At 45.1% G+C, this 576716-nt stretch overlaps 1 protein-coding gene and 2 pseudogenes across 1 annotated transcript; 2 read left to right on the top strand and 1 right to left on the bottom strand.

Moving 5' to 3' along the window:
• Positions 1-108054: 108054 nt before the first annotated feature.
• On the bottom strand, positions 108055-504159 carry GRIN2B (glutamate ionotropic receptor NMDA type subunit 2B). The gene is made up of 14 exons (XM_069231240.1): positions 503658-504159; positions 502074-502914; positions 442376-442792; positions 374985-375583; positions 196079-196193; positions 150222-150430; positions 149707-149878; positions 149168-149321; positions 148508-148633; positions 134998-135227; positions 126125-126285; positions 121153-121340; positions 119748-119986; positions 108055-116645 (listed from the first exon to the last, which is right to left on the bottom strand). Exons 3-14 carry the CDS (start codon positions 442772-442774, stop codon positions 114891-114893), a joined length of 4347 nt encoding a protein of 1448 aa, XP_069087341.1. The 5' UTR covers positions 442775-442792; positions 502074-502914; positions 503658-504159; the 3' UTR covers positions 108055-114890.
• On the top strand, positions 475442-476004 carry LOC138293854 (eukaryotic translation initiation factor 4 gamma 2 pseudogene; annotated as a pseudogene).
• Positions 476948-478290, top strand: LOC138293852 (eukaryotic translation initiation factor 4 gamma 2 pseudogene; annotated as a pseudogene).
• Positions 504160-576716: the final 72557 nt, after the last annotated feature.

Here is a 576716-nt window from a genome sequence, read left to right as displayed (position 1 = left end):
CTCCGACTACAGTTCTCTCAAAGCTGGTGCCTGTGTCATCTGAGTCCTCAGCTGTATTGGAGCTGGCAGGTCTTACAATTGGGGTGGTGGGTGGGTCCTCTGTGATGGCTGCTTGTTCTATGCTCCTCCTTGTGACAGAAGGTGGGGTCTGGAGGGTTCCAAGGACATCTTGGAGGGTCTGGTGGCTGATGTTTGTCAGCTCGTCATCCATGTCATCAGGGTAGTCCTGGACAGGCATATCCACAGGAGATCCATCGTCCTCTGCAATGAAATAGGGTACAATTAGTGTGTCTGTGTTGTGGCATTGGTGATGTGACATGCCTGCCTTGTGATGATTTCACATTGTGATATTGTTTCCTGTTCATTGCTCCAGTCTTTCAGATGGGCATTCTCCCAGGCCTATGCCCCACCTGTATGTCACATGTATTGTGGTAAGTTATTAGAGTTGTAGGCATCATCTCCTCTAGTGTTGTTTTAGGCCAAATAGTAATTTGCCACCTTCTTGTCCTACTCAACCCTTAGTCTACATCCATTTTCATGGTGAGGCCTTTCACTGGCTGTGGGTGCTCTGATGGTACTAGCAGCACACTTAACAATCTGGACCAGCCCCAGTCTCTGATCTTTCACATCCACTTATATGTAGTTGAAATGTAGCGTATCCTATGCATTGCATTGTTATGGCACGACATGGATGTTAGCATTGGTAATGTGTACAGCTGATGTTGGGTAATGTGTGGAGATTGGATTGCCCTGATAGTCGTAGCAGTGTCCCATTTCCTCCTCTGACTGTGCAGGTGTATTTCAGTGACCAGTTACATGTGTCCTCCCCTTAAGGCTGTTGCCTGAGCAGTATGACATTTGGGATGTTGCATTGTGACCCAGGCACAGGATGGACCCTGGCATATGCAGCATGGGTGTGACCTTAGTGCTGTGTAGCTCCTAATGTTGATGACATTGGCTGATGTTTGCGGCAACTATGGGCATTCACATTTGACAGGACTGGAACATTTGTCTTGTTTCAGGGGATTGTTATAGTTGTCATCCTCAACCCACTAATTTAGGTGTGTATGATCCATGGGGACGTTATTGCCATTGGCTACTTGAGCTGCACACAGAGCTGAGGTGGTAGTAGCAACTGTTGTCACTGTTACATTCCAGTTGTCGGTATGGCTAGAGGTTGTTAACTGGGCCCTAGTTAATGTAGGGGTATAGTGGCTGAAGTGTGACGGGATGTCAGTTTGACGTTGTGCCCTTCCCTCCTGGGGTGGATTTACCTTTGCTACATCGTTGGCATGGCAGCATACCCCCATGGAACTGTTGTTGGTGTTGTGTCATGGTGTGACCCAGCTTCTCTCTGTACAGGCCATGCCCCCATGCCATACCCCTTTACCCATGCCACTCCATGTATATCATGGCTTCCATGCATTTTGTGGTCGGTATCCCCCCCTGCATACAGTTAACATTTGTGCATTTTAATTCCCCATGCAACTTACCCTGCATGTGTGTTGTCTCCTGGTAGTCTGCGCTGTCCTGACCTTGAATCCCTGTGACAATCTCCTCAGGGATGACGGCTGCGACCATCTCCTCCATGTGGTCCAGGGCCTCATGGTGTGCTGGACCCCCACCTCCAGTCTGCAGTGCTGCCTTCCTGTTCCTGGCCATCTTTTCCTTGGTCCTGCACTTGCAGTCATGCCAGCGTTTCTTGCACTCGATGACGGTTCTGCGTACTTCTGCCACACTGTTAATCTTGTCAACAATTTGTTGCCATATAGCCTCTCTCCTACTGATTGGTAACTCTGAGGTGACAAAAAGTTGGTGCTGGTGTTCCGTCACCTCTTTCACCAGAATTTCCTGTTCCTCTGCACTGAAGCAACACTTTCTTTTCTTCTTCAAACTGTCCTGGTTCTTGTGTGGGTCCTCCTGGTTGGTTCCTGGTCTGTTGTCATCTTCCTGGTCTGTACAGGCATCTGGGATCCATTTTGGCTCTCCTCTTCTGAAATGGCTGTGTTTGAGGGGAATTTTTACGCTATTGCGTCAAAAAATGCTGCATATCCGGTTTGCAGTGCCGTAAATCGACCCACAGTCATTTCCGCTGCGTTAACGTCGTTTTGCTTTACGACTTGACGCTGCGGTGTGCGTAAAAAAAAATTACTTACACCTGTGGTTTGCGCCGCTGGGCGTCAAAGTATAAATTTGACGCCCGCATGGCGCACCGAAATGGCGTTAGCCGGCGGTAATATTTTTGACGCAAAACTGCCCTGGCGCAGTTTTGCGTCAAAAAGTATAAGGGGCATATTTATACTCTGTTTGCGCCGGAATTGCGTCGTTTTTTTTTACGCAATTCTGACGCAAAACTAACTCCATATTTATTTATACTTTGGCGTTAGACGCGTCTAGCGCCAAAGTCCATGGAGTTTGCTTCATTTTTTTGCGTGGACACCTACTTTGCGTTAATGATATGCAAGGTAGGCGTTCCCGTCTAAAAAAGTGACTCCGAGGCATGTGTGCCGTATTTACACGCCCGGGAGTGGGCGGGTCAAAAAAAATGACGTCCAGCCGCTTTTGCGCCATTTTTTAGTGCCTGGACAAGGCAGGCGTTAAGGGACCTGTGGGCTCGGAAGGAGCCCAGAGGTGCCCTGCCATGCTCCCAGGGACCCCCCCCTGTCACCCTTGCCCACCCCAGGAGGACACCCAAGGATGGAGGGACCCATCCCAGGGACATTAAGGTAAGTTCAGGTAAGTATTTTTTTAAAAAACATTTTGTGGCATAGGGGAGCCTGATTTGTGCCCCCCTACATGCCACTATGCCCAATGACCATGCCCAGGGGACATAAGTCCCCTGGGCATGGCCATTGGGCAAGGGGGCATGACTCCTGTCTTTGCTAAGACAGGAGTCATTTCAATGGGGGTTGGGAGTCGAAATAAATGGCGCAAATGGGGTTGAGGCGATAATTTTGCCTCAGCCTGACTTGCCCCATTTTTTGGCGCCCAAGCTCCATATTCCCCTACGCCGGCGCTGCCTGGTGTACGTCATTTTTTTTCACGCACACCAGGCAGCGGCTAACGTCATTGAATAAATACGGCACCCGCATGGCGCTTCAGAATGGCGTTAGCCGGCGCTAATTTTTTTGACGCAAAACTGCGTTAGCGCAGTTTTGCGGCAAAAAGTATAAATATGGCCCTAAATATGGCCTAAAGTCTTTAAAATATACTGGCTTCATTCAGTAACTGTTAAGTAACTACAGGAATACCTTTGCATTACCTCCATCATTATAATTTTCTGCAGTATTAGAGAATAAATTCGCCTCACTCTCATGACTAAGATTTTCTGTAGTAACTTGCTCCTAAGATTCACTCACCTCTGTCACCTTATCATGTCCCTCAACACTTGGTGGAAGTGTCACCCCACATGAAATCGCTATGTGCATGTACGTTTTTTTTTCCAAAACTAAATGCTGAAACTCATTCAAGAGTATCACATTTTTTAGACAACCACTTAATTTAACTGCAGTGCGTGAATTTTGAGAAACTCTGAAGGGACCAAAATTAAAATCAGTTTTGAATGTTTTGCTCTCATGTTTTTTAACATCACCCAACAACATTTTGCTACTACCTTGTTGCTTATTTTGTAAGGTTTGTCATGCTAACGAACCAATTTCTCTGGAATACTAGTCACTTTATTTCTCAGTTTTTCATCACCAAACACACAATCAACACCCCCTCCCCCACTTTAACACTTTTTATTTTTTTCATCCATTCCGGCCCAAAATTAGAAGGAGCATTTCTGCCTCTCAGGAAAAATGTGACATTCCTGTAACAGAATGAGGGGCATTATGATAAACCCACATTTTTTCTCTCAAAAACTCAACCGCACCCAGACTATGTGTAAGAGCAATTTGAACACCCTCTTTGAGTATTCTATTGACCCTCTCAACAGCACCATTAGCTTGTGCATGATACGGAGCCACCCTATAATGCTTCACTCCCTTACTTTTAAAAATCTTTCCATTTTATCAGATATCAATTGTACACCATTATCAGTAAATAATTCTGTTAGTGAACCTTCAATATAGAATATTTTAGACAAGAACTCAATAGCCATTAGTGCTCTTATTTCTTCCACAAACTCATAATAAATCCATTAACAATACCAATCTACAATCATATAACGCAACTCCTGGCTCAATGAGTTTATTGGCCCAACAAAATCTAAGGCTAGCTTTTCTCTGGCTCTTTGTTGAAATGGCATGAGTATTGAGGGGGTTGTTCTTCAACTTTCAATGTTTATTGGTCAAATGCACTACTTACATGCCTTCATCATAACATCTACATTCCTATCCATCAGGTCACCAAAACAAATGTTGCAGTATTTTTCTTTGTCAATAATAATCCCAAATGACCCAAGAGTGCCAGCAACACAATGCTGGGTCTCAAACTCACCGGGGGAACAAACTTGTCTGACCTCAAAAACGTCCCATTTTCCATAGATAACTCATCTGCGACATGTGCATAATTCAAAAGTTCTCTTTTAAATTTTGTAATACGTGACCAGCCATTCTGTACGTAATGCAACTCCTTTGTCATAATCATATCTTGATCACAAGCTAAGTACCTCTTATTATCATTAAGGACACCCTGACAATGCTTAACCACATCAACAGGAGCCACAACACATTCATCCTTGAACACACCAGCATCCTCTGTTTCTCTCTTCCTAGGTAACCTATACAGTCTGCCCTATATTAGGACTACAAAAGCAAACAAACACAAATTATGGGGAACAGGGTCAATACTGATTTGTAAATGGCTGGGTTTGAACTGGGGTGGGGTGGTGAGCAAAATAATTGATGGATTAAACCCAGATCTGTGACAAGGGGTGAATGTTTGATTGGTTCCGCATTCCATCTATCATTTGTGTTTGTTTGCTTTTGTTGCCCTACGTGCACCGGGTATGCCCAGACGTGAGTCCCAGGCTCACTATGCCACTGGATTCAAGCTAGCCTGGCTGGTGAAAGGTGATACCCTGAAACTGGTCCCAGGATTGGGACAGAAGGAAGAACTGTCCCTCTTTATCACCCCATTCAGTTTAAAAAACAATTCTTAACATTTTCTTGAGTGGTTCCATGATGGTGGATAACCCCTGACAAATCTAGAATAATAATAACTAAGACTAATCAAAAAAGATGCAAGAAACGTAACTCGCCCTTATCCTTGGGCCTGGGAGCAACTTTAAGAACTTCAAGAAGATCTGTCTTAGGTACAATATCCCCAGAGGAAATTCTATGGCCCATATAATCTACAGCCTCAGTCAGAAACTACAGTTGTCCAACAAGACAGTCATGCTTTGTTCCTTGAGAATATAAAATACCTTATCCAGAATCATGTTCTGCTCTTTTACAGTTTTTGCAAAGATGAGCAAGTCTCCCTGAAAGGCCACAACTCCAGTTACATTCTTAAATAAATAATACAAGAGCTTCTGAAATACACTAGCTACTGAGGCTAGGCCAAATGGTAAACTCAAATAATTGAATGCTCCGAATGGAATTATGAAGGTAGCGAGTAGCCATGAACATTTTTTTACTAATGATATTTGATAGTATGGAGCTCTGAAGTCAATCTTGCTGAAAAACTTGGCATCTCCAATGGTGGTTAACAGTTCCTGGATCTTGCCCAAAAGGTGACAATCAATTAATGTGTTTTTATTTAATTGACTGAAATCTGCACCCACTCTGAGGCAGTCACTGATTCTATGATAATACAATCACACAATTCTTCAATATGTTTTTCTACATCACATCTGACACTTAACTGCACGTCTATGACCTTAAGAGTGACTGGAACAGCACTATTCTTCAGAATACTTTCATGCTGAAATCCTTTTACTGTGCCTATTTTGCTGCACAAAACCGACATCAAATTCATATGGCTCCCAATCAACCAACAATACAGGTGTCTCAGTCCATACTTTCAAAATAATCCCCAATTTTCCCTGGTCTACCCAACCTATAATGTCACAAATGTTAATGGCCACATATTCCTTTGTGAATATCACTCTTCCTGAAAAATGTAATAAATCTTCAAAATAACCAAGATTTTTAATTTCTGAATCCCCATAGGACACAGCTCTGACAACCAGTTTCTGCAACTTGGCATCTGACCATAACTTCTCAAACGTTACCTCTGAAATCATGGTAACTGGTGATCCCAAATGATTCTCAAACTCACATCAGCAATCCACACTGCACAAAAAGGACCCTTCTTGCTGGCTGTCATACCCCTCTCACTCACAACATCCACCGTTAACACTACATTTGTAAGTTTTTCTCCTATTACCTGTTCCTCACATTCATGTACACTGCTGACCTTTACTAGTAAAGAATTATTTGACTTGAACACACACATACAATGCCCAATCTTCTTGCACTTATTGCATTTATTTCTTTAAGCAGGACAGTTGACAACATTGTTCATATGTGTAGTGGATCCACACTTGTAGCACACAATGGTGCAAGCTGACTTGGATTTTTTGCCCCTTTCAGCACTAACAATTTTCTTTAAGGTCCACACACTCACACCATCCTTTTCCCCTGCTAGTACTTTAATTCAGCAGACCATTTAATCCCTTTTGCAGTCTTAATAGTCTCTTCTAATGACAGATTAGTTCAACACAACAAATGTTCTTGTACTTGTTTTGATGCACAATTTAATACTATCTAATCACTTATAAATTGATCTATGTATTGTCAAAACAACATGAACTAGCCAAAATTCTTAAGGCAGCTACATACTGATCAGATAACGCTGCTAAAAGTTTGTTTTCTTCAAATAAAATTGAAACGTTCCAAAACAATATCAGGTTCATCAGTGAAGAGAAGTGACTAATGCTCCTGTGCCTTTATGTAGACATTCCAGTCCTCTGCATCACTAGCCTTACTACCTGTTGGAGGTTGCAAAACAGGTAAATGGTCAAAGAAGTTCCTACCCTGAGCCCCAAAGCAATTAAATAATTATGCTGCTTGTCTAACAGGTGTAAAGTAGATAGTGTCAATGGCCACCAGCTAAATTTCAAACATCCGAAACAAGTGTCTCCATTTCTGTACTGGTTTGCTGGGATTGGCTAGAAAATGAGGGGGTTATTGGATTGCCCCACAGGAAGCCATATTAATAAGTGGCCAACTACTACCCACAATAAAACTAACAATTGGAAAGGTATGTGCCAACCTATGACTAGAAAGTGGACAAACTCCCCTCTCAAAAGTCCTCACACAGAAAATGAAAGTTACAACCAAGAAAAATACCAATGGCTGTTCAGCTTAGGAAGCTTAGGAGTTACTGGATGCCCAGGATACCAGAGGTTCTTGTTAGGCCAAAAAGTTAGACTCCTCCAAAATCCTTTAGGGAGAGACTCAGCCTCTTAAACACTTTGCTGTACCCGGTGATCACCAGAAACCTGACTGGAAAGACCACTGACATTTTTTCTGTGAACCACTGCTGAGACACATGACATTTGCTACTGCTACACAACTATACCGTGCCTTGTGGGTGTTGGAGAATAATTTGGAAACAGAACAAAAATGGCCACCAAGAAACTTCGAACGTGAGGACGTGTTCTTTGCTGGACAACTAGATTGTGCTGAATAAATGCTGGAAAGTAACTTCGAATGTGAATTAAAGATGGCAGGAAACATGGTACACAATGATATCACTGCAGAAGTGGACTGCACCCCTGAGAATATCCAATGCGAAGATGGTAGACTGCCCCCTTTTATGTTACTAGGTAACCATTGGCAAGCACTGACTTCGCAACCACTGCACACAATGGCTGCTTATCTCCTGGCACACATAGGCCCTCATTTGGAACATGGCGGTTCGGCCCGCCATGCCGGCAGTGGAGGCTGAAGCCGCCAGCCGGCATGGCGGGCTGAACCACCATATATTGAACAGGGTGATGGCTGCCAGTGGCAGCTGTCACCGACCGCCAGGCTCCCGCCGTCAGGCAGCCTGGCGGCAGGATGAAACACCATCCGCCAGTGTAGCTGCACTACCCTGCGGATAATGTTTCATTTCCCGCAAGCCTTTTCCGTCTGGCGGAGGGGGTACCCGAGGGCACCCCTGGGGGCCCCTGCACTTTGCATGGGCAGTGCAGGGGCCCCGGTATAGAGCCCCGTCGCGCAGATCACTGCTCGATTTTCAGGCAGTAATCTGCGCGACGGGTGCAGCTGCACCTGCCGCACAGTGGCATTGACGATGGCCCCATGTGGAGCCGCTGTCAATGTCCCGGCTGAGCCTTTCTGAGAGCCGGCGGGCGGAAACACGGTTGTTTCCGCTGTGTTCATAATGACCCCCAAAATCTTTATTGCAGTTGCACACAACGGATAATTACTGGCATGCGTGCACAGTTGCTAGGCTGCTCAATAGCGTACAATGGCCCATTTCAGAGGTGTCGGAACAGTCTAACATTGTTATGACAAGTCGGGGATCACACTTCGTTACATATGATGTTGGAAGTTTTCCTCTTTGCCAATTTGTAATAACAGATTTTTAAAAATAGGCACTTTTGGATGAAAAGGTAATCCAAAATCTTCTTTATTCTTATCCTCAATAGAGACCACCATCTCACGTCCTCCAACACCAGAATCAGATCTTCAGCTGCTGAGTTGAAGGCCTGATTCTAGAGTTAGAATCATCACTACCTTCATGCGATAATTAAGTCACATGAATAACCCTTGTTCATATTCCCTACAACAGCTCTCCCTAGCATTACTCTGCCCTGCTGAGTCTTTTCCCCTCCATGCGGAACAACTCACCCAGCACCTGACCTTTAGTACTCCCCTTTGCTGCTGATCATCATCTGCTTTGAGCAAGTACTAAATGGCTTTAGAAAAGGGCCAAAACACGGTATGAAAGAAGGAATGACATGTAAAAAAGGATACAGTATTCCAGAATTTGTTTGTTAATTCAAAATCCAAGTGGAATTATGTACAATGTTCTTTATTTGGTGTGGGGATACCACCCAGAATCAGAGATTCCAGTGACACTACATCAAATAACGGGCAACTTGAGATGAAGCCTTAGAATCTAAATCTCAAAAAGGTTTTACTTATATCTGTTACCTCCTGTGTTTAGATGATAATTCTGCCATTTTAGAATTCAAAAAAGGTTTCTGTTTCTGCACTGGAGAAGCTGCAACAGTGTTTGGAGCACTGTTGTGATAGCCATTTCTGCATACAGAACTATTCATAGTGTGTATTTTTCACTGATGTATAATTATATGATCTTCACTCATGAATAATTATATGATCTTGAACAATTGCACAGTGATACCTGTTTCCATGTGGAATCCCATTTGACTCTTTTTTCCCCACTAATGTTGGTGATGGAGAGTCTTGTCCCTTTCCCATTCTACACTGGATACCGATTTACCATAGCCCTTGATCAGAGTATTTCTTCAACTATCTTTAGGGTGAGAATGGGTCATTGTGAAGTTTGTGAATACACGCAAGCAGATCTTCTTGTGTATGCACCCAAACATTCCCAGTTATTCCTGCCCTGCAACAACCATCTCCCATCACCTGAAGATGATATACACAAAAAATATTGAATACATTTTTTATAACTCCAGATCTTCATTTTGCAATGCATAAACAGAGCTTTCCACTCAAAATATTAATTTGTTCTTGTTGCATGATCAAACCAGATGAAGTGCCAGATCGTGGCCTGTCCAGAGAATTGTGCCTCGATTACAAATCCAAGATGAACATGAGTCCTTTCCTTTGATGCCAGTTTCTTTTTGAATCAATCATATATAAAGTCATATTAGCAAGGTATAAATGTATTACAGCAAATGTGTTCCTTTATTTTTCAGAGTATTCATCACACTCATGCCAATTACCCCTCCTGGGGTATACGCAGCCACCCAGGACTCTCCAGTCATTTCTGTCTTTGGCTTTTCTTTCAATCTGACTCCAGCTGTAGCTCTTCTCCTTGCGGTCAGGCTTGAGGCCTCGACACCAGGTTTTTATTGGCCTTCCTCTTTTCCTTTTCACTTGAGGGTACCTGGACAGGAGTTGCCTGGTGGTGTTTGATGTGGGCTTGCAGTGGTTGTGAGCTATCCAGCTATGGCGTCTTCTCAAGATTTTTTCATGGGCAGGGAGTTGGAAAGTCTGCTGCCATAGGTTGTCGCTGATGGTGTTTGGCCACCTCAGACAGGTATTGATCAAGGTCTGGACTTTGTTGGTGGTGGTTACTGTTTTCCTTCAAGTTTCTGCTCCATACAGAAGGACCGATTTTACATTGATGTTAAATAGCCTCATCTTGGTTTGTCACATTAGGTCCTTAGAGCTCCAGATATTCTTTAGCTGAAAGAAGGCAGCCCTTGCTTTGTTGATTCTTGCCTTGACGTTAGCGTCTGTGCTACCCTTCTTGTCCATGACACTGACCATGCAAGTGAATGCCTCAACCTCTTTCAGTGCATCATCTGCAAGAGTGACTGCAGCTGTGCTGGCCATCTTAGCCTCTGGAGAATCTTGTTTTTTTCCCATGTGGATGTTGACACCAAGTTGTGCTGATGTGGCTGCCACTTTGCTGGTCTTCTCTTGCATCTGATGATGGGTATGGGTGAATAGGGCCAGGTCGTCTGCAAAGTCCAGATCGTTGAGCTGAGTCCAAAGTGTCCACTAGGTTCCATTTCTCCTCCCTGCTGTCAATGTCTTTATGATCCAGTCTATGGTTAGCAGGGATAAAAAAGGCAAGAGCAATCAACCCTGGCGGACTCTGGCCCTCACTTGGAAGGCTTCCATGAGTTGTCCTCCATGGACTATCTTGCAGGTCATTTTCCCATCAGAGTTCCGGATGATTCTTACAAGTTTATCTGGCACAGCTTACTGGCCCAAAGGGTCTCTTTGTCCATGCTGTTGAATGCCTTCTCATAGTTGATTAAATTGACATAGAAGGGGAAGTTCCATTCCATCAGCTGCTCAATCATGATGTGCAGTGTTACAATCTGTGCAGGATCCATTTTGTGGAAGCCAGCTTGCTGACCTCCCAATTGAGCATCACCTTGTTCTTTTATTTTGTTAAGGGTGACTCTGTTGAACACTTTGCCTGGGGTTGATAGAGTTATCTCCCTGTAGTTTGCACAGTTACTCTGGTCACTTTTCTCCGGGATCTTGATCAGATATCCCTCCTCCCACTCTGATGACACCTTTCCTCTTTCTAGTTCCTTCCAAACATGGGTAGAGCATGTCTACTAATGTTTCAGTGTCTGTCTTCAGTGCCTCCACAGGAATGTATTTAGGTCCTGCAGCTGTTCTATTTCTCAGATATTTGATGGCTGCTGTATTTCTTCCTTGGTTGGTCTGCTGCAGTTGATTGGCAAGTCCTTGTCGGCTGGATATATGGCCGGTGAAGACTGAGGCACGGGCTGGTTCAGCAATTATTTAAAATGCTCCACCTATCTTCATTGTTAGCCCTCATTACCCATGATTATCTTCCCAATGTTGTCTTTAACAAGTGTTTCTGGTTTGCTGCATCTGCCAGAGTTTCCTCATTATGTCATAAAGGTCTTAGTTTACATGGCTTTCTGCTTCCTGGGTGTCTCTGGCAAGGACATCAATGAATCTTTGCTTGTCTGCTCTTAAACTTCTCTTTACTTACTTCTCGGTTTCAGTGTACGCAGCCTGAGTTTTTCCTTTTTCGGCTCTTGTTCAGCTGGTGTTGACTGCAACTTTTTGTTCCTTTCTCTCTTGTATTTTGTGGAGAGTCTCAAAAGAGATCGCTTCTTTATGCTGGTGTTTCTTGGGACCCAGTACCTTGCTTGCAGGTTTATGTCACTTTTTCTTTGATCTTCTCCCACTGACTTTCTACTGGCTTTCACTCATTCTCTGGTTCTTGCAGGGCTTGCACTTGTTGCCAAGGATGAGTATTCATTTCTATGCATCTTTAAGGAGGGTGGTGGTATTTCCCTGGTCCCGGGTTGTCGATTCCACCCATGCTTTTTTCAGCTTTCACTTCAACCTGGCCACGACAAGGTGATGGTCTGATGCCACGTCCACTCCTCTCATCACGCTCACATCCTGCAAGGACCACCAGAACTTATCGGAAATGCAGACATGGTCAGTCTGATTCTCTGATTAATGTTCTGGTGACACCCATTTCAGCTTGTGTATTCTTTTTTATGTGGGACTACACTACTGCCTAACACCAGACTGTTCAGGGCACAAAGACCTGCAAGCCTTTTACCATTCTAGTTCATGTCACCAAGGCCATGGTTGCCCATGATGACTTTATACCCGGTGTTGTCACCTCCATTCTTAGCATTAAGGTCCCTGATGCGTATAGTGCTGTCTCTTTCAAGACATTTCTCCAGGATGTACTGGACTATGTTGTAAAACTGTTCTTTTTCCTCTTCGCAGGTGTCATTTGTAAGTGCATAGCACTGGATAACATTCATGCTGATCCTTTTATTCTTTATGCGGATGGTCGCTGTGGTGATTCTGGGACCATAGGCTTCCCATCCAGTCAGAGTTCTGTTGGCTGCTGGCGATACCATCACTGCTACTTCTTAAGTGTGTGGAGCATCCTCTTTCTCCTGTCCAGAATACATCAGCATTCCTCTTGGAGCCAGTCTTTTTTTTCCAGACTCTGTCCATTTAGTCTCGAGGAAGCGAAGAGGGTGTGGTTGTAGTTTTTCATCTCCGCTGCCACTTGGGCTGTATTGCCTCTCTCATGCGTGGTCCTCATGTTCCATGTCCCAGTAGTGACGGTCTTGGTTAAAAGCAGGTGGATCAGCTTTGTGGCTTCCCAGAATCTTTGGTTTCACCTCATGGTGTCCTAGATCTCTGTAAAGAAGATTCCTCGCCCCCTAAGTCCGGGATTCCTTTTGGTTAACACTTCTGTAGCTAGGACTTTTTTGGATGGCGGGGGACTAGTCCCACACATAACCCTCCTCCTTTTGCAGACAGGCTTGTGATCGGCCATGATGGAGTTATTCATTACCCACTTGCATCTTCTACTGGATGTCCTTGTTTGACTTTCCCTTTTCCTGATGTCATAAAGAGTATGGTGTCTTGCTTCTCTACTTGAGTATTAATCTGAATGATTAGTTAAGAGCTACAAGATTGCCAAGTGCCAAGGAGTTTCTTTTGCCCTGTGTTTTTTCCCTCCAAACTGGGACCCTCTTAAGGAGGCTGTCATGCTTTAGCTTTAGTGGGATAGGTAGTATATAGTAGAATCCAAAGAGACACTTTTGACTTTTAGTGAGACTTTATTCCACAATGTATTCTTGGACTTATAGAGTTAATTATATTCTTGTTTTTCTCTGTTGCAGGTCTGGGATTCAGCTTCCTGCTGGTATCCTTAGGAGAAAGGAAAGGTGGCAGATAAGTGGAAGGTCTAGTTCCTTCATTTTCTTTTGAGTGATTTTCCTAATTTTCTATGATAAATCATCACAGGAGTGAGAGGGGTTTGGGGAATTAGAATTTCTCTTCTAGTGCTTAAGCTCAAGTGTCAGCAGGATGCAAGTATACAAAGTGCCCACCGTGATATCATAGAAATGAACAGGCAAACAAAAAGAAAATCGCTCCATACTCAGAGAGTGTCACCACCCTTCACAAGTGTATCAATAAACGTGTGTATGTCATGAGAGGAGTCTTTTAGCCCCTATTTTTGCCCCTTGAGTATTTTTCTGCCCTCTCCAACCACACCTGCAATAGTCTAGCTCCTCCTGGAGCGTGGCTAGGTCGAGTAGGAGACCAGCGAGTGGCTCCCTCTTCTATCAGGACTACTTCTCCCGCTCCCTGTCTGGACTGGGTGGTTTCTTTTCATGCAGTCTGGATGAAGGGCTCTCCAGTGGTAACTCAGCATCCTCTGTGTTTCTCCTGGGTTGTGTATCTTCCCAATGTTCTCTCTCTTTCGGTGTGGCGGCATCCGGCTTTTCTCCCCACCACATGTTGTCCGTCCTACAGGGTGATGACTTGGGTCCTACCTCCTTCAGCTCCAAATAGTGGGATTTAAATGTATACAGAACCAGATTGGCCTGTGAGGAAGAGATGAGGCTGGATTTTGAATCCTCTTGGGACGAAGAGGACCAGAGCAACATCCTCCCCATTACAGAGGCACTTGATACCTTTAAAATTGTTTAAAAAAATGTTTTTATTGTATTTTTCATAACCAAATAATGAACAATATTGACAACCAGGGTGTTCTCCTATCCCTATTTATCCTGAAGTGGTGTTATCATGATCCAACAGGGTTCCCCACACTCCTCTCTTTAGACACTAGTGTTTCAACACTCCTATCATTCCTTTTGTAACATTAATGCTCAGTATTGAAATACTGTAGATACCGCTGGTAGACTCCACCTCCAATCTTCACAGTTCCTACCTGGCCTTTGTCTGGACTTCAGTTCAATCTCAATGCTCGTAAGGTGAGTGGACAAGACAAAGCTAGAGAGTCTAACTAGAAATGATCCATCATGGGCTTCCATCTATTTTCAGATCTCTTCCTTATGTCTCATAGGTCATGTGTGATCATTTCCATAGCTGCAAGAGACTAAAGCCTGCTTGACCAATTTGAAATATCTGATGCATCTGGTTTCTCCCAGTGTGCAACCAACTTGTTTAACTGCCAGGAGCCTGAGTGAGATAATAGTCCACATGTGTAATGTGAAACTCTCCCTGCATGAGGGACGAAGGCCCAGGATTGTGATAATCCGTTCCTCAGGAATCGTGAAACCTCTTCACCTTCTTTATGTGGTGGAGCACTTCCTTCCAATATATTTTAATCTTGGGACACAACCACCACACATGTATTTCTGTTCTTTCCATATCACATCCTATCTAAAACATCCCACCAGTGTTGGGGAATATTTGTTTGAGTTTACTCTGAGTGCAGTACCAGTTGCACATGATTTTATGCAAAGTTTTCCAGCCCTGGACACTACAGTTCGTCTTCTGGATATCATCCCACAAGCTCTTCCTTTCTTTCCGTGGTATGCCTTTCTACCCTGCTCTCTCCCACTGGTGCATGTAGGGACATCGGTAATCAGCAGGTGACGATTTGAGTGTGGAGTATGTGGATGATACCAGGCACTTAAAGGGTTTATACAGCATACAGAGTCTTTCAAAGTTTGTGAGATCTCTGGTACCTGCTAATTGATTCTGGGGGAGCAATATTTTCTGGTTGTGGGAAAGTCTCCCAACTAGGGGCAACTCTCTCTGCTCCACTTAGCAAATTGTTTTTCATCCACAGCCGAAGAATAATCCAGGCTGCCGTGTAATAAGCTAAATGGGTGGGGAAAAGTGGTGTGGCCCTCACTTTTCATTAGGGTGTCCCAGAACTCTATAGTAGGATTAATCACATGCAGTACATATGATCTCCTGACAAAGGAGCTGCCGGACCTCCCATGAGTGTCTCCCCAGACTTCCCCATTCCATATAAGGTCAATGCCTCACCATCTCCCTCAAGGACCATTCAAAGGCTACCTGCACTGTGTGGCTACTCTGAATGACCTTTCAAGAGATGTTTGGTTTGCTATTTTACCATGTGAATCTGTGTTATAACATGCTTAGGGATGACAGCCAGAAGTGCCTGAAAGAAATACTTTCCCAGAGAGTTGGAAACACGTCGAGGTCAAACCTCTTCTGAAGAAACCCACCGCCCACCTGACAGACCTCAAGAACTACTGGCCCATCTTCCTGCTCCCCTTCCCGGCCAAAGTCATCGAGAAAGCAGTCAACAAACAACTCACTGCCTTCCTGGAAGCCAACAACATCCTGGACCCCTCCCAGTCAGGATTCAAAAGCAATCATAGCACTGAGACCGCCCTCCTCACCGCCACAGACGACATCCGCACCCTCCTCGACCGAGGCAAGATCGTCACCCACATCTTCCTGGACCTTTCTGCCACCTTCGACAAAGTCTCACACAACACGCACCTGTCTTCACGACGCCGGCATCCGAAACTCAGCTTTGCAATGGCTCTCCTCGTTCCTCACTGGCTGAAGGTCCGACTCCTCCACTTTCGCTCGGAAGCCACCAAGATCAGCTGCAGGGTCCCCCAAGGATCCTCGCTGAGTCCCACCCTCTTCAACCTCTACATGACCCCACTGGCCGCCATCGTCAGAAGCAATGCCCTCAACCACATCTCCTACGCTGACGACACCCAACTCTCCCTCACCAACAACCCGACCACCGTTAAGAACAATCTCCATGAAGGAATGAAAGCAGTCGCCGCCTGGATGAAAGACAGTTGCCTCAAACTGAACTCGGACAAAACAGAAGTCCTCATCTTCGGCTCCACACCCTCCACCTGGAACGATTCCTGGTGGCCCACCGCCCTTGGAAATGCCCCCACTCCTACAGACCAAGCCCGCAACCTCGGTGTCATCTTAGACTCATCTCCCTCAATGGACCGACAGGTGAGCGCCATCTCATTGAATGGCTTCCACACCCTGCGCATGCTTTGTAAAATCTACAAGTGGATCCCTACCGAAGAAGGAGAACAGTCACCCAGGCCCTCGTCAGCAGCTGCCTCGACTATGGCAATGCACTCTACGCTGGAACCACCGCCAAGACCTGAAAAAGACTACAACGCATCCAGAGCACCTCCGCCCGTCTTATCAAGAACACCCCTCGACACAGGCACACCTCCGCCCTTCTGAGAGACCTACACTGGCTGCCTATCGACAAGCGAATCACCTTCAAGCTCCTGACCCACGCCTACAAGGTCCTGCACGATGTTGGACCAGCCTACCTCAACCACAGAATCTCCTTCTACATTTCCGCCAGATAACTCCGCTCCGCCGACAAGGCCCTCTCCAACATCCCCCGCATCTGGAGGAAGATCCTTCTCCCACGTCGCCCCCAAGACATGTAACACCCTCCCTATCCACCTCAGGCAATCCCCCACCCTGTCACATTTCAGGAAGGACCTCAAGACCTGGTTCTTCGACTGATCCTCAGCACCCCCCCCCCCCCAGTGTCTTGAGACACGGGTGAGTAGCTGTAGGAAAGTACCATCTTGCCTGGCATGTTACCCCCATTTTTACTTGTGTGTCAGTTTGTTTTTGCCTATGTCACTGGGATCTTGCTAGCCAGGACCCCAGTGCTCATAGTTTGTGGCCGATCTGTGTTCCCTGTGTGGTGCCTAACTGTATTACTGAGACTCTGCTAACCAGAATCTCAGTGTTTATGCTCTCTCTGCTTTTAAAATTGTCACTGCAGGCCAGTGACCATTTTTACCAATTCTAATTGGCACACTGGAACACCCTTATAATTCCCTGGTATATGGTACCTAGGTACCCAGGGTATTGGGGTTCCAGGAGATCCCTACGGGCTGCAGCATTTTTTTTGCCACCCATAGGGAGCTCAGACAATTCTTACACAGGACTGCCACTGCAGCCTGAGTGAAATAACGTCCACGTTATTTCACAGCCATTTTACAATGCACTTTTACTCACCTATATGTCTAACCCTCACTTGGTGAAGGTTAGGTGCAAAGTTACTAAGTGTGAGGGCACAATGGCACTAGCCAAGGTGCCCCAACAATGTTCAGGGCAATTTCCCCGGACTTTGTGAGTGCGGGGTCACCATTACACGCGTGCACTACATATAGGTCAATACCTATGTGTAGCTTCCCAATGGTAACTCTGCACATGGCCATGTAACATGTCTAAGATCATGGAATTGTCCCAAGCCAAATCTGGTATTGGGGTGCCAATCCCATGTATCCCTGGGGCTCAAGCATGGACCCCGGGTACTGCCAAACTAGCTCTCTGGGGTTTTCTCTGCAGCTACTGCTGCTGCCAACCCACAGACAGGTTTCTGCCTTCCTGTGCTCCCTTTCTTTGTAATTTTGTCTTTGGACGGCTCCCTTGAGCCACGGCTGATGAGCCTTGGGAGGCACCTGTGCGCCATGAGAGGTACATAAACCTGAGAAAACATTTGGCGGCATTTCAAGCAAGCCCCTATACCATGCTGCTCCCTGCTGATGATGGGCTAAACCCAGAAACACGTGTACAGGGATAAACAGCACTTGCTGCGCCTACAGAGGTGAAAGACTTTATTACTTTCGGAATGCACTACGAATTCGACTGCATTTACCATGATGCATTGGGGTTGGACTTTGTTGCTGGAGTGTAGGCAGTGTGCTCCCTTTCTTTGTAATTTACGCTCAATATTATGTTTACTCAAGCACCAATTTTATGTCATCTTGATACATTTAAGAAGCTTACTATGGAAACTAATGCATCTAAAAGACATGTCAAAGCAGTTTTGTTGCAGACAAGAAGATAATGAACAAGGATATCCTGGCATTTCTTCTTTGTAGAGTATGATCACGTATGTTCCTATTTCAAATAATGCTTTGGCAAATGATCTATCTCATAGGTATCTTGAGTCTTCACCCATGTATGACCAGCCTGTGCTGTCAGAACAGGAAATGGAAATACCTAATTTCTTTAGAAAGCATAAAGATGGATCGGCAACCAATGGATCTGAAGGAATAGAAATTAATCACCTGAAGGCCCCTTTTGTTAGATGAAAACATTGTATTTCAGTCAATAAGCCATTTTCACACCTAATAAAGAATTAGACCATAATGTGAATGCTTCATGGCTTTACCATTTTTGATCATAGAGGAGTTACAAATGCTTTGGATTTAGCTTTGCTAATGTTTTGGTGGCCAAGTGTTCATCCTAATGTTCAAGAACGTGTTCGTGCTTGTTCTCTTTGAGCCCAACATAAATCATTACAGTAAGTCATTTGGATATTTACAGCCTTTTTCAGTGGCTCTTCAAACTTGGCATATGATCTCTACATATTTTATAATCAGTCTTTTACCTTCCGAAGGACATTGGGTAATAGTGGTTACAAAAGACACCTTTTTGAAGATGGCCCATTTTGCTCCCATATCCAAGTTTCTTATAGAAGAAGAAATGGCTCTATGTTTCTCGACAAACATTTTTTGTATTCATGGAATAACCTGTACCCTTGTTTCTGACAGTGGTAGTCAATAGCTTCCTTGTTCTTGGAAGGATATGTGGAAGACGTTTGGAACTGAACAGGCTCTTTCCTCTTGTTACCATCACTAGTCTAATGGGCAACCTGAGCAAACTAATTGAAGGTTTAACACTATCCGCAAAACTATTGTAAAGCAATTCAAGATAATTTGGGATTCCTATCTATCACTTTTCTAATAGCAATACAAATCTTAGGGTTACTAAGGTTTCACTTTTATTGCAAAAAAGGATTGAATCCATGTTTCCCTTTTTCCCCTTTTATTAACCCTAGGCTCCAGTGGCTTCTGATTATTTGAGTCAGTTACAGAAACATATGACATTGGTTTCTCAATGTCTAAATCTTGGATGTTTTGAGTTGGTGTGACTGTGCTCCTTCTGTCTGTGCTCTCTTGTTGATTCGTCTATGTCTCCCATTGGTATCCTGATAAATACAAAGTTTCAGGGTGGGGTGTTTCTGTTACATCCATGCCTTGAGCTTAAGAGAAGTGATGAATGCTCATAAGAGAAAGTAAGCTTCTCATGCAGTCAGGCAGTATGTTGCAGCATGCTGAGCTCAGAATGCAGCTGGGTGTGATTGCTTCCTAAACTGCACTGGGGTTAAGAAGAACTGAGCACCTTTCACATGTCCTATTAAGTGCAGGGTGGTACTATGGCTGACTAGGAGGAATTGTCCTTTCCAATTAAGGAGACTTGACAGACCTTCGCAGTGTCAAGCCCTTGATAGTGAGTTGAACAGCTCGGTCAACTGAGCCCTAACAATGTTTACTACATTGTCAGTTTTTACCTGAACTGCTAATCAGATTATATACTTTGAAACAACTGGAGAGCAACTTGTCAACCATTCTAAAGACAGAAACATACAGTTTACCATTTGCTGGAGATAAGGAAATGCTATGCACTACATCTGCAAAAATAAGCTCAATAAAAAGATTTAAGACGAATGGTATACAGTTTTAGTCAACCGGGGCCGGACCTATATTAGAATTTCATGAAACCACTGACATCCAAATTTAGCCCCTTTGTGATCTCTAGTCTGTAAATGTATGTGGATATCTTGAAAATCTGTTTGAATATGGGAGCAAAAGACTTAGCTTCGGGCCACTCAGACCATCTTTAAAATTACTTCTTCCACCATTAGATATAGGACCCACCTTCTTTTTCTCAACTCTCAGCCTCCCAATTCATGATACAACACAATTAGCCCAGAACGCTCACCATCAAACTCCTTTCATACTCACTGTCAATTCCCTGTCTCACTCATTCTTTCAAGGACAGTCTACTCACACAAGCAAGAACTCTCTTCAACATCTTTCTAAAATCTGGCACCTACAACTCACCCATCACACAACTCATCAAGAAGAACCTCGACCCAGCCAATCCTGTCAGATGTTGATCAATCTTCTACTAGCCAGTTGTCACGAAAACTGATTGAAAGAGCTACTGATTCTCAGATCTTTGACTTGTTCGAATAAAATAACCTCTTTTCAGACCAAGAAACAGAGTTCAACTCCTAGAGAGGAACTAAGGCACATATTTATACTTTTTCAGTGCCGCATTTTCGCCGATTTTTGACGCAAAAGCGGCGTAAACTTACAAAATACAATTGTCAAAAAGCGACGCAAATGTGGCGCTGAAAAAGTATAAATATGGGCCTAACTGTGCTCTGATTTCCATCGAGATGACCTTAAGACTACAAGGGACTAAAATTGAGTTGTTGTGCTCCTACTGTTGGACAACCACCTTTGACACAATCCATAACCACTCCTGCCATCAAAGAGGTGGAAGGATCATTCCATCACTGCCATTTACTTCACCTTCTGTCTACACCAATGCTAAATACCTCAAGGTTTACTGTGCTCACCACTCCCCCTCAACCTCTCTATTAGCCTTCTACTGGGCGACTTTAAATGTTTCAACCTAACCTTCTGCACTGCATACATTCCAATCAATCCAAAGCTTAAAAACCTCAGGAACATAAACACCTCGGCACTAACTTAAACTCTTAAAAAAACAGAGATTCCCACCTGTAGAGAATGAAAGAACTACCAGCCTACAACTATCTGACCTAAGACATGTATCCCTGGAAGCTCATTCTCTGTCCTGGTTCCACTGCTACAGAACTGCCGCTCACAAAGGCAAAAACAAATCAGAGACCACCCAGAAATCAGGAAAGCAGCAAAAGGCTGCTTCTTCGCATGAAGTGTCCCAGCAAGCAGAACTGTGATAATCACAGAGAGAATATTGTCCATAACCACCCTAGAACTAAGCCCAGGTGAAAATTGCACAATGTCTTTGGCGTAAATTATGCAGAATGGCCAAAAAGTACACAAAATTACCAATAATTATTACTGCCACAAACCACAACCGCTAGTGTTCAGTTAGTTTGAATTGTTTCCATGCTCCTGTGATAGGATTGTTTACCTTGTTAAATGTCAGTCCAGCGCCTTATGTCCAAAATGGACTCGAGGATGTATTTCAAGCTACAAAACAGTGCACAATTATGTTATGTGAACATCAGCCATTCACGTTCGGTTTGTCCTTGTTGTTACCATGCTCCTGTGATAGGATTTTTACCTGAATTAAATTTTGTTTAGCGATGTTTCTGTATTTACAGGTATGATTAATCTGTCTGTTCTTGACGCTTACAAGAAATGTAATTAAAACTTCAGTTTTAAAAATGTGAAACTTCATATCTAACATTGCCATTCTCATCAAAATACATTCTTGAAGCCACACCAATATGATTCTATGTCAGGACCGGAGGCTCCGATTATGCTTTCTCTTTCTTTACTGACTTAAAACAGCAGCCAATCACAAACAAGTTTAACAAACAACTACACATCCCATGATGCTCTAGTCAATGTCACATGGTCCAATCACCTATCACGACCTCTGCTCATATAACACCTGACCCTCGATGTCACTTCCTCTTTCTTTGCTGCTTCGCAGCAGATAAGTGCATTTTATCTTTATTCTTCATGTAAATGTGATTTTTTGATGATAATTGCTTAAATATTAGAATGCATGGCGTCGCGATTTAGCGCGCCTCTAAATTGTGTATTTGCGCACCTTTGCGCTTTCGATTTCGGCATTTTTGCCATGTTGATGCCCGATTGTGGAGTGGGAGCGGGAGCGCACTGCGTGTTCCACGCAGTATTTCTTTTATTTTAATTGCCGGCGCGCGCGCTAAACTCATTCCAGAGCCGATCCTTCGTGTTTGAGAACGATCGGCTCGGAGTGTTCAGACGCGTGCTGTCGACCTTCCGGGCCCTTTCTATTTATAGAATTTATTGCTCCCTGATGCCCCGTTCTCTAAACAGGAACGAGGGTTGTAAAATTGAGAGAAGGCTTCTGCCTAGAGAGCTGGCAGGCAGCTCCCTCCACGTTTTATTGAGGGCACAATCGAATCCTTGCCTGCTGTGGGGTTTTGGCACTCCCCCCCTGATATTAGAGTACTTATTTGACTCCCACACGTAAGTAAGTGTAGACACAGTCTTTACATCAACTTTAATATCTTGAGTTCAAATGGCTCAGTGGAATGATCAAGACGGTGAATATTACACCGAAGAATTGGGAAACCAATTAGAAGTGGACTTAGTGGAAGCCCTTGATACTAGGGTACAGCAATCAGTTAACGATGCGCTGGTAAAAGCTCTAGGCCCATTTTCAGGCCAATTATTTGACTACGCACGCTCTCAAGGCTGGGTGCAAGGCCAAGCGCCACACCAAGAGAGAAAAAAGGCAAAAGGGAAAGCAAAAAATTTGGAAGAATCTTCCCCTGCTCTTAGTGACCTTCATGCTGATGCCTTTGAGAAGCTGCACAAAAAGCACAGCGGAGAGCATAATTACAGCTCAAAAAAGGATACTACCTTCTCTCCTTCCTCATCAGATAAGAATTCCTCATCCGAGGACTCAGACGACTCAGAGTCTCCAGTGCCTAGTAAGAAGGCTAAAAAAGTCATCCCCCCTTCCTTAGTACTCGATTTCGATCCATCGGAAATCATTCATCCCAGAGCTTCGAATTGGATCCCTCCTCCTGAGGTAGCCCAGTATGTACAAACCAATATCAGAAAAGGTTTTGATAAAGAAGTTCGCTCTTGCCTAAAGGCAGAATGCCCCAGACCGGATTTATAAGGCAGAGTCTCAGAGACGCCGGAAATAGACCCAACCATGGTCACATTTATGAAAAAGTTCTCCAAAGATCCTAAGAAAGGATTAGATAGATCATGGCGGAACTGCCAAGATAAACTCTTAGACCTTTCGGGCCCCTTGACGAAGGTTCTCGAAATGGCGTACGTGGCCAAAGAGTCAGGCACCCCGGTGGACACTGACATCCTGATTGGTTGGGCTCAAAGAGCTGTTTGCCAGTTAGGGAACACTAATTGCGCTATCTCCTCTGAACGTAGGAAGTCTATTTTGATGCGCATTGACCCAAAACTATCCGATCTAGCATCTTTGGAAGCGGGCCCTTCAGCTGATGGCCTTTTGTTTGGTTCGTCTTTTATTAAAGAACTAGCCAAGTTCTGCTCCACCTTTTCATCTCTCGATAAAGCCCAAATGTCTCTTAAAAAAGTCTTTAAACGAGGCCTTTTTACCAGGGTCGGTCGTAACGGCGGACGCATGGCCGGCCGAGGATCATATATCAGTCCACAGAATTACTACCCCAGAGGCAGAGGTGGTTGGTATGGAGAACAAGACACCACTTTCTACCCCACTCGCCACAGAGGAGGACGCCAACGTTTCCGCAGAGGTCCTCGCAGAGGGCAACAAGGTGACATTCAAGACTCTAATTTCTCAGGTGAGCATTATTCCTTTTTCTCAGGTCACTCTTGGGGGCAGGGTGGCATTGTTTATAAGAAATTGGAGGAAGATTACCGGGGATCCCGGGGTTCTCCAATCGGTATTGGGCTTTCACCTAGAGTTTGTCAGTACTCCCACCCAGATCAACCCTCCGCTCCAGATGTGTTTTTCCCTAGAAAATCAGGCTTTTATAGACAAAGAAGTCCAGGCCTTACTAGAAAAAGGCGCAGTACAGTATTCCTCCCCTCATCCTTACGGTTTTACCAGTCCTATTTTTGTGGTGGACAAAAAAAGGGGAGGTCACCGCCTGGTCTTGAATTTAAAGGATTTCAACCAATGGATACTGTATCGGCATTTCAAAATGGAGGGTATTCATATGCTAAGGGACCTTCTATTAGAAGGAGACTGGATGGTTCGTCTGGACCTAAAAGATGCTTATCTGTCAATCCCAATCTTCCCTCCACACAGGAGATTCCTCCAATTTCAATGGAAGGATCAGTGCCTGGAATTTCTGGCACTCCCCTTCGGCCTGTCATCAGCACCTTGGTGCTTCACGAAGCTGATGAGGCCGGTAATGGAATGGCTAAGAGCCAAGGGCGTCTGGTTGATCATTTATCTGGACGATATTCTCCTGATGGCTCAAGACCCTCAGATCCTGCTATCGCAGTTGATTTGGACCATCAATATTCTGCAAGATTTAGGTTTCCTGATCAATGCGCAGAAATCATTGTTGAGTCCGACGCAAATAATAGATTTCCTGGGGTTTCAGATAAACTCAATCTCATGTCAACTTCTTCTTCCCTCTCAAAAGATTCGCAACATCAAGAGGGAATTGAAGTCCCTTTTGACCAGGTCGACGGTTTCCTTACGGAACATAGCCAGAGTAGTGGGGTTGTTAGCTTTTTCCATTCAAGCAATATTTCCAGCTCCCTTACATTACAGAGCCCTTCAGAGACTCAAGATCAGACACCTACAACAGGGTCTGAGCTATTCAGAACAAATCCCATTGACTATGGAAGTAAAATCAGAGATACAGTGGTGGCTACAACATATGGAAGCCTGGAACGGCAGAGCGATATTCGGGTCTCATCCGAATGTGGTGATCGAATCCGATGCCAGTCGTTGGGGTTGGGGAGCTCGCTGCAACTTCTTAGTGACAGGTGGCAGATGGTCAGAATGGGAACAGACCCTACACATCAATTGCCTAGAACTGTTGGCAGGTTCCTTTGCAATAAAGAGCCTCTCCCCTCAGAAGACAGATTGTTGCATACTTCTACGAATGGACAATGTTTCAGCAGTGAGGTATGTCAACAAATTGGGGGGAACGAAATCCAAAATCCTGGCGGAGATTGCCAAGGAGTTTTGGCATTTCTGCCTGACACAACACATAGTAGTCATTGCAGAATACCTTCCGGGGGACCAGAACATAGTAGCGGACTGGAACTCCAGATATCTGACAGACTCCAGCGACTGGAAGCTGGACCCAATGATTTTGTCACAGATAATCAAAGAATGGGGCAGTTGCGAGGTAGATCTGTTTGCTTCCCGCCTCAATTGCCAGATTTCAAAATTCTTCAGTTGGCGACCAGATCCCTGTGCAATGAGGACAGATGCATTTCTTCAGGACTGGTCTCAGTTTCGAGGTTATGCATTTCCACTGTTTCTTATGATTGCCAGGGTTTTGTCTCAAGTCCAGAGTCATAAAGCTCAGATCGTGTTAGTGACTCCCTTCTGGAGAGCACAACCGTGGTTCCCAGTAGCGTTGAATTTAGCTTGTGCCTTTCCTCTTCTCATTCCTCCTCGTCGGAATCTTCTTCTGAATCCGGAAGGCCATCAACATCCAATGATCTTGTCAGGAAAGCTGGTTCTGCTAGCATGGTTGATTTCAGGTCAAGATGGAGTTCCTCAGGCCTTTCGCAACAAGCTGAGGACCTCATTAAACACGCCTGGGCGGGTAGTACCCATAAGAGATACGATTCAGCCTGGCGCAGATGGAGTAATTGGTGTGATGGAAGAGGTTCCAATCCGATGGAAGCACATATCGAGTTAATCATTAACTTTCTAGCAGAATTAGCCAATTCCGGTTTAGCTTACCGGACGATTAATAATATTAGATCAGCCATTTCAGCAGGACATATCCTGGTTGAAGGTAAACCTGTAGGTGAGCATCCTTTAATATGTAAATTATTAAGAGGCATTCGTTTGTCTAAACCGCCTCAGGCAAAATACTCGGTATAATGGGACGTTAATGTGGTCCTAAAATTCCTGGATTCCTGGCCTGCTAATAAGGATTTATCTCGCAAACAACTATCGGCCAAATTGACCATGTTGTTATGTCTTGTCTGCTCTAAAAGAGTGTCAGATGTCAGAGCGTTAGATTTATCTGGTAGAGTATATTCACCAAATGGGGTGACTTTCACAGTATCTAGAAGGACTAAAACGAATTACAGGTCAGTAACATACCCAATGTATCCTGATAATTCTAAGTTATGTGTTGTCCATTGTTTAAAAGATTATGAAAATGTCACAGAAAGTTTTAGACAAGATGTTAATGGTCAATTATTGATATCATTGCAAAAACCATTTAAACCAGTTACATCAGCTACTCTAGCTAGATGGATGAGATGGTTAATGAATGAAGCTGGCATAGATACCAAGGTATTTGGAGCTCATTCGGCTAGAGGAGCTATGGCATCCAAGTCTTATGCCTTAGGTTCTTGTTTAGAGGACATTATGAGAGCTGCAGATTGGTCTTCAGAGAATACGTTTAGTAAATTTTATCACAAGCCTGTGATGGATGTAGCATCTGTAGTAATGGGACAGCTTTAAACTAGCATAATCGGAGCCTCCGGTCCTGACATAGAATAAAAAAAATTCTAGCTTACGTGTCAAGAATTTTCAATTCTATTAAGGACACGGAGGCGAGGATTATCCCACCCATAAAAAACTTTATTATTGTACAGATTTATTATCTGATGATATTATTGTTTATTATTCCCTCCCATTGGGTACCAGTTATATGTATAGTATTTATGGGAATTTGTTTTCCTTTAAGAGTATTACCTACCTGTTTTATTTTATAGGTTCTGATCAGAAGAACTCCTGAGTCCAGGATCTTGGTGAAGACGTGTACCGTCATTGCGATGGAATGGTTTCCTTTTCAAGTTGGAGTATCCAAACTCATTTTCCTGTTAAAAAGAGGACTTTCCGAACTCCGAGTTACAGTTGATGTAAGAAGTTTAGATTTCAATGTGAACTATATCTGCTTTGACCAAAGAAAGAGGAAGTGACATCGAGGGTCAGGTGTTATATGAGCAGAGGTCGTGATAGGTGATTGGACCATGTGACATTGACTAGAGCATCATGGGATGTGTAGTTTTTTGTTAAACGTGTTTGTGATTGGCTGCTGTTTTAAGTCAGTAAAGAAAGAGAAAGCATAATCCTCGCCTCCGTGTCCTTAATAGAATTGAAAATTCTTGACGCGTAAGCTAGAATTTTTTTTATTCACCATAAAGGCTCTTTTGGAGAAAAATAGTGCTTCTGGATCTAAACCAGAAATCGCACAAGTTCTATCAACTCTGGGCCTCAAACCTCGAGCAACCTTTTCTCTGTTTCCCACACAGCCCATTTTTTACTAAGGATTGTGCAGACATAGGTGTAACGCAACGCAATTTAGCACAGTGCCTGTGTGCCTTGAAAATGGTAAATATGTTGATGCAGTGCTTTTTGTCGCATAGTGTCGCATGGCAGGCAACCACACAAAGCTTTAGTAAACAATGGATGCATGTTTTCCCTTGCTTTTGTCCGGCTTGATACCCTTTCGATCTAGCTGTGATTGTTCTCCGAAGCAGTCTATAAGTTAAAAAAATAAACTTTGGGCCTGATTTGGAGTTTGGAGGACAGGTTACTGCATCACAAACGTGCCGGACATCCCGTCTGCCATTTTACGGTGTCCAGAACACATAATGGAATTGTAATGCGGCGGATGGGATATCTGTCACATTTGAGACGGAGTAACCCCATCCGCCAAACTCTAAATCAGGCCCTTAATTGTGAATATTTTGCCTGCCAGTTACTTAGCTTAGGCACAAGCACTTTGTGGGGTTGTGCCTTCTAATGGTATCCTGAGCTTGAATATCCCTTGGAGGAGATTTGGGGGGTCATTCCGACCCTGGCGGTCCAAGACGGCCAGGGCGGAGGGCAGCGGAAGCACCGCCAACAGGCTGGCGGTGCTTCCTGGGCTATTCTGACCGTGGCTTCAGAAAAGGGGAACCAGCGGTTTCCCGCCGGTTTTCCCCTGGCCCAGGGAATCCTCCATGGCGGCGCTGCTTGCAGTGCCGCCATGGGGATTCCGACCCCCTTCCTGCCAGCCTGTTTCTGGCGGTTTTCACCGCCAGAACCAGGATGGTGGGAACAGGTGTGTCGTGGGGCCCCTGGGGGACCCTGCACTGCCCATGCCACTGGCATGGGCAGTGCAGGGGCCCCCTTACAGGGCCCCATACAGATTTTCACTGTCTGCTTTGACAGACAGTGAAAATCGCGACGGGTGCCACTGCACCCGTCGCACCCCTGCAACTCCGCCGGCTCCATTCGGAGCCGGCTTCCTCGTTGCAGGGGCTTTCCCGCTGGGCCGGCGGGCGGCCTTTTGGCGGTCGCCTGCCGGCCCAGCTGGAAAGTTGGAATGGCCGCTGCGGTCTTTTGACCGCGGGGCGGTCATTCGGCGGTAACCGCATGGCGGGCGGCGACCGCCGCCCGCCGCGGTCAGAATGACCGCCTTGGTCTAGAGTCTCAGACCACATTTTTAAACATGGCTTTGGCACATAAAAATGTATGCTTTTGGGCAACTTACCTTATTTCCCTATGCTTCAAATTGCAAATGTGCATAATGAAAAGTAAAGCATGGGCAATGATGTAGAAACTAACAGTACTCTCCCAATTGATTGTCCCCACTCTGCTCCCCACGGTGTTATTGCTTTGTAAGAACTCTCTATGCCACATACACATATACTCTTCTATGCACAGCACCTCAGGCTTGACATGTTTCCTCTGCAGTAAAAAGGTTATTTTTAAAGCCCTTGGAAATATAACACCACATCACATTCCTTAAAATAAGACAGTGCAATAATTAGTTGTCATTTTGGGGGTGGGGATTGTAGTGTTGCATCATGCTGAACACCCGAGTGAGGAGGATTTCAGGTGTTCCCCAAGGGTGTGCTGCTAAGTGGTTCACCCTGACGCTTTGCGTCAGAATTTTCTTAAATTGGACCTCGGGTACAGGCTTCCGGCGTGGTCAGTCGTAAGCTCACTAGTAGACCACAAACTGTGTCTATGTGTTTCTTTGCCAGGCCCGCCAAAAAATCGTTGTAAAGGCATGCGTGGTAAAGGAATGCGTGGAAACAACGCAGTTGTTGTTCCGACCGTGTTGTTCAGGCATGCGTGGTTGCCGCATGAGTGGTTCCGTCATACAACTGCCAGTAGGGCCAGTGCCATGGCCAAACTCCGGCCTGAAGGCTGCTCTCTTGCCCTGCCCCTGCTTGCCTCTACTCCGTGAACTCCGAGTAGAGGACCCTTCCAGGGGCTTCTGAAAAATCCCACAAGGACCAGTGGCAAGGAGGGCTTTTTTGTTCCTTGTGGTTGCCTGCCAGAGGATTGGGTATGGCTGGTGGCGGCTGCTGCATTGCTTGTGGTGAAGATTGTGCTGGCATTGGCAGCTAGGATTTCCCAGGGCGGGCAGGGGAGGAGGGGCAGGGGAGCTGCCTGCTAAGATTCCTGCAACACGTGACTGCCTCGGAATCCACAAGGGGTGTTCGTGCCACGGAATGTGCCATCTGGTTTAAGACTCTCCTCTGTCTCTCTGGCCTGGGTGTTGTCCCTCGATGCACGGCCTCTACTGAGAGCTTTGGGAGAGGCTGAAACAGTGGGGAATAGTAGTATATGGTCCTAAGATGTGTGATGACTCTATTTACAAAAAGCAGGTTTCCGGGAAGAGAACCCCAGGTGTGGCTTGAGTCTTCCACAATAGATTACATTTTAAGGAGCTGATACTTACTCGACTGCACAAACACCTAAGCATAGGCCACCACTGAGCAATTATCCTCTGGGGATTCATAATGACAGAAAGGGAGCTACGGCCCAGAAAATGAATAACAACAAAATATGTAAAAAGGCAAAATCTAATCTCAGCTGAAACAAATCACTCCATCTAAATGCTTTGAAGGGACTTGTCTCAATTCCAGCATACCTTCTAAAAAGTGAGGAAAATACTGGTAACGCCTTGCTATAAATACATAATCTGCAGGCTTCTGAGATAAAAAAAAATCTTTGAAGTGCAGGTACTCTAACACTTAGGGTCTGATTTAGATATTGGTGTAGAGGCTACACCATCACAGCGGTGACGGATATCCAATCTGCCAAAATCTGAATCCCATTATATCCACCATTATCTAAATTAGGCCCTAAAACCTCCTATACGGAGTACCAGCCTGATGACTGTTCTATTTCAGAGAGTGAATCAAATAGAGTATCCCATGCAGATTTTACACTGCCAGATCTTGACATTGAAACCAATAGAAAGTTTGTGTCTGATCAAAATACTTGTTGCCCTGGTAAGACATCATTAAACTCTAAAACAAACAATGTTAACATTGTTTAGTAGCACTCTAAGCATTAAATCCTCCTAGTCAGCTGAGTTACCAGTAAACCCCAACTTGGACTTGCAAGCCACTTATAATCTACTTGCTAGTTCAGTGCAATATTTGGAATCACTGCAATATTTAAAAAGAACTGTATCTTCTATTTTAACTGTAATGGAAAACCAGTAAATAATTCTGATCATCTTTTAGATGTTGTTTCTGTGATCCTACAAAGAGTATGGCTCCCACAGTTAGGGAGCTGTATTTTACCTGAGAGTCAACAAAAGCTTGATATAAGTAGCTTTGGTACTCTACCTCAGCCGAAACAATCTATAATGCTTCAAACTTCCTTAGGAGACTGTGGGTTACAAGTTGGCTGTTAGAAATGGGGTCTCTAGTTGGCGGAGGTATTCACCTTTGTCCAAATAGGGACCACAATCTTAGTCAGGGTAAGTCACACACAATGCCGATTATCCTGTGCCCAACCTCTGGTAGCTTGGCACTGAACAGTCAGGCTTAACTTAGAAGGCAATGTGTAAAGTATTTGTGCAATAGATCATACATTAACACAATGAAAATACTATAAAAATACACCACAGAGGTTTAGAAAAATATGGTATTTATCTAGTTAAACTAAGGTCAAAACAATAAAGATTCAATAAGCACAAATTGAGATATCACTTTTGTAAAATTAAAAAGAGTCTTAAATCTTAGAAATCAACAGTTGTCTCTTGTTTGCACAAAGTACCTGGTTTGCGTAAAAAATAACATGCACGGAGACCGCAGAGGAGGAGATGCGTGAAAAAATAGGGGATGCGTTAGAATTTCCAGCGCGGCACAGACGATGCATCTTTTCTTTCCACGCTGCAAGGGGCTTTGCGGCGATTTTTGGCGTGCAGACTTGGTTCCTCACTGTGATGCGGGGATCTTTTTGACACCCAGGGAGGATGCACGGAAACACTGGGCGTGCGGGATGAAGTCACAGGTGTTACATCGATCCAGTAGGCGATGCGTAGAATTTTCTGTTGCACGGCAGGCACTGCGTTGGTTCTTCACTTAGGAATTCGGGCTATTTCGTCCAGTTCGGCTGTGCGTCGATTCTGGAAGGCTGTGCGTCGATTTTCAGTGCACAAGGAGCTCCTTGAAGAGATGAAGTCTTTTTGGCCCTGAGACTTCAGAAAACAGGGGTTTAGCTCAATCCAAGCCCTTGGAGAGCACTTCTCAGCAAAGTCAGAGAGACGCAGGGCAGCAGGGCAACAGCAGGGCAGCAGTCCTTCTCAGCAAAACAGTACAGTTGAGTTATTTGGGCATCCAGGCAGTTCCTCTTGACAGGTTGCAGGTTCAGGTCCAGAAGTGTCTGATTTGGTGGGGTCAGAGACCCAGCTTATACAGTATACCCAAAAATGCCTTTGAAATGGAGGAGACTTCAAAGAGTGATTTTGAAGTGCACAAGGTCCCCTTTCAGTATAGGTCTGTCTGCCAGGGTCCCAGTAGGGGGTTTGGCAGTCCAGTGTGTGAGGGCAGACAAATGTCCTTTGAAATGTAAGTGTCAGGCCCTCCACCCTCCCAGCCCAGGAAGACCCATTCAGTATGCAGATGAGTGCAGGTGTGATCGAATATCCCGTGTTTGTGGTTGTCTGGGTGAAATGAACAAGGGAGCTGTCGCTCAGCCCAGGCGTGGAATGGACACAGGCTGTAAGGCACAGATAGATTTAAGAGCAGAGAAATGCTCACTTTCTAAAAGTGGCATTCCTAAAATAGTAATATAAAACCCAACCTCACCAATAAGCAGGATTTTGTATTACCATTTTGGCCATACTAAATATGATCTGATTACCCCTTTCTGATCAGAATCTACCACTCAAACAGTATATGAGGGTAGCCCTAATGCTATCCTATGAAAGGAGCAGGCCTCACAGTAATGGAAAACCAATTTAGGAATTTGTCCACTATCAGGACATATAAACTACACATGGACATGTCCTGCCTTTTAACTACATAGCACCCTGCCCCATGTGTTACCTAGGGCCAACCTATGAGGTGGCTTAAAAAGGGGGGAGTTTAGGGCTTGGCAAGGACTTTTAAATGCCAAGTCAAAATGGCAGTGAAACTACACACACAGGCCTTGCAATGACAGGTCTGAGACATGGTTAAGGGGATACTTATGTGGATGGCACAACCAGTGCTGCAGGCCCACTAGTAACATTTCATTTACAGGCCCTAGGCATATGTAGTGCACTTTGCCAGGGATTTATAAGTAAATTAAATATGCCAATTGGGTATAAGCCAATGTTACCATGTTTAAGGGAGAGAGCATATGCACGTTAGCACTGGTTAGCAGAGGTAAAGTGTGCAGAGTCCTAAAACCAGCAAAAACTGTGTCAGAGATGTGGAGGGAGGCAGGTAAAAAGTTGGGTGATGACCACCCTAAGGCTGTCAGGTCTAACATTGGCCAATTGATTTGTGCAAAAAGGAAGCAAAAAAGTAATAGATCGATGAACAATGAGGTGACTCAGATTTATTCTTTAAAGAAATTATTTGAAGACTCGTCAGTGGAGCTAACCAACACTGTCCCTGCTACGGCAGTTCCAGAACGCATAGATGCAGTGTATCCTATTTTTAAGAAAAAGAAGACTTTTAAGATTTTTTCATGTAGTAATACAGAAGGCACAAATAAAATGTTGGGGAAAAGAATAGAAAATGAAAAACAATGAAGGATACAAAACAGGTGGAGTAAAAAATGACCCTTTGCCCCAAATCAGCATAGATGTGTCTTTTCAGAGGAATGTGGAAGAAAAGGATTTACCTCAGAAATCTTTAGCACCATGTAATGTAGCTCATAACTGTCTGGTTGTCTCTGTCTATGATCTTCTAATTGACGTCTGTATGAACACAGCTTCTTTTCCTCCAGCTGACAGAGCAAATTCTGCATCCACCAGTTAATTTCTCAATCCTTATACTAATTTCTTTTCTTTCTCCAACAAATGTTTATCAGCAGAAATGTTAAAAATGTACGTGCCCAAAATGTCTTGAATGTTTCAAATATTCTTAATTGTATTGTTCTCTTTTGTGAGCAGGTAACACCACTAAATAGATAGTTTCTTCAGAATTGTTTCTCTGACATTAATGCACTAAAAATGGTTCAAAGAAGTGATGTTAACAGTTCAAACACGTCATCTTTCATTGGTCCATAAATTGAGTTATATTTATATTTAAGGTAGTAGCACCCCTCATGATTATTTCTTTAGTTGTCGTATTGAAGTTATACCCTATTTTCCAGAGAAAGTAAGAATAAACTGCTGGACACAATTTCTTAATGCGGATTAATATCTAGGCAATAATTTGGCCCTAGTTATTCCCAAAGATGATATAGTGGAAAAGGTTAAATATATGGTAATTACAGTAGGAGGGGAGGTGGGTGTCTATCTTATATTGAGACAAGGAATATAGGTTATTGTCTTAAGATGCTGAGGATAACATTAGAAATTGTAGCTAGTTAGCAGGTGCACTTTACTACAATTGCCCGATGGGGAGTACGTTTTTCCAATCTAGTTAGCAATGATTTAAGAGTCACCTCCTGGAATATGGCTCAATGTTCTATAATTTTAGAGAATTTGATTAATTTACCCTTTCAGTGCGGAGCACGGCTTCACTGGTGCAAGCACCAGAGGGATTTCCTTTTACTATTTTCAGCCTTGGTTGCTGGGGAAGAGCTCTCCCAGCAATCAAGGCTGTTTTTCCCTTCCATGCAATGACAGGCACACGTATCGTGCTGATGTCATTACATGGAAAGTGAAAGTAAATGAGTTGCATATTTCAACCCCCCACTCCCCAGCACTGATTTCAAGGGGAGAGGTATTGTTGGAAAGGGGAGAATTTCCCCTTTCCAATGAAATCCCTCCCTAGTGGATCCCTGCTTGTGGATCGCCACAGGAGGGGGATCTCCCACTAGACAACAGAGATATCTTTAGAGGGGGCAGCCCCCTTGGCAATGGGCTTGTACCCCCCCCCCCCCCCCACCCACCAGGCTCAACAGACTTTCTGCCCCCGCCCCCCGGAGGGCAGAAAGAAGGTCTCAAACTCCAATCTGCCGCTTGGGGGTAGGGGGGGACAGAATGCCAATGAGACCCCCATGGATGCCATTCATTGGCAAATTGTGAGGGGTGGAGGCAGCCTTCTGATACATATGGGCAAGTCCCCAACCAATAAAATGGTAAAATAATCCTTCTGCCTCCCCGTGGACAAATATGGACAGTTTTGTCACCAAATCTGCCCAGAGTTGGGCAGAAACTCCGCTAGCCGCCAGGGGTTGTTTTTTGCAATATTGAGGGGTGGGGGCTGCCTTCCAAACATACCAGGCTGAGCTCACACCATTCAAAAACGGCAATACAGCCTTACTGCCCCCTTGAGGGCAGATCTGGGGATTTTACTCTCCAATCTTCTCTCGGGAGGAGGGGGTTAGAAAGCCCACTAGACCGCAGAGAAGGTATTATGTGGCAGAAAATGAGGATTGGGGGTAGCCCACTGACACATCTGGCCAAGCATCCCACCCCAAAAAATGCCACAACAGTATTTCTGCCCCCCCTGGGGTAGTTTTGGGCAGTTTTGCCACCCAATCTGCCCCATGGAGGCAGAAAGCCCACCAGAACACCAGAAGCCAGGGAGATTTTTGTCCAGTATCAATGGTTGGGGACAGCCCTCATACACATCAGACTGAGCCCGCCCCTCCCATCCCCTACAAAATGGCAATACAGTCTTTCTGCCCTGCTGGGGACAAATCTGGGGTATTTTACTCAACGGTGTACCCCCAAGGGGGCAGAAAGCCCATTAAATCACATGGAATATTTTTATGGCAAATATTGAGGTGTTTAGTGCCCTTTCTGTCCACTGGGGGAGTGGGGCAGATTTTTGGTAAACACCCTCAACTTACCCCCAGTGGGCAGAAAATCTGATGCACCTTTACTGGGGTTGGAGCACAGTGTGATGCCTTGGTGAACCTGCCCCACTCACTTTATTTTTTTTTTTGGAACGATTTTTCCCTTGGTGTCTAGTGGTGTTTCTGTCCCTCATGGTAAGATTTTGTGTAAACACCTACAATCCACCCCCTCGAGACAGAAAGATTAGTGCACCTGTTCCAGGGTGGGAGCACTGAGTGCGATGTGTGAAAAATAGGCCCAAAAATAAAAAAGGGGTATTTGCAGCTCACCCAGGCATTGCACACTATTCCCCTCCTCCGCCAGAACAGGAGTATCAGTCTTCCTGCCGTGCTAGTGGTGGATTGAGAGCGTTCACCCAAAATGTGCCCCAGGGGACAGGAAGACCACTAGACACTAGCAATTTCAATATGACCCAAAAACAAACAGAAGTCTGGGGTGACCTACTCTGGCACCGAGCCAATACTCCTGCCCCAGAATGGGCTATAGAGTCGTCCTTCCCCTCAGGCCTAAAGCATCCCATCCCTATGGCAAGAGTGGAAATTTGGATTCTTTTAGATTTTTTTTTTTACACATATGGGTAGCAGAGTGTGGTTAAGTCCCAATATAGCCCTACTTCTATTCACAATGGCTGCACTTTTCAGGCTCGGGTCAGCTGTCACCTGGGAAAACATACCAAACCCAGGCATTTTTTTAAATTAGACACCAGGGACAGTTCAAGATGGTGCACCTCGGGTGGAGCCCATGACATTTTCTTACCCACAATGGCCTGAAAATCTCAAACGTAGACTAAAATTTCTCATTTTCCTTGCATGTTTTGTGATGTCAACTGCTGGAAACCACTGTGGCCCACAAAATTCCTACCACCTAGCATTCCCCTATTTGTCTTGATAAAAACATTACCCCACTTAGGTGGCTTGGCCTAGTGCCTGTGATACAAAAGACCCCCAAAACACAGTATGGAGAAGTCAGCAATAGGGGTATTTCTGTTTTTTAGCCCATCGCTGGGCGGCCACCCAGGGAAACCTACCAACCCCACACATTTCTGAAAACTAGACATCTGGGCAAGTCCAGGGTGGTGCACCTCAAGTGGATCCTACAAAGTTTTCTTACCCACAATGCTGTGCAAGTCTCAAATGTTGTCTAAAATCACACATTTTCTTTGCATTTCTGTGACATAAACTTCCAGAAACCTCTGAGATCCACAAAATTCCAACCATCAAGCCTGTCCTTAATTTGTAAAACAAAGACTCTGCTCAGAAGAAGGTGCTGGTTCAATTAAAGGTTGGCGCACCACATACAAAGTCTGGTAGCCTTTAATCCACTACCAGACACTCCCAACTCCTTTTTCTCTCTCTTTCACTCTTGCAGGTTCCTGTTTTCTCCCTTTGTAACTGTTTTCCCGTCTTTTTCTTTCTCCATCTTTCTGATGTATGTGTTTGTAGCTCTCTTGCACTGGGACATATCAGATAACAAAAAAAATGTTGGTTCCCAAAAATAAGTGCCAATGCCACCCAGCATCAACCACTAGCTCAAATTCAGCACTTCCCCCAGCGTTCCCCACTTGCCTCGATATAAAAGCTACTCCACTTGTGTGACTGGGCCTAGTGCTCTCGCAGAAACAAATCAAACCAGGGTCAATGAGAGTCGCTCCATTGGCAATGCTTTGATGCTTGCCTGCCTCATGCACTAGGCCAAGACACAAGTAAGGTAGCATTTATATCAGGACAAATGGGAGAGCTCTGAGTGGTAGGAATTTTGTAGATTTCTGCTGATTCCGAAAGTCTGCATAACAGAAATTCAGGGAAAATTTGCAATTTTAGGCAAAGTAAGAGATTTGCAGGTCATTGTGGGTAAGAAATCTTAGTAGGATCCACACGAGACATACCACCCTGAACCCCCCTGGGTGTCTAGTTTCCAGAAATGTCTGGATTTGGCAGGTCTTTCTGGGTGGCTGACGATCCCCGGGCAAAAAAACGCGGCTTCCCCCATTGCCAAATCCGATAATTTTTGTGACAAGGAAATGTTGATCTCTACACAGTGTAATTTGGGGCCTTTCTTGCTGCGGGCACTAGGCCTACCCACACAAGTGAGGTACCATTTTTATCAGAAGACTCAGGTGAATGCTGAGTAGCGGAAGAAAGTTTGTGTCGTCCCACAGAGTGCAGAGCTTTCCATCACGGAAATGTGAATAAAATGTGCTTTTTGTCAAAGATTGAGGTTTGCAAGGGATTCTGGGTAAAACAACGTGGTGCAGGCCACACAAGTCACCTGATCCTGAAGTCCCCTAGGTGGCTAGTTTTGAAAAATGTACAGGTTTGCTGTTTTCCTAGGTGCTGGCTGAGCGAGGGCCCGAAATCCACAGCTACCACATTGCAAAAAAAACAAGTCAGTTTTGAGCGGAAAAACATGAAATGTCCATGTTTTGTTTTAGGTTGTTTCCTGTCACGGCCACTAGGCCTACCCACACGTCATTTTTAGCCGAAGACTTATGGGAATACTGGGTGGAAGGATGTTTGTGGCTCCTGACAGATTCCAGATCTTCCCATTACAGAAATGTGAGGAAAATGTGTTTCATTAGCCACAGTTTGAGGTTTGCAGGGGATTCTGGGTTAAACAACCTGATGAGAGCCATGAAGTAACCCCATCTTGGATTTCCATGTGTGTCTAGTTTTCAAAAATGTACAGGCTTGCTATATTTCCCTAGGTATTGGCTGAGCTAGGGTCCAAAATCCACAACAACCCACTTTGCAAAAAACAGGTCAAAATGTGGTGTATCCATGTTGTGTTTTGTGTTGTTTCCTGTCACGGACCCTAGGCCTACCCACACAAGTGAGGTACCATTTTTATCAGAAGGCTTAGGGGAATGCTGTGTGAAAGGAGGTTTGTGGCTCCCCACAGATTCCAGAACTTTCCATCACTGATATGTGAGGAAAATGTGTTTTTTAGTCAACGTTTGAGGTTTCTAAGGGATTCTGGTTAAAATAACCCAATGAGAGACCTGCAAGTCACCCCGTTCAGGATTTCCCTAGATGTCTAGTTTTCAAAAATGTACAGGTTTGCTAGGTTTACCTAGGTGCTGGCTGAGCTACGGTCCAAAATCCACAGCTACCTACATTGCCTAACCACAAAATTGAGCTACCATTTTTATCTCAAAATATTTGGGTGCATATAATAGTAGGATATTTATTATTATCAATTGGATTTTGCTGCATTTGTCCCTTCTAAATGCAAGCCATTGTGTAAGAAAGAAGACATTTTGAAAAATCCCCTCTAAATCATATGCCTGTACAAATAACCACTGTTTCTAAACTACATATCCTGTGCTCATTTCAGAAACATAGGCTACCTTGATATCTATTTTTCACTCTACATATTTCACCATATGAATTGGGCTATACTCAGAACACAATGAAAAACCATTGTACATCACAGCTCAGTTGTCGGCTATGGGTACCTTGGATTCTTGGAAAACCTACAAACCCTAAAAATCCCCACAACCAAAAGCATCTAGTGAACGTAATGTTATATTGCTTTTATTGATCCCCCATTGTGAAACAAATTAGAGATAAAAGCATTGTCACAAATTGCTTTTTTCAGCATTTATTTATTTCAACAATTAGTTTCTTTGAAAAAACCGTTAGGGATCTACACATATGACCCCTTGCTGAATTCAGAATTCTGTCTTCTTTTGAGAAATATATAGCTTTCCTAGATCACCCATGGTTTTGCACTGGTCTGCACCACAAAGTGAAAGTAGGTTGAAAGCACACAAAATAAAAAAAATGGGCTACCTCTTTAAAAAATGCCAAAACTCTGGTAAAGAATTAAATGTTCGAGTCAACTGCACATGTTCTTGAAAGCTGGAAAGATGGTGACTTTAGCACATCAAAACGTTCATTGATGCCATTTTTATGAAAAAAATAGATACTTTTATCCACAGCATTTAAAAAAAAAAAACTAAAAATGTAGCTATATTTTGGTTGTTTTCTCTGTTCCCACCAGGGGAATCCATAAACCCTGGGTACGTGTAGAATTCCCAGGATAATAGGAAAAAGGGACATATAATTGGGGTGGATAGCTATGTGGACAAAACGCCATGGAGGCCTAAGCACAAACTACTTCAAATAACCAAAAAAAGACTTTGCGCAGGTAGGTGAAGGGGGATTTAAGGGCTAGTAGCAAAAGGATTAAATAGCTTAAAAGCCAACATTATGGCCTTCATTTTTACCTCAGCAGTCTTTTAGCAAGACCGCCGAGTTACCGCTGTGCTGAAGACCGCCAGTGCAGGCGGTTTTCCGCGCAGCGTATTATGACTGCTGGCAGCCCTCTGTCTTTTTTGGACGGAGAGCCGCCAGCAGCCATACTGGCGGTCGGCGAGGAAGTGGAGGCTGCTCCACCTCCACCACCCCGTCATCAGAACACCGCCCACCGAATCACGTCCCATGATTCGGTGTGGCGGTGTTCTGGTGACGGGGAGCTGGCGGCGGAGCAGGCCCCATGGATCCCTTCCCGTCCCGCGGGATCAACGGACAAGGTAAGTTGATCGTCCGTTAGGGGAGGGGGTGGGGGGGTGTTGTGTGTTGTGTGCGTGCATGGGGGTGTGTGTGTGGGTATGTAGAGGAGGTGTGTGAGTGTGTTTATGCATGCAGGGGGGTTGTGTGTATGGGAAATGTGTGCGGGTCAGTCTGTGTGCATGTCTGTACGTGTGCGGGTATGTGTTGTTGTAGTGTGTATGTGCATGTTTGGGGTGGGGAGGGGGTGTGTGTATGTGCATGTTGGGGGTGGGCCTGGGGAGGGGGGTCCTGCCACCTTTGGAGGGTGGCAGGGAGGGTGGGGGGTGTGGGGGGAGGACTTGGGGTGGGGGAGGGGGTTGGGGGAGACCCCTATCAGTGCCAGGGAAGGAATTCCCTGGCACTGATAGTGCCTACCGCTGTGGATTTCATGGCGGTTCCAAACCACCCGAAATGCATGGCGGTATGCAGGGTCCTGGCGTTCGGAGTGGAGAAGTGGCGGATGACCATGGCGGTAACCGCCATGGTCATAATTAAAAAAAAATTGCCGCCGGCCTGTTGGCGGTTTTACAGCCACTTCTCCCCTGTCCGCCAGTGTCATAATGAGGGCCTATATGTATTCAGGAATCATGGCTAACTTTTTTAGACTTCCAGTTTCATAATTACTATGTCCTGAGTTTACCAGCAAGGCCCTCTATGATGAGGCGTGCACATGGGGGAGTAGTGAATTTATTGAACACAAATCACATTTGGTCCTAGAGATATTTTGTTCATATAGGGGGTCATTACAACATTGGCGGTAAAAGCCGCTTACCGCCGTGCAGAAGACCGCCAACATACCTCCGCGGCCGCGGAATTCCGCCACAGCTATTATGACCCACATCTCGGAATCCGCCGAAATTCAGACACCCACACAAGTCCGCCACACCAAAGGTCAGTGATAAACTGGTAAAAAAAATCCTCCACCGTCACGCCAACAGAAAAAAGCCCATGCTATTATGACCCACGAATCCACGCGGCGGTCTTTCAACCGCGGTATTCCATTGGCGGTACACACCACCGCGCTCAAAATACACACACATCTCCAAAACACCACCACATTGGACAATTCCAAATACACACACCTGATACACATACACACACCACTCCCACACACCCATTACAATATAAAACACACACCCACATCACCCACAAACTCCTACGACCAAAAATTAGAGACGAAGGCCAGAGAGAGCGAGCACAGCAATAGACAACCCCACCACACAGAGGTACACAACACCATCACCCACACAACATCCACGCACAAAACACCACACACCACTACACATCACCACACTCATCACCACATACACCACCCCACACATCACCTACACCACCCAATGGCACGCCAAAGACACCCCAGGTTCTCGGAGGAGGAGCTCAGGGTCATGGTGGAGGAAATCGTACGGGTAGAGCCACAGCTATTTGGATCACAGGTGCAGCACACCTCTATAGCTAGGAAGATGGAGCTATGGCGAAGAATAGTCGACAGGATCAACGCAGTGGGACAGCACCCAAGAAATCGGGAGGACATCAGGAAGAGGTGGAACGACCTACGGGGGAAGGTGCGTTCCGTGGTCTCCAGGCACAACATCGCGGTTCAGCGGACTGGCGGCGGACCCCCACCTCCTCCCCCACAACTAACAACATGGGAGGAGCAAGTCTTGACCATCATGCATCCTGAGGGCCTCGGAGGAGTCGGTGGAGGAATGGACACTGGTAAGTCAAATCTTAACTATCATATCCGCCACCCTACCTGCATGCTATCACACACCCCCACCCTCGCCCCATCCCCTATCACTCCAACTCCTCACTAATGTACTAATAACACAAACCACCCATCCCAACACCAAGCCCTGCATGACACAACAAAGCATGGACACCCATCACTAAAGCATGCCCACTGCACATACCCATAACAACCCCTAACCATCATCACACAAGCCCCCACACAGGAATGCTAGCACTGGGGTACACGCTCACCCACCCATTGCACACCATGACACACACAGATGCAATAATCATGCTTTTACACCCCTGCAGGACCACTACCTAACGTCACCAGACAGGAGGGTCCAGACATCTCCACCCCACCCACAGAAGAGGCCCACAGTGATGACAGCAGCTCTGGCCAACTGGATCCAGATGACCAGCCCGGACCATCGTGGGCCTCGGGACAGTCGGTTCCCCTCGCACAGGCACAGCCCAACACTGACCTTCCACCCTCTGGAAACACCAGTACAGCACCCACCCAGCAGGCCCATACCTCCGTACCCAGGACATGTCAATCAGCTGTGTGTCCACCACTACAGGGAACCCAGGATAACCCACCACCCCAACAACAACAGGGACCTGGGGGCAGTGGTAGTGGGCACACGGTCCAGGGAACGGAGACACAGGAACACAGGGGAACTGGGAGGGCTGCTGTGCGACAGGGGGCGGACAGGCCAAGGGAACCCACTCTCCACGAGGCCCTCTCCTCCATCATGGGAGCATACCACCACTCCCAGGAGACGATGGCTACGGTCCTGGCTAAGTTTCAGGAGACCCAGCGCCTGCAGGAGGAACAGTATTTGGGCTTCAGGGAGGAACTCAGAACCATCAGCTCCGCCCTGGGCACCATCGTAGGGGTGCTGAAGGACATACAGAACACCATGAGGGACACCGTGGCACTCCAAGGGGCCCCTGACACTAGCCTGGACGATGAACTGCCCACCACCTCCGCCGGCGCTAGTGGACAGGACGCCCCGCCACAGGACCACCACACCAGCACCCCACCCCCTGCAGACGGAGAACCACCCCGCAAGCGGTCCCTGAGATCCAGGAACAGGACAGAGCACGATGGCAAGACCCCCGCCAAGAAATGAGACCACCCTGATTGTCATCCCACTGTCCCACTTTGTAACCCTTTCCATATCGGAACTGTCCCAGCTCCACTTCCTATGTCCATATGGGCAGTGCACCTGTGAGACTAATAGACTGGACTCTGCCATGGCCATTCCTCCACCATCACCCATCACCATTTTACCACCCCCTCCAATAATCAGCACTTCAATAAACACCCTTGAACCACAAAACAATCTGGAGTCAGTCTGTGATTTTGAAAATGTATATTAGCTATAACAATGACAAAATCAGTTCACAATAGTAATGTCAACATACCTATGTCACACATCACAAGTCCATGAAGGATGCAAGCAGATGACACACGTTGGTAACCACACCTGTGAAACCGTAATGGAAATGTACAACTCAGTTACCAAATACTGCTTGAAATTGACAGACAGGATAGAGGTAGAAGTGTGAAAGTAAAAGTATTAGTAAAGAAAGTATCTCACCTGTGTGTCACTGAAAATATTGCTGTATGACTGAGTCCCTGTTGTCAATGTCTTCTTCCTCTGCTTCCTCCTCATCACTGTCCACAGGCTCCACATCTGCCACAACACCGTCATCTGGACCATCCGCCTGCAGAAAAGGCACCTGGCGTCACAAAGCAAGATTGTGAAGCATAGAGCAGGCGATGATGATCTGGCACACCTTCCTTGGTGAGTAGAATAGGGAACCACCTGTCATATGGAGGCACCTGAACCTGGCCTTCAGGAGCGTTCGATCACCCTCCTAGTCCGCCCATGGGCCTCATTGTAGCGTTCCTCTTCCCTGGTCCCGGGATTCCTCACTGGGGTCAGTAGCCATGACAGGTTGGGGTAACCAGAGTCCCCTAATAGCCACACCCGGTGCCTCTGAGTTGACCCATCACATAAGGGATGCTGCTATTCCGCAGGATGTAGGCGTCATGCACAGAGCCAGGGAACATAGCATTTACCTGCAAGATGTAGTGGTCTGCCAAACATACCATCTGTACATTCATCGAATGATAACTCTTCCGGTTCCTGTACACCTGTTCACTCCTGTGGGGGGGGACCAGTTCTACATGGGTCTCATCAATGGCACCTATGATGTTAGGGATATGTCCCAGGGCATAGAAGTCACCTTTAACTGTAGCCAAATCCTCCACCTGAGGGAAAACGATGTAGCTCCTCATGTGTTTCAGCAGGGCAGACAACACTCTGGACAACACGTTGGAAAACATAGGCTTGGACATCCCTGATGCCATGGCCACTGTTGTTTGAAATGACCCACTTGCTAGGAAATGGAGCACTGATAGCACCTGCAATTGAAGGGGGATTCCTGTGGGATGGCGGATTGGTGACATAAGGTCTGGCTCCAACTGGGTACACAGTTCCTGGATTGTGGCACGGTCAAACCTGTAGGTGATGATTAAATGTCGCTCCTCCATTGTCAACAGGTCCACCAGCGGTCGGTACACCGGAGGATTCCGCCATCTCCTCACATGTCCCAGCTGACGGTGCCTAGGAAGGACAAAAGCGACCACAGAGTCAAGCAATTCAGAGGTATGTACCCACAGCTACCCAGAACACGAAACAAATTCCAAAAAGTTGTATGTATGTGTGTTGAGTCCAGGCCTCGGTATGTGTGACGCAGTTGAAAATGAAGCCATGTGGGCCCCTGAAATGGCGGCTGCCTGACCTCTAAAGTGGGACAATGGGATGTGAGGTAACTGCGCTGGTGTTGTATACCGTTGCGGTAGGCGGTCGGAGACCGCAGCGCAATGCTGCATTGGTTAACATTGGACCCTATGGGTCCCAGGAGCCAATGAGGAAGTGCGCCGGCGGTGATGATACGCACCGCCGCGGCGTCACCGCCGCAGATGTCACCGCCATTTTCTATCTGTGCAATCACTCAATACGTGATCTTCGACAGGAGAGGACCTACACTGCAAGTGCTGCTGTGACCTCGGTCTGGAAGAGACAATGGCACGTGCATCTGGGGAAAGGGCCCCTGCCTTCACTGCACAGGAGTTGGAGAAGCTCGTGGACGGGGTCCTCCCCCAGTACACGCTACTCTACGGTCCTCCAGACCAACAGGTGAGTACATAGGGTGCAAGTTGTATGGGCTATGCCTGGGTGGAGAGGGCTGGATGTAAGAAGGAAGGGGGCAGAGTTCTGCGACCATGAATGAGTGTGAATGCATGTGCCACATGGCAAGGGCAGGGATGTGGGCCACTCACTTTGACGGTGCAGTTGGTAATGACTTCTCTTCTTCCCCTGTACATGTCATGTAGGTCAGCGCCCACCAGAAGAAGGATATTTGGCGTGCCATCACCAAGGACCTCCTGACCCTGGGTGTCCACCAGAGACGTAGCACCCACTGCCGTAAAAGATGGGAGGACATTCGCCGCTGGAGCAAGAAGACGGCGGAGGCTCAGCTGGGGATGGCCTCCCAACGTGGGAGGGGTGCCCGTCGCACCATGACCCCCCTGATGTTCCGGATCCTGGCGGTGGCCTACCCTGAGTTGGATGGGCGCATGAGGGCATCACAGCAGACACAAGGGGCTGAGTACACTCTCATTCTGCTGACTTTGCGTGCAGTGGAGGGGTTTGGGTGGGGGAGGAGGGCTGTGGGTTTCCCTAGGCCAGGGCGAGTTCCGTAGGCTAGGCCCCTCCGTAATGCAGGCCATGTGGCACTCCACCCCACCTCTGTAGAGTGCCAAGTACAAGTATAAATGCCCCTGTGTCATCTATGTGTGCAGATGTCCACCATAGCCATGTAGGCCATATCCCAGGAACTGCATCTGTAGAGGCCAAGAGAGCGGCGTAGTGCAGGGGGCTGCTGTGTCTGTATTGTCCGCCAACGGTAGCGGTAAGCCATGCACTCAACCTGTCTTTCTTCTATTTCCCACCCCCTTTTTGTGCTCTCTCTGCTCTTTTGTGCATCAGCATCATCAGGCGGAAGTACAGTGGCACCGGAGCACGAGGGGGCTGCATCCCACATGGCCATGGAGGGCCACACCATGGACTCTGAGTACACCAGTGGGACGGAGGGTGAGGGGAGCTTCACGGCGGTCACCGGATCAGCAAACAGCGACACGGACTCGTCCTCCGATGGGAGCTCCCTTGTGGTGGCGGCAACATCTGTGCCCCCCACTTCAACAGGTACAGCCGCCACCCCCCCTACCAGCACTGCCCTCCCAGCAGCCCCTCAGCCTTCGCCCCGTGCCCACTCACCCAGGAGGGTGGGCATCACCTTTGCCCCAGGCACCTCAGCCCCTGCCCCTGTCACCTCTGCTGCCCTCAGTGAGGAGGCATTTGACCTCCTCAGGTCACTCACTGTTGGGCAGTCTACCATTGTGAATGCCATCCAGGGTGTAGAGAGGGAGTTGCAACACACTAATGCATTCCTGGAGGGCATTCATTCTGGTCAGGCTGCCCATCATCGAACCCTGCAATCTCTGGCCTCAGCACTGATGGCAGCCATTGTCCCTGTGTCTAGCCTCCTCCCTCCAACTTCCTCCACCCAGACCCAATCCCCTGTACCTCAACCTATCCCAAGCACACCATCAGACCAGCCTGCACACACCTCAACACACAAGGGAAGCTCAGGCAAACATAGGCACCACACATCCCACAGGCACTCACACAAGCATCACCCACATACAGACACAGCAACATCCACTTCCTCCACCGTGTCCCCCATCTCCTCGTCTCCCTCCTCCCTCCCAGTCTCGTCTACACTCTCACCTGCATGCACTACCACCACAGCCACTAGGACTCGCACCAGAACACCCAGCACCACACCCCGCTCACCTGCACTCACCACCCCCACTACCATTTACATGTCCCCTGTGTCCTCTCCAAGTGTGTCTGTGACGCCCCCTCCCAAAGTACACAAACGCGGCCACACACACACCAAACATCCATCCACCTCACGACAGCCTCCAGAACATGCACCTGCACTCAAATCATCAAAAGTTACACCTCCTACAACCACCTCCTCTTCCTCCACTCCCAGACCCCCCGTCCCAGTGTTCGTCAGAAACTTTTCCTGAGCAACGTTGACCTCTTTCACACCCCCCCCCCTCCAATTCATAGGTCCCGTAGTAGCACCTCAGCCAAAAAAAGTCCGGTACCAGTGGTGCCTGTTAGAGGTATGTGGAGTGCACCGGGCACCAGGGCAGCCAGTGTGACACGGAGCCAAAGCACAGCCAGTCCCCCCCCTGTGAAGCACCAGAAGTTGGACAGTGCCTGACAAGAGAGGGTGAAGACTCCTGCCGGCAAAGCCGCTCACAAGGGTCCCGGGGGGAGTGTCGAGTCAGCTGTGACTCCTCCCAAGGTGGGGAAGGGGCAGAAGAAAGCGACCAAGTCTGGGAAGAGCAGCACGGCGGAGAAGGCTGCCATCATCCCCGCTGCCCAGGACGCCAACGCCAGCCCCATCATCACTGGTCAGGAGACCACCGCCAGAGTCAGTGCCCAGGAGGGCAGCAAATTCGTCACTGGTCAGGAGACCACCGCCAGAGTCAGTGCCCAGGAGGGCAGCACAATCGTCACTGGTCAGGAGACCACTGCCGGAGTCAGTGCCCAGGAGGGACCCGGCAGACACAGCCCCGCTGGGCAATGAGGGACCGCCATGGCACACACCGCTGCACAGGTCAGAGACAGCAAAGTCAAGCACCGCTGAACAGGTCAAGCACCGCTGAACAGGGCAAGCACCGCTGAACAGGGCAAAGACCGCCATGGCAAGCACCGCTGAACAGGGCAGAAACTGCAAAGTCAAGCACCGCTGAACAGGGCAAGCACCGCTGAACAGGGCAAAGACCGCCATGGCAAGCACCACTGAACAGGGCAGAAACTGCAAAGTCAAGCACCGCTGAACAGGGCAAGCACCACTGAACAGGGCAAAGACCGCTGAACAGGGCAAAGACCGCCATGGCAAGCACCGCTGAACAGGGCAGAAACTGCAAAGTCAAGCACCGCTGAACAGGGCAAGCACCACTGAACAGGGCAAGCACCGCTGAACAGGGCAAAGACCGCCATGGCAAGCACCGCTGAACAGGTCAAGCACCGCTGAACAGGGCAAGCACCGCTGAACAGGGCAAAGACCGCCATGGCAAGCACCGCTGAACAGGGCAGAAACTGCAAAGTCAAGCACCGCTGAACAGGGCAAGCACAGCTGAACAGGGCAAAGACCGCCATGGCAAGCACCGCTGAACAGGTCAAGCACCGCTGAACAGGGCAAGCACCGCTGAACAGGACAAGCACCGCTGAACAGGGCAAAGACCGCCGAACAGGGCAAAGACCACCATGGCAAGCACCGCTGAACAGGGCAGAAACTGCAAAGTCAAGCACCGCTGAACAGGGCAAGCACCACTAAAAAGGGCAAGCACCACTGAACAGGGCAAAGACCGCCATGGCAAGCACCGCTGAACAGGTCAAGCACTGCTGAACAGGGCAAGCACCGCTGAACAGGGCAAAGACCGCCATGGCAAGCACCGCTGAACAGGGCAGAAACTGCAAAGTCAAGCACCGCTGAACAGGGCAAGCACCGCTGAACAGGGCAAAGACCGCCATGGCAAGCACCGCTGAACAGGTCAAGCACCGCTGAACAGGGCAAGCACCGCTGAACGGGCAAAGACCGTCATGGCAAGCACCGCTGAACAGGGCAGAAACTGCAAAGTCAAGCACCGCTGAACAGGGCAAGCACCGCTGAACAGGGCAAGCACCGCCAACTCAGGCATCGCTAGCCCATGTGCTGCAGGGGCAGTGACGGAACTGGGACCGTCACGGGGAGAGTGATGCACTCTGGGCACCAGTCCCCCTCCAGAACCAGTGGAGAAAGGCATCCACTACCTCAGTCCTTAACAGGATGAAGCACTCTGGGCACCAGTCCCCCTCCAGAACCTGTGGAGAAAGGCATCCACTACCTCAGTCCTTAACAGGATGAAGCACTCTGGGCACCAGTCCCCCTCCAGAACCAGTGGAGAAAGGCATCCACTACCTCAGTCCTTAACAGGATGAAGCACTCTGGGCACCAGTCCCCCTCCAGAACCAGTGGAGAAAGGCATCCACTACCTCAGTCCTTAACAGGATGAAGCACTCTGGGCACCAGTCCCCCTCCAGAACCAGTGGAGAAAGGCATCCACTACCTCAGTCCTTAACAGGATGAAGCACTCTGGGCACAAGTCCCCCTCCAGAACCAGTGGAGAAAGGCATCCACTACCTCAGTCCTTAACAGGATGAAGCACTCTGGGCACCAGTCCCCCTCCAGAACCAGTGGAGAAAGGCATCCACTACCTCAGTCCTTAACAGGATGAAGCACTCTGGGCATCAGTCCCCCTCAAGAACCAGTGGAGAAAGGCATCCACTACCTCAGTCCTTAACAGGATGAAGCACTCTGGGCACCAGTCCCCCTCCAGAACCAGTGGAGAAAGGCATCCACTACCTCAGTCCTTAACAGGATGAAGCACTCTGGGCACCAGTCCCCCTCCAGAACCAGTAGAGGACAGCATCCACTACCTCAGTCCTTAACAGGATGAAGCACTCTGGGCACCAGTCCCCCTCCAGAACCAGTGGAGAAAGGCATCCACTACCTCAGTCCTTAACAGGATGAAGCACTCTGGGCACAAGTCCCCCTCCAGAACCAGTGGAGAAAGGCATCCACTACCTCAGTCCTTAACAGGATGAAGCACTCTGGGCACCAGTCCCCCTCCAGAACCAGTGGAGGACAGCATCCACTACCTCAGTCCTTAACAGGATGAAGCACTCTGGGCACCAGTCCCCCTCCAGAACCAGTGGAGAAAGGCATCCACTACCTCAGTCCTTAACAGGATGAAGCACTCTGGGCACCAGTCCCCCTCCAGAACCAGTAGAGGACAGCATCCACTACCTCAGTCCTTAACAGGATGAAGCACTCTGGGCACCAGTCCCCCTCCAGAACCAGTGGAGAAAGGCATCCACTACCTCAGTCCTTAACAGGATGAAGCACTCTGGGCACCAGTCCCCCTCCAGAACCAGTGGAGAACGGCATCCACTACCTCAGTCCTTAACAGGATGAAGCACTCTGGGCACCAGTCCCCCTCCAGAACCAGTGGAGAAAGGCATCCACTACCTCAGTCCTACACAGGATGAAGCACTCTGGGCACCAGTCCCCCTCCAGACCCAGTGGAGAAAGGCATCCACTACCTCAGTCCTTAACAGGATGAAGCACTCTGGGCACCAGTCCCCCTCCAGAACCAGTGGAGAAAGGCATCCACTTGAGAGACTGTGACTTTGCAGTCCCCGGGATGGTACAGTGGGCAAACCACCCACTGTAGAGACTTGTGAGACTGTGGCTTTGCACTCCCCAGGATGGTACAGTGGGCAAACCACCCACTGTAGAGACTTGAGAGACTGTGGCTTTGTACTCCCCAGGATGGTACAGTGGGCAAACCACCCACTGTAGAGACTTGAGAGACTGTGGCTTTGCACTCCCCAGGATGGTACAGTGGGCAAACCACCCACTGTAGAGACTTGTGAGACTGTGGCTTTGCACTCCCCAGGATGGTACAGTGGGCAACCCACCCACTGTAGAGACTTGAGAGACTGTGGCTTTGCACTCCCCAGGATGGTACAGTGGGCAACCCACCCACTGTAGAGACTTGTGACACTGTGGCTTTGCACTCACCAGGATGGTACAGTGGGCAACCCACCCACTGTAGAGACTTGAGAGACTGTGGCTTTGCACTCCCCAGGATACATCAATGGGCATGGAGCCCCGTCGTGGATCTGGCGTGGTGCTGTCATCCGGCTGAGGTGCCCCCCTTCCCTTCCCCCTGAGGTGCCTGTTGTATTTCTATGTGATGCCCCTGCAGTGTTCTCTCCGTTTCAGGACAGGTATCGTGTGTGGGCCTCGCCCATGCATTTTGGGCCCAGTGGACCACGGACATTGGATGGTGCATACCTGCACTACTGATTGTGATGTATATTTTTGGCATTTGTATATATTTCTGTATATATTGGCTTACTGTATTGTGCTACATTACAATGGTTGTACTCATTTCCTTTTGTCTTTGCATTCTTCCGGAGGGGTTGGGGGTTGTTACTGTGATGTTTTGAAATGCATTGATGTGTGTGTTGAGTGCGTGTGTGTGTCCCTGACTTTTGCCTCCCCCTTCCCCTATGTCGTAGGTGCAGTACTCACCGTTCTCTTCGGCGCCGCCGTTGCTGATGTTCGTAGAGGAGTAGGTACACAATCACAGGGAGTATTTGGAGTTCCGGCTCCATTGTGCCCTCCTTCCTCGTGGAGTGTGTTAAGGTGAGCGTTTTCCCATTGTAATGGCTGTTTCCACCGTGTTTTTATCCACGGTGAATCCGCCCCGGAAAAGGTGGCGGATTGGCCTGTTGTAATACTGTGGGCAGTACTTTGTCTTCCGTCTGTCTGTTGGCGGTGACCGACGCGCTGTTTGTCTGTACCGCCGTGGCGGTCGGAGTGTTAAAGTGGCTGTCTATGTTGGTGGTTTCCGCCACGGTCATAATTCCCTTTTTTTTTTCGCCGGCCTGTTTGCGGTATTACCGCCGCTTTAACACCGTCCGCCAGGGTTGTAATGACCCCCATAGTGTGTAAAGACAACCAGAAGGCAGAGTCAGAAGGAAGATGTATTGTGGCTGTTGGTGAATGCACATGTACCTCCAGATGCATCATATTCTCCTCTTAAATTATTGTTGATTTTATATCTAAAATTGTTGAGTCTGAGGAGAGCCAATATGTAGCCTTGGTCAGGGATCTAAACATCTAATCTAATTATGTGGTAAGACTTTTCTCAGATATAGATAGGGAAGAGGCCTTAAATATCTCTCTAGTGATTAGTCAACCTAATTCATAAACTGATAAAAGGGAATTTATCCTTCCAGACTTGTTGAGGAAATATTGATGTTTGACTGTGAACATGAGAATCAACACTGATATTCATAAGGTGCACACCCACATCTCAGATAGGGGCCCATCCCTTGCAAATTATTTGATTGTGTCATATTCCACTTTCAGTTTGCTTTCTGACATGAATGTAACAAATAATTCTTTCAGTGATCATAAAATTCTTTATTTCTGTATTTTCCATTACTACCCGTAAGATCATGAAATTCGAAAGGAGATATAATGAATATTCATAGGGTTAACTAGAAGTCAAATAAAATTGTTATACTGAAAGATATGTTGATAAGAGTTACCTCGGATAAGCAAGTATTGTATCATGGTACTCTTCTTAAAATACGATTCACATACGATGCTATTTGAGGATAAATGAAGTCTGACACGTAAAATCGTTTCCCGGAGGAAATGTGCCCAAATTTTGATACACTGAATAGGAAAATAAAAACGTTAATTAGAAGACAATTTCTGTTTTTTACCTAAGAAAGCAAGAAAGTAAATCGGCTTCTAAAAAGGAGAAGAAAAAGACTTAAGTGCACCCACAGGTAGATTGATTTAAGCAAGGCTGCTACCTCAAACAATACCAGACAATATTTGATGATTATTGAGGACTGTTGTGCAATAAAGTTAATTCAGTGCCAATTCCTATTAATGATGAGGATTGGGTTAAATATATTACTAAGATTTATGCTTCAAATTCCACTGTCACAGATTATTTTTGGCCATCTGATTATTCCTCACTTGCTTGATATTTTATAAATAACCCCCAACGAAAAAACAAATGGAAAGCTTTATAATAGAGGTAAGATCTTAAGGTGCAATGAGCCCAGGTGGAATCCCATTATCAGTAATAAAAAGGGAAGTGGCACTCTGGTCAATTTTCTTAACTCCTGTGTTCTCACGCTGCTACAAGGACTGTGTCATTCCTAAATCTTGGACCAGGAGTATCATTGGTCCTCTGCATAAAATAAATCCCTGTAATTTGCCTAATAACCATAGGCAGATTGCCTTATTAGACTCTTTTAGTAAGTTATTTGCTAAAAGTATTCAGGAGCATCGTAAGTGTTGCATGGCATAGGAAATGATAATCCTAATGGAACAGGCAGGCTTTAGGGCAAATTGTTGTATACTCCATAATACTGTAATGCTACAATTGATTCTGGAAAACTATGGCACTATCCATGACATGGTCAATATGTATATGTCACCTTTGTAGACTTTTCCATGAAGTTTGACAGTTTTGAAAGACAATTGCTCTGGAGGAAACGGCCCCGGCTAGGCATCCCTGTGACCCTTTTGCATTTAATTAGTGCCCTACACTCTACAACTTATGAGTGGGGACCCTGGCTTGTCCCTTAGGATTTGTGTCAATAATGGTCTTAAGCATGGCTGTTTGTTAACCCACCTATTGTTTTCTTTATATATTTAGGATTTGCCTCAGGACTTGGATGGGCCTAAGAGGGAATCCACTAAGAATAAGGGGAAGAGCCTTACCTTACTTATTATACGCAGGTGATATTGTCCTTTTAGACCTAACCCCCAATGGCCTACAATCAATCATTCAATCAAGGAATTTGTAAAGCTTACTACTTACCCGTGAGGGTCTCAAGGCGCTGAGGGGGGGAGGAGGGGTGCTGCTACTGTTCGAACAGCCAAGTCTTGATGAGTCTCCTGAAGGTAAGGAGGTCCTTGGTCTGATGCAGGTGGGTGGGAACAGTGTTCCACATTTTGGCAGCGAGGTGCGAGAATGATCTGCCTCCGGCTGTAGTTCTGCGGGTGCGTGGGTCGGTTGCAAGGGCGAGGTTGGCAGAGCGAAGCTGTCTGGTCGGGGGGGGTAGAAGGAGAGCTGTCTGTTGAGGTATTCTGGTCCGGCGTTGAGCAGTGCTTTGTGAGCGTGGGTGAGGATTCTCTTGTTGACGGGGAGCCAGTGCAGGTCTCTCGGGTAGCCTGTGATGTGGCAGGGGATGTGCAGGATGAGGCCTGCAGAGGCGTTCTGGATGCGTTGCAGCCTTTTCTGGAGTTTGGCCGTGGTTCCTGCGTAGAGGGCATTGCTGTAGTCCAGTTTGCTGCTTACGAGGGCTTGGGTGACTGTTCTTCTGGTTTGCATGGGGATCCATTTGTAGATCTTTTGGAGCATGCTGAGGGTGTTGAAGCAGGAGGAGGAGATGGCATTGACTTGCTGGGTCATGGATAGTGAGGAGTCCAGGATGAATCGTAGGTTGCATGCATGGTCGGAAAGAGTCAGAGCGAATCCAAGTGTGGCAGGTCACCAGGAGTCAGCCCATGTGGAGGGGGTGGAGCTGAAGATGAGGACCTTAGTTTTGTCAGAATTGAGTTTGAGGCAGCTGTTCTTCATCCATTTGGTGATGCCTTTTGCTGGGAAGGGGAGCAGGGAGATAAGCTGGAAGTTCGTGAGGTCCTTTGGGTCCGCCTTGGGTTTTTTGAGAAGGGCGTTGATCTCGGCATGTTTCCAGCTCCCTGGGAAGATGGCGGACTCGAAGGAGCTGTTGATGACGGAGCTTGCTTTATTGAGGATGTGGTGAGGGCAGGGGTCAGATGGTGAGCCTGAGTGGATGGTGTTCATGATCTTGATGGTGTCATTGTCGTTGACGGGGGTCCAGGAGAGCAGGAGGCTGGTCGGTGGTGAGTTTGTGGTGTTGGTGGTTGCCGGTGGGGCCTTAGTGCTGAAGCTGTCGTGGATGTCTGTGATCTTGCGTTGAAGTAGGAGGCTAGGGAGTCGTAGAGGTCTTGTGATGGGGGATGTCGTTGGTGTTGGAGCTTGGGTTGGAGAGTTCCTTCACGATGTTGAAGAGCTCCTTGTGGCTGTGTGCGTTGTTGTTGATGCTTTCTTTGAAGGTGGTTATCTTGACGGTTCGGATAAGTTGGTGGTGTCTGCGGATGGCGTTTTTGAAGGCTGTGTGGTTGTCCAGTGTCTGATTATGGCGGCACTTTTTTTTTGTCTTCGGGATGTCTGCTTAGATTCTTGGAGGTCGGCGGTAAACCAGAAGGCTTTTCTCTCTGTGCGTCTGTTGGAGGGATTTTTGATCGGGACGAGAGTGTTGGCACAGGTGTCGATCCATTGCCTGAAGTTGCAGGCAGCTGTGTCAGTGTCGGTGGTGTAGATGGGTGGGTTCCGGGAGAGGGTAGTGATTAGTTGGTCTTCGTTGATCTTGTTCCATCTGCGGTATGGAATCTCTTGCGGGTGATGGTGTGTTGTGGGTTTCTCGAAGGAGAAGTGGATGCAGCAGTGATCTGTCCAGTGGAGTTTGGTGGTGTGGCTGAAGGAGATGTGTTTGCTGGGGGATAAAATAGGGTCGAGTGTGTGTCCTGTGGAGTGGGTCGGTGTCGTGACGAGCTGTTTGAGGCCGAGGTTGTAGAGATTGTCGAGCAGGGTGGTGGTGTTGTAGTCTTTGGTGTTCTCGAGGTGGAAGTTTATTTCCCCCAGGAGTATGTAGTCAGTGGATGTGAGAGCGCGCGTGCTGATGATGTCGGTGATGGAGTCGCTGAACTGCTATGGGGGGGCGGTGGCTTTCGAGACGAGGGTCCCTCGGAGGGTTGTGTTTGGGTCGGTGTGTATCTGGAAGTGCAGGTGTTCGGCGGTGCTGAGGGTGTCCTTGGTGCTGGTCGTGATCCTGAGGGTGTTCTTGTGGACAATGTCGATGCCTTCTCCTGGTTTGATGGAGCGGTCCCTGCGGGTGATCTTGTAGCCATCCGGGATGGCTATGGGCTTGTCAGGTGCTGAGGAGAGGTTCATCCAGGTCTCGATCAGGAAGGCGACGTCTGGGAAAGCAGAGTCGAGTAGGTATTGAGAAGGATACATTTGAGATGGTCGCGTCCTGTCTTGGTGGGGGGTCGTTGGCGTGGAGGCTGGTGAAGGTGCAGTTGCAGCAGGAGAAGGGTCCGCGGCTGTTCTGCGGGGAGGCTTGAAAGCAGACGGGAGAGCGGCCAGTGTTGAGAGTGCGGAGGGTGGTGTTGTCGTAGTGACAACGTGCATGGTGGCGGTGGGGGGGACGTAAGCCAGGGGTTCCGACGCTGGGTGTGATCCAGGCACAGACGGGCGCAGACGGGCTTGCCTTTGGTGCACCAGTGGCACGGCCTCGCAGCGGCTGCCACTAGGTAGGGAGGAGAGGACAGCCTACAAAACTGTCAGTTGTATCTGCAACAGTTTGTTAATATTATTTTCTTAAACATTAATACATCAGAAAGTAAGGTCCTGATTTTTAAGGGCAATAGATTTGGGAAGAAAATTCATTTTAAACAGAGCTTGACCAATGAAGATTTAGAAGTTATGACAATTTATCCTCATTTGAGGAAAATCTTTTCAGGTAACTTAAATGAGAAGGAACATATCAAGCACATTTCTAGCAAGGCAATCACTCTCACTAATGAACTAAAGGCATTTAATAATGCTTTAGGTCATTTTGTCTATTTGTGATTGGTTTACAGTTTAAAAATTCCCCTGAATATATTTTACACTTCAGAAATAATTGATGTTGCTAAATGGGGTTTAATGAATAAGACTGAAGGTCAAATATTGAGGAACCTTTGTAATCTGAGTACACTTGCTGAAACTCAGGTTTTAAGACAAGAGTTAGGTCTAATCAGTGCCTTGGTGATCGCCCTAGCCACAGTGCTACAGTGGTTAAGCGCCAAGAATTCAATAATGTACTCAGAAATCTTTAATTTGAAGAAGAAAAAGTATGTGTTTTACAGACATTTAAATTGTGCACTGAAGCAGTTTGAGATACGGCAGGATGTTTTCACTGGTTCACTGGTTTCACTGGTTTCACTGGTTTGTCTTTTTTTGCAGTTAGAATATCTGTTAAAATAGCTCTCAGGCAATCTTGGTCGATGATGGATCTTGATTTTTGCTTAATAAAGAAGGGAACATTTGCTCCACTTATAGCCTCATATTCCTTGAAAAGTACCCAAATGTATTTAACCTGGAACCTTGATCATGGTATTTGTGGTCTCTATTCTTATTACAAAGAATGAACATATGTCCTGTAAAGTGCTTAACAGGCACATGTTGGAACCAACCAGCTAAAGAAAGAATTTTTGATTTATGTAATATTGAGATACAAGATTTTAATCATATACCCCTTACCTGTCTTATACTGCACTTTATTCGACATCAATTCCTAAGATCTTTGTTTTCAAAATATAGGTACTCATTATGAATTTGGCGGTCCTGCCCCGCCATGCCGGCGGTCAGACAGCTGACAGTTTGGCGGGGCAGGACCGCCAAATTATGATTGTGGCGGTGAACTGGCTGCATCACAGCCAGTTCACTGCCTGTACCGCCAGGGCGGTGGGACCGCCTGGCAGAAGGTTGCCCAGCTTCGACCCAACGGTCCACCTAACACCGCGTGCGGTATTACGAGTATCCTTTCTGCAAGGGATTCTGTGGCGGCAGCCCGCCACGAAATCCCTGTCGGAAAGGATACTGGGGACAGGAATTCAAATTCCTGTCACCCCAACAGGACTCCCCAACCCCCCCATGTTGGAGGCCCCCTACCCGATCAACACACGCACACACCACACTTACATACATGCACACATCCATGCTCACTCATTCATACACACATACACACACGGCCACGACACCCCCCACTCCCTGCATACACGCAATTATACTCCCCCCACTCCTGAATACACGCATTCATACTCCCCCACCCCACACATACACACATTCACACAAGCACACAGACACTTGCACACACCACACATAAACATACACAACATCCCCCCTCTTGGAAAATCACCTTACCTGGTGGTCGTCGAGGAGGGAACGGGGTCCATGGCGTTTTCTCTGCTGCCAGCGTCCCGCCAACACATCACCCCCATGCCGTTTACAATGTTGTAATATGGCGGGCGGTGTTGTGGTGACGTGGCGGTGGAGCAACCTCCACTAGACCGCCGACCGTCAGTGTGGCTGCAGGTGACTTTCCGCCCAAATTGTGTCAGCGAGCAGCCAGCAGTCATAATATGGCAGTCTTCAGACCACCAACACTGGCGGTCATCTGGTGGACATTACTTTGGCGGTCCACGGAATAGACCACTGAAATCATAATGAGGGCCACAATGTTTGCTCCGTTAATACAGCTTGCACTGCTATTTTTCCCATAAATTAAATGACTTGTTTAAAAATGTTTACGATTTTAAAAAGTTTTTAAAACTTGTAATGCAGTGTATTTGACTTGTTAAATGATGTGGGTACCTCTTTGGAGATCCAAATCTTTTACCTAAACTTGAACTTCAACCTTGGGTTGAAATGAAACCAGAGGGATAACAGATGTTTTGAGAGGAATTTTGTCCTTAGGACTGCTACTTTATCACAAGGGCCTGCAGTTACCATGGTCTGGTTTAGAGGGAACTAAAGCCCTTTTATCTCTAGAGACAGAGAATAGCACAGGGCACAAGCATTTTCCTTGAGAAGGCTTATGGATTAAGGGATACACAGTAAATGCCCTTACGAACACATTTGCCAACACCTATATTTATTTAAACACACCATTCAAGGAAGGGACACCTGCCTGCCAAGACGTAATACAATGAGAAACCAACAAGACAGGCAGTTTGCAAAAGCCAGTTTAGACCACACAAGGTTAATGCCTACACACAACAGTGTTTGTTCAGATGGTATCTATTTCCTCTAAAGACTGTAACAGTCAATGGCACCTCTGTATGCTCAACTGTTAGAGATGACCTGAAGGACAAGAACTTACAGTCCAAAACCCAGAAACTGTTTATCATATAGTGACACATAGACAACACACTCTTGAACAGAACAGGTGGGAAGCAGGCACTTGAATATTTCTGCCAGACAATTTACAGCTTTTATGACTCACTAGCTTATGTAATGCCACTATGACTGTGAAAAGTAAAGCATTAGCACATTGAAACAGTTGCACCAAGAAACTGACAGACAGGAATGTGACAAACCTGGCCATGGCACGTCACCATCTAAATAACACTAATACACCTGTGAGGCAGAGCGAGGCAATCATTTGTGCTCCGATGTGAGTACCAGGCTATTTTGTACTTCATCTTTGCAGGAATCACCATTAAACTGAGAATGTGAATGTGCATTGAGAAAACGCAAGGACATCAAACTAGAACATATAGTAAAATCACAAAATGGGTGTCAATGGTGGTCAAATATCACCGAAAACTAAGGCAACTCATCAAACAACAACCAAAATGGTTGTACACCAATATAAACATGAAGCAAACCTTCAGTGCACATAATAATGGGGCATACCACTTCCACGGAAGTGGGTGCTACATGCCAGCAAAGATTCCACCATCATATTCCAAAGGGAAATAGCAATAATAATTTAAGTGTAATACAGCTGGAAACCAACCATCCAGTACAATGCAATAAATGCATGAAGGGACAATCCATTGTGGAGTGCATTGAAGAATCATACATGCAGCAGTGGGTCATCAAACTAGACGGACACACTACCTGAAACCAAACAGTGACTTTGCACGCATATATGTCCCAAACCATAGGGATATACTTTTCTTATCCCGACTGAAGAAACCTTTGAATCCTGCTCATCATGTTGATTTGTCATCAGCGAGAAATCACTTAAACAGGAAAGTGTGTTTCCAATTTAGTATGAACTCAACATCGTATGTACGATGCCAATGTTGCCACCATTACGGGTTGCCAGGAGACAGCTATCGATTTTCATTACATAATTTTCATTGCTGTGTGACAACAAACATATGACTCCCTGACTGTGTGACACACAGCAATGATCTCGGCCAATGCTTGAAGTACACATTTTTGTTGCTCCGCGAAGTATTGTACCGTAAAACTGTTTGGGGACTTGGAGGGGGTATTACTTTCAGAGTTTAGTGTTTTTTTAGACACCGCATTGCCACATGGAAGGACCCCAAATTGTCTCACGTGATTCACAACAGGAGGACACACACAACGCCTCATGCGACTGCAAAGAGAGACACATTTCCTTTCATTACTGTATACTTGTTAATTTATCATATTTAAGTACGGGTCATGTTTTAGGGAACCTTATGTCACATCAAATGGGGGGACAATGTGGCTTCATTTCTGTAAAAAAAGGTACATTTTATTTTTTTCAATGCATTTGGATGTTGCAGCTTAAGGACCAGGTTTTATCTTTTGTTCTTTGCACCAGTGGACCATGGAAGATTTGTGGCTGGAGCATATCATTGTTCTCCTGAAATGTGCCATCTATGCAGGGCACCAGATATATCTAAATGCATAGGACCATGGACCCATCAGTGAAGGTACAACATAGAGCCTTATTATGACCCTGGCAGTCCAATGACCTCCAGGGTTGCCGTGGTGGTCGGAACGTCGCCAATGCGGCAGTCCGACCTCCACATTACGACTCTGGTGGTAATGCTGCGGTCAGACCGACAGCACCGCCAGCACCAGATTACGACTGAACGTCGGTATGTGTAGTGATATTTGTGTGTTGACCACTGACTTCGTGTCGCACCACTTTGCACTTGGGTTAGCTGCCCACCGTCACTCTAGTGGTCACTAGTTATAGACTCCATTTTGTATTCAGCTTAGCCTCACTGCCACTTTAGAGGTGCGAGTAGTTTTCCGTACAAACATGTTATGCAACGTGTTTTCTATTTCTGCGTGTTATCTTTCTCACCGAAGAGCTAGGACATATTATCACTGAAGAGCTAATACATAATATGGAGGAGTTAGTCAGTCAGCACAATAAGGATGTACTAGCTTGATGTTTATGGTACAGCAGGGAACAGTTTGAATTTGGGAGGGACGCCTTGGGATTTTGGCCAATTCCCAACGTGTTTCTATCAAAGTTTACCTAAACTAGCCAGCAGTTTTGAATATTTCTTGATGGGAGGGGTTTTCCAGAAAGCTCCTTCTCCAGTTCTTTAAGATATAAAAGATGACCCTGATCGGCAGTCGCAGATTCAGAGACTTCAGTCAGGATTTTAGATGTTGAATGCCTGATACATTTCCCGTGAGGGTAGAGATATCTTTCTCGCAGTCGAACGGGGTCATCGGCTTGCTGGCATGAGAAAGATGAAGCGCCTGACAGGCCCTACAGTGATGCATTTTTATTACTTATTTGCTTTGCATAGTGTGTATGAATATATATACATAAATCAATATAAGTGTTTGTATCCTTGCATGTATATATTTGCTGTTTATAGATTGAAGGTTCTTTGTACATGGTCTTACTTCATTGTTGCACATTTTGAAAGCACTCTTTTTACTATTCAAGCCTTCCTTCACAAACTTTACAAAAAGCTAAAATAAATGTCTACTTCAGATTAAAAAGGGCATTCCAGAGAATCTTTTCGACTCCTTTCAGTGTGTATATTTTGGCTCAGTCAAAAGTAAAGCAAAACAGTATGGAGTGCTGGTGGTCCTAATCCCTGGGGGATTACGACTCCCTTCTCCGCCAGCAGTTTCATGGTGGTGCTACTGCCATGAAATGACTGGCAGAGATGAGGTGCAGGGGGGCCAGGGGGACCCCCGCACTGCCCATGCACTTGGCATGAGCAGTGCAGGGGCACTCTGGCCAGCCCTGTCGCAACGTTCACTGGCTGCTTAGCACCCTGGACCAGCAGGAAACCCATAATGGGGCTGGCTGGGAGGCGGCCGCATGGCGGCAACCTACCTATCAGAAAAGCTTGTCCGCCGAAGTCATAATGACCCCCATAGTGTGCCTCCTTTGCCTATATGTGTTGGTCTAAGTGAGTCCTCGTACATCTGTTATACCCAAAGCCTCGTCTCGCTGAGATTAAACATTTGTCATTTCAAGGAGTCTACCTCTTGAGCTTCTTAACTCTATATCCCAGGCCACTCTTACTCATTGTTTTTTTGGTAAGCCTTCTATGGTAGTATTGAGGGAGTTTTAAGGAAAATTACACTTTCTAACCTAGTGACCAGAGTTTCTTTAAAGAGACACTTGCTTTACTAATTTTGAGGCTCAAGGTCAACCTTGCCAACAAGAGGCCCTACACCTCTCAGACCTCTACTGAGAAGGGTGAAAACTGGCCTGTGCATGCGTACAGCTGGCCAGACGTTTAGTTATGCCCAACTGCTCCGATCAGCTCTGCACCCCAAATGACAGAAGGTCCCAGAGAGACAGCTTATTGTATTATCGAAATAAGATAAGATCGCTAAAAGTATCAGAAGGGGTGGCAGTGAAGGCACTGTTACTCAAAGCATTATCTGCCCCAAATTCTGCTCAAGGCACTGGTTAGACCACCAAGCTCTATCATCCTTCAGAATACCTATGAAACTACACAAAGAGGACACACAAAATTCAAGGAAATTTAGAGAAGAACCCTAAAACAAATTTGGGCTACATAACTCTCTGCAAATGACAAATCAATCATATCTAAAAATAACATCCATCATCTCATGAACATTTTAAATTGACCACACTAAATATCACACTCAAACTGGAAACACTTACAAAATAAATCAATAAAACAACAATTCTGCAACCCTTGGCACCCCTAAAGAACTTAATGCAAGCTAAAGGGCAATCAGTAAAATAGAGAAATCTTCAAACTGAGGAATCTGCATGAACATTGAATCAGATGAAAAACACAAAGGCATAACATTTTCACCTGACTAATGAAACCTCAAACTACCACAAAGCACTTTTCCAAACCATTAAACATTGCATCAAACCAACTAAAACACAAGATCCAGTACTGAGATGCTATTGCCATTAACACTGGTAGCATTTTCTTCATGGACACTTTAAAAATGCACAACAAATTTAAAAACACCCAGAAACAACCACCTATCCATTCACTATGCCAAGATCACCTATCTTGTGTAGGTACTATATAAAAAGCTTAGCATACAATATCTCTTACAATAGCTACTCAAAATAATATCTGCCTAGTCAAATGATCTCAGTCGAGTAAACATAATCAAATCTTATGTACAAGACATTGCCCACTAATTCTCGAAATCCACAGTTTCTCCTTTGAAAAATGAGCATTCCCATAAACAATAAAATCCAAACAGATCACACCATCAAAACAAATCCAACCTTGAGCCTCTAGATATCCACAAGTTTAGACCAGTATGAAAAGAACCGTTCCTTGGTAAAATAATAAAAAGGATATGTCTTGTTGCAACTCATCTCAAGTATATCCAAAATGAATGGCTAAATTCCTATCAATCTGGATTATGACCAAATCAGGCAACTCTGCATATTCTGTTTGATATCCTTAATGCCACAGATGTCTGCCATGCTTGCCTCCTAGTCTAAGTTCACTTGTCAGCCAGATTTGACACCATACACCATGAAACTCTTCTCACCACCCTGTCCTCCAGAGCGGGAAAAAGAGGTTCAAGTACTAAGATCTTTCTGACACTTCCTGTCATGAAAAACCCTGCTTGTAATGTTGACAAATTCAGATCCCCCTACCCTAAACTAAAATGTGGAATCACTCAAGCATCAGCCTTCTCTCCATATCTACTGAATATCTACATGGAGGCCCATGACCAGTGATCCAGAAAATATCTTCAGTGCACTGATAATACATAACTTTACCTGTGACTATCCAATACATCAGATTTAACACTGAATATTCTTCTGACAAACTAATTAAATGAAATTATTATCCATAAACCTAAGCCCAGGAAAAACTGATTTAATTCTTCTTCATTCAAAAGAACCTCATTCACCTGTACAACTATGGCTCAAACATGTTTCTTCTCAGTATATTCAACACAAAGGTCCCTCCTGCAAAGTCGCTGGCCTTTGTCACTGACCAAAGAATGACTATATTACCCACTGTAATAAACTAGGTTATTGGTTGAGGGGGTGAATGTCCCACTCAGGCACAACCACAATCCTTGTCTTGTTGAACCACAAAAGTCACTAAGTTAGTCTGTGCTTAACCCTCTGATAGCTTGGCACAAAAACAGTCAGGGTTAATTTATAGGCAATGTGTAAAGTATTTATGCAACACACAAACAGTAATAAAGTAAAAACACAACACAAGAAAAAATCCCAAACCAATTAAGAAAACAACGGCTGAACTTTAACAAGTAAAATGACACAAGAATGAGAACAATGCAATCAGTAAAAACAGAAGTATGCAATTTCAATGTTTTTGATAAATATAGCACCTAACAGCACATATTGCAACTTGCGGTCATCTGGTCATGCTAGACTGGGGGAAAGTCATAGTACAGGATGACAGTGATGGAGTGTGGGTCGCATACAGGGAACAGGTTAGTCCCGCTGAAAGGTTGCCTTCTGAGTCCAGCCTGAAGAGTTCCATTTGCATTGGGGGGCTGCGAGGAGGAGGACGGTTGTTGCTGTAGAGCAAAGAGCAGGTCAGGCATCGTGGGCTGTTGCTGTCGTAGCAAAAAGAACCAGTCAAGTATTGTAGACAGTATTTGCTGTAGCTTCATGTTGGTCATCATCATAGGCTGTTGTTGCTGTAATGCGAAGTGCAGGGCAGTCCTTCTTCTATAACTTGCAAAAGTCCATGATTGTTCTGAAGTGTGGCTATGGCTGCCCAATATCTGTACCTGGTACCAGCCTTTATGTGGGGCGGCCTCCCTGCCCTACCCCCACTTCTCATTCTGGAGGGTTCTTCCCCTTACCATGTCAAGGCTCCAAACTGTCTGAGTGTAACAAAAGGCAGGGCAGCCTGGTGTCCGGTTCCTCTGTGTGTACAGGAGGCAAAGCCCTTTGAATTGTAAGGATGGTGGGTACTGCCTGCCCCCCATCATCCTGGCAGGATGTTCACCCTGTCCACACCTAAGTACCCTTTGTGTTACTGTCTGGAAGCACTACACAAATCCGAACAGCAGAGCCATTCACAGTCATGTGACCCACGAAACTGGTAGAAGGCATACATGGTTGGAACAAGAAAATGGCAGCTTATAAAAGTGGCATTTTCGAACTGAGACTTAAAATCTGACTTTACTATTAAAGTGGATTTGAAATTTCAATTCATTTGAGTGCCAACAGCATATCTCTATCTACTCCCAATCCAAAGTTCGCACCTATTAAATATAAGAAGGTAACCCCATGTTAGTCCATGGGAAAGATAGGCTTTACAGCAGTGAAAAAAGGCTTAAGGAATTTTTGCACTACCAGGACCTGTACAAATTAAGCACATATGTTTTCTTTTTTAAATACACATTGCCTTATAAGTTTTTAGGGACTACCCTAGAGGTTACCTATAAGTAATAAAAATGAAGGTCTATGTCTGGCAAAAAGTGTATTTTGCCAAGATGAAATGGCAGCTTAAAAGTGCACTTCTGCTCTACAGGCTGCAGTGGCAGACCGGAGGTATGGTTTGCCTACATTAGTTGGTGCCACAATAAGTGCTGCTGCCTACTAGTAGCATTTAATTTTCAGCTCCTGGGTACATGTAGTACCATTTACTAGAGACTTAGATGTAAATTAAACGTAGAAATCAGGTAGATGCCGATTGCACCATGTTGTAGGGTGATAACACAAGCACTTTCCCACTGGTTAGCAGGAAATAAACCAAATTAGAACATTGGAACGTTGGCAGCTCCATTGAAAACAATGGAATGCTCTGGGCTTTTACTGGCCGGTAAAAGCCCGCAGCGGCAACATTCCAATGTTCTCTTTGTTCACAGCAACAGCTGTGAACAAAGCCTCAAGGAGCCCGAGGGGAGTTTAATCCCCTCGGGCTTCGTGAGGAATTTGTTTTATTTAATAGGACATTCTGCCCTGAGTGGCAGAATGTTCTAATAGCCTTAGAACCTGCTGTAGCGGGCTCTACCGGCTATTAAAGGCCCTCTCCCTTGTTAAAGACCCTCGCCTTCGGCTCGGGCCTTTAACGGGGGAGCCGGTAGAGCCCGCTACGGCAGGTTCTAAGGCTATAATAAATTGGAGGCTTGTCAGTTGGTGTTCAATTGCATTGTTCTTTAGAAAGGATAATTCATGTTTTTCTATCCTTGCTCCAACCTTGGCATCCTCCCTTGTCTTTCCGGGGGCACTTGATTCCCTCTCATGCCAGCCTCCTTCCTTTTTCATTGTCTTCTTCGTAAAAGGTTTTTAAGTTCATTTATGGGCATTTCATTAATTAAACAATTTGAAATATCATTAAAATAAGAACAACTTAGTAGGGCCATGGTTAGGGTAATGGTGACATTGTTTTTGAATAACGAGGGTTGGCGTCATTATTCTAGTTAGAGTGCGGTCTCCTTGCGTTAAAAAAATTAATATAATGTAAATTAATTTTAACAAGCAAATGAAATGATAAACAGTGTTCAATTTTAAGGTCAGTATTAGGGCACTGAGTGTTGATAACATACTTAACATTAATTTATATCACATTTAAAATGTAAGTATTTGACATTGATGAGTTAGCATTATGATTAGGGTTTGGGCAATAGCTAAATAATTTAAATTCAATTTATTAATAGTAAAATGCTGTAAGATGTTGCATTAATAATCAGGTTGTGCGAAATTATAATCGGTACTCATTTACCACACCTACATGAGTGGTCCAAAAGGTGCCATTCCACCATCACTGGTGACGTTTTGTATGTAAAATAAACAAAACATGTCATGTGCTACATATAACTCCATGTTCAGAATTCTGAGCTGTCCTTGAAGCCCCATAGAGGGCTAATTTTAAGCTCCAAGCCTATTTAGGGCTCCAGGAGCCCAGGTTCATTGTCTTGAATGCCTCCCTCTGCCAGTCATTAGCCATGAATTACAAGAATGCCAGGGATGGGGTCCCACAGGCCTAACGAGGATTCCCCTGCTTGGCTGAGTGAAGAAGCTTTGACTAGGCCCCAGTTCAGACCTCTGGCTTGCCCCCTTCATCCTTGGGCTCCCTTTCCCGGAGTTTCAGAAAGTGCCCAGGACGAGGTCCTGCCGGCTGGGGAAGGTGTCCTCTGTCTGCCAGGGTTAAGAAGCTCTGTCTGCCCTGGGTCCAAACTCCAGCAGGCTGGGTGAGTGGAAGACCCTGGCCATGGGCTCCCTTCCCTGGCCCGCAATATTGCAGAGTGCCCGCGATGGGGTCCAGCAGGGCTCAGAAACTGTCCCCTGCTTGCCTGGGTTAGGAAGCTGTGACTGGGCCACAGGTCAGAACTCTGGCAGTCCCAGGGATGGAAGACTTCAGCCCTCGGCTTCTTCCCTGCTCTGCCATGTCCCGTGGAGCCCAGACGTGGTCTTGCAGGCCCGGGCAGGGTTCCCTTCCTTGACTGGGATAAGAAGCTCTGACAGGGATTCAGGTCAGAGCTCCATGAGGCCACGGACAATCTGAGGACCAGTCCAGGCCTCGAGAAGCCAGCCTGTGGAGGCCAGGGTCCATGCAGGATTGAGGAGAAACAAATTCATAAGACATTAATGAGCTAGAGGGCAGTCCTTGAAGCCCAGCCATCTGGTTGCTGTTAGCTCAGTTATCTGGTCATGCATTCCATAGGAATGAATGGCATGCCTCGGTGGCCGGGCTATCCTGGAATCCCCACTGAGGGCTCATTTCACTGTTTGAACCAAGGCTTGCTAGGCATTTCATTTTTAGATGTAATCATGAGACATGAAGATGGGCATTTGGCTACTTGCCTATATAGGAAAACCACAGACAGAAACACTTTGCTAGCATACCAAAGCTTTCACCCACGGGCACTGAGAGATGTCCTTCCACATGGCCAATTCCTAAGAATATGTCGTAATTGCACACACAAATTTGACTACTTCAGGGAAGGCCGTATACTTCAAAAGAGATTACTAGACAGGGGCTACCCAAGAAAAATTGTTAGCATGTTCCTAAGAGAGCTTATTATAGTCACCAAGAGAAGTGATTACAGAAGAAACCTAGTAAAAGCGTTCAACAGTTGGTATGTGTTACCACTTTTTGTTCCCATACCAATACGATTGTGGCCTTGATGAAGAAACGTTGGCATATCATATAAAGCATAGACCAGTGGTTCCCAACCTGTGGTCCGGGGACCCCTGGGGGTCCGCGAAGCCTCCTCAGGGGGTCCGCGACTTCTTAGAAAATTAAATAATGTTAACAGATTAGGTCCCAAGTTTACAGTAATGTCTCAGTGGGGGGGTCCCCGAATTCTAATAATGATTCAGTGGGGGTCCCCGGGTTCCAATAATGATAAAGTGGGGGTCCACAGAAGTCAAAAGGTTGGGAACCACTGGCATAGACCATAAAATGCTGTGACTCAACTGACAATGATTTGAATACAAATGAAGAATGGCACAGACCTGTTTCCTTACTTCTGGATTGAACATAAACGCCTTTATTACTTTCAACAATCAATGGACTTTGTTTGTTATTACACTCATTATTATTTCTGTAATTAATGTTGAATGTATTTGATTTGTTTCTCTTTAGGTACTGAGCCTCCTCTCTTAATTGGCTCTCCTTAGCAGTTAGAATTACACTATTTTTAGTGTCTTCTCTATGCTGTGGGAGTTCCCTCCTATTAGGGGCCTCTGCAATGGCACAGTGCACTCCAAGCCTGGCTTTCATCCGAGATTTGCGTGAGCATGCACATGATGGCCTTCACACCACGCTACTTTATTTTCTGTTAAAGCTGCCGCCAGACACATCCATCTGGAGCAGCACCGCAATACGTGGTACTCGCCATACTTTCATTTCTGAAAGATGTTTTCTAAAGGTAATTGTTTCCTTATATGCTCTTATATGTATTTTTAGTATGACTCGTAAAGTTTCTTGATCTTATTTTTATGATATCCTTCACAGGTGTAATTCCTGCCCCCTGAGTAAGTAACTGTTAATCTCAATAACTAAATCCCGTTGATTCTCTTTTCACTGTTCCCTAAATGGCAGGCTGGTATCATGCTTACTTGCATTTCCTTTTCCGCTGAAGACGGCCTATGACATTCCGCGTGCAAGGTAGTACTGCTTACTCCTTAACACAATTGGCATTCCAGACCACCCCAATTCACGCTAATCTATATATTTATATTTGTTTTGTTCTGCATGCTCCCCTCATTGCTCTTGACTTGATGAGACCTGGCTACCTTTCTGGGTCGAAAGGCCATTGATGCATTTAACAAACAAACGTAAACAACAATAGCCTTGAGAGGGCTAATGGACTATCTTTTAAGAATCATTGTTGTTTGTTAAACGAAACATACGTATATTTGTTATATGTATATTTCTGTGGTTCTTAAGTTCACTAGGTACAATGAACACTTGTTTTTATTAATAATGATATGATTAAAATGATTCTTGTCATAACCTGTTTTTGAAAGAACTTGATAAAGACTATTATAATCATGATGGTGGTTTTTGACTTGAATACATGGTTTAAGCATTAAATGCAGTGGGTTATTCAACCATGTATGTCCTTCATTTTCTTTCAATGATACCTACGAGTGTCATTGTTCAGTTTTGCATTTATTTCCAGGCCTCATGGGTTTATGGGTAGCTCTTGTGGCTGAGTATGTGACGTGTGTACTGGAAGCAAGTGAGTCTGAAGGTGTGTGAGAACCTGGCTCTTCTCCCCTCGGTGCCTGCCACCAGGGCAAGGGGAGGCCCAGTTGGGCTCGGACTGCTGCCTAAGCGGGAATTTCTCAAAGTTCATGGGTGGCGGATGGGTGATGTGTTGGTGGGACAATCTTCTCTCGCTTCCAGGTATCAAGTGGCCTGGTCCCATGTGGCTTGAAGACTTGTGCGGTTCTGCCTGGGAGTGCCTGTGATGGAACTGCCTACCTCCACTGTTTCTGCTGTTGCAGTATATTGGGGCTTCAGGCAGACCGTCTAGAAACACTCTTCAAATCATGGAGGCTGATTTCCAGAGGGGAAGCCTGATGAGGTCCTGGGGTGTCTCACCCTGTGGGAGGTGGATGGCCGACACTGCCTTTCTCCCACCTCTTTTATGCCTGCAGTTGGGTGGACATTGTGAGTATTGTCAATAGCCCTGGGGCTCTCCCAGGGTGCTGCTTGGTCTGTTGCAAGGGGCTTTGTTCCCTTTGACCCTTGCTCACCCGTCACAGTGTTCCTCTGATCCCACCGTGGAGGTACTCTGCCAGGGCTCTTGTCCTTCCTCCACCTTGGTGGAGCGTTTGGGTGCCCAGTCTGCCCTGGCCCTAAAAAACATGAGGTGCCTGGCTCCATGTTGCATAGCTCTCTGTTATGTCCCATGGCTGCCTGTGTGAGAAAGCTTGAGTGGCCACTTCCAGGGCTAGGAAGGACCCTGCTTGCCGTGGGTACTGGTTTCCATACTGTCCCCCACAGGCTTCGGTCTCTGATCTGGGTAAGGGTGTGCTGCCATTACACCTCTGTGCTAAAGAGGGTCCCCTCTTCTGCAGCTAAAGGAATCGGTCTGGCTCTCCCATGCTTTGGCATCTGACTACGACCTCTGATCAGATGTGGTGTTCCGCTGAATTTAAGCATATTATTAAGTAGAGGAAAGGAAGCTAACCAGGATTTCCTTAGTAATGGCGAGTGAAGAAGGAAGAGCATAGCGCTGCATCCCTACCTGGGGGCGGATGCCAGAAATTTGGGATACCGAAGACCGACTCCCAGGCATCGCTTAGGGTACCCAAGTCTTTCTGACTGAGGCTCACTCCATGGACTGTGTTAGGCCGGTAGCGACCACCGAAGCACCAAGATCAGGTCGTCCTGGAGTCAAATTGCTTGGGAATGCACCCCAAGGTGGGTGGTAAAGTCCAATTAAGGCTAAATACAGAGGCAAGACCTATAGCCAGCAAGTACCATAGGAAAAGTTGAAAATAAATTTGAAGAGAGAATGCAAGAGGGCGTCCATCCTTCGAGAGGTAAACGGGTGTAATCCATTCAGTTCAACAAGAAGATTTAATTTGGTCCAAGCGTTGCCCACCCAGAAGAGTGTGTACCCTCTGCAGGACTGCCACCTGCCCCTGCAGTGCTCCTTCTCTCTGTGGCGGTGTGCCGGGACTTGCTCCGGTCATCTGGAAAGGCTTTGGGGCGGCAAATGGTTCTCTGCTCAAGTGGAGAGTGTTACTGCCCCCTAGCAGCAGCTTCACATATCTGTGGGGCAGAGGGAGACTGACTGCCTCTGCACCCTCTGCCAGCAACAGACCGTACAGAACAGAAGTTGAACATGGGTCCTAAGAGAGGGGCAAGCTCCATTTGGAAAGGAGGGGCAATGGCCTCCGTTGCCCTCGACCATTCAAAAAGAAGTCATGTTCAGAACCCTGAACCTGGAGTGGCAGAGGTGTCCGCCCTCATGGCGTCCGGTGCCGTAACACAAACAATCCCAGAGAAGCTGATGTGAACCGTGGGGAGAGTACGCTAACCCATGCTGAAGGGCAGGGTGTCCTGGAATGGGTTTGACCTGAGAGAGGGGCCTGAACCATGGGAAGCGTTAGGGTTCCGGCAGTATCCAGTGAGATCTCATTGGTCCTTGAAAATCTGAGGTAAATAGTAAATCTCATGCTGCGCCGTACCCATTTCTGCAGCAGGTCTGCAAAGTGAACAGCCTCTGAGTTGTGGGAACAATATAGGTAAGGGAAGTCAGTTAATCAGACCTGAAACTTTGGGATAAGGATTGGCCCTAAGGGATGAGCCATTCGGGTGGGGCACAATGCAGAGCTAGGTGCACTCTGCAGCTGTGCAAGGTGTTACACTTTGGCGCAGCAGCCACTCCGGTCATGCGCTGGGCGAAGGCCCGAGGCGGGTGTTGACGCAATGTGCTTTCTGCCCAGTGCTCGGTGGGAGTAATTATGACTCTCTCTCTTCTCAGCCATAGTGCCCTTTCCCAAGTGGTACCGCTGGTAACTATCTCTATACTACTAATGTATTTGAGGAGAAGTCTATAGTAATAGGCCAAACCAGGTATCTATCATGGTTGTGACCATGATAGTGAGAAATGGTGACTCCAACAATCCCAATTCCAGATGGGTTAGATCCTGTATAAGAAAAACAGATTAAGATGGTGAAAGGAAGTGCTGTCTTTTCCACAAATCATTAACCTCCTTACAGATTTTTTGAACTTACACCCAGCTCCAATAACACAATGAATAACATTGAAATGAATCACACTTTGTTGCCATAAACACCATCTGTACTAAGTGACAATGGGGAAATTATCGACCTCAGTAAAAGCATTGAATTTGTAGCTAGATCAATGAGCAGCGCAACAGACTCAAAAAGACTTGAAAAACTGCCAGCTATTTATGAGGTCAATGATAAATCCAACGACAAGAAAAGTGACTTCACAAAGAAAGTCAGGTATTGGAAATATCCCATTCAAAAATACAATTGCAAGCTCTGCTGAGACATAATGGGAACTGTCAAAGAAAACATGTTTCCAGCAAGCACAAGGGATTCTACCTAAAAATGTATTGCTCAAAATGTGACAGCGGTTGAGTTTTATAATAGTGCATGTCACTATGCCAAATGCAAAGGTAGAATAACTAAAGTAGAACTACAATTCCTATGTAGCTTTTGTGATTTGAGATTTGCAACAAAAAGTGGAATGTCACACCATGCAAGAAATGTACAGCTAAAAGCACAAAATAATGTAGGTTCTCAGCTCTAGTAAGCAGCAAAGCTATGAATACTATCAAAGGCGAGTACCAAAATTTTTCAGTCCCAAATAACATCCCAAGAAGGACAAGAAAAATGAAACTCTTGATAGAAATCATAAGAAAAGATCTGCAAAATCAAAGGATATCAGACAAAAAGACAAAAGACAAGACAAAAAGAAAATTAGCACAATAATTACTGATGGGCCAGACGAAGCCCCTTGCTGGATCTGTGCTGAAGAAATTTACAAATATTAAAAATTCTTTATTAAAAGAGAAACAAGAAAAACCTGAAATTCTTCCCTTTTGATGGAATCCCAAAAGGATGGAACTACAAAAATCTGTGTAAGGAAATCACAATTCTTGCATATCTGGTGCAATTGAAGAAGCCAACTTAAAGAAAGTAGGGGTCCTGACAATGTTGGAGTAAATGATCTGAACAATGTTCAAAAGAAAGAACTAAGGACCAGATGTATGAAGCAATTTTGCATTCGCAAACGGTGCGAATCGCAAAATTCGGCCGTTTGCGAATGCAAAAATGCCTTTCAAGATGTATGAAAGGCATTTGCTGTGTAATTTTAAGGAATCACTAAAATAGTGATTCCTTAAAATTGCGACCCCAGTTAGAGAATCGCAAATTGCGATTCTCTAAATAGGAAATCGCAAATAGGGAATTCCTATTTGCGATTTACAAAGTACATGTATCAAGCATTTCCTAAATGAGAATTGGGCATTTAGAAAATGCAATTACCACCAAACCCAATTTGGTGGTAAGCATGTGCAATTTTTAAAAATGCATTGTAAATGCATTTTTTACAATGACATGTAGCGCACACATGCCCCTAGGGCATGTGTGTGCTTCACATGTCTGCAAATATGTTTTGGGGGTGCATCAGAGGGGGCCTTAGGCTCCCAACACCCTGGGTTTTGGATTACCTAATTTGTGAATTCCTAACTGGAATTTGCAAATTGGGAAATGCAAAACCATTCGCACCTATGGGCCTGCAGGCCCATAGGGATGAATGGAGTCGCAATCTCTAATTGCGATTCGGTAATAGCGATTGCTAATTTTAAGAAATCGCTATTACCAAATCGCAAATTTCATACATCCCATTTTGCATTTCCTAAATAGCGAATTATTAAAATTCTCTATTTAAGAAATGCAAAACAGATCTTTGATACATCTGGCCCTACGTCTGCTTCCAGAATACTATCAACCTGGTTAGAAATGTAAAAAAAAGTCCCAGAATGTATCAAATATATAAAGAACTGATCATAATTAATTCCCAAGAACATACCCATCCACAAATGGACTAAAATAAGCAATTGGAGACTGATTACAATTGGTACAGCATTCATGAAGTTACTAAAAAAATACTGACCATAAGACTCACTTGTTTAATAAACTTGAATAAAAAACAGGAAGGCTTCATGAAAGTGAGATGTCTTGAAAACCTGACACTCCTACAAAATATCATAAAAAGGGGAATGTAAGGATAAGTACTCTCTTGCACTGATGTTTGTTGACTTTTCAAAAATATTTGAATCTGGCAGTCACTATCACATCATACAGAGTCTCAAAAGACAAAGAGTTCCATCATACATCTAAGATCTCATAGGAGACTTACACACAGATTAATCTATATACTTCAAGGGACAAATAATGAATCTACACTAGAAATAATAATGAATAATGAAGTCTAGGGTTTAATGAGGTGGCTCACTATCCCCACTGTTGTTTAGTATTGCCGTGGTTACTCTAATATGTGTTATTCAGAAAGAAGTAAAGGGCTTAAGATTTGGCGCAGATAGACTTATTGAACAAATCACTGTTTTAGACTTTGCAGATGACATAGCAGTACTCAGTAACACATGGAAAGGCATGAATACTAACATCAAGATAATTGAAGAAATCAGCAAAACAATAGGTCTAAAACTAAATGTCATAAAGACACACAGATTTTTCATAAGTCATCACAAAGACAAAATGTGCATGAATGATTGAAAATCATGCCAATTTGAAAAACAAAACATCAATAACATACAGCTAGATGACAGTGAGATGTCACACAGGTCATGCAAAAACAACATAATAAATGATGTTTTCATAAGGCTTGACAGTCTACCATTCAAGACAATAAAGAAATATGTCAGGAACTACCTCCACCTACCTGCTTACACATGTGATGGTCTTTTGTACTCAAAAAGATCAAATGGTGGCTTAGGTATACCAAAGTTGTGTACAACTATAAGAATTAACAAAGTGAACATACTATTGTATCTCAGAGAAACTCCAGACTTGTACATTGCTCACTCTTACATGTACGCAGGAGATATAATAAACATTAGAATTGATAACGTGATCAAAACTCACATCCTAAACATATCAGACAACAGATTCTGACTACTCTTTGCAATTACTAGCATCTTATGACAGGAGAAAAGAAAAACTTGAAAAATAGAAACATCATTCAGTATGAGGAGATGGTATAAAAATAACCCAGTCTCAAATGTTTGGATTATGAAGCACATGAAACAAAAGGAAAATCAGTACAAAGCTACACTTATGCTGAGAGTAAATGCCATAAACACTAGAGAAACAATAGCCAGAGGAAGAGTTTGACTATTTACTACTTGTTGATATTACGAAGTTGTATGCAAAACACAGGTATCAAGTGCATGTCCTAAAATAAAGGACATAAGAATAAAAGACACAACACATTTCTGGGGCTACTCATTGATATAGCAAACAGATGTGTTTGGCCAAGATAGAGAGAATGTCATTTAAAGAATGATCAAGGTGAATTAAGAAAACCTGATATAGTGCATAGCAAAAATGACACCACTGTGGTGATTAATATTTCAATTCCTTACAAAACTTACAGAATTCCCTAGAACAAGCATGTAAAAATAAAGTCAATTATTATCGTGAACTATCTCAAGAAATCAAAACTGTCACAAACTGTAGCACTGTGAGAAAGTATGGCTTCTTCATAGGTTGTCAGGGAATGTTGTCTCAGTGTAATGATTCTGCGGTAACTGATCTAGGAGTGCAAATGTGATTAGCCTTCAGGAAATATGTACATCTTACTACTCTGATGGATATTTAAAAATTGTGCCAAGTACTTATAGACAATTAATAGATTAGCAAAGCTCAATAAATGTATACTGAATGTGTGTGCTATGTTTTAACTGAAATATTAACATTAGAAATGTTGAAACTTCTTAGTTTCGAACTTTAGTGTGAGATTAGATTCAGAAGTGTGGGAAGAAATAGACAATTTAAAATTGCTATAGAGGTACTGAAGGTTGTACTCATTCTATCTTATATGCAATTTCTGTTTCTGTGAGGACAACTTGAAGTGTAGTTGCACTCCAGAACAATATTTGTGTTGTTGGAAGCATGACTGCAGGAGGCTGGCCTGGTTTGTAGTGGGTACCTTGGGTACTTACACCTTATACCAGGTCCAGTTATCCCTTATTAGTGAAATGTAGTAGTGTTCTAGCAGCTTAGGCTGATAGTGGTAGCTGTGGCAGAGCAGCTTAGGCTGAACTAAGAGAGATGCAAAGCTCCTGCAATACCACTATAGTTACACAGTACTTATACACAATAAAAGACAATACTCAGTGTTACCAAAAATAAAGATACTTTATTTTAGTGACACAAAGCCAAAAATATCTTGGAGGCAATACTCCTTCTGGAGGTAAGTATTATACACAATATAAACACTAGACACCAAAACCAGGAAAGGAAATAGTCATAGGATAGTGCAAACAAAAGGAAATACCATAGAATGCAATAGGAAGAAATAGGTCTAGGGGCAACACAAACCATATACTAAGAAAGTGGAATACTGAATCACAAATTCCCCCCCTAGACAAGTGTAGGGTGTAGAGAATTGCTGGGAAAGCAGGAAAACCACAAAGGTGAGTAAAATACCCCACCCCTAGCTCAGGAAAGTAGGAGTAAAGTACTGTAAGTTTCATTAGGACACACTACAAGTCATGATTAGAGTTATTGCAAGAACCAAGCAAGACTGCAAGCAACAAATGATGGATTCCTGGACCTGAAGACCTGTGAAGAGAGGAGACCAAGTCCAGAAGTCGCAGAAGATTCCAGGAAGGACAGTAGCCCCTGCCAATCTAGAAGATGGTGCAAAAGAGGATTCTCTGGTTCAAAGAAGTCTGCAGAAGAGCACTAAAGAAGATGGCTGCGGGTTCCTGCATGATACAAAGGAGGTCCCACATGGAGATGTTGGATGCAGGGGAGTTGCAGTGCTGGATTCGTCCAACAAGCCTTGGTTCAGGCAATGTCGCGGATTGCATCAAAATGGCGTTGCCTGGACCCAGGAGGGAACTGGGGGCCTCAACTCAGACTGGGGAGGAGGAGGGGACTCCCAACACCAGAGGAAATCCACAGATGACCAGGCAGCACCCACGGAGGTCCCAGGTCACCAGGACAAATAAGGTGCAAATTGCAGTTGCTGCAGCACTACAAAAGAAGGTCCCACACCGCCGGAGAGCAACTCAGTGAGTTGAGCGTCACAGGATAGAGTGCTTGGGACCGGGGCCTGGTTGTGCACAAAGGATTGAGGAGGTGAAGATGATGCAGTGCACAGGGGTACTGTCTCAAACCTTTCCAAATTTGGACAGCAGAACATTAGGACAGTCCGTGTAGAAGGGGTCCACCACCTGTGTTCCAAGGAGCACGCTCGTCACCAGGAGAGGAGTCCAAGAGAACCGGTCGTCGTCTTAGGAGGTGCCTGCTGGAGCAGGGAAGTGACTTCGTCACTCCACAGGAGATTTCTTTGGTCCTTCTGGTGGAGGGTGAAGACAGGGAGTCCCCAGAGCATGCACACCGTGGAAACTGTTGCAGTTGGTGTCTGGAGCCGAAGTTGCAGAGTCGAAGTAGCCCTTCTGAATACTTTGTTGCAGTTACAGTGGTTCCTGGAGCAGTCTGCGGTTGATCCGATCTCAGAGGATGAAGCAGTAGTTGCAGAGGATTCCAGATGAAAACTTGCAAGCAGAAACTGAAGAGGAACCCACAGGAGAGACCCTAAATAGCCCTGAGAGGGGGATTGGCTACCTAACCAGTTATGCACCTATCAGGAGGGGTCTCTGACGTCACCTGCTGGCACTGGCCACTCAGAGGCCTCCAGAGTGTTCCCATACCTTGGAAAACAAGATGGCTGAAGTCTGGGACACACAGGAGGAGCTCTGGGCACCACCCCTGGGGGGGTTATGGACAGGGGAGTGGTCACTCCCCTTTTCCTTTTCCCGTTTCACGTCAGAGCAGGGACTGGGGGTCTCTGAACCGGTGTAGACTGGCTTATGCAAGGAGGGCACCATCTGTGCCCTTCAAAGCATTTCCAGGGGCTCTGGGAGGCTACCTCTCCCAAGCCTGTAACACTTATTTCCAAAGGGAGAGGGTATAACACCCTCCTCCCAAAGGAAATGCTTTGTTCTGCCTTCCTGGGACTGAGCTCAGACCCCAGGAGGGCAGAATCCTGTCTGTGAGGTGCCAGCAGCTTTAGCTGCAGTTCAAGCCTCATAGAGCTGGTTTGGCAGTACTGGGGGTCCATGGTGGAGCCCCCAGGATGCATGCAATTGGCTCCCCAATACCGGATTTGGAATAGGGGACCATTCCATGATGTTAGACACCTTACATGGCCATATTAGGAGTTACCATTGTGAAGATACATATCGGTATTGACCTATATGTAGTGCACGCGTGTAATGGTATCCCGCACTCACGAAGTCTGGGGTTTGGCCCTGGGCAGCGTGGGGGCACCTTTGCTAGTGCAAGGTACCCTCACACTTAGGAACTTTGCACCTAGCCTTCAGTAAATGAAGGTTAGACATATAGGTGACTTATAAGTTACTTAAGTGCAGTGAAAATAGCTGTGAAATAGTGTGTGCACTATTTCACGCAGGCTGTAGTGGCAGTCCTGTGAAAGGGTTTGTCTGAGCTCCTTATGGGTGGCAAAAGAAATGCTGCAGCCCAGAAGACTCTTCTGGAACCCCAGTGCCCTGGGTACCTAGGTACCATAAACTAGGACTTATAAGGGGGGTCCAGTGTGCCAATTGGAATTGGTAAATGAAGTCACTAGCCTATAGTGACTAATTTAGAAGCAGAGAGAGCATAAGCACTGAGGTTCTGGTTAGCAGAGCCTCAGTGACACAGTTAAGCACTACTGACAACACACACATTAGGCCACAAACTATGAGCACTGGGGTCCTGGCTAGCAGGATCCCAGTGAGACAGGCAAAACACACTGACATATAGGGTTTTTACTATGAGCACTGGGGTCCTGGCTAGCAGGATCTTAGTGACACAGTAAAACACAGTGACACACACTCACAAACAGGCCAAAAGTGGGGGGAACCATACTAGAAAGAGGATACTTTCTCACAATGACCTATTAGACGATGATGGACAGCAATAATAACCCAGAATGAGCCATCGCATGGTGGTACAAGAATAGCTAAAGTCCTGGTCATCTAATTAGTGACTTGCATGAATGGATGAATGAGATTCACTCTGTCCCTACCGTTAAAAATTGGGTCTCTAGTTGGCATAGGTGTACACCCTTGTTCAAGTAGGGGCCACAGTCCTGGTCAGGGTAAGTCACAACACAGTCCAAATTATCCTGTGCCCACCCTCTCGTAGCTTGGCATGGAGCAGTCAGGCTTTCACTTAGAGGGCAATTTGTAAAGTATTTTTGCAATATCTCATACAGTAACACAGTGAAAACACCACAAAAATACATCATACATGTTCAGAAATATAGATCATATTTACCTGAATAAAATAAGGTTGAAATGACAAAAATCCAATGTACTCACGCAGAGTTATGAAGTTTTAAAGATTAAATCCCACTAAAGCACATTGAAACACAATAGCTCCAACTGGGGCTATCACAGCGTTGTTGACGGAGTCATTCCCAATAAGCCGACACCACAGGCGCCGGGCACGGAGTTGCACAGACCCCCAGGTACAGTACCTTCTGATAACAAAGGAACAAAGACATTGCACGGAGTCGTAGCGATGAGGTGTCGCTGGGGTCGATGCGGCGTCATTCCCTTACGGCATCTGGGGAGATAAGGTGTTGTTCCGCACTGCGTGGCAGGTGGAGGTGAGGCGCCAGTTCCGTCTGGTCCCGGGGGGAGCTGGTGCAGTGTCAGTTGTGATGCGTCGGTCCCTTGTGACCCGGCGTAGTTGATGGATCCAGTATGCAGATGAATGCAGATGTGGCCTAGTGCCCTGTGTTTATAGTGTCTGGGTGGAATGCACAAGGGGAGCTGTCAACCAGCACCAACCAGATGTGGATTGGAGACAGGCTGTAAGGCACAAATGGTAGTAAGTGCAGAGAAATGCCCACTTTCTAAAAGTGACATTTCTAAAATAGTAATATTAAACCCAGCTTCACCAGTAAGCAAGATTTTCTATTACTAGTCTGGCAATACCAAACAAGACATGGCTACTCCTTCCAGATCAGAATCTACCACTTAAGAGTATAGGAGGGCAGTTCTAATGCTAGTCTATGAGAGGAGCTGGCCTCATAGTAGTGGATAATGAATTTATGCGTTTTTCACTACCAGGACATGTAAAACAGATAAGTACATGTCCTGCATTTTACATACATACCAACCTGCCCTATGGGTTACCCAGGGCCTACCTTAGGGGTGACTTACAAATAGAAAAGGTGGAGTTTAACACTTGGCAAGTGGTTTTAAATGCCAAGTCGAAGTGACAGTGAAACTGCACACACAGGCCTTGCAATGGCAGGCGTGAGACATGGTTACGGGGCTACTTATGTGGGTGGCACAATCAGTGCTGCATACCCACTAGTAGCATTTATTATACAGGCCCTGGGCACATGTAGTGCACTTTACTAGGGACTTACGGGTATATTAAGGCCCAGATTTATACTCTGTTTGCACTGAATTAGCGTCATTTTTTAATGCTAATTCAGCTCAAACTTAATTCCATATTTATATTTTGGCGTTAGACAAGTCTAGCACCAAAATATTGGAGTTAAAATCATTTTTTGGATGCGTGAACCTACTTTGCTTCAGTGAGATGCAAGGTAGGCGTTCCCGTCCAAAAAATAACTCTAAGGCCCTAGCACCTTATTTATCCTCCCATGCAAAAATGGTGCACAGGAGGGAGGCAAGCCCAATAAATGGCACTAAGCCTGCATAGCGCCATTATTTAATGCCTGGGTCAAGGCAGGAGTTAGGTGACCTGTGGACCGATTTCCATGGTGAAACACCATGGAAAGAGCCCACAGGTGCCCTTCCCAAGCCCAGGAACACCCACACCCACACCCACATCAGAGGAACACCAGGCGATGGAGGACCCCATCCTAGGTAAGCATAGGTAAATATTGTACTTTTTTTTTAAAGTACCATTCGGGGCCCTGAAATGGGCATCCATACATGGCACTGGGTGCAATGGCCATGCCCAGGGGACCCATGTCCTCTGTGCTGGCAATTGGGGTGGTGGGCATAATTCCTGTCTTTAATAATCAATCAATCAATCAATCAATCAAAGAGACTTATAGAGAACCCTACTCACCCGTGAGGGTCTCAAGGCGCGGGGGAGATCACTTTTCGAAAAGCCAGGTTTTAAGGCTCTTCCTGAAGAGTAGGAGGTCCTGGGTCTTGCGGAGGTGGGTGGGGAGGGAGTTCCAGGCTTTGGGGGCCAGATAGGAGAAAGATCTTCCTCCAGTGGTGGTGTGTTTGATGCGAGGAACTGTGGCGAGAGAGAGGTCGGCGGAGCGGAGGTGGCGTGTGGGAGTGTGGAAGGTCACTCTTTCGTTAAGGTAGGTTGGGCGGGTGTTGTGGAGGGATTTGTGAGCGTGGATGAGGATCTTGAAGGTGATCCTTTTGTCTATGGGGAGCCAATGGAAGGATTTGAGGTGTGGTGAGATGTGTTCATGGTGGGGGAGTTCGAGGATGAGGCTTGCTGCTGAGTTCTGGATTCGCTGAAGTTTGCGCTTGAGTTTGAGTGTGGTGCCGGCGTAGAGGGCGTTGCCGTAGTCTAGCCTACTGCTGATGAGTGCGTGGGTGACTGTCTTTCTGGTCTCTGTGGGGATCCATTTGAATGTTTTTTTTCAGTGTGCGGAGTGTGTTAAAACATGAGGAGGTGAGGGTGTTGATTTGTTGGGCCATTGAGAGGGAGGGGTCCAGGATGATGCCGAGGTAGCGTGCGTGTTTAGCGGGGGTGGGTGCGGGGCCTAACATGGTGGGCCACCATGAGGGGTCCCAAGTGTTTTTGCGTGGGCCAAAAATGATTATCTCGGTTTTGTTGGAGTTGAGTTTAAGGTGGTTGGCTGTCATCCAGGCAGCGGTGTCAAGGAGTGCAGCGTGTAGGTTGGTTTTGGCGGTGGTGGGGTTGTGGGTGAGGGAGAAGATGAGTTGTGTGTCATCAGCATATGAGAGGATGGTGATGCCGTGAGGTTTGAGAATGTTGGCCAGTGGGGCCATGTAGATGTTGAAGAGTGTGGGGCGGAGGGAGGAGCCTTGTGGGACTTTGGTGGCGGAGGATTGGAAGGGTGGGAGACAGACTTTTTGGGTTCTGTCGGTGAGGAAGGAGGTGAGCCAGTCCAGGGCTTTGTGGCGGATCCCGGCGTCGTGAAGTCGTGTGCGGAGTGTGTGGTGGCAGACAGTGTCAAAGGCTGCGGAGAGGTCTAGGAGAATGAGTGCAACGGTCTCGCCCATGTCGACTCTGGATCTGATTTCGTCGGTGCATGCGATGAGAGCGGGGTCCGTGCTGTGGTTTTTGCGGAACCCGGATTGGGAGGGGTTGAGTGTGTGGTTTGCCTCGAGGAAGTGGGATAGGCGGGAGTTGACTAGTTTTTCCGTGACCTTGACTGGGTAAGGGAAGAGGGAGATGGGGCGGTAGTTGGAGAGGTCGTCTGGGTCGGCTTTGGGCTTTTTTAGGAGAGCGGTGACTTCCGCGTGTTTCCAGGGTTCTGGGAAGGTGGCGGTTTCGAATGAGCTGTTGATAATGGCTCTGAGTTTGGGGGCGATGGTGGGGCTGGCCTTGTTATATATTCGGTGGGGGCATGGGTCGGAGGGGGAGCCAGAGTGAATGGAGTTCATTGTCTTTTCGGTTTCTTCGTCGGTGGTGGGTCCCAGGTGGTGAGTAGGTTGGGGGGTGTGTGTGGTGAGTTTGTGTTGGGTGCGTGGGGGTTGCCTGTGGAGGGTGTGTGTGGTATGAAGCTGTTGTGTATGTCCAGGATTTTGCGGTGAAAATGATGTGAGAGGGAGTTGCAGAGGGTTTGTGTGTGCGTGGGGTCTAGGTTGCTGGCTTTGGGTTTGGAGAGCTCTTTGATGATGGTAAAGAGTTATTTGCTGCTTTGGGAGTTGTTGTTAATGCGTTCCTTGTAGTGTGCTCTTTTGGTGGTGCGTATGAGTTGGTGGTGGATGCGTGTGGTGGTTTTGAGGGCGGAGAGGTTAGTGGTGGAGGGTTCTTGTTTCCAAGTTTTCTCTGCTTTGCAGCATTTGCATTTGGACTCGTGTAGTTCAGTGGTGAACCATGGGGCGTTCTTGATATTGCGGGTGGTGATGTTTTTTCTGAGGGGCGCAAGAGCATCTGCACAGGTGGTGATTCATTTGTTGAGGTTGTGTGCGGCGGTGTTGGGGTCGGTGGTGTTGGGGGGGGGTTTGTGTCAGTTGGGAGTTCAGACGGTCTGTGGGGATCTTGTCCCACATGCAGTAGGGGGTGGTGTGTTGGTGGTGGTGTGTGGGTGGTTTGTTGTAGGAGAAGTGGACGCAATGGTGGTCCGCCCATTGGAGTTTGGTGGTGTGGGTGTAGGTGACGTGTTGGCTTGAGGTGAAAATTGCGTCGAGTGTGTGTCCAGCCGAGTGGGTGGGTGCTGTGACCAGTTGTTTGAGTCCCAGGTTGGTGAGATTGTCCTGGAGGGAGGAGGAGTTGCGGTCGTGAGGGTTTTCCAGGTGGAAGTTGAAGTCGCCGAGGAGTATGTAGTCTGTGGAGGTGAGAGCGTGCGTGCTGATGGTGTCAGCGATGGTGTCACAGAAGGGGGGTCGTGGTCCTGGGGGTCTGTATATGAGTGTGCCTCTGAGGGTGGTGGTGTTGTTGATGTAGATGAGGAAGTGCATGTGTTCTGCGTTGCTGAGGGTGTCGAGGGTGTTGGTGGTGACCTTGATGGTGTCTCTGTGAAGGATGGCGATGCCGCCTCCTGGTTTGTTAAGGCGGTCTTTGCGTTGGAGTTTGTAGCCTTCCGGGGTGGCTGTGGCTATATCTGGCTCGGATGAGAGGTTTGTCCAGGTTTCTGTGTGGAAGACGATGTCGGGAGAGTGTAATGTGATGAGATCCCAGAGTTCTATGGCATGTTTGTGTAGAGACCGGGTGTTTAGTAGCAGGCAACTGAGATGGTTGCGAGTGGTATGGTTGTTGTGATGTGAGATTGTGTTGGCGGGGGTGTTTGTGGTGTTGCTGTAGGTTGAGGTGGTATTGGCGTGGGGCTTGTGCAGGTTGTGGGTTTTTTTGGTGGGTGCGGGTGTTGTTGTGTGGAGGCTGTTGCGTTTGGTGTTGGTGTGGGGTGCGTGGAAGGTGGAGCAGGAGAATAGGCAGGTGCGGCAGGAGAAGGGGCCTTGTGTGTGTGGGGGGCTGGTTTGAATGCAGGTGGTGCGAGCTCCGGGGTTGAGGGAGAGGAGGGAGTGGGGGTGGTAGTGTAGTCTGGGGGGAATTTAGCTGGTTGGGCCAGGGGGGACTGGCACTGGGTGCGGTCCGGGCGCGGACGGGCGCAGATGGGCTTGCCTCTGGGGCGACTCCGGCGTGCCAGCGGCGCGTCCGCGCAGCAACCGCCATTAAGAGGGGGAGGTGGGAGGGAGGAGCAGCTTGGAGGCGGGAGGCGGGCGGGAACAGGAGAGCGAATGGGGGCAGGTGGGGGGCGGGGCCGCAGGGACGCAGCGGCGGGGAATAGCAGAAGCCGGGGGAGCGCACAAGGGTCGAGATGGCTCAAAAAAGGCAAACAGAAAGGAAATAGGTAAGGTGAGAGAAGCAGTGGAAAGGCACAAAAAACAGAAAGCAATACAACAGGCAGCAAAACAGAAAGCAATACAATGCACAGACTAGTAGCGCAAAAGCGTCGGACAGAAGGAAATAGTTGAGGTGAGAGAGATAGTGGAAAGGCACAAAAGCAGAAAACAATACTATGCACAGACAAGTAACGCAAGAGCGGCGGGCAGAAGGGAAATAGATAAGGTGAGAGAAATAGTGGAAAGGCACAAAAGCGGAAAACAATAATGCACAGACTAGTAACGCAAGAGCGGCGGGCAGAAGGGAAATAGATGAGGTGAAAGAAATGGTGGAAAGGCACAAGAGCGGAAAACAATAATGCACAGACTGGTAACAATTACCAGCGTCCACTAGGCACCAGGGAGGGCCTTGAACATGCGTTCGGTCGCGTGGGTGGGGGTCGTGGGAAACGGCACAGCAAGTTGGTGCTGTCGGCGCAGGGGAGCGAGCTATGGCCAAGAAGGTCAGGGGTCTCTCCCAGGAGTCATGTGGTATGGATGGTTTTGTGTCAAGAAATTTACACGAGGCTAGTTAGAATCATCTTTTTTTACCCTAACCAGCCTAACGTCCTTTTTTGGTGCAAAACTCCCTTCACCCATACCGCCACCCCCACCCCGCTAACGTCATTTTCCATGATGGTAGACCACCCTTTGCGCCAGATTGTGCCATTCCATAAATTTGGTGCCGGGCTGGCGTCCTGGAATGGTGCAAGCTGGCGCTATACTTTTTGATGCAAAACTGCATTTACGCAGTTTTGCGTCAAAAAGTGTAAATCTGGGCCTAAATATGCCAAGTGGGTAGGACCCAATGTTACCATGTTTAGGGAAGAGAGCATATTCACTTTAGACTGGACTGCAGGGGTAGAGTACACAGAGGACTAAAACCAGCAAAAACAGTGTCAGTAAAATAGAGGAAGGCAGGCAAAAAGTTGGGGGATTACCACCCTGAGGCTGTCAGGTCTAACACCTACCTACTATGTTACGAAACACAGCCAAGGGAATGGGTTTGGCCGAATCAATAGGGAAAGAAGGTTCTCTTGACCTTGACTCAAGTTTGCACTGTAATGAAACATGAGAGGTATAGGATAAATGTAAGGCCCTCTGGCCGCTGGTGAAATCCTAGTAATCTTATAATTTTTTTTACTTACCTGGTGAGGCGAGCCCCATGGGGCTCTTGATTCGGTGTCTAAGGCCCCGGCACCAGCTAGGTATGACCCACTCTGGACACATTGGCAGATGGAGAGTTTGACTAGGTGCAGTACACCTGCCAAATGATAATGCAGGTATCCTAATGCAAGCTTAGGGAGTATAGAAACCTCCTGTGGAGTAAAAGGGCAAAATCTCACTTGATCTCAATTTTCAGTACAAATAGAGACATGAAAGTGGGGCATCATGATCCTTTTGAATTTCAAGCAGGAGGTGTCAGGATAGTTACCAAAGGGATAACTTGCTTGTAGCAGCCAAGCCTTTACGGCGATGTCACGTTTCAATCCTTCAATGTCGGCTGTTCCTATCATCGTGAAGCAGAATTCCCCAACCGTTGCATTGTTCACTCACTAATAGGGAACGTGAGCTGGGTTTAGACTGTCATGAGACAGGTTAGTTTTACCCTACTGATGATGTGTTGTTGCAGTAGTCCTGCTCAGTACGAGAGGAACTGCAGGTTCAGACATTTGGTGAGGAGCCAATGGGATGAAGCTACCATCTGTGGGATTATGAATAAAGGTCTCTAAATTAGAATATCCCCAAACCATATTGATACTGCAGTGCTGTGGCACCTCTGTTAGCCTGGAGTAGCGCTGTCCCTGGGCCGGTGCATAGAGCCCCTCACTTTGGGACCGGAGTACAGATGAAAGGGGTTGCCTCTATCGCCTGTAGTGCACCACATGTTCGTGGGGCACCTGGTGCTGAATCATTCATTGAAAACCTGATTCTGGGTCACGGTTCACAAGTAGCAGAGCACCTACATTGCTATGATTCATTGAAAGTCATCCTATGAGCCAAGCTTTTGTCTCCGTCCATGGGTGCCAGTCCCCCATATTGTTCCTTTGTTGCCAAGCCAGTGGGTGGGATGGATGAATCCTCACAGGTCAGCAGGATTGCCAGAGTGGGCACCAGCGGAGGCTCTTGGAGGCAAGAAGCCAGTGGGTGGTTCTGGGAAGGAACCTCCTGAGCGTTGACCTCGTCGTGGCTGTCACCTGGGCGCTCTGGTTGCCAGGTTGGCCTGAGCCATCTGGTCGCTGATGTGAAAAAGTTTTTCGGGTTTATATTTTTGGGCATTCATAATATGCACTTTCACACATGATTCTACATACACACTGAATTAACATAATCACAATTCAAAATAATTTCTTATGATGTATAGCAATAAGGTTATTATTGTATATTAGTTAGGCCATATATGTATGTAAAACTCCATTTTGAACAAGATGATTCTATCTCTGTCATTCACTTATGCTCCTTTCCCCACGCACAGCCTACCATCACAGGCTCTGTTGAGCACAGACAAACTGATGTCATAATAGTTTTTTTCCACTGCTGTTGTCCAGTTCACTTTAAATCTGTCATGGTACGGGTGTAGTATTGATGCATATTGCTTTGTTTTCCGTTCTTTCACTAATCCTAGTCATTCAGAGAAAGTCTTATTGTTAAATGTTTCATACTTCTTCAAACATCTCCAAAGGCCTGTTAGGGTTGTATCTGGTCCTCATGAAATGTCTAGAAAATAAACGGGTACCCCACAGAAACTGATACGGAGTGGACAGGGACAATCTCACAGTAGAAACGCAAAACCCATCTTCTATAAAGGTTCCAAGAGGAATCCAACCAATAATTAAGTTGACATTGAGCCTGAAAAGTAACAATCAATATATATATTTTATACAATACAGATATCTATTTATTACAATAATTAAAAAAAAAAATATCACAAATATAATTATATAAACAAACATTTTAAGACAAACTGGACAGCTCTCTTACGATCAACACTCATACTCATTTATACCCCATTCAACCATAAAGAAAATAAAACAATAAATAGCATTGGCAAATTATTGAATACAGTACATGTGTCAACCCTGATTATTATTTCCAGAAAAATAATGTTCTGCGTATTGAAATTCCATAGAATCCATTGTCATTGGAACGATTTCCTATACTAGCTAAAGTGTGTCACTGGTCCAAACCCTTCTTTAGAGAGCTATTATAAGGATTCCTCCTTGTATAGTCCTCAATTTTATCAGTTGTAGACGTCTAGTACTTCAAATTCACCAATCAAGCAATTGGACTTTTCATCTTCTCCAAACGTGCCAACGTACGCTTCGGTGTAATGTGGCCAGACGGTCACACACCTTCTTCAGGGCACGAATACATTGTCCATAGTCAATAAAATACGTAGAAAGAGAGATTCCATCCAGCAAGTCAAACTCTAAACAAATTAGAAACAGTAAATGAAATGCTCAATCAAAAGATTTAAAATGTGTCTCTGCATTACACACCCAGTGATAAATTCCAACACAACAACATAGTGCTGAGTCCCAATCACCTACCACGTGATGAAAAGAAGATAAAATGTGTGTTCTGATTATGAATACACACCCTAGAGTGCTTCTCACACTCAGAAGTGCCAAAAGGAAATAGCAGACAACTACGATGAAGCGTCTACTTATAAACTTATGTTAGAAACTACCACCGTACCAACAAACCAACAATAAACATGCTAAAATAAACATAAGAAAATCAGTGAGAAAGGCTATGGAAATTCACCCAGCGATGTAGAATAATCTACGTATAATCCTGAATCACAACATGTGGCCTCTGATCTGTATCCATAGCCAGATTACATAGTTTTTATGCAGCAATAACTATACAGGGCCAAAGATAAAGAAAAAGAAGCACAAGAAAATTCACAAGAAAAAACAGAAAAGGCTAGAAAGAAAGTCCTTTTAACCTTCTATATTGCATATACCGAAGAGTGGTAACAAGAGATTCAGTATATAAAAAATAATTTCTAGATGACTCAATTACCCTAAGGAGCAGCTAAAAAAATAGATAATAAACCTCTGATAGCCCTCAAACTATATACCTACAAATCTGTCTTGTAAAAAATATATAATGTCAGTAAGCAACGCGCCCGTAATTCATAGCGGCGTTGCGACTAATAGTTAGACCTTCACTTTCCCAAGATATTCAAAAATGGGTACACGCTAAAATGTTACAGTCCGCAATGAAATCCTTACCCAGGTACTTTGCACGAGGCACCTCCAGAAGAATCTATCACGCCAGGGCGCCTGTCTTTATTTATATTAGTGCGAGTGGCGTCCACAGACACCTGCACGATCCGTCGTGTCTCATGGACCTCGAGCCGCTAAGCAAATCAAATATATGTCAAGTCCGGAAACGCAACATGCATATCTTCCGGCCAACGAAATAGAAAACGGGCTAGGCTGAACGTCCCAAAGAGTAGTAATCAAACAGGCCGCCATGATGGAACGGAACCAAGTATTGTATAGAGCATGTATGAAGAACATGTATATAGAAGGTCGGACCACCTGGCAAATAATTACAAAAAATAAAAATACAATACATGAAGTAAAATAACAAGTTAATAAAGGAGAATAAGCCGGGCTCCGGAACAGTAGCGTGCTGATAGAATAAACTAGAAAAGGCAAATGGACCAGCCAGGTGCTGAATTTTGACTCCATTCTTCTCATGTAATGGAGGAACAAGCTTTGTGTAGGCCTAATTGTTTTTTATAAAGAGCCTGGATTTTTTAATAATGCAACTGAGTAGCATTGATTTATAATCTAAGGGAATGAATATATATATGGTCTTCTCGACAGACATCAAATTTATATTGTTAGATGTACCATATTTTGAAACGTTTCAAAATAATTCACTCACTTTGTTATGTTTCAGCTGTAAGTAAGACACCTGTGTTTAACTTAGAAAAAGCTTTATGGTGAAATATGAGCATTGCAGCAGTCATGCTAGATTTACTGTATCTGATGGTGTCTGTAATGGAATCATGAAAAAGAGAGAACAGATTATACTATCAAATTATTAACATAAAGACTGGGACACTGCCCAGTGCAGTACAAGGGCTTTAACTGGCTATAACCCCCTACTAGAAGGGAGAGGTAAGATGTTGTATGTGGCCCATTAAACAACAAAATAACAATAAATCAACCCCCAAGTGAACTAATACCTAAGTGTGTGATCCTGAAACCAAAAAAAAAAAAAGCTAAAAGCACCTATAGGTCCCTATAGACAAGGTCCCCATAAAGGTAAAGATTTGAAATGCCACCTTGGTATTGACTAATAACCAGAGTAAATACTCTCTTGAGAATCAATGAATATATACTTATAAAGATCACCTTAGAATTAAATAATAGACAAAATGTGTATGGACCATATCAATAAAGAAGAGGAACAAGAGAGAGTAGATCCCCAAAGGATGTTTCAAATGCAACGTCCATCCTCTAAATCAGAGGAGAAAATGAAAGATGTAACCAAACAATTTCTAGATCTCAATAAAGCTATCTCTTAATGTGTCAAAGCAGGGAAAATTCAGAGAATAGGGAGCATAGCCTCAAAATCCAGATCTAAATTGCATTCTCCCATGGATTTCTATCATTCAAACCCTTTTCCACTGTGTCAAGATAGAAAATCCAAAACACTTCCAGTTTTTTTCTATATTTATCTGGATCTACATGTTTTGCCGGTTAGTTTTTTCCAAAATAGTCCAGTGGAGATCCCTTTCAGTATGTTGCTGTTCAATGCAATGAAAGGCTAATGGTGCTTGGAGTCTAGTATTCCTAATAGCTGATTTATGTTCGCTAAATCTAATTCTAAACTCCCTGCCTCTCTCCCACATATGCTAAATTGCAGGGGTAGAAAATGCAGTAAATAACATTACTACTTCTGCAGTTAGTCATGCTTCTCAAACTGATGTCCTTATTATTATATGTCAAATTGTCAGATACTATAGCCTGTGGGAATGCATGACATTGCCCACATCTATGGTTTCCTAAAATAGGATTAGTACCTGTTATACTTTTCTGTATATATGTATGTTTTAGAGGTAACCTTGCTTTAACCAATTTATCTTTTAGATTAGAATTTCTCTTGTATGCAAATAACAGAGAGGGAAGAGGTTCTTTATTGTCATTGATGTTCAAAACATTCCACTGTGCATTGATAATTCCTCTGATTTTGTTATTAATATTGGAATGCTTGATCACACATAACCAATCTTTGTTGTTCCTTTTTCTGTTTCCCTTGGAACATACTGTCACGATTATAATATTTGGCTCTCTTATATGCATCCCTGATAAGCCTTCTGGGGTAACCCCTCTGTAGGGATTTATCTTTAAATTCATTGGAATGTTTATCAAATTCCAAAATATCACTACAGTTCCTCCTAATCCTCAGAAACTGACTAAATGGAATACTTTGGCGTTGGCACCTCGAATAATAGCTCTCAAAATGTAATAATGTATTTCGAGCTGTTGCTTTAGTATACAAGGACACCAATATATGTCCTTGATCGCCAGATATACTGTAGAGATATCCAAAAATTCCACTTGTTGATCACTTATATTGGGAGAAAATTTCAGATTATCATCACAGAGATTAAGCCATTCAATGAACTCATATAGAGCATCCCTTTCTCCTCCCCAAATTAAGAAAATGTCATCTATATATTGTGACTAATATTTGACACTTTCTAAAAAAGGTGCAACTTCAATGTATATGAATCTCTTTTAAAATATTCCCATGAAAATATTAGCTACACAGGGAGCACAAGCTGCTCCCATGCTGACTCCTTTAATTTGTTTATATATAGTGCCATTGAAGTCAAAATAATTTTCCCATAGCACGATCTTTAGACAGCTAAGGATAAAGTCAGTAGGTATTTGGGACTTTGTTGTCCTAAGTATTACCTCTACAGCCTTATAGGCACCATCCTGTGGAATGTTGGTATACAAAGCTTCAAAGTCTAGAGTAACTAATAGATGTTTTTCAGGATTAAAAGGTAGACCTTCTATTATAGATATCATATGAGACGTATCTTTAATGTATGATGAAAACTCTTGGACCAGAGGTTTAAAAAAACATCAATGTACTTTGAAAGTGGCTCAGTAACTGAGCCTATAGTTGACACAATAGGTCTTAGAGGGGGGTCTTTGATATGTTTATGAGTCTTGGGTACTCCATATATGGTGGGAAGAATATAATTACCACCTGTAAGGAAATCAAACTTGCTTCTATAGATTTGGCCATTCTGTACTCCTTCTTCACAGAGGATTTTGATTGTAGGGGAAATCTGCGTAGAGGGATTACTTCGAACCTTACAATAATGATCCTCAATGCCTAGCATAGTTTGCATCTTAGATATGTATCTTTCAGTATTCATAACTACTATACCCCCACCTTTATCGCAAGGTTTTATAGTAAGAAGCTTATCACATTGAAGTTCTCTTAAAGCAGTCTGTTGTACTGGAGTGAGATTGTAAAAAAGGAAGGGGGAACATATTGCATAACTTTGTTGATTTTACTCATAACCACTTTTTCAGAAATGGCAACTTCTGGTACCACAGAATCCAGGCCAGAGAGAAAAATAGATTTGGATCTGAGACCAGAGACTTTGTTGTCTAATTGTACTTCTCTATCGAAGGAGAATCTATTGAGTCTGATCTTACGAAAAAATGCTTGAAGATCCTTCACTAGTTCTGATTTATTAATCCTTTGGCTAGGTATAAAAGAAAGACCTTTCTTTAAAAGTTCCACAGTGGGTTGTGTCAGATTGATTTCAGACAAATTAAAAATAGGTAAAGTCTTAGAAACATCTAAGCTTTCCAATATCGGTGTTTGCGTGTCCGCAGATACTGATGGGACTGATCTGACTGATAGAAGGGTCTCCCTCTGACTCTGTTCTGTTGTCTTCTCCGAGAGCTGCTCCTGCCTCTTCGATATTCTAAAAAAGTTAAAGCCTTTGTACTGCATTGGGAAGTGTTGCAGTCTTTATGTTAATAATTTGATAGTGTAATCTGTTCTCTCTTTTTCATGATTCCACTACAGACACCATCAAATACAGTACACCTAGCATGACTGTGGGCGATGCCCATATTTCACCATAAAGCTTTTACTAAGTTAAACACAGGTGTCTTACTTACAGCTGAAACATAACAAAGTGAGTGGATTATTTTGAAATGTTTCAAAATATGGTACATCTAACAATATACATTTGATGTCTGTCGAGAAGACCATATACATATTCATTCCTTTAGATTATAAATCAATACTACTCAGTTGCATCATTAAAAAATTCAGGCTCTTTATAAAAAACAAATACGTCCACACATAGCTTGTTCCTCCATTATTAACTTGTTATTTTACTTTATGTATTGTATTTTAATTTTTTGTAATTGTTTGCCAGGTGGTCAGACCTTCTATATACATGTTCTTCATAAATGCTCTATACAATACTAGGTTCCGTTCCATCATGGCGGCCTGTTTGATTACTATTCTTTGGGACGTTCAGCCTAGCCCATTTTCTATTTCGTTGGCCGGAAGATACGCATGTTACGTTTCCAGACTTGACATCTATTTGATTTGCTTAGCGGCTCGAGGTCCATGCGACACGACGGATCATTTGTGGATGCCGCTCGCACTAATATAAATAAAGACGGGGCGCCCTGGCGTGACGGATATCTTCTGGAGGTGCCTGGTGTGAAGTACCTTAGTAAGCATTTCATTGCGGACTGTAACATTTTAGCATGTACCCATTTCTGAATGTCTTGGGAAAGTGAAGGTCTAACTATTAGTCGCAAAGCCGCTATGAATTACGGGCACGTTGCTTACAGAATTTTTTTTTTTTTACAAGACGGATTTGTAGGTATATAGTTTGAGGGCTATCAGAGGTTTAATATCAATTTTTTTAGCTGCTCCTTAGCGTAATTGAGTCATCTAGAAATTATTTTTTATATACTGAATCTATTGTCACCACTCTTCGGTAAATGCAATATAGAAGGTTTAAAGGACTTTCTTTCTAGCCTTTTCTGGCTTTTTTCTAGTGATTTTTCTTATGCTTTTTTCTTTATCTTTGGCCCTGTATAGTTATTGCAGCATAAAAAATATGTAATCTGGGTATGGATACAGATCAGAGGCCGCATGTTGTGATTCAGGATTATATGTAGATTATACTACATAGCCTTTCTCACTGATTTTCTTATGTTTATTTTAGCATGTTTATTGTTGGTTTGTTGGTACGGTGGTAGTTTCTAACATAAGTTTATAAGTAGACGCTTCATCGTAGTTGTCTGCTATTTCCTTTTGGCACTTCTGAGTGTGAGATGCACTCTAGGGTGTGCATTCATAATCAGAACACACATTCTATCTTCTTTTCATCACGTGGTAGGTGATTGGGACTCAGCACTATGTCGTTGTGTTGGAATTTATCACTGGGTGTGTAATGCAGAGACACTTTTTGAATCTTTTGATTGAGCATTTCATTTACTGTTTCTAATTTGTTTAGAGTTTGACTTGCTGGATGGAATCTCTCTTTCTACGTATTTTATTGAATATGGACAATATATTTGTGCCCTGAAGAAGGTGTGTGACCGTCTGGCCATATTACACCGAAACGTACGTTTGCACGTTTGGAGAAGATGAAAAGTCCAATTGCTTGATTGGCGAATTTGAAGTACTAGATGTCTACAACTGATAAAATTGAGGACTATACAGGGAGGAATCATTATATTAGCTCCCTGGAGAAGGGTTTGAACCAGTGACATACTTTAGCTAGTATAGGAAATCGTTCCAATGACAACGGATTCTATGGAATTGCAATTGGATGAACATTATTTTTCTGGAAATAATAATCAAGGTTGACACATGTAATGCATTAAATATTTTGCCACTGCAATTTATTGTTTTATTTTCTTTATGGTTGAATGGGGTATAAATGAGTATGAGTGTTGATCGTAAGAAAGCTGTCCAGTTTGTCTTAAAATGTTTGTTTATATAATTATATTTGTGATATTGTTTTTTTTTATTATTGTAATAAATAGATGTCTGTATTGTATAAAATATATATATTGATAGTTGCTTTTCAGGCTCAACGTTAACTTAATTATTGGTTGGATTCCTCTTAGAACCTTTATAGGAGGTGGGTTTTGCATTTCTACCCTCATGAAATGTCTTCCACCCCTTGGGGCAACTAGTGATTGAAACATGCTATCTAACTGTGAAACCAAGGGCTTTTCATCATGATAACTTTTCTTATTAATCTTGGCACTGACACTCCCCAGGAATAAACAGTGTTAACGGAGTGCCCGTAGCCAGTATTAACTTCACCCGTACACAGTCTACCTTCTTTTCTTGACCTACTCTAAAAGAACAGTGACCTGAGCTTTGGCAAATACCAGGCTACGAGGAGAAAAGATCTCAGGGAAAGAGCCCCACTTTTGGGAGCCCGCTGGGTATTGCAGCGCCCACCCAACGAGAATCTAGCCCGATGATGATGAATGCCATGTAGCTAGGTGAGAGATATTCCATCCTATGTACAGGACTCTCCTTGAAGAGTGGCAGGACACTGTTTCCACCAGTCTGACTGTTGGTGGTCAAGCAGAGCAGCACACCAAAATTACTTTGAAATTGATGAGACATCACCACAAAGCTGCAGTGCTGGCATTGGTTGGCTGCTGACAGAGATGCACTGTGATAGGTTGACCTTTGACAAAGCCATGCTGGGATTGGTTATTGTTCACTGGATTGTTTTGTGTGATTGATTTATTTAGGTTGTGATGGGTGCTGTGTTGAAAAAGCATAAGGTTTCAGTTGTGTCTTCTACTGAGGTTCAGAAATTACCTGCTGAAGAAGCTCCTTCTTATGAAATGACGATGGACATTGGGTTTCATATGTGAACCTGAAATTCTGAATGGCATGAATTAACTGCTTCTGATTAAAAACCTGCAGAGGGCACCTTCAACATTAGAAAGCTAGATTTCTTAAGAAAAAACATGAATGGTAGAAAGCCGTTACCTAGACCTACACAGTTTGAAGAGCTGATCAAATGGGCCTCGATGGCCGCAGAAGAGGAAAGAAAGAAAATGAGAAAGCAAGTGAAGGGCTAGATTAGATAATGGTTAGAAGACAAATGGGATCAACAGGAGGAATGCTGGTGGGAGGATATGATGGACAGTTTGAGAGTTCTTCTTGCAGTATTAAAAAAACTGAAGACAAAAAGAAATCTAATGAGGGAGAAACACATAATCACAATACAAATGAGGAGGATCCTTTTCTAAATGATCTTTTGAATTTCTGACCTCCTCCATATACTGATAGAGCACAGGGACAGGAAACTGGTCCTGGCCCTAATGGAGTACCTGATATGGGAGCAACAGGAGACATACAGTTGTGCAAATATAGAGTCCATCTACAAATGTGGTTGTGATTACAGCAGCAAGTGTCCCACCTGAGACTGCAGTGACAGTTTTGCAGAATACTAAATGGGATAACCAAGGGATTTCTCGAATTCAAATTGAATTACCTATTAATAGAGTGATGGTTGAGGAACCGTCGAAGGAGAGAGCTATTAATATGGGACTTTAAAAAAAATTACTTTGGAGAAATTTTAAGGGGGTCAATTGATTTGAACAGATTATTGACCTACAGTGTTGATGAGATGAGGTACCTGATTAAAGAAGCACCCAAATGTGCAAATGGAATGAAGCACACAATAAATTAGAAGAATTGGCTGGTGAACATGAGGATGAAATCAGCAAAATGAAAAATGTGAGAAAGAATTAGAAGATGGATTTGACTCATAATGAAATAAACAAATAAGGTTGATGACTTTACGAGCTCATATCAACAATTTGATTGATAAAGCAAGGGGATGGAGTGATTTGAAGAAATAGAAAGAAAAATGGAAGAGGGACAGCAAGCAAAAAGAAAACTAAAAAGCCAGAAACAGGGTAAAGGGTTCAGCTAGTGATCCGGGGACAGGAATAATTCTGGAGTTTCCATTAAGACTACATGGAGGGAACTTACCGCATGTGCCTTGGATGAGAGATGATCTTTAAGCTTTTTTTACGAATTTTCCACAAGAGGTCCATAGGTTAACCACAATTTCACAAAAGCTGTGGGCTGATTTGATTTCATTGTTTGAAATTGCAGTTCATAGACTCTTGTGGTCTGTGTGTAAGGTTGCTGTCACTTGGCCAACTGAAGAACTAGCTAGGATTGCTCCTACCAGTGCTCCTTCTGAGAAGGTAGCTAACAAATATATACAGGTGAGTGAACTTTTGAAAAAGAAGGTGCCTGAAAAGGGTATTAATTAGGCAAACATTTGGAGAACACCACAAGACCCAAAAGAGTCAGTGCATGCTTACTAAGAGAGGCTTGTGCAGATTTTTCAGAAATGTATAGGAGTCGAGGATCCAGAGAAAGATGCTGTCAGTGGTTTCCTTTCTGCTTTTGTTATGGATTTGCATCCAGAGCTTAGTAATCACATACAGAAAAGTGAAATGTGCTAGCAGACAAAGAGTATAGATTATATTTTGAAGCTGGCTAAATACTAAGGGGCAGATTTATTGAAATTGGCGCAACGCGGTGCTGCGCCAAAATTGACAACACCATGCTGCATCACTTTAGAAATGCAGGGATGCGTTGTATTTAACTGAAAATGGCGCACCCCTGGGTTTCCCCCTGCGCTGGTGCTAAATGTAGCTGTCAGCGCCAACGCAGGCATCTTGCACCATTGTGCAAGGATGTCTGTGTTGATGGGTGTGATTGTTTATGTGCGGGAAGGTGTCCCTTCCTGCACATAAACAATCACTAATGGCGCTTTGGCAATTCAGTGCGTGCTGCGCAATGCAGCACACACAGAAGTGCCAAAGCGTCATTTTCAAATGATTGTTTATGTGCAGGAAGGGACATCTTCCTGCACATAAACAATAATTTCTGGCATTTTGCTTTTTCTATGCATGTTGCAGAATGCAGTACGCATAGAAAAAGCAAAAAACAAGGAGGAAAAAAAGTATTCCTCCTTGTTGCGCCCTGCTAACGCCACCCCTGGGGATGGTGTAAGATTTTGGCATTGCCTCAGGTTTACGTAATGTCATAACGCAACATAGGCAGCGTCAAAACACAATGGGTGTTGCTGTGGCATGCCCACAGCAACACCCATTGCATGTCCCTTCCACGCACAGTGCTGCGTGGGAATGGGCCTTATTTACAAGGTGGCGTTAAGCCACAAAATGTGGCTTAACGCCACCTTGTAAATATGGCGCTGTGCTTAGCGCCACAGGAGCGTCACTTTTTGTGACGCTCCTGTGGCACTAGGGCTGTATTTATACGGCCATAAATACAGTAGTGATTAGTTTCATGCAAAGCACAATAGATTTAAGGAGAATCTCATAGTTGCCCAGGCAAATCAATTTGAGAGGAGTTCCTGGAATCATTTAATGAGTTCAGATTTGGGTTAGATGCAATCTGGAAATGTTGGAATGAATGGATTGACTCAGATGCAAGGTGGGAGAATAGGAAATGAGGAATGCAAATGCAAAGAAGTGAAAGAGGAGGATTGACAATTATGAAATTAATGTTAATGTTGAAATGTTGAAGAAGAACACAGCTTGTAACTTCTGTGGTATAACTAGGTACTGGAAATGGGAATGTAGTCGACATTCTGATTAGATTCAGAATGAATTTGTTACTCAGATCCAGAAAAATACATTCTCAATAGTCCCAACCGACTTCTATGCAGAGTGTGTAGGATCAGAAACAGTTTTGCATGACATTGCCTTCAGCTCCAGTGTTGCAGCAAAACACTATAAACAAAATGCCATGCAGTCCAAGGTACCAACAGAATCCATTGATTCTTAATCATGAATTTCTCCGTATGCTTCAGGAAAAGTTTCACAATGCGAGTGCCTGGGGAGGGGGGGAGGATTGCCTAGTTGTAGTCGTTCTGGATGTAGCCCAAAGTGGCCAATACATTGACAGTGAAGTCAATGGCTTACACTGTTTCATTTTCAATTGATACAGGAGCTAATCATTCTACAGTTGATTCTGTGGAAGTCCCAAACCTACTCCTCTTGAGAAGAGAAGTCCATGTTGCAGGGATCAGTATTAAAAAATGGTTAATCACATTACATCAGAATTCTTAGTTCAAATAGGGCAAATGGGAAACAAACATCAGTTTATTTTGTGTGATTCAAATCCTGTAAATTTGATGGACAGAGACTTGCTTTGCAAAATAAATGATGTGATTTACTGTACACCAAATGGTGTTGCGATTGAATCTGAAGATGAAGATTTAGGGGGTCATTCCGACCCTGGCGGTCCATGACCGCCAGGGCCGGGGACCGCGGAATCACCGCCAACAGGCTGGCGGTGCTTCCAGGGCCATTCTGACCGCGGTCAGAAAAGGGCAACCGGCCGGTTTACCCCTGGCCCAAGGAATCCGCCATGGCGGCGCTGCTTGCAGCACCGCCATGGGGATTCCGACCCCCTTCTCGCCATCCTGGTCCTGGCGGTAAATACCGCCAGGAACAGGATGGCGGGAACGGGTGTCGTGGGGCCCCTTGGGGCCCCTGCACTTCCCATGCCACTGGCATGGGCAGTGCAGGGGCCCCCTCACAGGCCCCATAATGATTTTCAGTGTCTGCAAAGCAGACACTGAGAATCGCGACGGGTGCCACTGCACCCGTCGCACACCAGCAACTCCGCCGGCTCCATTCGGAGCCGGCTTCATCGTTGCTGGGGCTTTCCCGCTGGGCCGGCGGGCGGCCTTTTGGCGGTTGGAATGACCGCCTTAGTGTTTAAAATTAAATAACAAGACTAGACCTGGGTGAAGTTCGTGGAGATCTGCTACAGGGACCTCCACAAAGTGCCGAAAATACTTTGCTGGGCTACGCGGAGTTCCACCAATGGCAGAGTTTGAGTAAATTGCGCTGTTCGCACTGATTTGTAGTGCTGGAGTTTCTCCCATGCTGTAAAATCAACACGAATGGCATCACGTGGAGCGCCAGAGGGCACTAACTTCTTCCTGCTGCTCAAAAAGATTTTTTACTCAAGCGGCAACTTTCTCAAACCGAGCAGCAGCTTTCTCATTGCAGGCAGTCACGGCCTACTGTGACCGCTCGTGTTCAGAAATCTTGCTCGTGCTCGCCAACCTTAGGATTTTTCTTGCTCGCCAACTTAACATTGGCAAGAGAAAAAAACTCCGCTCAGCATTACTTTGCGTAGTTTTTCAGAACTCCGCACTCTGTGCAGATCGCAAAGTGGGGAAAACTCTGCTGGCAGAGCGGAATTCTTCACCTACCCCTACACAAGGCTCAAGGGCCCAGTTGTTTGCAGCATTGACAAAGGATGACGTTCGTCTTGATTTAAGACATGCTGTCAAGGAAGAGGTATATGATTTTTCTGGAAAAAAGATGTTGATAAAAAGTGAAGAACCAGTTAAGATTAGAGCAATGGCTTGCACAGTTTTCCACAGAATGAAACAGTATAAACTTTCAAAAGAGGCAGAAGAGAGAATGAAACCTCTCATTAAAAAAAATGATTGAACAGGGAATTCTTCTGGAAGTACTTGGTAGTCTTTTCATCTCTCCTGTGATGAGCATAAGGAAACCAAGTGGGCACTTTGTTGAATTTTTTTTTTAATCTACCAAAATTGCCATCCCACGAGGTCCAGTGGTACCAAATCCAGCAGTAATTTTGTTCCAAATGTCATCAGATGCAGAATGGTATACAGTCATTGACTTATGACAAGCGTTCTTCTCTATTTCTCTCCACAAGGAGATTCAATTTTTATTTGCATTTCAATTCCAAAATAGAGTTCTCGTTTGGTTTATAATTCCACAAAGGTATATTGAAAATCCTTCAATCTTTAGACAAACCTTGAAGAAAGAACTAGAAAATTTGAGGTTGCCCTTCACCTCATTCTTGGTGCAGTATATTGATGACCTGTTGGTTGCATCAAAGATGAAGGAGGTCTGTAGACTTGACACACTTGCCTTAGTGAACTGAATCATCTAGCTGACAGTGTTCACAAGGTTTCCCAAATAAAGACGTTGTACTGTAAAACAAAGTCATTTAACTTGGTTACCCCAATGAAAAAGGTGCAAGTAAAGTCTCAAAAGAATGTGTTTCTGCAGTTCTGAAAATGAATGCCCCTACCATCAAAAGGGAGATGAGGATGATCCTAGTAATTGTTGACTACTGTTATCAGTAGATTCCAAACTTTTCATTGATTGCAAAACCTTTGTTAAGGTCGACTCCCAATGACAGGACCAGGTGCCATTTGACAAAGAATGTGGGAGGACGTTTATGTAAAGCACCAGCCCCTTGGAATGCCTGGCAATAATTTGAATTTCTTTATGTACTGCCAAGAAAAAAGGTGGGTGTGCGTTACCCATTAATACCCAGAGATATGATGGGATTATGAAACAGGTTGCTTACCTTTGAGCAGTAATGGATACAATAGCTATAAATCACCCCAGTTGTTTGAATTTGGTTGCAGCTGTTTGTGTTGACATTGAACAAATGAAGGAATAGTAATGGGCGATACTTTAATTGTATATGCCCCACACTCAGTTGAGATCCTATTGACATGTACACAAACTCAGCATTTGACAGACAGCAGACTGACCAGATATGAGCAAAGTCATACTGGCAGCAGAGAACATCCTAATTAGGAGTAGGAAGTCACTCAATCCAGCAATGTTATTTCTGATTCCAGACAAAGATTGTTAAGAAAGTGATAATGGTGATGATGATAACTATGAACAGGTGCATGACTCCATAGCAGTTACTGAATTGTGTACCAAACTAGGACCAGATATTTAAGAAACTCCTCTAGAGTTGACTGATCTGACTTTATTTGTTGATTGTACCTGTTTGAGAGACTAATATGGAGCATCGAAGGCTGCTAATGCAGTATGTTCCAGTCCTGAAATTCTTGAAGAATCCTATCTGCTGAATGTAACTTAACACAAGTGGTGGAACTGGTTGCATTGACAAGAGCTTGTTGCTTGTCAGAAAATTTGAATGTGATGATTTATACAGACAGCCAGGATAGTTTTGGCGTGGTACATGATTTCGTTCAACTGTAGTCACAAAGGGGTTTTATGACATCTTCTGAAGCTCCCATTAAGAACGCTCTCTATATACTTGATTTGTTGAAAGCAATATACCAGGCAAAAGAGATTGCTGCTGTCAAGTTTACTGCTCATAAGGACGGAAAGGATTTGGCTACTCTTGGTAACAACTATGCGGCTCAAGTAGCCAAATGTTGTGTACTCGAAAATGAAACAGTAGTTCAAAAAACTGAGCAGTCAGATGAATCAAGTATAAGGGCCATGCAAATTTAGAATATGATAATTGTTTCTTATAAGTTCAAATCAAACTTCTCTAAGAGAGTTGAGAGATCTTCAGGAGGAAATGACAGAAAATGAGAAAAAGAGACAAGAAAAATGAATAAGTTCTAAAAAGAGAATTATGAAGATTTGTGTGTTACTCCTGAACATAAGTATGTACTACCCAATGCGATGTTGTATCCCATGCCTAGATACATCTAGGGACAACCACATTGAGAGAGTGATGCTATGGTCAGGACCTTTAGAAAATATTGGGGAATTCAAATTTCTGTTCTAGATGTCTAGTGTGTCAGACAAATTATCAGGACAAACGAACAATAACTGTTATGAACCATGCTAACAAATCTGAAAGCCCATTAACAAAACTCCATGCAGATGTTGGGGTAATGCTAGATTGCAATAAACTGACATATATCCTTGTAACTGTTTGTTTTCTAAATGGGTTGAGGCTTATTCCACCCAGAGATCAGACATCTGCCAAACTTTTGCTGCAGGAATTGGTTCCGCGTTTCGGATTCCAACTTCTCTTGAGACGGATATTCTGAAAATTACATTTTGCAATTAAATGTAAAGCTCTTTAGGTTCATCAGAGGTTCAGCTGTAGAGTTCCTCAATCTTCCGGAGTGGTTAAGAGGATAAATGAAACTCTCAGGAACAAACTGGCCAAAGCCAATGCTGGGAATATTGTTGTGAACCTCACTGGCAGATTAAAGATGTGTGGTGTTATTAGTCCACGGTTTGATGTGCAACTGAAGAATGTGGAAAAGTGGCAGAACAATCTGTTGCCATCCCGTCAGTTTAGAAACATTGTTCTCACAACGACAGCTGGCATTATGGACCACGAAGAAGCTAGGCAAAAACATACAAAAGGCAGTATCCTGGGATTATTTTTCTAGAATGTAAAAAGGCAGACAAATAAATTGTAAAACAGAAAAAAACAAGAGGAGTCAAAGATCTTCAGTGTATATGAATTGTTGCCAATATACGTTTGAAAGTGAACTGGATAGTGAATCAGAAGTGGAAGAACCACCTTGAAAGTTTTGAAGGGATGTAAATATTAAGATAAAAGTGAGAGTTCTTGGTTAAACACATGAAGAAAAGGTGTGTTGAGAGCACAAAACATTTATTTTAAATATTGTTTGAATTATTGCTTTTAAAGAACTAAGAAGAAAAGAAGAAACCTATTATTGCATTAAAGAAATGTTGTTGATTTAAACATTTTTGAGCCTAACAATAATTTTGTTTTAGTCTCAATAGAAAATGGAGTACAGCTGATGCTGTGAAATTCTTAGTTTAATTGTCATAGTAATAATACTAATAGCTTTAGTTGGTCTGTTATGGTGCCTAGTATCCCCAGTGGGATATGTCTCCACAAGAGTTGAATGAGCTAGAGTACAATATTAAGTGACACATAACACACTGTCATGAAGGAAAAGTTTAGATACTGGATTATAAAGTAACATATACGCTAAAATGATAAAAGAATATTCTGAAATAATGAAAGTTAAAATTTGTTTTATATGTACTTTTCTTCCTTCCTCTGTAGGTGAGGGTTCCACTTATTCACAACTTCCCATTTTGTACAATTTGTTGTGCACGGTGTTTGTTAGTATACTTAATAATAACACATTTTTGTCTCCTTACTTGTCGGATGTCAATGTGTTGTTGGAGAATTTGATTATATTAGAGAATATAGAATCTAACAATGATGTTCAATATGCTAAATTTCTGAAAATGATTGCTCAAATTAAGCATGAAAATCTGTCTACTAAACATAGGTGTGTGGTTTGAGTGAAGGGGAGCAGGAGTTCATTAAGGAATATGAAGAAGGGTAAAGACAGTGAGAGACTGGAGAGATGAATAGGCAATAGGAGAACAAATTAAAGAAAGAGAATTTAATTGTCAAACCTATATCCTAGACTTAGAATAAAAAAAGAAAGAAGATACGAAATGTTTATGGTTCGTCATGGATATTCAGAAGGTAGCAAGGCTGAATATGTAAGCAAGAGTGAGTGTGAAAGAAGTTAGGTTGTAGCTGTGATTATTTGATTGGTGGAGAGCCAATTTTAAGAGGAATTTAATATGTGTGTAATAAGACTGTTCATTTCGGTTTGCCACATAATTAGATTTGATCATGTTATCTTGTTTTAGTGTTCCGTAGAGTCTATCATATGAGATAAACAGATAATACAGTTGGTTTGAAAAGAGTGAAATGTGGATTTGGACAATTAGTTTTAGATATATTAGGTGCTGTTATCCCTCAAACAGGAATGGTGGTGAATGATGTGAAAATTAGAGATTTATCAGAATTAACGGACAGACTAGCTGTAAGTAAAGCTGGAGCTCTAATTCAAATTAATACAGAACTCATTGCTAGTAGAGCCGTGGTAAGGCAGAACTGCTTAGCGAAAGATATCATTCTTGCAAAGGAAGGTGATGTCTACAAGGTACTAAAAGTTAAGAGAATGCTGAACTTTCATTCTTGATAATAATACTAATATTATCTTTTATATAACAAATGTGTCTAACAACACTTTTGAACTTCAATATTTAAAAGAGGATGGCTTGAGGGAAACTATAGGTCACTGGATTAGGTAAAGAGGGAAGGTTTTTAGTAAGGTTACTGGAGTGATTGATAACTTGGCTGGAAGAACTATACGTGTTACACTTACCCCTGTAACAATAATCATATGTGCAATTGTTGTGTTTCTCTTACTAAAATTCCCTGGGTGTTTAATTAAAAATTGTGGGCATAAAAGTGAGAGAAAATCATCAAAGAGGAAACATGATCATGTCTACAGCCAGTTTAAGAAAATGGGGAATTACAGAAAGAAACAGAAAGTGATGAAGAGTGAATAGATTCCAGATTAATAAAGATGTATAGTGATTATAAAATATTCTGAGGGAGGATTTGTGGAAAAGTTGTTTCTGGTTTATATTTTTGGGCATTAATAATAATGTGTACCATACGTTTTCGCACACGATTTTACATATACAGACTGAATTAACAAAATTGCAATTGAAACAAATTTCTTAAGATGTACAGAGATGAAGTTAATAATGTGTTTAGTTAGGCCTTATATCTCTGTAAAATTAAATTTTTGAACGAGATAAAAGCTATCTCTGTCACTCACCATGCTCCTCCCCTGACCCCCATCCCTGTGCACTCCTCCCAAAGGCTTCATAGAACACAGACAAAATGATGTCATGATTGTTTATTTCCACTACTGTTGTTGTCCTGCTCACTCTGAATATTTCATGGTGCAAATGTAATATTGATACATGTTCCAATGTCTTCCATTCTTTCACTAGTCCTATACATTCAGAAAAAGTATATTTGTTAAAAGTTTCATATTTGCTCAAACATCTCTGGACGACATTAGCACAGAAGATGTTAAATGACTATTAGAAAAAAATGGGAGAGTGCTATATGTGTTGAGGTAATGACGTTTATTTTTCTTTTGATCTGATTTGTTAAGGAAATTATACTTTTGCTCACACCATAATGAATCTGCAATAATGCTAATTTTCTATGCAAGAATTGGAGGATGAGCCAGAATTTTTGACAAGATTCATTTGTTCTGCTAGTGTTGTTGTCTGCTTTCTTAATGATTTTGCTGCCCACTGGAAATTATAATATTTGCTGAGTTTTTACATACTTTGTATAACTTTGCTTCTGAGAGATTTAATGGCATGCATTTATTTTGTGGCACTCAAGTCAATTTTTTTGTAATAAAATCCTTTAACTTTTTGTTGATGTAAAACTCAGTGCTTGAGGAGGTCCATTTACTTAATGTGCTGTATTACTCCGCTAATTGGATGTTCAGTGATGTGCCTTTACGCGGGGACACATTGCCTCATGAAATTGAGGTATAACACAATTTCAGAAACATTAAACTGTGGGACAACCAAATGAGGTAAATGTTAGGGTGTGTAAATTTTGGAGTATGGATCTGCTCCCACACCAGCCTGGCCAACCAGGTGACAAGTTGGTGGCTGGCTGAACCAGGTGAACGGTCGCTGGCTGGCCAACCAGAAGATCGGCAGGCTGGCCGGAGCAACTAACTCTGACTTGAGTCCCCCTCCCCAATTTCTGGAAGCCCTCACTTCTGGGGACATAAAATTCAAAGAAAAATGGCATCTCCAACAGGCTCCAGAGGACAGAGGGTTGTCTGGGAGTTTAACCCTTTTCAGCTTTCCCAGGCTCAGGCACCAGAAAGGTGGTAGTCACCAGCCTGGGGCACCCTTAGCTGAAGGACTGTGGTAACAGTCCCTCCACAGGGCACAGTAGCTACAGACTGGGGACATGATAGGCCAGGGCACCATATTTAAAGTGCCCCCCATTAGCAAATAAGATAGTGAAATAACAGTGGCCCACATTTGCACATCAGGGCAGCTTTTAACTTATAAAGACAAGCTGTATAGATGTTGTGCAAGGCATAGGAGAGACAGCATGCAATTGGCCTTGCTGCAGACAATGTCTGTTGTAATATCAGGGAAATCAACAGTAAAAAATAGCTCACAAGACCATACAACAGGCCTGCAAACAGACATAAAACAGTCCATACACTCACCTGTGAGTTCAGCCCTTCGGGCACTTTCATATTGCCCTACAGACCAGTCTGACCATATGCTTATGATTTGTTTACTCACTACTGCCCTTAACTACCTATCCACAACCTCAATCCATTCGTCCCTCCTTTTCCTATTCCTAGGTACTGTTTCCCACTGTGCTTTTGGCCTGGCCCCTTATGACCTTTTTCCTGTTTTTATTCTCATTGCACTGGTTGCATAGTCATGGTAGATAGATTACCACAGCCAGTTTTTACTCACATCTATCCTGTGTTGTTAAATGAATTATTTTAATTTACTGTAGTTTCTTTGTGATATATTAAAAATAATATTAATCAGGTATTATCATTAATGGGTTAAGTGTTTCAATAGAAGGCAATACACATGGTATTAACAAAGACTTTCACACAGTTTTTTGTGGTCTCTGCTGACTCTTATGGGGTGTACCCCTTTTGGCTCAAATGGCTGCTTGAATCTAGGTTACACCAATGTTATCTTGAAAGCTATCTTCTTCCTGGTCCTCATAAGATTCTGGAACCTACAGGTTTGACAAAGATGCTCATCTAATTAAAATGCCTATGACCTAATTGATATTATTTTTAATGCACCACAAATAAACTCGAGTAAATGCATGAGTTTTTCCCCTTGAGAGCACATGCTTAATCCCAAAAAACAGCAATATCAGTGGATTAACCAGTGGGTAACTGGAGCAGCCTGCTACTCACCGTAAAGTGCTCAACACCTTGCCAGGGGGCTATGAATACAGGTTCACACATCCTATGTATAAGTATAATATACTAGAGAAAACAATGTCCATATGTTGCAGATAGTGCTGCCGATGGTGGCAAACTGGAAGGCACCCAACCACCTCGGTGCAGTTGTGTCGGATGAAGGATCAATCAACACGTAGAGGTCAAATATTGTTGTACCAAGGCACTCAACAATAGTCATAAAGGTCCATTCCTTGTTGTGTTGTGGCAATCACAGTTCAAACCATAGGTAAGTGTATGTAAATATTTTATTCATCCAATGCATCATGAATCCAGAGATACAACAGCCAACATGTTTTGTCAACAAGACTTTCTCAAGGCTGTAAAACTGAACACACAAGAGAGGAATACAATCAAGTCACTGAACGATAAACAGGGAATCTACTAATCGTGAATTACCAAGTCCAAAACCGTGCCAGGCAAATTCATAATAGTGTCTGTGCTAAAATGCAATAAATACTGAATGCTTACATCCACATGTGTAATAAAGCAGAAGTAGAAGATGCCCCGACTCGATAGACCCAACACCCAAATCACACTAAGCAACCACCACAGGGTGAAGTGAGACATGAGTAAAGGAATGCAATCTATAAACAACCTCAAGTGAGGACCTCCTAGGAAGATGGTGAAGAGGTGAGACAAAATAAAACCTAGGTAAAAGAATATAAAAACAAACATACCCCGCAAGTAAATATAGTCAAATGTTACAAAAATGTTGGAGGTTCAAAAGTTCGAGAACCAACATAGTTCTTTGATTGTAGATGCCAAATCCTGAGATATTATATGAAACAACTGATTGCCACAACAGAACAAGGAATGGACCTTTATGACTGTTGTTGAGTGCCTTGGTACAACAATATGTGACCTCACGAGGGGTAGTAAGAGCTATATAAAACATGCCTACAGCTAGCAGGATATGGAAGTTATCTCAGCACTTGTGGAAATGGCTTGAATTTGTGCATAAGAAGGCTTTTCACAACAGTCTGGAGGCCACTTCGCATAGCGTTAGTTTCATATAGTCGGACAATACAAAATATAAATAAAATGCAACAAGAAATGTATAAAAGTTATTTCACTTTATTTATTTTTTTAATGAAAGAACACTTCTCAATAAAAACAATTAGGTGGCACCAAAAAAAAAGAAAACAAGAGAACTTCTCTCTTTTTTTAGAAAAAAAAACATCGTCCTTTTTTTCTTTTTTTGCCCAGACCCTTGTTCCGTCTGAGATTTTCACCCATAGATCACAGCACCACGACATGAACACGGGTGCCACGTAGACCCGGGGGAGGGCTTTGCCTCAAGGGCATCCGATCGGCTAGTCAGAGGTCGCACTACCTCTGTATTCCTTTCCCTTCCCCCACCCACCTGTTTTCCTGTTAACCTGCACCCCTTTCCCCCATTTTTCAGAGAAGACGTTTAAAACGGTTGGCATCTAAGGGTTTAGGGGTAGAGGGGACAATGCTGGTGTCATGTGTGGTAGAAACTGGCTTAGAAATCGAGTTTTTCGTAAACAGTTAAGATGGCCACCGCCACCCCAGGAGCAGAGGTATAAGTAAGTGCTTCTGCCGTTTACCAGGGAGGATCTACTCCGTGTTTGAAAGGGGTAGGTGGGGAGTTATGTTAGGAGCCCATGTGAATTATTTGTTGTAAAGTAATGTGCTATGTTGGGGTTGCCTCTTCACCCCCCATCAGATACATTAAAGACTACTCTCCGCTGCACGGTGTCAGCAAGCATCCAAATGTGAACAGTTTATAAATATCTAAATATATATATATACAGATATGTATATACAGTATATATATTTGACTTAAAATGTTTTTGGGGGCGAGGAGTCATGGACCCTGGTTCCTTAGACACTGGCCCTCCTTGTCTTCTGCACTCAGACCGAACGGGCCCCCCTACGATCGCGCACCCGGCGTGACAGTCAGACAAATAGCAAAAACGGGCAAAGGAATGAATAAAGGAGGAAGTAAGAAAAAACAAGTCTTACATCGATTTGTACAAAGGAAATGCGAAAAAAAGATATTTACAAAATAATTCTTTTTCCCCCTCTTGATTCTGCCGAACAGCTTTAACCTGTGACCTTTAACTTTTCCACTAGGTGGGCTGCAGTTCCTAAATTTTGAAAGTATTTTCTAGTTTGTTTTTTTGTTTGCATCAGTGCCTGGGTAAGATTTTGCCATGTACCTCCCAAACTATAGCTCCACCTGCTCAACCCCATTTGTTATAAGATGTCATCTTTTTTTGGCAGCTTGGAGTGGTTCGACCTCCTTTGTATCACCATAGTGTCAATCATTTACGACTTTCTTTGTTCTTTTGCTCATGGGACATCGCCAGTGCATGTGTCATTGAGCAAACATTGACCAGGCTCCCAGATTGTACCTAGCTGTCCTGAAAGTGCTAGGTTTGACTAGAAGATGCGGGAGTGGAGACTGGAGATCATTCTAGAAGGTGAACACACAGCTCTTACACATTCAAAATCCACTTTGTGTTGGTGTTCGAACGTTTTTGAGACACCACTCAGTAAAGAGTAAACAGTGTGTCAGAAGTGCCACATCACGTTTAACCTGGGTCTGTATTTTCAGGAAGTACCTGGGTAAGACATGGTGAAGATATTTCAAACACCAGGGGTGTAAATACCAGAGAGGAGGTAGTGTATTCCAACTGAGCACTGTCTCCAACCAAAATAAGAACTCATGAAGTAAAGTGTGGAACGTGCTCAGGATTGACATCAGGGCGCGGGTTTATTAAATCATCTTGTTAAAGGTGTTCTGCATATTTCCACGCTGGTCCCCACCCCTATACTTCTTCCCTTCACCAGCAAACAGTGCTTTAAATGGGCAGGTGCTATCAGGTAGTAAGGACCTGCATTTCTTTAATATGGAAGGGACAGTACCATGTTTTAATGGGAGAGTACCCACACTTCTAAGCAGCAAACAGGTACTCTGGGACAATGAGTACCTGCCAGGGTGCCAGGGGCGGCTCCGTTAGGGCGCAAGAACGTGACCTCCCCAAGCAGCTGCAAAACCTTTTCAAGAAACGATAATAAACTCTGTTTATTATCGATTTCTTGAAAAGGGGTGAGACATTGGTGGTGACGAGCACTTGAGGAGAGTGCACAGAGCACTCCCCTCAGAACACGTGTGTTTGGCCGGCCGTCTCGGGCCAGTCAAACACACATGCGCAGTAGGCTCTCTCCAGTCCAGCAATATAGTTGCCGGGCTTGAGAGAGAGCCTGCATAGGCTCCCAGTCTGCCTGGGAGCGCCCTGGCTGGGCACTCCCAGCCAATCCTGACACTACTTTGAGCAGCGTCAGGATTGGCCACAGGGCAGGAAGGAGCCTACGCCTACAGCTATGAGGGACAGAGGAGCAGCACACCCCTTCTGGTTGTTGTGAGCCGCTACTGGTACCTGCACTTCTATATTTCAATTTAAAGCACTGGCACCAAACCTAAAATGTTTTCCCATCCAAGCCACAAACATTTGATAAATTCCTACTTCCACATTTTTTCTGACTCCTTGCACATCTTAGACCTTTGTGGCCTGATATTTTGTGCCACGCCTCTTATATGACAGCAGCCAGCGAGGCTGTATCAGGAGCTTCCATAAGAAACACTCCCAACTTGAGATAACATTTCCAAAAGAACATAATAGAAGTTTCACTGAATTCTGGCTTGAAAGCCTTGCATGAGGAAGGGTGTTCACAGTGTATGTGGTGTTTTGGGAAGGTTACACTGCTGTTTTAGGCTGCGTGCCCCCCGTCTCCATGGAGACTCTATCTAACCTTGTTACAAATAGCTAAAAAACTTTGAGATTTACTTGAAACTGCAGTCAGTCTGAGCGTTCCTGAATATTAGGGCATCTCATTGGTAGGTTTAGAATCTCCCTGAATCTGATTTGTTACCCAAAAGCTCCCTGAAGTAGATACATACTTACATAAAGTCCATATTCACTCGAGTTGGATGACAATGTTACCAAATCTAGTTAAACAGGGATGGTAGACTGAGAAAATGGATTAAAGGAATTTTGCATTATAGCTACTAATCACTCTGCTCCACTTTCCTAGGTTTAGACAACTGACCCTCCAAATTGCATGACACTCATCTGAAATGTGCACTTAAAACTAAATACTGCCATCTGCCCATCCTTCACTGTTCCGAGTCAAAATTTCTGTGAAAGTTGGAAAAATCCCAGAAAAATAGCTCCCAAAACTACTTGCTTAACACACAACCAAAAGCCGAATTTGAAATTATTATTGCACAGTCGCAACTAATGTATTCCTCGTCTAACTACCTCTATTGTGAATGATGAACAGTTAAGTGTCCTATGTTTAACGCCTCTGTACAACAACCCATGGCATTGTGTGGCTCTCATGCTTTGTATTTATTGGCCCTTACTCTCAAACGATTGACTTCTGAGACGATTTATCTGTTGTCAGCACATGAAATGGCAAGAATTAACAAAAGGAATCAGTGACTCCCACTGTAAGAGTGACATTTCACATCAAGGGTCCAGGAATCTCGAAATGGGCAGCAAAACCATTACAGTACTCCAACTTTTGTGGAAGACGTATAGGCCAATGAGAAATCATGACGGGGCCTGCCGTGGCCTGAATTACCTTGTTTGGCCAATAAAAATCCGGGCAGTTGTATAAATGACTCAATGGCTTCAACTGATCGTACAACCTTAGTTTAGAGTTATTATAACTTTGTATCCATATGAAAGCTGGTTTATATTGCTTTTTGTTTGTGGGTTTTGAGAGTCTGAAGTGATGCCCACGGTGCTGGCAGACATTTTTTCATCACAGCAGCAGATTTGTGGTTCGCACTATCAACAGAAGATGATATCATTGACCCAACTGAGGTTTGGACTATTCAGAGCAGTTCACTGTTTTATTTGGGGATTGAGACTGAAATGATCAAATCAGATTAAATGCATTTAGCAGATGTGCATAGTGTGGTGGGAGAGGATGGAAAACTATATACACGAGATGAGAACTTTAATGAAAACCACAGCTGGTACATCCCAAACCATTCATTTATTAAGTCTAGGCCAAGGAGAGAACTTGCCGAGATGAGAAGTGAAGTCTTATGAATAGGGTACCTTCATGGGACCCTCTTTTTGCAAACATGCATGCAACCAGCTTTGGTCTGTAGGAACAGCAACCAGAACACAATAATTAAATTTGACAACAGCCAAACTGGATTGGCAAGCTTTTGGCCTGAAGAGGCGCACTGGGTGGGAATTTGTTATCTTTGGATCAATTTACCTGAAGTTACAGTCTCGGCTGGACTCTGGAGAGCTTTATGAGGCAGGAATTTGAGAGCTCTTATTAGCCACAAATATCATAAGACTTCAGAACTATGTACACACCATTTAATGGCATTACTGTGCTTGGAGTGTCTCAAGAACTCTCATGACATCACTTACTATGGCAGAGTCCCAGCTGAAGTATCCCCTGCCTTGGAAATCACTGGGATGCAGAGTCAGGCCAATTGATACCTATTTTGAATATCACCAGTCTTGGTCTAATAGAAAGTGAGCAAGCTAGTTCACAATGCCCTACTATAAAGCAACAGTGGTTTAATCCCTAACTCCCCCTGATAAAATAGATTTCAGTAAGAAGGTGGGGAGTTAGCAAAGAGGAGACACCTCATCATTCAAGCTGGGAAATATGCCATGCAAAATTCTACTTGGTAGTGCATTCCGCGCACGTCTGCCCTACTGGTAAAAGTATCCAGCAGACTGCTCTTAGAGTGCCGCTGAGTGCATGTGGGTTTGGACGAGATGCGGCCAAAATTGAAAAGTACAAAGCCCCAGCTTCATTGAGTTTATCTGGTTTGAGCTCCGATGTGTCCACAGTAACCAAAAGATTGTCTCTTGAAAGCATCAAAGCTCAGCATGCAAAGGGGACTGCAGAAACATCGGCATCGAAACAGATTGAGGGGGAGAGACGGCAGCCCTTCTGAGGTCCTTGCTAAGCAAGGTGGCTTTAGTATAGGTGGCAGCCCTTAAGTGATTGGTCGAGGGCAACTATTTTGTGGAATCTGTTTCAGACAGAAAGTGATATCATCACAGGTGAAAGGTCCCTTGAGGTTCCATGGTGGGACTTTCTCTTCCCCCACCTCCCCCACAATGACATCAGTGTGGCTATGTGGGGACTGCCTGACACTATGATGAGGGCAGGGGGATGTACATTTTGAGGTGCCCTCAGACAGGAAGTGATGGTGCTCCAAGGTGATGGATCCCATAAGGTTAAGTGATGGGACACCACATCATCACAGTGGCTACGCTGGCACTGCCTGCCACTTGCATGACACCCAAGAGCCCTCTCCCTTCTCCTTGGGCCGCACCCTCATCTGTTGTTCCATTGTAAAAAAAAAAAAAAACAGCTAGTCCTCCTCAGCTTACTGCTGCGTGACCGCTCTAAGACACTTGAACAGAACCCTACCAAGTCCCCAGTATGGTAAGCACGTAATTGTCAGTTTCGTTTAAATACACCTCAAAGTTAATGTACTGTACACAGAAAAATAACCCTAAAAAATGTACATTGTTAAGAAAATTCCAAATGCAATACCTTTATGTATACCAACAAAACGTATGGTAAGCCACCCAGGTTTTTTGGGATGGGTGGGTTACTAGATTTTCCACTCCCTCTGATCCCGATACCACCCCCACCCCCTGTACTCCCTCCCATTACAATCACAATGGCTTATGAAAATACAAAATAACAGGTACCCGCTCAAAGTTTAGGAGCTGGAATACCTTTAACCAAACAACCTGAAATTCTAGGCCTTTCCGCACACCAATTCTGTACCCTTTTTTTCACCATTTTGTTCTTATTTAAGCTTAAAAAGTAAAGAATTAAGGTGGGCAGCCTGCGGAAAAAAGCAAAAAAAGCAATCAACAAGTGCCTTAAAAAACAAGGCCTTCACGGCTGTTGGGCCTACATATCTCCTAATGGAGACCTTCTCTCCCCCTTTCCCCAGTGTCTCTCAATTTCCATTCCCACTCAGAAATACAGCAAGCAGTTGAAACCAGTGGTTGCTCATGAAGCCCATCACCCTCCCTCCTCCTATCGCCTGCAATCTACCAGAGATGCCGCCACTCTTCAAAAAGCGGTTCGCAGATTGAAGGAGAAGTCAATGTCTTTTCTTATTTCGCTGCTGCAGAGGGAAAGGCTCTCCTCCATTTTGTATGATGCCCGCTCAAACGCCTGAAGTTGTGTGTGCCGAAGTCGGGGGCACTTCCTCCCACTGAGGGTTCCTCCACGCACTTCTTCCCTGCCACTGCCTTGAATTTGAAGTCTGTGTTCCCTGTATTTCCTGTTATTGGCACTGCCTTAAAATCCACACTTCAACCACTGTGCGCTTCTCTGGGGCGCTGACGTCTGTAAGTCAAACCACCTGTGATTAACAAGAGGGGTTGCTTCCCCTTGTCCCTTCACTCAATTTTTTCCCAGCATTGTATTAAATAACTATTTTTTTAAAAAATGTTTTTTTTGGGAAGAATTCCTTGAAAAATATGTACTCTTTGTTCTCCCATTTTTTCCCCCACTGCCCTCCCACTTCCCCGCTTACACACATCTATCAGCTATTTTCCCTCATTTTTCCTGTCAAAACAGAAACAAAACAAAACAACAGAAAAATGTAATTTGGGTGTTCTCCTCTTCCCCTCCCAAGTTGTTTTTACTTGCCCAGCTGGATCATCAACTAGGTCAACCTTTAAGCAACAGTAGCAGAGAGGTCATAGGTCGTAGCACAAGGGAGAGGAAGGAAGAGAGGGCGATGCTCATGGCTGACTTCGCTGTAACCCCCACAAACTCTGATAATTCAAAATCAGTGTGACAGAGCATCAGGAGGGAGTGGTGAGGGTGGGACCCCCACAATCCCTTCTCTCAGACATCAGACTCTATGCTGGAGAGTTTCTCATACACATGACCATTGCTGGAGCCGTTCATAGGGCGTGGGATCTTATTGTTAGGCACACAGGCGTTGGACTGGTTCCCTATACAGATATCCTTCTGGAAGCGGGCCGGCACAGACCCGTGCAGACCTGTAACATTCTTGCCCGTGGCCCGGAAGTCCGGCTTCCCTTTCAAGCCCCCAGGGAGCTGCCTGTAGTAGAAGGATTTGTTCCCATGCAGCAAGCACTGATCATCCCCAAAGGTGGGGATGAATGGGTTCTGGGTCACCCTGTCAGGATAAAGTGATCGGCTCAGCATGTAGCCACTAGGGTTGTGGTTGGGCATCGAGGGCTTGCTGGCGAAGTTGGCTTCTGGGGGCATGTTGAACATGTGGGAATAAGGGCTGCCATCTAGAAAGCGGTCCTTGTCCTTGAGGCTCACACTGCGGGGGGCCAGCTCCACATCCTCCTTTTGCAGGTCCACAAAGGTGTCATAGGAATGCTGGCGTCTTAGCTTGCTGCGATTCTTCTTCTGGCCCTTGGCAGAGTTGGCAGGGCTCTGAGGATATTTGGACGAGCTCTGTGGTGCCACTGGTTGATCCAGATCCTGCAATGAGTTGTCTTCACTTATGTCATAGAGATTGCCAGCTTTCTTGCAGGCCTCGCAGCGGATGCAGGGTACACGGTTGGTGTTCTGAGTAACATAATTGTGAAGCTTGGATGGGCAACTGCGGCACACATTGGCTGCTTGGCGTTCCTCCCAGTCCAAATTACCCAGGTTCTTCTCCCATGGTGTTCCAGCTGGGATGTGCTTGCGGTCATTTGGGGTAAAGTCCCCGCCATGCTTGTGATTGTGCCGGCTGGGGCAGGGCCCATCATGCTTAAAGTCATTGCCACGTTCCTTGTAAATATCTGTTAAGTCCACATGCTCCCAATGGGGGTTGTTCTCCTTGGGTCGGAACTGGTCCAGGTAGAAGTCTCGCAGACCCTCCTTGTCCCTGAAGTAGCGCTTGTGGTCAGGGGAGCGTGGACGCCGCCGGTAGGCCAATTCAATCTCATCAAACTCCCGTCGAGACTTGGCTGAGGCAGGTCGCTTCTTAAGACTGTCCTTGTACTGTTTGCGGCGCTTGGCATTGCCCTCAATGTTGCCATAGGTGACTGTGTGGGTGGAGATGTCAGAGACATCTGAGCGAATGCCATCATCATGGCAATAGCGGTCACTCTTGAAAGAGAACTTTCCATAGAGGTCTCCCAAGTTGCCCGAAGTATGCTTGGAAGGCAGGCCAATGTCCAGAGGCTTCTTGGGCAGTGCCCGTGGTTGGCTTGTGAAAGGGGGATTGTCGCAGTCATATCCATCAATGGAGCTGGAACTCCCAATGCTATGTGGCCGGTGGTGGTGGAAGTGGTCTTGGTAAATATTGCTGTCCTTGAGCTGCAAGTTGCCAAAAGTCCTCTCCACTTCTGAGATATAGTCGCTGAAAAGGTTTTCCTCAGGCTGGTAGGACTTGCAGTCAGAGTGGGTGAAGCTGCGCCTGTGCTCTGAAATATCATAAACTGAAGACTCACGTCGGATGAAGTCCAGGGCACTCTGGGGTGAGCCGTTCACCCCAGACAAGTTGGCCATGTTTTTGGCAGTCCGCAACAGCCGCAGAATGTTTGAATGTGTGTTGTTCATTGTTGCAGAGGGAGAGTTCATCACTGATTGCCTGTCGTCCAGGGGAACCCCATGGATGCAGCTGTAGATACCCTATAAAGGAAAGACATTGAGCATGAGGGAAGCAAGGTTAAACCAAGGCATATCTGACATAACAATTCACATTTCTGATGACTGCTGTCATGGCCATGTTTAACAGTGATAACAGTAAAATAGATCAACAAAGCATACTTGATTGTTTCATGTCAGAGAAACACTTTTTTCTTATTTAACATACTTGATATTATCTTGAGGAAAGCAAGGGCAGCAAGTCCCATCACCAGAGCCAAAACATATGTAGACAACACAACTGTTATGTGTTTATGTTCTTTATCTAAAGACTAAACTTTGCACCCTGCACCTAAAATCCATGATGTGTCAGGAAAGTGCTATATTTAGATTAGATCCCATCCTATCCCGAATAGACTACTGGAGTCTTCACAACATGCTGGCTCAGTCCAGACCTTAGCGTTTTCAAACCAGTCCACTTTGAATAAGTCTCCCATTAAAAAAATCCCTGAATAGGAAGCCCCTAAATCTCTGCAGGAGTTGTAAAGACTGAACCCATGCCATATCTATGGGGCTCACAGCCTAACTCAATCTAGGAAGCCTGGAGAGTGAAAGAGACATGTAGTAATACATAAATCATTATCCCAATGATAAACGTTTTAAACTTCCTCTACCCTCAATCAGACTGAAGAAGTTTCTGCTCTAATAAATATTAGTCCAACCTATTTTATGCAAGATGAGAAGAGAGTGCACTGAAGGTATCCCAAGTTCATTGAACATTAGACCTATTCTAAACTGGTATAGGTTGAAGGAATTCCACTATGTCTACATTAAGTCTAGATCTCCGTTGCCCTTCAGCTTACCTCAGTTGTGTCAAGCCTTTGAGGGAAGAGGGAGAATCTTGTTTTGCCCTTACAAAAGGGATTATAACTTGAGCCACTACTCTGGATTTTCTCAGAAGTAGATTTAGCCCTAACATAGGTAAGTGGAAGATTCTTCTCCCGGTATCAGCCTACTCAGTATTCAGTCTCAGACTTGTAGGAACAAAGAGATCGGGATATCACCTTTATAAGGCAGACCTAGCTCCCATGTCAGTATGCATGTTCCTGATCCTCATATACCAAGCTAAGATTGCCTCTGGGGTACCTTGCTTTCAGTATACATCTGTCCAGTAGAAGAAAGTTTGTTACTCTGCCTCTGACTAGCCCACAGTGAAAAATTATGCTACCACATTTAACCTAAAATAGAATGGGGAGAACTATTGCCTTACTTCAGCCTACTCTAGACTTAAGGCGGTCACAAACTGCCAGATGTATGAGGGCTTGCATTACCCCTGTGTCACACAAGGCAACGCAATGCAACACAAGCCCTTAAATCAGATTTACTATGCCACCCAGAGCCACCTTGAGTGACTCTGTGTGGCATAGTAAATCTGGAGTAACACAAGGCAGGGCAAGTTGCTGATTTGTGTTACCCTGCGATGGGAAGGCTTTCCATGGGTGGAGCGTGTGTGTTCCCTCTCACCCACCCATGGATTTTGGCACATTTCTAGATTTACTTACACTGGTAAACCTGAAAATTCGCCAAAATGGTAATGCCTTCGCAGGCGAGGTGTAACGAGGAGAAATATCTATTTCTCCTTTTTATTTCCTCTTTCTACGTGTACTGCATTCTGCAGCACACATAGAAAGAGGAAATCGCCTCAAAGGATTGTGTTGTGCAGGAAGGTGCCCTTTCCTGCATAAAAACAATCCTATGTGTATCGTAGGAACCCTTGCACCATAACGCAAGGGTACCTGCATTGGTGCTAGGTTGCACTCAGTGAGTTAGCGCAGAGGGAGAGAAGGAATGTGCCGTATCTTAACAGATATGGTAGATTTCTGCCCTCTCCATTTGACGCAGCGTGGCACAGCTCAGGAAGTTATCTTGCTATGTTGTATTGCGTTGCGTCAAATCTTTGTAAATCTGCCCCTATGTGTAGGCAGGAGTAAATTAGGATTTTCCACACATGCCCTTACATGGAACAGACTAACGTTATCCTTTAAAATATTGTAGCCAAGCCTCTACAATAGGAGCCATGTACGTTTTTTAGCCTGTTGTCGTTTCTCAACAGACCAAGGAGGCACATGCATGCTTTACACAATAGCACAGATTAAGGGATTATTGTTTTTGTCTAAAACTAGTCCACAACTGGGTGCCCCCTCTTCTTACACCATGGCACACTAGGGTCCCCTACTCTCTTTCCATAAAGCACATGAGGGCCCTCCCTCTTCTGTCATTAAAACACAAACCGAGACAATGCTCCTCTTACCTTAGTATTTATTACCAGGGATCATAGTGACATCACCTCTCCTTTGCAAAAGCTAAGCAGTTTAGGGGAATCCCTCCCCTCCTTGACACATGTTAGAAACAGAACATGTACTGTTCTGTGTGTATTTGTTAGGCACCCTACTGTCAGCTTCATGATGCATGTACCTCAATATCCCTAACTACGGTATGTTCAGCCCTCAGGGTCTTAACGTGTACATCTATACCTGAGCCGACCAGCAAATCAGAAAACCCTTTTCACCACAGCCGTGCTAGAAATTCTACTACTGGCACCACTTGATACATTAAGTATCCAGTGTCCCGGTAATGTTTCAAGATCTCCAACTGGAGGGATGGATTGGGAGTGGGTTCACACCCCAGAATCCTGACTTGTATGTTTATGACTGTGATGAACAGCTTGTCAAAACTTTACCTTGTTGGGTGAAATATCCAACCACTGCCACCATTTGTATAGATTAATGCTCTACATCCAGCTTAATTTTGCAAGGATCTCTGTTCCCACGTCCAGGGGCTAGGCAGAATGTTCAACCCTCAGGCTGTTAATGTTTATGTGCATAATTGAACTGAACAGCTTATCTGAATCTCCTGTACACAGGGCACGTAAATTATTCTATCTCTGCCACTAGGTGTGGGCATTAAGTATCCAGTGGTCTATAAGTGATTATAGCAATTATTTCAAATAGAATCCTCTATGTATTTAGTTAAAGTATCCTTTTGCTTCAACAATTTTATATGTTTACACAGTCTTGTGAGACTTAGGGCTTCTTAGACCCTTAGAATGGTCATCTCGGAAAGTGGAACACTCCTTGAGTTACTTACCCTACTGATGGAGAATACCATGCCAGGCTTGCCGGAACAGACACCCATGAAGCAGTGGCGGAACTGCCAGAAGAAGAGATGCTCACAGATGAAGGTAATGAGGCTCAGGGCCATTGCCGCACCCAACATATAGAAGACACCTGCCATATTGTCGATGTCCAGCTGGCTGCTCATTACCTCGTTCTTCTCGTTATGGCAGATGCCCGTCAGCCAAAGGGCTTCAAGCTCCTCCATCTCACCTGGGCAGGGAGAAAGCACAGGATCAACATCATGATACCATACCATGTGGACCCCAATAGTCAAACCTTTATCAATCCCCTAAATCATTCAGCTGTATATAGGTGACTGGCTCTTTGTCTCTGTGCCAGTCCTCTGAGTCCATCCAGTGGAGAGGTGACAAGCTTTATATTGGTGCATCGTTTCTCTAGACCATGCACTGCAAGATATGAATGGCTTGCATCCTGTAACAGGGGCATCACACAGGCTCCTGCAGCTCTTGTGGCCCATGAGGGCCTCAGACCTACAGCCCTCCACCCCCTAAATACTTCAGGGGGGACTTTTCCAAGGCTAGTGAGTATCTTTGCGATAAGGGAGACTCAGGGGCCCCTCATTACATTCAGAAGAAGGGCCCCATCATTTTAAGTTACGACACCGCCCTGTAAAAGAGAAGCCTCATATCCCTCTGGCAATCTCTTGACTCCATCCACCCCTAGAGATGACATGATGTGTTTCCCTGAGCCTCTCCCAAGAAATTGAATGTTACTGGTGAGAGTCTCTTTGCCATATGCAAATTTCCTTGAGAAAAATGACTCTGCATTATCGTGGCAAATCGTAAGTCTACCCAGCCTTATTGCTGTCAGGGTCTGTATCTGTGTTCCAATCCCTGCAGCTTTCCAGGCCTTGGGCAATGAGCTATCATCTCCTTGTAATTATGTTTGAAAAACTAATCTATAGAACAGACCTTCCTTGTGCCTTTGCATCACGTCTCTGAGCCATCAAGACCCTTAACATAGAGTCAATGAATCTCTGTGTGAATTCCTGGACCTTCCAGTCCAAGAGACAAGTGGTGGTGTATCTCTGTGTCGATGCCATATATCAATCTAATCGTAAATGTAACAGCCTACATACTGCTATCCCAGTCAACTGACCCTTTCAGCTGTACAGCTAATTGTGTGTCTTTGTATCAAATCCCAGTGCCAACTATCATTTCAGTTGGATCTGTATGTCTGTGCCAACCACTTGGGTCCCCTAGGCCTAGTACTGGCATGCTTTGTATCTCTCTACCAATCTCTTGACTTAACTCATTTAAAATCTTCTGCATCCTTGTGCTAATTCCTAGTTCCACTCAGCACTGAGGTAGAAATATGCCCATTGCCTGGTTCCTCTTGTTTCCCTGTCCCCTTACCATCACCAAAAAGCTGTAAGATAGCCAGATCCACTTGTCTCTTCCATCCCGAATCCTTCTGGATGGCGATGCCGTACCCAGTGGAGGCAAAGACTTTCCCACTGCCAATTGTCACCAGCTTACAGCCTTCATCTCTGCCAGCCATGTAATTCAGGACTGCGGCATCATAGATGAAGGCATCGAGCTTCCTGCAAAGGGAGATCACAGCATGAGTGAGAGGTCTGGAGACCAAGGCTGATCAGGACATATTTGACAGAATCAGTTGCAACTGTGGCAGCATTTAGGCAGGAAATATCAGACAGAAACAATAACAATCCTGACAATTGCTTACTAGGCCATATCTGATGGAAAGAACAGTACTGGATTTGTATTGCTGGGCACACTAGGTTAGTATAAGTTGGACACATGTTTTGATTTAACATAATCATATTGTCCAGAAGAAGGCTAAGGTGGAAAAGCACTACCATACAGCCGAAGCTTGTGTATGCAACATAATTGTTATGAAGCTTTGGACCAGCTTTTGCCCAGTACCAAATGACCTTGTAGCACAGTGCAACCTGTACCAACAAACCATAGCCACGTTCTGAACGTTACCTCACAAACACTTCACTAACATCTGCTCCATTCTAACTGCAGCAAGCTGGGCTCCAAACATATGTGCATGTTTATTGCTTGCAGCAATAATCAATTAAATACATTTTTATTCCCCATGACGGTTGCCAAGATGAGAGCAAAATGTATAATTTTCATATCCTTACAGATGCTCAACCAATGAGAGGAGGATGCAGAGGTGGTGGTGGCTGCAAACTGGCACAGCGTGTGTGTGTGTGGTAGCTGTTGAATGTGCCTATTCATGCCTTTACCTTTGACCTCTTTCGCTATGCGGATCGTCCCTGTCTCAGCCCTCCTGTCTCTGGGCTAGGGCCAAAGCCTCCCCAGATTTTAGGAAGATAGATGTTGATAGTAGGTCCCAGTCCTTTAAGTTATGAGGAGCCTAGTGCCTCACTAGGTGGTGTAAATGGGCACCTTCGATGGGACTTGATAACATGCAGCTGTGCTTCTATGTCAGAAGTGGGGTGGAACTGAATAAAGATGCCATACATATTTTTTAAACCACTGGGGGCAAAGTCAAATTGCATGCCCATAAGCTTTGAACTCCTATGGAAACATTTAAGCTTCAAGCACTTTTTTAATTAAATTGAGCTAAATAGTTAACACGTTTGGCTGTGTTTTAAAAGTGGTGAACTCCCAAGCTCTGATGTGGAGGGCTGGGCTTCCTTAGCACACCAGGAAAATATTAAAATGATTCATGAGTGCCCTTTCAGAATACCTGCAAAAACGGTGGCCTTTAGCCTATGTATGTGAAAATCATGTTGCAAAACGAATCATTTCGTCCATTTTTAAATTGTTTGGGCTGTAGACCCCCACCACCCCAGTCCAGTCTCATGAGTGCAGGCTGCTTGTTTGAATCACCTGCTGTGTGAAATTTGGAACAGCTATGCCTACCCCACAACTTCCAGCCAGGCCCATCACATGTAAGCATTATAAAAGGGTGGATACCTTCAAATGGCAGCAAGACGATACCTTCACAGAAAAGGCTCCAGAGGTGCTTCCGATTCATGGAGAATTATAGTAGCTACAGGGTGGGCACCTTTACATTGACCCTACTCATGTTAATTTTCACTTTCCATATCTCAACACTGTTACATTCTATATTTGAAATAAAATGTAGTTCTTTGGAACACTGTGATACTTGTTGTAGCCTCTAAGTGTTTTATTTATTTGACCGTGCCTGCCTATTATCTTCAGGGAGGATGTTTTCCTTTACTGGCAGCAAGAGGGAGCAAGCGTGCTTGAACAGCGCCCTTGAGTTCTTTTAGACAACCCGACCCAGCCTGATTTAGTGCATAGGCCTAGACTTGACCATCCACCTGACACTAGTTCCGCTTCTGTTCTCTTTGTCAACCCTAGATCTGTCTTTCATCTGCAGTCTCTGCCCTCAGAGCCCCTTCCTTATGGCCCAGGTGCACACACCACCAGCTTTATAGGAAGAGCTGAGTCAGAACCGAGCCGTCAAGGGCCAGGGCACGAGACCTGGCTTGCCTTTGGCTTATCCTTCAGCTGGACCCCAGAGATGAGCCACAGGCCAGCCAGAGCCACACCCTTGGCCCGACCCTGCCTCGAGTCTTTGTTGACTCGCCCACTCATACCTGATGGCTCCACAAACATACATGCTATCTGCTAGAGCAGATTGTCACAAGAAACCAACGCAACAATCAACCGTGACTTTTGTGTACCCTGTGACCCCGACGTGCCTGCCAATTTCAAGGTAAGGCTGAGAAACATCTGGGTCTTCCACGTAATAAGCTGCCCGAGTGGCACCTGCCGTGCCCTCGTGCAACAAAAGCATGTGAAAATGTACACTAGAAAAATATAAATTAACAAAGGCCCAAAGATCAGCGTACATACAAGTATCAACCTACTGGAATTATTTTACGCACCTAAACCCACAATGTCACGCTCTTCAAAGTCACAAACATGCAAGTTATGAAGTTAGAATACTCGGGGTGATTTTTAACGCACGCATGTAGAACGTTTCTTACAGTCTTTCCCTCTGCAAGTTTTCATTTCGCAATCATTTTTTTTGCATTGTTTATTTTTAGTCTACACTAATTTATTTTTTTCCATTATTTTTCCGGGCTTTCTTTTTTCCTGTCTTTAGTTTTGCTTTTTTTTTGGTTTGCAATTTTCATATTATCCCGATTTGCAGTGCTCTTCGCCCCAGTCCTTAATTGTGAAGCGGAGTAGCATCGCAACTGAGGACTGGGACCCGGGGTGGCAGATGAGGGAGGGGGTAATTACAAGGATTAAGGAGTACCTTTAAGAACTATTGAAACGCATGTAGTAAATCACACTCATACACGTAAAAAGGAAAGGCAAAAGTATGAAACTTGGTTAGGTGGCATTGTATGTATTAATTCAGACTGCCATTTGCATTCAGATCGTCAGCTGTAGAGCCCAGGGGAGCGATTATGGAGGAACAAAGCGGCACGTGGCGCGGCCCAACAAGCGCATCGATTTAGTTTTTGGTCGTGCGTCTTGGGGAACATGGCCCCCAACATGCTCCGCGTCGGGTGAGGCTCGAAACCGATTACCGGAAAGCCCGCCGGGACCAGGCCCGACGCAGCTCGTACATTACGGGCGTCGCCGCCTCGCCGGTCCTCGCGCGGCGTGGCTCCTGAGGGCGCCTGTGCGGAGTATTCACCTTGTCGCGGAAGATGATGGATGGTCTGGGCCAGCGCAATGTTTATATTCATGGGCAGACATATTTAAAGAGCCCCAGGGTGATGCATGAGCCTGCAGTGAACAGCTTTATCGGGAGGAGACATTATTTACACTGAAAGGGATTACAGGCTGCACAATGTGAAGACATACGTTCAGACGAGACACTCCCGATTTTTTTAAGCCCAAAAAGGTGCTATTTTAGGTGTCTCCGGTCTAAAATTGCCTTTACTTCAATATGTGTCAATAGAGAAAATAGCTGCCCCCTTGAATTTTGCAAAATCCCCAATGTGTGCACGTATGGTCAAGGCTCCTTACACTGGGAGGCTACAGAGGGGGGGATATGCACTTCACAGGCTGAAAAGTGCTCTGCTCTTTAAGCGTGGATACAGACCGTGCAATATGCACCTTACAGGCAGGGAAGGACTCATACAGAGCGGGTACAGGCTGCGTGTGATGACCTTCACACCCAGGAACGGGCACTTAACAGAGGGAGGTTACAGACTGTAAGATTTGCACCTTACAGATAGGATTTCTTTCTTGACATGGGGTTTACATATTCTGCAACATCCAAATTATAGAAAAGTTGGAATCTGTGGGAAATGTAGGTTAGAGAGGGGAAATGTTCTTCCCGCAGAGGAGTTAACGATTGCACGATATTTACTTTCTAGAGGAGAAAAAGGCTCTTCACAGAGCGATCACAGACTGCACACTTATGGCGTTGAAAGAGCTTTTTATTCAGCAAGATATGACTGCCTGTGGGATATGCACCTCTCAGAGAAGGGGTAACAGACTGTAGTCCATACATTGTACACAAGAAAGAGGATCTCCTTACAGAGGGGTAACACACTGGGGGTATTCATTTTAATAGAAAAGGGTTCCATGCCATGCTGTTACAGACTGCAGAATGAGCATCTTACAGACAGAAAAGAGCTCTGAAACGAGTGGTTACAGGTCGCTGGATATGTACACTTAAACAGTAAAGGGCACCTTATTCAGAGAGGTTAGAGACTGTGACATTTGCGCCAAGGAGCACCTTTCACTGAAAGACTATAGTTGGTTGAACACGCAATTTTTCACTGAGGAATAATCTCTCCTTTCTCTGGTGAGCACCAAACAAAAGAGACCATTATTGCACAGTCACTTCAACAGTTGAAGATATTCAGTGATGACACACGTTTTATATGGATATTTGCGGACTGAGAAAGGCATGAAGACGGACTTCAAATAAACAATTTCAACACTATTGTATCCAACGAAGGTGAGAAATAAACATTCTTGTAGTGCTGTGTGCATTTGGAAATATTTGTTGATCACTGGCATACTTATGCTGTCAATTGGCAGGAGTTTTCTCCCGAAAATCAAGTTGCAAGCAGAGACTGCTTGTTTCCAGATTCACAACGAGAAGAGCCTACTATTTTGCATATGGAGCTTTGAGAATGGTCGAGCCGCCCACAGCTCTGTACCACTCCTGTTACTTTGGGCGGTATTTGTGCCACTGTAATTCACCTAGAACAGCCTTACATAGACTGGGTGTGGGATAATTCTCACCAGCATTCTGTCTAGACTGGAATGTAGGGAACAGAGTCGCTGTCCTAGTGAACCAATCTGTCTCCGATGACCACTGGCGCTAGCCCAAGGCATACATCAAGCAGGAAAATGGCAAGCAAGGTACTGAACAATGACTTACCCAGTTTTGAGAGAGTGGAGGGCATCCTGCACCCCTTTCTGGTTAAACTTCACCATGTAGCCATGCATCTCTGGGTAGTTGTTCCTAATGTTTCGCTCTGTACTCCCATTTGGGACGGTACCAAATCGGAAGGCTGGCGAAAAATCATTCGGTCTTTGGAACTAGGAGAGTTGGAGAAAGGCACCAAATTAGAATGCGTATGTGCAGGTCAGTTTTCTGCCGCCCAGAAATGCATTTCGGTTGCATATATATTCAATGAGCATCAACAGTATAGTTAAAAAAACATAACAAAGACAGATGGAAACCAAGGTCAACTCTAGGGCCTTTGACGATGGTAGAGAAATGGCCTGAAACAGGCAATTTGACCCAAACATTGTGTGCTGCAGTTGCTAGCACATATTTCTGTTATTTTCACACCTTTGAGTATTAGAGATGCCATGCAGAGGGGGCATATGGCACGAATAATTAAGGTGCTCTTTACCCAGCTGAGCAAATGCAGGAACCTCTGACCTAGTTCGTATGCATCTCCTGTTGTGCACCCATAAGCACCTTTGTGAATTACGGATCTCGGTGAAGGCTGGATCTATGGTAGATTATCAGGGTGAACAGATGGGATAAATGTGTATACAATAAAGATATATGGGAATAATAGACATGCATAAACTGTGGTTATCCTGAAAAGCGATCAAACAAATTCCCTTTAGCTTAATATTAAACTACAAAATGTAGTGTACCAACGAAATCTTTAAATCATCCTTTTTTCATCAAAAGTCTTGGTAATACAAATAAACAAACATGTACAACTTTACTAGACAAATTATACCATTTATTCCTAATATATTATAAATTACAGGCACTTCTTATATTTTTTGATGAGAAATGTTTCTCAAGTTGTTATTATTATTATATTACTATACATAATTTGTAGAGAGCATGGCTATGAACAAGGTTTCCCAGTGCTTGCATGAAATTACGGATTCCAGCACTCCAAGCTGTTTAAAATTAATCAATGAGGACCCGATGACTGGAACATCCAGGTTTTTAAGAGTTTTCGGAATGCCAAGAGAGACTCACATCCTCTCAAAGTAACAGGCAGGTAATTCCAAAGTTTTGGCCCCAAGTAGGAAAAGGCCCAACCACCTAGACACATTTTCCAGATTCTAGGAGTTGCAGCCAGCTTCTGCTGGCTCGACCTCAGCAGCTAGGGGAATAAAGGGAGATCAATGAGCTCAAATAAGTAGGCCCGGTGTTATGTTGACGTTTACGCATATAGCATAATGCCTTAAATTACACCCTCTGCTCAATGGGCAGTCAATGTAGAGATCTTAACATGCTGGCAGTGCTGGTGAACTTAGAGGGACGAAGCAAGAGACACACAACAGCGTCTTGTACAATTTGTAGGCATTTAAGTGATGATTTAGCCTCACCTAAGTATAAGACATTCCCATAATCCAGCCTGGACATAACCAGTGCTTGGACCACTGTCCTTTGAGCCGCAAATGGGAGACAGTGAAGGATCTTCTTGAGATATTTCAGTATTCAAAAGCAAGTAGCAGCTACCTTGGTAGCCTGTTGCTTCATCATGAGTTCCTGGTCCAGCTAAACTCCCAGGGTTCTTACAGCCAACACAGGATTGTGGGGGTTGCCCATAGAATCAGGCCACAGAAGTGCGTCCCAAGGTATGGCAGGGTTCTCCACCAACAGAAACTCTGTCTTGTCTCCATTTAACTTTATGGAATTTGCTCCCTTCCAAGCTGAAACCTGAGCAACACAAGAGGGCAGGGCCGCAACATTCTGCGTGTCCTTAGGTGACAAAGATACCACAATTTGTGTATCATCTGCATATGAAAAAAGAGCAGGGCCCCAGTTGTCTACAATGTCTGCCAAACGTCTCACATATACATTGAAAAACAATGGACTCAGGATTGGAGCCTTGTGGCACATCTGGAGTTAAGATGTGTGGTTTAGATATGCAGATTGCTATGCACCCGAAAGGAACAATGGTCTAGAATGGATTTAATCCATTCTAAAGTGGTGTCCTGAATTCCCATTCCTTCCTGTATTTGAAGAAGCATATTATGACTAACGGTGTTAAATGCTGCACTGAGTTCTAACAAAAGCATTGCAGCAGCTCCTCCTTCATCCAGCTGATGTCTTAGATCCTCCATAACACTGAGAATCGCAAATTCCGTACTGTGACCCGCTCGAAATCCAGACTGAGATTGCTGGAGTAGGTCATTCTGCTCAAAGTGTCTTGTTAGTAGTGCATTCACATGTTTTTCCAACACTTTAGAAAAGGTGGGTAGCAGAGATATTGGTCTAAAATTGGTCCTTATAAGGGGGTCAACATTTGACTTTTTTGACAGCTATGCAACAGCTTTTGAAGGCTGTGTTCCAAATTTTTGGGGCTATTCCCTCTGCCAACGAATGATTCAGTAGCCGGCCAATCTGCTCCAAACCTTGCTCAGAAGGATTACTCATAATACCTGGAGGATACAGGTCCACTGAGGAACTCGATTTGATAGAGGAAGGGGTTGAAACCTCATCAGAATAGTGTGACCTTTGGGAATACTTATCTGGAAATTAGCCACAGTTGTGTTGGAAAAGGTAGCCATGATATCCTCGATCTTTTTGATGACGAATTCAGCAATTTCTTCACAATATAAGGAAAACTGGATGATTGGAACCACCTTAGTTTGATCTGATAGAGATGACACAACTTTAAATAACGTTTTAGGACAGCTTTGGGTTGCAGTGATTTTGTTTGTAAAGTAAGTAGCTTTAGCTTCCCAATAGGCTTTACGATGGGATTTTAAGGCACTTGTTATGCAGTAATAAAAACAACCGGATGGTGAAATATGTATTGTGTTAAAAAGAAGTGGCACTGATTTGGATGTTTATACTTCCAAGATTATTGGGCAACAAGAATGTATTTATTATTGAACGATTTTATGTGTTTCAATGTCTATAATTAATAATATATTGACATTAAGTACTATATTTTGTCTAGTAAAAGTTGTATATGTTTGTTTATTTGTAATACACCAATTGGTTAAATAATAGAGAGATCTTTGATTGAAATAGGTTTGGTTTAAAAATTTAGTTGGTATATTTCATTTTGTGGTCTAATGTTAGGCTGAAATAAAGTCTGTTGATTAGTGTTAGACACCTCAACTTCTTTGGCACTGAGGAGTGACCCTCTTATTTGGAGTTTGCCTTCCTGAAAATCTGACATGGATTTGGCCCGCTTTGACTTACGTTGGCGACCACTGTTTCACACAATATTGAATTAATTGGAGAAAAATATAAATGCAGTTCCATCATAGCCAAGGTAGACCTTCAACAATGTTTGTGCTGGAAACTGTCTTCTGTGGTGCTGATAATAAGGTTTTGCGGTCATGTCACTGTTTGATATGAGGGTAAATATAGTGATGTTGCAGTGTTATCTCAGTTTCCTTGAGATATGTCACAGCGTGTTACATTCTGAATGGATGTTCCTGCTACGATGCAATGCTCTGATATTAGGCTTTGGGGCAATTACACAATTTGAAACCCAGCCTTTGGTGTGGTGTTACCGCCTGATGCAGGTTCCTGGAGTGATGTCAAAGCCTGATCTGAGGCTCCTGGAGTGATGTCCCAGTCTGTTGTTGGGTTTCTCTAAGATGTAACAATTTCACTTTAGGTGCCAGGATTTATTTTTCAAACAGGTCCCTGGATGCACCATCAAGCCTTATCCTGGCAAAATGTTTATACATTCTTTGATTATGAGATTTATTCACAAATACGTTGCTCACACATGCCCAGTGTTAGAATTCTGTGGAGGTCATTGGTATGGCCTGATTTCAATACTAAACTGCTGCTGATATTGGCCTAGCTTAATCGAGGCCCGGATGTCTGACATACTAGTTCCCAACACCCAGTGTGGTCTGTAGACATCTGGGATAGGGTCTCCTGATGCAACCAAATGAAGACATTTTTTGTGACAGCCATGTAGGAATGACAACTGATGTATTTGAAATTAACCTGCGTCAAAACTGAATTTCTATTTTTCACTACTAATCCCAATATTTACACAAAGAAACTCCAAGTAAAAGCTTTGAGAACCACTGGCATTAAGCTGAAAATAGGTTAATTGGCAAATTCCCTTAAAATCATATACAATGAAAATCTGCATTTTAGGGAGCTCAATCAAAGCAAGTGTTGATGATCGAGTACTGCATAGGAACAACTTGGGAAACATGGGAAGAGTCACCTAAAAAGGTGAGCTTACTTCAAGGACATGGATTCAGGTCAATGGACAATGTAATAATTACTGAGGGAGAACTTCTAATCTCGTATATAGACTAGACATGACTTGCATCTTAACCTCTTTTGACTATAGGATTATTGCAACATTAGTAGATTTATATAGCCTCTTCTTCGGAAATATTACTACAAATAATGGTACATATTTGCTTCCTCTACATGTTTGAAACAACTAAAGTGATTTCTCTGTGAAAACTGAGGCCCTCATACCCTTCTACAATGGTTGATAAAGCCATGATTGTGGTATCACAACACATTAAAAGACTGGGCATCATCCCCGTTGTAGCCTTAACTCTGACAGAGTGCATTATTCTTAGTACTGAAGTTCCCTGTTTGCATTAGCATGTAAAAAACTTACAACAACTTACATTTTACAATTTGTGATATACTAAATTGCATTAGTTATGTTACAAAACCAGACCCATCTACATCAGACACTTCACTAAGATGTGTCCTTGAATACCACATCACTCCAGTCGTTGATAAAAGATTAAATATTGCAGTTCTTTATCGTGTGAATCACAAAGGAACCGAAAAAAGGGGACACTTCTTGAGAACACTTTGAGCACTGAATCCACAGTTCAGCAGAGTAACTCCTGTCGATGAAGAGTACGTGAGATTTTAAAAATGTAAAGGATATTGCATATCTCAATTAAAATTCACATAGCAGATCAAGGATTGTACAGAAAATTTCTCATTTAACTCAGACTTTAAGTTCTGTATAAGAAACAACGGATGTGCACAATGCATGCCGTAAATTTATGTTTACTTACCCTATTCAATTACTTTCCTTCTGAGCATAGGTATATGGTCTGGTTTGGATTTGATACATACGTCTGTTAGTAAGAGATGGTTACAATGCAGGTAAAGTATTTGATGTACTATCAGGAACCATGTTAATAGCCCTGTGTCTTAGAATCTTTTGCATTTTTTAAATATTTATGTGATAATGATTCATAAACTATGATATTGAAGTTTTATCATTTTAGATCTTTCTTGATAGCACAGGTGTTTGCAAGGCTGATTGTTCGCAAATCTTTAGCATATAAATAAAGTGGAATTTGTCTGTGCCCCACGGGAGTATCTCACTTCATGCTATTGGCTGTTTCATGTATCATTCTGCCTCTGATGGAGATTTCCATCGGAATGCACGAGGGACTATTTTACATCAGACAAGTCCACTAAATCATCACACATTACATTTGTGATCTCATAGATGGACTGTATATAGAAGGCAAGCGTTCTTTTGCACTGCAGCACACTTTCTGTTAAATTAGGCTTTAAAATGCAAGTCAGACCTAATGGCATTACCTATGCTTGTTTTAAATAATTTTCTTTAATCTCCTTTCCTCCATTATTAGGAAATTAAATCCAAGACACAAAAAGAACAACACTCTGATCGCATATGAAACACCAAAACGTTTGTCACATAGACCTCAGTGCAAATAAAACATGCTTTGCACAGAGCAGCGCACTACCAGTCAGATGTGTGTCTGCTTCATAACGTTTGGAACAAGTGGTAATGTAGCCGAGACAAAATAGGGAAATGGCATCATTTAAATATGAATGAGGTTTGGCCCGCCCTTGAGAGGAAACGTGATTGTGAACCCCTCTTACCCAAAAGGCACCAAGAGAACATGCTGGCAGAACTGCCTGGGAAATGATTGTGGGAGCTGGCAGCAGACATGCAGTGCTATATCTCATGCGCTCAGCTATAACAGACGGCCATGGTAATTGAATCTTAATTTTTTTTTAAACAGGAGGATGTAAGATGGAATGCCATAATAATACGATTATAATGGTGAATCCGTCTGTGGTAATTAGGATTGAGTGACTGACCGATTTGCCGTGATGTGCTTGAGTTCAAGGGCTGTATTTTATCTTGTGGAGCAAGCAATTCCGGGGTCACTGTCCCTGGCTAAAACGGCTGCTGAGTTACCTCAAATTCTTCTACCAAGCTGTCCCACATTAAAATGGCTACTGCTCAACTTACTGTTTGGTCCATTACAGTAGCCATCAGAGAAAGACACTCCGTTTACATGGGTTTATTCAAATAATCCTTAAAAAAGAACTGCGGACTAATGTAAGCGCTCCACAAACTCTGCTAACCTCCTTCACAACTCTAACCTTAGACTACCACCTGACTGAAACCTATCACCCTACACTGCCTACCAACAGACGCCCTCCAAAAGAACAGAGTAAAGCCCAGGATCACCGACCACGTGGAATGAAACACAGAGCCAGCTGACAGAGTCCTGGCCACCAGGTCACCTTTCCCAAAATGGTGCCAGTGGCCACAAAATGTCCGGCTAAATACGTAGCCCACCCACCCTAATTGGCACCCCGGACGCCCAACCGCGTCGCGGGTCGTGCCACCTCTCCCAAAAACCCCGGGGGGGAACTCCTCGTTCCTCCTCTTCCCCCCCGAGGCCCCATTCAAATAATCCTTAAAAAAGGAGAACTGCAGACTAATGTAAACTTTGGAAAGCTGCAGTGTCTACCGTAAAAGGTTTCTTACCCTTTGTGTGACTCAATCCCACAAAGTTATTAGTGCCCCCGCTCCCCCCCCCCCCACGCCAATATTCAGTTTAAAAAAAAACTTAATAACCTAACATAATATGAATGGTCGTGGGCCATTACTTACCGGTAATCTTCTTTATCCCGAATTAGGTCATCCTCGCCCCAGTCATGTCCCCTCCCTCCCTCCCCACCCTCTATTGTTGTGTTTATTCTTGTTACTAGCAGGCATGGAGGCGGGTGGAGGGGGCTTTTATTCACAAAAAAAAAAATACTAGCCTGTTAGGGTGCCTTTTGGGAGGCGGGACAGCCTCATACTGTACTGACAGGAAAATGCGGACCTATGAGGGGGTAATGCTGCTCCTGAGGGCTCTTCTAATATGAGGGTAATCTGAAAAAAAAAAACAATATGGGGGAGCGGTAAATGTATGATTCTACCAGGACATTATGGAGAGATATGCCACGGTGGTGGGAGAAAGGATATCACCAGCAAAGGTAATCAGACTACCACAAGAGTTCTGTACTTCCTTACGGCACAACATTTTGTGGCATGAAGGGAACACACCGAGTCTAGGGAGTGAGGAGTAGTTTTTCTTGATCAACCAAGGCTCTGCTCTTGCACTGTGACCTTAGACACCTCTAGAGATTCCCCTTTTTCATGGGTATTTTATCTCTCAGCATTTACACCATCTGTTGAGCCATTAACGCACAAGTGCAGTAGATGCTGAACAAGTGCAAGAACAGAGGGAGTAATCTGCGAGAATAATATGAGAGGCTACAAGAGTCGAGCCCACTCAACACTGGACAGAATGTTACATTGCGCGCAAGAGTGAAAACTACACAGCAAGGGGGACGGTTTCCGGCACAGAGAGATGATTATTGTTGGATGCAGTAATAACGTTGCATACAAGTGTAAACTGGATGGAACAGGAGAGAAGTTGAACAATAGATATAGTAGTGTGTTTGGATACAAGACCACAACCGGTGCAACCAGCGATGAACATTAAACAGAGTCATATGTTGATGTCGAGAGCATGAGGAGGTTTACACTCGAGACAATTGTGTTGTTGGGAAGAGAACAGAATCTATGCAAAAAAGACAATGAACCCTGGATACTGTAGTACGACTGATCAAAGGTTAGAATCTATTCATTAAGTGATTATTAATACTGGATAAAGTAATACGGATGGGTACAGGAGAAAAGTCTATGAAACAAAGACAAGTAACATTGGATAGAGTAGTACAGATGGGTGCAACTATGCAACAAGAGAGTTGATTAACATTGGGCAAAGTATTACTGTTGGGCACAAGGGTCGAATCTATGAGAAAGAGAGAAGATAAACATTGAGTGCAGAAATGTACTTTTGTACCAGAGTTAGATCTATGCAACAAGAGAAAATAAAAAATGGATATAGTAATATAGTTGGGTTAAAAGTAGAGGATAATAAACCATAGAAATAAATATTTAATGCAGTAATATGTGGGATACAAGTGTCAAATCTGTGGAACACAAGGCTGTTAACATTGATTAGAGGAGTGTGATTGCATATAAATATCTAATCCGCAAAATAAAAGAGACGAGGATGGTAACTGGTCTGACTCATTCACTTTAACCAGCTTCCAGGAGTTCACATTTTAGGTAAGTATGATACGTTCTTTGGGTAGGGAGGAGGCGAACACTGGCCTAAAAGAAGTGTAGATGTAGCAAGTAAGATTGGGCCTATTGAAGACTTTTTGTGGATTATGGTTTGGTCCCTATTTTTTATAATTCCGTTATGACAGAGCCAGCCAGACCTAGCTGTAATTGTGCATGCAACCGTGCTCTTGCCGACAATACTTCACCTTCAGATGGTTATTCTGCTAGTAATCTAATTTACCCAGAAAACATACTCCACACTTTATTTGAGTAGTAAAGTCACATGCAGTTATTCTGCCCATTTCTGATGTGGAGCTTTCATCAGTATTTGGGATCAGCATTAAGTGACCCTAGCAGGATCTCCTGCTATCCTGAGGTGCACACCGGGTCAGCACTGCTGGTCAGTACACTATACCTTTTTGTCGCTGAGGCCCGACACCTGGTCCACGTACTCCTCTTGGATCATGAAGGCTGCCAGGTTGGCAGTGTAGCTGGCCAGGAAGATGACAGCAAAGAAGGCCCAGACCGACACCATGATTTTGCTGGTGGTGCCCTTTGGATTCTGCACAGGCACAGAGTTGTTGAAGACCAGACCCCACAGCAACCAGATGGCTTTACCGATGGTGAAAGAGGGGCCGCCCGGCTCTACAGGAAACAAAGGACAAAATTCAGTAGTGGGAGGTGAATGTTCACATACAAGACCCTCCACTGTTAGTCAATTCTTGCAGACGTACATCCTTTAACCTCCAAATTGTAAACGATATTACCTCTTGCACAGGTCCATGCATATGTCCACAAACACAAGCCTGAAACAAAGTTTGTAGTGCCGGTCAAAAGTGAAATGTTAACACATGGCTGTTTAGTTGAATAAATGTTTAAATTTTTACATACTGTCCTTTCAATGTAAGCAGTCATCATCAAACAGAAATGGGAGGAAGCCAGCTCAGCAGCCACATGATAACAACAGTGAACACAGTACCTAGGGCCATATGTACGAACATTTGGAATTGCGATTTCCTAATTGGAATTTTATGCGAATTGCAATTAGGAAATCACAATTCCAAACGTAAGAAACTCTACTGAGTTTCTTTTGCGATTTACGGTGGGTCGCAAATAGATCTACCTCATTGATATTAATGTGGTAGGTCGCAATTTGCGACCCACTAGGAATCGCAAAAATCACAGGATGGTGGCCTGCTGGGGTCAGCAGACCACCATGTCTGTAACTGCTTTCAAATAAAGCCACATTTGTTTTAAAAACACAGTCCGTTTTCCTTAAAGGAAAACATGAAACGTTTCAGTTTCATTTTTTAAGAGTAGGCAGAGAATGGTCTGTGGGACCACTGCCTGCTCTTAAAAAACGTTTTCACATGCATTCACAAAAGGGAATGGGTTAACACCAATTTAAAATTGGTGCTAACTGTGATTGTTTTACAACCGCATTCACGGTCACAAAACAATCATACTTACCATTCAGATTTGGTATTAGGAAAGGACGCCCTGATCACGCCCTCTTCTAATACCAAATCTCAAAACCCAAACTGCGATTTGGTAATAAGTCACCAATTTGGGCTTTGTACATCCAAAAAAGCAGTTTTCTAGTCGCAAACGGGCCAATTCTGTGAATCGGCCTGTTTGCGATTGGAAAAATGCTTTGTACTTGTGGCCATAATGTGTTAAAAATGAGTAATGGTAGGGTCCAACATTTTTCCTAGGACCCACCGCAGGTACAGCTGAATGTTTCAGCTGCACCAAATACCAAAGCTGCATAGTCTTGCTTGATTCCACCTTATGCTTCTTTCTTCCAGTACCTTACGCTGCTAGTCTCTTTATCTCACTCTTGCAGATTGTTTTTATCCATATTTCTTCCCTTTGTTGCTGCCTCTTATTCCATATTTTCTCCCTTTCTAGCCCTTCTCGCTTTGGCTGGGTCAAAGCTTGATGATGAAAATCAAGCCCCAGTCCCCAATGGCGGCCAAATTTTAACGGGGTGGCCTGGTGGGGAGTATTAAAACATTTTTTTTTTTTAAATACCTTTATGTTGGGAGAGACGGTTTAGTCTCTCCTTCCTCCTCGGACTCGTGGAAGCACAAGGCTTCTAGACTTCCCTCCAATCATGATGCTGCTGTCAAAAGCATGACAGCAGCGTCGTGATTGGTCTGAGTCCCCTTCTTCGGCATTCATACAGGGATTAGGGCCCTGTGCACTTTCTCCTTCCGGTTGTTCAATACAGCTGAGTGTAGAAATGCAAAGTGTGCATGACTGTTTGGCCAGCCCAACCCGGCCGGCCAAAGGGTCATGTGCACTTATGTGCACATAACACTCCTCTAGCCCAGCTCTGTACCCCCTCGCCCTAACCCTGCTCCAGAGGAAACATAAAATGATGATAATGCTACATTATTATTATCAATTTATTTTTCCCTTCGCACACTGCATAAATCAGTGTGGCGACGCTCCTCCGCCTTGGCGGAGGAGCCGCCACTGCCAGTCCCTAAAAATGCAGGCTGGCACCCACCATCCTGCACAAATCTATAACTCTATCATTCAAGGAGCAATTAACATTTCCACCACTGCGGTCTCAAAGTCCATGTTTTTTCATGGAATATGAGGCAATGCTATCGACTCCAAAATAATGAATTTACGTTATCTCTTCATCAGTTTCTTCCACCAGTCCTAAGAACAAGAGGTGTGTGTGTAACATCCGAACAGGCAACCTGCTGCCCATTAAAAATAAAAAAAATGTCCTGGGCCTTAATGGGATTCCACTACCTCCCCCTCCCCCAGCACTATAGCCCATTGGTTCCTAATCTTTTGACTTCTGGGGACCCACACTTTATCATTCCTGGATCCCAGGGACTGCCACTGAATTATTATTGGAATCCAGGGACACCCCACATGACTGAAAGCTGGGGACCCAATCTGTTAATATTATTTAATTTCATAAGTAGTTGGGAACCTCCAGGCGTCCCCGAACCACAGGTTGGGAGCCACTGCTATAGCCCACAGCAACACTAACAAAAACATCTTTTTGATGTATTTCTGAAAATGGATCTCTGCTGTACCCCTGTCTGGGGGTTCACCATTTTTTTTTTACTTCTCTCTGGGCATTATGCCTGCACAGATCTACAAGGGCTGCATAATGGTTTTTCAGACCCTGCATGGGAAAGAGGCTCCAGTCTGCTGCAGCTACTTCAGGTGAATTCTGTCTTTGGCATTGCTTGGCCCTTCACCTCACTGCTTCATTGGTTGGCCACTCAGCTCACTGCTTTCTGAGTGCTCTGTTTTTAGGATGTAACGTAGCAGGTTGTGCCATTGCCTGCTGGCTAAGATTGGTTTATTTTCTTATCCTTTCCCCAGCTGTGATGGACAGGTGCTGCTCGCGGTTGCATGCTGATGTGAACAGACAGCTTTGCATTAGTGCAGTCCAATCCTGGCCACTGTTTTGCGGCTCTTAGCTCGTTATTGGTGGCAGGGGTGATATTTAAGCACCACCTCTCTCATCCCTTTGCACCTACAGGATAGATGGTTGCTAATCCAAAGGTCTGAACTCTGGTTTCTGTGGAAAATCACAGCTTGCGCAAAGGATGGTCTTTCACTCTTGCTACTGGGTGGAGAGGGTTCCCTTTCTAAAGCAGACCTGAAAAGCCCTGATGAAGAAGACTCTAGCTGAACTCCTAGAATAGAGGGGCTCTGAAAAAAAGGGATGAAAAGAGTGAGCATGTTGTTCCCTCTTTCCTCTTCTGGCTGTTCAGCATCTTCTTTTCTTTGCATCTTCCTTCCTCCTGCTGGCCTTTGCCAGAATGCAACAAAGAATGGGATGAGGCATTTTGATTCTGATCCTAATTGCAAATATGTTCTACCTGCTGTCTTGTCTCAGAGGTCATCTTCGCCTTCCAACTGCTGAACCTTTATCAAGTACTAGCCGGGAGAGGTTCTGCTAGTTGGAGTAGCCCCTTGCTGCAAAACATCACATACATCTGGTAGTCAACAACTTGATCTATATTGGGTGGCGTGATCTTGGCATGGCTGCCATCACCTAGTTTATGTCATCTGTCTGGCCTATTGAAAGTCAGAAACTGATTTCCTACAAGCTTTGTGAATGGACCCAATGTTTGCGAAGCTGATGAGCTGGTCCACTGTAAACCCTGGGACGCTAAATCCTTTGGCTCAAGTGTATCACTGAGTGAAAGATGGATTTCATCATACCTAACCTTAGCCTTAGCCTCATTCTATCAACAGCTATCCAGGAACCAGGAACACATATTCATTGTAATCACTGGTGAAAGACTTCTGTTTACTTTCTGCAGTCATTTTAGATGGAATGGACTGTTCTGAGCTCTTGGCTACAATGGAGGCCGAAGCTAATTGTTTTAGGTACTGCATTTGATGTTCAACACTCGTCCACTTTGGCTGGCTTCAATGTTGGTGCATCAGCAGATGTGAGTCTGTGACTTGAAGAAATCCAGAAGGCTGCTATCATCAAAGTCCCCATGTGGGGTTCAAGGTCTTTTATTCTGCTCGGAATGACATGCTACATCAAGCGTTTTAGGTTAGCAAACATACAGTCTCTTTAAAGAAGGATGATGGAAAGTGCCATGTGGCCCATCTTCCAGGCCTCTTTAGGGGTGTGGACTTGTCTGATGTCCCACTTTTAGTGGGTGCTCACCTCCAATCATTCCAGGGAACATGGTAAGGCTCCGTATTGGATTGATGGGTCCGTGAAGGGATCTGCAGGGAATATAGATTAAATATATATGCCATCGCTCGTCCAGGTTCAAGTCAATATTTCTTTGGCCTCAGAACAGGACCAAGAGGGTGGTACTGCAAGACAGCCTGAGGAAGTTTACATCCAAGGTAAGGATCTGCCTGGTTCTCTTCCTGCAAAGCATCCGGCTATCTACTACAAAATATTCCTTGTTGTAATAAAAACTTGATCCTTCTGGATGATCATTAGTCTTCAGCGGGCCACCTTTTATATATCTAAAATACATTTCTAAATGGACACTTCATTGCATCATTCTATTGGTGCTTCTAGGGAATTCATGAAATTGTTTGACCTGGAAGGAGCTTACCTGCACATGGCCATCCATCCCAGTCACCATCAGTAACTCTGGTCCATTGTGTGGGGTCTTTTTTTTCATTTCTGAGAACTACTCTTTGGTCTCAAGCCTTCTCCCTGCACCTTCACAAACATGTTGGCCTTTTTTGGGTGTTATCCACTATGAAGGAATCTCTGCCCCAACTGTATCTGAATCGTTGGATGATTCATTCAAGTTCTGCCTACCTAACCCAAGTGACCTCATCCAGGGGTGTGCAACGTTCTCCATCTTCCTGGGATTCTCATCAGCCTGCACAAGTACTACCTACTTCCGATGCTGCTTCTTCAGTTAATTGGAGCCCAGTTCCATATGAATTTGGGTGCTGTATTGCTGACTATAGTTCATATTCTAATACCACGCTCTCACATGAGGATCCTGCTGAAGGTTGGTTAGTGCCCTGATCAATGCCTGGTGAGGCTTCAGTGTGGCATAAGTAGCTTTGCCTTTCACACTTCCTGTGTAACCTGGAGGTGGCTGTCTTTTCCAGATATTTGGTCAAGTTGTTCGTCTCTTGCAGGTTTGGTCTGGTGTCCCACCATATTCTGCATCATCAGGAACCTGAAATCTCCTTGTCTGGATGCTCTCATTTCATTTGCGCTAGAATTCCCCTGGGACTGGTAGTGATGGATGGTTCCTCAGTGCTTCTCTCAGGGTAAATTGCTGGTCATTCCAGAATCTGATATCCCCACCAGATGCTTCAGAACTTGTTTGGGGGGGGGCTATTATGGGCAGACCTTCCCACTTAGGACTAATGCTCTCGAAGGGACTTTGGGCCTGATTTAGAGATTTGCGGACAGGTTACTCTGTCACAAACGTAATGGATATTCCACCTGCCATATTACAATCTCCATCAGCTATTATGGGAAAACAATACAGCGGACAGGATATCTGTCTTGTTTGTGATGGAGTAATCCCCTTTGCCAAACTCTAAATCAGGTTCTTGGTCTGATCGTGAAACCGAAAGGAACTCATCATGTTTTTCCTTGCTCTCAAGACCTTTGACTTTCGGTTCTTTCACCTAGTGGTGGTGATCTTGACTAAAAGCAGTCTCCTACGTCTAGGGTGGAATCTTTAAAGTCCATGTCAGTAGTGGCAGTCATGATTTGCTCAGGGGCTCATTTGCTCACTTGTAGCTGTTTAAATCTGTCAGTATCTGAAAAGTGAACAAGTGGATGGCAGATTCTCTAAGTCAGGCCTTCTCTTCTTGTCAGTGCAGTTTCTCTCAAGAACTTCTTGCTGTCTCAGGCAGGCATTTCAGAATTCATTTTGTGAACCTCTTTGCTTTGAGAGCAAATTGACTGTTACCTCTTTTTTTATACCAGGTTCAAGAAAACGGGTAGGAGTACAGGATGCTCTCTTATGTCCCTGGCTGTCCAATTTCCTCTATGCCTTTTCTCCTTTTAGTATCCATCCTTGGCGCCTGGCCAGACTTTGGCGGGAACAAGCACATGCTATTCTTATAGTGCTCATGTGGAAAGTAATGTGCTTATTTCTCCTGTATTTCTTGACTTCTAGGGAATTAATTCTTTTTCTGTCCTCTCAAATTCCATATCTTCTCCTGGAGACCTCCTGGAGACTTCAGCTGTCAGCCTGGTATGTAGGAGGTTTGGGTTCCAGTGATTAGATTTGATATAGGTATGGCTGTGGTAGTTCAGATCTACTGTACTCCATCCACTTTAAAGGTATTTGACCATCAATGATCTTCCTTCAGTGACTGGTGTGATCATAGAGGGACGTCCATCCTTTGGATAACGATCCTACCCTTATTCTTCAGCTTCTTTTTGGACCTTTCTGCTGCCAATCTGTGTTAAATGGTCTGCCATCAACACTTTTCGTGACCTGTGAATATTGTGCAATTAGTTACCCATCTTTTGAAGGGATTGTCTAGATCCTCTTCTTGTATCAACTCTGTTTTTCCTGTGTGGTAACTTGGCTGGTATCACCTTTCAATCCCTTGGACGATTATTCTCTGCACTTGCTGTCATTTAAGGCCCTATTCAGAGTGGCCATCATCACATCTCAACCACTGGGTGAATGGTGTTGTCTAGTCAGCTGTGCCCCTTACCTGAGGGTCTTTACAAACTGCTTTGTTCTTTGGAAGGTTCCAGGGTTTGTTTCCATGACCCATTCATTCTTCAGCTGCTCACAGGAGACTGTACTACCTGTTTTCTTTCCTGATCCCGTGCCACAGCCTAAGGTCTGGCTGCAGTCTTCATGTTGTGCATCGTATGGTAGTCATCTATAGCCTTCCAGCACTGCCCTTCATCTGTGTGATTCACTGTTAACAGTAGGCATGCTCAACCAGGCCCCAATCCTTTTGTACCCGTGCACTGTCACTTGATGAGAGCTGTTATTTTCATGGCCTAAGACCTCTCCAATCTCTCCTCTCCAGTAGACGTGGTAGGTCATTCCACATGAGGCATTTGCACTTGCTGGACAGAGTCCTTGCGTGCAGAAGTGCAAGACATCTTGGCTGCTGCTACCTAGTCCTGTCATTCCACATTTGTTTTACATTACCAGGTAGTAGTAGATTTGTATGGGGCTAGTACACTAGTGTTGTCTTCCATTCTCATGGAAGTATCTCAGTAATGAAATTATTTTTGTTGATTAAAGTTGGTATGCATGCTGACATTGATTTGTTCTTGTGATATAATGTGTCTGGTCAGAGCATAAATCTTCTTAGATATACTCTCAATTTGTAAGGACTAGGATGATGATGTGTTTAAGGAGATAACAGTTTAATTTTCCTCATCTCAGTCCTTAGGTCACACCCTCTTTCCTAGGTGGAATTATGGCTTCTTTCTTGGAAGCTTGAACAAACTGTTTAAGAGTTGAGATTCGAGGTGCTTTGGGTTATAGTGTCCGGAATGGGTGAGGACCTTGGGCATTTTCATCTGTATGGGCCAAGGGTGCGTTCAGGTGGGCCAGTGAGAGCCCCATTTACTTCAATTCTGGAGGTAGCCTACAAGCTACTTGGATGTCAATTCACCAAAATGCCTGGGGTAGTGGAAATTACATCACACATCCTTCACCCTAATGGCTTCAAAGGAAGTGACATCTTATCACCTTTGTCCTTCAGTCTTCCTACAAAGTAATGCCACATGACCTTAACCCTGATGGCATCACAATAATTGACAATGCTGAAGTTATAATTAAAGCCATAATAAAAGCACGACTAATATAATCACAGTAGCTCACAAGAACCAACCAGTAGGCCCACTGGACCGGGGTGAATAAAATCAACATACAACAATGGGACTTATTTTAATTGGGGCTTCTAATCCAAATGGTCTGTGAGCAGTAAACTCCCATTTCCTCCCTTAAAATAGAATCCCCATTTTAATTGAGCACCAGTTTCTGTAGTAGTATAGTTATTGCTACAGAAAGCATACTTCCGATAAAGATGCTGGGCACAATATCTGAACTCATCATGTAAGAATATGTGTTAAATCCAATTAATGATCAAATATCACAAAATGAACAGTGCGTGAAGAAATTAATCGATAGTGCAGATGACGCAGTGCTCACATAAACATACAAAGCACATATTTACACCATATTACAATTGCACATTATAAATTTCCCAATGGTGTTGCCAGACTGGTAACTCCGTCAGGTAGCCTGTATGTCAAGACTACTCCCTTCACTCATAAGTCATCTTTAACCATATGGCAGAATATGTTTGATATTTCACCCCGACTAGCTCAAGTGGTGTCCCCGGGATGCCACCATCCACCTCACACACATACTAAGGAGTAGATGAATGACCCCCACAGGTCAAATTTAGGTGCCCCAAAGGAAAATGAATGTCTCAAGCAAGACGAAACTTCCAAATAGTAGCATTCGCAGCAGTACCAAATTTGCTGTAAGTCAACTGCTGTAGGCCTAGAGGTCCGTAAACAAAACAAAGTTACAAGGATTGGAAATCTATGTCCCAGGGGAACTCATCCACGTCCTGCCAAGTTCTCCTCATGGGCTCACAGACAATTTGGATTAGAAGTCCTGATGAAAATAAGTCCCATGATGAAAATAAGTCCCATGTGACAACTGTTGCACATTGATAATATAATAATACAGCATAGAAAAACATCTCTTTTAGATACTACTAGTATTAGGGTGCTGAAGTGATATGCAAGGAGATCATTAGTGGTTTCTCTTAGTATTACATGAAAGATTATGTGTCCATCTGCAGAGAATGGAGTACCACAAAACACACATAGGGCCAACATGTTTTATACTACCAACTGTTGTTATTTAATAGTTTCCCTTCTGCATACTGCAATGAGACTTTTTTTGATAAATCATAGTAAGAGAAAAAAAGGGGTTCAAATAAAACAATAGTAGTTATGTCCACATGTGTTAATTAATGTAGAGTTGACCATATATTGATTATAAGATATATTATTGTCCTAAATTATTCTTCATTGTTAATACATTTTGAAATAAGATCTCCTGCAAGGTTCTGTCACTCATGTGAAGCACAGAGGTGAAGGTTTTATTCAGATGCCTAATTTTTCATGTATTCACAATAATAAAAAATCACAACAAATCATTTAAGTTTGTCCTTTAGTTTTTTTTAATTTAATTTGAAGAGTGCACATTGCACTGCTGAATTTATTAATTTAACAAAATCTAACGTGTAATGTCCCAATGCCAGTGGAAGCTGCTAAAAAGTAAACAATGCTCATGAAGACACTGTTTGCCTGCTGTTTTTGAAGTCGCAGGTGGTGATTTTTTAAAGTGGTGAGTTGTAATTATTGCCCTGAATTGTACAGAGTGAAGCGAGTGAGCCTGACATCTTTAAAGGGAGGGTTCCAGCAGTCTACCCTGATAAACATTTTGAAAAAATGGGACTGACAGTGCATTTTTAAACAGGTTTTTCACATACATTTTCTAAAAAGCCAAAGGCTCTGCTCTCATTTAATAATCGCCTTTTATGATGTGCCAGGCCAGTTTAGTTTGATACTCCCAAGAGGTCATGCCAATTTTCCAAAATGTGCTTAAGATGCTCCCATATGACAAAACGTACCTCCATTTTGTCATTTACAGCATATTGTCATGGGTACTCCACATATGTGACCCAGAAGTCCAAAATTTAAATACAATATGTCACTACCAGAATCTTGCTATTTGTGCCCCCAATGTCAAAAACATCCCAATGTCAACAACATCTAGAATGTCAGGCCCAGCTCTTAGTCATAATTGCCCCCTCCTATATACCAAGGTTGTCCTCCTTTATGCCAAAAATTACCTTCAATGTGCCAGCATTCTGACATGGGTGGCCCCAATGCCAAGAATTGTCTTCAGTATGACAGCAATTTTCCCCTGTGCCACAAATTGCATACAGTATTCTGATGCCAGCATTTTGTCATAGTTGTCCCCATATCCTAAATATAACGTCTAGTGTGCCCTCGTTTGCTAGCATTATCTCGCAGGTGCTTGTTATACAAAGAACTGCCTGCAGGATGCCAGTGCCAGAATTGTGCAGTGGGTGTCTCTTTGAGTCAACAATTACCTTCAGTATTCTAGGGTAAAGGGCAAACTCGCAAGCATAACACTACATTCTCACTCATACTCACTTATATTCACTCATTCACAATTACATTCTCATTAATTTTCACTAACTTGCACACATTTATTCTCACTCACATTTGTGCTCGCTAACTGCCACTCACTCTCACTCCTTCCTGTTCACACTTAAACTTATTCATTCTTACCCACATACTCTCACATTTTTGCAGTCACTCCATTTCTCACTCACATTCTTACTCACTGACTCACGCAAGCTTGCTGACAGGGACACATTTACTAGACAAAAAGAGCAACATGCAGCACAGCAACCAATGTTGCTATGCTGCACAGCACAAGGGGAAGAGAGCACTGTAGAGCCATATCGACTGAAATATTGACTGATGCTCTTCCCCAGCACTGGTGCCTAGCACCACGCACACATACTTTTGCACCATGGTGCAAAAGCATGCGCATGATGTCTAGCATAAGTTTTGTACTTGACAGTTAACCTTCCAGTACAAATCTCAAAATACTGCACCTAGACAAACTTTAAAATGTTTAACACATTGGGTGTGCACGGTATAGTGCAGCACACATGCAGCGTGCAAAAAAAGTAGAACAAATTAAAACATTTCTCCAACTTAACACCTGCCTCAAGAAGATGTTGTTTTTGGTGCAAAGTCCTGTATAATATTTTTAGTAGAAACGACTTTGTGTCAAAAACACCAGGTTGTAGAGTGGGAACTCCCATATAGCACCCAGGACATACTCACATGATGCAAAGTAGCAAAAAGGTAGCATAAATTATTATCTGTGCTACCCTGAGGCTATTTTCCAATGTAAAAATAGTTTTGCACTGAAAAGGAAATAGTGTATCAAGACTTTGCACCCGGCGTGTGTCCCTTTGTGTGACTGTGCAGTGGCACGAAGTCTTGATAAACACTCTCAGAATCCTCACAAAGAAACAGATAACTGAGGTTACAAGGACGCTTGCAGTCCTGGTCCCTGGTGGCACTGCATCTGCTGCATCATTGGAAGGTAACACTGTCCCCACTCCCCAGTACACACCGCCCAACTGCAGCTTGCCTCAGACACAACCTACTGTTGTCACAGGGCCATTTTCTTCCCACATGAACATTTTAATGTTTCAGTCAGTACAAAAATTGAGAAAATAATGTAAAGCCCGCATTTTTTCCCCTTTTCAGTACATACTTTAAAAGTATTTATAAAAATAATGTACTAGAGATTCCTTAGTGAGCCTTGATTAGGGTTGCCATCTGGCATCTTTTCTTCTGGCACTTTAATGTCCAGTTTGGTGAAAAAATGACCAATATCACTAAACGCAGGTATTTTTAGCCCTTATCTGTACATACTTCAAACAGCAAATACAAACAGAAAACTCTTTTAAATGTGTTCTAGAGCTGCAGAGAGTCCTGACTAATAAATAATGTAAATAAAGACAAAAAAATATGTTACAAACAAATGCATTTCATTTTATTTATAGTCATACTTAGAATCATGTCCAGGCCTTTGCAAACCCTTAAACTAAAGAACATTTATGGTATTTTTATTTTGTAAGTGTGGCAATCCTACAGCTTACTGATAATTAATGTAAAGAAAGTGAAAAAACATCACAGGGTTTGCCATAACCATTGGGGAAGCATTTCACAAGTGCGTTATCCATGGGCACTTCCGTCAACTGGGAGGGCCAAAGGTCATGTTTGGGTGGGCCTGGCCCACCAGCTAAAACCGGACCTGCTCATAAGCCTCATGTTTTCCAAAAAAATCCTAATACAAGTGCATACATACATAAAGGGGCTTTCTGTCAGCCCTCTTCATCTGTTCATCTGTTCAAGTGTCATTCATGTTTTGCTTCTGCCCACCACAGCATACATCAGGTAGCAATGGGTCAGTGTACTTCATTCATTGCGCTGAGCGATGGCATTTTGCTGAGCACGTGTACACACAGTATATCAGTATATGCCACAGCATTTGAAGCAAAATACTACCTGACAGAATTTTCTTGTCCTTAATATTGCCCCACCAAGTTAATAACCAAAATTGTATATCCAATCAAACAATCATTTTCTAAATGCTGTTTAAGGCACAAAGGGCCAGATTTCACAGAAAATGACGGTGTGCAGCGCTGCGCCAAATTTGGCAGCATGACGCACCGCCATTTTTCAAAACGTAGGGATGCACCGTATTTGCTAGAATTCGGCACACCCCTGTGTTTCCCCCTGCGCCGGCGCTAAAATCGCAGCCCTTGCACCAAAGTGCAGAGATGGCTGCGTTGAGGGGGTGACTGTTTTTGTACAGGAAAGAACGCCCTCCTGCACAAAAACAATCTTAAATGGCGATTTGCTCATTCTATGTGTGCTACAGAATGCAGCACACATAGAAAGAGCAAAACACGAGGACAAATGAAAGCATTTTTCCTCGTTGCGCCATGCTAACGCCATCCCGGGGGTGATGTTAGATTTGGGCGCTGCCTTCATTTTACAAAAACCCATAAATCTGAGGCAGCGTCAAAATGCAATGCAACACCCATTGCACGCCCCTTCCTCGCAAAGTGATGCATGTGAAAAAAGTGAAAAAGTGGCTTAACGCCACCTTGTAAATACGTGCAGGGCATTGTGCCACCGGAATGTCACGAAAAGTGACGCTCCGGTGGCTCTAGCGGCTATTAAACATGCCCCAATATTTTTGTCAGACGATAGATGAAAGCTTTTCTGACATAAACCTTGGCACATCCTCCTGAAAAGGGAGAGCACTTCAGTATCAGAGCTGGTGTGCCTGGGCTGCTCGTCCTCCCATATATTTTTTATAAGTTTCAGTTTTTTGCATGTTATATATGTTTAGGAAAAAATATAAATTAATACAGTCTTGCCAAGGCCAGACTTATTTGCTTTTCCACTGCAGGTTTTATTTTAGGTGGACAACGGTGTGCCTGTCTGCCAGGTGAAGACAAATCACTTTGTAAGGTCTGGGTCCGAGGAAAATAAAAAGGGAATAAGGAGTGTGTCAGTAATCGACATGCACCGCATTGTGGACAAATGTAAAACGTGTATAGCTCCTGAACATGTATGAAAGGACTGATCTTTAGAGTTCACTTAAAAATGATAACGGACAACCGCTAGATGGCAGCATTCGATGCTAACGAAAGAACTGGCCTGGTGGAGGCTAAGGCAAAAACAATACCTCACGGTGCCTTGGGGGTTGTGGTTGGGATTCACTGCAAAGTTGCAAACAGAAATACTGACTACATTTTGACACAGACCCAAAAATGCGAATTTTGTGGAAGGAGGATCTTACCTCTGCCGTCTGCAAGGCACCGGTTGTACCCCACAGGGCTGAAGTACTCAAAGACAAATACAGCGACAGCCGACACAATCAGGAGCATGACGAACATCATCACCCAGACATCAGCACTGAAGGGTTCTGGGAGGAAGAGAGAAGGAAGGCGAGCTTAGGACATTTTCAAAGAAGAGCCGTCCGCAGGAGACACTGCCTGAGAAAGTGAACGGAGATGCTTCATTTCATGGCTCTGGTGCTGCTGCTATCCACCGAAATGAGGCTACATCTGATCCGGCGGCAGTATCCACCTCTCCTTCACTCACAGGCCTGATACTCACTGGGGCTCCCTGTCAATCACTGACTGGCTGGGGGGTGCTTGGTTCCACCTGCTTCATCACTGATGGATTCTGTGGCAGCCATCAGTCGTGGATTCTGGGAGCTGCTATCGCTGGTAGGTGCGTGGCCACACTCCCTCTAGTAACTAGTGGCGCTGCCTCCATTTCCTACAAGTTACGTAACTTATCTTCCATTGCATAAAGAAGACACTTCCTCTCCAATGTTTATAAGTACCAACACCTCCCCTCCATTACATGAAAGAAGACACTGCCCCTCTATTGAATATGGGTGCTGGCACTTCCACTCAATTGCATATGAGGTAAGGCACCTATATATTATTACCTAGGAAGGCAGAAGGAGAGACAGTTCCGTTGCTGCGCGAGACCATGACGCTGATACCCGTCTCAATGAAGGGGACAGAGAAATCAACAACTTCAGACCGCTCCTCGTTGATGGTCAGAGATCCCACTGCCATGTATGCTCGCTTTGTGACCACCTGGAGGAAGAGAGACGTAACCACAAAGCCACTCAGAGACAGAAGTGTGGGGTCAACCGAAGGTTGAACAAGCACAGAGCCAATCAGAGAGAGAGATGTGTAGTAACCTGAGGAACGTGTTAAGGGCAAATCAAAGATGGAGGTGTGGGGGCTGCTAAGGGAGACACAAACACAAAGCCAATTAACGCTTGTGGGGCTAACCAAGACGGGAGCAAGGGGAACACTCAGCTGGGGTCATTAACCTTGTAAGAATGGTCGGCACTGAGGGGCAAAGGGTCTTTATTACTCTATGAGGGAACAACACTGAGAGGCATTGCAAACACATACATTCCCTCAGAGTGCAGGGGACACATACTCCCTCCGCCTAAAGAAAACAGATACATACCTCGCCTACCAAACCATTCCAGGTTCCATTGATCTTCTTTCCGTGCTTGCCGTTAGTCACCAGGTAGAGGTCATAGGTAAACTTGACATTTTTGGCAATCTTCTTCAGAATGTCAATGCAAAAGCCCTTACAGCAGCGTTTTATGTAATTACCACCTTCTTCTGTCCGGTTCCTGTAAAGAACAAATGGGGTGAGTTAGGACACAATTTTCACGTGACACGAGTTTGCAGCTCTGCCTAAATGAGGTTGTTGATATTCCAGCATCTTTCAGAAATTAAGGCCTTTTGCTTGTAGTCTTTAGAATAAATAACTGCCTATTAGAATCGGCTATGTCTGCCATATTGGGTACCCTATAGCTCTGACAGACAGTGGGAGGAAATTATATTCCCCAGATGAGCACCTGCCCAAATTAGGTTATTTGTAGAATTACATAATCGTTTGGAAACAAATGACAACTGCTTGTAAACATTCCTAAAAATTGATAAAATTAAAAGGGGTCCCAATCTGACACATACTCGAGACGTATCTGCTTGCGGCACGGCACAGTGTTACGCATGCACGTGCCACTTAGAGGGTCCACATCCTCCACAATGACAAAAGGTGCCTCCTCCAGAGTGACAATACTCAGGTGGTCATCCTCACGCTCTTCAGAGTCAGGGTACAGGTCGAAGCGGGGCCATACATAGTACTTCATCTGCAGGCCCCGGTCCTTGTACTTCCCCACCTGGACAGAAGGGGACAAAAAGTGAGCGTTGAGAATTAAAACTGCTAAAGGTCTGAAAGAATGAACATCACATCACAAGGCAGGAAACTTCAGGTTCATTGACTAACAAAAAGCAAATTACTGAATTGTAATGTCCCACCCACTGCACTGAGGCAGCATCATGGGGTCTTCCATTATCACACTCTTATTGTAAACAAAACATGTTCGGCACATCAATAAATATACGTATGAATTAATTTCAGCATTGTGAAATTACCTTCCACCTTTCCCTGAACTAAGACATAAGACCTATTTTCATCCATATTTAAGCCCCCTGTCCCACTGAACCTTTTTTAGTCCCTAAACAGGGCACAAGTCGGGGGTACACATGGGTGGGCTGCGTACACTCACTATTTTCACATGGTGGACACAAGGAGAAGATGGGCCCTACTGTAAAATGCTGAACATGTCTCGGTGTAATTTTCAGACAAGGGGACACATTCAGCGGGGCCTGCACAGTGCCTGCTTTCGATCGAGCAACAACATGCAGGCGGGAGGAGGCTTTCATAATTCAAGCTCCTGCTGGGCCCATAACAAAGGCCAAATTTAAGGGGCCTTCAGGCCTCCTTTTGTTGGAGTGTCATTATCTGGAGCCTAATCTCCAGATGTAAATACAGTGGAGGGTAAACAAAGGCTCATAGCTTGTTAGCACTTCACAAGTACTTATGAGAGGTACATTTTGAGTTTGTGCAGTCCTTGTGTATGAGCGATATGCATGCACTGCTGCAAGAAAGTCAGATGTGTTGGTCTGTCAAGGTATTTACAGAAAATAACAATTTAAATACTGCTATTTTTTTTATTTCTGTTATAGCGCTACTCAACAAAAAGCAGGGTGTCAGAGTGCTTTAAATCAAACACACTCATTACATTGACATTCAGTTGCACAAGTTTGTACATCAATGTTCAGGATATGGTACATAAGACAGTCAGGGTTACAAGGTGTAGGAGTCATATTGTCCTTCATAGCTCACTGCACTATATTAGAAGGAATACAATATATGAAGTGCAAGTAACAAAAGTATCTCTTTATTAAAAGCAGTAACCCACTTACCTATCTACTTAAAATAAAAATCTGTCATCTGTGTGTTACATGATGTGCTTTGCAGGAGACACATTAACCATCTATGCTACTTTCAGTTGAAAGGGGCACTAGACAAAACACAGATTTTTTCAGTAAATGCATTAACCACCAAAGCTATCTTACCATTATTATTCTCTCAGATTTACTAGGAACCCAAAGATCTCTGCAGCAGGTGTCTTAACCCCATAATTTATTTTGAAATTTAAATTTTGCAACCGATTAAACAGAACAGATTTACTGTCCCATTTCTCCTTGTCACCAATTTCTTTGTGGCAGAGTTTTAATAACAAATGTATACATTGAGATACAGATTTTGCATTAGGGTTGTGTCACTTTTCTGGTGTGACCCTGATGCATAAACTATTTTGGGATTTATAGTGCCACACAAACCCTGGTTGAGTTTTGTTTAAAAAAAAAACATGAACGCAAGACAGCACATTATCCTGCATTACGTTACCTTGTGTCAGGTAGGCATTATATGCGAGGAGTGTCTGTATGTATACTCATAATGCACTGAAATCTACTCATGATAGCATATGTGTAAGGTCTTTAGATCTAATGTCACTTCTTTTGATGTCACTTCCTTTAAAGTCAAGGATTGTGGTGCCTCTTCCTGTGATGTAACTTCCTGTAATGCCACGTGCGACATCACACGCTGTGATATCACTTGCATACTGCCTAACTTGGCAATCCCCCACTTCTTTTTTTAGGACTTGTGCCCTGCCCCTAACAACTGCACCCATTCTTACAATAAAGACTTGTTTGCAATCAGTCATTTTATTACTACAGCATAAAACAATAAACAGAAATACTTTTAAGAGTGGCAAATAAAAACTAAGAACAACAATCACTACCATGCGGAGAATACCACATGATAGAAGATTTTATAGCTTCAAAAAAGTAAACAAAATCTATGGTGTAGGGTTCTTTCTGGTTCTTTCAGTAAATCAGCAGTCAAAAGTTCAATGATGGGAAGTAGATGCCCACCAATAAAAACCTCTTTATATCAACACTTCTGTTTTATGGAAGGTGTACACGCCCTTAGGAAATGCTGTGTCTCGCATGAGGACTGGGGGACAACAGGGTCAAAAGAGGGTCCAAAGTCCCAGTTACGTGCATCAAGATTGGTGTCCCTGTTGTCAGTACCTTCTCTAAAGAAAATATACATCCGAAAATCAAAACTGGAACTTTTTTGCAGTCCTGTTTTGCTCTGTTCTTAAAATCATTTGTTACCAACTACTTCACATCAAAAACACATTTTCAACATCTAAATTATTTGTCTTTTATTTTCACAGAGATCAATTTGTTGTATCAAATTTTCGATCTGCCATCCTCCATGGTCTTTCCACGCATAACTTCATTAAAGAGATAATCCTTTTCTGTCTCTGGTGTGCAAATAAGGCTCTAACTGAGATCCTTGAGTTACTATATCAGGATTCAAACACAATCACCTTAACAATCTATATATCAGCCACCATTTGTGGAGCCACCCTATTCTTCTGACCCTACGATAGCTGACTGAATGGCTCACCCTCTGCATTGTTTAATCTCATCCTCATGTCTTAAGACTCTTCTCTATTACTGCTCTCCCAGCCCTCCTGCAGCCTTCCTGGACCCTTTCTCCAAACTCTTTGCTCTGAGCCACCTTGGCCAGGCATATATTCATCCTGGGAAACATCTGATTAACTTCCCAACTTCACGAAATGTGCATACCACACAGCCTGTCTCTCCCAACACCCACTCAGTATCAAAGATAACTAGCTCAACCTTACCCTATACACAGTGTTAACCAACAACTACTGGTCACCTCTCCCATGCCCCAGACTAATACATTCATAAGACTTTTCCAAGACCAGTTAACTTTTCTAGGAAGCTTTGATGGCTGCAATCCTCATAAAGATTTTCAAACAAACCATATTGTAAGCAGCTCTTTACTGCCTATGGCCGCAACACCCTTAACCTCTTCACTGCCTATGACCTCAGTGCTCCAAACTCCCTTCTGTCTTTTGCCTTCATGGCAATCCATAACAACATCAAACAACTGAGGCTAGAAGATCTCTGCATTGAAGGGGCCATCTTAGATTGGATATCCTCCTACCTTTCTGACAGATCACGCATCATGTTATCCCTGCCTTACTCTTCAAATATTTCCTCACTGACTCTTTCATCCCTCAAGGATCTATCATCTCTTCAGGATATATATTAGCTTGCTGTGGGACTCATCAAGCTCTTCATTTAAGACTGTGACAGTTATGCAGACAACATGCAGTTCATCCTCTAGCTTGGAATCTTGTTTGCCTGAACCATAGCCTCTGAGATATTGTTCAACCACCTCAAACTCGACTCTTCAAAAACTGAGATACTTAGCACCGGACACTGGAAGTATTACCAGCCTCTGACCATCTGGCTCCAGGAATTTGAACCACCTTTGATGACATCGACTGAAATAAGAAAGCTGGCAGTGATCACGGATTCCAACTTGTCAACAGCACAGAAAGTTTTTCAAATTTAATTGAACTGAATCAAGATACAATCTGAGAACACTGCAAAATATTTTTACTCATCCAGGTTTCATTTAGAAATGTAAACCCTGCAATTCATCTGTATGCCATTAGGCCATGACTGCCCTGACAGAGTACATGCAATATTCCAACTCCGCCATCACTCCACTGGTTAGACCTTTTCTTAAAGAAAATATACATCAGAAAATCAAACTCTAGAACTAACTGCCAGCAAAGATAAGAAGCGTCCATAACCATCTGAAATTTAAGAAGGTAACAAAGACCTGGTTGTTCCCTAACAGATAACGACCATACTGTAAACATTGAAGTAACTGGAAGTCCACTGAAGAGGTTTCAAATTTGCCCAAATTGGTTGTTTTATAAAACTGTTTTCCCCTCGTCTTTCAAAAGACACCTTAATAGCCAAACAAGACAGTCTTCCCATTATAATTCAGAAACCTCCAGCACTCCTCATGATTGTACAAGAATTTCGCCATGCTTGTCAACTGCGAGGAGCTAGGTTCCAACACTCATGCATCCTCCAGTTTTACAGCTTGATTTAATGGTTAGGCCCCCAATCTAACTTGAGCTGACCCAGAAAGGCCCCTGCTTGCTCTCGCTAGGTCAGCTCAATTCAATCACCAGGGTGATGTGTGATTCGTTTTCCAAGTACTTCACCCTTCCCAAGTGCTGGAGGTTGGCATCATTGCCTTGATGGTTATAGACGCCACCCAAATTCTCTCGAGATCTGTTGCCCACATATTCAACCCTTAGCTCGCATCCAGACTTCTTCTCATGACTCCTAAAAGGAGTGCCCTACCCTTCACATGTCTTGCTTGATCCCACACTTCTAGTCAGTTATCAACATATTGCAATACCCCTTTGGCTTTATAAAGATTGGAAAAAACTGTAATCTATGAACTCTGAGCTTTATCACTAGATCAAGACTCTTGCCAATCTAGTCTCCGAACTTGGCATGCATTGAGACATCCTTCCTATCCATCTGGGGTGCCATCCTTCTCCTCATTGTGGCTTACTGTTGCTGTTCATACTTCTGGATCTATATGTAACCTTTGTCATGCAGTACATAGCAACTCCCTGGATCACAAGCTCCTTTCACCCCTTTCCATGCCGCTTCCTTTACTGTTATTTTTTTTCTCACCACCAGAGGGCACTGCGTAAGACCCCAAGGATCTGTTGTGATGTGCTCCCTGTACCTTTCAACATAGCCGCACATGGATATGCAGAGACATTAGTCGGGCCTGCTGTTTTTGTTTTAAACTGACCAAAAGATGGTTTGTGGCTTGAGATTCACACTCCCCTGTGAGTATGGCACTGCAGTGTCCAAGGACTCAAATATCTTCAAGAGGATGCAAAGAGCGAGGTGCAGTTAAAAGACTCCACAACTGACATCAAGCACCGGGCATTTTGCATGGAGCTCTACTTGACTCTCAACTAGGGTTGCCAACTTTTTTTTGCAGTTCTTCATAGAAAAACACTGGCCGGGCTGGTAAAAACTAATTGAGGAGTCAACTCTACTAGCAAAAGAGCAAAGAGTTACATCCAAAATGCAATACACCATTCATAAAATACTTTAGGGAAAAGGCCGGGAATATCTAAAGCAAACTTTTGCCTGCTACACCCCAGGAATTACCTAAAGTCAGGTAATGCAAAACTAACATGCAAAGAATATCTGTAGGGTAGAACTAGGAGTGTTGATCCTATCACTCTGAAACACAATGAGCCCAAAGTTGAGGGGCAAACCACACCTGCTCTGTTCAATAGAGCCACAAAGACTAATTGTTTCCAGGGGGGGGGGTTCAGGTACACACCACGCCAGAGCGGGGGCCTCCTCCTGGCTTTAAAAACTATTGGACTTTCAAGCAAGCAGTGACCAGACCCTACATTATACATATCTGAAAAACCAACGAGACAGATCCTATGTGACACACTGCATTTCCACTTCCTTGGTCAGAAGGCCATTTAGTAAGTTCCACATTAAATGTAATTGAAATGCAGTGAAGCGTCCTTGGGGTGACATGCTGGTGCTACAAAAGACTTAATAAACACATAAATACCAAACAAATTATGGCATTTCAATTCTATATTTGCCTCCATTTTTAGTAGCTGCATCATGGGACCCTGTTGTATTTAATTAGCTTTCATATTTCTCCTCACGTGCTTTCCCGTGCACTTGTTCATCTTCCTGGATCCTTTCCTCACTCTCTCATATTGTAAAGTAATGATCTCAAGAATCCTGCCACATAAAGTCACTATTAATGGTGTTGAGTTGTAGGATGCAGGTTGCTGAAAGGGGTACAGGCATGGACTTACAGTTGAGGTGGTTGGTGTACCTTACATGACATACACGAAATGCAGAGGTTTAGGACTTACATCCTCCCATGTGTAGCGTGCCACAGAAAGTTTTTTTTTTTGTTGCAAAATGGGGTCTGTAGGAGTAAACGTCTTCACTAGAAGGTAAGAAAACAGATATCTTTGTTGGGCTCCGCAGCCAGCCGTGTTTTCTGCTCAAGAGCATTAACTATTGATAAGAGGAAAGACACAGAATGCCGATATTTTACAAAGGTGAACAACCTCACACGTATCTGATGGCACCAGGGCAGGCTCAATGGAGCATGAACAGTGATTTAAATGAGCTGGTACTCACAGGTACTAAGTACCCACACCTAATTTAAAAGTACAATACTGATATTGGTAGAGTATCGACTCTTCTAAGTAGTACCCGGGTACTATAGGACAGTACTTTTTTTCCATTTAAAGCGCTGGGCAGGCTTTATGAGACTGAAAGCACACTTTAACCCATACAGGAAAGTCTTCTGGCTCTCAAGCGTCTTGGGTCTATTATTCTTATGGATCTCCTAAAAAGGACTTGACTTCTTTCTCTTCTTGTAGGAAGACATTGACGCTCAAAAAGTCTGCGTAAAAGGCTGGGAGTTCCAAGTGGAAATTATCACAATTACCAGCCCCCCGATCAACCCAGAGGTGGTGGGTGGAAGGATCCAAAACTTTCTCCAGACTTGGGAAAGAAACACCTCAGATCTGTGGAGTTTGAGCATTATCAGGAGAGACTATCACATAGACTTCTTAGACTATCCTCTAGATTCGGGATTCATCCTTACTCCTGTGCCCAGAGGCCCAATCAAGTGCAAAGCTCTGTTTGAAGGGATTGGCGGCTCATGGGACAAGAAAGCCATTGTTAAGGTACCCCAGGTCGTTGAGGGCAAAGGAAATTATCTCAGTCTTACATGCCAATACTGTACTTGAAGAAGGTAAGATACTGGATTTAAACTGTCCGCTTCAACATGGTGACACTGCAAAGCGTCCTCCTGCGGATAACCAGCCAGGATTCTCTGACCTCTTTGCAGACCTTCAGGATGCTTACTTGCACAATAAGATCCAGGAGGAGCCACGTGGCTTGTAGTGAAAGACCTTCTGTCTTTTGGGCTGAAATCAGCCGCAAGTGTATTGACTTAGGTGCTAGCACATATAGGCGAATTGCTACATCAAAGAGGATTCTTTCTTCATCCTTACCTCGATGACTGACTTATTCATTCTTTATCAAGGGTTCTATAAGAATAAAAAACAGCAGTATTACTTGCAAATCTAAAGGAGCATGGATGTTTGATAAACTGGGAAAAGCTGCAGCTGGTTCCATATCAGGACTGGAACTTCTTTGGAGTAAGATTTTGGAAATATTTGGGTCTGATAATCCTCCTAGAGGGAAGAGCAGTCAAGGGTCAGTCTCACATTTTGAAATTCCTACCCCATTCAACTCCAACTGCAGGCCTTTAGTTGCTAGTTTATAGGGGCCTAGTGGAAACAATATATTTGGTCCTGTGGGCCAGATTTTATCTGCATAGGGTGATTAAATATATCCTAAGCTAGAGTTAGAGTCCGATATGTCAGGATCATTCTCTGCATATCCCGATGTCCCAGGTGGCGAGACAAAAGTTGGTCTGGTGGTGGGACTCTCAGAATCCTGTCAAGGTGTTCCTCCCTCTCTGTTGGTCGTTAGGACAGATGGAAGTCTAACCAGGTGGGGGGGAACACCATCAGATTCATGGGCTTTGGTCTCTGTTTCAGAGTCATAAATTTTCCAATTGGAGGTAGCTGGTTTCCGTCTTTGTGGCTGTGATGGCTTTTTCTCATATTTTGAAAGGGAAAGGAGTTACAGTCAGGACAGACAATGTGACAAAAAATGTTTACATTGGAAAATAAGCAGGGGATAAGATCTGCAGCCCTTTCCAAGATCTTGGATCAGATATTTGTATTAGCGGGAGAGAATGTAAGATTGATTTCAATAGTCCACATTCAGGTGATCTGCGCCACTTTAAAGTAGTAGATGTTCTGTCCTGTCTGTCACTTCAAGGTGTTCTTTATGCCTTTTTTTCAATTTCCCCAATCCTCAAAATGGAAGAGGGGGTAGGGATAAGGTGTTAATGATTTTGATAGCTCCAGCATAGCCCATCTCAAGTTGGTTTTCTCTTCTGATATCTATAAAAATATCTTAGGAGATCCTTTTGCCCACAGTTCCTCATCCCTTTGCATTTTCAAGTTTGTATCAGGAAACCTTGTTGAAGCTCAGATTATTGGCCTGGAGGTTGAGCGGTTAGGAATGAAGAGTAGAGGTCTATCAGACTCTTTATTTTACTCTTCAGGCTTTGATAAGGGCATCAGTTTTGAAATAGTATGGCATGCATTGGGGATCTTTTAGTGAAAGATGTGTTTCAAACCAGCTGGATCTTAAGTTTGTTGATTTAGTTCATGTTCTCACTTACCTGCAGGATGGGTTCTGATTAGGGATTAAAGTTTCCATGTTGAAATCTCAATGGGCAGAAATTTGAGCCTTCAGGAGAGGATGGATAAACTTCTCAGACAATGAAGGCTTGGTTCAACATCTGTTCAGGGGGTTCAACAATATCCAACCTTTGGCTACTCTTGTTGTTCCTGCTTGGGATCTTTTGCTGGTTTCAGACACTTTCAAAGACCCACCTTTTAAACTGTTAAAGTCAGTGAGTGTTAAGATCCTGGCCTTGAGGATCTTCTTTTTAGTAGCAATAACTTCTGCTAGGTGACGAGATGAACAGGGGTCCCTTTCTAGTAAGCATCAGTTCTGTAAGATATTTGAAGATAGGGTCATACTTCGTCCTGGGCCTTCCTTTGTGCTCAAGGTCAGTTCCTCCATTCATGGGAAGCTAGAAGTTATGTTCCCTGAATATCTTCCATCTCCAGAGTTAGAGCAAGAGGCTAAGCTCAATTTTTGTGAATTGTGGTCCTGCCAAGAAATGTGAGAAGCTTTTGCTTTCTTCCTTATACAGATGGAACAAGTTTTTAATCTCCTTAGCCTGCAGCAGTGGGATAGCCATTGCCTCTTGTTGTTCCAGGCAGATCTACAAGGGGCTGTCAGCTACTCTTGCAAAAGTTCAAGGGACTTCGGTTCCAGAGACTTGCAGAGTGGCCACCTGGGTGACACCTTGTACCTTTGTTAATCATTATTGAAATATGCCAGAGATGGCTTTAAAGATGTTTTTGATTATACAGTCCTGTCCTTTATAAAGTGATTAAACCAAGGTTGTGTATTTTGAATACGTTGATTAAAGGTTTCGTTTCAGCATGCAACCTTAGTTATAATGGAATTGTTTTTGTGCATATAATGAGGTCAAGGATTGAAGTGAGGGAAGAACAAGGAGGTAATGCATCTATGTCTAGTCTCTCACTTTAATTCATTTCTATCCTCTCTCCCACCCTGTTTTTTCCAGGCCATCTAATTTTGGTTTACCTTTTTCTTAATACAAACAGGATGGGTGTGTGTGTGCGTGGGGGGAGCTTTACTTTGGGATTGCTTGGTTATTGGTGCATTGGTCATTACATCATGAGGCTGGTCTGCCTCATGATGTAATGAATTCATACGAGGAAGTAGGACTCAGAGCAATTCAGTTTCCTTGATTTGGGCATTCACATACACAACACTCGTAGCTGCCACAGAATCACTCGGATCAAGCAGTAGCAAAACCAAAACATCTGGTGTTGACTGACAGACTTTTAGTGCTGCCAATGCCTCTTTTGTTTTGCCATATTTTTCAAAAATGTAATTACTGAGGCGTTTGCAGGGCCCCCACCTAATTAAAAAATGAACACTTGCTATAAACGAAAATACTTTTTTTGGTCTCATAAAGCAATCATTCTACAAATAGCATAAGTATTTGTACAGGGCACGTTCGCCCATAGGCCTCTTGGCACTGAATAACAGATGTTTATTGTTACCCATCGCAAAGGTACTCATTTTATCGACCTCAGAATTTTGAATGAAAAACTGAGTGGACCCGCCGCGATCTGGACCTGTGACATTGAGGTCAAACGCAGGCCCCTACAGTGGACGCATTAGTCCACTTAGCCACCAGACCTGCTAGTACATGTGGTTCATTTAACTGAAAGGAACTTCATTGAGTGGATGTGCACTGTATGAGAGAGTCGAATGTCATCTCTGATAGTAAACTTATCCAAAGGCTGACATGGGCTGATCCACTGCCCCGTGCTATATGCTTTAGTAGACAGAATGCGTCTGTGAATGACACAACGGTAGAGCAGTGGATGAAGAAGGCTGGCTAAAAGCCCCTACATGTAAGTATATTGCATATATAAATGTTACCAATATCAAAGGGTCTTGGCTAACTCCAGGCCTAAAAATGCTGGTAAACAGAAACAGTTAAACATACATATGCGCCAAACACATAAACAGAGACATTCTTAAAGCAGACATAGTTATAGAAAAATACATTACAAAATGCATACGCACAAAACATAGAGAGAAATAGAAAGTGAGATACACACAGATTAAGAGAAATTCATAAATCCAAAGATATACAATTAAATAAAGAAACAATAATAAATGTATACCTTTCGAAGCACAAAGAACAACACGCACACACGGAAATTCAAAGACTCACAGTGAAAAAACAGACACACACATAAATCCATTCCTAACTGACAGAAAGTCATACACAGAAATATACAAAACCTCAAACAAAAACAGACATACATAGATATACACACTGAAAAACGTAATACATAATGAATACACAAACTCAGAAACAGAGGCTTATATGGAAACGTACAAACAGGCACGCACACAAACAATGAAATAAATATGAAATAAATACAGAGACGCAGGCCAACAGACAGGAACATTCATAAGCTGAAAACACATATATTTCGAAATCTCAAACCACACAGAAATAATAGCATGCACAAAAGCACGTAAACAGGCCAATAAGGCCCCAGAGATGCACACAGAAACACAGACAAGCAGGCACCGGAACAAATGCATAAATAGAAGCAAAGACACGGACACCACATACATACTCACTTGCAGACATATCCGCCCCCCGCACACTGGCCCTAGATAGATCAAAGCCGGGCCAGAGCCATGATTCTCATTTCTAATTCAGCCTGGGGTGATTTACCAGAGCTCAGTAAATAGAGATGTTTGCATCCTGGACGTTTTGAGAATCTAAAACGTTCTTCGGCAGAGGAAAAAGTTCAAAGGTTTTCAGAAAAAAAGCATAAAGTGTAAAAATTAAGAGGATACAGTCACACCACACCGCTCGCATTCTTCATCACGCTCCTTTCTCACGTTGCTGATCAGTACATTATAATATTTCATCCCCAGTACCAACGCGCCCCAAACTGATGCTTACTAGAAAGGGACCCCTGTTCATCTCGTCACCTAGCAGAAGTTATTGCTACTAAAAAGAAGATCCTCAAGGCCAGGATCTTAACACTCACTGACTTTAACAGTTTAAAAGGTGGGTCTTTGAAAGTGTCTGAAACCAGCAAAAGAGTAGCCAAAGGTTGGATATTGTTGAACCCCCTGAACAGAAGGTTAAACCTTTCCCACCACTAAAGAATTAGTCTGCCTATGAATATAATAATAAAAAAACGAATGTTGTTTTCCACAGATCTCACTACTGAGGCACCTTTCTCCAAACTATTTCGCACTTGTGAAACCACAATGACTGACAACCGATTCGGCAATTCGGGTGCGTTTTTCACGGTCTATTTGCCCAACGACGTTTTTTTTGCACAAAATCGGCCATGTTTGTGAAATCATGGTTTATCTTTCGCCTGCGCTGGTTCACAGGTTGGACATCGACTTTCTATGACCTCTGATTCAAAGCGACCTATGTATTGGAAGGTTGTATCACAAAATCACCAGTCGCAGGAATAGCAGTACGACCTGCCTAACGAATATTAACTAAACAGGTTATTTATGCCCCAGTGTGATTCGCTACAAACACAGGAATGACGTTACATGCCCTTTGACCTCCACTCACTCACACACACACACACACGCACATACACATAGTTACACGTACATACACATTTACATACAAGCGTACACCTACATACACTCACTCTCACATAAACACACTCACCTGCAAGCATGCAAACAACACACATTAAAAATCATTTTTACTTACGCCAGCAGCCATTAAAAGGGCATATGCTAGCTAATTGCACTCCATTTTTATTGCAGTAATAGCGAATAATTTATTTTGAAGGCACCAGTGGTGTTTTTTTTTTTAATTTCAAAGGATTTTATTGAAATGTAGTAGGTATATAAGAGGTACAAATGTACATGATGCAACGTAGATATAGTCATCCTACTATTTTGCGCAAGATGGCAACATTTATCATGCCTGAAACTCAGCGTGGTAGTATAATAAGAATGATGAAAGTGTTTTTATTGTATCTAAATGGATATAATAAAATATATGAAAATTTCAACAGTTTCCATGCTGTCTCTTCTAAACAATAATATTGTAACATGAACTAAGAACATCAGTGTACCATCAGTCTGACAAAATAGAAGAAAATGACTAATGAAACAAAGAAGTAGATGGACAGAAAAGCTCAGGAGAGAAGAAGGGATTGGAGAAAGCCTGGACGAGAAGATGGTTGATGATGCTGGGTTACTGGCCAAAGAGTTATCAAAATGTGGTCTCAAGGGTCTGGGCTCTTATTCCAAAAACAGAACTGAAAGAGTCTTGGGCTGACTATCGAGGATGGCTTTCTTGGAGGTATGTGTCAAGAGCACTCCACAGTTCCCAGAAAGAAAATAGCGATTGTGATTTCTGGAAATAAGTGCTGTCAGCGCTTCTAATGAAGCAGAGCCAGGCCCACAACACACAACACATGGTATGAAATATTCAGAGAAATTTTGCATTCTGAAAGGACCATTTTAGATTCTATGGGCAGCATAAGATCAATTAATTGGAGCTCTGTAGAATTCAGAATTGGGACAGGTAAGGGTATATAGATGCCTAGGAGAGCTGTAATGGTGTCAACAGTAATTGAAGTCTTAAATATATGTTGTAACAATGTTTGAATTTGATGTGATAGTGGGTGAATAAGTTTACAGTTAAATAGCATGGGTACTATGTCCCTTGGCTCTAATTTACAGTTCCAACCAGGGTTTGAGTCAGTTAAACCAAATTTATGAAGTTGAATAGGAGTTTAATAGGCAATGTGGAAGATCCATAGTCTCATTTGCACTCAGACTGGTGTAATATACTGTACGTCTTAAAGAAATAACTCAAAATGTTTGGCCCAGCTGTATGTGGAATATCAATCCCAGAGTGGGCTCTTTTGGAAGTGTTTGATATGTTAATAGCTTTCCGAGTGAGTTGTGGTTTGGGTGTAAAAAGGAAGGTATACATGTTTGTTTGTTTAATTATTTACTTTCCAGCGCAAAACTTGTTTTGCGCAGGAAAGTGACTAAAAGTAAAGCAAAGTAGTGCAAGGCTCTGCTTTGCATTACTTAGCATTAACTGGGTGTTACAAGGGCATTCTCACGCAACCACCCACTCTTTTTGTCGCAAAACGGTGTCTACTAAAAATGTGAGACAGGGTTATGCTTAAAAAAATAACGACTTTTTGAAATCAAGCGTTAAAAGGAGAAAAAATTGTAATTCCTCCTTTTTCTTCTCACTTTGTATGTGTGCTCTACTGTGCAGTACAAAAATCTATGCAAGACTCATGCACACACCCTTGCACAATGGCGCAACGGCTAAAATCTGCGCCAGCGCTAGGGAGAGGGGAGCAGAGTGTCATAGCTCTGTAGATATGGCGCTTCTCTGCTCCCTCCCTGTCATGCAAAGTAGCACAGCATTAATGGCTGCTGCGCTGCATTGGGTGACGGTTTAGTAAATATGCTCCCACATCGCCCTGCCTTTGTGAATTTCCCTAATAGAGATGGGAGGTCTGGAGTGTGAATATTACACACTAACCTTAATGATGCTATTATCTTGAGAAATTCATGAGTCTAAGTTAGTGAGTTCGTGTTTGAGTTGTAATCCAGCAAAGGAAATAGGATTGGTTTGTGTACCCAGATGCTTAACTAAGTTGATTCACTTTGTTGCCTAGCTTTCCCAAAAGATTGCAGTACCATCAATCTTGACATGTTTGTTCAGCCACAAGGAGGAAGAATCTGAATTAGGTATTTTTAACAGTAGTTTTGTGTCTAAAGTACATAGGGCATCAATTGTGCAAATAATAATGACATATGAGTGCCGAAGATTAAGGTGATTAGTGTTGTGTGCTGTGAGCACTTTTTGAACGTCTGGAAGTCTGACCCCACCATCTTTTTTGCTCAATTTAAAAAAAATTGTGATATCCTTGCTTTAATTTTTCCCAAACGAAATCTAATGTTAAGTTGTCTAGGGTTTTAAAGAAACCCTGAAAGAATGTAATTAGTGGAAGTTAATTAGTGTTCTTACCATCGTTTTTGTGGCCTCCAACCCGCCCTATCATGTAATAAATTTTGGTGACCATTGTAAGAGAATCTCTTTCACCTTAAATATAGTTTTGCTTTCATTTAGTGTCAAAGTATCTTTGGTGTCTCTTCCGAACCACATACCCAATTATTGTAATGCTTTATTTTGGCATTTTAACCCTGTGCTTGAATAACTGAAGGGAAGCAATGAAAGTTAAGTGGAAATTTCTGGTTTTTCTTTGTTAGGGAGTAGCCGGATACATTACAATAGCCAGCTATCGCCTCCTAAATGTAAGCTATTGCATTATTAGCCTCTCCTGCAAAGATCTGCATGCCATCAGAGTAGGCTGTCACTTTCTGTGATACAAGCTCGAAAGGAATTCTTTTAATGGCTATAATACAGCTTAATGATTCAAGGATGGGCTCAAAAATAATAAAAATAAGAGAGGTGAAAGGTGCCAACCCTGCTTTGTGCCTTGTTGTAAATTAAAGGGTTTTGAGAGCGAACCATTTATTCTCAGGGGTGCTTGAAAATTGGAATTAAGAGTGAATGCCATTCTAATGAAGTTGTTCCCCAGGTCAAATTTATGAAGAGTGTCTCTAAGAACAGTCTGTGAAACTCTTATCAGTGGCATTTTCTGCATCTAAGGCTATAGCTGCAGTGGCAGAGTTAAGTGTTTTAGCTCTATCAAGGACGAGCCAGAAGGATCTTATCAGCGGCGGTTCCCTCGTTGGAGCGGAGGAGCGTTGCCCCCCCCGCACTGCTGTGCAGAAAGCGTAATGAATAAAATGATTTTATTACCATTTTATTTTTGACTCTTTCTGCCAGCAGAGTGCGAGGGCAGGGCTGGGCCATTGCGTCACTGATGCCAATGACTGGAGTAGGAGTGGCCACTTCAGTTTGAAGTGACATTGTAGGTTCGGCCGGCTAACTTTCTACAGCCAAACCGACATGTGCAATTCAAACCTCTCCAACCTGGTTGTCTTGGACAGCTATGTTGGAGAGCAGGCCCAGGCATACCGTGCCTTTTGAAGCATGGAGCCGGCCCCCTCCAGCCAATCAAGATGCTTTTTTCATGCTGCATAACAGCATGAAACAGTCCCTTGACTGGATGAGGGAGCTGGATGTGGGCTTTGCGTTTGGAGGACGTACTGCCGAAGAATGAGGACGTGCTGCAGAACAATGAGCAAGGTAAGTGTTTTTTTTAAATATTTATATTAGTGTGTATGTTATGTGTGTATATTATGTTTGTAGTTTTTTGTGTGTGTGTTTTGTGCCCCTCCAATTAATTTGCTACCAACCGCCACTGGATCTTATGTTGTTGCATGCTAATCTTCCTTTTAGAAAATCAGGTTGAGCAGGTTAGGTTAATAAATTGAGAAATTTTTTCAATCATGTTGTAAGCACTTTGGCATATATTTTGCAATCGATGTTATAAATGAGATTGGATGATCATTCTTAATATCTAAAGAAGTTTTACCTCCTTTTGGTATTACAACTATTGTTTATCCCTAAATAGTTAAATTTTTGGCCAAATGCAAGAAGAGATTGTGCAATAGTGTTAGAAAAGATGAGGTGTACGTCTTCCAACATGTACTTCTAAAACCATCTGGACCAGGCAATTTCCCTAGTTTTAAGGTTTGGATAGATTTTAGTATTTCTGCTTGAAGAGTTGTTAAGTATTCACAGCTTTTAAAGTCAATGACTTTATGAGGTTGTTACAGATTTTCTTATAGAAGTCTTTGATTGCTTCTAGTATTTCTTCAGAGAAGGTAAGGTATAGGGTGGTGTGGTTTCTTTTAAAGAGATGGTCAAAATGTTTTTCCCGAATTTTAAAAAGTTAGCTAGATATCTTCCAGCTTTTTTTCAATCATTTTTTCTGCTTTCCTCATCGAGACTCATTTATGTGCTGCACGACTTAGGGTTTTGTTGACTTCATATTTCAGTTTTTGCAATTCAGAGATGCATGCAGTGCCTTTGGTGCAACTGAGTGTGAATTTCGGATCTTTATTCTTGAGATCTAATTTGTTTAAGCACTTTCTTGTTTTTGGCAGCCATCAAATTAATAATGAACCCTCTAATGGTGGTTTAAGAGCATCCCAGAAAAGCCTCAGCAGTGTATCCTCTAACTTGTTCTCATTTATGAAATTATATCCTCCTGCATCACCTGTCCCAATTCCTTATTATAAGCAATGATATCATTAATTTTCCATTGTTTCAAAGGGGGTGAAGGAGTATTAAATTTCAGCTCAAGCTAGATACAGGCATGAACAGATATTATTAGTGGTTCAATGTTATGGGAAAAAGTGTGTTGAATGAGTCAATCTACTAAACATAATCGATCCTTGAGTAGGCATCGGTGGGATGTGAATAAAATGTATAGTCACTACCTGTTGGGTGATGGGTCCTTCATACATCTACCAATTTGCACAGGTTCAGAAATTGGGCAAGAGGTTTAGTGGGTTTGAATTTCACATTTGATAACCTGTCTAAATTCCCATCCATTGGAAGATTAAAGTCCCCTCCCCCCAGTAATATGCCACTATTATGTAGTAAATGTGACAATACTTAATTTAGAGAAGAACAAAATGCCAGATCATTGATATTTGGTACATACATGTTAACAATATAAAATTCACTGTCATTATTCTTTGCAGAAAAAAACAACATCTACCAAAATTGTCTCGCTAGTGTAGCATAGCAGTTATATTAGACTTTTTAGGGCTCAAAATATTTACCCCATTTTTCTTTTGGTGAGTGGAGGAGCTAAAACAATTGCTGAGCCATGTATATTTAAAGTTTGCTGCAGCTCTAGGACCAATTCTAGTCTCCTAAAGAAGAATGACATCCCCTTGAAGTCTACGTCAATTATCAACTATTTTTTTACTTTTGACCGGGTGGTTTAAGCCCTTTCTATTCAATGCAAACACTTTCAATGTTTGGGTAGCGTTAGTTGTCATAAACCCTTAGTGTAACTACAAATGTAGAAATGTCTGCAAACATCTGGTTAAAGTGAGCATAGAGATATGTGGTATGAGGGCTATATACTAAAATGGTATAGGTAAGGGGTTGTGATCTAGAGTCAGTCCAGGCGAGAATAGATAAGGAAATAGATAGGAAAGTAAGGAGAAGCAGGAGTAAGGAGACAAGAGAGCAGAATAAAAACAGATACAAAGCCAGATAAATCAAAATCGACCCAGCTAATCCATTAAGAGCCCTGAGGCTCTTCAACTGACCCTTTGCTATCAATATGGACTGAGGGAGTGCCACAAGGAGCCCCCTCAACAGCAAACATCATTATAAACCGCAATCAGATGTCAATGAGTGAAAACATTGAAACATATAGTAACATCAAAATGAGTAGGCCTCCCCCACAGAACCTGAGAGACAACCATAATTGGTGGAAGGAAAGCATTCAGAAGCAGATCAAAAGATATATTTGAACTTGGTAATTATTACCAGAGCAACCTACTCAGGTCATCTAAAGAATATGAAGGATATCTCAGACGACAGTAGATCAGGATGAACTGGGGAAACATTGCATAGTTTCATAAACAAAATAAACTGTTCCTATATCACAGAGTATAAAACAGCAAGAGGAAACCCACTCCATAAACCTGAGATTATGCTGCAGGAACAAAGCACAGAGAGACACAAAACAAGTTGTTAAATACTTGCAAGAGGATATGTAAGGACTGGCATTGCACAGATATCCAAAGCCAATGGATGAAGGAGCAGCTACAAGAACCTTTGTTTACTGATCCACTGCGTTATTCCTGATAAACATTTATGAAGGTCATTCGGATTGTTGAAGCGCCTGGCTTATCATTGAAGATGATTTTGAAGTGGGAAAGGCCCACAAAATAATGTAGGAATGAGAGTTCTCTAAATTGCTTTCTTAGGTTGTGAAAGCCTTTGCTACATTGTATCGTGTCCCTGGCAAAGTCTTGAGCGATACCAATTCTTGCTCCTTCCCGGTTATGTATTTGTGGTTTTCATATTTTGAAAAATGTATTCCGCATGTTTGTTTCTCAGTGGTATGAAGATCATATCTCAGGCGAGTTTTGTTGTTTGGACTGAATCCATGTGAGCTTTACCAGAAGGAACTTCATCCACGCTCTTGATTTCAAAGTCTTTAGTGAAGAGTATGTTTAGTGTACGATGGATCCAAGATTCAAAGAACTCTGCACAAGAATTAGCTGTATTCTCAACTCCTTCCAGAAGACTGAATATTCTTAGATTGCCTCTACGATTCTGATTTTCCATGTCTTTGATGTCTGAGGAGAGAGCAGCATTTATTAAACTTAGAGATTCAAAGAGTTTTTGCGATTTTGATCATTCATCCTCAAGATAGCTGATAAGGGATTCAGTTTAAGTGATTCTTCCAGCTAGGTCTTTAGTCTTTCCTTAACCCATGGATGTCAGCTTGCATGAGATCTGTATTTGCCTTTGTTCTTTAGGCCAGACTGTGCAAAGATGAAAGTCTCTGTAGTATAAAGCTCCATGTTAGTGGTTTGATCCAATTTAAATTTTAGTGGTGAATCTGGAAATGGGGAGTAAACTTGGATCACTTTTGACCTGCTTTCACATCCTTGGTCTCCTTCATCTCCTTATTTCTGTCCTCCGCTATGCCTCGAGGCAGGGTTCTGCTGAGGCGCAACTTGCTAGAGAAGATACTCCATAACAAGGTCAAGGGTGTGTATTATTGCTAAATCATACAAGTAGAACCTCATCTGAATTCCATAAGTATATCAAAATGGGGGAATTCACATTTTTCTAAAAGCCCCGTGAGACAATGAGACGGGTTAGATCCGGCTGTTCAGATGTACAAAGAACTGTCTCTATGCATTCAACACAATTACAAATCCATCTCTGGATCACAACGGAGGCCTCAAAACACCGTATATATAATGCCTAAACACTGTGTGACAAATATAAATAACAAGGGAAAAAGGTGCTTTAGTCAGCAGGTCATATGGGAGAAATAAGTGGGAGAACAAAATCAGAAGCAGTATGAATCAATAAGGGCATAGCAGGCTGTGTGCCAAATGAGAAACTATACGGGCTGAGAGTGCTCATTCAGATATTTTTCTTATGAACCTCATGACGGTGGCCATTTTGTCCCCAAGTCTTATGCCTGACCCTCCAATATCCTCCATATGCTTTTACTGTGAAAAAATCCCCCAACCGTTTCTGTAGCTTTTCAAAGAGATTCGTGTGGGTATGTGTGCAAGGTTGTCAAAATGACAGAGGACCTTTTGGTTGCCTGATCTTGTTTTACTGTGTTCGATCCAGTTATGACAAGATATTTCTGGGGATAGGGACTGTTAACTAAGAGAGGCTGGAGCTCACGGAGTTCTATTCCGCGGAATTCTGTGGAGTTGCCTAAAAATTATGTGGAATTCCGCTGAGTTCCGCATTTGTGATGGACTGCCGTCTGCCCTACCATCCTGGCGTGAATGCTTCTGATCTCAGAAGCGCTAAGCAGGGTAGGGCCTGGTTAGTACTACTAACCAGGCACAACCCTGCTTGTGCTTCCAAGATTGGGTGCATTCAGGCCAGGGTGGTATGCGGTAGGCAGCGAAAGCTGTCATTTCAGTCTTCTTGTGCTGACACAGCCCACCAGCATGGAGCCTGATGCTCTCCACACCTGCACACTTCTCTTCACCAACTGCCCTCCTTCACAAACTTGCTAAGGAGGGCCAAGCACACACCCTGTCTTGCACCAACCTGCCAATCCCTTCCTCTGCACTTACACACAGCCTCAGGCCACCCTTTCTTTTTCTTTAGGGACCAGCACTAGCAGCAGCAAACCAGCTCACCACCAGCAGCCTGGGATTTTCACAAAGTTCCTAGCCTTGCTTGCCAGTGGGCTCTAAGGCACTCTCTCAGGATACACACATCTCTATCTGGTGGGGGCTGCCAGAATACCACTCTGTAGCTGATGCTTCCCCACTCTCCAGCTTTCCCTGCTGGCCTCAGTACCGTCCCTCATAACACCACTTCCTTTCCCAGGGACTCTAGGGAGACAGAGGTTCTTTTGAAGTGGAGCTCTGAATGCAAGTTTCCCCTTTTCCAAGCATAGACCCCCCTCATATGCAAATCCTGTCCATGTCCAGTGCCGGACCCCGTGTGCACATAGAAGAAAAAGTGAAACGAGGGTCTGACCTGGGACCAGGAAGGTCCCCATTACCAGCGGCCTGGCTCTCTGTCTCCTTCTGCCCCCTGCTCCCGGGCTGCCGAGGACAGTGAAAGGAGGAAGGCCTGGACCCGGAGCTGGCATTGGTGCAGCTCCTCAGCAGCAGCTGGCAGGAAAAAGCAAAGCCTGACGTAGCGGGCAAATGATTTCTTCATTTTGGGCCCAGGGTAAACAGCAGCCCAGGTATGGGCCACACAGCGCAAGTGCACACTGTCTGCGCTTGCCCTATGTGGCCCATAACTGGGCTGCAGTGCACACGCCGGTGAGCTTCGCTCCGCTGCCAGGCTAGCAGTGTTTTTGGCTGAACTCTGCGCTCCAAGCAGAGCGCAGAGTGCTAGAAACTCTGTTTACTCCACCAGCAGAGTGGAGCTCATCACCCACCGCTAGTGTTAACCATCACAACAGGTGTTGCGGGCTGTCAAATCGGGAATCTATGTCAGGTAGTGTTAAAACATACATCTTACGAGATCACTGGAGTGGAGGATTCAGGTGGCCATCTCTTGTGAGTGCAAGCCAGGGCCCCCAGTGATGCTTTCTTAAAAAAAAACATCTGGGAAAACCACTGCCTACTCCTCCCACTATCCAACCAAGGTTACCCAACACCATTTGCAAAGGGGAAGATGTCCCAAGGAAACACCAAACCCTTTGCAAATCACTTGCTGCGTCCTTTAAGATATCAATAACTGATAAGTGGTTTGCAAACGCAGTTCTGGTCATAGACCATTGATACATGGCACACCGGATCACAATTTGAAGGGATGTCCCTTTCATTCTCCTTCCTAATTGTGATTCATTATGGATTGCTAAACCCCTTTTGTGAGTTGCCAAAGCTTTTCTAACTTGCAAAATGGGTCTAATACATACCTAGAAGCCATTTTGGGGTCACAAAACCTTGTGATTTTGCAAATTGCAGGGTTTGACATTTTGACTGTGTTTCTCCTCCGCTACCTCTACAATCCACTCCATGGTGTGAACACCTTAACTGACAGAAATATATTCAGAATACGCCTGTGTGAAAAGTTTAATCCAGCTATGTTATGGCCAAAACAACATTATAGAATTCTTATTGTTGGAGAATTTTAGAGATGCCAGACAGTCCCTTTAAGATGCTATCCCTTAGAATAAATGTATGCTGTAGGTATACGCCACCAGAAAGCTTAGCAGTCCCTCAGGCTACACATGTTACAGGCACAATGCCTTACGCAGCCGGGCTAGACCTCAAGGTGAACATGTGTTACAAGGTGTGAAGCTGAGTAATCTCTCAGGGTGCATATGTATTACACATGCAGAATCTTTTTACACAAATTGTCAAAAATATGACAAAATATCAGAAATAATAGGGAAACTCACAAGCTGGACTGCTCCTTCTTGATCACCGTCTTCCAATAGAGAACACACAGATTGCCCATTAAGTACCCTGCTCATTTGACACTGGTAACAACGGACAACATCAAATCCACCCTTGAAAATCATACCTATCTCATGAGACAGTCACCTGTATCAATAGTTACACACTGCTAGGTTAGCCTGATTACCTTCTCTACTTTCATCATTACCTGGGTCAACTGAGGTGCTAGAAGTTCCAAGAGCTACAAGCTCATAATCCTCATTCCTCCCATCCATTCTCAGACCCACGCCAGCAGCTGACTCACCCACCTCGACTAGACACTGGTACCGTTTTGGCCCAGAGGTATTTAAGCCCTCCCCTTTTCGGATACGCCGCACTCTTGATCTTCCCCTTTAGTTTTGCTCATATTCTTTTTATAGGGTAAGGACTTTGCTCTCAGAGCTGAGCTCTTCTCGGGGTACACTGAAGTTAAGTCAGATGGTAGAAGGCTTGCACTGGATTCTGGTGGTTTTTCACAAACCTTAAACAAGGACCTTTAGGAGGGGGTAATCTTTAGTTGCTTCCTATGGGATATCTGGACTGCCTTGGGAGCCCTCCGTGTTGAGTCCTGATCAGGTGGACCTTTATATATTAGGGGTACCTTCACCCATCTTGTACTGAAGTTCTTTCCTTCCCTCAGGGTCTTCACTTGTACTTTTACAGGGTCTGCCAGTAATTTATCTTTGCCTGAGGGAGTTTGGTCCTAGAGTTTAACAAATTTCCCACTTACCTGTGCCGTACTCCTCAACGAGAATCTATTTGCCTCTCATATTTCCCCCTCATCTGCTGGTCTCCAACCACTTTCCTACCTTTAGGGCCACAGGTTTGTCTTCCAACCTCAATCGCTGACTCTGTCTGCTTCATTTGCCTCTTCCCTCTTGCAACACAAAGGATCGTCCATCAGCTGTCTCATCTTGGGGGCCGCAGCCACCACTGACTTGCCAAAGAGCTCCAGGGCAGACTTGCCGATGCTGCCTCTACCACCGCCGCTCCTCTTTCTCAGCGTGACCTGGAAGTGAGTCTGCAAACTTTCCTCTCTTCCTGGGCCATCCTTTTCCAGTGCTCTCCCTCTACGGCCCCCAGAGGCTCCCCTGCTCTCCTCACTGTACTTGTCTCACTGCCACCGAGGACAGCCCACGCAGTCCATCAGCATTCCTGATGAGCTGCCTGGCCTCACCACTACCCAAAAATTATCGGACAAACTCCCAGGTATGTTTCCTAATGTGTTTCATCGTCCTCCTCAGTATCAACCATTTCTTTAGTGCCTCACTCTGTAGGGCTCACCTGTTGCACAGCCATCTCAACCTGGTGCGTTCCACACTCAGACGCTAGCTGGTTCTCATGTGTGACCGCAGACCAGTTTGCTAAGACAGTTATTGAAGTTTCCTGCAAAAGAGGTTAGAAGTGTTTTTTTGTTTCTCAAACAAATCAAAAGGAGATACATGCGAGTGGCTCACAGAAAAGTTGGATGTTCATTCTCAAAGAACCCGAGCTCTGGATGATTCAGTAGAGGAGCTAAAGGAATCTACTTCCCATGACAGGCAAGAATTGGATAGATTGAAGGTAAAAATTAAGGTGAGCCAGGACAGACTAGAATCGGTGGACAATAACTCAAGGAGAAATAACATCAGACTGTTAAATGTGCCAGAAGGAAGGAAGGTGGATGATATATAGGAACTAGTAGTGGAGCTACTGGTATGTAGTGGCATTTGAGAGGGTCTCGAGAAGATCATGGCAAAGGTTATTCAAAGGGTACATCTGTACCCTTTTCGGAGGACTGCGAATAAGAGCAAGCCCTGTAGGATTTTGGTGAACTTCCTCACTTACTCCATCAAACAGAAGATTTTGAATAAGGCTTTAAAGACAGGCTCTCTAAATGGAAAAAACTTCTCTTTTGAAATTAGATCAGATACCTCCCATGCTATCTCAAATAGGAAGTGGGAACTAGGAAAAAGGATGGATCAGTTTAAGAAGATTGGGGGGTGGGGTCAGCCCAACTGAAATTCCCGGCAACTTTGAAGGTGATGTTTAACAATAAAATTACAATTTGAGAGACCACGAAGAAGAGGATGAACTGCTTGAGAAGATGAGATCCAGTCAAGTTTGATAGCAGGATGGGTAGATGTCTTCTCCTCTTTTTTTTCTTTTTCTATAATACGTTAGGTACATATGCTGCCTCTGCTTTTTCTTTTCTTTTTTAGATATAGCACCTGAGTATCCCTGGTTGCGTACCAAATGGCTACCATAGCCAAACAGAGCTTGGGGAGGGTTGTCTGTGGGGTGGAGAAGCATGGGCTTGGGGAGGAGAGCACAGGGGGGAGCATTGAGTGAAAAAAACAATATAAAAAGATGTCCTCTAAAGCCACTGGATCTCCAGGATGGTGTAGAACCAGAAATAGTGATGGACGTTAAAGAAATACAAATCTTATCTTGGAACGTTAATGGGCTGTGAGTGAGGACTAGGAGGGAGAATATTTTTCAGTATTTGAGAGGTGCTCTAGCCCAAATAATTGTTCTGCAAGAATCACATCTTTCTAAATCTGAATGTCTAGATATTTTCAGGACAGAGAGGTGGGTGCAGCATATCGCACGTATGGTCCAAACTGGTTATTTGAAAGGAGTGATTATCCTCATTAAGAAACAGTAAAGAGCTTCTTTATTGGATTATAAGGCCAATAGAAAGAGAAGTGTTATACCGAGGGTTAAAATAAATGAATGAACTTACATGCTGGTGGGATACTATGGCCCAAATGTAGATGATATTGAACCTTTGTAAAATTTGTGCCTTGAGTTGGTAGATACCCCGATCCAATAATTATGTCATGTGACTTCAATGTTGTGATGTATAACTTTTTAGATAGGTCAAGCAACAATAGATCAGTAGCTTGCCCTAAGTCTCAGGTATTTATCAGTTCCCTAATGAAACAACTGGCCCTGTCTGACATTTGGAGAGAGTGGAGAGGTGTAGAAAGGGGATATACATTCCACATCAAGAAATATAAACATCGATCAAGGATAGATTACTTCCTGGTAGATCAACCTCTTAAGGCAGCTATACAAAATGTCCAGCACCTAGTTGCCCATCTGTCTGATCATGCAGCTGTGGTTTTGGAGCCGAGAATAGAAGCTGCTAGAAGTCTAAGAAGGTGGACATTAGATCGCTTGTTATGAAAAGATCAGGAAGTGATAACAAATTTAAGAGCTAGGGCCACTGAATTTTTTTAGATCAATATTAAGTCCACCACATTACATGTAATATGGGACTCTTTCACAGCCTTTATAAGGGGTATCTCAATCAGCCTCCAAGCTCAGAAAAACAGGGATTGTAGGAAAGTAGTTGTGGAATTACAGCAGGAGATTACTTTCTTGGAAAAAAATACTTGGGGATCAACAGGACCCGGAGGTGATAAATGAGGCCCTGTTGAAGGAGATTCAGGAACAGAAGGTCAGTTTGGCTGCTGCTGTGGAAGCTACGGTTAGGGCCTGTTGGGAGGCTAGCAAGATAGCACATTTTGAGTATAGCGAAAGTGCTGGAAAACCTCTGGCCTGGAAGAGCAAGGCAGATGCAGTAAGGAATGAAGTGAAAGAGTTAAAATGCAGGACCACTGGGAAAAGATTAGGGGAGACGAAGGAGGTGCAAGAGGCCTTCCTAGACTTTTTTGGGACTATGTATACAGAGGATTCGAAGACAACAAAGGACAAGGTTAATGAATGGCTGGAGGGACTGGCAGTGTTAAAACTCTTGGAAGAGAAGAAGGAGGTAATAATTTTGGAGGAGGTGTGGCAGACGATTAGTTAGCGCAATAAAGGGAAGGCGGCAGGGCCTGATGGGTTGCCAAATGCTTTACCAGATGCAAAAGCATGTAATAAGTCCGGTTTTGACTTAGCTTTTTATTGGAAATTTTCAAGAAGGAGTCCCTCTCCCGAAATCTTGGGAAGAGAATGTGATTACGCTGATTCTAAAACAAGAAAAAGGCCCCTTAATTTAGAGTCATATAGGCTGATTTCTTTGTTAGATAACGATTATAAGTTATTTACACACATTTTGGCCAATAGGCTGAGTAAAGTTGTTGCAGGATTGATACTAGAAGACCGAAACGATTTTTTAAAAGGGAGATATATGCACGATTTAACTCGTGAGTTAATAGGGGTCATCGACTTGGCAGGTGCAAAAAAGGCCCCCCTTGCTATAATAACATTGGATGACACTAAGGCTATTGACAAGGTGAATTGACAATATCTGAATACCCTTGTTCGCCTTTATAATCTGGGAGACAATTTTTGTAGGGTAATACGGCAAATCTATAAGGCCCCTTCAGCTAGAATTCTGCCGAATGGAAACTTAACAGCAAGTTTTAAGATAACAAGAAGAACCAGACAGGGTTGCTCCCTCTCTCCTTTATTATTCAATCTATAGATTGAGCCGTTGGCGGAGAAGATTAGGAGAGAGCAGTCAATTAAACCTTTCACTTATGGGGGTTGGGAAAAGAAAATATCATTGTATGCAGATGATGTGATGATTTAAGCAATTGATTTAACTCCTACCTTACCTAGCCTAGATCATGTAATAGCAGCTTTTGGGCAAGTGTCGGGCTATGAGGTAAATTTGTCAAAAGCAGAGATTATGGTGTGTAATATGGAGAGAGGACATAGTTTTTTAAAAAGGGAATTACAATGTCTAGCTATTAAGATTTGTTGTTCTATGGAGAAAATTGCTGAAATAAAATTTAACAGGGCTATAAAAAGAGACAAACAGATTGCTACTAAACTAGTCTCACCTACCTTTAACACTGTTTGGAAGAGCTAATTTTATAAAAATGTCCATCCTTCTAAAATTTACCTTTTTATTTAGCATGATCTTGCTGCACTCTAGGAGCACCTGGTTGCAAAAACTACATGGAAAACCAGACTCATATGTTTTGGCATCTAAGAGTGCTAGAATTGCAAGAAGGATGCTGAGGAGGAACTATTGATAAAGGAAGCATCGCCTCCTGGATTTTCAGTTCTGTGCCTGGGCTTTCCAACTAAAAAACATAAGGGCTTTATTGCCCGATAGTAATAGGTCTGGGGGAGATCAATTAAGGGAAACTCTGCTTAATTCACGTATACCTTTGTTGATCTGAACTTTTTTAAAAAGGTGAGGCTGAAAGTCCTACAGGCTGCTGCCAGGTTGTGGGTTCAGATCAGGAGAGAAAAAAAACTTCCACACTAAAGTAATTATGCCCCTGTTTGGGATTCCCCCAGTAATCCGAATACCTTAAAGACAGACTAGCTGTACCCTTACGAGAGACAAGTATTACAGAGTGGGGCCAGATCCTCCAAAATGGGAAACTTTTTCGGTGGGAAGAGTTCCAGACTAGGACAACTGGTGCGGTATCTAAGTTTAAATTTTATCAACTACAAGTTGGGCCCGGTCCCTGGGAGAAGAAGAGATCAACACAAATGAGTTGGAGGAGAAGTTGATCAAGGGTCCTCACCTGAAGAAGGAAGTGGTGGTCTGGTATGGGCTAATTCTCGATATCTCTGATGAAGACTTTGACCTATCCTTTTTCTTGTGGAGGAGTACTCTGCCGAATGCAAGGATCAATCGATTACGGCAAGTATCTTTTCGTTTTGTACAGCTTGGTAAAACCTGTGTATCTTAGACGAAATCACCTTTGCCCCTCCACAGTGCCTTCTGGTCTCCAAAACAACTGAGGGGTACAGAAAATACATGCTGCAAGAAATGTGGTTTACTGAAAGCAGATACCTCCATATGTTTGCGTCTGTCCCAACATTCAGGAGTTCTGAGAAGAGGTCCGTAAGGTGCTAAGTGTTGTATTCCACACTCATATGGGGGTAAGCCCAGAACTAATCATTTTTGGGTGGTCGCCAGAAGTGGGAGACCCTCAGGGTCATGACAGTAAACTGCTGTTCTATCTTATCTTATTGGGCAGAAGAGAAATATGTAAACAGTGGATATCCTCAGTTGGCCCTTACAAAGCTGAGTGGCTGAATTCAGTGATCTATGTTTGTAGAATGGAATTAAATTGCTCCTGCGCAAAAAAAAGCAGAGAAACTGTTGGCCCCCCTGACAAGGTGGCTAGCAGGAGAAAAGTATGTGTAACTCTAAAGGGTCAAAAACAGTGGCTCTGTACAGGATGGTCCATTAAGATGGTTCAATGATTAAAGTCACTCGGGGTCAAGATGTGATGGCGGGCTGATTTATACCCGTAAGTCGGTATCCTTAGCTGAGAATCCTTGGTCTTCTCAAGGGCGGGTTACATCAGCAGAGGAAGAGCTTGGAGATCAGTCTGGAAGTGAATAAGGCAGAGGAGGACAAAACAAAACAGTTACACACTGCCGCATGTGTTGTGTACTCGCTGTCTTCTTATTCCTTCGCATAAGATGTTAGAGCTGATTCCCATGACAGTCTCTAGTCAAAATAACATGTATGCAGGGACCCAGCGTTCTCAAACTCTGCGAAGATCCGCTGTTGAATGCTTGTTATGTCTAGTCCTGGGCTTCTGCTGCTCCAAGCAAACATCTTACATACAGAATGTGGCTACATCTTATCTAAATAATGTTTACTACTCAGGATGAGGTTGGTATTTGAGGGTCAAGCAGGAGACAAAGGACAGAGCAAAAAGCACATCTGCACTCATAGAGCGCTGTAAGGGAAAAAGGTAGTTCCCTGAATGTGAACAGTAGAAGGATACAATCATTCCAAATGAAAGAAACAGTAAAGAGGTTATGCTCCAGGGAGGGACAAGCAGAAGAACAGAATGGAAAGCCCAAAAAAGCAAATAAGAGTGACAAGAAAACACAGTCATTGATCAGAAATTGGCTGGCCATAAGTCCAGTGTACGTTTTGGTATGGTCCACATCTTTTGCAAACTGATGGCTAAATACTGCCTGTGGGTGAGATCTAAAATAAATCTAGTGTCTTTATTAATGGCCAGACACTGATAATTCCATTATATGGCAACAGCTGGTGATCTGCCATGTTTCCCTTTACCTACAGAACATATTTGTAAATTTTGAAACAGGTTCTCCTCCCAGTAGGTGCCCCTCTTTAATGTGATTGCCCATCCCTGCAAGAAATTCTGACATGTCTGACCTGAGGTAAGTTGACATAGGTACAGCAAAACAGCTTCAGAAATTTGCTGAGGGTGGCTGAACGTTGGCAGATGCTCAGTCTACCTCAGCTTCATTAGTTATGTTAAAAAAAGCCAACAAACACTCTCTCTGGTGCTGAACATAATACACAATAACACATTAATCGAGCTCCAGGCTACTGTAAACACAGTCTGTATGGGAAGATGTAGGAGGCTGGCCTGGTTTGTAGTGGGTACCTAAGGTACTTACACCTTACACCAGGTCCAGTTATCCCTTATTAGTGAAATGTAGGCAGTGTTCTAGCAGCTTAGGCTGTCTGTAGGCAGCTGTAGCAGAGCAGCTTAGGCTGAACTAGGTTACATGCAAAGCTCCTGCAATACCACTATAGTTACACAGTACTTATACACAATAAAAGACAATGCTCAGTGTTACCAAAAATAAAGGTACTTTGTTTTAGTGACACAAGGCCAAAAATATCTTAGAGATAATACTCCTTCTGGAGGTAAGTATTATACACAATAGATACACTAGAGACCAAAATCATGTAAGTAAATAGTCATAGAATAGTGCAAACAGTAGAAAATACAATATAATGCAATAGGCCTAAGGGCAACACAAACCATATACTAAGAAAGTGGAATGCGATTCACGAATTCCCCTCTAGGCAAGTGTAGTGTGTAGAGGGGCGCTGGGAGTGTGAGGAAACACCAAAGGTAAGTAAAATACCCCACCCAGAGCCCAGGAAAGTAGGAGTAAAGTACTGCAAGTTTCCTCAGTACACACTACAAGACATGATAAGAGATATTGCAAGAACCAAGCAAGACTGCAACCAACAAATGGTGGATTCCTGGACCGAAGACCTGTGAAGAGAGGAGACCAAGTCCAGAGGTCGCAGAAGATTCCAGGAATGACAGGGGCCCCTGCCAACCTAGAAGATGGTGCAAAAGAGGATTCTCCGGTTAGAAGAAGTCGGTAGAAGAGCACCAAAGAAGATGGCTGTGGGTTCCTGAGTGGTACAGGAGATGTCCCACGTCGAGATGTTGGATGCAGGCTGTTTGCGTCGCTGGATTCGTCCAACAAGCCTTGGTTCAAGTAAGGTCGTGGTTTGCGTCAAAATGGTGCTGCCTGGACCCAGGAGGGACCTGGGGGCCTCAACTCGGACTGAGGAGGCAGAGGGGGCTCCCAACACTGGAGAGAGCCCACAGATGGCCAGGAAGCACCCACGGGATTCCCAGGACACGGGGACAAAGAAGATGCAAAGTGCAGTTGGTGCAGCACAACAAAAAAAGTCCCACACCCACTCAGCGAGGAGAACAACTCAGTGAGTTATGCGTCGCAGGATGGAGTGCTGGGGACCTGGGCTACACTGTGCATGAAGGATTCTTGGAAGAAGTGCACAGAAGCCCAAGGAGCTGGAGATGACGTGGTGCACAGGGGTACTGTTGCAAACCGGGAAGGCAAGCTCTTACCTCCACCAAACTTGGACAGCTTGACCTTAGGGCAGTCTGAGTCGTGTTGGTCCACCACCTGTGTTCCAGGGAGCACACTCGTCATCAGGAGAGGAGTCCCAGAGAACCATTTGTCGTCTTAGAAGGTGCCTGCAGGAGCAGGAAAGTGACTCCATCACTCCACGGGAGATTCCTTGGGTTCTTCTGTTGCAGGGTGAAGACAGGGAGCCCTCAGAGCATGCACACCTAGAAACTGTTGCAAGTGCTGGTTGGAGCTGAAGTTGCAGGTCACAAGAGTCATCCTGGATACTTTGTTGCAGTTACAGCGGTTCCTGGAGCAGTCTGCGGTTGATAAGACTGTCAGAAACTGAAGCAGAGGATGTAGAGGATTCCTGGAGGAGTCTTGCAAACTGAATCTGAAGAGAAACCCCCAGGAAAGACCCTAATTTAGCCCAGAGAGGGGGATTGGCTACCTACCCTGGTATGCACCTATCAGAAGGGGTCTCTGACGTCACCTGCTGGCACTGGCCAATCAGAGATCTCCAGAGTGTCCCCACACCTTGGAAAACAAGATGGCTAATGCTGGAGGAGCTCTGGGCACCACCCCTTGGGTGGTGATGGACAGGGGAGTGGTCACTCCCATTTCCTTTGTCCAGTTGTGTGCCAGAGCAGGGACAGGGGGTGCCTGAACCGGTGTAGACTGGCTTTTACAAGGAGAGCACCATCTGTGCCCTTCAAAGCATTTCCAGGGGCTCTGGCTACCACTCCCAAGCCTGTAACACCTATTTCTAAAGGGAGAGGGTGTAACATCCTCCTCCCAAAGGAAATGCATTGATCTGCCTTCCTGGGACTGAGCTGCTCAGACCCCAGGAGGGCAAAAACCTGTCTGTGAGGTGGCAGCAGCTGTAGCTGCAGTGCAAGCCTCAGAGAGCTGGTTTGGCAGTACTGGGGACCCATGACGGAGCCCCAGGATGCATGGGATTGGCCCCCCAATACCCGATTTGGAATGGGGGGACAATTCCATGATCTTAGACACCTCACATGGCCATATTTGGAGTTGACATTGTGAAGCTACATATAGGTATTGACCTATATGTAGTGCACACGTGTAATGGTATCACCGCACTCACGAAGTCCGAGGAATGGGCCCTGGACAGTGTGGGGGCACCTTTGCTACTGCAAGGGTGCCCTCATACTTAGTAACTTTGCACTTAGCCTTCAGTAAATGAAGGTTAGACATATAGGTGACTTATAAGTTACTTAAGTGCAGTGAAAATGGCTGTGAAATAGTGTGTTCACTATTTCACTCAGGCTGCAGTGGCAATCCTGAAGAAAGGTTTGTATGAGCTCCTTATGGGTGGCAAAAGAAATACTGCATGGCATAATGATCTCCTGGAACCCCAATTCCCTGGGTACCTAAGTACCATATACTAGGGACTTATAAAGGGGGTCCAGTGTGTCAATTGGAATTGGAATATTAAGTCACTAAACTATAGTGACTCATTTGGAAGAGGAGAGAGCATAAGCACTGGAGTTCTGGTTAGCAGAACTTCAGTGACACAGTTAAGCACTACTGAAAACACACACATAGGCCACAAACTGTGAGCACTGGGGTCCTGGCTAGCAGGATCCCAGTGAGACAGTAAAAACATACTGACACACACTCACAAAAAGCCCTTAAGTGGGGGTAACCATGCTAGAAAGAGGCTACTTTCTCACAGAAAGTAAATCGTTTCAAAGTGCAATGAGGTCATAATGGCAACAGAGTGATATTTCATTTCACAAATCATGTTCACTGCCTCACCCATTACATAAAATGCACTCAAGTTTTGTCCAACCTATTTTTTATGAGCTCCTGTGCACATACATTGACCAATTTGTTCATTCAGTAATTCACTATATACCTTCTGCCTACATTCAATTTTTAATCTCTTATTTTATTTGCTAACGCATGAATTAACAAACTCATTAATGTATTCACATATTCATTCATTAATTATTTGTTCATTCAGTAATTCACTATAAACCTTCTGCCTACATTTAATTATAAATCCCTCATTTTATTTGCTAACGGATTAATAAATAAACTCATTAATGTATTCAAATATTCATTTATTAATTAACTATTTCATACCCTCATTCCCTGATTTATTTGATCAATTATTCCCCGATACATTCACTCTATTCTTAATTTCATTATGTACAAACTCACCTTTATGCATTACCTCTTTCATTCAACGGTTCATTAACACAGTCATTGATAGGTTTTTACCAGTAACTCATTAATTTATTCACCCATTTGTTCATCAGTCTCATGTATTCACTATTATGCTTATTGACTGAGTCGTTTATTCAATGATTCGCCATCTTGCTCATATATTTATTCACATTGCCTGTCAACGAATTGACTGTCGGAGGCATACTTTAATTCACTAACTCTTACGCGGATTCACTATGGCGTACATTATTTCACTATCTTAGACAAACTTAATTTTCGTTTATCAGTCACACATTAGTTCACACTCAGTCATACAATTTGCCAACATGAACACACACACACATATATATGTGTGTGTGTGTGTGTGTATATATATATATATATATATATATATATATATACGTATATGTATATATATATATACATATACGTATATATGTATATATATGTATGTGTAATCGGTATCTTAGACATGTACATGTATTGACTGTCTCAATCACACCTCTGCATTTATTCACTGATCAGTTATAGTCATACATTTGTGTTTATTCACTATATTAGTCATATGTTTACTTTTATTCACTAGGTCAGTCATACATTTTCGCACTATCTCAATCATATATTCATTAACTTTCCTAATCATATATTTAAATGCAATCACTATCTCTGGAATATATGTACTCACTATCAGGCATGCATTTAGTCACTATCTCCTTCACACATTTAAATGTACTCACTAGCTCAGCCATACAGTTATTCACCATCTCCGTCATAAATGTACATTTGTTCACTATCGCTGTTATACTTTTTATTCGCTGTCTCAGTCAAACATATATACACAGACACACTACTTTAGTTATTCGCGGAGGCATTCATTTGTCGTTTCACCGGTTGATGTGTGTATTTAGGCAGCCCAGTCTATATACACTAACTCGTTACTTCACGTTTACACCATTTTGGCATGCTTACAATTACTTTTTCCACGGCAGCGCATCATATTGGGCCTCCATTGGTCGTGTTATCGCGCGAGTGCGTACGCGATGACCTCACAGCTGTGCCCCTCACGGCACACAGATGGCGCACGTCTGCCAGAAACTGTCTCTGGGAAACAGGGCATAACGAGTCCAACAGCCGGTGCCTAACGAGGTCGGTGGCGCCCGCCACTTTTCATTTTGGGGGCTGGCCCTTTAGGCTGCTGGCGGACTTGCCTGAGTATGACGAAGTATGGTGAAATGGACTGGGAAGGTACTTCGGGTCCATGCGTGTCCCTGTGATCTTCGGTCTGTACATGGAGCCGCTGGGGGGTTAGGCTGGCATCTCCACCTGAAATGGGGCTTCCGCGAATCAAAATAAAAAGAAAAGGAGGCAGGCCTTCTTCCACGCCTCAACCTAAGGAACAATCTCCCCAGCTTCCACAATCCTGATTTTTAAGAAGGATCTTAAAATTCCTCTTCATTTGCCCAATTTCCATCCTTTCTGATTCTCAGCCGGAGGTGGGGGAAGGTGTTAGGGGTGCTTGAGTGAATGGCATGCCCTGGTATGAGAGACAGTGTTTGTAAAGCGCAGTATTGCCAGTTCTTTGTCCATTGGTGTTGAACGGGCGGAAAGTCTTTAATTTATTCCGTGCCTCTCAGCTTCACCGCATAGAGTTATCTTCGACAGATTGTTTCATTTCTCTGTTCCTCACGATAGAAAGATAGAAAAACTGAAAATCTACTAATTCAAGTTAAAAGTGAGACATGAAAAATCGGATATCTAAATGCACAATTCACCTGAGTATTTCAACTGCAGTGGGGGATAGTCAAAGAAGATGCCACGGATGGTCTTAGGCCTGCCTACGCTCACCCCACACCCTGCAGACACTGAACCTACCCGCTAAATGCACCCAAATGCCCAGAGGGGATTATCTCATAGTGTACATGCAGTGCGGGTGGCGCAAGGGAGCATGAGAGTGGAGTCAAACGTGTGGCTAAAAAAATGAATTATTCAGTCAGCTTTTTTGGTCTTTCACCCCCAGGTAGCTACATTTAAAGTAACATGCAGCTTAAATGAGAAATAAATGAATAAATTTGTTACTCATTGGGAAATGCACTATAGTACATTATGAGCCACATGCACGATTGCAACATTTTGTGGGTTCCTAATTGTGACTTTTTGTGACTCGCAATTAGGAACTCGCAAAATGCAATGTACTATTGTGTGTTGAACAATTAGCAACTCCCAAATGGGGAGCAAGAGACCTGCCTCATAATTATTCATGAGGCAGGTCGCAATTTGCGACCCACTGGGAATGGCACGCACTCACAGGGATGGAGGCCTGCTGGGGTCAGCAGTCCACCATGCCTGTGATTGCTTTTTAAATAAAGCATTTTTTTCTTTTCTTTTTGTAGTGATGCCTGTTTTCCTTACAGGAAAACACAATGCATTACAAAAATAAAAAGTTTTGTTTTCATTCTTTAAGAGCAGTGGTCCCTAGGACCACTGCCTGCTCTTAAAGAAAGTTGGCGCCCACATTCACAAAGGGGAAGGGGTCACTTGGGGATCCCTTCTTGTTTTTGTGAATGGGTTAACATCTCTTTCAAGGTGTTGGTAAAAGGTAAATGTATTGCGACCACATTGCGGTCACACAACATTCATACATGGCCCTGCAACTCGCTATTAATAAGGGACGCCCTTAACACGCCCCTTCAAATACTGACTCGCAAAATAGGGTTGAAATGGCAAAAGGCAATCTAGCATTCACAAATGGCCCAATTCACTGTTTGAGAACGTTGAATACTTTTGTACATGTGGCCCGCTGAGGCCACTATCAGTTAATGCAAAGCAGAGTCTGTTTGTAACCAGAAAGCCACAGAATTAAGGGCCCAGTGTGCGACATGATTTTGGCCTTTTCTAATGATTGGCCTCGAATGATTGAAACATTTAAAGCCAGTACTGGCTCCAAAGTATCCTTTTACATTTGCAGATTAACTTGTAGTGCATATTTGCATTTCTTTCAGGCAAGCAGGCACCCTGGCAGGAAGATTTGTTTAGCTGTCTCCTCGGCCACAGGAGACTTCCTGAATGACACTTCAGCTGAGGCATTTAAACTGTAGGAATTAACCATCCCGGGACGGCTGTCCTTTTACAAAAATCTTAAAAGTACAGGCACGTGGTGCCCCTCCGATCCTTCCTAATCCGATCACTGCATTATTCAAAACTCACCTCTCTCCCTGGCACCATTGTTTCACTTGCCCAGAAGTACCTAAAATTCAGAACCTAGAACCAAAATAGACTGTTTCCCAGACCCAAACCCTCCTTTTTAATACCCATGTCACTCCAGAGGAAAGGCCCTGAAGAACCCAGAGGGCAGTGTGCAGTGTATTTAAAGAGTAGGACTTGTACTTTTAAATTGTACGTGTCCTGCAAGAGAAAACTCTTAAATTTGTATTTTACCATTGCAAGCTCTGCATCTCCCACAAGATAACATCAAAGTTACCTTATTGCATTTAATAAGCTGTAATTTCCAATTGGGAAAAGATAAACAGTTGATGTTTGGTATCTTTGAAAATGTAATAAAAATCAGCTTTTATGGTGAGGTCAGATTTTTGTTTACAGTTTTGAAACTGCAGCTTTTAGAAAGTTGGCATTTTCCTGCCTTAGCCACTTAGTGTTTGTAGCATGTCTCTGGGTCACATGAGGGGGTGTAGTTGCCAGATGGTCTTTGTGTATTCCTCCTGGAACATCACACACAACAGAGAGCATAGGTGTGCCTGGATAGCCCATCACTGGCAGGGTGGAATTATTCACAGCCCCACCTATACCTCAATAGGCCATGTCCTGCCTTCACACAAAGGATAGCATACCCTCTGAAGTTAGTCTGGAACTAGGACAGGGGAAGCAGGAAAACTGTGGCCTTCAAAGAGAAACCTCTAGACGTTTCTTCCACTTCAAAAGAGGCAGCAGATATAAATAATGAACCTCAGACACAAACTCTTGAGTACACTCCTGTGCTGCCTTGCTGCCAGAAGGAATACCACTCTGCTGCCCTGTTATGTGCCGGTCTGGTGACTGCTGCCCTGCATGCTGAGTGGGAAGATTTGACCAGCACTCTTCATCCCATGCTGAAGTGACTCCAAGGTTCAGTCAGCTGACCTCCTGTTGTGAGCTACACGGATATAACAAGCTTTAGAGGCTCCCTGCAATGCTCCATCTGATCTGCTGCCTGGACCTGCCTGAGCCCTACAGGCCTGTCCTGGAGTGGATTCTTGACCCCCAAGTGGTGCCCCACAGGTTCAGGATCCTTGGTGTGGTCTCAGTTGAGCTCCCCAGAAGTTTCTGAGCTCTACACAAATGCGAACAGGCCTCTTGGTTAAAACCTTGCCCCTCGTACCCATAACCAACACGAAGTTCCTGCAACACAAAGTTCTGGCAAACCAACTCTTCGCATTATAGCATCAACAACCACAGTGACCACCAATGCGAAGTTCCAGCCACGACCATCTGCAATGCAGAAAGGATTTTTGCCTACAGCAAAGGCTGTCTGTGACATCCAGACATTTCTTTGCACTCTCCGACGGACACCTGCAATGCTCTCCCTGCTCTTTGTAGCCCCCTTCTGCCGCAAATTAAACTCTTGCCGGTGGACTGAGAAGGTAACTCTTTCAGAAGGACTAACCTGGTCCCTGTATCCAACCGACACTCCATTGTGGTCCGCCTGAACTTGTGACTTTCTCCTGGTCTTGCATGGCCAGACAGGCATTAGAAACGCTTTGCGCTTTTAGGGGCTTTTTTCATCTTCATCTTTAAAATTCCATATCTCCTGTTCTACCACTTGGAGTTTTGTCATTTTGGGACTTTTCTTGTGTTGTGTTTTCACTTTATTACTGTTTGAGTTGTTGCGAAAGTACTTTATACATTGCCTCTAAGTTAAGCCTGACTTCTCTGTGCCAGAGCATAGGTTAATTTGTGATTGCTTGTGACTTCACCCTGACAAGGATTGTGGTTCCTGCTTGAAGAGGGTTTCACCCCAAACCACAAACTCAGTTTCAGACAGGTGCACTTTTAAATAATTAATCTGCACTGTTACAAATGACATATGCTATAAAGATATTTCTATGTACCACTGAAGAATTCCACCCAACTTTAGAATTATTTCTGTGTATTGTTAGAGAATGTTGAGGGTTGTGGGGGCACTGTCAAAGAATGGGATGAACATTTTATCACTTTCTGTGCACTGTTAGGGAATGTTGAGGATTGTGGTGCACTGTTAAACAATTAGATGCATGTTTCATTTCCGAGCACTGTTAAAGAATGTTGAGCACTTAAGGTAATATATACCCCCTAAATAACAAAGTGCAGTTTGAAATTATTTCAGTGCACTAATAAAGAACCACATCCACTTCAAAGTGATTTACGTACAATTTTAATGGATTTTGAGCATCTTCAAATGGTGTACCAGCCTTTTCATGGAATGAGATGAACGTGACTGATCTCTCTGCACTACTAGAGGATGAGGTGCTCTCTCAAATGATCTCTTTACGCTATCAAAGAATGCAGGACGCTGTTAAATGATTTCTACATGAACGTTATGTATTTTACAATAATTCATATGCTCAGATAGAATATGTCTGCAAAATTAAAGAAAGTTGCACATTTAGGAATGTTCAGCATGTTATGATATTTTCTGTACAGAATACTGATTGCTATAAAATATTCCTGGGGACTTAGAAAGATTTCTGCACATTGCTAAAGAATACTAAGCATTTTAACCTGGTTTCTGTGTACTGTAAAATGCTGAACACTTTAAAAACTCTGCGGGCTGTTTAAAATTGCTACACACTTTATGTCAGACCTGCTTCAGGACCCACAGTGCCCACTGTGGCTGCTGGACCTCAAACCTGGTGGTTGAGGTCAATTGCCAATGGTGTCCTCTGTTCCCACTATGGCTCTGCATACTGGGCAATTACAACCCCTTCTGCATTTTACCCTCAGGTAGGGAGAATAAGCAGGATGGGGTTTCTTAGGAAAGTAGTGTGGGGGTCAAGAGCTACAAATTCAATTACCAGAAAAAATGCTTTATTGTGTAAATGCCCTTTATTTACATAATCAAACTAAATACTACACAATCCAATTTGCAAGAGAATACATGGTTGAATCCCTGGTTGCATTCTTCACATGGGGCTACACCCACCCGCTCTAATGCCCTCTCCCAACAGGATGAAATCCGGATGCTATAAGCCCTAGTATCTAGTGGCTGAGGGATGAATTTGTTGCAAGCCAGACCTTTTGTCTACCACACCACCTCAGACAAGGATCATCCGTAAGCAAATCAGCTTTGGGGCTACTTAAATAGGAACAGTCCAGCCCGAACTGCCAGGCCAAATCTCAGCTGAAAGGGAACACAGGAATCAGCATTATGCAAATCAGCCTGGGTCCTACTCCAGTAGGAACAATCCAGACCAAACTGCCAGGCCAGATCTTTTCTGAAAGAAAACACAAGCAACCCAGACCAGTTTTGGCCTATTTGGGCCTCGTCAGTAGGATTCATCTTGAATCGTGTGACACAATAACCTACATGTGGACTTACCCGTTGCACTTAGGGTTTCACACTGGGAAAAATAAAAAAGTGATGGGTGGGATGTTTGAGTTATTTTCAGCCAGTGGTCACTCAGGCCACAGCCCAGTCCAATGTTTTTGCCCACCATGCCACCAAAAGTGGTGGTTGAATTTGTTTGTCAATGGTGCCTTGGGGTCTGTCAGAAAACTGGGCAAAGTTCACCTCTTTCTTCACTTAGCTCTCAGGGTAGCGAGAGGAGCAGCCACAGACTTCTCAGGGAGGTTTTGTGGGGTGGCAAGAGCTCAGAACTAAAAAATTAACCAACAGACACACAACTTCAACCTCCAACCCAGTGTTTGATTTAGTATAATCAAGTACTTTAGGTATACAGCAGAAGTAAAGACTACATTTGTATTTCCTTAAAATTGCCTTTTCTTAAAACTGGTTTTCCATTATTTGGTTTCCTTAAGTGTGGTTTCGCATTTTTTTGTTTTTCCATTAACTCACATACTTCAGGCAGTGGCATCTTCAACAAAAATATGATTCTGCAGATTTGTTCTGTAAGACGCCCTTCCCATTCACCCACCCAGGGCATTACTTTATTGCAGCACTTTTGTTATCCTATATGACAAATTTAGTGCTGCCTTTAAAGCAGGTTTAATACAAAGGCCTTGTGTCCAGATTTGGTGTCTTGTAGTTTTAGACAGATTTGTGGCCCTTTACCACTGTGGTTCTGCCATTTGCTTGCTTCCTGTATTTTATGCATCTCACTCTTACCTGCTAGGCAACCTCAAGCCATGGATTGCTTTTCCTTTTTTAGAGGTACTCACAGCTTACTAAATTTTTTTATTTTGAACATATCTGCATTTTCCATAATCTCATTTTACCTATTTTAAATTCATTACATCCCTTGCTCATCTGAATGGAAGCCTAGTGTTCAATACAGCTACGAGACAGCAAGTAAATCGATGAATTTACTGTTTTACATAGCTAACAACTAACTGTCTTTCCTGTCCTAAATGTAGAAGCCTTTAAGAGAGGCACAGGCTGTTGCACGGGTAAGAAAGTGTCTGGTGGTCCAACTGTGCTGAGCAGTTATTGACTAAGAGATATTAAATAGTCTAAAGTATCAAAAGATTGTAAATAAAGTGATATTACTCAATCAAAACCTAACCTTTCAACTCAAGTATTTGTTCTCATCAAGGACAAAAAGCTCACTATTAGAAGCAATGATCAGATTGCCCAACATTTGATGCTCTTCTGATGAGCAACTTTCAACGCTACTCCTGATGAAGGGCCAAATGTATCAACATTAATAATTGCAATTTCCAAATTGTGATTATTAATCAGTTGCAATTTGGAAACTGCAATTCCTAATGTATGACTTTTGTTTTTAAAAAGAAATATCTAGTAAGTTGCAAATCGACCTATCTCATGAATATTAATAAGTAGGTTGCAATTTACGACCCACTAGGAATCAACGCCATCACAGGGATGATTGCTTGCTGTGACTAGCCGACCACCATGTCTGTGATTGCTTTTAAAAAAAGGTGTCCTTTTTTAAATGCAAGAAAAACAGGGTTGTGTTTAAGAAGAAAGGTTGTTCTTTTTTCTTTTGTTTGTTTAAGAATGGTCCCGTGGACTACTTCCTCCTCGTAAGGAAACTTTTTATTTTTTACATTCACAAAGGAAAAGGAGTCCTCAGGAGACCCGTTCCCATCCGCAAATACATTACCCCTACATTACTGTAGTCTGTAAATTATGCACAAAACATTAATACATACCAATCCGATTGGGTATTTGGCAGGGGCACCCCATATAAATACTGAATTGTATTTGCTTGTAAACCAAAATTGCGATTCAGTAACACTCTACCTAATCACAGTTTAGGGTTAATACATACCAAAATGTTTTTTTTGTGGTCACAAACAGGCCGTTACATCTGGCCCTAAATTCTCTTTTCAAGACCAGAGAAAGTGGAACAGGAGTAGCTACACTGAGAATATTTTTTTGCGCCAGCAAAATGTGTGGTTTGCCTCATGGGTCTACACTGCACACTCCCTTCTTTTTTTCTACTTGCACCACTTCATGATTTGCCCTCAACCTCGAAGTAGGAGTTATGTTCGTCAACTATACATTTGCTTTTAGAGTACATAGCATCTCAAAAAGAACACACTCAGTCTGAACCATAATATACCAAGTGTGAAACTCTGGATAAATATAGACTGGTTTGTGTAAAGATAAGAAAGACAGCTGATTAATGCAAGGTAACCTCAAGTAAGATGGACTACTCTATTAGATCACTACCCTTGAAAATACTCAATCCCTATACCACAAGATGTATCAACTGTTTAGGAAATTCATTTGGTTCATCACTGATGACGAATGTCAGATTGATCAAGTCTCCCAGACTTCCATTTCCTACCTTCAGCTTCTTAACCATGTTAGCAATATCCAAGGAAGCTAGAAGAGGAACCGTTGCTAGAGCTGTTGTATAGACAGATATTGGTTGTTGCAACAGACTACAAACATATTTAAGGAAAAGAACATAACACTCATTTTAAAGCCTTCTCGCCAAACCTCTTAGACACAATAAAAGATAACCACTTAACCAAAAGAAAGATCAGACACAACAACCGTAGCACAACATCACAAGTCAAATCAGACTGATCTGCGATATAAAGCTTGGAGAAATTTGAAAGGCGACCCCTGGGCTTTGAAAGCACAACATGGCCATATCAGTTGCAGAATGGGCACTATTCAAATGCCAGTAACATAACAAGACACTTGCACATGGTCTTGGATGTTGCTTCTTGAGTGGTCAAACTAGCACCATTTGTACTTGTATATGGCTGTTGTTAGGAAGTCTATAGCGGTTTCCAAATGACAACAATGATAAAATCAAGAGCAGCCATTGCAGCCACTACAAAAGTCCATTTGGAAGTGCCTGTGCCTATGAAAAATGTTGATTCCCAGTACAACATATGGTACCTATAAGTCTTAAATGAGATCCATGCTAGGATATCAGTATTATAAAATGCTATGCAAATGATTTCCATTGTGAATTTATTGCCAACTTGGGCCTTGTGAACATGAAAAAGGAAAGCATATTATGTACAAGTATTTAACAAATAGTAGGAAATTAACTGGGATGCTCACATTAAACAATAAAACCTATACTCTGTAAATCTACATTTGGACTTACAATCAATAAAAGCAAAATAAATATAACTCAGGGTATTTATAATATTGGCATTTCAATTGAAAGTTCATGGACATAAAGTATAGTTCAAAATGTTGTTAATTTATTTTTTTCTGGAAAAAATAGATGAGGTTTCTTAGAAAGAATTGAGCACAGTTTTGGTGCTAACATTTTAGGTTTAAGATCTGGTTAGTAGTTTCAACAAGATAACAATAGCCCACCTACAACATCTGGCCAGAGGGAAAGTTTATATTGTGAACAGCCATGGGCTAAAAGGAGAAACCATTTAATGCACATCCAGAAGATGGGTGAGGGCAAGACCAGGAAGAGCAGGAGACAGAAGGGAGAAGAGGGCACAATAGAGGAAGAAGGAGGGGATAGTAGACACCAGACCCAAAGCTGTTATGGCTGGAATTTGTAGAGGTAGAGGAGGCCCTTACCTCAAAGGCATATGGGTGTCTTGGTCTGTGTGAGTGAAACAGAGAATCCTCAGGTATAGTGGGCACAACAGTGGGCCCCAAGTCTTATCAAAAAGGGTAGAATGTGGATGATGACTGCTGTCAATTTTTTCATTCCCACCAGTCCTCAAACTTTGTGAAACTGGTCCAGATGCATGGGAACCTCATCTATATCGCACTTAGACTAGCGCAGAGGTGATCGCCCGTCCCCTGGGGGACTTAAGAGGGTATGTCAAGAGAATAGGGAGTTCTAGTAAAACATAGCCGGGGGATCGGGTATGTCTGTGTCAAACATGTCATTCATCGCAGCCAGTACCTTATTCCAAAACAAATTGAGTCTCGGACATTGCCCAAGCAAGTGAGTGAGGGTGCCAATCTGTCCACAATGACGCCAACATGCACTGTCTTTGCTCGGATTCCACTGGGCAGTCCTAGCTGGTGTGTAGTACCAATCATGAGCAATCTATAAAAGCATGTCTTTGCTCATGGTGTTGCGGGCATGGGTGCGGTGAAGGATGTAATTCCATTCTCTATCCGTGAAGAAGTGTTCACATTCCTCCTCCCAACAGCGCTGTGTGGGCGACTTTGCAGGTTTTTGTGGTGCAGTAAGTAAAGCATATATATCGGACAGGAGTTGCTTGTCGGAGGAGCCATTTTTCAAAGGAAGTGAGGGGGCAGCTAGCGTGGGGTTGAATCCAGGTTTGCATCAGCCAGTGGCGAACAGCCAGATATTGCCAGCCAACTGTCGGGGGATCTCAAAGGCCGACTGAAGCTGTGGGAAGTCAATGAGGTCACCTATCTACTTGCAACTGTCCTCCTTCCATGCCAAGAACACAGAGCTGTCTTGTGTTGTGGGGAAGTTCGGGTTTCCTAGTATCAGTGTCTACTGGGATATTGGGGAGTAGAGCCCCTGCTGAAGTTGCACCTTATCCAACACTCCTACAGTAGCACGCACCACTGGGGAGATGTATACTCCCATAAGATGATGTGGTTTTGGCAGCCAGGGCACCTTCCAAATTGGAATGCCTGTGACCGCCTGGTCGATAAATCACCAACACTTTTCAGTGGTGGACTGGGACCATTCCACCATATAGCGCAGTTGTGCTGCCTGATAGTAGCACTGTGGGTTAGGCACACCCGGATCTCCCTCTGTTTGTGAGAGATATGCTTGTGACTTAGACATCTGTGCCTTCTTGCCCTCCCAAATGAAGTCCCAAATAAGGAATTGTTGTTTATCAAGCACTCATCGAAGGCTGAAGGGGCACCGACTGCATAATGTATAACATTTTTGGTAGAAGGGTCATCTTAACTGCTGCCAGGTGGCCCAACGAGGAGAAGTTGTGGTCACTGTACGGCCCGGGGTAGGGCATATTTGAAGGCCTAAATATGTTATTTCTTGTGCAGCCCACTGAAGGGTGAAGTTGTATAAAAGTTGTGTTTTGGTGTCCTCAGAGAGGGTCAGATTAAGGTTGTAGGTTTTCTGGGCATTTGTCTTAAAGCTGAGGTTCTCCCAAAAGCCTCTAGTTCCGCCATCACCATTGTCAGGGAAGTACTGGGGCCAGACAGTGTCAAGAGGACCTTGTCCGCAGAAAGCATGATTTTATGTTCTCTACCTCCCAACCGGATACCTGCAATGCGTGGGTTCTGACATGTTTGTTCTGCTAATGGTTCCATATCGAGGGTGAATAATAGGGGCGATGGGCAGCCCCATCATGTTTCCTGGGCGATAGTGAAGGGTTCAGGTGAGATCCCATTGACCCAGACTCTAGCCGGGGGTGAAGAATAACAACACTGAATCCAGTGATGATAACGTGGACCTAGTCAAGGAAGCAGGAAGAAAGGACCAGTGGACGGTCAAAACATTTTAATGTCAAATCTAGGATGCAGAAATAAATTGGTGTGTGACTTTTGTTTTTTTATGAAAAGGTCTAAAGATCCCCTGCATCCAAATATATGCACTCTCTTGTTTTCTCCCGACTTTTCAACTCCCTTCAAAAGTAATCATATGTTTTATATCGTAATTCCAGTGAGAATAAAAAAGGTTCTTCTAGCTCTAGTTGACACTGCGAGTTTAAACAAATGATCCAAGAAGAAAGTGCATTGTGGGAGCACTGATCTTTGAATACTGACATCTGCTACTTTATAACAACAGAAAGACTACTCTGCACACCCATAGGGATGCTCATTAAAACAATTTGAGATCTGCTCTTACTTAAAGTACTCCTAGAGAAATACCAATCATCAGAGAGGTTTTAAGGCATGGACAAAGAGGGTAATCACCGGGAGCCCCCTTCTTCAAAGGGGTCCCTCTGTGAAAATGATTTTTCTCTGTCTCTTTCTCACCTCTGTCTATTTCTCAACTTCAATCACTCTCTTTATCTCTGTCCACTTCAAATTTTGTCTCTCTTTACTGAGTGTTATGTTAAGGATGTTTGAGTCTGGGGAAGAACATATTTTATTTGTTTTTTGTGTGGCCTATTTCTGGAAGTTACCCTATGTCAAACAATACTGTTTGACGTCATGCCGTCTTAAAAAAGCAGAAAATGCGTAATGAAATGCAAAGTTTTCCAAACAGTGGGCCCCAAAATATGCCTTGTCTGCAACCCCAAAAATCCTTAAGATGACACTTGCAATCATGACTATACCGCATCACCTCCCCCAACAAGAAAGGTCCAGTTCTTACCCGTTCCCATTTTCTTTCCTTGCTCAACAGGATTATGACCAATTTGGGATGCATCTGGTAGCCATCTTCACTGAAGGACAAGTTTCGGCCCTCAAAGGTCACGTTGATAAGATATCTGAAAGAAAAATACATTTTTGAATGATTTAGTATTGAATAAATGCCAGCCATTATATAAACAAACTGACAGCACCACAGAAGACTAGTGCTGCACATAGCACTACATGAACAAAATAATAATAATACTAATAATAATAACAGTGTATACATTAGACTTGCTTGTCACTTAATTGAGTGAATTGGAAACAAAATAGTAAACACCATTAGTGAAGATAACATAAGATTGGATACAATAGGATACAATAGCTCTTAAGGAAAGGTACTGTACTGAGAAATAGTAGCAAACAGCATAATATAACATCCCATTTTTTAACAAAGAATACCTCATTCCAAGTAAATTACATAACACGCAGCACAGTAAAACATGTAAAGCACACAATGCAGATAACATAATACAAATCAAAACATGTAAAATAAACACAACACAAAACAATCCAAACAAAATCAGTACAAACAAGATAATTAATAAAATACAATGCAATACAAAAATGTACAATATATATTATTCATTAAACGCAATCCAAAAGCACAATAAATAAAACAAACTATTCAAAATACAAATTACCAACAAATCACAAGAGCAGGAAACAAAACACAATATTAAGAAATTATACACAGCTACACTTCGAAATCTACATAATATACCATATAAACAATACCACAAATAATATACAACAATGCAGTATACAAATCACACAATACAGATGAAACAAAACACACTATACAGAAAAAAAAAAACTCAACATACAGTACTAATAAAAAGACAACACAAAAACATACAGTACAAACATGATAGAACACAAACATAACGCAACTCAAGACAAAACAAAAACTACAAAAAATCAATACATATTTGTTGTTGGCAATGACATAATGAACACCCCAGTAATAGGAAAATTTTCATTTAGGGCTTTTTCTTTGAAATACACTGTCATTATGTGCACCCTAAATGTTTTGCTCATGTGGTAGGCCTTCATTTTTATTTTGAATGTAAAGGTTTTTGTTTCATGCCTTCCCTGTGTAATGAGAAACATACCGTCAAAATGTACTGCTAAGCAGCACATCTTCATAAAAAACATACCACACACAAGTGGTACACCAGCACAAATAGTTATAGGATGAATAAATTGTGCGTCCCTTCTTATCTACACACCAGCCCTCCTAACCATGGAGTACATTTCATTGGAATTGACAGATATACATTTCAGACAAACACTTGGTGAATAAGATGTATGGCATGTTTAATCTTCTCCCTGGCTTGCTCTCCCTTCACTACATGTTTCAGAAGAGGTAATGTTTCCTCAAGCAACAACAACGTGCAACATTTCACGCATAATACACCATCCCTACTTGTTGAGTATTCAAATAGGGTATTTTAGTAACAACATACTTAGTACTAAATAAATGGCTTTTAGTCTGTCGGGCCAAGGTGTGCCTAAAAGATAAATATAAAGATATATATCCACAGACTTTCCATACATATTGTATTACCTTTAATATTTTTTTTTTTTTAAATATTAAAATGTCAACCTGTTTGTTCCGTCAATCTATATACAGTATATTTCTGTGCAAATATTATACTAATCCGTGGAAACACAATATGCTCTGCTATGCAAAATCACATAACAAAATACTCAAAAAAGTGTATTCACCACACAAAAAAGCTTGCTTGAACACTATTGCAGAGCGTGCACACAGCAGTATTAAACTGTGTGTTTGTGCTGTACTCTTCGCTAATATGTGAGAAGTGTGTGCCTAGAAAAAAAGAAGGTGTGTACACCTCTCAGACACTGTTCACTTACCACTCGTACAATGGAGTAAAAACCAGCAATAGTATATGCGCACTACTAACAGGTGCTCATTAACCGTACCTGGTAAGTTAATATTATGGTGGTCCCTTACTTCTGTAGGTGGGGAGTTAGCAGGTATTCTGAGTGGACTACTGAAGTTCGACTGAGAAATGGGGCATTATGTGATCCATCACTATGTCCAGGTCTGATTCAAGGTAATTTCCTATTTCTACTCACAGCTGAACAGATGAAACCTCTATGAGGAATATTAAGACAGATATGCAGTGACTTCACTGGCCTTATCATTTTGATGGGCCCTAACTTGTGATACTGGGCTTATCAAAAGCCCAGGGCCTGTCTATCAAATGCTACTAGTGGGCCTACAGCACTGGTTGTACCGCCCACCTAAGTCGCCCTGTAAACATGGCTCAGACCTGCCAATGCAGTATCTCTGTGTGCAGTTGTAAACTGCCAATTCAATCTGGCAAGTGTACCCACTTGCCAGGCCCAAACCTTTCCTTTTAATAAATGTAAGGCACCTCTAAGGTAGGCCCTTGGTAATCCCATGGGCAGGGGAAGTGTATGTTAAAGGTGGGATATGTACTGATGTGTTTTACATGTCCTAGCAGTGAAATGCTGCCAAATGTGGTTTTCGCTGTTGCAAGGCCTATCTCTTATCTTATCTTTGGGAGCAGATAGAAATGTGGAGTTTGGTGTCTCCGAACTCACAATTTAAAAATACATCTTTTGGTAAGGTTGGTTTTTGAATTTTCTGTTTTAAAATGTCACTTTTAGAAAGTGGGCATTTTCCTGCTTAAACCATTCTGTGGCTCTGCCTCTTTGTGGATTCCCTGTCTGGGTCAGACTGACAGTTGGGGTGTTTGTGAAACCCCTCTACAAAGTGAGACAAAGGGAGCTGGGAAGTAGCCTGCATATGGAGGAGTGGTCACTTACACCTGAATGGGTCGTGCCTGCCCTCACACAATGCAGTCTCCAACACCCTAGTGTGAGTCTGGAGCCTGGCCTGGGCAAGGCAGGATCTGGTGAACAACAGAGTCTTTCCTTTGAAGTTTGTCTACTTCAAATGTAGAGGAACCTCAGCCAAGGAGAAGAGCTGAGACGAAGTGCTTCCCCTGTCTGTGACTGTGCTTTGTTGGGCTATCCTGCAGTTGCTGCTTCTGCTTGTGAAAGGGAACAGAGATTGAAATTTCTTGTGCATTCCTGCTTGGAAGATTCTCCAAGGGCTTGAAATGAGCTTACCTCCTGTTTTGAAGTCTCAGGGCCATCAAAGACTTCCTCTGCCAGCACCTGGACTCTCTGCTGAGACTCCTGCACTGCCAAGTGGTGTTCTATCCAGTCCCTGGGCCCTTGAGAGGTGAAGTTTGCAGAATAAGGACTGAAATCCATGCACAGAACGCTGTGCTGGGAAGTTCTCAACGCACCACCTGCAATGCGGCTGAAAAACGACGCACCACCTGCTTCATGGCAAAAATTGACACTCCACCTGAATCGCAGCTGGGAGATCGATGTACCGCAGCTGGAGAAACGACACAACACCCACTTGCGGCTGCTGTTAAGGATGCAAACCCTGCATAACGCGGTTTTCCATCAGCGTGCAGCTGGATTTCACAAACTTCATCGCTGGGTGTCAAAAGTCCACGTAAGCCTGCGCGGATCCGAGGTGCCCGTCCGGAAATTGATGCATTGCTCTTGTGCAGGAGAGTAAAATGACGCAGCACATACCCGACCAGAGAAGAAAACGACGCGTGGTCTTGCTTGAGGGTGAGAAATCAACGCATTGTTTACTTTTTCGATGCACGCTCGCCTGTGCAGTTTTATTTTCTACGCAAACAGGTACTTTATATAACAGCAACATTTCCATTGTTTTCAATGGAGCAAGATTCTTATTCTTTTGAAAATTCATATCTTGACTTGTGCACGTTGGATTTTTGTCATTGTGGTCTTGTTTGATTTAGATAAATATTACCTATTTTTCTAAACATGCGTGGTATCCATTCTGTAGTGTTTTCACTGTAATATTGTGTGTGTTGGTACAAATATTTTACACATTGCTTCTGAGTTAAGCCTGCCTGCTCATGTGAAGCTACCAAGGTGGAGAGTGGGGGTTAGGTTAACCAGGTGTGTTTCCCCTTCAACCTGACTAGAGTGAGGGTCCTTGCATGGACAGGGGGTAGCCTGACTGCCAACTAAAGACCCCATTTCTAATACTCTCCATGAAGAGCCAGATCACCGCAGTCTCATATGCCTGTTTCCTCACACTCCTCCTACTACGCAAGATCTTCAAGTGTCTACCAGTTGCCATCAGACGCACGGTCACACAAAGCCTCGTCACAAGCCGTCTGGACTACGGCAATACTCTATACACTAATATCACATCAAACCTCACAAAGAGACTACAAATCATACAGAAAGCAGCATCTAGACTCATCCTGAACTTCCCCAGAAGGACCCACATCACCCCTGACCTGAGAAATCTCCACTGGCTCCCTATACACAAAGATGCCCTTTCAAGATGATGACCCACGCTTACAAAGCATTTCACAACCTGGAACAAGATACCTCAACCACCGCAACAGCTTAGACCATATTTACCAAACTTATAAAATTGGTGTTCGTGAAATAAAAGTTTGTAACTTGTGCGTGGATAATATATGCACTCTCAAGGTTTCTCTACCCTTTTGAGCCTCCGCAGAGTGGCTATGGAAATCCCATACTAATATGGTGCACACAACTTCTGGGTCATTTAAAAACAGTCCCATGTGCATTTTCCACACGTATCAGTACGTGTATGTTACAAGTGGAAGATCAGGATATGACTGTTGCAGAAAGTGTTGGATGTTGCACCTAGCACCACATCTTTGCCCGCTAGGGGGATAGAGAAAAAAAGGACTTCAGGAAAAAATATTTATGTTTGAGAAAAGAAAGGATTTTTAAAGTCCATTTAAAAAAAGTCAAATTACCTGAACCCAAATTGAGGTACTTCGACTATCATGTCAAGAATGCAAAAATAGGGCTAGTAGAACAGTATTTTCAGTACGTCACATACACTTAGGCTGTTCCTTACTACTAGTTGTATGTTATTTATATTTGAAAAGAGAAGAATAGGAAATATCACCATTAAGTATAACTTAAGAACAGAGGTGTAACTTACGAGAGTCGTAAATTTGGGCCTATTTTCGTAAACCGTTCGCATTGAGTGTATGCTATTTTGCTGGGCACACACAACAAACAGGCATTTTTGACGTTCCACTAATACACGATCTGTAAACATTATTCATAGACCGAATTTGCTCACTATCACTCCTCGGTCCTAAGATATCAAAAAGGCACTATATGTAAATACCACTAAAACATATGTAAAACCTAAATTATTATATTTATTTTTATTTTGGAGATCTGCTTCCTACAGTTAACAGAACGTTGTTCCATTAACGTGTTCTTGTATGAAAAATTATTTTACATTAAGCAACTAAATTGCATTAATAGGAAAAGAAAGGAAATAATTACAATTAGCAAATAAAATAAATAGACATTGAATAAAAAAGATTTTATCAGAGCAAGAAAACATGACAAGAAAAGAAGAAGCCACTGAATATCAATGGGAATAGAATTCCAAAGGTGTGGGACAGCAGCAGAAAGTCATTGTTTAGAACAAAGGTTGTGCAAATTAGAATTCTATAACACGATTTTGCAATTTCAGTGTATTGTGAAATGTGTACATTTCATTCACGTATGCCTTTACTAAAAATATCCTTTTTTGCAGGAAACATATGTTGCAAATTATAGTTACGTGAGCCCCAAAAAATTAAAGGTGTATTTTTACCCAAACACAATATGTGATACAATTTTAAAAAGATATCATCTGTTTCTCCTGAATAAAAATGTTTTTAAAGACAATATTCGGATTTGTATAATCAATTTATTTTGCTGACCTTGTCTCCCACAATTTAAAATAATAAAACAAATACATCCGCAACGTTTTTCATAGAACTTCACAACATTTTAAGAAATTAAGACTTGTAAGTGTACACATCTTGGTTTTGAAAAAGATGTCCCCTCACCACAGAATTGGTAATTCTCTAACCTCATATTATCTTTGCTGAGTATAATCGTAGGCCCGCCTGAGATCGGAAACATTTCGAGACAGGTATTCGGGCTTACTGAGGGGATACATTGGAGCATGTGCAGCAAAACTGAAAATCTGTGTGGCAGAAGGGCATGTCAAACACATTGGGGACCTGATAACATGTACAGGCAACTGTAGTCAGGTAGGCCGCACAGAACATGTCTCTCAAAACACTTTCCTTTGGTGGGTGCCACTTCTGGAAAGTAGGGGGAACACACCGGTTCCGGGTTCCTGCAGCTATTTCTTGCAGAGAAACATTCAGAATTTGTCCCCAAATCCTAGTGTTGTGCTACGCCCCTTCCGAACATCCAAGACTAGCCCCTCCAGATCCATCATCAACATAGACCCAAAATCAAAAACCTCTACCAATAGCACATAAATCTGCTGCACTAGTAACATAAAGAAACTACCTTCAACAAAAGACACGAGCATCCCCTTAATCAACAGGAAACATACATCAGTGAAGGTCATTAACCACAGCACACTGTTACAAACCAATCACCTCCACCAGAGAACGCAGACAGAAATCCACTCTAGAAAGACAATACACTTACAAACAAATCATCGTCTTGTGCAAAAAAGAATCCCCCACACAAACAACACACAACATAGCTCCACCAAGAGCACAACAACTTACACGAACCACCAGCACCTGCAGCACACCAGCACACTCACACACCACTTACACCAAAGATAAAAACACACACACCAACCACCTTTAACAACAGCATATGCAAAGTGCCTGCACTAACAGACAAAAACAATACACCAACAGCACAAGTGGACAAAGCAGCCCACAGATTGCAAATGCGCAGCAAATTAATACAATTAAAACAGTAAAATCCAGTTGGGTTTTCAGAGTAACCAAAAACACAGGCAAATTCGTAATTTTTCCTTAAACATATTCATTGTGTGTATCCTGAAAAATACAGTGGATTTTTAACTATGCAGTGGGTCGAAGAGCTAAGTCTTAACATCTGTCAGCAGAAAATGCAAATATACATCACTCACACTACTATCAAAAAAATCACCTGCTCCAAGAAAGAGCACACACATACGCACATTAACTTAATTATTTAATTACCATTTAATATATTACGACCTCACACAAGCTATGAGTGTAAGCACGTGCCACCAACTCACACCGCCGCGCACCACCAGTGGGACGTACAGTCCAAGATGGATGTCCTGGAGCCCATCCTACCAGAGGTGGGTGACATATCTACCCCATTGTAACACGTCGAGTAAACACGCCTGGCGCGGGGAAACACGGCAGCTGACACGTTTATACTAATATTGTCCATGTTCCTAATTATAGCTCTCAAAATCTTCACAGCCGTTAGAAAGACCTGGCAGGCTCTGCCAGGTGTGACAGCGTGTGGAAGCGAGAGAGAGATCTGGAGAAACAGAGAGCGAGGCAGAGAGGATGTGGCATAATGGGATATTAAGCCCGAATGAAACATCTCACCACATCTCCACTCGGTCTTTCCGTCTGGGAGTAAGCCAAAACATTAGAACATCTCTTCAGAGACACAATCCACCCCTAACACAAGCAAGGCAAATGCCCACCCACCCCCAATCCTGGTTGGATGTTAAGACTGCCATAAGTGAGGTGCATGAGGTGCCCTGCCCCTCTGCGGCCTGATGGCAGCGCATCCCTTCCACACTGATAGCTGCGCCCTGAGATACAACTTTTCCCTTCATATCAAAATATGAGAAGAGCCTGAACCCATCGCCAGCCAGTCACTCACTGAACATCACTGCAGAGCCACAGAGTATCCTTCAATCTGGAGGTATATCACACTATAACACAGTTGACAAGCCCCAGTTCTTCCCACCCTGAACATCTATGTCATAATATAATGATAACATTAATTATCGTCCATAAAACTCAACAATTCATGAACAAATAAAATGCTGTGTTAAATTAGCAAATAATTTCCACATTTTCGCTATGTGCACTTCAATTCATACTGAAAGGCATTTCTAAGACTCTGACTTATATACCCACAGAGTTTGCTTCATTGACATGAAGACATGAGGTCTCCAAAATCAGAAAAAAAAATAACAGGAGGAGAAAATCTTCCTGCCTAATTACCTAAACTTTTTGACTGACTTATGAAAATTTTAAAACTGCCTTTAGCCAGGAAATTTGAGCCTGAGTTACGAAGACTTTTTAGTGTCTCAATGTAGTTTTAACACTGTCTTAATCAGGATAGACATTCTTACCTCTGTGTTAGGAAAGGAAGGTCTGTCTTAAGTCAGAAAACAACAGACTCTGTAATGGGGTATTTTGCCCATGGATTCACAGCGCACGTACAAGTAAACTGCATAGGGCTTGCGGGCAGACCTTTTACTTACCTGCTGCAGACTACTGGTGGGCCTGGGCCGGGGCAACCTGCATGGGGAGTCTGCCTTCCATGCTGCCATGAGAGGGGCGGCGGGTCCTTCTACGTCAGAATTCTGACAAGTGCAGGCACCATCTTGGATTCGTATGTTCAATTTAATCCAAGATGGAGCGTTGCATTGCAGTTCCAAGATTGATATAGGACTGAATGATGTATTGTCTGTTCCTGTCACCTTTTGCTACTTCCAGGGCATTTTTTCTTATTTAAGAGAGGTTGGTTATAGGAACTGTGCATTCCAAAACTCTAGATACTTCTTTTGGGTTTGCTATTTTTCCTGTGTTAGTTTTCCTATGCCAATCCTGGCCTTCTAGGATCTGCTTGGCATTGCTCCAATGTTCAGTGTTCGCCCTGCTATTCCAATGGTGGTTTTTGCCACAGCTTTTCCACTCCTCAGGAGTATATTTGTTTCAAAGGACACTTGTCAGCTGCTTTTGTTATTTCACAAGCTGAAACAGTGGCTGCAGAAAGGGATCACCTCTACCTCAGGGTCCAGTTGTCCAAGATTTGAGGACCGCCATCAAGTCCATCTCTTGACAGCATCAGTTTTTTAAGGGTTTAGACTGGTTTAAGGCCATATGCTGCTTTAAGCCAAAAAAGGTAGTCTTAAGTATCTACGTCAGGAAGGACAGCCTTAAAAGTATCTCAAGCCAGGAAAGATGGCCCTGATTTCAAAGGGTTTTTTGATACCCGAAGACAATCTGAACACTGCCCTTCCTGCTTGACACAGACTTATGACTGTCTTTTCTGAGTTCTGACAGTCTTAAGGCTTTCTGACGAAAGTGGAAAACGTTAGTGAATAAGGCCCAATTCTCTACTCAAACAATTGTATTCACACACAACAATGCTGAGGTACAAACAATCGGTACCAGTTGCCCATAATACCACGTTGTACTACATTCCTAAAATTAAATTACCATTCGAAAGGTCACTAACAGAAATGTGGTTTCATGAGTGTCCCCAATTCTTGAAAACGCTAGTTCTTTTTATTGAAGCTCATTTAACACATAAAGTGGCCAGTGGGAGAGGAAAAGCGGAGACCGAGCTGCCCAGACCTACAACGTAGGTTATTGGAGGCCAAAGCTACTGTAGCGAGTCAAATAGAAAAATTCAGCTGTTTATAGAAGATACATGGTCCGGGCCCATGCGGAACAAGTCAAGACTAGATCCTTATTGACCTGGTTGGCAAACCCAGCTAAGAGACCCTCCATAATAGTGGAAATGCAAACAGATGGGGGACATAGGCTTTACAGGCAGTAAGAAATAAACAGCCATTTCACAAATTATTATGCTAGGCTCTCTAAGAGCACTATTTGCCACAATGCAGGAGCAGTTTGGGCATTCTTGACACTGCTGCTCCTCACAACTCTAACGAGAGACGAGGAGGAGACTCTGGGGAGTGAAATAACCATACAGGAAATACGTGGATCAATTAAGGGGTTAACATGCTGTAAAACCCCTGGGTCTTATGGGTTCACAGTAAAATGTTATGCTGCATATGTGGATGCCCTGGCTCCCAAACTTCTGAACCTACATAAGGCAGTAAGAGAAGAGGGCACATTGCAGGCCTCAACGTGGGAGGTGTTAGTGGTGCCCTTGTTAAAGCCTGGAAAAACGGCAAATGACTGTAAGTCTTACAGACCCCTATCAATGTTAAATTTAGATTATAAGATACTCAGCAAGATATTGGCCATGAGGCTTCTTCTGTTCATGCCCGGTCAAGTCCACTGTGATCAAGTGTGGTTCATACCCAGCCGCAATACAGCTCTTAATATCCATCGACTGCTAACAGTACTAAATGGCACCTCATATGATAAAGCTGTAGCAGCAGTGCAAGCTGTGGACATACAGAAGGTTTTCAATAGCCTAGAATGGGAGTTTTTATATGCAGTTGTGACCCAAACGGGAATAGGGGAGAATTACATACCATGGGTCCATCTACTAGATACCAGTCCCACGGACAGGATACGTACAGGCCAGGCAATATCGGGAAGTTACACCACGGAGAGAGGGGTGCAACAGGGCTGGCCTTTATCGCCCTTACTTTTCACATTGGTCATGGAACCCCTAGCAAGCATGGCAAAGGAAGGAAAGAAATATCGGGGATACACATAGGCGCCTCGCATCATCATAATGCCCTAAATGCTGATGACCTGTTAATATTTCTGCATAGCATGCATCTCGACCTAGGGGGAGCCAGGGCCATACCAACTTTGGTACCCTGTAGGACCTGCAGGTAACTGGCAGAGGTCTTTCTCTTCCCTTTGTGTGCCAACCGGGATCCACCAAGTGGACTCGGTTCTCTACTGTGTAGTGGTCTGTCATATTTGGGGACTTAGATCTACCATGAAAAGCAGGACATATTGGATGGGGATGTGGGACTGGCGATCCGTTCCACTAGACCTGCCTTGACCTTCTGGCGAACACTCCCACTATCGATAGTGGAGAAAGTCGCCATTCTTAAGATGGTAGTCCCCCCGTGCCTTGTGTACTTTTACATGTGCTTCCCATGCCTAGGCCTATCTTAAAGGAATTGGATGCCCTGATAACAACATTCATTTTGGGGATGAGCCGGAGCAAGAGGCCCTATCGAAACTGCAGCAGCATTCGACAGACAGCAGTCTGGCAGTGTCAGAATTCGAATCCTACTACCTAGCCGCGCAGCTCCAACGGTATGCTCAGTGGTTGGTAAACAGGCGAACACTGGACAGGGTGGTGCTACCCTTCACCCCCACACTGACAAGACTAACAGAGGTGCTGTTAGGGGTGGCATGGCGTGGGAGGGAACCACACACCAGAAGTCAGAATTATACACAACTGCTGGGTGAGGTGCCTGCAGAAAACGAAGACTCACATCCCGTATTCTCCAGAGTTTCCCCTGACATTCTTACATTCAATACCTCACAGTGGCAGCTGGGAGGGGAGAGCTGAATGGGTAGCGTCAGGAGTGACCAAAATAGATGACTTGTTTCAGATGGGGTATTACTTCCATTTGAGGACTGCCAGGCAGAGTTTGACCTACAACAAGGCCACTCCTGCTCCAGGGATCTATCTTCGTGGCATTCTGCAAACATTGGAAGTCAGGTCTTGCTGAACCAAATCTGCATGCCACTGGCCAATACCTAGCCCTGTCATCAGGTACATTTAAGGTAGTCATGTGCCCTTATAGGAAGATGGGGAGGGGGCATGGCTCAACCTTTAGAGGCTTTGAGAACGAAGTGGAAGGAGGACTTAGGTGCCCCTATTTCTGCCAAAGAATGGATACACATCCTCTAAAGGATTCCCAAGGCCTTGCGAAATGCCGGATTTAAAGTATTTCCCATTTTGATCCAGCATAGGGCTTACCTAACCCCGGGACAGATCTATAGACATTTTCAGAAGACAGGAACATCCTGTATGCGGTGTGGAGTGGAAGGAAGGGGCCAAGATTAAACACATTTCATGGGACAGCCCCATTTGGGAACGTACTGGGAGGAAGTGACATATATAGTAGCTAAGGTTTTGATAAGAAGCTTCCATGCACACTGGGGCATTGCTTGCCGGGGAGGTTCCTCCACACATCCAAGACAAAGGTAACCAGTCAATTCCAGGACCTGTGTACAGCCTTGCCAAAACAGGATAGACCCAAAACTGGAAGGCAATTCATTGGAGTTTGGCACAAGGAACTGGAAAGGAGGGCTGGATATGAGGGTGAAGTGTTACTTAGAGAAGCAATGAGAGGCCTCAGGCCCTTAAAACTGTTGAAAGCCTGGGAAGCTCTTGTGATTGAATGCAATGGGATGGTGAATGGTACGTCTACTAGGTGATAGAAGTATTGTTCTGTCTGTTGTGAGCACTTTGCAAAACCTTATATAAAATATATATTTTTTTAAATGGTCAGTGGGGGTCGCATAACTAGTTAGCATTGAGGAGTCTTGTTTGTTATTAGAATTAACCAGACAAATCGCTCCACCAGCTAAGAACAGTCATGTGAGGTAGTTATCTGACACCCAGCAGCTTTTTTATGTGTTCTATAATCTTCAATAACATGACTAATTGTTTCAAGAATTAGACAGTTTCGTGAACTCTCATTTCTATTATTGATCCATATGAAGCACTAGTTTGGGCCCACCTGGTGTTTTTGCTGGTCATGAAGAGTGTTGAATTGCCCTACTGTGAACCACTAGAAAGATATTTTGTAAACCAAGATAGTTTCTCATTAATAGCTTGTTTCTCTTGGGGGCAGGTAGGAAACTCAGGTCAAAGTTTATACTCCAAAAAGAGCAGTTTAAATAGCATTTATTCATTTTTAAATTCTGAAATTTTCCACTTTTTCACATACCATTTTTCCTCAAATTAAAAAATGAAATAGCAATATACACCTGTGAACCCCTAGTTTCAAATGCTCTAATGTATAAAGTTTGAACATTCAAAGGTAAAAATCAATATTGACTTTTAAGGTTTTACTAAAACATCTCATCTAATTCTAATCTGCTTCACACAATTATTAGGCAAACTTAGAACACGTCAGCCAAGTTATTTTGAGGAACATAGCAAATTTACACCTCAAAATTGATTCAGCAATTTTGGAGTAAGTAAACAATGTGCAAAATAGAAACATTGTGTTATTTACCCTTTTATACTCAGTCAGAATCAATCATATCTTTCACTCCTTGTCAATGTATAACCTCATGTCTACTTGTGTGCAATTGTTTCCTTTTGGATCTTGTGGGACAATAAACTATTCCTAACAGATGTTGCATCTGGGCCAACCCAATTGTGTATCTGGCGTTTCAGTCTTCACAAATTGTCCATATTCAAAAATTGATTGGAAGTCCTGTTCAATTTACATCACATCACTAAAATATGTTAAGAGAAATACAGTCAAATTAGGCATTTTCTCTCATTGGATCGTGGCCTTAAAACAAAACATTCAGGAGACCACTTTACACATAAAAAAGGTTTGAATCTTGCATGAGGAACCAATTACTTCCTACATCCAAAACTATTCGAACTTACTCCATCTCATTCAGTTCAAACTATGAAAATTGCAAAAATGGCAGATCTCTTAATCTGAAGCCAGAATCCACCCTGAAAATGCTTCTATTTATTAGTAAGATCATTGTAAGTTTATTGGAAACCAGAGGCCACGTCAATTACAGAGTTACCAGATTTGTATTGCTACTCTAGGTGATTACCAGCCACCCATAAAATCTTGAAACAAGGCTATTTAGTTGTCCAAGCCATTTCTTAGCAAGGGTCCCATAAAAATATGTATATCAACTTGGGCAAAACCACACTTTGATTGTATGTAACCAAGTTGGCAAGGAGATGTGAATGTTCCAGGACTCCATCCCAGAAAAAGTGTACTAAGCAGACCCCCAAAAGTGTTTTCAAGCAAATCCGCACAGTTCCTCCTTAGACAACTATCAAGGTAGTCAACGTTTTTATCACGTTCAACTGTATACATTTTAACAAGAGTTGGTTGTAGGTAGAACTTGTATTGTTTATCCCTATTGAGATAAAAGCCAGCTTTGATAACAACTGTCCTAATATCTTGTGCTGCAATAGCACTCAGTGTCCACTCATAGTATGACATTTGTTGATGGAGGGCAGACATTGGTTCATCAGTTACACCCAGCTTATAGTCACAGGATGACAGGGGCTAAGGGCCAGACGCAACCAGGTTGATATCAGTGGAGACTTGACCCTCAGTGGCCAGTCACAGTTTGATATTGGCTAAGGCTTTGGAGAGGGCAGACACTCATGCTACAGAGACACTCAGTGGGTGTGTGCCCACACAGACTAATATTACATATTGAAACTGACATCTCTGACAGAACAAAGAACCAACTGCATTGAGATAAGGATAAGGGTCTCTCGCTGGCCACAGAAATATAAACTGACATCAAGAGAGATGTCAGCCTTTCAGTAAGAGAGTTCTCTTTCATTGTCCACAGACACATACACAGTGACAGCACACCTGGTGCCACTCATTGACAACAGACATATACACACCAACAGAAAGAGAGACACTTTCAGCAACCAAGATTACACATGAAAAGCAAGAGGCAGCCTTTCACTGACCTAGATACATAGTCTGACAGCAAAAGAGGTGCCTCATGCTGAACATTGAAACATATAAACTTGCAGCAGAAGAATAAGAACAGGGCCTCTCACTAACAACAGAAACATATACCCCAGCAGAGAGACACCTTTTTTTTCACCGAAGGGAAATACATATAGACGAGAAGAGAGACATTAGAGACATTTCTATGACTGATAAGAGAGACATATATATTGATTGCAAGATAGATATTAGATATCAGCGACCAAAGGGGGGATTTAATAAATACGTTGTGTGTATATATATATATATACTGTATCTTATTGCCTGTCCCCAGTAGGTTATTAGTTATGGCCCAGTTTCCATAGAAAAAGTGTTTTTTTGTTTTGCTAATAAGTTTGGTGCCATTTGAAGAATCTTCATGAAATTTTCAAAATTAGTTTGCCACACAATTCAGCTGCTGTCTTCAAAGTTTCAGGGTGATTCGTCTAGCTGGGCCGAGAAAAAGGGGGTCCAGAAAGAATGCTTTTTTGTAATTTGCTGTAAATCCTTTCAGTATTTTTGGTGTTTTTAAAGAAACGCATTTATGTATATCTTGGTCCGTGGATCCAACAGATCTCAAAATGAGATCTGATTTGCTGCCACTATTTCAACCAGGAAGTGTTGGCAGCCACCTTGGGACTTGGGCCTCGCCTGAGTTCCAAAAAAAGCACACAAAAAACCAACAATGATGTATTTTGTTTCCCGGGTGGGCTCCAGTGCACCCAACCTTTACTGGCTGGGTGCTAGGGAATGGGGTCCCTGGGGCCAAAAATCAGCCACACAGCCCCCATCCCCCTTCAGTAATTAGCTGGACCAAGGGGGATGCAGTCCCCGAGGCTGAACTTAGCTGTTCAAGGGGGGCCTGAATAGGCCCCTCTCCCCTATTTTTAATTAACTAGGCCCTAGGGGACGGGGTCCTGGGGCCAATATTGTCCCAGGGATGGGGGAGTGTGCCCTTCTCTCCCTTCATAATATGGCCAGGCCCTGGGCTATGGTGTCACAGAGGAGAAATCGGCCTGCGGAGGGGGGCTGTGGGCTCCCATCCAACATAAATTAAGTGAAAGACCCCAGGGGGCCAAATACAGCTGGGGAAGGAAGGACACATAACCCCTCCCCTAAATAAATGTGGTGGCCATAGGGAATGGGGTTCCCAGGGTCAAAATTGGCGGGAGGAGGGGGCTGTGACCCCCCCCATAAATGAATTGAGAATCCCAGGTGGATGGGGTCTCTGGGGCCAAATATAGGTCATGGAGGGGGGCCACGAACCACACACCTAAGATAATTTGGTGGGCCCTGGGGGATGGGGTCCACAGGGTAGAAATTGGCCAGGGAAGGGAGGCTGTATTCCATACTTCTGGGTTGGCTGCTTTTGGGATGTTTGCCAAAGGACGCGCACAATGTGGGGTTGGCTGCATGCGAGGGGTTGGCCGCAGTGCCTGACACTGCTAATGACCCCTCATATTACATCAATCATGACATATGAAATCGTTGATAATATCACTGTAAAATGTGCAGTGAAATTATTGACAACAAAACTGTGCATGGCTGGGGCGCAAGTTATAGTTACCTGATGGCACAAAATGACATGATCCTGTGGGACTACCTCATTATCGGGAAAAAAAAAATGGCAGCTGGGCCGCATTTATTATATTTATGCCCTAGTGAGCCCACCCCCGGGGCTGAATTCATAAAGGGAAAAGACAATTAGTGGCTCCCCTCCCCGAGCCCCAAAGGCCTCCCCCAGGGGCTGAAATGTGTTTAAATGGGGAAGGGGGTTGTGTGTCCCCTTCTGAGCCTCCAGAGGCCTTGGAGAGCCCAAACCCGGGGCCAAAATTACTTTATTTGGGGGGGGGTTCACAAGGACCCCACATCCCATACCACTAGAGGCCCTGGGGAGACCACCATGGGGCCAAAAAGAATTGATATGGAGTGGGAGGACCACATGGTCAATTACTTTAAGGGAGGCACACGCTCCCCTTCCCTGAACCATTAATAACCCAGGGCCAAGTCAGAAGCTATGTCCCGGGGACCCCACCCCTGGGACTTAACTGATTCCCTGTCCGCAGCACCACAGGCAAGGAAACCTATGTTTGCTCTCGCTTGGAGGGAGAAGTGTTTTAATTTCTCACCAAGTAGAAGCAAACACCATGTCCACTCTCACTGGGCGGGACATTTGAAAATGCTCCCACCCGCTGGGAGCAGACTTTTGATCTGTATACCTGCCCGCACTGATGCAGGCAGGGAAACAGATCATCATATTGCTTCTGCCAGGAGGCAGGAACATTATTCCCAGCTCCCTCTGGGTGGGAGCTATACTGGCTCCAGCTGCATGTGGGGAACCGGCGGGGGCCGCGGGCTCTTTGTGCTTCCCTCATGGTTCTCAAAAAAAGTATGGTGAGTGCCCTGGGTGGGCACAAGGGCATTCATCTTTTACAAATGCGGGCCCCAGGGGCTCGGGTCCCCAAGGATGATAGTGGCTTAGGGAGGGGAGCCGCACTGCCCCCTCCCCTTTTTAAATAATATTGACTTTGGAGGTGGGCTCCCTGGGGCCTTTAGAGGCTCAGGTAGGAGGGCAGCGCATAAACCCCCTCCCCTTTTTCTAAAATGTTGGCCATCAGGGTGGGATTTAGAGGCTAGGGAGGGAGTCTGCACGGTGCTACTCCCATTTTAACACAGGGTCTGGGGATGGGGGTCCCCAGGGCTTAAGGAGGCTTGGGGAGGGGGGGGGGGGCTTCATGCCCCCCCTCCCCTTTACTGAAATCAATGACCCTTGGAGATGGGATCCCCAGGGCCTACAAGGCTCGGGGAGGGGGGCTGTGCAGCTTCCCTCCCTTTTATTAAAATGAGTGTCCCTGGGGTATGTGGTCCCCAGGGCCTAATGAGGCTCTGGGAGGGGGCTGCATGACTCCCGCTCCTTTATTTTTAGTAATGGCCCTTAGGATTGGGGTCCCTAGGGCCTAACAAGGCTCGGGGAGGGTGGACCACCTTGCCCCTCTCCACTTTAAAATAAATAAGGCCCTCGGGATGGGGTCTCCCAAGGGCCTAATGAGGCTTGGTAAGGGGGGGCCTTGTGCCCCCCCTTTAAAACATATATGGCCCAGGGGGATCGTGTCCGTAATAGGTTCAGGGAGGGGGGCCACATGGTCCTTTTCCCCTTTGAAAAAAGGTTCCTTGTGGATGGGGTCCCCAGGGCAATCGCAGGTTAAGAGAGGGGGCCCATGCGGTGCACCCTCCCTTTCAAGAGAAAAAAGCCCTGATGGAAAGCATCCCCAGGGCACTCCCTCTGCCAAACTGCCCTGCTGCACAAGGCCGAAGGTTATGTGTAATATAGGGTTGGCCGCAGGACCTGGGCCTAGCCTCTCACCAAAGACCTTGTGCAGTGTGGGGTTGGTTGTCTTTGGCCAACCCCCCACTGCACACAGCTGAAGGCATTGTGCAGCATGGCTTTGGCTGCATATGGGAGGTTGGCCGCAGGCCCTGCAGCCAACCCTGGCTCTGCATGGCCAAAGACCATGCACGGCGAGGGGTTGGATTTAAATATGGTAATTCAATATTACGTTACATTTAAAAAAAAACTAGAAATTTGGTGGAAAAAAAACAAAAGTTAAAGTAACAATATAGTCAAGTGAATTTGTAAGTGACAACATTAATCTTTTGAACTAAAAAAAAACACAGAGAAATTCTCTGCTAAATATATCTTGCACTCCAGCCATGCACTGCTTATGACCTCACTCATGGCATATTCTATGACATCCTTTATGACATTACTGATGACATCTCAAATTACACCATTAACAACATTACTGTTTACATCATCTAAGGAGTGTGCTAGTTTGTTTTATAGTTTACATAGTGGTGGGTAAGTACCATTTTACTTTTCTACCTAATTTTGTACAGCCTGTATCCAGCTAATCAATCAGTAAACGTGTTTACAAAATGCATGTGCTTCTATTGCACCTAGGTGTGTTGAGGTATTGAACATGTTTTAAATCTTTCCATTGAAGAGTAACTCTGTGTGCAGGTGACAGTTGACTTGTGTTCATTAAGTTCCACACAAGGTTTTTGGTACTGCAGAAAAAGTTTCCAGCAGGGCAAAAATTCTATGTACTACTTATGGACAGCAGTATAGGAATATCTCACAGACCATAGAGATATACGGAGACTATAAGAGAGGGACTTCTATTTAAGAGTGGAAAAGGATACAATTTAATGAAAGTGGTGACTCAAGGACCACAAATACATATACACTAACATCAAGACAAGCGCCTTCTCATTGACGTTAGCAACACATATACTGACAGGAAATGAGAGGTCTGTCACTGACTACAGAAGCACATTCACTGATCACAGGTGAGGGGCCTCTCAGTGAACATATAAACATGAACTTCGACAGCAAGAGTGGTGCTTTGCACTGACCATAAAGATATATGCACAAATACTAAGAGACTTACTTCTTGATGGCCATAGAAACATGCACAAAGACAGCAAGAGAGGAGACTCTCTCAGAATTTAGAAACCTTGCCACAAAAGAAAAGTCTCTTACTGTCCATAGAAACATATACTCAAAAAGCCAGAGAGATATCTCCCACTGACAACAGCGATATGCGAGCACAGCAAGATAGTGCCTTCTTACTGAACTTAGAAATATATGCACTAATAGCATGAAATGAACCTCTCACAAGCTACAACAACAAATACACAGATGGCAAAACACGGTTTTCTAACTAAGCACTGAAATATATAAACTAATAGCAGGATGGCATCCCATATGAAAAATAGAGTTTGATTTAGAGTTTGGTGGATAGGTCATCACAGACATGGTGGATTTCCAATCTACCTTTTTACAAGTGCCAAATGATATAATGCACTTATAACTAGGCAGATGGGATACCCTTCATGTTTGTTATGGAGTAATCCATCCACCAAACTCCAAATCAGGGCCGTAGCCCCTGACAGCAAGAGAGGAGACTCTCTCACGCCACAAAGACAAACTGCTAGGTTTGCTCTACACAAGATCTCTTACATCATAGGTACTCACAAACATTTTTCCAGGGGACAAAAAGTCTGTAATGTGACTAAGGGCTGCATTGATGCTAGGAGAATGAGAAACGGATGTTGGGATGTAAGGTTGGCCTAGGGGGAGTGAAGCATGTACATGGTGTGGCCTGTGAGCCATGGAGTTATTTTGAGGGTTCCATTCCATACTATCCCAAAAATTAAGCCCCTAGTCCCTACTTTCCTGCATTTCCCATGTTTTAGGATACTTTCCTATTTTTATACTCACTTTTTAAATGTATTTCTTTTCTCTGACTTTTGCTGATTGTAATTGTGATTACAGGCTATGGATTGTGTGTTTTCATTTTACTGGGCCTCTTTACGAGCATTATGCATTTGGTGAGAGTGGGACAGCGCAGCATCACTTGGCTCTGTTTGATCGTGCTGTGTGGTAGAAGGGCCTGTTAGAGCCCGGGGATAGTTGGTCGGTCATACTTATGTGCCATGCTTTTGAGGGAGGTAGTGAACCCGACTTTTTCTGGGCCACTGCCCCCTCTTGCCTCATTTGCTGGCAACTGGAATATAAACAGGGTGGGCCGGGACGGGTAGCAGACTTGTGCAGCGGGTGCGCCTAATGCAAGCCCATCTGCGCCCGTCCGAGCCCGACCAGGGGCGAGGTATGGTGCCGGTTTCGATGTAGAAGACATCCGCCTACACTATTCTAGGGAACAGCTTTGGAGCTATGGACCTAAGGTATGCTGTACGAGAGTGGGGGTGGTTTCTTTACCTCCTGAAGTGGGCTGGAGGTATCGGCTTTGCACTTGGAAATTTAATGATTCCCTCACTGACGGTCAGTCACATTTCCCTCTGGGTCCCTCAGAAGGAAGACAACACAAGACACTCTCAGTGTGGGCTGGTAAATGCCTGCTCCCTAATTAAACACAGCCTGGAAATAATGGAAACCATTATGGAGCTAAGGCTGGACTGCCTGTTCATGACTAAGACGTGGGCTAAGGAGGATTTTTACATTGTTTTAGCCTCTCCTTCCAGATATCAAGTGGTGAGGTTGGATAGTCCTGGTAGTAGGGGAGGGGGCGGCGGTGATGTTTAAAAATAGTTTCAACTGTAACTTAGACCTTATGAATATAAGCACAGAGATTTGTAAAGGACCCTACTTCAAGGTCAGAAATTGCAATGCGTCATGACTGGAAGGCATCCTGGTATATCGCCCACCGGGACCAAAAAGGACATTTCTAGAGACTTGGCATCAAATTATTGAACCTCTGACAGCTAGTGACCAATGTTTAATTTTAGGGGACGTTAACTTTCACTTGGAGGATGAGAGGGACAGCAACACCCACACCCTCCTGGACTTCATGTCTTGTTTTGGCTGGAGCAAAGGGGTTAAAGCCAGTACTCACACTGCAGGGCATGTCCTTAATGGGTTTGTTACCCTTGGTGGATGCCTGCAGTAAGACTGGACTGATCACAGCCTTATCCCTTTTGAAGCTAGGTGTGATGGGGGAAGAAACCTAGGCAGAACACCTCCAAGCAAAGCAGGAATTGGGAAAAATTAGAGAGGGAGGACTTCTTACTATCTTTTGATGAACATTGGGGTAGGCTACTGGGGGATTAAGGACCACTGGTGGAGAAATGTGATTATTGGGTCAGGGAAGAATTTGAAGAAGTGGCCCCGTTAAGAGAAGTGAGAACCAGCACCAACAAGAGAGTCTCTGCTCCGTGGTATACAGAAGAGCTCAAGGAGCTCCAAAGATTATGTAGATGGCAGGAACGGAAATGGAAATTGGATCCTGGACCGGTAGAGAAAGTGAAGCTTAGGGAGGCACGGGGAAAATATAAACAGGCTATCAAAGATGCTAAAATAAGCTTTTATACAGGGAAGATTAGGAGCGTGGGTGATGTCCCTAAAGAATTATTTGAAGAGGTACTTTCCTTAGCACCCTCCCCCTCACCCTGTTTATCTCAGGAGATTGAGAAATTGCAGATTTTCTGTGACAAGATTGCAAGGTTCTTTAAAGATAACATTCAAAAGTTTCACTCATAGTTTTCTGCCCTCTGCACAGAATTTGTGGAGCTAGAAGTTGGGACCGATGGTGGGGGGGATAGGGAGCCAACTCTGGCAAACTTTGCACCTCTGACTGCTGATAAGATCAACTACCTTATAATCAGGATTAATTCAGGCTCACCGGACAATCCATGTCCATCAAGGATGTTACATATGGTGATGGAACCCATTGCGGAGGCACTGGAAATGGTGTATGCTGAGGTGATGGAATCAGGGGTGTTTCCTCCAATCTGGAAAGAAACAATCTTTATACCCTTGAAAAAGAAACAAAGAGGGACCCTGGTGACCTCAAAAATCTACGACACATCTCCCTCCTACCTACTCCCACCAAGGTTATTGAGAAACACATTAACCAAGAGCTAGCCAGCTTTCTGCACACTCATGGCTCTTTGGACCCCTCTCAACATGGGTTCTAAAAAAAACATAGCACAGAATCCACACTTATTAAGAGACAGGTAGATCAGGGTTGCTATTCTAGTATTACTGGACTTATCAGCAGCCTTTGACACCCTCTCGTCCCAGTTAATGGTACAATGACTGCATCAGGCAGGACTGAAGGATATGACTCTTGAGATTTTAAGACATTCCTTTACGGTACAACAATCACAGTCAGCCGCAGTGACTTTAGATCAGCCCCTTTTCAGCTCCCTTGTGAAGCACCCCAGGGATTATCCCTCAGCCCAACCCTCTTTAATTTGTATGTGGGCTCCCTGGCAAAATTGGTTAGCTCTTTTGGTTTCCAGGTGTCTTCTTATGCAAATGACACCCAGGTGATTGTTTCCATTAGAGACAACTGGGAAACAGTGACAGACATGTTCCAAACCTGCATGAGGGAAGTTAGTAATTGGATGGGTCAGAACAAGCTGAAAATGAATGGGGATAAAACTGAGATTCTTATGTTTGGGGCAAATCCTTCTATCTAGAGCCACCGGTGGCAGCCCGAGTCTTGGGCAATTGCTTTTTGAATATATTTTTCTGCTCCATTTTTACAGAGCTAGAATACGCTTAAACCAAATTGAACACAGGTAGTATGTGATAAGTACGTACTAAGAAAACAGGACTGTAAACCATTGATTTTACCCAAACAAATGCAAACGCTTACCATGTGCACCCTACAAAAACGTATATTGTGTTTGATTTAATAGATTAAAGTGTAGTTCCATGTATAATAAGAAATTATGCCACATAGTGTGTGCACATGACATTTTACTATCCTCTTGGGTCACTAATGGCATTGTTGTCAAAGATAGGGGAGGGAATAAATGTTTTTAAGTTCATGTGTGAAAGCTATCCTTTTTAGAAACGCCTCTTCATGCACTGATCAAATCTGATGTACTTAGGTGAAACACATCCAACTACAGAAATGCATTTTTTTAAAGCTGCGAAATGTCATTATATTTTTGCACTTTTGCTGCACAATATATTTAAACATAAAGTTATTTTTAAAGATCAGTGGTGAAGGACACCTCTGCTTCTTTTCTTTTAGTTAAGGGATAAATAAATGACTGTCGGTTTAACATCTTTATGAATGTTAGTGCTCAGTCTGGTAAACAGCAACTTAAAGGAGCTGTTCACCAGGGGGTCAAATGTAAAGATCAAACATGCCACAAGTGAGCCTCAGATACAGCCCAGATATATCCCTGCCTTACATACAGCCAGAAAGATACAGGATGCCCACTAGCCAGGTAAACATATAAATTAACAGTAAGAGGGGTGCTTCTAACTGACTACTGAAACGTAAACATTGACAGCAATAGAAGTGTCACTCATTGGTCACAGACCAATATTCATTGTTAGCAAGTGTACACTGAAAGCAAGGGCGGGTGTTCTCGTTGACAGCAAGTGGGATCTCTTAGTGGCAACAGAGCCGTATACGGACAACGAGAGGGACATTTCAGTAGCCACAGAATCATAAACTGACAGAAAGTCAGGAGGGTCTCACTGACCACAGAAATGATTACACAGAAACAATGAGGGGGTTTCGTTGGCAACAGAAACAAACACTGACTGTGAGACAATGGGCCGTTCACTGTTAAAAAATAATATAAAGGGGGCCATTCACTGACACGAGAAACGTGTATGCTATAATGGTAAAGTGCCCTCTCGTTGACCACAGAGGCGACCGTGCAGCTGGATATTAGGTTTTCCAATCGATGTTGTCGTTTTTAAGTTTTTCGGGGAGTTTCTCTCAGGTCAGCAGGCGCCCACCCACCGTCTCCACGTGAATCGCTACGCAATAAAGCGCACATGCAGAGGAGGAGATCAAAAATAAGAATACAACAGAGAGCGTGCGAGAAAGGAGAGCAGAGTGTACTGCTTCTGGAAGGAGAAGGCCCAGTAACCATGGCAACGACAGCCCACGGAAGATGGATAGGAGGAAAGGGGGCGACGATGCGATGCGCTGCAATACTGGCGACGACCGCTGGGAGGCAGTGTGCGCCTGAGCCGACGTGATGGCATCTCTAACAGCTCAAGTCGTATAATATCAAACATCAATACTGATTAATCATATTTTTTGAAAGATAACAAGAATAATAATTTATACTACTGTCTATTCAACTGCCTGTGTAGTGTCACTACTGCGCAGCTGCTTAGTCCCTCCGGACCTCAGTCAATGCCGCACCGTGCGGTGACACTGGGTGCTCTTGTTGCGCCGATGTCTGTTCCGTCGAGGACCTCAGCCAATGCTATTATTTTTCTGGCCAGATGGAGTCAGTGCTGCACAAGCCCTAGGCACTGGGTCCTGTTCCCTCTAGGACCCGTCCTCTGCCAGTGCCATTCTGTCATTGACCACGGGGTGTCGGTGCTCTATTTGCGTCTGCGTGCACTGCTGGATCTGGCGTGCAAGACATTCACAAGACCTCAATCTGCACGCCTGCACGGTGTTTAAACCTTCAAAGTGCATAACCCAAGTGTTGTACCTTCCTCTTTGAACAGACATACAGCTGCGTTTGTTTCTGGGCAGTCAATAAAACCTACAAACCTAGGAGGGAAGTACACGCGGGTTATTGGCAAGAAGGTGCATTTCTATCCGAAATGTCAGCGAACAAAGTTATTCTGTAAAAAATTCTCCCTTTCTCTGCAACGTTTGATGTTAATAGACTCTCCCAGTTAGTGTCTGTTACTCAATTATATGCGAGAGAACAGACTCATTTTCCGCTACGCACAGCCCACTACTTCCCCCCCCCCCCACCTCCTGACTCGCAGCCTTGTCTTCCGCGCTCCTCCAATTCAGTTTCAAAGCCACCGTCAGTGGATCAGTTTCTTTTTGATCCCCAGAACTCGTCCCACCGGTACCATTAATCAAAGGTTTGTAATGAGAGCTATCAGCGCTCCATCAGATATTTCTTGCTCTATTCCTATGGGAAGGAGGGTATTCTGAACACAGCACCCTTTTTCCTGCAGATACATATCAGCTACAAGCCCTCTGAAAATAAACAGAAAAAACGGTTTAATCTGTATTCTTTGTGCGTGCAACAGCGACTATTCAATGCTGCAAAGACCTCTGCGTACCTCTATACACGATAGCCTAAATGTCGTCTATGAATCCTAACTATCTTGGGAGGGGCAGACAGAGGATTTATTAAAATAGCGAAAATGTCACCTAAAAATCGTAACCAGCTATCTTGGGTGGGTGTGTGTGGGGAGGGGGAGGAGGTAGAAAGTAGATCTATCCAAGATAGCCTAAATGTTGTCCATGAATCTCAACCAGCTATCTTGGGAGGGGGCTGTAAGAGGATCTATCTAAGATAGCGAAAATGTCGTCCATGAATCAAAACCGGCTATCTTAGGAGGGGACAGAAGTAGATGTATCCAAGAGAGTCTAAATGTCGTCTATGAATTTCAACCAGCTATCTCAGGAGGGGACAGAAAGAAGATGTAATTAAAATAGCCTAAATGTCTTCTGTGAAACTCAACTGACTATCTTGGGAGGGGGCGGTAAGAAGATATTTCTAAGATAGCCTAAATGTCGTCCATGAAGCTCAACCAGCTATTCTGGGGAGGGGGGTAGAAAGAGGATCTATTTAAGATAGTCTAAGTGTCGTCTATGAATTTCAACCAGCTATGTTGGGGGTGGCAGGAGGAGGATCTATCTAAGATAGCGAAAATGCCGTCCATGAATCCCAACCAGCTATCTTACGAGGGAGGCAGAAAGAGGATCTATCTAAGATGGCCTAAATTATGTCGATGAATTTCAGCTGGCTGTCACAGCACGGCAGAGAAGGAGGCACCATCTAAAATACCCTAAATGTTGTATTAAGATCCCACCCGGCTATCTTGAGGGGGAGGGGCAGAAAGAGGATCTATCTATGATAGCTTAAATGTTGTCTATTATGATATCAACTGGATATCATAGCAGAGGGCAGAAAGACGATCCATCTGAGATAGTGAAAATGTCATCCATGAAGTTCAACTGGCTATCTTAGGAGGGGACAGAACGTAGATGTATCCTAAACAGTCTAAATGTCGTCTATGAACTTCAACCAGCTATCTCAGGAGGGGACAGAAAGAAGATGTAACTAAAATAGCCTAAATGTCTTCTATGAAACTCAGCTGACTATCTTGGGAGGGGGCGGTAAGAGGATCTATCTAAGATAGCCTAAATGTCGTCCATGAAGCTCAACCAGCTATCCTGGAGGGGGGGGGGGGGTAGAAAGAGGATCTATTTAAGATAATCTAAGTGTCGTCTATGAATCTCAACCAGCTATGTTGGGGGTGGCAGGCGAAGGATCTATCTAAGATAACGAAAATGCCATCCATGAATCCCAACCAGCTATCTTACGAAGGAGGCAGAAAGAGGATCTATCTAAGATAGCCTAAATGATGTTGATGAATTTCAGCTGGGTGTCACAGCACGGCAGAGAAGGAGGCACCATCTAAAATACCCTAAATGTTGTATTATGATCCCACCCGGCTATTTTGGGGGGGAGGGGCAGAAAAAGGATCTATCTATGATAGCTTAAATGTTGTCTATTATGATCTCAACCGGATATCATAGCAGAGGGCAGAAAGACGATCCATCTGAGATAGCCAAAATGTAGTCCATGAATTTCAATCAGCTGTCTGGGGCGAGCGTAGAGACTCCATTCAAGATAGCCAAAATGTTGTCTAGGCAGCCTTCTAAGGAGGTGACAGACGTCTTGGTTGTGTCTTAACTTTTATGAATGTTAGCCACAACCTCAGAAAGGGGTATTTAAAAGTACGATCTGTCATATGAACCTTTGCTCACCATTATCAATCCCTCTAAAAGCATTTCATTTGATATAATCGCCCAACGTCATCTGCCAGTAACTTCCAAGGTTTGCCCAGCGCTCCCTGCCAGTATCCCGCAGTGTGTATCATCCTCCGGCTGCCGCTGATCGCCCTTATCACTGTCATCCATTGTTTCAATGACAACATGGCCACCCTTATCGCAAGGTTTTATAGCTAGAGTTATAACTGAAGAGCAACCGTCCAGACGCTGGGATTCATCATGTTTCAGAGATAATCCTAGTCATAATTTTTTCACTATAAAATATCGAAGGTACTTTCTGCGCACCTGCCAACAATGGCCTGCACATTGGGTACAGAGCTGATTTACTTTTTGAGTTCTGGGTAAAGATACAAAGAATACCTATTGTGAAAGTTCTGAGGGGGAATGTAGTTTGTGGTGCGTACTAAATAGGTGGTCTATATATGGAATTAACAGTGGCCTGCTTTTCTCAGTGAATAGTTATAGAAAAAAAGAGCCCTTCTAGTTTGAAAGCACTGAGGGCCGGATTCTCAAATCTTTCTTACACTTGTAAATTGTTGTGTGCCTCCAGAAAGTACAATCTGCACGTACCCAAAACATGCATGATTTTCAAATTAAATCTGGGACAATTTACATATGCACACATTTAATGTTGCAACAAAAACGCAGATTTGAATTGGGCAGGAGAAGAAAAATATTTTCCTGTGGCCCTACTGTGCTGGCCCATGTGAAGGGTTATATGTCGGAACCACGGGTGCCTAAACCACCCGTAGCTCAACAACGAGGTTGGAACAACAACCTTGTTCGAAGCACCTATGCTATTACCACAAATGCGTTTACAACGATGTTACCGTTGTAAATGCATTCCTGGTAAATGCATAACCAATCAGCATGCACGACCCAGCATGCTTCCACCCTAGATTCCCACCCCACCCCACCACTTAAACCTGAACCCTGACCACCCCAAACTCTAATCATCCCCAGCCCCCACCCCACCCCAAAAACGAAAAATACCCTGAGTCCCCACCCGCCCCTAAAACCTAAACCCTGCCCCCCAAACCCTAATCACCCCCAGTCCCCCCACCCCTCCGCCCCCAAAACAGCCCCAGTCCCAGCCCAACTTACCTCCTCCTTCACTGCGTCCACTCCGACTCCCTTCTGTACCTTAACCACACATGTACGTTGTTCAGGCATGCGTGGTTAAGGTACCGAAACCAGGGAGTCGTGGAAAACGAAAGCGTTGTTTCGCTTTCGTTTTTCACAACCTTGTGGTTCCGGACTTGTTCTTCCGGGTGTTTCCCCCATGTGAAGGGTACAGCACTCCTGTGAGGGAGGAGCTTCTAAATAAGGGCGGTGGCCCTGGCAAGGATATGTGATGGGACACTGGAGCTTCTCACTGATGCCCATATGCCCAAAGTGGGGGCCAGTGCATCACACTGTAGGACATTCCCCTGAAACTCCTTGCCATTCTCTGCCCCACCAAAGCCTCCACACCGATGCCCTTGACACAGGACTGTCCACCATTAAGTCACAGAATAAGGCACAAAGTATTGCTCCAAGACACAGCCCAACATTGTGGCACAGTAAAGTCCAATGAAATTTGACAAAGCAATGGTAAAATATTGATAGGATGGAATGCTACTCCAAGTGATTGCCAGTAGTTAGCTATTTGCAAGCATTACTCCCCATCACCTTTTGTTTGTTAGATGTAACACTTTAAGTAGTCAAGGGTATGCTCAGATATACATCCCTTGCTTTTTGTGCTTCAGGATCACCAGCTATTCCTCACTGACAAGGCCTAATTAGGCCCAAAGAGATCTGGGGTTGTTTGTAGTTCCTTCTGGAACAGGCCTCAGCTGACAGTTCCGGATAGATGGAATGTCCCCATGAGGAGCAGGGTCAGTACCGATTTGCATAAGGACAGCCTCACCTAGAGTGAGAAAGTGGGTAAAAAACAATGTGTTAGAATTGACCGTACTTAGACTATTTGCAAGCTTTCCTCCCACCACCTTTTTTTGATGTATCACCCTAAGTGGCTAAAGGTATGTCTAGACATGGGTCCCTTGCTCGCGCTACCTATGGATCAAAGTTATACCTCATTGATAAGGTATAATTCGGCCAAAACCAGTATAGGGTTGCTTGTGGTTCCTCCTGGAAGGGGCCTTGCATGGCAGTTCGGAGTGAACTGTACCCATGAGGAGCAGGCTCAGTATTGATCTGCATAAGGTGAGCCTCCATTTAGATTGCTACAGTGGGTGGAAAATGATGGGTTGGAATGCTATCCTGAGTGATTTCCCTCAGTGTCTCAGGATCCAAGCTTTACCTCACTGACAAGGCCTAATGAAGCCAAAACCGGTCTGAGCTGCTTGTGGCCCTTTTAGAGGGGACCTCACCTGGCCATTTAGGATGGACCATTCCCATGAGGAGCAGAGCCAGTATTGATTTAAATAAGGCAGGCCTCCATCTGGAGTAACATAGTGGGCCAAAAACAATGGGCTAGAACGCTAACCTGGGGGATTGCCAGACATGGGTTCGTTGCTTGCTGTGTCTCAAGATCCAAACTCAACCCCATTAGGCTGAATCCTGTTTGTTGTTGCTTGTGCACCTTCTGGGTGGGGGCTCACCTGGCAGGTTTGGGTGGAGTGTTCCCATGAGGATCAGGGTCAGTCCTGACTTGCATGAGGTGGACCTCTGTCTAGAATGGCATAGAGTGTGAAAAACAATGGGCTAGATGACTACCTCGAGTGATTGCCAGTGTTTATACCATTTGCAAGCACTCATCCCATAAACTTTTGTGCTTTTGAACCAATACCAATATTTCGTGCTAGAGTACTTAGTATCATATTGTTCCAAAGCATAACCATATATTTGGGGCCAGAGCAATATTGCGTATACAGTACAAGAGAAAGGCTCAAACTTTGCTGCCAGAGGAATTCCCATGATACTTCATCAGATCAATAATACAAAAATATACATATAGAATTGTGCCAGTGCAATATATACCCTACATAGCCATAGGAATGCCCCTCATATTTTTGCAGATCACTGGAAACACAGTGTGCCAGTGCGATACCCATCATTTTAGGAGAGCTCAGTGCAGACAGGTTGTAGCATCTAACGTGTTGTGCAAGAGGAGTAGCCGCTATTTTGTATCAGAGCAAACATCAACAAACCTCCTATCACATTTTGTCAAAATGTCAATCATAGCGTTTCACATCAAGCATGTTGTGGGACATCAATGTACCCATACTCTTCAAATTCACTGGACAGCATATTATGCCATTTGACATACCAGCATGTTAGGTGAGGACAATGACGATGTTATGAGGGCTATTCTTGTCATACTGTGTTGGAACAGTGTTCATCATACTGTACCAAAGAAATGCAAATATATTATATAAGAGCATGGAATTCATATTGGGCCAGAATAAATCATTTATTTCATGCCAGAAAAAAGGGTCAAAATACTGTGGCAGAGACATCCCCATTTATACCGTGCGCTAGAGATGACCTGCATATTGTGCCACAGTAATGGAAACATATTGTGAGAGAGCAATGTCCTATCAATTGTGCCAGAGCAATGCTCACTATGTTCCAGAAGAGGTATCTCTTTCCTTTTTGTGCCAGTATAGTGTCAAACATATTGCACCAGGGTGTTGAGGTATAGTGTAGCAAGAGCAGGGGCTGCTGGTCAGAACTGAGATAGTGCGGAAGACCTGTGTAGTCCTTAATTTGTGTAAAAAAATAAGTTTTGGTCCCAAGGTTTTGCTCACAAAATCGCAGCTGGCGTAATTGTACATCAGTGTGGTAAATACCAAGGCTGCTCAGTCTTGATTTCACCTCTTGCCTCTTTACTCTACCATCAGATATTCCTTGCACCTTTATCTAAGTCTTCCAGGTTCCTGCTTTCTCCCTTTCTCACATTTTCTCATTCTTCCTCCCTTGTGTCTTTTCAGTGTCTTGTTATGGTCAAAATCTGACGATGAAAGAGTAAGTACCAATCCTCAAAAATGAGCCCCAATGGGTCCCACCTGGATCATTGGCTCAAATTAAGCACTGGAGCTGTGTGTAGGGTTCACTATTGGGACAAGTGCTGCTGGTTAGGACTGAGGTGCACCATCAGATCTGTGTGAGGGACATATTGTCGAGCAGAAGGGTGTGTTGCTGGTCCGTGCTATATACATTGGGAGAGATGCATGTGAGTAATGGATTAGCAATAAGAACTGTAGGTCAGGACTTGGTAGGGAATGCATGACTTCCAGTGCGAGTACAGCATGGGGTACTGCAGGACCGGATTTTGAGTACATCAGCAGGCTTGAATCTTAGTGTAGGGATAGTAGAAGGTGTTGCAGATAAGGAAGTCCCTACTGCTGTCAGAGGGGTGGTAATGGTGCTGCATGTTCCATAGCTGTATGTAGCCTCCTTGACCTGCTCGATGGAACTCTCAGGAACATTTGTTACAACACACCCACTGGATCGAAGTTTGTGAGTCTAAGTTTATGAAATGGAGGCAGGTGTGCCTTTTTGTGGACAGTTGGTAGCATCAGAGGACTATTGATGATCTAGAGATAGGAGTTTAAAAACAGGACTAGACAATCCTTTCACATCTAATCGGGGGCAACTTGAAATCTCTATTTGGACAAATTGAGGCACTCATTGGACATGAAGCTCCACATTTTGGTGTGTCAGATTTTGGTGTGTGCCATGTAACTCTTGAGTGCATACATGGAAGGGGTCAACCCCTAGTCTGGACATCGCACAGTCTAGTTCTCACCTTGGAAAGAGTTTAGTCAAATCCACAGACCACTATATTTTTTGCTATTTCCCTTTGATGTGATTCCCAGATTGCTCTTTTTTTTTAAATAAGTTTCAGATCCCATTAGGCAACTCTGATATGAACAGCACCCTGGTGTACTTAGTCATCACCTGGTCCTTGTTTAAAGAGGACCCAATGCACCCTGTTCAATGTCAAGTCTTAATTTGTAAAAAAAAAAAAAAAAAGAAAAAGCAAACACAGGGTTGGGGATTGTAATAAGATTTTACTTTACATTAAAATACCCCAGAAATTCACAGAAAAAACAAAGGTTAAAATGATGTTATAGTTAGATACAGTAATAATATCTAACTTTACATTAAGAACAAACCCATAGCAATTCACTGACATAAGCAAAGGTTAAAGTGTCATTATAGTTAGGTGAAAAGATCTATTTAACTGTCAGGGTTGAACACAAAAAAAAATATAAATTCACCACTTATAGTTTACTAAGCTAACCATAACTTGTGCCCCCCACCTTGCCCTGCTTATGACCTCTACATTGTCTTCCCCCCCCCCCCAAATAAAAAAGCACCAAGACCCAGCCAGCGCTGGCAGCGTCATTGTGCTTTATACCTCACACCCTGTTGTCCATGTCTCTTCCACACCCATCTTCCCTACCTCCCGTAATTAAAAAAAACGCTATGATGGGCCAGTGCTGGAAGCATGCTAACATTATCTTTTTAACTTTCAGCCGTGCTGCTGTACAAAATGACCAAAATACATTGACAAAACCAATGCCTCGAGTATGCGCGACCTCTTGGCTTTGCCAATGCTTCATTGAGGTGTCTTGCCCGATCAAACCGGCGAGGAGGTTGGTTGCTACTTGCTAGCCATTTTACTTTGCCAGGAGCATCGATAAGCTAAGAATCGAATACCGGCTCCTTGTAAGGAAAACAGCAGGAGAGGGGTACCAAGTAATGCCGGGAAATACCAAGAGGTCCCCCTGGTGTTAAAATTGAATAATTGCACAGACACGTGGCAAAGCGCCTCTTGGGCTTCCTCTGATATCTGCTGAAGCGCAGGTGATGTGTTTATATATATTTATGATACGTCACCCACCCATGCTTCATCATTTATGAGCGGGAGAGGCTCTTATAACGCCGGCTACACGTGTCTTGTGCTCAGAGCCCGGTATAGACGAAAACTGGGAGGGTGCGGGCGGGCCAGGGGCGAGGGCCCAGTGGAGCTGAGGGCACTGGGTGAGGGCACTGTGCCTAGGATCCAGTCTCTGACAGAATGGGCCTATCTGTGCAGGTACAAGGCGGCACGGGGTACTCGGTGCAGAAACAGAACATTAGCTGTGGCCAGCTCAGCAGTGGGTGCTTAAGCTACTGAGCTGGCTCAGAAGAATGGAGATGGTTCACCTCTAGGAGAAATGTTCCGCCCCGCTTCCTCACCGCCAGCACCTTCACCTCACCCAGAGGCCATGGGGTCGCTACCTCTGTACTTTCACCACTGCCTGGGCTGAGGAAGATATTTTGGCTTATAATAATTATATCACTGGAGTCTCTGGTGTCTGTTTAAGCTAGCATCTAAAACCCTGTGCTTCCTGTGCTACAGCTCAGCAGATTAACGCTCCTACTGCAACGGTCCATGTGCAGATCCCACGATAGAACCCTGGGGGATCTCACCCAGCCCTCTCCTTATTGTCACTGGAAGTATGTAAACTTCAGTGTTCAAACAGACAACCTATGAAGGGACAACCTAAAGAAGCACACAGGATACAGGGACACTCTACAGACAGAGCAGGTCAGTTAAAGCCCCCTTGCCCTCACAGATCCACCTGTATCATGGCACCCCTTTAGGCACAAACATTATGAGTAGGCAAAACACAGAGACAATCTGCAGAGAGAGCAAAACAGTTACAGGTTGACATGCTCACACAGACTACTCGGTATTCGGGCACCTCTGAGACACAACCTGTAAACGGGCCGCACCCAGAGACCCCCAGCTTACAGAGACACCCTAGAGACAGATCAGGACAGTTCAGGCCTCTAGTCACACAGACCATCGTACATAAAGGCACCTCTGTGACACAGACAACCTATGAACGGGAAGGCACGTGACAACACATACAGACAACGCACAAGGGCACCACAACATGTAGACACGCACATACATGTGAAAAAATAGTGCTGGCAAGTTGTTACGACAGCAAACATTTTGACTGATGGAAATTTCATGCCCCCGATCCTAATGGTAAAAGCAAAACTACACGTCTGCATTGTCGTGTAAAATGATGACACTGGGCCCAGCTGTGTGGCGGCAGCAACTTTATTTAACTTGTCAGTGCACTCACTCGCTAGTCCTATCTAAATTTCCCTCCTCTCCCCAGTGCTACTTAAACCCTCGCACTACGGCACTCCGGGACTGTACACATCCGATTCCCTGAGGAGGGGGTCGCCAGGTTGAACCCTTCTGCGAGGTGTACCATATCCTGGGCCAATACTACATTCCTCCCCAACCACGAAAAATGTTAACACAAGGACATCCATAAAAAAAACACATGGCCCATCTTGGTGGACTAAAACAAAACCCACGTGGGGCTAACTAAAGGTACACAACTGCAACTATGGCAGAAAATACACTGCAGGAATGTACTTAGTCAGATACAAAATCAGCAAAACACCGGGACGGGCTCGGGTTGGACCGAAGGTGGTATCTCCCGGACCTTCCCGACCCTGCCACGGCATGTCACTCACGGTTCTCGAGCTCCCGGCACGGGACAGCACATCATTCGTTGCTGGTGGAAGGTGGTGTGTACGGGTAGGTTGTTCTGAGGCAGTTCTGCTCTTGACAGGGGGCTCAGGCAGCTAGGATGCTGTAGGCAAAGGACTTGCATCTTCTTGGTCACTTACAGAGCGGTTGTCTACAGGGCCATTTTCCTCGTATTTGACAACTGGCAGAGTATGAAGTCATTTGAAATGGGACACATTTCTCGTAACACTTTCACCGTCTTTTTTTGCAGTGACCATGGTCCCTTTTACAGTGGTCACAGTCCATCTGTCTGCTTCAAACGGTATCCGAAACTTGCCACCAGGGTGGCGATCCTTCACCAACACATTATCCCCAACCTGGACAGTGCTTAGCCGAGCTCTCTGTTTTCATTGAGCATAGTCATTGTTGCGGGTTCTTCTTCTCGTGGACTGCTTTTGTGCACTGGGCTGGTCGGCCCACAGAGGGTGGCAGGGTATGGTATCCCTCACAACGCTTCTGAAACACAGCTGTCTGGGGGCGACACCTGTTGTGGCGTGGGGCGTGACCCTGTACTCCTGCAGAAAGATGTAGATGGTACTTTAGATGTTCTGCGACTCGGCCATAGCGATGCGGATGGTCTTGGATAATATTTTGACGAACCGTTCCCCCTCACCGCTCGCCTGGGGCCACCTAGGTGTGATTCTGCGGTGGATAGTTGTAGGAGGCTGGCCTGGCTTGTAGTGAGTACCAAGGGGTACTTACACCTTGCACCAGGTCCAGGTATCCCTTATTAGTGTATAGGGTGTCTAGCAGCTTAGGCTGATAGATAATGGTAGCTTAGCAGAGCAGCTTAGGCTGAACTAGGAGACGAGTGAAGCTCCTACAGTACCACTACTGTCACTTGCACAATATCATAAGAAAACACAATACACAGTTATACTAAAAATAAAGGTACTTTATTTTTATGACAATATGCCAAAAGTATCTCAGTGAGTACCCTCAGTATGAGGATAGCAAATATACACAAGATATATGTACACAATACCAAAATATGCAATAATAGCAATAGAAAACAGTGCAAACAATGTGTAGTCACAATAGAATGCAATGGGAGCACATAGGGATAGGGGCAACACAAACCATATACTCTAGAAGTGGAATGCGAACCACGAATGGACCCCAAACCTATGTGATCCTGTAGAGGGTTGCTGGGACTGTAAGAAAACAGTGAGGGTTAGAAAAATAGCCCACCCCAAGACCCTGAAAAGTGGGTGCAAAGTGCACCTAAGTTCCCCAAAGAGCACAGAAGTCGTGATAGGGGAATTCTGCAAGGAAGACCAACACCAGCAATGCAACAACAATGGATTTCCAGACGAGAGTACCTGTGGAACAAGGGGACCAAGTCCAAAAGTCACGAGCAAGTCGGGAGTGGGCAGATGCCCTGTGGATTCTGCAAGAACGACAAGGGCTAGAAACTTCCCCTTTGGAGGATGGATGTCCCACGTCGTGAAGAGTCGTGCAGAGGTGTTTCCGTACAGAAAGACCGCAAACAAGCCTTGCTAGCTGCAAGGGTCGCGGTTAGGGTTTTTGGATGCTGCTGTGGCCCAGGAGGGACCAGGATGTCGCCAATTGCGTGAGGAGACAGAGGGGGCGCCCAGCAAGACAAGAAGCCCACTCAGGAGCAGGCAGCACCCGCAGAAGTGCCGGAACAGGCACTACGAAGTGGAGTGAACCGGAGCTCACCCGAAGTCACAAAGGAAGGTCCCACGACGCCGTAGGACAACTCAGGAGGTCGTGTACTGCAGGTTAGAGTGCCGGGGACCCAGGCTTGGCTGTGCACAAAGGAAATCCTGGAAGAGTGCACAGGAGCCGGAGCAGCTGCAAAACACGCGGTTCCCAGCAATGCAGTCTAGCGTGGGGAGGCAAGGACTTACCTCCACCAAACTTGGAATGAAGAGTCACTGGACTGTGGGAGTCACTTGGACAGATTTGCTGAGTTCAAGGGACCTCGCTCGTCATGCTGAGAGGAGACCCAGAGGACCGGTGAAGCAGTTCTTTGGTGCCTGCGGTTGCAGGAGCAAGATTCCGTCGACCCACAGGAGATTTCTTCGGAGCTTCTAGTGCAGAGAGGAGGCAGACTACCCCCACAGCATGCACCACCAGGAAAACAGTCGAGAAGGCGGCAGGATCAGCGTTACAAGGTCGCAGTAGTCGTCTTTGCTACTTTGTTGCAGTTTTGCAGGCTTCCAGCGCGGTCAGCAGTCGATTCCTTGGCAGAAGGTGAAGAGAGAGATGCAGAGGAACTCTGATGAGCTCTTGCATTCGTTATCTAAAGAATTCCCCAAAGCAGAGACCCTAAATAGCCAGAAAAGGAGGTTTGGCTACTTAGGAGAGAGGATAGGCTAGCAACACCTGGAGGAGCCTATCAGAAGGAGTCTCTGACGTCACCTGCTGGCACTGGCCACTCAGAGCAGTCCAGTGTGCCAGCAGCACCTCTGTTTCCAAGATGGCAGAGGTCTGGAGCACACTGGAGGAGCTCTGGGCACCTCCCAGGGGAGGTGCAGGTCAGGGGAGTGGTCACTCCCCTTTCCTTTGTCCAGTTTCGCGCCAGAGCAGGGCTGGGGGATCCCTGAACCAGTGTAGACTGGCTTATGCAGAAATGGGCACCATCTGTGCCCATGAAAGCATTTCCATAGGCTGGGGGAGGCTACTCCTCCCCAGCCCTGACACCTTTTTCCAAAGGGAGAGGGTGTAACACCCTCTCTCTGAGGAAGTCCTTTGTTCTGCCTTCCTGGGCCAAGCCTGGCTGGACCCCAGGAGGGCAGAAACCTGTCTGAGGGGTTGGCAGCAGCTGCAGTGAAACCCCGGGCAAGGCAGTTTAGCAGTACCCGGGTCTGTGCTAGAGACCCGGGGGATCATGGGATTGTCTCCCAAAAACCAGGATGGCATTGGGGGGGCAATTCCATGATCTTAGACATGTTACATGGCCATGTTCGGAGTTACCATTGTGAAGCTATACATAGGTAGTGACCTATGTATAGTGCACGCGTGTAATGGTGTCCCCGCACTCACAAAGTCCGGGGAATTTGCCCTGAACAATGTGGGGGCACCCTGGCTAGTGCCAGGGTTCCCACACACTAAGTAACTTAGCACCCACCCTTTACCAGGTAAAGGTTAGACATATAGGTGACTTATAAGTTACTTAAGTGCAGTGGTAAATGGCTGTGAAATAACGTGGACGTTATTTCACTCAGGCTGCAGTGGCAGGCCTGTGTAAGAATTGTCAGAGCTCCCTATGGGTGGCACAAGAAATGCTGCAGCCCATAGGGATCTCCTGGAACCCCAATACCCTGGGTACCTCAGTACCATATACTAGGGAATTATAAGGGTGTTCCAGCATGCCAATGTAAATTGGTGAAATTGATCACTAGCCTGTTAGTGACAATTAGTACAGAGAGAGCATAACCACTGAGGTTCTGGTTAGCAGAGCCTCAGTTAGACAGTTGGGCATCACACAGGGAACACATACATGTAGGCCACAAACTTATGAGCACTGGGGTCCTGTCTAGCAGGGTCCCAGTGACACATAACAAACATACTGAAAACATAGGGTTTTCACTATGAGCACTGGGCCCTGGCTAGCAGGATCCCAGTGAGACAGTGAAAACACCCTGACATACACTCACAAACAGGCCAAAAGTGGGGGTAACAAGGCTAAAAAGAGGCTACTTTCTCACAATAGTGTTCCTGGATTTTAAGAAGTTGTTCCACTCGTGGCTGTTGAAAGGGGGGCCATTGTCCGTGCGCAGCTCCCCGAAGAGGCCATGCGTGGCCATCAACTTCTCCATCTTTGGAATGACTACTTGATCAGTGGTAGATGCAACTAACTCTACTTCTGGGTATCGGGAATAGTCGTCCATTACCACCAGCATATCGGAACCATCAGGGAGACTCATGAAGTCAGCACTTACTCATTGCCAGGGGGTCGTGGGACCTTCCTCAGTAATGACAGGCACTGGGGGATCAGGAGTACCACTGGCTTGGCAGACTACACAACTCTTGACAGTGTCCTCCACCTGTTGGTCAAGCCTTGGGAACCAAACTTTGCTCAGTAGTCTATTTTTGGACTTGACAATACCTTGATGAGCGGTGTGTTCCAGCATCATCGCTCTTGGCCCTAAACACGCAGGAAGCACCAGCCAAGGTCCACGCAACAGGCAGCCGTCATCACTCACCGAAAGCTCCTACCGAACGTGGACTAGCGCCTGGAGCGTCGCTTTGGCTTCCTCAGTGCGAAAACTGGCAGGGTGTTGCAACGGCCGCCAGTCATCAGAGCACACAGCCTCCATAGCCATCAGCAGGCAGTCATCTAGTTTGATAGCTTCCACCACTTCGTGAAGGGGAATGGGTAGAGGTCTGGCTCTGTCGACTATCAGTCTCACGTATTCTTACGTCTCTAAGGCTTCCTCCACTTCCTGAGGGGTGGCTGGGTACGCGTGACGCAATAGAAAGTCTGCAGGATCCTTGGCACCAGGTTGGTACTCAACGCAGAAATCAAACTCCTGCAGTTGCAGGATCCATTTTTCTATCCGGGGTGGCGGTTTTGAAGACGAGCCTTTGAAAAGTGGAAGCAGTGGTTTATTATCTGTGACCACTGTGAATACCTTGTCATAGAGATATATGTGAAAGTGCTGGCACCCCCAGTGGATGGCTATAGCTTTGTGTTCAATTTGGGAGTAGCGCTGCTCTGTTGGTGTTAAAGTCCTGTTGGCAAAGGCTATGGGGGCCCACATTCTGCAGTCCTGCTGTTGTGCTAGTACTGCCCCTAGTTCGGTGGGACTGGCATTTACACAGCTGGGATTCTCGCCTGGGATCGAAAAAGTTCAACGTAGTGTCAGTTGACAGGGCTCTTTTCATGTTCCTGAAGGCAGTTTCTTGCGCTTCACCCCACACCCATGGGCGGTTGGATTTAGTCAGGTGTCTTAGTGGCCGGTTAGGTCTGACAGGTTCTGCGTGACGGGCCGCAATACGTGACCATTCCTAGGAAGCCCTGATCCCGAATGCCGAGGTGGGAGCTGGGGCGTCTTGGATGTCCTTTACTTTGTCTGGATCCGGGCCAATCCCTTGTTGAGAGAAATGGTAGCCAAAAAAACTGATGCTGTCCTTCAGGAATTCGCACTTATTGCGATGCAGAGTGAGACCATGGTCTTGCAGCCAGAGGAACACTGCATGTAGGCGAGTCAGGTGGCTCGTGAAAGTGGGAGCGTGCACAAGGATGTCATTGCTTACATTCAGAACTCCTGTTAGCCCCCCTAGCACTCCTTTGATAGTATGTTGAAAGATCTCGGCAGCGCTTGATATGCCAAAGTTTTGGTGTGTGTACCTCCAGAGGCCCAGGTGGGTGAAGAAGGTTGTGATCGGTCTGTACTCGGGGTGCAACACCATCTGGTGGTAGCCCGACCTAAGGTCCATTTTCAAGAACCATTTGGAGCCTGAGAGTTCCCCTATTATGTTGTCAATTGGGGTGAGGTGCCTTTCCCGCTTAATGGCCTGGTTGGGTAGGCGCATGTCCACGCAGATGAGGACAGCGTCAGGCTGCTTTGGTTTTTTCACGACGACAATCGGGGTGGCCCATGGTGTGGGACCTGATACTTTCTCGATGATCCCAGCTCTTTGTAGGAGTAATAGTTCTTGTTCTACTTTTTATCGTAGGTGGAAAGCCACTCGCTGGTGCGGGAGGACCACGGAGGCCACAGATTCATCGATGTGCAGCAGCAGGGGCGGCTCTTTGAGGCAGCAAATGCCTCTAAATAGAGTGTTGAACTCTTTGGTGAGGTCTTCCAGGCAGCTGGCGTGGACTCTGAAGGTGAACTGAACTAGGCTGAGGATATGGGCAGTCTGGCAGCCAAGCAGGAAACCAGACCCTTCTTGCGACACATAGATCTTTGCAGGGAGTTCTATGCCTTCATGTCTGACCGCCGCTGTGAAGGTACAAATGATTTGTAGGGGTTGACAGTTTCCGAATGCATAAACGAGCACATTGGTCAGCCTGAGCAGGGGTCGTGTTGCGAGGCTGTGGTATACCTCTGCAGCCATGAGATTGATGGACCCACCTATGTCAATCAGAGCTGGTACGGATTGGCTCTGCAGGGTGATCTGGCATGTGGGGAAACGTCGAGTATGGGCGGCATTTTTGTCAATCGGCCTTATCACTGGGACAATCTGCTGGTTGTCATCCATGTCGCTGCCTGACGAGGTGGTAGGAAGTGCTGTCACCGCTTTGAAAGTTTTCTTGACTGTGGGAGGCATCTTGGGCGCCGACTGGCACACTTTAGCGAAGTGGTTGATCTTGCCACAAGTGCTGCACGTTTTTCTACGGGCTGGGCACCCACTTGGATAGGGCAGGGACCCACTGCACCATCTGCCTTGTCTGTCTTTTTGTCTTGCCCCAATGTGGGGTGTTTTGTTCTTGGGGCTGCTGGTGACAACGGCGTTCACTGGCTTGGTTTGACTTGGACAGGTGATTTTTGCTCCATGTGGGCAGCCCACGCCTTAGACAGTTCTTGGGAGCGCTCAAGTGTGAGGATGTCTCTCATCTGCATGTTGGATTCTTGTAGAATGCGTTTGTGGAGCTTCGAGGATGCACATCCCGGGATAAATTGGGCCCTGATTTCATCTTCCTCATCTGGGAGGGTGCACGTGCTGCCCAGCTCCTTGAGGCATGAGTAGAACACATCTACGGATTCCTCCACCTTTTGGCGTGCTTGGCGTAGTAGGAAGCGTTCATATTCGGGATTAGCGTATGGCTCAAAGTGCGCAGAGATGGCGTCTTTCAACATGGCGCACGTGTGGGGGGTGGCTTTCATCACTGGCTTGGAAACCTTGTGGACGTCAGCGCCAGCAAGGTGCAATAGCAAGGGTCTTTTGCGCTCATCCTTGACATCCAGTGCCTCAAAGTAGGTTTCCAGACGTTCAATCCAGGCTTTCCATCTTGCAGCCTGTGTGGGGTGGGGCCCGGTGATGCTGAAGGGTTCAAGGGCCGGCATGCTGGCCATGTCGTGAAGTGCCGTGGGTGGCTGTGGGCTGGCTTGGGGGGGTCTCCTTGGGCGGGTAGGGTAGCCAGCTTCGATAGTCAGCGGTTCAGCAGGCAATGCCTGGGGTCTGTCCGCCGTGGCCGGCTGTTATGGATGCCAGATGGGCAGGTGAGTACATTCAGTGGTGCGCCACACTCACAGGCACTAGTCTGTACCCCCAGAGGTGCAACAGGGCGAGGGGCGGGCTGCAGGTGTGGTACCTCGAGTTGTGGGACAAGTGCCGGTGAAGTTCCACGTGCGGCTGTATCGGGCCTCAAGTTGCCGTGGAGACTGCATGGACGTGTTCTTGCCTGGCGGAAGGGAGGCCTGCAGGGCAGCGCAGGCAGGGAGCGCCTGAGGGTGTCGGATGAGTCAGGGCGGAGGGCCCGGGGCAGGCTGTGCCAGCGCAGGCAGTGGCAGTTGCGTGCTGGAGCTCGGGGCAATACGGGGGTGTCCGGCCACGCGGCAGCGCCGGTGACCGGGGAGCGTTGGTGATGCATGGGAGGAGCCAGCACCTGCAAACGGCATCTACGGCGGGGAAGTCGCATGACGGCGACTGACGGAGCGGCAGGCAACAGAGGTGAGCCAGAGAGGGTGAGCTACCCTCGTCACCAATGTAGCGTCGTGTAAAATGATGACACTGGGCCCAGCTGTGTGGTGGCAGCAACTTTATTTAATTTGTCAGAGCACTCACTCACTCGTCCTATCTAAATTTCCCGACGCTCCCCACTGCTACTTAAACCCTCACACTACGTCACTCCGGGACTGTAGTGGGACTGTCCAAATCCAATTCCCTGAGGTTGACCCCTTCTACGAGGTGTACCAGTGGGCTCGCCCATATCCTGGGCCGATACTACAACGTCCCACAATGCAAAGTTCTGTTAACTAGAATGACTTGAATGACACATCGCTTTACCCATATTTGCATGTTCTCAACCGAATTAGGCTGTCCAGGAAAATTAGGGGGCTTCCATATCCACCATGTTCTAACACAACCTCGTGCCACTTGACATAACGACCTCTCTTATCCGTATAAATTTAGAATGCGTCTCAAAGAAGGAAAAAAACAAAAAGAATCAGTACATGAAAAATAATGTAAATATACAGGGATCCCTTTCAAGTACCACCAGACTACACTCGGAATCGCAGGCAACCAACAAGCGTCAGAACAGAGGCGGTCACTAAAAATAGCCAGATCACTCTATGAACAACTTGTTATTGATAGAAAGGGGGCTTTCCGTAGCCCTTCCGGGTTACCAGCGTGGAGCGGCTGACGCACGCGACACCCAAAGCACCTGGAGCTTCATTACTTGAAGGTTTGCCCGGTTTGCGGGCGCAAGGCCTGCTGATGTCAATTGTCCCACCCTGCCTTACCCCGCAGTTTGTAATGCCAGGGTTGTTGCTGATATTTCCGACTCTAACATCTGTGAAAGGACTGAAGGCGGGGACGAAAGTAGTGACCGAAAACCTGTATTGAACGATAATGAGTCCACACTACTGGTACCAGATCAACACTTCTCCTTCGGAAGAACCTTGGGCGAAATTTCTGTTCCATGGGTGTAATGTCAGGTATTATTTTTTAATTCATGCTATCCTTGTTTCCGGAAGGTAGGTGATTACGCCAAGTCGCGTAATTACACATTGTTCATGGCAAAACCTGGCATGGGTAGCCGGGAACAATGAGAAAGAACAAAATGCATGTGGCTACTGTTGGTGCACTTCTATTTTTTTTCCTTCTTTGTTTAGCATGGGCGTATTTTGCGCGAAAGTGCAACGCAAAACGCCTGTTTTGCACTTCGTGTATTTTAAAATTTTAAATTCCGTCCAATTACGCAAAAGCAAATAGTGCAAATTTCATACATCCCTAGTCAGAACGAGTCCCTTCTGAGTACTGAAGGACATGCATCTTCTGATTGTTAGCATTAGGGCTGAGCAAAAGTATTTTGCAAATCGCAAAACAGGCGAATTCAGTTTTTGTTTTTAATTTGTCCAAGGAGCAACATTTTTTAGGAAAACCACACAAATTCACATCTCACGTACCAATGAAATGGGTGATTTTTAGCGTTTCACATGGAAAGTGCATTTCGTGTGATTTTCCTCGGCACTGTGAGGTTCAGAGGGCCACACGAACTGCTGAAACTGCCCCTGAACTGGGAAGTTCGTGTAGTTTGTTTACCTCTCCCTGAACGTTGTTGTGCGGTTAGAACCACGTGAACTGCGCAAACTACCCACAAATCGGAGACTTTGCGGGTCATGGGTGCGATAACCAGCTGCTGTTTTCCTTTTTTCTTTCAGTGAAGCAATTTCACAAGGTTGTATACATTTGTAGCATTTTCTTTTGCTTGCTGCAGAATAAACATATATGTTTCACCCAGACCCATTTAGCATAAACCCATCAGATTTTACAGGCTAATTGCTGAATGAGGTAAATCTGCACAGATGTATTTAATCTTTAAAGGAAGGTATGGTGGCCAAGCTGTTCAACCTACACAGCCTAGTTACTGAACTAAAATCATCTCTGCTGCTAAACCTGGTCTTCAAATTAGTAACTATAAAACTACAATCCCCTTGCACACCATAGATGAGAAATTAAACCGGTCGCTTCTAGAAGGCCTCGAACTCTGACCTTAAGCAGGCAACATTTTTCATGAGCATTGACGCGAGCAGTCACAAACGGTCATGGTCCTTTTACATTACCAGCAAAACTGTGGAAAAACTTATAAAATCTAGGAGATTTTATCAGGTCATTTTGACGGATATCGTGACCTTTTCCCCCCCAAACCCCATACAAATTCAGCTCCTCATACACCACTCCCCAAAACACTAGCCTACACCTTTACCTTCTAATTAACATAGTCATTGCGAATTGCCTGTGCTTGAAGGTCCAAAAAAGAGCGAACATTTCAAAAGGTGCCCTAGACATGGCCATCCTTCTAATGCAGGCATTAAAAACCAGCCAACGTCATATTCAGTTCCTGGAGACCAATAGCACTTAGAAATGCACATTAAAAAGTTAATTGTAAATGTAACCCCAAGAACTGAGTTTTGATTTCAGATATATATATCATCCCTTGCGAATGGCTTTTATCGTCCGATTTATATGAAATCGTCTTTTATTGCTGTCGTTATTTTAATTATGGGATACCTGTGTGGATTGCTGTTGGATATGAAATAAATTCTGTCGGAGCCTATCATTAAACTTCACTAAACCAACTCATCCCATTTTAAAGAACTCTTCTGCCCTTTTCTGCTCAGCCTCGCATCCTTTGTGGTGCTCTGAGACCGAATCATAGTGGTGGGATTGTGAGGCCTGACACTCTTCGGCAATCACTGCTTTGGCTAGAGTAGGGAATGGGTGACTTTTGAAAATATGTGACCACCAGGCAGGGTTTCCTAACAACTCCCATGCTCAAGTTAGGGCTTGCATAATGTACTGTCTTTGGACGTCCCCAAAACCATCAGTGTGAGGGACTCCAGTGGTCTATCTTCACTTTCACTGTTTTTTTGTTTAAAGACACAATTTATTGAGATACAAATATAAAAATAATACAGTAGTAACATTCCAGAATATAATGAATTAACAGTGCATTAAGTACATTAAGCTTTCTGCTGATATAATAAAATACCATACTTATGTATCAATAATAAGAAAAAGAGAACGCGCTGTTGGGAACCAGCTGGGGCAGATGCCAAGCCCCCTTGGAACGGTGTGTGCGACCGCTGCCGCGGGACGCGCTGATTGGTGTTTGGCGCCAGGGGCGGGAAGCAGCCCCCTTTGAAATCTAACGCGCGCCTGCTTCTGCGGGATGCACTGTTTGGGAACCAGCTGGGGCAGATGCCAAGCCCCCTTGGAACGGTGTGCGCATCCCCTGCCGCGTGACGCGCTGATTGGTGTTTGGCGCCAGGGGTGGGAAGCAGCCCCCTTTGAAATCTAACGCGCGCCTGCTTCTGCGGGATGCGCTGTTTGGGAACCAGTTGGGGCAGGAGCCAAGCCCCCTTGGAACGGTGTGCACGCCCGCTGCCGCGGGACGCGCTGATTGGAAGGAGCCAAGCCCCTTTGGAACGGTGTGTGCGCCTGCTGCCGCGGGACGCGCTGATTGGTGTTTGGCGCCAGGGGCGGGAAGCAGCCCCCTTTGAAATCTAACGCACGCCCGCTTCCACGGGACGCGCTGTTTGGGAACCAGCTGGGGCAGGAGCCAATTTTGCCCGACAATAGCAGGATCTGAGGAGCTCCAAGTTTATCCCAGGTAAGGGGTTTCTAGCATGGCAATAGTCGGTGGGCCCAGAAGGGCCAATTGCATTCTCTACCAAGTGTTTAAGTGAGGAGGCCTGAAATAAGAGGAAAAGATGGGCAGACGAGGGGGCGGGAGCTGAAGAAAAGCACGGGAACAATAAAACCCTAGATGGATTTCTTCAGAAGGCCGTCGGGGCACTTGAAAAAGAGATAGAAATGGTACAGCGCCCATCCTCAGCCCACAGCCCAGCCTACAGCTGTCAAGCCATACAGCCCCCTTTGTCAGTAGATTCACAGCCCGCATTGACCACCCCTCCCACTATACCTTCTAGAAACCCTCAAGAGCACCTGGTTGAAATTCCGAATGAACTTACTTCTCTTTCCGCACCGACCCCGCCAATTCGGGGCCCTTCTAAAGGAGGGTCCCTAATCATTGCCGATTCCAATAACAAAGGGAAAAGGAAACAAAGGGAGTCTATCATAAAAAACAAACGAACCCGGATCTCGAGCTCCCCCAATCCGGGTCTGGCTTCTGGTAATGATGATATTATAACCCCCCTAGAAAGTGCTAATGGACGACTGGCAATCGATTATATAATGGAATTTATAAAAGAAGAGTTCACCAAGCTGCTTCTCCCTATAGCAGCCCGTCTTCAAGCGATTGAGGAGAAACTGGAAGGACTCACCAGGATTCAGTTGCCAGTATCTCCTCCACCTGCAGAAATTCAATCTTATTCTCACCCATCTCACTTGAGCCAACCTCACGCTAATGGCGGCAGATCCCCTGCTCTAATGAGCAAGGGTCTCCTCCTTTCCAATAACTACGAGGGGGACTTATCTGATAGAGCAGTTAACATCCCAAAGAACAAGTATTTTAAGGTTCCCGCCCCTCTTTTAAAAATAATTGGAAGTTCTGCTTCTTCTAACAACACAGCAACTAATGTTAGTGCAGCTAATTCTATTTATGAGCTTCCTCCAGCAGGCCCCCTGAAGATGGTGCAGATCAACGGCAGGACTGGATCAAGAGCGCTACATCTTCCACCAGAGTCATGCCCATACGTTCATGTCATCACCAATGTCCCTGAACTTAAGACCAACACCCCGGAATCTTTCACCGAACTGAAAAACAAGGTTATACATTGGTAACATGCAAATGCTAGGTTTGCATTCCATATGATACCCTCGATATTGATGGTGAGAAGAGTGGGATGGGTGGGATCGCTGGAGAAGATTGGCACAGGGGACTGTATTGTTATCAATTTCAATTCACCTGCTCTCGTCCAGCAGCTCTTTTTAAATGCTAACAGACCCTATCCTTTAGCACAGGAAGTCTCTCTGTGTAGACTGCAAGTGTTTTACCCTCCAGCGGCGACAGTCGCGAATAATAAGCTGCTAACGGCGCACAGAGTCTCCCCTGGCATCCAGCTACAGTCTGACCCCGAATTAGGCCTTAGACCTTCCTAAGCTTCTCTCTCTGAGATAGATTGACTCAACGATGGACTACGGGGAGTAGGTATGAGTTGCCATGAGACTGAGCATACCGTCTACCCAATTCCTAGTGGTCTTACTCCATCCATACCACTTACTCTGACAGATTCCTGCAATCTGGGAATTAGCGAGAATACCACATGTGTAGCCAGTGAGGAGGGGGGGATCCCGCGCGATAAACGCATCTTGCAATCCTGGGTTTACCTCGTCTGTTAAGTTACTAGACCTGAATATGGCTGGTTCTGCACCCAGCGGGGCAAACAAACTACAGGACAAGAAAGAAAAGGGCCATTGTACGATCGTGGGGGACAACAAGGCTTTTAGCTGCATCTCCTCTCTCAGTGAGCAATCCCTGAGAGAGGTTGGGCATGCTAAAACAAATGTTTTTGACACGGTTCTTAGCTGGAACATAGCAGGGCTGGAGAGCAAAATGCAAATCCCAGGATGGGGTCAATTTATTGACGAACATCAGATTTGTATATTCCAAGAAACATGGGCACTGGGGCCCAAATATAGACTAGGCTTTAAAAGCTACTGGATTGCAGCGCGCAAGGTGTCTTCTGGGAGACCATCAGGAGGGCTACTTTTATGGCTAAGCAGTTCTCTCATGTGTAAAGTTGAAGTCGTAGATATGTGCTGCCCTGACTTACAGGCCTTACTAGTATCGACCGTCAAGGAGAGACCTCTATTAATAATTAATATCTACATTAGGAGTGTAGGCAGTCACTATGATTCTGATGCCCTGACCATATTGGATATCTTTCTCCATAGCAACATTTCATCCCATTTCATCTTAATTGCAGGGGACCTTAATGTTACATTCAAGCCTTACCCTCCTACCCAAGAGCTATACAAAGAAGAGGATGCCTATTGGGGTATCCCCCAGTTAGTGTCAAATAAAAGACCCAGACTGAATAGAACAGCGCACCAAGTTGCTGATATCACACTAACACATGGTCTTCGAGCTTGCAACGGTCGCTCCCGTTCAGACACTAACTTGCACCCCACTTTTAGGCGTGGAGCTCACAGGAGCCAGATTGATTATATTCTACTTGACATCCGACTGTGGGGCCACATGTCTGACATGAGGGTGCAAGAACACGATGAGAGTGACCATGACCCACTGATTTTATCGATTAGAGGTTTGTTGCCTTCGCTTGAAGCTCCCCACTCTAAGACATATGCGCAACAGCTCACCCTGACAAATAACAGACGTAATGTCAAATGGGCGTCAGTTATTACCTCCTCTGATTCCCTTTCATCAATATACAACTTATTAGCAGATCAAATGGAGCGTATGCTTTCACACTTAGAGGATGGTGACGGGCTATTAGCAGCTCATACTGAACTGTTCAATACTTTAAAGCACCTTTTTACAAAAGAGATCACTAGTAAACCTATGAAGAAGTGCCGTGCAAGGTGGTTTAGCAACACATGCAGGGAAGCCCAGCATAACCTATTGAGAACACTGAAAGAAGGCCATGTAGAGCTCATAAGAAAAGCAAGGAAGGACTATAAACAGGAATGCTCCAGGGCGCGCAGGAGCTGGGAGGAGGCCAGATGGGTAACTATCCTGGAGACTGCTAAAACAAACGATACTTCTAGGTTTTGGAAATTGATAGCAGACGACAGTAGAGATTCCTCTTCTTCGCCCGGTACCTCAATCCTCTTCAGTGTGGGCTGAGCACTTTGGTCGACTATATGAAGGGCCACCCGAAGCTGCTTTTAGGACCCCTGACGACAGCGCAACCCTTGGGGCCACCCCGATTAAATTCACTCTAGCTGAAACCAGAGCTGCAATAATCTCATTGAATTGGGGAAAGGCCCCTGGTCCTGATAAGATCCCGGGTGACCTATATAAAACAAGACCCGACATATGGGCCCCTTACCTAAACCTAATCTGTAATGCAGTTGCAGCAGGAGCTTCTGCTCCACCTTCCTGGAAAGGGGCCGAGATAGTTCCCATTTTCAAAAAAGGTAGTCCCAATGATCCTGCCAATTATCGCCCGATATGTCTACTTGACAACTCCCAAAAAATCTATGCAAAGCAACTCTTGTTCCACCTTGATGAATGGTTTGCAGAGTCTGAAGCCATATCCGATCTACAGACAGGGTTTAGACCTGCAGTCAGTACCATAGATCAAGCCCTGAGATTTCTGACAATCAAATGGAAGAATGTGGACCTGGGGGGGGGGGTGGAAATCTGTATGTGGTTTTCATTGACCTTAGAGCCGCATTTGATTTGGTTCCCAGGAACTTGTTATGGCTGACACTATCCAATATGGGCGTTCCAATAGGCCTTCTGAAACTCATTGTTCTACTGCATGAGAATACCTATGCACAAATTAGGTGTGGTAAGGATGGTGAGCTGACAGACCCTGTAGCTATCAAAAGAGGAGTCAGACAAGGTTGTGTCCTAGCCCCCACCCTTTTTCTTCTATACATAAACAATTGCATCCAATATTTAGAGAATTGCACAAAGGACTCACCCAAATTGGCCGGAAAGAAAATACAGTGTCTGCTATATGTGGACGACACAATCCTGCTAGCCAAATCACAGATGGGAATTCAAAATCTGGTCAATCAATTCTGTGTCTTCTGCAGAGACCACAGGCTGGATGTCAATGTTGAGAAAACAAAACTTATGATATATAGCGCCTCAAGAAAAAGACCTTGTGTAAGAATAGCAATGAATTCAATCCCGTTGGAAAGAGTGGCAGAGTTTGATTATAGCGGAACTTTGGGGTTCTCACAGAAAATTGGACATTTTACAAACTAAAGAAAATCATTTCCTCAGACATGTTTCCAGGTTAGGGAAGGGCACACCTATGACCCCTCTTAGACTTGATCTAGGACTAAACAGTATCAAAGACACAGCGGGTCTGACACCGCTCTCTTACTGGATCCGTCTATGGAAAACTGACGAACTTGAACCATTCAGGGTGGCGATAAGAGAACTTATAACATCTTCACAGGGATGGGAAAAATCCTTTGGCTGAAGGAGATTAAATCTGCCTGGGATAAGCTAGGTTTTCCCCACTATTGGAAGTATACCGAGCTGATTCCTGCTAATGCTAGGCAACTCGTCAAAGAGAGATATCGGGAGAAAACCAACAAAGATCTTTTACATCGTAATAGGGTGGGCAGGCTAACAGTAGAATTTCTTCAAGTCAAACATGAACCCCGGCCCGAGAACCTCATTGACCTTCCTATACCTGCACGTGCCCGCGCCCTATTTCTCCAGCTAAGATACGGCACTTTACCCGTTAATAGCTTCATGGCCCATTGGTCATCAAACAACCCCTCGACCGACAGATGTATATTTTATCACCAATGTAAGGCAACAACTGAGCACATGTTGTTCTTCTGCCCCCTATACAAGAGCCCCAGAGGGAGGTGGATCATTCCTCTGTGCAAAACTCTACTACTGCAGGACCCAGCTAATGCTATCAGAATATGCAAATATGACTCATCCACATTGGTAGTTAGCTCAGTCACCAAATATCTGTCTGAAGCTTGGTTCATTCGTCGTGGGTTCATCTTAGCCACGGGGCTCTAAGTTGGCTAGGTACTCTTTTGTCTATAGATGGGGATTTTAATAAGATATATTTATTTCCTTTTTAAATACTTAGATGTGTTATGTATCTCGACTTTGATGAGAATTTTATTTAATCTTCCTGTGGTTTTTAGGAATTTTCAGGAGCATTGGGTCCCTCATATGAGAAGTTGAGGTCCCATTAGTTTATATAGATGAATTCTTAGCCCAATTGCCATGGCATTTTATAAAATATGTAGACATGACAACAAATACACCAGCCCATAAATCGGTCATGATATCGGTTACAGCTTCATGGAATGTACTAACTGTATTTATTTGAATGAAGGACACAAGTTTCTTCTTTCTCTACTTTTATTGCCATGTATGATTCTTTTATTGTATCTATAAATTAATTATGATGCTGGGTTTAGCTCTAATTAACGCACTGACGGTATTTATTCGAATGCTGGCTACAAGGTTTTATTATTGTTATGTATGACTGTTATTCTGCATTTTAATGGTCTAAATTTTTAGTCAGAATAAATAAATAAGAAAAAGAAAAAGAGAAAGAAAGCAGAGGTAGGGGATAGTGAGAGGATTAATGACAATAAAGTTTTTTCCTATAATGAAGAAATGAGAAAATGACAATCACAACAATGTAAAATAAATATAACAATTAAATAGTTGAATGATAATTTACAATTGATATGCAAAAAAACTGTTAAATAAGGAGGAAAGTCAAGGGAGTTACTGGTGACCAAAGGATTTCTTGTTTATAGCCAGGAACATTGGAGTGATTTAAGTTCTATCCAACCAACGATTGTAACAAATACCATACCACTGTGTTTGTAAAGATATATCTAGAGCATGTTTCCTATTTGTTGAATGCCAAGAGCAATTAGTAAATCTACAATTTGTACACTGAAAACACAAAAGTTCACATTTTCAGAAAAGCTACCTAAAAAGAGGCTTGTAACGGAGAAAGGGAGACATATATGAAAAATAGAGTTGATTTGTATCCAAACTTGTAACCGGAATTGATATGTGTTAGGGCATTCAAATAACTTGGCTTTATATCCGAAACAGAGATGTTACAAGTCCAACAGGATGAGGGGATATTGAGTTAAACTTATGTAAGGTACCTGGGGTAACCATTAGGTGGTTCTAAATAAAAATAATGTTTGAGAGGTTGGCAGCACGAGACATTTTGTGAATCTTGAGCCATATTATATTCCATTAAGAAGGGGGGAAGGAAGTTTGTTAGTCTTTTTTCCACTGTAACTCGAATGCTGTTTTATGTCTAGGATCAGGAGGGGAAATAGGTTGAGTATAGGTATTGGATGCCGAGGGAAATGTTTATAAAATTTGCAGGGGGCAAGGGATGGAAGTTGGAGAGGTGATCAAACGGAGGGTATAATAGGTTTTAGAAATGGCTGAGATTCAATTTTGGAATTTATAGTTTTTATGAATTAGGTAATTGAAACGAAGATTGAGCCTGAGAAAAAGAGATAAATTAATGATTGTGAATTAATTTATGAGTCCATAATAAACATTTTGCCAGTTTGGATTTCCAAAAAGTATATCTAATATTGATTTCAATAAATTTATTGTACCAAATCAAAGAACTGTGAAATTGATCCATAGCGGAAAGATTAGAAATATAAGTTGTAATAACTTACAAGCGTTTTTGAGGATAGGATATCAGATGGATAAATATCACCAAGTAAGTGACAAAACTTCTGAAAAAGAAAAAGGTTGAATAAAAGATAACTCTAGCTCTATCCATAACGGGGGGATACTTTCACTGTTTGATCTTTACAAGGTGTCATAAGACATCCATCACTACTGAAAGAAGTCTCCCCTCTTTGATGACATAGTGATTACCTTTGAATAAATGATTATGAAATATTGAGACTAGTACATAAGGACTTTAGACATAACACAACAATGTGCCAAAATTACCGTGATACCGAACACAATGGTACTTTTTCAATCAATTATTTAATTTGAAAACCACTGAAGACTGAATTTAGAAGCAAATAAGCTCTGATTAAAAAACAAAAACTAACCCATATAAATGAGTGTTTAGTATTTGTATTTTTCTATGAAGTATGGAATACTGAGTCAAGCCTTATTTGGTTCCAAAAATGGGACCCAATGATCAACAGAGTTTTTTGCAGAAGACACCCTACTCGCCAGTATATCTTATTGTCTGGAAAAATACACGTCTGAATAGGGAATCCTTCTAAAGTAGACGTGCTACATGTTGGTTGATGAACCCAATCCATGGCTGGTTTTGATAATAACTACATACTAGGAAAATTAGCCCATTTTTTATTTTCATTGTATCAAATGTAGTTGGGTGAATAGCTTGAAAATCTGGCATGTATCGACCACTCATTGACCAATGCCGGCAACTCTTATCAAAGGTGGAGTTTTTTTTTAAGTGGTGGTGTCCTTCCAATAAGCTGATACAGTGGCCTTGCCAAGGACACATTTGGTTATACTCCTCAGTTCCAAAAACGCAACTTCTGTCCATCACAACTAAATCGAAAGATTAAACAACTAGAGACTAGAGTCTCAAGATGTACTGGGCTCCTTCGAAGAGAGTGAGGTTCTGGTGCTCACAAACACTGATGCTGTGCATGGTGTTTTTATTGGTCCTTTTAGTTTTTTCTTAAATTTCTTTATGTCTGGTACTGCTTTCCATCTCCTGCTACTCCTTTTGTACATGCTTGAAAAACATTGAATGCTGATTACTGTTGTGACTATTAATATAACATTCAGGGTTAATACACATCTAAAACCAGCTACTGTCATTATGGTATTTGAAGTGCTGCAGTAGCATTGGTCGCTCAGTGCTTTGAGTCATCATACTTTGCCGATCGATTCTGCGCAGCCTTTGATTAATCTCCGTGGCCTGCGGTAGAAGACAGCAGCTCGCCATCCATGGATTTCATTTTTGAACTTTTTTTTTACTACTGAAGATAGAACTGCTCTTGGCACAGTAGAGGGAGTGTTTTTAGGTTGAGCATAGCAGCATGCAAACTCTGCTTTTCTGACGTGTTGGTATCTATGTGGGCTTTTAACCACGCCCACTGCATGCCCATCACTATCATTTGTTCATGCGCTTGCCTTTCAAAAATCCTTCATTATCATTGGTAAATGCTTTACGTTTGTCCCCCCTTGGGGAAGCTTTTTACCGCCTTGGCCATCGACCCTGTTACATGGATAATTACACTTTTGCTGATACGTTTGACTGCGAGACAACTTCTTTTTGTTTTGTGTCTCTCCTTTGTGCTCATGTTCATGGCGCCCATGGTGCTTTGAGTCAGCTTGTTTATGTCAACTGTTTTACTTTTCGTTTTCAATTTATTTGGCATGAAAAGTACAGTTAGGAATTTACAACTCTAAGAGCTCTAACTCGAGCAAGCGGGAGACCTGTTGCATTGCAAATGCTTGTTTAATTACTGTAATACACTAGTAAGTGGGTTCAGTTGATGTTTTACAAATTTCTACTGCTTTTTCCGCATATGCCACAGTGCTGGTAGTTGATCCCATGCTTATGCAGTATATATATGTGAAGGGATGCCTGCATCTGATGTTTTCTAAGCGCAAGGGGTGTATGGTGGATCCACTCCTCACCGAGTGCTTAATTTGTACAAAAAGTAAGAACAGGGGCCTAAAGTTTTTCTTTAGAGACCACCACTGGTGCTGCTCGATCCAGGTATTCAAATACCATGGCTGCCGCATCTTGATTCCACCTTGTGCCTCCTTCTTCCACCACCTTACAGGTCTTGTTCCTCTATTTCACCCTTGCAGGTTCTTTTTCATCCCTGTCTTCTCTCTTTGTCACTGTGTTCCTATCTTTCTCTTCATCCTTCTTTTTAGAAGAGCTGGACTAGCAATATGAGACACAGGGGACGACTATGGCAGGTCCAGGACCAGGGTTCTGCATTTACAGGAGAATGTACAGAAAGATCCAGTGTGGCAAACATCGTAGAAAGAATACACACAAATAATTTTCTGTTCCAAATATTCCTGGTTAGAGTCCATCTCACTCACTAAGCATACTCGGTCCAATAAGTGTCTGGTATGAAAACGTTTTCCAGGGTTGCTTTCAACTCCTCTTTTTGTTCTAAGTCAAAGTCTGATGGCGAAAAGTATTTCCCAATCCACAAAAATGAGCGCTGGTGACAACCACTGTCGATCACCACAAATATTATAAGAACTGTCCTTACCCATAGATAAGTAGCGGGCTCGGTGGTAACTGTTTTTAACTTGCTACGAGATTCAAATCGAACCACCTTGTTACTGGTTAGCACCAAATGATATCTTGGGAGTGGCAGTTACTGATGCCGTCCCCAAGTGACACTTAGGCCTCAGCAGTGCTTAATTTGAGCAGGTGGTTGCTGGTGGCGGCTTTCGGCACTCATTTTTGGGAATCTGCACATATTTTCCTGTATTAGGCATTTACCGAGGGCAAGAGAGGGGAAAACCTCACAAAACAGAAAGACGGAAGAAGTGAAAGCGGAAAAACCTTTGTAAAGGAAGAAGTCAGGACCCTGCAAGAGTAAAATAAAGGGACGGAGAGTGTCTGGTAGTGGATTAAAGAGGCATGAGTTTGGTTGAAGTAGGTGCGGCTCGCGGTGCTTTGTAGGGGCGGGGCAGCACGGGGGAATTAATTAAAAAAATTAAAAATACTTACCTGCGTCGTCGTCATCGCCGCTGCTGCCACCATCGCGCTGCTCCTCTGCTGCAGGCACCGGCTCCCATCCTGCCCTGCGGACAATATTAACGCTGCTCAGAGCAGCGTTATGATTGGCTAGGAACACCCAGCCAGGGCAATCCCAGGCACCCTGGGAGCCTGTGCCTGCTCTCTCCAGCCTGGCAGCACAGTGCCGGGCTGGATAGAGCACAGTGCGCATGTGTGTTTGGCTGGCCTGAGACGGCTGGCCAAACATACATGCACGCCGAGGGTGAGTGCTGTGCACTCCCACCTCAGTGCTTCTCACATCCCGTGGCCCTGCCCCTTTTACTAAAAAACGATAATAAACATAGTTTATTATCGTTTTGTAGTAAAATGTTTGCAGCTGCTGGGAGGGGGGTTGGGGTGCGATGCTCCTCCTCCCTAGCGGAGGACCAGCGCCTGGATTTAGGACTGAGCTGCCCTGGTATTCAAGGTGCCCACATTTAATAACACTGCCGCGGTCTTCTGAGCAGAACTTTGAGCACCGGCATTAATTCTTTCACAAATTAAGCACTAGAAAACAGGTTTCAAGAAGGGAGGATATGGACCACTGAAAGAACATTAGAGCTGGGCTTCAATACGCATTAATATAAGGCTGACAATCCCCTCTGCAGGGAGGTGATTACGAGGGGCCCCCTTTCCTATAATGAATCCATCTTATTGACGGTGGCAATAGGCTTGCACACTCCGCGTGGTAATTATGTAATTAATGATAATATTGATTGGTGTCAGATATTCTAAGACACCTTTAAACAAGGTCTGTTAATAAAAATGGTTCAACCTCTTAACCCTAAGCTGTGTGTCTGGTTATTTTGCGCTGCAGGGGTTGTAATGTTATTAACATAACTCGGAGAGCGCCCGCAGCGACAGCGCTAGCACCCAGAAATCATTAACGAAACTGTAGGTCAGTGGAGAAAAATAAAAATATCGCAGGTAGTATTTATTAAGAATGATTCATCATTAATGTCAAAATATTACTACATTCCATAAAAAAACAGCCATTCACATTATTATTCGCAGTGCTGACACCCCGCTCTCCCCCACTCCCCCCGATCCCAACCAAAAAAGCAATCTGGTAGACCACTGATATGATTCCCGCCTGCATACCAGTGTTACCTCAGGGACGCTGGCCCATACTTGAAGTTAGCTAGCCCTCCTGGGCTGACAGGCAACGGTCTCATCGATCTAGATGTGCAACATGCCACGGTGGAGAGCAGGGGGGCGCAGTGAAAAGAGGCCAAAGTGACCCCTAGTCAGGCTTTTAATCCCCTGCCACCACCACCTCATGTTCCACAATATCCCACGCCCAGAGCTTTCCAGTTGCAACAAAAAGGCTTCGTAGTGGGCTTCTAGGCCCAGAGGTGCTGGAGGTATGGCGGTGATCCCATTAACCCATGCTAATGATGCTGCCATCCATGGTGAAATGTGGTCTGTCTATTTCTCCTAAGTAAACAGAGGTGAAAAACTATTTTTGTTGACCCCCCACATGGGTTATCTGGAAGGGAGAAGCCGAGACCATCATAACCTCATGCACCCCATACGTGCCCCTAGTGGGGTTTGGCTCTCCAGCCCACATCACGGCCTCCCTGTTTTGGATGGGTGGGGTTGATGCCCCCGCCCATCAGCACTGCACATGCTACTTTTGTGTCTAAGGAGACGCCTGAGCAGTTGTGCTGATATAATTTTCAGAATGGGGGTGCTGATAGCAATGTTACATCACTGAAATCATTGGGATTGTGAAAAATCCAAGATTTACACAAAGAATAAGTGTGGTAAATACATTCAGCAGGAGAGTAGTAAAGGTGTAGTATGTAGCTGGTGGTTGCATTTTGGAGCACACTGTTGCAAATATATTACTTAAGCATTGTATGGTAGCACACTGTGAATTACAGCCGGCACATTTTCCATTGAAAGGGCCACTAAATTGGAACAGACATACAGTTTTACTGATAAAACTATATAGCACACAAATAATAATGTGTGGAAATTGGGTTTAAGTGAATATTCATGTATGCATCACTAAGTGTATCGATATTTTTAAATCAAATTAAAATCATTGATTCCATCACACTTCACAATTATGAAAAAAATATACCTCATTTGTGCTTTTCTATCTGTTGACACATTTTGAAATAATTGTGCAGTTCATTTATTGGTATTTAAATTTTGTTGTGAGTTAGAAAAAAATGTCATCCCAGAGCCTTTCCTTTCACTCTCATTGCACCCAGCAAGATTGTTATATAGTTGACGTTACAAAATCCTCTAATTTTGCAGTTAATGAAAGAAAAAAAACACCAATCCCAATGTTAAAAGAATAAGCAGCAATTTGTCCGAAGACATAGTCTGACATTTTACATTTGTCTTTGAAAGCGCAGCAAATGTGACAAGATAAAAACATTTAAGGGTATTTTTATTGCTTGTTCACCTTCTGAACTCCTGCATGGCTATTTTGATGGTGCTATACTACACAAAGCACCCCTACTTCCAGTGCCTATGGGCCTGAGATACATTTGCTGCACCCACAGCACAGAGAGCCTGAAATTCTTGGAGGATTACGTTGTCCCTGGCAACTGGCTCCGGCACATGGACTGAAGGATGGTGGTACCCGGCATTCTGCCGGATGCTGTATCCATGGAAACGCCTTCACATTGCGTCTGTCCTTTAGCGTCAGTTATGGATCCCCCTGGCTGTGTCCGCCCACCCAAACTAGTGCCACCCCCACCTTTTTAAGATTACTTAGGAAAAGAAGCTTTGACAAAGTCAATAGGTCCAGCTTGCAATTTGAATTCTGGCTAAAATATTTTTTTTAAGCCTGTACAGTGAAACTGAAAAACAGAAAAAAGGAGTGCTTCCTCTATACTAGGGCTCTTCCAACCTTTTCTACAATAGGAGCTACTTATGTTCAATGAAAGTTAGTCAGAGCTACTTATTAGTTTTGTAGTAGTCATCAAATCAGACACGATTACATTGGTGGCCAACATATGCCAAGAAAACTAGCAGTAACCACTTCAGTTCATCAGGCATGGTTGCCAGAAGTATTCTAAAAAAGGCTTTGTCAATGTGGAATGCCTCTACAAAGGTAATACAAAACAACGATGCCCCTAGCATCAAGGTAATAATATTAGTAGTATGTCCCTCCAACTCTGCATGAGTTATTACTCAAATACCAGCTTTAAATGTATTTTGGCAATTCATTCATTTTTCACCAAACATCAGCATCTCAGTTCTGAAAATACACACATTTGTTTTAAATACACTCTTTTCAATTTTAGCATACATGTATCAATTCAACCAAGGAAAAGCTTCTAATTTAGTAGGCTGGATGCACATAAAAGAGCTACTTTTAGTCAGTTAAAGAGCTATCAGTAGCTCACGAGCTACTCGCTGGAGAAGCCTGCTCTATACAATGCATCTGTGAGATAAAGTTTAAAGTGTGCTGATTCATTGTATATTTGAAATGTAAAATAGTTTCTCATTCATTGCAATGCAAGCACTCCATATGAAGTAGAATGATGTGCAAACACCCAATAGCACGAGGAGTTCAGAATGATTCACCAAAGAGACAATGGTAAAAGGTAAGAGAAAAATACACCTCTGGGAGAAGGCAAGGACAACTGTCTGTTTTAAACAATTGGGTATAATAGCTCATGCAGCCATCTGTGCCCAGAGGCTTAATGGGTCAGTTGACCTCTAATTAATGCTATATTTTATTACCTAATCAACAGCTGTGGGTACGTTTCCTTGCTTGCACTGGGGTCCTGTTGCTACTCCGATATATCTGTGCTGTCAAGCCAGACCTAAGAATGTGACGTGATGGGGGTCAGTGCTGCTCGTCACATGCCCCTTGAACTATAGGGCTGACTGCACATTTCATCCTTTCAATGTTGATAAAATCCACATCCCTATGAAACATACCTAGGCTACCTATTGTTGATGCATCTCATTCACCTGCCATTATCCTATATCTTCTCACTTTTATCTGTTTATTCTGTAGTCTGATAACGTACATAATTTCTCCTTCAGTAGTAGGGATCTAGGCACTTCCCGTTCCGGCTGATGCAGTGGCGTTTCAATAGCCCCCTACAGCCTCCGCGTTGTGTGTGTATTGGGGGTGGGGGGGGGGCGACAGGGGGACCTCCAGGATGGCACCCGGGTACTGTGCAAGGTCCCCTGGACTTAGAGCTCCTCGCGAGTTCAGGAGCATGGCTTTGTGGCGGTGCGACCAGTGCACTGACTTTGGTGTGGGCGCGGTGTTTAAAAATAAGTTACTAGTTTAGAAGCACTGAACTTGCTTGTGCTTCCAGTAGTTTTCAGGCAACAATAAAAAATGTCAAGATAACAGTAGTGATTAATGTTACTGCTGGTGATAAATCCCTATTTTGTCTAGTGGCATTTTTTACGTATGAAGAGGGATAATGTGCCTGCTGCAAAGAACGTGTACCATCCAGACCTCAACACTGTGCGTGAACTTTAAGTAGCGCTTCAAAGAAAGAAAAAGAAATGTATGTCAGAGAGGGGCTATGGTGAAGTGAGTGGCACTGTTGGAGTGGTAATGAGGGAATTCGTGAAAAAGGTCATGGGGGATGGGGCAAAAAAGACTGTCTCACCAGGAGCCACCAGCGCTAAAGCTGGCCTTGCGTGGGGGCCCACCTTCATGTATTTTGCAGGGGAGAGGGGGTGGGGGAAGTGAGGAGATGAGGGCTCAAGTTTTAAGCCACTGGGTAGATGTGGGCAATAGGGTACATGGCGAGACGGCAATTTGTCAAGAATCATACATCATGGTCAAATGGGGAAGCCAGATTATAACTCGATTTCCTTTGGCTCAGGTTTATCTGTTACACTTCACTGATGCAACAAAGCATCACTTCTACAGCAATGTATTCATGCATTGATGATTTCGTAAGCGTTTAGTGACGTATGTGAAGTGATTCAAAGCGCCACTGAAGTTTAACCTACTTATAGCTGATGATCTCAATACTCTCAACCCCACCACCTTGCACGGATATCTCCCCACATGATAAACTCCAGCAGGTTTTCGATTTTTAAGACACCACAATATTGAGAAAAAAAACACATTTGGTTAAAATCTGAGGAAAAAAACGATTTGAGCAACTTTTGCCTCTCACGTTTTAGTACACAAAATCATTATTCCCACATCCTGTTACATCAAAAAAGATTGGAAACGGGGTAAAAAACTTATAACATCAGGTGGGTTTAACAGTTATTGGTGCGCGTATTGTAAGAAACCCAGTTGTTGCTTCAAACAAAATTGCCTAAAGATTTTGCCGAGGGCCAGGAAAACTACAGAAACGGATTTTGCATGTTTTTACATCTGTTTGCCTTGACCCTCATTATGCAAACAGCAAACGCTGTTACGCTTTGGGCTTTGATGCCGGGTGTGAGTAACTCGGAGACCGTCTTTGCTCTGCATTCTGGTACTTGTAGTTTTACATTCCCTAAAACTGCAGGAAGACACGTGCCAAGCCTGCGGCGGGCCCACGAGCGGCCGCCATTGCACGAATGCAATGCGCTGAGGCGAGCATGACGCGCGAACAAGACCTCGTCTTTCTTCTGAGGACTGGCAGGCGGTGTCAACTCGGAGGTGGGGGGCGATGCCTGACGCTTGGCAGCCGACATCTGCTCGCCCGTCAGGCACATGTCAACGGGAGACCTGACGGCGCGTCTCCGAAGCCTGGGGCCTTGTTCGACATAGGTGGGGGAGATCTTTCTTTTCTTTCCACGCTCTCTCTGTCGATCACATGGACGCAGTACATCTGCCCTGGTGTGTGTTGTTCAAATGAATGCAAAATTATATGGAGACATTGCTTCTCTTTTGGAAGCCACGCCTGGAGGGACGTGTTAAGGTCCAGAGGTATCATCTGTGGTAATGTGCCCAGTTCTGGAGGCCATAACTAGAATATTGTGTTTAGTTCTGAAGGTCCCACTTGGAGTCCATTTGGAGTCCTGTGTCCATTTCTGGAGACCTTATCTCTAATATTGTGTCCTATTCTAGAGGCCATATTTAGGCGTTTGTGCTGAATTCTGGAATCCTCATCTATAATGTTATATACAGTTCTGGAGGCCACATCTTAAGGACTGTGTCCTGTTGTGAAAGCCACATCCGGAATGTTGTGTTAAGTTTTTTTCACCCTTGCATTGTGTCTAAATCTAGAGCCTCAGCTGTTTTATTGTGTATTTTTAAGTACTGCGTCCACTTCTCAAGACTACATCTTGAGCGTTGTGTTCAGTTCTGAAAGGGGAGTCCACATTATTGTGTCAAGTTCAGGTTGACCCATTTGGTTGAAGGTGTTCAGTTCTAAGGCCCTCACCTGCAGTGTTGTGTTCTGTTAGGCTTCCTCTGGAGTACTTTATATAGTTACAGATGTCTCATCTGGGCGCAGCATTATGCCCAAATCTGGTAGCCACACCTAAAGAAGACTGTACAGTTATAGTGGCCACGCCTCCTGAAACATACAAACAGATGGCCCACAAAATAGCTTAAAGCAACATTCCTGACTGGATTCTGAATAATTAGAATATGTGCTGAAATAAAAGGAGGGAGTGAAAAATGTAGGGAGAACGTTCATGGATTAGGGGGAATATAGGACAAAAAGTAAAAGGCAAAAATAGATGAAACTCCATTCAAAAGACTACTTCGTTCACTAAGGCAGATTCTCACAACTTGTGACCATGAGATGAGACTGAAATGGAAAGGCTCAGGTGTTAAAGAGAAGGTGGATGGCTCAGGTCATCATATAAGACCAGACATGCTCAGGGGCAACAGGTCACTTCAACAAAGTTTGTGGCAGGCCCAAGGAGGAAGAGGTTATCTATTTAAGACTGGAATGCAAGCATCAGGCATACAAGGGCAGTGTAAGAGACAAGGTGGGTTTCAAGAGAAAGAAGCCAAGGCATGCATCTGGAGGGGGAAGTTCTGAAGTAAGGTCCCAACAAGAGACGGTGAGGGGCTCAAGATCTAAGCTAAAATTCGAGAATTGAGGGGAGACTTTAGAGTAAAACACTAGCTGAGCTGATTTGCTCTGAACCCAAAGCTGGGTGGGTCACAACCTGACCACATATAGGGTGTGGGACACCCTTATGAGCCCCACGCATCCATACCCAAGGTGACCCTAGCATCGCCCCTGCAACAGAATCTAGCTTTTGTATCAAAGTTGGGCGGATCAAATCCTGCCCAACTCACACACACCCAACACCCTCAATTTGACTTTCAAAAAGATGCCTATACACAAACATGAGTCCCCTTTTAGGTGTCTCGGGACAGTCAGTGGTTATTAGGCATTATCACTCTTCAACATATACAAGCAGCAACTAGTGGCAATAAGCGAACAGCAGACTCCAGGCCAGCAATGTCTGGTTATAAGCATAAGAAAAATTTACAAACGATGAATCCAAAGACAACAACTGTCATGGCCCTGGCCCTTGTGGACCAACGATAATCATCCCCTGATCTGCTGTTCAATACGTCTACAGAGTGGCCTCCACTTGGGAGATGAATCTGGGAGTCAAGCCAACAGCACAAATTGTCTAATCTAATCCATACCGACTAATGCTTGTGATTGTTTTGTTGTGCTGTTTTGGAGGCACGAAAAGGTCCTCTTTGAATGGCAACATCCCAGTGAACAACGCTAGCGACACTGCATTTTATGAAAACTGTATGTGTGGGGGTCTGTAATTCCAACATTCTATTAATCCTCTGAACATTAAATATAGGCAGTTCTCAAAGTGACCGATTTCTAACTATTCTTGTGCCTCAAAGGCCTGCCATAACTTGAAACACTGCTCAGTGGAGTGGCCCAGATTTCTGGTGAGGGCACGAATGGATGACTACATTGTGCTATGCGCCGACCCACCCACCCAAAGGAGCTCTCTGGCAGAAAATAGCATGTTCAGGAATCCGGATACAAGGATGGCATTCAACTGGCAGGAACGCAACAACATCAAAGCAGTTCGAGGGCACATGCTTCAGTCTAGTTTTAGAAAATGGGTACCATTCAACTTCCATACCATCTGCCAGCAGGGATTTAAATGACAGCCTTTCAGGGGCCAACCCCTGTGTACTAATCCATGAACTCTGGTACTGACACCTTTCACTATCCAGAAAACTTTCAAAAGCTGAACTTTTCAAACAGATGTGGGACGTACCACCACACCGAGGATTGAGGCTAGCATTGTAGCAAGTGAGTAATGCTAGAAGGCCAGGCGCAGATTAATTGTGACCCAGAATAACTGTCAAGGTTTCAATAGTGGTGTGAATTTTAATTTAAAACCTCCCACCAGTAACTTGCACATCTTACACACCATTTTTTCCTTATTTAAAGCTTGGCCATCAAAATGTAGTGGGCATCCTGTCCACCATATTAAAATTACAGTAGGCTATAATGCACTGGTAATATGGCAGGCAGGATATCAATGTTTATGATTGAGTATTCCATACACTAATCTCTGAACAAGGCCCTTAGTTTTCTGCACTGGAGTGAGACATTTTCAAAGATGACTGCATGCAAAAAACATGCAAACCGTATGGTTTGGAGCGTACACAACCTCCCCTTTTTTGGATGCTTTCTCCTACTAAACCTTTTATTAGTGTAAATTACGCCTTGCAGTGGATGTTTTGCAAAGTTACAAACCTTGCAAGCTTCTGACCTCTGTCACCCAAAATTTCGCTGGCCGTTTTATAATTTGGATCAGCCATGGGGAAATACCCTAAATTCATGACCATTGCAAAGCAACCACACAGGCACGCGGGCACACAATACAAACTCACCTGCAGAGCGAGATAACAAAACAGGAGTTTTGTAGAGTGTACATTTACAACGAGAGTCGCTTGGTACTACTAAAATAAAATGGATGTTTGTTTATTGTTACCCAGCAGTACTCATTTTAATAACCTCAGAAAAATGAAAGGATGAGCGGACCCTCCCTGACTTGAGCCTGTGACCAAGAGGTTAAACAAATGTCTTTACAGTGGAAGCCTTGGTCCACTGAGCGTCCAGCCCAGCTCCTGCTGGGCTTTCCAGCCTTTGCATGATTGGGTGCAGTAGGCTTCTCATCCCTCTTTGTTCTGGGCATTGCTTTTGCTGCGCCACTACCCCTAACCTCCCCTTGCCCAGCTCTCACTTTTTTAGTGTCGAGCCTGCGTAGCATGCGCTTGCGAGATGCTGTAGTAGTTAGAAAAGGGCTTGGAGCCCTCCCATGTCACTTCAGTGTCTTTCATCGTGTCTTTCATCGGTGGGCTTACCTTTTAAAATCTGCTTGCTTTCATTAGTGGAAGGCATGCATACGTCATGCCTTTTCCGGTGGTTGGCCCTCCTCGAGTGCAGCAACCAAGTACTGAAAACATACCAGGCTCGCTGTTTTCCGTCCGGTTTGTGGACTACTTTTTTGCTTTTTTTGCAGTGCGATCTCGCTTGTTTAACAGCGTGATCGCGCTCGTTTTTTTTCCATTTAATGAGGCAAGAAAAGTCCGGTTGGGAGTTTACAATTGCTAATAGCTCTAACTCGTAGAAATGCGAGACCCATTGCATTGCAAATGCTTGTCTTTTCAGCTGTCTCCATTTATGCTCTCTGTCCTCACTCTGTCCCTTCTCTCTCATCTCCTGTCACTACTCTCTCTGATGTCTTTCCCTCCAGCCTCTTTCCACTACGTTCGGTCTCTTTCTTCCCCTTTCTATGACCTCCCCCCCCATCGTTATGGGCAGCTTCCTCTTGATCAGTTAACTCCCTTCTTACACCCCGCTCCTCATGTGATGGACAGCTCCCGCTTGACCAGTTAACTGCTGGCCATGGTCCAGCGGCCTGGCCACAGGCCACGGGTCAGCGGCTCCCATCTGAGCACCAGCATGTGTACAGCACCCTGTGATGGATGGGTCCCAGGTCTCTGGGCTCTTCAGATCAGGAAATGGGGGAAGTCCAGAGAAGAACGTATCCGGGCCAGACGGTGCCGGCGATCAAAGCCCAAGCTGCGGAGATCTGTTCTTAACCTGCAGAAACAGGTTCCAGTCACATTAAAACAGGTTGCGACTAAAAAGGCTTGCTGCAAAGGCTAACTGTAAACCTCAGGTTCCAATCCCAGAAAGATAGCTAAGGAGGCTAATGCAAAAGCCATAGTGATCTGATGGCTAGGAGGGATAAAGCGCCTACAGCGGGATTCCTGGGCAAATGTAATAAAACATGATAAAATGTAGTGCACCAACCAAAGTGGCTGTGATGCGTCACAGTGAGCGAGCAGAAAACTGCCAAATCTATAAAGGTATATATAGCGTTGTTTCTCTTTTCCCCTGCCTTGGTATGCCTAATGTTGCCTTTTCTCCAGTGCTTAGTTTGTGAAAGAAAAAGTGCTGGTGCATTTACATTTTGGCATGCTGAATACCAAGACTAGTAGTCATTTTTTCACTACCAGACACTTCAAGCCCCTTTATCTCAGCTTGCAGATTTCTGCTTTCTCCTTTTGTGTGACGATTTTGCTGTCTTTCTGATGTTTGTTTTTCCGTCTCTTGAAATCAGCAAATATCTGATGCTGGGAAATAAACGCCAGTCCCCAAAAATAAGTGCAGGTAGCTTTTTAAGCACTGCTTGTGCCAATGCACATAACCTTGCACAATGGTGCAAGGGTTTGTGTGTGTGATGCATGAATTGGTTTTGTACTGGAAGTGCACACTTCCAGTACAAAATATTATACTTTGACATACAGTGCAGCACACATGCAAAGTTGGAAAGGTTTTAATTTAAAAAAAAATACTTTTCTCAGACTTGACGCCTACCTCAAGGAGGCATACATTTTTGGCACAAAGTCATGTTTACCTTTCATAGTAGATTGGGCCCTGCATGGGAAAGAAACCCCATGTGCCACCCATGGAATACCCCCTTGTTGCAAAGTAGTGCAATATAGCACATAGTGCCACTTTGCAATACCTAGTGCTACTTTCCAAAGCAAATCACGATTTGCGTCGGAAGATAAATCCCAGTATGACACTCTGCTCCTGGTTTGCATCACTCTTGTAACACAATCCTGGAGCAAAGTGTTAATAAACTTCAGCCCAGCAGTAAAGTGTGGGTCACAAATCCCAATCCCTGTAAAATGTAAAGTAGATTGATGTACATGCTGCAGTACTCTGTAATGTGTAGAACAGATTCCATGTCCAATCCAAGTAATAAAGCACGTGAGGGCGATGAGACTTCCCCGGAGTCTGTGCAATCTCCGGGTCACAGACTGCAATACTGGGAAAACAGCTCAGTGGCTTCAGCGCCTAACCTGTAACTCATAGACGGCGCAAGAGATGACGGGTGCTTTAACCCTCTGCTGTTGTGTGAGTATCAGGAACTTCCTAGTGAGGTCTCCCTTCTCCTTGGATGGGCATCGCTGCCGATGGGGTCCTTCCTAGGGGAATGTCTTCCTCGATGCATGGGCGCTCTGCTCCCCTAAGTATCAGAATCCATGTGGGCGCCTCCGAATGGAATGCCATCTCGGACACAGGGGTTTCTCCTCATCAAGGGTTATTAGAGACAAGGGCACTTTCTAGTCGATTGTCCTCTCTTCTGACCTACCTGGGCTCCTCTCCCGTCTCTTGTTGCTCTAACTTTCTCGCATTCATGTTCGTCCTGCCCTTCAATCGCCCTTTTTTTGCTTTTCGCCCGCTCCTTTACTCCATGCTCCTCTCACAGTGTTGCGCCATTCTTGTGCCTCGCTCTCACCCTTTGCCCCTTCACTCACTCCTATCCCTTACCCCGGCACTCCCTCCTCCACTTCTGCTACCCCTCCTTCATCCCACCCTTTCCCCTTCCCCCCACCTCACTCCATTCCGTCTCCTGTCTCTCAACCCCCCCCATCCTCTTACTCCTTACTTACCCCTTGCTTCCTCTGCTCCCCCTCGCCTCACCCTCCTCCTCCTCTTGCTCCTCGCAGTGCACAGAAGGGGTGGGGGCGTCTTCCATCGGCTTGCTGGAGACGTTACCATGGTAACAGCGCAGGAAAAAATTATACATTTTCTGCTGATTCACTGAGTGATACCAGAACCCACGGCCTGGAACTAAGTCCGGGTTATAGACTGGTCCAGGAGAGGAGGAGAGGCAGCTCGGTGGGTTAATGCCCCCATGCAGGGCTTGGTGCGCACCGAGCGGGTCAAATCGCTGTGAGAGTTAGCCACTTAGTGCATAGGTATGTATCATCCGCAGGAAAGGTCGAAGGTGAATACACCTGCTGCTAAATCGGCTTACAGCCCCAGTAAGTGCCCGACAGTTCACGACCGGCGCCCATACCTTTGCTCCTATCGTGACTGAGATCTTGTGATGCGAGTCCTCTCCGACCACACCCAAGCATGCCGCTCTGTTTAGGGGCGAAACCGCCCCCATGCCTTCCTCGCCTCGAAGTGAGTGAGCTCATGCTCTAACTCACTCAATATTTTCTTCTTTCCCTTTCTTTCTCTCTCCCCTCACTCTTCCTTTGTATGTTGTGCCCTCTCTTCTCCCCCATTCTTTCTCCTCCCTCTCTTCTCACTTTCATACCTGTCATCATATCCCTCTTGCCCCTCTCTCTGCCACTCTGTCTCTAGTCTTTCTTAAACTATAGCTCCATCTCCCTTCTTTCTCACTCATCGCTCAACCTTCATCTTTTTTCACCCTCTTCCTCTTAGTTTCTCTCTATCCTCTCCCTCACACTGTCTCTCACCCCTTCCTCTCCCTCTTTACTCTCTCTCTTACTTTCTCTCATACTCTTCCTTCTCTTTCTTCTTTTCTCTCTCCCCATTTCACTTCTCTTTCGGTCTTTCAGTCTCCCCGTTTCTTTATAGCCTTCTCTCATTTCTTCTCACTCTCATTCTCTTATTTTCTCTGACCCACCCATCTCATTCTTACTTTCTACCCTCCCCACTTTCTTTCTTCATCACTTTATACTGGAGCTCGCACTCTTCTTTTTTCTCTCTTTTCTTTCTCACTGTCTCTTTTCTCTTTGCGTTTCTTTCTCTGTTTCTCGTTCTCTCTTCTGTCTCATTGTTTCTGTCCCCTCTGTCTCCTATCTTCCTTTCTCTCAGCCACTTTCTTTGTGTCTTTGACTTTCTCCTTTTCTTTCTCTCCCTCTCCTTGCTTCTTTTACCTCCTCTCTCGGTCTCTCTTCCCTTCTATCCCACCCCTTTGCCTGTCTCCTTCTTTGTATTCCCATCTCACAGTCAGCCCTCTCACTTGCCTTGGATTATGGCAATAAGCCCCCTCAGACAGCTTTATATTTGTTTTGAGTTTATATATACCAAGTTCTGTCCACAGCAGTTTTCCATCTTTACCAAATCCCTCTCTTCACTAGTTTCACATGTTTATTAGTTCCCCTGTTTACCGGTTTCCACTTTCCCTTTTGCCAGTTTCCGGTTCTTAACTTTCTCCATTTATACGTGTCCCGCTTTTATCTGGCTCCAACCATGTCCTCTCTTCAGCAGTTTCCTATTCACGCCAGTGAGTTTTCTCTTTATGCTAATACCTGTTCACGGCCCTTTCCTATTCACTCTAGTTTCCACGTATGCCAGTGTGCACTCTACACAAGTTTTTCTATTACATTAGTTACCTACTTGCACCAGTTTCCTTTCTACACTGATTTCAGGCCTGCCCTAGTTTCCCCCTTTACCCTGCTCCTTTCTATTTCAGTTCCTCCCTCTGTCAGTTTCTCCGAGGTTGTATCAGTTCAGCAGGTGCAGTGCCCCTGAGCCTGGGAGACCGAGACTGCTCCTCACTGCCCCCCAAGTATAGCTGTTTCTTTTCTGTCAAACCAGGACACGGGGATCCGATTTCCCTTGCTTGCATTCATTAGGGTCCCACGCACCCTTAATATGCCGATGGTTTCTTTTCTTGGCCACTTTCCTGTCTACACCCGTTTCCGGTTTACACTAGTGTCCCATTCGTACCAGTTTACCCTGCAATTGTCCATTTTTTGTTTTCTCAACTTTCCGAATTTCACAGCGCTATAATAAATCGGAATTGTGATTTGCCAAAGACCCCGCCTTCTCTTTACCCCTCTGACACGACAGGCTAGAGGAGGAGTCCTACCCCTCAGACAGCACGTTCTGCATTAAAGAACAAATGTCACAACCTGTGTACTGTCCATACTAACTCTGAGGCGCCCAGACATTTCATGTTTAGGTAAAGCGCTGCTCACCACCAGGCGGGAGCTTCAGCGCGCTAAGGGCAAGGACGTAGATCGCGGAAGTGTTTAAACAAAGGTTTGACTATGGAAGTATTCGAATCGGAAGCTGCACGAATCGCTTTGCCAACGAGCGGGCAACGTTTCGCTGAGGCTGGCGCGAGGCTCCTTATATAAACGCCTGCGTAATGGAGAGCGCGCGGCCTGTGACGGGGATTGGCGAAGCCTCGCGGAACCGAAGTCTGTGCTGCCGCGGTTTGTGCAGTGCTACTTTTTATTTCTGCTCGCCACCTAGGGTCCCTTGGGGAGGCAAGCTCAAGAAAGAGAACACTACCTAGGACTAGCGGCGTAACGTGGTGGTGGTGGAAGGAGAAATGATAGGGGTGTGTTTGTTTGGGGTGTTACACCCCCCCCCATACATTTATTTTCTAATTAATAGTTGGGTACAGGTGCTTTCAATCGGTTATGGTGAGGTGTCTGATTTCACCTGGGATTTATGCAGGCACACGTTGACAAATCACACTCAGCTGTTTGGAAAGCCCTAAAAATTCTCATTATTATACAAAATATTGTATTTCTCTCACTTAGTTTTCCAACCAATCCACACTGCTATCCCTTTCCACTATCTCCGAAGCCTCTCTCATGCAATCTGCTTGTCGTATTATGTGTTTAAACATTATATGCCAGCCTGATTGTCGGAAATCTGAAGCTTACCTGCTCCCCTCTCGCCCCCCCCAATCTTACTGAGCGAGCTCTGCATCTGGCAAGGACATCTCCAACAGTGAAGTACCAAGGGTATCATGGGCCTTATGGGACGAGAAGTGGGCCCAAACCCACTAGTTTTCTGGTGGAAAAACAGCCAGTAATATGGGTGAACTGTGTCCCTCACAACTGCCCTGTGTGGCACTGAATCTCTTGCTGCCTTATCCCATTGAGGTCAGTGTAGGGTCCTAGAATTACGCAGGAACTGAACACCAAATTAGGCATCAGCTAGGGGTAACCAAGTCAGTAACTTAACTGGGAAAACTGAATGGTCAGGGTTGGCTCGAAGAGCCACACCACAAGCCGAGCCATCAACGTATTTGGCAAGTGAGTCCTGCAACAAACATTGTCATAAAAATAATACTCTTTAAAATAATATTGTAACATTGGAATGTTGGGAGCTCCATTGAAAACAATGGAGTGCTTCAGGCTTCAAATGGCCTGTAGAAACCCAGAGCTCCTACATTCCAAAATTGTTGAACAAAGGCCTCACGGAGCCAGATGCAATTTTAACCCCCTCAAGCTCGTGAGGCCTTCGTTTTAGTAATTAGAACATTCTGCCCTCTAGAGGCAGAATATTCAAATAGCCCTAGTGCACGCCATAGTGGGCTATACCGGCCATTGAAGGCCCGCTATTCCATACTGTGGCGGGCTCTATGGCTGTAATAAAAAAAATCATGTATTTCTTTAACACGCAGCAGAGTTTCTCTTTAGTACATCAGAATGTGTCGCCGAGTTCTGTGGCGTTCTTTACTAGTGATGTATCTCAAAGTGATCTCAAATGTGATGATGTAAAACGAGACACAATGAAATAAATGAATTACTAAGGTTCACACAGCTTGGTCAACCCGGGAAGCTGGGATTGATCCCAAGTTTTGTGGTTTCACATTACTCAATTCTGCCACTAGAAGGGTATCTCTTTCTCTCTCTTGTTTTACATCAAAGCTTAATGTTTTGTGTTGAATTCTTTGAGGAGGTAAACCACTTCCCGGTGTTTGCAGTTTTAGATAAATATACATTACATGTTAAATGAAGGTGAAGCAGTCTTTCTTGAAAAAAAATATAGAATCAAGGGAAGGCAGAGTATTCTCTTAGTGTTGAATCACTCATTTGTCCTGACTTAAAAAAGATATCAGGAGAAGCTCTAAACCTTCAGTAAAGGTAATTATACCCATTAACAAACTAAATTTCTGGGAAGAGCCCCTGGAGTTCAGCCAGTAGACTCCACACAGACCCCATGCCATTTGGACTGTTTGCAATATTTGTTGAGATTTATTTAAGAAGAGCACAGGTCTCAGGAGCCACACAAAGGCTCGGCTCATATTTTCACTTGAGGGTCCAGGAGACTTCGAGCTGAGCCAGAGCCAAGCATCTTGCTCTAGCCTTCCCTGGTTGCCAACCTCTAGCATCAAGGTTCACAGAATTAGAGTCAATAAGCAGTGAATCATTCTGTGGCACGACTGTGACACTATTTTCTCATTTTGTTACACATATTATATTGACAAAAATGTAACTTCATTAATACTAGTTAAACACCTAAATACACCTATCAGTAACTGAAAGGTGACAAGTGCAAAGGGCCTGTCGTGTCCCATCCACATAGCGGCTCTTTAACTAACACTTGATCAATTTGAAGTAGAATAATTTTTTTTTGCTAAAACCTGCAAATTATGCCACAGACTGTGGATTATATGTCAAGTGCTATGAATCCATATATATGCAGAAATTGACACAGCTGCAAAATCACATAATTTCAGTGGTCCTGTTCTTAGTGCACTGACGTGTCTGTGATTAGAGTGAAGACAACAATCAAATTCTGCAAAAGTATTACAGCTATAACAGGTTCATCCAAGATACACGCTTTTGTAGATTTGCAAGCTGTAATACTTCGTAAACATCAACACTACTTTAGTTGCGTTGCATATACTGTGTCTCAAGCTGCAGCAGATGAAGGGATCAATGCAATGGGTCTGGGATTGGCAACCTTCTGCCTGGATGGTTGTTCTAGGTGCATGCTTTCAATATTATGGGATGAAAAAGAGAGAAAGATAGACATACATTGTAGTGTGACCATGGTTAATTTGTGTTGATGTTTGCAGGAGCTCAGCACTAGCATTTATTTCTTAAGACCAGCACTTTTTTCTGGCAGTCGACCGCATAGTAGTGGCTCTGTCTGTCTATGTTTAATAAGAGCACAACAGTAGCATGTTTAACAATTAGTATACATTGAAAATGATAGCACTAGCTCATCCAGGCCATTCTTAGAAGCTTTAGGTAACCTAGAATATTTCAAATGATTACATTTAGTGTTGTGTGATGGCTAGTAGATAATACTGGCACTGGCATTTGGCAGGGCTGGCATGAGCATGAATACTGCAAGCTGCAGTGGTTTCTCGTGGGGCACCTTGGGCCCTGGCACTTATTTATTTAACAAATTAGGCACAGGGCATTCAGTAGAAAATAAGCATCCTTCCTGATAGGTGACACCTCACCGCTAAGGCAGATATCACTAAGTTTCATCCTAGAGGCAGGACAAATGCAGAAGGTGGATATTTTCTGATATAAACAGACATTTCTTCGGGAAAGACTGCAGATAAAGGTGTCTGTGAATGACCACATTGCTGGCAAAACATTTAGAGCAAATTGCTCTAAGATCATACTGGCTTTGAAATGTCTAGTAGTTTGGGCTGGGTTTTGAGGTGGGGCTGGAGTAATTCGCAAATTGTTGGCACCCTTACGTAATGGCTGAAACAAGCTAAAACAATGAAATTGAAATCTACACGAAGAAAATATATGTTGTATTGTTCAAGCAATTCCATCAATCACTTTTTAGTTGTCAGTGAGTCACCATTCGTAGAGGCAAGTGTGTCTGACGTGTCTGGAGTAGAAACTAAAGATTCAGCTCATTAATGAGCCCAATACACCAGGGGCAGCATGTGTCCAGGCAGACAGGACTTCTTTTTTGAGCTGATACATTACTTTTTTGCATAGATCTGGTCCCATTTTTGCAGTGGAAGAGTTGAGTTAAAATTGGTGTAATGGAATGTTATCAGAAGTAAATCTCAGTGCTTAAGAAGCGTTGGTTCAAGCATGTGATTTGATGCGCTTCTTATTAAGCGAACTGTTACCAAAAGTTTTCATGGTACTTACTACGAACTATCTGAGAGCATGGCCCTCCATAAGAACAAGCAAAACAGACAAGTTTTACACGCTTTCTTAAAAATAAAGTAATTTGAGATTTGCTTTAGATGCAGGAAAGTTAACTCCATACTTTCGTTCCAGGAAATCTTAAAGAATGACCATACAATCTCATCATTTTTACAGCAGGAATTTGAAGCAGCATGTGACGTTCTCCGTGCAGCGAGAATGTTGGAATACTTTGCATCCCTAAGGAAGAGACCCAAAAGTGGTCATGCTGATGGTAAGCGTCATGTATAAGGTGTAGGCACTTGAACTGAATGGGATTTTCCCAACAAGAAGCGGGGAGGCATTTTAAAAAACGTGGGATGTTATAGCCAGCACTGCAAACGCCATTAACATAATGCTCCAAGGAGAATTTGTTGTCGGGAACAACACCCACAGCCTTAGCCCTTCCGGCCAGTGAAAATGGTGGGCCAATGTGTGTTGGCTAGTTGACCCTATTCCACCATTTCCTATAGTTGCCTAGCACGGACAGGTGTCCCAGATGGAGCCTTTCAAGGAGAATAAAGGAAAGTTTACTAATTTGGTTTGCTAACAACTTCGCAGGGGTCCATAAAGCATGGATTTTTTCTAAAAGGCATTTCTGAAAATGAAAAGCAGAACTAGCTTTGCCATTATGATCATGGTGCAAAACTTAAGGCCCTCAATGGTTGGTAAAATTGAGGTTATGGCACGACTTCTTTAGGGGTGCCAGCAGAAGCAAGTGGTAATACAGCGTATTCAATCATCTAGGAGCTCCAAAAAGTGCCAACAGCTGCTAGATGCAGCACTGTATTACACTATAATCACCTCCTGAGAGCTAGACTGGCCTATACTCATTGTTACAGCTCTTTTCCTGAGTTACTGGCTCGAGTTACAGGTGATGATTGATAACGAGGGACAGTGACTTTAATGACCAATATAGAATGAGGCCGATGGTCTATAATGCTATTACAGCAATTCACTCACTGAGGATAGATTGTTCTAAATTAAAGAGGGTGAAATCAAAAGACAAGTATTGGAATGTTGGACTAGAAGTTCTGTAGCAGCTGTTATTGGCCCTCTGCGACTATGTTTTCATCAACAATGAATCTCTCAGCATTCCAAAGCTGTAATAAAGGTTGCATTTAAGTTTTGGGTGCTATGTCACCGGCAATGCCCATTTTATCCTCAAAAAATTATTTGAATGCATGGTCCTCCACCAGTTCATGCACTTACCAGGTATGCTTTTAGCAAGTTGATTTTTCCGATACAGGGGGCTTGCGTGCAGAACTTAGCTGGTACATGAGCGTATGAGTAGGTTCATGGTTCAGTGGTGAGTGTTCTTTACTTAATGCTTAGGCCATCATTCGGTTGATTGTTTATCCCTAATCTCAGCGTCCTGATGATTTGTCCATCTTGAGTCTATAAGCCAACCCAAAACCAACATGTGTTTGGCTATGCATGTGTAGTCAGCCTGATAGGCCCTGTTTGTCATTGTGGTGGACTTTGACCACATATTTGTCCATCTTCTACCTTTTGTGTGTGTGAGAGAGAGAGGTAGTGTAGTTATATGGATCTAAAAGCTCTGAGAAGGAATGCACAGAATGCTCTGGAGTAGGCACCATTCAGTGCCTTTATGGCAAGAAAAAGGACTGTCAGCCTAACCGTCTGTACCTACCATTGCATTCCAGGTCAATAGGGTGTAGCGAAAAGGCTCTGGGGAGGAACTGCATAAGGGGCACAAGCACCTGGCAGATGGAAGCCACATGGCCATCGCTGTCCACGGCTGGCAGAGATTCTAAATTAATCCATGCCATGAAATAAAAATGAGCTATAACACAGAGCTCAGCGCAGGCGTGCAGCAGTGTTACATGCTTATTCACTTAGCAGTTTGTTCATGCGCTCCATCCCTGTCCCTCACGTGTCGCAGCTCCTGCTGCCTGAATTCCGAGCTGGTCCTCAGCTGTCAGTTTTGTGTATTCATGCTCAAATGAGCAGAACTCGGGGTCTACGCAAAGTTGGCTGCCCCGTGATGTTTTGTGAGCAGACCAATTGTGTGCAGCCATGGTTTAGGTGTGGGGCTGGAGCATGTACCAAACAATAGTTCAGAGTAATAACTCTACCACAAGAAAACTTAAGAACTGTGGACAGAAGATAAAGACATTCACTTGAAGCTCCTCCTCTTATAAATACTGAGACTGAAAAGTTGCTACTGGAGATACAGAATGTCAAAGAGGACATTCTATCATCAGGGCTATAGAGATAAAAACCTTACTACAGGAGATGGAAAAGTTACTACAGGATGCAGAGAAGTTTCTACAGGAGATGGAGAATATACTAGAGGGCAACCTATCTATATGTAGCTATGAAATTAGAAGCCTACTGCAGAAAATGGAGAAGCTAAGAAAGAAGGCATAGATATTACCACAGGAGATGGATAAGCTGATATAAAAGTCAAAAGTTACCACAGGACATAGCAATGCTACTTCAAGAAATTGCTAAGGTAACACAGTAGATCTAGAAGCTACCAACAGAGATGGACAAGTTACTAGTGAAGACAGAGAAACTGTTACATGAAATAGAAAAGCTACCAATTGAAACAAAGAAGCTAATCCTGGAGAGGGAGAAGTTACTAAATGAAATGGAAACATTATTATAGGAGATGAAAAAGTTACTATTGAATAGAGAAGTTATTACAGAGATGGATAATTTACCACATAAGATCGAGAAGCTATTCCTGGAGACAAAGTTACTATATGAGTTGGAGACATTCTGAAACCGAGCCTGGCCAAAGCACTTTTCCTCCATAATGCTGTTTTCCTTTTTTAGGTCGAGCTTTTGACCTCTTGAATACTTTAGTATACTTCTTTGTGGGCTTACAGCCTGCCCACTGATTTTGATTTGTTCCTTTTTGTGTTCTTCCAAAATGCTTGCTGGCTACTGGTGAATTCTTCCTCTTTGTCCCTCCTGTTAATCTTTTGTTTCCTCCCACCGAGCAGGGACCAACTACTGTATCTTTACGCTTTCTTCATTTGGGGTACTTTTTTATTTTTTTATTTTTTATTTCTTCCCTGCTCGTGTTACACTATGGGTACGTGTTCAGCTTCCATTCATTGTATTATTCTATCTTTGCTCCCGCCCCTCCTCTCCTTGTTATTGCTGGCGTTCTTCATGGCGGCCACACATCTACCTTTTATAAACACGGGCGCCGTGCTTCACTTTTCAGCACGGCACCCGCTTTCACAGGTTCACAGTGTTTCAAAAGTCACCATCTTTCAGTCCTCGCTTCCTCCTTTCCCTGTTGTGGCTGCCACGCTTCATGGCAACCACGCGTCTAACTTTTAAAAACACGGATGCCGCACTTTGTTTCAGCACAGCGCTCACTTTCATGGTTTAACAATGTTGCAGAAGCCACCATCTTTCCCCACTTTCTATGGGTCAGTCTTCTGGCACTCGCTGCCCACTTCCGACCTATGCACAGACTCTTCCTGACCTATGCACAGACTCTTCCTGACCTATGCACAGACTCTTCCCATTTTTACAACCTCCCTTCCTTAGAGGGATGGGCAGCAGCTGACAGGTAATTCACGTTCAGTGTTCTTACTATCAGCCCCAAAGGAGTCTGTCCCCTCCCTCAACTTCTTGCGCTGCCCCCATACTAGTGTACCTCCTGCACTGATCCACCTGTTGTCGGCACAGACGCCAGTCCAAAACCATTTCAAATCCCGAGCGCGCAACGGCTCCCTCAATGACATCAGAAGCAAGAGAGCTGTGCTCGCCCGCAAATCCTGGCAGCTAGCATGGAAAAGCAGCACTGTTGCAAACATCTTAAACCATTATAATTTATCTTTTGAGAAAACGCACCGTAGTCTTAAGTTTCAATGTCATACAAACTCAAAAGATGCACATATAATGTTCTATGATTGGTGATTGTTCATGTATACTCCTTAACACAATTTGGAATAGAAATCAATCTGTGGGTCAGTTTTTCACTAATAGCAGTATCTTTCTATAACCGAACGTGGAAATACACAATATAAAATGATGACATTTACATAGCTCGAAATCGCTTGCTTTATTAGCGTATCTTCTATGTCAAATCAACTTCGTCCTGCTTCCTCGCCTCCTTTCTTTATTTTGGAGCTTTAAAAAAAACAACATGGTCGCCTTGTGAGCTTGGCGCGACCAGGCAGTGTTTTTTTGGGGGCTACACACTGCCGGTTTGACTGAATCATTTCAAACCGAGGCTTGGTGTGCAAGAGAGGCGTAACTAAACGTACAGGACTGTTTCTGCACCCTGGAAAGTGTGTTGCTTGAAATTCTAGCACCAACCAGAGGTGGCCTTTTATGTGTTATTCATCCGCAGGTTTCAGGCAGCTGAACACCTCCAGCTTGCACAGCGCTCTCCTGCCACATAAGGCCTGCTGCATGGTTCAAGTCGTGCATACGACCCCCTCAGAAAACCTCACCGTCCTTGTTTAAGTGTTTTATTTTGTAACACTGAGGCAAGTCTGCTCGGCGATTCTGAGGCTGGTACTGATCCTAAGCAGAGGCCAGCAGAACTGTGAGGGGGGCTTATGGGTGACTTGTTACAGAAGACACAGAGGTTTCGGTTTGCATAATTAAGGAGAAAGGATCATTTTATAAGAGCGGCCTCTTTTACAGAACTTAGTAAAAATTCAGATTTATCCTGCAGGCATGGACTTTTATTTTTCTATTGCTCCAGCCTAGTTAGGGGACCACGTTCGTCGGACTGCCAAGACGGATTGGCTTTGCCAGTGCTTGCGTTATTGGAGATGTGTGGCCGTTCACTAGTGGCACGTAAAGTAAATGTAGATATTGTAGGACCCACGCTAATGTGTGGCATGGCTAAATACTAATAAGGTCGCAAAAGTGAGATCTATTGGCTATGCTAATGCTTGTTTTTAAAGAAACTATTACTTTCAATGTCACCAAATGCAGTCATATATTTAACAAGTTAAACTGAAACACAAGTTGAAGAAATAATGTTTATGTTTTAAACTACATTTGTTCAGTTATTTGGAAGCTAAATCTTTAGATGGCTTGGCTCGTGCTTTGGCTCTTAGTGCCCATTGGCTTGGCTGTGACTCGGCCCTCTTTATGAATGTGCTGGCTTGATTACCAGTTCAGCCATTGCTTTCAATCCCTTAAGGAATTACAATGGCAGCCCCACTCCAATTCTTTATTCTCACCAAGACAAGCTGCAGCGTATGCAAGGGCATCACAAGAGTACCTCTGCATACCTGGTGCAGCGACTAACCACCTCAGGCGGACAGAGCCACAGCAAACTGGAAATAAAAAAAACAGCAAAAAAGAGGGACCCATAAGACACATCTTTAGAATCTCAAAGTAGATCCCTTTCAAAATCAGAACTGCCCCAAACCTTCCGCAGTTTAGAAAGGATCTGAAGACCCACCTCTTCATACAACCCCACGGTAGAGACCTCCACTCTCGAGCAGGGTGCTCCATTGGAAACAATCCTGACTCCATATCTGGTCTCCTGCCCTTGTGATGGGCTTCCTAGCTAGTTTCAGTACATGCAAACATACGGGAGATGCGGAGGTTACCACAGGAAATGAAGGTGTAACTACAGGGTAGCCCACCCTGTACCCATGGTGATTGAGATGGAAGTGATGCATGTACAGCCAGGATACCTTTGTATAAACTAAACTATTACAATAAATGCCTGAAAACTGGGCACCTAGCTCTCAAGCAACTGAGGAAGTGTGAGCATGAACATTACTAACTTGGTACCTAGCACTTAAGCTAACTGAGGAAGAGTGCAAACAGTACAACGGAAACAACATTGCATACAACCGAAATAATAGCTCATACAACCCACTTACTGGTATATTCAAACACAAACCGTGTGCCCGATAGTGGCGCGCCTGCCCAAACAACCAAAATGCCTGTGATTGCACAGAAATGATGCAACAGGATCAACTTGCGAAATACACCTGCAGACTTTTACAATTATAGACGTGCGCACATTTCCAAACTCTTTGAGCATTGCATCGAACTACTTCTGAACACAGCCATACATCGGAACTGAAATGCCTGCTGTACCTCTGCAAATGAAATACCAATGTGTAAACATGAAATCGCCATGAATTAACTGCCTATAAACGAAATATTTGTTAATTGATTAAATATATGCAGCACATACAGCGCCCACGGTTTAATTTCCACGGGTACAAAAGTTGAGAAATTTCGCTGCTGTCCATAGGATCTTCGAATGTACTTCTGCATTTTAGATTATAATCTCGGGGCGCGGGAAGTGAGCGCCATTTTGGATGCAAACTGTTCAGTGTGCGCTCGCCAGCATATTTTGAAGTTGGCTGCAAAAAGTATTAGATTTACAAAGGGGGTTTTCAGGTGTTTGTTATGAGATTTCTTCCAGAAAAAAAAAACAGATTTATTTGTGCGTGTATATGATAAAGGAAATAATATGTGTGCATACATAACTGTCCTGTGTCTACTCCAAAAACTATGAATTTGAATCAAATCATCAAATCATAAACATTTATAAAGCGCGCTACTCACCCGTGCGGGTCTGAAGGCGCTGGGGGGGGGTGGGGTTACTGCTGCTCGAAGAGCCAAGTCTTGAGTTGCCTCCGGAATGCGGAGTGGTCCTGGGTGGTCCTGAGGTTGGTGGGGAGGGAATTCCATGTCTTGGCCGCCAGGTAGGAGAAGGACCTCCCACTTGCCGTGGTGCGGCGGATGCGAGGGACGGCGGCGAGAGCGAGGTTGGCGGAGCGAAGTTGACGGGTGGGTGTGTAGAAACTGAGGCGGCGGTTGAGGTATTCGGGTCCCTTGTTGTGGAGGGCTTTGTGTGCGTGGGTGAGGAGTCGGAAGGTGATCCTTTTGTTGACGGGAAGCCAGTGCAGGTGTCTCAGGTGGGCGGAGATGTGGCTGTTGCGGGGTATGTTGAGGATGAGGCGGGCGGAGGCGTTTTGAATTCGTTGCAGACGTTTCTGGAGTTTAGCGGTGGTTCCTGCGTATAGGGTGTTGCCGTAGTCCAGGCGGCTCGTGACGAGGGCGTGGGTCACGGTCTTTCTGGTGTCGGCGGGGATCCAACGGAAGATCTTTCGGAGCATGCAGAGGGTGAGGAAGCAGGAGGATGATACGGCGTTGACTTGTTTGGTCATGGTGAGAAGTGGGTCCAGGATGAAACCGAGGTTGCGTGCGTGGTCTGAGGGGGTTGGTGCGGTGCCAAGAACCGTGGGCCACCAGGAGTCATCCCAGGCGGTCGGGGTGTTTCTGAGGATGAGGACTTCCATTTTGTCTGAGTTCAGTTTCAGACGGCTGAGTTTCATCCAATCTGCGACGTCTTTCATTCCATCTTGCAGGTTGGTCTTGGCGCTGGTGGGGTCCTTGGTGAGGGAAAGTATCAGCTGAGTGTCGTCGGCGTAGGAGGTGATGATGATGCTGTGTTTGCGTACGATGTCGGCGAGGGGGCTCATGTAGACATTGAAGAGAGTCGGGCTGAGCGAGGAGCCTTGTGGGACGCCGCAGATGATCTCGGTGGGGTCTGAGCGGAAAGGTGGGAGGTAGACTCTTTGGGAGCGGTTGAAGAGGAAGGAGGTGATCCAGTCCAGGGCCTGTCCTTGGATCCCGGTGGAGCAGAGGCGGGATATTAGGGTTCGGTGGCAGACGGTGTCGAAGGCAGCCGAGAGGTCGAGGAGGATGAGGGCAACTGTTTCTCCGTTGTCCATCAGGGTTCTGATGTCATCTGTGACTGAGATGAGGGCGGTTTCTGTGCTGTGATTGGCTCGGAATCCGGACTGAGAGGGGTCGAGTAGGTTGTTGTCTTCAAGGAAGTTGGTAAGTTGCTTGTTGACGGTCTTCTCTATGACTTTGGCGGGGAAGGGGAGGAGCGAGATGGGGCGGAAGTTCTTCAGGTCGCTTGGGTCCGCCGTAGGTTTCTTCAGTAGGGCGTTGACTTCAGCGTGTTTCCAGCTCTCGGGGAAGGTGGCAGAAGAAAACAATCTGTTGATGATGGTCTGGAGATGCGGGGCGATGATGTCGTCGGCTTTGTTGAAGATGAAGTGTGGGCAGGGGTCTGAGGGGGCACCAGAGTGGATGGAGTTCATGGTGGCTTTGGTCTCTTCCGTGTTGATGTGAGTCCAGGCGTTGAGGGTGATGGCTGGGGTTGTAGGTTCTGTGGTGGTTGGCTGGGTCTGGTGTCCGAAGCTGTCGTGTAGGTCGGTGATCTTACGATGGAAGAAGGTGGCGAGGGAGTTGCAGAGGTCTTGTGAGGGCGTGATGGCGTTGGTGTTGGCGTTGGGGTTGGAGAGCTCTTTGACGATGTTGAAGAGTTCTCTGCTGTTGTGAGTGTTTTTGTCCAGTCTTTCTGTGAAGGAATTTCTTTTGGTGGCGCAGATCAGTTGGTGGTGTTCGCGGGTAGCTTTTTGAGGGCAGTCATGTTATCTGCGGTGTGGTCCTTGCGCCAGGCTTTCTCGAGGGTGCGGCAGTTTTATTTTTTATTCCTTGAGGGTATCAGTGAACCAGAGAGGTTTTTTGGTGTTGGTCTGTCTTGGGAGGCGTCTGAGGGGAGCGAGGTTGTCTGCGCAGTTGGTGATCCAATGCGTGAGGCTTAGGGCTGCGTCGTTGGGGTCGGTGGAGATGGTGGGTTGGTTGTCGCTGAGAGTGGAGAGAAGCTGTTCTGCGGGGATTTTGTTCCACTGTCAGCGTGGGATGGGTTGTGTGTGGAGGTGGCGAGTCTTGCGTCGGAAGGTGAAGTGGACACATCTGTGGTCGGTCCAGTGTATAGCGGAGGAGTGGCTGAAGGATACGTGGTTGCTGGCGGAGAAGATGGGGTCGAGCGTGTGTCCGGCGATGTGGGTGGGGGTGTTCACCAGTTGCTTGAGACCGAGGTTGTCGAGCAGGGCGGTGGTGTTGGGGTCGTTGTTCTGTTCCAGGTGGAAGTTGAGGTCACCGAGGAGGATGTAGTCTGGCGAGGCAAGGGCATGCGGGGAGATGAAGTCAGTGATAGTCGCTGAAGCGGGCGCGTGGTCCAGGGGGTCGGTAGATGAGAGTTCCTCTGAGGGTGGTCCTGGGGTCGGTGTGGATCCGGAAGTGCAGGTGTTCGGCGGCGAGGGGGGTGTCTTCGGTGGAGGTGGTGACGTTGATGGAGTCCTTGAAGACGATGGCGATTTTAAGGCTCAATTACACTTGTTGGCGTTCGGAGGGGTGTGTGCGCAACGTTCTCATGGAAATAATAAATAGATGTGGTGAACACTCCCTTGGGTGTAACATTATGCGTATTAACAAAAACTTATTAAGGAATGTACCAAACCTTTTGTACACATAAATTGCACGCAAAATATATGAGTATATGCGTTGCCCAAACCATCTCCGTTATCATAGGGCAAGGCTGGAGACAAGAAACATTCGAGGCAGCACATTTTTATATTGGAAATAAAATTTAAATATTTAAATTTATCTCCCTAACTCGTAAAATTTAGAGGCATCTTTTCCACAATAGTTAAAATATACACTTGAAGGCTTAGGAAAAGAGGTAGACGTTTTGTGATTACCATACACTACAACTAAACCTTCCAATTCATTGTGACCGTCTGGGTAGAATTTGTTTGTGAATAATCCAGTGAGGTATATCTTCCAAACAAGCGTAGACATAACCTAATGCCTGGCTTCATGAATCTGTTTGAAAAGCCTTCTATATACAGTTCAGTTCCTAGTTTGGAAATATTAAAGCCTATTCCATACATTACCTAAGTTACTTGAGTTAAATTAAATACTTTTTTGAGCTATTGTAGTTCATAGAAGTCGAATTAAATTTTCTTTTACCACTTGACCCTATTTTGCTAAATTTTTAACAGGGCTTTATTTGGTCAGACCAAAAGTACTCCAATCATGGTATATATCGGCCACATGTGCAAAGCATTTTTCCAGGCAGCCGTTTGCCACCGGAACATTTTTTTTTCTAATGTACAAAAGGCAAAATGCAATTTTGTAATGTTACTGAATTGTATTTTGCTTTTGTGATTCGGTATTTGGAAGGGGCGTGTTTAGGGCATCCCTTACAAATACCAAATTGGTATGGTATGCATTACTGTTTTGCGACCAAATTCTTGTCGCAAAACAGTAATACTTTGCCACCAGTTTCAAACTGGTGGTAACTCATTTACAAAGCATAAGGGGTCCGACTTCCCCTGTGAAAATGTAAATAATAATATTTTTTAAAGGCAGACAGTGGTCCCATGGATCACTGCTATTTAAAAAAATTAAACTGCAAAGCTTCATGTTAATTTTTAAATGCATCATGTTTTTCTTTAAGGAAAACTGGCTGCATTAAAAAAAAAAAAGAAAAAAAAAAAAGATTGCTTTACCAAAAAGCAATCAAAGACATGGTGGTCTACTGAGCACAGCAGCTGCCATCTTTGTGATGGCTGCAATTCCTAATGGGTTGCAAATTGCAACGTACCTCGTTAATATGCATGCGGTAGGTCTGTTTGCGACCTCCAAGGAATCGCGGATGAAAGTCAAAGGAGTTTAATACATTAGGAATACCGATTTCCTAAATGTGATTCGGAAAGAATCGCAATTAGGAAATTGGTTTCCTAATGTTTAGTACATGAAGCCCTTGGGTCTTTACAAAAAAAACAACATAAAATCACATATTTTGGAGATTATTTGCATAAATCACATTGTTAGGACACATAGGTCTCCACGAAAGTTTGTCTAAGTGAAGTGATATTCATTGTGGAAATTAGGCATTCACAACTTTCAAGTGCTTTATTTTTGCTTCCTTGTCTAAAAAGGTTAGAGTTGTGATTCAGCAATCCATAGTGACCCTTTACCATAAAGAAATAAATCCCTTTTACCCTCAGCTGTACTTCCAGTTTCATCCAGGCTGCCTGTCTTTGAGGTCCTATACAGCGACTGCATGAATAATTTTTCAACATCAATGCAGTTTGATCTGAAGCATCAAGGTATATCCTCCAATTCCTTGTATCCAGTGTATTCCTGAGTTCTGAATAGGGTGACCATCATCCTCCAGGTCATTACAGACACGGTTTCCAGTTCTTTATGTTTGTGTGACAACCTATTTAATTTGGAATTTTGCAGCCTTGCTGTGCTGATTTTGAACTAATTTGACTAACACACCTGAAAACAATGATTTGTAGGTGAAAAGTTCAGGACTAAAGATAGTATCCATAATGATCTGGAGTCACTCAAGTTCTAAAATTGTTCAAGTCTACATTTTAAGATATTCCACCAATATTTAAATCTTGGTAGGCCTCCTAAAGTTTTCTGCATGCTTTATCCAATTTTGCATTTTGGAAATAAAAGTACATAGGGTAAAGCAGAGCCTTGTCCCAGATCCTCATTGACAGATTAAAACCTGGCTGCTGCACAGGGGAGTTTGTCATAATACTTAAGAGACTCAGATTGACAAATTGAAGATTCTTACTGGGCAAGGTATGATGTCAGAATATCTGCCTGGCTCAGTACTTACTTTGTAATAATATTACTACTAGCATTATTACTACTGCTAGTACTCCTGTTGCTGTTACTGCTGCTTTTACTACCACTACTAATACTACTTCTGCTACTGCCATTACTGCTGCTACTACTAATAATATTGAAGTCATCATTCCTCTTTATTCTACCTCTCTGCACTCTGTTTCTCTTTATCTCAGTCTAGTCAGTTCTGTTTAATCCATTCTATTGCCATTTGCATTGCTTTTCTTTCCCTTCCTCCTCCTTTCACCCATTTCAGGTTCTCTCTTGCACTGGGTCAGTCTACTAATGAAAAATACGTCCTGGTCACCAAAAATGAATGCTAGTGCCACTATCTGCAACCCCCGGCACACTTAAGCACTGTGCCAGGTAACCGGGAGAAATTCCGCTGGTTACTTCATATACAGATTCAATATTTCATGAAAAGATGTGAAGGGGCTGTGTTTGGGAAGGATGGACAAGGTTTCTGGTGAAATTACCAATTCATTCATTTGCAAACTGATCTGGGTTTCAGGCTTTTTCCTTCCCAGATGGGGCACTGGGCCTGTGGCCCTATGCCCTAGTCTACCTCACTACTGTAACTGAGTTGAGTTCCAAGTCAAGTCTGATGGTGCCCATTGGCGGCTTCGTTTCTGTAAACTAAATGCATTTTTTTGGCGGGGGCTGTCTACTCATGATGTTATCTTCCAAGATGTAATCTCCGCACACTCTGTAGGTTCATAATGGAACTATTTTACTATACATGCTTTTACTGTGAGTTTAATCGATATCCCCCTAAATCCATATTAAGCAAGATAACTTTATCATGGTATGTTTAGGCGAATCAGATGTTGCATTCAAATTAGAAAGGTGAGGAACGGCCCAAGTTATCATATTTTCTCGCCTTTTAACATGTAGACCTTTCCAGTTTTTACCTAAAGGCCAATAATTTAGCAATGTTTCAGTGTGTATTCAAAAAACAAAAGCGTTAAACATAAATCCAGAAGTGTATGAGCTATTCTAAAGTATTATGCTATCCACATAAGATAACTTTGCATACAATTAATCTAAATAGAGCTCATTTACATAGTTGGAGGTTTTCCTGAAACCCTGGCATAGATACCGGAGTACGTTTTTTTTCAATTCAAGTTTATTGGCATTTCAAATTTAATTTACTTGATGTCATAACAATGGCCTTGGTATTTAAGTCATTTATGACATTGTGAAAAGAGTCCCAATATCTTTTTACTGTCTTTCCCCTAGAGTAGCGAGAGCAAGTTGTTTCACATGAAAACTAGAACACGATGTGGGTATTTGTGAAAAATCATCTGTTTGAGCAATGTCATCGTAGTTACATCAGTCTGAATATACCAATCAGAAATCAATAAACAATCAAACATTAGCCAATTAACATAGAGGGTCAATTGTGTTTAGTGTGTTGAAGAAACACATGAAAGATTGAAGACTGTCATGTTACTTGAGGGATTGTGGCGCAAGAGGTGACCAAGCACTATCTTTTGGTGTAATTTTCCTGGCCTCAGTGAGACACATCTTCCCAAACTTAACAGTTAGGACCAGGCATTCCAATTGCAAGCATTCTTGAATGAGAGTGGTAACTAGGGCTCAGATAGTACCAGATGTATGCCACCTTGATTCATCTGTGCATCTTTACCACCCGGGTCTGTCAAAAACAAAAGCAGCATCTTGTCTCACATTTGCAAATGGAATTCTACATGGACCCTCACTTGCTCACGTCTCTTTGTGAGATTATGCTTTCAGCCTCTGTCTGTCTGCATACCCACTGCATCCACCTGCCAGTGGAGGGGCAATGGGGATTTCCAGGACACCGTCAGTGCCCTCTTTACCAACAAAAGAGCTGGGTCCCTAAATCTGGTGCTCAACGTCTTAGAGTTTGGGAGCAGGAAAAGGCCAAGTACACGTTCCACAGGGTTGCAAAGTCCTTCTATCTCAGTGGATGCCGTCGGCTTGTTAGTAATTGCCCCCAAGAAACTTCTTATGGCCAGGCATTCCCAGAACATGTGGTAAAACCTTGCTTCAGTCAAGGAACAAATGGTTACAAGAAAAGGATGGCACCCCTTAATTATCTTCTTTAGAGTCATGTAGGTGCAGTTGGGTGAAGTTAAACTGAGTATATTTAAAGCAGGAATTTCTGGATCCTTTGCGTGCATACACAAGGGTTCTCTCTCACTCATTGTCTTCAAGGTCCTTCCCGAAGACTGATTCCCCTTGAGCCTTCAGGTCAGTCAAGTCAGTGTTATACTTGTGTTAATCAATGCTCAGTGGAAAAATGTAATAGGCATTTACCATCTCTGACCACGTATAACAATTGATGGACCTTGCATGTTTGCGGTTCTTCCTAGTATGCAACAAAAAACTTGTGAAACAAAGGCCCTGATTTAAGAGGGCCTAGCACCATATATCGCAATATAAGCGTAATTACTTTTTTTTATGCTAATGTGGCTATATTATGGTAAAAACGCTGCACCATATTTACAAAGTTGCACAATGCATGCATTGTTCCACTTTATAACCCCTTGTGCCACATTATGCCTGCACCAGGCGTAATGTATGCAAGGGAGGCGTTCACCCATTAGGGGGCCCGCACAAATGGCACAATGAAATCTAAAATATTTCTTTGTGCCATTTCTAGCAGCACTTTTAACGCCTGAACAAAGCAGGCTCTAAAAGAAGACACACCATTGCTTTCAATGGGCTCAATGTGCTTTGCAGGATTCATGTCAACATTTTTGGCGCTAATCCTGCAAAGTGCAGACACTAGCATCAAAAATGTTGATGCTACTTCCCTAACTACCATCATGGTGCGCCGTATGTTAATTACACCGCACACATGGTGGTGTTATGGGGGGGTGCTAAGGGGCGCAAGAAAAGTGGTGCTGCATTGGATGCAGTGCCACTTTTCTTAAATTCGGTCCATAATTTTTTTACCAACTCATACTGCAGAAATTGGCACCCCAGGAGCTCCTCCTTCATCAGGTCACAAATGGATCTTAAGGTGCCCAAGGCATAACAATCCCCCACAGTTTCTGTTTCTGCCACAGTCCAGTCAATCGGATATCTGGCCGCGGAACACCCGGGTGGCCCAAAAAGTCTTATCAATGGCATGGCTGATGCATCAGTCGAGAGCCAATGGGATTTCTGCAAGCATCTTTTTAAACATTTCAGTGAATCTGGATTGTCTCCATGAAGTGACCTGCTCTCTGCCATAAGGTTATTCAGGAGTCCCTTGCAGAGCTCACTAGAGGGAAGTTCTGGAACAACTACACATACTCCATCCAGCCACTTTGACAGCCTATGGAGTTGTGCCACCAAGAAATACTATAAAAAATTGGGTGCACCTAGACCTTCCTTGTATGTTTGCAGCTTAAGTCTAGCTAAAGGCACCTGATATCTTCTCAAGCCTAGATTAAGTCGGACAGCAATTTGTCCAGTTCTCTAAAGAACAGACTTGGTCTCAAAATATTACAAGTGAGGAAGCATTGGATATGTGACCCATGACAGACAAAGGGCTTCTAAATGTGATCCAAGACCATCAGGGGCCACCAAAAGGGCACACAATCCTTTAAAAGCTGTGACAACGTTGTCCACATTACCTTACAAAACACCCAGGTCCTCTTAATGGATCTCAGGAAGTTATTCTAGCCTTTTCCTAAGTCCTTTGGTAGAGTAAAACTACAACCATTGTAATTGAGGAAGAGGATAAGATCTGAGCTTGTGAATGGCCACAAACTGGTTCACAAATTTTGAAGACACCCACGTCTTTTTCCACTCACTTCCGACCCGTGCAGTCATAAAAACCGTTTATGCCTGTCAAGAATCTTTCTGTGAATTCCTCACACATGTAAATTAAATCCGTTTCGGCAGTGAATTATGTTAATGACTGAAAATGCCTGTGACTCGGTCACCGAGTCTGTCAGAAAAAACAACCAAATGGAGCGCTAGCAAACCAGCCCGTGCTGCATGACTTTGTATCACGAGCCATGAGTTGTAGAAAATACAGCACGTGCACATTGCTCTCACCCAAAATGTCATCAAGCGAAGCCACCTCACACCCATACTATGAAGCCAACAACGTGCCAATTTGTATTTAAAAAAAATATCACAGCAAATTTGATGCTGACTGGCAGCAACACTTAATTCAAAGCTAATAAATGAAAAACGGTAACAAGCACTATCAAGCGCCTACTTGAGCTATCAGAAGCCGAAATCGCTTTCAGTTTTCGAAATTGCATAGCCTGATCGGGTCGTGGCCTCTGAATGGCTCTCTCCTGCCTCACCCCAGTCTTCAGACCCTCTGGCTCAGGGGACAGGCCTCAATGGTCAACTCTGGCCCATAGCGAGGAGCCCGAGTTCACTGGTAGTTGTGTAGCGGAGCTCAGGTCCCAGAGTGGCCTCTTGGCGCTATAGGCTATGTTGCCTATTGGCGATGACGGGAGTTCCAAAAAGAAGCGCTCCTGCTTTTGCACGTCACATACAAAAATCAGAAACTCATGTAGCCGAAAAACAAGGGCATAGAACTGACATCTTAAAGCATACAACAAAAATACCGTAGCCTTAAACTCAAATACCAGAAGAAAAGAAGTGAAAAATATTAGCGCATTAAAGAAACACCTGAGCATATATCTGAAACACCGGAGCACACCGATAGAGTACAGATGAAATACCAGAGAATGAAACAGAAATACAAGTGTAATAACTGAGCATATCACTGAAGAACAGAACCTACAACTGAAATAACCGAACAGTGCTGAAATGCAAGAGTGTTCAAGTGAAAAGAGAGTAAAATCTTGAGAGCATACAATTGCTTCACAAGAACATTCAACTGAAATACCGTGTCATAACCAGAGAATACAGCTGAAGTAACAGACACACGAAGTGAAATGTCAAAGCGTTTTAGTGAATTACTCGAGCAGGTGAAATAGAAGAGCATACTCAGAACTTAAAGCTGAAATACCAGTGCACAGAACTGAACTGGTAGACAAGGAAAGCGTGATGCCATATGAGGCTAGTAAAATACTGGAGTATATATGTGAAAAACTGGTGCATAGAAATGAAGTACCACAACACACTCGGAGCATATAGGTACAATACCAGACCACAAAACTAACATGCCAGAGCCCACATCTGAAATATTTGAGTGTACAAATAAAATATCACTGGATGGTAAGAGTATAAAAGTGAAATACTAGAGGATGGAACGGAAATACCAAAGCATGCAAGTAAAATACCATACCATATAACTAACATAATGGAGCATAGAACTGAAATACCAAAGCACACCAGAGAAGAAAACTGATATACCAAAATATGCAACTGAAACACTGGAGTATATAAACACAATAGCATGCAACTAGAATACCAATAAATGCAGCTTTAATACCAGAACATACAGCTGCAACACAAGAGAATACAACTGAAATACCAGACCACACAGCTAACACATCTGAAATACTGGAAATACAACTGTAACATTACAGCATCTTGAGAGTATGAGTGGAATACCTGAGAATGAAACTGAAATACAAAAAGCATGCAAGTGAAATAGCAGATCATACATCTGAAATACTGGAGCATATCAGAGAAGGATACCAGCATACCAAAACATGCAACTGAAATACTAGAGCATATAACTGAAATAGCAGGGTATATTGCTTAAAACACAGAACATGCAACTGGAATACCACAAAATTCAGTTAAAATGGCAGAGCATGCAACTGAAATACCAGTACATATAGCTGCAGCTCAGGGGTATGCAATTAAACTGAGATGCCAGAAAATGCAGCTGAAATACCAGAACATATAACTGAAATACCAGGTATGCAACTGACATATCAGGATATACATCTGAAAATCCTGGGGCATACAGATACCACACCTGTAGTACCCAGGTGAAACTGAAATACCAAAACATGCAAGTGAAATACCAGATCATGCAACTGAACTACTGGACTATACAACTGAAATGCAAGAGCATTCCATAGAAGGCTTTTGAGATGTCAAAAGATGCTGCTGAAATACTGGTGCAAATAACTGAAATACCACGGTATACAGTAGAAATTCCTGAGCCTTGAGCCAAAATGCCAGTATATATAATGTACAGGAGAAAGTAATTGAAGTGCTCGGGCATACAACTGAGATGCCAGAAAATTCATCGGAAACAGCAGAACATACAACTGAAATGGCAGACATACAACTGGCATACCAGAACACTGAAATACTGAAGCATTCAAGCTATATACTACCACCAGTGAAATATCAGCGGATGAAACCGAAATACTAGCACATCCAAGTGAAATACCAGTGCATACAACTGAAGTATTGGACTATACATTGAAAAACCAGAACATGCCAGAGAAAGAAACAAAAATGCAAAACATGAAACTGAAGTACTGGAATATATATAACAAAAATACCAGAGATTCCAGCAGAAATATCAGAGCTTTAAACTGAGCTACAGCAACAACAGCCGACGTACCAAAACATACTACTGCAATACCAGAAAGTAATACTTGAGCAGAGAAATGAAATATCAGAACATACAACTGAAGAAAAGGAGAATATAACTAAAATACTGGAGCCTACCACTCAGAAAACACAACTGAAATACAACAACATAAAGCTGAAATATTGGATAAAACAACTAAAATACAAGCGCTTGCAGCTGAAACTGCAGAAAATACAGTTAAAATAAAAGAAGAGACAACTGAATACAAGAGTGTACAACCAAACCCTAAGAGCATAAAAGCAAATTACCAGAACATACAACTGACATATTGGAGAGTATAACTGAAATTCTGGCGCGCACAGCCAAGTTACATGGGCATACAACTGAATAATCGGAGAATACGAAGGAAATACGAGATCATGCAACAGAAATACCAGACATAAAATTGAAATGTCAGTTCAAGACGGAAATAAATACAGCTGAAATAGTACACCCTACCACTGAAGTAATACAGCATACAACAGAAATACCGTTGTACACTGATGAAATATGTGAGCAAGTATCTGAAATGTCAGAGAATAGAACTGAAAAACTACCACATAAAAGAAATACCACAGAATACAACTGGAATAATACAGCATATAACTGAGCTGAACGGTGGCAGCATCAAACGAAACATCAAAACATACGAGTAAAATGCCAGAGAATACAACTGAAATATGGAAGCATATAATGGAAAATGAAACAACAGACCACACTGCGGAACTGACACTGTATACAACTAAAAGACTAGAGCATCCAATTTAAATTTGAGACCACTCAACTCAGATATCAGAGCATATGTAGAATAGAGCTGAAAAACATAAGAAGTTGAAACTGCACTACTGGAAAACACACCTGCATGACACCGAGATCTTCCAGTTGGTCCGTGTTGCCGATGGCAGGTTTGCCTTTGTAGCCATATACGCAGAGTATGATGGCATTCAAAGCCGCAGAGAATATTTCACAGCTACATTCTGCAGGGACCCGTGGTACTGATGTAGATTATTCTAGTACCCGACCCTTTCATTTAGTTTTTTCAAACTTCATTTAGCAGCAAAATGCTAATCAGTTTTCAACGAGGTGATCTCTTTTCATGTAATCAGTTAACCAGTGCAGTGACAGTTTCACTGAGGTAGTCTCCCGACTTCATGAGATGTTTCTATTTCATTAAAGATCTGCAGAGGAGCTTAACCTTATTAGATGGTGTTGGCTTTAAGTGCTGTAGAACAACCGAAATAGTAAAATACTCTCTTTGCAGACCTTTAGCTAGATCATGCACATGAAACAGAGTACAGAACACAAGTACCAGAACAGAGCACTCGAATGCTGGAGCAAACAACTGAAATATCAGAGCATACAACTAAAATACTGGAGCATACAACTGAAATACAAGAGAAAGGGGGAACTGAAACACACGGGCATATACCTGAAGGGCAAGACAGAGCAGAAATACCAGAACATTAAACCAACATAAAATCAAGAAGAACCGAAATTTAAGAGCACAGAAATGGGCAAGCGCTCCATACAACTGGAATGCACAAGTGCACAAAGGAAATACTGAGGCATGCAGCTGAAATACTGCAGGGTCTGACAAATGAACTCCTGCATGGTGGACCTGCTGCCTTAATTGGTTTGTTGCAGTGTTGGCAGCCTGTGGACTGCAGGTCATGGCTTTGATGCAGCACGGGAGGTAATGAAGTGAATATCAAGCAACCAGGACAGAGGACTAGCAACATGCACTCTCTGTATCCACGTTTCATACATTTCAACAGAAACAATGAAATAATAATGATAATAATAACAACAATAATAACGATATCAATAATAATAATGGTGAATATAATGTGTGGCATTATTAGTAATAAATATATATATAAATTATACATTTCTTAAACAGTGCTTTTATCAAAAAACATTTTAAATGACATTTAATTATAAACTATTGTAGATTTACGCATAATTCTACTTTCATAGTTATCAAAAGTGTGACTGCCTGATGCCTGGAGCTTACACCCAACCTTACAACATGTGCATGTAATGGTATATTCAGAGCCACTGGAATTAAGCAGCAGGGAAGTGCCAAATTATGCAGCAGGGCTCACTAAATCATGCGGCCAGAAAAGGCGAAACATGCAACATAATGTGGCACATTTTTTGATCGTATTACTTAATCATTTTATAATTTTTACACTTGGTAGTACTGTGTGGACAAAGATTCCAGCTCGTTAGTACCAGTTTATCAACCAAATAAGCAATTGAAAGATGATCAGTTAACCTTTGCAAAGGGCCTTCCATGGTGTGAAGATGTGTTGCCACAGTTGTAAGATTATGCGGTGAATGTGGCAAATCCATAACTATGCGGAAAAAAGCAGTGGATGCATAATCGCATAATTTCAGGGGTCCTGATTATATTGTCCGTTTTATTTTTCAATTGCATGCTTAGAGATGCCCTTGGCAGCTTCAGACCGCTTTACTGACATGGAGATTTCCCTGAGATGGAACATTTGATTTACAGTGATCTGCTGGGCACAGGGAAAGACCAACCCAATGGACTCTAGTGAAAGGGTGAAGAGTTCCAGACTTTCTTGTACAACATAATCTAACAAAAGGGGATGCTGAGGGCAAGGTCTCCACCCATCTAGGCACGGACATAGCCCATGCCCCGTGGGTTCTAGGCAGAGTGCTTTCAGTACAGACAGGCATTGTATTTCCTGCCTGATGGGCATGTCTGAAGTCCATGTTCGTTAGGATCTGGGAGTGTAGGTGCAAATACCAGGGTTTAATCAAAGGGCTTCTTGAAAACCCATGCCTTACTCAAAGTAGTTCCTGACCTCTTCACCGCTTCTAGGGCACTGCAGGGCCAGCATGAAGGGCGGAAGCTGCACCCAGAGTCCAACAGGAACTGCCAGAGGAGAATCTTCCTTTTTCTGCCCATGGCATGCCGAAGGCCAGCACCGGTCCTGTGGAGGTCTGTTACTGTGGCTACAGCTTATTGGGTAACATCCTGTGTTAATGTCAAAGGTGATATGTGATGTCACCAAAGATGCCAGTTATGATGCTATTTGTGATGTCATGTGTGATGTCTTGTGTGAGGTCATGGGCAGGGAGTTAAATTCAAGTTTTTTTTTTGGGTCTTGTGTTTCCCTGTGAAGAAAAAATATATTGGCACATATGAGAAGGTATTCCTCCATTCACTACTGTGCATGGTGAGTATTAACAGTACACAAACGTTTCCCAGGAGTACTCCTGGAAATGTGTGAATTCAAAAACGCTGGCTTTTTCTATGAATCATCGGGCCCACTATAGTGTAAGGTTGCCTTAATTCAAGGGGGCTGTTAACTAGTAAAACAAAGTAGTCATCACGGCAGCTAAGAAAGCAAATTCAGTGATGTCATCTCACAGTGAGGATGAAATATGCCACTGGACTGGTGCACTGCTTGATTGCAATCCACACTAATTGTCACTAATGAATATTTATGAGTCAAATGCTGATGAGGCAGACTTCCAGCAGGAGCTTGAGAGATACTTGCTAGAGCTGCCTAATGAGTACTGCTCAACATATATAGGTGGCTTTACTTTTCCCAAGAAACCAATCAAAGATGGACACAATTCACCCTGATCCCACCTGCTTAAGGCACAGAGATTTGATAAATCACCTTGTTCTTAAAGACCATTGGAGGACACAAAATGGGCAAAGAGAAAATTGATCTTCTTCTCAAACACAAATCCCACAGTCGCATTATTCTTTAGTTTCAACATCTATCCTACACCTCGTTTTGTGCTGGATTTATAGAACTACCCCTAACAGTGTGTTGAAACACTTTGTACTGGGTCACTCGCTGCTCTGGGACCCAAGGGTAGTGGTTAAGCCAGTGATTACTGGTTATTGTGATTAGTCTTGTGCTATCAGGGAGAATGTTCCATGAATTTACTCCAGTTTTGAGCACCACCATAAAACCAGCCAGTGTGCATGATCATGCAGCTCTATCTAGAAAGCAGAAAGGCAAGCATACAAATAGGAGAGTTTATCAGAATCGCAGCTTACCATGTTCACAGAGCCAAAGCAAAAACATCTTCTTCCCATTTGACACAATCCCTTATGCCGTACCCAATTATATATGTTTGGACAGAATAATCTGCCTTGAAAAAGCCCTTGGTGAAATACGTGCTTGCAAAACGTGTCTGTATGTACTTTATTTTCACTTTTGAAATCATAGAAACAAGCCTTTAAAGTCATTCCAGCCTAGTGGATGATTATTAACATAATATCCAGAATAAATGGAAAAAATGCCCTAATTGTAGCAGTCTAATGGCAAGAACCTGGCTACTGTATATAAAATAGAAGATCTAGCCAACAGAGCACTAGGTGATAAGGATTACAAACTAAAAACAGTGGCGAGCATTATAGATTGTTTTGAGCTCAATAATGACATTTTTGTTAAATGGGATGCTGTCAATGCTTCAAGAGGGGCTCGCTCATGAGAATAGCAGCTCAAGCTAATATAATTATCAGCAAATGACCTGAGGGACCCTGAAAACAAAATAAAAATCGGGTAAAGACTGTATTTTGGAGCAACCTGTCTTAATCACTTGCATCACCGTTCCATCTGAATATGATACAATACTCTCTAATGGGGACCAGAAATTATCATTCAAGGTGTAGGGCTGTCCTTACACTAGAATCTTATTTAAAATGCACAAAACAATGAGGCAGATTAATGAATAGATCAGAGATTAAGAACAAATTAAAAACTCACAGATGACCGTCCACTATTTTGCTAATTTGTACAAAAAAAACACGACTTTATCCCTTGTGCCCAATCAATTATAATGGATCACTTTTTTTTTTTACACAATATACAGCTACAAACTCAATGAAGTTATAGGCATCTCCCTGGCACCACAATGTAAATTAGATAGGCCAGGGAAGAAGTAAATCTTTTCTGACTGGATTAGGCTCGAGAGCAAGATGGATTTATAGCATTTTTCTAACAAAAGTTCATAGACTTGTTAGCCTTGTGTTGCTTTGGTGTGTTTAACACATTGGATAGCATGGGGATCCCTTGAAGAATCTTCGGTCAACATTTAGGGGGTTATTCTAACTTTGGAGGAGGTGTTAATCCGTCCCAAAAGTGACGGAAAAGTGACGGATTTACCACCAGCCGTATTACGAGTCCATTATATCCTATGGAACTCGTAATACGGCTGGTGGTATATCCGTCACTTTACCGTCACTTTTGGGACGGATTAACACTCCTCCAAAGTTAGAATAACCCCCTGAGACTTTGGTGCATGGGCCACCAAACTATTAGTGAAGGGAATACCCTTCCTGCATCAGTCCTGCGTTAGCCCACCTAGCTGTCAAAATTAGAGATCCCTGCCAGGCCAGTGTGGACTTTTCAGTGAAATGCTCCTGCCAGCACAGCAGGAAGACCTTGGCTAAAATATGGATGCCTGCATGTTCTCCATGTCCTGCAGGGATGACAGCCTGGTCTGCATTTTGTTATGTAAACACAAACCTCCAAGCAGTGGCTTAACAAGGAGGAGCTCTAATGCAAGCAAGGAATATTGATCCCCATCTATTGATTTGGTAGTACAAACAGTAATAACTGGGGTCCAGAGGTCTCCTCACATGCTGGATCTCATAGCCACCACACTATTGCAGCACTATTCATAGATAACGTGTTGCCCCCAAGTGGGACTTTGTTTTTGCAAAACAAGGATTGGCAAAGCCAATAGGTTCCGCCTCTACGAAATCTATTGGTTTTGTCAATGCTTTTTAGATGTCACCCAGCAGCATTAGCTGTGTTGCAGCATGTCTGAAAGTAAAAAAAAAAAAAACTAGCACTGCTGTGTGACATGTCTAAATAACATTGACAAACTCAATAGATTTCCTAAAGGCAAAACCTTCTGGCTTTGTCAGTGCTTGGCATAAAGTGGAGTGGCATATATCGGCGCATGATTTAACTGCACCTACAAATTGTATAATTCCCGATCTTCTGCGTTTCTCTTGTTTGCCGTGTAACAAAGGTTCCATTGCAGGAAATTATTCTAAAAGGATGATAGGGTGAAACTTCAAGAAACTTAAACCAATCAGTGGTTTGGAGTTCAAGGCCAATCAAATAATTAAGCGCAGGTTGCAGTGCATGTAGGTGGGTATTCCATCTTTGTGCTCTTGTTTCCTTCCGCATTGTATACCCATCCCCAATGTTCAAAGCTTTGGGCTTTTTTTTTTTAACATGCAATTGCACTTGTTTTGTAACTAAGAACACTGGTGGCAACAGGATTGCAGAAACCAGAAAGTGAGAACAGCAGCGAAGAGGTTTAATAAGATAGAAAATACTACCACAAAGGAAGGGGTGAAAACCAAGAGATAATCCATGGGGCAACATGGAGGAGAGTGCAGCAGTAAAGGAGAGCTGCTACGGGGGCTGTGCACTGACCATGGAGGAGAGCACTGTTGGGCAGGCTGTACAAGCTGGGCAAGAATGGGAACAGAAACTGATGCGTCTGGGGAACAGCCACAAGGAGATTATATAAAGAGTGGAAGTTACACAAAACAAGCACAGCGCAAGCACTATGCAGCCAAAACATTAAAAAAAAAGTTCCCCAAAATCGGATGTAAACAGTACTTGGGCCTCGGGAAGCAGATAAGAGCAAACACACGGAAAAGCATTGGTAAATGCGCGAAATAGTATGCTACAGCCAAAAGAAACCTCAGAAAAATAAGTGACACGCTCAGGAACCAATGAAAAGCAAGAACGCATGTAAGCCTCTTTCAAGATTTATATTGAATTCAAAAGATTTTCACACGCACAGCGCAAACGCTGTGCAGGCAAAACCTAAAAATCACTGTCCCTGTCATACTGGGTGTGCCTGGGGAGTGGGGCTTGTTTATCGGCATTATAAAGAGGCAATCCTGCAGAATAGGTTCAGCCAGTACTCCTGTTGCAGATGGACCTTAGGCAATATGTCTCTGAGAGGGTAGCCAGCTAAGGCTCTGCCTCAGAAACTCAGTGTTTGTTTACACCTCTAAATGAGGCTGGTCATGCCAGTGAATCCAACGCGTTTAAGAAGATTATCCACAGCTCTTTTACTATAAATGAGACCCTGTGACTGAAGCCCTAATCACTGTTTCGCACAAACTAGACAGATACCCAGAATTTACCATTAACTAAGCTATTTCTTTCTTTTCCCTGTGATTTGAATATTTAGTTAAACACCCTTGCAAACTTCTTGGACAGAGGTATTTCTAATCTAACTGACCTGGTACAAGCTCACTTTGTCAAGAGATGCCAAACAAGTGACAACACTACATTATTCTGCCATCGATCCAATTCAGATGAGATAGGAACACATTGTACTAGATGCAGAGGGAGACTTTGAAACTAAAAAGGGCATTTAAAAAAGTTTCATGGACTTTCCTTTGAAGAGCCTTGCAATGGCTTACGTTGGAGGTTGCTCTCATGCAATACATTTTTAAACCTGGGGAAAAATGACATTTTACAGTTTTTATTTTTTTTACCCTTTTCTCCAGCAGCAGGGCCATATTTGAATTCTTCACTTGCAGTCTAGTGCCCCCTTGTGATGCGGCCTTAAGGTGACAGTCCAGTCTTGACCTAATGTATCTGCAGGTTTCTTGGAAATAATTATTTGAATTGCCATAGCTCTCTATAGATGCTTCTCCCCTCCCCCTCGCCCCCAGGAGAGGCCTCTATAAACAACAACACTTCTTTACTTGTCTTGCTGAGACGGCAAAACACACTTCTTTTCTTTAAAATGCTAGTGTCTTGCTATGTCCAATTCACACAAGCAAAGATATTAAAGGAACAGCAATATTGACCTTCCAAAAGAAAGTGAGTGATTTATGCTGATGAAACATACTGCAAACAATAAGAGTTACATCAGTCACTACTGAAAACAATATGGCATGTTTTAGAGGTTTCTGGGTGCATTTTTAATAAAAATCAAATAGGAGATTGAAAACACTTGTTTGAAATGACAAAAAAGGAATTATTCAAATATGCAGAGATCCTTTTCCAGACATAATTAGATACACCAGAGATTTGACAACACCATTTTGGGGATGATCAAAACCATCTCACTACAAGCATTTACAATGCCGTAGGGTCTTGCATTTGTGAGAGTTAGAGCTATTGGTGTTGAAAATGACAATGGCTTTTACCTGTGTGTTTTGATTTGAAGCATAGTGGATGTATGCCAGGTGCCACAGCAACCCTTCCAGGTCTGTCGCTGCAGAAAAGAGGACACAACAAGGCTGCCATCTTGGGAGTGTTTTTACCTCATTACTACAGACTGGCTCTGATAATATACACAGGAGTCCAGAGGGTGATGGAGAAGTGCTCTGCACCTGTGACAGCGACTGTGGGCGATATTAGAGATGGGGCATCTTCAAAGAGGAAGCAGTGCTACTCAAGCACTATTTTAGGCATGCTTCCGAAAGTGGCATGTGCAAGGTAGCAGTAGCTGGGAGAGGACTGTCAAAGCCATGACACAAGTGAATTCTGAGAGGAGGAGGTGATGGAGTTTGCTCCACTCTTGTGCCATATGATACGCTGCTCCTCTCACTCTGGCACCCTGGTGTTAGCTTCTTTGTGCTTCAGGGTTAGGAAACTGGCTATCTCTACCAACTGGACTCTATTTGAAGAGGCTAGATGTTTTTTGCTATCAGGCTTAAGGCTGTGAAGGGCTTGGATCTAGAGTCGTGACTCCTTTTCCACCATTTTGCCTTTCGCCATCTTCTTCCCCAGAACTAACCTATATGCTTGGTTGGTGAGCCTCTGGAGGTTATCAAGAGCACGTGCTATTGCCTAGTATTAAGCTCTACTCAAGTCAGTTGGTTAATGCACCCACTGCAGAGGTCTTGACAGAACGAAAATGCCACAGATTACAATCCTGGCTTTTTCACCTCTTCATCTCTGCAAGGTCAATGCAAATGAATTATAGTGATTTTGTTAAGAATGGCACCTGCTTTGCAGCGCAATGAAATGGCAGAACCTGTATTACCAAGTGCTATATTTAAAAAAATTAGTTAATCCCAGACTGTCCCAACATGCACCAGACGAAGAACCCTAAGGGAGATGATATGGCGTAATGGCCAAAGCTGCCGATTTTGGAGCTGGGGAACATGGTTTAAGTCTCGGCACTGGCTCAACATCCTGTGATTCTGGGCAAATCACTTAATCTCCCCTTGCTACCAAAAATGAATATTTTCTTGTTTAATGTAACTGGTGTTCATGTAAAGTGTTGTAATACTGTTGTATTGAGTTCACGCTATAGAAAAGTGAAAAAATAAAGTGCTCCAATACCTTCACGTTGAGTTTGCGCTACAAAAAACTGCAAAAAAAAAAGACCCTGCAGACATCGCAAAGAAACAGCAATGTGCCTGAAAACAAGGAAGAGGAAGAAACAACATATGGCCACGCGACATGAAGCGGCAAGGCAAAACAAAAATATGGTGAGCCGCACTAAGGTACATGGCAATAGTGCAATAATCCATGTAACAGGGTCAGTCTCCAAGGCGGTATCAAACCAGCCTCGAGGTGGGACAAACGTAAAGCATTTACCAATAACATCAAGGTATTTTTGAAAGGCTGACCCAGGAACCAATGAAAGTGATGGGCTTGAGATGGGCGTGGTTAAAGCCCACAGAATAGATTACAACATGTCGAGAAGAGCAGTTCTTGCACACTGCTATGCTCAACCTAAAAAAGTACTGCCAGTCGCATCCCCAGATAGGTTTTAAGGGCCAGATGTACTAAGCAGTTTTGCCCATTCTCGGTCTATGGGAAAATGTGTTCGTATATATGGCCCTAAGTCACTTAAATTGATATGCACATGATATTTGAAACAATAACAAAATAGGGCTTTTATTTAAGTAGTTATCTGTGGAAGCACATAGGGCACCTGAAAAACTGCCCACTGGATTTGCTGACAAGGAGCCTGGTTTTGCTCTATGAGCATTTGTTATATAAATGTAACTGGTCGGAAGTAGAAGAAGCCTTTGTTTAAACCTGTAACTCAGCACTCTCCTGTAAACAACCCACTTCTGGATACGCCATAAAAATGTGTATCCAACCAGATACATTCATACAAACCTAAGTAATTCTTAAATGAGTTAGTCTGGGAAAACATGAAAATCATTCAAAATGGGGGGAAATTAACCAACAGCACAGCTAACAATTGGCAGGCACGTACGAAGTCGGAGTTGCTGTTTTTTGGACTAACGGTATGTACCAGATTCCCTTCACAAAATTACAAGAACTGAAAGGTTTTCATCTGGAATGTATCAATTACAAACACAAATAATCACATAAAAACAAATAAATAAAGTGAGAAATGTTTCAAAAACAATGCACCTAGAATCTTCCTCTAGATTCAAAACGAAAGTAACACTGGGCACAGTACTAGCATTTAGAATTAAGAGAGATTCCAAGAGGAGTCTCGGAAGACAATCTGGTCTTTAGCTATGGAAAGACTGAGAAGGACGACTCAGGCAGAAACACATATCTTACAGTGGGATTTGTGGACCTCCGCTTAACGTCACAAAGCATGTTTTGTGCAAAAACCAGTCAAGCTGGCATTCCAAAGAGCATCCACGCTAGCTCATTCACATGATACTTTAATATACATTTATCAGTAAATTCTGGGACAATATTTGGTATATTACCCAAATGGGGCGAGAAAACCATTTAAATCCAGATTGGGAAGACATAACCGGGGTACAAAAATGCACATAAAGCACATGCTTACTCGGGCATTTCTACATCATCTCACCTGTCCTTTGACGGCTGTTCTTGGATGGTTCTTCATTGGGAGCCTCAGGTAATCCTTTGCTTCTGTTAAGCATCTCCTAAAGCCTCTGTTTGCAGTCATCAAAGCTAGAGGGCTCAACTACCATTCAGGGGCAGATGACAGTCAAATGCTCCTACGGACTTTGCCAACTTTAATAAGGGCAGGAAAGATAGTCTCCCAGAACTATCAGTTTGCAACTGACTTGGGCAAAAACTGAGTGTTTTTGTTAGGTCCCAGCGTGAAGCTAAGGACAAGTAGTAATTTATCAAAACCCCGAGAGTTGTTTGCTCTCTTACAACTCACTTTGGAAACCATTGAGGAATCTTGGTGTCCTATGGGGGCTAATTTGATATTCCATATAGGGGCAGTGGTTTGATCAACCTTGTTTCATCGCAGATAGCTGAAGCAGGCATTACCCTATCTAGATAAGATTAATCACAAACCAAAATAGGTTGACTTATTAGCTTCATATTAGGTTAGGTCAATGCTATCGCTATCTTCCGTGCACTACCGAAGAGTCAGATGGCCCGACTGAAACATGTAAAACATAGCTGCCAAGCTCGAGTTGAACCTTATGAAATGTGATAGTAACACTGTGAGGCCTAATTCCCTTTGTTGGTTACCCAGCCCAAATGTGTGACCTTTAAACTGCCTTGTCTAGACTTGACATGCCTGAAGGGAATAGCATTTCGTTATTTTCCAGGTAAAATACCAGTAGAGGCACAAGAAAGAACAGGATTGTACAGCCAGATGCTCCTCTAAGTCCCACCAAAGGTTGAACAGCTAGATGCTCCTCTCTGTTCCTCTAAGAGTTGTGCAGCTAGATGCTCCTCTCTGATCTGCCAAAGGCTGCGGTGCTATATGGTCTTCTCAGTCCCTCCAAGGGTTGCGCCGCTACATGCTTCTCTCTGTCCCTCCAATGGTTGCGCAGCTACATGCTCCTCTCTGTCCCTCCAAGGGATGCGCAGCTAGATGCTCCTCTCTGTCCCTCCAAGGGATGCGCAGCTAGATGCTCCTCTCTGTCCCTCCATGGTTGCACAGCTACATGGTCCTCTCTGTCCCTCTAATGGTTGCGCAGCTACATGCTCCTCTCTGTCCCTCCAAGGGTTGCGCAGCTACATGCTCCTCTCTGTCCCTCTAATGGTTGCGCAGCTAGATGCTCCTCTCTGTCCCTCCAAGGGTTGCGCAGCTACATGCTCCTCTCTGTCCCTCTAATGGTTGCGCAGCTACATGCTCCTCTCTGTCCCTCCAAGGGATGCTCAGCTAGATGCTCCTCTCTGTCCCTCCAAGGGTTGCGCAGCTACATGCTCCTCTCTGTCCCTCTAATGGTTGCGCAGCTAGATGCTCCTCTCTGTCCCTCCAAGGGTTGCGCAGCTAGATGCTCCTCTCTGTCCCTCCAAGGGTTGCGCAGCTAGTTGCTCCTCTCTGTCCCTCCAAGGGTTGCACAGCTAGATGCTCCTCTCTGTCCCTCCAAGGGTTGCACAGCTAGATGCTCCTCTCTGTCCCTCCAAGGGTTGCACAGCTAGATGCTCCTCTCTGTCCCTCCAAGGGTTGCACAGCTAGATGCTCCTCTCTGTCCCTCCAATGGTTGCGCAGCTAGATGCTCCTCTCTCTTCCGCCAAAGCTTGTACATCTACAGACTGCCTAAATTTCAGAATTTCAGAAAAAAATGAAAACAGTTTTGTTTATTCTTTGAAGGACATCTGATGACTGAAAATGACACGACTTGATACTTGAGTTTTTTTTCATTTTTGCTAATTAATTTGCCTAGCCCCTGGAGACAGTAGAATGTCTGCACAGTAGTGCACAGCTGACACAAAAATGCACACTTAAAGAAACCAATGCAGGGGCAAGTAAAACGATGCGTCCACTAGCTCACATTGGATACTTCACTTTGTTTGGCTCTGCATGCAGTGGTGCTGGAACAATTTTTAGAGTGGGGGGTGCTTTCATCAATAGTATATCACTGAAGTCATAGAGAGTGTAAAAAATCCAAGCGACCCACTAAGAACAAGTCAAGTAAATAAGTCACTCCTATTTAGAAGGAGAGTGGTGAAGATGTAGCATGTAGCCAAATGGTGAATTTTGGAGTGCGCCATCTCAAATATGTTACTAAAGCATAGTGTGGTAGCATACGTTTCATATATTTTTCCATTTTCTATTGAAATGGCCAGAAAAGTAGCATTGACATGCAGTTTTACTGCTAAAGGTATATGGGCACAAATGATAATGTGTATAAATTTGGTTTCAGCAAATATTCATACATCAAGAAGTGTCTGGATTTGTTTTGATCCTACTAAAAAATCTTTGTTTGTATCACACTTTATTATTATACTTAATGTGCTTAGTTTGTGCTCTCCTAACTGCTGATACAGTTTGAATTATTTGTACAGTAAATATACAGGAATTTACATTTTTGTGTGCTAGAAAAACACTCACATCCTACAGCCTTTCCTTTCATGCTCTGTGTACCCCAGCAAGAGGGTCACATAGTTCTCTTTGCAAAATCCCACGAGCGGCTTGTGGTGCTTTGAAAGGGCGGGCCAGTGTGTGGCAGGGGAGGAGAGACTTAATTCATTAAAAAAAAAACACTTTCCTTTCTCGCTGCCACCCCTGCACCGCTCCTCTGCTGCAGCCGCATGCACAGGCTCCCAGCCTGTCCTGCGGCCAGTCCGAGCGTTGCTGTCATGCTGCTGGCAGTGTGAAAGCAGCGTTCGGCTTGGACGGCGCACCCAGCCAGGGCACTCTGAGGCAGAGTGAAAGTCTCTGCCTGCTCTCCAACCCGGCAAGACAGTGCAGGTTTGGAGAGAGTCCAGTGTGCATGTGTGTTTGGCTGGCCTGAGACAGCCAGCCAAACATACATGTGCACTGAGGTGGAGGGCTGTGCACTCCCCCTCTGTCCCCACCCCTTTTACTATAAAACGATAATAAACATAGTTTATTATCGTTTTATAGTAAAAGGTAAAAGGTTTGCAGCAGCTGCTACTGGCGGGGACAACGCTCCTCCACCCTAGCGAAGGAGCCGTACCTGCAAAATCCTTAGCTCAGGGAAAAAAAAGTAAACCCCAGTGTACTCTCCATGTTAAAAGAATACATTGCAAGTTGTCAGAAGATCCAGCCTCCCACTTGACCTCTGTAATTGCACATCAAATTAAAAACAAATTTAAAGGCATCTTTTTTGCTCATTCACCTTCTGAACTCCAGCATGCTTATTTTTGGGGTGCTGTGACACCCGCACAGCCCCAGTTCTAGCGCCTATGCCTGCATGCTCATATTATGGTAACAGAAGCTCGCAACAAATATTACTGATGTTATAGCAGCATCAGTAGCCTCCAATGGACGGCAAGCCAATACCGAAATGTCCGAATTATAATGACATTTGGCATAAGGTACAAGAAATGTATTCCAATCCTCCCAAACCTGCCCTCACACAGCCTAGCTCCAAGAAAAACTCAATAGGTTAACTGCTTTGCTGCATGGTGGACCCTTGTATGTTTCAAATAGGCAATCAACTCTGCTTCAGACTACAGTAGAGAAACTTGAATGTCAACAATCAGTCCCTGTTTCGGGGACATGTAAAAGTACATAAGCAAACTTCTATGGTCATGGAGGAATGTCTGATCATCTGCCCCCAACTACATGCTCACATCACAGTAACCTTGGTGACTCGTATGCACTACGTAAACTACACAGTAAGGAGTAATACAAAATCATGCTAATGCTACCAAAGAAGATGTTGATGTCCAGCCCAGTTAATTATCTCACTAGTGTTCCACATGCGGATTCAGAGGAATTATGCCACTATGCAGTCACAATGTTTCCCATCACCCATCTCCTGCATAATGTGCACATTTCCAAAAAGATTGTAGTTCGTGGCTCAGCTGGAGCAACAGCAAGTAAAAACGGCACGCACAAGTGCAGTGTGGTGTCAGACACTTTGCAAATTAACAGATCATACCTGAATTGAGTGCTGCATTCAGGTATTAAACATGGTGGCATTTTTGGCCAGATATTGTTAATGACCCCTACAGATGGATTAAAGGGAGTCTGTTTGTGTACAGTTGGGAGCAAACCTCCCTTACCTAGAAATAATATAGACAAGGCAGAAATAATGATTACTTTTTTATATGAAACGTTGTTCTAATGGTAGTGACTGAAATTCATGTCTACAACAAAGACACTGTTCACAAGCAGAAGTCATTACAGAGCATCACTCGGAGTTTAGAAGAATCCCAACTATGTTTTATTTTTCTGTAGGATCTCATGTCTTAAACCCTAAAATGATCCCGACAGCTGCACTAACATAATAAATGGGAAACGCACAGTCCTGACCTGCAGGAGTTGTATGTTAGTATATAGTGTTAGTATATTGATATCAGAAATATCATCAGGCATTAATACTCTGTCCTAAATATTGTTTACACACTGTCATCCTTTTCGATGTAAATTTTCTAATATCAACTCCAATGAGATCTTTCATTTATGTCATGTAATATTCTGACATTAATATTCTGTTACCCTACTCCTGCAATACGTTTATTAATGGGAATAAATGTACTGAATGAAAACACATTTTAAAAAATGACTAGGAGGGGGTTAATGAATTGTGTCTTGTTTGCAGCATAATTTAACAAGCCCTGCCACAAGAATGTGTCTTTTATGGTCGCATAATTCCGGTGGCCATCCACATTGATAAGGTTCCTCATTAGCTAGGGTCGTTTGATCGAGCGCCTCAATACAAATGATGTTTTGATTTAATTATTTTACATAAAGTTTGTTATTACACTGATGCTGTCAACTTAACGAATCACAAGTTAAACCTTTTCATATATGCTTTCAAATAATTATTTAAAGACTGTTTTCATAGGGTCTTTAGTCTACATTTCATTCAGTTGTTCACTCACTTTAATGTACTTATTACAAGAAGCTGGTTAAATAATATTTATTTTTGTCATAGGTCACTGTGCGGCATTGGAGTGCGAAAAAGAGCTTTTATTCTTACCTAGTTTCGAATTTTTCAGACTAACTGCCGCGGAAAGACAAAAGAGAACTCAAGTCCAGTAACTTTTGCTAGGATTTAAACTCACGGCCTTCAGGTCACAGCGTCAAGCGTTCAAGGTTCTGAGCGACCTTGAATTGGTGGGACCAGAAACACAGGAAAATAGGGAAAAAATCAAACTCGGAATGTGACGTAGACATTTTTCTGGATTTTGGATAACTAGACTGGGGGCAAGGGGGGTGCATGTGTGTGTCAGTCAGGCTATTTCATTTCTTCCGATGGTTGCCCCCTGAGCAGTAACTGTTAAGGTATAAATGAGGAAGGAGATGAGCTAAGGACATCCAGCTTATAGATGACCTCTGCTTGGACTAGAACGTAGGGAGGGTGCGTTTAGATGTTTGGACGGCCTGTTGGGGTGGCATGCACCTCACACCAAGTTCCTCCTTGTCCTACCAGTACTTTTCGAGATGCTTTGCTGCGAAGGTGGCATATGCTGCCCACAGGACCTTTACCATGAAGTACCATCCTGTGGTTGGCCAAGCTTTACTGTAGCAGCATGGAAACTGAACCAGTAGAGGTCTGGTCAAGCCTTCTCGCTCCTGCAGGCCTTTGGTTTAGAGTAAAAGGCACTAAAGATAGCTTGATAGTATCACTCTGATGCGGGATAACCTCTACCCTGGAGGTATGTTATGGCATGTAAGCAAGGAAGAGCTTAGGGTCTGGCATTCCCATGGAGCAGCTGTCAGCTTCACTCCATTGCATGGGGCTCAGGGTCAGGCGAGTGAATGCTGATCTGAAGTTTCTGACAGGAATATAAGGGTTGCTAACTTTTGCCACCACAGAGGACCTTTATGCCAAAAGGCCTTGTGAACAATACAAAGTATCTCAGATTTGATCCTACACTTCACTGGGAGCCAGCAGCGTGCCTTCAATGCCTGTTTGATGTGGTCATATCTCCGCAGGTTCAGGCCTACCATGGCAGTCTGATTGTGAAGTCTTCCACATGTTGACTGATCTGACAAAAGTGTTGCTGATGTATTAGAAACTAGCCATCAAGGAATCAACCACACATCGTTCTCTCTAGATTCTGGAAAGAGAAGCCTCCGCCTGTTGCGGTTCCGAAATCTTCCTGTGGCTACCAACCACACTTAAAGAACCCATTGTAGGCAACTTGTATTGAATGGTCCACTGATGGTGTTTTTCATGCCTCATCATCTTCTTGGCACCAAACAGAGACCACTGCCCGCCCACTCACCCTCCTGGCCTTCATCTCCCAGAACCCTGTGTGTGGGAATTTGAAAAGTAATAGTGGAGTGAAATGTTATTTTCCATGAAGATTTGAGCCAACTACCCAATGGATTTTGATGACTTGGCTCCTGCCACCATATGTAACTCATTCGTTTCGGCTCATTCCTTGTGATTCTCTCTATGTGTCACTCAATTCCTGGGGCTCATTCCTTGCATGTGGTTTCTCCCTAGGGTCCATTCACAGTATCTCATTCTCTCTGGCTCAATTCCTGCTGTTCATTCCCTGTGACTAATTCTCTGCTCCCTCAATACTTGCAGCTCATTCCACTTGGGTATATTCTTTGTTTCTCATTCCTAGGGGCTCAATTCACTGTGTCTCATTCTCCGTGTTCCATTCTCTGTGGCTCAGTCCATGTGGCACATTCCATGTGTGGCCCATTCCCTATGGTTCATTCTGCATGTCACTGAATTCCTGTGGCACAAAGTCCTGTGGTTCGGTCCCTGTGTGGCTCAGTCGGTGTGTAGGCGCATTCCGGTGTTGCCCATTCCTTCCCTGTACCACATTTCCCCTAAGGCTTATAATCTGTGGCCTATTTGCAGTGGATCATACTCTCTGTGGGTAATTATCTCCGTGGCACTGCTCCTGAGGCTCATTCCCTGCGTAGCTCATTCACTGTGTGGCTCATTCCTTCGAGCTCATTCTGAAGGACTCTTTCTCAGTGGCACCTTGCTATTCACAATGTGGCTTAATTGATGCTCCTCCTTCTCTGTGGTTCATCCCCTGTGGCTGATTTCATATGGCTCATTTTCTGGGTGGCTCTTTCCCTATGACTCCTTCATTATGTCGTTCACGCCACATGGGCCAATTTCCGTGGTTCAGTCACTGTGTGGCTCATTTCCTTATCCGTGTGGCTCACTTCCTGGGGCCCATTCCCTGTGTGACTCATTCACTGTTGCTCATTGCCTCTGTGGTCATTCCCTTTAGTTCATTTCCTGTAGCTCATTCCCCGTGCGGACCATTCCCTGTCCCTGGCTGCCCCCCGCCTTCACTTCACTAGACAGACCCTGCAGATTCAAATACAGGCAGAGAGGGGGCGATAACCTAGCAACCGCCTCTCTATCCTCCATCCGGTCTCCTAGGCAACCAGTGGAGGATGTAGGAATGTGTCACTCAGAGAAGCTGCTTACCATTGTGCGTGGGGGAGCGGCAAAGGGTGCAACTATGGGGTCCTCGCGCACGCTGGGAGCTGCACTCAGGCCTCCTTCTTTTGAGAAGAGTTTTTGGGATTATATTTGAGATGTTGGGGGCGAGGGGTGGAGGAAAGGGGTTTGCTCGTGTTCTCTGCTAAAACATTTCAGTCTGGGCAGGTATTTATCGGGCGCCCCTCACACGGATCCATGCCGGCACTCAATACTGCACAATCACTCCTTCCCTCCCCAGGCCACACTCGATACTGCACGCTCACTCCTTCTTCCCTTCCGACTCAATACTGCAGACTCACTCCCCTCCCCCTCTCTATCCTCTGTCTGAAATTCAATTAAAATGCAGATGCCCTTCTGTTGGCCTGGCAGATTTTACAAGTAATGCTAACGTTATTGACATGAGAACTAGCCAAGAAAATAGCACATCATTCCTGCCCTGTCAGAGGGGCTGCAGAGCCTGGTCCCCCGTGTGAGGGACACTGCAGAGCCCTGGCTCCTTCAGAGTCTCCTAGTCACAGACTAGAGTGGGCTGAAAAGCCCCCCTCCCTGTCGCAGAGACTGCAGTGCCATGTCTCTCCCTCTCTCGCAAAGACTGCAGTGCCGTGTCTCTCCCTCTCGCACAGACTACAGTGCCATGTCTCTCCCTCTGGCACAGACTGCAGTGTCATGTGTCTCCCTCTCGAATGAGACTGCAGTACTGTATCCCTTGCACAGACTGCAGTGCCTTGTCTCTTCTTCTCGCGTAGACTGCAGTGCCATGTCTCTCCCTCTTGCATAAACTGGAGTGCCGTGTCTCTCCCTCTTGTGGAGACTGAAGTGCTGTGTTTCTCCCTCTCGCTGAGACTACAGTGCCGTATGTCTCCCTCTCGCACAGACTGCAGTGCTTGTCTCTCCCTCTCGCGCAGACTTTAGTGCCGTGTCTCTCCCTCTAGCGGAGACTGCAGTGCCGTGTCTCCTTCTCGAATGGAACTGAAGTACTGTATCTCTCGCACAGACTGCAGTACCATGTCTCTCCCTCTTGTGGTGACTGAAGTGCTGTGTTTCTCCCTCTTGCACAGACTGCAGTGCTATGTCTCCCTCTCACAGAGACTGTAGTGCTGTGTCTCTCCCTCTCGCACAGACTGCAGTGTCATGTCTCCCTCTCGAATGGGACTGCAGTACTGTATCTCTCGCACAGACTGCAGTGCCGTGTCTCTCCTTCTTGCGTAGACTGCAGTGCCGTGTCTCGACTTCTTGCGTAGACTGCAGTGCCATGTCTCTCCCTCTCGCGCAGACTGTAGTGCTGTGTCTCTCCCTCTCGCAGAGGCTGCAGTGCTGAGTCTCTTCCAGTAGCGGAGACTGCAGTGCCCTGTCTCTCCCTCTTGCAGAGACTGCAGTGCCGTGTCTCTCCTTCTTGCGTAGACTGCAGTGCCATGTCTCTCCCTCTCGCATAGACTGCAGAGCCGTGTCTCTCCCTCTCGCGCAGACTGTAGTGCTGTGTCTCTCCCTCTCGCAGAGGCCGCAGTGCTGAGTCTCTTCCAGTAGCGGAGACTGCAGTGCCCTGTCTCTCCCTCTTGCAGAGACTGCAGCGCCGGGCCTCGTCCTGTCGCAGAGGCTGCAGTGTCATGTCTCTTCCTCTCGCAGAGGCTGCAGTTCCCTGTCTCTCCCTAATGAACAGACTGCAATGCCATGTGTCTCCCTCTCGCAGGGACTGCAGTACCGTATCTCTCGCACAGACTGCAGTGCCATGTCTCTCCCTCTCGTGGAGACTGCAGTGCCATGTCTCTCCCTCTCGTGGAGACTGCAGTGCCATGTCTCTCCCTCTCGTGGAGACTGCAGTGCCATGTCTCTCCCTCTCGTGGAGACTGCAGTGCCATGTCTCTCCCTCTCGTGGAGACTGCAGTGCCATGTCTCTCACTCTCGTGGAGACTGCAGTGCCATGTCTCTTCCTCTCGTGGAGACTGCAGTGCCATGTCTCTCACTCTTGTGGAGACTGCAGTGCCATGTCTCTCACTCTTGTGGAGACTGCAGTGCCATGTCTCTCACTCTTGTGGAGACTGCAGTGCCATGTCCCTCCCTCTCGCGTAGGCTGCAGTGCCATGTCTAACCCTCTTGTGGAGACTGAAGTGCTGTGTTTCTCCCTCTCGCGTAGACTGCAGTGCCATGTCTCCCCCCTCTCACTGCGACTGCAATGCTGTGCTGTGCTTCTCCCTCTCGTGGACTGCAGTGCCATGTCTCCCTTTCACAAAGACTGCAGTGCCATGTCTCCCTTTCACAAAGACTGCAGTGCGATGTTGCTCCCTCTCGCAAAGACTGCAGTGTCATGTCGCTCCCTCTCACAAGGATTTCAGTGCTGTCGCTCCCTCTCACAACAACTGCAGTGCCATGTCTCTCCCTTTCGCAGAGACTGCAGTGCTGTGTCTCTCCCTTTGGCGGACACTGCAGTGCGATGTCTCTCCGTCATACGGAGACTACTGTGCTGTGTCTCTTCCTCTCATGGAAGCTGTAGTGCCATGTCCCTCTCTCTTGCAGAGACTGCAGTGCCATGTCCCCCTCTCTAGCAGAGACTGTAGTGCCATGTCTCTCCCTCTCGCAGAGATTGCAGTGTCATGTCTCTTCCTCTCACGGAGACCGCAATGCAGTCTTTACCCCCTCTCGCAGATGATGCAGTGCTGTGTCTCTCCCTCTCACACAGACTGCAGTGCCATGTTTCTCTTCTTGCAGAGATTGCAATGCTATATGTCTCCCTCTGGCACAGACCACAGTGCTGTCTTTCCCTCTCACAGATACTGCATTGCTGTGTCTCTCCCTCTCGCACTGGCTGCAGTGCCCTGTCTCTCCCTCTCGCACAGACTGCAGTGCCATGTTTCCCCCTCTCATGGAGACTGCTGTGCCTCTCCCTCTCGTGGACTGCAGTGCCATGCCTCTCCCTTTTGCAGAGACTGCAGTGCCATGTCCCTCTCTCTCACAGAGGCTGCAGTGCCATGTCTGTCACTCTTGCACAGACTGCAGTGCTGTGTCTCCCTCTTGCAGAGATTGCAGTGCTGTCTCTCCCTCTCGCACAGACTGAGGGGCTGTCTATCTCCCTCTCACAGAGACTGCAGTGTTGTGTGTCTCCCTCTTGCACTGGCTTGCAGTGTCCTGTCTCTACCTCTCGCACAAACAGCAGTGCCATGTTTCCACTTCTCACAGAGATTGCAGTGCTGTGCCTCGTGGACTGCAGTGCCATCTCTCGCCCTGTCGCAGAGACTGCAGTGCCATATCTCTCCCTCTTGCGGAGACTGCAGTGCTGTGTCTCCCTCTCGCACAGGCTGCAGTGCCCTGTCTGTCCCTCTCACACAGACTGCAGTGCTGTGTGTCTCCCTCTCGCACAGACTGCAGTGCTGTGTGTCTCCCTCTTGCGGAGACTGCAGTGCTGTGTGTCTCCCTCTTGCGGAGACTGCAGTGCTGTGTGTCTCCCTCTTGCGGAGACTGCAGTGCTGCGTCTCTCCCTCTTGCGGAGACTGCAGTGCTGTGTCTCTCCCTCTTGCGGAGACTGCAGTGCCATGTGTCTCCCTCTCGCACAGACTGCAGTGCTGTGTCTCTCCCTCTTGCGGAGACTGCACTGCCATATCTCTCCCTCTTGCGGAGACTGCAGTGCTGTGTCTCTCCCTCTCAAATAGGCTGCAGTGCTGTGTTTCTCCCTCTTGCGGAGACTGCAGTGCCATATTTCTCCCTCTCGCAGACTACAGTGCCATGTCTCTCACTCTCACAGAGACTGCAGTGCCGTGTCTCTCCCTCCCGCACACGCTGCAGTGCCCTGTCTCTCCCTCTCACGGAGACTGCAGAGCCATGTCTCTCCCTCTCACGGAGACTGCAGAGCCATGTCTCTCCCTCTCACGTAGACTGCAGTACCGTGTCTCTCCCTCTCAAATAGACTGTAGTGCCATGTCTCTCCCTCTCACGTAGACTGCAGTACCGTGTCTCTCCCTCTCAAATAGACTGCAGTTCCATGTGTCTCCCTCTTGTGGAGACTTAAGTGCTGTGTTTCTCCTTCTCGTGGACTGCAGCGCAATGTCTCTCCCTTTTGCATAGACTGCATTGCTAAGTCCCTCTCACTCGCAGAGACTGCAGAGCCATGTCTCTCCCTCTTACAGAGGCTGCAGTGCAGTCTCTCCCTATCTTGCAGAGGCTGTCTCTCTCCCTCTCACACAGGATGCAGTGCCGTGTCTCTCCCTCTCACACAGACTGCAGTGCCATGTCTCTCTTCTTGCAGAGATTGCAGTGCTATGTCTCTCCCTCTCGCACAGACTGCCATGCCGTGTGTCTCCCTCTAACAGAGATTGCAGTGCTGTGTCTCTCTCTGTCGCACAGACTGCAGTGATGTGTCTCTCCCTCTCGCGGAGAATGCAGTGCCCTGTCTCTCTCTCTCTGTCTCTCTCACGGAGACTGCAGTGCCGTGCCTCTCCCTCTTGTGGTGAATGCAGTGTCGTGCCTCTCCCTCTCGCACAAACTGTAGTGCTGTGTCTCGCCCTCTCGCAGAGACTTCAGTACCGTGTCTCTCCCTCTCCCAGAGACTGCAGTGCTGTGTCTCTCACTCTTGTGGAGACCCAAGTGCTGTGTTTCTCCCTCTCGCAGAGACTGCAGTGCCGTACCTCTCCCTCTCGCACAGACTGCAGTGCCGTGTCTCTCCCTTTCACAAAGACTGCAGTGATGTGTCTCTCCTTCTTGTGGAGACGGCAGTGCCAAGTCTCTCCCTTTTGCAGCGACTGCAGTGCCATGTTCCCCTATCTCGAGGAGGCTGCAGTGCCATGTCCCTCCATCTCGCAGAGACTGCAGTGCCATGTCTCTCCCTCTCAGAGACTGCAGTGCCATGTCGCTCCCTCTAGCAGAGGCTGCAGTGCCATGTCCCTCTCTCTCGCAGAGGCTACAGTGCCAAGTCTCTCCCTTTCGGAGAGACTGCATTGCCAAGTCCCTCTCTCTTGCAGAGACTGCAGTGCCATGTCTCTCTTCTTGCAGAGATTGCAGTGGTGTGTCTCTCCCTCTTGCACAGACTGCAGTGCTGTGTGTCTCCCTCTCACAGAGATTGCAGTGCTGTCTCTCCCTCTCGCACAGACTTCAGTGCTGTGTCTCTCCCTCTCACAGAGATTGCAGTGCTGTGTTTCTCTCTGTCGAACAGACTGCAGTGTTGTCTCTCTACCTCTTGTGAAGAATGCAGTGCTGTGTCTATCTCTCACTCTTTCTCTCACGGAGACTGCAGTGCCGTGCCTCTCCTTCTTGCACAGACTGTAGTGCTGTGTCTCTCCCTCTCCCAGAGACTGCAGTGCTGTGTCTCTCACTCTTGCGGAGACTGAAGTGCTGTGTTTCTCCCTCTCGCACAAACCGCAGTGCGGTACCTCTCCCTCTCAAACATGATGCAGTGCTGTGTCTCTCCCTTTCACGAAGACTGCAGTGACGTGTCTCTCCTTCTCGTGGAGACTGCAGTGCCAAGTCTCTCCCTTTTGCAGAGACTGCAGTGCCATGTCCCTCCCGCTCGCAGACTGCAGTGCCATGTCTCTCCCTCTCACAGAGACTGTAGTGCCATGTCTCTCCCTCTCGCAGAGGCTGCATTGCCATGTCCCTCTCTCTCGCAGAGGCTGCAGTGCCAAGTCTCTCCCTTTCGCAGAGACTGCAGTGCCAAGTCTCTCCCTTTCGCAGAGACTGCAGTGCCATGTCTCTGCCTCTTGCAGAGACTACAATGCAGTCCCTCCCCCTCTTGCAGAGACTCTCTCCCTCTCGCACAGACTGCAGTGCCATGTCTCCCTCTCTCACAGAGACCGCAGTGACATGTCTCTCCCTCCAGCAGAGGCTGCAGTGCCATGTCCCTCTCGCTCGCAGAGGCTGCAGTGCCAAGTCTCTCCCTTTCGCATTGACTGCAGTGCCTTGTCCCCCTGTCTGCGTTAAAAAACAAGGGGTAACCCCACAATGACCTGAATGACCTGGGTAAACAGTAATACAAAACAATGGTCCAATCACTCTCTCTGGCAGAGACTGATGATCCTTTTTATGGGTGAGCACAAAGTACTTGTCCATTCTGTAATCTCTCTTTGGGCTTGAAACCACACCCATGCCACGTCAGTCACTTACATTGGTTCGTGGGCTTGCCTTTTAAAATCCGCGTGCTTTCATTTGTGAAAGGCATTCATACGTCATGCCTTTTCCGGTATTTAGCCCACCTACACAGCACCGGTAAAGTACCAAAAACATACGAGGCTCGATGTTTTCAGCCTGGAGTCAGGACTACTTTATCTGTGTATTTTCCACGCAGCGAAATCGCGCTGCGTTTTTTTTTTTTTGCGTTACAACGCTAATAGCTCTAACTCGAACAAATGCGAGACCCGTTGCATTGAAAATGCTTGTTTCTCCCTGTTGCAGACTCTGGCCTTCTCCTGTGCAGAGTTCAAATGTTCGATGTCAGAGAGACTGTAGCACTATCAACCCTGACCTCTCCTTACCACAGAGACTGCCAGTCCGTACCGTCCTTTCGCATACTCTGTCTTCTCCTATGAGCGAGATTACTCACCCCGGTTGTTAAATGTCGAGGAGACTGCAGTGCGTGTCTCTTCTTGTTACAGAGACTGCCGATCCTTTGGTCTCCGTGTTGCAGTCTCCGGCCTTCTCCTGAGACCCAGACTGCACAACCCCGTTATTCCGTGTTAGAGAGACTGCAGTGCTGTGTCTCTATCTGTCACATAGTCTATCAACACTGCCCTAGCCTTATCACAGAGCCTGTCCTCTTCCTGTTGCAAGCATTGCAGGACCAAGCCTTCTCCTGTGACGCAGACTGCACAGCTCGGCTGTTGCATGTCAAAGAGATTGCAGTGCCATATTTCTCCATGTCACAAGCCCTGCTGAGTCTAAGCACTTGTTGTCAGAGTCACATAGGCCGCAGAGTCTAGGCACTTCTTACCAGAGTCACAAAGGCTGCAGAGTCGAAGCACTTCAATCAAAGTCACAAAGGTTGAACACTCTAGGCACTTCTTGCCAGAGTCACAAAGGCTGCAGAGTCCAGACACTTCTTGTCAGTCACTTAGGCTGCACAGTCTATGCACTTCCGTCAGAGCCACAAAGACTGCAGAGCCTAGACACTTATTGCCAGAGTCACAAAGGCTGCAGAGTCTAGGTACTTCTTGCCAGAGTCACAAAGGCTGCAGAGTCTAGGCACTTTTTGCCAGATTCACAAAGGCTGCAGTGTCTATTCACGTCCTGTCAGTCATTGACACTGCAATCTAGGCACTGCTTGTCAAAGTCAAAAAGGCTGCAGAGTCTAGGCACTTCCTGTCAGACAGACTGACCAGCCTGGGTTCTCTCTGTCAGAGACTACAGAGTCTGGCCTTTTCCCGAGAGAAAGACTTCAGAGTTCGACAGCTATCTGTTGCAGAGACTACAGAGCACCGCCTCGCATCTTCCCCTGACACAGACTGCAAAGTTTGGACTCTCCCTGTCATGGAGGCTGCAGTCATAACCTGTACCTGTCAGAGTCCCTGCAGGTCTGGCCTCTCCATGTCGCGGTGACTCCATAGCCCTGCCCCTTCCCTGTCGGAGACAACAGACTCTGTCCTTGATCAGCTTCCCTCTGTCAGAGACTACTGCTGAGCTCGTCAGCTCTCTGTCAAGAGGGCTGAAACTAGAGAAGGCTGCATGCCCTGTCATAGAGACTGCAGAGGTCGGCCTCTTCCAGTCACAGACACTGCAGAGCCTATAGGGTCTAGCTTTAACCTGTCACAAAGTCTGCCCAGCATGCCCTCTCGCTACCATTTAGACTGCAGCAGCTCGACTGACTCTTTCGCATAGACTGCTGAGCCAGGCCTCTCACGGTCACACAGACTACAGATTCGTCCTTGCCTCTCCCTGTTGTAGCGGCTTCAGATATTAGCATCTTCCTCCCACATAGAGTGCAGAGCCTGGCCTACTTGGGCCTGTGCCTGTCACAGAAAATGTAGGGACTGCCCTTACCCCCTCACCGAGCCTGCCTAGGGTGGCCTTTCACCATCTTTAGACTGCAGCGGCTCGCCTGTCCCTTTTGCATAGGCTGCTGAGCCTGGCCTCTCTCCGTCTCTCCCTGTCATCCCCGCTGCAGTCCCGTGGCTCCTTCTGCCTCTCCCCTGTCATACCAGTCGTAGAGCCTGACTTCTCTCGGTCGCTCCTTGTTATAAAATCCGCAGAGCCAGGCCTCTGTTGCTTTCTAGCAAAGCAAACTGCCTCTGTCACTCGCATTGTTTTCTCGGTCTTTCCCCTGCCACAGAAACTGTGGCAAAGGCCTGACGGGTACCCTCGCCATGGGTTCAGAAGGCTTTCCCCAGACTCCAATGGTACCTGTAGTGATGTTGAGCCGGTCTAGTGGTCCGGAGATGGGTTGTGCCAACCCGGATGTGGGGAGCCTCTCCGTTGGTCATAGACAGGCAGGGTATAAATAAATATGGGAAACGACCCTCATCGTCTTTCCCCACCACACCAATGTAAGCAAGGGCCCAGTTTTAGCGGCTGCGAGCACCCTAGCATGCAGCACAACACTGGCGTCGAGGGGGCTTTATCCATAGCTGATCGCCTGCAAGTGTGTGGCCATAACCTGCTGAACTCTGCCTTGCCGCACCGACAACGCCGAGATGTCCCGGCGTGCTGCCCGGCTGTTCTACGAGAGTACCTGCATGTCAAACTAGCGCTGAGAGGGCCGTCACTGCCCGACGATTACCAGTTCCATGCTGCTCATTGCACATGCCACCGAGGCGCCCGTGTGGACGATGGCCACGCCTGCTGCTAACCACGCTCACGTGGCCGCCTGTGGGCCTGACGGAGCCGCTCAGAGACGACTGAGCACGGCGCTGTGACGGAGAATACGTCTGATTCATGCTAAGAGGGACGAGTGAACAGTGCTGAAGTGCCTTTCCTGGAGGCAAGTTCCGTGTGCATGTTATAATATTGCCGAACAAAACAAATCATAAAAGAAAAGTACAAGGTGAAAAGACCCTATAAATTAAGACTATGTGATGTAAAGGTGAAACAGAAAATACATAAAGACTAGAATATGTTGCATACAAATGAAAGTGCATACCCAGCATGTTGCTACCGAAGCCACGCAGCGTGACGCCGCTGTTTGGAGTGTCACTACTCGCCATCACCAGAAGGTAGCAGTGGATGCCAGACGTGTGGGCCTAGACAGCGCAAAAGCAACATTAAGGAGGCCACGACAGCGGAGGCAAGTGCCAGATGCTGGCGGTCATCTCAGAAACCATGACATATGATCAAGTCAAGTACGTGTCAACAATGCTATCCAGACACAGCATGCCTTGGTAGGGGCGCTCCTGCAATTCAGTGAGCTGGCTGATCGGCCAAGCATCCCCCTGATGGAAAGTATGGGTTTTCCAGTTGGAGAATTACTTTATAGCGACACAACAGCATGATGGCGCAGTCAAGATGTCGCTTCTCTTACATTTTGGGGTGATAAAATATATAAACTATTCAAGCATCTACCCAACACAGGGTGAGCCGATGACTATGATGCAGCGGCAATGGCGCTCACCGCACATTTTGATCCACAACTCAACCCTGACTTTGAACGATTCAAATTAAAACAGGTGCACAAGAGGGATGGCGAGTCTATTGACCACTTTTATGCCGACTGTGAGAACTGGCAAGCACATGCACTGAGGACGACCAACCTAAGGAAATATGAGTGCAAATAATCCAGGGGTGCAAGAGCAAAGCCTTGAGTTCTCATTCTGAGACAACCCAACTTAAGCCTGGAGGACATGCTGGCAATGGCGCGGTCACACGACCTGTCAGCTGCCAAAGCAACAGAAATGGACCTGGCAATCACATAAGCACCGGAGAAGAACGCCCCAATAAAAGTGGATAGGGCAGACATGATGCACACTCAGCCGACAAGGAAGAAAACCCGAGCATGCATCCCTATGAAGGGATGGTGTGAATATTGTGGGTAGGAACATCCTTCCAAAAATTGCCCAGCTCAGGGGAGTACCTGTTCCAGTTGTGGGCAAATTAATCACTTTGCATCTGTCTGTAGAGAAGGTTCAAGAGGAAGAGGAAGAGGAGTGAGAGGTAGGGGTGAAATCAACAAAGCAATGAAGCAACTATCACTAGAGAGCTCCAGGTCCCAGGAGACTTGTTCCCAGGCTGCACACAGCAGGTTTGAAAACTCCTGCCCTGAAGAAGAGGAAGAGGTGTTCCTGATATCATACACAAGTGACCTGAAATGACAACGAAGGCCACAACCTACATGTGTAACAGACATTGCTGGGTCCCTGGTGAAGGCCCTAATAGACACTGGAGCGTCTGTAAACAAAATGGGCATACAACAGAATCAACAACTCCGACCTCATCCAACACTATCCAAATCCAGCACCAAGATCTTCACATATAGGAGTCAAGATCCCCTCCCACTAAGAGGAAAGATGGTTGTGCATGTCTGATCAGAGAAGGAAGAAATTCAAACTACATTTCACGTAGTGGACAGAGAGGCTGACACCCTCCTCGGGAGACAACAATGCAGAAGATCTGGGCCTTTATTCATTTGTGAGGGGCGTCAGAATGGTCCAGGTTTATGAGCTGTTGGGACAATTTCCTGATTTGTTGACAGGATTAGGATGTTTAAAAGCACCTCCCATACACCTTCAAATTGATCCAGCGATAAAGCCAGTAGCACTCAGACACAGATGCATCCCGTTCCATCTACGACCTCTTGTGGAGCAAGAGTTAAAGCTGGAAGATCAAGCAGTAATTGAAAGGGTGACAGGACACACTCCCTGGGTATCACCTTTAGTAATCGCAGAGAAGCCAAAGCAACCAGGCAAAATCAGACTGTGCACAGAAAAGCGCCTTCCCAACATGGTGATCAAAAGAGAGAGGCATATAACACCAATGATACACAAAATCATTGCCAATCTCAATGGATCAAAGTGGTTTTCAAAGCTGGACTTGAATGCAGGATGTCACCAATTAGAGCTGCTGAGTAGAGCCAAAACAACTTTTTCAATGCACCTGGGACTGAGGAGGTACAAGAGTCTGAGCTTTGGAGTGTCATCAGCTGCGGAAATCTTCCAGGATCAGCAAGACCCTGTCCACGTTACAGGGCATCATGAATGTCCGCGATGACGTCCTTACACGCTCGGCAACTGCTGAGAAACATCCTTATCATCTGAAGGCCACCCTTCAGAGACTGTCGGAGCATGGCCTCACATTGCATACCAAAAAATGTTCATTCTTCGAAACGTCCATTGAGTTTTTTGGGTATGTGTTCAATCAGAAGGGCATCAAAGTCGACCCCAGGAAATCACAGGCATCAGGAGGGCCCCTGCTTCCAAGAATGTGAGAAAGGTGAGGAGATTCCTGGGGATTGCCATGTATTGTGGCTGGTTTATACCTAATCTGGCAACCCAGTCCAAGCCACTAAGGGCCCTCACAAAGGTAGATACTCCTTGGTCCTGGGGAAGCCAGGAAGAGAAAGCATTCCAAGCGCTCAAGACAGCACTTTTAAGTGAAACCACAGTGGCCTACTTTGATCTGAGCTGATTGTTGAAGCCAGTCCCGTGGAGCTGGGTGCGGTGCTGATCCAGGAGACTGACCCAGGCCATTGGGGCCCATTTGCGTATGCAAACAAGGCTCTCACGCCAACAGAAAAACGCTATGCTGAAATTGAAAGAGAAGCACATGCAATTAAGTGGGCTTGCAGACACTTTCATCTATACCTGTGAGGGAGACCATTCTGGGTAGTCACAGACCACCAACCACCTGTGCCACTGTTCAAAAGTACTGCTCTGCATCTGTTCCTGCGGATAGAATGATGGGCCATACAACTTCAGCATTACTGCACAGAGGTTGTGTAACGACTGGGGTCTAGGAATCCACCTGATTTTCTATCCCAACATCCTTCTGAACCTGCTGATGAGGAGCGGGTGGAAGCACACGCGCCGATGATTATCAGCAGCCGCTGTCACAAAATGATGAGCTTGGGTGAAATTGCTGTAGCCACCGTGGAAGACAGCATTCTGATGACGAGGAGGCAGGCACTGGAAGGGGGGTCATGGCAGGACATTCTAAAACAAACTGACACTTGGGCAGGTCCAGAGAGGGATGGACTAATAAAGCTATGGAGAGTCCACAGCAAACTCAGTTGTACCCGAGAGGGCCTCAAATAGGATACCCAAGAGCTTACAGCACCAAGTGACCACATTCATGCAAGGTGGACATCAGGGCACTGCCAGAAGGAAAGAGCGCATGAGGGAGGTGGTGTGGTTACCAGATCTACAGAAGGAAGTTGATGAACAGGTGAGACAGTGCCTTAGCTGCCAGGTAACAAGTGCTCCTGAGATGCCTGCACCCGATTGAAGGTTCACAGTGGTGCTAGTTGACAGCTATTCCAAGTAAAAAGAACAAGTGATGGACAGAATGCTGAACAATGTCAAACATTCACCCCCAGTACAGAGATCTGGGCTTAAATCCATCGTTTTTTGCCACCCATGCTGTTCCAGTTTGGACCCAGCAAATATGCAAATCAGTCTTGACCCTGTTCCCCATGGGAACAGTCCAGCCTGAACTGCAAAGCCAAGTCCTCCCTGGACTGGAAACAAGCATCCTATGACTGGTTTCAGGGTATCACCCTTCATCAGCCAGGCTAGCTTGATTCCATTGGCATGGGGACCAAGGGACCCACATCTGGGCATACCCTTTCCACTTGGGGCAACAAATGCAAAAAAGAACAAGTGATGGACAGAATGCTGAACAATTTCAAATATTCACCCCCCAGTACAGAGATCTGGGCCTAAAGCCATTGTTTTTTGCCACCCATGCCATTCCAGTTTGTACCCAGCTATATGCAAATCAGTCTTGACCCTGTTCTCCATGCGAACAGTCCAGCTGAACTGCCAAGCCAGGTCCTCCCTGGCCTGGAAACAAGCATCATAGGACTGGTTTCAGGGTATCACCCTTCATCAGCCAGGCTAGCTTGATTCCAGTGACATGGGGAGCACTTTTGCCCCGGCGGTGTTAATCCGCCTGGGCAGCGCTGCTTGCAGCGCTGCCCAGGGGATTACGAGTCCCCAACCGCCAGCCTTTTTCTGGCGCTTTGTACCACCAGGAAAAGGCTGGCGTAACGGGGAGTCGTGGGGCCCCTGGGGGCCCCTGCACTGCCCATGCCAGTGGCATGGGCAGTGCAGGGGCCCCCTGACAGGGCCCCATGCAGCTTTTCACTGTCTGCTATGCAGACAGTGAAAAGCGTGACGGGTGCAACTGCACCCGTCGCATGGCCGCAACACCGCCGGCTCCATTTGGAGCCGGCTCCTATGTTGCGGCCGTGATCCCCTCTGGGCCGGCGGGCGGAAACCAGGTTTTCGCCCGCCGGCCCAGCAGGGATCTCCAAATGGCCGCGGCGGGGGTGTGGCCGCACTGTTGGCCGCATGGCAGTCAGATCTTGGCGGGCGGCTGATGCCACCTGCCAAGGTCGTAATGACCCCCTTTATGTGCTAGTTGTATTGTTCTACAGTTATGAGCCAAGTTGAGGAGGGATGTAGTGATGTTGTGCCTATCTAGTTGTCCAGAGAAGGGGTTGTGCCGACCCAGATGTGCGGAGCCCTTCTGCTGGTTGTAGACAGGTAGGGTATAAATAAATGGGGAAAACGACCCTTATGGTCCACACCACACCAATGTACAGTGTATAAGTGTAATTTATTGGAAGCGAGGGCAATGGGGGGAGGAGTGTAGTTTGAAATGGTCCAATGACCAAGGAGCATGGTGCCAGTAAAGGAAGGGGCAGCGGAGGCAGCATAGTGTTTACCATATTTGCCTTTCATTGTATTTGGTTTTATCAGTGCATATTTATTCTAAATGTTTGACACTCTTTAATGGAACTGTGACTCCATGCACCATTGCATGGGTTTTGGAATCTCAGGCAGTTTTCAGATGCCTGCTGTTCTTTGAGCCTGCCCATGGTTGGCGCAATTGTGGGTCCTACATGTTCAATGAAGGATCTTTCTAATCTTCGCTTCACAGCTCCTACTCTTATCTGGAAATCATTCTGGATGATCTTCGCCATCCGTAGCTTTGCATGACATTTTGATTCCAGGAGTGGGGGTTGTGACTTGTAATGTTGCAGGGGACCCACCAACAGCATCTTGGAAGTTATCAATACCGCGCCTTTCACTTCTTACTTGAGGTGTACGTTACATGCGTTTATTGCCTTGGGAAAATTGCACCTTTGTTTGCTTGAATTACTTGGAAGCTTGTCTTCTACACAGCAGAAGCCGTTAACGGTGATCACTCCCCTTGGTAACAGAATGTCCACACGTCGCAGGACTGTTTCATGGCTCCAATTGGTTCTCATTTCAGTGTCATCGCATGGAACCAAGAAGACGCTACACTGAAGTTGCAACATTCTAGGGTGACCTGATTCATGTTGCGTAACCTTTTGTTGCAAAGTTGCTGCTTGGTAGCGGTAAGACACTGGGGTGTTGCGTGCCACGTCATTGCTTCATGCTGCAACATGTTACATTGGACGGCCATCTTTAATGTTAAATTCAGTGCGTTCAGCATCCGCCATGACGTAGTGAATTGTTTCGAGCTTGGAGCACAGGATTCGCCTCATAGCAACCTGTCTGGACGTTAAAACGTTAAAGTAAAGGTAATTTTGGGATGTTTGTACTTATTTTATGCTACACATGGATATTATTGTTTTCCTTCATTCTTTTGGTGCATGAGCATTACAAGGCAGTTATTTGGAGCAGTGACCATGGCTGTGCTGGCATTCAAGTGCATTTCAAATATCTAATATCTCAAAAGTGCGCTGTATCTCAGGAGACATATCTATATATTTTCGGTGTGACAAGTTTTCTTATGTAGAATTTGTTTGTAATTTTACTTTCAGCTACTTGGTTTTGCCATGGCAACAAGTCAAGGGGTTGTGCAACCACTACATTTGCTACAGAAACCGGGGAAGCCAGAAAATAAATGATGTGACTGTCTGCAAAACTTTGAGAATTATTTAACAACAATCAATGCTAATGACTATCAACCTACCAGGAAAATGGTGCTTTTGTTAAGTCAATTGGGAGCAGCTAGTCAACGTGATTTTGATAGTTTACCTCCTATACTTGTACCTCCGGGCAAAGATGCACCACAGAATGTATTTTTTAAAGCAAAAGAGAGGATGAGAAAACAATATTCTGATGAATCAAATGTTTCATTGGAAAGGTTTAACTTTGCTATGTGTAAGCAAACGTGATTAAACTGTGGAAGAGTATATTGCCACTCTACGTGTGTTGGCGTCAATATTTGATTTTGGGGAAAATGTGGATGTTTATATACATGGCCAATTTGCAGCCTTCTGTTTCTCCAGGAAAATTCAAGAGCATCTACTGATGCGTCATAATCCAACTTTAGCAGAAACCATTGATTTAGCTAAAAGCATAAGGAGGTCTATTATCACTTCCAAAGTATTAGCAAACCAAGGGAGGCAACCTCCAGTGAGATTGAGGAAGATGTGGTATGTGCACTGACAAATAAATCTGTAAAGACTAAGAGAGGGACACAAGGGCAAGGAGGTTTTAGCCAACAAGTATGTTATCGTTCTGGGTTAAGGAATCACATTGGTAACAATGCTCCTTGTCCAGCCATTGGTAAGAGATCTAATTGGTGTCAAAAACTGGGGCATTTTCAGAGTGTGTTTAGAAGTGTTTTGAATGTTGGGGGACCCAGCAGTGTCAAAATCAGTAATGTGTACACTGATAATTTGCATGATGTGACACAGGAGTGCGTTGATGGATTTTCGAATGTGTTTTTGACAGTGGAAATTCCTGATACACCTTCTGGTTAGTCAGTAGGATGCATTAAGGGACCATTGTGTGAAGTTAGTCATGTTACGATAATGACAGATTCTGGAGCACCAGACACCATTCTAGCTGACCAAACTTACTGTAAGTTGTGGCCTAAATCGATAGTGCTCGCTGATCCTGAAATAAGTCCCGAAGCATTGTGTGATCAGGATATTGATTTCCTGGGTTTCTTCTGGTCTACTTTGTAGTGTCTGGGAGGATCAACTGTTACCAAATTTATGATGAAGTCAAGGGCAGAAACATTGTGGGCTGGAGGGACCTGGCCAAGAGGGGTATTACTTTGCATCTTGGACACGATGTTCCTGTGGTTTTGGGTGACAAGCCAGATTTGAAAGTCGCTGAACCGGTGTTAACTGTAGGTGGGACTGGTGATATCATGGACCATATAATTGCCTCATTTCCTGATGTATTCAAGGACCAGGTGGGCACAGTTCAAGGGTTTGAACATGGTATTAAATTAAAGAAAGCTGCAGTTCCAGTGGTGCATAAAGCAAAGCCAGTACACTGAGTGTAATAAAAGGTATAAAAATGTATTGATCAAATTGAATTTGGATGGCATCATAGCTCCAATGGATTCTTCAGAGTGGTTTTCTCTGATTGTTTTTAAAGAGAAAAGGTCTGGAGTCCTCATGTTTTATGTGGACTTGAGGTCTCTTAATCAAAATATCTTGGTGGGTTGTCATCCCCTTTCCCATATATAGGTATTGATAGCCAATGTGGGGCGGTTTAGTTTTTCTCTACTATAGATCTTCACTCAGCGTACCATAGAATTCCTTTAAGTGAAGATTCTCAGGTGAACCCTACATTTGTTACTCCATTTGGGGCATTCAAGTATTTTCACTTGTCATTTAGGCTTGCGTCCGCAGCAAGCGTTTTTTAAAAAAAAGATGGATGCCCTGTTTGGAGTTTTGCCCCATGTTCAAGCTTTCCAAGAAGATATTTTGATTTTCACTGAGACTCAAGATGAACATTTGCAAGTGTTAAAATAGGTATTACATGTTTTGCAAACAAGAGGTATGACTTTGAAGTCCAGCAAATGTAGACTAATGGTACAGAAGGTGGAATATTTAGGCCTCACCATTTCAGAGCAAGGTATATGACCGGAATTTTGTAATTTTGAGGAAATCAAGAATGCCTCTCCATCCGATAATAAAGACTCCCTGCACTCAGTTTTTGGGACTCTGTTAGTATTATGCCAGGTTTTGCCTGGTTATGCCTTAGCTGTACAGCCATTGAGATCTTTGCTCAAGAAAGGTAGAAAATTTGAGTGGAACACTCAAGTCAGTACTGCTTTTGAAGACATAAAAAAAATGAGTGCTTACCGCCCTGGCCTTACAAGCATTTGTTCCTATAGACAAGTCTTACATAGCTGTTGACACCAGTCTGAAAGGTCCTTTGGCAGTATTTGGTCAGTGGGTCAGTGGTCAGGAGAACAACATCCATAACTCTTTCAGATGTAGAGACTAATTAGAGTAACATTGAGAGGGAGGCATTGGCGTGTGTGTGGGAGGTGCAAAAATGTAAGACCTATATTTGGGGCACTGCTTGTGACATTTACACGGACCACAAACCTCTTGTCTACCTTCTCAGTGGTTATGGCTTGGGGAAAGTGTCTGCCCAATTGGTCTGTTTATTATCAAAACTATAAGAGTATGATTTGGTGGTAAAATATATTGACGGGGCAGAAATGTTTGGGCAGACTGCCTGTCATGTATTCCTCTGCATCTTCATGGAGCAATGGATGTTGATCACGAAGATGTGTGTTGTAGCGTTAGTGGGCATGTTAGCGGCTTGCAGTGGTCACATCACTGAGGTTGATTGGATTGCAGCTATGGATAAGGACGGTGTGTTGTTTAAAGTTTTACCGTTTATAGGAGCAAGCTGGCCTTCTGAAAATAAACTTTCTGTGGAACTCAGATGCTTTGGGCAAATTGCCAAGGAGTTTTCTTATGAAAACAATGTTTGTTTAAGAGGTGATGTATTTGTTCCACCAACTGAGCTCAGAGACAGAATCAATGGGATTGCCCAAGAAGGTCACATGGGGGTTTTGGCCACTTGCAAGAAACTGAGGCTAACATATTGGTGGCCCGGTTTGGACAAACATGTATCTAACTATATTGACAGAGGTCCCCAGTGTATTGTTTCTGACAAGCTTTGAAGGACTTCCATTAAACCTTTGTTTCCTGTTCCTCTTCCAGAAAAAACTTGGAAGAAACTAGATTTGAATTTTTCAGGGCCATTCAATCTGGTGCCGATGAATAAAATATACTTTTGGTAGGTATAGGCTATTTTTCCAAATGGATCTACTGCTCTTTTATTGAGGTTGCCTATTATAGCACTGTGATTTCTTTCCTTGAAAGAATATTCAGGTTAGAGGGTTCCTCCAGTACCATTGTAGCAGACAATGGGATGCATGTTGTTTCAAAGCAGATGACAGATTTTATGAAGCCACATGACATCAGTCATTCATAGCTGTCTTTGTATAGTCCTTCATCCAGTGGTTTAGTCGAAAGGGCTAATTGCATGTTGAAAGAGGGGATTCAAACTTCCTTGGCAGCCAACATAGATGTTTCCCAATTTTTACAAGACACATTTTGGGCGTATCGTATGTCCCCACATTCTATGACTGGAGTTACCCCTTTTAAACTTCTAAGAGGCAGGAACACCAGAACTCAACCTACACCTGTGTGGATGCAACAAATATTGATGGTGATGGGTAAAACGCACAGTAGTAATAAAGATATTTCTATGAGATGCAGAGTATTGGCCAAACATCAAGCTCAGAAGTATTATTATGACAATAGGAAGAGTGTTAAGGATGTCAAGATTGATGTGAATGATTGGGTTTTATTTAAGAAACCATTCAGAGTAAACAAATGAGAATCCAAATTTTCCTTGCCGGTAAAGGTAATCCAGTCTATTAAGGCTTCTGTCTTGTTGGAAGGGAAAGGGTGGTGGAACAGGGACAGTGTTGTTTCTATATTAACTCAGAATCTGAGGTTTTCAAGCGCAAGGAAATTGGGAGTTTCATGCTGTCTACTGATGTATGTACAGTATGAACATCAGGTATTCTGAGTTCTCTGCAGAAATGGCTAATGATAATCTATCCACTGAGTTGCCCCTTACACAGAACAATGGTGATGCTTCTTTATGTAGTTCTGAAGCAAATGAAGGGGCTATGGTTAGTAGCATAGAAACCACAGCTAGAGAGTCTGAATACGAGAGTGGTGGCCCTAATCCTGCTGGGAATTTGCTGAAACTTGTTACCGCACTTAGTTTCCGTAATATCAAGCTACAGGGGTGGCTCCTCCGCTATGGTGGAGTGTCGCCACCCTCCAGACAACTTTGAAAGTAAAAACATAATAAACTATGTTTATTATGTTTTTACTGTAAAAGGGGCAGGGCCACGGGCGTGACGGGGACAAAGGGGGAGTGAACAGAACTTGGGCCGGCCAAACATACATGTGCACTAGGCTCTTTCCAACCCGGCACAGCCTTGCCGGGTTGGAGAGAGCAAGCAGAGGCTCCCACTGTGCCTCAGAGCACTCTGGCTTGGGGCTCCGTCCAATCCTACCGCTGCTTTCATGCTGGCAGCATGAAAGCAGCGGTAGGATTGGACGCAGGGCAGGCTGGGAGCCTGTGCCTGCAATGCAAAACCGGAGCAGAACAGATCGGAGTGGCGTAGCATGGGAAAAAGGTACGTTTTTAAAAAAATTATCATATATATTTTTTTGTCCCCCTCCCCCGCCATTCGCAGTGCCACCCCGCCCCTTTCCCTCCTGCGAGCCGCACCTGTCAAGCTACCTCCTAACCTACATGATTGTCTTGTTTTAGCTTGGTGAATTGGTTTCATGTATATATACATTATATTGTTACAGATTCTGCACACTGTTTTTGTAATTTACCCATTGGGTCAAAGTTTGTGGTGATTTCTTTATTGTAACAGATTTCACTTCGTGCATTGTATAAGCTTTTATATGTTCTTTTAGTTTGGTATTCTTAAGTGTCCTTTCAACTCTTGCAATGGCTTCGTTTTAAGCTTTCCTTTGTTTAAGGGAAGGGGTGATTTAGTGTTTGCTGTATTTGCCCTCCATTGTATTTGGTTTTATCAGTGCATACTTATTCCACATGTTTGACATTCTTTAATGGAGTTGTGACTCCCTTGGCCATTGCATGGGTTCTGAAATCTCGGGCAGTTGCCTGGTGTTCTTTGAGCCAGCCTGCCCGTGGTTTGTGCAGTCGTGGGTCCTGTATATGCAATAAAGGCCCTTTCTTATATACGCTTCACGCCTCCTACTGTTATCTGAATGGTCTTCGCCATCCATAGCTTTGCTATACAGGCAGTGAGCAAGGCACGGGTGACAGACACCATGGGTGGCAAGTGGGTGAAAGGAAAACACAACCTACCCACAAAACAAAACATAACAAAACAATGGACACGTGCAGCAACGCAGTCTTCCCTTATGCGTGATCCTTGAAATGCCAAACAGAGGGGCAACCGGAGGGAGCCGACAAAGACATTCATGGCGGCCACGGCGTGGTACTTGCAGCCCAATTACATCAGCGGCCCAGCGAGATAAGCCTAGAGTCCTGCAAGCGTCCACACCTTCGAAACGCGGGACGAGGTTGCAGAAGAAAGGATTATCTTGAAGGTACGATCAGTTGAACAGACAAATGTCACATTGAGCTCATCTAGCCCACCTGTGAGTAGACAAGTGTGTCAGTGTGGACTAAAGCCACCTGCGAGTGGGAAAATGCTTGAAAATGTGAGCATTTAATCACAATGACGTCTCAGAGTCCTTTTTAATAAAGAAAGCCTCCATTCTGGGGATCCTGGGATATGTGACTAGGGGTTTCGCTCCCTTCTGACAGAACCAGAAAGGTTTACACCCATGGTTCACACTTCCAAATTCTTCATATTCACTCCTCCCACCCTTTACACGAGACAAATAATTTCTAGTTGAATGTGTGTAAGCTAGTGCCTCATCTGTACACACCTGTGAATGGGGACCAAACCACTTAAAACTGAGTCTAAAACTGACATCCGTTTGGTAGGCCCAGCACACCTCTCCCAACACCTGACACCCACAATCATTATTTGTAGAAGGTGTCCCCAAAAATCTAAAGCGTATAGCCTTGGAGTGATGCGGGAAGCCAGCGAAAGCAATTTCACAACTGGGAGCTGAGGGCAAAAAAAATAAACTTAATTCCACAAATCAAACCCCTAAGAAACACTCTTTTTTTCATCTCTCCAAACCAATATCCGCCCTACTGAGAGACCTGCACTGGCTCCCAATAAACAAGAGAATCACATTCAAACTTCTCACCCACGCATACAAAGCCCTCCAAAATGCCGGACCAGAATGCCTCAACCAAAGACTCCACTTCTACACACCCACCAGGCAACTCCGCTCCGCCGACCTAGACCTCGCCGTCGTCCCACGTGTCCGGAAGGCCACAGCCAGAGGAAGGTCCTTCTCCCACCATGCGGCCAAGACCTAGAGTTCCCTTCCTATCCACCTCAGATCTCCCACTCTATCACAATTCAGAAATGACCTCAAAACTTGGCTCTTCATCCCATCCGCTATGACCTTCACTTCTGCACCCCTCTGCCCCACCAAAGCGCCTTGAGACCCTAACGGGTGAATAGCCATGCTCTACAAATACATTGATTAATTGATTGATTGGGAACTTGGTCTAGTCAAGACTGGGCCACTGCAGTTCCCTACCCTTTGGTCTTCCAAAAGATGTAGAGAGACTCATCTTTACCTTAAACATATACAAAACCAAATTCTACATTAGAAGTATATCGCAGGGACACCTCCATCTGGGTCACCACGGACACTGTTTCCAGCCTTGGAGATGTGTGTGATAATCTAATGCGTTCTGGGTGTTTTGGTCTTGCTCTGCTTCTATTGAACTAATTAGACTGACACACCTAAAACAATATTTTTTAGGTGAAAAGGTCGGAACTGGAGTCCGTGTCCATAATGGCCTGTAATGAGGTGGTCACCGTAATCGGTGGCCTAGCCCACCCTGGCTCAAGTCAGCCCGGGAGGAGAAGGTAAACCAGTGGCTCTCCCTGTTGAAGGAGAAGCCATGGGTGCCACTGGTATCCTATCCCTTTTCCGTGCTAGCAGTATTATTCCTGAAATGAAAATGTGTGTTTGTCTCACAATTGGTAATGCTGGTCAGGGCAGCTATTTCACACAAAATGTACAACTAGCTGGGCCCTGCAAATCAGTGGAGTCGGACCACAGCCACCTCAGTTACGTATGGATGCTCCAGAATGAATTATCGAGCTGAGTCCCAGCAGATACCTGCTCAGATTAAGCCCTGTCAAGACCTCTCCTTCTCTAGGCACCATTAACCTCCCACGAGAGGGGCTGGAAAGGCTCTTTATCAACATGTGCACCAGTGAGCTGGCTGAATAACTTCACATCTGCTGTGCAGATATAGCTTCTACCTCCAGCCCTAGCGAGACAGCTCGGTAGGTTAGAGCTCCTACCACAGCGATGTACTGCCAGTACATAAATTCTGGTCCTGAAGAGCATGTAGTGAGTTAGAGTGCACACAACACATCTTTGTGTACTACAAACAACTGCGTGTAACTCCCAGGTGACAGGAGTGCTCCCATTAGAATAGCTCCGTGAGTTCTTCGTCTGCTTCAAAGATCTGTGTCGGCGTGAAATCCACATGCACAGGTTCCAACTCCAGTTAAATTAAAAAAAAAAACTCCAGTGTGATAGCTCACTGGGTCAATGTACCTGCAATGCAAGTCTGGATGTTACATTCTGGGTATGTATGACACCTTGGTGGCTTACATCGCCTACAGCTCAAATATGAGTACACCCAAAAGGACACATGCTTCTGTCCCAATAACATGGATCAGTGGATCTCTTGTGCCTACTGCAAGTAGCTCCACGTCTGTGGATGGATACAGGGCAGCGCTGGTTACTGATACCTACTCAGTGTCTTAGCTTAGTGCTTTATCAGACATGCTTCACTCCTCTGAGTATACTGTGCAAGTGAGGAATATTTCGAAGTGGGTTAACCTTAAATATTAAAATATAATCTCCTTGCACAGTGGAGCCCATAAACTAAATAAATGTTACATAGCTTTGCGGGCTGATGCACCTACTGGATATTTGTGATCTCTCCGCTAGTCAAAGTTGAAGTATGGACACAGCTAGTCACGAGGGCACAGTGGCAGAATAGATTGATGGCCAATTCACTAAATGGCAGACGGGGCTGGAGAATGAGTGTCCTTCACCCCAAGAAGTGAGAGACAGGTGGAGGTTTATGTTAGGAGTCCGTTCCTTATTTAAAGAAGTGAGAGAGACGGGGGAACGCGTGGTCTGCGTCTGTCCCTCACCTCAAGATCTGAGAGGGGGGGGGGACTCGTGGTCTGCGTCTGTCCCTCACCTCAAGATCTGAGAGGGGGGGGGGGGACTCGTGGTCTGAGACTGTCCCTCACCTCAAGAAGTAAGAAAGACAAGGGAACTCATGGTCTGAGTCTGTCCCTTACCTAAAGCAGTGAGAGTGACAGAGGAGACCCACTGTCTGAATATATCCCTCTCAACATGGGATTGCAGAGACAGGCGGGACTCATAAAATGTGAGTGCGCTCACACTTCAAGGAGGCGGGTGGACTCATAGCCTCTTGATATCACTCACCTCGCGGTGTAACACAGACACAAGACGCATGGACTGGGTCTGTCATAGACCTAATGCATTTAAAAGCTCCCGTCCCACCTGGTCTGTGCAGCCTACCCCCTCCACCCTCCCCCATCTCGCGGTACTCCCTGTCCACAGCCCCCATCCCTCCTCCTCTAGGCCTCCAGGGGCGCACCTGGGGCAGTGACAGCTCTAGAGCGAGATTTGCTGACACGCGCCCTTCTCTACCCCGCACCCCGGTGGGGGTCTCAAGGGGGGTGCAGCTACGGTTTCGGAGGCCTCTTCACATTCGCTGACCATCAGAGGTGAACATGCCCTGGGGCCCCACCGGGGGCCCCGCCAACTGCACGCTGGCCTGATGCCGTGGCGCGCAGCATCGCGCTGGCTGCAGGGGAGGGAAGAGAGGGCGCTTGCTGTGTGTGAGCCCGCGCTGGAGGCGCGAGACCAGGCATAGCACAGGACAGGAAGGGCACCTCAGGGGGCACGAGTGGGGAACGACAAAAACCAGGCAGCGCAGTGAGACAGACCAGGCAGGAAGAAGGAGTAGAGAAAATGCGAAACACACAGAGGGAAAGGGGAAAGAGGATATAGGGAGGGACGGAGAGAAAAATCACATAGGAAGAGAGAAAGAGGGGGCGAGGGAGAGGCGGGAGAGAGAGGAGAAAGAAGAAAAAAACGATCGTGCGAGAGAAGATGTAGTAGACAAAAGAGAGAGTGAAGAGGGGGAGAGAAAATGAGGTAGGAAGTGGGGAAAAGGGAGCAAGAGAGGGAGAGAAAGAGAGGGAACGGCGGGGGATAGGAATAGGCAGGAAAAACCCGGTAGACTGCCGTGTTCTTTGAAGTGACATTTATTTCTAGGTGCGCACGACCGCAGACTTACAACTAGAAACCGTTGCATGCCGCTGTCTACGCTATGTGAGCCATTGGGCTAAGTGGAAGTCCAGGAGACCCGAGACTCTTGCACCGCTCGGCATTTTTGTCGATGTTTGCACTATCACGAGCTGTTCTTTGCCCGCAGGCCTGTGATTGCATTATTGCATTGCATTGAATGCATTATTGCATTTTCAACAGAGGTGGTGCAGTTGCTCTTTTCATATGGAAAAATGCGTGTCATTTTACGGCTGGTACATGGGAGAAGGCAGAATTGAAGAAGTTATAGGGTTCCTAAGGAGTCACTTGAGTCGGCAGCAGTGGCTGATGCACGTGATAGCGCCCAGTACATTTTCGGGGTCGGCTGGCCTGTAGGGCACTCTGGGAGGGCCAAAGGGGGTTGATAGGTAAGTGTGTGGGCCAATTTGTTTGCAGTTTGTTGTCTTGGTCTGGTGTGCTTGTTTTTAGTGCCAGTAACACATATATATTGTATACCGCAAGCAAAACATGCATGCAGTCTTCCATTCCTTGCAAAACACCTACACAATGCATCTTTACAAGTTCAAACTCCCCCAATTTTGTAACTGAGGGTCAATTTTTAGCTTTCTGTTTTGCTAATGGGGAGGGGGACACTTTTATTTTGGCATCCGGACTTATTTTATGTCTCAATCCGACCTTGCGATTTTTTTTATTGAGCAGGATGACTAAATGGCAAAACTGGGAAATTTCATCTCATAAAAAAGAATCCGTAGCATAATATACACACAGCCATCATTACAATAACCTGTCAGGATCAGATTAATACCACCTTCCCCGTAAATAATGAATAGTAGCAACAATACCTACTATTAAAGTGCGAAAGTGCAAATCAAAAGTAAATTAAGCACATTTCCTAGTATGAATATCAAAACCACGCATCAGGAATGTTTGGGAATGCTCGGGAAAAAAACTCTAACAGTTCGGTAATATTCTATAACCTCACTGAAGAATTTGCACATTTACTCAAAAAGTACCAGTTCCAATAAACAATATTAGCAACAATACCTAGTAATGAAGTGTAATAGTGCCAAAAAAAAAACAACAACCATGCTAGAGTAGCCCATAACCATGCTGAAGAAGTTGCTCATTTATTCGAAAAGTTCACATAACAATAAAGTATAGCAGCAATACCTAGTATTAAAATGCAATAGTGCGACAAGTGCAAATCAGAAACAAAAGTGCATTTCTGGGTTCATATATCACAATCGAATCTAAAAAAATGTTTTGAGAGCGTTGAAACTTGACAGTGCAAAAGACATTTATAACCCCACTAGAGGAATTGCGCACCTACTCGAAAAAATCAATTGCCCTCTTACACTATTAAGTAATAATAATACAGTTTGACTAAAAACAGAAACCATTCTGTGCCAAGTAGTGCCCCACGTAATTTTTGTTCTCGAAATGTACAGATAAATGTTGCAAGACCGAAAAACTGAAAAAATTCTCATTGAGCTATGTTGAATTCTTTAAAAAAATACTTTTTTTTCAAGAATTCATACTAACTTCAACTCATAACAATAATGGAATACCCTGGTATCACGTAGATTAGTAAAAAACCCAGGCTGATGGTGCAAATCAATAGAAATTAAGACGACGAAAAAGCTGCCCATACCATCTTACATTTCTGGAGAGCCCCTATCCACTTGGCAAAGGACTCTTCAAAAGCTTGAGTCCTGGCCATTTTACTAAACCATTGATGGTACGTGGAACCACAGCTGTTTTCCAACACTGCAAGACCAGCGAATGAGCCACTGCAACAGCTATCAATAAAAAATACTGCTGATATTTACGCAGGTGGCATACATTGTATGAAGAGCCAAACAGTACTAGCATTGGTGACAGGAAAATCTTAGTACTGCGACTAATTACATGAAAGACCTCACTCTTAAACTGATGGATCCTGGGGCAGTCGGAAAAAGTGTGTACCCATCCGCTGCTACCAGTTGCATTGCACCTAAAACACTGGTCAGTAAGACATGGAAACATCGAATGCAGTCTGTGAGGTGTATAGTATGTCATCCACCTAGATAAAAAAAATATACGTTTAAAATTTGCAGCTGTTAATGATCTGTGCCCTAACTCACTAAGAAACTGCTATTCTTTACTATTAAACCTGCAGTTGGTTTCCTGAAAAATCCTTTGCAGCAGTTCAGATAGTCATTTTTGATTGATACGCTGGCGTAACAGATGTTACCAGTTCCCCATTCCTGCTAGCTTGGTTTCATTTATACAGTGGACTACCAACCTAGCAACCCCATTCATTACCACATAAATGTTTCTAAAATAGCTTCTAATTTGATTAAAACTAAAACAAAGTGACGAATTCTGGCTACCAAATTATTGAATTATAGAATCCCACGTTATCAGATTTACACAGCTGAAGAAATACCTTCATTTCTCGAGCGCTTTGCGAACCTGTAAAGTTTCTTTAGATAGTGGCAACCCCCAAATCTCGTAATCTTGCATTGGAGTACAGGCGTGACAAACCGGACACCCCAGGATTTAAAGAATACGTGATGATAAATCAAGTGTTACCTTATACCTTGTTTTCTTGGTGAGTTTTGTGGTTCGTAAGAAAATGGGTAGTCTAATTTCCCTTTCAGTAATCATTAGATCCAATAAAAAATGATCACAAACTGTGAATGCTGCTACTAATTGAAGCACAGAGTTGACCAAAGCGGCCTGGTAGTATGTCTGCAGGTGTGGTAGTGCTAGCCCACCCCGGGTTACATCTAGTTGTAAAAAAGACTGTTTCACCCTGGACGGTTTGTTAGACCATACAAAACTTCTAATGATTCTATTTAATTAATCAAAATACGCTTTGGGAATTTTCGGAGGGAGGTTCAAAGAAAGAAAGAAGAACAAAGGGAGAATAGACATTTTAATTGAAGCGACCCTGCTAATCAGAGACAAAGGCAGAAAGGTCCATCTCTATAGCAACTTTCTTACCTAAGCGAGCATAGCCCTGAGTTTAGCTGGAATGGTTGAGAGAAATTATTTGTAACAGATTCCTATGTGTTTGATAGGATGTGACAGAATCGTCTGTAGGCAGGCAGGGAATTTGGAACACATTGCATTAAATAAAAGGAGCGCCGTTTTCACTTAGTTGATTTTATATCCTATTACGCGTAGAAAACCAATGATTTCATCGATTGCATTCTGGATATTTCAGCTATCGGCCTTCAGATATAAAATCTCATCATCAGCAAACAATTACATTTTTACCATTTTACCTCTTGCGTGGCAAAATTAATGGGTTGGTGCGAATCCTAGCTGCGAAGAGCTCAATAAAAAAGGTAAAAAGCATCCCTGACGGGTACCACACCTTATCCTCACAGCCCCAGCCTCCTTAGTGTTGATGACGATCTCAACCTCTGCCCCACTATGGAGCTCCATAAGCATATTTATAATCCGTGATGAAAATCCACATTTTTCCAAGATAAAAAACAACCCTTTCCACTTAACAAGCTTAAACGCTTTTTCAGCGTCCATCAGTAATATTGCCACCTTCCCCGTGTTTACTGAAAATAATCAATAGCTTAGATAAAAAAATAGGTATTGGCAGTCATCAATCTTTTGGGCACAAAGCCATGCTGATGGTGATGGATTATCTCTTGAGCACATGGTGCAATCCATTCGGCCCACACTTTCAGAATAATATTTTATAATCAACATTCATTTAACTCATAGAGTGCAATAAGAATTAGGATCTGTGGGATCCTTGTCTTTTTTAAAAAAAAAAGCTCACTACGGCTGACTCTTTAAAAATTCTATGGACTTGATACCCCTTCCTTGATTTGATTGAAAAGAATTGTTAAAAAGGGAGTCGCTGTACTTCAAAAGCCTTTTAAACTTCGGTGGGAATGCCGTCGCTCACACTGACTTTAGCTTTAACCATGTTTTTAAGGGCAGCAGCAACTTCACGGGGCTCTGTTCTTCATAAGTTTGTTTTTTGGATGCTGGAAACTTGTGGTAGCTGCACTGAAGCAAAATACTGTAGTAACTCTTGCACAGTGACCGTCTCATTTTCTTCATAAATCCACCTATAGTGGTGAAGAAATACCTCAGCTATCCCTTCACTATCAACCCCTTTGACCCTTGTGGCAGGATCTCTAATTTGTGTGATTCATTGTCTACTCTTCCGGGTTTTAGTCACCCATGCCAAATACTTCCCCACATGCTGACTCTCCTGGTAGAGCTTCTGCCGAAAGGCTTCACTTACTGGGATCTCTTCTAGCAGAAGAAAGTCCAGAAGCTCTTGCCTTACCCTGGCAAGGTGATCTTGTATTTGCTGGTGGACTGTTGGAGAATGAGGACCATTCAATGGTGTTATGAAATCCCTCGTAGCACTCTCTACTGCAGCTTGGGCGCTCAGGATTTTACGAGCCCAGGTCCTACTATATTTAGCTTTATAAGATATCACCAGGCCTCTAAATACCACATTGAACTCTTCCCATATCATAAAAACGGGAGCAGTGTTGGAATTTACCTAAACAAATTGGCAATTAAGCTGCCTGATTTCACTTAACCAGATTTGATCTGTGAGCAAAGATTTATCGAATTGCCATCTTCACCTCTTTCTCTGTGCAGCTTCACAAACTACCTCGAGAGAAACCATTGAATGATCTGAAAAGGGATTGGCCAACATCTCTGCCCTAGCTCTTTTCAATAGTTTTGTCAAAAGAAAAAAATCTAATTGTGAGGCTGACCCTAACCTAGGAGAGTAACAAGTATATTGTGCGAACTCAGGACTTTCAAGGTGCCAAAGATCCATCTGTGCAAGGTCTTTCTTAATTATATTTAGAAACTTGGCTGTCTGGGCTTGAGCTGCCTTTTGGCTTTATTGGAGGTATCTAAAGTCAGATCTTGTATGAAATTAAGAGCTACCCCATCACTAATGGTCCCTCAGCCTGAATTGCAAGACAGTAGATTTGCTCCAGCGCCTGTGTTTTATCCATTATGGGGCCATCATAAATCTGAATATTTAAAGCATTACCTGCAGCCCTAACATTTATCCAGATCCTCTTTCTCTTGCAATCCCGTAGAACTTCTTTTATCTCCCAATCTACCATATTAGAGAATAATACAGCCACCCACTGCATCGCCACCCCTGCCGAAGTGAAGAATGCCTGCAAATATTTCACCGGGATAGATATTTTAGGGGAATTGTTCTTAAAATGAGTTTCCTGTAAAAAAATGTATCTCATGGTTAAATGAAGCTAGCAATTTCGACAAGGCACCCTACTTTTGCTTGTTCACAAGGCCATTCCTATCGCAAGTGATGAATTTTAAGAACTATACAATTATCAACCTAAAATTTTGGGCTTCCCCATTTTCAGGCCGCATGAGGCAACATTGCTCCAACTACAGTTCCACTCAAACATCAGGGAGCTCTCAACATAACCGCCTGAGATTTCATAATCATATTTCCCCTTAAGCAGAAACTTTTTGGAAACGTGTTCCCCTTTCTCACCCTGCTCTTCTTTTACTGCACCCACCCCTTTCCCCTGTGAATTTCCCCCAAACCTTAACTCTACACACAAGGCTGGGAACTAAGCAACACCCCCCCCCCCGAATCCTCCCTCCAAAGTTTGGTGCCATAACATAGCACCGGGAGGCTCTAGTGTGACTCCCCACTTTGGAATGAACATCAAAATCTTTGTCAAAAAACACTTTCCCCATCTGGGACAAAAGCGACTGAGCTTCTTGAACCGTGGTGACAAAATGAAATTGGCCATTCATACAGTCCTTCAATTTAGACTGCTCTACCAGAGGGACTTGACCCCAAGAAGTTTAAATTCTGAAATCAACCCTTGAAAGGCCCTACGGCAATATCCTGTTACAGCAGCTAAATCAGAATACACTCTCATATGAATATTATCAGCAATAGTAAAATATTTTTGACAAATCTGACAAACAAGATCTGTTCCTTCATAGTTGGAAAAGTTCACAAAAAATTGTTCAAGGATATCTTGCACCGGCTGGCCAGTGAGCTGGACCCTATGTGCTCTCATGACTGTCAGGTTGGTAGGTACGCCTAGTAGAATACATTTTTTGATCAGTGAATTCATTAACTTTGGAACGCTCTGGATGTCTCTTTGTGTACCACTACCCTCTGGAATACCAATCAATTGAAGGTTAATGTGTCTAGAATGGTCCTTCATTTCCTCAGCCTTATTCTCTAACTGACAAATCTTTTTTTACTTGCAAGTAATGTCCTTGTGGTATGCCACAATCTTGTCCTCCAAAAAATATATTCTTTGCCTGGCCTCCTGGAGTCGTTTTGATAGGTTATTGAATCTCTCTTCTATCTTGGCAAGTCTTTGGTGCAACATTTCTGCTTCCAAAGCATGTTGGACCTTTGAAATCCTGACCTCCGCCAATATAGTTTCTTAAACAGTTTAATGGACTCTGGTTGCTGAGCAGCTAGCTGATAATCAAGGTGAGTGTTGTTGTCTGCCTGGAGATCTCAAGACAGCCGTTCTATCCTCCCGCCTCATTTTGCACCCCTCGTTGCTGCCCTTTCTGGGCAGCGAGGGCTTGCTCTGACCCTCTTGGAGATACGATGGTAGATTCACAGACTCAATCTCATAATTTTCTCCAGAAGTTAATGGTTGCATATTCTCCCCCTGCTCCTGCCCCGTAAGATCATCAATGGCTTGTTCGTCTAAGTTCTGGCCTGTATCATTTTAGAGGTAATTTTTTAAACAAGCGATAGTCCTTGGGCCTAGTAGCCATGAGTGGAGGATTCAGCACTGAACTCTCCATTACGTCATCTGCCAGATGTGTCACCCTATCCTGTAAACCGTTAGTCTGAGAATGCCCTAGGACACGTCTAGGTGACAATGAAAGGATTTCCTCCACTAGTAGACAGTGAGGCTGGGGGAACTCACTGTCTTGCATCAGGCTTAAGTGTTGCGGTGGCACTTTCATAGTGGCACTTCCTTCTCTGCAACCCGCCACATGACTTTTGAGCTCCCTTTTCAGCGCTGTGGGAAGGCTTGCTGCTTGTACTGACCACTTTGCTCCTGCATAGTATAGGGGCGAGTAAACAGCTCTCTGGGTCCCTCGGCTAGAGCTCCCTCTGGCGACTACTCTCGACCGGGGCCACCTACCTTAGGACCCCTTAGTGCCGTTCACTCCCCACAAGACCTTTCCAGCAACTTGGAACCTCCGGCACCCTTCATGTTTTTGTTGTGCTTTCCTGCACGTCAACATGCTCTTAGCCTTCTCCCGCGCACCAGGACAGCCACATGGCAGAATTTTAGTGCAGAAGCCCATGCAGTATAAACTAGATTTCTCCGATAGTCGGGAACCTTCAAAATCACCATCTCTGCAGGCGAGGCGAATGAGTGAGCAGAAAAAGGCCGAACCCCAAACGCGTGCAACGTGTGCAAAGGGAGGAGTCGCAGCGAGTGAGCACTAATGGCAAGCCTTGTGGGCTACGCCTGCTGCCCTGCCTTGTATTTGTTGCTAATGCAATGCAGATGCAACGATCAGCTCAGCAACTACTCAGAATAATAACTTATAATGCTGGGTCATAGTGACACCAGTGCAGCAAGTGCTGTTGCACCGGGGCCCTGAGGGGCCACACTAAACTCTGGCTATTGTTGTACTTCACAGTTCGAGCACAAGCAAGGAACCCACTTCTCTCTTGCACTAGGGCCCATGACATACTAACTACGCTACTGTTGTTTCTATTTAAAACACCCATTTTAGATCTCACCTTTGAAGACCCAGGTTCATTTTTGTGGTTTACAACAGGACATGGCACCTCCATGAGCAGCATTTTGGACCAAATACTTTTCGTGAAAGGAGCACAGGAGGACGAGAGGGAGGGCTGAGGGCCTGGACGCCAATTCAACCAAATTCCAGAGGTAGTGTAAGTAACATCACGTGCCATTTCATCTTTACTTTCATTCACACACACATGCTTACCCAAACACACATTCCCACATACACACATATTGTATTTTACATAGGCGCCATAGGCACAGCCCCACCCGCAAGCATGCACACAGCTTACATTTAAGAGTTTTTTTTTTTAAGGAGGCTCATGTTCCAGCCAACTGTACTCCGTTTCTTATTCCACTAATAGTGAATAATATAATATTTACTGTTTGTGTAAATAAATAAAAAACTGATTGAAAACAAGGAAGTGGAGCCCCAAGCAACGTCCATACGGAAGAGCTGCCCCTGTGTCCCTTGCACTTGCCACCTCTGAGGTCAGTGGTCGCAGAGGCAGTGCCAAAGATCGCAAGGGGCAAGCTGGGACTGGAGCTGCGACACTCAAATTATGTCCATGCAAGGGGGTAAAACAGAGCCTGGAACACGGTTTTGTCACCTGTGTCCTGGAAAACGCCTCCTTCACCAGCTTCCTCTCGATTTGCCACTTCTTTATGAGGTCTCTCATGGTGCATGCCTCCATCCTCCAAGCATCCACAGTCTGTTGGCTCCTGCCACAAATCTGCGTTCTCTGCTCCACTTAGAATGTACAGTGGCAGACCATGCAGACACAAGCTGTGGCCTCTGACAGGAGAAAGCCAGCTGTGCTCTATGGACGTCAATTCACCAAAATGCCAGGGGTAGCAGAAAGTGACATCACACGCCCTTTGACCTTCCCTTTCACTCACACAAACTCATTCTTACGCATACAATCTCTCTCACATAAACCACTCATACCCGCAAGCACGCAGACCACATACATTCAAAAGCAGTTTTTACTTACCTCAGCTACTTGGGAAGGTCTTACTCCAGCTAATTGTGCTTCATTTTTTTATTGCACTAATAGTGAATAATATAATATTATTCACTATTAGTGTAATAAAAAAATAGGCGAGTGCAGCAACAACCGAGCTGCCCTTGTGTCCCTGGCACTGATTTTGTCACCTCTGAGGCCGGGGTCGCAAAGGCAGTGCCAGGGGTCGCAAAGAGAAAGCCAGGGGTAGCAGCTCCGACCTCTAAATTACGTCCATGGGTGAGGGTTAAGTTTCTGTTTACCCACAATACTTGGTTTCATAAATCTGTGACTCACAGCAACCGGGCTTACCCTTAACACCGTCCACTAAACTGAGCCTTTCCCTCCTCAAATCGAATTTCCTGACAAAACTAAATGGGCAGTGTTTTAGAATGAAATGCTAAAGAAACAAACTTAATTTACAAAAAAACCCTACAAGGGTTTTTAGAATCAAACAAGATGTAACAAATAAAGGGATTCAGAGGGAAAGGGCACTTGTTGGTTATAGGGAGACTTGGCCAGTGCTGGTTGCCGTGGAAGCGGCTAACAAAAGTTACTATCCAAAGTATTTACTAGTAAAAAGAAACTGAGAAATACTGGACATCCTGCAGCCCTTACTTTGGTTAATACCCGATACAGATGCACGCTGAGAACACAACCCTGAAGCACTATATAGCCCGGTCCAGCCTTTCTTGCCCAGAAGTGGAGCGCAGGTTACATTGTTATCAAAAGCGGAGTGCCTCAGGCGCCTCTTCTTCCTCCCTCTTGTATCCTCTAAATACCAAATATACATCGTCTTTACAGAACGGGACAAAGGTTTCTGGGTCCGTTCACTCTCTCTAGAGCCAGATACCAAATGTGTAGTGCTTATGCAAAAAGGGACAACAGGTCATGCTGCAGGGGCATGAAATATGCTCGACCCCTCCCCACCCTCTAGGGCCATTCAAATTCCATACTTGTGTTGCCTATACTGAAAGGGTCAACAGGTCATTCTGTAGGGCCATCAAATGTGACCTTCCAGAACCTGTCCTGCTCACTCCTGTCATTCAACAGAAGATAAAAGGTTACACTGCAGGCCCCAAGGGTCCCCTCTTCTGCTTAATTTGAGCCAGTGGTTTCCAGTGCTCGGCACTAAATTGTCAACGCCAAGGGTTGTAACAGTCTGACACATGGTGGTGCTGTCGTTCTAATTTAGAGATAAGCTCAATAGTTGTTTTCTAATTCAATATACATTAAAAAGGGCCATTTACTGCCGCCCAAGCCATTCTCATAGCATTAGGGGCCTAGAATAGGCTGAGTAGTCACACTTGTAATAGGGTGATTGATAGTAGTTGTGTTGGTCCTGCCATTGACAGTGCTGGCAGGGGCAATGTGTGGTGCAAGCTGCAGTGGCCTCCTGACGGTGGGGGGGGCCTGGCACTTATTATTATATATATATATTTTTTTTTTTACAAATTAAGCACTGGTCCTCTGCTTCACCAGTGCCATGTACTGTCTACATGTTTCTTATCCAGAAGATGGCTGCAGATCCGATGGCCATGGCATAAAATGTAGGGTATCCTGGGGACTGCACTCACACACTGCTGCCTACGTGAGTCTTTCCTGTGCAGACATGGGCCACAAGGAATAGATAACCCCAAGGGCTCTCTGCCCCACCACTGCGCTTCAATGTGTACATGTAGCATGTGATCTGCTCATGCTATTCCGCAGAGGCCGCATATCAACGTTGTCGGTCACCCGGTTGTAATAACTGCACCAATCCACTGAACATTGGCCTTGCCTTAGAATGAAATTTAAAACCAGCCCAAAACGTCCATGAAAACAGAGCTCGGAGATAGTTGGTGTTAACAGGCATGGGTCCAAAAGACAAAGAGAGTATTTTAAGATCTGCCAGTAGTAAATTGACTGGGGAAGGCATGAAATATTGTATTTTTCCTATTTCACGCCCGTTAAAGCATAAAAGCAAAGGAAGCCAAACCGTTTGAAGAAGGAATTATTCCCAGAGGAGCAGAGGCAGGCCTGTCTAATCCAGAAAAATTACGAGTTCCATCTTGAGGGCAACAAACACAATAGGTTGTGGGGCCATTCATATAAGTGACTGCAGGGGATCTGGTGGGAAAGAACAAATGAGAACAAGGGCAACTCCTGCAGTAGATACTGGCAGAAAACTACTAATCCACCCCAGTAAAGGTAATGCAGAGCATTCCAGGGAAAAAGAGAAATCAGAGGTGGGCAGGCTATTGAAGAGGTTTCTGGCTGAAAACGACCAATCAGAGGCAAAGATTGCACTGTAGAGTGCCCTAGAAGAAAATGGCCAATGTGACGAAGAGAAGACACTACAGGGTCTCCTGGAGGTAAAAACACAATATGCGGCAGGGACCCTACTGCAGAGGATCTTGACAGAAAAGGACCAATCCAAACCAGTTAATGAACTGTGGAGGATCCTTGAAAACAATTGATCCTAGCAGAAAATGACCAATCAAATGAAGACACCTGTTCACTCACAGAAAATTGCATATATCACACTAGGGAGACACCTATTCATAGACTGTGTGCCACCCATACCACACGATGAAGACATTTATTCAACTATGAAATGTCATATATATACATTGTGGAAACACGTATTCATACACAGAATGTTGCAGCATGCACACACCTTTTTCTTGCACAATGTCGTACATATCATAGTTACCAGGGCATCTTCTGGCATGGAGCATGTCATATAAATCACAGGATAAAGACTTGTTTACATAACGAATTTCAAGTACAAATGATGGTGAAAGCATTCAAAAACACAAAGATATTTGAGGAATATATTCAAAATGCCAGGCAAATTAATGCATATGGCTGACTTTGACGTGATGTGTGACTGAAGATTCTAACGTTCAAGTCAGCGAATGTCAAAACACGTATCTTACTAATTGCTACGTTAACGTCCCTTTGTGCAATCATTTCGTATTCATTTTCTCTAATAACACCATCTTCCATAATGAACGTTTATGCATTCCAGCGCTAAATCTCCATTTGCTTCTAAACCTTATCAAAGTCAAGTGGACACAGTCTAATCGATCGGTAGGTTTACCGCACTAGGATACCTCCGGGAGTAACACACTGCACTCCACAACACCTTACTTAGACACAAACCTCAACAATATAACATCTACCCTTTCAACTGCCTTACAGCAGAATTAAAACTGCCTGTTAAATATCTAAATGAGAGCAGGCATATTCTAAATCAAAGAATCAGGCAAGTCTATCTTGCACATGCATGGCTGTGCACCGTTAACATTTAACAATGTATTTGTAACAAATAAGGACGTGACTATGTAATTACAGACTAATTAAAATACAACATATACAAAACTATATTTAAAAACGGACATATTTCATTAAGCATTGAATGGTCAACCCGGCCGCTTGGCTACTGTTCTCAGTCAATTTGGACTGTTTCCTGTTTGAATCTTGCCAATTTGAAGCACATAAATGATATACTTAAAGAAATACTAATATTTACTGCCAGTGTAAGCAAAATCCAGGACACTATAGATGAAACATACTCCGCAGTAAGTTCCATGATCCATAAAGAAGATTTAAATTATATAAATACTTTCCAGGTACTGCAAATATATTCCAGTCCATTGAGATGAATCATATTCCAAACTTTGTAAACATATTATAGTATTTGCAAAGATGATCTGGGCTATGTAAAAACATTTCAGTCATTGTAAACATATCCTATGCCATATCGATTAGACGTACTCCACACGAGGTAAATGGATTCCAGTTCTTGTAAAAGTGTTTCAAGATATGGAACAAACCCCAACCTATATAAACAACTTCGAGGCCATGTAAAGTCCAGGTCATCTAGATTAATACATTTCATGTTGTATGATCACATTCCTGTTGGTGTAAAGGAGTGTCAAAGTCATGATAAAAAAATCAAGTCTACATAAGCAAATTCCAGGCGATGGATATATGTTGAAAGTAATGTAAACAAATTCTGCACTGCGTAAACAAATACCATGCATTTCAAATATATCGAAGCAATACTGTCTATTCCATGCTATATAAATCCTTTCCACGCAAATCAAACATACTTTAGACCATGTGAATTTATTCTGGGCTGTGCAAATTAAATAAATGTCTTGACAGTGAATTCCATGCTGTGTAACCACATTCTGGTACATGGATCCAAACTGCAGGCAATTTAAACTTGTACTAAGCAGTGTAAATCTTTTCAATGTTCTGTAAGTGTACACGAGGCTAAATAGCCACTTTCTGGGCTATTAAAACTTTTTGCACTATGTGTAAATTAACCTCGGGCAACCCCAATGACGTCCAGTCTATCTAAAGTGTTTCTAAGGCATGCAAATGTGTTCCAAGCAATATATAGATGTTCCTGATTATGTGAAGCTGGGTAAATCAAATGGCAAATATGTAATGAAATTCACAGGTATGTAATTATATCATTTGTTGTCTGTCTTGTAGACTTACACTGCTTACTCTGGTTCGCAGCCGCCTCAGAAGGCTGAGATGGAAACCCACCGATTACAGGAACATTGTGACCACTTTGAGTTGGGGAAAGGAGCATAATGCAGACCGAGTGCCTGTAAGGGACGTATGGCCCCACCCTGCCTCCATCCTGGGCTGGGAGATCTGCAGGGATCTAGCGTCTCTTTAATTTGAAAAGGATAAAATGGCCTGGTCCTGTTTGTTACTGGGTATCCTATGCAAACCATTCATTCCAGGCTGTGTAAACCTATTAAAGCTTACTGCGTGCAAATACATTTTGGACTATGTAAATATTTTACAAGTTAGTGAATGCAAATCCACTCCAGGATATGTCACGGTGTTACAGGTTACTGCAAAAAATCAATTTCAGGCTAAGTAAACATATTACAGTGTAGTGCACGCAAATTCATTCGAGGCTATGTAAACGTGTTATAGGTTGATGAGTGTAAATCTATTTATTACCTTGTAAACCTATTTATAAAAAGTCATAAACACATCAATATCTAAAATGGTTTACTGGTTCGGTAAAAGTGGAAAATAAAGGGAACCAGCCCTGGAAGTGCTAAGTGAGTAGCCTGTGATTATACAAGTTATAACAACGCCAGGCACTTGAGTCCTGTTTATTCTGAAATGATACTGGTAGAGCATTCCATAATTTAAGAGTCTGGACTTGGAAAGCTTTTCTATCAATTGTAGTTCTTTGTAAATTTGGGTACAGCATAGGTGGGGTCTTCTGCCAATCTCAGGACTCGGCTTGTAGCACACAGATGTGTTAGGCAAAGAGGCACGGAGGTATGGTAGAGTGCCCGGTAGGTAATGCACATGCTTCAGGCATTTAGGGACCATTAACCAATGCAGAGTAGAAAGAGAGTACCATGATCCATTCACACAGCTTCAAAATAGGAAGACGGTGGCTGCAATGTGGATCAAAGCTAGTCTTCAAATGGCATTGCCCAGTGACCCAAGGTAAATGGTTCCCCCGAGATCATGCCTGGGTCAATTGATTTGAAGCAGGAAGTTCATGAGCGGGAGGATGCATATCAGAAGTTTCTTTAGCTAAAAGAAGCTGAATTAACATGGGTATGAAGGGAAAGTTTACTCGAAGTGTCTATGGTTGCTAACTAACTTACTGTATGTAGGACAATAGCCAATGGATTCTGGTACCATTTACTGTCCCAGGGGTTTGAATCCATGGTGCAAAGGACAATTTAAGAATAAATTGGATTGGACGTCAGATCGTTTGAGAAACGCTGATTTAAGTAAGACTCAACCAGGCAGAGGTGGGCACTGCAACACGGAAAAGGTCCGGCCCAACATTGTGTCTATTTGTTTTGCTATAAGGTGAGATGGATTGGTCCTATTAGATGCTGAAAAGGCATTCTTTACGGCCTCCTGGCCGTTTATTTGGTGCACCTTACATTTCCTTGGGCTTTGGTTCTCTTCATTTTTCACGGAGTACAAGCCTTGTACTGTGATCTTTTTGCACAAATCGTAAGTGGGAACTATTTGCCAAGTTACAAATTACTCAAGGAACTAGGCAGGGGAGCATTCCATCCACTAAACTGTTCACATTTTATTTTGAACCTTTTCTGCAACTTCTTAAAAATTCACCTCTAATCCCCACTTTTAAAATTCAAAGGGGGAATTTAAACTGATGGTTTATGCTGTTTATGTAGTGTTTCCATAATCTGATCTCTTTTCAGCCATTAAGTCAGATGAAGTGCTTGCTAAGCAGCTTGCACATGGATCTGGTTACTTATAAATTTTTATTAAGAGACACATTTTGAGTAATTTTTCGAAAACCATGGTGGATAAAGACGTGTGTTTAGTCAATCACTAAGTTGTTAATATTTCAGTTCAAATTTCGCTTGTCCTCAAACTGAATCATGACATTCCACTGACAGTTACGCATAGAGCTCTTCAAAGATGGGCTAGACTCCATCTAGCTTTAGTAGGTCATTTCAGCGTAATCAAAATGGCCATTCTGTCCTGTTTCCTAAATCTGTTTTGAAGTATACCTTTTTCCCCTATGGTCTACTTTCGAAAAATTGAATTTTCATGGTAGTGGTTTATATGATCAAACAGAAAGCCAAGTATAGTGTATCGCCATTTAGAGTTACCCCTTGGTAATGGAGGATGGGCTCTTCCACTATTTAAGATGTACTTTTTGGTCACTTTCTCAACTACACTTTCTCAGGTTACCAGTCTTGGACCTAAGTCATGGGCCTTACAAAATGTATAACTAGGTTTCACATGTCCTGTGGGTTTTTAACAACCCAGCCTATTTTAAAAGAATTTAGGGCCTGATTTACAGCCTGGCGGGCAGGTACTCAGTCACAAACACAACGGTTAACCTGTCTGCCTTATTACAAGTGCATTACATCCTAATACACTTGCAATAAGGCGGACCCAATATCCATCAATTTTGTGATGGAGTGTCCATCCACCAGACTCTGAATCAGGCCTTAATTTTAATACCTTGGCTGAATACACTTGAATTTGGTAAGACCCATGTCTTCGAATTCATATACTAAGGCTCACTAAGTTCACATGAATTTGGAATAACTTGAACATCCTGGAATTTGCACATTATTTCTTTGTGACTAAGTAGTGCTCTTAATTGCTGGCTAGGAATGGCCAACTGTATGGTTAAAGAACTTTCTTTTATTTTGATAAGATATGAAAGCTGTATAACATTCCTAAATCAGAATTTCTTAATTCATCTGTTGGTTAAGCACAAACATTGAGAAGAAATCAAAGCTGGTGTTTTTTATAGGCGATTTGGGGTCCCAGCATTCAGTGGTTATAGACATTACTAGCTGATTATCCAGTTGATCTTTGAATTTTGTTTATTGACATCGGACTCTATTTGATATATTAATTATCTATTCTTATGAATTTAGGGCTTTCCTATTCACTTGAAACATTTATATTTTGCTTCATTTCCTTTTTTAAAAAAAGTTGGGAGAGACTGGGAATATTGCACATTTTGGTCATTTGTTCTTCCTTTCTAAGTTGCCACTGGCTACATAAACCTCATTCAGGCTGTGTAAAAGTCTCTCATGTTATGTAAACATGTTGTGTCTATGTAAACATCTAACCTGTTTAGACCTCTTTCAAGCCATGTAAACTACTCCCAAGCTATGTAAATCTCTTTCAAGCCACACAAACTTGTCATGGACTATGTACACCTCTTTCAGGCTATGTGAACATCTTACAGTAAACCGCCACCTTAACCTTGTTCAAACTATGTAAACTCACAGGTTATGCAAACATATTTGAGTCCAAGCACATCTGTTCCAAGTGATTAACATCTATTCCAGGCTGCGTAAAGCTTTTTGAGTTATGTAAACATATTGCATGTAAAGTTAACAGAAAACAGGATAAATACAATTATTCAATACTACAGACTTAGACAACGTGCATCTTGTATAAGTTGCGTAACCTTACTTGTATAAATTTCATAAACATATTGCAGGCTGTGAAGCAAATTCTACAAGTTATAAACCTACCCAAGGTTATGCAAATTTATGTTAGGATTTATTGCCCTATTCCAGGTAACAGAAACCTTATCCAGACTTTGAACAACTACTCCAGGCTACGTAAAATTACCCCACGGTAAAAAGATATACTTTGTGCTGCGCAAATTAATTTTAGGCTATGCAAACCTATTTCACGCAATGTTGATACATTATAAACTATGTAAACACATTCCAAGAAATGTTAATCTTATCCAACCCACATAAACATGTTGTAGGGCATGAAATTCTAGTGTGGACTACATGAACGCATTTTTAGGGTTATGTGCATATACTGAAGGGTTTGTAAACCCATTTCAAGGTATGTCCATTTGTTACAAGCTATGTATACACATTCCAGGAAGGCTATGTAAACCTATTCAATGCTATGCAAACATATTCTACCATGTGTTCACATGTATCTAGCTATGTACTCGAGTTTCAGAATATGTAAATCAATGCCAGTCCACGAAAACTACTTCTAGGCCACAAAGGACCACTGCAGGCTATGTAAACACATTGTGGGCTTTCTGTAAACCTATTCTGTTCTACCTAACCCTACTCCCGGCTTCATACAGATCGTGGGTCCTATGTAAATATCTTCCATGCTTTGTTAGCATGTTGCAGATCATGCAGATGGAAGTTCATCGTATTGGCTATGTAACCATCTTCCAAACAGGGTACAATAAATCCAGTCTGTGTATACACTTTAGGTCTTGTAATCATATTTCTTATAAGTGAATGCACTCCAGAATGTTCTCCAGAATACAGAAACCTATACCAGGCTTTGTGAAGATTAAGTAAACATATCACCCTCCATGTGATTCTCTTTCAAACTACTGTGACTAATTCCTGGTAAGTTAAAAACATGTTAAGCAGTGTAAGGAAACTCCAGTCTGTGTAAACATACAGGCTATGTAATAGAATCCTAGGTTTGCCAACGGATTTACAACATGGCAATTCATTCAAGCCTACCGGAAACTGTTTCCTGCTATGTATATAAATACATTCCTTGCTCTCTAGGTCGCTTCCATGCTAGGATACCATATAGGGGGCGGGCTATACATACATATTTCAAATTGCGTAAATAAAATCCTGTCCCTGTGAACACATCCAGTTGCAGTCTAGGTGAACAAGATGCCAGGCATGGAAATGATATTATACAGAATGGAAATATTGCTGAGCGAGTTACTGGGATTTTCCCGTGCGTTTTAAGGCCAATCACACAGCATGAGTAAAGCACTTGTATGTTGCAATGCTTGCAAACGGCATCGGACTGAGTGGGAATGGTACTTAAGGTAAAAAAAAGGACATCTTCTGCATCAGTCAACCAGGCTGATCTTTGTCAGTGAAGTATGAGCGAGAACAATTGAGAAGGGTGTTTTACAATTTAGTGATCTGCAGAAGTTGTGGCGCAGACTACTTCAGCTCACGCACAAACACACACACACAGTCACAAGTACGCCCTCGCACACATCTGTGCGCTCATACTCACACCCATCCATTCACCACAGGTGTGCACACACACTCACACCCAGCCATTCACAAACAAATGTGCACACATACCTACACTCATCTATTCACATGCGCACACTTGCTCACATACTCACACTATCCATTCACAAGCACACACTCGCGCTCGTACTCACACCCACCCATTCACAAGCACACCGACTCACACATTCTCATTCCCCTCCTCTCACAAACACATGTGCACACATACTCGCACTCATCCCTTCAAAAACACACACTCGCGCATATACTCACAACCATCCATTCACAAGCACAAACATGCGCATATACTCACACCCATCGATTCACAAGCATACACACGCGCACATTTGCACTCACCTGTTCACAGCACACATGTACAAATACACATACATTCATACATACCCACACGCACCCAAACATTCAATAAGGCACTTACCTGGCCGCAGTGGTGATGACTGGATGAGCGGGTGGTAAGAGGGAGGAGCAGGATAGCACATGAGGAGCTGTTAGATTTGGAGGGACAGCAGGGAACAGAAGAACCTGCGTCTCCTGTCATTGGCTAAGCTTGTCAAGGGTTAGCCAATGGGAGAGAACCTTTCCTAACTTGTCACAAAGTGGGGTGGGGGTCGGTGACACTTGTTGACACTGTGACAAGTTAGGGAAGTGTGATGTAAGGCGTTCCTGAGTGACAGGTAGTCCTGGCACTTCAAAGGGCTTTGCTGGGCTGATGATGTCACTGCCCACAGGGCTGTGAGAACTTTAGCCCAGAGAAACTTGGTTCTGGTTGACAGGCACCTCTGCATTCGTTCATGTAAAGCGCCTGGCTGCCTGATGCTGGCATAGTGAATGTTTGTCAGGCTTTCCTCAGCCTGACTGACTCATCATGTTTTGAAAAACAAGGTTGTGGAGTTAGGGACTGGAGCCCCCGAGCCCGTAGTGATAGGCCACCTCTGTGATATTTTATATTCATCAAAAAATTTCACTAACATTAAATATCAATTTATTTTTCCAACATTAAAAAATACTAGTATTTATCATATGTCTGCTCTTATTTTGCAACCGTAGCGACCAATTATTTTCCGGTACAAGGTCACACCCTAGGATGACTGCAGGCTCTAGAATTTTGCTGCCCTGAAATATATCACATTGTTTTTTAACTCAGGAATGTTGAAAGTCAAAAGGCCTGATTTAGAGTTTGGCAGAGGCGGTGACTTGTTCACAAACGTGACCGATATCGCGTCTGCCATATTACAATTTCATTGTAGCCTATGGAACTTGTAATACGGTGGACAGCATATCCATCACGTCTGTGATGGAGTAATCCCTCTGCCAAACTCTGTATCAGGCCCGAAGTCTGTCTCCAAGCATTCAGATCTGTGACTTGGACGTATCACACTGAACAGTGCTGGAGGAACCTAACCCACTCAGCTGCCTTACTAGATTCAATTGCTGCACAGCATCAACTAGAAACAAGCATTGGCAAAGCCAGCAGGCCTTGCCTAGGCAAGAGCTATTGGCTTGGCCAATATTTTTAAGCCATGCCGTAAACCAGCTTGGCTGCTGTTAAGCAATGCTAAAAGTTAATGGCATAAGGAGAGTGGTATAGAGTAGAGTAGAGTGGAGTGCTATGGAGTGGTGTAGAGAGGCATGGAGTGGTGTTGAGTAGAGTTTGGTAGCGCCGAGTGGAGTGCCATGGAGTGGCACAGAGTGTTGTGGAGGGAGTAAAGTGTCTTAGAGTGGGAGAGCACAAAGTGGAGTAGGATGTCATAGAGTTGAGTGGTGTAGAGAGGAATACGGTGTCAGAGTGGAGTACAGTGGCATAGAGTGTTGTGGAGTGGTGTAGAGCAGATTGGAGCGAAGTAGAGGGTGTTGCATAGAGTGATGGAGAGTGTTGTAGAATAGAGTGGCATCAAGTGGAGTGGATTGTTGTAGATTGGAGTGGCATAGAATGGAGTAGTAGAGTAGAATGGCGTAGAGTGGAGTCGAGTGTTGTAGTGTGGAGTGGCATAGATTGGAGTAGAGTACCGTGGGTGGAGTGGCATTGACTGTCCTGGAGTGGTATGGAGAGGGATTGTGTGGAGTGGAGTAGTGTAGAGCGGAGTAGAGGAGTGACGTAGAGTGGAGCAGTGTGTCATAGAATAGAATGGAGTAAAGTGGCATAGAGGGAGTTGCGTTGAGTGTCGTATAGTGGAGTTGTGTAGTAGAGTGGCATAGAGAGGAGCAGAGTGCTGTAGAGTAATGTGGCACAGAATAGAGTAAAGTGTCATAGAGTGGAGTAAAGTTTAATGGAATAGAGGGCCATAGAGTGGAGTGCTTTAGAGTAGCTTAGCATAAAGTGGTGTAAAGTACAGTGCTGCAGAATAGATTGGCGTACAGTGCAGTGGCTTGTAGTGCATTGCTTATGAGTAGAGTGGAGTAGAGTAGTGTGGGGTAGAGTAGAGTGGAGTTGCTCAGCGTAGATTTCAGTTGCACTCAGTGGATGAGGCAGGATGGAGTAGAGTGGCGTAGAGTGCAGTGGCATAGAGTGGACTGTTTCAGAGTAAAGTAAAGTGGTGCAGGGTAAAGTGGAGTGGTGCAGGATAAAGTGCAGAGGTTTAGAGTAGAGTGACATAGAGTGCAGTCATGTAGAGTGGCAAGGAGTGCAGTGATTTGGAGTGCAGTGGCATTGAGTGCAGTGGTTCAGAGTAGCATAGAGTTCAGTGGTGGAGAGTGCAGTCTTGCAGAGTAGAGTGTCTTAGAGTGCAATTGTGTAGAGTGCATTGGCGTAGAGTCCAGTAGCCTAGAGTGTTGCAAAATAGAGTGCTGAAGAGAGCAGTGGCATACAGTGCTGTAGATGCAGTGATGTAGAGCGCAATGGTGTAGAGTAGCAGAGCGTTCAGTGGCATAAAGTAGCATGTTGCAGAGTTGTTTAGAGTGCAGTGGTGCAGAATAGTTGGCATAGAATGCATAACGTTGAGTGCATTGGTTTTGAGTAAAGTAGTGTAGAATACATTGGATACAGTGCAGTGGTTTACAGTAGAGTGCAGTGGCCCAGATTAGAGTGGTACAGGTTAGAGTGAAGTGAAGCAGAGTGAAGTGGTGCAGTGTAGATTGCACTGGCATATAGCAGAGTGGAGTGACTCAGAGTAGATTGTTTCAGAGTAGAGTGTAGTGGCTTTAAGTGCAGTAGTGCAGAATAGATTAGAGTGGCAAAGAGTGGTGCCATAGAGCGCACTGGTGAGGAGTGGTATCGAGCAGAGTGAAGTAGTGCAGGGTAAAGTGGAGTGGTACAGGATAGAGTACATAGGTGTAGAGGAGAGTGACAGAATGCAGTGGTGTAGAGCGATGAAGATTGCAGTGGCATGGACTGCAGTGGTGCAGATTAGCGTAGAGGTCAGTGGTGGAGAGTGTAGTTTTGCAGAGTAGAGTGTCTTAGAGTGCAGTGGTGTACAGTGCAATGGTATATAGTGCATTGGTGTAGATTACTGTGGCATAGAGTAGAGTGTTGCAAAGTAGAGTGCTGTAGAGAGCAGTTACGTATAGTACTGTGCTGCAGAGTAGAACAGTGTGATAGAGTGCAGTGATGTACAGTGCAATGGTGTAGAGTCACGTAGCATGCAGTGACATAGCATGTTGCAGAGTAGCTCAGAATGCAGTGATGCTGAATAGTAGGCATATATTGCAGTGGTGTAGAGTGCATTAAGTTTGAGTAAAGTGGTGTAGAGTACATTCGATAGAGTGCAGTGGTGCATAGTAAAGTAGAATGCATTGGCATAGAGCAGAGTGGTGCAGAGTAAAGTAGAAAAGTGTAGAGCAAAGTGGCATAGAGTGCATGGTGCACAGTAGATCAGAGTGGTGTATAGTGCAGAGGACTAGAGTGGCATAGAGTAGAGTGGTGAAGTGGCATAAATTGCAGGACATAGAGTGCAGTGGCGCAGAGTAAAGTGGCGCAGAGTTGAGTGGCATAGAATTTAGGGTTGTAAAGTGCAATGTTGCAGAATAGAGTATTGTAAAGGGCAGTGGCGTAGAGTGGTGTCTAGTGCACTGGTGTAGAGTACAGTGGCATAGAGTAAAGTGGCATAGACAGCAGTAGTGTAGAGTACAGTGGTGCAGAGTAGAACAGAAAGGCGTAGAGTTCAGAGATGTGGCGTGCAGTGGTGCAGAGTAGAGTGTTGCAGACTAGAGTATAGAGGTGTACATTGCAGTGGCATTCATTGTAATAGTTCTTAGTGCAGTGTTGCAGAGTGCAGTGGTGTAGAGTGCAATGACATAGATCAGAGTGGCATACAGTGAAATAGTGCAGAGGGGAATAGAGTGGTGTAGAGTGCAGTGGTACAGAGTAGATCAAAGTGGCTTAGAGTGGATTGGAATAGAGTGCAGTGGCATAGAGTGGATCAGTGCAGAGCAGAGTGGAGTAAAGTGTAGTGGCATACATTGCATTTGTGTAAAGTGGTGTAGAGTTAATTGGTTCAGAGTAGAGTGCAGTGGTGTAGAGTAGTTTAAAGTCAGTGACGGAGACTGTAATGTTGCAAAGTAGAATGGCGTGGCATAGAGTTGAGCAGTGCAAAGTGGAGTTGTACAAGGTAGAGTGCAGTAGCGTAGAGTGGAGTGATACAGTGTAGAGTGTAGTGGTGCATTGGTATAGAATGCATTGGCATAGAGTGGCGCAGAGTACAGTCATGCAGAATAGAGTACAGTGGCATAGAGTAGAGTGGTGTACAGTTCAGGGGCAGAGAGTGCATTGTTTCAAAGTAGACTGTCATAGAGTGTAGTGGTGTATAGCAGAGTGGCATGGAGTGCATTGGCGTAGAGTGCAGTGGAGTAGAATATAGTGGCATAGCGTGCAGTGATGTAGAGCACAATGGTGTAAAGTGCAGTGGCATAGAGTGTTGCAGAGTACAGTGCAGTGGTGCAGAGTAGATTGACGTAGACTGCATTGTTTTTGAGTAAAGTGGTGTAGAGTGCATTGGCAGAGGGATCAGTGGTTAGAGTAGAGTGGTACAGAGTTGAGCAGTGCAGCATAGATTGTAGTGCTGTAGAGTGGATTGGTGCAAAGTAGATTGTTTCAGAGTAGAGTGGTGTAGAATTCAATTCTGTATGGTACAGTTGAGTGTGCAGGGCAGTGGCATAGAGTGCAGTGGCTTAGATGGCAGTGGTGTAGAATAGATTAGAGTGGTACAGAGTAGAGTACTGGCTTAAAGTGCAGTGGCATAGATTGCAGGGATGCAAAGTAGAGTGGTATGGAGTGGCGTAAAGTGGAGTGGCATAGACTGAAGTGGTGTAGAGTGCAGTGGCAAAGGTTGCAGTGGCGCACAGTAGACTAGAGTGGGGTAGAGTGCATTAGCATAGAATATAGCGATGTAGAGTAGAGAGGTGTAGGGTGAAATTGTGTAGAGTGGAATGGAGCAGAGTAGAGTGCAGTGTGGAGTGGTGTAGATTGGTGTGGCATAGTGCGAAGTGGTTCAGAGTAGAGTGCAGTGACATGGAACAGAATAGAGTAGAGTGGGATAAAGTGGAGTATACATGATGTGGTAGCGCACTGCCATTACAGACAACACATCTTCAATTGAAATTACCATTACATTTGTACAGGCATACTGTTTTACTGATAAAAGTGTACAGATCACAAACAATAATGTTTGGAAATGTCATCACCTAGTATATTGATTTGTTTGGATGGTATTAAAATATTTCGACTACACTTCATAACTACCAGAATTATCCCCAGTAGCCAGCTTGATTGCCACATAAATCCTCTCACTTTGAAGACCAAGAAAGAAAAGTAAACACCAAGCTCCCTCAGAAGACCAGGGCATGACATTTGACCTCTGTCTTTGAATGCACCACAAATGTGACAAGATAAGAATGGGCGAAGGAAAACAATATTATACCACTGGAGCAGGCAGGGTTTAGAGCAGCCCATTCAACACTCAATAATATAACTGCAATATATTCTATATTGGAGAAATATGTGAAGCGAAGAGGGGTGCCCGTTTATGCAGCCTATATTGATTACTCAACTGTGTTTGATAGGGTTGACAGGCAGACCCTCTGGAGGAAGTTGAGTGCCATGGGAATGCCAGAGGGCCTTTTGAAACTTTTTATCTCCCATCATACTGAAACTTGGTGTCCCGTTTTGCCAGGAGGTAGGCGAGGTATGACTCTGAGAATCCCTACAGAAATAGTTTGAAACATGGATGCTTGTTGGTCCTCCTCTTTTTATCGCTTTACATGCTGGATTTGCCTGATGTGCTGAGTAAGGTAGTTGGTGATGCACCAAAATTAGCTTTGTATTCTTTAGGTACACTCCTTTATGTGGGCGATATTGTTTTGTTGGATCTGACCCCTAAAGGTCTTCAAACAAATCTGGACGCCTTATCATATTCAGATGCTCAACTCTTGAAGGTAAATATAAATAAAACTAAAATCATGAGGTTTCAGCCAAAGGAGTGTCGGGCAAACATAAAGTATAAGTGCATGCTCGATGATTCCACCCAAGAAGTAGTAAAATCCTATCCTTATCTTAGAAGACTAATGTTGGCAAGCTTGAGTGACACTGAGTATATTGCACATGCATCAAACAAGGCAGTGGCCCATGGAAATACACTAAAGGCACTTTATGGCGCAACAGGGCATAGGCATGTTAATCACATTTTAACAGTATTTAAAATAAATATTCCACTGTCACTTTTATATGCTATAGAGACAACAACTACTGATAAATGGCATTTTATGCATAAGGTGGAGGGGAAAATTCTTCACACTATTTGCACCTTAAATTATATGGACTCTATAGAAGCGCTAAGGTTCAAAATAGGATTGGTGAGCACTTTTATAAGAGGCTTGGCTGCTATTTTATGGTGGTACCATTGTTAAATGTTCGCTAAAGAAAAGTCCTTAAGAAGAATTATGGCTTCAGAATGTTTTGTATATTTTAAAGAGACTCGAACATTTTCAATCAATATTTTAACTACACTAAAGCACTTGTCTTTAACTAAATCAGATATTTAGGATATGAGTTATGTTCATCTTAAAAATTCTTTGAAGCATACTATGAAAAATCACTCCATTGTAAAAGATAGAGAGGTATGTAGAATGAAACGTCGATTTAAAAACATAATTTAGTCTTGTCAGCCAGCAGTCCCCCAAATGTATCTGTCTTGAAACATTGAACATAAAGTGAGAAAATGTATAATGTTATGTATATTGAATTGTTTTCCGTTACAAAACTGTGATGGTTTCCTAGCAGAATGTAATTTGGGATGAAAGAATATGCACTTGATTATATAGTGATGCACATACTATTGAACATGTTATATTTACCTGCCCTAAAAAATTATCAACAGAGATTTCTAAAAACACTTTTTAAAAAATATGGCTCTGCAACAGCAGGAATTGCAATGAAGTTGATGAATTGTCCAGTCAATTAATTAATGTGTTGCAAAATTTCAACATTTTTAGCTCCTTTTAAGTTTGTATTAATGAATGTAATTTTGTATACTGTAGATCTCAGTGCAAGATCTAAGGGCCTGATTTAGATCTCAGCAGAGGGGTTACTCTGCTGCGACGGTGACGGATATCCCGTCTGCTGGAATCTAAATACCATTGTTTTCTATGGTTTTTAGATTTCGGTGGACAGGATATCTGTCACCTTTGTGATCTGGTAACCCACTGAGATATAAATTAGGCCCTAAATCTTTAATAAAACTTGAACTTGACAAGATAAGAACAAGATTTAAAAGCCTGTTTACAGAAATGGAGCACTCGAAAGGATACTCTTAGTAAGGTCTGAAAAGAAGATAAGAAAACATGAGTTACAAATCAAAAAGCCAATGATAGGCAAAGGGTGGAATACATTCCCAGGGAATCTTTCCAAGTGTCCCCAAAATGTTGTTAGCAAACATGACGGCTGCGCTGCCTGGTAGGCTTCGACCTAAAAACTGATATTTCTTCCTTCTTCGTCCATGCAGATCTCTTGTTACCCTTTTCTTTTCCTCAGTGTTACGATCTGTGCTCTCCCTTCTTAATTTTTTACCCATTTTAAGTCTAGCATAGATGTATCTTTAGCTAGTTCACATGTCTCATTTTTGCAAATGATTCATAATAGAAGTACCTGCATATTTACGAATGTGGGCCTTTACTCAGCCTTCTTAATTTATTGGTCTGTTAAATTTAATTCAGGTTTTCCTTTTACCTGCTATGATTTTCCACCAGAATATCACATAATGCATATTGTTGGGCCAAAATGTCAAAGCCTAAAAACACTGAACAAACATTGTGAAGGTAAGTTTCCATAGGTAAGTATAGGTTTACTATACTTAACTTCAATATACGTACTTTGACAATATATATCTGCTGATAGTTCTCAACTGCAAATGGTATAATTATAGTCTGCACTATTGAGCTTTTGAGAATTGCAAGTGACAGGATATAGTGCCTACTACAAAGGCAAAAGAAGAGGCATCAGTTTCTATGATGAAAGGCAAAATCACATCAGGTTGACTTAATATAGTTGCAGAATTAAATTACTCTTTCAGTGTTTTGGAGAGCTTGGTCCTTGACCCAATGGAATAGCTCTAACCTTCTTGAGGTTGATGGTTGTATATGTGATCAATCAAAAGTCTTGTATGCAATGTTGATAAAAGCTGGCAAATCTCAAACACTGAGTCTCCTTGACTGAACTATGTTGAGGCATCTCGCAAAGCACCTTCACTTTATTAGGATCCATGCTAGTCCTAACTCTAGAGATGTTGAATCCTAGATAGGTTATATGTAACACTTCAAATTTTCATTTTTCAATCTCCACATAAAATGAAAGTTTCCATAATCTTGGTGAAACGTCTTGCGGAGGACTTTAATGTTGTTGAAGGTTCTCAGAAAACTCTATGATTTCATCTAGACATAACACTATGAAATTGTCCAATAGAGCTATAAAGATGTCCTTTACGCAATCATTGAAGGCAGTGGAAGCATTGCAAAAACCAAAAGGCATCACATGAAACTCAATGTGCCCTTATCACATGTTAAAGGTAGTTTTCCCCTCATCATCTTCATGTATCTATATCAAGTTGTAGGCTCCTCGAACGTCGCGTTGAAAATACATTTGCTTTTAGTTGGTCAAGAAATACTGAGATGAGGCAATGGATAATGGTTTCAAGTGGTAATGGGGTTAAGGTCTTGGTAAACAATACAAGTTCAATGCTAGTCATTCGATTGTGATGAAAACAAAAAAACCAAATGCATCCATTGGTGATGTGGAATGATGGATGAACCATGTGTTGAGATTTTGTTCAAGTGTTGACACAATATTTCATCTCCTTGATGATGAGGAACTAAGTTTACATCAATGTACTTTAGCATCGGGGACCTGGTCCATGGCAAAGCAACCGGGAGGATGTTTGGCTGCCCTTTTTTTTTACTGGTGACATCCCTGAAATCTCTGAATGATTCCAGTAAAGGGTCTTCTTGTAAACAGATTTCTGATGATTGCTCCTCCTTAGAGGCATTTCTCAGAGGAAAGGATGTTAACAGTAGCAACATTTTCACAACTGGGGCATGGGAGATTGTGACTCCTACAAGGAAGATAGGAAAACATCATAGAAGGCTTTTGCTAGTTGATCAAAGGGATATGTCTCTATAACCAGATGGTTCCAAGCTCAACAGGGAAGCGAGTGTGTCAATAAGATCAAATTGAATCTCTTCCGCATGTCTCTTTAGTGTAGCCATGACAAAGGGATGAGTCTTTCTTTTGACCGTTCCTAAAGTGAGAGATGTTCCATCAAAACCTTTAATGCCTTCTGGGCAGTTGCCTTCCTTGGTAGGTAGGCACATCTTCTGTTGAAAGTTAAGTTCAATAAAGCAGCCTAAAGCTTCAGAGTATACCAAGGTAAAGAGAAAGCTCTCTTTCATGCAATAAGTATCGCTTGAAAGTGGAATTGAGCCTTCACACTGCCAAACAGATTTATAACTTGAATTTTAACCCTATTGCTGTTACCAAAGAGTGAGTTACTATGTTTCCCCTCATCTTGTGACATTGATTAATAAAATGTTCTTCTTTTCCACAATACATCAAGAGATCTGATTTCCTCCTTCTCCAGACGGAGAGATTTATGAATACATCCCACTTGCATGGGTTCTTCTCCATAGATACTGGTGGCAGGATTCTCTGCTGGTAAGGAATTTCACATAAGTTCTGCGTACCTTCTTTTACTCTCAGATAAATTATGTTGAGCATCAATCTGAAGAGTTGAATCTATTAAAACCATAGTTGTAGTAGGTCTTATTACAACCATAGCTAATGCGTCCTTCAGCTCAGCTCCTAATCAGTTGAACAACACTGCTGCAGGGGCTTCATCTGCAGCAGCTGCTGAAATTATAAGATACAACCTCCTGTCTGAATTTGAGGGGTCCTGAGTATGCTGTGTGGGTGGTGTGCCACCTGCCATAAACGGTCTCTAAAATATTTTGCAGGTGGTGCTAAAACCATTGGTCTTACAAAAGCGAAAAAAACAGGAGATTATCGCAGCAATCTAGCTTCAGCCCTCTGATGTGCTAAGGGTGCAGATGTTGGTTGAGCAATTAGGGGGTCCCACCTCCGGAGTAGAGTGGATGTCACCTGAGTAAATATGCCCTCCTTGACAGGCAGTATCAAGATCCTATTGGATTCTGTTGATTACCTCGGCCCTGGATTGAAGTTGATTCGCTGGCTGCTCCATAGATGTTTGCGGCAGACTAGCTCGCCTCAGACTCAAATAACTAGAGAGGGGGGCCGTCATTAATCCCGGCCTTCCACTTGCCCCATCTAAACTGAGGTAGAAGCACTCCAGTTCAGAAGAGGAAAGGAAAGGGGAGAGAGAAAAAGACAATTTGAAGCAATTTCTGTGTTTGGTACGGAACTCCACCTCTTTGGTTGAATCGCTTGCAGTACAGCAGCCACACATAACTTCAGACAGCCAAAAACAATATGTTTAGTAACCGTATCAAATGGACTATCTTGCAGTGTAATTGGAAATAACAATTAAAGAAGGATGACTCACCAGTCTCTGGGCCATGGTATGCTGTAACGAGGAGCACTACCCACCGACCAGGATATAGACATAGAACCAGGGGGTCGCGAAAACTGATTAAACTGTGATGCAGGAGGCAAGCGAAGAGAACCAACACAAGGTACAATTGCACAGACAAAATTGCTAACTTCCTAACTACAACAGAGGGGGACTAACAGGAAAGGGAACAAAATAATAAAGGTTCAGGAACACAGAACCAAGTGACGAACTACGCAGGAGCTAAATGCCAGAGGAAAATCAGGAAGCTTTGCCAGGCAAACTGCATGAACTTCCTTTTTGTGCTCCCTCGGGCCAATTTGCACAGGAAGTGAAAGATGCTTTTCTAAAAGGTCCCACTGTGTGGACTCTGGTAGGTCATCTGCCACACCCACGTTCTCCATGCCTCTGCCCTGCTAGTCTTAGTGGCTTGTCGTGTAAAGCGGGTTCCGGCGGATAGTTTAGGGAGAGTAATGCAACTTGTGGTGCTTCAGGAATAGTGATAATGTAATGTAATCTCCAGTTTCGAGGCTTAACCTGAGATTTTACGTTTGCTGTTTTCAGTTACCTTGAAAGATTCCCACTGCCCGTGATGACAGCAGAGCAGATCTGGGTGAGTCACATGCTTTTTAAAAAGGATTTTGGAAGATCCTTCCCTTTGATTTGATTGAATTTACTTTGGTGTCAATCAACCATGCTTAGTTTCTATATAAATTATTGGCAGCAATGGATTTGAAAGGTATGACTTTGTCAAAGGCACTTGTAAATCTGTGATAGAAAAACTTTGTATCTTTTATGACTGAGCTGGTGGTTAATAAGGCCTATAGTGTGGGCCAAAAAGAGGATATATATTCAGTTTCTTACAAGATCCAATGCCTATTTAGTGGTTTGTGGCATGACTAGTGTTCGGTAATGAGGGATATAGAGATGATACGAGATTATATGATGGTCAGTCCAGGTGATGGGCCAGGTATCTGGTCTATTGAAATGATATTAGGAGAAGCAATTATTATTAGTGTATGCCCAGCCATATAGGTGGACCCAGAAACCAGATGCACGGATTCAAGGTTAGGTGGAAGGATTTTAGTTTGCTATGAGTCAGGCTTGTCGTGCTATGTGTTGAAGTCTCCATAGCAGAATCTATACTTAAGTAGCATCCAGGTTTAAATAGATGGGAGTGAGGAAGATGTGTGGATTGGCGAGAGAGGGTTATGGCAATGAGTTTCAGTCAAAGACATGGGTGAGTGGTTATTATTGTCAGAGAGGATGGATAGAGTTGAAGTGGCTGAGGTAGGGTGTGCAGAAGGGGGAGAGAGAGTTGGCAGGACAGAGTAGGTAGTTAGGTGGTTGAGGAGGTGAAGAGGAAGGTACCCTTAGAGAAGTAAGGTTAAGGGTCGTATAGAAGGGATTTTTCTCAGATGCACATTCCTGTACTCATGATTGCCATTTTCCTGTGATATTTCTGTCTAACAATTGGCATTGCAATGTTTCAGTTGCAATGCTTCTTCCTTTATCTCTTGCTCGAGGGAGCAGGCTGGATCGGTTGTACTATTGAATATTCAGCCCACGAATAATGACATGGTGGACAGAAAATCAAGTTACAAAATATCGAAAGGTAGGTGCTTATAAGGAAGTATAGGTTTACTATTCCTAATTCCACATCTGTGCTCCTTGAATATAACTGTATCACCAAGGTACAATCATGTGGAGTTAGGTATAGAACATCTATACTTACTTACCTTTTGACATTTTGATTTGATAGTTTGTTCTTGATATTTGCATGCCTCGATATTCTGGATTCAATACTCAGGGTGCATCCCGGCTGGATTCAATAATCATTGCTATCATATTGTGGCATTTACAACTGCAGCAGTGGAGTCAAGGCTATCAGAGAACAATGCACTGGTGAGTGAATCTGTGAAAATAAGTCACAAGATATTACTTGTTAGCATCGTGGGTGGTGTTCATTTCTAGCAGTTCGCCTATCAGAGATCATGGGTGCTCGTGGGTATGTACTTCGCAGCAGGAGCTCAATCAAAAAATCTTACATTCATTTTAGTCTGGATCTCGAATGGTATGACTGTAAGTGGAGAGTTCGAGTTGGTGGATTTGCAAAACTTTGCAATTATATCATGTTTGTTATGGTGGTGGGGTTAATAATCCAGAGTGATAGGAGCTCAGTGGCTAGCAACCACAAGTCTTTATAGAAAGTCTTAAATGGCCAAGTGCAGGCAACAGATCTCAGTGGAACAATAACTGCTTTGAGGCTGAAGTGGTTGATCGATAGCAACAGACCAAACCCTGGTAGAACAATTATGTTGTCCAGGAGTGGAAATATTATGCCCAAATGTTAACTTGCAACAACCATAAGGATAGGTCTAAGGAATGCATGCAGACGATGATGCTAATATCAATACTAACCCTTGGCAACCACTGCAGAAGGTCTTTGGGGTCTACCCAGAAGTGTCAATGCACCTTCCAAGGCTAACCATAGCCCCCCACAGGAGTGAGTCGGTAATGCTTCCCTGGATGAGTTGATGCTATTTCCTAAATCAAACACATGCCCAAACTGGAGTGGTTTCAGGGGTCTACAAGAAGAGGGGATACTACAATCTGAGTGCAAAGGGTACACCCCAAAAATGCCTCAATCTAAGCGTGACCAAAGATACCCCCATATGAAAAACTAGGGCCTAGACAGAGGTATAGTAATGAATTAGGATGTCAGCTGTGGGTCAAGAAAGGCCCTACCTACACCAAACAAGCCTAAACAGGGGAGGACATCAACCATCTAGCCTTTACTTAACGTCTCAGGTTACAAACCTTTATAGGACAAGATCATTAGAAGAGGCATCGCTCAAGGAGAGGTCATAACAAGACAATTGTGGGTCATGTGACTGGTCTACCTACCAAGGGAGCCCAAGGGTTCAGGACATAGGAGGACATTGGAGGAAAAAGAACTTGTACCCACTTGGCAGTTAAGGGAGCCTGAAAACGGGAAGGAAAACGAAGGAATGCAGCTCCAAACAGGATTTCATAGCAGTTTTACAAGTTAAAGAAACAAACAGCCAGCTTATACTATGGATGCCCAGACATTATTGTAACAAAATATCCTGCCCAAACAACAACTGTGAACAGTTACTAGTAGAGGATAAACACGCCCAGAGAGAAGTTGCAGTAAAACGAGGCAACAAACCATAAATGGCAGCCAGGCAAGGGAGAGCTCACTTACTGAGAAACCCTTACTGGATGCTAGTGGAACTCCGCGATGTGACTGCTCAGAGAGAATCCAATAATTGGTTCAAACTCTTTTGTCCAAACTTCTGGAAATTGAGAAGCAAGGAATGGAACCAACAACTCCTGTCCAGTAAAGTGTCAAAGCAATGCCATGGGGATAGAATTTATGCATGCTTGTTGCAAAGACGAACACAGCCCAGTGTCTAGAGGTGGCTGCAAAGTGCTATAGCATCAGACTAAGAGGCAGCTGGCAAAGAATGGGGCATAGAGGCATGCCAAGGAACGAAGACATGTGAAATGTGGAACGTTGTAACATTTAAGATGGTATTTTTGTTGTTTTTGTTGCATATTAAAATAAATGTTCTGTATAATTTATAGTAATATGTTTCGACTTATTGTATACTGTTCATGGACATAATGACCCAGGGGTAGATGGGGTATGACATCGCCAACATAAATCCTTACTTAGTTTGGTAGTTAGGACAGTGTTGGTTTCTCCTCATCATCCTGATTTCACTAGGAGTTTTTGGATCAGAAACCTGCCTATATGTAGTGACTAGTTTTGTAGAATATTAGCAAATCTACACCCATAGAAGTACTTTTTGAATGGATGCAAATGTATTACTTTTTAGAATTTGCAAACACTGGCAGAAGTAGGCTTGGAAAGCTGTGCCAGTTTCAGGTTTCCTCTTACTACTGGCAATCAAAAACCCAAAAGATGCTAGGGCGAATGCTTGCAAATAGTAACCACTGGCAATCCTTTGGTATATTATTCTAAACCATTGTTGTTCACCCACTGTGCCACTCTAGACAGTCTCTGATTTAGGATTTGGTAGTCCGAGTAAAGGCAGACAGGGTGGTGGAGCACTTTACATCAGCCACCCTGCCTTTACTCAGCCATTCAGATTTAGAAATGTTTGCAAGCCTTCAGGCATCTCTATACATTGGCAGGAACTGCTGTTGTGGCAGGTCTTGTTGAGTATGAAATGTTTGATGGACAGCTCTGCCAAATGTCACTACTGGCTATCGAACTTTTCCAAAGTTTTTTTTATTTTTCAAAACCAAACACACAAAGTGGAAGTTTGTTTTTGAAAAATAAAAATAGTAATGCCCCACACTCCAGGGGTGTTTTTTCCCCATGCAGAGCCACTTTTCTATTTTACTGTCCAATCCTGGTGGTGACAGACAGTTTAAAAAAAAGAAGGTTTTTTTAAAAAGACATCCGACTGTCTACTCTAAATAGGACAGTCAGTAGGATGGTTTCCCACCAAAGGCACCTACTCAAACAGGCTATTGGAGGAAGTTTTAAACTCATTGAGTACATTTTGCTCCACCAGTGTAAAAGTTGTGGTCTGACCGACTCAAAACCAGGCAGGCTGACCTCGAGTATGGCAGACAGGGCACTCCATCACCACTGCAATAGAGTATGTGTCGCCCAAAACTCTAAATCAGGTCCAGGGGCTCATCTAATGCAATAAGTACTGGCCACGCTTCTCATGGGAATAGTCCATCCTAAACCTTGGTCACATCACCTATTCAGCCTGAGACTCACAGCTTTTTGTTTGTTGGGAAATTTGAGATTCCCAGACCTGAAGCACACTAAGTTACACCCTTGTCTCTATGTTACAGTGTATTTTATGCTATGTCATTGCATTTGATGTTAAATAAATATGCTTTAAATGTGTTTATTTTATATGTTAATGTTTGACTGTAAAGGAGTTCTAGGAATTTGTAAAACAATAGGAAAGTTATGAAAACAAAATCAGTATTTTGTTACCTATAATTTGTATAGAACTCAACTGCCTCTAGTGTGCTATCATAGCACTCTCTTTGACTAACACAATTATAGGTAGTCCTCTGTGGTTGAACAAGTGTGCATTTGTTGCATGAGAGTTGGGTAAAGTGCATGAGATCCCGGCATGTGGTCTGGTCAAGTCTCATCGTTCTTGACACTGCTAGTGTGCGTGCTAAAGTTAAAAAAACATGAAAAGATTGGAAGTCTCACACATCATTTATTGCACCTACGTGATTGACAGTAGTAGCTTAATGAATGTGCTGTACCCTCCTTGTTAGGCTGCTGGTGCATTCCTATGGAGTACATTAGTGCAACAGTATCTGAGTATATGGGGTTCACACAAAGTGGCATGCCCAAAGGAAAATCTCAGAATCCACCAGCAGATAAGGCTATGTAGTCCATCTAAGAAGTGCTTTAGGTACAACCCATAGACAACTCACTAAAGGGTATTTGGGGTCCGCAGCAGGGGTGAATGTGCAACCCAAAGGCACCCACCTCAGAAACGGGTCCAGAGGTCCAACCAGAAGTGTGAAAGGGGCCACTGAAGGAAATTCACAGACAGCATAGTAGCTGGCATATGGAGCCCACCCAGGAGTGGTAAAGACTCAACCCAATGAAATCAATAGACAACTTAATAGTCTACAATGATCACCCAAGAGCAGAAGAAAGCACAGTCGAGGGTAATCCACAGACACCTCAGTAGAGCACCCATGGCTCTATCCACATGCAGTGACATAACAACACTGCTGCAGGTGAGATTCAGAAAACCAAACCTGTGCAAGAAATGCATTTAGAGTTGGAAAAAAGGAGAGGAAAAGAGGAAGAAGCTATGGAAAGGATATGATTCAGTAAAAAGGCTAATGTTCAGGCCTAGCCACTTACCTTACCAGGTCCTAATAGAACCTTACAGGGAAAAAACACAGTACGATTGCCTTAACCTTTGCACCCATTACATGTGCGACCCTGCAGAATGCTCTTGATGTAGAGTTCAGAGGGCAATACCTATATAGGTGGGCACACAACCATAACAACATGCAAAGTAAAACAACAGTAAAATATTATGGGCTTGTTTTATATTTGTGTTGTAACAGAAAATATAATTCCCCATTAGAGTGCTAATTTTGGAGGAGAATCCACCAGTGGATTTTTCACAAGGCTAGGGATAGAATTTTAGTTTTGTATTTAAATGTTATGCTGTGTTATGTTTTGGTGTCAAGTGGAGTGCTGTGTTGTTGTATGTTACTGCTGGTGTGCATGTTGCTTGCTTTTATACCTAGGGTGGAGGAGCTGCAGAGATACAAGACAGATCAATACTCTAGGATAGAGGAAGCTGACAGATAGACAGGTACATCGATGGAGGGAACGATAGAGGAGACACCCGCAGATGGAGGTGATGAGACAGGTCGATAGACCCAGGAGGTGTTAGAGGGATAAGCAGAGGAAGAAAGACTGCAGTGCTGTGGACTCTGGGTCCAGGCCAATAAGACCTTAACATGATCCCTCCGGCTCCCAGCCTCTCTCTCTTTTCTCTCTTTCTCTCTGCAGGAGCTGACCAGGGCTGCTTGCATGTGCAAGTCTTGTCTGTGTGTGTGTGTACTTCTCACTCTGCAGATGTCCACAATATCTATCTATCTATCTATCTATCTATCTATCTATCTATCTATCTATCTATCTATCCATCTATCTATTTATCTATCCATACATCCATACATCCATCCGCTAAAAAAGCCAAGGTTTACAGGGACGTTATAGTTAGGTTCAGGTTTTACACACACAAAACCATAGAAATTCAGCTGTTATAGTTAGTTATTTCAAGTAACTATAACTCGTGCCCTAAGGTAATTATAACTCACATCCCATTCCTCCTGCCCTCCATGATCCAATGTCCCATACCTGCCAACACTATGAAAATCAGACCTGTGGAATGGATGTTCCCATTGACTTACACTGAAAAAGAAGATGTTTTAGGCCGGAAGCAGACAAAAATAAAGCCCTTTTGGGCTTAAAAACATTGGGAGTCTCCTGCCTGAACTGGGTCTGTTGGCATGTATAGTTGTACTGCCTCTTCCTTCTACCCTCAATGATCTGTTTTATTGCAGCAGCCTCTCCTGCCTGTTCTGCATGGTTGGTTTGTTGCCCCTGCCCCCTTTTCCCCTGCCTTCCATGGTCTATTGGGCTGCCACTGCCCCTCCGGCCTGACCAGCCTGAACAACCTGGGGCCTCTGCACCCTCCTTCCTCCCTCAATTATCCAACTCTGTGCCCCTGACCTCTGCCTCCCCACAGTATTCTAATTAACAACTAGATTGCTAACATTCTATGTTTATTACAAACGTATAGCATGCCTGACGTCATCTTGATGTAACCAAACTGTAATACCTAAAGCATTTCCTTTAGAAATTATAAAAATGAGAGGCTCTTATTCCCTTAGAAGTTATGGTTAGTGCTGTAAAAAAACTAAAATGAGGATATATTTTCTGAGTTCTCAAATAGCGACAAAACATGTTTAAATTATTTCCTTTATTTGTTTTTTTATCCAGTTGATCATTTGATTATTTGTTACACCTAGGGGCTCGTCTACAGCAGTCCAGTACCTTTGGGTCAAGCGTGCACTATATAAAAATGCAAAAAAAATGTGTTTTGCATGTCTCTGCGAGGAGGGGGGTTGGCCGCAGGACCTGGAGGCAGACCAGACCCTGCAGTCAATCCCCCTGCCGCCATTGGCTGTGCAAACTGCAGCAAACAACACACATGCAGCCAACCCCACACTAGGCACAGCCTTTGCCCATGCACAGCGGGGGTTGGTGAGTGAGTGGATGTTTTTTTATCTCTTGGATTTTGGATCCATGAATCCATTGCAGATCTATACTAGGGCCGTGCTCAGCGCTATGATGAGCACCTCAGAGGATCAGCGGATCATTGCATGCCCAAAAATAAAGCCTGTGGAGTCAGGGTACCTCTACCCAGACCCCTTATATCCTATTTTTTTCCATCACTCAAGAACAGAGTCCTGAATCACAAAATGGCAGCTACAACTTTCGTGTCAGGTTGCAGCCAGCCAACCAGGTCCTTGCTTTTGGCTCACAGTGGTGGATCAGCGTCTCTGGCTATACATAAATCTTTTTCCTTTAATAACTCCACAATTACTTAACAGATTTACACCAAATTACAAAAATAATTATTTCTGGACCAAGATCTAGCTTTCTGCCAAATTTGGTGTAGTTCCGTTTAGAGGGTCGGGCTGTAGTTGTGTCTAAAATCCCTATGGGAAATTGCATGGGTAAAACGCATGGTGCGACCACCCCTTTTTCTCAGTCCCCAGTTGACGAATAACCCCAAAACTTACCAGACAGCAGCTTAAATGAGTGGCAAGCTAGTTTTGAAAATGCTGTGAAGATTCCTCAAACTGTGCCAAAATTATTGTAAAAAATAAATAAAAATCTATGGAAAGTCGAACCTAACTAGAACTACCTACTGGTTATCACCAGTAGCTAATATTTCTCCATGTCCATAAACATCAAAGCCCCTCTCTCTCTCTCTCTCACTCTCTCAATGTCTCTCTCTCTCTTGCTCTCTTTACTGTCTCTCGCTCTGTGTCGCTCCTTCTCTCTCCATCTCTATACTCTCATCTGAAGGAGGGTGCTAGGGTAATTAGACAATCCCTCACTGCCCTCCCCCGGACCCTGCAACGTTTGCAAATTTATAAGGCAGGTTTTGATGGATTGTTCAACTGGAAACATCAGTGGATACATACTGCATGTGTGAGCAAGTACACCCGCTCCAGATCTCTAACTTCCATACTGTCTTAGAATTTCAGATTCTTAACCTAGGACTGTCTCTGCCACACCACTGCCGGCCACTCTCAAGGTTCTCAAACGTCGATGCATCTATTGATTGGTATTTTGAAGTTCAATAATGTTCCTTAATGTATAAGGTTCCTAGAGGGATGTTAGAATTCTCCCAGTACTTCAGCGGAACCTTCCCGGCACGGAGAGCAGGTATTGTCTGGATCCAAGTGCTGATTTTGGGGCATGATGGCAGACCACATATACAGCACAGCACAGATTGCATAAAAACCTTAAAATACATTAGATACTTTCTGGAAATTTTCTAACCATCAGGTAAAGGTGCAGGGAGCTACATTCTCATTTCAGGACTTCTATCCTACCTCTCCTCCCTGCCCCCGCCAGCCCAGGCATGCTTTACAGCAATTTTTAGGGTCGAGCCTGCTTTGCATGCGCTCGCGCATGCGTATAGCAGGGAGACTCTTTAGTATTTAGAAAAGGGCTCCGAGCCCTGTCAACTTCACGTCAGTGCTTTTTATTGGTTCGTGGGCTTCCCTAATTAAATGGCTTGCTTTCATTAGTCGAAGGCACGCATAGGTCATGCCTTTTCCGGTGGCTAGCCCTCCTCGAGCGCAGCGACCAAGTACAGAAAACATGCGAGGCTCGCTGTTTTTCATCCGGCTGGTGGACTTTTTTTTAAAACTAATTTACGAGCCCGATCTCGCTTGGCAGAAGTCGAGCGCTTTACCTACTTGATTTCACTTTTTCGGGTTACGTGCATAAATGCACTTTTGCCCGATAGGTGAAAAGTCGGGTTAGGAGTTTACAACGCGATCGGCTCTAACATGAGCAAACGCGAGACCCCATGCATTGTAAATGCTTGTTAACTTTGGGAACAGAGCAACCTTGAAGTTCACACAGATTACTCAGATCTGATAGGCTCTTGAGCCTGGCAGCAGAGTTTTCTTTCTGGTTACAGAGATCTGATAGGCTCGTGCCTCCGACAGCAGAGCTATCCTTCCGGTTACAGAGATCTGATAGGCTCATGACTCACACAGCAGAGCTCTGTCTCTAATTACACATATGTGACAGACTCTTAGCCTCAAACAGTAGAGCACGGGTGCATGGCACTGGTATCACGGTAGAAATATAATACATGCACAATATCGATTACCCCCTTATAGCCAAAGTAAGTATATAGAAGGTAAGTATAGTTTAACTCTTCTTATCTCCATATCTACTTATCTTGACGGTAAAGTGATAGTCAATACTGTAGATCCGATATTGTTTTAGGTCGATATTTTTACCTCGTTGTTGTGATCCCATAAAAACCTGGTTTTTAAGCGCCAGAAACATTCCTTGTGTGCGTGCGAAAGTTATGTCACTCAGGCCTTGCTTGGCTTATTCTGATTTGCCCTATATTTTACCGCTAGCTGATTGGACCGATTATAGTCTGAACTCGCAGAAAGGACTCCACGTTTATTCATAATGTTTATTAGCAGCGCAGAGGGCTCTTCCAGTCAAGTGGCGCAAACAAAGTGCACTTCCACCTTGTCCGTGGTAGCCATCGCCCTCTCATACCAGGCTACATGGAAAACGAAGGATTTGGGACAGCCAGTTGGAGTTTAGAGGTACGGGCTTTGTTACGTGTATCCGAGGGGAGACCTACGAGTGTCCCCTGTGTAAACTCTGACCAGACCCCCACAACTGAGGTCTTTACCCACCCCTCTCTTTGTGGGGTATGCTGTGATGAGGCATGTATTGCTCGGGTTGTGCAGCTGGGAAACCTTGTGCAGAGCAAAAGATGTCATGTGGTGGGCGTGACGAAGGAAGCACACATTGGTGTTACTCCAGCATGATTCCATTTTCCTTCACATGGATATCATAATCTGCAAGTCACTAACCTGCAAGTCACTGCCCCTGCCCCATAAACCCAGTGAATGTGTAGTAAGCTGGAGTAATAAAGACACTTTCCCTGCCAAGATCACCTAGCCTAGCATCAGTACGTGAGCTCCACATCCCCGACCCTTTGCTGGGCATTGTCTAGCAACCAGATGGCCTTGGCCGAGGGCGAATGGGCACAATCCACTCTCCATCGACAAGCCCCTTCTCCCTGTTCTGCAAAAGCCTGCTTATATAGATATTTCAGAAACACTTTGTGATGATGAAAGAATGTTCATATTTTGAAGAGTGCTTGGCTTTGGCTCCGTCTATCACCAGTGCTCTCAAGGGAAGATTAGTGCTGGCCTCATCCAATAGTTGTACTGATTGGACTTTGTAAAGAGATAATGTTTACCAATCCAGAGAGATGTTTGCAAGGGAACAGGACTCTGTTGATGCAATTTCCTGTCAAGACCAGGATCAGGCCTATATCTGGAGAGGCTGTGCCAGTGCACCTTGCACAGGGCAGATACATTTGTGGATTGCTTGAATTATTCTCAGATACCTGTATTTACACTGGGCTGCAACTAGTCCATATATTTATTGCCCGCCACACCACCTGACATGATCCAGCCGTATGCAAATCAGCCCTGGTCCATCAGGGCTGGTCCTACTCCAATAAGATCAGTCTGGACTGAACTGCTAGGCCATATCTGCTGTGAAAGGCAACACAAGCAACTTCCGAATGGTTTGGTCTATTTGGTCTGTGTCCGAAGGGTACAGCTTGAGTCCTCTTGCACAGCGAGCACAGGGCTCACATCTAGGCATACCCAGTGCACTTAGGGCATCGCCCTGAGGAAAACAATTCACCACATTCGACTTAATTGGGCCTCATCAGTAAGAATGAGCTTGAACCCATGTCCACTATACCTATCGCACTTAGGAAAACAACAAAGTAATGGGCGGATTGATTTACTTAATCTCAGCAGATGGCAATTATTTTGAGCCACAATCTAGTTCATTGTCGTGGAGAGCAGTAAGCTGCTGACAAGGAGGACTACCTTCATGGACAACTGACTGCAGCTTTTGTCTAGGTTATTTCAAGAAAGTGATCTGCCCACGAATCATAAGGACCTTGCATCCCAGTTGGCAGAGCCGACCCAAGTATTAGTGTGCAGTCCGGACAGTGACTAACCAATTTCTCAGTACGGGCCCTTGCCGTTGTCTCTCCCCAGGGGACATAATTAAGGCTAGCCAGCAACCATAATTCCCCTCCTGCCTTATTAAATATGAGACTAGTTTGAACCCTACCTTGTTGCACTCTGAACTGGGCCCAGTGGTTCTGATCTCTGACTCCTGGACCACGACTGCCACATTAACTGAGCACAGACGTGTTGACGAGAACCTCTTTTGTATTCCGCAGTTCGACAGTTGTCTTGTGCAGGAACTCTGTTTATTTCCAGTGATGGTATTTTGAGTTACTTAGATTTCTGACTTTTTTCTAGATTCTCTGTGGGCTCAGACTCATTGAGTAACACAGCTTTACACCTTGGGACTCTAAGAAGTTACAGCTCAGTTAGACACGTCACAGCTAACTCGATACGTTGTTGGGTCATGTCTGCCACTTCAGCACTACTGATGGTCTGGTATGAACATAGACACATGTAAACCCAAGAGTTCAGTAAGACTGCTGAGGAACTCAAACCTTTCCCTATAAGATAACATTTACCATTGGGCTGCAGGCGATGTGTAGTGTGGAGCTAAAATACGCAAGCAAAATAGAATATCATGACGCCAAATAGTTAAAGTATTTTCTTTTTTCTTACATATAATTGTTATATCTTTCGATCCATATTTTTTTTTAACAATCATTGAGTTTATTGAGCAATTTTTCGTGTCATACTGAGTTCTAAACCTTATGATATCATCTGGAATATTCATTGACTACTCGCGTTAGCTCCCATAGGAGAATCAAATGTACAAAGACTGTAAAACTTGATTGACCACTGAAGCGACGTATCCACATCAGTTAAAAACGATGCAATGGCTATTTCACTGTTCTAAAACTCGTGCAACAAAGGAGACCTGACTGGTAGGATTAAACTTGATTCTTGAAAAAGCGTGTTGACTTATAGGCCTGACCAAAACATTTGTCTGTTGAGCATCATTTGAAAATAAGCGGATGGGATCTGTTTGGACACACTGAAAAAAAGCTGGTCATTTAATGTAAGCCAGGCAAACTGTATAAAAAATAATTGATTAATAATAGGTTGAAAAATCAATTTACTCAACTTCTCTGGACCGTAAATGTTTTGTGGGTGCAGGACCCCGCAACTCATTCAAAAATGTAATTTATTCATAGTGGGTTGAAAAAACCTTTTTCACAGCTTGAATAGGCTGTGAATTTGTGCAGGTTGCATGATCCCACTAATTCAAGTACAGTCACCTGATGACCCGGAACACTCGTGACAAACCAACAATACCCACGCAGTATACTGCCCAGTAACCTTTGTCCACCCATGGACCCAGAGCAAAGGCTTCACCCAGATCTCAGAATCTGAAGCGTGAAGCAGGGTTATTCTTCGTCATATGCAAATCAAATAAAGTATTTCCTTGGAAAACAGAGCTATATCCCTAGTTACACATATCTCACAGGATCAAGCCTGAATCAGGAGAGCTATCTCTCAACTTTCCCACATTTTAAAGGTTCAGACTACAACATTGTCGCTCTGCTTAGAAAGATCTTACTGCCACAGGCTTAAGCCAGCAGAGCTCGGCTTCAGATGACATAGATCATGTAGGCTCAGCCTGAAGAGTGATCACCCAGGTAACACACGTCTTCTAGGCCCCAGAGAGCAGGACTAGCTGTATCATCACACTGCTTTTACAGACTACGAGCACAGACATGAGATCAATGCCTTCATTACACAGATCAGATATAGGGTTCAGACAGTGGTGCTTTCAGTTTTCACATGTCTCATAAACAGAAACATCAAATGGCAGTGCTATCACTCATGTTAGGCCGATTTAAACCAACTGCAGCGTCGGACGGCAGAGCTGTTCCAAAGCTTGATAAGTGTCTTACCAGCATCAGATAGCAAAGCTGTCCCTTAAACTGCACATACATTACAGACTCAGACAGAAGAGATATCACTTCAGTAGCAAATATTTTACGTACATTGGACAGTAGCGTAATCCGCTAAGTGAAATAAACTGTATAAACTCCAAACTCGGGCAACAATTGTAACACTCCAGTGCAGACTGGTGTCAGACAACAGATCTACCTCTGATAAAGTGAGGGAGGCCACTGGTTTGTGAACGTGTGAAGTTGTTGATAGCACCTTAAGGACTTAACTCCAATCAGAGCAGAAAGAACATGCTCAGAGCTGGCTACATTGCAGTTGCTAACCCCAGCAGAATGTAGAATCAGCCATGCCTGTAAATGAGTGAGTGAGGTCCAAGCAGCAGACCCTCACTCTCTGAGGCAGACTGACCTATGGCTGTCTGTTGAAGACTTGAAGACAGCGGGTGTCTTTCAGAAGCCATCTATCTTTGCAGACATCCCTCAGTAGGGTCACCAGATGGGGGGAATTTGGTAGCTCAACAAACCCATGTGACAGTAATTGCCAGCCAGCATCTCTGTCTGTCCCAAACAACAAAGCCCAAATGTAGAAAAAAAACTAATCTTCTGAAAACAACATCCAGTTTCAAACTTCAATGACCAATAGAGCTCGCATAAAAAGCCATGCGTACTCTACATTTGATTTCTCCCTGTAGTATTGAGCAAATTCAAAACCCTGAGCTCCAGAAATGTGCAAAATTATGTTTTTTGTCCAATATTGCCTATTTTTTAGCAAAACCATGTTATGTAGGATCACTCTACAGCAAACGGTCAATGTTCAGAGACGGGGCAGATTTTTAGTAAAAAAGTGAAAAAACATGCATATTTTTCATTCATTTTAAAAATACAATAAAAATCTAAGTTTATTGCATTTTGTAAAACTCAAGCCTTCTGTAGGATGTTCAATTATTTTGCTGACTGAAAATATTCGCAAAATGTTAATAATTTTGCTGTATGCCCTTCCCAGGAATATAAATGAAAAATAGCACACTTAATGAAAAAAATAGTTGTCCACACAATTGAATGAAACCCAAATAACTCGCAAAGAACGCACACCCAATCAGTCTTTCTCAAAATATTGACTCAGACTCTGAAACAATCTTTATTTGCACGCCAGACTTTCTCATTAGGAGCAGCAATTAATGAAAAGTTTCAAAACTCACTTCATCTCAATATCCAATCATGTGTGACTGGAAACCTCGCCCTTCTCGCCTCAGCCCACTATCATGCTGTTTCCTCTTTATTTACTTGCATTATTGTCCTAAATTCTGAATGCAAATACCTGCAGGTAGGGCTATCTTCATGTGTTAGTCTTGTATCCTGTTACTATGTACTGCATTCCACTGCTTCCTCTAGAATGTGTTAGCAATTTCTGAATACCTCCAATCAAACACAAAATGGAAATAATAAATAATCAGACGTGAAGTGCTGTAATATTGCACCGCCTGATTTATGAACATAGCACCAACTTATGCCCTAAGAGCCAGGCCCCCCTCCAACCTTTCTACTAACCTTATTTTGGCTGAAGACAATACATGCACTAGACTGTTCCCCCTTGTGTTTGCTTGTGGAACCAGGGCTTACCTGTTCAGCATGTTGGATTGGTAGATCCGTTTCTCCTGAGTGTTGAAGCAGCTGGTCCTGGGCGCTGGGATGAACTTGTGCTCTGACCGCATAGTGGACGCTGCTGTGGTGATGATGGCAATCCCATCTCGCACCCTGGCGGGAAGGTCATAGTCCCACTCGTCATAGGATACTGAGATAAGCCCAGTGGGAAACTCCGCTGGCACAGTGTCCGTGTCCCCTGCCACCAGGCTGGGTACAATCCAGGTGTACCCGTAGCCAGTAAGCCCCACTGAGTGGGCTACCTCAAAGATGTATGTGGCCTCCTCCTTAGTGCAGTAGAGCAGGATCACAGGACTCTGCAGTTTCTTCAGCTGGTTTTGGATTTTGGAGTCCCCGTCATCCAGGGACATATCAAGTACAATGACCTCCTCCAGCTCCCAGCCCACAAAACTGTTCTCAATGGTGCTTCGTATCTTGTTAACAAAGTCCTGGTAACCAGGAAAGTAGGTGGTGACAATGGAGAAGATGTACCAGTCATACTCCTCCATAATGTTCAACATGACGGAGGCTTGCTGCTCAATGGACGGACCAAACTGGAAGAACATTGAGGATTCCTCCTAAAAACCAAAAGAAGAAAGGGTTACTGGACGAATAAGGGGAATAGGAAGAACTGGTGTAAAAAAAAAAAACATATTTGTACAAGAGCTCTTCTGATTTTTGACTTGCTAACCACCTTTCAAGGACCCTGCTGCAAAGAACACTTTGCCAAGCACATTAGTGTGCTCTTAACAGCTATTTTTATGGATACAATTGCAATAGAAATAAGTCTCATGCACATAACTTACGGGGTGACACCTTATTAGGATCAGAAGAAGTGACTCAAAAACCTTGAAAAAGAAATTCATTTGTGCAGTGTGCTGGAAAATTGATGGAGATATTTACTCTCTTTTTGAGTTAAATAAATGTGAACTATTTTATGGCAGCACTCTGATTAACTAGTTTGCCCATGTTGGACCTTATCCTCTCTTCAAGGTCACCTCAAACTTTTTGCCTTCAATCCCTTCCTTTGCTGAATACATTTTTGCTGGCTTTAGGACTCTGTGCACCTTACCACTGCTAACCAGTGCTAAAATGCTTGTGCTCTCTCCTTCAAACATGGCAAAATTGGCCTGCACCTGATTGGTACACTTAATTTTCTTATACATCCCTATTATATGGTACTACACGAACCCAGGGAATGGAGATTAAATGCTACTAGTGGGCTGCAGCACGTATTGTGCCACCCATGAAAGTTGCCTTTGAAAACAAGTCTCAAGCCTGCCACTGCGGTCTGTAGTGCCGTTTTAAACTGACATTTTGACCTGGCAAAATAAACCTTTTGCCAGGGATTAAACCTTCCATGTTAATACTTATAAGTCACCCCTGTGGTAGGCCCCAGTGGCTAATCAGGCATGGTACATTATATTCAAAAGGTAGGATGTGTCTGTTTAAGTTTTACATGCCCTGCCAGTGAAAAACTCTTAAAATCGTTTTCACTGCTGTAAGGCCTATCTTTTACATTGCCTGACACTGAGTAACCTTATTACATTTAATAAGTACTAACTTTGAATTGGGAGCAGATAGAGATATGCTGTTTGGACTTGAATTAATTGGAATTTAAAATCATCTTTAATGGTAAAGTAAGATTTTAAGTCCTAATTCTAAAAATTCCAGTTTTAGAACGTTGACATTTTCCTAACCATTTGTGCCTTCTGCCAGTATTGTGGTTCACACGATTGTGAATGTCTCTGCTGTTGGGGTTTGCGTATTTCTTTCAGACAGTGACACAAAGGAGAGTAGGGTTGGGCAGGATAGTCCATCCTGCCAGGGTGGCTAGGGGCAGAGCTGTACCCTGCCCCCACTAACACTTGAAAGGGCCTTACCGCCAGCACATCCAAGGGAACTTGACAGTACATTTTGAAACCCTGGACACCTTAGAGCCTGGACAAGCTGAAGGGGAAGAACTTTCCTGAACCAGATGTGGGGCTGGTTTAGGGATTCCCCCACACAAAGGCTGCCACCAGGCATAAATACTGGACCTTCAGAGTCACTCATCAGAACACTCCTGGACCTGTGAAACTTACAGAAGAAGGTCTGCCCTGCTGCTTGAGGACTGCCTTGCTGCCTGAGAAGGAATTCTGGTCCTGCTTTACTCCATCCTAGGCTATCCACATTGGCACCAATGGCCAGCTGGCTTATCTGTGTGAGCTACAGGGACACAACAGGCTTCAAAGACCTGCCTGCAGCTACCCAGCTGAACTGCTGAAAAATGACCTGCCTGGACCTGTGAGTAGACCTGGCTAAGCCTGCTGCTGGACTGTGTTTGAGTGAGCCCATGGTCCACAAGATGTGCCTCCCTAGGTCCTGGACCCTTGGCCGGCATCCAAGAGAAATCCTCGGTGTGTAACTGAAGGTTTCATCAAATCCAGCACAAAATGACTGCTATACAGCTAAGAGCTTCATCGGAACCAACGCTGAGTGACGCAAAACCATGCAAAGCTGCACTGCACAGCTGAAAGCTTCATCGAAACCAATGTTGAGCGGTGCAAAGCCCCACAAAGCCTCACTACAGAACTGAAAGCTTCATCAAAACTGATGCTGGGCAACACAAAGCCTTGCCACACAGCTGAAAGCCTCATTGAAACTGACCTGAGCGACACAAAGCTACGCGAAGCAACATGGCTCAGACCTCGCACTAAGGACATACAGTACAACTCCCAGTGGACCACACATGGTCATTTGCCCTGCCACGCTCTACTGCTGTTGACCTGAACATATAGCATTGTTCCGGGTCAGAGCAACCAGGTACATATAGTTGGCGCTTTCTGCTTCTTGGTGTTATTCCTACTTAAACCTTTAAACTTCAATATCTCCAGTCCTACTGATTGGATTTTTGTTGTTCTGTTATTTTATTTAGAAATTTCTTTTGCTGGGTTTTCACTTTATTACCGTTTGGGTGCTGCATAAATACTTTACACATTGCCCCTAAGTTCAGCCAAACCTCTTTTGCTCCAAGCTACCAAAAGGTTAAGCACAGGTTATTTTAGTGACTTTTTGAGGGTCAGCCTGGCAAGGATTGTGGCTGTTTTCTGATTAGGGTTTCCATCCGCTCAACCGATAACCCAATTTCTTACAGCCCAGAAGACCCAATTGATTTCTATAAACACCAAAGGTTTTCAAAATATAAAATTGTGAGTTTGTTTTGGGTTGCTGAGCCTAATTGTCATCATGGGCTCTCAAAAACTATAAATTGCACCCAACAAGCATTGATGTAGTTTCCATGGTAGGCCAATGTCCAAAGACTAAGCAGAAAAGTAAAAGGGAAGGAAGTTTTCTAGAACACATTGCTCTCAATTCACAAAGGGCCTACACACTCAGGGTGGAGGCTTGCAATTGTGACGGGATCTCCGCACTTGTGGCAGGATCCCCACACCACAGCTTCTCATAGCAGAGATCCTGCCACAGGTGTGGAGATTCTGCTCTGGCTGTGGAGCTTCTTCCCCAAGTGCGGAAGCTCTTTATGAATTGGGGACAATATGTCTAATGGCAGTACACAACATCAACATACCCTGTATTAGCCACCATACTTAACACCAGGTTGACTAGAAACATTGATAACATTGAGGGACTTATTAGCAATCTGTGTTTTAACCTCCCGTACAACTGCCTCCAAACTGGGAACTTATTATATTACAAACAGTACAATTCTAGAAACAGCTGTTTCTTGGAGGAGCCATTGGGGATGAGGGATGCTGTTTTCACGCTGTTCTAAGAAGGATGTTGGTGCACAAAAATCAAAAAAGTCGGATCTCGTGTGTTATGTTGCACTATTCTTATGTACAATTATGTCCAATTTTTAATGGTATCTTATAGGTGTTGGTGTGTAAATATTTTTGGTATGAGATGTGGTGAACCCTTGTGGATTGTGCTGTATTATCTGATTCTGTTAATGTTTGTTCCTATTAGTCAATGCATATTGTTTGCTTCTATTTAAAGATTTGATGGTGTAGTGCTCTTGCTTTGTGTTCTCCCTCTCTCTCTTCCTAACTTCTAGATGTCAGTTACCACCAGCGAGGTCTTTATGGGGAGAGATGGTCTTACCACTAACCCATGCGATGATGCAGTATGTTTGTTGTGCCAATGTAGTAGCTGTGGTGCACCGTTCCTGTCATCTTTGACATGCTCTCTGGATTCACTGGTTTCCTTGCATTCTAACTTCTGTTCTTGGGGATACTGTTGTTTATTTCAAATTTAACCTACAGGACCACATTAACAGAAGCTTTTAGGAGTAATGGAAATAGTACTACAGGAGTACTTTTTACGTACTCTTCTATGCCCTTATGAATTGGTCCAGAAATGTTAAATTCCGTCTTAGTAATAAAAATAAAAAGAGGGCACTCCTTTCTAGTTGTATTATCTATAGAAAAATATTCCCATTTTAGATGTTTTGGAGCTAATTCATAAAGGTAAGTAAGAGTAGAAGTCGAGGTGGGTAGGACTTGGGGGGGGTACGATATGCCCTAATCCTAATTTTAAAAAACTCTTCCCCGACTTTTGTAAAAAGAGAACCGTCCTATGACATTTAATTCAAGAGTGGAAATGCTTCAACTGAAATGTAAGGCAGGGAGTCTCCTGTGCTGTGCAACCGAGGGAGGGGCAAACAGCTACACAAGCCTTCTTGACAAGTTACCTTCTTGCCCAAAAGAAATATGCACAACTGGTTAATCTGCAAATGTAAAGGGTGTCTGGAAGCCGGAATTGGTGGAATCACTTAAAGGTTCCTGATGACGCAGATTTATTCTTTTTGAGTGGTATTGCAATGTAGTTACCAGCTGAGCCATGAAGTGTGTACTTTTAATGGACAGTCATAACAAAAATTGCAGTGTGCAGACTATTACTAACAGATATATTTTGGAATCACTTTAACATAAACCCTTTTGCGCAATTTGTAGCAGCCTACCTTATACTGTGTGTAAATCTTGCTTAAGATGACTTGCCCATTGACAGTGCTTTCTTTCACAGACTGGGATCTGTAGTACTATACATTTACAAGTCACTATTCTCCACTGCATTAACTGGGATTTAACTCTGTGGCTCTCTGGTTAAAGATCCAGCCCTCTGCAGCGTATTAACTAACAGAAGTTTCATAATGTATGGTAGTGCATTTCACACTAACCTATCTTGCATTTATTTTTCATCTAATCTGTGCGATTTTTATGAGCGAGCGCAAAGTGCTCCATCCATAAAATTATCTCTCTTTGGGCTTCAAACCACGCCCAGGTCACGTCAGTCTCTTTCATTTGTTCCTGGGCTTGCTCTTTAAAATCTGCTTGCTTTCATTTGTGAAAGGCATGCATACGTCATGCCTTTTCCAGTGTTTAGCCCACCTACACAGCACCGGTAAACTACTGAGAACATACGAGGCTCCATGTTTTCAGCCTGATTTCTGGACTACTTTATCTTAATTTTTCCCGCAGTGTGATCGCGCTGGGGTTTACATAGCGCGATTGCGCTCCGCTTTTTCGTTTTCAATTTCAGCGTGATCGCGCTGCATTTTACATAGCGCGATCGCGCTGTGTTTTTTTTCTTTTAATTTGTGTGGCAAGAAAAGTTAGGTTAGGAGTTTACAACACAAATAGCTCTAACTCGAGCAAATGCGAGCCCCGTTGCATTGAAAATGCTTGTTATATATAGTTACCTGAAGGGGAAAAAGCTAAAAAGGTTACAGAATATTTCATTTTTTTGGCCCCCAAGCTCACTCACCATGACTCCTTTGCACACAGTTACTATACTTTTTTACATACAGGCAAACATTTTAGAAGAGGACACTGGGAAATAAAAAAAGAGAAATTGAAAAAATATTTCTCCCATTGCCTTCTATTGAAGCAGAGACAATTTCAGGCGGGAGACAGCGAAAATAAATCGATTTATGGCTTTAAAAGTCATTAGTCTCCCGCCTGAATCGTGTCTGTTGGCATGTATGTTTTTAATGCACTTTTGCAATTAGGTTTCAAAGAACCTTCTTCACCCTTGTCCCCTCTCCTTGTTTTCAGCTTAAACATTGGCCTTATTTTCGATTCATAAGAAGCAGATTCGCCAGTAGGCGCTACATAAGCAGCCTTTTCTCACTGTGAACGACATTAGACACAGGAAACTATCTAGGCACGCAGTTTGACCTGAACCTCAACTTTCCACCCCAAACCAATCAAGCTGTCAAAAACGCCAGTTTTCAAACGTTGCTGGCTGAAATCTGCTCTCCAGTCTCGTAGCGTCCACGGAGCTGGTGCCATTCACTGCCGCAAATCTCTGAGGATCCCTCGAAGGACAACTCTGACGCACGCACTGACTGCCCAAAGTTTATAAAGCGCTGGTACAAGTTAAACAAGCATTGGCATAGCCAATAGGACTCGCCTTTGGGACCTTACAAGTATTTAGCCGTCCAGCACATTAAACCTTTAGCAGAAATAAACTGTGTTTTTGCATTCCTTCACACACTTGGCATTAGACTGTAATGGTCAGAACGTCCCCTAGAGGGCACCACAATAAAAGTAGCATTTGGAAGAAACACTGTCATGTAACCATATAGTCAGCCCCTTGAGTGCCTAACCACATGAAAAAAGATAGCATTGCAGTGTAACCGTATATTCAGCCCCTAAAGGGCATAGTGTATTACACATTTTCATACTAGGAGGCCTAATAGAATATTATTACAAACAAGGCCATTAAAACACAAACTACTCCAAGCTGTAAAGCAAAAGCTCCAGCCACAAGAGAGCTTAAAAAGACATTGAATGGTGGGAGAGGTTATGATTTTTGGGTGCTTCCAACCTGGAGTGGGGACCCGGAAGACAATATGAAAAGACAGCTCGTGTTGTGCTGAACATTTTGGTAGTAGTCCCATTGTCCTAGGACCACCACATGCATAGCTATGGGCAAAAATGTGTTGTAAAAGGAATGCTCTGGAAACCATTATGGGGCAAGGTTCCCAAGTGCAGTGAATATTTTAGTATTGGCTCTTCTGCTGTGGGAGAGAGCCACATTGAGGGTTTTCCTTGTGTTTTTTCTTTTTAAAAGGCATCTGTTTGTATATTCTTCAACTACTAAACTTGAGAAGAATTTAGGAATGGGGATGCAGATACAACTGGTGCTCATGTAAAGCACTACAATCTTCCAGAAGAATTTGTGCTATATAATAAAAAATAATCTCTTTCCAACTTGCAGCCTTTGTCGGGTGCAGACTTGCAAAGAAACAGCAAGATGCCAGAGGAAGAAACAACACACCGTCACCAGCAGGAATCAGAGAGGCAAAAAGAAAAATATAGTGTGTAAACACTAAGGTATATGGCCGATCGTGCAATAATTCATGTAACAGGGCCAGTCTCCAAGGCGGTAAGAAAGCAGCCTCAAGGCGGGACAAACCTAAAGCATTTACCTAACAAACCAAAGGAAATTTGAAAGGCAGGCCAAGGAACAAATTAAAGTAATGGGCGTGGTGAAAGCCCACAGAACAGATCACAGCAGGTCGAGAGACAGAGCATGTATTACTATTTGTATTTGCATTAGTACTTGTTAAGAGCTACATGTACTAGGTTTTGTTTTATGATCACTTCTACAATTGAATAGAATTTGGTTGTTAAAAAAACAAGTGGCAGTAAAATATGTAAATTGGGCTCTAATACGGTTTCCAGGTATTTCACATTTTTTGTGCAGCCCTGTAAAACTGGTGCTGAAGCAGGGCACCTGTAGTTTGCACAGGGAGTATAAGTGCCTGATTCTAGTGCAAGAAGGGCTTTAAGTAGACTGAGTCTCAGACCTGGTAGTAATTTAAAACGGATAGCAAAACGGGTCCCTATCCAACACTATATTCATGTCCTTAATCTTTTTCGTTAGACATTGATGACTTCTGAACAATTAATGTAAAAAAAATATTAAGGTTCTCCATGCCAATGATTTAGTTTCTGTATTTTTCACACTTTTCTTAATTTTGCACGCCATAAGAGTGGCAGCTTTTTCCAGGATGTTGTGTTTTTTTTTTTTTTTTTTTTTTTTTTTTTTTTTGTCACCCATTTCTCTTGTATAGTGCATACTTTGAATTGAGATGCCTCAATTAAGAGCTCTGGAGTTGAGACTAAAGGTAGTGTGAGTTTCTCACAGTGCCTGTCAGTGGGTCCAAAAGGAGTTCCGAGTACATGGTCATCCAATCCATGGCCTCTCTACAGAGCACACAGAGACAACCATTGACAAAGCTAGTAGTCCTGACTGGTTTTAAATATTTGACAGTTGTGTTGTCTATCTGGATGAAATAATTGAAATTTCAGAGATACACCAATATGCTGATCAGGTGGTACACCATGGAAATCACATTAATTTAGTTTGTTTTAAGCCTGGTCTATAATTACGCAGGCCATGCCCCCTTTTAGAGCCCTCCACTTTTTCATTGCACTTATAGCCCTGAGTGCAAGGGTCTGATTGACTGGATGGAAAGTTTCATAAGGCTAGCTAGCTTGACTACTGTTCTTAGACCATAGCATGGTGCTCTGCATCTGACAAGCACTGCGCAATCAACAAGTGATAGCAGGCGGCTAAGTGCTTGAGCTTGTGTTGAGCTTAAGCCTTCTGTGCAACCCGGCCTCGAACACCTCTCTATCCATCCAGAACAGCTCCCAGCCACACGTTTTTGTGTGACTTCGTGTCACGCTGTGTGTACAACTGCACTGCACCTGGAGTGTGAGTCTCATTTCTTTGTCCCTCCATGTGTAGAAGTGCATTGCACACTGGGTGTGAGTCTCCTTCCTAAGTCACACTGTGTGCTCAGGAACAAGGCACATCTAGGTGTGAGTCTCACTCCTAGGTCACACTATGTAGACCAGCAGTGCACTGGAGGGTGTGGGTCTCGTGTACACCGGCAATGCACCAGATGGTGTGAGCCTCAATCCAGTGTGACACTGTGTATACTTGAAATGCAACTGAGCATTAAGTCTCACGTCTACGTCACACTGTACATTCCCTCAGTGCACCAAAAGGTGTGAGTCTCAAGCCTATGTGACACTGTGTAAACCTGCAATGCCCCAGAGACTGTGATGTTTAGTCACACGTGGCACTTTGTACACTTCCAATGCACCACAGAATGCGAGTGTCACCCCTAAGTCACTCTCTGTGTACAATCGCGTTGCTCCCTGGGTTTGACTCAGTCCTAAATTACACTGCATGTACAGTTACAGTGCATCGCAGGGTCTCAGACCTATGTGACAGTGTGTACAGCTCTAAGGCACCAGTGTGCAAGTTTCAATCTATTGTGACACTGTGTACACCTGCAATGCACCACAGGATGTAAGTCTTATTCCTAAGTCACTCTGTGTGACCTATTGCATTTCTCCCTGGATGGAGCCTCAGTTTAACATCACAGTGCTTACACACTTTCCTTGGTGTAAGTCTCAATTCTGTGTCACACTGTGTACACAGGCAGTGCACCAGAGGGTTTTGAGTCTTAATTAGAAGTCACACTGTATACATGTGAACTGCACTAAGGGATGTAAGCCTCGATCCTTTGTCACACCCTGTACAACTGTAATGCACCCCATGATGTGTCTCATTTCTAAGTCACTCTGTGTGTACATGTCTGTTGCTCCATTTGTGTGAGCCTCCGTTCTATGTCACCTTATGTGTGCAAGTGTATTGCTCCCTGAAGTTGAGTCTCAGTCCTGTGTGACAGTCCTATATCATGCTGCATGTATACCTACAATGCACCCGAGTGTGAGTCTCACTCTTATGTCATAGTTCTATATAACTCTATGTGCAAAGCTATAATGCACCTATGGGTGTGAGTCTCAATCCATTGTGATACTGTGTTCACATGAAATGCAACAGAGTGTGTGAGTCTCAAACCAATGTAACATTATGTGAACCTGCAATGCAACATAGGGTGTGAGTCTCACTCCTGAGTCACTCTGTGTGTACAAGTGCATTGCTCCCAGGGTGTGAGTCTCAATCCTATGTCAGAATCCGCACATCTGCGGCACCCTATGGGTATACGTTTCAGTCATAAGAAGGACACTGGAATTATGTGGCAGTGAAGAAGCAAGTTATGTGACAGGGTTAAATAAGTTATGCAGCAAGTGTTATTATAATACATAATGCTGCATATTCATTATGTGGCCTTAAGAAAACATCCTAAACAATGCGGACGTTTTCCCATGCAAGCCGAACAATACTTGCCTAAACAACAGCTGTTTTTTTCTCTGCCTAAAACACGTATGTGCGTAAACCATGCACGCGTGGTTAAGGCAGAGAACGGTCTAGTGGGTTGGGACAGGACGTGGTGAGGTAAGTGGGGCTAGGGCAGGGCTTGGGGGTTAGTTTTTAGTGGTGGGGTGAATGTAGGGTTTAGGGTCGATTGGGGGGGGTCGGGTAGTTTTTTTTTTTTTTTAGGGGCAGGGTTTACTTTTTGCGGGGAAGGTTTAAGGAAGTGCAGGAGAGGAAGCAGTGAGGTAGGTGGGGCTGGGGCAGGGTTTAGGGGTTATGTTTAAGGGTGGGGTGGATTAAGGGCTTAGGGTGGATGGGGGTCGGGTAGTTTATTTTTTGGGGGTAGGGGTTGGGAAAGTTTATTTTTTAGGACTTAGGGTGGGTGGGGGAGCCAACGTGTTTATTTTCTTCGGGGCAGGGATGGCAGGCATTGTACTTTATTTTTTAGGGCTGAGGGTGGGGGGGCTGCGTAGGTTTTTTTTTTTTTTTTACAGGTGGGGGAAGGTTTAAGAAAGGGAAGGAGAATGCCGGAGAGGAGGAAGGATCGGGAGAGGACGTGGTGAGGTAAGTGAGGCTGGGGCATGGTTTGGGGGCTTAATTTTTAGAGATGAGGGTGGATTTAGGGCTTAGGGTGGGAGGAGGGGTCAGGGTAGTTTATTTCTTAGGGGTGCATGCGTGGTAAAAGCATGTGTAGAAAAGGTGCAGTTGTGGTTCCGACAGCGTTGTTAAGGCATGTGTGGTTCCGGCATGCGGGGCTATGTCATACAACCACCGCCTTTGTTATATTGACATTTTGTCAGTTTAACACCCACTGACACTAAAGGAATCCCGGCACTTCACAAAATACCAATTTTTTAAAAAGAAACTAAAGTACACAAAGTCACTAGACTAAAACAAAAAATGTAATTACCAACAAGTAATGATGTTATTTTCATACTTAAAATAGTCTGTGTAAATCTTACAAAATTCCTCTCAGCAGAAAACAAGCCTAAAAGTGCCCATTCATTGTAATAAAGGGTGTTCTTGTTTTTCTTGGTGTATCCCTGAGATTTTTAGAACTGGTGTTCAGTTTTGGTTTTAATCTGTGTCTGCAAAATGGGCCTCTTGAAGCATGTCTTTCCATAAAGAAACTGGCTTGCAGATCACCATTTACATGACATATCTATAGACAATCCACCATCAAATGTTTATGTGATTTTAAAAAAGAACATAAAACTTAATTTAAAACTCATTATAGCTCGATGTTGTTATTCTATAAAAATATATTACACACAAAATGTCAGAGTCAGATACCAATTGTCATTGATTAGAGGGACGAATAGAAAGCAAAAGCCCTCAGGTAACATATATAAATATGTTAAAAAAACATAAACGAATAATGTTAAAATGTAAAGCAACTGTGGCATCTTCCATAACTTGGGAGCATGCAAATGAATATGCCACACACAGAGTTCTATAAATGACTTCTTTTTTCTTTCACATACTATCAAGCTCTTCACACATTGCTTCATAACTTTCATAACCCCACATTAACACCTTCCATCAGATTACGTAATTTGTGTCTAGAGTCCACCCAGGACTGTGAGGGTCCTAGCACGCATGATATCAAAGACACTACATCTCCGCCTTTGTTAAATATAAAGTACAAATAACATTAATATCATATTTCTTCAATGATTCGCCTACGCACTGGTCTGCTATATCGTGTGGTATAAGCTAGTTCAGATGCACTGTCATTATCCTTCGAGGACAGAGGCTCATGTATGCAATTTAAATGTTCAGGCAGGGTCACCTCTCTTGTGATGTCAGGAGCCGAACATTGAGCAGGTTTTTAAAGTGTGACAAGTCCTGTGTGGTGGATTTTCTGGGATGATGTGCTGTCACCATATGTTCTTTGCACATCACAACTCCCAATGGGTCAACAGCTAACAGAGTGTCTGTTTTCTGCTTCCGTTTCTGTTTGACCTGTACCCAGTCTCTTTCTCAAAGACTGTTTCCTGGGCGCATCGGCGGTGATCGGAATATGTTTTTAATATGCACCTTTGAGAGGTGTCTGTGACACAAACCTTATCAGCATTTACTGATTGATCCAAAGTCCATTGTAGTAGTTGGGATTCAATGGTTCTCCTAATAAGTAAGTTGACAGGGCTTTCATCAGTGGTGGAGTGAGGAGTTGATCAATAGACACAAAGGGTTGGGCACAGAGCTTGGTTTAGCTGATTCCCTCCATAAACCCTTGCGGAATTACTTCTTGAGGGTGCCCATAAATCATTGAACAAATCCATTGGCTTGGGACCAGAGAGGTGTACTCTTTTGATGATTGACATTGAGTTGAACAAGAACCTTCTTGAATTCTTTGCTACTAAAATGTCAGATTTGAGAATAGTGGGATGCTCCACACTGCAAACATGTCATCACGCTGCTTGATGACTTTACTATGGGGTGTTGACGATAAACCTTCCACCAAAGGAAAATGTGAGTATTCATCAATGACTACCATGAGTTGATGTCCATTTTCTAAAGGCCCAAGAAATCAGCTCCACCTTTCTCTTAGGCATGCGCAGGATGGTTAGACATTGTCAATGGATGCTGCGTCACCTTGGGGGGATAAACACTTACAAAGGTGGGATGCTTTTTCTTTAGGTCTTTCTCAACTCGTTCACCTAGGCGAGGGAACCACAGTCCATGCCTTAAGGCCCTTTTGGTGGTTACAATGCCACCCTGTCCTTCATGGGCTAGCACAATGACTTGCTGTCTCAGGCTCACATGTGTGACAATTCTCATGCTTCTCAATACAGCCATACAGCAGCCCTCATCCTACTGGACCCATTGTCCGCCTTCGACATGGTATCACCCCTGACCCTCTGCTCTAGACTCCACACAGCTGGCATCCGTGGAAAGTCGCTACAATGGATATGCTCCTTCCTGTACGGCAGAACACATAGATTCAGACTCCCGCCTTACCTGTCAGAACCTACGGAGATCAGCTGTGGGGTTCCACAGGGCTCCTCCGTGAGCCCCGAACTCTTCAACATCTACATTGCCCCATTCGCATCCATCATCAGGAACCATGGGCATAGAATTGTCTCCTACGCCAACAACACCCAGCTGATCATCTCACTGACTGAAAACCCCACAACTGCCAAGAAGAATTTCCACAACAGGATGGAAGCCGTCACCGCCTGGGTGAATGGAGAGCTGCCGCAAGCTCAACTCTAACAAGACTGAGATCCTCATTCTGGGATCCTCCACATCAGCCTCCCAGTGTCCAGCCACCCTCTGCACCCCCTCCACCCCAACAAACCATGCACTCAACCTACCCTTTATCCTGGATTCATCGCTCACCATGACCCGCCAAGTCAACTCCGTCGCATCCTCCTGTTTTGACACACTCCAACTTCTCTGGAACATTTACAAATGGATCCCAAAGGACTGCTGCAGAACCGTAACACATGCCCTGGTTACCAGCAGATTCGACTATGGCAACTCCCTCTATGCCGGCACTACCCAGAAGAACCTCAAGAAATTCCAGCACATTCAACACACCTTCGCCAGAATCTTCCTGGACATTCCCTGCTGCAAACACATCACCAATCACCTAGGAGACCTCCAGTGGCTTCTTATCGAGAAAATAATTAACTTCAAACTCTCCGTCCACGCATACTAGGCCCTCCATGACCTAGGACCCATCTATCTCAACCACTGCATTACTTCCTATCCCCCACCAGAACTCTCTGCTCTGCTCAACAAGCACTAGCCACCGTACCCCGCATACAAAGACCTCGACTGGAGGTAGACCCTTTGTCTACATCGCGGCAAAGAGCTGGAACACTCTGCCCCTGCACCTCAGGCAGTCACCATTGTTGCCTCAATTCAGGAAGGACCTTAAAACCTGGCTCTTCAACTTAAGCCCAGAGGACAAACTCCCTCAGCATCTTGAGACCCTTACGGGTGAGTAGTTGCGCTCTGTAAACCCTGATTTTATTTGAATAACCTCTCACGTGATGAATACATCATCCTGTACATTTAAAAATGTTTAGAATTCAGCATCATCTACAAAAGGTTGAATACATTTCTTCCAAGTTTGCGTTTTAATAAGGTCTTAGAGGATGAACATGTCTTTATCCTCTTTAGTAGCAGTAATAATCTGTTATTTGGAGAGAGCTGCTGGCATTCTGAACCTCACAATGAAGTTGAGATATTTTTGAGTCACTTTGGATGTTGAACTGTGGCGATGTAGCAGTACTTGTGAAGAGTAATCTGCTGGGTTTTTGTCTTTCCCCGGTTTGTGTACAGTCACATAGTCATATTCTTGCAGATGCAACCTCCACCTCTCGATGCAAGGGGGCATCAACTTTCAGGTTTCCAAAGATAGTGATCAACGGCTGTTGGTCTGTGATGACAGTGAAAAGTTACCCATATAAAAACACGTGAAAATGTTTGCAGGCCCACACTACGGACAAACTCTCCTTCTCTCAGGCACGTTCTGTTTCAGACAGGTTTCTACTGGGATAGGCCACAATGTATCTTTGGGCATTTGGATAGCCATTTTGTTGAGCAAGGATTGCCCCCAACCCCACCGGGCTCGCATCTACTGTGATCTCAGTATGTAACTTGGAGTCAAGATAGGCTGTTTCGGTTGCATTCTCAATCGCATGTTTTATTTTGTTGAAAATGTGATCACATTTAAGAGAGCACTGAAATGGGACATACCACTTTAGGTCTCTCACTGGGGCACTCGCTGTAGCTAGGTTACAATTGTACCTTGAGCAATAAGCAACCATGCCTAAGAAGGATCGTAGCATGGTTACATCTTGTGGGGTGCAGGGTGATGACACTGTTTGCAACGTATCCGGGTCAGGAGTCATTCACCTATCAGAGAATATAAGCTAAAAGAATTTAAGTTTGGATTTGTGAAACTCACACTTTGCTCCATTCAGAGTGAGATCTGCATTAGCAAATAATTGGCACACCTGCATAAGAGCCTTGTCATGTTCATTTTGTATTGCCCCAATAGGCATGTGTAACTGGTTGAATAACTTGGGGAATAACATCCTGAAATATGTCCGCTGCTAAAGATACTCCAAAACTTAGGTGGTCATTATGAACATGGGAGTCTGGACCGCCACGCCGGCGGTGGTGGTCATTACCGCCAGTGGCATGGCGGTCCAGACCGCCATATTCTGAACATAGTAGTGAAGCCAGTTCAATACCACCCACCGCCAGGCCAGAGTCGACCACTGGGCCGACTGTGAGCACATTCGACCCGGTGGTGGAGGCAGGACAGACTGTGGTATGACGATCCCATTTCCACCAGGGATTCCCTGGTGAGTTACCCTGCCCAGTATTCCCTGGCAGAAAGCATACGGGTAACAGGAATAATCATTCCTGTCACCTGTATGTGACACGCCTGGCCCCTTCCCCCTTTCCACTATCCCTACCCACCCCCGAAGCCCCTAGAAAAGCCCCCACCCCCTGAACCATGAAAACCGACTCCCCCAAACTCCACCCCCAAAAACCCATGCTGGTCCCCCCACCCCGACCCTCACCATCCCCCACCCCTCACCCCTACATACAGGTTCCCCCAAACCCCAACCCCCCACATCCATATGCAACCATTCACGTACATGCACACACGCATACATGCACTCAGACACACATCCCCCCACATACACTCACGCACACCCGTGCACTCACACACTCAAACACACACCCCCCACCCTCCCTGGATGTTCTCTCCCAACTCAAGTTGATGGTATCCTTTGTTTAGGTCAAGATGGCTCCGTTCAGCTGCATGATCATGTCTTCTGTATGGGGACTTTGTTGGCCTGGTGCATATCAACACAAATGCACACTGCACTGCACCTCCACTGTCCACTTTTGGCACCACAACCATGGGTGAAACCCAAGGCGTAGGATCAGTGGATGATGTCATTCTTCAATAGTGTTTCTAGTGCTTTCTCAACGGCTGCTTGTAAGTGAAAAGTGACTCTGCTGTACTGTTGAGTAACAAGGCAAATGTCCTCATTAATATGAAGTTGCACATTCATCTCCTTGAGTCTTCTCAAGTGATGAAACAATGACAAGAACTAAATCACAATTTGAGCCTAAGCATGGATGTTGTAATTGAGATATCAGTCCCATGTCAGCAGCAGTGGCAAAGCTAAGTAGGCAAGCACTAGATGAAGTTTCCTGAAGGACATGAATCGGCACATGCACTGATGTTATTTTATGTTGAAAGGTTACTGTAAATGACCTCTGACTCTGTAATGGTTTAGAAGCAGCCCATGTGTATACCTTTGTGCTTGAATGAGTAAGACGTGACACAGGAGATAGACTGTTGAACCTTTCTACTGGCATGATGTTAATCGATGCACCTCTGTCTATAATGAATGTTATGAGGCACCTTTAATGTAATTTTAGGTCAGTGTCCAAATGAATTTTGCCACTTTGGTGAATCTTTTTTGACTTTTGATCTTCTTTGCAAGCAGCTAATCCTACCTGTGCATGTCATTCCTTAACTGTTATTAACTCATAACCATCTTCTTTGCTAGTTCTTTATAATGATGTTGAAGAGCCTTTATACAATAAATTTGACAATGATCGACTGTGCTTGGTTTCTACTTGTCAAACCTGATGTTGAGTTTTGGCCTTGTAGGCATGACGAAAATGCTTCTTTGACATTCTGGTGTCCATTTTCTCTTTTCGCTGTGACTCATTTGTTTTTTCTATCTCTTAGTATACCGTTATGAACTGTTTTTCTTTTTCACAGTTTTTGTATGTCTGTCCTATGGCTGAACATTTACCTTTATTGGGGAAATTAATTCCCACATCGGAAGCATAACTCTTCTTTGGAGATGTCATCTTGTATGCATCTGTTTTGTGCTTTTGCTTGCTTTTCAAGTTCAAAACTGATTCATAATGCGCTGTTCCTGCTTCCGTATTAGCAACTTGTTGACCTGCTTTTTCTTCTGTCCTTGCAGCCATTAGCATTTTCGCAAAACTGAGTTGCTCTCTCATCATGAGTCTTCTGTTGGAATCTGAAAGACAGCCATCAATGTCTCTGAGGTACATGGCTTTTTCATCATTCGAAAAGCAAACAAACACAAATCATGGACAGAATGCGGAACCAATCAAACATTCACCCCCGGTCACAGATCTGGGTTTAATCCATCAATTATTTTGCTCATCATGCCACCCCAGTTTGGACCCAGCCTTATGCAAATCAGTCTTGACTCTGTTCCCATGGGAACAGTCCAGCCCGAATGCCAGGCCAGGTCCTCCCTGGACCGGAAACAAGCATCCTGGGACCAGTTTCAGGGTATCACCCTTCATCAGCCAGGCTAGCTTGAATCCAGTGGTACAGTGAGCCCGGGGCCCACGTCCGGGCATACCAGGCGCACTGATGGCGACAAAAGCAAACAAGCACAAATGATGGATGGAATGCGGAACCAATCAAACATTCACCCCCTGTCACAGATCTGGGTTTAATCCATCAATTCTTTTGCTCACCATGCCACCCCAGTTTGGACCCAGCCTTATGCAAATCAGTCTTGACCCTGTTCCCTATGGGAACTGTCCAGCCTGAACTGCCAGGCCAGGTAATCCCTGGACCAGAAACAAACATCGTGGGACCGATTTCAGGGTATCACCCTTCATCAGCCAGGCTACCTTGAATCCAGTGGTTCTCTCCTCATCATTCAAGTCACAGAACTTACAGTTTTTGATAAATGCATCAAGTCTCTCAACAAATACATCCATTGTTTCACCAGCTTGTTGTCATGCTTGGTTAAAGATGTACCTCTTGTAGTGGACATTCGGCATCAGATTGAACTTGGCATCCAACGCTGTGTTTATCTTTTGGTATGATGTTGCATCACCTTCTGAGAGCCTGTTTAGCACTTCTTTCACTCCATCACTGGCAAGATTTTTCAAAAATGTAATGATTTTCTTATCGTCTTCTTCTCCTAATGCATCTATTAAGTCATTGAACATTTCGATTCATGTAGTCTTCTTGGCACCAATATTCTGTTTCTTCACTGTATCAAACAAAGGTGATGGCTTCAGGAATGTAGCTCCATCGTGCTTTGAGCTCCTTTCTGTCACAATTGAGCGCCTGTGCTGCTCAGGCAGTGTTGTTCTCACAAATCAGGACCGGCAACCTCTTCGTGCAACACCCCGTTGCTTGGGCCTGGTCATCTCATCCGATTTTCAAGGTCAATACATAATAGAGAGGTGCACCACATTGAAAATAACATAAATGTCCCAGTCACATATATGAATTTGCAAAGTTTTTCTCCTTATTTATTTTTTCTTTCTTGTAAAACCATCACAAATTTACACTGGAAACAGCATGGAAAACAGCCACAATGTTTTGTCACTTACATAGGACTTCTTCAGGGCATATTAAGGTAGGCTTTGTTTATTACTTTAGCGAGTACCCTCCCCCATTTTGTTTCTATCTGTCATGGTTACAAAGTTATCCACTTGTTATCCAGTCTTGCCATACTCCTGGTATATCATCACAAACCCCATCAAACAGCAACTGCGTGGAACAATATGGACCAATTTTTGTGGTTGTTAGCCCTTTTTAAGGGTTTCACCTATGTAGCGGTTGTTTTTAGAGTGCACACAAATGGACATTTAAAGACTAAAAACATACACTTTTGGAACAAGGGTCAGGTGCGGTGTTTTATGGCCTGCTGCTGCATATTTTCAAGCTTGTAAAGCACTTCTTTTGCTTTTGTTAAGTAAGTTCCTGTTTTTGTACCTGGTTGTCACTGCCCTTAGCATTTACTTCATGTTGATGATGGCTCTGTGTTATGGCGCAGTGCAGTATCTCTTCTTTCAGCCTTACCAGGAGGTTTTGGCAGGCTTTTCGAATATGCGCCTCTTCAGAGCCTTCAACTTCTTCAATGGCTGTGTACAAGTTAGAGTAGGGCTTTGACTCCACATATGCCAATTGCAGACCACTTTGCATCGATCTGAGGCGCATGTGCAATGCACAAGCAGTTTGCTGCCCCTTTGCAGACGCTCAGGGAGAGCAGTTTTGTTTCTTAGGGCAAATATCCCCTACTCATCGTCAGTTGTAGTGTCTTCCCTAGCCCAGGAGTACACAAATGAATACCCCACACATGGAGCTCTCCTTCCACATACTATTGCGCTCTTCACGCATTGCGGATTAACTTTACACCTCCCATCGGATTATGTAATTCTGTCTAGAGTCTACCCAGGACCGCGAGGGTCCTAGCGCACATGATATCAAAGACACTACAGCAACCACACATAATCTTCACTTTCAACAAAGCCCTTTTTCAAATTCTCAGTTTCAGCCAACGGGAATTTGCAGACTTCATTGAATTTCTAAATAGTTTCTGATTTTTACTGTAGCCACTAGAAATCGGCCACCCCAAGACAAAGAGAATCAGGCATGATGAATCTGATAAAACCAGAGCTACAGAATCGGACACCAGCCTACAGGCAATTGGCACAATATATATTGGCTGGGCAATTTATATATACTTCCAAGAAAGAGGAAAATGCACCTTGGTTTGGCTTGACAGCTTATCAAATTGACAAAAAGTATAAAGCAATCTGATAGGGTTCAGCCCTTAGGAAAATCGCGTGGGTACCTGTCAATCCCCAATGTAAGTCATGTCAAGAGATTTCGTTAGTGAGTGCTGTTCACCCATGCAAGAGAATGGTCACTGCCTAGAGACAAATTGATAGGAGGTAGAAAGTTTCATATGGCAGATGGTTTCAATAGTACTTGTGCTTTGAGTTGTTCACATCTTAACCCAAAAAACTCTTCTTTAGCGCAAAATATATCTTGGGGAGTGATGGCATGTGGGCCTAAACACAGAGAAGACAAACTTAAGGTATCACAGGTGTTTTGTGTCTGAAACAGGTACAGGATATATATAATTTACCGTGGTATCATTTAGTATTGAATGGTTGGAATGGAATGTATTTCTGGTTTGACCCGAATTGTAAGTCACAGAGACCTCAATGGAAAGAAGCAAAGTATTCCTCAGGTGGGGAAAGGCCATCTCCAGATGCCTAATATGGGATTAGATGGAAAGACTTAGGCCTAAGAGGTGTCTCAAAAACCTTATTTTTCTACACCGTGGTACAAAGAGTTTATGTAGACACACAGAGAGAGACAAACACATGCACCACCCACACACACACCAGGCAACCACCCCCCTGCCTCCCCAAGCTGTTGCAGTTTAATTTTTATAATGCCAAGCATCATCTGGTTTGCACATGGAACATTCTCACCAAGGTTCAATTTTAAATGTGATTATGAATACATTTAATTTAGTGTTATCCCTTCATAAGCTCATTTTCTGCAAAGGTAGTGCTATCAATCCCACATTCAAAGGGAGATGTGAATCATTTATCGGTTTAATCTTTGTTGCAGTGCCACTTTTTCTCTTGTATATTAGAGTTTGGGATAAAATTGAGCCCCTTTACAGACCATAATCCAGTGTACATATCATTATGTTGTTTTTGCCTGTACAAGAGCGATCCTAGGGTGAGAGTGGGGTCACTGAGGCAAATAGCCTGGGAAGAAGACTAAGGTGATCCCAGGTTGTTCCTGACAGCTTCTATAAGACCCTTTATTACTGTTGTGAAAATGAATTAAGTACCTGAAGGACCAACAACGCCAACCCTCATGATACCTTAGGAGATTTTTGCAATGATTTCCAACACACTGTCTGCCCTCTTGGAGGTAACAGTGTCTCGAAAGACTAATGAGAAGCCTAAATGGTTTGATAAAGGTTGCTCCCAGGCATTAGGGAATCTCAAGTGTGCTCTGAGCGCTAAGCCATGGGATTCTAATCTTGTTAAGAATAGTGTAGGAAAGTACCATCTTTCTTGGCATGTTACCCCCAATTCTGCCTGTTTGTCAGTCTGTTTTGCCTGTCTCTCTGGGATCCTGCTAGCCAGGACCCCAGTGCTCATAGTTTGTGGCCTATATGTGTTGTCAGTATGCTTGATTGTGTCACTGAAGTTCTGCTAACCAGAACTCCAGTGCGTATGCTCTCTCTACTTACCAAATCTGTCACTATAGTTTAGTGACTCCATATTCCAATTCAGATTGGCACACTGCCCCTCCCCCCTTATAAGTCCCTAGTATATGGTACCTAAGTACCCAGGGCTTTGGGGTTCCAGGAGATCCTTATGAGCTGCAGCATTTCTTTTGCCACTCATAAGGAGCTCATACAAACCTTTCTTCAGGACTGCCACTGCAGCCTGAGTGAAATAGTGCATACACTATTTCACAGCCATTTTTCACTGCACTAAGTAACTTATAAGTCACCTATATGTCTAACATTCATTTACTGAAGGCTAGGTGCAAAGTTACTGTGTATGAGGGCACCCTTGCACTAGCAAAGGTGCCCCCTCATTGTCCAGGGCCAATTCCCCAGACTTCGTGAGTGCGGGGACACCATTATAAGCGAGCACTACATATATGGCAATACGTATATGTAGCTTCACAATGGGACTCTGAATATGGCCATGTGAGGTGTCTAAGATCATGGAATTGAACCCCCAATCAAAATCTGATATTGGGGGGGCCAATCCCATGCACCCTGTGGGCCCCACCATTGACCCCCAGTACTGACAAACCCGCTCTCTGAGGTTTCCACTGCAGCCCCAGCTGCTGCCACCTCACAAACAGCTTTCTGCCTTCCTGGGGATTGAGCAGCTAAGTCCCAGAAAGGCAGAACAATGCATTTCCTTTAGGAGAGGGGTGTTACACCCTCTCCCATTGGAAATAGGTATTACAGGCTGGGGAGGGGTAGCCTCCCCGAGTCTCTGGAAATGCTTTGAAGGGCACACACGGTGCCCTCCTTGCATAATCCAGTCTACACCGATCAGGAACCACCAGTCCCTGCTCTGGCGCGAAACTCGACAAAGGAAAGGGGAGTGACCACTCCCCTGTCCATCACCACCCCAGAGGTGGTGCCCACAGTCCTTCCAGAGTGTCCCTGGTGTTAGCCATCTTGGATTTCAAGGTGTGGGGACCCTCTGGAGACCTCTGAGTGGCCAGTGCAGCAGGTGACATCAGAGACCCCTCCTGATAGGTGCATACCTGGGTAGGTAGCCAGTCCCCCTCTCGGGGCTATTTAGGGTCTCTCCTCTGGGTGTTTCCTTAGATTTGGTTTGCAAGATTCCTCCAGGACTCCTCTGCTTCAGCTTCTGACTGTCAGATCAACCGCAGACTGCTCCAGGAACCGCAGTATTTGCAAAAAAGTATCCAGGACGACTCTTGTGACCTGCAACTTCAGCTCCAGCCAGCATTTGCAACAGTTTCCAAGGTGTGCATGCTCTGAGGAATGCCTGTCTTCACCCTGCACCAGAAGCACCTCTCTGCGACGACAACCGGTACTCTGGGACTTCTCTCCTGTTGACGAGCTTGCTCCCCGGAACACAGGTGGTAGACCGAAGTAACCCAGACTGTCCAAAGGCCCAGCTGTCCAAACTTGGTGGAGGTAAGAGCTTGCCTCCCCGTGCTGCGACAGTACCCCTGTGCACCACGTCTTCTGCAGCTCCTTCGGCGTCTGTGCACTTCTTCCAAAAGTTCTTCATAAATAGTGTAGCCCAGGTCCCCAGCACTCTATCCTGTGACCCACAGCTCCCTGGGTTGTTCTCCGGTGGCGTGGGATCCTCCAGTGTAGTGCTGTAACGACAGCACTTTGCATCTCATTTGTCCCATGTTCTGGGACTCCTGTGGGTGCTGCCTGGTCTTCTGATGGCTCTTTGAAGTGCTGAGAGCCCCCTCTGTCTCCTCAGCCTGAGGGGAGACCCCAGGTCCCTCCTGGGTCCAGGAAGCTCCGCTTTGATGCAAACCACATACTTACTTTAACCAAGGCTTGTTAGTGGAATCCAGTGATGCAAACAGCCTGCGTACAACAACTCGACGTGGGACATCTCTTGCACCAAGCAGGAACCCGCAGCTATCTTCTTTGGTGCATATCTGTACTTTTCTTCCAACCGGGGAATCCACTTTTGCACCTTCTTCCAGGTTGGCAGGCGCTCCTGTTCTTCCTGGGCTCCTCTTCGACTTCTTGACTTGGTCTCCTCTATCCACAGATCTTCGGGTCCAGGAATCCATTGGTTGTTGCTTGCAGTCTTGCTTAGTTCTTGCATATTTCTTCATCACGACTTGTAGTCTGTCCAGAAGAAACTTGCTGTACTTTACTCCTGCTTTCCTGTGCTCTAGGATGGGGGTACTTTACTTACGTTTGGTGTTTTCCTACACTCCCAGCGTCCCTCTTCACACTACACTTGCCTAGGGGGGAATTCGACATTTGCATTCCACTATTTTGGTATATGGTTTGTGTTGCCACTAGGCCCATTGCAATCTATTGTATTTTCCACTGTTTGCGCTATTCTATGACTGTTTACTTACCTAATTTTGGTTACTAGTGTATATATTGTGTATAATACTTACCTCCAGAAGGAGTATTGCCTCTAAGATATTTTTGGCCTTGTGTCACTAAAAGAAAGTATCTTTATGTTTGGTAACACTGAGTATTGTCTTTTATTGTGTATAAGTACTGTGTAACTATAGTGGTATTGCAGGAACTTTGCATGTCAACTAGTTCAGCCTTGGCTGCTCTGCTACAGCTACCCCTAGACAGCCTAAGCTGCTAGAACACTGCCTATAATTCACTAATAAGGGATAAAAGGAACTGGTATAAGGTGTAAGTACCTTAGGAACCCACTACAAACCTGGCCAGCTCACAAACAGTATAGATTTGAAATAGCGAGGCATAAGGATGCTCTATGAGATGCTGCTTGGGAAAACCTAGGCGAACACGTTGAAATGCAGCTCCAACTTTTGGAGTATAGTCAATAGCCCCTTTTAGCCACCAGAAATTGCATCTGATTGCAGTGAAATCATATATCACCAGGGATAACTAGGTGTCTTATTTTGAGGAGGTTTATAAAATATCACCTAATAACAATTGCTCTGGGGAGACCTTGATGGAGGGGATCTCTAATTTGTTTTTATCCCTTGATGAAGTTAAAAAGGGGATGGCCGGATTGACTAGGAACATGGCCCCCAGACCTGATGGAATTCCCCCCCGATTTATACATCAATGATGTTGAGGCCTGGGCCTCCGTCTTGACTAGAGTGATCAATGTGGCAATCACTGAGGGACCTCCACAGTCTTGGGCCACTTGTATTATCGTCCCTGTATTTAAAAAGGGGGACAAGCACAGCTCCCGTTGTAACAGGCCCATTCCACTGCTTGATCCAGTTGTGAAGGTGGTGGGTTGTGTTATTCTGGATAGACTAGAGACATGAGCTGAAGAACACAATGTTTTAATTGACACGCAGTACAGCTTTTGTTCAGACAAGTCGACAGTGGAACAGTGTCTGAATCTATATATGATTCTTAGCAAATACACAATTGCCCATTCTGGTTCCATCTACTTAGCCTTTATGGATAATATCTCAGATTTCAACCAGGTAAATAGAGACAATTTTTGGCATATCATGTAATCTATGGGGGTAGAATGGGATACCGTCCTTTTCTTAAGCTTGTTTCGCTTTCGTTTTTCACGACTTTGTGGTTTCGGAGTCGTTGTTTCAGGTGTTTCCCACCAGAGAAAGGATCGGTCCACCAGACAACAGGCCCCCTAGCAAAGAATTGGCCCACACACTGGCCTGTCACCCCAGCCCTTGTGGCACTACCAGATTGCCCTATAGGCCCGTCCAGTCCAGTGAGAGGATTGCTGTAGGCCTAAACAGCACCAGCCCAAATCTCCCACTAAAACAAGTTTACTACGACTGACTGCCAGAAATAGTAAGGGCCAGACAGGGTACTCTGAGCTCTCTTTGGTAGCAGAAGAAGCCAAAAAGACATGTTCTATGGGAGGTAATGGGCAGACATACCGAAAATACCAGAAAGGAAGCACAGCTCTGCCGAAGTCAGGTTGCACAATCAGAAATACATAAAAAAAACTAAAACAGGAAGAGTAAACCCACGGTGTGCCCTGGCTAACCAAATGCAGGTCCTTCAGATATATTGTGTGAGTTATAAATACAGCCATCTGTTGAGCAGCTAGGAAGCGTGGCCATGGGAGGGTGAAGGTGAACCACACGGGTCTGGATAGCATTGACTGCAGCGAGCGGCAGCGAGCGTTGTGGTAATGAGGAGGCAAGAGCCAAATGAACATATCTTTTTTTGTCAGTTGTTCCTCACAGAGGGCACGTTAGTGTTCCCGATCCCCTGCCTGCTTCCCTAAACAATCTGACGCAGCGTGCTGTGTTTGCCACGCACACACACAAGGTGCAGCATCGAACCCTTTGCACTGAAGGCAATGTGTCTTCATCGAACTGCACAGCTGGAAATGCGAAGGGGATGCGTTGGGACTGAGGGCGATGTGCCGGTTGCGAGCAACACAGTTGGTGCTGTGATGTCTTTGTCCTCAGCATTGATGCATCACGTCGAGGAGAGATATGGCGGCTCCTATTTGTGCAGTGACAACAATGAGTTTTAATCTGTAGAACACACTTGCAGAATCCACTTCCAAGGTCCCAGGTCGAGATTGGCACTACTTGGCAGGGTTGGACTCACAATTGGCAGACTCCAGAAACTGTAGAACAGTGGAGTGAAGTCTTTGATGCTCCATAAAATGAGGAAAGCTAACAAGCTCTTGGAGTCACTTTGGTTCTTGGGATGTAGAGATGCAGGTCCAGTCCTTCTCGCTCCCAGGCAAGCAGGGCAGCAGGCAGCAGGGCAGGCACAGTAAAGTAGGACTCCAACAAAGTCCAGTAAAGTTCTAGCAGAGTGACAGTCCTTTCAGCAGCACAGCAGTCTTTCATCCTGGCAGAGTGGCCTCAGGTCCAGAAGTGTAATGATTTGGTAGGGTCAGAAGTCGAGTTCTTTTACCCAGTGGTGCCTTTGAAGTGGGGGAGTCTTCAGAGAGAGGTATTTGAAGTGCAAAACATCCATGCCCCGGCTCCAGACACACTACAGGGGGGCTATGCAGCCCTTTGTGAAGACTCAGGACCCAGGCCGTTTGGGTGTGTGTCAGCTCCTCCCTCCCATCCTGCCCAGGATGGACCATCAACATGCATATGACCACTCAGTCACAACTAAGCTCCCTTTGTGCGTGACTGTCTGGAGGGAATGCATAAGAGCCCAGCTATCACCCACCCAGACGTGAGGTCCGAGACGGGCAGAAGGCACTAGAAGATTTAAATTAAGAAAATGCCAACATGCTATTAGTGGCCGTTTCAGAATCACAATTTAAAATCTAACATCACCATAAGCTGTGATATTAAATTGTGATTCCAGAGACACCAAACTTGGGGAGTCCACATCTCTTCCCAGTTGGAAATTACACTTAAAAAATGTAATAAGGCAATCCAAATGCTAACCTATGGGATAAATAGGCCCTGCAGTAATGAAAAACAAATTTAAGAGTTTTTCTCCACCTGGACATGTAAAACTTAAAAGTACATGTCCCACTTTTAAAAGTACAAGGCCCACTGTCCAGGACGTATCCTAGGGGTAACAACGTATTAAATAGGAAGGTTTGGGCCTGGCAAGAGGGTTAACTTGCCAGGTTGACATGCCAGTTTAAAACTGCACACACAGGCTCTGCAATGGCAGGCCTGAGCAATGCTTAAAGGGCTATTTAAGTAGATGGCACAATCAGTGCTGCAGGCCCCCTAGTGGCGTTTAATTTACAGGCCCTGAGCACAGGTAATGCACTTTATTAGAGACTTATAAGTAAATTAAATATGCCAATTTTGGATAAGCGAATAGTAACATGTTTTAGGGAAAGGGCACATGCACTTTAGCACTGGTTGGCAGTGGTAAAGTACCCAGAGTACTAAAGGCAACAAAAACAAATTCAGCAAAAAGTGGAGGGAAAAGGCAAAATGTTTTGGGATGACCCTGCAGAAAGTTCCAGGTCCAACATAACCTCCCTCCAACCTAAAGCCAGGGGAGACTAATCAATACCTTGATGGACTTCCCTCCTTGTGCAATAGAATGTAGACAATGACCCACTACTAGAGAGACACTTGTCAGTTCTACACCTCTCTGAATTCAGTTGGCTCCTTCTGTCTATCCTCTCCTGGGCCACTGAAATGATCCACAATGAGCCCTTCTCACCTATTGACCCCATCTGTGCAGCACTTAACCTTACCTTGCTCACATATGCATCCCAGTAGGCAGACAGTACCACCATAGCCAACAAAGTGATGTCCATTCTACCCCTAGGGTCTGACTTCTGTCCCCAACCCAGGGAAATCACTGTCCACAAGTACAACAACCAACAGAGGCCACTGACAGCTGTGTCAATAGCCAGGCTCCAGGCCATCCAGGTATCTCTGACCTCTGTGGTTTCTCAGAGTGTGGGCAGTAGCCCCAGGTACCTTGCACCCCTTTTCATTTTTACATCCCACCAGTTCAGGGGTAGTATCCTGAAACTGGCCACCCAGTCTAGGGTCCACACACTGAGGCTCAACAGGAACCATGGGGTGGGATCTCCCTCACCCTGCTCCTCCATCTGGGGTCCTATACCCTCTGTTTTGGAGTGGTACCCACCGAAAACTGAACTGTTAGGGCACCTGTGGCGGGTGCCTCTCCTAGTTCCCCTAACTCCAAGGGCAACTCATTCTCCAGAAGGAAGTCTACGAACATTTGGGGACTGACTATAACCCTCCTCTGCGTCACTTCTTAACCCCACTGTATACTGGGCCATAGGGCGGAAGAAGTCCCACATGTCTTTCAGAGCAGTGACTGGGACCCCATTTACTGTCACCTGGTGGAATTGCTGACTCAACCTCATGGATCACCACCTCACCTTCTGAGTCTGCCTCCCAACTAAGGGAGGTCATGGCATGGTCTATGGCCTTCCCCTGGGGAACTACCTACCTGTAAGAGCATATTGGCTACCCCTGTAGAGGTCCCACCAGTGGGTGGCTTCTTAGGACAGACAGAGTCCCCTTGATTGTGTCCTAGCTAAGAACAATCAAAGCAGCAAGGTTGGAAATGGGGCCCCCTGGGCCTCCACCCACCAGAACCTCCTTCCTGTTTCTCTGAAGGGGCATGTAAACCCTTTATTCACCCTTACTCTGGGGCTTGTCTGTATCTCCCTTGAACTCCCCCTCACTAAGCTGGGGGGTACCTGAACCACCCTACTGGGAGTCTCTCCCATGTACCTTCCTGTGGAGCCCAGTGCTGTCCCAACTACCCAGGTCTGTAGGGATAGCATCTGACGGTCCCAGAACTGTTGGCTGTACTTTTCTGGGGTCAGCCCAAACTTTCTGATTACAGCCTCCTTCATGGGAGATACAGGAAGCAGCCTGCACAACGACGGCTGTACAACGATGGGCGTTGTCCACAAAAGGGGAACAACACTTTCCTGAACAACAACCCTATTTTCCTCTGCCTTAACCATGCATGTCTGAACAACGAACGTGTGGTTAAGGCAGAGGAAAACAGACTCAGGATCGGAGAGGACGCAGTCAGGTAAGTGGGGCTGGGGTAGGGTTGGGGTAGTTTTGGGGCAGGGTGGGGGTAGTTTTCGTTTTTAAGAGGGGGTAGGGGGTTGGGGTAATTTTAGGTCTTAATGGAGGAGTGGGGGTCAGGGTAATTTTTAGTTTTTAGGGGCAAGGTGGGGGGCCGGGGTAGTTTTAGGGGCAGGAGTGGGGGGTCGGGTAGTTTTAGGGGCGGGGGGGTCACTGAAGTATTAGGGGCAGGGTGGGGGGTTGGGGTAGTTTTAGAGATGGGGTGTCAGGTAGTTTTAGGTTTTAGGGGCAGGGTGGGCGGGTCACAGTAATTTTAGGGGCGGGGTGGGGGGTCGGGTAATTTTAGGTTTTAGGGGCGGGGTGGGGGGGTCAGGGTAGTTTTAAGGGTGAGGTTTGGATCAGGGTAGTTTTAGGGGTGGGGGTTGGGGTAGTTTAGGTTTTAGGGGCAGGGTGCGGGGGTCAGGGTAGTTTTAGGTTTATTGGGCGGGGTGGGGGGTTGGGGTAATTTTAGTTTTTTCGGGGCGGGCAGAGATCGGGGTAATTTTAGTTTTTAGGGACGAGGTAGGTGGTCGGGTTATTTTAGGTTTTAGGGTCAGGTGGGGTGGTCGGGGCAGTTTTAGGCTTTAGGGTCGGGGTAGTTTTAGGGGTGGCTGGGTGGGGGTAGGGGTAGTTTTAGGCGTGGGGTGAAGGGTCGGGGTAGTTTAGGTTTTAGGGGCGGGGTGGGGGGTCGGTCATTTTAGGGGTGGGGTGTGGGGTTGGGGTAGTTTTAGGTTTTAGGGGCAGGGTTGGAGGTGGGGGTAGTTTTTGGGATGGGGTGGGGGTTGCAGTAGTTTTGGGGGCGGGGGCATCAGGGGGTGACATGCTGGAACCATGCATGCCATTCCACGCATGCCTTTACCAGGAATGCCTTTACAACAAAAATATTGCTGTTAAGGCATTCGTGATAAAGGCGTTAGTGGTAACAACGCGGTTGTTGTTTTCCGGCCGTGTTGTTCAGGCATGCGTGGTTCCAGCATGCGTTGTTCCGACATATATTCTCAGTAGACTGTTCCTCCCCTCGCTATGAATGTGCCTCCACAGAGTAGCTGTCCAATCCCCCTCAGGGACCTTGAACATCTGTAAAGCAATGTTATAGGAATCAAATCATCTGTCTATGTCAGAGTCAGACACCAGACCCTTGGGTATGCCAACTGTTGATAAGCCAATGGTAATGTTCCAGCATGTCAGGGGGTGACATGCTGGAACCATGCATGCCATTCCACGCATGCCTTTACTAGGAATGCCTTTACAACAAAAATATTGTTGTTAAGACATTCGTGGTAAAGGCGTTAGTGGTAACAACGCAGTTGTTGGTCCGGCTGTGTTGTTCAGGCATGCGTGGTTCCAGCATGCGTTGTTCCGACATATATTCTCAGTAGACTGTTCCTCCCCTCTCAATAAATGTGCCTCCACAGAATAGCTCTCCAATCCTCCTCAGAGACCTTGTACATCATTAAAGCAATGTTATAGGACTCAAATCATCTGTCTATGTCAGAGTCAGACACCAGACCCTTGGGTATGCCAAATGTTGATAAGCCAATGGTAATGTGTGTTAGGGAAATAGCATGTGCACCTCAGCACTCGTCAGCAATGGTAAAGTGTCTAGTCTGAAAGAAAACACAAACCAATTCAGAAACAAAGTGGAGGGAACAGGCAAAAGGTTTGGGGATGTCCCTGCAGAAAGAACCAGGTCCAACACACATCAATATCACCATCTATGGAAGGCCACCAATATCTTTCCCTAAGCTTTTGTTTCATTTCTGCCATCCCCATGTGGTTCTCATGTCCCAGGGTTATTACCACTCCCCTCAAGGATGTAGGTGCAATTAAGATTTCACCATAGAGAATGACTTCATCAACAACTACGATGTTGCCTTTTATTTTCCTATATGGTCTCAACACTTAGTCTAGTATTTTTTTCACTCTGCCTGAAATGTGCTCCATCCTAATCTGATACTCTTGCAACTTGCACACCAACTTTGCTATTCTTGGGATGGTTGACTAGAACACTTTCCTTCAAAAATGCTGACCAATGGCTTGTGATCTGTGCAAATGATAAATTCTTTGCCCTAAAGAAAACGTTTGCATTTTGTTACTGCCCAAACACAGGCCAACAATTATTGTTCAATTATTGAATAACTTCTCTGTGCACCTCTCAGCTTGAGTGATGCAAAGACAGTGTTTTCCCCTTTTTCTGTTTTCTGGCTGAGCGCCACCCCAACCCCATCTGACTAGCACCCGTATTTACTATGTTTTGCGATTTCTCACTGAGTGAAGACTACAGAATCGTGCCCATAGAAGTTCCCCCTTTTATGTCCTTCATCCTTTGCTCACACTTCTCATCCCACATAAACTCTACATCCTTCTTTATCAATTTCCGTAGCAGTTCTACCTTCACAGCATAATTTTGTATGAATTTGGAGTGGAATTCACACACGCCCATAATTATGCAAGTTCTTCCTTAATGGTTAGGTTTGGTGACATTGAGATTGCAGATATCAAAGATGGCTTTGGCCGAACAATATGTTCGTCATGAAGTAACTTAGTTATTCAATAGCTACTTTGAAAAATTACCATTTGTCTTTCTGTAATGTTAGACCTCTGTCCTCAATCTTCTGTAAGACCTTCCTTAGCACAGCTATATGTTATTCCTTCGTTTTGTTGCATATTAATATGTCATCTTGAAATGACCTCACAGCTTTCCAGAGAAAAGTTGACTCATTGCACGTTGGAAGATGGCAGACGCTAAGCACAGCATGAAAGGTAATCTGCAAAACTGGCAAGCTCCTTCAGGAGTGACGAATACTGTCTAGTTTTTGTTACCCATCATCCAATTGTGTGTGATGGTAACCTGCACTGAAATCTACCTCTGTCTCTCTCTGCTCAGTGTTATCTGAAAAATGTAGGGGCTTCTGCCAATGTATATTTTGGCTGTTTTTGTTAGACCATGTTTCTAGTAGTTTGGAGGATAATTCAATATTGTCTGTTATTGTGCAGGATTGAATGAGCAGAAAATGGGTCATAAAATTGGAAGTTGTAGTTGGGCCCCAAAATATGTCTTTCTGGAGGCCCCAAAAATTCTTAAAATGATACTGACCAGAAATATTCTTTGCGTACTTCCTCAGAAACTCCATTTGTATACGACAAAGGTGACCCTCTTCCTTCCTTGAGGAGTAACAGTGTCAGACCTCGCTGTTGCAAGGGCCCGGGTGTGGATCCAGCTGCAAGGAAGCAATGTTGTTGGGAGGCTGGATAGATAGATGGGTACAATGGAAGGCTTAGAAACCTATTTGTCTAGCCTAGGCCTCGTTCCTGGTAGCTGTACTCAAGGGTTGCTAGTTGCTTTAATGTGGATCCTTTTCCTTAGAGAGGTGTTGTTCATCCATGGGTGGTGGGCGAAAGAGTGGAGGGCTCCCACGTACTGCAGTCAGCCTCAGCTTATATGTGGGGAGGGGTTCTCTCAAATCCTGTTACCATGTTGTTTGTTGACCATGCTCTTACAACTTTGAAATTAAAATGATTGCCCTAATACTTTGCAATGTATTTATTTGGCTGGTGTCATTGTTTGGCAGCATGTGTGTATGTGACCATGAAAATGGCTAAGAAATTCCAATCTCGTCCGGTGGTCACTGTTGTCTTACTTTGTAAAGCCTGTTAACTGCATTTGAAGACTCCCTACAGCACCTCTACTCAACAGATAGTAGCTAGCTCGCTGTCAACCTGCCTCTGGATAGAGGCTGCCCATCACTGTCTGCTTCTACATTCAGAGGGAATTTGGCTACGCTTGTAGTTCACTTTCTCTCAGTGCTTCCAAGCATAACGCCCATATAAGCAGTGACGGTTGGTGCAAATAGGGTACTCTCCCCTGTGGAGACTCACTGGGCCCAATTCACTATGAACGTAGTAAATATGTGGGCCAGGCTCATATTGCTGTTCCTATGAAGGTCACGTGACATTCCCAGCAGGATCTGTGCACTCTGGGCGGCATTTCCATTACATAGAACGCTGCATAGGGAATAATGGATTGCCTGCACAAGTGCACATTTTTTTCAGTTTTTTTTCTCCACTAAATGACAAGAAATTTCCAAAATTCACATAACACAACATTGACAACATATTTCCCACGCCAAGAGAATTATGGCCAGCAGAGCTTATGATTAAAATACAATAAGCTTCCATAAATAAGAACCCTTAACAGAAGTTGCTTTTTGAAGACCATACACTTATGACAGGTGTGCGGTGGGGGAAACATCACTTACAATGCGGTCAAGGCAGCGCTATGCATTGACCACGCTGCCATTACCACGCATATGCGTTTACTATGCATGTGTTTACTACGCATATACCTGGTTTACGGCAGAGAAAGCGGTCTAGATATCTGGGCGGAACAGGAAGTAGCAGAGCAGAGAGAGGTAAGTGAGGCTGGGTTTGGGCAGGGTGGAGTATGGTATCAGGTGTAAGGGGGCAGGGCGGGGGAAATTTTACCAAGCATGTTCCTTTACCAAACATACTTTTGCAATGAAATTTGTTGAAAGAGCATGCGTAGTAAAGGTATGCATGGTAAAGACGCAGTTGTTATTGAGACCGCGTTGTAAAGGCATGCGTGATATACCCATGCATTGTTCCATCATACATCTGTGAAGTAGTAGGGGCTGGAGCCATGTGCCCCCTACATTCCTTTCATTAATTTATTTCCTAACGTCCTTTCATACATACAAACAAGCCGGGAGAATTATGTTTTTTCTAGCAACAGGCTTTTCTGAATGAACTCCCTTATGTATAAACGAAATACTACAACTTCTGGCTATTAAACCTAATTGATAACTCCTTTCTCAGGGACGTCCTATAATCACTATGAATGGGGCACTTTTGCATGTGCTGTTAGAAAGAATTTTTTTATCAGTCTATTAAAAATGTAACTGTCTAGTCATAAATACCAAAAGTTGGAGCCCAGGCTAGGACTTAACAGACTCTCTACAGTACCTGTCAGAGTTTTGGTCAAACTGAAGGTGATGATGCAACCACACTTGCCACCAAAGAAGTGCACAGCTGACAGTAACTGCCCACGGGTTGTGGAACCCACGTTTCATAAAACGGCTTTGGTTTTAAGGAATCCAAGTACAGTACAAATTGTGTACTATGATGGCCGCGAAAGGGTTCTAAACCCAGAGAGAAGGTTCAAGCCTACAGGCAGCCTCAGTAAACCTTGTCCCTCAGATAGCACTATACCTTAAAAGGTTGGCTTTGAGAATAAGTCAACCCTCCAGATATTTAGCAACCGCTCACAAATTGCAAAACACACCAGGGTTTCTTCTTGAAACATGACCTGCTGACAAAGAAAACATATTTGGACGTTGCAAGGCACTGAACACTGTGGGCCTGGTTTAGAGTTTGGCGGATGTGGTTACTCCATCACAAATGGATATCCATCAGTCGTATTACGATGCCATTATATCCTATAGAAATCGTAATACAGCGGATGTACGATGCCATTATTTCCTATAGAAATCGTAATACGGCGGATGGGATAGGATATCCATCACATTTGTGATGGAGTAACCTGTGCACCAAACTCAAAATCAGGCCCTAAGTATTTCGCAATTTATTTATTTATTAAAGACCTGTATGAAGTGCTAAGTGCAGCGGCTGCCGCCGCAAATCTCAAGGGGAGGGGCACGGAGCACAGAGGGGGAGGAGTGGAGGCTTGGAGTGAATAAAAAATAATTTTAAAAAAATACGTTACCTCTTTCCATCGCTGACACAAGCTGCCTCGATCTTCTTCTGGTGTCCCAGCATTCACTGCTGGGACACCAGTACAGGCTCCCCAGCAATCCTGGTGCTGCTTTCATGCAAAACCTTGCATGAAAGCACCGCCAGGATTGGTCTGAGGGGCAGTGACTGCCGCTCAGACACAGCCGCTGGGTCTGTGCAGTTTATAAAGCCCAGCTGTTAAACACAGCCATGCTGGAGAAAGCTAAGTGCACATGTGTGTTTGGCCAGCTGGCCGGCCAAACACACTTGCACACTTACAGAACTCTCCACTCCTCCCACCTCCTGTGAACCAGCCCTGCCCCTCCCTGCACTGCTGTGCCAGAAGCAGAAAGATAAATAGTTTTCTATTGTTTTATTTTTCCGCTTCTGGCACAGGCAGTGAGGTGATGCTGCTTCGCCATAGCGAAGGAACCACCCCTGGATAAGTGTAAATGTTCACTTTCCTCACAGCGCTGAATGGTGTAGGAAAACAATCCTATGTTATGGAAGGAAGTGAGAGACAGATGCGTCCAGTCATGGAGGGTGGAGCCAATAGGTGAGGGGTCTGCCACCTCGTTCCCGCGGTGTATGGGATGTCCACTTAGAAAGTGTGACTGAGTGGTACAGTAGACTAGTCTTCAGAAGTTTCCTGATGCGAGGTGAAAAAGTTCCAATCTCAGGAAAGTGAGGGTGTTTGTTCCTTGGCTTGTGGGGCTTGAGCTCCCATGAAGCTGTCTTCTTGCTTCTTCCATTTGAATGATTATTGCTGGAATAAATTTGCAGCTGATGAGCGAAGATTCAAGTGTTTTGGCCCTTTTTCCTGGGAGACTTTGTTAATAGCACAAATTAACAATATATTCGATCATATTTTCCTGTGTTAGTTAAAGGAGAGCTTCCATGGTGTGCCACCAGAGTGTACCTTAACCTACTTGAGTAGGAACATCAACATGAGGCAAACAGAATATGCCTTAATCTACTGAAGATGAGCCATCAAAACTAGGCAGCCAGAATGTGCCTTTGCCTACTTAAGTGGGACCATCAAAATTAAGCAGTCAGAATGTGCCTTCGCCCACTAAGGCTGGACCATCATAACTAGGCAGCCAGAATGTGCCTTCGCCTACTTAAGCGGGAGCATCAAAATGAGGCAGCTAGAATGTGCCTTTACCTACTTAAATACCCTCCCTGGCCATAACTCCCAGTCATCTTTCTATAAATAAATAAACAGACTTCTTAGGACAGGAGGAGTTAATCTGGTCACTAGAACCTCAAGTCAGTGCTTAATATGTAAAATTATATATGCCGCTGCACAAAGGCATAGGGCTCAATGACCATACAATGTCGCCATGACAACCTCCGACGCTTTCACAGAAAAAAAGCTTCCTTTCTCCTTACATTTATACAGGTGTCAAAAACGAGTGCTGGTGGTGGGACTGGCAAACACCAGCGCAATTTAAGCACTGTGCCACCTCACTTAACCAACGTATTCAGTGTGTGCAATCGGCATGTCAAGCACAGCACCTGTGGCTGTGAGCATGTGGGGGGAAGCATTAGAGCGGGAGTGGGTGCTTGTTAGGACAGGTCCTGGACTGCATGAGATGACGATGATTAAATAACAGAGACAATCTTTTTCAGACGGCACTTAATACTGCATAAGCACAATAAACATCCAACACAATGTCGCTCGGTGACGTCATCGGGCCAGGGCTGCTCTGCCCGGGCAACAGTTGGAGGTTGTTTGGCGTGAGTACGGCTCTGCATTCAAACATCCATCGGCAGGGCCGGTGATGTGTCTTGGCCACAGTAGCATCGCTGCACGTGTCAGCTCGAGGAGGGTCAGGGGGGAGCGACGGTGCATCTGCAGCTCGGCAGTCACCCACATCTCCGTTACCTAGAGAGGCTCTGTGAGCGGGGCAGAGGCCAGAAGCAGCTTGGTTCCATCCTATCTGCAAAAACAGTCATGATCACTGTTTAAACTAATGTGGGGAGCAGATGGATGACGCGGGATCGGCACCGGTCCCTCCCACTCCACGGAAGCTGAAATCGACCATCTGCCGCCGTACGCCTCTCTAGCTGTAGAAAACACTGACGTGCTGCACGTCTGTTTCTTCCTTAAACCTCCTTATTTTTCTCCTTTTGCTCTCGGACTTATTTGAGGAGTTTGGGCTGGGCTGGGTTGGGTTGGGCTGGCCTGGGGCGAGGCTCAACGATGCAAAATTCGTCTACCTACTTTTGAGGAAAAACCTCATCAAAACGGTGCTCAAATAAAAAGCTACTAACAAACCAAGGCGATTCATTTCAGGATTTTGACATCTTAAAAAACACGTGTATGCGAGTTTCCATTACCATGCGAGACTCGTGATATTTTGCAGCAAACTTGCTCCAAATAAAAGCAACATGTATCCCTGGTCTGTCCTGACATACTGGTTATCCCCTGGGCAGCCTGGTAATTTCCTTACCGTGAATTCAATACTCTCTTTAATTCCTCATACACTGACATTTTTTTAAATTCTGAACCTGCTCTCAACTTCCTCTTGTCACATTATTTGACATTTGTGTAGCATTGGGCGGATGTCTGGACTCTCCTCAACGAAGACAGAGGCCACTTTTATAAATCACCGGAGAAGACTGGATATTTAAATGCGAGGTAATGTGGGTAAGAGAAGACGTCCACCTTATGTTCCTCATAAAACCAAACATTGCAGAAGGGGCACTGAATTTTGAAATAACTTCAGGACAAAGTCAACATTTCTTCAGGCAGAGCATTTCTACAATTCTTTTTTCCAAAAGACATTTTTATTGCAGTGCTTAATTTGAGCCGGTGGATTCCGGTGCGGGGCACTGGCCCTTATTTTTGAGGGCCGGCACTTAATTTTCTGCCTCAAGCATTTACTGTGAGCAAAAGACACATATGGGAAAGACGGAGGAAGAGGAAAATGAAAAAGCATCACAAAGGGAGAAAGCAGAAAGCTGCAAGAGTGAGCTGAAGGGGCAGGGAGTGGCTGTACACGGATTAAAGAGGCCCTGGATGGCTTCATGATTACGCTGCCTCAGTATTCCGTGCTCGCACGTTCATATTGCAGTAGCCAGGAATTTTAGAGGAGAGCTTTGGGCACCAGCACGTTTTTATTTACAAATAAGCACTGATTTACTGATAAAAACGAATCCCCAACAGGCACTACAATAGAAAAGTCTAACATTCTCCACCTACACACAACCATATTTTTTTCACATGATTGAATCAGTAGACGCCACATACATATACCTGCCTGAATTTAATCTACAGTTAAAAGATTTTTGATATGAATATTTTGGTTTGCGAGAAACAGGTACATCTTTAGTAGTGTCTCAGTATACTTGAGTGCATACAATTACTTTAATTCCAGCGCTGCAATGTGATACCTACTTGATACGGTTTCGAATGTTGAGTGTTCAAGTGTTGTATTTGATTATTGACGAGTCCTGATGAAGTCAATTATAACGAAACACATGTTGGGTAGAATGCGAGAAAAATAAGAGGAACGCCTACAACTCTACAAAGGCTGCCCTGATTCTTTGGATGAAAGAAGCGAAGTGCTCGAATGATCAGATGTTGAAAATATTCTTGATTCTAAAATCTGGAGGGTCGTATTGTCAGGCTCTAGCACACTTTAATATATATGTTACCTTTGTTCGCGTAATTAGAACGAAGTGGTTATCTGATCGATTTTTATGAAATTGTATTTTTATTTTAAGTTGCAAGTAGTCCCGTTTCCTTGAAGGGGTTTCATCTGTCTTCCACAGCAATTACGTATAAGTATCTCTATGTGTGGAACTATTTTACATCATTTTTCGTATAGGGGCTAGCTGAGGAAAATGTGTGAAGGCAGAACCAGAAGTGATGCTTGCACATTACTGGCAGTACTCTTGGCTTTATGTAGAAGACCACAAGCCATCTCTGCCCACATCCGAGTTCACTCTTAAATATATTATTTAAGGTTCCGGAGAGAGCGGAGGGTGTAGCAACAGAAAAGAACTGCTAAACAAGGGTTACAGAAACCATAAATGTAAGGTAAATTGTTGCAGTATGTGACTTTCTATAATTGAACATGGCAGCTGAAGCTTGGTGTTTTATGATCGTGCAATGGGCGTGGTCTTATCTGACATTTCAAATTGGGCCTCCAGGACACATGAAGCTCAGAATCCTAGAAATGAGCTCTGAAATAGGTAAAGTGTGGAGTTTTATGAGACAGCTCAGTGAACATTAAGCTTGGTGTCTTATGCTCCAGGTATAGGCAAGTGAAGCTTGGCAATTTATGATTGAGATTTGGATAGGTGAAGCTCAGTCTGTCATGATCGAACTACGGTAATTGAATCCTGAGGTTTATGGTTCAATTCTTGGACAGGTGAAGCTAGGCACACAATGCGAATGTTCCAGGACAGGTGACACTAGGCTTTTTATGATCAAGCTTTGAGAAGGTGAAGCTTGGACCACTATGTTCTCCAAGACATTGGAAGTCTGGCATCTTATGATATTACTCTGAGCATGTAAAGTTTGGTATTTTCTGCCAGGTGATGCTTTAGGTTTTATGATTGATCTCTGGGACAAGTGAACATGGCACATTATGAACACTCTTATCAGCAGGTGAAGCTTGGCTTTTTGTGATCCCACTGCAGTACTTGTGAAGTTTGGCATTTAATGATCATGCAGTAGGACAGATGAAGCATGGCATGAAATGATGATGCTCTGGTGTAGGTGAAGGTTGCCATTTTATAATTGTGCTCTAGGGCAGGTGAAACTTGGCAGTTGAGGACTATGCTCCAGGACAGGTGATGCTTGGAGCTTTATAACGTATTAAAAAAAGTGATGGATGTAATGCTTGAGTTAATCTTATCTACTGGCAATCAATTGGGGCCGCATCCCAGTCCATCGTTATTTAACACACCATGCCACCTTGGTCCGGCCCCAGCCATATGCAAATCAGTCTTGCCCCTGCTCCAATAGGAACAGTCCAGCTCGAATTGCTACTTTGGTGCTTTATGAAAGCACTCTGACTAGGGGAAGCATGGCACTATTATCGCAATCCAAAATATGTGAATCTAGGCATTTTATGATCACAGTCAGTGCCAGGTAAAACTTAGCCTCCAGTGATCAAACACTGCACCAGGTCATATTATTATTTACATGCAATCCTAGAGCCCACACTAGCAGGATAGCTCAGAGTGACTTTGAAAACTGTGACTAGAGTTCCAATGTGGATTCCTCCATGGTCCTGTCTGTCGCCCATTCTTTCTAATGTATATCTTCAGTCTCTTCCGGAAAGACTGCCCCTGAATGTGAATCTCCACACCTCTTCTGACCGCACAAAGCTGATTTCTAAAGTAGCTGACTAATTGATGGACAATATTTTTAAAATAAAATATATTTTCGTTAGTAGAAAAACAGGAAGCTGGCCAACTGGCTAAGTTTGAATGATGACAAAACAGATGCTTCACTCGGTATATACTCAGAAAGAAAAAAAATGCCATTCTCTTTACCAAGGAGGCTCAAGTGCAGGCAGCTCTGATGTGAGTTCTGAGTGGGGGGCTCAGCAAATGAAGAAATTCCCCTGCAAGCGTGACCGCATGATACCTCTATAATTGAGACATTTACAGAGACTTGGAGACACAGGAGGACCGGGACATGGGCTTCGGACGGAGGTGTGGTTGAATACAGGCTTCACTGGTTTTGGGTTTACAAATAAGGGCCCCTGAAATTGGGCACTGACTAAATAGAATATCCAAGCCACAGATGGTTCCTCAAGGTAAATGTGGGCAGAATGCAGAATACCTGGCACGCTGCTACCCACCCATTCCTAGCATGGACCACCATCGTTTACCAGCCTGGACCTTAAAGTTGCAATTCTCCACCGGGACCCTCACAATCCTTTCCTTCCAGGCCGAGGGGCATAAATTGGGCCTCATCTCAAGGTCAGCTAGACTTGAGTATAGGTGTGCCCCTGAAGCCCTTCTCAATCTTGTTGTAACAAAGTTTTGCTACAAGAGAGCCAAGGCTCGCTGTAAGGGTGGTGGGATAGAAAACTTGTGTCTTACTTAACCATTGGAAAAAGCTGCCAGGCAGAGTGTGTGGGACTCTGTAAATCTGAAAGCTTGGCACTAAGAGATGACATCACTGCACTCACATAAGACATTTTCCCGTTTGCAGAAGGTGTGAGGGCCCATCTCAGGAGACCCAGCCTTATTAACCACAGTTTAAGCACAGAGCACTCCCCTCAGTGCACGTGTATGTTTGGCCTGCCGTCTCGAGCTGGCCAAACACGCATGTCCAGTAGGCGCTCTACAGCACGGCAACAGAGTTGCCGTGCTGGAGAGGGCCTGCACATGCTCCCAGTCTGCCTGGGAGCGCCCTGGCTGGGCACTCCCAGCCAATCCTAACACTGTTCTGAGCAGCGGCAGGATTGGCCCTAGGGCAGTCTGGGAGCCTGTGCCTGCTGTGGGGCGACGAGGGAAAGAGGAGCAGCGCGGAGGAAACGGAGGAGGTAGGTTTTTATTTATTTATTTATTTATATTTTTATTAAAAATGACTGTGTGTGAGTGCAGAAAATGGGGACAAAAACTTTAAGTGGGGAGTGTGTGTTTGTGGGAAAGAAGAACTTGGGAGAGATGGTTGTCAAGAGGCAGTTTTTGCAAACAGCTGGTTCAATTGTGCACTATAATACAATATTCTTAAATATATGGATAAACTGTGTCTGTTTTACTAAACAAAATGCATTATTAAAAAAAAGATCATTACTAAATCAAAGTAGATTTGGCCATGCATGCAAACACGGGTAAAACAATGCATGTTGGTTTGTTTTCTCACTTTATTTCGAAACTTGGCTGTCACCATATTCCATGACTAAAACGTCCAAATTAGGGTCTATTCGATATTTTTAAACTCAGAGCTGGCCTTTGCTGAGAGTCCAAATTTGGCACCCCCTCCCAATGTATCTCTTTAGCTGTCTGTGTGTTGAAAAAAAATGGGAGGAATAGGAGGAAAGCGAGGGGACATCCATGAGACGAAAAACTGTCAAAATGCAGACACAGGCACCAGTGCCCTCGAGAAATATTGTTTAAATGCACTTTTCTTTAGGACAAGGCAGAGGAAGACTGTTGTAGAAAGCTCCTGCACCTCTCTAAGGGTCTGCACCCAGCTCGCACATGCATAAGGCCTGCCCTGTGTAAGCTTTTACAAGCATTTACAAAGACAAAAAGTCTCGCCCATGCAAGAGCTACTGGCAAAGCCAATATATTTTATCCATGTTGTACACCAGCTTGACAGCTGTTCCGCATTGCTAAAACTTAGCGACATAAAGAAGAGTGTCATGAGTGGAGTGTCATAAGGTAGAGTGTTGTGGAGTAGAGTGGGGTGGGTGCTATGGGGTGTCATATTGAGTTGTGGAATGGTGTAGACTTCAGTAGTGTGGAGTGTCATAGAATGGCTGAGATGAAGTGGCATAGCGGTGCGGAGTGTCATGTAGGGAGTAGAGTGTTGTAGGGTGGAAGGGCGTAGAGTGCAGTATAGTGTTGCAGAGCTGAGTGATGTAGAGTGGGGTAGAGTGTCAGAGTGGAGTGGAGTGTAGTGGTATAGTGTGTTGTGGAGTGGTGTAGAGTTGAGTGGTGGTGCAGAGTAGAGTGCAGTGGCGCAGAGTACATAGATTTCAGTGGCGCAGAGTGCAGTCTTACAGAGTATAGTGTCTTAGAGTGCATTGGTGTAAGGTGCAGTCTCGTAGAGCAAAGCATTGCAGAGTAGAGTGCTGTAAAGAGCAGTGGCGTACAGTGGTGCAGAGTAGAAAAGTGGCGTAGAGTGTAGTGACATAGAGCACAATAGTGTATAGTGGCATAACGTGCAGAGGTGTAGAATTCAGTGGCAGAGAGTGCAGTCTTGCAGAGTAGGCTATCTTTGAGTGCACTGGTATAGAATGCATTGGTGTACAATGCATTGCAATAGACAGCAGTGGCAAAGAGTAGAGTGTTGCATTGTAGAGCTCTATAGAGAGCATTGGCATGCAGTACAGTGTTGCGGAGTAGAATATAATGGGGTAGAGTGCAGTGACTTAGAGCACAATGGTTTAGGGGGGCATAGCGGGCAGTGACATATAGTAGTGCAGAGTAGAATATAGTGGCATAGAGTGCAGTGGTGTAGAGTGAATTGGTTTTGAGTAAAGTGGTGTAGAGTACATTGGGAAGAGTGACGTGGAGTGAAGTGGCGTAGAGTGGTTTAGAGTGACACAGCATACAGTAGAGTGGCATAGAGTAGGTTGTTTCAGAGTAGGGTGAAGTGATGTGAAGTGCTGCAGGTTAGAGTGGAGTGCTGCAGGGTACAGTGGAGTGGCATAGAGTAATGGCGTAGAGTGCACTGGTGTAGATTGGAGTGGTGCAGAGTAGAGAGGAGTGGCTTAGACTGGAGTGGTCTGAAGTACAGTGGCAAAGAGTTCAGTGGTGCGTAGTAAAGTAGAGTGCACTGGCATAGAGTAGAACGGTGCAGAGTAGAGTACAGAGATGTAGAGTGACGTGGCATAGAGTGAAGTGGTGCAAAGTAGATTAGAGTGGCATAGAGTACAGGTGCATAGAATGGTGTAGAGTAGTGTAGAGTGCAGTGGCATACAGTGCAGTGACACAGAGTAAAGTGGTGCAGAGTAGAGAGGTAGTGAGTATAGTGGCAGAGTGCAGGGTTGAAGAGTAGAGTTTTATAGAATGCAGTGGCGTAGGGCAGTGGCGGTTACAGCAAATAAAAAGTGGTGGGGCGGGCGAATAATAATAAATGAAAAAAAAGTACTTGCCGGCCGCCTAAGTGCTCCTCTGCTCCCAGAAGTCCATTGGCCACACAGCACAGGCTCTCAGAGTCCCCACCCAATCTAGACGCTGCTCTCATTCTATTACTAAACATGAGAGAAGCGTTGGGATTGGCCTGAGCGAGCTGGTTTGACGCTCGCTCAGGGGCAGGGAGCCTGTGCCTTTTCTACCATTCGACTCCACCAAGTTCCCTACCTGTGGCCACTGTGATGGTTCCTCACACAGAAGAGTACCCTGCACATGATGCCAAGTGCTCTGCATACAAGAGATGAATCAGTGTGCAAACGTTCACCATTGTAGTGCCTTGCAACCTTCTCACTCACATATTACCACACCATTTCTTAGGGTCCGGGTCATAACTCCCACACTCTAACTGCCAGTCTCTGAAGACTTGGATGAAGACATTGTAGCCAGACAGGGTATAGTAAATGTGGTCATTATGTGCAGAGCCCATCAAAGAACAGATGTCACCTCCCAACACAGTACTGGAGCCTCCATCAGTGTGATGTCATAGTCACAACACACACAGTTAAAACCAGAATCAATTCTTTATCCAACCACAGTTCACATATTTGCGCATGAGAGCTCTTCATCTCTTCTACTCTGTGGGGTCTTTGTTGCTCATGTCACCAATAAAAATCCCACCATTACCTTAAAGTATTTTTCTCAAAATTTGGCACTAGCACCATGTTCAGCTGTTGCAGTGTGGTGAACCTCCATCTCATCCAGCAGCTGTAAACCCCACAACATTCCTGATGACTTCTAAGCCCTCTTCAAATGCAAGGAGTGCTTAGAAGAAAAAACTGTTGATTGCACATTGACCATACTGTGGCATGCTTTTATCAATGAGTTACATTCCTCATGTTATCCAACATGGAGGCAGAACTGGATGACTAAAACAGGCGGACATTGTTGAGATTACGAAGAATATTTGTGTTACCAGTAATGCACATCACCTAACGCCTACAGTTGACGATCTGGTCGCCGAATACAATCAAGGCTGCTTGTTCCCTAAAAGAGACCTCAAGTCAGGATACCGTTAGCTGCTCTGTGTCTGAGTTAAGATGCATCACTACCTCCTCACAGCGTGCTGGACTTCAGAGGTATAAGAGAGCGTATTTTGGCATCCCGGCACTGCCAACGTTTTCCAAAACTGCTTTAGCAAGGTTCTGTGAGGATTGTGTGATGTCATTAGTGTTTGCAATAAAATTCCAGCGGACACCAAGCAGTGATGTCATTTGAGGGTCGCCAGGGGTCACAACTGCGACTCCTGGCTTGCCCCTTGCTCCGCCGGCACTGGTCTTGTGACCTCTGGCCTCAGAGGTTGCAAAGACATCACGAGCCACCAAGGACTTGAACTCTCTGAGAGCTGGAAGTAAATAAATAAACTTGCTTCAGTTCTTTCTGGTTTGTGTAAAAAACCTAAGGCAGTTTTTCCTGGCTGCTGCTGGCTGTAGGACAGGAAGCAGTTGAAACTTGTTAATGTTTCAGTTTGTCAGCAAGCTATACGCCCTTAAAGGCCTTGCAGGCCCCAAGCTCCTCTAAACAGTGTGTATGCTTGTGCTCCCGATAGGGATTGTGATGTTTTTCTACACTCCTCATTAGTAGAAAAGGAATTAGAAGACTCGTATCTTCAGTAGGCTTTCCTGGTTTACAAGTTCTGCTGGAGCATAGCTGCCATTGTGGTCCTGTGAGCTATGCTGGCAAAAGTTTAGAAATGCATCATTATGCAATGTGGTTGAATACATTTTGAGGCAAGAAGGTGCAAAATGCACACCATAATGAGTTCACATTTGGTGGTAGGGTTACTACACCATTTCATAATTTGAATATAGGTTAAGCAATATTTTATTGTAGTTGCAATTACTTAGCGCCAGTATACCTGATGAGGAGCCGAAGCACTTTAGTGGATGGGTCGCATGCTACACAGTGTGTGAGTACTTGATTGAAACAGTGGTCAGTTGCCATGTGCCTTATATGGGAAGTGTTTTTGTGTTGTGTTTTTGTGTTCTGTGGGTGTCACCAGAGTGGAGCTCTCTCTGTGGCGTGTGAAATTCAGCATTTTAGGTGTGGTGATGTCACTGGCTTAAAGATCACATGATGTCACTTCAGCTACCCCTGACATTTTTGTGACTTGACGTCAAGGACACTAAGGTGGTCATTCTGACCTCGGCGGTCGCCGCCCACCAAGCGGTTCCCGCCGAAAGACCGCGGCGGCCATTCCGGCTTTCCCGCTGGGCCGGCGGGCGACCGCCAGAAGACCGCCGGCCGGCCCAGCGGGACAGCCCCTTCAACAATGAAGCCGGCTCGGAATGGAGCCGGCGGAGTTGAAGGGGTGCGACGGGTGCAGTGGCACCAGTCGCGATTTTCACTGTCTGCACAGCAGACAGTGAAAATCTTTGTGGGGCCCTGTTAGGGGGCCCCACGGCACCCGTTCCCGCCATCCTGGTTCTGGCGGTGGACACCGCCAGAAACAGGCTGGCGGGAAGGGGGTCGGAATCCCCATGGCGGTGCTGCAAGCAGCGCCGCCATGGCGGGTTCCCTGGGCCAGCGGGAAACCGCCGGCTCCCCTTTTCCGACCGCGGCTTTACCGCCGTGGTCAGAATCGTCCAGGAAGCACCGCCAGCCTGTTGGCGGTGCTTCCGCCCCACTCCGCCATGGCGGTCATGGACCGCCAAGGTCAGAATGACCCCCTAAGACAAATGAAAAACATAACTTCCACCAGAGGGCCATCCTGCAGTGCCTCCAGTACTGTAGCCTTTCCTTGAACAAGAAATATGATCTTTTCAGACCAATAGGGGACTACAGCCCACCAAGGTGCACAATATCAAGTCAGCCACCCCACAGTCATGGCTATCTGAAGTATGCCACTCCTTGGCACGGTCATATATTGTGACAGGTTTATGTCAAACCTGATTTCTCTTTCAGCTTTCTGAGTGCCTTCATTACTGGTTTCCGGGGGTGGCAGGGGATATTATGTTGTGAATTTGCCTGAGTCCATCTCTTCTTCTACCACTACCCCCTGCTGAGGAGCCCCGTTCCCCTAATTCTAAGAACCTCAGACAGACATGAGATTACAGACTAATCCTTGATGTTGACTCTGGATGGCTCTGGGCAAACCAGATACAAAATGAGGTCTCATCAAACGCTGTCTCAGCAATGTCAGGAGTTTGTGTGTTGACCTTAGAGACTGTTTCTCCTATTTTTTTGTGCTCTGATTTTCTTTTTGTGTTTACTGTGTTGCGTCTCTCTCTATAATTTGGGAAGGATATAGAGCTGCACATGTACTACACTAAAGGTTGGGCCAGCCCTAAAGTATCCTAGTTATTGTTTTTGCTATGATGTGTTGAGCCTGTGTTGGGCACTTGGCATACGAAGACAATAATCATAGTAAGTCTTCCAAACCTTTCTGTGTGCTCTCAGTTTGCACTGTCACAGACTCACACTTGAGGACACAGCAGTAGAGGAGGGAAGAAGGCCTTACCTTGTATGAACCCCACTGACAGCATCAACTTTGCATCAAATGAGGGACTAGGGTAGCACCTTCTTGCCCACCATTAACCTCTCCTGCAAGTATCTGGAGTGGGCTTGAAGTGAGAATTAGGCTATGGTGAAATGTAAATTATGCCACCAAAATTTGCAGAGTTGAACATTATGCGGGTTACGCGGAATTCCCAGAATTACACCATTATGCCATGTTGCATAATTATGCTGCTGTTCCTAGCAAAACTGTAGTACTATCGCATAATGGGAAAATCGTGAACAACCAGAACAGGAGCAGCTGTTATTCTCGGGAATTGTTTTTTTCATGCTTTTTGTGGCAACGTGTCTTTCTGTCAAAAAAATTGTGCTAAATGACAAATTTGCACTTCTCTTAATTATGTGTAATTTTGCATAGTGTTTCTGAAATTTCCCATAATTGTTGGAATTTCGCTCACCCCTAGTGAGAATGCCATCGATTTTGTTTTGACTCTTATTAAAAAATACTGCCATGAAGCAAACGCATTCACATCAAGCTGTTATCTATTATTAATATAAAAAAATAAACCTATCTCATTTAATTTACACCGAGGAAACTGATGTTTTTACTTAGTTCAACTGCTTATATAAATGTAACTACCAATTACAATCCTTTTGCAGGAAAATGGTGCTTTGAGTAATTTCTGAGGTTAATTATACCTTCATATGTTGAAAGCACACGCATGAGTTGCAGAAAGTAGAAAAAATAAAATCTAAAATGTTCCTGCATTAATTTTCTAGAGCGCTCACGCACTCAGAACACATCAGTACAGTAATGAAAATGTAACATGATTACAGACCCTATGATCCATGTCACGTATTTTAAAAATGTCTAACAAATGGATTGGGTGAACGGACTGACGAAAGCTTTGCGGAAAATCACACACAGATACTCTAAAACTCAGACACACAAACGTACACGCCCAAACAAACACACAGATGCAAACACATATACATACACGTTTGGACAAATACACTTCAATGTGTCGCCACACACTCCAACGACACAACTGAGACACAGCAGAGTAAAACACACGTGAACATGGTGTTCATATTTTTACGCAGGCACTGAAGCACAGATTCAGAAATGTACGTGCACCTAGGCTCCCGCAATTTTGGATGCACAAATTCAAACACGTGCGCGCACTCACAACCGAACACACGTAGCCAGATAATTCAATGGGCACACTTCGGAAGACTGAACCAGACGTGCATGTACACTCGCAGCACATGTCGATGTACGCAAACGCTACGGTCCGCCAACTCACGCGCAAACGGACACATAAATGTATACGCACACTCTGTTCACACACGTCCATACACTGACAATAATTACTCTTGACACACACAAAACAGATCGTATAAATGCACGTATAAATAGATCACACAAGGGCTCACGCTCACATCAAATGTCACGTGCATGCCTAGAGAAAACACACACACTCCTATGTACGGTGACGCATACACAACCACGAATGCGGAGGCACAGGTGTTTGTGTAAGGTACGCATGCGCAGAGTTGAGCTCCCAGCAGGCCTCTCCATTACCGGCTGGCTTCCCTGGGACACGTGCAGGCATGCGGGGTCGGCAGGTTAAGAGCCGTTAAGAGCCTGAATCAGTGTCGAGTAAAGTCCCGCAGGGCTTGGCGGGGGCAGAGCAATGGCCCGACAGTGATGGGCCTCCTCAGTGGGGGCTCGGGGTATAAGAGAGCTAATGGATGGTGGAGGTGGTAGTAGCGTAATGTAGCCGGAACATCGAAGGGCCTGCTCACCACGCGCCAATGTGAAGGGTACACATGAGTTTCCGGGCCCCGGATTTATGGTATCCATCAGAACTTGAAGGCTTGCTGCAAGCATTGGATTTCACAGCGACTCTGTACTCAAATCGACTCAGCTCACAGTCTTTCTTTCACAGCCACGATATTAGCTTGCCTTCCTTTTAACAGTCTATAGAGCACACCTACGAAAACTGTGTATTTTCCATGTAATATCCATGTAATAATATGTTTCAAAGCCTAGATGTGAGACGGCCTCTCTCATGGTCTGTTTCACAGCACAATGTTAGCGCACCTCCTCGCTTCATGACAGTCTTTTTGACATATTCTATATTGTAGCATTCGTATAGCACTTACTATCCTAAGTGGCAAGGTGATGCACTTACCCACATTGATTGCAAGCCACACCACGCAGGGTGTCTAGTTGGAAGGGAGTGTTTTTGTTTTGAGCCTATGTGGGAAATGCATGTCATACTTCTAATGGTGTTATTTGGATGGAGCGCATAGCAGTGTCATGGGTGAGGGTATGTGAGAGATAGATGCACAATTTCAATTGTAATGAGGACCAGAACATCTAAGCTGCTACACAGCTCAAGACCAGCTTGTAGGAAAGTTGAATGCTATTTGCGTGTACATATATAAAAGACAGGAATTAAAGAAGGCCCATAGTTCATATGCCAACATGCGCCAAACACAGATAGTGTTGAATGATATAGAAGGATGCCAAAACTGTACACGTGGGAATTGGTGACATGAGCAGTAGCCATGCATTTTTTTTACAGGCAAATATACTGCCTACAGCTGAACTAGTACACCCCATGAAGAAGGAAGGAAGTGGAAGAGAAATCAATGCTGGCGACCTGAGCAGAAACTAAACAAACTTTAAAAGATCCAGAGTCCACCTACTCCCACTAGGCCAAAGAAAGACAACATTTTGAGCAAGGCTTCTCACCCCAACCCCTCTCAAGCTCCCAAAGGCAGACGAGCACCAGTCAGTAGAGCCCTAGTCGGGTCATGGCTCTTACCTTAGCCAGAATGGCACACAGCACATGCAAGGATGAGAGTCAAAGGTTCTGGTAAGCTTCTGCCCTGACAGCACAAGAGCTAATCGCCTTTTTCGTGCCCTGGGATTTATGGTATCCATCAGAACTTGAAGGCTTGCTGCAAGCATTGGATTTCACAGCGACGCTGTCCGTGTACTCAAATTGACTCAGCTCACAGTCTTGCTTTCACAGCCACGATATTAGCTTGCCTTCCTTTTAACAGTCTATAGAAGCACACCTACGAAAACTGTGTATTTTCCATGCAAAAATATGTTTCAAAGCCTAGATGTGAGATGGCCTCTCTCATGGTCCTAGTTGGATCATGGCTCTTACCATAGCCAGAATGGCACCCAGCACAGGCAAGGATGAGAGTCAAAGGTTCTGATAAGCTTCTGCCCTGACAGCACAAGAGCTAATCGCCTTTTTTGTGCCCAGAGTGCGCAAGAGATAATTACCTTTCTAGTCTACTCTTCTGTCCTGTCTAGTGCAACATTCTGTTCTCAAGCCTCCACGCTGTCTAATACTTTCTTAGATCCCACATACCTTTCCACCGACAAGCTAGCACTCGACACCGGATGCCTTCACGACCGCTGCCCCTTCCCCACACTGTATCGCACTGCAGGACCTTTGTCATGCACTCACTGCTGCATCTCTTGCAACAACCCCCCCTCTCCACCTTCTGCACACAGCTCACTCAGAATTGCCTGCATGCTCCTCGACCCCAGATCCCTCTGCAAACGCCACTGAGGCAGGGGAGCTCATCAGCATACACTCCCCAGACCTCCTCTTCGTCGTCAAAACATGGCTCAGCTTGTCATCCACCCTCGAAGAGGCCATCTCACGTAGCTACAAGATCATCCGCAGTGACAGGATCCACAAACCTGGAGGAGGCCTCACAATCATCCACAAAGATACCATTACCTGCACTACCTCTACAGACAAACCAACCATGCTCACAGAACACTTGCATTTCAAACTGCATCTCAGCCACTCCTTGATCGTGTCAGGCACCCTCGACTATTGATCGCCAGGACCTCGCACCACCTTCAGCAACCTCCTCACGGAGTTCTTCAATCCCATTGCCATTAGATGCAACAACTTCCTACTAATTGGTGACCTCAAAATTAATCTTGATGACCCTACAGACTGCAACGCTACTGACCTCCTAGGGAGCCTTGACACCAATGGACTCACGCAGCTCATACAAGGCCTGACTTGCATCACCAGCCATACACGCAGCACAGTCTTCACAGCCAGCAACAGGATTACCTTCAGCCACCTTCCCCCCGCACCCTCCCCCCACATGGACAGACCACTCCGTCCAGCACTTCGCCAACAACACTCCCTCCCCGGCAAACAAAAACCAACAACCTTAGCCGCAACAGGAACAACATAACAGAAGCAGACTGAACCCACACCCTCAGATCCAACAAGCTGATCCTCACAGGTGACCTACAGGACAATCTATCCACTTTCAGCAATTGGATCTCAGACTGCGTCAACAGTCTGGCCTCCATAAAGAAGATCAGACACACAAGAACTCACGCTCAAGCATGCTCGTACACAGAAGGCCTAAGAGACTCTGCTATTGTAAACAACTGGAAAGAAGATGGAGACCCAGCAGACACAACACCTCCAGAGACACCTACAAATCCACACTGGGAAGGTACCATGCCCACGTCAAAGAAGCCAGGAGAGCAGCCCTCATGCTCAGACTCAAATCCTGCTCCAACTCTGGCAAAGAACTCTTCAACAGTGTCGAAGTATTCCCTAATTCAACAGCAGCTTCCAATGCCATGTTCCCTTCACAGATCCTCAGTGATTACCTTTCTGACTTTTTCCACATCAACATACTCAAGATCTACACCAACTTTGCCCCGCAACCCATTGTAGAGGGCATCATCACACAACCCCACCACCGCCAGCATCAACTATCTCCATGTGAACTCAAGCCTTCTCACCACAGGTGCCACTGCCAGAATCATGCAGGCTATCCACTTTGGGCCCCCTTAGGCTCCTAAACATCTTGAATAGCCCCACCTCCTGATTCCACCCAGTCGTGGTTTTGCAGCAACCATAGCATGGAAACTGCCCTCCTGGCAGCAACAGACGACATCTGGTCTATCATGGACAGAGGAGAAACCACTGCTCTCATCCTGCTCAACCTATCGGGGGTGTCAAACACCATCTGCCATGGCACCCTCATCACCAGACTCCAGGATTCAGGAATCCAAGTACCTGACCTGAGTGGATCACATCCTTCCTCTCCAACAGGACACTAGTCGGACTCTTCACGTTTAACTCTGAACTCAAGAACCTCAACTGCAGAGCCACCCAGGGCTTCTCCCTCAGCCCATCCCTGTTCAACGTGTACATAGCTCCTCCCGCCTGCGTCATAAGAACCCACAATATCAACATTGTCTCCTAAAATGACACTCAGCTCATCCTCTCCCTCACTGACACGAACAACACCACCAGGACTAACTTGACCATTGTCATGTCGATTGTGGATAACTGGATGCAAGAGAACTACCTCAAACTCAGCATGGACAAAACTGAAATCTTGATCTTCGTAAGTAAGAGCTCCCCCTGAGACGACTCCTGGTGGCCACCTGACCTGGGTCCCATTCCCTCTTCCCACACAGACCACACTTGAAACCTCAGCATCATCCTTGATGACAAACTCATGATGAACAAACATGTCAATGCTGTGATGCAAGATCTTCAAATGGTTCCCCACAGACACAAGAAGCAAAGTCACACTTCTGCTCCAGTGCCTGTATACCTTCACAGGTGACATGCTGCATCCTAAAAATCTGCATAACATAACAGACATAACATAACTGTAAGAAAATGGGTGTAGTTAATGGAAATATTGGAGCCTTGTCATGATTTATACTCGCATTTATCTCCTTGGGTCCAGTCAGAGTTATTTGCTTAATCTTCTGCTTAACCCTTTGGTAGCTATTGCACGGAGCAGCAAGGCTTAGCAAAGGAATAATGTGTGAAGCATTTACTAACACCAAATGACGAAGTAAGAAAGTCACCAAACAAGAAAGAACAACAATTAAACTAGAGCACATTTTTATGAATTTTTAGGGTCCTAGATGACTAAAATCCATTGGAGGGTTATGGAGATATGAATTTTTAACACATTTAAAAACGTTAACATCAAGCACAAACAAGCATTACCAAGTCAAAACTCTGCAACCTTTGTAAAACTCTGACCCGGATCAAGCGACCAAATCCACTAAGATAGTGGTCTAGAATGAAACCTTTGGACAGTTACCTGGCCAGTGGAGCATCCTAGAAGCGAGTTCCAAACCTTACAGGACAATTGCTATTGACTTTTATGGGGTGGTTCTGATGCTGAGGGATGCAGGCCTAAGGATGCTCAATGAAACCTCCAGATGCTGTGCGGTCCACAGGGGTAGAGTTCAGTAATCGGTCCACAGGTGAGTAAGGAGTGACTCTGGCCATGGATCGTAGGGTCCCGATAAGAAGTCCTCTTTGCAGGGGTCAAAGGGCTGAAATACAGCAGTTCTGGTGCAACTCTTTGGTGGGGGCTAGAGTCCTTGTAGTCCAACAGATCTGGTCTCTGACAGCTCTCCCAGTTCCAGCAAATTCTAGGGCAGACTTTGGCAAGCTCAGATTCCTTTGCTGGTGCGGCTTGTGGCAGGGAAACTTCCACAGGGCTACCACTTTATTGTTTTGGGCTCTTTCGGCTCTTGTGTCCCTGTAGTGAGTTCCAGGGGACCAGCCACCTGATCCTTGGAGCCTTGCAGTAGATCAGGGCCAGGAATCAACTTTTCCCTGGACCAGACACAAAGAACAGGATTTAAAATCTACTAGTGCAGCAGGTGCTCCGGCACCACCGACTCTCTTTGTGTGATTCAAAGGGGTGCAGAGTGATCTTCTTTTCCTTGGTCCAAATCCGGCGAGTACTAACTTCTTGAGTGCCCAGAGGTACCTATCATATTTCAATAAAGTGCCTGAGGGGACAAAGTAGTCACTAGCAAATGGGCTAGTAGGTCGCCTTCTATATGGTGACACAGTTCCTGTGATGCGTGGCATCTGACTATCCCAGAGTGCACTTTGCATGCCACAGCCAACATGGCTGCGGTCTTCATTGTATATGAGGACCTTGGTAGCCCACTCCTGGGGATATGGTTAACACGGGCAGCACGCCCATGGAAAACTGGTTCTTAAGCCGGTTTTACCTCCTTTGGGCCAGGCTCTACCCGGTCAAGGGGAAACAAAGGGCTTCCAGTTCAGGAATGTTGTCACAGCCGCTTTTCAAAGGCAGCATCAGCCTTTGATGCCTGTCTTTCGGGCTAGCACCCTTGGCAGCCCATCCTGTTCGGGGGGTCACTCTTCCAGTGGGCTTACAGTCTTTGTTCTCAGTCTGGGAGTCGTTCACACGTCTCCTCAGACAGGCAGAAACCTGTATCAGTCCCTGTGCCTTTCTGAAGCCACTAGACTAGCTGGGTCAAAGTATGGCTACTTTCACAAACGTGGCCAGCATTAAGGTGGACTTAAATGCCAACTGCAGCTTTGAGTTGCATTTGATGTTACCTTTAATTTGATACTTTACATGACAGGGTTAGGTAGCCTCTGTCAGACGTTAGAAACATTGGCTTGCCAACCGTTAACTCTGCAATTACGTTGTAAGGCTACTTAATCATCCTCAGCAAGCACTGACATTTTAGGGCTTTGCCGCATGGACATCAGAAAATATGTCTTTCTTAAGAGTATACAGTTCTTTGACATAGAGCTCTATTGGCATGCCTTAGAGAAGACTTACACATACAGCTAAGGGACTTAAGGTGACTTTGACATTAGTGGTAATGGCAGTCTCCAATGGCAGCTCAAAGTTGTGTTTTCACTTTGTCACACACAGAGTGGCACAACCAGTGCTCTTGTGTGCCAAGCCTTACGTGCAATTGGTACCTGGCTACCATATAATAGGGTCTTATAAGTAAGTCGGCACATGCCAATTGGGGGTGTCCAATTCAACATATACTTTTGAAAAGGGAAAGTCAATTGGAACTGAGGTCTGGACAGCAGGCCCCAGTGTACTCTCAAAGTCAAAAACCAGCAGCTAATAGTTCAAAATGGGGCAAACAATTGGGGAAAACCTGAAAAAAGGTCTGTATTCTTACAATAGCACAATATATTTCTTCCTAATTCACATAAAGAGGCATCATTCTGGCTTTCTTGAATTTCCTCCAAGAAAACTCCCACATTCATTAATAGTAATAAATGACATTTCAGGGTGAAAAGTAGACTATTTGGTGAAAGAAGACTTGTGCTGCTTCATTGGTTTCAGCTAGAGCAGCAACATGGCACAGATTTGGCAATTTTCAGTCATAAAACATCTTCAATGTAACTATATCTACCAGCACTAATGTAACCTATTGCATCCTGGTTTTGGTTAAATGCCTTTTGTTTTAACAGATAGTCTTGAAAAATGCAATAGCTTAATCCGTATATACAAATGCACATCATTACCTATTCAAGGTTTGCCTCTCATGAGACATTGTCCACGCTCAGCAGTGGTAATAAATCACATATTATGCTCTTCACAGCTGAATAAATATAACTGTGCTATGCAGTGAAAGTAGGTGTGACCCAATATTAGGTTACTTAGTGCAAATATACTTAAGAATGCACAATCTATTACTTATGACTACATTGCAAAGGCTGACTTTTAGGTTATCATAGTACTGATATGAGGACACTATTGGCTACTTCCTCACATAATCCATGCTAACAATCATGAGACCTCCTTTCTCATGTATCTCACTACACAAACTGAACCCCTTTCATCCTGGTTTTGGTTAAAAATATTTTCTAGAAAAAAAAAAAAAAATCAACATGAAACAATGTGGCATAATCCACACATCAACTGATATGTAGAATACAACATCCATCTCTGAGGGACAGTAAGGGCATTGTGACACACTTTCAATGTGGTTGCTTGACCACAGTCATTTTCTCAGTGTTAAGGTCAGAATGCCCTCGTTGTCATATTCTGTTTCACAACATTGATCTTGGTGTACCAGCTTTGGCATCGTCATTAAATTTCTAAATTTCAGCTATTTTTGTCGTTCACCTTCTTCGTCTTCAGTTTCAAAACATTGTCTCAACGCACCCTCATTACATTCCCTTTCCCAGAGTTGCTTCAACACTCAACACTTCTTGGTCTCAGCTCCTTATTCAGGGTTTGTGAAGCTGCATCTGCTGAAGCCCTTACGTTGTGGGTTGGGACTTAGTCAACCATGCTGTGCAGACTACGCCTGCTTGCTGTAGTTGCTTATATATCCATTTTATGCTTTGTTATCCTGAATTTCTGATGGAAGCTCTAAATATAGAAGATAACACACTGGCTGAATTTCCTCCAGCACTGTGATAGGGTTGTCCACAAAATGCAGGCAGTGGATTCTACTTGGTAGAGTTTCCTTTTGAAATTGGAGTATTTTCGGTTCCCTTAAAACCTTAAATGAAGCAGTAAAACCCACTAAGAAAGTAAATTATTATTTATCTGTACTGGACCACGTCTTTTTACCCGAAGATGTTGATTATTTTTTTCTCTGATATTAATCAGGCCACAGGCAAAATTGCCCCACACTTTTGCTAATCCACTATGCAAAGAAATGTCACAATTCATGCAACCTGTGAAAGAAAAGAAAGATGTCCATGAGAACGTGAAAAGAAGAAGATTAAACACTATCCTTATATAATATGTCTTGTTTGTAAAGCAATTTATCTATGCAATGATTTGTGTGGTTAATACCTTTCGCCTAGGATAATTTGTAGTCTTTTGCTATGACAGTACTTCTCTATGCAAAAATGTGTGATAAGCAATAACATAGGACATGGCGCTTACGCCGGTTGCAATTTATGCTCTGCAGCTAGGTTGGATGTATGCCTGTGTCTTTGTACAACTATACACATTTATGGATTCTTGTGTCAGCAGTAGGTTACTGAACACTGTTTCTTCAGTTCTTGGGAACATTGTCTAACTTCTTTCAGCCATGTATGCGTGCATGAGTTTAAACTTGTATGGTCATTTTGACTGTAACAGGCCTGCCTTGATGATGTTGTTTGCTTGCCTCTGCAATCATGATACTTTAGTTTGGTCTGCTTGGATTGAACATCCAGCAATTCCAGGGATTGTCTTTGGAAAGGGCAACATTACTGCAAGGTCTTCGGGGAAGTATGGTGGATCATCTTTGTCACTGGGTTTTGAAATGGTGTACTCTGTGTCATTTCTTCCCAGAACACTTGTTGCCCTGGATGGAACGCCAGTTGGGCTTGTGCACTCACTTTATGTCATGGGTACCCCTGCGGTACCATTATGTTTTTGTATTTTATGGAGCCAGATCAGTATTATGCTCTGGTCGTCTTCTCGGTCTTGTTGGTTCCTGGGGCTTTCTTTTCTTGTCTATACAGTGTGCTTTGGTCTTTGATTTCTATTTTTGTCTATCCAGTCTGCCAAATATGACTTGTGTCCTTAGTGGGGTGCGTCTAGGGTGGGTATGTATGCCCTTGGTATCCAGGTCATCCGTTCTGTACTTTTGGACAACGTTTTGCACACAGTCACATCAGAAGACTTGATGACTTCATAACTTTTGGTGCACTTGTGTCCATATACTTTTTGGCTTGGGTATTTTAGTACCGTCCTTACTTGTTGATGCTGTTCCACAGACCTGATAGAAGGCTAAGTCTGCAATGAACTTGTGATGAGTAAATCACCTCATGTTTCAGCGACAAGCGTTTAACATATTGAGTCTTCATTGTGATTTACTTTAAGTTTCCTTTCACCTCCATGGCATTCCAGCAAGTGATTTCATTATGACATCAAAAAAGTGACACCAACGTACAACCAATACAGTAAGCACAAGATTAATAAATTCGATTAAGAATGTTTTTATTGTCATTGTATACCATTTTCCACACATCCGACCAGGTCGAAAGCATTATCTTGGTTGTTTAGTAAATTGCTACTGTTTGTGTATAAATGGTACAGCTCTTCGTGTCCCTCACCTGGTCACAGAAGCCCTTCCGGTGTATGACTGAAAGCAAGTTGGTTGTGAATAGCCTATATGGGGAAAAATTGGGTGCAGTGTTTGAAAACTGGAAGCAAGGAAAAGTATTGTGTAGGGTTTCAACACGACATAAGCGTGTATGTTGCAAAAAATGTAAGAGACCGGCACAGTTATGCATGCATGTACTTCCTATCTTTTTGTTGATGTAGTCCTATACGGAGCTCAGCGCCGGGACACTTTTTGAGTAGCTGCACGCTCTACAAATCCCTGCATTCATTCATTCATTCAACCGTTGATGGTGCATATGTAATCCAACATTATGAACATATTATTAGACCGTGCACTTGAAAAGAATTAGAAGCCATCCCCTAGCTTTTAAGGCCATCCCGTAGCACAGTGTGTTTAACCTACTAGGGCCTTGGCATGAATGTTCTTGGGGCATATTGGTCCATTCGGCAGATAGATTATATGTAGTCATAGAAAATTGAGCCACATTTTGGGGAAAAGAAAAGATATTGAGATCTCCTAGGATAAGTAGATTAAGTCAAGTGTGAGATATGATATGAGTCTAGCAGGGCATCGGCAAATGTTGTTTTCTGTGGAGGTGATCAGTAGGCAAGAGGGAACAAGATGGTGAAAGTCATAAGTAATTAACAGCAAATAAGTAAAGTCTCACACTCTGGTGTTGAATGATCTTTGCTCATAGTAGTTATTTGCGACCCATATATTACCTAGAGTGTTGCATTAGCATGCCAAGTGAACACCGTTACCTACTTGGTGTGAAATATGACAGGGGAGTAGCGAATGCACCTCCCAGGCATGGCCATCATATGCCCAACCAATATTGAATATTTTATTGAAAGACATAGCAACCATACGCCCAGCCTCAAACATCAAATGTCCATAGTCTCAAAAGCAAAGCATGGCTTCAAGCACCTGGATATAGGCCAGATAAACACGGTGAGTGCTTCAAATATCTACCCACAAACTTCAAATGTACATGTACTACTACAATGTGAACAATTACAGCAGTAACAGCCCAATCAAAACCTCAGATGCACTGGCACTGCCTCAAATACCCACACTCAAGCATCCTATACACAATAATAGTTTCCACTGCCGGGGTACAAGAGAAAAGCGATGTCCGGACAGAGGGTCAGATGCCAAAACAAAGCCACAATTGAACAAGTACAGTTCTAGTTGCCAGGCCCATCCTCAAATTTCTGCATATGACTCCAGTTCTTCATGCACAGCTTTATATGTTTCCCATAACTCCTCTTTCACCATAAGCTTTGAAATTATGATCCCATTTCAGCTTTTTCGTGCTCTCTTTGGCAAGGATACTGACGCTGCACATGCAGACTAGTCCACATTCTAAATGTGTTTCCATTTAATATTTAGGAATACTCGTGTGTGTTATCAATTTGTCTGCAAAATGTCTGTACCATACTCCCACGTGTTACCTGTATTTAAATTAAAGGAAAATGGTATTTTAAAAAAATCTATGTTTCAAAAATCGTTCAAGGTTATCATGGCAGGACTGTGTGGAAAATATAGCCGGATCTATCAGGGGGGCCCTGAAAGGCTGGGGCTCTTGGCCAGAACCCACTTTGCCCATGCTTTGAACAGCTGCAGTGTCTTCTACATTGCCAAACAGTTTCAACAAAATTAGGAAAATGAGTCTGATTATAAACAGATAAGCTTGGGTCCACACACGTGTGCTGTCCACGCTGACGAAAGTAGTCTTTTCAGTGAAAGGCACGAGACCTCTTTTGTCAATGTGATTATCTCCCCAAAAACACAGATTGCCGTAGAACATCAGCCTCTTTCCTAGTCGCAAGGTAGCCAGCAAAAAAATAAAAAACGTAATTGTTCCTGTTATACGTCTACCCTTCCAGACATACAAACTCTTCTGCAAAATTATATAAAAGAAAGCAAGTCCTCCAGAAATCGCCATTATCATTAGGCGATAACGACGATGATAGGCTACACAAGCAAGAACAGCTTTAGCAAATACATTGCACCATTTTAGAACAGTTAAGTGTTAAATTCTGAGAAAAACAAATTGAGGGAATGTATTTTCCCAATTTACTTCTATTGGGGCAGAGTCAATTTTAGGTGGGAGTCAGCAAAAAAAAAAAGGCATTTTTGGCTTTAAAAATTATTAATCTTCTGCGTGAATCGGGTTTGTGGGCATGTATGACAGTACAGTAGCAGTTTGGACCTGATACACAATTTATTTGACCTTTTCCTTGAATTACCTCAAAAAGGCGATAAAAGTGCCCAGTTCTTGTGGCAAAGTGCATGACACAGGCACACAACAAAAACATGGCTGTGTTCTGACAAGGTACTTTTGCTACATTTGCTGGCATCAACTTATTAATTTTTGAAAATAATATAAATATTATTTTTTGTGAGGTACAATGTTGTGACTTCTCAAGTTCATGACTCTTCTTTCAATACCACAGCCTTTGTGCTGTAGGGAAATGTCTGGGCTAATGGGGGAAAGGTCAGGACCTGTTGGGCAGTTTCAACAATCATGAGCCAATTCCAAGAATTCCGGGGCAATTTAAAGGCATTTCCAGGGGTCATGAAGCAACTCTAAGACCACAAAGTAATTTCAAAGCTCACGGGCGTTTACAGGATTCAAGTGATCATCTCAAAGCTGGAGGGAGAGATTTGGGGAGGGGGATGTGAAGACTTGGGTATTTGCAAATCTTATCGGCTGACTCCACGGTCTGTGGCGTAATTGCATAGGTCCTTGTAGTCTCAATACCCTCTCTGCAACTTGAAGGCTTAGGAGGTCATTTTAAACTTTGTGCTGTTATGCCGAGGCTCAATCTCAAGGCTCAGATAGACAACTTTGAGGTTAATCAGAAATTTCTAAAGCTCTCTGTGCAAAGTCAAGACTCATGGTGTGATTCTTGGGGTCTCCCCAGTAATTTCAAGTCTTGAGGGGTAATTTGGAGACTCATAAAATAATTGCAGACCTTAGGAGGAAATTTCAAGGTACCTAGCGCAATTACAAGGCTCATACATGACAGACATGCACTGACACAAACAGACACTGACATATACAAATTGAAATACTGAGAAGCAAACAACACAAACAGCCACATTGACAAACGCAGGGACCAGTAGAAGCACCTAACTGCAACATCTGTGCTCGCAATCTGTGTTGACTAATCAGACCTGTCATCTGCACTCAAATCTCACCATGTGGCACTGAGGTCCCTGTCACACAACCAAATGAGGCCATGTCAATTGAACTTGTTTGGCGATCTCATCACTTCCCACATCCAAGACTGCTCTCTAGACACACCTCTTCCTACAAGATCGCGATAATGGCTATCAACATACTGACCCTTCGCCCCAATGCATTACCACCTACCACCTTTGCATCTGAAAATCTTTAGTTATGAACATGTTACGTATGCAGTGCTTAATTTGTAAATAAAAATGTGCTGGTGCCCAAACCTTCCTCTTAAACAATTGGCTGCTGCAATTAAATGCGAGAACATGGAATACTGAGGCGGCATAATCCTGAAGCCATCTCAGGCCTCTTCAGTCCATATAGAGCCACTCCCTGCCCCTTCAGCTCACTCTAGCAGCTTTCGGCTTTCTCCCATTTTGACACTTTTTCGTTTTTCCCTTCTTTCGTCCTTCCCATGTGTGTCTTTTGCTCACATCAAATGCTTGAGGCAGAAGAATAAGCCCTGGCCCTCAAAAATAAGTGCTGGTGCTCCACACCGGAAACAACAACCACAAATTAAGCACTGAGTGTATGACACAATTGTACAATTTCTAATGTGTGTATAGTCTTGCTTTCCTCCTCACTTATCAGCCATCACTCCTAGGTGCGTCTATATATGTTACCCACTCTCATTTATGTTATCTCATTGCTATGGCCAGCTTTTCTGGTTGAAGTGTTCATGTTGCTCAAAAAGTACTAGTACTCATTCTATCAAAGACATATGTGACGAGAGATACAGACATTAACACATAGGCAGATTTACAAAAAACACTGACATATGTACAGAGAACCACACAGACAGATATACAGATGTCCACTCACAGAAGAACAGATAGTCAAGAAGACAGACCAGGCAGACCAACCAACAGGCAAGTGCAGTGATACTTAGTGAGGCATGATAGTTACACAGACTAATAAATGGTTGCACAAAGACAAGCATGCAAACAGACAGAGTCATAAAGGCAGATGTAAAGGGACAGTTGCAACTAGCAAAGCAGACATGCAGACACATCTCATAGGCACAAACCTACATAGAGAGACACAGACAACAAGTCTTTCAGACATACAGTTTGCAGGGTGTAGGTGGAACTCGGAGAATTTCATTCCACAGAATTCCGCAGAGTTACATAAAAACTCAGCGAGATTCCACGGATTTCCGCGAGCCAAGGGAAGTCTGTATGGTGCCTGCCTGCACTGATTTTTAGTGCCGGGAACTTGTTCTGCACTGAGAAAACAAGCACAAATGGCACCATGCAGCACACCAGAGGTCGCTGCTCTTCAAGTTGGTTTTGCTGGCTCTCAAGTAGATTTTCTACTTGAGTGGCATCTTTTCCAATGTGAATGGTTGTGACTGCCCGCGTTGGGAAAATCTCACCAGGTAAACACCTAGCACCCAAAAATCACACTAGGAGATGTGAATTCTACCTTACCAACTTACTATTGGCAAGCTACGTGTGAGAAAAAACTGTGGCGGACTTTGGCTGGAACTCTGTGCCACATGCATAACACAGAGTGTCCAAAACTCCACAAAGTCCGCCGGTGGAGCAGAATTATTCGCCCAACCCTAACAGTTTGACGCAGGCAAACGTTGAGACTGAAGGCCATGTACACACAAACAAACATACACACTCACAGATATGCATACAGACACAGGTAACCACGTAGTCATTCTGATGAGTACAGACAGATGAGCAGATGCACACTGAAAGACATATGGTGCGCTCACAGACATACAAACAAAATAACAGACAGATAGACACACACCTACGGTTAGACACAGGAAGATATACAGGCAGACACAGAAATACAAATAGCCACAAAAGGGCACATTCACAAATACAGATAGATACAAGCACACACATGCACAAAGACACTAACACAAGGGGACACAGCAGACTGACACAGTCATGAACACAGGTAGACAGAGATAGAAATAATGGTCCAAACTCACAGGGACTCGGTCTCTCTCTCTCTCACACACACACGCACACAATTTATATTTCTCTCTGTCTATCTGTCGCTCTTTCTTTCTCTCTGTCACTCTCTCTCTCTCTGTCCTCGGGACACACAGTCACTCACAAATACAAATAGATAAAATCAGACGCACTTAAAGTCATTATCTCACAGGCAGTCCTGTACACACACGCTCGGATTTATGCCACAATATCGAGGATAGAAATATCATCCAGCCAGAAATATTGTAGCAAAAATATCCACTACCCGAATACTGTGAAGGTTAGTATATATTGTGAGAATAGATGTATTATTCTTAAATCCACAACCAGGTACTTTGAAGCTATATATCGATAGTGACAAGGTAGATCTGTGTGGCCTTAAGTTTAGTAAACCTGTACTTTCCAATATGTGATTACCTTCACCACATTCTGGTAGAAGTGGTCTTGACACAGTATTTTGGTAGCGCAGTATTACAAGCTCCGTATTCTGGCAGTAAACCGCTGGCTCGCGAGCCCCGAGGTACAACCAGAAACACTTCCGGGGACTTTTCGAGCCGGGTCCTCGGGGGCTCCGAGCTATTAACACGGCTGGCACAAGGGTAGTCCAATGGGGCTGCCCCGGGCCTGGCCCCCCAGGAGTCTGGTAATTAGGTAAGCACTGCCACAGTGCCTGGCACAGGCTAGGGAATAAACTCACACTAATTAATGTACTCAGCTTTCCGAAAATGAGTGTGATTAAGGGACTCTCAGAGGAGCCTCGTGCAGACGGCGGGACAGTGAGCTTTGTGCTTGAAGGGAAATACACAAATAAATGTTTGGAAGACTATAATCGAAGAGACAGTATGCCAAGGTGAACACTAGCTCAAAAGGAGGGTAATTGGTTTGCAAATGTCACCAGAAGCCTCTAATCGCTTTGTTGAGCCATAATGCCCGTTTCGGTTACATATTTCATTTTGCATTGCATGCCTGGTTTCCTTTAATTGTCATGAAAATGTTCAGCATTTTTTTTTTTTAACAGGAAAATACTAAAGCAGCGAGTTTATTGTTTTAATACACTGTTGGGTTGTCTGTGGTATTTAACAGCAAACTAAAATAGCTACCTATAGTTGGGCCTACACTGAAGACGTATCTCTTGTTTTTGAAGAATCATTTTTCTGCAGTGCTAAAGGATTTTACATCTCTTTCCCATGTTCAGTTAACAATGGACTGTTGACTGTACAGAAACCCTCGTTTTTCTTTACATTTCACTGAGAAAATATTTATAGAACAAAGGGGCAATGCCTAACCTAGAAAATGGGTGTTATTATTAAAGTCCATTTTCATGCCTATAGGCCAAACTACAGACGAGGAGGAGGTGAGTGAGGGTCATTGCGCGGGCTTCCCATTAGTTGAAATCCAATTTCTGACTGGAATTATTTCGGTTTCCGAAATCAGAGTTGGACGGTGAAGTTTTCGCTTCTTCGCGTGAGCTACAAAATGTTTCTTGTGTGGGCGCTTCTAGAAACGTTGGACTTCTTGAACAGGCTTCACCAAATACGACATAATCACTCTTAGCTGTCCCGACTTTAAGCTTAAGGTTTCATGCAGGTTGGTTAAAGCTCTAGGTTGCCAAATATTTCGATGTGTAATGGCAGGGAAGAGAGAACGATGACTACGGAGTCACTATTGTCGACCCTCTTATACATGTTATGACAGTGTCGCATGATGGCTTTGCTTTTGCCTGTAACTTTGATTTTATTTTGTACATATACAAAGTAAATCGGGTTCGCATTTCCTCCTGAAATGCGCATGCATTGCACATTCAAAGTCAGGAAAAACATTGGTCAAGAGCGTTATATTTTTAAGTGTTTTTTTTAAGTAATTTTTTTATCACTTTTTAAGTCTGGCCTACTGACATCTTTAGCTGTTTCGCCATGTTCATGTTTTCCCCCCAAAAAAAATCCTAATTAAAACATACAGCCGTATAAATAGAGGAGCTTTCGATCTTCCCTCTTCATCCATTGGTATGTTCAGGTGTAATTCACTTTTTGCTTCCACCCACCACAGCCTCCACTATGTGTCAACGATCAGCCCAAATCAGCCATTGGCTCCTTTCACTGTGAGTGACTGCATTTTGCTTTTGCCCATGTGCACATTCAACTAGAAAATTGTCATTTCATTGTTAGGACTCAGTTTTCATCTTTTTTTTCTTTTTCAATTGGTCCATTTTGTGATGGGTAATTTTTTGATTTTCTTTCATTCCAGACATATTTATCCCACTGTTAGACATGTTTAATTTTAATTTATGTTTTACATTTATTTTGCACTTTTAATGTCTATTGTAAAAATCAGTGGCTTGCCAAGGTCGGACCTATTGGTTTTTCCAATGCTTGTTTAATTTATATCCAAACATTATGCAAACTAAATGTCTTGCACATTAGTTAATGTAGTCGCTTCGCTGTCCACTTCGCTGACTATCCTGAAGCAGGACAATAAGACCAAATGAATGTCCATTACAACGAACATTGCACATTAGGAAAAACAAATGTACATTTTCTTCCACAAGTGTACATTTATCAAGACGAATGTATATTCACAACAACAAAGGAACGTTATCACATTATACGTGTATAAGCTTTGTACGTGAACAAGGCTCTGTGAGCTGAAACATGTCATTGGGTGGTTGTTGATCACATGACTGAAACACCAAGCAAGTGTCCCGAAAGAACATGTGTGTCACATGTGTGTCCGACCAACTGTCTGGCTAAAACGATTAAAGATAAAATGTCAGCTGGATTGGGCCTTATCAACAAGGAGTTTTCCCCCAAAAAATTCTTCTCGCACAGCAATTCAAACACAACAATAAATAAATAAAGACATAAGTACAAACACCATACCTTATTCAATACCTTCCAATTAGATAGATTATGCAAGCATTTTCTTTCCTAATTATTCTCCGTGAATTACACACAGTTGAATTGTTTTGATTGTGTGTTTAGTCGGGAGCGATGTGTAGCTTAGTGCTTTCTTCAGAGCACTGGCGTGTCCCGTAGGCCTCTGTGTACAGCACCAGGGCCCGGCCAAATGACCTTTGTGAAGCACACACAGGGCCCCTTATGTGCCCCGCGCTGCTGAACCCGTGTCCTGACCCTACCGGGCCAGTGATACCGCCTCGTGCCCTTGTGATGATGCTATTTGAGATTTCATCGGAGATGCCATGTTTGAAATCATGAGTGCACTGGGTGGGGTTAAGGTTGCACTGGTATCAGTGTATTTGGTTATGTATAGTAACAATCGGGTCCCTTCAGCTGACGTTTTTACATAAATATATACGTGTGTGTTACGCATACCAGTGTATATATCACTCTGTTTAGGAGTTAAGAAAGTTGCTTCCTGTTCTAAGGTTAATGCTACCTCTGAGCCCATTTTGGGGGCTAAGAACCAGATGCTTCATTTTTATAGTACAACACATTCTGAGACAAAATAGGCGCACTTATGCTAAACATCACGATGGAGGTGAGCTAGATGACAATTGGCACATGATGGTCTGATAACGTTGTTCCATTTGTAGTGGCTACGAAGAAGTCGACGAGTTTTAAGACACAGACACACATGGGTATTCGGATATTTGTTTTGTGACAACGTGTCAAATTCATTTCTCTTCTACCGTCTCTCTGTGCTCTCAGGGTCTCGTTCAGAGGTGCAGTTCTTCGGGTTACTGTGATATAGCTTACAACATATATTAATACTACACAACATATAATTACACTACATGATGTGCATGCAGCTGTCCATTGTTGCACTCTTGATGCTGTGTGATCAACACTGGTGGACATGGCCTTCGTTATGCAATGACTGTGCCTTTGCTGTTTTGCTAGGTATGGCCATTGCTTTGCCATTTCAACATTTCTAATATGCATTGCCCTCTTTTTGCAATGAGAAAAACATTATTGGGGTGTTGGGTATGACCATCTCGTTGAATCGAAGGCATTCCATTTGCGAATAGCCCTCCCTACGCAACAATGACATTTCTGGTGGATTGTTGGGCAAGACTTTCTCTATGCCACGCAGGTACCTATGATGGGATGTTGGTTATATCCATCCCTGCAGTTGGATATGGCCTTCTTTCTGCAGCACACACACCTCTATTGGGTTATATCAGTCACTAGTCAGCGAGGAAACCTCTGTCAAGATGCTGGGCAAGGCACTGTTTGTACAGTGAGGACACTTCTTTTGTGAATAGTCCTATCTGTGCAGTCATGGCACCTCTGTTGTGTTACTGTGTTTAGGCTGCTTCGTACAGTAAAGCACCTCTAGTAAATCGATTGCTTGGCCGATAGATTATTTAGGGGCTTTTGAGTAGCATCCTAAACTTTGACAACATCCCTGTTAGATACATCAATTGCCATAGACAATACATACTGCACTTCCAAACCCCCTTACCTTGTCGGCCATTATCATGGATGAGCCACCATGGATGCCAAGGATGGGCGTTAGTGTCTGGGCAGATATGAAGTCCAGAATCTGTGCAATGGCTTCCTGGTCAGTGTCATCACCGAAGACCACGCCCTGGATCTTCTTGTCAGACATGAGGTCACAGATGCGGGTGATGATGCTTTTGGGGTCCGTCTCGTTCATCTTGACCAGCTCCACCCGCGGCACGACCAGGAGGTCGTGAAAGTCGTCCTTCTCGTGGGCATCCTTGATGGCTACCTCGTCTGACGTGCCCACGAGGATGACGGCGATGCCTATAGTGGCTTGCTTCTGCCCGTGGCCGCCAGTGGTGGCCAGCAGGAGGATCAGGCAGATTTTGAAGAGGTAGCAACCTCCCACAGGCCTCATCTTCAGCTGTTGAACTTCCTGCAAAGTGGAAACAGAGAAAGGCAATAGGGAGAAGTGAAACAATATGAAGACATCTACAGTCAATACTGTGAGAAATTGCAGCATGTATTGCTAATATCAATAATAAGAATTTAAACTAGATATAGAAGGCTCAGAGAATATACAAAGAACATTCGTTCTTGAGGACACCACCCTTAAAAGGATTCAAAGCTGTGCACAGTTGGCCCACCCACTGCTGTCTAACATCAGCTTGCACTTCTATCGGATGCCAATAGACATACCCTCGGACCTCCACTCTGCAGTTGGATGTCAACCTCGAGCTGTAACCCCACACTCATCCCTACCCCTCGCCAATATGGATCTTAGTCCTGTCTCATGCTGTCACCCCCACTCTCCGCCCTCATTGACTCACATTGCTGTTGTACTGTGGCCATCAGATTTACCAGGCATCGACCCCCACACTTGTCCATCAGTGACCCCCACTTCTGCTGGACATTGGTTCTCTACTTTTGTCCCATAACGGCCTCTATACCTGTCCCTCACCTACCACTGTCCTGTGTCCTATGCCCACGCCACCTTGCCTCCCACATCAGGTCCCAGGTCAACGCACAGTCCTGTTCCACATCAACTACTACTCTTGCCCTAAACGAACCCTCAATTATTTCAAGCATGACCCCCACTTCTGGCTCATACCTCTCCACCACCTTGCAGATTAACACTCTTTATTCTGACTCGCTTCTTCCCCATGATATTAGATTCACAGTATTGGCTAATGGGGCCACACAAATCTGGTTCATGGAAGTGTCTGCTAAAGGGCGGACGGGGTAGTTCACAATACTTGCTGAGTGGGCTGCACAGTACTGGAAGGATGCTGCACAGTACATGGCTGAGGGAGCTGGAAATACTGTCTGTGGGCTGACAATACGGGCTGATGGAATGGCGCAATATTAGCTGATGGGTCTGTCCAGTATGGGCTGTGGCGTGTACAGTTATGGGAATTTTTTTCAGGTGTCTGAGGGCAATAAAGTGTAAGTGAATTGGACATTCAGAACATTTTACTCCTGGTGCCTTAGAGCTTACTCTTACTATTGAACCCAAAATTAAACACTTAACACACTTTTAGCTCTGGCCCTCAGGGTAGTGAAGTCCAGTAGTCCAATCTTTACTCAGAAAGGCGTGTAGGGCTATATTCTCACCATTCAATAAAACATCAAATAACAAATTTTAAATCATTGCCCAAACAGTACTTCAGTTAGTAAAAGAAAAGTACTTTAATTCTAACACACTATGCGGTTACTATACATAATCATAAGAAGGCTTTGTGAACGATATACCCAGGGACAGATAGCCTACGGGTTATTGGCCCTTGGCTCCCTAAGGGGAATCTCAGGGGAATTTTCTCTGGAGTGGGATAATGTGGTTCTATTCGCCCTTCTACCAAACATTCTCATTTGCAGTCACAAAACGTGCTCTTTCTTTCCTCATTCCCATTTGGGATGACTTTTGGGTGCTTTCTACCCTTCATGGTGGTTCATGAAGACCAAGCCTGTGGTTCTTCTTGTAACTGATGGAGGCCCCTAGGAGTGGAATGTGCAGTCTTCTATTTGGCATCAGGTGCCTGTGCAACCTGCATGCAGCCACTAGTCAGAACAAAAGTATTAAAATACTTGGGTGCACACAATCTGTCCATCAGCTGGTCAGCACGGGGGATAGGATGGGCATACATTTTTGTGACAGTGTTGAAGGCCCAATAGTCTATGCGAAGTTGCAGGTCCATTGACCCCTGCATAGGAATTAGTTCCACTTGGGTATCCCATTGTCTACCGGAGCACTTCATTACTCCCAGATCCAACATCTTGGTCCATTCTACCTTGGTATACTCCGGGACTCAAACTGGCATCCTGTATAGTTTGGTTTTCATTGACAAACTAACCCCACAGTGTCTATGACATTATCACAGACTAAAGTGTATCTATGGTAAGTTAGAAGAGGTGGGTAAAGCGTCCAAATGCTTCCTTACACTTCATCTGTTGTTCAGGAGTCTAAACAGGGGCCATTTACTGTGCAAGGTCTGAGAGCGGCTCACTCTACTACTTGATCTCTTCTGAAATTGCTAAGATGCTATTAGTGCAGTCTCTTCCAATGTAGGCTTTATCATGTTCACATGGAACACACATTGGGCTTCCCAAATGCCACATGCGTTATCTAGGTACTTGACATCAGAATTCTTTCTGACTTATTTGTAGGCGCCACGCCACTTTTCTCCAAAGCTCAATGACAAATTGGTTTGAGCACCAAAACCTTCTGTTCCTCTTGGTACCTAATCGGCATACCTTCTGGTCAGAACATTCCTTCTTTAGGCATCCTAACCTGAAGTTTACTTTTCTCCTTGTTCATCAGTGGAGCCATTAGCTTCCTAAGGCCCACAACATAGGCCACTACATTCTGGCTTGAGGACTCAGAGTTACCTTCCCACCCCTTTCTGACCAAAGTCAGTGGTTTGTAGACAGGATGCCCAAACAGAAGCTACCAACCCTTACAATGGGCCCACAACACTATTGCGCCACCACTGCCACCAAACCAGTTGTTTATTAAAGTTGTGCTTAGGTCAGATACCACAAGAAATCCAACCCCAGAGAAGATTTCAAAGTCCTTGGCAATCGGGCTTCCTCTGAGGTAAAGCTTGGCATATCTTGTGGCATGATCCACTGAAACCAAAATGTGTTTGTTGGGGATACTGAGTGGGGCCAAAGGGACCAAATGTATCTATGCCCACCCTCTCAATCGGCACACTGACCATGATTATAGGTGCCCTAATTTTACTTTAAGATTTGCAACTCATTTGACAATGGGGACATGAACTGCAAAGCCTCTCTGCATCTCAGTCTGTACCTGACCAGTAGAACACAGGTTCCAATATGTCTTTGGTCATCTTTATTGCCAGCTGCCCTGCTAACGGTATCCCATGGGCTAGCAACAACAGGAACATCTTGTGTTCTTGCAGAAAAAACAGCCTCATGCTAATTCCTGGTTCTGAATCTATGGGTTTAATCTGTAGCAGCCCATCCACCTTAGTTGGAATTTGCCCTGGGCAACCATACTTGGACCCACAAGAGTAGAACACCCTTTCTGTGCCTGGCAGAGCTCTTCATCGGAGAGTCCTCGAGCAGTTAACAACTCCTGCAGCTTTGTCAGTAACCCAGACTCCATCACATGGTCCACCTCTGGGTCCTCATCCTGCTCCACATGTGGAGTAGTGGTGATGGGCACAATGGTCAATGTCTTCTCAGAGCCCTGGACTGCACTACAGTACTCTCTCCTGGTCCTTTCACTCTAGCAGTGACCCACCCTCCTCCTGAGGCTGCCGGTGACATCATCTAGGTAATGTAGAACTCTGGCCCTGGCACTAAACCAGGTTTAATCAAGTCATTGCCCAGCAGGCACCATGCATCCTGTTTCTCTCTCACCCCTGCATTGACTAGGGCCATCTGGCTGTTGACTCCACATTGTACCTGTTGGATAACAGGCCATTGCAATAGTACCAGGTAGAATCTATGTGAGTTTGAGATACTTCCTCTAAACCATAGTCCTGTAGATACCACTATCCCACAGGGCACGAACCTTCATCAAATTGACACCAACCTCACTAACAAACCTGATGGTGCTTTGGTGAATCAGATCATCTGGATCCCTGTTCCAGATGTCAGTAGTAACTAGTTTGAGAGCCACTGGGTCCTCACTGGTACCCATCTCTACTGATAACATACTACCTAGCAGTGGTCACTTGGCTCTTACCTGGAATGCTTCTTGTAATTCCCTTCTGTCTGGCACTCAAAACAGGTTACCACATTGGGCATGCAGGAAGTCTCTTTCCCCTGCTTCCGTTTACAGGATTTGACTAGGAAGACAGCTTCTCTTAGGATTCAGTCATTTTTGGGATGCCTCAGAACCATTCTGGCCCTTCCTTTCTTATCAGGAACCCTTCTGCTAGGAACTATTCTCCATCTAAGGCTTTGAACTATGCATCTGTAGCCCCTTGCTCACTCCGTTAACTAACACTTGTCAGCTGGAACAGCAAGCTTCTCTGGCTCCTTTTCAGTAAGGTCAGACAAGTAGTGTCTGAGCAGGTGAGAGTAGTCTCCGCAGAGTCACTCTGCTATCATTATCTCATTTAAAGACATGAAATTCTCTACTTACATCCCTCTCACCCACTAATTCCAGCCATGTAACTGGTGCATATTAAAGAAGTACCAATACTTTCAGGTCAAATGTGTGCTATATAAAAACTGCAGTAAAATACACAAAGAGATAAAAGCAAAGCATTAACACAAAAAGAAGAAACACGTTCTATAGGAAAGTACCATCTTGCCTGGCATGTTACCCCCATTTTTCACTGTATATATGTTGTTTTAGTTGTATGTGTCACTGGGACCCTGGTAACCCAGGGCCCCAGTGCTCATAAGTGTGCCTGAATGTGTTACCTGTGTAGTGACTAACTGTCTCACTGAGGCTCTGCTAATCAGAACCTCAGTGGTTATGCTCTCTCATTTCTTTCCAAATTGTCACTGACAGGCTAGTGACCATTTTTACCAATTTACATTGGCTTACTGGAACACCCTTATAATTCCCTAGTATATGGTACTGAGGTACCCAGGGTATTGGGGTTCCAGGAGATCCCTATGGGCTGCAGCATTTCTTTTGCCACCCATAGGGAGCTCTGACAATTCTTACACAGGCCTGCCACTGCAGCCTGAGTGAAATAACGTCCACGTTATTTCACAGCCATTTTACACTGCACTTAAGTAACTTATAAGTCACCTATATGTCTAACCTTTACCTGGTAAAGGTTAGGTGCAAAGTTACTTAGTGTGAGGGCACCCTGGCACTAGCCAAGGTGCCCCCACATTGTTCAGAGCCAATTCCCTGAACTTTGTGAGTGCGGGGACACCATTACACGCGTGCACTACATATAGGTCACTACCTATATGTAGCTTCACCATGGTAACTCCGAATATGGCCATGTAACATGTCTATGATCATGGAATTGCCTCCTCTATGCCATCCTGGCATAGTTGGCACAATCCCATGATCCCAGTGGTCTGTAGCACAGACCCTGGTACTGCCAAACTGCCCTTCCTGGGGTTTCACTGCAGCTGCTGCTGCTGCCAACCCCTCAGACAGGCAGCTGCCCTCCTGGGGTCCAGCCAGGCCTGGCCCAGGATGGCAGAACAAAGAACTTCCTCTGAGAGAGGGTGTGACACCCTCTCCCTTTGGAAAATGGTGTGAAGGCAGGGGAGGAGTAGCCTCCCCCAGCCTCTGGAAATGCTTTGTTGGGAACAGATGTGCCCAATTCTGCATAAGCCAGTCTACACCGGTTCAGGGGACCCCTTAGCCCTGCTCTGGCGCGAAACTAGACAAAGGAAAGGTGAGTGACCACTCCCCTGACCTGCACCTCCCCTGGGAGGTGTCCAGAGCTCCTCCAGTGTGCTCCAGACCTCTGCCATCTTGGAAACAGAGGTGCTGCTGGCACACTGGACTGCTCTGAGTGGCCAGTGCCACCAGGTGACGTCAGAGACTCCTGCTGATAGGCTCCTTCAGGTGTTAGTAGCCTATCCTCTCTCCTAGGTAGCCAAACCCTCTTTTCTGGCTATTTAGGGTCTCTGTCTCTGGGGAAACTTCAGATAACGAATGCATGAGCTCAGCCGAGTTCCTCTGCATCTCTCTCTTCACCTTCTGATAAGGAATCGACTGCTGACCGCGCTGGAAGCCTGCAAACCTGCAACATAGTAGCAAAGACGACTACTGCAACTCTGTAACGCTGATCCTGCCGCCTTCTCGACTGTTTTCCTGCTTGTGCATGCTGTGGGGGTAGTCTGCCTCCTCTCTGCACCTGAAGCTCCGAAGAAATCTCCCGTGGGTCGACGGAATCTTCCCCCTGCAACCGCAGGCACCAAAAAGCTGCATTACCGGTCCCTTGGGTCTCCTCTCAGCACGACGAGCGAGGTCCCTCGAATCCAGCGACTCTGTCCAAGTGACCCACACGGTCCAGTGACTCTTCAGTCCAAGTTTGGTGGAGGTAAGTCCTTGCCTCACCTCGCTGGGCTGCATTGCTGGGAACCGCAACTTTGCAGCTACTCCGGCCCCTGTGCACTTCCGGCGGAAATCCTTTGTGCACAGCCAAGCCTGGGTCCACGGCACTTTAACCTGCATTGCACGACTTTCTAAGTTGGTCTCCGGCGACGTGGGACTCCTTTGTGCAACTTCGGCGAGCACCGTTTCACGCATCCTCGTAGTGCCTGTTTCTGGCACTTCTCCGGGTGCTACCTGCTTCAGTGAGGGCTCTTTGTCTTGCTCGACGTCCCCTCTCTCTTCAGGTCCAATTTGCGACCTCCTGGTCCCTCCTGGGCCCCAGCAGCGTCCAAAAACGCCAAACGCACGATTTGCGACTAGCAAGGCTTGTTGGCGTCCTTTCGGCGGGAAAACACTTCTGCACGACTCTCCAAGGCGAGAGGGATCCGTCCACCAAAGGGGAAGTCTCTAGCCCTTTTCGTTCCTGCAGAAACCCCAGCTTCTTCTGTCCAGTAGAAGCTTCTTTGCACCCGCAGCTGGCATTTCCTGGGCATTTGCCCATCTCCGACTTGCTTGTGACTTTTGGACTTGGTCCCCTTGTTCCACAGGTACCCTAGATTGGAAATCCACAGTTGTTGCATTGCTGGTTTGTGTCTTTCCTGCATTATTCCTCTAACACGACTTCTTTGTCCTTAGGGGAACTTTAGTGCACTTTGCACTCACTTTACAGGGTCTTGGGGAGGGTTATTTTTCTAACTCTCACTATTTTCTAATAGTCCCAGCGACCCTCTACAAGGTCACATAGGTTTGGGGTCCATTTGTGGTTCGCATTCCACTTTTGGAGTATATGGTTTGTGTTGCCCCTATTCCTATGTTTCCCCATTGCATCCTATTGTAACTATACATTGTTTGCACTGTTTTCTAAGACTATACTGCATATTTTTGCTATTGTGTATATATATCTTGTGTATATTTCCTATCCTCGCACTGAGGGTACACTCTAAGATACTTTGGCATATTGTCATAAAAATAAAGTACCTTTATTTTTAGTATAACTGTGTATTGTGTTTTCTTATGATATTGTGCATATGACACTAGGTGGTACTGTAGTAGCTTCACACGTCTCCTAGTTCAGCCTAAGCTGCTCTGCTAAGCTACCATTATCTATCAGCCTAAGCTGCTAGACACCCTATACACTAATAAGGGATAACTGGGCCTGGTGCAAGGTGCAAGTACCCCTTGGTACTCACTACAAGCCAGTCCAGCCTCCTACATTGGTTGTGCAGCGGTGGGATAAGTGCTTTGAGACTACTTACCACTCTTGTCATTGTACTTTTCATAAGAGAAAAATATACAAAACAAGGTCAGTGTATATACACATAGCCAAAAAGTTTTGCATTTCCTCTTTTCACTCTTTTCTAAGTGCTGAAAAGTACTTCTAACTTTCTAAAAAGTTCTAAAAAGTTTTAAAAGTTTTTTCTCTGTCTTTCTAAAAGCTCTGACAATTTTTTTTTTTCTTTTACTATCACTTTAACTTTCTCTAAAAATGTCTGGCACAGGTCAAAATGTTGATCTGTCCAAACTTGCATATGACAACCTTAGCTGGAAAAGAGCAAGGAGTCTCTGTATAGAGAGAGGTTTGAGTGTAGGGAAGAATCCTTCCTTGGAACTGTTACTTAACATGCTTAGAGAACAGGACAAGGCCATAGGTGCCTCATCTGTTGAAAAAGTACCTAATAGTTCTCAATCTGATTCAGGGACTCCCCCAGGAAAAGATTCAGGAAAGAAACTTCCTAGCCTGCCCATTACTAGACAGTCTAGCATAGTTGGTAATGATGATGAGCCACACCATACAAATAGTGTTGTCTCACATCATAGCAAAAGCATTTATTCTCACCATACTGGTAGTAATGTTTCTGTTAATCAAGCTGTTAGGGTGGCTTCTGTAAGGGACAGGTCTCCTTCTGTTCATTCTCATCACACCTCTGTATCTAAGAATGTCCCTCCCACCAACCTTGATGACAGAATGTTAGAGAGGGAACTCAATAAGTTGAGGGTGGAACAAACCAGACTGAAGCTTAAAAAGCAACAGCTGGATTTGGATAGACAGTCTTTTGAATTAGAGAAGGAAAGACAGAAGTTGGGTTTAGATACCCATGGTGGCAGCAGCAGTATTCCCCATAGTCATCCTGCAAAAGAGCATGATTCCAGGAATCTGCACAAGATAGTTCCCCCTTATAAGGAGGGGGATGACATTAACAAGTGGTTTGCTGCACTTGAGAGGGCCTGTGTTGTACAGGATGTCCCTCAAAGGCAGTGGGCTGCTATCCTATGGCTATCATTTAGTGGAAAAGGTAGGGATAGGCTCCTTACTGTGAAAGAAAATGATGCTAATAATTTCCAAGTTCTTAAGAATGCACTCCTGGATGGTTATGGCTTAACCACTGAACAGTACAGGATAAAGTTCAGAGAGACCAAAAAGGAGTCTTCACAAGACTGGGTTGATTTCATTGACCATTCAGTGAAGGCCTTGGAGGGGTGGTTACATGGCAGTAAAGTTACTGATTATGACAGCCTGTATAACTTAATCCTGAGAGAGCATATTCTTAATAATTGTGTGTCTGATTTGTTGCACCAGTACTTGGTGGACTCTGATCTGACCTCTCCCCAAGAATTGGGAAAGAAGGCAGACAAATGGGTCAGAACAAGAGTGAACAGAAAAGTTCATACAGGGGGTGACAAAGATGGCAACAAAAAGAAGGATGGTAAGTCTTCAGACAAGGGTGGGGACAAATCTAAAAATGAGTCTTCATCAGGCCCACAAAAACACTCTGGTGGGGGTGGTGGGTCCAAATCCTCCTTTAATCAGAACAAGGAAAAGAAACCATGGTGCTATTTATGTAAAATAAAAGGCCATTGGACAACAGATCCCAGTTGTCCAAAGAAAGGCACCACTGCTCCTACCACTACAACCCCTACTGCTACACCTAGTGTCCCTACTAATAGCAGTGGTGGTGGGAGCAAACCTACTAATAGCCAATCCAAGGGAGTAGCTGGGCTCACTTTTGGTAATTTAGTTGGGGTTGGCCTTGTTAGGGAGGCCACAGAGGCTGTGTTAGTCTCTGAGGGGGCTATTGATTTAGCCACCTTAGTTGCTTGTCCCCTTAATATGGATAAGTACAAGCAGCTACCCCTAATAAATGGTGTTGAGGTTCAGGCCTACAGGGACACTGGTGCCAGTGTGACTATGGTCATAGAGAAACTGGTCCACCCTGAACAACACCTACTTGGTCACCAGTACCAAGTAACCGATGCTCACAACAACACACTTAGCCACCCCATGGCTGTTGTTAATCTCAACTGGGGGGGGGGTTACTGGTCCAAAGAAAGTTGTGGTAGCCACAGATTTACCTGTAGACTGTCTACTAGGAAATGATTTGGAGACATCAGCTTGGTCAGATGTGGAGTTGGAGGCCCATGCAGCAATGCTGGGCATCCCAGGGCATATTTTTGCTTTGACAAGGGCTCAGGCCAAAAAGCAAAAAGGACAGGGAAGCTTGGATCCTGGAACAATGGACCAAGTGCTCCCTAAAGCTAGGGCTAGTAGAAGCAAACCACTTCCTACTATCCCTCCCTCTACAGTGGATTCAACTTCTGAGGAAGAAGAATTCCCTCCCTGTGCAGAACCTGCACCAGAGGAGCTGGAAGCAGACACTGCTGAGCTTTTGGGTGAAGGGGGGCCTGCCAGAGAGGAGCTGAGTGTGGCACAGCAAACCTGTCCCACATTAGAGGGTCTCAGACAGCAAGCTGTCAAACAGGCTAATGGGGATGTCAGTGACTCTCACAGAGTTTACTGGGAGGACAACCTCTTGTACACTGAGCATAGGGATCCTAAACCTGGAGCTGCCAGGAGATTAGTGATTCCTCAGGAGTACAGAAAGTTCCTCCTAACACTGGCACATGACATTCCCTTAGCTGGGCATCTAGGACAAATGAAAACTTGGGACAGGCTTGTTCCCCTGTTTCATTGGCCTAGGATGTCTGAGGACACAAAGGAATTTTGTAAGTCCTGTGAAACCTGTCAAGCCAGTGGCAAGACAGGTGGCACCCCAAAGGCACCCCTTATCCCACTGCCTGTGGTTGGGGTTCCCTTTGAAAGGGTAGGGGTTGACATAGTTGGCCCCCTTGACCCTCCTACTGCTTCAGGCAATAGGTTTATCTTAGTGGTAGTGGACCATGCCACAAGATATCCTGAAGCTATTCCTTTAAGGACCACTACAGCACCTGCAGTGGCAAAGGCCCTCCTGGGAATATTTTCCAGGGTGGGCTTCCCAAAGGAAGTGGTATCAGACAGGGGAAACAATTTCATGTCTGCATACTTAAAAGCCATGTGGAAGGAGTGTGGTGTAACGTACAAGTTCACAACACCCTATCATCCACAAACAAATGGACTGGTGGAGAGATTTAATAAAACTCTCAAAGGCATGATTATGGGTCTCCCTGAAAAACTCCGCAGGAGATGGGATATCCTTCTACCATGCCTCCTTTTTGCCTACAGGGAGGTACCCCAGAAAGGAGTGGGCTTCAGCCCCTTTGAACTTCTTTTTGGACACCCTGTTAGGGGTCCACTCACACTTGTAAAGGAGGGTTGGGAACAACCTTTAAAAGCTCCTAAGCAGGATATTGTGGATTATGTACTTGGCCTCAGATCAAGGATTGCTGAGTACATGAAAAAGGGCAGTAAAAACCTTCAGGCCAGCCAAGAGCTCCAGAAGCAATGGCATGATCAGAAGGCTGTTTTGGTTCAGTACCAACCAGGGCAGAAAGTGTGGGTCTTGGAGCCTGTGGCCCCAAGAGCACTCCAAGATAAATGGAGTGGTCCCCACACAATTGTTGAAAAGAAGGGAGAAGTCACCTATTTAGTTGACTTAGGCACTGCCAGGAGTCCCCTTAGGGTGCTCCATGTCAACCGCCTGAAACCCTACTATGACAGGGCTGATCTCACCCTGCTCATGGCAACTGATGAGGGACAGGAAGAAGACAGTGATCCTCTACCTGATCTCTTCTCTTCCACAGAACAGGATGCTCTTGTGGAAGGTGTAGTTTTGGCTGATTGTCTTACTGCTGAGCAGAAAGATAATTTCATAAATCTCCTAGATCAATTCTCTGAACTCTTCTCTACTGTGCCAGGTACCACTTCTTGGTGTGAGCACACTATAGATACTGGAGACAGTTTACCTGTCAAAAGTAAAATCTATAGGCAGCCTGACCATGTCAAGGACTGCATAAAGCAAGAGGTCCAGAAAATGTTAGAACTAGGAGTGGTTGAGCACTCTGACAGTCCATGGGCTTCTCCTGTGGTACTGGTACCAAAACCCCATTCCAAAGATGGAAAGAAGGAAATGCGGTTTTGTGTAGACTATAGAGGTCTCAACTTGGTAACCAAAACTGATGCTCACCCTATACCCAGGGCAGATGAGCTCATAGATACACTGGCATCTGCCAAGTATCTAAGCACTTTTGATTTGACTGCAGGGTATTGGCAGATCAAATTATCAGAAGATGCTAAACCTAAGACTGCATTTTCTACCATTGGAGGACATTACCAGTTTACTGTAATGCCTTTTGGTTTGAAAAATGCACCTGCCACTTTTCAGAGGTTGGTGAACACAGTCCTGCAAGGGCTGGAAGCTTTCAGTGCAGCATATTTGGACGATATAGCTGTCTTTAGCTCCAGCTGGGATGATCACCTGGTCCACCTATGGAAAGTTTTGGAGGCCCTGCAAAAGGCAGGCCTCACTATCAAGGCTTCAAAGTGCCAGATAGGGCAGGGTAAGGTGGTTTATCTGGGACACCTTGTTGGTGGGGAACAGATTGCACCACTTCAGGGGAAAATCCAAACAATTATTGATTGGGTTCCCCCTACCACTCAGACTCAGGTGAGAGCCTTCCTAGGCCTCACTGGGTATTACAGGAGGTTCATTAAGAACTATGGCTCCATTGCAGCCCCTCTTAATGACCTCACATCCAAGAAAATGCCTAAAAAGGTATTATGGACAGCAAACTGTCAGAAAGCTTTTGAGGAGCTGAAGCAGGCCATGTGCTCTGCACCTGTCCTGAAAAGCCCTTGTTACTCTAAAAAATTCTATGTCCAAACTGATGCATCTGAATTAGGAGTAGGGGCAGTCCTATCACAACTTAATTCTGAGGGCCAGGATCAACCTGTTGCTTTTATTAGTAGGAGGTTGACCCCTAGAGAAAAGCGTTGGTCTGCCATAGAGAGGGAGGCCTTTGCTGTGGTCTGGGCACTGAAGAAGTTGAGGCCATACCTGTTTGGCACTCACTTCATTGTTCAGACAGACCACAAACCTCTACTTTGGCTAAAACAAATGAAAGGTGAAAATCCTAAATTGTTGAGGTGGTCCATATCCCTACAGGGAATGGACTATACAGTGGAACATAGACCTGGGAGTAGCCACTCCAATGCAGATGGACTCTCCAGATATTTCCACTTAGACAATGAAGACTCATCAGGTCATGGCTAGTCTTATTGTCCTTCGTTTGGGGGGGGGGGGGGTTGTGTAGGAAAGTACCATCTTGCCTGGCATGTTACCCCCATTTTTCACTGTATATATGTTGTTTTAGTTGTATGTGTCACTGGGACCCTGGTAACCCATGGCCCCAGTGCTCATAAGTGTGCCTGAATGTGTTACCTGTGTAGTGACTAACTGTCTCACTGAGGCTCTGCTAATCAGAACCTCAGTGGTTATGCTCTCTCATTTCTTTCCAAATTGTCACTGACAGGCTAGTGACCATGTTTACCAATTTACATTGGCTTACTGGAACACCCTTATAATTCCCTAGTATATGGTACTGAGGTACCCAGGGTATTGGGGTTCCAGGAGATCCCTATGGGCTGCAGCATTTCTTTTGCCACCCATAGGGAGCTCTGACAATTCTTACACAGGCCTGCCACTGCAGCCTGAGTGAAATAATGTCCACGTTATTTCACAGCCATTTTACACTGCACTTAAGTAACTTATAAGTCACCTATATGTCTAACCTTTACCTGGTAAAGGTTAGGTGAAAAGTTACTTAGTGTGAGGGCACCCTGGCACTAGCCAAGGTGCCCCCACATTGTTCAGAGCCAATTCCCTGAACTTTGTGAGTGCGGGGACACCATTACACGCGTGCACTACATATAGGTCACTACCTATATGTAGCTTCACCATGGTAACTCCGAATATGGCCATGTAACATGTCTATGATCATGGAATTGCCTCCTCTATGCCATCCTGGCATAGTTGGCACAATCCCATGATCCCAGTGGTCTGTAGCACAGACCCTGGTACTGCCAAACTGCCCTTCCTGGGGTTTCACTGCAGCTGCTGCTGCTGCCAACCCCTCAGACAGGCAGCTGCCCTCCTGGGGTCCAGCCAGGCCTGGCCCAGGATGGCAGAACAAAGAACTTCCTCTGAGAGAGGGTGTGACACCCTCTCCCTTTGGAAAATGGTGTGAAGGCAGGGGAGGAGTAGCCTCCCCCAGCCTCTGGAAATGCTTTGTTGGGCACAGATGTGCCCAATTCTGCATAAGCCAGTCTACACCGGTTCAGGGGACCCCTTAGCCCTGCTCTGGCGCGAAACTAGACAAAGGAAAGGGGAGTGACCACTCCCCTGACCTGCACCTCCCCTGGGAGGTGTCCAGAGCTCCTCCAGTGTGCTCCAGACCTCTGCCATCTTGGAAACAGAGGTGCTGCTGGCACACTGGACTGCTCTGAGTGGCCAGTGCCACCAGGTGACGTCAGAGACTCCTGCTGATAGGCTCCTTCAGGTGTTAGTAGCCTATCCTCTCTCCTAGGTAGCCAAACCCTCTTTTCTGGCTATTTAGGGTCTCTGTCTCTGGGGAAACTTCAGATAACGAATGCATGAGCTCAGCCGAGTTCCTCTGCATCTCTCTCTTCACCTTCTGATAAGGAATCGACTGCTGACCGCGCTGGAAGCCTGCAAACCTGCAACATAGTAGCAAAGACGACTACTGCAACTCTGTAACGCTGATCCTGCCGCCTTCTCGACTGTTTTCCTGCTTGTGCATGCTGTGGGGGTAGTCTGCCTCCTCTCTGCACCAGAAGCTCCGAAGAAATCTCCCGTGGGTCGACGGAATCTTCCCCCTGCAACCGCAGGCCCCAAAAAGCTGCATTACCGGTCCCTTGGGTCTCCTCTCAGCACGACGAGCGAGGTCCCTCGAATCCAGCGACTCTGTCCAAGTGACCCCCACGGTCCAGTGACTCTTCAGTCCAAGTTTGGTGGGGGTAAGTCCTTGCCTCACCTCGCTGGGCTGCATTGCTGGGAACCGCAACTTTGCAGCTACTCCGGCCCCTGTGCACTTCCGGCGGAAATCCTTTGTGCACAGCCAAGCCTGGGTCCACGGCACTCTAACCTGCATTGCACGACTTTCTAAGTTGGTCTCCGGCGACGTGGGACTCCTTTGTGCAACTTCGGCGAGCACCGTTTCACGCATCCTCGTAGTGCCTGTTTCTGGCACTTCTCCGGGTGCTACCTGCTTCAGTGAGGGCTCTTTGTCTTGCTCGACGTCCCCTCTCTCTTCAGGTCCAATTTGCGACCTCCTGGTCCCTCCTGGGCCCCAGCAGCGTCCAAAAACGCCAAACGCACGATTTGCGACTAGCAAGGCTTGTTGGCGTCCTTTCGGCGGGAAAACACTTCTGCACGACTCTCCAAGGCGAGAGGGATCCGTCCACCAAAGGGGAAGTCTCTAGCCCTTTTCGTTCCTGCAGAAACCCCAGCTTCTTCTGTCCAGTAGAAGCTTCTTTGCACCCGCAGCTGGCATTTCCTGGGCATTTGCCCATCTCCGACTTGCTTGTGACTTTTGGACTTGGTCCCCTTGTTCCACAGGTACCCTAGATTGGAAATCCACAGTTGTTGCATTGCTGGTTTGTGTCTTTCCTGCATTATTCCTCTAACACGACTTCTTTGTCCTTAGGGGAACTTTAGTGCACTTTGCACTCACTTTACAGGGTCTTGGGGAGGGTTATTTTTCTAACTCTCACTATTTTGTAATAGTCCCAGCGACCCTCTTCAAGGTCACATAGGTTTGGGGTCCATTCGTGGTTCGCATTCCACTTTTGGAGTATATGGTTTGTGTTGCCCCTATTCCTATGTTTCCCCTTTGCATCCTATTGTAACTATACATTGTTTGCACTGTTTTCTAAGACTATACTGCATATTTTTGCTATTGTGTATATATATCTTGTGTATATTTCCTATCCTCGCACTGAGGGTACACTCTAAGATACTTTGGCATATTGTCATAAAAATAAAGTACCTTTATTTTTAGTATAACTGTGTATTGTGTTTTCTTATGATATTGTGCATATGACACTAGGTGGTACTGTAGTAGCTTCACACGTCTCCTAGTTCAGCCTAAGCTGCTCTGCTAAGCTACCATTATCCATCAGCCTAAGCTGCTAGACACCCTATACACTAATAAGGGATAACTGGGCCTGGTGCAAGGTGCAAGTACCCCTTGGTACTCACTACAAGCCAGTCCAGCCTCCTACACGTAGGAACCCAATTGGACTTTCAATTTTTTTTTAAAGTGAAGCCAGAAAGCTTCGATAAATTCAAGCTCAGATTGTGTGATCTTAACCGAATATTTTATTTTATTTCACCAACACTACTTTTTTCATAATCGCTCATAAAAGCACTTTCAATCATGCTAGTTCAGAATACCAACTGTACAAAAACCTATTGTGTTTGATTTAATAAACTACAATGTTGTTCAATAATGATCTCTGCCACATACAGGGTTCACATGACAACGGTCTTGCCTCTTAGTTCATTAATAGAGCTGTTGCCAGTATGAGGAGGTGGACAGAAATAGTCCTAAATTCATGTTCAAAAACTACCACTTTATTAAGTACTTCTCAGTGCAGTGTTATAATGTGATGTATTGGTGTCACAAGAAATACACTGTTTTGAATTCTAAAGACACTACCATATTTTACATGATGTTTGTTGTATGTTTTAAATAGTACATATGTTCAGGGCTCGGCTCGGCTCGTGCACCTGTTCCAAGAGCCACGCCAGCCTTTGGCTCGATTCTGGGTTGGCTCTCGCTGTTGATGTGTTGGCTCACCCCCACCTCTATCAAATACAGCAATAAGGAGCGGAAGCGCGAGCGCTCAAGTGTGTGAACGCCTTCCACTGAGCGGCAACACGTTTACGTTTTGGTAACTTTTGATAGTAAGCTTTTTGTTAAAATCTGCTGTGCGCCCAGCGGATGATGGACTATGTTGCAAATGCGGCAAATCCATAGTTTGGCAGAAAAGGGCGGAACCGTAGAATGGCAGAATTCAAATGTCCCTCACGGTAGGGCCGCCAGGAGACGGAAGACACTGTGGGTAGGGCACACTGAGGAAGACATGGATGCTGAGAAAGGAGTGTTGGAGGGGTGGATGGGGAGACGGTGCCCGCATGTGCCTGCTGAAATGAATACAAGTGGCTCTAGTAGCGCGGTGCCCAAGTCCAGCGGCCTCTCATCCTCTCCTCTTGGGTCGCAGAACCACCACTCGCTGTGATGAAGAGGCTCATCTCTGGAGTCGGAGGACTACCACTTACTGTGATGAAGAGCCCCCTCCCCCACTCCTTGCGCGGATCCCAGCTTCCCTCCCGGCGGAACCCCGCCCTCTGCTCTCTGCCGAATACTAATCAAGCCGGGCTGGTAGCCAGGGAACAGGGGGCAGAGAAATGTGAAAATGGGTGTAATATCTGAGTCCTGCCACCGTTCCGGGGCCTGGCATGCATGGAGGAGCAGTTGGGGGAAAGGAGTCCGGGGACCCCAGCGGCCAGTCACCGCCGTCGAGGCGCTAAATACTTGATATCGCTTTGGCAGAGCAGCTCGGCTGCCTGGCAGCGTCGCACAGTCAGCGGAAAGGGGCATCGCTCTTTGGGGAAGCGTAAGGAGAAAGACTGGGTTATGATCACGCATGTGCCATTCTTCGACTCCCTTGGCACCAGGAGCCAAGGTTACGCCTGTCCGCCTGTCGTGAAAATGTCAGCTAAACCAACAGTGCCCAGAAACAGGGGAGGCTGAAGTTTCGGCATTTCTTGGGGTGGGGGTGAGGGTGTATTCTTTGTGGCACACTTAAAAAGACAGTCTTTCTTTCAGTCGCCCCCCTGTCTCAATGAAAGACCATCGCTTGCTAATCCACATCCCCCCTCTGTGTAGATGGCACCTTGAGAGTTTCAAGGAAAATACCACATGACATGAGAGTCTTACAGTATTCAACACCCCGCTCTCACATCGATGTTATATCTAATTTTGCCTGCCACGACTCCCCACCACTGGTATAACTCGCTGGCTGAAAGGTGAAATCAAGATACACAAAAGCCCAGAGCGGGACACGGTTCAGAGTTAGGTGGTCACCTTTTTTCCGGAACCGTAGAACGAACCTGTACATAGCTAAGTACACACCCGTGTGGCCGGTCCCTCTTACTGGAGCTGTACTAAAGCCACAGCATGAAACCTGCCGCCCTGCCCCAGGGCAACAGTATTTCAAATATTGCTTTGCAAGGTTTGCCACCAGGGCAAGGTTTGCGAGGTGCGCGTGTGAAGAAATGTTAGAAGTGTGTTCAAGGCACAACGTGGTGACGGTGGCCTTTGTTTGGGTTGGGAACTGGAGGGACTGTGAGCTTGTGTGTGTTGGGGAGGTAGAGTGGTGGACAGGAGTACATATACGGACATTGGTTCGATGGTACCAACAAAGGCTGTGTGGCCTATGGTTACTGTCTTTAAGGAGACCTTGGCACAGATAAAAGGTGTTCTCTGTGCCACTGCCATGAATGAGGCACCAAGCATACCATCCGAGGTTTCTTTGAGCAAAGTTTGAGCTCCCACAATGCCGTTCTTTGCGGTTGTTGGGTGGTGGCGGCCAGATTTTCACTTGAAAAAATATACTTGGTGTGATGGGCGTGTGGTAAAAGGTTTATTCTGAGAAGGACAGATAATGACTAGGATTGGTAATAGGTAAATGTCAAGAGGATGTGGGATGGGGTCGCCTCCATTTAACTATCCTGTCTGAAGAGGTGGGCCCGCATTTAGATACTCCTAGGCAGAAGCAGGACAAACTGCTAGACATCGGTGACACACTAGCCTCAGGAGAGCAAGGGGGTGAGTGGGGCCCAAGGTAGCATAGAGATCTGGTCTCCATCAATGATCTCCTGGGTGTCATCTGGTGCACAGGACAGCCAAACATTATCCCAACTTCAGCTCAGAATCTGGAACAGATGGGCTCCTAGAGACCATGGGTGAGTTATTAGAGACTCCAGACAGCTGACCTATCAGTTACCTTAGGCACGGTGGACATGTTGGCGATGGGCACAGGAGAGGAGAAGTAGTCTTAAGGTTTTGTATCGCTTTTTGTGGGTCCTTCTCAGAAAGATTTGTGGTTAGTGATAAGACTGCAAGACAGCTTCTTTATTTTGGGGAAATTTTCTGAGGGTGTATTATGCTGACCAGATGACTTCATATCATGTTGGGTACACATTAAGATGGCGGTGAGATTGCCAGGTAGCGCTAGGATGGGATAAGAGGCGTAGTGCAGCGTTGTGAGGCTGACAAGTAGGCTATGCCTTTGAATCTTCCTCTGGTCCTCTTTTACTTTTCTCAGATGGTGTGCTAGTAACAACGGAAGACTCTTTATTATAGGCATTCGGTTATACTATCGTGTTTAATAAGAACAACCAAAATAAGCAGCTTTTAAAAGGAAGAAGCATAAACAAGCAACTAACACTGTCAATATTTTCTAATATGAGGACGTATATGTGCACACTGTATAAATATAGTTAAAATCTCTCTTCCCTGAGAAGAAAGTAAAGTTGAGTAACGTAAGTGAGTAGGGGGAACAGGCTAGCGGCATCAGGTGGTTTCCACTGATCAAAAAAAAGGTTCTGTCACTTTTGATTGATGGTAGAGCGGGTAGGTGGACCAGGCAGAAAAAGGGAGGGTTATTCTGTTGAACTGCAGTGACATGTTCAACCAGTTGCAAGTGATATTTTCGAGGCAGACGTTTCTGACCACTGTCACGGAGTACTCTAAGCAGAAAAAGGTATCTAAAATTAAAACTGGTTAACTGAGGGCCAGGAAGTTAGTGGCGGAATAATACGTGAAGGGAAATCCAACAAGACAATTCATACATTCTTTTATTTTTTTAGAATCTTTTTTATAGCTTCTACTTGAGGTACTGCCGGGGCACAGCTCCAGCATATGTTCTTATCTCTAGGCTTTGAGGTGGAGCAACCACCTGATCTAGATAGACACTGGCCAAGGGTAGCACAGGCGGGGGCCAGAAGTCACCGGGCCCATGGGAATTATGAGTTCTTTATGTTTTCCACAGACATTTAAGCTGCAGTCTTCAGGTGTATCTTCTAGGAAAAACAAGCCTTAATTCACAAAGAATAGTCCATTTCCGAATAATGACAGTTATTTCCATACCCCTAGAATTAACAGGACACCTGGTGGTGGTGGTAATTCTAAGGGGGGGTACTAGCAGGGATTTTAACAGGATACTCATAAGGAGGACCCAGTCTTTCCTGCGGAGCAGGTGGGAGGTTGCCATCTTGGAGCTGATATGCTGTGGCCTCATCACCCTTTCCATGGATTTGGAGAACCTCAGGAAATCCATTGTGCTGGGTCAAACATCCCAGGCTTGGGGAGGGAGAATCGCCAGTCACTGAGATTTTGTTGTAAATGGCTACTTTTCTGTCTCACCTTTAAATCAAACCCTGCCTTGGCAATGCTACCAACTCACCTAACAAGCTGACAAAAATCTAAGCATTTAAAAAGCTACTACAGTGTTCTCTCCTTTTGAACACTTTCGGATAATCTAAGGTCCTTTTTGCTTTTTAGGGTAGCACCACTCTTTCAGTGTTCCCTCAGAACTGTTTAGGTTAAGGTGTGGATTGGTGGGCAGTTTGGTGTTTAACTTGGTAAAAACAGGGTAGAAAGATCTTAATGTAAGGCGTACACAGGGACGTGCTTTGGGTTTATCAATTTATCTGGGTTAAAGGTAGAAGCTGGCGTGTTCAGTCCCAGGGACAGGGCTATTTAGTCCTGTGAAGAGAGTTAATAACATTTTTACAGTGAGGACCACGCAGTTGAGTATTTTTACAGCATTCTTTCTCCAAGAGTCTTGTGGGTGTAGAGCAGGGTTACCTCCCGGCCTTTTTTTAACCAGCATGACCAGTATTTTAATGTCCAGGCCAGTTCAGAAATTAGGAACGTCATCTATAAAAGTTATTCTTTCTCTTTTGCACTACATAGGTAAAAGAGTACATATAAGAGAAAAAAATCGTAAAATATTTTCTATAACTTCTTAATGATCTCTGACTGATAACGTAAACAAAGACTAAAAGGCAGGGCTTTAAGTGGACCGGGTCTCTCTGGATCTGAGACTCATTAGTAATGAAAAAGGGACATTGAAACGGGCCCCGATCAGGCAGTATATTTATGTCCTTAACTTTACTGGCAAATTACTCTGATCGATTTCTGACCGATTAATGTAAAAAATGTTAAAGTAATCCATGGTAGTGATTTAGTTCCTGTTTAAATGTCATATTTTATTTAGTTTTGCAGCAAAATACCGGTCGGGTGCCACACCATAGGGATCACAAACATATAATCTACATGTTTAAGGCACACTCTTAATTACAGAGGCCATGTCTTTTTTAGAGACCCCACACACACTTTATGCATCCCATTTAAAGAAGCCCTGATAAAAGGGCATGTTATAAATGAAAACAGACAATTTTATGTAAAGTTCTATAAAAGTAATATGTCCGGGCACAAATGGCTGGTATTTGTCTCGGGGAAAGGTTGCAACCCTAACATAGAGGTAGGGTAGCCCATAGCATAGCTGGACCTTTATACCGGTTTGAGGGGGTGGCTTATATGCAGAGGATGGTCTTGCAGAATGTGAGTGAAGGAGCAAACCTGGCTTTCCTTAACTGCGAGGCACTGCTTTGTAGGTGAAACGGTAAGTTTCATCACTACAATCAATCTCCGACAAATAGCTGACACGCTTCTTTTCCTGATCCCAGCCTTTTCCTATCAGCCTTCTGATAATCCACTTTCCTTCTTACTGGTTTTACTCTCTTGCTGATCAGGTTGGAAATCTGCCAAGATCAGGAGAACATCAGGCATGTGTCAAGACACGCTGCCATCTTGGACTAGTATTGTCATCAGCCTTTCAGAACTGTTGGTAATGGTGTGTGTGTGCTCACTAGATTAAATTATTCATGTTCCATGCCGATGTTTTGGTTTATTAATAAAGTTCAGAAACCATTACATTTGGTAAAAGTACCACCTATAAAGTATCCTGTCACAAACTGGCCAATATACATGGGAGCAAACACTGTAAATATTAGTTATTATTTTAAGATAAAATTATTATCAACTACATCTTTGAAATATTTACTAAATATGTTTGCATAAGTGTAGAATATGATACTTTTCATGAAATGCACAATTGTATCCCTTTGTGTAAGATGGTGGCTGTCACTGGCCATCCTGCTCAAATTCCCAGTTTCAGATGATTGTGATTGCTGTAGTCTCCTGATCTCAAACTCCATCACAGAGAGAGCATGTGAGGATATGTTGGCATGACCATGCAGGGAAGCTATTGGCAAAGGTTATCATTGATAGGATGGTAGGTGAGTTCCTGAGATGTTCAGATATGTGAGAACTAACCTCCCATACTACTCGCACCCCGTAGGTTAGCCTAGTGTATTAATATTCTACAACTGCTAAAACACTGTTTCTTCAGCTGTCAATATACTGGGCATATGCGGTGCTGCACCAAATATAGTGATTAATTTGTAGAACAAAGTTGGTGCCAGAGCCCTTCTTGCGAGGCCACTGCAGCCTGCATGGCCCAATGCCATTGCCACCAATAATAGAACCAGCACAAGTACTAACCAGGACACTCATACAAGTATGACAATTTAGACTGCTCCAGGCCATACAAAGCTATAAGGATGGTGTGGACAGCAGGTATAGTTCTTTTTAAATGTATATTGACCTGTTGTACTCAACTAAAAATTAGAAAGACAGGGCATTGTTTGGTGGAAACTGCCGGTGTCAAGAATTACATGCTGGTGCTCAGCAGCTGAAACCACTGGCTCAAATTAAGCATGCATAAATATTCTAGCCAGACTACAACGGATTCAGAAGTCTGCTGCCAGACTACTCCTACATGTAAAGACACAAGCCCTCATCTCCCCTGCCGTGAGGGCTCAACATTGGTTACCAGGTGCAAGAAGATCCACCTTCAAACTGCTTTGTATCATCTACAAAGCAATACATGAAACAGGACCGCTTCTCATCCGGATTAAAATCACAAAATACATTCAACAAAGGAAACTCAGCTCAAGATTGGCACCTCACCTCAAAACCCCACTATGCAAGAAAAAAACATAGGTGGTACATCTTTCTCTGTCCAAGCAGCCAAACTATGGAACTCATTACCCCAAAATATAAGATCTACTGATAACTATCTTATCTTCAGAAGACTTCTCAAAAGTTGGCTCTTTCCTACATAACCACTATACTCTAACAATAATGTATAGCATTTATAAATTGATTACATGTATGTATCCAGAAATGTGTATTTGTATAAATATGAATAATAATTATGGTTTTAAAAATATATAGGCAATCTTTAGGACTGTTTAACAAAAGTATATATTACTCAGAGTTAAATATAGCTACATATATACACTATGCTATGCTTAACATGTATATAGGTCACTGCATAGTTTTCATTTATGTTATTTGAATAGATGCTTATGGTTCTCTGTTTATTATTCTATCACAATATGTAAATAGTATCATAACTATTTTATCTGCAAGTGTTTCACTACTGATATATTGAGGAAAATATAGAATAAACAATATAAATAAAGCAATCTTAAAAAAACTTACAAATAAAATCGCTTAAATTACAACAAAAACTTGAAAGTCTAACTCTACAATGCACTACTCTATGTCCCACCCTATACCTCTCTTAATATATCCTTTGCCACGACTCTCTGACTCATCCCAAACCCCATTCTATTATATGATCTCCCCATAGACCCTTCTAGAGTCTTCTCTCCTCTATCCCTCCTTGGATCGCCCCAACCCTCATTTTAATACTATGATCTCCCAAACAACCCTGTCTAAATTCTTTCCTCATATATCCCTCCTTTGGCTCACGCCAAACCTCATTTTACCACTATGATCTCCCTAATCCACTTCTAAAGACTCTTCTCTCCTACATCCCTCCTTTACCCATCTCAAACCTCATCTTACTACTATTACTACTAAATAACACTTTCTAGACTCTTCCCTTTTCTATCCTTCCATTATCCTATTGAATCCAACTAACAGACACCGCTCAAATTAACTCAAATTTCCCTATACTTTTCCACCACAAATCCATTTGGGCTCTGGAGTAGCGTTGTACTCGCCGAAAATAGCTTCAACGCCTCATCAGGGCTAGTAAGCCCTACATAAATACAATTACTATTACCACCCTATGGCTTGTTTATAGGTAACCAAATACTGTACCTACGTACACCCTGCTATTCTGTTTACAGCTCTCCTTTACAGTGTCTCTATTACCCTATTATTCATATAGTGGCCATAAAGTGGTGCTGATAGTTGAACCAACAGTGCCCATAGAGACCTACCACTCTCCCTCTGCCTTCTGTAATGGTACACATATAGACTTTATCAGTATGCTTAAGCCTGGCATGAACTGCCTAAATTCCGAGTTAATAGCTATTTATACACTATTTTAGCTGCCTCGAAACTATGTCCATTGCACTCCTTATTCTGTGTGAGGATCTTCCCTAATTCCGGGCATAGATTTCCTCCAATGTTTGGAGAACAGCAGTCTTTAACACAGAGCTGCCTTATTATTGTGTCTACAGAGGCCCATATTTAGCACCTATAGTAATGGCCAGACAATGAAAGTTATTTAAAGTAGGCCACAAAATTCAACATCTCAGGGTCCTGGTCTCTGTGGACCTGTAAGACGCACTGTAATAGTGTGCCATGATCTATTGTGATGCCACTTTAGCTCCATGTATACTAATTCTCTACCTGTAGCTGTCCATATAATGTGTCTGGTGGTAATAAATTACTGTGCCCGTCTGCGTCAATACCTACCTATAGACTGTACTTATTACTACATCTGTTCTTTTGCACCCGTAGCCTAATTTTTCACCTAAACTGTGTCTGAAAGTTCCTTATTAGTGTGCTAATGGCTGCTCTAACTTAAACCATAAAAGAAGCAAACCAACATAACCCTCTATAGCCTTGAGTATCTGTCATTCACAAAACAAAAACAATGGCCTTAGGAGGACAAATACATAATCTTTCCAACAATAATATATAATTTATTATTGAGGCACTTGTATTTATGTTATCTTTTGTATTATAATTAATTCATAAAAACATCATAGACACTATGCAGATAGAGATTCAAATCACAGTGATTTTCAACATATCTCAACCACCACAACAAATGGAACACTGTTGTCCAGCTTTCACACGCAATTCCTTATACAACACTTCAAACATTGACAGCCAAATGTATGCACTCCATCTTTTTGGTCCGCCTGTAAGGTAATCCAAATTCTCATGACGTTATCATCATCTCCCACGCATATCTCATGTACACACTGTGGGTACTGACTGTTGGACTTGTAATGCTTTTACACAATGTCTTAATTTTTCAGACGGGCTTTTTGTCTTCAGAAAGGTGTCAACGCGTTTCGGCCTAGTGTCTAAAGGCCTCTTCAGGACGGTATAAGTAGCGTGTATACCTAATGGTTAAAAACATATATACAACCAAGTCTGAACTATGCGTTTTTAATAAATAATCACTGTTTAAAAATCGCCATGTGTGCTCTTTCAGGGTCCACCCCACCTATAGTTCACACCAAGTGAGGGAAGGAGTTTGCGATCCCCTTGCATAGTTTACAAAAATCCCTCCTATCTTACCACCATAACTTCCTGGGTGCACCACATGTCGCCACAAAGCCTTTATCTTTCGGGCTTCCTTTGTCGAAGAAAGTATTGTCGCAGGCAGAGACATTACTTTTAAACTTGGTCTTATCTTTTGTGCATTGCAGAGCACAAGATCCAGTAGATTCAAAATTAGTAATTTTATAATTTCTAAGGAAAATAAGGCTGCAGATTTAAATCCGGAACACAGAGGTTCACATTGAAAGTACTACAGGGCTAAAAAATAAATCCAATCTCTGATCCCCTCCACAGAAATGCCTCCACAAATATTTACATTTGAAGAAACTTCACTAAGAAAGGTGGAATCCATAACATGAAAGGCAACAATATGTGAAGAAGAATCTCACAAGGGAAGAGACAGTAGCATTAAAATACTGTTTCTACAGATGCCAACACTGTGCCAATAGCTCCCGATATACTTAATCAATAGTTACTAACATATTGTCTCGCTAGCTACAATTTGCTGTGTGTGCAGCCACCCATACACTGTGTGGGTGTGAGTGTGTATGTGCATTTTCACTCTTTTTGTTTTTAAAGTACAACTTTTTTAAATTTTAAAAAATTTCAGAAATATCACATATTGAGTATATCATACATCAAACAAAAAAAAACTCCCAATCTCTCTCACTTTCACTTTCTCTGTCTCCCTTTCAATCAATTTTTCCCACTCACACACCCACTGTGATGCTCCCACACGCACTCACAGACCCACTGAGACACTCACGCACCCAGTCACAGACCCACTCAAACCCTCATGCCCCCACTCACAGCCCCAGTCAGACCCTCACACACCCACTCACAGACCCACTCAGATACTTACACACCCACTCACAGTCCATTCAGACTCTCACACACCCACTCACAGACCCATTGACAGCCTCATGCACCCACACCCAAGCCCGCACACACACTGACACACCCACTCTCATCCCCAGATACACCCTCTCACACCTATTCTCACAACTAGAGAGGCTGCGGCCAACACCCTCCGCGCATGGCCAAAGGGCTGTGCACAGCATGGGGTTGGGTGGTTGGTGGGGGGGTGGCCGCAGGGTCTGGCTGCAGGCCAGGTCTTGGGGGCAACCTCCGCTGTGCACGGGTGAAGGCCATACACAGTGCAAGGTTGGGTGCTTATAGAGGTTGGCTAGCAGGCCAGGCCCTGTGGCCAATTGCCGCTGTGCACAACCGAAGCCCAGAATCTTGTGGCATAGGGGGAGAACTGCATCTTCAATCCCTTTCTCCTTGATATGGTCCTGTGCAGCACATATGCCAGATCTGAGACATCACACTGAAAGGTACCCTTCCTCCCTACCCACCAGCTGGAACAGATGTGGACTCTGGGCTTGGGGATAATCTGATGGCACCCAATGCCTGCAATTTATCAGTCTTAGCCTTCATTCTGGCTTATGTGGCCTCTATGGTGCTGAGCCACCAGCTTTGCATAGATGAGGGAAGTGGTGTAGTAAAGCAGCTCACTCCTCCCGGGACATTGCAAAGTGAAGAGCCAAAGGCGTGCCGCACCTTCCTAATCTCCAGCTGTTGGCCAACCATTAGGGCAGTAGAAGATGTCTTCATTCTTCCAGCGGTTCCCTACAGTGGTGCAGTCCTCCAGCAGAGAGCTCCCTGCTGTCGCCTCATCACGTCCGCTGCTGGGCCGTTGTCTGCCTTCACCACTAATATGTTGATAAGATCCAGATTCTGAGTCTGTCCATAATCTCGGTCACCCATCTGAAGAAACTTGACTTTTGAAGACCACTGAAGTAAAGCCCTTTTATTCTCTGCATTGGTCCTTGCAAATAGACTGAATTTAGTTTGAGGCAGTTCGTCCTTATTCAAGTAGAGACTTCATTGTGTGGTGGAGGCGTTGTTAGTGAGGGATAGAACAAGCTGGGTGTCATTGTCACAGGAGATGATGTTAAAGCTGTGGGTCCGTGCTATGTCAGCCAGTGGAGTCACGTAGGTGGTGAAGAGGGTGAGGCTGAGGGAGGAGCCCTGGGGAATGCCGCAGATGATGTCTTTGGGTGCGGAGATGAAGGGTGGGAGCAGGATCCTCTGCGTTCATTCAGAGAGGAAGGAGGCAATCCAGTTGAGTGCGTTGTCTTGGATGCCCATGCTGCGGAGTCTGGTGATGAGAGTGTGGGGGGAGACGGTGTTACAGGTCGCCGGCAGGTCAAGGAGGATGAGGGCTGCTATTCCTCCTAGGTCGAGGAGGTGTCAGATGTCGTCAGGGCAGTTTCTGTACTGTGGTTGGGCTGGAAGCCAGATTGGTAGGGGTTGAGCAAGCTGTTGTCTTCGAGAAAGTCAGTGAGCCAGTGGTTGATGGCCTTTTCCAGGACTTTGGCGGGGAAAGGGAGGAATGAGATAGGGAGGTAGTCCTTGAGTTTGTTTGAGGGTTTCTTCAGTAGAGGCTTGACCTCGGCATGCTTTCAAGTGTCGGGTACAGTGGCTGTGGAGATGGAGGTGTTGAGGATTTCTGTGAGGGCGGCTCTGATTACTTCTCTTCCTAGGTTGAAGAAGCAGTGTGGGCAGGGGTCAGCAGGGGATCCAGAGTGGATGTAGTTCATGATGGTGATTGTATCTTCAGTGGACAGCTGTTTCCATTCAGAGATCCGGTGGGGAGGAGGGGTGTGAGTTAATATGCAGGGTGTTTGAGGTTGGTGGGCTGGGGATCGAAGTTGTTGTAGATGTTGCGAATCTTGTGGTAAAGTATTCCGAGAGGGTGTCGCAGAGGCCTTGAGAGGGGTGGATTGTGTTCTCTGTGGTGGATGGGCAGGACAATTCTGTGCTGATGCTGGACAATTCCTTGGCGTGGTTGGTGCTAGCCTTGATGCGGGTGTTGAGCGTTTCTTTTTTGGTTTTCCTGATATGGTGGTTGCAACTGTTGAGAGCGGACCTGAAGCATTCGAGGTTGGTGGGGGTCTTGTTACTGCACCAGTGTTACTATAGTTTTATGCAGTGGCGTTTGAGGCTAAGGAGTTCTGGGGTCAACCACTTGGCTTGCTTGGAGGGTTTCCTGGTGGTGGTGTACTTCAAGGGGGCTATGGTGTCAGTGGCTGAGGAGATCCAGTTGGAGAAGTTTTGAACGCTGTGTTCAAGGGGTCTGCGGGACTGGGTCTCGCTTCTCTGAGGGCGGAGATCCTGAGTGTTTCCGTGACTTTGCTCCAGTTGCAGCAGGGGAGGGTCGGAGGTCTCGTCGGGCTTCAGGCCATCCCTCGATGGTGAAGTGGACGGTGTGGTGGTCAGTCCATGTTACCATGTGTTGTGGGAGAACTTACCTCTGTCGAAGGTGGGGAAGATGGTGTCCAGAGTGTGTCCTGCACTGTACGTGGGAGCATTGATGAGTTGAGAGAGGCTTATGATGCTCATGTTCTTGAGGAGTGAGGCAGAGTTATAGTCGTCCAGGTCCTCTAGGTAGAGGTTGAGGTCCCCCAGGAAGATGTAGTGGTTGGAGTCGATAGCCAGAGGGGCAATGAAGTCCAGGATGGAGTTGCATAAGCTGTGGCCAAGGCCTGGAATCTGTAGGTGAGGGTTCCTCTAATGGTGGTTTCAGCATCCGCTTATATCTGGACATTGAGGTGTTCCGTGATTGGGGTTGTGTCGTTGTCTGAGGCTGAGCAGTGGAGGGAGTCCTTGTGGATGACGGTGATGCCTCCGCCATGCCTGTTGGGGCGGTCGCTGTGGATCATCTTGTATCCAGGGGGCGTTGCGGTGGCGATGTCTGGTGCCGATGTAGGGGTGAGCAATGTTTTGGTGAGGAAGATTATGCCGGGTGCTAGGTCAGTGATGGTGTCCCAGATTTCTATGGCGTGCTTGTAGTGAGATTGGGTATTCAGTAGTCGAACATCATTTGAGGTTTATGCAAAGACGCTCCCTTCTGAAGTGAAGTGAAAAAAAAAACCTTGTTTTATAAAGTATTAAGGTTGCAGCACTCAGAGTTAGGTCATTGTGAGGCATACACCACTTTGAAGACTGAGGATCAGAACAGCACTTTTCACAGATAACGAGCATCCACAATCAACTGCACACTGTCGGCACTCTCATAGTGAGACAGGTGCTCCCTTCACCATCTGGACTGTGACATTTGCTTGTTGCGCTCTAAGAATTGTAACTGTACCCCTGTACCAATCATGAGCCAATTTAGCCTCTGCTGTGACATATTCCTTTTCCGATCCCCCAAAAAAGACACCCAAACTTAACAGCTGCACACTTGGTACCCATGAGCCAGTCCGCTTCTAGGCCTATAAGAAAGAGACTCTATTCTTGTGGTAATCTCCAGGTCCATGTAGCACTAGATGTGACAGGTTGTGATAAAGGTGTGTGAAAGCAATGTTCTTAAAATCTAGCAAAAATTCACTAGATATCGAATGTGAAAATTAAAGGGAAAACGTATGTGCAAAATTCATGTGCGGTGCAAGCAGGAGACTGATTCAAGAAGAAAATGTCTCCTGCAAGACATTTTCTAGTCAAACCAGTCTCCTGCAGGCAAAAATCATGTGCAAATTTGAGCAACACAAGAACTCATGAAATTTCGCAGGCATAAAAAAAGGCATCCAGGTCCCCGGCTTAGGTATGCATTGTGCCAGTCCATTGAGCCACCCCTCATTACCGGTCATAAGTCCTACAAGTTCTCAAAATATCCAGGCGCCTAGAGGAGAATGAGACTTCATTGCTGTGCTCTGAACCTATCCTTCCTTAAAGGTGATTAACTCCATAGCTCAGTTCCATTCTGGTATACCAGGGTCAATGGAATTATGCTTCAGGACAGGACCAAATTATGCGGCAGGGTTGTCAGAAAAGACAATTATGCGGTGTAATGCTGCACATTTTGTGACAGTATTACTTCAATATTATGTCATTTTGGCACGTCAATACTGTCTCGGCAAAAGTTACACCTCCTAAAGACCAATGTAACAGCCAAATAAAGCAATAAGGAACTGTTGGGGTCAAAGCATTGCGAGGGGCCTTCCACTGCAGGGAAAAGCGTGTCCACACATTTTAGCAACTTTTGAGCCGTTTGAGGTAGAAACAGATTTTTGTTAAATTATGCAGGATATGATGGATTATGTGGCAAATGCAGCAAATCCATAATTATGCTGAAAACGCCGCGGCCTCAGATTCGCATTCTTCCTGTAGCCTTGATCCTAAACCTAGTGCAGTATGTGACAGGTCCTCTATCCACCAGCCAGTCCCTCCCCGCCATTCTCTGCTTCTCGTAACTAACGACCAGCTCAACCTCCAATTAGCGTCAGATTTGTATAGCCTGTGAAAGGCCTCTGCAGCACCTATGAGGCTCTGCTCCTCTCATAGCCCCCCCCCCCCCGCCTCTCTCTGCTGCGTCATCCGCACACCCTGCATACGAGGGATTTATAAGGGCGATAAAAAATCTAGAAAGAAAACGCGTGCTGGGTAGGACATTAAAAATATGCTCCTTACTAGGTCAAACACTCTCCTATCTGTTTCCTCTCGGGCCTGGCTGATGCCGGCAGCCCTGAAGAGGCAGCGGAAGGGACATTGCAAGGTGGATGGAATTAAGTGCTTAAATGCTCTGTCCATAGAGCACGATGATAAAAGAAATGAAGGCCAGGCCAAGCCCTCCTGCTTCCCGTCCGCTGCACCCTCAGATGCGCGCTTTTCCTCTTTCTGAAATGACCTTTAACTACACATGTGACCACAGTCCTGTTCTCTGGCTGCTCAGTTTTTTTTTTTGTACATTCATGAGTAACAGGTGAATAATATATATATATATATATATATATATATATATATATTTATTTCATTCATGAGTACTTTAGTTGGGCTCTACAGCTCACTCCCTCATATGGTTTACGATTAAACTCGAAATTCCAATTGGGATTTTACAAACATATTGTTATAACACCAAATGTGATACTCATTTTTCAGCAAACCTTTTAAGATTTTCTAATAGGTTGGCTGAAATACTTTGACAAAAGAAAGCTGTCTTTTCTTGGAATTCTGACGACAAGCTGAAATGTTGTCTTTTAGGATATGGGTAATAATGATTTACCAATGAGACGGGATCGATGTAACCAACCATGTGTTAAGGTGATGCCGCAGCAGCCTCACGTTTTCCCCCAAAATCATAGTATATATATATAATCATATATATATATATATATATATATATATATATATATATAAAATAATGGTTACAGAAACGTTATAGTTAGGTTCTAAATTAACTCACGCAAAACCCTTGAAATTCAGCAGTTATAGTTAGTTATGGTTAATTCAAGTAACTATAACTCACGCCCCATCCATGCATAGTTTTCTCATCAATAAAGTTATTGCAAGTGTTGCAGTGATAATACCAAGATGCGCCAGAATGTGTCATCAATGATGTAATATGTGGAGTAATTAGATATGTATGGCGAAGGTGCAAGTTATAGTTACCTTAGGGTGCAAGTTGTAGTTACTTGAGTTAACCATTACTATAACTGCTGAATTTCAATGGTTTTGTGCTCGTAAATTCAAAACCTAGCTATAACGGCCCTGTAACCTTTGATTTTTTCAGTGAATTTCTATGTATTTCTTAGCACACATACGTAAACATAATCAGCAGCGGGAGTTGACCGTAGGGCCTGGCAAATGGCACCCAAACCCAAGCTGCACACAGCCTTCAGCTTTGCGCAGCATGAGGTTGGATGCAGTGGGTGTTTTTTTTTCTTCCAATTTTTATCTGGATCCACTGATCTATTGGGGAAACCCCAGGTCCACGGATCCAGTGATCCGCCCGTGGATCTGCAGTTCGGGCAAAAAATGAATTGGGCAATTTTTTGCCCAAAAGACGTCCATAAAGGACCCCTCTATGGTCCCTGTGGGGTCAGGATACCTGTCTCCTGACCCCCTATGTGTTTTTACACTCTTACTTTCCCACCCCCCAAGCCAATACAAAAAACAAAATGGCGGCTGCAACTTTTCTGTCAGGTTGCGGGCAGCCAATCAGTGCCTTGCTTTCCTCCGGATTTGCAAATCCAGAACTCGGGTATGCAAAATGAATAAGGAAAATGCGTTTAGGACTCCTCATTTTTTCAGTCCCCACTTGACGAATCACCCTGAAACTTTTAATATAGCAGTTGGACTGAGCAAAGTATACGTTTTGAAATTTTCTTGACGATTCGTCAAGCGGTGCCAGGATTATTGGCAAAACAAAAAACGCTCTTCCTATGGAAAATAGGTCCTAACTCTAACTACCTACTGGCGACTGCCAGTAGGTGATGTATATATATGTCTATATATATGCAAGAAACAAAGGAGAACTCTGGGAAGTTCCCAATTTAGGTGGAGAGCTGCTCTAGTAAGGAGCACTCTGCAACACCAGCGACACTCTAGATTTGCTCACCTCAAATGTCTGCTTATCTAGCAAAGTTTTTAAGCATAGGATCAGGACAGTGCTATCCTCGCCGAGCTAGATAGTGACAAAGTCTTTTGCCATTTGTACAGCAAAATCTTTAAGCATAGGATTGACATAGTGTCATCCTCGCCGAGCTGTAAAATGACAATCTTCCATTGGACTTTGTTCACATGAAGATTCTTAGTTGTCAAGCCACTAAAGCGGAGAGTGGGATTTTGGAAGGTGATACTTCTTGTTTTGTTGTTTCTTCAGGTGGACAATGAGATAGGGGTGCACTGAGCACTATCCCAGGACTGTCGGCAACAGCAGGTATTTGGGGAAATCCCCAGGAGCTGGCATTCAGAAATGTATTTCTTCATGAAGCACTAGATGAGATTTCAGTTCCATCAAAACCTACGCAATGAACCCTGAAAACAACTCCGAAAATGAGAAAGAACGTAATGAAGCAATTTTCAGGAAAGTGCAAGCCATACTATACAAGCTTGTCCCCGAGAAGGTTGACAAGCTATGCCTTGAGCCCCTCACTGTCAGCATGAATACTAAGTGCATCCTTAGAAATGTGATACTTCTAATTGTTGACTAAGGCCCTGAAGGGCCTATGCACAGCTCAATGTATACTCAACTATGTCTGCAGTTAGCGGAAAATGAACAGAACTTTCATGAGTGCTTCAAAGCTCTTTTGGAAAAGAGGAAGAGCGATTAAGCTAAGGATAGGGAAGATGATCTGGAGTGTCTCTCTCTAATAATGAGAACCTTGGGACCTAGGTTAGGCCATGCAAAAGCCAATCCTTAATGTATCAGCCTGTGGCGTTCACCATCTTTTTTAATAAATACAAACCAAGTGCCAACTCCCCAGATAAACATGATTCCACCTAGTGCACAGTGACTACACTCAAAGACACTGTATTTGGGGTAGACTAGCCAATCAGCCACCTATTCGGTGCAAATCTGCAAAGGGCATCAAAAATAAAAAAGCACCCCATCAAAACAAAAGCTAGTCAAGATGACTGATGTTATTGTGTCTATGTTCTTAAAAAATGAAAAAACTAATGATTTTCTAAACATTGTGAAGGATATGCAGCAAGGGTAGTGGCGGTCAAGGAGCCGCACCTCCGTCACGTTACAGTTTGTATTGGATAGCAAAGTCAAAGATACGAGAAGCTGGTGCCGTGTTGATCGAGTGCCCAACTACCCAATAGGCACTGAAAGTTGTGTATCCAGATACACAATGATAATTGTTGCAAATTGACCAAGGCACTCAGAAGAGTAAAGTCCAGTAAGATCAATGGGAAATGGTATCCCTGGTGATGTAGGTCCAGAAGCGGAGAGAAAAGCACCGATTCCAAGTTGATGTTAATCAAAGTCTTTAATTCTTAGACAGCATTTGTCATAGGTAAGTTTTCGTTTTTGCAGAGAAACAGCCAACACGTGTTTCGTCACACAAGTGACTTTGTCAAGGCTGGGCCAGTACGGCCAAGGAAAGTACGACCGTAAATTGGTATGCAGGTAGGTTGAAAGAATGTGTTGGGTCTTGCAAGTTAAAAGTCTGTTCCTCCAGTAACCGAAGAGGGAGGCAAGGAAGCCCTGATAAGCCTCCAACCGAGTTCCTCGTTAAAATTGCTCGGTCCGTCTGGAGTCCGAAAGGAATGCGTATTGTGAAGGATATGATTGCTCCGAAACACTTAATTCCAGACATGTTGAGTCAAATAATCATTCATTCTCTAGACTTTTCGGATGAAAACGAGTTCTTTAATTGGTGCATTGCGGCAGGAAGGAATTTCTACTAGTGACAGTTCCCTGCAGACTATCCTTTAAGTATTGGACAGTGACCTAAATTGGAGGTTCACATTTCAGTGGTGAAATCCTATTCGACCCAATTCAAAGTCTGTGCCACAATAGCTGAGCTGAGCTTGTCAGCATTTCTAAACTGGTACAACCAATGGAAAGCAGCTCTCATTTTCAAATGTTCTTGCTTTCCCTTCAGCAATTGGCCAAGTTGAAAGAATGACTTACAGATTTTTTCCAGCAAAACCAAAGGTAACATGCAGGCAACAATGCAATAGGTTTACCAGAAAAGAGTGTATGTTGGACATATTGAAAGGAAATGGAGTGAGTTTATTGGATAATCTACCAGAATATTGACTACAGAATAATGTGTGTCTAAAAATATTGCGACAAAAGTATGGAGGCCCAAATCTATGAGGGTAAATGTACGTAGGTAAGCAGGGGTTTACTATATTTAACTCCAAATTGACTTACCTTGCTAACATACATATCTTCAAGGTACGTAGATGTGGAGTTAGGAATAGTAAATCTATACTTACCTATATCAAATTACCTTATCAATATTTTGGTGCTTGATATTTTGGCCCCATAATATTTTTGTCCTCGGTAGTCAGTTATACACCCATATCTTGCTTCCACTCATGAAACTGGAGAAGAACTTGTTGAAGCAAACAGAATTGGATTCATCTCCTCAAATTATATACAAGTGGGTAAAGGACAACATTTTGCCAAAACTTCATTTAGATAGGGGTTTAGTCAGTATTTTGATTGCAAGGTTTTAACTGTATATATCAAATGAGATGTGCTCACCGCAGGATGGTAATCTTCCAGCTGCTCCTTCCAAAGAACAGTTGGATCAATAGAAGACATTGCTCCACTCCTTGAAGCCAGTATTGAAAACGTTCCTACATGATCAAGTTGGCTTGCAAACCAGTGCTCTATGCGCCCTTCTAGTGCACCACGGCAACATAAGCTTTCCAAAAGTGATGCCACTGCACTCTTTTTGTTCATTTCTGCGATATGGAAATCAGTGAAGAAGACGCATTCTCAGCATGGAAGGAAGACATTTCCCAAGAGTTACCAGAGAAGGGCCAAAGCATTAATCCAGGTCATCCAATGGCTAACCTAGCTGGAAACTGCTGAAGAGGAGGAAACTGAGGAACCAGGAAAAGCCTTACGTTATGGCCACTTTGTGTCACTATAACATAACTGAATTTGACCTAACCACTTCGAAAATGTGTTTTGTTGTAAAGTTTCTCAATAATTAAAACAGAAGCACTCAGTAGGCTTTTCTGCATACAAGTATTTTTAGTGTATTGAGTTCATCATAGTATACCGTCAAATACTTTAGAGTATCTTTAATGATTTACTACTGAATATTGACATACAAAAATCATATCACAAGAATATTGAGGACAGAATATAGAAGGGCAAAATATCGGAAGGTAAGTGAACATACAGAAATATAGATTTGCTGTTTCTAAATCCACATATGCGTAACTTGAAGATATATGTACTGAGTAGTTAAATGTATGTTGAGTTAGGTATACAAAATCTAGGCTTACTTATCTGTCGCTATTTTTTTCTGATATTTTGTTCTCTATATTTAGTTCTCTCAACATTCTGACTTCGATATTTGGTATGCATGCCATTGTTAATGCTTAAGCGTGTTAGCAGCATCTAATATGTACATGAAAGGTCTCAAGCTGAGGCAGTCCACTACAAGAACTTTCTTTACTGCCAATCGATATAATCTGTTGTAAATTGCGAACTGATCAACAGCACAATGGGCCATATGTACGAACACATTTTCCCATTGACACAGAATGGGAAAACCCCTTTGCTACATCTGGCCCTATATACTGTAGAACTGCACTTTCATCAGCGTAATACTTGAGTTGTTACAGTATTTGATGATCCCTTTAGTTGTTACAGAAACGCCTTCCCTGAGATGGATGGTTGTTGCTGTAATAGTTCACTGCCTGTATTTCTACCTCTAACAATGGGCTTCATGTGCTATATTTTAATATCCATGAGTCTAGGGAAGGGCACTAATGGCAAATGAATCGGTTTTGAAATGGATAAGCTACCTTGAAAGTGTTTTATGTGAGTGTGAAACAAAATGGTCAGAATCATAACCAATCCCTGTATTGTAGTATAGACAGCCCTGTTCCTGCCCCGGGTCTACATGCTTGCATCTAAATGCAGGTCTGTTTGCCTGCACTCTGCTCTCGGGTATCAGTCGCAGTGGCACAGCAAGAGTGCCAGGTGCCCCCATGCAAGCAAGAAAGGAGGCCCTTAACCCAGGATAGATGGTACAAGTCAGCCATAACTAGGGTGCAGGGCCCCCCTTACCGCCCTGGGCCCCTCTGGAACTGCATCTGTTGCGTTCACGATAGCTACCCCGTGATCAAAATCCCTTCGTCCAGCCAGCAGAAGCCCCAACAAAGGTGACATTTGGGATTGGGGTTTTATAAGAGGTTCCTATATTCATGCGGCCTTTGCCTCTGCTCTCTCTCTCTGGAAAAAGTTGGAGGTTTGGCTGGTATTGGGGAGGTTCCATTGGGAATCTCTATATCTACCTTACTCTGGGCGACTTCACTGAGCCTCCCTCCATGCTGCCTGTACACTGGGCGCTACTTGTATTATGCAACCTGAATACTGCCTGCTCCTCTTCTACCCTCGGCTTGTGTTAGCTTTTCTCCTACCCTGGCACTGCTGGCTGGCTGTGCCAATTCACCCTGCGTGTTGCCTGTACCCCTACACCCTGTGTGCTGCCAGCTCTGCCTGCTGCCTGTACCCCTGCACACTCTGTGTTGCCTGTATCCCTGCACCATGTGTCCTGCCACATCTGCTTGCTTCCTGTAGCCCCGCACCCTGTGTGCTGCCTGTATCCCTACACCCTTTGTGCAGCCACCTCTGCTTACTGCCTTCACCCCTGCACCCTTTGTGTTGCCTGTATCCCTGCAACCCATGTTACTGCTTACTGCCTCTAATCCTGTTCCCTTTGTGCTGCCTCCGCCCCTGCACACTGTGTGCTGCCAGATCTGCTTGCACTCTATGTCCTGCCTGTATCCCTGCACCCTGTATGCAGCCACCTCTGTTTGCTGCCGGTACCCCTTCACCCTGCATGCTGTCTATACTCCTGCACCCTGTGTTCTTCCTGCATCCCTGCGCTCTGTGAACTGCCTGCACTGCTTGCTGCCTGCCCCCCTGCACCACGTGTCCTTCATGTACCCCTGCACAATGTGTTCTGCCACCTCTGCTTGCTGCCTTCACCCCTGCACCCTGTGTAATGCCTGTATCCCTGCACCATGTGTGCTGCCACCTCTGTTTGCTGCCTGTAGCCCGGCACCCTGTGTGCTGCCTGTATCCCTGCACCCTTTGTGCTGCCTGATCTGGCTGCTGCATGTAGCCCTGCACCCTGTGTGTTGCCAGATCTGGTTGCTGCCTGTAGCTCTGCAACCTATGTGCTGCCACCTCTGCTTACTGGCTGTAACCCTGTGGCCTTTGTGCTGCCTCCGCCCCTGTTCCCTGTGTGCTGCCAGCTCTGCCTGCACCCTGTGTCCTGCATGTATCCCTGCACCCTGTGCGCTGCCCCCTCTCTTTGCTGCCTATACCCCTGCACCCTGTGTGCTTTCTGCATCCCTGTGCTCTGTGAGCTGCCTGCACTGCTTGCTGCCCCCGCACCCTGTGTGCTTCCTTTATCCTTGCGCTATGTGAGCTGCCTTAACTGCTTGCTGCCTTTCCCTATGCACCCTGTGTGCAGCATCTATCTCTGTGCTCTGTTGCCTGCCTGCAGTGCTTGCTGCCTGTACCCCATGCACTCTGGGTGCTGCCTGTATCCCTGCATTCTGTGAGCTGCCTTCACTGTTTGCTGCCTGTACTCCTGAACCCTGTGTCCTGCCTGTATCCCTGCGCTCTGTGAGCTGCCTGTACTCCTGAACCCTGTGTGCTGCCAGTTTCCCTGCGCTCTGTGAGCTGCCTGCACTGCTTGCTGCCCCCGCACCCTGTGTGCTTCCTTTATCCTTGCGCTATGTGAGCTGCCTTAACTGCTTGCTGCCTTTCCCTATGCACCCTGTGTGCAGCATCTATCTCTGTGCTCTGTTGCCTGCCTGCAGTGCTTGCTGCCTGTACCCCATGCACTCTGGGTGCTGCCTGTATCCCTGCACTCTGTGAGCTGCCTTCACTGTTTGCTGCCTGTACTCCTGAACCCTGTGTCCTGCCTGTATCCCTGCGCTCTGTGAGCTGCCTGTACTCCTGAACCCTGTGTGCTGCCTGTGTCCCTGCGGTCTGTGAGCTGCCTGCACTGCTTGCTGACCCCTGCACCCTGTGTGCTTCCTTTATCCTTGCGCTATGTGAGCTGCCTTAACTGCTTGCTGCCTTTCCCTATGCACCCTGTGTGCAGCATCTATCTCTGTGCTCTGTTGCCTGCCTGCAGTGCTTGCTGCCTGTACCCCATGCACTCTGGGTGCTGCCTGTATCCCTGCGCTCTGTGAGCTGCCTTCACTGTTTGCTGCCTGTACTCCTGAACCCTGTGTGCTGCCTGTATCCCTGCGCTCTGTGAGCTGCCTGTACTCCTGAACCCTGTGTGCTGTCTGTATCCCTGCGCTCTGTGAGCTGCCTGCACTGCTTGCTGGCTGTACCCCTGCACCCTGTGTGCTGTCTGTATCCCTGCGCTCTGTGAGCTGCCTGCACTGCTTGCTGGCTGTACTCCTGCACCCTGTGTGCTGTCTGTATCCCTGCGCTCTGTGAGCTGCCTGCACTGCTTGCTGGCTGTACCCCTGCACCCTGTGTGCTGTCTGTATCCCTGCGCTCTGTGAGCTGCCTGCACTGCTTTCTGGCTGTACCCCTGCACCCTGTGTGCTGTCTGTATCCCTGCGCTCTGTGAGCTGCCTGCACTGCTTGCTGGCTGTACCCCTGCACCCTGTGTGCAGTCTAGATCCCTGCGCTCTGTGAGCTGCCTGTACTCCTGAACCCTGTGTGCTGCCTGTATCCCTGCGCTCTGTGAGCTGCCTGTACTCCGGAACCCTGTGTGCTGCCTGTATCCCTGCGCTCTGTGAGCTGCCTGCACTGCTTGCTGGCTGTACCCCTGCACCCTGTGTGCTGTCTAGATCCCTGCGCTCTGTGAGCTGCCTGCACTGCTTGCTGGCTGTACCCCTGCACCCTGTGTGCTGTCTGTATCCCTGCGCTCTGTGAGCTGCCTGCACTGCTTGCTGGCTGTACCCCTGCACCCTGTGTGCTGTCTGTATCCCTGCGCTCTGTGAGCTGCCTGCACTGCTTGCTGGCTGTACCCCGGCACCCTGTGTGCTGTCTGTATCCCTGCGCTCTGTGAGCTGCCTGCACTGCTTTCTGGCTGTACCCCTGCACCCTGTGTGCTGTCTGTATCCCTGCGCTCTGTGAGCTGCCTGCACTGCTTGCTGGCTGTACCCCTGCACCCTGTGTGCAGTCTAGATCCCTGCGCTCTGTGAGCTGCCTGTACTCCTGAACCCTGTGTGCTGCCTGTATCCCTGCGCTCTGTGAGCTGCCTGTACTCCGGAACCCTGTGTGCTGCCTGTATCCCTGCGCTCTGTGAGCTGCCTGTACTGCTTGCTGGCTGTACCCCTGCACCCTGTGTGCTGTCTGTATCCCTGCGCTCTGTGAGCTGCCTGCACTGCTTGCTGGCTGTACCCCTGCACCCTGTGTGCTGTCTGTATCCCTGCGCTCTGTGAGCTGCCTGTACTGCTTGCTGGCTGTACCCCTGCACCCTGTGTGCTGTCTGTATCCCTGCGCTCTGTGAGCTGCCTGTACTGCTTGCTGGCTGTACCCCTGCACCCTGTGTGCTGTCTGTATCCCTGCGCTCTGTGAGCTGCCTGTACTGCTTGCTGGCTGTACCCCTGCACCCTGTGTGCTGTCTAGATCCCTGCGCTCTGTGAGCTGCCTGTACTGCTTGCTGGCTGTACCCCTGCACCCTGTGTGCTGTCTGTATCCCTGCGCTCTGTGAGCTGCCTGCACTGCTTGCTGGCTGTACTCCTGCACCCTGTGTGCTGTCTGTATCCCTGCGCTCTGTGAGCTGCCTGCACTGCTTTCTGGCTGTACCCCTGCACCCTGTGTGCTGTCTGTATCCCTGCGCTCTGTGAGCTGCCTGCACTGCTTGCTGGCTGTACCCCTGCACCCTGTGTGCAGTCTAGATCCCTGCGCTCTGTGAGCTGCCTGTACTCCTGAACCCTGTGTGCTGCCTGTATCCCTGCGCTCTGTGAGCTGCCTGTACTCCGGAACCCTGTGTGCTGCCTGTATCCCTGCGCTCTGTGAGCTGCCTGCACTGCTTGCTGGCTGTACCCCTGCACCCTGTGTGCTGTCTGTATCCCTGCGCTCTGTGAGCTGCCTGCACTGCTTTCTGGCTGTACCCCTGCACCCTGTGTGCTGTCTGTATCCCTGCGCTCTGTGAGCTGCCTGTACTGCTTGCTGGCTGTACCCCTGCACCCTGTGTGCTGTCTAGATCCCTGCGCTCTGTGAGCTGCCTGCGCTGCTTGCTGGCTGTACCCCGTCCCTTGAGCTCTGCTGACAGCTCCTGCTGCGGGAGCTTTTAGGGGTATAATTATCAACCTTGTTACCAACGGCAACGCAGAGCTTTCAAGGCGATGTGCAGAGCTCAGCCCCCACCTCCCCAATATCCCAAAGTGCACCTCACTCTCAAGAGTTTGAGCACAGGATCCTGGCACCGGCAGCCGCAGGTGTGCTCGCTGTGTCAGCGTCTGAGCACCAGGGCTCACTGGTCCAAAGTGTGCAAAGGCAGCGCCTGCACAGTCACTGACGCAAGCCGTGCACACTCGCAGTCTACCTCTGTGCACTCTCTGTGCACACTCACAAGCACAGAGATTGCATTATCTATGATTCACGGGATGCACGTACTTTATGTATTGAGCACACCGATAGCCACAAAAAGTAATACAGGCTGCCACCTCGCATTGTGACACGAAATGTGCGCGCGCACAGACAGCGAAGCTGTTCAGCTGTGCACTTTTAAGTGAACACAAACCGCTCATACAATATGACCTGCACTGTGACAAACTGTGAACTCTCAATGTGATGCAACCTGTGTGCAGTCATACTGTCAAACTACTCATTGGCAGTGATCTTACCGTGCAAACGTCCTTGCACAATTCCCTGACACTGAAATACACCCAATTGAACCCTTTCACGATCCTCTCACAGTGAACTTCACCGTATAGAAAACCGCCCACTATCCTCTCATAGTGGCTTCACCTGTACAACATTCCTTCACAGAGCCACCGTCACATGTAGAAGCCTAACCGCGCACCGCACTTTCTTCTGCCTGGAACGTCACTGCAGACACATTACCATAACCCGTCCACAGCGACTCTCACCAAGAACCCCACACATTAGCCTCTCACTGCACGTTTCACGTCTAGAAGCCCTCACACAGTAATCAGACCAAACCTGGCAGAAGCAAGCCCCTACACCTCCGCTCAGAGTGAACGTCACCTGTAGAAGACACATAGGTTGTCACGTGAGCACCTCTGATAGACGCACTCTCACTTTCCTTCCGTATAAACCTCCTTTATAGAAGCACTCTGTGTATCTTCTCACAGCGAATTTCGCTTATAGAAACACACATTGTAAGCTTCTCCTATAGAAGCTCGCAAACTCCCCTTTTAAGGAGGGCGTTGTCCTGAGCCACCCACATCATATTTTATCAGTGTAGGTAAAACACTATGGATTGCCCCATGCTGTTCTCTTGTAGGTGGCTTCAACTATAAAAGCTTAAAGACAGCACCTTCACATTGAAATTCACCTACAGAAAGCTCACTTCACCCTGTGAGGGGAACTTCGCATACATAATCCATTCCCTTCACATTAGACCTTATAGAATACCTCAAAGTATCCGTAAACAGTGAGCTCCGACTATAGAACCCTCGCATTATATTCTGAAAGGGAACTTCATTGTCAAAGCCAACGCAGTACCACCCCTCAGTGAACACTGCCCACATAAGCCTCACACGATACTCTCACAGTGGACTTCACCTACAGAGGATCTCACACAATCCACTCACAGCGCACTGATCTACAGAAGACCTCACGGTATCCTCTCCCAGTGAAGAGCGCCTACATAAACCCTCACACAATCCTCTCACAGTAAACAACTACATAAACCCTCACACAATACTGTCACAGTGAACTTCACCTACAGAAGGCCTAATACAATCCTCTAGCAGCGGACTTGGCTACAGAAGGCCCCACAATATCCTCTCCTAGTGAAAATCCACTAAATTAACCATCAAACAATCCTCTCACACTGAAAATCACCTAGATAAACCCTCACACAATCCTTTTATATTCAATATCACCTACATAAACCCTCACAGAATCCCTCACAGTGAACGTCACCTACATCACAGTGAACTTCACCTACAGATGCCCTTGCGCAATCCTCTATTAGTGCACATATTTACAGACTGACTCACATTATCTTCTCACAGTGAATATTGCCTATGGAAACCCTCATAATATCCTCTCACAATTAACTTTAAATAAATCCAACATTTTATCCCTGATTATTGAGCTGGGAGATGCCTCGCTCAATATAACAAATGCAAAAAGAACAAGTAATGGATGGAATGCTGAACAATGTCAAACATTCACCCCCAGGACAGAGATATGGGCCTAAATCTATTGTTATTTTGCAACCCACGCCACTCCAGTTTGGACCGAGCCATATGCAAATCACTCTTGACGCTGCTCTGCATGGGAATAGTCCAGCCTGAACTGCCAGACTAGGTCCTCCCTGGACTGGAAAGAACAAGTGATTGATGGAATGCTAAACAATGTCAAAGATTCACCCCCAGCACAGAGATCTGGGCCTAAATCAGTTGTAATCCATTGTTTTTTTGCTACCCATACCATTCCAGTTTGGACCCAGCCATATGCAAGTCAGTCTTGACCCTGCTCCGCATGGGAATAGTTCAGCCTGAACTACCAGGCCATATCCTCCCTGGACCAGAACAGGCATCCTGGGACCGGTTTCAGGGTATCACCACTCAGCAGCCAGGCTAGCTTGACTCCAGTGCATGGGAAGCACCAGACCCACATGGAACAGGGTCAGGACTAATTTGCATATGGCTGGATCCAAACTGGGGTGGCATGGTGAGCAAAAGTAGGATGGATCAAACCCAGATCTGTGACTGGAGGTGAGTATTTGAAAAGTTTCAGCACTCTGTCCATCATCCTTTTCTTTTGCTAAAGTAGCCCTAAGTGGGAAGGTATGCCCAGTCGTGGATCCCATGTTCACTGTGCCACTGGATTCAAGATAGTCTGGCTGATGAAGGGTGATACCCTGAAACTGGTATTATCACAAAGAGGGCAAGGAATAATGTCTGGTATCAAAACCAGACTAGTTCAAACAATGATATATTGAGAAAACGGCCCTCACCCACAACTTGTGGCATGCTTCATCATAGGGCCCTACTAACACACTCCAAGATATAAATCCCCTTTGGAGTGGAGCAGTAGGGGTGGGGGAACATATAAGCACAATAGACAAGACCAACATTCATGGCACAGGGACCAAAGACAGACAACAGAAAGAAATATAAAACTGACTGAGGCTGACCACTTACCCTATTTTATTCTAGTGCAGCCTGGACAGGATTAAAAATGTTATTGGTGGTGTTTTCAGGAATGAGTTACCCGTACACCCCAATCTCTGTAGAGGGTCAACATGTTTCGGCCTATTCACAATGCCAACTTGGGTCATGCGGCCTTCATCAGGACCTTCGTCCTGTCCCCGTATTTATAAAAAAGTCCCTACCAGTCCTTTAATCAGGAGGTTCACTGATTCTTGCCGCTAGATACACTGTTGTTTGTCAGCACACTCAGTTATCGAGTTTCATTAATACTCGTTTTCATTAGAGCCGGGTGGGAGCGTCGATGAGCGGCAGTACCGGACCCTTGACGAATGTGTGACTACAGGGTTGTGCTCCCACCCGGCTCTGATGAAAACGAGTATTAATGAAACTCGATAACTGAGTATGATAACCATGTATTCCCTGTTTCATTCATATTTCCATGTTTTAATTCAGTCGTTTTGTCACTTCTGTGGTCATTCATCCATCAATGCCTTTTTGATTTAATTCATGAGCTAAATTCCTCCATTTAGTCATTCATCATATCACCAATTCAGTGGTGTGCTAATGGTTTAATTCAGTTGTTTAATTCATGCATTCATTCATACCTTTACATATCAGTCAGGTGCCTTTCTTTGTCATTTATTTTACGCATTAATTCAACCACCAGGCTTCTGGCTGGAGCCGCTGTCTCCTTTCGGGAAACAGATGTTCTAAGTAACTCTAGCTGACCAGGGTCCTGCTATCAGGGCCACCTGCACCCTAATAACAGGCCGATGTATTCTGATGCAATCCACAGCCCCTGAATATCCAGAGATCCTGTCTCTATCCAGAGGGCCTGACTCCATCCACTCTCTCTCACTCTATCCACAGTCTCTGACCCTATCGAGAGCCCTTGACTCTATCCACAATCCCTGACTCCATCCACAGGCCCTGCATCCACAGTCCCTGATTCCATCACAAGCCCTGACTCCATCCACAGTCCCTGCATCCACAGTCCCTGATTCCATCACAAGCCCTGACTCCATCCAGAGCCCCTGACTCCATCCACAGTCCCTGCATCCACAGTCCCTAATTCCATCACAAGCCCTGACTCCATCCACAGTCCCTGCATCCACAGTCCCTGCATCCACAGTCACTGATTCCATCACAGTCCCTGACTCCATCCATAGTCCCTGACTCCATCCACAGACCCTTCATCCACAGTCCCTGATTCCATCACAAGCCCTGACTCCATCCAGAGCCCCTGACTCCATCCACAGTCACTGATTCCATCACAGTCCCTGACTCCATCCACAGTCCCTGCATCCACAGTCCCTAATTCCATCACAAGCCCTGACTCCATCCACAGTCCCTGCATCCACAGTCCCTGGCTCCATCCACAGCCCCTGACTATCCAGAGATCCTGTCTCTATCCAGAGGGCCTGACTCCATCCACTCTCTCTCACTCTATCCACAGTCTCTGACCCTATCGAGAGCCCTTGACTCTATCCACAATCCCTGACTCCATCCACAGGCCCTGCATCCACAGTCCCTGATTCCATCACAAGCCCTGACTCCATCCACAGGCCCTGATTCCATCACAAGCCCTAACTCCATCCACAATCCCTGACTCCATCCACAGTCCCTGCATCCACAGTCCCTGACTCCATCCACAGCCTCTGACTCCATCCTGAGCCCCTGACTCCATCCACAGTCCCTGCATCCACTGTCCCTTACTCCATCCACAGTCCCTGACTCCATCCACATCCCCCGAACCCCTATGTATGTTGGTGACTGGCTGGCGCCATGCACAGCCGACCTGATTGTGTGACCCCGCCAAGACCGTCTCCTCAGAATCGCTGACCCTCTAATTATCTGTCGGACTCGTTTTCCTTCAAGGTCACTGCATAGATAGCCCTTACCTAACTGTCCCCACTCACAGACCCCTGACTCCACGCACAAGGCCTTGAATGACCCATTTCATAAACAGGGCCTTGAATTACCGCCCGCATGCACAGCCCCCTGACCTGAGCGGCTGTAGATACTTGATTGACAGACTATAACAACAGCCCCTGACACTGTGTACTGTCTCCTCACGCACTACGTGAACAGGGCGGTGATAGCTTGCCTCCATCCACAGGCCCTGACACTACGCCCTTACTATCTTTAGCTTGAAGACAGGGCTACTGTAATTATGCTGCAGGGGAGCACCAAATTATGTGGCAGGGTTGTCTAAATTATGCAGGAACAAAAGGCATAGTATGTGGCAGAATGCGGCACATTTTTATAGTATTCATTATTTTGTAATTTTTACACTCGGTAATACTGTGCAGGCAAAGATTTATCATCCTAAGTACCAGTTTAACAACCAAATAGATAAAAAGCTACTGACCAGTTAACCTTTGCGAATGGTCTTTCAATGCGCTCCCATCACATATAGCCACGCTTTTAGTTACTTTTGATCCGTTGAGCTAAAAACATTTTGTGTTTGTTAAAATCTGCAGATGATGCAGCAGATAATGCATTATGTGGCAAATGCGCCAAATCCCAAAGTATGCGAAAAAAGATGTGGCCGCAGAATCGCATTACTTCAATGTCACTAGTTAAGGACTTTGATTGACTGCCTGACTCCAACCACATACCCTAACATCATGCACTCCCTATAGACTGACCCAGCTACAGGACCAAGAGTTCGACCTCATGCACCGCCTGCTGACTGACCCAATGCACTGAGCTTCGAATGACTGACACTGTGCAAAGCCACCTGACTGCCGTCACGTACAGGCTCCCTGAAGCCGCTGAGGCCCCTGACTAACTCAGACCACAGCCCCTGTTTACCCTAACACCAGAACCCAAGCTTGTCTACTACACGGTCAATTAATGCACTATTCAATTATGCAAATTGAGTAATATTAGTAAATTTTAATATTAAACCATTACCCTTCATGGGGTCCTCCTTGTCCCAGTCCTAACAAATGAGGCGTGTCCTCCACCCGACAGTATTCACACTGAAAGTTCTTCTTTTATTTTTATTTTTATTATCATTATTATTTTTTATAAAACAGCTCCTCACCCCTGCCTCATCCTGTTTTATTCCCTGTCCCAAGCAGGTTCGCTGATGGTCCTTTCCATTGCGCTCTTCTTTCTACAAACACCGTGAGTACATTTCCCTTGTGGATTTATGTTTTGAACTATCTTTGTCTTACCTTGTTGTTCTGTACTGGGGGAGCACACTGGGGTTTTTCTTGTCTTGCTCCAACCCGCTCCCTGTCCATGTGCGGAGGTGGAACAGCGCGCTCTGTCGGGAGCGCAGCAGCAGCGAGGGCCGATTAGCGGCTTCCTCTTATTTATGCATTTCTTTGGATTTGGCGGCTTTGGGGCACTTTTTATGTGGCATTCGATTTCGCGAGGCGAGATTTGGTTGACCCTATTTATGCGGAAGTACGGACGCTGCTGTAGCGCGTTGTGTTACTTCCGTGTTGGTGAACTTGCCTTCCCGCTGTTATGGATAAGCAAGTGGATAAGCATCTCCAATCGCAGGTTCCTGTGCAGGACGATGCTGAGGAGATCCTGCATATTTCTAGGGATGATTTGCATTCCTTGGTGAAAGAGGCGGTTGATAGAGCTTTGTTGGAGAAAGACCATCCTGCTAAGCGCCAAAGGTTAGATGATGAGACTCTTGATCAAGATGAGTGTAGGGGTTGCTATATTCAGTCTGATCAAGTTAAAGATGTTTTGTCACATATTCGTGCTCAGTTGGGATTTCCTGCTCAGCAAGTGGCTGAAGTGGAATTTCTTTCGCAGTACAATGCATCTCCTTCTTACTGTTTGCCCTTCCATGAGGTTATTCACAATCTCCTGCTTAAGGAGTGGAGTGACATTGACAAATCGGCTATCCCTCGTTTTCTTCATAAGAGGTATCTATTGGAGGGCTTTGAGGATAAGTTCCCTCAGCTCCCTAAAGTTAATAAGATTGTGGCTTCTATTTCCTCTTCTTCTACTTTGGCTTTTGAAGATGCTGTCCTCTCTGAGGCGACAAATGCCAAAAGAACAGCTGATGGATTGAATGCAGAACAAATCAAATATTCATCCCCAGTCACAGATCTGGGTTTAATCCATCAGTTTTTTTTTGCTCACCCTGCCATTCCATTTTCAGGTCCAGGGAGAACCTAGCTTGGCAGTTCGGGCTGGACTGTTCCTATGAGGAACAGGGTCAAGACTGATTTGCATACGGCTGTGTCCAAACTGGGGTGGTGTGGTGAGCAAATTAAAAAATGATGGATTAAACCCAGATCTTTGTGACTGGGGGTGAATGTTTGCATTGTTCAGCATTCTGTCCATCATCTGTTCTTTTTGCATTTGTCGCCCCAAGTGGGAAGGGTATGCCAGACGTGGGTCCCGTGCTCACTGCGCCACTGGATTCAAGCTAGCCTAGCTGATGAAGGGTGATACCCTGAAACCGGTCCTAGGATGCTTGTTTCCATTCCACGGAGGACCTGGCTTGTCAGTTCGGGCTGGACTGTTCCTATGAGGAACAGGGTCAAGACTGATTTGCATGTGGCTGGGTCCAAACTAGGGTGGTGTGGTGAGCAAAACAAAATGATGGATTAAACTCAGATCTTTGTGACTGGGGGTGAATGTTTGCATTGTTCAGCATTCTGTCCATCATCTGTTCTTTTTGCATTTGTCACCCCAAGTGGGAAGGGTATGCCCAGATGTGGGTCCCGTGCTGACTGCGCCACTGGTTCAAGCTAGGCTAGCTGATGAATGGTGATACCCTGAAACTGGTCCTAGGATGCTTGTTTCCGGTCCAGGGAGGACCTGGCTGGCAGTTCGGGTTGGACAGTTCCTATGAGGAACAGGGTCAAGACTGATTTGCATATGGCTGGGTCCAAACTGGGGTAGTGTGGTGAGCAAAACAAAATGATGGATTAAACTGAGATCTTTGTGACTGAGGGTGAGTGTTTGCATTGTTCAGCATTCCCTCCGTCATCTGTTCTTTTTGCATTTGTCACCCCAAGTGGGAAGGGTATGCCCAGACATGGGTACCTTGCTCACTGTGCCACTGGATTCAAGCTAGCCTAGCTGATGAAGAATGATACCCTGAAACCAGTCCACGGATGTTTGTTTCCGTTCCAGGGAGGACTGGCTTGGCAGTTCGGGCTGGACTGTTCCTATGAGGAACAGGGTAAAGACTTGCATATGGCTGGGTCCAAACTGGGGTGGTGTGGTGAGCAAAAAAATGATGGATTAAACCCAGATCTTTGTGACGAGGGGTGAATGTTTGCATTGTTCAGCATTCCGTCCGTCATCTGTTCTTTTTGCATTTGTCGCCCCAAGAGGGAAGGGTATGCCCTGACGTGGGTCCCGTGCTCACTGCACCACTGGATTCAAGCTAGCCTAGCTGATGAGAGGTGATACCATGGAACCGGTCCTAGGATGCTTGTTTCCATTCCAGGGAGGACCTGGCTTGGCAGTTCGTGCTGGACTGTTCCTATGAGAAACAGGGTCAAGACTGATTTGCATATGGCTGGGTCCAAACTGGGATGGTGTGGTGAGTAAAACAAAATGATGGATTAAACTCAGATCTTTGTGACTGGGGGTGAATGTTTGCATTGTTCAGCATTCCGTCCATCACCTGTTCTTTTTGCATTTGTCACCCCAAGTGGGAAGGGTATGTCCAGACGTGGGTCCCGTGCTCACTGCGCCACTGGATTCAAGTTAGCCTAGCTGATGAAGGGTGATAACCTGAAACCGGTCCTAGGATGCTTGTTTCTGGTCCAGGGAGGACCTGGCATGGCAGTTCGGGCTGGAGTGTTCCTATGAGGAACAGGGTCAAGACTGATTTGCATATGGCTGGGTCCAAACTGGTGTGGTGAGCAAAACAAAATGATGGATTAAACCAAGATCTTTGTGACTAGGGGTGAGTGTTTGCATTGTTCAGTATTCCGTGCATCATCTGTTTTTTTTGCGTTTGTCGCCCCAAGTGGGAAGGGTATGCCAGACGTGGGTCCCGTGCTCACTGCGCCACTGGATTCAAGCTAGCCTAGCTGATTAACTATGATACCCTGAAACCAGTCCTAGGATGCTTGTTTCTGGTCCAGGGAGAACCTGGCTTGGCAGTTCTGGCCGGACTGTTCCTATGAGGAACATGGTCAAGACTGACTTGTATATGGCTGGGTCCAAACTGGGGTAGTGTGCTGAGCAAAAAAATGATGGATTAAACCCAGATCTTTGTGACTGGGGGTGAATGTTTGCATTGTTCAGCATTCCGTCCATCATCTGTTCTTTTTGCATTTGTCGCCCCAAGTGGGAAGGGTATGCCCAGACGTGGGTCCCGTGCTCGACTGCAGGACGATGCTCATTGTGGCTGAAATCCTGGCAGTTGGAATCTGGCCAGCGTTCCCTCATTTGTAATCTACCTTTTTGGGGGCAGAAGCTCTTTGGTCCTGAACTCAATGTGGCAAGTCAGCTATTCCTAAGGTTCACAGTCTTTGACTAGCACTTTCAGTTTCAAGTCCTCCCTTTCGGCTTGGCCACTTCTCCCAGTGTTCACAAATGTATTGGCCCCTTTTGTTGTTTTCTTGCATTTGCAGGGTGTTGTCCTTTATCCTTATTTGGATGATTGGTTACTTTCAGTTTCATCTCTTTTCTAGGCTCAGTGGCATGTGGAGTTGGTGCTGGGTGCCCTGCACAGCTTCAGTTTCCTGGGGAATCTTCCGAAGTCTTACCTTGTTTGCCTCCCAGTTGAAGATGTTCATTGGCGCTCGTTTGGATACTCGACTGAGTGCTGCCTTCCTACCGGACGACAGGATTCTTTCTCTTCAATCAGCAGTGTCAGACTTGTTGACTCATTCACACAGTTCAGCAAGGTGCTGGTTGAGGGTGCAAGGCCTGTTGGGGGCCTCCACTGCTGTGGTCGTCTGGGCGCGGTTTCATATGAAGCCGATTGTGAATTACATCCTCGCTCACTGGGATCCTTGCTTCAAAGACTACAAAGTTCTGATTCTTCATTCGGATCAGGTGACTTGTGCCCTGTCCTGGTGGTTGGTCAGGGACAATCTGTTGAAGGGTGTCCTTTTCCAGTTTCCTCCTCCTGTTTTCCTGACCATGGATGCCAGCGAGTGGGGTTGGGGTGTGGTTCTGGGTCGCCTAGAGAGGAGGGCCCCTTGGTCGCTGAGCGAGAGCCGGTAGTCCTTGAATTGGAGGGAACTCATGGCAGTGATGCAGGGCCTCCTTGCTTTTCAGCCTCAATTAGTGGGTCAGAATGTGGTGACAAGGACCGACAACCAGTTGGCCAGGGCTTACCTCAACAGACAGGGGGTACGAGGTGCGGGTCCCTCAATCGGGACTCATGTTTTCCTTCTAAAGGCGGTATACATGAGGGGGAGATGAATTATTGGGCGGACAGACTCAGTTGGAACCTTCCGTCCTCTGTGATGTTTCACCTGGCCTGGCCTTTGTTCCTCTTGATATGCGGGAGGTTCGGGGTTCCTTGGCTGGATCTGTTTGCATCCCCGCACAATGCCCTTTGCCATCAGGTTTGCACAGACCTTCCTTCTCCTCTGGCCTGGGCAGTGGATGCTCTGTCCGTCCCTTGGCCACCGGGGCTCCTTTATGCTTTTCCTCCGATCCCTCTCCTGCCCCGGGTTCTGCAGAAGATCAGGGTGGACACTCTCATGTGATCCTCATTGCTCCTTACTGGCCTCGCCGTCACTGGTTTCCTATCCTGCTTTCTCTGGCATGGGGCCCTTTCTGGTTCTCCCTCACAGGCCATCTCCCCTTCATCTTCCTCTCCTGTTGGGCTTGTTGGCATCCCGGTTACGTCTGACGGCCTGGCTCTTGGTTCAGTTGGGCTGTTCTTCTTAGGTTGCTTTGGACATTCAGTCTTCCAGGAAACAGTCTACTTTGAAGTCTTATAACAAGCATTGGAGGTCTTTTTCCTCCTGGTGCAGTTCTCGTTCTGTGGACCATGCTGTTGTGGCTCCTTTTCGGATCCTTGACTTTTTGCAGGATGAGTTATTGAAGGGATTGGCCCCTAGCACTCTGTCTGCCCAGTGGGCTTTCATCCGCGCTTGTCGCTCTTTTTCTGGTGACTTGTCTTCCTTGTCTCCACTTGTGTTACGCTTGCTCCGTAGTTTCAGGTTGCAGCGTCCTTCTGTCCATCAGTTGATTCCTTCATGGGATTTGTCCATTATCCTGAGAGGTCTGCAAGGAGCTCCTTTTGAGCCTTTGGAAGAAGCTGATTTGATGTGGTTTTCGGATAAGGTGGTTTTCCTGGTGGCCATTACTTCGGCCAGGCATTTGGGGGAGTTGGGTGCTCTCATGTCAGTCTTTCCCTATCGTCTCTAATCGGATTGTGCTCCGGTTGGATCCTAGGATTGTTCCAAAAATGTCTTCATCATTTCATTTTTCTCAGGAGGTGGTTTTGCCTGTTTTTTCGAATTCCTCTTCATACCTTCCCTCCTCCTTGGATGTCAGAAGGGCTCTTCTGATTTACTTGGATCATACAAAGTCATTTTGCTTGTCTCAGTCCCTGTTTGTGGCTTGTGGTTCGATCTCCAATGGTTCCAAGGGTTCCACACAGACTTTGAGTAGGTGGGCCAGGTAGGCTATTGCCCATGCTTATGTTGCTGTGGGGGAATCTCTTCCTGTTGATATCCAAGGGAGGTCCACTCGGGCAGTTTCCACTTCCTGGGCGTAGGCTGGGGGGTTCCCCTTTTGGAGATTTGCAGGGCAGCCACTTGATTGCCTCCGCTTACGTTCCTCACTCATTACCGTCTTTCTGTGTGTGACGATCTTGATGGTCATTTTGAGTCAGCAGTTTTGTCTACTGCTGCTAAGTGATTCTGTTTTAATCATTAAACATGTTTGCTGGTGTCACTTTGTTGCATCCGAGGAGGACCCCATGAGGGGTAATGTTCCATTAATTACCTGTAACATTCATTACCCCGATTACGGGTCCTCCTCATCCCAGTCCACTTCCCGCCCTCCCTCCCTGTTGCACCTTGTCCAGCTCTGCTTGGTAACATACAGGACGAGGCAGGGGGAGGAACTGTTTTTATAAAAAATATAAAATAAAAAAATAATTAAAATAAAACAAGGACTTTCAGTGTGAATACTGTCAGGAGGGTGACAAGCCTCATTTGTTTGGACTTGGACGAGGAGGACCCCTAATTGGGGTAATGAATATTGCTGGTAAGTAACGGAACAATACCAATCACGGCTTCGAAACCACATATCTTCTAGTGGGCAGCACACTGACTGCGAAATAACAGATAGGTTTATTGCACAACACTTTTTATTTTATTTTATCGACTTAGGAAGGATGAAACGTTGAGACATTCTACTGGAATTTGCACTGGTGATGGTAAGGTTGCAGCCAAAACTCCGCTGCAGCAGGCACGAAAGCCCTCTCAGCTATCACACTGAGACTGGAAACCATGACATGGAGGTTACCAACACATCGCAAAGCCAGCTTTCCCTGCAGCCCCCTTCGCCGTCCCAGAGGCATTACTGGGGTTGAAGACGGCAACCTGCCGTGTGAACACTGGTGTTGACTGGGTGGCTGGTTTGGGAGGAGGGGTGAATGGGTGGTTGAAGCGAACTCTGGGTGGCACCAGGCCCTGTGAGGAATCCGAGTTAGGCCCAGGGGAGTCATGTCAGTGAACTCAGTCCCTGCGAGGAGACAGTCTGTATAAACCAGTGCTTCAGATGGTATAGGCCTTTGAGAGGAATCATGCTATCTGTGGAATTAGTCTCTAGATGAAATCACCCTGAGGTGGCTCATGCCCTCAGCCGTGTTAAACTCTGGGTGGAATTAGGACAAGGGCGAAATCGTGCCCTTTATCATTTACACCATGGATGAAATCGGGGCCTGGTGGAATTCGTGCAATTGGTAGCATCAGTCTTGGGGATGAAATTGAACCCTCGGAGAATACGTTCTTGGGAAGAGGTCGCGTCTGTCCTGGCTGGAGTCAGGCTGTGGGCGGAATGAGACCCTCACTGATTCGGGCACGACCCTCACTGATTCGGGCACAAATGGCAAAGCTCTGTCCCTGCTAGGCTCTCAAGCCTCGGGATTCTCACGGTGTCACTGTGCAGAACATTTACCCTCTCTGATAGCTGAGGACCTGTCATTGCAAAGCTCTCACACCTTCTGAGCACATGACGCTTTGTCACTACAGAGTTGTCACGCATTCGGGTACCCACAGGATCTGTACCTGTAGAGCTCTCGCATTCCCCTCTGGACCATTTTATTGCGGTTTCATGTAGCGTGAACTCGACCCGAAAGTATTGGGCCTCTACGATCACCAGTTATTACACAAGGTCGTATTCATTTTTCAAGCACATGGAGAATAAGTGATTTTCAAATAATCACAGGATTGTGATCCGACGCCAGTTCCAAAGTCGACAGCTCTGGCCGTTTCGCCACATCCTCTCCCCTTTACCGGTGCCATCACACTTCCCGAGAGCTTCAGTGCTCTCTCTACCTGGCGGATCAATCACTCAGTGATCTCACCCCTCCCGCCCCTTGGGATCTGTGCTAAAAAGTGAATGTTTAATTAAAACAAACCGAAGCAATTTCTAGAATGAATGACATGCGCAGAGAAGGCGCAAGGTATTTCATTAGCGCAGATGAGCGCGTGCATCTGTGTTGGGTGCGTGTGTGTGCACGAGAGACACACTGACAGGCTGTGTGTGTGTGAGAGGCAGAGACGGCTTGTGCGTCTGAGAACGAGAAAGAGGCAGACAGATTCGGGTTGTGTGCAAGAGAGACTGTGTGAAAGACCGACGGTGTACTTGTGTTCCTAGGGCTGTGAGTGTGCGTGTGTGAAACAGAAAAGGAGACTGGGTGTATTTATGTGTGCACCTGTGAGAAAGGGTCATTGTGTGTGAGAGAGGGCGAGAGAAAGAGAGACTGCACGTGGGAGACAGTGTATGTGAATTTATGTGCATGAATGAGTTTAAGACGGACAGTGTAGGAAAAAGGCTCAGTGTGTATGCGGAGGTGAGTGTGTGAGAGAGACAGACTGTGTGGCAGTGAGAGAGACTGAGAGAGGGAGACTGTGTGTACGTGCGGTTGTTAAAGACTGGATGTAAATCCCCAGGTAAGATCCAGACTGTGTGTGCGTGTTGTGGTTTATGTGTGTTAGAGAGAGAGAGGCTGAGTTGCAAAAGAGACTGCTTGCAATTCCCTGAGTGTGGGGGTTGTACAGACTGTATCCATGAGAAAGACCGAGACTGCTCATATATATGTGTGGCGTTGGCTGGGAGAGAGAGACTATATGTGCATGTCTGTACGAGAGAAAGAGACTGAGTGTAAACGTGTGTGAGATCAAGGGAGATGTTCTCCCTTGCTCTCTCACACACGTTTACACTGTGTATAAGACAGAGAGAGGGAGAGAAGGCTAGAGACTGAATGTGCATATTTGCCTTTGAGATGAAACAGACTATGTGCATGGCAGTGTCTGTGTGGGGAAGAGAGAGTGGCAGATTGTGTGTGTGTGAGAGGAAGACTGTGAGTAAAAAATGGAAATAGACTGTGTATGTGGGTGGGGGTGTATGGCAGAGAGAGCGAGATAAAGAAACTGTCAGAGTGACAGTGTGTGCAACATTCTCAGACTGTCGGTACACTATGTGACTTTTATTTTATCATTAGGTGTGTCTGTGGTTTTCTTTAATTGAGTGCCGCAAAGAATGCGTGTGCATTTCTTTTTGGTAACGTGTGCTATGTCAATGTACGTTTCTGTGTGTGTGTGTGTGTGTGTGTGTGTGTGTGTCTGTGTGCGCGCACGCGTGCAGGTTTGTATGTACGTTTGTGTGAGGGCTCTGCAAATGAGCTTGTTCCCTGTTTAGGTCTGGGCGTTGGGTTAATGGTTGTTTCCCATTTGTGTCTCTGTACCTTGCATAGCTGTTTATTACTTTATATGTGGTATCAGCCAGGTTGTTGTGTGAGGGTTATTTTAGCCAATTGTTGGTGCTTAGGTGAACTTTTTCTTCTGTGTACAAAATGGGAGTGTTTGTTTTTTTGGTCTGGGTAAAGTTATGCACATTTTTGTATTGGTGTGTGTGTGTTTATGAGTGATCATGTTATTTTTGTGTCAGCTTAACCAGAGACCTTTTAAGGCATGGGCAAAGTGGGCAATTGCCCATAGCCCCCCACCTTCCCAGGCACCCCTCAGAAAGCCAGCCTTTACTTTATTTTACTTCTATTTCTCGATTTCAACCTTTAACATGTGATTCAATTTTGTTTGCAATCATAGGACTTGAATTAACAGAAAATGGGTAATAAAATTCAAAGATGTTCCAAACAGGAACCACCCAAAATAATTTTTGCCTGGGGCCCGGAAATTCTTCAGACAACACTGAGCTGAACACTGCTGTGTTTCATGTTTGATGAGTAAAATAGCACAATGCACGTGTGTCATTGTACAGTGCATGGATGTTTTTGTCGGTGTTGGTGTGCGCAGTTAAAACGTAATTGTTAACGTAGTCGTCAAAAGTGTTCCAGACTAGGTACAGTTGAGTGGTATTGTGTGATGTGTGACCAACCGTGTTTTGCTTGCATGTGTCATTGTGCTGCATGATTTTTTCTATGCGTGTAGTGACTTGTTGTGCTTGTTTGTGTGTGAGAGAGAATGTTTTCTTCTCTGCGTCAGTGTGAGGCATGTCAGTTTGCTTTTCTGATGATGTGAGTGGTGTGCAGAGTTAGTTTGCACCAGCTGCAGGACGGGCACAAACAGCTACCGGTCAAGACTTCCCAAATATTTTAGGCCTGGCCACTGGAAGTATGCAATTGTGTGGCTGTGGACATTTTTTCATAATTAGAGATTTGCCACATTTGACACATTATCAAAAATATTGTTTCTAGTTCAAACGGTTCAAAAGTTACCGAAAATGCAGTGCCACGTGTTATTGCATGGTGGAAGGACCTTTGGAAAGCTCGACTGGTCACCTTTCTGTTATTTATTGTTATATTGGGGTGTTAAAATGGTACTTACGAGGTGCAACCAAGTTTTAAAATGACCAAATAATTAAGTAATACTATAGGAAAATATGCTGCATTATGCTACATGATTTGCCATTTCTAAAAGCATAATTGACTCAACCCTGCGAATAATTTGTCCCTCTTCTGACGCAGAATTCCAGTGGCCCTTGTTTTAGGTCTCAAGGAGTGATGCACATTTGCTTCCATACATGTATGAGTCTTCAGTGAGGTGATATTTTTTTCCATTCGTGGGTGACTAGTGTACCAGTACCTACAAGTGTGTGAGTGGGTGCTTCAGTCTGCTGTATGGTTGTCATTTTCACCATGTGTATGTCTGTCAGTGTGGTTTGTGTGAGTTTAGGTGTGCGTTTGTGCGTCTGGTTCCTGTGTGTGTGTGTATTGGTGCAGATGTAGGTGTTTCTTTGCATGTGACTGTTCCATGTGAGCGCGTTTTGTTGGTGCAGTGTGGGTGTGCTTTCTTCTTTCTGTGTTCAGAAATGGACTTCAGAGCGTCGGTTTCTAGTGTGTGAGTGTACTTTCTCGCGTAGATTCCATGATGTGAATGTCTGATGTGTAACAATGGGTGTACTCTTTTGCGTGTGTCATGATCTGTCTTTTGTGCATCAGTACATTGCCTAAGACTGCAATGGAATGCTGTTCATTACAACCCTTTGTGCTTGAATTTTCATTCCTCTATGTGTCGCTGTGCACACTATTGTTGATTGTCAGGGCCTAATATCTGGATTTGCTGTGTTATGAGTCAACCTGTGGTGTGTGTGTGCGCGCTTCCCCTTCGGTCTGTATTGCATTAGTCTTCTCTTGATGTGATAGTGTGCGAATGTACGCTTTTGTGTGTGCGTGCACATTCCTACCCTATACATTGCACTGTTGTGCAAATGACGCAGAATATGAATATGGGCCTTGGGCTGAATGGTGGCCCCCGGAGCTGCACAGTCTGCAGGGACCTGCCTTGCGCTCCTGGTTTGCGCAAGTGTATCCTGAATCCAATCCCTATTGTATTGCTGTGCAGTGTGTTAGAATTATTGTTGCGCGGGCGCGGATGCGCTTCTGTGTGCCTAGCATGGAGTGCGCTGCTCTTTTGTACCATGTGTGTTGTGTGCGCGCACTGATATATGTCAGTGTGTGGTTTGTGAGCGTCTTTTATTCTGTGTGTCAGGCTTACGTGACGTGTGCGTTTATGGCCCCTCTTTCCTTTCTACGTGGCTGTGTCATGATGGGCACCACTTTGTGTGCGAGTGCGCTTAATGTGTGACCTGTGAGCGTCATCGCTGCTCTTCTGTTGTGTGGGTGCGCGCTGTGCATCATGTCCTGTGTCAGTGTGTCTTTCTGCACCTTGCGTCCGTACCTGTGTGGTGTGTCGATGCCGGCACCGCTGAGTCTGTGCGTGTGCACAACATGAAAGGTACTGCTGTTCTGTGTGTGGTATGTGTGCGTTCCTTCCTCATTGTGAGCCATGTTGTGCATTATTGGTGTGTACCAGTGCGTGGCGGGTCAGCGGGTTTGCAACTTAATGTGCTTGTCATGTTGAGCATTACTGCTTGAGTGCTGGGATTTGTAACCCGTCAGTGCCGTTATGCACACTGTTGTCTGTGTGTGCACTTCTTTGTTTCGTGACGCACAACGATATTGTGCACCAGCCCGTCGTGCGTCCGCGTGTTTCTGCTCTTTCTGTCAAGTGACATGCACGTTTGTTGTGTTTTTGCGCTCTTCTTCTGTGGGCTGTGAAGTGTGTGTGCAGTTGGTGAGGGCGCATCCTCAGGTCGGTGTCCTGCTGCGCACTGCTGGCGCGTGCACTGGCGCGCTCAGCCTGCAGCCCGCGCGGTTCGGGGCACTCAGACAGGTGGAAGCTGGGCCTTCCCGGCTCAGGTTAGGGATGTGGAGTGACGAGGAGCCCAGGTGGGAGGAGCGACTAAAGGGAGATGAGGCAGACGTCCCTTGGAATTCTCAAGAGTGCTGCGCCATTAAAAATAGATTTCAAACACCTGATGCCAGCAGACAGAGAAGGGACCCACCTGATGATGCCCCGTCTTAAGCGGCTTGCGCCTCCCACCTGGCCTACCATGAATTCAGGGCACATGCCCTTTACGCCCATATATGACATTATGCACTGCTCTCTGTGTCTGAAGTGGGCTCCACGGCATCCACCGCTACTTTTTACCCTCACCTGTAAGGAAGAGTCAGATGCCACCACATCGAGACAGATCACCTCACATTTGAACCAACGCCTCCAGTTAATAAAAGACCACACACCATGACAGACACGCAGCATCCAATCCGCCCACCAAACAGCGCCTGACCCCATCCTTTACACAATATAGGCGCGGACATCAGTCTCGTCGCCACATGTTGTCGACGAGTCTCCTTTCTTACCTGGGGTCGCAGCCGCAGTACCTGGAGCCTGTCGCGTTAGGGGAGCGACCATGGTGGGCACCTGCAGTCTCTGCCGCCCTTGGCTCGCATCCCCAGGCTGGAGGCGGACAGCAGCGGTCGGGGAGAGTGGGTCTGGGGGCGTCCAGCTCAGAAAGGCCAAGACAGGCAGCGGTGAATCTTCGACTGCGTGTGTCAAAGGGCCCGGCCAAGGCTGCTGGCCATCCCTTCAGCCAGACCTGGAGTCGGTGGCCAGAGGGTGGGCACGGGGTCAAATAACTAGAACCAGTCACAATGAGGCTCTGAAATCCCAAAGCTTCAAGAAGGCACGAGCCCCTGACCAGAGCGTGAGCGGTGCTTGCCGTGCATGGTGAAGGTCCATAAAGCCTTGGCGGGGGGCCTGCCTCTCCCCGGCGAGGATCAGTCTGAGTGAACGGGAGAAGACTGGCAAACGTATAAATCTATATCTGTATCAAACGGCTCGATGAAGACGGCAGTCCATCCTCACAGCGAGAGCTACAGCCGGTTCCCGTAGCGACAGCTCCAGCGCAATCGTGAATTAAAGAAAAAAAATCAACCCACAGTTTTTTTTTCACTCGTTGGCATGAAAAATCCCGGGTGATGGAGAAAGGAAGTCCGCTTTGTATTTTTGTCGTGGCTAATTCTTGTTTTTCTTTTCCTCGTATTATTTTCTCGCTTGGGCTGTGGGGGGGGTCCCCCCACCGGGTCTAGCTCCCTTCTATGCAATCTCCCTCATGGCCAGGCGGCGCTCTCCGGAGCAGGGCAGGATGCCCACGTTGCGGTCCGCGGCATGGCTCCGTGGTGGCCCCCCTCGCATCCCCTCCTGCCGTGGCGACCAGCGTGAAATATGAAAAAAACATAGAGAAGAAACAGGAAATCAATATTTTATCATTTTTGGAGAGGGGGGGGGCATGCGCGCTCGTTCAGATGCAACCACGGATAAATCAAGTGGGGGTATGTGCACCGCAGACGTGTGCACAGCCGGTTGTCGGATTGGGGGGGGGGGGGGGGGATCATGAATTTCATGAGGTGGGGGGGCGTTTACAGGTCACCGTTTAACAATTCCCGCCCCTTACCCATTTCCCAGAATAAGATTTGTAGACAGGTTTAAACGTATGGAATTTAATGAGACCCCAAACCACGTAGAGACGCAGATGCAGCCCCCCACCAATCTTCGACTGAAATCCCACAGGCATTTCAACTGGTCTCACAATTAGCGGCATCTCATGTCCGCATCAGTCATTAAGCCATCACCTCCAAAATACAGTTTTCGGGTGGGGATGAGGGCAGGAGGGGTCTGGCACCGTCTGGCAGATACCTAGTCCGTAGTGGTGTTAGGGGGTGGGGGGGACGTGCTTGTATGTGTGTGTGTGTGTGTGTATATATATATATATACATATACACACACAAACAAGCACATATACATTCACAATGGGAAATGAGATAAAAATATATCTACAGAGGAAATGGTATATGTTAATGTAGCAAATGGCAAATGTACAATGGATGTAATGGGGAGAGAGTATGAGGAAGAAGAGGGCTGGTGGGAATCGGGGTTGTACATACCACTGTCTGCCGTCCTAATTTCAATTTATTCCATTCGAGCGTCATATCGGCCGAGTGGTCGCTGCCCACCCTTTCCCGCCAACGCGGATTCCTTGCCAGCTCCTGTCACCTGCCCCCAACCCCAAAATAGACCCCACTTTCCGTACCCTTCTCGCGAGGGGCGGGGGCAGCTGGGAGTCTGGCCGTGGTAAAGATTGAGGGGATGATGGGATGTGGGTAAAATGTAAAAAAAAAAAAAAAAAAATCCCAGTCGCCCCCCTCACGGCTTGATGTCGACGCTCCTTCAGGTGGCGGCCGGGAAAGACGAAGAAAAGAGGCTCAATCGGCGGAGGCGAAAAAATATGCCAAGGAAAACTGAGGTTCATAAGACTATACGGGACAAAAATAGAATTTTATGTTCGAGGGACTTAAAAAATGAAAAAGGATTTCAAATAATGCCTCTTGTTTGCTGCTGAGCGATGCCGGAGCAGCGCTAACCGCTGCTGGTGGGCGGGATGGGCGTAAGGGTGGGAGGGAGATTGGAGGGGGAGGGCAAAGGGGAGGGGGCCTGATTCTTGCACAGCCTTCAGATGGGGGCTGGTACCACCGTTAAATGCTTAGTGACAGGGATGCTGGTATCCCGGTTACGGGCTTGGCGACGAGGATGTTGGTACCCAGATTACAACATTAGCGACAGGGATGCTGGTATCCTGGTTACAGGTTTTAACGTCAAGGGATGCTGGCATCCCAATTACAGGTTCAACAGCGGAGAAGCTGGTGTCTTGGATGTAGGTTTAATGACAATGATGCTGGCATCCCGGTTACATGCTTAGCAACGAGGATGTTGCTACCCGGGTTTAAAGCTTCGAACTTGGGATGCTTTTACCTGGGTAGGGCTTTAAAGACGGATGCTGCTGGTACTCCGGTCACGTGTACAGTCAGAAGTGTTACCCAAGTTAGTTGCTTAGTGAGAGGAACACTGGTATTATGATTATGTATTTAATATTAAGGATGCAAGCATCCTGGGTATTGGTTTAGCCACAGGGAATCTGTTACATCCGTTATGGATTTAGCGATTAATATGCTGCTAACCAGGTTATGATACGGACAGGCTGCTACAGGTTACATCCTTTGCAAGAGGGATGCTGATAGAAAGCAGCGGCTTAGTGGCAGTGATGCTGTGACCGGTAGCGTAATGAGCAGCAGGGTTTGCAGACAGGTATTCGGGGACTTTATTGTCAAGTTTTCTGCTACAGTTTATGTCCTAAAGACATAATTCCTGGTATAGAGTATGCCCGTAGTGAGAGAGATGCGAATATAGGTTATGTCTTTGGTGACAGGGATGCTGATAGATTATGAACCAAGTGACAGAGATACTGATGCAAGTTGTGCTCTTAGAGGCAGGGATATATCCACATGTTATGTCCTAGTAACAGGGATGCTGCTACAGGCAACAGATTTGTTGACTGGGATGCTGTGTCGCTATTTCCTTAAGTGGTAGGGATGCTGCTACATGTTATGAATGTACTCCGTTGCTGGGATACTGATACAGAATTGTCTCTACGGGCAACACATTTATTGATTGAGTTGCTCCTACTGTTGTATGACAAAATATCGTCCGTAAAATATTGTGGTACAAAAATACCATGCTAAAATCAACCACAAAAATATTGACTTTACCTGCTTAAAGTACTAGAATCTCGTGGTCAAAAATACAGTGGCTCAAAATATCATCTTTGGAGTAGTGATATAAAATATATATATATATATATCTTACCTAAGGCGGGCTCCATAGGTAGTTCTAGTTAGGACCTAGTTTCTAGAGGATAAACTTTTTTTGACTTGCCTATATCCTTGGCACCGGTTGACGAATCTTCACAAAAGTTTCCCCAAAAATTCAATGCTCACATCAGCTGCTGTCTGGAAAGTTTTGGAGTGATCCATCAAGCAGGGTCCGAGAAATTTGGGGTTTCAAAACGCCTTTTCTCCATGCATTTTTCATTTGGGATTTTGAACAGCAATAGCGCCTGAACCCCTGGATGGAATGACAGCAAATTTGGCAGAAAGGTAGCTCTTGGTCCAGAAAGCATTCTTTTCTGTTATTTGGTGTAAATACGTTCAGTAGTTTTTGAGAAATCAAAGAAAATCCAAATTTGTGTATAGGACCGCTAAGGCTTCACAAACACTCTGGATCACATGTTTAGATATGATTGGCTGACAACACTTCAACAAGAAAGTGTTGACAGCCATGTTGGGACTAGGCTTCAGCATGGGTGTGAGTTATAGTTACTTATAGTTACTTGACTTGAGATAACTGTAACTATAACAGGTGAATTTCTATGGTTCTGTATGTTTAGAATGTGAGCTTATCTATAACGTCCATATAACCTTTGTTTTTTTAAAGTATATATATAAATATACATGTATATATATATATATATACACACACACACACACAGCCATATATATAGATAAAACAAATCTATAACATTTATTGCAAAATAAATTTATTAAATTATAAATTACAATGCTTTTATTACCCACATTAAATACTCCTTAAATTGAAATATATAATACCACATAAACATTTGCCTCATTATATTTAATACAAATCCTAAAACACATGTTAAATTAATGGTTACACTTAAAATTTAAAAATATATAACAAACATGGATATTTTCAAACTATTATAGTAAATAATTCTAAAGATAAAACATATTTATGTAGAGATGCAAACATTAGTGGTGGAGGGCATCATATTTAATATTCTAACTCCAATCTAACAAACATTGAGGAAAGTTTTTGCATTGGGAGGGGGTTCACCTTTACTATTCTATCTCTGACCTAAGAGATAAGGATGCTGGCACCCCAAATACAGGTTCAAAAGCGGAGAAGCTGGTGACTTGGACATAGGTTTAATGACAATGATGCTGGCATCCCAGTTAAATGCTTATCAACAAGGATGCTGCTACCCAGGTTGGAAGCTTTCAACTTGGGATGCTGTTCCCTGGGTAGGGCTTTAAAGACGGATGTATGGTAAAAAAATATTGGGGAAAGTGTATACAGTAAGGGTCAGATTTACTATTCCAACTCCAGTATAACAAACACTGGAGAGAGTGCATACATTGGGACGGGAGGCAGATTTAATATTCTAACTCCAATCTATCAAACATTGAGGAAAGCAAATACATTGGTGGTTCAGATTTACTCTTCTAACTCCAGTTCAACAAACGTTGAGAAAAGTGTATACAATTGGGAGCAGGGGAGTGGGGGTGTCAGATTTGCTATTTTAACTCCAACCTAACGAACATTGGGACATGTGTATTTATTGGTGGAGGAGGGGGTCAAATGTAGGGCCTCGTTATGAGGATGGCAGTCTTTAGACCGCCAGCCTCACTGTGATGGTTGGACTGCAACACTCCTGGTGGTCTGACCACCACATTATGACCCTGGCGGTCAGACCACCTAGGGGACTGCTGTACCCACCAGAAACAAGGTTCCAGATGGGGTGACGGTGGTCAGACTCATGGTCAGCCATGGCTGTGCTGAGTTCAGCACCGACATGCTGATCATGAGTCCCCTTCGTGCCAGCCTTTTTCTGGCAGTTTAACCGCCATGAAAAGGCTGGCAGAAAGGAAGTGCTAGGGGCCACAGGGGGGCCTCTGCACTGGCAACAGCCATGTCATGGGCAGTGCAGGGTCTCCCCTGCCCAGCACCCTCAGAATGTGCACTGTCTGCTGTTCTGTGTTGTTGTGCTATGGTATTGGCCTCGGCTCCCTTAAGGGAGCCGAGGCCAATACCGTAGCACTGTTCCCGCTGGGCTGACTGGCAGGATGTCATAATACTATATTCCTGCCGGTCTGCCAATGGGAGCATAGTAATACAACTCGGAATGAGGCCTCCGGGTTGATGGCGGTCTCATCCCTGCACGTTTGGCGGTCGGATCGTCTGACCACCAAACTTGTAATCAAGCTCTTAATGTTTTCACCCAAGTCTGAACAACATAGGGGGAAAATATATAAAATAAGTGGGCCATATTTACTATTCCACCTCCAGTCTAGACCACACTTAGGGATCATGCATATATTTATGGCTATGATAAAATTAACTATTCCAACTCAAGTCTAGCAAATACTATAGAAAGTACTTGCTTTAGAGATTTACTACTTTAACTCTAGTCCTAAGAAACAGCGGGAAAAGTGTATATATTAGGAAGGTGGAAGATGTTCTATCCTAAGTCCAAGCTAGCAAACAATGGGGAAAGTACATACATTAGGGAATTCAGATTGACTATTTTAACTCCATTCCAACAAACACTGGAGAAAGTGCATACATTTTGGGGTTGGTGGACAGATTTACTATTTCAACTGCAAGCTAAAAAACATTGGGGGAAGGGTATAAATTAGAAGACTCCTATTTACAATGCTAACTGAAATCTAATATTGAAGAAAGTGCTTACATTTTGGGTTCAGATTTAATATTCTAACTCTAGTCTGAAAACACTGGGGAAGTGCAAACATTGGTAGAGGAGGGGATCAACTTTAATGTTCTAACTCCATCTAAGATAAACTGGGATACGATCATATATTGGCGGTGGGTGGTCAGATTTACTACTGTAACTCCAGTCTAACAAATAATGAAAAATGTGCATCAATTTAGGGTTTCAAATATAATGCAAACTATTTCAAAATTTAAATTAATTATTGGAAAATCCTAAATATATTAAAAACTAAAAAGCTAAATGAAACTTAAAAATTGAGAAATGTATCAGAAATACAAAAATATTTTTTTATTATATAGATAAATTTTATTATGATTATTTTTATTATTACATATAATTATTGAAATATACAGCACCCCTCATCCTTCCCAACAAAACACACAAAAATAAAAAATTATTACATCTGTTATGATTTAAACAACATTTATATTTATTTATAATGTAACTATTTTCTACAAGAAAACAGCATGCCCATTCCTCCAATACACCACACATACCAAATATATAAAAGAATAAAACATCTAAAAAAAACATGAGCATTTTATAATATTAAACAAAAAACAATAATTTGTGTACACTTTACAAAATAACACCCCATCCAAATCTCCATACACAACACCACCAATAACACACAGTTTTTGACCAAAATATTGAGTTGGAAATATTGTGTAAAGAATAATATATTCACATTTATATTGTGACATCAAAAACATAATGAGCAGGAATATCCCAGGCAAGAATATCTTTTTTATTGCTGTCCTTATTATTAATATAAAAATGTAATTGCTAAATATATAGTTGTGTGTTTTATAATTTTGACAATATTATTGTACTGTTATATGTGCTTTATGTTTTTTAATGTTTTTTTATGATGTTGTGAAATTGTTCTAGTGAATTATCAAATTAGTATTTTAACTATTTGTTTAGTTTCTAAAGTATTTTTAAAATAAATAATTACAGTAAAACATGTTAATTTTAATTTACAATTTTAATATATTAGGGTGCTTTAATTATTTTAATTTTAAAGTAGCTAATTGTTTTATGTAACGTGGTGCAGCGTTCATACAGGGCGATGGTGGGAAATTTACTAAATATTACATTTATGATATTTTTTGATTTAATGTAAACATTCATATAGTGTTCTTTAGTGTGTTTACATTTTTATTTTGTATTGAATATTAAACTTTTGACATTTAATATGTTAAATTTACATTGTACATTGTTCATTGTAGGCATAATGTATTGAATAACTAATGTGGAAATGTTTTAAATGTTATTTTTAAGAATAAAAAACAATAAGTGTATTCATATTTTTAAAATGTATTTGGCAATTATATATTTGTACATATCATGAGCCTCATTACGAGTTTGGTGGTACGTAGACCGCCAGGGTGGCGTTGGTGGTCCGGCAGCCGTTGGGTTGGCGGTCACACTGCCATATTATGAGTGATTGGGGCCTATGAAGCACAGACCACCAACGTCACAAGGGTGCACAAACAGGCTGGCGGAGACAGTGTTTCCACCGGACACATTATGAGGTTGCACACCACCAATGTGATGGTGGCGGTCCAACCACCACATCCCAGCAGGCAGAAATGGGGACTTTAAAGGAAGACACTCACCTGCAGGCAGCCTCACACTTCCGGTGCTGCCATGGAGCCCATCACACACGCCCTGTCATTACTGCTGATCATCGATGGAGCATAAAATCCACTCCGCCGTGGATGTAACAACCCATAAATACACACACCTACCTGTCTAATTACGCTCAACAACAGATCATTATGCTCGCACCGTCAGCCACAACAGATGGTGCTCACACTACGGGCACTAAGTACACTTGTCATTGTGTCCCACATCGGAACCACACACATAGAAGGGCACATGGACAGCCATAAAATGCCCCCTTTGAGCAGGTCACTCACGCTGCACTGCAACACTACATAAAAACACACGTCTGACCATCTCAGGCACAGGGAAAGTGAAGTGTACACAACATTGTGACACACAACACCAACAACACACCAAAATCACATCTACAAATACATCTTACACACACACATTCATCACCTGTCATGGACTGTCAGCACATTCAACACACACTTGAATGGATGTTGAATGGAACACAAACACCACTCCCATTAAACAGCCCTGCAATGGACACACACATCACCCACATATCAACACAATGGGAGGATAATGGGATGCACAATGGACAGGGGTCCCCGTGGCACTCCCCTCGCCCTCTGGGCCACTGGGTCCTTCTGTATCGGTGGTGTCTTAACCTGATGTCCCGTGGCCAGATGCTTCCCCACTCAGATGTGCCCTGTCTCCTTCGCTTGCCTGTGCTAATGCTGCAAATACAAAGATAAATGGGTCACCAGATGTCCATGATCACATGTGAACAACAGTTGTGATTAGCAAACATTACTGTGATGTCTACTAGACCCCAGTAACAAACTCCACCTAAGTGGCCCATACGTGTGTAATACCAAATTCATGCATGCCATCTGAACTGTCACCAGTTGCCCAAATTAAATTCAGGATCTCAGACAACTACAATTGCATGGCTGAAGTTGTGTAATCAGAGTAACCATTCAACAAGTAGGAGATCTCATCAGCCACAAAACTTTGCCCCACAGAGCAGACCCCAGTTACCTGTTGCTATATAGTAGTAGGTTAATGCCAAATGTATTCCCACAGATACCACACAAGGTCATGCACACATCTATTTGTCAAATGCATAATGCCTTAGCTATAAGAAATGATGCTCCAAAATCCTGCATGTTGCAGGCAAAAGTACAATAGCCTGGAGAAGGTGACATGGAAATACTCACGTCACACTGGAAGTAGTTCCATGATGCACATTGCAACAAGTGATATTTGTCCTAATAGAGTCACGGAGGAAGTACTAATGTAGCTCAGATAGGCCACACATGTGGCATGGGAATGGACACTATAGACATGCGCAATATGTAAGGGAGAGAGGACCTCAAAATCACCCACACAATAAATCAGCAAGCCCCATTGTAATCACCACTAATGTCTGGTATCCCTTACAATGACATACTCAGAGTGCATCAGTAGACGCCGTTAGCACCATGGATGTCGGAGAGGCCTTGAGATTTGCAAGTGCTTGTTGAAGGCCCCCAACATGTTGCCCAATTGGAAGCTACAACACTATCTCCATCATGGTCATGCAGACACAGACTCGTGTCTGTGGATGAATGCTTGTATACAAACACATGATTTAAACATAACTTAAAATCACTCCATGATGCATGCCAACAGTCAGGTCACAAACGTTACCCATTGCACGTCTGCAGTGCACTTTGATACATGTTGCCACATCAATGGCATAGAAATGCACATTGTGGCTCAAAACTCTAGTCCTACCTGTCATGTCCTTCTTAGCTTCTGAAGTTGTACATGCCACCAGACATTCTATGATGCATGAGGGAATATGTCAGCCAATAAACAATGGTGACGCACTCCTGTATACGGCACGACATGCAATGAACTCCCACTGTAAATGGCTTATTCCACACACAGGTTGCCAGGCCCATAATTGTGAGGGATTGCAGACATCAACCCATCAACACAGGTAGACCATACATGAAAGAACAGCTTAAAAATGTTATGCCCATGAGAAAGAGACCCATGCTGACATGTAGGCACAAGGCATGTTGGAAACAGTGATGGCACATGAATCATGTTGATGGACATTCCCTACTTACCAAGGAAAAGTTGGGATCTGTAGCTGCAACCAAAGTACAATGTATGGTCTGTCACAAGTATGATGGCCATCTTCACATTACAGACTGCAGTGAGGCACGAGCACCTGTCACACGCTGAAGACAAGTAGCCTCTGGGTGGCAGATGTCCATATGCTCATTTGACCAGACACATGGCTGAAGATAGTGATCTATAGCTTACTTACCATTAGCCTGTGACACCGAGGAGTAGTGGTCTGTTACAGAGAATTTACACATACTATAACAAGAAAGAGTACTTGATTGATCACTGTGTAAATCCATATGTTGTCCCTGGATAGCAAGAGTCTTGTGGATTGTACACAGTTATGTCATAGGTCCCTGGGCCAATAGGAAAGACACATGACATGTCTACACAAACAATCACTCATCTACTGTGTGACACATGGCTCACCTCTAATTGTCAGGGTGTCAGGTTATGCTCAACAACAGCTCCTCGCATCGTCAGCCACATCATATGTGGGTCACGCTACGGGTACCTTGTACACTTGTCATTGTGTCCCACGTCCGAACCACACACATAGAAGGGCAAATGGACAGTCACACTACATTGGGCAGGTCACTCACAGTGCACTGCAACACCAATTAAAAACACACGTCTGACCATCTCAGGCACAGGAACAGTGAAGTGTACACAGCATTGTGACACACAACACCAACAACACACCAAAATCACATCTACAAATACAACTCACACACTCACATTCATCACATGTCATGGACTGTGATCACATTCAACACACATTTGTATGGGTGTTGCATGGAACACAAACACCACTCCCATTAAACAGCCCTGCAATGGACACACATATCACCGATATTGCAACACAATGGGAGGATAATGGGATTCACAGTAGGCAAAGGGGCAAATATACAAGGATCACTATGCAAACAATACCTGCACAATAGGGATAGGAGCATCTGAAACGCTCAGGGAAGGAGGCTGCACTGGGACACATCACTTTGTATATACCCCTTAAACAACATTTTCAGAGAAACTGGCCCTACAGGTATCTCAGTGGCAAAGTGGCAAACAATACTAGAGCTAAGTGACATGCCTATCTGCACAGTGTAGAAGTGCAAGCCAACACAGCACACACAACTCCAACTGCGTGGGACATACCTGCAAGGTACACACCTAAATAGACACATGCACCGTCAAATGCAAAGAAACCTAGCACAACTGAACATACTCCATGTCTTCACAAGCAAAACCAACCTGCCTCACATTAGATGAATCCATAATCCATGTCAGGGGACAAGTATAACACCATATATGCTCACATTGGACAACACAAGATAAAATACCATAACAAACAGTACACAATTCCATGACATCACCATTGAAGTTATACCCACATATCCATACAGTCAACATATACCGTTGTCATGGAAGACACCAGCACTCTTCACAAAGTCAGACACTGCAAACAACAGCAAATGGATCAGTAAGCAGACTGAAACACTCACAACTGTAGACACACAACACAAGTCACTTAGGAACAGCATAAAGGTAGAAAAGAAATTGCAGGACAAATGTATACCCCAAAACCCCTTCCTGTTTGGGCTTTATTACATGACTTTTTCAGAAAATCCAAGGCCCTTGGCCAATCCATATGTCGCTACACAGGCACACCATTGAGCAATCACTTGACTCCTAACTGACAGGGAACCTCCACAGGAAGGGGCATCAAGTGGACAGACAGGCAACTCCGGGATCATCTTTTGGGGGGTCGGATGTGGGAAGGGTGGGTTTGGTCTTGGGTTTGGGAGGGGGTGGACCGCTTCTTGGTGGGGGTGGGCTTCTTCTTGGGGTGGAGGGGTATGGGTGCTTGCAAGGGGGCAGGTGTTACAGGTGAGGGCTTGGAGGTGGAAGGGAGGGGTAGGAAGGTGTGTCAAGGCCTCTTGGGTTTGGGATGGGGTGGAGGGAACAGGGGAAAGGTCAAGGTCAAACAAAAAACTTTCTTAGGTACACGGGTACAGAGAGCAGAAGAGGGTGGGGATTAGGAGGTCGAGGGAATGGTTGTTTGCTGTGTTAATGTCTTGGGTGTGTGCATGTGGTAGGTATGTTTGTGTTTGGGTGGTGTCTCTTGCGTGAGTGGGTGTTTGGGGGCTGGGCAGTAGATGGAGGAGCTGGTGGATTTATGCGTATCTGTTATAGGGGTGTCTTTGGTATGATGGTACTGATGGATGTATGGGTGTTTTATTGGGGTGGTGTCTGTGAGTATGGTGGATGTCTGTGTGTCAGTTGATGTGCTGTCTGTGGGTACAGTGGTTGTGGTGGGTGTGTCACTGACCGTTGTGGTGGTGCCTGTGGGTATGCTTGATGTCATGTGTGTTATGCTGGGGGTTGTGGGGGTGTCTGGGAAAGTGGTGACTGATGTTATGTCTGTGGGTATCAGTTGTTTGCCTGTGTGTTTTGTGGTGCTTTTGTCTGTGTGTGCTGCTCTTGTGCTTTGAGATGAGTGCATGTGGATCGGTATTTGTGCTTTGCGTTGAAAGGGGAATAGGTGATTTGGATTAGGAAAGGAGAGGTGAAAGGGGGGCTGATGGTGGTGGAGGGTGACTGGGTGCCATCAGTGTGGAGGCCAGAGCCTGAAAAGATCTCTGTAGGCCAGACATTTCATCATGAATGCCTCCCAGGAATGCATTTGTCTGATGGAGATGGGTTGTCAATCCATGGATGGCATTCACAACGGCTGTCTGACTCAGAGAGATACTTTCAAGAGGTCAATAGCCTCCTCACTGAGGGCAGCAGGGGTAACAGGGGCCTGGGTGGAGGTGCATGCCGCAAAGGAGACACCCACTCTCTTGGGTGAGCATGCACGGCCAACTGAGTGCGGAGCAACAGGGAGGGCAGTGAAAGAACGGGAGTCGTGGACAAAGATGGTATAGGGGTATGCCCTGATGGGTCCGCCACCACTAAGTAGTGTCCACTGGAGGAAAAATGTGATGATTAGGAGGATGTTTCCGTGTCCCCTGTGACACTCCCCTCACCCCCTGGGCCACTGAGTCGCTCTGTGTTGGTGGTGTCTTGACCCAATGTCCCATGGCCAGATGCCAGCTGTGCCATATCTCATTCGCTTCCCGGTGCTGTTGCTGAAAATACAAAGAGACATTGGGTCACCACCTGTCCATGATCACACGTGAACAACAGTTGTGATTAGCGAACATTACCATGATGTCTACTAGGTCCCAGCAACAAACTTTACCTAAGCGGCCCATACATGTGCCGTACCATATGAATGCATGCCATCTGAACTGTTACCAGTTGCCCACATGAAATTCAGGATCTCAGGCAACTACAATTGCATGGCTGAAGTTGTGCAATCAGAGTAACCATTCAACAAGAATGAGACCTCATCAAGCTCAAAGCTTTGCCACACAGAGCAGACCCAGGTAACTGTTGCCATACAGTAGTAGACTAATGCCAAATGCATTTCCACAGATATTACACAAGGTCATGCACACATCTGTTTGTCATATACATAATGCCCCAGCAATAACACATGGTGCTCCAAAATCCTGCATGTTGTAGACAAAAGTACAATAGCCTGGAGAAGGTGACATGGAAATACTCACGTCACACTGGAAGTAGTTCCACTGTGCACACTTCAACAAGTGATATTTGTCACAATAGAGTCACGGAGGACGTACTAATGTAACTCAGAAAGGCCACACATGTGACATGGAAATGAACAGTATAGACATCATGTGCAATATGTCAGGGAGAGATGTCCCCAAACACCACAACACAATAAAACAGCAAGCCACAGTGTAATGACCACTAATGTCTGGCATCCCTTACAATGACATACCAAGTGCATAAGTAGACACCATTAGTCCCTTAAATGTTGGAGAGGGCCTGAGATTCGCAAGTGCTTGTTGAAGGTCCTCAACATGTTGCCCAATTGGAAGCTACAACACTGTCTCCATCATGGTAATGCAGACACAGATTTCTGTTTATGGATGAATGCTTGTACCCAAACATATGATTTAAACATAACTGCAAGTCACTCCATGATGCATGCCAACTGTCAGGTCAGAAACCTTACCCATTGCACATGTGCAGTGCACTTTGATACATGCTGCCACATCACTGGCATAGAAATGCACATTGTATCTTAAAACTCTAGGCCCACCTATCTTGTCCTTCGTGGCTTCTGAAGTTGTACGTGCTCCTGGCATGCTATGACGCCGGAGGGACTATGTCAGCCAATTAGCAATGGTGTCGCACTCCTGTATATGACACAACATGAAATGTACTCCCATTGTAAATGGCTTATTCCACACACAGGTTGCCAGGCACATATTTGTGCGGGAATACAGGCATCAACCCATTAACACAGGTAGACCATGCATGAAACAGCAGCTTAAAAATGTTATGCCCATGAGAAAGGGACGCATGCTGACGTGTAGACACAATGAACGTTGGCAAGAGTAATGGCACTTAAACCATGTCAATGGACATTCCCTATTTACCAAGGGAAAGTAGTGATCTGTAGCTGCACCCAAAGTACAATGTATGCTCTGTCACAGGTATGATGGCCATCTTCACATTACAGACTGCAGTGAGATTCAAGCATCTGTCATACGATGAAGACAAGTAGCCTCTGGGTACTCATTTCACCAGACACATGGCTGAGCACAGTGATCCATAGCTTACTTACCTTTAGCCTGTAACACTGAGGAGTAGGGGTCTGTTGCATAGGATTTACAAATACTACAACAACAAACAGTACTTGATTGATCACTGTGCACAGCCATATGTTGTCCCTGGAGAGCAAGTGGCTTGTGGATTGTACACAGTTATATCCTAGGTACCTGGTCCAGTAGGCAAGACACTTGATATTTCTACACAAACAATCACTCATCTACTGTGTGACACATAGCTCATCTCTAATTGTCAGGGGGGCTATCAGAACCTAACATATTCACTTGGCAATGTGACAGGCAGGAATATTCCCTGCACTCACCCCCTTGTGACTGCTGTGCTATCCTCAAACACCCATCAAGCTCTTGGTAGGCCACCGTCAGTATGCGGGCCAATAGAGGGGTCATGGTCCAAGGGCACCCCGTCCACGTTGGGAGGACATCCCCAGCTGGACCTCAGCGATTTTCCTGGCCCAGCATCTCAGGTGTTCCCACCTTTTCTTGCATTGGGTGCTCCACCGGCTGTGGACCACTAAAGTCCGTACCTTTCCTGGCAATGTCTCTCCATAGTGACTTCTGTTGATGGGCATTGACCTGCATGGATGCAAAAGACAAATCAAGAGATTATAATCACAAGCTTCTCCACAAATGGTTGAGGTACAAACCTGTCTGTAACATCAAGCTAGGACTTTTCTATTTGTCAATACTTCCCATGTGTAACAGACAGAAGCCAATACGAACATGGACAAGACTACAGACATATATATTTCCACCTGCACCCTTCTCAGGCCCTACAGGGACTAAGCAAGCTTACTGACATCTGGTAGCCCATGCTCTAGCAAACTGTATTGTGATGTGAGCCACAATAAACACTGCACACCTATGTGACTTCTGAAGGGCAAACTAATTAGGCATGAATGGACCAACACATTCACATTCTGTGACAATGACTCACTGCATGTAGTCACTACAGGCAACTGCCAGAGTACAAATGCCCATTACACATGAGTAACAATGAAGGGGCTGGCATGATGGGTACAGGAAGTGTCTTCCATGTCCATGTGTGGAGATGTGGAGTGACAAATGCAGACTCACGCAACTTTAGGGGGTGGGGATATATGCTATGTACCTGTACCACAGAACACTCCTTTGTACGTATGTGTCCATCCTACAGAGATGACATCCAACTAACAAAGGCATGCATTGCACAGTTTCTGCTATGTGACCAAGCTACGTACTCATATATCATTGCCTCCCACGAATCAACACACTGTGTGCACTGTGGGACTGTCAGTTATGCAATACGCCTGTACAGGACAAATATGACCTGTGGGAAGGTGACAACAGAACTGTGGGAATAAGGGACCTGTCATGAGTGTAAGACACAGATTGACAATGATGCTAAGTGCACATATGGACTAGATTAATGATTTACCTGTGTACACATTCCTAATCTAGTCGTAGGAATTAGGCAGTCAGGGCTGGTTTTGCTACCAGAGCTTCATATTGGTCACATGGCAGGATCTGGTGGGGTACAGGGAGTGGGTACAGTACCACAGTTGCATAGCCACAGTGACTCTCACACAGCCTAGACAAGTTCCCATAATGGGAGGAGATACATGTGACAGGCCCTGGTCTCTGCAGGTGGAGCTGACAGAACCTACATGACCTCCATTCCCATCACTTCCATGAATGACAGTACATCATGTAGCCTACAGCAATCTGGTATGTGGTGTGTGTGTGGCAACTTGAAGGGGCAAAGTGACTCATGATGTGCCTTACTCACAACAGTATAGCAAGGGCAGATGGGTTTGAAAGAGCTGTGGCACCATACACATTGCTCACATGACTCTCAACTGACTCATACAAATGTGTACACAGTTAATGCTCTCATGCACATACATGTCGTCTGACATTTAAAACAATCATGAGGAAAGAGATGTCAGTGGATGGCTGTAATGTCTCTCTACCTATTTATGTGCACCCAACACAAGGATGATCTAGGACCCAAAAAACCTCACACAACACAATGTGACTGAACTTAACATATGGCATACACCACCAATACCTGCACATTGACCATCCCTTGATGCCACACAGACTACAACAACAGGTACACAAGTAGTCAAACTGACACACATGGGCACATTCTAGCCTGTGAGGGGGGAAAGGATGGTGAAGTACAGAGCAAATTGCGCACATGAGGGACTTACCTGCTCCTCTGGCGAGCCATAGAACTCTTCATACAGGGATAGGACCTCATTGACTAGCCTCTCCAGCTCCTCAGGACAGAAGGCTTGGGCCCTATCACTTGCTGGATGTGGCATGATTGCTCCCAGAGGCAGCACACAGCAGTTCAGGTCATGGAGGTCTTGCTGGCAGCAGTATCTGGAGTCAAGTGAGTGAATCTGCAGAACAAGCTGGTTACATCCACCACATACACTGTCCTCACCGCTGGCAGACAGAGCCACTGGTCCGCGGCTGCTACTGGCAACAACGTTAGCCTATGTACGCCGCGGTTGGAACTGCCTACCGCCATGATGACTTCCACTAGTGGTCGTGGGAGGTTCCTACTGTCCAGTGGAGTAGGTCAGGCAGTCGCAATTGTGGTGACCTGAAATGCTGTGTAGACCTATTTAAACTGTGTCACACCTGCAAAAATAGATTTTTGACCTCGCAAACATGCTTATCCTGTCTTGTCATGCAGGTCCTACTACTCAAACACCATTGTAGTATGTTGGAGGGCACAGATGATTTTAAACAGTGGGGCACAGTCCACCACCGCTGACGGTCATTTTAGCGATAGGGGTATCCAGTCACATTTTGAGGGCCAATTGTGTTGCACATCTTTGAGTTTGGCCCATAAACATGTTATGACCACATGTGTGGAAAACCATGGTGGCCACATGTGACCCCTGTGTTCTTTGCAGCTGTGATGTGTGTTGGTTGCCATGTCTATCGATTCGAAAATGCCTTGTCCGATGATATCATTAACATTCATCATGTACGTTGCTGTGGACACAATGGTGGTCATTACAACATTTGCGGTAAAAGCCGCTTACCGCAGTGCAGAAGACCGCCAATACACCGCTGCGCCCGCGGAATTCCGCCACAGCTATTATGACCCACATTTCGGAATCCGCCGAAATTCAGACACCCACACAAGTCCGCCACACCAAAGGTCAGTGTAAAACTGGCAAAAACAAATCCTCCACCTCCACGCCAACAGAAATACGCCCATGCTATTACGACCCACGAATTCACGCGGCGGTCTTTCAACCGCGGTATTCCATTGGCGATACACACCGCCGCGCTCAAAATACACACACATCTCCAAAACACCGCCACAATGGACAATTACAAATACACACACCTGATACACATACAAACAACACTCCCACACATCCATTACAATATAAAACACACACCCACATCACCCACAAACCCCTACAACCAAAAATTAGTCACGAAGGCCAGAGAGACAGCACTGATTTGACAATCCCACCACACAGAGGCACACAACACCATCACCCACACAACATCCACGCACAAAACACCACACACCACTACACATCACCACACACATCAACACGCACACCACCCCACACATCAAGCACACCACCCCATGTCACGCCAAAGACACCCCCGCTTTTCTGAGGAGGAGCTCAGGGTCATGGTGGAGGAAATCCTACGGGAAGAGCCACAGCTATTTGGCTCACAGGTGCAGCACACATCTATAGCCAGGAAGATGGAGCTATGGCGCAGAATAGTCGACAGGGTCAACGCTGTGGGACAGCATCCAAGAAATCGGGAGGACATCAGGAAGAGGTGGAACGAACTACGGGGGAAGGTGCGTTCAACGGTCTCCAGGCACAACATCGCGGTTCAGCGGACTGGCGGCGGACCACCACCTCCTCCCCCACAACTAACAACATGGGAGGAGTCTTGACCATCATGCATCCAGAGGGCCTCGGAGGAGTCGGTGGAGGAATGGACACTGGTAAGTCAAATCTTAACTATTATATCCCCCACCCTACCTGCATGCTATCACACACTCCCACCCTCACACCCTCACCTATCACTCCAACTCCTCACTAATGTACTAATAACACAAACCACACATCCCAACACCAAGCCCTGCATGACACAACAAAGCATGGACACCCAACACGAAAGCATGGCCACTGCACATACCCATAACAACCCCCTAACCATCATCACACAAGCCCCCACACACGAATGCTTGCACTGGGGTACACAAACACCCACCCATTGCACACCATTACACACACACATGCAATAATCATGCTCTTATGCCCCTGCAGGATCACGAAGGACCGTCACCACACCGGAGGGTCCAGACATCTCCACTCCACCCACAGAAGAGGCCCACAGTGACGATAGCAGCTCTGCCCTACTGGAGCCTGATGACCAGCCTGGACCATCGTGGGCCTCGGGACAGTCGGTTCCCCTTGTACAGGCACAGCCCAACACTGACCTTCCACCCTCTGGTAACACCAGTACAGCACCCACCCAGTGGGCCCAAACCTCCGTACCCAGGACAGGTCAATCAGCTGTGTGTCCACCACTTCAGGGAACCCAGGATAGCCCACCACCCCAACAGCAACAGGGACCTGGGGGCAGTGGTAGTGGGCACACGGTCCAGGGGACAGAGGCACAGGAACACAGGGGAACTGGGAGGGCTGCTGTGCGACAGGGGGCGGACAGGCCAAGGGAACCCACTCTCCACGAGGCCCTCTCCTCCATCATGGGAGCATACCACCACTCCCAGGAGACGATGGCGACGGTCCTGGTCAAGTTTCAGGAGACCCAGCGGCTGCAGGAGGACCAGTATTTGGGGTTCAGGGAGGAGCTCAGAACCATCAGCACCGCCTTGGGCACCATCGTAGGGGTGCTGAAGGACATACAGCAGACCATGAGGGACACCGTGGCACTCCAAGGGGCCCCTGACACTAGCATGGACGATGAACTGCCCACCACCTCCGCCGGCGCTAGTGGACAGGACGCCCTGCCACAGGACCACCACACCAGCACCCCACCCCCTGCAGACGGACAACCACCACACAAGCGGTCCCTGAGATCCAGGAATAGGACAGAGCACGATGGCAAGACCCCCGCCAGGAAATGAGACCACCCTGATTGTCCCCCCACTGTCCCACTTTGTTACCCTGTCCATACTTAAACTGCCCCAGCTCCACTTCCTATGCCCATATGGGCAGTGCACCTGTGAGACTAATAGACTGGACTCTGCCATGGACATTCCTCCACCATCAACCATCACCATTTTACAACCCCCCTCCATTTTTGAGCACTTAAATAAACACCCTTGAACCACAAAACAATCTGGAGTCAGTCTATGATTTGGTAAAATGTATAATCAATGACAGTGTCAAAATGCTTTTTTAGTTGTAAAGGCAACATACCAATGTCACACATCACAAGTCCTTGAAGGATGCATGCAGATGACACACGTTGGTAACCACACCTGTGAAACCGTAATGGAAAGAAACAACTCAGTTACCGAATAATCCCATTAAATTACACACAGGATAGAGGAAGACGTGTGACAGAGAATGTAATGGTAAAAATGAAAATGTTCTCACCTGTGTGTCACTGGAAATATTGCTGTATGACTGACTCCCTGTTGTCGTTGTCTTCTTCCTCAGCTTCCTCCTCATCACTGTCCACAGGCTCCACAGGCTCCACAGCTGCCACAACACCGCCATCTGGACCATCCTCCTGCAGAAAAGGCACCTGGCGTCGCAAAGCAAGATTGTGAAGCATCGAGCAGGCGATGATGATCTGGCACACCTTCTTCGGTGAGTAGAATAGGGAACCACCTGTCATATGGAGGCACCTGAACCTGGCCTTAAGGAGGCCGAAGGTGCGTTTGATAACCCTCCTAGTCCGCCCATGGGCCTCATTGTACTGTTCCTCTGCCCTGGTCCTGGGATTCCTCACTGGGGCCAATAGCCATGACAGGTTGGGGTAACCAGAGTCCCCTAATAGCCACACACGGTGCCTCTGGAGTTGACCCATCATATCAGGGATGCTGCTGTTCCGCAGGATGTAGGTGTCATGCACTGAGCCAACATAGCATTAACCTGCGAGATGTACTGGTCTGCCAAACATACCATCTGTACATTCATCAAATGATAACTCTTCCTGTCCCTGTACACCTGTTCACTCCTGTGGGGGGGGAACAGAGCTAAATGGGTCCCATCAATAGCACCTATGATGTTGGGGATATGTCCAAGGGCATTTCACTGTAGCCAAATCTTCCACCTCAGGGAAAATGATGTATCTCCTTACGTGTTTCAGTAGGGCAGCCAACACTCTGGACAGCACGCTGGAAAACATAGGCTGGGACATCCCTGATGCCATGGCCGCTGTTGTCTGAAAAGAGCCACTTGCAAGGAAATGGGGCACTGACAGCACCTGCACGTCAGGGGGGATTCCAGTGGGATGGCGGATTGGTGACACCAGGTCTGGCTCCAACTGGGTACATAGTTCCTGGATTGTGGCACGGTCAAACCTGTAGGTGACGATTAAATGTCGCTCCTCCATTGTCAACAGGTCCACCAGCGGTCGGTACACCGGAGGATTCCGACATCTTCTCAAATGTCCCAGCTGACGGCACCTAGGAAGGACAACAGCGACAATCGAGTCAATTTGTTTCCAGGTATGTACCCACAGTTACACAGAAGACATACCAAACACAAAACCCTTCCTGTATGTGTGTTAAGTGTAGGCCTAGCTATGTGTGACGCAGAAGTAAATGAAGCCATGTGGCCCCCTGAAATGGCGGCTGCCTGACCTCTAAACTGGGACAATGGGATTGTGGGGTAACTGCGTTGGCGTTGCACACCGTCGCGGTAGGCGGTCGTAGAACGCGGCGCAATGCTGCATTGGTTAACATTGGACCCTATGGGTCCCAGGAGCCAATGAACAGGTGCGCCGGCGATGATGATACGCACCGCCGCGGACGTCACCGCCATTTTCTATCTGTTCAAGCACTAGATACCTGATCTTTGACAGGAGAGGACCTACACTGCAAGTGCTGCGGTGACCTCGGTCTGGAAGCGACGATGGCTGCTGCGTCTGGGGAAAGGGCCCCTGCCTTCACTGCTCAGGAGTTGGAGAAACTGGTAGACGGGGTCCTCCCCCAGTTCACGCTACTCTACGGTCCTCCAGACCAACAGGTTAGTACACAGGGAGCACGTTGTATGGGCTAGGCCTGGGTGGAGAGGGCTGGTTGTAACAGGGAAGGGGGCAGAGTTCAGGGAACATGAATGCATGTGAATGAATGGGCCACATGGCTAGGGTAGGGAGGGGGGCCACTCACATCGAAGGTGCAGTTGTTAATGACTTCGCTTCTTCCCTTGTGCATGTCATGTAGGTCAGCGCCCACCAGAAGAAAGACATTTGGCGTGCCATCGCCAAGGATGTCCGGACCCTGGGGGTCCACCAGAGACGGGGCACCCACTGCCATAAAAGATGGGAGGACATTCGCCGCTGGAGCAAGAAGACGGCGGAGGCTCAGCTGGGGATGGCCTCCCAACGTGGGAGGGGTGCCCGTCGCCCCATGACCCCCCTGATGTTCCGGATCCTGGCGGTGGCCTACCCTGAGTTGGATGGGCGCTTGAGGGCATCACAGCAGACACAAGGGGGTGAGTACTCTCTCATTCTGCGGACTTTGCGCGCAGTGGAGGGGTCTGCGTGGGGGAGGAGGCCTGTGGGTGTACCTAGGCCAGGCAGAAATACGTAGACTAGGCCCCTCCATAATGCAGGCCATGTGGCACTCTACCCCACCGCAGTAGAGTGCCAAGTACAGGTATAGATGCCCCTGTGGCATCCATGTGTGCAGATGTCCACCATAGCCATGTAGGCCAGATCCCAGAAATTGCATCTGCAGAGGCGAGGAGCACGGCGTAGTGCAGGGGGCTGCTGTGTCTGTATTGTCTGCCAACGGTAGCGGTATGCCATGCACTCAACCTGTCTTTCTTTTGTCTCCCCCCCCCTTTTTGTGCTCTCCCTGTTCTTGTGTGCATCAGCATCATCAGGCGGAGGTACAGTGACACCGGAGCACGAGGGAGCTGCATCCCACATGGCCATGGGGGGCCACACCACGGACTCAGAATGCACCAGTGGGACGGAGGGCGAGGGGAGCTTCATGTCGGCCACCGGATCACCAAGCAGCGACACGGACTCGTCCGCCAATGGGAGCTCCCTTGTGGTGGCGGCACCATCTGTGCGCCCCACTTCTACAGGTACAGCCGCCACCTCCTCTACCAGCACCGCCCTCCCAGCAGCCCCTCAGCGTTCGCCCCGTGCCTGCTCACCCAAGAGGGTGGGCATCACCTTCGCCCCATGCACCTCAGGCCCTGCCTCAGTCACCCCTGCTGCCCTCAGTGAGGAGGCCATTGACCTCCTCAGGTCACTCACTGTTGGGCAGTCTACCATTGTGAATGCCATCCAGGGTGTAGAAAGGGAGTTGCAACACAGTAATGCATTCCTGGAGGGCATTCATTCTGGTCAGGCTGTCCTTCAGCGAACCCTACAATCTCTGGCCTCAGCACTGATGGCAGCCATTGTCCCTGTGTCTAGCCTCCCCCCTCCAACCTCCTCCACCCAGACCCAATCCCCTGTACCCCAGCCCATCCCAAGCACACCTACAGACCAGCATGCACACACCTCAACACACAAGGGAAGCTCAGGCAACCATAGGCACCACACAACCCACAGGCACACACACAAGCATCACCCACATGCAGACACAGCAACATCCACTGCCTCCACTGTGTCCCCCTCCACGTCGTCTCCCTCCCAGTCTCGTCTACACTCTCACCTGCATGCACTACATCTACAGGCACCAGGAGTCGCACCAGAACACCCAGCACCACACCCCGTTCACCTGCACTCACCACCTCCACTCCCTTTTACACGTCCCCTGTGTCCTCTCCCAGTGTGTCCGTGACGCCCCCTCCCAAAGTACTCAAACGCGGGCACCAACACCCAACATCCATCCACCTCACGACAGCCTCCAGTACCTGCACCTGCACCCAAAACACCTAAAGTGACACCTCCTACAACCACCTCCTCTTCCTCCACTCCCAGACCCCCTCCAACTACCTATCCCAGTGTTCGTCAGAAACTGTCCCTCTGTAAAGTTGACCTTTTTGCCCCCACTCCCCCCCCTCCAATTCATCAGTCCCGTCGTAGCGCCTCAGCCAAAAAGCCTCCAATACCAGTGGTGCCTGTTCAAGGTGTGTGGAGTGCACCGGCCACCAGGGCAGGCAGTGTGACCCGGAGCCAAGGCACTGGCAGCCCACCCCCTGTAAAGGCTCTGAAATGGGAAAGTGGCCGACGGGACCGTGTGAAGACTCCTGGAGGCAAAACAACTCACAGGGGTCCCAGGGGGATTGCAGAGTCAGCTGTGACTCCTCCAAAGGTGGGGAAGGGCCAGAGGAAGTCTGCACAGCCTGGTGTGAGCATCACGGCAGAGAAGGGCGGCATCCTTCCCGGCGGTCGGGACGCCACCGCCAGCACCGTCGTCACTGGTCCGGAGACCACCGCCAGAGTCATTGCCCAGGAGGACCCAAGTATCGTCACTGGTCAGGAGACCACCGCCACCGCTGGAGTCATTGCCCAGGAGGGCACAAGTATCGTCACTGGTCCGGAGACCACCGCCAGAGTCATTGCCTAGGAGGGCCCAAGTATCGTCACTGGTCAGGAGACCACCGCCGGAGTCAGTGCCCAGGAGGGCCCAAGTATCGTCACTGGTCAGGAGACCACCGCCACCGCCTGAGTCATTGCCCAGGAGGGCCCAAGAATTGTCACTGGTCAGGAGACCACCGCCACCGCCGGAGTCAGTGCCTAGGAGGGCCCAAGTATCGTCACTGATCAGGAGACCACTGCCACCGCCGGAGTCAGTGCCCAGGAGGGCACAAGTATCGTCACTGGTCAGGAGACTACCGCCACCGCCGGAGACAGTGCCCAGGAGGGCACAAGTATTGTCACTGGTCCGGAGACCACCGCCAGAGTCATTGCCCAGGAGGGCCCAAGTATCGTCAGTGGTCAGGAGACCACCGCCACCACCGGAGTCAGTGCCCAGGAGGGCCCAAGTATCGTCACTGGTCAGGAGACAACCGTCACCGCCGGAGTCATTGCCCAGGAGGGCCCAAGTATCGTCACTGGTCAGGAGACCACCGCCACCGCCGGAGTCAGTGCCCAGGAGGGCCCAAGTATCGTCACTGGTCAGGAGACCACCGCCACCGCCGGAGTCAGTGCCCAGGAGGGCCCAAGTATCGTCACTGGTCAGGAGACCACCGCCGGAGTCAGTGCCCAGGAGGGCCCCGGCTGCCACAGCCCCGCTGGGCAATGAGGGAACGTCATGCCACACACCAATGCCCAGTCCAGGGAACGTCATGCCACACACCAATGCCCAGTCCAGAACCGCCATGGCAAAGCACCACTGAACAGTCCAGAACCGCCATGGCGAAGCACCGCTGAACAGTCCAGAGACCGCCATGGCAAAGCACCGCTGAACAGTCCAGAACCACCATGGCACAGCACCGCTGAACAGTCCAGAACCGCCATGGCAAAGCACCGCTGAACAGTCCAGAGACCGCCATGGCAAAGCACTGCTGAACAGTCCAGAACTGCCATTGGCACAACACCTCTGAACAGTCCAGAACCGCCATGGCAAAGCACCGCTGAACAGTCCAGAACCGCCATGGCAAAGCACCGCTGAACAGTCCAGAGACCGCCATGGCAAAGCACCGCTGAACAGTTGAGAACCGCCATGGCAAAGCACCGCTGAACAGTCCAGAACCGCCATGGCAAAGCACCGCTGAACAGGGCATGCACTGGGGAAGAATGAAAAGGCCGCCACATCAAGCATCGTTATCCCATGTGCAGCAGGGACAGTGATGGGACAGGAACTTTCACGGGGAGACTAATCCAGTCTGGGCACCAGTCCCCCTCAAGAGCCAGTGGAGGCTGTTATCTACTTGCGAAACTGTGGCTTTGCACTCCCCAGGATGGTCCAGTGGGCAACCCACCCACTGTAGAGACTTGAGAGACTATGGCTTTGCACTCCCCAGGATGGTATAGTGGGCAAACCACCCACTGTAGAGACTTGAGAGACTGTGGCTTTGCACTCCCCAGGATGGTATAGTGGGCAAACCACCCACTGTAGAGACTTGAGAGACTGTGTCTTTGCACTCCCCAGGATGGTATAGTGGGCAAACCACCCACTGTAGAGACTTGAGAGACTGTGGCTTTGCACTCCCCAGGATGGTCCAGTGGGCAACCCACCCACTGTAGAGACTTGAGAGACTGTGGCTTTGCACTCCCCAGGATGGTCCAGTGGGCAACCCACCCACTGTAGAGACTTGAGAGACTGTGGCTTTGCACTCCCCAGGATACATCAATGGGCATGGAGCCCCGTCGTGGATCTGGCTTTGCAGTCATCCGGCTGAGGTGCCCCCCCTTCCCTTCCCCCTGAGGTGCCTGTTGTATTTCTATCTGATGCCCCGGCAGTGTTCTCTCCGATTGTGGACAGGTATCTTTTGTGGGCCTCGCCCATGCATTTTTGGACTAGTGGTGCACGGACATTGAGATGTGCATATCTGCACTACTTCTCATAATGTATATACTTTTGACTGATTTTATAATATATCTGTATATTTTTGAGACATGTATATTGATACATTACAATGTTTGAACAGATTTTGTTTTGTCTTTGCATTCTTCCGGGGGGGTTGTGGGTTGTTACTGTGATTTTTGTGAATGCATTGGTGTGTGTGTTGTAGTGTGCGAGGGTGGGGGTGTTTTGTGTGTGTCCCCCTAACTTTTGCCTCCCCTATGTCGTAGGTGCAGTACTCACCGTTGTCTTCGCCGGCGCAGGCGTTGCTCTTCGTAGATGAGTAGGAATACAAGGGCCGGTAGGATTTGTAATTCCGGCTCCATGGTGTCCTCCTTCCTCGTGGGATGTGCTCAGGTGAGCGTTTTCCCTTTGCAGTAACTGTTTCCGCTGTGTTTTTATCCACGGTGAATCCGCCCCGGAAAAGGTGGCGGATTGGTAGGTTGTGATACTTTGGGTGGTACATTGTCTTCCGCCTATCTGTTGGCGGTGACCGCCGGGCTGCTTGTCAGTACCGCCGTGGCGGGCGGTGTGTTAAAGTGGCTGTCTTTGTTGGTGATTTCCGCCAGAGTCATGATTCCCTTGTTTTCTCCGCCGGCCTGTTTGCGGTCTTACCGCCGCTTTAACACCGTCCGCCAGGGTTGTAATGACCCCCAATGACTAATGTTAGAAATCATGGGGGTCATTACAACATTGGCGGTAAAAGGCGCTTACCGCCGTGCAGAAGACCGCCAATACACCGCCGTGGCCGCGGAATTCCGCCACAGCTATTATGACACACAGCACGGAATCCGCCGAAATTCAGACACCCACACAAGTCCGCCACACCAAAGTTCAGTGATAAACTGGCGAAAACAAAACCTCCACCGTCACGCCAACAGAAACACGCCCATGCTATCACGACCCACGCGCTCAAAACACACACACATCTCCAAAACACCGCCACATTGGACAATTCAAAATACACACACCTGATACACATACACACACCACTCCCACACACCCAAAACAATATAAAACACCCACCCACATCACCCACAAACCCCTACGACCACAAACTATAGATGAAGGCGACAGACAGAGACCACAGCAATAGACAACCCCACCACACAGAGGCACACAACACCATCACCCATACAACATCCACGTTCAAAACACCCCACACCACCACACATCACCACACTCATCAACACATACACCACCCCACACATCACCTACACCACCTCATGTCACACCAAAGACACCCCAGGTTTTCCGAGGAGGAGCTCAGGGTCATGGTGGAGGAAATCCTACAGGTAGAGCCACAGCTATTTAGAGCACAGGTGCAGCACACCTCCATAGCCAGGAAGATGGAGCTATGGCGAAGAATCGTCAACAGGGTCAACGCTGTGGGACAGCATCCAAGAAATCAGGAGGACATCAGGAAGAGGTGGAACGACCTACGGGGGAAGGTGCATTCAGTGGTCTCCAGGCACAACATCGCGATTCAGCGGACTGGCGGCGGACCCCCACCTCCTCCCCCACAACTAACAACATGGGAGGAGCAGGTCTTGACCATCATGCATCCAGAGGGCCTTGGAGGAGTCGGTGGAGGAATGGACACTGGTAAGTCAAATCTTAACTATCATATCCCCCACCCTACCTGCATGCTATCACACACCCCTACCCTCCCCCCTCCCCTATCACTCCAACTCCTCACTAATGAACTAATTACACAAACCACACATCCCAACACCAAGCAATGCATGACACAACAAAGCATGGACACCCCTCACTAAAGCATGCCCACTGCACATACCCATAACAACCCCCCAACCATCATCACACAAGCCCCCACACAGGAATGCTTGCACTGGGGCACACGCACACCCACCCATTGCACACCATGGCACACACACATGCAATAATCATGCTCTTATACCCCTGCAGGACCACTACGTAACGTCACCACACAGGAGGGTCCAGACATCTCCACTCCACCCACAGAAGAGCCCCACAGTGACGACAGCAGCTCTGGCCAACTGGATCCTGATGACCAGCCCGGACCATCGTGGGCCTCGGGACAGTCGGTTCCCCTTGCAGAGGCACAGCCCAACACTGACCTTCCACCCTCTGGTAACACCAGCACAGCACCCACCCAGCGGGCCCATTACCTCCGTACCCAGGACACGTCAATCAGCGGTGTGTCCACCACTACAGGGAAACCAGGGTAACCCACCACCCCAACAACAACAGGGACCTGGGGGCAGTGGTAGTGGGCACACAGTCCAGGAGACGGAGGCCCAGGAACACAGGGGAACTGGGAGGGCTGCTGTGCGACAGGGGGCGGACAGGCCAAGGGAACCCACTCTCCACGAGGCCCTCTCCTCCATCATGGGAGCATACCACCACTCCCAGGAGATGGTGGCTACGGTCCTGGCCAAGTTTCAGGAGACCCAGCGCCTGCAGGACGAACAGTATTTGGGGTTCAAGGAGGAGCTCAGAACCATCAGCTCCGCCCTGGGCACCATCGTAGGGGTGCTGAAGGACATACAAAAGACCATGAGGGACACCGTGGCACTCCAAGGGGCCCCTGACACTAGCATGGACGATGAACTTCCCACCACCTCCGCCGGCGCTAGTGGACAGGACGCCCTGCCACAGGACCACCACACCAGCACCCCACCCCCTGCAGACGGAGAACTACCACGCAAGCGGTCCCTGAGATCCAGGAACAGGACAGAGCAAGATGGCAAGACCCCCACCAAGAAATGAGACCACCCTGATTGTCATCCCACTGTCCCACTTTGTTACCCTGTCCAGATTGGAACTGTCCCAGCTCCACTTCCTATGCCCATATGGGCAGTGCACCCCTGTAACTAATAGACTGGACTCTGCCATGGGTATTCCTCCACCATCACCCATCACCATTTACCACCCCCTCCAATAATTAGCACTTCAATAAACACCCTTGAACCACAAAACAATCTGGAGTCAATCTGTGAATTTGAAAATGTGTATTAGCAATGACAGTGACAAAATGCGTTTTCAAATGTACTGCCAACATACCTATGTCACACATCACAAGTCCATAAAGGATGCAAGCAGATGACACACGTTGGTAACCACACCTGTGAAACTGTAATGGAAATGTACAACTCAGTTACCAAATACTGCTACTAATTGACAGACAGGATAGAGGTAGAAGTGTGAAAGTGAATGTAATAGGAAAACAAATTGTTCTCACCTGTGTGTCACTGGAAATATTGCTGTATGACTGACTCCCTGTTGTCTATGTGTTCTTCCTCAGCTTCCTCCTCATCACTGTCCACAGGCTCCACAGCTGCCACAACACCGTCATCTGGACCATTCTCCTGCAGAAAAGGCACCTGGCGTAGCAAAACAAGATTGTGAAGCATTGAGTAGGCGATGATGATCTGGCACACCTTCCTTGGTGAGTAGAATAGGGAACCTCCTGTCATATGGAGGCACCTGAACCTGGCCTTCAGGAGGCCGAAGGTGCGTTCGATCACCCTCCTAGTCCACCCATGGGCCTCATTGTAGCATTCCTCTGCCCTGGTCCTGGGATTCCTCACTGGGGTCAATAGTCAGGACAGGTTGGGGTAACCATAGCCACACCCGGTGCCTCTGGAGTTGACCCATCACATACGGGATGCTGCTATTCCCCAGGATGTAGGCGTCATGCACAGAGCCAGGGAACATAGCATTTACCTGGGAGATGTACTGGTCTGCCAAACATACCATCTGAACGTTCATCAAATGATAACTCTTCCGGTTCCTGTACACCTGTTCACTCCTGCGTGGGGGGACCAGAGCTACATGGGTGCCACCAATAGCACCTATGATGGTGGGGATATGTCCCAGGGCATAGAAGTCACCTCTCACTGTAGCCGACTCCTCCACCTGAGGGAAAACGATGTAGCTCCTTACGTGTTTCAGCAGGGCAGGCAACATGTTGGAAAACATAGGCTGGGACATCCCTGATGCCATGGCCCTGTTGTTTGAAATGATCCACTTGCAAGGAAATGGAGCACTGATAGCACCTGCACTTCAGGGGGTATTCCTGTGGGATGGCGGATTGGTGAGATCAGGTCTGGCTCCAACTGGGTACACAGTTCCTGGATTGTGGCACGGTCAAACCTGTAGGTGATGATCAAATGTCGCTCCTCCATTGTTAACAGGTCCACCAGCAGTCCGTACACCGGAGGATTCCGCCATCTCCTCAAATGTCCCAGCTGACGGTGCGTAAGAAGGACAACAGCGACCAGAGAGTCAACAAATTCCAAGGTATGTACCCACAGCTACACAGAACACAACACCAAATACAAAACTCTTCCTGTATGTGTGTTGAGTGTCGGCCTAGGTATGTGTGATGCAGTAGTAAATGAAGCCATGTGGGCCCCTGAAATGGCGGCTGCCTGACCTCTAAAGTGGGACAATGGGATGTGAGGTATCTGTGCTGGCGTTGCTCACCATTGCGGTAGGCTGTCGTAGACCGCGGCGCAATGCTGCATTGGTTAACATTGGACCCTATGGGTCCCAGGAGCCAATGATGAAGTGCGCCGGCGGTGATGATACGCACCGCCGCAGACGTCACCGCCGCGGACGTGAACGCCATTTTCTATCTGTTCAATCACTCGATACCTGATCTTTGACAGGAGAGGACCTACACTGCAAGTGCTGCTGTGACCTGGGTCTGGAAGAGACAATGGCTGTTGCGTCTGGGGAAAGGGCCCCTGCCTTCACTGCTCAGGAGTTGGAGAAGCTAGTCGACGGGGTCCTCGCCCAGTACACGCTACTCTACGGTCCTCCAGACCAACAGGTAAGTACACAGGGAACACGTTGTATGGGCTATGCTGGGTGGAGAGGGCTGGATGTCAGTAGGAAGGGGGCAGAGTTCAGCGACCATGAAGGACTGTGAATGCATGTGCCACATGGCAAGGGTAGGGATGAGGGCCACTCACTTCGACGGTGCAGTTGGTAATGACTTCTCTTCTTCCCCTGTACATGTCATGTAGGTCAGCGCCCACCAGAAGAAGGACATTTGGCGTGCCATCACCAAGGACGTCCGGACCCTGGGGGTCCACCAGAGACGGGGCACCCACTGCCGTAAAAGATGGGAGGACATTCGCCGCTGGAGCAAGAAGACAGCGGAGGCTCAGCTGGGGATGGCCTCCCAACGTGGGAGGGGTGCCCATCGCACCATGACCCCCCTGATGTTCCGGATCCTGGCGGTGGCCTACCCGGATTTGGATGGGCGCTTGAGGGCATCACAGCAGCCACAAGTGGGTGAGTACACTCTCATTCTGCGGACTTTGCGCGGAGTGGAGGGGTCTGGGTGGGGGAGGAGGGCTGTGGGTTTCCCTAGGCCAGGGCGAGTTCCGTAGGCTAGGCACCTCCGTAATGTAGGCCATGTGGCACTCCACCCCACCTCTGTAGAGTGCCAAGTACAGGTATACATGCCCCTGTGTCATTTATGTGTGCATATGTCCACCATAGCCATATAGGCCAGATCCCAGGAATTGCATCTGTAGAGGCCAAGAGCACAGCGTAGTGCAGGGGGCTGCTGTGTCTGTATTGTCCGCCAACGGTAGCTGTAAGCCATGCACTCAACCTGTCTTTCTTCTGTCGTCCCCCACCCCTGTTTGTGCTCTCCCTGTTCTTTTGTGCATCAGCATCATCAGGCGGAGGTACAGTGGCACCTGAGCACGAGGGAGCTGCATCCCACATGGCCATGGAGGGCCACACCACAGACTCTGAATACACCAGTGGGACGGAGGGCGAGGGGAGCTTCACGTCGGTCACTGGATCACCAAACAGCGACACGGACTCGTCCGCCGATGGGAGCTCCCTTGTGGTGGCGGCACCATCTGTGCCCCCCACTTCTACAGGTACAGCCGCCACCCCCCTACCAGCACCGCCCTCCCAGCAGCCCCTCAGCCTTTGCTCCGTGCCCGCTCACCCAGGATGGTGGGCATCACCTTCGCCCCAGGCACCTCAGCCCCTGCCCCAGTCACCCCTGCTACCCTCAGTGAGGAGGCCATTGATCTCCTCAGGTTACTCACTGTTGGGCAGTCTACCATTGTGAATGCCATCCAGGGTGTAGAAAGGGAGTTGCAACACGGTAATGCATTCCTGGAGGGCATTCATTCTGGTCAGGCTGCCCTTCATCGAACCCTGCAATCTCTGGCCTCAGCACTGATGGCAGCTGTTGTCCCTGTGTCTAGCCTCCCCCATCCAACTTCCTCCACCCAGACCCAGTCCCCTGTACCCCAGCCTATCCCAAGCACACCATCAGACAAGCATGCACACACCTCAACACACAAAAGTAGCTCAGGCAAACATAAGCACCACACAACCCACAGGCACTCACACAAGCATCACCCACATACAGACACAGTAACATCCACTGCCTCCACTGTGTCCCCCCCTCGTTGTCTCCCTCCTCCCTCCCAGTGTCGTCTACACTCTCACCTGCATGCACTACATCTACAGGCACTAGGACTCGCACCAGAACACCCAGCACCACACCCCGCTCACCTGCACTCACCACCCCCACTACCATTTACACGTCCCCTGTGTCCACTCCCAGTGTGTCTGTGACGCCCCCTCCCAAAGTACACAAACGCGGGCACCCACACACCCAACATCCATCCACCTCACGATAGCCTCCAGTACCTGCACCTGCACCCAAATCACCTAAAGTTACACCTCCTACAACCACCTCCTCTTCCTCCACTCCCAGACCCCTTCCAGCTACCCATCCCAGTGTTCGTCAGAAACACTTCCTCAGCAACGTTGACCTCTTTGCCACCACCTCCACCCCTCCAATTCATAGGTCCAATAGTAGCACCTCAGCCAAAAAAAGTCTGGTACCAGTGGTGCGTGTTAAAGGTGTGTGGAGTGCACCAGACACCAGGGCAGCCAGTGTGACACGGAGCCAAAGCACTGCCAGTCCACCCCTTGTAAAGCACCTTAAGTTGGAAAGTGTCCGACGGGAGAGAGTGAAGACTCCTGCCGACAAAACAGCTCACAAGGGTCCCGGGGGGAGTGTCGAGTCAGCTGTGACTCCTCACAAGGTGGTGAAGGGGCAGAAGAAGTCTCCAAAGTCTGGTAAGAGCAGCACGGCGGAGAAGTGCGCCATCCTCCCCGCCAGCCGGGACGCCCCCGCCAGCACTGTCTTCACTGGTCCGGAGACCACCGCCAGAGTCTGTGCCCTGGAGGGCAGCAGTATTGTCACTGGTCAGGAGACCACTACCAGAGTCTGCCTTGGAGGGCACCAGTATCGTCACTGGTCAGGAGACCACCCCCAGAGTCAGTGCCCTGGAGGGCAGCAGTATTGTCACTGGTCAGGTGACCACCGCCAGAGTCAGCACCCTGGAGGGCACCAGTATCGTCACTGGTCAGGAGACCACCGCCAGAGTCAGTGCCCTGGAGGGCAGCAGTATCGTCACTGGTCAGGAGACCACCGCCAGAGTCAGTGCCCTGGAGGGCAGCAGACTCGTCACTGGTCAGGAGACCACCACCAGAGTCAGTTCCTTGGAGGGCACCAGTATCGTCACTGGTCAGGAGACCACCGCCAGAGTCAGTGCCCTGGAGGGCAGCAGTATCGTCACTGGTCAGGAGACCACCGCCAGAGTCAGTGCCTTGGAGGGCACCAGTATCGTCAGTGGTCCAGAGACCACCGCTAGCGTCAGCCACAGCCCCGCTGGGCACTGAGGGACCGTAATGCAACACACCGCTGCACAGGTCAGAGACAGCAAAGGCAAGCACCGCTGAACAGGGCAAAGACCGCCATGGTGAAGACCGCTGAACAGGGCAAAGCACCTCTGAACAGGGCAAAGACCGCCATGGCAAAGCACCGCTGAACAGGCCAAAGACCGCCATGGCAAAGCACCGCTGAACAGGCCAAAGACCGCCATGGCAAAGCACCGCTGAACAGGTCAGAGACAGCAAAGGCAAGCACCGCTGAACAGGGCAAAGACCGCCATGGTGAAGACCGCTGAACAGGGCAAAGACCACCAAATCAAGCATCGTTAGCCCATGCGCAGCTGGGACAGTGACGGAACTGGGTCTGTCACGGGGAGAGTGATGAACTCTGGGCACCATTCCCCGTCCAGAACCAGTGGAGACCTGCATCCACTCTGTCTGTCCTTCACAGGATAAAGCACTCTGGGCACCAGTCCCCCTCCAGAACCAGTGGAGACCTGCATCCACTTGAGAGACTGTGGCTTTGCACTCCCAAGGATAAAGCAGTGGGCAAACCACCCACTGGAGAGACTTTAGAGACTGTGGCTTTGCACTCCCCAGGATAAAGCAGTGGGCAACCCACCCACTGTATAGACTTGAGAGACTGTGGCTTTGCACTCCCCAGGATGGTACAGTGGGCAACCCACCCACTGGAGAGACTTGAGAGACTGTGGCTTTTCACTCCCCAGCATAAAGCAGTGGGCAAACCACCCACTGTATAGACTTGAGAGACTGTGGCTTTGCACTCCCCAGGATACATCAATGGGCATGGAGCCCCGTCGTGGATCTGGTGTGGTGCTGTAATCCAGCGTAGGTGCCCCCCCTTCCCTTCCCCCTGAGGTGCCTGTTGTATTTCTATCTGATGCCCCTGCAGTGTTCTCTCCGTTTGTGGAACGGTATCTAGTGTGGGCCTCGCCCATGCATTTTGGGCCCAGTGCTCCACGGACATTGATATGTGCATACCTGCAGTACTACTCGTGATGTATGATTTTCGAATGTGTATATATATCTGTATATAGTTGGTTACTGTATTTTGATACATTACAATGTTTGAACTGATTTCCTTATGTCTTTGCATTATTCCGGGGGGGTTGTGGGTTGTTACTGTGCTGTTTGGAAATGCATTGGTGTGTGTTGTAGTGGGTGAGGGTCGGGTTGGGGGTGGGGGTGTTGCATGTGTGTCCCCCTGACTTTTGCCTCCCCCCTCCCCTATGTCGTAGGTGCAGTACTCACCGTTGTCTTCGCCGCCTACGTTGCTGGTGATCATAGAGGAGCAGGAAGACAAGCGCAGGGAGTATTTGTAGCTCGGGCTCCATGGTGGCCTCCTTCCTCGTGGAGTGTGTTAAGGTGAGCATTTTCCCATTGCAAAAGCTGTTTCCGCCGTGTTTTTATCCACGGTGAATCCGCCCCGGAAAAGGTGGCAGATTGGCAGGTTGTGATACTGTGGGCGGTACATTGTCTCCCGCCCGTCTGTTGGCGGTAACCGCCGCACTGCTTGTCTGTACTGCCGTGGCGGTCGGAGTGTTAAAGTGGCTGTCTATGTTGTCCCTTTTTTTGTCCGCCGGCCTGTTTGCGGTATTACCGCAGCTTTAACACCGTCCGCCAGGGTTGTAATGACCACCCATGTCTTGTCATACATAGGTACCCAAGGAGAGGGAAGATGTGACAACTTTCTGTCTACCGTCCACTGCCAGACCTTCGGACCATAGAAGAACGACACATCATACCGCTCTACCGTCTGATTAGGCAAACAATAATTGAGTTATGCAGCCAGTTGGCACCAGATCTGATGCCAGCTATTAATTACCCAGCTAGTACACCACCCATTGTACAAGTCATGTCAGTATTGCACTTGCTAGCCACAGGGTCCTTCCAACTTACAGTAGCACTAGCTGCTGGTATGTCCAAAACTATGTTCAGTATGGTGTTGAAGGATGTCCTCTCAGCAATGTGGAAAAACACCTGGATGGCTTTATTCAGTTTCTTCGACGTGAGGATTTAGCTCATGTGAAGGGTGACTCTTATGGTTTTGCACACATCCCACATGTGGTGGGGGCCATTGATGGCACACATGTTGGCTTGGTCCCACCCCAGGCCAATGAACAAGTATACTGCAACAGAAAAAACGTCCATTCCATCAACATGCACGTTGTCTGTTTGGCGGATCTGTACATCTCACAGGTCTGTGTCCATTATCTGGGCCCAGTCCATGATTCCTTCATAATGCAGAACGGCACCATACCCCAGTTTATGTCACAACCCAGAGAGAGCCTGGGTGGTTAGTATGTAACATATGTCCTGCTTGGGTGTGTGCAATGTCTGGTAATACAAACATGTAGTGAGTGACTGTTTGAAATTGGATCTCTGGTTCGCAGGTGTATACACCATTGTCCAAGTAGGGGCCACAATCCTAGTCAGGGTACATCACAACACAATCCAAATTATCCTGTGCTCACCCTCTGGTAGCTTGGCACTGAGCAAGCAGGCATAACGTAGAAGGCAACTTGTAAAGTATTTGTGCAACAACTCATATAGTAACACAGTGAAAACACCACAAAAATACCACACATACAGTAACACAGTGAAAACACCACAAAAGCACCACACAGGTTTAGAAGAATAGATAATATTTATCTGAATTAAATAAGGTCAAAACAACAAAGATCCAATGTACGCAAGCAGAGTTATGATTTTTTTTAGATTAAATCCCACTAAAGCACTTAGAAACACAATAACTCTAACTGAGGCTATCAAGGCATCATTGATGGAGTTGTTCCCAATAGTCCGATGCCACAGGCACTGATCACAGAGTCACATGGACCCCAGACACAGTACATTTCAAAACAAAGACAGAAACACATCGCAAGGAGTCGTGGAGGTGATGCGTTGCTGGAGCCGGTGCGGCGTCAGTCCCTTGTGGCGTCCGGGGAGGTGAGGCATTGGTTCCATACTGTGAGGCAGGGAAGGTGAGGCTTTGGTTCTGCCCGGATGCAGGGGAGCTGGTGTGGTGTTGGTGGTGAGGCATAGGTTCCTTGTGATCCGGCAGGGTCGAAGGATCCAGTCAGTCAAGATGTGATGTTTCGACTTCATAGTGTCGCAATCACACTGCAGGATGTCAGAGGTGTCGCCAGACTTGTGTTGCCGGCTGTGGTCGTTGCGTGCAGCGAGAACACGGAACAGGCAGCAGTGTGACGTCGGTGCTGGAGTCGTTGAAGTCGGTACTGGAGTTGCTGAAGTCGATGAACTACCTAGAAGCTAGTAGGTGAAGTCTTTGTTGGCTTTGAGACTTCAGAACAGAAGGTAAGCTCAATCCAAGCCCTTGGAGAGCACCTTTGGGGAAGGCAAAGTCCTTTCAGCAAAGTCAGAGGCCAGCAGGCAAAAAGCAGGGCAGCAGTCCTTCTCAGCAAAGCAGTTCAGATGAGTCCATGGGGAAGCCAGGCAGTTCCTCTGCCAGAGTTCAGGTGTAGATCCAGAAGTGTCTGATTTGGGTGGGGGGGGTCAGAGACCCAGTATATATACCCAAAATTCCTTTGAAGTGGGGGAAACTGCAAATAATGGTTTTGAAGTGCACAAGTTCCCCTTTCAGCTGTGTCCTGCCTTCCAGGATCCCCGTGGGGGGTTATTAGTCCTTTGTGTGAGGGCAGACCACTCGCCTTTAAAGTGTAAGAGAGCCCCTCCACCCTTCATGCCCAGGGGGACCCATTCAGTATGCAGATGAATGCAGCTATGACTGCGTGTCCTGTGTTTATGGCTGTTTGGGTGGAATGAACAAGGGGCGCTGTCAATCAGCACAGACCAGACGTGGATTGAAGTCACGCTGCAAGGCACAGATGGCAGTAAGTGCAGAGAAATGCCAACTTTCTAAAAGTCCAACTTCACAAGTAAGCAGGATTTTCCATTATCATTCTGGGCGTACTAAACATGACAGGGCTACACCTTCCAGATCAGAATCTACCACTTAAAAGTATATGAAGGCAGTTCTACTGCTAGTCTATGAGTGGAGTAGGCCTCACAGTAGTGGAAAACAAATTAGTGAGTTTTTCACTACCAGGACATGTAGAACACATAAGTACATGTCCCTCCTTTTACTTACATAGTACCCCACATTATGGGTTACCTAGGGCCTACCTTAAGGGTGACTTATATATAGAAAAAGGGAGTTTAAGGCTTGGCAAGTAGTTTTAAATGCCAGGTCGAAGTGGCAGTGAATCAGCAAACACAGACCTTACAATGGCAGGCCTGAGATATGGTTAAGGGGCTACCTATGTGGGCGGCACAATCAGTGCTGCAGGCCCACTAGTAGCATTAACATTTCAGACCCTGGGCACATGTAGTGCACTTTACTAGGGACTTACAGGTAAATTAAATATGCCAATTGGGTAGGAACTAATGTTACCATGTTTAGAGGCGAGAGCACATGCACTTTAGCATTGGTCAGCAGTGGTAAAGTGTTCGGAGTCCTAGAACCAGCAAAAACAGGGTCAGAAAAGTGGAGGGAAGCAGTCAAAAAGTTGGGGGGTGACCACCGTAAGGCTGTCAGGTCTAACAGTGACTCATTGTTGCATATATGTCTCATTCCTTAACAGGAGACTCTGCATATCAAAACCATCCTTGGTTGTTGATGCTACTAAGGAATCCAACTATGTCTGGGAAGTCTGCTTCAATGAGGCCCGTGGAAGAACAAGGAGTGTAGTGGAGCAGGCTTTTGAGCTCCTGAAGGCCAGATTTCGGTGTCTGGACTGGACTGTTAGAGCACTCCTCTACTCACCCGGAAAAGTGTGTCAGATTACTTTGGCATGCTGCATTACATTGCCCTGCAGATGAATATCCCGTACATTCCAGAGGAGGCTGAGCCTGCTTTGCCACCAGGTGAGCCCTCTGAAATGCCATGTGAGGATGACGGTAGTGAAGAGGAAGGAGCTGACTTGCGGGAAGATGTCATCAACAGCTACGTTTCATGAGTGTAAGTATGTCATGTTATGTCATGACTGTACATTAAAATGTAGTTGTGAAAATGTGTGGAGTTGAGGATTTTAGCAACTACTAAGGAGCTGATACTCTGCAATATTCAACCAAAGGCTGCTTGAAGAGTTACCCTTTGACTTATCCCCACCTTGATGATGTTGCTTTGTTCATGTCAGTTTCATTGGAATGTGATTACATTGTCAGATGATTGCTATTTGATTTGTGTAATGGGTATGTTTACCATAATATAGTGCTTGTTTTGTCTTTGTACAGGTACCTTCACCATGACATCCTCATGTAGTCATTTCAGAGTTGTAACAACAGCAGGTATCTGATGCAGTTCTAAGATGCAAAGTGGGCATGGATTGTTTCAGGTAATGTAGATCACAGATTTGGGGTCTATGAGACCTGTGCCAAGCCATCTTGCACAGTATTTGGGTGGAAGGTCGGAAGTGCAGGTTGGAATTGTTTTGTGTGATGTGTTGGGCCAATTGCATCATGTTTGGCATCATGTGACCATGACATATGTAGTGATCAATAGCTAGCAAGTCATTCACCCTTCACATTAGCTAAACACTCCTCTTGTATGGTGCTGTAGATGTTTTTCATCATTGCAGCCCACAGTGCCTGTGCCACAGCACTGACATATGTTTGTGTCATACCACCAGATGCATGGTCATTTGATTATTGTGGGCTTGTGATCAGGGACTGTTGTAATGCCATCTGCCTGATTCTTGTATTATGGGATGTTAGATTACTTTGGTGTGATATGTGATAAAACTCAAGCTGGTGACATCAACCACTTTAATGTTTGCCTATTCAACAGGGCAATGTCTGACAAATCCCTCCCTTCCGTGGTCTCTGGGGCTGTACCCTGGAATATGTATTTTGACTCTGTATGAGTCACACAATCTTATGTCACAGAAGTCCAGACATATGGACAGCCTATGTGCTATACAATTGAATAAAATAGTTGGTGTGACTAGACACTTGTATGTATGTTTTTGAGTATAATGGTTGTAACCTTGAGCAGGATACTGTGTACCTGTAACATACCCTTCCTTTCACAAGGAAGTTATGTCTTTATCATATGGTTCACATGGTCTTACATCTCTGCAAAGTAAAATGTTAAAAATTAAGCATGCAGATAATGAGCTTGTGATGGCTAAATTTATTACAGTACAGATGCACAAAATAAAATTTGGTCATAAAAGAAGAAAAATAATGAAGTGAAGGGGTCAGTCATGGTGAATGAAATCATTGGAGTAGATGCCATATCATTGGGAGTCAAAAGTCCAGAGTACTCCCTCCATTGGAACTGGTAGGTAGTTCAGGATCAGTCCACAGAGTGAATGTGTGGCACACAAAGGAGTTCCTTTAGCAAAAGGTCACTTGCTGGCAGTTGTGAGTGTCTTGACTTGCTGGATTCTTTGCCGGACGTCCCCGCTTGCGTGGTAGAGGGATCTGCTGCTACACAGGTAGGGGTATCTGGGGCTTGTTCTTCTAGCAAGGTCTCCCTTCCAGTGGTTGGCACTGATGAAAAAGGGCCTGGTATTGATGTGCCAAAGGAAGGGGTAGAGTGGTGTTGTGGAGCCCTGCTCAGGGTAGTGTTAATGTCTCATCACTCCTGTTGGGGAGGCCTTGTTGGTATTTTGACCCTCCCAGTGTTCACGCATATCCCTATGGATGTCCCTCTGTAGCTTCTTGATTTCCTGGAGTTCAGTCAAGACCTGGCTCATCACACCTTGGGAGTCCTGATAGACCCACAAGACTTGGCTGAAGGTGTCTTGGCTAGGACAAGTCCCTGTGGCCTCACTCCATTCTGAGCAAAGCAGCTTCCAAGATGTACAGATCATTAGTACTTAAAAGGATGGCCTGAGAATGCCATCTTGTCAGTAGTGCAGGCAAAACAGTGGCTCTGATAGATATGTCTTTGGCCATTTTGTGACCTATTTGATTGTGATGCAGGCAGACCTAGGAGTTTGTTGTACATGTGACTGGAGTCATCATGTGCCTAGTCAAGTGAGAATGTGTCTGCTGCCAGTACCATTCTGGAGATGCATCTTGGGGCCTTTTGGGTCATTGGTTTACACAATGGGTAAGCTGTCCGTCCTGTACTCAATAGTTTTATCTGGGCTTAGCTGCTCAAGATGGAGCTAGGTGGCCAGGAACATCTCAGAGTTGAGAATGATCTGTATCTTGGTCCTTCCCAGGTGAGTAAAGTTAAATTGAGAGTTAGAAGGCAAGGGTATGTGGAAAAGTGACCACTGTTCCGGTGTTTGAAGTTACTGAAACAGTGCCTCCTGGGAGTTGCAGTCATATCACACTCCATACTACACACGCACAAAGAAAAGTATCCTCCCAGGTGAGTGAACGTCAATTGAGAGTTCATAGATAGATTTGGGAAAGTGAACATTGATTTTGTGGTTGAAGTTTAAAACACAAGTCTATTGGGCTTAGAATTCCAGGACAAGGTGCCGTGTGCTGAGGACAAGACCACCTTGTTGTGGTACTGGCCCTCGGGGGAAGCACTTGCGCTCCCCCCGAGGGCCACCCCCCCTCCCATGGGCAGGGATGGAAGGGGAATAGCTTCCCCTTCCACCCTGCCACTCCCAGTGACATCTAATGACGTCAGCGCGCTATAATGCGCTGACCTCATCAGAGTCCACCCCCACCGTGCTGGAAGCTGAGCTTTCAGCGTGGATCGGAAGAGAAATGAAAAAGCATTTCTCTTCCGATCATGGTCTGGGGGCGAGAGAGGCATCAAAGGAAAGGAAAGGCCTTTCCTTTCCTTATATGTCTCTCTGAGCATTTCTGCTGCCCGATCATGAAGCGATCGGGCTACAGAAATGCCCACTAGACACCAGGGAGTTTAAAAAAAATATATAAATGATAAAGGGGAGCAACCCTGGGAGCATTTTTTTAAAGGCCATTTCTGCTCCCCCGGGCAGATCGGCCTATTGTTGTTAGGCCGATCTGTCCCCAAGGGGGCGGAGGGGGGGATCACTAGACAAAAGCGTTTTTTTTAGGTCAATTTCACGCAAGGGGACCAACCCGTTAGGCAAGGGTCACTCCCTGGGGCTGGAGGGAATTTATTTTAGGCCATTTCTACCCCACTTGAGTGCAAATCGGCTTATTTTAATTTGGCAGATCTGCCCCCAAGGCAGAACCCACTAGGTACCAGGGATTTTTTTATTTAATTATTTTACAGATGAGCAGTAACCCGTTAGGCAAGGGTCGCTCCCCTGGGGGTCAATTTTATTTTAGGCCATTTATGCCCCCCTTGGGGGCAGATCGGCCTATTTTTCTTAGGCCAATCACCACTACACAATAGGGATTTTTTTGTAACAATTTCACTCAAGGGGAGCGACCCCTTAGGCAAGGGTCGCTCCCCTGGGGGGCACATTTATTTTAGGCCATTTCTGCCCCCCTTGGGGGCAGAACCCACCTAGGCACCAGGGATTGGTGTGTGAATGTGTCTTTTGTTTGGGAGAGCAGCCCCTTAGGGAAAGGTTGCTCACCATGGGGGCACATTAGTTGGGGGCAGATCTGCATATTTTTGTAAGGCCCATCTACCCCCCGGGGGGCAGAAAGACAACCAGAGATAAGGGAAGATTTGTATTAAAGAAAGAGGGTGGGGATATGGCCCCACCCCAAATAAATGGGGACAAAGTTGTTCTGCCCCCAGGTGGGCAGATGGGGCTATTACCCATGATCCACTCCCCAGGGGGCAGAAAGCTTACTAAATGCCAAGGAATTTTAAAAAAATAGCGTGGTGGTGGCTACCAACTAGTATGGGCGTAGTTATGCCCCACCCCAACTGAAGTGGGTAATAGGCTTTCAGCTGTCTCCCCGCACACAAAAACATCTTATCCCACGGCAAGCAAGAAGGCATTTGATTATTTAAGGTTTTGGTTTTACATTTGGGCCGTTAGAGCTTGTCTAACTCTCAAAATCGTCCCACTTGGAATGGCAAAGGCTGTTCTTTTTGGACTTTGGGACGCTGCCATGTAGAAAAATCTATGAGACCTAGACACATCTGAAAACTAAACATCTCGGTGAGTCCAGGGTGATGTACTTCACATGCTACCCGCACCATTTTCTTACCCACAGTGCCCTGCAAACCTCCAACTTTGCTTGAAATCACCAGTTTTTCCCACATATTTGTGATGGAACCTTCTGGAATTTGCAGGAATCCACAAAATTCTTACCACCCAGCATTGTTGTATCTATACCAATAAAAATTCTGCCTTAGATGCTTTTTTTCCAAACTGCCCTTTTGGACCCGCTTTGGTTCCCCCTCATTTTCTACATGTTTTTGGCTCTTCCCTGTCACAGGCACTTGGCCCACCTACACAAGTGAGGTATCATTTTTACCGGGACTCTGAGGGGAACATTGGGTGGTAGGAAATTTTGCTGGTGCGGTGATCCCACACAGAAATGTGGGAAAAATTTGTTTTTAGGTAAATTTGAGGTTTGTTGAGGATTCTGGGTAAGAAAACACTGGGGGATCCATGTAAGTCACACCTCCCTGGACTCCTTCGGGTGTTTAGTTTACAGAAATGTTTGGGTTTGGTAGGTGTACCTAGATATCTGCTGAGCCCACGACCAAAAACGCAGGTGCCCCCCCATAAAAACAGGTAGTATTGTATTTGATAATTTTGATGTGTCCACATAGTGTTTTGGGGGATTTCCTGTCACATGCACTAGGCCTACCCACACAGGTGAGGTACTATTTTTATTGGGAGACCAGGAGGAACACTGGGTAGATGGATGTTTGTGGTTCCCCTCAGATTCCGGAACTTTGCAGCACCAAAATGTGAGGAAAAAGTGTTTTTGTTCCTAAATTTTAAGGTTTGCTAAGGATTCTGGGTAACAGCACCTGGTGAGAGCACCACAAGCTTCCCCATCCTGGATTACCCTAGGTGTCTAGTTTTCAGAAATGTCCAGGTTTTCTAGGTTTTCCTAGGTGCAGGATGAGCTAGAGGCCAAACTCCACAGCTAGGCACTTTGCAAAAAACAGGTCAGTTTTCTTTGGGAAAATGTGATGTGTTTACGTTGTGTTTTGGGGCATTTCCTTTCATGGGCACTGGGCCTACCCTCACAAGTGAGGTACCATTTTTATTGGGAGGCTTAGGGGAATGCTGGTTGGAAGTAAATTTGGGGCTCCTCTCAGATTCCAGAACTTTGCAGCACCGAAATGTGCGGAAAAGTGTTTTTTTGCCAAAATTGTGAGGTTTGCAAAGGATTCTGCGTAACAAAACCTGGTGAGAGCCCCACATGTCACCCCATCCTGGATTCCCCTAGGTGTCTAGTTTTGAAAACTGCATAGGTTTGGTAGGTTTCCCTGAGCTAGAGGCCAAAATCCACAACTAGGCACTTTCTAAAGAACACGTCAGATTTCTAAATAAAAAGGTGATGCGTCCATGTTGCGTTTCTTGCCGTGGGCATTGGGCCTACCCATGCAAGTGAGGTACAATTTTTTTCGGGAGACTTGGGGGAACACAGAATAGCAAAACAAGTGTTATTGACAGTGTGTAAAAAAGACGTCTATTTGAGGAATGCACTGTAATTCACAAGCTAGTATGGGGACCCCGGAATTCAGAGATGTGCAAATAACCCCTGCTTCTCATTACCTTATCTTGTTCCCATTTTGGGAATACAAAGGTTTCCTTGATACCTATTTTTCACTCTTTATGTTTCACCAAATGAATTGCTGTATACCCGGTATACAATGAAAACCCATTGCAAGGTGCAGCTCCTTTATTGGCTACCTAGGGTTCTTGATGGACCTACAAGCCCTATAGATCCTCACAACCAGAAGAGTCCAGCAGATGTAACGGTATATTGATTTTGAAAATCTGACATTGCAGGAAAAAGTTACAGAGTAAAACGTGGAGAAAAATGGCCTCAATTTCAATATTTTTTTCTACACAAATGACCCATTGCTGAATTTAGAATGTCGTCTACTTTTCAGAAATGTTTAGGTGTCCGGGATCCAGCACAGGTTTCACACCCATTTCTGTCACTAACTGGAAGGAGGATGAAAGCACGAAAAATAGTAGAAATGGGCATGTCCCATTAAAATGCCAAAATTGTGTTGAAAAAAGTGTTTTTCTGATTTAAGTCTGCCTGTTCCTGAAAGCTGGGAAGATGGTGATTTCAGCATCGCAAACCCTTTGTTGATGCCATTTCATCGAAAAAACTACAAGCCTTTTCATGCAGCCCTTTTTTAAATGACTTTTTTGCTGTATTTTGGCTACATTCTTGGTGTTCTCTAGGGGAACCCACAAACTCTCAGTACCTCTAGAATCCCTAGGATGTTGGAAAGACAGGACACAACTTTGGTGTGGGTTGCTTATGTGGACAAAACGTTATGAGGGCCTAAGTGCAAACTGCCCCAAATAGCCAAAAAAGGCCTGCCACCTGAGGGGGAAAAGGTCTGCAGCGAAGGGATTAATTGATAGGTATCAAACAGGGGTATTTGTAGAATATGACCACTTGTATGGTGTTTGGAGTTATTGAGCAGTGCCTGCTGGGAGTTGTAGGCATGTCAATCCCTCTACTACACAAACTATACAAATGTAATCTCCCCTAGTGAGTACACTTCAAATGTGAGTTCCCCAATAGAGGACTTTGGAATGGTAGACACTTGACGGGTGAGGGGAGTGACAGTAAAAGTGGGAAAAGGTGAGCTGTGAGCATGCATGGCATAGCATTTTGGTGACATTTCCAGTATTTTGACCTTCCGGAGTCCACTCCCCCAGGTATTCCTGTCAAGCCCTCAGTATGCAGGATGACCAAGACCTTCTCCTCCCAGGGAAAGAGATGTAATGGGGCACTGGAAGGGTCACCGCTAGTCTTCACTGGGAGGTCCACCGCAAGTCTTCTTGGCCTGCAGCTGGTGCCTGTAGACCAGGGAACACCTGAGGTTGTTCCACCTCTTTCTATTGTCCTCCCTTATGCGCAGGGTGGTGCCTACAGCATTCACTCTGTCGCCGATCCTGTCCCACATTTCCATTTTCCTGCTGAGAGGAGTATGCTCAACTTGTGCTCCAAACAATTGTGGCTCTACTCTTGTGATTTCATCCACCATGATTCCTAACTCATCTTCTGGGAAATGTGGATTTTTTAGGCTTGCCATGGTGGAAGAAAAGGGTGACAGTGACTTACCAAAGAAGGGAAGTGCAAAAGGGTGTGACTGGACAAAAGTGTATGCAGGCTGTTCAATGGGATGGTGAAAAAATGGGGGGCTTAATCTATGAATCCCACAAAATAAGGTGCTCTTGCGTCTGTGTTGTAAAGGCAAAGGGTTGTGGTGTGTGAAGGGATGTGTTTTACAGTGTCATTTGCAGGTGTGTCCAGTGTGGCAATGTGTGCCAGTTGTGTTGTTGTCAAATTCATCCAATGTGCAGTTGTGTATTACTTTGGTGACCACTATGGTTTGGACCGCCATTGGCTGACCGATATGGGGGTTTGCCCTGGCTACTATGTGCTTGCAATACGGTCAGTGGTTGGTTGTGGTGCTGTCAGTGCTGGAGGTCGGACTGCCTATTTCAAGGCCTCTGTGCCGCGTCCGGTCTGCCTTTTTTGGGTGGCAGTCCTGCCTGTGTAACTCGTAATAGCAACAAAAGATTTTGGCAACACTTGAAGGACAATCAATGCACATTCCCATAGTTCTCTATATGTAATGATAACTCAAGGTGCTCATACACTAATGCACATCGTTGCCATGATGGGCGTTCCGAAATTCTGACACAGAAGACCAGTAATATAGACAAGAAGAAAAAATATAGCGGAGCACACAAATTGTAATTGATATGCAAATATTGAAGGCCAATTGTGGCTTGAGGAAGATAATTTGGGTTCCTGATTATTCTTAAAGATATATTTTTACATTCACAGCAATGGTGTAGGTTCTCTTAATATAATATACGTACCAATTCCTTTATACATACAATTTTTTTATTAGAGACAACATGTATCATAAAAGACAAATCATAACACAAAAGCTAATAGAATGAAGATGCACTGAATTGCATCTATCACAGAGAACGTTATATATTCTTATTGAGATGATCCGATTCTGAAGTATGTCGGCCCAGAGGTTGTGTGTTGAGTCAATATGTAGTCTTCAGCCGAAACGTGTTTTGTCCAAAACTGGACTTCTTCAAGGCTGATAAATTATAATACAAAACATTATATTACTGATTAAAATTATTTAATATAAAAATACAATAGTAACTGCACAATATAGATGGATATAAAGACACATCAAGTTTTCAAAGGTGTGTAGTAATAATAAAGAATTGTGAAAGGAGAACCAACACCAGATATCGAGTATAATAGTTGTTATAAAATAATTAGTGGCTATTTATTAGCCATAAAGTATGGCCAGGTGTTCAAGTGATAGAAGTATAAGTATCATTTAAGAAAAACAACCATGCAAGAACTATGGATTCAAAAGAGTCCTAGTAATTCCTAAACAATAGAGTGAGCCCTATGTGTCAGGTCATCACCGAGGTGATCTTACTCACTAATCCTAAAGGTAAGTACCTTAGTCATCCATATGTTCATAAGTCCCAAAATGATGTTTAAAATTAAAAAAGACACAAGGGGCCGAGTTAGAAACTTAAACTCAAAATTATATGGATGTATTAATCCTGAAAATGTATAAGTCCCATACTAACCTTAATATAAACAACATATATACCAATTTATCATAGCGGGTCCAAGAACAGGCTTCTTTATTGAAAATTGTACTTTCACTCTCAGGTCTCGAATAGGAGGAGATAGTGTTCACATATACCTCATATATAGAGGAAAAAGTCACGAAAGAATGTTCTTCTACCTACAAGCATGAAATTATAATGGCTTAGTAATGGAAAAAACAGTTTTCCAGTTATGAAGACTTTGTAGTAGAACTTTTTATAATTGTAGCGCTAGATTATCTATAGATCAGCAGCAAGTAACTTACATGTTCATTTAGACAGAGTCTAAAAAACGCCTATTTGTACAGAAACCACACACAATATAATCGTGTGTCAATTAGAAGTTGAAATTTATTATTTTACAAGTGTTTACTAAAACACAGTCTACAACGCCAGTGGCTTGATGAAACATGTACATTTATAGTGCAACTAGCATAGTATATGTGCAGTTCTTGTATGCCAAACATCCGTTTGGAAGAAGAACGGTTTGAAAGATCATCAAGATAAATACAGCACTGACAAAACAGGCGAAAAGAAAACAGTAAACAAATCAGTGTAGGGAGGTACCTGTATATTAGCACATCAAGCGTCACAAATCCACGTCTCACTGTAACTCCATAAGAAAAACATCTATCCCAATAAGTAGAATAGCCGCCTAACATAATCATTGGCAACATCGGCATGCGTTCAATACCGACGTAGAATGTTAAAACGTCCGAGTAGGGACAGAATCAAACTACTGTGGAAAGCGAAGGAGTCCGAAAGGAGCAGCGAGAGACATGGCGGCTATCTTGGAATGTAGTCCGTGTGGCTCATAAATGTGACATTGAATTGCATATGTTACCAAAAACAGCTATCATAGGCTTTCAAAATGTGAATAACATATGAATATATATTGAGATCTTAAGTCCAAGATCTAAGTTCAATACATTCCCTTGTTGTAAAGAGTATATCCTAACTTACATAACTAGTAGATCAATCGAATGAATGAGTACGATAACATGCCCAGTGCCCCATACAGGCACAAAAGTGGTCTGTTTCTAATGTACTGGTGCCAGTGTGGTAATAGGCCGTTCATAGATAAATCTTAATGGGTACAATAAAAACCGACTAACCTATAGAAACTCCCAAAGATACCTATATATGGAGAATAAGTCTGAAATGATTAAAGGAGCAGAGCCAACGAGTGTTCAAGGTATCCTAAAGAGACAGTCCCCACAATAAAAAGATAAATCTCCATGTGAACATTGAGTAACAACATCATTATGCATGAATCAAAAAATTACATAAAAATTGCTGTTCTGTCCATAAACAAAGAGAATTCATAACATTAATAGATGACCTTCCCTTAAATGCACATATATTCATACACAGTTATTGGAAGTGATATCATTCGTCATTCAAATTCATCCTCAATTTTATAGTTCTTAGCTTGATAATCCATTTTGCTTCATTACTCCTTAAATCCAAAGTCCTTTTTCCACCCCTTGGATTCACTGGAGTGTGGCTAATACCCATATACTTTATTGCTGGGACTTCTGTACCTGGATGTTGTTTTGTTCATATGTCGTACCACTGGTGACGTTGTGTCATTATTTCTAAGGGCACAAATGTGCTCCTGAATACGTTCCTTTAAGGGACTGATGGTACTGCCCACATATATTTGGCCACATTCACACTCCAAAATGTATACAATAAATTTGGTATTACAATTAATGAAAGTTGTAATTCTATATGTGTCGCTACCATTAAAACCAAATTCTAAAGTCCTGTGCAGCGCCAAATTGCACACACTGCAGTGACCACACCTATAAAAGCCATTTATTTGCTCAGGGAGCCATGTAGGTTTGTTTTCCTTTAGAGGAGGCAAAAAACTTTTACATACTTAGGCCCTCATTACAACATTGGCGGTAAAAGCCGCTTACCGCTGTGCGGAAGACCACCAACACACCGCCATGGCAGCTGAATTCCGCCACGGTCATTATGACCCACTGCTCGGAATCCGCCAAAATTCAGACACCCACACAAGTCCGCCACACAAAGGTCAGTGATAAACCGGCGATAACAAAACCTCCACCGTCACGCCAACAGAAATACGCCTACACTATCACGACCCACGAATCCACGCGGCGGTCTTTCAACCGCGGTATTCCATTGGCGGTACAAACCGCCGCACTCAAAATACACATACATCTCCAAACACCACCACATTCGACAATCCGAAATCCACCCACCTGATACACATACACACACCACACCCACACACTCAATACAATATAAAACACGCACCCACATCACCCACAAACCCTTACGTCAACAATTGCGACAGAAGGCCAGAGAGAAACACCACCAGAAAGAACAATAGCATCCACAGGCACACAATACCATCACCCACGTAACTTCCACGCACCTCACACAACACACCACTACATATCACCCCACTTATCACTACACACCCCACCCCACACATCACCCACACCACCCCATGGCACGGCAAAGACACCCCAGCTTCTCAGAGGAGGAAGGTCATGGTGGAGGAAATCGTCCGGGTAGAGCCACAGCTATTCGGATCACAGGTGCAGCACACCTCTATAGCTAGGAAGATGGAGCTATGACGAAGAATAGTGGACAGGGTCAATGCAGAGGGACAGCACCCAAGAAATAGGGGTGACATCAGGAAGAGGTGGAATGACCTACGGGGGAAGGTGCGTTCCATGGTCTCAAGACACCACCTTGTGGTTCAGCGGACTGGCGGCGGACCCCCACCTCCTCCCCCACAACTAACAACATGGGAGGAGCAGGTCTTGGCGATTCTGCATCCTGAGGGCCTCGCAGGAGTAGATGGAGGAATGGACTCTGGTAAGTCAAATCTTAACTATTACATCCCCCACCCTACCTGCATGCTATCACATACCCTCACCCCCACCACTCCAACTCCTCACAAATGTCCCAATATCACAACCCACCCATCCCAATACCAAGCCCTGCATGCAACTACAAAGCATGGACAACCATCACCAATGCATAGCCACTGCACATACCCACACACACCCCTAAAATAAAAATTATCACACAAGGTCCCACACAAGAATGCAAGCACTGGGGTACACGGTCACCCACTCATTGCACACCATGCCACACACAGATGTAATAAACATCCTTTTATACCCCTGCAGGACCCCTACCCAACGTCACTGGACAGGAGGGTCCACACATGCCCACACCACCAACAGAAGAGGCCCACAGTGATGACAGCAGCTCTGTCCAACTGGATCTAGATGACCAGCCCGGCCCATCGGGGACCTCTGGACAGTCGGTTCCCCTCTCACAGTCACAGGCCACCACAGAGCTTCCCCCCTCTGAAAACACCAGCACAGCACCCACCCAGCGGGCCCATACCTCTGTCCCCAGGACACGTCAATCAGCAGTGTGTCCACCACTACAGGGAACCCAGGCTAACCCACCACCCCAACAACAACAGGGACCTGGGGCAGTGGCAGTGGGCACACGGTCCATGGGACAAAGGCCCAGGAACACAGGGGAACTGAGAGGGCTGCTGTGCGACAGGAGAAGGACAGGCCAAGGGAACCCACTCTCCACGAGGCCCTCTCCAACATCATGGGAGCCTACCACCATTCCCAGGAGACGATGGCAACGGTACTGGCCAAATTTCAGGAGACCCAGCGCCTGCAGGAGGAACAGTATTTGGGCTTCAGGGAGGAACTCAGATCCATCAATTCCACCCTGGGCACCATCGTAGGGGTGCTGAAGGAAGTACTCAACACCAGGAGGGACACTGTGGCACAACAAGGGGCCCCTGAAACTAGCCTGGACGATGAACTGCCCACCACCTCCGCCGGCGCTAGTGGACAGGAGGCACCGCCACAGGACCACCACACCAGCACCCCACCCCCTGCATAGGGTGAACCAACCTGCAAACGGTCCCTAAGATCCAGAACAAAGACAGAGAACGATACCAAGACCCCGCAAAGAAATGAGACCACCCTGAATGTCATCCTTCCGTCCCACTTTGTCACCCTGTCCATCCTCAAACTGCCCCAGCTCCACTTCCTATGCCCATTTGGGCAATGCACCTGTGAGACTAATAGACTGGACTCTGCCATGGACATTCCTCCACCATCACCCCTCACCATTTTACAACCCCCTCCAATATTAAGCACTTAAATAAACAACCTTGAAGCACAAAACAATCTGAAGTCAGTCTGTGATTTCGAAATAGTGTATTAGCAATTACAGTGTCAAAATGCTCTTTCAAATGTAATGTCAACATACCCATGAGACACAGCTCTAGTCCATGAGGAAACAAAGCAGATTTCACACATTTGGACCCACATCTGTGAAATCGTAAGGGAAAGTGACAACTCAGTGACGATACACTGGGTGAAAAGGACAGACAGTAGAGAGTTACTAGTGTTAAAGTACATGTAGTAAGCATGTTTGTATTCTTACCTGTGTCTCACTGGAAATATTGCAGGATCACCGAGTTCCTGTTGTCCATGTCCTCTTCTTCTGCTTCCTCGTCTTCACTGTCCACAGGCTCCACAGCTGCAACAACACCGCCATCTGGACCATCCTCCTGCAGAAAAGGCACCTGTCGTCGCAAAGCTAAGTTGTGAAGCATACAGCAGGCCACGATGATCTGGCACACCTTCTTTGGTGAGTAGAATAGGTCACCTGTCATATGGAGGCACCTGAACCTGGCCTTCAGGAGGCCGAAGGTCCGCTCTATTATCCGCTGAGTACACCCATGGGCCTCATTGTAGCATTCCTCTGCTCTTGTACTTGGATTCCTCACTGGGGTCAGTAGCCATGACAGGTTGCAGTGTGACGTCGGGCAGCGGTGTCGGTGCTGGAGTCGTTGAAGTCGGTACTGGAGTTGCTGAAGTCGATGAACTACCTAGAAGCTAGTAGGTGAAGTCTTTGTTGGCTTTGAGACTTCAGAACAGAAGGTAAGCTCAATCCAAGCTCTTGGAGAGCACCTTTGGGGAATGCAAAGTCCTTTCAGCAAAGTCAGAGGCCAGCAGGCAAAAAGCAGTGCAACAGTCCTTCTCAGCAAAGCAGTTCAGATGAGACCATGGGCAAGCCAGGCAGTTCCTCTGGCAGAGTTCAGGTGTAGATCCAGAGTTGTCTGATTTGGGTGGGGGGGGGGGGGTCAGAGACCCAGTACAGTATATATACCCAAAATTCCTTTGAAGTGGGGGAGACTGCAAATAATGGTTTTGAAGTGCACAAGTTCCCCTTTCAGCCCTGTCCTGCCTTCCAGGATCCCCGTGGGGGGTTATTAGTCCTTTGTGTAAGGGCAGACCACTCGCCTTTAAAGTGTAAGAGAGCCCCTCCACCCTTCATGCCCAGGGGGACCCATTCAGTATGCAGATGAATGCAGATATGACTGCGTGTCCTGTGTTTATGGCTGTTTGGGTGGAATGAACATGGGGCGCTGTCAATCAGCACAGACCAGACGTGGATTGAAGTCACGCTGCAAGGCACAGATGGCAGTAAGTGCAGAGAAATGCCAACTTTCTAAAAGTCCAACTTCACAAGTAAGCAGGATTTTCCATTATCATTCTGGGCGTACTAAACATGACAGGGCTACACCTTCCAGATCAGAATCTACCACTTAAAAGTATATGAAGGCAGTTCTACTGCTAGTTTATGAGTGGAGTAGGCCTCACAGTAGTGGAAAACAAATTAGTGAGTTTTTCACCACCAGGACATGTAGAACACATAAGTACATGTCCCTCCTTTTACTTACATAGTACCCCACACTATGGGTTACCTAGGGCCTACCTTAAGGGTGACTTATATATAGAAAAAGGGAGTTTAAGGCTTGGCAAGTATTTTTAAATGCCAGGTCGAAGTGGCAGTGAATCAGCAAACACAGACCTTACAATGACAGGCCTGAGATATGGTTAAGGGGCTACCTATGTGGGAGGCACAATCAGTTCTGCAGGCCCACTAGTAGCATTAACATTTCAGGCCCTGGGCACATGTAGTGCACTTTACTAGGGACTTACAGGTAAATTAAATATGCCAATTGGGTAGGAACTAATGTTACCATGTTTAGAGGCGAGAACACATGCACTTTAGCATTGGTCAGCAGTGGTAAAGTGTTCGGAGTCCTAGAACCAGCAAAAACAGGGTCAGAAAAGTGGAGGGAAGCAGTCAAAAAGTTGGGGGGTGACCACCCTAAGGCTGTCAGGTCTAACAGTGACTCATTGTTGCATATATGTCTCATTCCTTAACAGGAGACTCTGCATATCAAAACCATCCTTGGTTGTTGATGCTACTAAGGAATCCAACTATGTCTGGGAAGTCTGCTTCAATGAGGCCCGTGGAAGAACAAGGAGTGTAGTGGAATAGGCTTTTGAGCTCCTGAAGGCCAGATTTCGGTGTCTGGACTGGACTGTTAGAGCACTCCTCTACTCACCCGGAAAAGTGTGTCAGATTACTTTGGCATGCTGCATGCTCAATTACATTGCCCTGCAGATGAATATCCCGTATATTCCAGAGGAGGCTGAGCCTGCTGTGCCACCAGGTGAGCCCTCTGAAATGCCATGTGAGGATGACGGTAGTGAAGAGGAAGGAGCTGACTTGCGGGAAGATGTCATCAACAGCTACTTTTCATGAGTGTAAGTATGTCATGTTATGTCATGAAAATGTACATTAAAATGTAGTTGTGAAAATGTGTGGAGTTGAGGATTTTAGCAACTACTAAGGAGCTGATACTCTGCAATATTCAACCAAAGGCTGCTTGAAGAGAACCCTTTGACTTATCCCCACCTTGATGATGTTGCTTTGTTCATGTCAGTTTCATTGGAATGTGATTACATTGTCAGATGATTGCTATTTGATTTGTGTAATAGGTATGTTTACCATAATATAGTGCTTGTTTTGTCTTTGTACAGGTACCTTCACCATGACATCCTCATGTAGTCATTTCAGAGTTGTAACAACAGCAGGTATCTGATGCAGTTCTAAGATGCAGTTCTAAGAGGCATGGATTGTTTCAGGTAATGTAGGTCACAGATTTGGGGTCTATGAGACCTGTGCCAAGCTATCTTGCACAGTATTTGGGTGGAAGGTCGGAAGTGCAGGTTGGAATTGTTTTGTGTGATGTGTTGGGCCAATTGCATCATGTTTGGCATCATGTGACCATGACATATGTAGTGATCAATAGCTAGCAAGTCATTCACCCTTCACATTAGCTAAACACTCCTCTTGTATGGTGCTGTAGATGTTTTTCATCATTGCAGCCCACAGTGCCTGTGCCACAGCACTGACATATGTTTGTGTCATACCACCAGATGCATGGTCATTTGATTATTGTGGGCTTGTGATCAGGGACTGTTGTAATGACATCTGCCTGATTCTTGTATTATGTGATGTTAGATTACTTTGGTGTGATATGTGATAAGACTCAAGCTGGTGACATCAACCACTTTAAAGTTTGCCTATTCAACAGGGCAATGTCTGACAAATCCCTCCCTTCCGTGGTCTCGGGGGCTGTACCCTGGAATATGTATTTTGACTCTGTATGAGTCACACAATCGTATGTCACAGAAGTCCAGACATATGGACAGCCTATGTGCTATACAATTGAATAAAATAGTTGGTGTGACTAGAAACTTGTATGGATGTTTTTGAGTATAATGGTTGTAACCCTGAGCAGGATACTGTGTACCTGTAACATACCCTTCCTTGCACAAGGAAGTTATGTCTTTATCATATGGTTCACATGGTCTCACATCTCTGCAAAGTAAAATGTTGAAATTAAGCATGCAGATAATGAGCTTGTGATGGCTGAATTTATTACAGTACAGATGCACAAAATAAAATTTGGTCATAAAAGAAGAAAAATAATGAAGTGAAGGGGTCAGTCATGGTGAATGAAATCATTGGAGTAGATGCCATATCATTGGGAGTCCAAAGTCCAGAGTACTCCTTCCATTGTAACTGGTAGGTAGTTCAGGATCAGTCCACAGAGTGAATGTGTGGCACACAAAGGAGTTCCTTTAGCAAGAGGTCACTTGCTGGCAGTAGTGAGTGTCTTGACTTCCTGGATTCTTTGCCGGACGTCCCCGCTTGCGTGGTAGAGGGATCTGCTGCTACACAGGTAGGGGTATCTGGGGCTTGTTCCTCTAGCAAGGTCTCCCTTCCAGTGGTTGGCACTGATGAAAAAGGGCCTGGTATTGATGTGCCAAAGGAAGGGGTAGAGTGGTGTTGTGGAGCCCTGCTCAGGGTAGTGTTAATGTCTCTCATCACTCCTGTTGGGGAGGCCTTGTTGGTATTTTGACCCTCCCAGTGTTCATGCATATCCCTATGGATGTCCCTCTGTAGCTTCTTGATTTCCTGGAGTTCAATCAAGACCTGGCTCATCACACCTTGGCAGTCCTGATAGACCCACTAGACTTGGCTGAAGGTGTCTTGGCTAGGACAAGTCCCTGTGGCCTCACTCCATTCTGAGCAAAGCAGCTTCCAAGATGTACAGATCATTAGTACTTAAAAGGATGGCCTGAGAATGCCATCTTGTCAGTAGTGCAGGCAAAACAGTGGCTCTGATAGATATGTCTTTGGCCATTTTGTGACCTATTTGATTGTGATGCAGGCAGACCTAGGAGTGTGTTGTACATGTGACTGGAGTCATCATGTGCCTAGTCAAGTGAGAATGTGTCTGCTGCCAGTACCATTCTGGAGATGCATCTTGGGGCCTTTTGGGTCATTGGTTTACACAATTGGTAAGCTGTCCTTCCTGTACTCAATAGTTTCATCTGGGGTTAGCTGCTCAAGATGGAGCTAGGTGGCCAGAAACATCTCGGAGTTGAGAACGATCTGTATCTTGGTCCTTCCCAGGTGAGCAAAGTTAAATTGAGAGTTAGAAGGCAAGGGTATGTGGAAAAGTGACCACTGTTCCGGTGTTTGAAGTTACTAAAACAGTGCCTCCTGGGAGTTGCAGTCATATCACACTCCATACTACACACGCACAAAGAAAAGTATCCTCCCAGGTGAGTAAACGTCAATTGAGAGTTCATAGATAGATTTGGGAAAGTGAACATTGATTTTGTGGTTGAAGTTTAAAACACAAGTCTATTGGGCTTAGAATTCCGGTCACCCCCTCTACTTCCCACCACCATGCAAATGTTATCCTGCCAGATGTGTAAACTTCATTTGAGAGTTAAGACTCAGGGGTATTTGTGCATGTGACGGTATGCTGGTGTTTGGAGTTACAGAAACCGTGCCTCCTGGGAGTTGCAGTCCGGTCACTCTCACAACTCCCCAATACTTCATACATGGTATCCCCCCAAGTGAGTGTACTTAATTTGGGAGTGCATTGCCAAACAGGGGTCTTTGGACAAGAGAAATCTTGGCAGGTGTTTGGAGTAACAGAAACAAGTCTTGCTTGTCTTAGTAGTCATGTCAGTCCCTGTCCTACACACACTATACAAATGTTATTCCCTTAGATGAGTATACTTCATTTGAGAGTTTACAAACAGGAGTCTTTGAAGGAGAGACCTCTGGGCTGGTGAGTGAAGTATCAGTGACGGACCCTCCTGGCCTTAGCAGTCATGGCAGTTCCTCTACGACACACACTATACAAATGTTATCACCCCATCTGAGTAAAGTTACATTGAGGGTTGCCAAACAGGGGTCTTTTGACGAATGAACACTGTTCTGGTGTTTTGAGTTGCTGAGACAGTGCCTACCGTGTGTTGCTGTCAGGTTATTCCATCTAGTTCTAATACTTTTCTAATGTTCTCCCCCAAGTTGAGTATACTTCATTTGTGAGTTGACAAACAGGGATCTGTCGGCAAGTGACCACTGTGCTAGTGTTTGGAGTTAGAGAAACGTGACCTGCTGGGAGTTGGGGTCATGTCAGTCCCTGTCCTGCACACACTATACAAACATTATCCTCCTAGATGAGTACACTTCATGTGTGAGTTACCAGACAGGAGTCTTTGGAGGAGAGGACACTGGACTGGTGTTTTGAGTTAGTGAAACAGTTCCTCTTGTGAGTTGCAGTCATGTAAATCCCTGTCTTATACACACTATACAAATATCCTCCCAGCAGAGTACACTTCAATTGAGAATCAAGACACAGGGGTATTTGGTCAGGTGTTTGAAGTTACCGATACAGGGCCTGCTGGGAGTTGCAGACATGTCACTCTCTCTAGTTCCCAACACTTGACAAATGGTATACTTCCAGGTGGGTGAAGACTTTTGGAGAGATTACAAACAGATGTATTTGGGCAAGTGAATCCTGTGCTGGTGTTTGGTGGTACAGACATAAGGGCTGCTGGGAATCGCATTCATGTCACTCCTTGTGCTACACACCCTATATACATGTTAACCTCGCAGGTGAGTCCACTTCAATTGGGAGATCACAAACAATGGTATTTGGACAAGAGAACACTGGGCTGATGGTTGGTTTTACAGACACAGGGCATTCCTAGGCTTAGTAGTCATGTCAACACTCTACTTCTAACATTTACAGAATGTAATCCTCCCAGCTGAGTAAACTCAAATTGTGAGATGCCAGACAGTGGTCTTTAGACAAGTGTCCACTGTTCTGTTGATTGGAGTTGCTCAAACAGTGACTCCTGTGATTTGTAGTCAAGCCACTTGATCAATGTTCTCTCCCCAGATGAATACTCTTCAATTGAGAGTTCACTAACAGATGTATTGCAGCATGTAACCATTGTGCTACTCTTTGTAGTTACAGGAGTAGTGCCTGCTGGGAGCTGTAGTCATGTCAGTGCCTGTACTACACACACTATACAAATGTTATTTCCCATGTGTGTCCTCTTAACCCCTTGGGTGCCCAGGACAAGGTGCCGTGTGCTGAGGACAAGACCACCTTGTTGTGGTACTGGCCCTCGGGGGAAGCACTTGAGCTCCCCCCGAGGGCCACCCCCCTCCCATGGGCAGGGATGGAAGGGGAATAGCTTCCCCTTCCACCCTGCCACTCCCAGTGACATCTAATGACGTCAGCGCGCTATAATGCGCTGACCTCATCAGAGTCCACCCCCACCGTGCTGGAAGCTGAGCTTTCAGCGTGGATCGGAAGAGAAATGAAAAAGCATTTCTCTTCCGATCATGGTCTGGGGGCGAGAGAGGCATCAAAGGAAAGGAAAGGCCTTTCCTTTCCTTATATGTCTCTCTGAGCATTTCTGCTGCCCGATCATGAAGCGATCGGGCTACAGAAATGCCCACTAGACACCAGGGAGTTAAAAAAAAATATATAAATGATAAAGGGGAGCAACCCTGGGAGCATTTTTTTAAAGGCCATTTCTGCCCCCCCCGGCAGATCGGCCTATTGTTGTTAGGCCGATCTGTCCCCAAGGGGGGGAGGGAGGAATCACTAGACAAAAGGGATTTTTTTAGGTCAATTTCCCCCAAGGGAACCAACCCGTTAGGCAAGGGTCGCTCCCTGGGGCTGGAGGGAATTTATTTTAGGCCATTTCTACCCCACTTGAGTGCAAATCGGCTTATTTTAATTTGGCAGATCTACCCCCAAGGCAGAACCCACTAGGTACCAGGGATTTTTTTATTTAATTATTTTACAGATGAGCAGTGACCCCTTAGGCAAGGGTCGCTCCCCTGGGGGTCAATTTTATTTTAGGCCATTTATGCCCCCCTTGGGGGCAGATCGGCCTATTTTTCTTAGGCCAATCACCACTACACAATAGGGATTTTTTTGTAACAATTTCACTCAAGGGGAGCGACCCCTTAGGCAAGGGTCGCTCCCCTGGGGGGCACATTTATTTTAGGCCATTTCTGCCCCCCTTGGGGGCAGAAACCACCTAGGCACCAGGGATTGGTGTGTGAGTGTGTCTTTTGTTTGGGAGAGCAGGCCCCTTAGGGAAAGGTCGCTCACCATGGGGGCACATTACTTGGGGGCAGATCTGCATATTTTTGTAAGGCCCATCTACCCCCCGGGGGGCAGAAAGACAACCAGAGACAAGGGAAGATTTGTGTTAAAGAAAGAGGGTGGGGATATGGCCCCACCCCAAATAAATGGGGACAAAGTTGTTCTGCCCCCAGGTGGGCAGATGGGGCAATTACCCATGATCCACTCCCCAGGGGGCAGAAATCTTACTAAATGCAAAGGAATTAAAAAAAAAATAGCGTGGTGGTGGCTACCAACCAGTATGGGCGTAGTTATGCCCCACCCCAACTGAAGTGGGTAATAGCCTTTCAGCTGTCTCCCGCACACAAAAACATCTTATCCCACGGCAAGCAAGAAGGCATTTGATTATTTAAGGTTTTGGTTTTACATTTGGGCCGTTAGAGCTTGTCTAACTCTCAAAATCGTCCCACTTGGAATGGCAAAGGCTGTTCTTTTTGGACTTTGGGACGCTGCCATGTAGAAAAATCTATGAGACCTAGACACATCTGAAAACTAAACATCTCGGTGAGTCCAGGGTGATGTACTTCACATGCTACCCGCACCATTTTCTTACCCACAGTGCCCTGGAAACCTCCAACTTTGCTTGAAATCACCTGTTTTTCCCACATATTTGTGATGGAACCTTCTGGAATTTGCAGGAATCCACAAAATTCTTACCACCCAGCATTGTTGTATCTATACCAATAAAAATTCTGCCTTAGATGTTTTTTTTCCAAACTGCCCTTTTGGACCCGCTTTGGTTCCCCCTCATTTTCTACATGTTTTTGGCTCTTCCCTGTCACAGGCACTTGGCCCACCTACACAAGTGAGGTATCATTTTTACCGGGAGACTGAGGGGAACATTGGGTGGTAGGAAATTTTGCTGGTGCAGTGATCCCACACAGAAATGTGGGAAAAATGTGTTTTTAGGTAAATTTGAGGTTTGTTGAGGATTCTGGGTAAGAAAACACTGGAGGATCCATGTAAGTCACACCTCCCTGGACTCCTTCGGGTGTTTAGTTTTCAGAAATGTTTGGGTTTGGTAGGTGTACCTAGATATCTGCTGAGCCCACGACCAAAAACGCAGGTGCCCCCCCACAAAAACAGGTAGTATTGTATTTGATAATTTTGATGTGTCCACATAGTGTTTTGGGGCATTTCCAGTCACATGCACTAGGCCTACCCACACAAGTGAGGTACTATTTTTATTCGGAGACCAGGAGGAACACTGGGATGTTTGTGGTTCCCCTCAGATTCCGGAACTTTGCAGCACCAAAATGTGAGGAAAAAGTGTTTTTGTTCCCAAATTTTGAGGTTTGCTAAGGATTCTGGGTAACAGCACCTGGTGAGAGCACCACAAGCTTCCCCATCCTGGATTACCCTAGGTGTCTAGTTTTCAGAAATGTCCAGGTTTTCTAGGTTTTCCTAGGTGCGGGATGAGCTAGAGGCCAAACTCCACAGCTACGCACTTTGCAAAAAACAGGTCAGTTTTCTTTGGGAAAATGTGATGTGTTCACGTTGTGTTTTGGGGCATTTCCTTTCATGGGAACTGGGCCTACCCTCACAAGTGAGGTACCATTTTTATTGGGAGGCTTAGGGGAACGCTGGGTGGAAGTAAATTTGGGGCTCCTCTCAGATTCCAGAACTTTGCAGCACCGAAATGTGCGGAAAAGTGTTTTTTTGCCAAAATTGTGAGGTTTGCAAAGGATTCTGCGTAACAAAACCTGGTGAGAGCCCCACATGTCACCCCATCCTGGATTCCCCTAGGTGTCTAGTTTTGAAAACTGCATAGGTTTGGTAGGTTTCCCTGAGCTAGAGGCCAAAATCCACAACTAGGCACTTTCTAAAGAACACGTCAGATTTCTAAATAAAAAGGTGATGCGTCCATGTTGCGTTTCTTGCCGTGGGCATTAGGCCTACCCATGCAAGTGAGGTACAATTTTTTTCGGGAGACTTGGGGGAACACAGAATAGCAAAACAAGTGTTATTGACAGTGTGTAAAAAAGAAGTCTATTTGAGAAATGCACTGTAATTCACAAGCTAGTATGGGGACCCCGGAATTCAGAGATGTGCAAATAACCACTGCTTCTCATTACCTTATCTTGTTCCCATTTTGGGAATACAAAGGTTTCCTTGATACCTATTTTTCACTCTTTATGTTTCACCAAATGAATTGCTGTATACCCGGTATACAATGAAAACCCATTGCAAGGTGCAGCTCCTTTATTGGCTACCTAGGGTTCTTGATGGACCTACAAGCCCTATAGATCCTCACAACCAGAAGAGTCCAGCAGATGTAACGGTATATTGATTTTGAAAATCTGACATTGCAGGAAAAAGTTACAGAGTAAAACGTGGAGAAAAATGGGCTCAACTTCAATATTTTCTTCTACACAAATGACCCATTGCTGAATTTAGAATGTCGTCTACTTTTCAGAAATGTTTAGGTGTCCGGGATCCAGCACAGGTTTCACACCCATTTCTGTCACTAACTGGAAGGAGGATGAAAGCACGAAAAATAGTAGAAATGGGCATGTCCCATTAAAATGCCAAAATTGTGTTGAAAAATTAGTTTTTCTGATTTAAGTCTGCCTGTTCCTGAAAGCTGGGAAGATGGTGATTTCAGCATCGCAAACCCTTTGTTGATGCCATTTTCAGGGAAAAAACTACAAGCCTTTTTCTGCAGCCCTTTTTTAAATGACTTTTTTGCTGTATTTTGGCTAAATTCTTGGTGTTCTCTAGGGGAAACCACAAACTCTCAGTACCTCTAGAATCCCTAGGATGTTGGAAAGACAGGACACAACTTTGGTGTGGGTTGCTTATGTGGACAAAAAGTTATGAGGGCCTAAGTGCAAACTGCCCCAAATAGCCAAAAAAGGCCTGCCACCTGAGGGGGAAAAGGTCTGCAGCGAAGGGATTAATTGATAGGTATCAAACAGGGGTATTAGTAGAATATGACCACTTGTATGGTGTTTGGAGTTATTGAGCAGTGCCTGCTGGGAGTTGTAGGCATGTCAATCCCTCTACTACACAAACTATACAAATGTAATCTCCCCTAGTGAGTACACTTCAAATGTGAGTTCCCCAATAGAGGACTTTGGAATGGTAGACACTTGATGGGTGAGGGGAGTGACAGTAAAAGTGGGAAAAGGTGAGCTGTGAGCATGCATGACATAGCATTTTGGTGACATTTCCAGTATTTTGACCTTCCGGAGTCCACTCCCCCAGGTATTCCTGTCAAGCCCTCAGTATGCAGGATGACCAAGACCTTCTCCTCCCAGGGAAAGAGATGTAATGGGGCACTGGAAGGGCCACCGCTAGTCTTCACTGGGAGGTCCACCGCAAGTCTTGGCCTGCAGCTGGTGCCTGTAGACCAGGGAACACCTAAGGTTGTTCCACCTCTTTCTATTGTCCTCCCTTATGCGCAGGGTGGTGCCTACAGCATTCACTCTGTCGCCGATCCTGTCCCACATTTCCATTTTCCTGCTGAGAGGAGTATGCTCAACTTGTGCTCCAAACAATTGTGGCTCTACTCTTGTGATTTCATCCACCATGACTCCTAACTCATCTTCTGGGAAATGTGGATTTTTTAGGCTTGCCATGGTGGAAGAAAAGGGTGACAGTGACTTACCAAAGAGGGGAAGTGCAAAAGGGTGTGACTGGACAAAAGTGTATGCAGGCTGTTCAAAGGGATGGTGAAAAAATGGGGGGCCTAATCTATGAATCCCACAAAATAAGGTGCTCTTGCGTCTGTGTTGTAAAGGCAAAGGGTTGTGGTGTGTGAAGGGATGTGTTTTTCAGTGTCATTTGCAGGTGTGTCCAGTGTGGCAATGTGTGCCAGTTGTGTTGTTGTCAAATTCATCCAATGTGCAGTTGTGTATTACTTTGGTGACCACTATGGTTTGGACCGCCATTGGCTGACCGATATGGGGGTTTGCCCCGGCTACTATGTGCTTGCAATACGGTCAGTGGTTGGTCGTGGTGCTGTCAGTGCTGGAGGTCGGACTGCCTATTTCAAGGCCTCTGTGCCGCTGCCGGTCTGCCTTTTTTGGTTGGCAGTCCTGCCTGTGTAAATCGTAATAGCAACAAAAGATTTTGGCAACACTTGAAGGACAATCAATGCACATTCCCATAGTTCTCTATATGTAATGATAACTCAAGGTGCTCATACACTAATGCACATCGTTGCCATGATGGGCGTTCCGAAATTCTGACACAGAAGACCAGTAATATAGACAAGAAGAAAAAATATAGCGGAGCACACACATTGTAATTGATATGCAAATATTGAAGGCCAATTGTGGCTTGAGGAAGATAATATGGGTTCCTGATTATTCTTAAAGAATTATTTTTACATTCACAGCAATGGTGTAGGTTCTCTTAATATAATATATGTACCAATTCCTTTATACATACAAATTTTTTATTAGAGACAACATGTATCATAAAAGACAAATCATAACACAAAAGCTAATAGAATGAAGATGCACTGAATTGCATCTATCACAGAGAACGTTATATATTCTTATTGAGATGATCCGATTCTGAAGTATGTCGGCCCAGAGGTTGTGTGTTGAGTCAATATGTAGCTTCAGCCGTCACGTGTTTTGTCCAAAACTGGACTTCTTCAAGGCTGATAAATTATAATACAAAACATTATATTACTGATTACAATTATTTAATATAAAAATACAATAGTAACTGCACAATATAGATGGATATAAAGACACATCAAGTTTTCAAAGGTGTGAAGTAATAATAAAGAATTGTGAAAGGAGAACCAACACTAGATATCGAGTATAATAGTTGCTATAAAATAATTAGTGGCTATTTATTAGCCATAAAGTATGGCCAGGTGTTCAAGTGATAGAAGTATAAGTATAATTTAAGTAAAACAACCATGCAAGAACTATGGATTCAAAAGAGTCCTATTAATACCTAAACAATAGAGTGAGCCCTATGTGTCAGGTCATCACCGAGGTGATCTTACTCACTAATCCTAAAGGTAAGTACCTTAATCATCCATATGTTCATAAGTCCCAAAATGATGTTTAAAATTATAAAAAGACAAAAGGGGCCGAGTTAGAAACTTAAACTCAAAATTATATGGATGTATTAATCCTGAAAATGTATAAGTCCCATACTAACCTTAATATAAACAACATATATACCAATTTATCATAGCGGGTGCAAGAACAGGCTTCTTTATTGAAAACTGTACTTTCACTCTCAGGTCTCGAATAGGAGGAGATAGTGTTCACATATACCTCATATATAGAGGAAAAAGTCTCGAAAGAATGTTCTTCTACCTACAAGCATAAAATTATAATGGCTTAGTAATGGAAAAAACAGTTTTCCAGTTATGAAGACTTTGTAGTAGAACTTGTTATAATTGTAGCGCTAGATTATCTATAGATCAGCAGCCAGTAACTTACATGTTCATTTAGACAGAGTCTAAAAAACGCCTATTTGTACAGAAACCACACACAATATAATCGTGTGTCAATTAGAAGTTGAAATTTATTATTTTACAAGTGTTTACTAAAACACAGTCTACAACGCCAGTGGCTTGATGAAACATGTACATTTATAGTGCAACTAGCGTAGTATATGTGCAGTTCTTGTATGTCAAACATCCGTTTGGAAGAAGAACGGTTTGAAAGATCATCAAGATAAATACAGCACTGACAAAACAGGCGAAATGAAAACAGTAAACAAATCAGTGTCGGGAGGTACCTGTATATTAGCACATCAAGCGTCACAAATCCACGTCTCACTGTAACTCCATAAGAAAAACATCTATCCCAACAAGTAGAATAGCCGCCTAACATAATCATTGGCAACATCGGCATGCGTTCAATACCGACGTAGAATGTTAAAACGTCCGAGTAGGGACAGAATCAAACTACTGTGGAAAGCGAAGGAGTCCGAAAGGAGCAGCGAGAGACATGGCGGCTATCTTGGAATGTAGTCCGTGTGGCTCATAAATGTGACATTGAATTGCATATGTTACCAAAAACAGCTATCATAGGCTTTCAAAATGTGAATAACGTATGAATATATATTGAGATCTTAAGTCCAAGATCTAAGTTCAATACATTCCCTTGTTGTAAAGAGTATATCCTAACTTACATAACTAGTAGATCAATCGAATGAATGAGTACGATAACATGCCCAGTGCCCCATACAGGCACAAAAGTGGTCTGTTTCTAATGTACTGGTGCCAGTGTGGTAATAGGCCGTTCATAGGTAAATCTTAATGGGTACAATAAAAACCGACTAACCTATAGAAACTCCCAAAGATACCTTTATATGGAGAATAAGTCTGAAATGATTAAAGGAGCAGAGCCAACGAGTGTTCAAGGTATCCTAAAGAGACAGTCCCCACAATAAAAAGATAAATCTCCATGTGAACATTGAGTAATAACATCATTATGCATGAATCAAAAAATTACATAAAAATTGCTGTTCTGTCCATAAACAAAGAGAATTCATAACATTAATAGATGACCTTCCCTTAAATGCACATATATTCATACACAGTTATAGGAAGTGATATCATTTGTCATTCAAATTCATCCTCAATTTTATAGTTCTTAGTTTGATAATCCATTTTGCTTCATTACTCCTTAAATCCAAAGTCCTATTTCCACCCCTTGGATTCACTGGAGTGTGGCTAATACTTTATTTATTTAGCAATACTTTATTGCTGGGACTTCTGTACCTGGATGTTTTTTTGTTCATATGTCGTACCACTGGTGACGTCGTGTCATTATTTCTAAGGGCACAAATGTGCTCCTGAATACGTTCCTTTAAGGGACTGATGGTACTGCCCACATATATTTGGCCACATTCACACTCCAAAATGTATACAATAAATTTGGTATTACAATTAATGAAAGTTGTAATTCTATATGTGTCGCTACCATTAAAACCAAATTCTAAAGTCCTGTGCAGCGCCAAATTGCACACACTGCAGTGACCACACCTATAAAAGCCATTTATTTGCTCAGGGAGCCATGTAGGTTTGTTTTCCTTTAGAGGAGGCAAAAAACTTTTACATACTTAGGCCCTCATTACAACATTGGCGGTAAAAGCCGCTTACCGCTGTGCAGAAGACCACCATGGCAGCGGAATTCCGCCACAGTCATTATGACCCACTACTCGGAATCCGCCAAAATTCAGACACCCACACAAGTCCGCCACACAAAGGTCAGGAATAAACTGGCGATAACAAAACCTTCACTGTCACGCCAACAGAAATACGCCTACACTATCACGACCCTATCACGACCCACGAATCCACGCGGCGGTCTTTCAACCGCGGTATTCCATTGGCGGTACAAACCGCTGCACTCAAAATACACATACATCTCCAAACACCACCACATTGGACAATTCGAAATCCACCCACCTGATACACATACACACACCACACCCACACACTCAATACAATATAAAACACGCACTCACATCACCCACAAACCCTTACATCAACAATTGCGACAGAAGGCCAGAGAGAGACACCACCAGAAAGAACAATAGCATCCACAGGCACACAATACCATCACCCACATAACTTCCACGCACCTCACACAACACACCACTACATATCACCCCACTTATCACTACACACCCCACCCCACACATCACCCACACCACCCCATGGCACGGCAAAGACACCCCAGCTTCTCAGAGGAGGAGCTCAAGGTCATGGTGGAGGAAATCGTCCGGGTAGAGCCACAGCTATTCGGATCATAGGTGCAGCACACCTCTATAACTAGGAAGATGGAGCTATGACGAAGAATAGTGGACAGGGTCAATGCAGTGGGACAGCACCCAAGAAATAGGGATGACATCAGGAAGAGGTGGAACGACCTAGACACCACCTTGTGGTTCAGCGGACTGGCGGCGGACCCCCACCTCCTCCCCCACAACTAACAACATGGGAGGAGCAGGTCTTGGCGATTCTGCATCCTGAGGGCCTCGCAGGAGTAGATGGAGGAATGGACTCTGGTAAGTCAAATCTTAACTATTACATCCCCCACCCTACCTGCATGCTATCACATACCCTCACCCCCACCACTCCAACTCCTCACAAATGTCCCAATATCACAACCCACCCATCCCAATACCAAGTCCTGCATGCAACTACAAAGCATGGACAACCATCACCAATGCATAGCCACTGCACATACCCACACACACCCCTAAAATAAAAAATTATCACACAAGGTCCCACACAAGAATGCAAGCACTGGGGTACACGGTCACCCACTCATTGCACACCATGCCACACACAGATGTAATAAACATCCTTTTATACCCCTGCAGGACCCCTACCCAACGTCATTGGACAGGAGGGTCCACACATGCCCACACCACCAACAGAAGAGGCCCACAGTGATGACAGCAGCTCTGTCCAACTGGATCTAGATGACCAACCCGGCCCATCGGGGACCTCTGGACAGTCGGTTCCCCTCTCACAGTCACAGGCCACCACAGAGCTTCCCCCCTCTGGAAACACCAGCACAGCACCCACCCAGCGGGCCCATACCTCTGTCCCCAGGACATGTCAATCAGCAGTGTGTCCACCACTACAGGGAACCCAGGCTAACCCACCACCCCAACAACAACAGGGACCTGGGGCAGTGGCAGTGGGCACACGGTCCATGGGACAAAGGCCCAGGAACACAGGGGAACTGGGAGGGCTGCTGTGCGACAGGGGGAGGACAGGCCAAGGGAACCCACTCTCCACGAGGCCCTCTCCAACATCATGGGAGCCCACCATTCCCAGGAGACGATGGCAACGGTACTGGCCAAATTTCAGGAGACCCAGCGCCTGCAGGAGGAACAGTATTTGGGCTTCAGGGAGGAACTCAGATCCATCAATTCCACCCTGGTCACCATCGTATGGGTGCTGAAGGAAGTACTCAACACCAGGAGGGACACTGGCACAACAAGGGGCCCCTGAAACTAGCCTGGACGATAAACTGCCCACCACCTCCGCTGGCGCTAGTGGACAGGAGGCACCGCCACAGGACCACCACACCAGCACCCCACCCCCTGCAGAGGGTGAACCAACCTGCAAACGGTCCCTGAGATCCAGAACAAAGACAGAGAACGATGCCAAGATCCCGCCAAGAAATGAGACCACCCTGAATGTCATCCTTCCGTCCCACTTTGTCACCCTGTCCATCCTCAAACTGCCCCAGCTCCACTTCCTATGCCCATTTGGGCAATGCACCTGTGAGACTAATAGACTGGACTCTGCCATGGACATTCCTCCACCATCACCCCTCACCATTTTACAACCCCCTCCAATATTAAGCACTTAAATAAACACCCTTGAAGCACAAAACAATCTGAAGTCAGTCTGTGATTTCGAAATAGTGTATTAGCAATTACAGTGTCAAAATGCTCTTTCAAATGTAATGTCAACATACCCATGAGACACAGCTCTAGTCCATGAGGAAACAAAGCAGATGTCACACATTTGGACCCACATCTGTGAAATCGTAAGGGAAAGTGACAACTCAGTGACGATACACTGGGTGAAAAGGACAGACAGTAGAGAGTTAGTAGTGTTAAAGTACATGTAGTAAGCATGTTTGTATTCTTACCTGTGTCTCACTGGAAATATTGCAGGATCACCGAGTTCCTGTTGTCCATGTCCTCTTCTTCTGCTTCCTCGTCTACACTGTCCACAGGCTCCACAGCTGCAACAACACCGCCATCTGGACCATCCTCCTGCAGAAAAGGCACCTGTCGTCGCAAAGCTAAGTTGTGAAGCATACAGCAGGCCACGATGATCTGGCACACCTTCTTTGGTGAGTAGAATAGGTCACCTGTCATATGGAGGCACCTGAACCTGGCCTTCAGGAGGCCGAAGTTCCGCTCTATTATCCGCTGAGTACACCCATGGGCCTCATTGTAGCATTCCTCTGCTCTTGTCCTTGGATTCCTCAGTGGGGTCAGTAGCCATGACAGGTTGGGGTAACCATAGTCACCTGCAAATGGCGAGGGACAACTGTTAGACACACACTAACCTGTAGGGATATCCCCAGACCCAGACAACCATTCCCATTGACTTGCTTCCAGGTGCTCACCTAATAGCCACACACAGTGCCTCTGGAGTTGACCCATCACATAAGGGATGCTGCCATTCCGCAGGATGTAAGCGTCATGCACTGAGCCAGGGAATTTGGCATTCACATGGGAGATGTACTGGTCAGCCAAACACACCATCTGCACAGTCATGGAATGATAACTCTTCCGGTTTCTGTGCACCTGTTCACTCCTGCTGGGGGACCAAGGCCACATGTGTCCCATCAATGGAACCTATGATGTTGGGGATATGTCCCAGGGCATAGAAGTCACCTTTCACTGTTGGCAAATCCTCCACCTGAGGGAAAACAATGTAGCTCCACATGTGTTTCAGCAGGGCAGACAACACGATGGACAACACAATGGAAAACATAGGCTGGGACATCCCTGATGCTATGGCCACTGTTGTTTGAAATGACCCACTTGCAAGGAAATGTAGTACTGACAGCACCTGCACTTGAGGGGGGATTCCTGTGGGATAGCGGATAGCTGACATCAGGTCTGGCTCCAGCTGGGCACACAGTTCCTGGATTGTGGCACGATCAAGCCTGTAGGTGATGATCACATGTCTTTCCTCCATTGTCGACAGGTCCACCAGCAGTCTGTACACCGGAGGATACCGCCATCTCCTCACATGTCCCAGCGGACGGTGCCTATGAAGGACAACAGCGAGCACAGAGTCAACCAACTCAGAGGTACGTACCCACAGCTTACACAGAACACGAATCCTAATCAGAAATTTGCCCTGTATGAGTGTTGAGGCAAGGCCTAGGTATGTGTGACGCAGTTAGAAATTAAGCCATGTGGGCCCCTGAAATGACGGCTGCCTGACCTGTAAAGTGGACAATGGGATGTGAGGTAACTGCGCTGGTGTTGTACACCGTCGCGGTAGGCGGTCGCAGACCGCAGCGCAATTCTGCATTGGTTAACATTGGACCCTATGGGTCCCAGGGACCAATGAGAATGTACGCCGGCGGTGACGGTATGCACCGCCGTGGACGTGACTGCCATTTTCTATCTGTTTAATCACTCGATACCTGATCTTCGACAGGAGAGGACCTACACTGCAAGTGCTGCTGTGACCTCAGTCTGGAAGAGACCATGGCTCGTGCGTCTGGGGAAAGGGCCCCTGCCTTCACATCGGAGGAGTTGGAGAAACTCGTGGATGGGGTCCTTCCCCAGTACACGCTACTCTATGGTCCTCCAGACAAACCGGTAAGTACACTGGGAGCATGCTGTATGGGCTATGCCTGTGTGGAGTGGGGTGGATGAAAGTTGGGGGGGAAGATTGAGGCGTGCATGAAACGACGGTGAGTGCATGTGCCACATGGCAAGGTTAGGGATGGGGGCCAATGACTGTGACAGTGCAGTTGGTAATAACTTTTCTTTTCTCCCTGTACAATTCATGTAGGTCAGCGCCCACCAGAAAAAGGATATTTGGCGTGCCATCGCCAAGGACGTCCGGACCCTGGGGGTCTATCACAGACGGAGCACCCACTGCCGTAAGAGATGGGAGGACATTCACTGCTGGAGCAAGAAGACGGCGGAGGCCCAGCTGGGGATGGCCTCCCAACGTGGGAAGGGTGCCCTTCGCACCATGACCCCCCTGATGTTCAGGATCCTGGCGGTGGTGTACCCGGAGTTGGATGGGCGCTTGAGGGCATCACAGCAGCCACAAGGGGGTGAGTACACTCTCATTCTGCAGATTTTGCGCGCAGTGGAGGTGTCTGGGTGGGGGAGGTGGGCTGTGGGTTTCCCTAGGCCAGGGAGAGTGTGCTAGTTAGGTCCCCTTGTTCTGGCAGACCCTGTGGCACCCCACTCCACCCCACCTGTGTACAGTGCCAAGTACACCTAGCCAGGCTCCTGTGACATCCACGTGTGCAGATGTCAGTCATAGCTTTGTAGGCCATGTCCCAGGGATTGAACAGCGGACTTCAAGTGCGTGGCGTAGGTCAGGGGGTTGTGTCCGCCAACGGTAGCAGTAATGCATGCACTCAACATGTCTTTCTTCTGTCGCCCCCCCCTTTTTGTGGTCTCCCTGTTCTTGTGTGCATTAGCATCATCAGGCGGAGGAGCAGTGGCACCGAAGCAGGAGGAAGCTGCATCCCACATGGCCCTGGAGGGCGAGACAACAGACTCAGAGTTCACCAGGGGGATGGAGGGCGAGGGGAGAACCACGGCGGGGACAGGAGCTGAGACCAGTGATACGGACTCGTCCTCTGATGGGAGCTCCCTTGTGGTGGCGACAACATCTGTGCCCCCCGCATCTACAGGTACAGCCGCCACCCCCCCACCAGCACCGCCCTCCCAGCAGCCCCTCAGCCTTTGCCCCGTGCCCGCTCACCTAGGAGGGTTGGCATCACCTTTGTCCCAGGCACCTCAGGCCCTGCCCCAGTCACCCCTGCTGCCCTCAGTGTGAGGCCATTGACCTCCTCAGGTCCCTCACTGTAGTGCAGTCTACCATTTTGAATGCCATCCAGGGTGTAGAGAGGCAGTTGCAACAAACAAATGCATTCCTGGAGGGCATTCATTCTGGTCAGGCGGCCCTTCAGCGAGCTTTTCAGACTCTGGCCTCAGCGCTGATGGCAGCCATTGTCCCTGTGTTTAGCTTCCCCCCTCCAACTTCCTCCACCCAGACCCAATCCCCTGTACCTCAGCCTATCCCAAGCACACCTTCAGACCAGCATGCACACACCTCAACACACAAGGGACGCTCTGGCAAACATAAGCACCACACATCCCACAGGCACTCACGGAAGCATCACACACATGCAGACACAGCAACATCCACTGCCTCCACTGTGTACCCCTCCTCCTCGTCTCCCTCCTCACTCCCAATCTCATCTACACACCTGCATGCACTATATCTACAGCCCCTACTTCCATCACCAGCACACACACCACCACACCCGCTCACGTGCAGTCACCACCCCTACTGCCATTCACACGTCCCCTGTGTCCTCTCCCAGTGTGTATGTGACGCCACCTCCCAAGATACACAAACGCAGGCACACACCCACCCAACAGCCACCCACCTCACGACAGCCTCTAGCGCATGCACCTTCACCCAAAGTCACCAAACGAACACCTCCTACAACCACTACCTCTTCCTCCACTCCCAAACCCCCTCCAGCTACCCGTCCCAGTGTCCCGAAGAAACTTTTCCTGTCCAACCTTGACCTCTTTCCCTCACCTCCCCCACCCCGTCAGTCTCCTAGGGCCTGACTCTCCAGGTCCCAACCTAGCACCTCAGCCACAACATCTCTGGGACTAGTGGTGCCTGTAGTCACCGGAATCTGGAGTGCACCGGCCACCAGGGCAGCCAGTGTTGCACGGAGCCACAGCACGGACAGTCCCCCACCTGTCAAACATCAAAAGTTGGCCAGTGCCCGACGGGAGAGGGGGAAGACTCCAGCCACCAAAGCCACTCCCAGGGGTACAGGTGGGAGTGTGGAGTCAGCTGCGACACCTTCCAAGGTGGGGAAGGGCCACAAGAGAGTCTGCAAGTCTGGGAAGAGCAGCACGGCGGAGAAGACTGCCATCATCCCCGCTGCCCAGGAGGCCACCGCCATGATCCCCGCTGCCCAGGAGGCCACCGCCATCATCCCCGCTGCCCAGGAGGCCACGCCAGCACCAGCCCAGCTGCCCAGGAGGCCACCGCCAGCACCAGCCCCGCTGGGACAGACAGGACAGCCAGCACCAGCCCTGCTGGGACAGACAGGACCGCCAGCACCAGCCCAGCTGGGCCATGAAGGACCGCCAGCATCAGCCCCGCTGGGACAGGCAGGACCGCCAGCACCAGCCCCGCTGGGCCATGAAGGACAGTTAGCACCAGCCCCCCTGGGACAGACAGGACCGCCAGCACCAGACCCGCTGGGCCATGAAGGACCGCCAGCAACAGCCCCGCTGGGACAGACAGGACCGCCAGCACCAGCCCCGCTGGGCCAAACAGCACCGCCAGCACCAGCCCCGCTGGGCCACACAGCACCGCCAGCACCAGCCCCACTGGGCCAGACAGGACCGCCAGCAGCTGAGTCGCTGCCAAGGACCCCACCGCAACAAGCACCGCTGCCAAGGACACCGCCGCCACAAGCACCGCTGAACAGGACACCTCCGCCACTAGCACCGCTGCCAAGGACACCGCTGCCACAAGCACCGCTGAACAGGACACCTCCACCACCAGCAGCCTGCTGAATAGGACACCGCCGCCACAAGCACCGCTGAACAGGACACCGCCGCCACAAGCACCGCTGAACAGGACACCACCGCCACAAGCACCGCTGGCCCATGAACGCCAAGGGCACTGACGCTACTGAGTCTGCCACGAGCAGGATGAAGCACTCTGGGCACAAAGCTCCCTCCAGAACCAGTGGAGAGATACATCCACTCACACAGTCTTTGGCAGGATGAAGCACTCTGGGCACAAAGCCCCCTACAGAATCAGTGGAGAGATACATCCACTAACACTGTCCTTGGCAGGATGAAGCACTCTGGGCACAAGGCCCCCTCCAGAACCAGTGGAGAAAGGCATCCACTACCTCTGTCCTTGGCAGGATGAAGCACTCTGGGCACAAAGCCCCCTCCAGAACCAGTGGAGAAAGGCATCCACTACCTCTGTCCTTGGCAGGATGAAGCACTCTGGGCACAAAGCCTCATCCAGAACCAGTGGAAAGATACATCCATTACCTCTGTCCTTGGCAGGATGAAGCACTCTGGGCACAAGGCCCCCTCCAGAACCAGTGATGAAAGGCATCACCTACCTCTGTCCTTGGCAGGATGAAGCACTCTGGGCACAAAGCCCCCTCCAGAACCAGTGGAGAAAGGCATCCACTACCTCTGTCCTTGGCAGGATGAAGCACTCTGGGCACAAGGCCCCCTCCAGAACCAGTGGAGAAAGGCATCCACTACCTCAGTCTTTGGCAGGATGAAGCACTCTGGGCACAAAGCCCCCTCCAGAACCAGTGGAGTAAGGCATCCACCTGAGAGACTGTGGCTTTGCACTCTCCAGGATATGGCAGTGGGCAACCCACCCACTGTAGGGACTTGA

The sequence above is a fragment of the Pleurodeles waltl genome, chromosome 4_2, assembly GCF_031143425.1.
Source record: "Pleurodeles waltl isolate 20211129_DDA chromosome 4_2, aPleWal1.hap1.20221129, whole genome shotgun sequence".
NCBI lineage: Eukaryota > Metazoa > Chordata > Amphibia > Caudata > Salamandridae > Pleurodeles > Pleurodeles waltl.
This window is presented reverse-complemented; position numbering and strand designations above follow the sequence as displayed.

Bases quoted from the DNA above. Each gene is read 5' to 3' on its own strand.
- GRIN2B (XM_069231240.1), bottom strand. From the start codon at position 442,774: ATGAGGCCTGTGGGAGGTTGCTACCTCTTCAAAATCTGCCTGATCCTC. The intron at 135,228-148,507 runs GTAAGATCCTCC...TGTTTCCTGTAG, and splicing joins GTGCCTTGCAGACGGCAGAG to AGCCGGGCGGCCCCTCTTTC. The intron at 126,286-134,997 runs GTATAGTGTACT...CAACTCTCCTAG, and splicing joins CGGGCCTCAGCGACAAAAAG to TTCCAAAGACCGAATGATTT.